General features: G+C 37.4%; 1 protein-coding gene across 1 annotated transcript; it reads right to left on the bottom strand.

Annotated features, from left to right (window-relative positions):
* Nucleotides 1–147,405: 147,405 nt before the first annotated feature.
* NETO1 (neuropilin and tolloid like 1) lies at nt 147,406–549,080 on the bottom strand. The gene is made up of 11 exons (XM_053713116.1): nt 549,053–549,080; nt 547,575–547,628; nt 547,206–547,343; nt 493,066–493,314; nt 303,895–303,936; nt 303,681–303,808; nt 287,992–288,220; nt 174,685–174,798; nt 167,756–168,314; nt 166,391–166,465; nt 147,406–147,592 (listed from the first exon to the last, which is right to left on the bottom strand). Exons 1-10 carry the CDS (start codon nt 549,078–549,080, stop codon nt 166,405–166,407), a joined length of 1,602 nt encoding a protein of 533 aa, XP_053569091.1. The 3' UTR covers nt 147,406–147,592; nt 166,391–166,404.
* Nucleotides 549,081–576,716: the final 27,636 nt, after the last annotated feature.

Below are 576,716 nucleotides of genomic sequence, written 5' to 3'. Positions count from 1 at the left end.
TAAAAATTGCATGCTCTATCTGAATTATGAAAGAAAAAAATTGGGTTCAGTTTCCCTTTAAGTACATAACCAGCATTTGTTTGTTTAACTTTATTTCATAACACACTCATTATTTTGACAATACACACTGAATGATTTTTTACACTAAATAATTTGCTATTTTCAAGCCAATCAATTTTTTTTTTTACTTTTTCCAACCTACTTCATAGACAACAAAGTCCATTTATAACTAATCAAATACTTTAACGGGTGCATATTTTATTTATTTGTATTCATTCTTTTAATAAATTCAATATAAAATATAAAATAATCCCCATAAATGTTTTATTTAAATAGATATGAAACCAAAAAATGTTTGAAATGTACTATTATCAAATCTGCCTCATTACCATGGTATTCTTTAAAGAATAGATGCCTAGGTAGGTGTCTGGAGCACTATATGGCAGGGAAAAGTGCTACTATATTGTGCTCTTGCAATCCTGCTGCCATATAGTGCTACAGACACATGCACACTCCTGTTAAGTTCTTGCTTTTCAACAAAAGATAACAAGAAAACAAATAAAAACTGATACTATAAGGAAATTAGAAAGTTGATTATTTGTATGCTCTATCTGAATGATGAAAGATGAATTTTGGTTTACAAATCCTGTTAAGCATCAGCCAATTGAGCTTTCATCCTATTAGCTGATCCAATCAGCCAATAGGATGAAAGTTCAATCATATTGGCTGATTGCAACAGCCAATATGATTTTTTACCCTTTAATTCCTATTGGCTGATAGAATTCTATCATACATAAAAAAAAAATGTATATTTTTTTTTACTTACTCTTTACAGTTCCTTTCTCCACCTTCCTTCCATTTCCTGCTTTCTCTTTAGTGTGAAGTAGAGAATGGTCCTATGAGTCAGTAATTGAATGAAGTAAATGTTTCCCACTTATATTGATGCTGTACAGCAAGCATTTAGAATGAAAGATGAAAAAAAAATCATAAAAAAGGCACTTTAGCATAGAGTGGCTAGAGTGTGTTTATTTGTAAGTTACTTCATTAAAAAAAGTTTTATATGCATAATAATTGGTGATTTATGAATGAAAGTTCCAATCCTTAAAGCAATTCCTACCCTTTGGGGTTTAAGGCGTGTAATGTGTACAAAAGTTGAATCCCAATAAAGTAATGGAGGAACAGTAACCCCTTTAAGTGCACTCCGTCAACCTGCAAGTCCTTATGGTTTGTAGTTCACCCTCCAGCCCCTCTATCATGCCTACCATACTGAGACGGTCACCTGGCTATCGATTTGAGCCTCTGTTCCATGGAGGGGTATTCTGCTCTTGGCTCTGGATGGATCCTTCTGCTCACTATTGCGGCCACACACGAGGAGTACGTCAGATGCCGATAACTCCCTCAGCTCCTCCTCATTACTTGCCAGTCACAGCAGGAGTGTTCCGACCTTTAGAAAGGGATGACGATGAAAAGCACAGCACTGCTTAATACTCCAAGTCCCGAGGCTTGAGCTAGGTGAGTAATATTCACAGAAATACAGCACAAAAGCAAACCAGCAAAACCTCAAGGCATGTAAAAATAAAGATTTATTCAGGAGAAAACATATATGTTAAAAACATATGTTCAGATCATCTGAGTATACTCAACTTACGTGTTTCGGTGTGAAAACACCTTAATCCTAGACATACTTTGGTTGCTTGTAACCTGATACTTATATAGCTGCAAATTAATACAACCATCGATAGCTGTAAACCTTAAAGTGACAATAACATGCTAAATGACTGCAGACAGAAAATTGACTTAAACAATTACATCATGCATATGTGATCATTGAAACACCTTTATCCAGTGTCAGGACATTCCAACATGATACCTAATTACAGCATCCCTAGGAATATATATGTTAGTTGGCAGTGATCACTGAACTTCATATACATAAATAATATGATGGTGTAAACTATTATTCTAATGGTATTTATACCAATCCCCTCCTTCTTTTATACCAATCCCCTCCTTCTCAGGATCTACAGTAACACATTATAGACAAATATGTATATAAATTAATCTCCTACATATGTAAACTGCATTAACATATAATGAGCTATATAGTGAATGTCAATGCCTCCTTCAATGTGAGCTTAATAAGGCAAAATTGGTCAATATATTTCCTGTATGAGAGCATACTAATGCAAATGTTGAATATGATTTGAACAATAGCCAACTTGATAATCCTAGGATTTATGACTTAATGGCTTTCAGTTAACATTTAACTACCTTTATTTACACCAACTAGGGCTGTAGGCTGAGAATGAATACCACAATCGATATGCTATCCAACCAGGGAGAGGGGCCCCTTCTTAGAGGCTTTTCATTACAGGATAGAGAAGGATCTTATTGATCTATCTAAAACACATAAATGTCTATTTTCATATATAACTCCCCTACAGAAACAAGCTTTAGACACAATTAAATCTATACAAGATATTGTTATCAAACAGTCAGATAAAGGGGGCATTGTTTTACAAGAGAGGAATGCTTATATTGCTGAGGCAATCCGACAGTTGAGTGATACAGAGTTGTATTTGACATTATCCAGGAATACCACCAATGAGTTTAAAACAAAGCTGTGGAGTATTTTGGATGATGGTTTAGAAGAGGAGATATTTGATATTGATACTTCTGATTATCTTATTGTCTCCAGTCCAGTGATACCCATATTCCATCACATCCCCAAGGTACATAAATCATTGGAGGAGGTGATAGTAAGACCCAATGATTCTGGTATAGAGTCATTATTTGAGAAATTATCCAGTTGGGTTGCGTCACTCTTACAACCGATAGTGTATCAATTGCCCTTATTTTTAAAAGATATGAAACATCTTTTGTCAAATATTGAAGAAGTAGTGTGGGATGCCAATTGTTCATGGCTTACCATAGATGTGGTGGGTCTTCACTTGGCTATCCCCCATCATTTTGGAGTGGTAGCAGTGGAGTACATGCTAGATCATTATAGCAATTATGATAAATGGTTAAAGAATTATCTCATCAGGGTTCTACATTTTTTATTGACCCATAATTATTTCATTCTTGAGGGTACTTTCTATCTCCAGAGATGTGGCACAGCCATGGGGGCAAAGTTTGTCTGGAACAGAGGCAGACATGATTGAATTTGTCAAGTACCTTAACTCAAAGACAGTCAACCTACAGTTCACCCATACATTTAATAGACCGAGTATACCATACTTAGATATTCTCCTAATAGGGTATATGGATTCTCAAACTATAAGTAATACCCTATATAGGAAACCCATAAATACCAATGCTATTTTGCATGCACAGAGTAGTCATCCAAAACATAAACCCAGGATTTGGTGTTGTGAAAGGCTAATTTGTACGTTTTAAGCGTAACTGTACAAAAGATTCCAATTTTCTTAAGGAGAGTGAAATATTGAAATCTCAGTTGATTGAAAGAGCACAATCAAGCAAGGTGGTGAATAGAACTTTCCTTGAAGTTACCCAGATGAATAGGAAAGATTTACTAGATCATTCTAAGACAAATTCTAAAAAGAATAGATTTGATAATAATAAACCTATTTTCATTACCACCTACAGTCCACAGTTCAAAGACATTTGTAAAATAGTGGAGAAACACCTTCCAATTTTAACAGCATAAGATAGGATTATGTTCCTAGGAAATGCAATTATGTAGCCAGACGTGGTTGTACATTAGGGAATTTATTGTCATTAAGTGTGTTGAAGAAACAAAAGAAAAGAACTAGAAGTTGGCTTAGTGTGAAGGGACATTACAAACGTAGCTACCATAAATGTATAGCTTGCAGACACACAAGGATAACACACAATTTTTAATCAAAGGTAACTCAAAAGGTTTATGACCTGTCAGCCTGTACCAAATGTCGCACCACTTACGTGGTCTCTCTAGTAGAATGCTCCATTTGTGACAAACAATATGTAGGGTGCACCACAAGGGAGGCACATACATGAATTAGAGAGCACCTTAATAACATTGATCAGGAAGTGGAGTGTTCAGATTTGGCAAGACACTTTATATTCAAGCATCAGAAGGCTACTGGCAGTTTTGTATGGCAGGTCATTGAATGGGTTAAAGGCCCATTAAGGTGAGGTGACAGGACAAGCAAATTGTTTTACAGAGAATCCTTCTGGATTTTTAAACTTAGAACAAGGAAACCCCAGGGATTTAACATAGAGGGAGACTTCATTTATTTTTGGAAACACTATTAATTTAGTATAGTGTAGCTCTAGAAATTCATCTACAGCTTCTACTTTACCTATTTCTTACCCAGTCTCTATACAGTGACTTAGAGTGTGACTAAATTCCTTAACCTTTGATACAGGAGATATATTGACCAATTTTGCCTTTATTAAGCTCACATTGAAGGAGGCATTGACACTCACTATACAGATCACTATATATTAATGCAGTTCAGTTTACATATGAAGAATATTAATTTATATGCATATTGATCTATAATTTGTTACTGTAAATGTGCTACAGCTATTCCTATAATTTCAGATTAAGTTCATCCTGAAAAGGAGGGGATTGGTATAAATACCATTAGAATAATAGTTTACACCATCACATTATTTGTGTATATGAGGTTCAGTGATCACTTCCAACTAACATATAGTATATATTCCTAGTGAATGATGTAATTAGGTATCATGTTGATAAGTCCTGACACTGGATAAAGGTGATCGCATATGCATGATGTATTGTTTAAGTCAATTTTCTCTCTGCAGTCGTTTAGTATGTTATTGTCAATTTAAGGTTCACAGCTATCAATGGATGTATTAATTTGCAGCTGTATAATTATCAGGTTACAAGCAGCCAAAGTATGTCTATGATTAAGGTGTTTTCTCATCAAAACGCGTAAGACGAGATTGCTCAGATGATCTGAACATATCTTTTTAACATATATGTTTTCTCTTGAATAAATCTTTATTTTTACGTGCCTTGAGGTTTCGCTGGGTTGCTTTTGTGCTGTTTTTCGATTGATGAATGAACCTCAAACTTTTTATTTAATTCCAGATTAGTTTACCTAGTGATTTTGTAATCCAAAAATGAAATGTGCATTAATAATGACAAACATAATAGTGATTTTGTAGGTTTTGAGATTACACCAAAGGGTGAAGGGTTTGTATGTTCATCGATCCCTTTTAATAATGTGTTGTTATGCTATTAAGTGACATTTGTGCAAATAACCAAAACCATCGAGAAATGCGTTGATATCTTTTCAAAGAGATTTGAAGATGGACATTATTAGTATTTTGGGCAATTTTGTTTGTTGATTTCTTTAGTAAAAAGAGAGTTGTAAATGGTAAGAAAATATTTCTGTTAAAAAGGAGAAATCAGCACTTTAATAAAAGCCCTAACAGATAATCGGCTAGATTGCGAGTTTTGCGTTATGAGTAAAAAAGCAGTGTTAAGCCTCATAACACTGCTTTTTCACTACCGCTGCTATTACAAGTGTTGTAGGTACAACTGTCCTGCACACTTTTTTGGCCGTACCTCAAATTAACTTAAACAATTTTCATAAAGTGTTTTTTCAATGGGACTTCCATTGCGCTGGTATTACAAGCTTTTTTTTTTAGGTCAAAAAGTGAGCAGTACAGCCTATCCCGCAAGATTCGTAATGTATTCTAAAGTCAGTAGTTATGAGTTTTACACTACAAAGCTGTAGCATAAAACTCATAACTAAAGTGCTAAAAAGTACACTAACACCCATAAACTACCTATTAACCTCTAAACTGAGGCCCTCCAGCATCACAAATACTAAAATTAAAATTTAAAACTGCTGCACTGCCATCTCGCAAACAATAGTTAAATATTATTAACCCCTAATCTGCTGTCCCTAGCATCGCCGCCACCTACCTACATTTATTAACCCCTAATCTGCCGCTCCCAACGTCACCGCCACTATACTAAATTTATTAACACCCTAACCCTAACACCCCTAACTTAAATATATTTAAAATAAATCTAAATAAAACCTACTATCATTAACTAAATAATTCCTACTTAAAACTAAATACCTTTTTAAATAAACCCTAAGCTAGCTACAATATAACTAATAGTTACATTGTATATAGCTTAGGGTTTATTTTTATTTTACAGGCAAGTTTGTATTTATTTTAACTAGGTAGAATAGTTACTAAATAGTTATTAACTATTTAATAACTACCTAGCTAAAATAAATACAAATGTATCTGTAAAGTAAAACCTAACCTGTCTTACACTAACACCTAACCTTACACTACAGTTAAATACACCTAAATTAAATACAATTACCTAAATTACAAAAATAAAACTCTAAATTACACAAAATAAAAAACAAATTACAAGATATTTAAACTAATTACACCTAATCTAATAGCCCTAAAAAAATAAAAAGCCCCCCCCAAATAAAAACAAAACCCTAGCTTAAACTAAACTACCAATAGCCCTTAAAAGGGCCTTTTGCGGGGCATTGCCCCAAAGAAATCCGCTCTTTTACCTGTAAAAAAAAATACAAACAACCCCACCAACAGTAAAACCCACCACCCACACAACCAAAACCCCAAATAAAACACTAACTAAAAAAACCTAAGCTCCCCATTGCCCTGAAAAGGGCATTTGGATGGGCATTGCCCTTAAAAGGGCATTTAGCTCTATTGCTGCCCAAACCCTAATTTAAAACTAAAACTGACCCAATAAACCCTTAAAAAAATCCTAACACTAACCCCAGAAGATTTACTTACAGTTTTGAAGAACCGACATCCATCCTCAATGAAGCCGGGAGAAGTCCTCAGCGAAGCGGCAAGAAGTCCTCAATGAAGCTGGGAGAAGTCTTTTTTGAAGCCGGGAGAAATGGTCCTCCAGACGGGCAGAAGTCTTCATCCAGACGGCATCTTCTATCTTCATCCATCCGGCACAGAGCAGGTCCATCTTCAAGACATCCGGCGCGGAGCTGATAGTTTGCTGGTGAAGTGCACATTGGCAGTTGGTCTCTCCAGCTGCTGTTACTGGACTGTTCATTGGCCTGCTGGGAATAGAGAGAGAGACTGCTACCTGTTACTCAATATGATTAATCTCATACCAATGGAATCACTGAAAGCACAGAGAAGATCCTTGCTGTAATGTTTAGAGTTATTGCATGCACCCATGCTGCTTGGTACTTCCAAATACTGAGGATACTTTTCATTTTGGTAACATTGCTTTTTACCACTTTGTTTCTATGTGGTGCATACAGGTAAAGTTTTTATTTTTTCATATATGCATTGATGCAACGTGGAGGCTCCTGATTAAATGTTTTGCTTCCTAACTTCAATTTGCTTCCTGCTCGTAGCCAGGTTCTATGAGCTGTTACTTTGATAGAATTGATCCTATACAAGGATATTCACTAACTTGTCCTTTATTGGTCTGTGTTTTCATTGCATAATGTTTGCAGTTACTTACCTACTATTTCTATTTGCTCACCTGGGCATAATAGTTGGATAGCACAGATCCCCATTATACATCTTTGCAGACATTACTTACCTGTATTCCTTGTGCGGTCTGATTTTGCCTGAGTTTTGCTAGTCCTTTCTTTGTTTTGATTAAAACTATGTATTTATTTAGACTCCTGGTAAATGTGTTTTTATTTATTTGTATGCACTGTACATGTTGCCTCCAACTGGGAGTTCTCCAGAAACTGATTGATACATAGCTCATTCACACTTTTAAGGTTACAGGAAAGGTCTATTCACTCTGCAAGGAAAATACTCATTTACATGTGTGACATTGACCTATTATCAGCAGAATACATCTTCAACTTTATGAATGCCTGAGATATCTTGGCATGATGGATATACTTCTATCTTTCTTAGAGTCTCTTAAACAAGTTTGTGCCTTCGTTACTGGGTTTTTATAGGGACACACACCTCCATACACACAAATCAAAACTAGGTTACCAAAGTGCCTTTCAAAGTGCTTGTGCCAATATTATGGAAATCATGGCCAAGTGCAGTTGTGTCAAATAGTGGATGATAAAGAATAAAGAGATGCACTCACATGTGATATTGCACTGAGACAGAGCGTGCAAATATGTAGTTTAAAATACATTTATTTAAAAACATTCCTCTTTCAGTAACAGAGCAAACATATTTTGGCAAGCAGAACACTGGGATAACACAGTGAAATGTAAAATTAAAGCCTGCAAATCATGTTTTTATATTATAAAAGTATATATACTATATACTATATATATATATATATATATATATATATATATATGTTTGTATGTAAGTTTAATTTACATTATTGTGTTGTGAACATGTTGAAAACAGTATAGGATTTCTAAAAATATGTTTCTCAACAAATAATAATAAGAGAGGATAAAAAAAAGCATTGCGTTTTGAAATGCAATATAGTCTTCAAATTGCCTTGATTGACAAGTTGAGACAGAAAGCGTTCCTTAGTGGCGATAAATCTCTCATGTGGAAGATTAAATGAGTTTCCCTTGAGCACTTATGCCCATAGAAAGGGCAAGTAAATAAATCAAAACTCGTATGTCAATTTAAGAAGGGCAGGAGGGCGGATATTAAAAGGCTTGAGGTGCTTTGTGCCCTCACAGCTTTCCATTTGTCAATTGAGTATTAAGACTGACAATACTGTAAATGTCATGCCTATTAGTGTAACTTAACAAGAAGTAAATGACAAGACCTTGTTTAATTGACTAAAGTGCTATCACCTGAAACATACTGACTAAAATAAAAAGTGATTCCTTTCAAAGTTATAAATCTTCTGTTGTTAAAACATCAATAGAATTGGTAACAAAATGATGATAAATGAACTACTAACATGTAGACTTTTGAGTTATGCTTTTAAACGCAGTCACCATAGTAAAAACATATATATGTAATATAGGGTTACCATGAAAACATATTATTCCAGGAGTTCCATCAATACTTATTACATTTTCTTTCACTTTTATTCAATATACCTAAAGAAAACCCCAAAAAATTGAATTTTTCTTTTTGTGAAATTTACTAAAAGTTATTTTGTTATCCTAGGTATCTCTCTCACTGAAGAATAGAGAACAAGATAGCTTTAGTGAATCAGGTGTATAAGCGACTTTTAGAATATTTTGTCCTTTTGTAAAAACCAACATTCACTTATACAATGTCATAAATTTGTATTACATTTAAATGCAGTTCCACTTCAATTCAAACCATTGCTGCAAACGACGTTATTACAAATTTTAAATAAAAAGGCATATGAGACTTATATGTGGTATTTTCTACTTTGCTTCAGAGAAATACAAAATGTTAATTCTTCCATAGCTATGAAAGGATCAATAAGTCACTCTTACAAGTCTTTAGACATTATGAGAACAAAAGAGAGTATAAACTCTGTGGGCTAGATTACAAGGGCCGTGCTAACGATAGCACAGTTAGCTTGTGACCAAAAAATGTATTTAGCATGCCACTTGTAATCTGATCATATATGTTAAGAATTTTAATATTGATACATTAACTTGTAAAATAAAATAATATAAAACACAGTTCAAATATCATAAAAACAATATTTACTCTCAGTAAATTGAAGGAATCCCAAACACAGCATCACTTTGACAAAGTTGTCTGGCTTGACACAATTCCTCCACAACATATTTTATGGTTCTGCCCTTTCTACATCCGAGTGAACAGGTTTGCTAATTTGTAAGTGAAATACAGAACATGGGTTAAATTAACTTTTGTGCATATTAACCCCTTGAGGACAGAGGTTTTTCTGAGTTTCTTTTCTTAAAGGGACAATATGCCCTAATTTTTTCTCCAATTTAATTTGTTCCCAATGATCCATTTTAACTGTTGGAGTGTTTTACATTTTTTACAAGTAACTCCCTTTACTTTATTTCAGCATATGAATTAGTTGATTTTGCCTGTAGTATCCCTACCTATACTGAAAGATTCTATACTTAAAGGGCCAGTCAGCTTTCAAATTATTGTTACATAATTCTGTGCAGAATTATGTAACATCCACCTACCAACACCTGCAAAAGAAAATGATTTTAAAGATGGTAAGTTAAGTACAGGTTTGGGGGTTAAATCTTTAAAATCCTTTTTTCTTTTGCAGATGTCGCTAGGTGAATGTTACCTTATTCTGAACCTAATGCAGAATTACGTAACCTTAATTTGAACGTCGGATGGCCCTTTACATAAAGGCTAAAGAAAAGCAGTGTAAACATAGCCTGCAGAAGAAATTACACTCCCAGTAGGAGATAGAAGAGATAGCAATACAATTCTATTACAATTGTTCTCTCTAAAAGCCTGATATTAAAATCCTCGCCGGTATGGAGAAAAATCCTGCAAAAACGTAGGGATTTTTTTAGATCTTGTGTTGTAATGTAGCAGTCTCTGTTTCACATAAAGAACACTGCAGAGCAACATAAACATTTCTCAAGATAAAATTTGTGTTTCTAAATTATTTTTAAGTACCTCACCATACTGAAGAGACTTCTTTGATCATCTCATTTGAGCACAACGTTTTGAATACCAGGCCCTAAGTATTGGACTTTGATTTATAGACAGATAATTAAGATTAGGTGTTCGCACTGCTCCTCTCTCGCTGCTTCGACTTAGCTTAATTGTTGGCCTCTAAGGCACTCCTCTAATATAGAACTGGGGTAATTGGGTGTCCTAACTGGGCACTTTCGTTGTTTGCACCGTTAGTTCTGAGGTACTAGACCAGGGAATTGGTAACTCAGCTGTTGGCTTTTGGTTGATCTCTGATGGGTGGGTAGTCTACTGCATATCACTTTGACTACTATCTACCAAGAGCCACAGCCCTATAGTTTACAAGTTTATCTTATTACCTGATAACCTGTTATCCTCACTGGGCAATAGCGGAGGAGGGTCAAATAGATGTAACAGCTACATACCCAGGAACGTTGAACCTATATCCCTGGAACAATAAACTATGGTTTAAGGTTAAATATGATAATATAATTTGTGGATTTCTGACCATATACATATAGGTATCCTCTAGCCTATCATTACCCCTTACTTGTTTTATTTTGATAAAGAGCAGTTCTATAGTTTACAGCTAGCGTTGCACCGCAATAGGTACAAACTGATCACTGTACCTTTTGCTGTGAGAGGAGCGGGTGTATTCATTTTAGTTTTACACCTTTTTAAGTATCTAATTTTAGCAGTGGTTTAGTCCACTCTTTTTTATTCAGTAATTCAAAATACAAACTACATTTTAATCACTACATTCCACACACACCATTACTCTGTGGACTCCCCCCCTCCTAGTGTGCCATATTATGCTTCTTTTCCTCTTCTTTTCCATAAATGTTTAACGCATTAGCATAAGGCACTGCCCATGTTGGACACATAGGCTTGTTCAAAGTGGGATTGTGGAGATAGCCCTCTATACTCTCCCCCCCCCTCATTTCCCTAGGGGTCTTAGGGAAAACTATATAAGATAATATTAAGTACAACACGTGTATACAGAATGTGATAACATAAGAGGATATCTGATTTCTTTCTAAGCTCAGCCCATTTTAATGGTTTGCGGTTTAAAGAACAAAACCCAAAGGATCAAGTTATATTACATTTTATACTCTGCAGCTGGTATAACAAATCATTGGAAATGCATTAAGGAAACAAATATTTACAGTACACTGTCCCTTTAAATGGCCCAGGCCGTTTTAGCTTTTTTGATTAGTGTTTGTTTTACCATAACTATCCACTCTCTTGATAAGCACACCCATACATATTATACACAGTTTTTTAACAGAAAAACAGAGCTTTGTTATGATATAATATATGGGTGTATACAATAGCAATAAATAGGAATGTAATACTAAAAATGGGGGGGGGGGGGGGGGAATGAAGCTAAAAAAAAACCTTGAAATAGATTCATTATGTTGTCCTCAATTTAGGAATAACCCATATGTCTATGCTAAAATTTGCTATGCTTATACTGTAAGCTTAATAGCGGTCACCTAATTTAAAACTTCTATACACAAGTTTATATTTGATATGACAAAAAATTAAATTAAAACAGGAGCGCTGTAGCTAAAGGTGTCAAACTAAAGTAAAGCAAGTGTAGCAAATTATTAAAAATCAGTGTAGCAAATTATTAAACATCAGTAGTAATGGGACACATAAATATGTGTCAAAATTAAGTGCTAGAATATATCAATGGGGTGAAATACTTAGTGATAAAGTGATTCGTGCATATTATGATTGATCAACAAAAGTGTTAATAAATATATATAATCAAATAAAATAAACAGTGACAAGTTGTGCTATTTAGCAGGCTCTGCCTAAAATTTAATACAGCAGAAAATGAATAACAATTAACAAACACAAAAAAGTATATTTGTAATAAAAACGGACGTCTTCGTATATAGAAAAAGGATTTTGCCAGTCCACCAAAAGTATAAAATGTTTATCCTTATGGCCAATTGGATATGAGCAGTCCAGGTATATAATGTTTAGTAGATAAATGAGACAGGCTTACCCCCAAACAATGCGTCTCTTGATGAAGGAAAAAAAGAGAATTACCGCCGTAGTGGAAGTGACGTCACCTTTATGGGCGCTGGCCTGACTGAGCCCTCCAATTGGTCCTTATGCGATCGCTTCTCCGGTTTCGGCTGTTAGGTTCCACAACCACAGAATATCCACTCTTTATGTGCTCAAAGCACGCAGGATACTGGTAAAAGGTGCTGTATGTTAAGTGCAGCTGTTCAAGTAGATTCCGCTTTTGTACCTTTAATACAGCTTGTAGTTTTGGTGCATAAGTAAGCACCAGAATAGTACAGAGTTCAAGGTTTTCAGAGTTTCACAGACGGCAGACAGGCATCATTCTGTGACGGCAATTTGTAGCTGTAAAATACTCTTAAAATTTAAAAAATGGCAACAAACATCAACGCGTTTCTCCCTCTACAGGGCTTTCTCAAGATGAGGTGTTGCAACAGGTGCACCTTTTTTAAAGGTGTATCTTGATCTCTTATTGGCCACTTTTAATTGGTCATAGAGAGGGGGTGTATATCATTATTTAAAGGTGGTATTGGCAAAATATACATATGTTAAAAGCAGCAATACATAAGATAAAATACAAGAAACTAAAACTACAATTGTCATTAAAAATTGTCAAAAATACATAAATAAAATATATATACAGGGAGTGCAGAATTGTTAGGCAAATTAGTATTTTGACCACATCATCCTCTTTATGCATGTTGTCTTACTCCAAGCTGTATAGGCTCGAAAGCCTACTACCAATTAAGCATATTAGGTGATGTGCATCTCTGTAATGAGAAGGGGTGTGGTCTAATGACATCAACACCCTATATCAGGTGTGCATAATTATTAGGCAACTTCCTTTCCTTTGGCAAAATGGGTCAAAAGAAGGACTTGACAGGCTCAGAAAAGTCAAAAATAGTTAGATATCTTGCAGAGGGATGCAGCACTGGAAGCATGATCATCGAACAATCAAGCGTTTCATTCAAAATAGTCAACAGGGTCGCAAGAAGCGTGTGGAAAAACCAAGGCGCAAAATAACTGCCCATGAACTGAGAAAAGTCAAGCATGCAGCTGCCAAGATGCCACTTGCCACCAGTTTGGCCATATTTCAGAGCTGCAACATCACTGGAGTGCCCAAAAGCACAAGGTGTGCAATACTCAGAGACATGGCCAAGGTAAGAAAGGTTGAAAGACGACCACCACTGAACAAGACACACAAGCTGAAACGTCAAGACTGGGCCAAGAAATATCTCATGACTGATTTTTCTAAGGTTTTATGGACTGATGAAATGAGAGTGAGTCTTGATGGGCCAGATGGATGGGCCCGTGGCTGGATTGGTAAAGGGCAGAGAGCTCCAGTCTGACTCAGACGCCAGCAAGGTGGAGGTGGAGTACTGGTTTGGGCTGGTATCATCAAAGATGAGCTTGTGGGGCCTTTTCGGGTTGAGGATGGAGTCAAGCTCAACTCCCAGTCCTACTGCCAGTTTCTGGAAGACACCTTCTTCAAGCAGTGGTACAGGAAGAAGTCTGCATCCTTCAAGAAAAACATGATTTTCATGCAGGACAATGCTCCATCACACGCGTCCAAGTACTCCACAGCGTGGCTGGCAAGAAAGGGTATAAAAGAAGAAAATCTAATGTAATGGCCTTCTTGTTCACCTGATCTGAACCCCATTGAGAACCTGTGGTCCATCATCAAATGTGAGATTTACAAGGAGGGAAAACAGTACACCTCTCTGAACAGTGTCTGGGAGGCTGTGGTTGCTGCTGCACGCAATGTTGATGGTAAACAGATCAAAACACTGACAGAATCCATGGATGGCAGGCTTTTGAGTGTCCTTGCAAAGAAAGGTGGCTATATTGGTCACTGATTTGTTTTTGTTTTGTTTTTGAATGTCAGAAATGTATATTTGTGAATGTTGAGATGTTATATTGGTTTCACTGGTAAAAATAAATAATTGAAATGGGTATATATTTGTTTTTTGTTAAGTTGCCTAATAATTATGCACAGTAATAGTCACCTGCACACACAGATATCCCCCTAAAATAGCTATAACTAAAAACAAACTAAAAACTACTTCCAAAACTATTCAGCTTTGATATTAATGAGTTTTTTGGGTTCATTGAGAACATGGTTGTTGTTCAATAATAAAATTAATCCTCAAAAATACAACTTGCCTAATAATTCTGCACTCCCTGTATATATATGTTTTTCATATACTCATCTAAAAACTGTCAATTACAAATTATAGTGATAATGGTGTTGTTTTAACTCAATATAGAAATAAGGAAATTTCATAATAAAGTGATTATATAAATGAATTCATGCCCTTATATGGAATGGACTAGTTAGAAAAATTCTTTAATATGTATCCTTATTATGGAAAGTGGCCAATAAGAGATCAAGATACACCTTTAAAAAAGGTGCACCTGTTGCAACACCTCATCTTGAGAAAGCCCTGTAGAGGGAGAAACGCGTTGATGTTTGTTGCCATTATTTAAATTTTAAGAGTATTTTACAGCTACAAATTGATGTCACAGAATGATGCTTGTCGGCCGTCTGTGAAACTCTGAAAACCTTGAACTCTGTACTATTCTGGTGCTTACTTATGCACCGAAACTACAAGCTGTATTAAAGGTACAAAAGCGGAACTTTATATCTACTTGAACAGCTGCACTTAACATACAGCACCTTTTACCAGTATCCTGCGTGCTTTGGGCACATAAAGAGTGGATATTCTGTGGTTGTGGAACCTAACAGCCGAAACCGGAGAAGCGATCGCATAAGGACCAATCGGAGGGCTCAGTCTGGCCAGCGCCCATAAAGGTGACGTCACTTCCGCTACGGCGGTAATTCTCTTTTTTTCCTTCATCAAGAGACGCATTGTTTGGGGGTAAGCCTGTCTCATTTATCTACTAAACATTATATACCTGGACTGCTCATATCCAATTGGCCATAAGGATAAACTTTTTATACTTTTGGTGGACTGGCAAAATCCTTTTTCTATATACGGAGACGTCCGTTTTTATTACAAATATACTTTTTTGTGTTTGTTAATTGTTATTCATTTTCTGCTGTATTAAATTTTAGGCAGAGCCTGCTAAATAGCACAACTTGTCACTGTTTATTTTATTTGATTATATATATTTATTAACACTTTTGTTGATCAATCATAATATGCACGAATCACATTATCACTAAGTATTTCACCCCATTGATATATTCTAGCACTTAATTTTGACACATATTTATGTGTCCCATTACTACTGATGTTTAATAATTTGCTACACTGATTTTTAATAATTTGCTACACTTGCTTTACTTTAGTTTGACACCTTTAGCTACAGCGCTCCTGTTTTAATTTAATTTTTTGTCTAGTCTATTTACCTATATTAGCGACTTTTTAGGTAAACCAGGAGTTTGGTGTTTTTACCCTGCGCTTTTTATACCATCCCTCAGATTTTTTATATTTGATATGCCTGATGAAACAGCGTTCGTGCTGAGAAACTCGTCGCATTAATACAAGGAGTACAATTTTTTGCCCTACCTGCTGGTTCTTGTCTTTAAGAATGTTTTAATAAATTCTTTTTAACTTTATTTCTGGAACCACCACTGATTTTTCACCCACCACCTATGTCCTATCACCACTGGGACTGAGATTACCCTGCTGTTAAGCCTCTGTTTAGTTCCTGTGTTTGCTCCTGGTATCCTGCATACAGTGTGTGGAGTTGCTCCTGTGGGCAAGTTTTTTCTCCCAGTATCCAAGAGATTCTCCAAGAGTGTTCCTGTATCCACATATAATTACAGCAAGCTGGGTTGCTGTGAATGTCCAGTACGTGTCTGATAGCACTGTATGAGTGCTGTGAATAAATGTGAGTACCCTGTTGTGGTTTTCTACTATTTTGATCATTCTACTGGTACACACATGCGCCTCTTTTTTGTCTTCCTGTGTTTTTCCCATAAGTTTATATTTGTAGCATTTTTACACCTCAGGATAAGCAATAGCGCAACCACGCTAACTATTACAAGCTGAAAGTAAATGGTTGAGCTTGAGCACAAACAGAATGTGTACTCAACAGATTAGCACGTCTAGTGTAAATTGTGTTGAAAAAAGTTGCACCAAGCTTAACATGAGTACATTAAAATCAATTATTACATTCATATATACACTGTCTGATTTAAATATTTAATATAAATATGAACAACATTTTATAAAGGTTAAAAGGTAAATGACAAGGCATTTGACTGGAAAGGGCTATTATATATGTGTATATATATATATATATATATATAAAATATGTCTTAATATGTGTATACTGTATATACTGTATAAATATATATAATTTTATATATATACTTTGATTGGAGTAGCCATGTTAGTCCAGAGATTTAGATATCAAAATAACAAGAGTATAACATTGAGCAATTATACTTTTTTATTGGACTAACTATACATTTAAAAGATGACAAGCTTTCGGAAGAATGTCTTCCTTTTTCAAGTCTGAAGGAATACTGACCAATTTGATGGAATTTACAGATTATATCCAAACAGCTGGACTCTAAGGCATACATAAGGGGGTTTAGGGGATAACAATCGAGGAGAGGAACTGGTATAAAGAAAGGTTAGTGTAGGTTGAATGCATCCCTGAACAGTAGAGTCTTTAGGGAGCGCTTGAAGCTTTCAAATCTAGGGGAGAGTCTTATGGAGCGAGGCAGAGAGTTCCACAAGATGTTAGCCAGTCTGGAGAAGTGCTGTACACGGGATTATGATGAGGTAACAAGAGAGGAGGAGAGTAGGAGGTCATGAGCAGAGCGAAGGGGATGGGAGGGAGAGTATCTGGAGACAAGGTCTGAGATATAGGGGGGAGCAGTGCAGTTGAGGGCTTTGTATGTCAAAGTGAGAATTTTGTGTTAAATCCTAGAGGCAAGAGGAAGCCAGTGAAGAAATTGGCAGAGAGGTGCAGCAGATGAAGAGTGACGTGTAAGAAAGATAAGCCTGGAAGAGGCATTCATTATGGATTGTAAAGGAGCCAGTCGGCAGCTGGGGAGACCAGAGAGGACAGAGTTGCAGTAATCGTGGCGAGAAAGGATGAGAGAGTGGATTAAAATCTTAGTTGTGTCTTGTGTAAGGAAATGTCTAATTTTAGAGATGTTTTTAAGGTGGAAGCGGCAGGCTTTAGCCTAGGACTGAATGTGAGGAGTAAAAGAAAGATATGAGTCAAATATAACCCCAAGACATCGGGCATGCGGTATAGGGGTAATGATGGAGTTGTCAACAGTTATAGAGAGATTGGGGGTGGAGATTTTGGAAGAAAAGTGTAAAATAAGAAGCTCAGTTTTGTAGAGATTTAGCTTGAGGTAGTGAGAGGACATCCAGGAAGAGATGCAAGCAAGACAGTTAGTGATACGGGTTAGCAAGGAAGGATATAGGTCTGGTCCAGAGAATTAGATTTGGGTCTCATCAGCATACAAATGATATTGGAAACCGTGAGACTTTATTAGGGAACCTATTGATGACATGTAGATTGATAACTGTAGGTGACCGAGGACAGAGCCTTGAGGTACCCCGACAGAAAGTGGTGATGGGGAGGCCCCAGAGAAGGCTACACTAAAGGTACGGTTTGACAGGTAGGAAGATTACCACGAGAGAACTGTGTCACAGATGCCAAAGGATTGGAGGGTTTGGAGCAAAAGAGGGTGGTCAACAGTATCAAAAGCTGCGGACAGATCAAGATGGATAAGCAGAGAGAAGTGGCCTTTTGATTTTGCTGTAAGTAGGTCATTGGTAACCTTAACAATTGCTGTCTCTGTGGAGTGATGGGGGTGAAATCCAGTGGGTCAAGGAGGGAGTGTAATGTAAGGAAATGGTTCAGGCATACATATACTAGTTTTTTTAGAAGCTTTGAGGCAAGAGGGAGCAGGGAAATAGGGTGGAATTTGGATGAGGTGGTTGGATCAAGGGAAGGTTTTTTGAGGATTGGTGTGACCAGTGGAAATATACCGGTCCTGAGGGAGAGGTTGAAAATGTCTGCGAGTATAGGGGTAAGGGTAGAGGAGAGGGAGGGGAGTAGCTGTGTGGGGATAGGGTCAAGGGGACAGGTAGTGAGGTGAGAGCGCAGTATAAGTGCCAAAACTTCTTCCTCAGAAACAGGGGAGAAAGAGCTAAGTTTATGGCTAGGTGGGTTGTGGTTGGTTGCGAGCATTTGAGGGGGTGAGAGAATGGAAATATGTTAAGAGCTGATTTCATTTCTGATTGAGTCAATTTTGTTATTGAAGTGGCTGGCAAAATCTTGAGCTGACAGAGAAGTTGTATTAGGAGGTGGGGGTGGACGAAGAGTATTGAAAGTAGAGAATGACATTTTGGGTTTGAAGAAAGATTAGAGATAAGAGTTGTGAAGTAATGTTGCTTATAGAGATTAAGGGCAGAGTGGTAGGAGTTCAAGATGAATTTGTAATGAAGAAAATCAGCTGAACTCCAGTGCCGCTCAGCCGTACGGGAAAATCTGCATAGGTACCGTGTCAGAGGAGTATGCCAGGGCTGAGGATTAGTGTTTGATTTCTGAGCTATGGCAAGAGGGGCTAGATTGTCAAGGATGGATGTAAGGGTGTAATTATAGTGGCGGATAGATTGGTCAGGGCAGGAAAAGGAGCAGAAGGATGAGAGGAGAAGTTCGAGGGAATTAGGATATGTTGCAAGTGAGGAGATTGTGGTCAGAAAGAGGAACAGGGGAGTTTGTAAAGTTTGAGATAGTGCATCAATAGCTAAAGATCAGGTCAAGGGAGTAACCATCTTTGTGAGTGGGAGAATCAGTCCATTGTGTCAAACCAAAAGAGGAAGTGATTTGCAGAAATTGTTTTGCAGAGGAGACAATGGGATTGTCAAGAGGGATATTGAAGTCGCCAAGAATGAGGGCAGGGGTGTCTGAGGAAAGGAAATAAGGTAGCCAGGAAGCCAAGTGTTCTAGAAATTGAGTTGAAGAGCCAAGGGGTTGGTATATGACTGCAACACATATAGAGAGGGGAGAGAATAAGCGAATCATAATGCAAAATGATAATGCACTTCAACTTGCTAAATTTTGGACTCTGGTTCCTTAAACCATTATCAAAAATTGTTGTAATGTACTTTCATATACTGTAGTCAATTACATTGTATATTCCACGCTCTCTATGCATCAGTATGCAGGTAAGCCTATGTCCACACTTTTGTCATTATTACTATTGCCTTTTTCTTTCTTTCCTTTCTCCTTTTTTGATTATCTTATATTCTTCTGAATAGCTAATTTCCCATCTTTATTCATATTGATTCTATGTTGATATATAACTTTATGTCAGTATATGCTTTGTGTATAACCCTATATTTCCCCTGTCTGTTATCCTTTACTGACACTGTCTGCCTATGTCTCCTAAACCCCATCATGATTTTTATGACACCCCCTCCTCCCCCTGCATTCAGACCTCTGTAAAACTTTCTGTCTTTTTAGCCATCCTATGTTTTAAGATATCATCTTTAAATTCTATCAAATTGGTCAGTATTGCTTCAGACTTGAAAAAGGAAGACATTCTTCCAAAAGCTTGTCATCTTATAAATGTATAGTTAGTCCGATAAAAAGTATCATCACTCAATGCAATACTCTTGTTATTTTGATATCTATCTATCCATATGTGTGTGTGTGTGTGTGGGTTTGTGTACATATGTACACTCCCTGGCCACTTTATTAGGTACACCTTGCTAGTACTGGGTTGGACCCCCTTTTGCCTTCAGAACTGCCTTAATTCTTTATGGCATAGATTCAACAAGGTGTTGGAAACATTCCTCAGATATTTTGGTCCATATTGACATGATAGCATCAAGCAGTTGCTGCAGATTTGTCGGCGGCACATCCATGATGCGAATCTCCCGTTCCACCACATCCCCAAGGTGCTCTATTGGATTGAGATCTGGATACTGTGGAAGTCATTGGAGTTCAAGAAACCAGTTTGAAATGATTTGAGCTTTGTGACATGGTGCATTATCCTGCTGGTAATAGCCATCTGAAGATGGGTACACTGTAGTCATAAAGGGATGGACATGGTCAGCAACAATACTCAAGTAGGTTGTGGCGTTTAATTGTGCTCAATTGGTACTAAGGGGCCCAAAGTGTGCAAAGAAAATATCCTTTACACCATTACACCATCATCACCAGCCTGAACCGTTGATACAAGGCAGGATGGATCCATGCTTTCATGTTGTTTATGCCAAATTCTGACCCTACCATCTTAATGTCGCAGCTGAAATCGAGACTCATCAGACCAGGCAACGTTTATCCAATCTTCTATTGCCCAATTTTGGTGAGCCTGTGCGAATTGTAGCCTCCGTTTCCTGTTCGTAGCTGACCGGGGTGGCACCCGGTGGGGTCTTCTGTCATTAGTTAGCTGGGTTAGCACCAAAATTGTATTTATGTTACAGTCAGTGGCATGAATGATGTATGCAGTATGGCCCTGGTTGATAAATTCAAATTTAAAGCCAGTACTCTGCACTCCAAACAGAGCCTACATAAAGTGCCACCCCCCTCAATCTGTGTAGGGCCCTGGCCAGCAGATTGAGAGGGGCGGCACTTTATGTAGGCTCTGTTTGGAGTGCAGACTACTGGATTTGAGTTTGAATTTAGCAACCATAAAGGAAAACCACGTGCTGGGGGTGGTTGATAGGCACGGCCGCATGGCACTTTAGTGTGTGTCACGTCACGTGAGCAGCATCAGTTGAGACTGAGCAGCCTATCTGGAGGTTCAGGTTGGATTTGCACAAGGAACGCTGACACCACCACCCCATATCAGCTAAGGCAGCAGGAACTACTCTAGGGGTGGCATGGACTGCAACAGCATCAGAGAAATTGTCCAGGTAGTAAACTAGTAAAACATGGGTGAGTTAATAAATAACAATTGCTAAAGTAACACAACCACAAGCTTCCATTATTGTACTTAGCAATGAATTTACACTCAGTGCTTGTCATGTGCTGGGTTATGTGAATACAAACGCAGTATAAGCAATAGCATTTCACTGTTAATTAGGCAACAATAGAAGAATGCTGTTTAACCAATCTCCTTTGTTGCAAACATATAGACCTTTGAAATGTTTTTGACAAAAGTATAGTTCCTATGTTATCCTGTAGAAGTGATTCTTTGAATTGTTAGTGACTGCAGATGACATCTTGGTGATATGCATTTGTTCTTTAGCAGCTATTCTACAGTGCATATTTAGTCTCTATAAAACAGTAAAAGTTCTGGGCTGAGCCTGTATCTAGTAACCACATGAGATTTTATTCCAGTTTTAAAAAAGCTAGCCTGAATCTATGCAGTAAATTAGTTGTAGCTTTATCGACACCAGAAACAATTTTTTCTCACACAGACTTTTTTCATTCATTTTTTTATTTTTTGATTCACATTTTTTCTGTTTTATTCGCATCTTCAACACATTTCTTTACCCATTTGTGTTTTGTATTTTTTGTATTTTTGTATATTGTTTTTGCACTTTTGTATGGTTTGCAATTTTGCCAAATTTGCACTTTACACTATGCACAAATCATGGTAGGCACCACAAATTGTGTACACTGTTAACCTCACGTCAGAGTTTAGCTATCACCATTAGCAGGCCTAAGAGCAGACACTAGGGGCCTGATCCGATATGCAGTGTTGCCCGCAAAAGCCGGCAACGCCGAATTTTGCTCGGGTTTGGTATCCTATATACGGCGTAACCTAGAAGTTACGCTCGTATATTTCTGCCTTTGCCCGTAGTTTTTTGGGCCATAGGCAGGTATACCAAACCCGCGCAGTTTGGTATCCAATATTCAACGTAAGGACTTACGTGGCGAAAATGGAGAAATCTTACTCCATTTTCACCTCGCCACAAAATGCAGCCATAGTAAGCCTTACGCTGTCTATTGGAGCCCCGTATATCCCTAAACTACCTGCTAAATAAAACCTAACACCTAACGCATGCACAATGTCTATATACCTGTCAAACGCGATCCCCCGCCTCAATCCCTAATAAAGTGTTTAACCCCTAAACCGCCGCTCCTGGACCCCGCCGCCACCTACATTAAAAGTATAACCCCCTAATGTGATCCCCTTACACCACCACCATCTACCTTACCTACCCCCTAAAGTGAGCCCCTACCCCACCGCCATCTACCTTACCTACCCCCTAAAGTGAGCCCCTACCCCGCCGCCATCTACCTTACCTACCCCCTAAAGTGAGCTCCTACCCCGCCGCCATCTATTTTAAAAATATTAACCCCTAATTTAATCCCCCTACACCGCCGCCACCTATATTAAACACATTAACCCCTAATCTAATCCCCCTACACCGCCGCCAGCTATATTAACTATATTAACCCTAATTATATTAGGGTTAATATAGTTAATATAGTTATTATATATATATATTAACTATATTAACCCTAATTATATTAGGGTTAATATAGTTAATATCGTTATTATATTATATATATATATATATATTAAGTATAATAACCCTATCTAACTCTAACATCCCTAACTAAATTCTTATTAAAATAAATCTAATTAATATTAATATTATTAATTAAACTATTCCTATTTAAATCTAAATACTTACCTATAAAATAAACCCTAAGATAGCTACAATGTAATTAATAATTACATTGTAACTATTTTAGGGTTTATATTTATTTTACAGGTAACTTGGTATTTATTTTAACTAGGTACAATAGCTATTAAATAGTTAATAACTATTTAATAGCTACCTAGTTAAAATAATGACCAATTTACCTGTAAAATAAATCCTAACCTAAGTTACAAATACACCTACACTATCAATAAATTAAATAAACTACAAATATCTAAACTAAAATACAGTTAAATAAACTAAACTAAATTACAAAAAAAAACAAAGACTAAATTACAAAAAATAAAAAAAGATTACAAGATTTTTAATCTAATTACACCTATTCTAAGCCCCCTAATAAAATAAAAAAGCCCCCCCAAAATAAAAAAAATTCCCTACCCTATTCTAAATTAAAAAGTTAACAGCTCTTTTACCTTACCAGTCCTTAAAAGGGCCTTTTTCGGGGCATGCCCCAAAGAAAACAGCTCTTTTACCTGTAAAAAAAAACACAATACCACCCCCCAACATTACAACCCACCCCCCACATACCCCTATTCTAAACCGACCCAAACCCCCCTTAAAAAAAACTAACACTACCCCCCTGAAGATCTCCCTACCTTGTATTCACCCAGCCGGGCAGAACTCTTCATCCGATCCGGGCGATGTCTTCAATCAAGCAGCAGAGAAGTCTTCTTCCATCCGGCGATGTCTTCAATCAAGCGGCAAAGAAGAAGTCTTCAAAGAACCAATCAGCCAATCGGAATTTGACGGACGCCATCTTGGATGACGTCATTTAAAGGTACCTCATTCCTCGTTCAGTCGTCGTGCCGGATGGATGCTCCGCGGAGGAGGAGCAAAGAAAGAAGATTGAAGATGCCGCTTTGCTTGAAGACATCGCCGGATGGAAGAAGACTTCTCTGCCGCTTGATTGAAGACATCGCCCGGATGGAAGAAGACATCTCTGCCGCTTGATTGAAGACATCGCCCAGATCGGATGAAGAGTTCTGCCCGGCTGGGTGAAGACAAGGTAGGTTAGATCTTAAGGGGGGTAGTGTTAGGTTTTTTTAAGGGGGGTTTGGGTGGGTTTAGAATAGGGGTATGTGGGGGGTGGGTGGTGGGTTGTAATGTTGGGGGGTGGTATTGTGTTTTTTTTTTCAGGCAAAAGAGCTGTTTTCTTTGGGGCATGCCCCTCAAAAGGCCCTTTTAAGGGCTGGTAAGGTAAAAGAGCTGTTAACTTTTTTAATTTAGAATAGGGTAGGGAATTTTTTTTATTTTGGGGGGCTTTATTATTTTATTAGGGGGCTTAGAATAGGTGTAATTAGATTAAAAATCTTGTAATCTTTTTTTATTTTTTGTAATTTAGTGGGGTTTTTTTGTAATTTAGTTTAGTTTATTTAATTGTATTTTAGTTTAGATAGTTGTAGTTTATTTAATTTATTGATAGTGTAGGTGTATTTGTAACTTAGGTTAGGATTTATTTTACAGGTAAATTGGTCATTATTTTAACTAGGTATTGTACCTAGTTAAAATAAAAACCAAGTTACCTGTAAAATAAATATAAACCCTAAAATAGCTACAATGTAATTATTAATTACATTGTAGCTATCTTAAGGTTTATTTTATAGGTAAGTTTTTAGATTTAATTAGGAATATTTTAATTAATAATATTAATATTAATTAGATTTATTTTAATAAGAATTTAGTTAGGGATGTTAGAATTAGATAGGGTTATTATACTTAATATATATATATATATATATATAATATAATAACTATATTAACCCTAATATAATTAGGGTTAATATAGTTAATTTATATAATATAATAACGATATTAACTATATTAACCTTAATATAATTAGGGTTAATATAGTTAATATATATAATATAATAACTATATTAACTATATTAACCCTAATATAATTAGGGTTAATATAGTTAATATAGCTGGCGGCGGTGTAGGGGGATTAGATTAGGGGTTAATGTGTTTAATATAGGTGGCGGCGGTGTAGGGGGATTAAATTAGGCGTTAATATTTTTAAAATAGATGGCGGCGGGGTAGGAGCTCACTTTAGGGGGTAGGTAAGGTAGATGGCGGCGGTGTAAGGGGCTCACTTTAGGGGGTAGGTAAGGTAGATGGCTGCGGGGTAGGGGCTCACTTTAGGGGGTAGGTAAGGTGTATGGTGGGGGTGTAAGGGGCTCACTTTAGGGGGTAGGTAAGGTAGATGGCTGCGGGGTAGGGGCTCACATTAGGGGATTATAGATTTAATATAGCTGGCAGCGGGGTCCGGGAGCGGCGGTTTAGGGGTTAATAACTTTATTAGGTGGCGGCGGAGTCCGGGAGCGGCGGTTTAGGGGTTAATACATTTTTTATTGTTAGGATAGTGAGGGGGGATAGCGGTTAGAGGGTTAGACGTGTTGGGCTATGTTTGGGAGGCGTGTTAGACAGTACGGGTGATTTATAACTTAGTCAGGTTTTGTAGGCGACTCCAGAAATTTGTACTTACGCAGATTTCTGGACATCGCTGGTATGTCAGAATTACGGCACTTTAGCATCTGACGGCGCCGTATATGGGATAGCTCGAGTTGCGAGCTGAAACTATGGGCGGCGGGGGTTCCCTTGCTTGCGCCGCAAACTACGATCTATATCGGATCGCGCCCCTAGAGTCGCTTCACTCTTGCATTCATCTGTTTAGACATCATGGATCCATGATTTATTGAATATTACGCTCATTGCTGCTATCATTTTACTGTTTTTACTGTTTTTATTCTCTGTTTTTATTACTTGCTTCTGTCATCTGTTTTAAAATTTATTTTAAGCAATTGTATGTTTGAGATAATTTAATTGTATGTTTGAGATAATTTAATTGTATGTTTGAGGTTTTGTAATTAAATACACCTTCTTAAAACACACAGTTCCACTCCCTCTCCAGTCTGATTCAGACACACTGCACCTCGGCCTTTAGGCGCTTTGCACACCCCACTTCCTATTCACTTTTACACGCACAGCCAGAGGTTCATTTCTGGGCTCTTCAGTTCCACTTGCTTCACCCTATAAATTGTGGACCTCATCTTTCACGACCTATTATTACCTTAAATTTTAATTTAATCCCCCCCCCCTCCATTAACTCTGTGCTTACTCTTTATATAACCTTTAGCATATAACAACAAGAAGTAACAAAAGTAGATGCATGCCATGACACCTACTATACACAACCCACTACTGCTTCTAACTAATTCTACTGTGAGACATGTGCTGCATGTAGTTGGCTTATAGATTTATAAACAGGTGAAGAGCGAATTTCTTTATACAACACTTTGATGCAAAAACTAAAAGGTATTTTTAACTATTAATAAATATATCACGTATATATTTTGGTTACTTTCTTGTTTTACTTTAGTATGACCCACATTTAGAGCAGCATTTAAAACAAGATAAAAAAAAACAATAAAATAATGTAAATAAGTGGGGGCCCTTCATGGATTCTTGCACCGGGGCCCTGAGGTTTCTGGTTACTCCTGTGTACTTTGGTATATTAATATTAATAATAATCATAATACTCAATAGGCACAATGCTGTATAAATAAGTAGTTTTCTTCTTAGTGTGGGAGACTGAGATTTTCCTTGCTCACATTGCATTGAGAAGTTTTTATACTATTAGGATGAGACATGGTTATAACATAAAATAGTTAGAATATGAATAAAATATTTACATATAAGGATGTCCCATGATTAGGATGAAACTGAGATTCTCTCTGAATAAGAGAGTTAGGGTCTTATATGGAGAGACTAGAATATGTTTGTTTTCAGGATAGGTTTGAGACATTCACTGTGCGGTGGACTAATGGAAATTTGCAAGTTTTTTAAGGGGAGATTGGCCAGTTTGTATGCCAGATTCATACATACATAGCTTTTTCCAAACCCAACATTTTTTTCTTCTTCTGCAATTCAGCTAAAGCATGCATGCAATTATCAAATATTTGCAATTTACTTCTATTATCTCATTTGTTTTGTTCTTTGGTATTCTTGGTTGAAAAGCATGTCTAGGTAGGCTCGGGAGCATATTTTCCTCTTGTGATTGGCTCACCAGATATGTTCAGCTAGCTCCCATCAGACAATACTAACTTGGATGTAATTGGCTCAATTTTCCCTCTTTAACCATATTTGGAGCAAAGAACGTCATTAGTCTAGCTCTGTTTACATGTAAATAGGGGCTATTGTAGGGGGTAGATATCTATAAATCATGATAACCTGGTATCTACCACATCCACACCTCAACAGCCATATGAAAGACTCCTATTTACATGTAAACATTTGGTGACTCTATTGAATGGGAGGAAGTCTGGGGAAATAATAACCCCCCTTGTTTATCATCCCCTTACTTTCTTTGAGGCTTTTGTTCATGTAAACAGAGCATGGTAAACAAAGGGCTTTATGGCTTTTGTTCCTGAAACAGGGCATGGAAAGCAAAAGGTCAATTTACTTCCATTGCCAGTTAATATTATTAGAATATCATATAAGCACTCGCATACACACATATACATATACAGTATATATATATATATATATATATATATATATATATATATATATATATATATATATATATTGCAATTTACACAATGTGGAAGCAAATGCACAAAAGAACTGCACTATACTATTTAAAGGGTAAGTCTTCTCCAGATTTTTAATTGTTTAAAATTTTTAAACAATTAAAAATCTGGAGAAGACTTACCCTTTAAAGTGATTATCAATCTTTTTTAAATTAAAAAAGATTGATAATCACTTTATTACCCATTCCCCCATTTTGCATAACCAACACTGTTATATTAATACACTTTTTACCTCTGCACTAACCTTGTATCTAAGCCTCTGCAGACTGCCCCCTTATTTCAGTTCTTTTGCATTTTAGCCATTCAGTGCCCTCATCATAAGTAACTCCACAAGTGTGAGCACACTGTTATCTAAATGGCACACATGAACTAAAGTCCTCAAGTTGTGAAAACCTGTCAAATGCATTTAGATAAAAAGCGCCTTTAAGGGTTTTCAAATTAGCATATGAGCCTATGAGTTGCAGCAAGCTTATTCTTGGTTAGTTTTCAGACCACGTACTTCAGACTGCGAATTCGAACAGTTGTTCTTTCATATATATAATTTTTTATATGCAGTTCATTTGTAAAATTGTATTCTCAATTGCATTTTTTTAACAATTTTTTTTTTTTTTTTTTAACAATTTTTTCTATACAATTGTTTACAGGTTATTTTACCACATTGACCATTTTGACACATTCGTTTAGTCTAGTTCACCTTTTATCAATTAGGAAAAGGGTTATTTACTAATTAGAGACCAAATAGTGTTTGCACACCACATGTTTGTAACAATACTTCTTGCATTTATTATATATTTCTTTGTTATTTGATATCACGAACATTGCACTAAATTATTCTGCCACACAAATGTTTTTGTAATCACATACCATCTCCGTTCAATATCTGTTTAATCAGAGATTATCAGCACACGTCACACATAACACGCACCCATTGCACCAACACACTGGGAGCTAGCAGCACAAACATTACATCTTATTGTACACACATCAAGTTGATTCTTTCATTAATATTTTTTCCTAGTTACCATTATTAGACTCCAGCAACTAGAGTGATACTTGCAGCACCGGCCAACTAACATCAAACCCCAAACAACCCATATTATTATTTTTTACTCTGAAACACGCAATCACATATACACTCAATATTTAAATAACTTGTGATATCCACTAACCATACACCTCTGTTTTATACTAATCATCGCACACACCTTTCACACTTTCAGTTTATACATTAAGCATTCACACATCGCCTACTAGGTCACATCTCACACCTGTACATACATACACCTATATTACAGCACTTTTACTACAAGAATTCTAGGGAATCTTACTAGTAATCACTTTTAATTCCACGACACACTATGCAATCCAAGGAAGAACGCAGTTCCAAAAGACTCAGTTTCAACCTTTCAAAAGACAATAAAATTTCAGATATTATATTGGAAAGCAATGAAATGAAACCCATGAGGGACCTCTTCTATTTATTAGAGGAAGAACTAAATAAAGAACACAGATACTGGTGGGACCTCACAGCTCTGGAAAAATACACAGAGGTTAAATATATTCCCAGAGGCCTTAGGATTTTAAAACATTGTTCATTTAAAGATGATCCTGTACTTTTAAAAAAGTGGTATGAGGCACTCAATGAGTGCTCCTTCAGTTTAATAAAAATTCTAATAGAACACAGACGCCAACTTTATAGCCAGAGTAGTACCAACATAGAAAAAATACAAACAGACCTTAGAGTCTACCAGCAGAATCCGGATTATAATAAGATTTTGAAAGAAATCAATGAACGTACAGATAGGTTTCAGGAAAACATTGTTCAAACTAAAAATAAAAAATTACAAAGGGACCATGAAGATTACATTAATGATAGTGTATACACTTATAACCGCAAGGACAAATTTTCTCCAACATATAATAATCAGGAACTTAGACCAACACAACACAATAGGAGCAACAATAATTATTATAGATCTTCCCATTCTATCCAAAACCGATCAAATCCACATCATCCCACACATCATACCCGATCTCATTACAGAACCACTCAATCTGATTTTGAACAAACAGCAAATAATGAAGAACAACACAGACCCAACTGGGTTTCATCCAATAATAGAGCACAATACAATCAATATCCCACTCCCAAGGGCACATACCAATCACACTCTTACAAACCGCAACATTATCACCAACCTTTCAATAGAGATCATATGTCTCATAATAACAGAGAATTCAAATTTAGGCACAACACCAACAAGGACCCATATAACATGTCTTACCAGACAGCTCAGACATATCACCACAAAGGTACACACCAAGGAAACAACAGAAATCAAAATGGTAATTATAGATTCCAGGCTGAAAATTCCAGTAGACATGACTACAACAGTCATAATGACACAATACAAACCAATCTAGACGACCAATAATCAATTCATCATCTAACCAGTTTTGGGCTAACAACGAGAACCCACATACCCCTACCACACCTTACGAACAATACGAACAGCACAACAGATTCAGTCCACTCTTAACCATAAGAGATGACGAGAGTCCCAGCACCAGTAGCAATCCACCACCACCTTTTTTAGGAATAGGCCACAACACAAGAATGGAAAATTTTCCAACCAGATCAACAAAAAGACCTCTCATAACAGAAAACGAGGCAGGAGGGACAGAGGCCTTACCGCCAAAAAAGCGGAATTATCCAGATTAGATCAGGGCCTCTTTAATTTATCATCACACACATTATCTGTAGAGGAAAAAAGAGTACTTAAAAAAGGCCTTTCCTTCTGTCCACCTAATTCACCAAACATTTTCAATTTATTTGTTGATGTGAACAATTTCACACGAAAGCTATCCCTACAGAAATATTTCGCAAACAAAAAACTAGTCAATGACCAACTTCACAACAATAATTCACAAATAATATTAACTGACAACATGCCATCTGACAAATCAACACCATGTGTAATAACAAATATTGAAGACATAACCGATCACCTATTTGAAGGATATATACATACCAATGTGAAAAACAAATCCAACTTCAATCCCAATATTAGCAATAACAAATATATAGAATTATATCAAAATATTGTTCTAGAAGATTGCGAAAAATTACTAAAAACAACAGCCAAAAAAAACAATTACTCATTCCACAGACATAAAAAAGCTTTACACAGTTTACAAAACAATCCCAATATCATCATCCGCGATGCCGATAAGGGGGGGGGGGTATTATCATCCAAGATTACAAAGATTACATTAAAGAAGCAGAGAGAATCCTTGGAGACGATAACTATTACAAAATTCTACCTAGAGATCCTACCCCCATTTTCAAACTAACATATCAGAAACTAATAGATAAAGGCTCACTACAGGGTATTTTAAACAAAGAAGAAAGAGAATTTTTGAAAACAGACCATCCTAGCATAGCACATTACTACCATCTTCCAAAAATCCATAAGGACAAAAATAACCCCCCCGGACGTCCTATCATAGCAGGGATTGGCAATCTGACTTATAATTTATCTTTCTATATTGACAAATTTTTACAGAAATTCGTTACTACACTTCCTTCTTACATTAGGGACAGCACTCATCTTTTACAACTATTACATAATCTCACTTTCACTGATGATAAAAAATTTTGGATTACGTGTGATGTGAGTTCGCTATATTCAAATATCGCTCACAATTTAGGATTGATGGCAGTTTCTCATTTTTTGGAACAGGATCCCTTTTTACCTGAGGATCAAAGAACATTCATTTTAGAATGTATCAAATACATTTTACAACACAATTATTTTTTATATTTAGATCGGTATTATTTGCAGACAAAGGGAACGGCCATGGGTACCAGGTTCGCCCAAGTTTCGCGAATCTCTTCATGGGATTTTTTGTAGACATGTGCGGTTCGTTTCGGATTAATTCGGAAATTCGGTAAATTCGGTAAATTCGGAGATTCGGATCGATTCGGATTTCCGAATTAAAATACTTCCGAATCTACCGAATGAATCCGAAATAGCTGCCGTATCTCCGAATAAATCCGAATTAGCTCGTTAAAATTCGGCATTTCCCCATAGGAAACAATGGGAGTTTCGTCTGAAAAAAAACTAACACCGCAGCCCCATTGTTTCCTATGGGGAAACACTAAGTCTGCACCTAACACCCTAACATGTACCCCGAGTCTCTAAACACCCCTAATCTAACACTTATTAACCCCTAATCTGCTGCCTCCGCTATCGCTGACACCTGCATTATTTTATTAACCCCTAATCTGCCGACCGAATATCGCCGCCACCTACATTATAACTATTAACCCCTAATCTGCTGTCCCTAACACCGCCGACCCCTACATTATAGTTATTAACCCCTAATCTGCCCCCCAACGTCGCCGCAATCTAACTACAAGTATTAACCCCTAATCTGCCGACCCGATATCGCCGCCGCCTACATTATAGCTATTAACCCCTAATCTGGTGTCCCTAACACCGCCGACCCCTACATTATAGTTATTAACCCCTAATCTGCCCCCCCCAACGTCGCCGCAATCTAACTACAAGTATTAACCCCTAATCTGCCGGCCCGATATCGCCGCCTACATTATAGCTATTAACCCCTAATCTGCTGTCCCTAACACCGCCGATCCCTACATTATAGTTATTAACCCCTAATCTGCCCCCCCCCAACGTCGCCGCAATCTAACTACAAGTATTAACCCCTAATCTGCCGACCCGATATCGCCGCCGCCTACATTATAACTATTAACCCCTAATCTGGTGTCCCTAACACCACCGACCCCTACATTATAGTTATTAACCCCTAATCTGCCTCCCCCCAACGTCGCCACAATCTAACTACAAGTATTAACCCCTAATCTGCCGACCGCAAATCGCAGCCACTATAATAAATGTATTAACCCCTAAACCGCCGCACTCCCGCCTCGCAAACACTATAATACATTTTATTAACCCCTAATCTGCCCTCCCTAACATCGCCGCCACCTACCTACAATTATTAACCCCTAATCTCCCGCCCCCAACGTCGCCGCTACTATAATAAGGTTATTAACCCCTAAACCTAAATCTAACCCTAACACTAACAACCCCTAACTTAAATATAATTTAAATAAAACGAAATAAGTTTACTATAGTTAAATAAATGAATCCTATATAAAACTAAAGACTTACCTGTAAAATAAACCCTAAGCTAGCTACAATATAACTAATAGTTACATTGTAGCTATTTTAGGATTTATTTTTATTTTACAGGCAACTTTGTATTTATTTTAACTAGGTACAATAGTTATTAAATAGTTATTAACTATTTAATAACTACCTAGCTAAAATAAATACAAATTTACCTGTAAAATAAATCCTAACCTAAGATACAATTACACCTAACACTACACTATCATTTAATTAATTAAATAAATGACTCATATTTAAAACTAAATACTTACCTGTAAAATAAACCCTAATATAGCTGCAATATAACTAATAGTTACATTGTAGCTATTTTAGCATTTATATTTATTTTACAGGCAACTTTGTATTTATTTTAACTAGGTACAATAGCTATTAAATAGTTATTGACTAATTAATAGCTACCTAGTTAAAATAATTACAAAATTACCTGTAAAATAAATCCTAACCTAAGTTACAATAAAACCTAACACTACACTATCATTAAATAAATTAACTACAAGTACCTACAATTATCTACAATTAAATAAACTAAAGTACAAACCCCCCCCACTAAATTACAAAAAATAAAAAAACACTAAATTACAAAAAATAAAAAAATATTACAAGAATTTTAAACTAATTACACCTAATCTAAGCCCCCTAATAAAATAACAAAGCCCCCCAAAATAAAAAAAAATGCCCTACCCTATACTAAATTACAAAAGTTAACAGCTCTATTACCTTACCAGCCCTGAACAGGGCCTTTTGCGGGGCATGCCCCAAAGAAAACAGCTCTTTTGCCTGTAAAAAAAAACACAATACCCCCCCCACATTACAACCCACCACCCACATACCCCTACTCTAACCCAAACCCCCCTTAAATAAACCTAACACTACCCCCCTGAAGATCTCCCTACCTTGAGTCGTGTTCACCCAGCCGGGCCGAAGTCTTCATCCGATGGGGCAGAAGAGGACATCCAGACCGGCAGAAGTCTTCATCCAAGCGGGGCAAGAAGAGGTCTTCCATCCATCAGAAAAGTACAAAAAAACAAACAAACACTAAATTAGCAAGAATAATAAAATATTACAATAATTTTAAACTAATTACACCTAATCTAAGCCCCCTACTAGCTATTAATATAGCTACAATATAACTAATATTTACATTGTAGCTATTTTAGGATTTATATTTATTTTACAGGCAACTTTGTATTTATTTTAACTAGGTACAATAGCTATTAAATAGTTAATAACTACCTAGCTAAAATAAATACAAATTTACCTGTAAAATAAACCCTAACCTAAGTTACAATTACACCTAACACTACACTGTCATTAAATTAACTAAATAAATTAATCCTATATAAAACTAAATACTTACCTGTAAAATAAACCCTAATATAGCTACAATATAACTAATAGTTACATTGTAGCTATTTTAGCATTTATATTTATTTTACAGGCAACTTTGTATTTATTTTAACTAGGTACAATAGCTATTAAATAGATATTTACTGTTTAATAGCTACCTAGTTAAAATAATTACAAAATTACCTGTAAAATAAATCCTAACCTAAGTTACTATTAAACCTAACACTACACTATCATTAAATAAATTAACTACAAGTACCTACAATTAAATACAATTAAAAAAACTAAACTAAAGTACAAAACCCCCCCCCAACTAAATTACAAAAAATAAAAAAATATTACAAGAATTTTAAACTAATTACACCTAATCTAAGCCCCCTAATAAAATAACAAAGCCCCCAAAATAAAAAAAATGCCCTAACCTATACTAAATTACAAAAGTTAACAGCTCTATTACCTTACCAGCCCTGAACAAGGCCCTTTGCGGGGCATGCCCCAAAGAAAACAGCTCTTTTGCCTGTAAAAAAAAAACACAATCCCCCCCACATTACAACCCACCACCCACATACCCCTACTCTAACCCAACCCCCCCTTAAATAAACCTAACACTACCCCCCTGAAGATCTCCCTAACTTGAGTCGTGTTCACCCAGCCGGGCCGAAGTCTTCATCCGATGGGGCAGAAGAGGACATCCAGACCGGCAGAAGTCTTCATCCAAGCGGGGCAAGAAGAGGTCTTCCATCCATCAGAAAAGTACAAAAAAACAAACAAACACTAAATTAGCAAAAATAATAAAATATTACAATAATTTTAAACTAATTACACCTAATCTAAGCCCCCTACTAGCTATTAATATAGCTACAATATAACTAATATTTACATTGTAGCTATTTTAGGATTTATATTTATTTTACAGGCAACTTTGTATTTATTTTAACTAGGTACAATAGCTATTAAATAGTTAATAACTACCTAGCTAAAATAAATACAAATTTACCTGTAAAATAAACCCTAACCTAAGTTACAATTACACCTAACACTACACTGTCATTAAATTAACTAAATAAATTAATCCTATATAAAACTAAATACTTACCTGTAAAATAAACCCTAATATAGCTACAATATAACTAATAGTTACATTGTAGCTATTTTAGCATTTATATTTATTTTACAGGCAACTTTGTATTTATTTTAACTAGGTACAATAGCTATTAAATAGTTATTGACTAATTAATAGCTACCTAGTTAAAATAATTACAAAATTACCTGTAAAATAAATCCTAACCTAAGTTACTATTAAACCTAACACTACACTATCATTAAATAAATTAACTACAAGTACCTACAATTAAATACAATGAAATAAACTAAACTAAAGTACAAAAAAAAAAAACACTAAATTACAAAAAATAAAAAAAATTACAAGAATTTTAAACTAATTACACCTAATCTAAGCCCCCTAATAAAATAACAAAGCCCCCCAAAATAAAAAAATGCCCTACCCTATACTAAATTACAAAAGTAATCAGCTCTATTACCTTACCAGCCCTTAAAAGGGCCTTTTGCGGGGGCATGCCCCAAAGAAAACAGCTCTTTTGCCTGTAAAAAAAAACACAATACCCCCCCCACATTACAACCCACCACCCACATACCCCTACTCTAACCCAAACCCCCCTTAAATAAACCTAACACTACCCCCCTGAAGATCTCTCTACCGTGTCTTCACCCAGCGGGCCGAAGTCTTCATCCTATCGGGCAGAAGAGGACATCCAGACCGGCAGAAGTCTTCATCCAAGCGGGGCAAGAAGAGGTCTTCCATCCATCAGAAGTCTTGATCCAGGCGGCATCTTCTCTGTTCATCCATCCGGAGCGGAGCGGCAGCATCCTGAAGACATCCCACGCAGAGCATCCTCTTCTTTCTTGATCCGACGACTAGGTGACTGTACCTTTAAGTGACGTCATCCAAGATGGCGTCCCTTGAATTCCGATTGGCTGATAGGATTCTATCAGCCAATCGGAATTAAGGTAGGAAAAATCTGATTGGCTGATTTAATCAGCCAATCAGATTCAAGTTCAATCCGATTGGCTGATGGAATCAGCCAATCAGATTGACCTCGCATTCTATTGGCTGTTCCGATCAGCCAATAGAATGCGAGCTCAATCTGATTGGCTGATTGGATCAGCCAATCGGATTGAACTTGAATCTGATTGGCTGATTGAATCAGCCAATCAGATTTTTCCTACCTTAATTCCGATTGGCTGATAGAATCCTATCAGCCAATCGGAATTCAAGGGACGCCATCTTGGATGACTTCACTTAAAGGTACAGTCACCTAGTCGTCGGATCAAGAAAGAAGAGGATGCTCTGCGTGGGATGTCTTCAGGATGCTGCCGCTCCGCTCCGGATGGATGAACAGAGAAGATGCCGCCTGGATCAAGACTTCTGATGGATGGTAGACCTCTTCTTGCCCCGCTTGGATGAAGACTTCTGCCGGTCTGGATGTCCTCTTCTGCCCCATCGGATGAAGACTTCGGCCCGCTGGGTGAAGACACGGTAGAGAGAGATCTTCAGGGGGGTAGTGTTAGGTTTATTTAAGGGGGGTTTGGGTTAGAGTAGGGGTATGTGGGTGGTGGGTTGTAATGTTGGGGGGGGTATTGTGTTTTTTTTTACAGGCAAAAGAGCTGTTTTCTTTGGGGCATGCCCCGCAAAAGGCCCTGTTCAGGGCTGGTAAGGTAATAGAGCTGATTACTTTTGTAATTTAGTATAGGGTAGGGCATTTTTTATTTTGGGGGGCTTTGTTATTTTATTAGGGGGCTTAGATTAGGTGTAATTAGTTTAAAATTCTTGTAATTTTTTTATTTTTTGTAATTTAGTGTTTGTTTTTTTTGTACTTTAGTTTAGTTTATTTCATTGTATTTAATTGTAGGTACTTGTAGTTAATTTATTTAATGATAGTGTAGTGTTAGGTTTAATAGTAACTTAGGTTAGGATTTATTTTACAGGTAATTTTGTAATTATTTTAACTAGGTAGCTATTAAACAGTAACTATCTATTTAATAGCTATTGTACTAGTTAAAATAAATACAAAGTTGCCTGTAAAATAAATATAAATGCTAAAATAGCTACAATGTAACTATTAGTTATATTGTAGCTATATTAGGGTTTATTTTACAGGTAAGTATTTAGTTTTATATAGGATTAATTTATTTAGTTAATTTAATGACAGTGTAGTGTTAGGTGTAATTGTAACTTAGGTTAGGGTTTATTTTACAGGTAAATTTGTATTTATTTTAGCTAGGTAGTTATTAACTATTTAGTAGCTATTGTACCTAGTTAAAATAAATACAAAGTTGCCTGTAAAATAAATATAAATCCTAAAATAGCTACAATGTAACTATTAGTTATATTGTAGCTATATTAATAGCTAGTAGGGGGCTTAGATTAGGTGTAATTAGTTTAAAATTATTGTAATATTTTATTATTCTTGCTAATTTAGGCCTAGATTTGGAGTTCGGCGGTAGCCGTCAAAACCAGCGTTAGAGGCTCCTAACGCTGGTTTTGGCCGCCCGCTGGTATTTGGAGTCAGTGTTTAAAGGGTCTAACGCTCACTTTACAGCCGCGACTTTTCCATACCGCAGATCCCCTTACGCCATTTGCGTAGCCTATATTTTCAATGGGATCTTTCTAACGCTGGTATTTAGAGTCGTTTCTGAAGTGAGCGTTAGAGCTCTAACGACAAGATTCCAGCCGCCTGAAAATAGCAGGAGTTAAGAGCTTTCTGGCTAACGCCGGTTCATAAAGCTCTTAACTACTGTACCCTAAAGTACACTAACACCCATAAACTACCTATGTACCCCTAAACCGAGGTCCCCCCACACCGCCGCCACTCGATTAAAATTTTTAACCCCTAATCTGCCGACCGCCACCTACGTTATATTTATGTACCCCTAATCTGCTGCCCCTAACATCGCCGACCCCTATATTATATTTATTAACCCCTAATCTGCCCCCCTCAACGTCGCCGACACCTGCCTACACTTATTAACCCCTAATCTGCCGAGCGGACCTGAGCGCTACTATAATAAAGTTATTAACCCCTAATCCGCCTCACTAACCCTATCATAAATAGTATTAACCCCTAATCTGCCCTCCCTAACATCGCCGACACCTAACTTCAATTATTAACCCCTAATCTGCCGACCGGAGCTCACCGCTATTCTAATAAATGGATTAACCCCTAAAGCTAAGTCTAACCCTAACACCCCCCTAAGTTAAATATAATATTTATCTAACGAAAGAAATTAACTCTTATTAAATAACTTATTTCTATTTAAAGCTAAATACTTACCTGTAAAATAAATCCTAATATAGCTACAATATAAATTATAATTATATTATAGCTATTTTAGGATTAATATTTATTTTACAGGCAACTTTGTATTTATTTTAACCAGGTACAATAGCTATTAAATAGTTAAGAACTATTTAATAGTTACCTAGTTAAAATAATAACAAATTTACCTGTAAAATAAATCCTAACCTAAGTTATAATTAAACCTAACACTACCCTATCAATAAAATAATTAAATAAACTACCTACAATTACCTACAATTAACCTAACACTACACTATCAATAAATTAATTAAACACAATTCCTACAAATAAATACAATTAAATAAACTAGCTAAAGTACAAAAAATAAAAAAGAACTAAGTTACAGAAAATAAAAAAATATTTACAAACATAAGAAAAATATTACAACAATTTTAAACTAATTACACCTACTCTAAGCCCCCTAATAAAATAACAAAGCCCCCCAAAATAAAAAATTCCCTACCCTATTCTAAATTAAAAAAGTTACAAGCTCTTTTACCTTACCAGCCCTGAACAGGGCCCTTTGCGGGGCATGCCCCAAGAATTTCAGCTCTTTTGCCTGTAAAAAAAAACATACAATACCCCCCCCAACATTACAACCCACCACCCACATACCCCTAATCTAACCCAAACCCCCCTTAAATAAACCTAACACTAAGCCCCTGAAGATCTTCCTACCTTGTCTTCACCATCCAGGTATCACCGATCCGTCCTGGCTCCAAGATCTTCATCCAACCCAAGCGGGGGTTGGCGATCCATAATCCAGTCCAGAAGAGGCTCCAAAGTCTTCCTCCTATCCGGCAAGAAGAGGACATCCGGACCGGCAAACATCGGAACAGCCAATAGAATGCGAGCTCAATCTGATTGGCTGATTGGATCAGCCAATCGGATTGAACTAGATTCTGATTGGCTGATTCCATCAGCCAATCAGAAAATTCCTACCTTAATTCCGATTGGCTGATAGAATCCTATCAGCCAATCGGAATTCGAGGGACGCCATCTTGGATGACGTCCCTTAAAGGAACAGTCATTCGTCGTTCAGTCGTCGGTCCGGATGGATGTTCCGCGCTGGATGTCTTCAGGATCCTGCCGCATCGCTCCGGATGGAAGAAGATCGAAGATGCCGCTTGGAGAAGATGTTTGCCGGTCCGGATGTCCTCTTCTTGCCGGATAGGAGGAAGACTTTGGAGCCTCTTCTGGACCGGATTATGGATCGCCAACCCCCGCTTGGGTTGGATGAAGATCTTGGAGCCAGGACGGATCGGTGATACCTGGATGGTGAAGACAAGGTAGGAAGATCTTCAGGGGCTTAGTGTTAGGTTTATTTAAGGGGGGTTTGGGTTAGATTAGGGGTATGTGGGTGGTGGGTTGTAATGTTGGGGGGGGGGTATTGTATGTTTTTTTTTACAGGCAAAAGAGCTGAAATTCTTGGGGCATGCCCCGCAAAGGGCCCTGTTCAGGGCTGGTAAGGTAAAAGAGCTTGTAACTTTTTTAATTTAGAATAGGGTAGGGAATTTTTTATTTTGGGGGGCTTTGTTATTTTATTAGGGGGCTTAGAGTAGGTGTAATTAGTTTAAAATTGTTGTAATATTTTTCTTATGTTTGTAAATATTTTTTTATTTTCTGTAACTTAGTTCTTTTTTATTTTTTGTACTTTAGCTAGTTTATTTAATTGTATTTATTTGTAGGAATTGTGTTTAATTAATTTATTGATAGTGTAGTGTTAGGTTAATTGTAGGTAATTGTAGGTAGTTTATTTAATTATTTTATTGATAGGGTAGTGTTAGGTTTAATTATAACTTAGGTTAGGATTTATTTTACAGGTAAATTTGTTATTATTTTAACTAGGTAACTATTAAATAGTTCTTAACTATTTAATAGCTATTGTACCTGGTTAAAATAAATACAAAGTTGCCTGTAAAATAAATATTAATCCTAAAATAGCTATAATATAATTATAATTTATATTGTAGCTATATTAGGATTTATTTTACAGGTAAGTATTTAGCTTTAAATAGAAATAAGTTATTTAATAAGAGTTAATTTATTTCGTTAGATAAATATTATATTTAACTTAGGGGGGTGTTAGGGTTAGACTTAGCTTTAGGGGTTAATCCATTTATTAGAATAGCGGTGAGCTCCGATCGGAAGATTAGGGGTTAATAATTGAAGTTAGGTGTCGGCGATGTTAGGGAGGGCAGATTAGGGGTTAATACTATTTATGATAGGGTTAGTGAGGCGGATTAGGGGTTAATAACTTTATTATAGTAGCGCTCAGGTCCGCTCGGCAGATTAGGGGTTAATAAGTGTAGGCAGGTGTCGGCGACGTTGTGGGGGGCAGGTTAGGGGTTAATAAATATAATATAGGGGTCGGCGGTGTTAGGGGTAGCAGATTAGGGGTACATAGGGATAACGTAGGTGGCGGCGGTTTACGGAGCGGCAGATTAGGGGTTTAAAAACATATGCAGGGGTCAGCGATAGCGGGGGCGGCAGATTAGGGGTTAATAAGTGTAAGGCTAGGGGTGTTTAGACTCGGGGTACATGTTAGAGTGTTAGGTGCAGACGTAGGAAGTGTTTCCCCATAGGAAACAATGGGGCTGCGTTAGGAGCTGAACGCTGCTTTTTTGCAAGTGTTAGGATTTTTTTCAGCTCAAACAGCCCCATTGTTTCCTATGGGGGAATCGTGCACGAGCACGTTTTTGAGGCCGGCCGCGTCCGTAAGCAACTCTGGTATCGAGAGTTGTATTTGCGGTAAAAATGCTCTACGCTCCTTTTTTGGAGCCTAACGCAGCATTTGTTTGAACTCTCGATACCAGAGTTAATTTTATGGTGCGGCCAGAAAAAAGCCCGCGGAGCGTTAACAGCCCTTTTACCGCCGAACTCCAAATCTAGGCCTTAGTGTTTGTTTGTTTTTTTGTACTTTTCTGATGGATGGAAGACCTCTTCTTGCCCCGCTTGGATGAAGACTTCTGCCGGTCTGGATGTCCTCTTCTGCCCCATCGGATGAAGACTTCGGCCCGGCTAGGTGAACACGACTCAAGGTAGGGAGATCTTCAGGGGGGTAGTGTTAGGTTTATTTAAGGGGGGTTTGGGTTAGAGTAGGGGTATGTGGGTGGTGGGTTGTAATGTGGGGGGGGGTATTGTGTTTTTTTTTACAGGCAAAAGAGCTGTTTTCTTTGGGGCATGCCCCGCAAAAGGCCCTGTTCAGGGCTGGTAAGGTAATAGAGCTGTTAACTTTTGTAATTTAGTATAGGGTAGGGCATTTTTTTTATTTTGGGGGGCTTTGTTATTTTATTAGGGGGCTTAGATTAGGTGTAATTAGTTTAAAATTCTTGTAATTTTTTTTATTTTTTGTAATTTAGTGTTTGTTTTTTTTGTACTTTAGTTTAGTTTATTTCATTGCATTTAATTGTAGGTACTTGTAGTTAATTTATTTAATGATAGTGTAGTGTTAGGTTTAATAGTAACTTAGGTTAGGATTTATTTTACAGGTAATTTTGTAATTATTTTAACTAGGTAGCTATTAAACAGTAAATATCTATTTAATAGCTATTGTACCTAGTTAAAATAAATACAAAGTTGCCTGTAAAATAAATATAAATGCTAAAAATAATAAAATATTACAATAATTTTAAACTAATTACACCTAATCTAAGCCCCCTACTAGCTATTAATATAGCTACAATATAACTAATATTTACATTGTAGCTATTTTAGGATTTATATTTATTTTACAGGCAACTTTGTATTTATTTTAACTAGGTACAATAGCTATTAAATAGTTAATAACTACCTAGCTAAAATAAATACAAATTTACCTGTAAAATAAACCCTAACCTAAGTTACAATTACACCTAACACTACACTGTCATTAAATTAACTAAATAAATTAATCCTATATAAAACTAAATACTTACCTGTAAAATAAACCCTAATATAGCTACAATATAACTAATAGTTACATTGTAGCTATTTTAGCATTTATATTTATTTTACAGGCAACTTTGTATTTATTTTAACTAGGTACAATAGCTATTAAATAGTTATTGACTAATTAATAGCTACCTAGTTAAAATAATTACAAAATTACCTGTAAAATAAATCCTAACCTAAGTTACTATTAAACCTAACACTACACTATCATTAAATAAATTAACTACAAGTACCTACAATTAAATACAATGAAATAAACTAAACTAAAGTACAAAAAAAACAAACACTAAATTACAAAAAATAAAAAAAATTACAAGAATTTTAAACTAATTACACCTAATCTAAGCCCCCTAATAAAATAACAAAGCCCCCCAAAATAAAAAAATGCCCTACCCTATACTAAATTACAAAAGTAATCAGCTCTATTACCTTACCAGCCCTTAAAAGGGCCTTTTGCGGGGGCATGCCCCAAAGAAAACAGCTCTTTTGCCTGTAAAAAAAAACACAATACCCCCCCCCCACATTACAACCCACCACCCACATACCCCTACTCTAACCCAAACCCCCCTTAAATAAACCTAACACTACCCCCCTGAAGATCTCTCTACCGTGTCTTCACCCAGCGGGCCGAAGTCTTCATCCTATCGGGCAGAAGAGGACATCCAGACCGGCAGAAGTCTTCATCCAAGCGGGGCAAGAAGAGGTCTTCCATCCATCAGAAGTCTTGATCCAGGCGGCATCTTCTCTGTTCATCCATCCGGAGCGGAGCGGCAGCATCCTGAAGACATCCCACGCAGAGCATCCTCTTCTTTCTTGATCCGACGACTAGGTGACTGTACCTTTAAGTGACGTCATCCAAGATGGCGTCCCTTGAATTCCGATTGGCTGATAGGATTCTATCAGCCAATCGGAATTAAGGTAGGAAAAATCTGATTGGCTGATTTAATCAGCCAATCAGATTCAAGTTCAATCCGATTGGCTGATGGAATCAGCCAATCAGATTGACCTCGCATTCTATTGGCTGTTCCGATCAGCCAATAGAATGCGAGCTCAATCTGATTGGGTTAGAGTAGGGGTATGTGGGTGGTGGGTTGTAATGTGGGGGGGGTATTGTGTTTTTTTTTTACAGGCAAAAGAGCTGTTTTCTTTGGGGCATGCCCCGCAAAAGGCCCTGTTCAGGGCTGGTAAGGTAATAGAGCTGTTAACTTTTGTAATTTAGTATAGGGTAGGGCATTTTTTTTTATTTTGGGGGGCTTTGTTATTTTATTAGGGGGCTTAGATTAGGTGTAATTAGTTTAAAATTCTTGTAATTTTTTTTATTTTTTGTAATTTAGTGTTTGTTTTTTTTGTACTTTAGTTTAGTTTATTTCATTGCATTTAATTGTAGGTACTTGTAGTTAATTTATTTAATGATAGTGTAGTGTTAGGTTTAATAGTAACTTAGGTTAGGATTTATTTTACAGGTAATTTTGTAATTATTTTAACTAGGTAGCTATTAAACAGTAAATATCTATTTAATAGCTATTGTACCTAGTTAAAATAAATACAAAGTTGCCTGTAAAATAAATATAAATGCTAAAATAGCTACAATGTAACTATTAGTTATATTGTAGCTATATTAGGGTTTATTTTACAGGTAAGTATTTAGTTTTATATAGGATTAATTTATTTAGTTAATTTAATGACAGTGTAGTGTTAGGTGTAATTGTAACTTAGGTTTGGGTTTATTTTACAGGTAAATTTGTATTTATTTTAGCTAGGTAGTTATTAACTATTTAATAGCTATTGTACCTAGTTAAAATAAATACAAAGTTGCCTGTAAAATAAATATAAATCCTAAAATAGCTACAATGTAAATATTAGTTATATTGTAGCTATATTAATAGCTAGTAGGGGGCTTAGATTAGGTGTAATTAGTTTAAAATTATTGTAATATTTTATTATTCTTGCTAATATAGTGTTTGTTTGTTTTTTTGTACTTTTCTGATGGATGGAAGACCTCTTCTTGCCCCGCTTGGATGAAGACTTCTGCCGGTCTGGATGTCCTCTTCTGCCCCATCGGATGAAGACTTCGGCCCGGCTGGGTGAACACGACTCAAGGTAGGGAGATCTTCAGGGGGGTAGTGTTAGGTTTATTTAAGGGGGGTTTGGGTTAGAGTAGGGGTATGTGGGTGGTGGGTTGTAATGTGGGGGGGGGGGTATTGTGTTTTTTTTTACAGGCAAAAGAGCTGTTTTCTTTGGGGCATGCCCCGCAAAAGGCCCTGTTCAGGGCTGGTAAGGTAATAGAGCTGTTAACTTTTGTAATTTAGTATAGGGTAGGGCATTTTTTTTTATTTTGGGGGGCTTTGTTATTTTATTAGGGGGCTTAGATTAGGTGTAATTAGTTTAAAATTCTTGTAATATTTTTTTATTTTTTGTAATTTAGTGGGGGGGGGGTTTGTACTTTAGTTTAGTTTTTTTAATTGTATTTAATTGTAGGTACTTGTAGTTAATTTATTTAATGATAGTGTAGTGTTAGGTTTAATTGTAACTTAGGTTAGGATTTATTTTACAGGTAATTTTGTAATTATTTTAACTAGGTAGCTATTAAATAGTCAATATCTATTTAATAGCTATTGAACCTAGTTAAAATAAATACAAAGTTGCCTGTACAATAAATATAAATGCTAAAATAGCTACAATGTAACTATTAGTTATATTGCAGCTATATTAGGGTTTATTTTACAGGTAAGTCTTTAGTTTTATATAGGATTCATTTATTTAGTTAATTTAATGATAGTGTAGTGTTAGGTGTAATTGTAACTTAGGTTATGATTTATTTTACAGGTAAATTTGTATTTATTTTAGCTAGGTAGTTATTAAATAGTTATTAACTATTTAATAACTATTGTACCTAGTTAAAATAAATACAAAGTTGCCTGTAAAATAAATATAAATCCTAAAATAGCTACAATGTAACTATTAGTTATATTGAAGCTATATTAATAGCTAGTAGGGGGCTTAGATTAGGTGTAATTAGTTTAAAATTATTGTAATATTTTATTATTTTTGGTAATTTAGTGTTTGTTTGTATTTTGGTACTTGTATGATGGATGGAAGACCTCTTCTTGCCCCGCTTGGATGAAGACTTCTGCCGGTCTGGATGTCCTCTTCTGCCCCATCGGATGAAGACTTCGGCCCGGCTGGGTGAACACGACTCAAGGTAGGGAGATCTTCAGGGGGGTAGTGTTAGGTTTATTTAAGGGGGGTTTGGGTTAGAGTAGGGGTATGTGGGTGGTGGGTTGTAATGTGGGGGGGGGATTGTGTTTTTTTTTTACAGGCAAAAGAGCTGTTTTCTTTGGGGCATGCCCCGCAAAGGGCCCTGTTCAGGGCTGGTAAGGTAATAGAGCTGTTAACTTTTGTAATTTAGTATAGGGTAGGGCATTTTTTTTTATTTTGGGGGGCTTTGTTATTTTATTAGGGGGCTTAGATTAGGTGTAATTAGTTTAAAATTCTTGTAATATTTTTTTATTTTTTGTAATTTAGTGTTTGTTTGTTTTTGTAATTTAGTGGGGGGGTTTTGTACTTTAGTTTATTTAATTGTAGATAATTGTAGGTACTTGTAGTTAATTTATTTAATGACAGTGTAGTGTTAGGTTTAATTGTAACTTAGGTTAGGATTTATTTTACAGGTAATTTTGTAATTATTTTAACTAGGTAGCTATTAATTAGTCAATAACTATTTAATAGCTTTTGTACCCAGTTAAAATAAATACAAAGTTGCCTGTAAAATAAATATAAATGCTAAAATAGCTACAATGTAACTATTAGTTATATTGCAGCTATATTAGGGTTTATTTTACAGGTAAGTATTTTGTTTTAAATATGATTCATTTATTTAGTTAATTTAATGATAATGTAGTGTTAGGTGTAATTGTAACTTAGGTTAGGATTTATTTTACAGGTAAATTTGTATTTATTTTAGCTAGGTAGTTATTAAATAGTTATTAACTATATAATAACTATTGTACCTAGTTAAAATAAATACAAAGTTGCCTGTAAAATAAAAATAAATCCTAAAATAGCTACAATGTAACTATTAGTTATATTGCAGCTATCTTAGGGTTTATTTTACAGGTAAGTCTTTAGTTTTAAATAGGATTCATTTATTTAACTATAGTAAACTTATTTCGTTTTATTTAAATTATATTTAAGTTAGGGGGTGTTAGTGTTAGGGTTAGACTTAGGTTTAGGGGTTAATAACCTTATTATAGTAGCGGCGACGTTGGGGGCGGGAGATTAGGGGTTAATAATTGTAGGTAGGTGGCGGCGATGTTAGGGAGGGCAGATTAGGGGTTAATAAAATGTATTATAGTGTTTGCGAGGTGGGAGTGCGGCGGTTTAGGGGTTAATACATTTATTATAGTGGCGGCGATTTGCGGTCGGCAGATTAGGGGTTAATACTTGTAGTTAGATTGTGGCGACGTTGGGGGGAGGCAGATTAGGGGTTAATAACTATAATGTAGGGGTCGGCGGTGTTAGGGACAGCAGATTAGGGGTTAATAGCTTTAATGTAGGCGGCGGCGATATCGGGTCGGCAAATTAGGGGTTAATACTTGTAGTTAGATTGCGGCGACGTTGGGGGGGGCAGATTAGGGGTTAATAACTATAATGTAGGGGTCGGCGGTGTTAGGGACAGCAGATTAGGGGTTAATAGTTATAATGTAGGCGGCGGCGATATCGGGTCAGCAGATTAGGGGTTAATACTTGTAGTTAGATTGCGGCGACGTTGGGGGAGGCAGATTAGGGGTTAATAACTATAATGTAGGGGTCGGCGGTGTTAGGGACAGCAGATTAGGGGTTAATAGCTTTAATGTAGGCGGCGGCGATTTCGGGTCGGCAGATTAGGGGTTAATACTTGTAGTTAGATTGCGGCGACATTGGGGGGGGCAGATTAGGGGTTAATAACTATAATGTAGGGGTCGGCAGTGTTAGGGACAGCAGATTAGGGGTTAATAGCTATAATGTAGGCGGCGGCGATATCGGGTCGGCAGATTAGGGGTTAATACTTGTAGTTAGATTGCGGCGACGTTGGGGGGGGGCAGATTAGGGGTTAATAACTATAATGTAGGGGTCGGCGGTGTTAGGGACAGCAGATTAGGGGTTAATAGCTATAATGTAGGCGGCGGCGATATCGGGTCAGCAGATTAGGGGTTAATACTTGTAGTTAGATTGCGGCGACGTTGGGGGAGGCAGATTAGGGGTTAATAACTATAATGTAGGGGTCGGCGGTGTTAGGGACAGCAGATTAGGGGTTAATAGCTATAATGTAGGTTGCGGCGATATCCGATCGGCAGATTAGGGGTTAAATAATGTTATTATAGGGTTTGCGATGTGGGGGGGGCCTCGGTTTAGTGGTTCATAGGTAGTTTATGGGTGTTAGTGACTTAGTGTACTAAATGGGTGTTAGTGTACTAAAAACATACCGAATTTCGGAACGGAATAGAACCGAATTCAGCCGAATCCGAATAAATCCGAAACGAATTTATTCGGATCCGAATAAATCCGAAACGAATTTATTCAAATTTTGCCGAATCCGATTCGATCCGAAACGAAATTCGAAAAGTCCGAATCGATCCGAACCGAAAACGAACCGAATTTTTTAGCCGTGCACATGTCTAATTTTTTGAGGAGATTTATATACACCAAGCGAACCTTGGGGAGAACCTGGTATTCTATGGCCATTACATAGATGATCTCATTTTGATTTGGAATGGTAGTTTAGAAGCAGCAGAATCATTCATAACACAACTTAACAATAACAACATGGGGATCACGTTCACAGCTAATATTCAACCAGATTCAATAGAATATTTAGATCTGATACTTAGTTGGGGTCCCAATTGGACCATTACATCAAAAACATTTTTTAAAGATGTTGACAGCAACAGCTATTTAGAATACCACAGCAACCACCACAGAAGTTGGATTAACAACGTACCGTACAGTCAGTTCAGACGCATTAGGAGAAACTGTTCAGATTTTAACACCTTTCTTGAACAAAGTCAGATTATTTACAATAGATTTACAGAAAGGAATTACCCAGTCCACATTTTAGATAATGCACTAACAAGAACGAAAAGGTTAAACAGAAATGAGATATTATCCAACAACAATAAAAGCAAAAGAGCAACCAACAGTACAACAGAACGAGATGAGATTATGTTTATTACACAATACAATAACAATTTTCAAAAAATAAATCGGATAATATACAAACATTGGCACGTCATTCAAAGGGATCCTGTTCTAAGAAATATTGTACAAGATAGACCAAAGATAGTTTACAGGAGGGCTCCCACCTTGAGAAGTAAACTAGCACCAAGTAAAATAGTTAAACACATCCAACACCGATCAAAGAACAATACACAAACCAAAAATTGTATATTTGGTCTACAAGGAACATATAAATGCGGAAAAACTAGTTGCAATTCTTGTCAATACATTAAACATGGTAGTAAATCTTTCAGATCCCACACCACCGGTGATACATATCCCATTCAGGGCTTTTATAACTGCAATTCTTCTTTTGTGGTATACCTATTGGAGTGCATATGCGGCCTACAATATGTAGGCCGCACCTGTAGAAAAGTTAAAACAAGGTGGGGAGAGCACCTGCGTAATTGTAAAAACTGTAAGAAAACGAAAATCAAACACAGTGTGCCAAACCATTGTCTAAGCAAACATCAAGGCAATCCATACACTTTCAAATACACACCTATAGATTTCATCCCTAGGTCTGCTGATTACAATAGAACGAATAAACTCAGAGAACGAGAAACTTTTTGGATTTTTAAGTTAAAAACACTTTTTCCTGATGGCTTAAATGCTAATTTAGATTTAGCAGCATTTAATTAACAATCAAACTCATGACCAACGATAGAATATATTTGCTTTAACACTCATTTATTTGATGGCATTCTAAATATATTTGATTTGATTATATTCCATTTGTATTTCATAATACATACATACAGTTGCCTCCCTTTTTCAACACACGATTTCATCACCAAACTTGAAATATATTCTACAGACTAACAAATCAAATTATAGATAGCAGCCGCAAATGTTATATTCCATCAGATATTACAACAATATTGATACACTGGTTACACCAGATACATCAGATCAAATACAATCAAGTTTCCAACATTACCATTATATGAATAGCAAAAGGTCTTCGCTAGAATCACTGATTACAGATGGGTTAGACTATACACATACATAGAAACACTAGTCATTTTCACGAACATGCATGTTCGTTTTATAAAATTTGCATGCAAAAGAACCTCTGTGTATTATGATCCACAGCTGTGGGTCGCACTTTATTTCAGTTATCAATTTCTATTATATCAAATATTTGGGTCCATCACACAAAATCGAGCGTTGAACACAACAGAATTTTATCCATATGTTGCAATTTCTGCAATCACTTTATTTCATTTATCGATTTTTTAATCTAACTGGCCAAATTGAGTATTGTACACACTTTTCACTCACATACACACATCACTGTATTTATTCGTTTAAAAATAACATTGCTGGTTCATGCCCAACACACATCACATCCTCAACACATTCTCACACACGCACCATTTTATAGTTTTCAAATAAGAATGAAACAACACACTCCCCAGTGAATTCAAATATGAGCTATTTTGCTAGCAGTAGATTCCATTTTAACTTTATTTCTATATTTGAATATATAAGGTGACACACGGTTCTAATAAAATCATACATGACTTATATTTCATCCAGATCTGCGAATCACCCATTATAGTATAAACGTTTATGTGGGCACACTTTAATACATTGGAGATTATTGTAGCAGATTGTGATGGGACGCTTTAAATTGTTTCAAATATATTCATGGGTCCTTTGGGATATATAATGCTAAGGTTAATGATGTTCACAGGTGACCAAGCCCAATTAACATTAATGAGATACAGAGTATCCACCTACATCTCATTGGTCCTTGTTGGAAACTATGACAACTTCCGTTTTTTAATTGTATATAAGATTGATTTTTTAAAAAATTTGTATTCATTGTTTGTATGCCTGAAGAAAAGACCGGTGTAGGTCTAGAAACGCGTAGCAGTTTGTATGGATTAAAACTCTTCTATTTTATACACGGAAGTTGTCCTTTGTTCTCTTTTGATCCTTCCTGGTAAAGGTTTCAAAGTGTTTGATCTACCGCAGTGTCTCACACATTAGCTGCACAGACGTCCATCAATCAAGCAAACGCTGAGTATCACCTGTGCACAGCTTGCCTGAGGCCACCCAGTGTGCTAACCACTGAAAGTGTTAGCCTGCATGTCAGCACCGGTTACAATACGGTGCATTTATTTCTGGTAAGCGTTAACAATAATCACCTATTTGGGCTTTTGAGTCAACAATATTACGCTATGTGGCGCCCTCTTTTCTACTTCTAAATTACAGATATCTTCTTCCAGAAGACCAGAGGAGCCCTGCCGCCAGCACATTTGATTGCCTTACAAGACACAGCACCATCATCTCACACGAACTAATATGGTTTGTCCATAGACCAAAATCACTTATTTTTTGTCAGCGCACCCCGCTCACGGTTCCCCTCGGGGTTCCCTTTTATGATAGCATATGAGCCTACCTAGGTTTAGCATTCAACTAAGAATACCAAAAGAACAAAGCAAATTTGATGATAAAAGTAAATTGGAAAGTTGTTTCAAATTGCATGCCCTATGTGAAACATAAAAGTTAAACTTTGACTAGACTGTCCCTTTAAAGATACATATATAACTTCATTGCAGGCACTTCATCAAGCAACCAAGTCTTGCTTTTGATCTTTGTGTGGTGAATGTATCCTTTACATTGATCTTTGTCTCTCAAAGTGCAAATGAAAAAAAAAAACATCTAATAAAAATGGCACTACTCTATATATTTTTTTTATTTTGTTTTATGATGAAATGATGAAGGACATCTGAATATCTAGTGTTTGTTGAACTATTGTTGTTATCCACTTCTTTATATAGCATGCACTGCCACTGGGGTAGTATTAAAATATACACTATTCTCAAGATTTCAATTTATTTGTGTTCATATTATTGTTCACATTTGTTAACAAGAACATTCATGCATCAATAATTCATATTTTTTGCAAAAAAACTTTTTGTAAATACTAAAATGGGTATAAAAACAATAAACCAACATAGAAAGAGAAGTAACCTGAAAAAATATTGTATTTATGTAGGCAACAAAGAATATGGAAATGTTCTCACAAACAAATTCTCAAATATCAATCTCCAAATGATGAAGTTAATTTTAAATTAAGAGATAGGAATAATTCATACAACATCCAAGTCCAAATGACAACAAGTGCTACCAGATCCCATTAGTAGAAATCTGAAAGATAGACAAACAATAAAAGAAGCAAGGGACACTGGATCTAAAAAAAATATTTTAACCCTAATACTTTATTCAGATTGAACAAATTGTTAAGATATATGTTTTCTATATAGACTCCTTAAGTTTGAGAAAGTGGTTTTAGATATTATTATGACCCATTAAATTATTTAATTCAGCATGTCTTTTATTGTGCTTAGTTGAGGTCTATATAACACAAATATAGCATACAAACACGTCATCTATTATCAAAATGTATACTTACTCTTATACAATGGGGTTGATGGAATAAGAACTGTGAGGGATTGCCCCAGTTTATGAGAAAGAGAGTGAAAATGTCTGTATGAATCACGAGAGCATCTCAATTCTGAAAGAGCCTGGTCCTGTGACAGAGATTACACATGTCTCAGCTGGTGTTAGAAGGTAAACCTAAAAGAAAGAATTGAAGTTGTTCAACCTAAGGATCTGATGTTCTAAAGCTCCCCGCTCAGGTGAAATAATCTAAAATATTCCGCCAGGACTGTAAGATCCTTCACAAGATTCTAAAAAGGCAGATTTTGTTTCCCATAGGGGTGTTCCCTGCATTTCTGTATGTGAATGAGAGAAAAGCCCAGTGCAATATAGCACTGCATTGTGTTGACATAACTTAAAGATTGTATCCCTGGAACATTCACATAGCCATGTTTTAAAGCAACCTGTTCCAAACACCAGGTCTACTTCATGTACAAAACCCCTTCCCCCCAGATACAACTTTGTAAACTAGACAAGTATTTTGGCCTTGTTAAAGGATACTCCCATTTAGCATTTGAATGACAGATAACAGGATACACCATAGTGAATTGGTCATAAAGGGATAAACCAGTAACTTGTCATATCTTATCTCCTACTAAAGATGGCTGATCATCTTCAACTATTAGAGAATTTGGCTAATTATTCTAACTCTGAGGATAAATTCTCTGTCATTTTTATATTTAGTTAGTAATGTTGCACAGATTGTGGTTATAATAGTTAGAGTTGCCCTGTAGAAATTGTACTGACTTTTTATGTTTTAGTTGTATTATTTTATTTTATTTTTTGTATTATTTTATAAATGTCACTTTTAAAACCACATGCATGACGAGACTTTGGTTTAGTTCTTTTGTATTACATTTAAAGGGACACTAAACCCAAAATGTTTCTTTCATGATTCAGATAGAGAATACAATTTTAAGCAATATTCCAATTTACTTCTATTATCTAATTTGCTTAATTCTTTAGGTATCCTTTGTTGAAGAAATAGCAATGTACATACAGTAGGTGAGCCAATCACACGAGGCATCTGTGTGCATCCACCAATCAGCAGCTACTGAGCCTATGTAGATATGATTTTCAGCATAGGATATCAAGAAAATGAAGCAAATTAGATAATAGAAGTAAATTAGAAAGTTGTTTAAAATTATATGCTCTTTCTAAATCATAAAAGAAAAAAATTGGGTTGCATGATCCTTTAAGATTTGCATTTTCTGTTTTGTATACTGTGAGCTTCTGTTTCTCAGAGGGCTTCATTAGATTTTATAAGCCAGACGGTCAAGGTTTCTCCATCTTAAAGTGCAGACTTATGATTTATACATATAAAAAGGGACTTTATAGAAACAACTACTTGGTATTATGATAGGCAAGAAAAAGTTATTCTTGAAAAAATAATTTTTACCTCTTACAGGCCTAGATTTGGAGTTCGGCGGTAAAAGGGCTGTTAACGCTCCGCGGGTTTTTTTCTGGCCGCACCATAAATTTAACTCTGGTATCGAGAGTTCAAACAAATGCTGCGTTAGGCTCCAAAAAAGGAGCGTAGAGCATTTTTACCGCAAATGCAACTCTCGATACCAGAGTTGCTTACGGACGCGGCCGGCATCAAAAACGTGCTCGTGCACGATTCTCCCATAGGAAACAATGGGGCTGTTTGAGCTGAAAAAAAACCTAACACCTGCAAAAAAGCAGCGTTCAGCTCCTAACGCAGCCCCATTGTTTCCTATGGGGAAACACCTCCTAAGTCTGCACCTAACACCCTAACATGTACCCCGAGTCTAAACACCCCTAACCTTACACTTATTAACTCCTAATCTGCCGCCCCCGCTATCGCTGACCCCTGCATTACACTTTTAACCCCTAATCTGCCGCTCCGTAAACCGCCGCCACCTACGTTATCCCTATGTACCCCTAATCTGCTGCCCTAACATCGCCGACCCCTATGTTATATTTATTAACCCCTAATCTGCCCCCCACAACGTCGCCGACACCTGCCTACACTTATTAACCCCTAATCTGCCGAGCGGACCTGAGCGCTACTATAATAAAGTTATTAACCCCTAATCCGCCTCACTAACCCTATCATAAATAGTATTAACCCCTAATCTGCCCTCCCTAACATCGCCGACACCTACCTTCAATTATTAACCCCTAATCTGCCGACCGGAGCTCACCGCTATTCTAATAAATGTATTAACCCCTAAAGCTAAGTCTAACCCTAACACTAACACCCCCCTAAGTTAAATATAATTTTTATCTAACGAAATAAATTAACTCTTATTAAATAAATGATTCCTATTTAAAGCTAAATACTTACCTGTAAAATAAATCCTAATATAGCTACAATATAAATTATAATTATATTATAGCTATTTTAGGATTAATATTTATTTTACAGGCAACTTTTTAATTATTTTAACCAGGTACAATAGCTATTAAATAGTTAAGAACTATTTAATAGTTACCTAGTTAAAATAATTACAAATGACCTGTAAAATAAATCCTAACCTAAGTTACAATTAAACATAACACTACCCTATCAATAAAATAATTAAATAAACTACCTACAATTACCTACAATTAACCTAACACTACACTATCAATAAATTAATTAAACACAATTGCTACAAATAAATAAAATTAAATAAACTATCTAAAGTACAAAAAATAAAAAAGAACTAAGTTACAGAAAATAATAAAATATTTACAAACATAAGAAAAATATTACAACAATTTTAAACTAATTACACCTACTCTAAGCCCCCTAATAAAATAACAAAGCCCCCCAAAATAAAAAATTCCCTACCCTATTCTAAAATACAAATATTACAAGCTCTTTTACCTTACCAGCCCTGAACAGGGCCCTTTGCGGGGCATGCCCCAAGAATTTCAGCTCTTTTGCCTGTAAAAAAAAACATACAATACCCCCCCCCAACATTACAACCCACCACCCACATACCCCTAATCTAACCCAAACCCCCCTTAAATAAACCTAACACTACCCCCCTGATGATCTTCCTACCTTGTCTTCACCATGCCAGGTTCACCGATCCGTCCTGGCTCCAAGATCTTCATCCAACCCAAGCGGGGGCTAGACATCCACTGAAGAAGTCCAGAAGAGGGTCCAAAGTCTTCCTCCTATCCGGCAAGAAGAGGACATCCGGACCGGCAAACATCTTCTCCAAGCGGCATCTTCTATCTTCTTCCATCCGATGACGACCGGCTCCATCTTGAAGACCTCCAGCGCGGATCCATCCTCTTCTTCCGACGACTAGACGACGAATGACGGTTCCTTTAAGGGACGTCATCCAAGATGGCGTCCCTCGAATTCCGATTGGCTGATAGGATTCTATCAGCCAATCGGAATTAAGGTAGGAATTTTCTGATTGGCTGATGGAATCAGCCAATCAGAATATAGTTCAATCCGATTGGCTGATCCAATCAGCCAATCAGATTGAGCTCGCATTCTATTGGCTGATCGGAACAGCCAATAGAATGCGAGCTCAATCTGATTGGCTGATTGGATCAGCCAATCGGATTGAACTATATTCTGATTGGCTGATTCCATCAGCCAATCAGAAAATTCCTACCTTAATTCCGATTGGCTGATAGAATCCTATCAGCCAATCGGAATTCGAGGGACGCCATCTTGGATGACGTCCCTTAAAGGAACCGTCATTCGTCGTCTAGTCGTCGGAAGAAGAGGATGGATCCGCGCTGGAGGTCTTCAAGATGGAGCCGGTCGTCATCGGTTGGAAGAAGATAGAAGATGCCGCTTGGAGAAGATGTTTGCCGGTCCGGATGTCCTCTTCTTGCCGGATAGGAGGAAGACTTTGGACCCTCTTCTGGACTTCTTCAGTGGATGTCTAGCCCCCGCTTGGGTTGGATGAAGATCTTGGAGCCAGGACGGATCGGTGAACCTGGCATGGTGAAGACAAGGTAGGAAGATCATCAGGGGGGTAGTGTTAGGTTTATTTAAGGGGGGTTTGGGTTAGATTAGGGGTATGTGGGTGGTGGGTTGTAATGTTGGGGGGGGGGTATTGTATGTTTTTTTTTACAGGCAAAAGAGCTGAAATTCTTGGGGCATGCCCCGCAAAGGGCCCTGTTCAGGGCTGGTAAGGTAAAAGAGCTTGTAATATTTGTATTTTAGAATAGGGTAGGGAATTTTTTATTTTGGGGGGCTTTGTTATTTTATTAGGGGGCTTAGAGTAGGTGTAATTAGTTTAAAATTGTTGTAATATTTTTCTTATGTTTGTAAATATTTTATTATTTTCTGTAACTTAGTTCTTTTTTATTTTTTGTACTTTAGATAGTTTATTTAATTTTATTTATTTGTAGCAATTGTGTTTAATTAATTTATTGATAGTGTAATGTTAGGTTAATTGTAGGTAATTGTAGGTAGTTTATTTAATTATTTTATTGATAGGGTAGTGTTAGGTTTAATTATATCTTAGGTTAGGATTTATTTTACAGGTAAATTTGTAATTATTTTAACTAGGTAACTATTAAATAGTTCTTAACTATTTAATAGCTATTGTACCTGGTTAAAATAATTACAAAGTTGCCTGTAAAATAAATATTAATCCTAAAATAGCTATAATATAATTATAATTTATATTGTAGCTATATTAGGATGTATTTTACAGGTAAGTATTTATCTTTAAATAGGAATTATTTATTTAATAAGAGTTAATTTATTTCGTTAGATAAAAATTATATTTAACTTAGGGGGGTGTTAGTGTTAGGGTTAGACTTAGCTTTAGGGGTTAATACATTTATTAGAATAGCGGTGAGCTCCGGTCGGCAGATTAGGGGTTAATAATTGAAGGTAGGTGTCGGCAATGTTAGGGAGGGCAGATTAGGGGTTAATACTATTTATGATAGGGTTAGTGAGGCGGATTAGGGGTTAATAACTTTATTATAGTAGCGCTCAGGTCCGCTCGGCAGATTAGGGGTTAATAAGTGTAGGCAGGTGTCGGCGACGTTGTGGGGGGCAGATTAGGGGTTAATAAATATAACATAGGGGTCGGCGATGTTAGGGGTAGCAGATTAGGGGTACATAGGGATAACGTAGGTGGCGGCGATTTGCGGTCGGAAGATTAGGGGTTAATTATTTTAAGTAGCTGGCGGAGATCTTGTGGGGGGCAGGTTAGGGGTTAATAAATGTAATACAGGGGTCGGCGGTGTTAGGGGCAGCAGATTAGGGGTACATAAGTATAACGTAGGTGGCGGTCGGCAGATTAGGGGTTAAAAATTTTAATCGAGTGGCGGCGATGTGGGGGGACCTCGGTTTAGGGGTACATAGGTAGTTTATGGGTGTTAGTGTACTTTAGGGTACAGTAGTTAAGAGCTTTATAAACCGGCGTTAGCCAGAAAGCTCTTAACTCCTGCTATTTTCAGGCGGCTGGAATCTTGTCGTTAGAGCTCTAACGCTCACTGCAGAAACGACTCTAAATACCAGCGTTAGGAAGATCCCATTGAAAAGATAGGCTACGCAAATGGCGTAGGGGGATCTGCGGTATGGAAAAGTCGCGGCTGCAAAGTGAGCGTTAGACCCTTTAATCACTGACTCCAAATACCAGCGGGCGCCCAAAACCAGCGTTAGGAGCCTCTAACGCTGGTTTTGACGGCTACCGCCGAACTCTAAATCTAGGCCACAGTCTCAACAGCACTTTTGGATTTGATGAAATCTCAACTGCGGGTTTTCAAGTGTTTTTTTTTTTACCCAAAAATGGGTTATAGATTTTGCAGATAAAAGGCTTTCTACTTCACATGCAACAGTCCTGTTAAAATTGATTACAATCCAGTGTCTCAAAACTTGTCAATAGATTTTAGGACAATTTTTAACTTGAGACAAAGTCATTACTTTAAGGGACTGGTAACGTGGAAAAGTGGCTCTTTTGACATATTTGTGAGGATTTAAAGGGAATTTGAAATAATTCTATTATATAGCAATTACTGGGAAAAAAACACTTTATATTACAATTTGATATAGTTTAGCAAAAAAATTCTTTATACAAACCATCTTCATTTACACAGTCTAGCTTAACACATTCAACTACTTTCTGGAAATCCGTTAATTCCATTTCTTATTAAAGGAAAAGTGGAAGTAAAGCTAATAAACTGCCAAATACATAATTGAAAGTAAACGTGATCGCTTGAGCAGAATTAAAGTTTAAGGATACTCCCATTTAGCCTTTTAATTACATATAATAGGACAAACCCTAGTGAATTGGGCATAAAGGGATAAACCAGTAACTAGTCATATCTCATCTCCTACTACTAAAGATGGCTGATCATCTTGAACTATTAGTGGATTTGGCTAATTATTCTATCTTCTTTTCTGAGGATAAACTCTCTGTCATTTTTAAATTTAGTTAGTAGTGTTGCACAGATTGTGGTTATAATAGTTAGAGTTGCCCTGTAGAAATTGGACTGGCTTGTTGTAAATATATGTGCGCAAGACCTTTCACTGTTTTACTATAATTCTGGATCAAATCATTGTTATGGTTTAGTAGTTTAACTTTAAATTACATAACATTATATTTAGATAGAAAAATTATATTTAGTTGGATTATTTTAAAAATGTCACTTTTAAAACCACATGCATGACATGAGAGTTTTTTTAGTCTTCTGTTTATTTCTTTTCATTTTTATTACATTTAAGCTTTGCACTTTCTGTTTTGTATTTTAATACATTCTGTATACAGCAGTTCATTTAGGATTGTCATTTTAAATATTCTGATTATGCTTTGACAGTTTTTGTGTAATTTTAGCAAATTAGGATCATATGTATGTGTATTATTTACAAATTGGAATGTCCTTCATAATTGTTCTATGTAAAAAAAAGTGGGAGGGACAGAAAGTTACCAGGGTCGGTATGAATCTCTCTCACAATTCTCATGATATACTGTAAACATGTTATACCTTCAAGTATAACTAATTTATCTCACCATCTATATGTGGGTAAAGATTGCTCAAAATTTAAAATAGACTTATTTAACTAAAAGAAAAGTGATGCATTCTAAAAAGAAGCAAACACATATTAAATTGTAGTTAAAACATGTCTGTTTAATTTGTATTTTCCGCAAACTGACAATTTATATCAGTGTCAGGTGCTCACCTGTTAAATCCAATCTCCCCTGTGAGATTCTGTTTCTAAGAGGGCTTCATTAGATTTTATAAGGCAGACTATCAACATTTCTCCAGCTTAAAGTGCAGACTTATGATTTATACATATAAAAGGGGATTTTATAGAAACAACTACTTTATAGTATGATAGGCAAGAATATGTTAGTCTTGAAAAAAAAATTTTACCTTTTATAGCCTCAACAGCATTTTGGATTTGGGGAAATCTCAACTGCGGGTTTTCAAGTGTTTTTTGACCCAAAACGGGTTATATAGATTTTGCAGATAAAAGCCCTTCTACTTAACATGTGGCATTCCTGTTAAAGTTAATTACAATCCAGTGTTTCAAAAGTTGTCAAAGAGTTGACAATTTTTAACTTGCGGCAAAGACATCACTTTTAGGGACTGATAAAGAGGAAAAGTGTCTCTTTTGACATATTTGCGAGGATTTAAAGGGAATTTGAAATAATTTTATTATGAAGCAATTATTGGGAAAAACACTTTATATTACAATTACAAACCATCTTCATTTACACAGTCTAGCTTAATACATTTAACTACTTTTTGCAAATCCGTTAAATTCATTTCTCATTTATGAAGCAGTGGAAGTAAAGATATTAAACTGCCAATTACATAATTGAAAGTAACGTGATTGCTTGATCAGAATTGAAGTTAACACGTGTTGGGTTAGCACAACCTCAGAGCTCTGATTAACTGTTACGTTCAAATAAAAAGTTGCACAAAACACATCAAAATTACATGTAAAAGTACAGTTACACTCATAATAACCCTATCTAATAAAAATTATTACAAAAATAATGTTTAACATTTTTTTTTTATAAGGGCTTAAAGATATGAGGTCTCATGTGTTAGAAAAAAGGCAGGCAAAGGGCTTTAACATAAAGATTCAAACATATATAGCCTTTGAAATGCGTAAGGATTATTCCTTGGGATTTTGTTTTTATGTTCAAACATTTTTAGTGTTGTACACACTTATACTTGCTTAAGATATCTCGGATGTTATCCTTTTGGGACTTCATATATATCGTATCGCTATTCTGATTACTTGGAAGCACCCTGAGGACCTCACTGTGTATCTATGTGTTTTATGGGTCTTATTCATGCCTCATATGTTTGAGGTTTTTAAATATAAGTGGTCACTTACCGTGCTTTATATATTTTTCTTTTAATAAAACTGTATTACGCTATGTACCTTCCTTGTGTTTTTCAATACACATAACTTCTGGACCCACGGAGGAACTCTTAAACGACTACCTCTCCAAGTCTACACACCATATTCCAAGGAGAGAAGAACTGACACATCTTCATCTCTAAATTGGATACGAGATATCACTGGAGGCTCCCCACTGATAGATGTGGCAACTTACCTCATATAATTGAAGTATTTTCTAGTAAGTACTATACCTACCGGCCATCTTTGTGTGACACCATCATCTTTTCCGATTGTTCTTTCCACTACAAGCACCAGCAGAGACTAACTTATTCAGTTTTCAGATATTTAATTAACAATTATTCATATACTGATTGGTTTTACTTCTTTACTTATTTATACTGAAGCCTTGTGCCCCTTATTCAGTGCTATCTCACCCTCTCTCTCTCTCTCTCATACCTTGTGTTTCTCTTTCTCTTCCCTCCTAGTGGGGTGTAGGGCTTTGGGGTACATTTATTGAGATTACAACAACTGTACTAGGGTTTCTTGTTTTCAGTGAAGGGAGCCCTGTAGCGCAGACTATTGTGCAGCTTGCCTTCTTCCCCTCGTTGGATAGTTTGGTATTCTATTCTATTATATATATATATATATATATATATTCATATGTTTATATTGTGTATTTATGGATTTATATGTGTATTTATGGATTTACAGATATATATATATATATATGTATATATACATATAAACACATAAATACATATGCACACACACCTATATATATATATATGTCTGCATTGGAGCCCTTTGCAGTCAAGTAGAGGAAAATATGTTAAAGCAATAAGCTTAGGCCAGTAGACTGCAAACAAATGTGCTCTGCTATAGCACTCAGTCGACGCGCGTTTCACCCCACAGTGCTTTGCAAACTAGCTGGAAACATTTGTTTCCAGTCTACTGGCCTAAGCTTTGTTGCCTAATGAATTCCTTTTACAAAACAGAGGTCATCCGTCTACCTCGCGGACACAGTACCACTGACTAGCAATGTCAGCCTGAGGTGACAAGACACAGCCTTAACCAGGTGATCCTGAGGTTCCAGCCTGTTCCCAATATATATATATATATATATATATATATATATATAAAAATATATTTTTCAAAATAAAAATAACATATTTTTTCTAAGTGAAGACCATAGAAATTTCAAGTATTTATTTTAAAAATACATTCATTTAAACCGTACTAGCTGTTTTATGAATTACAGAATGAGAACTGCTAAAATACAGTTATAGAAGATTATATAACTTTTAGTCCCTTTCTTCTTGTGGGAAATAATTTCCTGTAGTGTTCTCTTTGATTTCAGATGAAAAAAAATAAGTAATCAAAAAACTGTGTTTTTGTATATCAGTAATTGAAAAATATATATTTATATATATATATATATATATATATATATATATATATATATATATATATATATATATATTTATATATTTATTACAATTTTAAATGTATAAATGAAATTATTTAGCACTCAGCAAAGACATCATGCCCATATACAAATTGCATTCAGATTATTGAAAGTACCAGGATATTTGCATAATCAACAAATGCATGATTAAAAGATAAAGCACTGAGTCTGAACTTCACATGAGTAGTAGATTTTTCTGTGACAAATTTCAAAGTTATATCTATTTCCACAACTCCTGTATCATGTGACAGCCATCTGCCAATCACAAATGCATATATGTATATTCTGTGAATTCTTGCATATGCTCATTAGGAGCGGATGACTCAAAAAGTGTAAATATTAAAAAACTGTGCACATTTTGTTAATGGAAGTAAATTGGAAAGTTGTTTAAAATTGCTGCTCTATCTTAATCATGAAAATTTTTACTTGAGTGTCCCTTAAAGTTTAGAAAGCAGCCATTTTGTTTAAAAATGTACCTCTCTACTCTTCACTGCCAGAGCAGCTTCCCCCGCCTGAAGATCCTCTCTTCACACGTCAGCAATGACTAATCTGGCTTCCTCCAATCACAGCATGGCCTAAGGCAATGATTTCCCTGGGGGGAAAACCGTGATTGGAGGAAGCCAGATTAGTCATTGCTGACGTGTGAAGAGAGGATCTCCGTGTGGGGGAAGCTGCTCTGGCTGTGAAAAAAAGAAAAAGTTTTTAAACAAAATGGTTGTTTCTAAACTTTGATGAATGAAAGTGCCCTTGTTTTTAATAGTATTTTTAAAAACCAGGCTTTCATTCATCAAAGTTTACCTTCACTTTAAGTATGTATGTAAATTATTATTTTCCTTAGACGTTGATTCCCAATGTTGATACTGACAACTTGACAACTGAAAACATGTTTTGTTGCTGGGGCATTTTATTACAGAGCACAGAAACATACATCTAGTCAGGTTGATTGCACTAACTAACTGCGACACAGACCTAAGCCCCGCCCCCAAACTAGTGACATCACTTCCTGCTCTCATCACATCTTCCTCCTTTTCAAAGGGCGAAACATACATTTAAATATAACAAATAACAGGGTATACAAAGAGCATACAACAACATTTTTGAACAGTATATGGTAAATAGATTACAGAAAAATAAACAACATTAATTACATCCTGACTTGGACATGGACTTGGACATCGGGGTAGACTACCCTAGTCCACAGTGACCATGGGATTATTCTGCCCATACTTCCGGTCACTGTTCTAGCTAAAGTCAGTCCCTATATTGGGCCGGAAGTTTCACCACTCTTCCGCTTGATGTAACTTTGCAAGAACTGTCCTCTGATACAGAAGAAGGTGAATAAGAGTCCGCTGGAGGCAGAGACATATCCCTGCTGTGATCTTGCTGAGGGGAAGGCACCTCTCTTACGGCTAGATTTGGAGTTTTGTCGGTAACAACCCGAAAAGCTAACGCCGGCTTTTTTCTGGCCGCACCATAAAAATAACTCTGGTATTGAGAGTCCACATAAAGGCTGCGTTAGGCTCCAAAAAAGGAGCGTAGAGCATATTTAACGCAGCTTCAACTCTCGATACCAGAGTTGCTTACGCAAGCGGCCAGCCTCAAAAACGTGCTTGTGCACGATTCCCCCATAGGAAACAATGCGGCTGTTTGAGCTGAAAAAACACCTGCAAAAAAGCCGCGTTCAGCTCCTAACGCAGCCCCATTGTTTGCTATGCGGAAACACTTCCTACGTCTGCACCTAACACTCTAACATGTACCCCGAGTCTAAACACCCCTAACCTTACACTTATTAACCCCTAATCTGCCGCCCCCGCTATCGCTGACCCCTGCATATTATTATTAACCCCTAATCTGCCGCTCCGTAAACCGCCGCTACTTACATTATCCCTATGTACCCCTAATCTGCTGCCCTAACATCGCCGACCCCTATATTATATTTATTAACCCCTAATCTGCCCCCCACAACGTCGCCTCCACCTGCCTACACTTATTAACCTCTAATCTGCCGAGCGGACCTGAGCGCTACTATAATAAAGTTATTAACCCCTAATCCGCCTCACTAACCCTATAATAAATAGTATTAACCCCTAATCTGCCCTCCCTAACGTCGCCGACACCTAACTTCAATTATTAACCCCTAATCTACCGACTGGAGCTCACCGCTTTTCTAATAAATGTATTAACCCCTAAAGCTAAGTCTAACCCTAACACTAACACCCCCCTAAATTAAATATAATTTACATCTAACGAAATTAATTATCTCTTATTAAATAAATTATTCCTATTTAAAGCTAAATACTTACCTGTAAAATAAATCCTAATATAGCTACAATATAAATTATAATTACATTGTAGCTATTTTAGGATTAATATTTATTTTACAGGCAACTTTGTAATTATTTTAACCATGTACAATAGCTATTAAATAGTTAAGAACTATTTAATAGTTACCTAGTTAAAATAATTACAAAATTACCTGTAAAATAAATCCTAACCTAAGTTAGAATTAAACCTAACACTATACTATCATTAAATTAATTAAATAAAATACCTACAATTACCTACAATTAAACCTAACACTACACTATCAATAAATAAATTAAATACAATTCCTACAAATAACTACAATGAAATAAACTAACTAAAGTACAAAAAATAAAAAAGAACTAAGTTACAAAAAATAAAAAAATATTTACAAACATAAGAAAAATATTACAACAATTTTAAACTAATTACACCTATTCTAAGCCCCCTAATAAAATAACAAAGACCCCCAAAATAAAAAATGCCCTACCCTATTCTAAATTACTAAAGTTCAAAGCTCTTTTACCTTACCAGCCCTGAACAGGGCCCTTTGCAGGGCATGCCGCAAGAAGTTCAGCTCTTTTGCCTGTAAAAAAAAACATACAATACCCCCCCCCCAACATTACAACCCACCACCCACATACCCCTAATCTAACCCAAACCCCCCTTAAATAAACCTAACACTAAGCCCCTGAAGATCATCTTACCTTGTCTTCACCTCACCAGGTATCACCAATCCGTCCTGGCTCCAAAATCTTCATCCAACCCAAGCGGGGGCTGGCGATCCATCATCCGGTGGCTGAAGAGGTCTAGAAGAGGCTCCAAAGTCTTCATCCTATCCGGGAAGAAGAGGCGATCCGGACTGGCAACCATCTTGATCCAAGCGGCATCTTCTATCTTCATCCGATGACGACCGGCTCCATCCTGAAGACCTCCACCGCGGACCCATCTTCTTCCGGCGACGTCCAACTGAAGAATGACGGTTCCTTTAAGGGATGTCATCCAAGATGGCGTCCCTCGAATTCCGATTAGCTGATAGGATTCTATCAGCCAATCGGAATTAAGGTAGGAATATTCTGATTGGCTGATGGAATCAGCCAATCAGAATCAAGTTCAATCCGATTGGCTGATCCAATCAGCCAATCAGATTGAGCTCGCATTCTATTGGCTGTTCCAGGACGGATTGGTGATACCTGGTGAGGTGAAGACAAGGTAGGATGATCTTCAGGGGCTTAGTATTAGGTTTATTTAAGGGTTTTTTTGGTTAGATTAGGGGTATGTGGGTGGTGGGTTGTAATGTTGGGGGGGGGTATTGTATTTTTTTTTTTTACAGGCAAAAGAGCTGAATTTCTTGGGGCATGCCCTGCAAAGGGCCCTGTTCAGGGCTGGTAAGGTAAAAGAGCTTTGAACTTTAGTAATTTGGAATAGGGTAGGGCATTTTTTATTTTGGGGGTCTTTGTTATTTTATTAGGGGGCTTAGAGTAGGTGTAATTAGTTTAAAATTGTTGTAATATTTTTCTTATGTTTGTAAATATTTTTTTATTTTTTGTAACTTAGTTCTTTTTTATTTTTTGTACTTTAGTTAGTTTATTTCATTGTAGTTATTTGTAGGAATTGTATTTAATTTATTTATTTATTATTAATTGTAGGTATTTTATTCATTTAATTTAATGATAGTATAGTGTTAGGTTTAATTCTAACTTAGGTTAGGATTTATTTTACAGGTAATTTTGTAATTATTTTAACTAGGTAACTATTAAATAGTTCTTAACTATTTAATAGCTATTGTACATGGTTAAAATAATTACAAAGTTGCCTGTAAAATAAATATTAATCCTAAAATAGCTACAATGTAATTATAATTTATATTGTAGCTATATTAGGATTTATTTTACAGGTAAGTATTTAGCTTTAAATAGGAATAATTTATTAAATAAGAGATAATTAATTTCGTTAGATGTAAATTATATTTAACTTAGGGGGGTGTTAGTGTTAGGGTTAGACTTAGCTTTAGGGGTTAATACATTTATTAGAATAGCGGTGAGCTCCAGTCGGCAGATTAGGGGTTAATAATTGAAGTTAGGTGTCGGCGATGTTAGGGAGGGCAGATTAGGGGTTAATACTATTTATTATAGGGTTAGTGAGGCGGATTAGGGGTTAATAACTTTATTATAGTAGCGCTCAGGTCCGCTCGGCAGATTAGGGGTTAATATTTGTAGGCAGGTGGAGGCGACGTTGTGGGGGGCAGATTAGGGGTTAATAAATATAATATAGGGGTCGGCGATGTTAGGGCAGCAGATTAGGGGTACATAGGGATAATGTAGGTGGCGGCGCTTTGCGGTCGGCAGATAAGGGGTTAATTATTGTAGGTAGCTGGCGGCGACGTTGTGGGGGGCAGATTAGGGGTTAATAAATATAATACAGGGGTCGGCGGTGTTAGGGGCAGCAGATTAGGGGTACATAAGTATAACGTAGGTGGCGGTCGGCAGATTAGGGGTTAAAAAAATGTAATCGAGTGGCCGCGATGTGGGGGGGCCTCGGTTTAGGGGTACATAGGTAGTTTATGGGTGTTAGTGTACTTTAGAGTACAGTAGTTAAGAGCTTTTTGAACTGGCGTTAGCCCAAAAAGCTCTTAACTACTGACTTTTTTCTGCGGCTGGAGTTTTGACGTTAGATTTCTAACGCTCACTTCAGACACAACTCTAAATACCAGAGTTAGAAAGATCCCATTGAAAAGATAGGATACGCAATTGACGTAAGGGGATCTGCGGTACAGAAAAGTCGCGGCTGAAAAGTGAGCATTAGACCTTTTTTTGAGTGACTCCAAATACCGGAGTTAGCCTAAAACCAGCGTTATAACGCCAAACTCCAAATCTAGCCGTTAGAACAGGGGATCCCACCGGCGGTGGTACTGAGGCATCCAGTTCCAGATTCTCAGGTATAGGCTGAAGATGTCTTCGGTTATGGCATGTAACCATCCCTCCATCAGTAAGGACTGCATAAGACCTTGGTTCTGGAGAGCGTCCAATTACCGTAGCAGGTGTCTTCCATTTCTTCTCATCATCCAGTTTAATTCTGACACTTTGCCCCGCATTTAGTTCCTGTAAGGGCCTGACAGAATGTCTCCTGTCATAGAAGAAACGATAACCCTTTTTGGTCTCTTCATCCCTCCTAAGGACTTCGTCCCGAGGAACAGAGCCAGTCGGCTTGAAGACACCCACTGAGGGTAAAGTGGTGCAAATCTGGCGTCCTAGCATCAGCTGTGCCGGGCTATACCCGGTGGCTTGAATGGGCGTCGCCCTGTATGACAAGAGGGCTAGGTACGGCTCAGATTGCTGTAAAATGAACTTTGTTGTTTGAACTGCCCTTTCAGCCATTCCGTTGGCCTGCGGGTAATATGGACTTGACGTGGAATGTACAAAGTCATATTCCATGCTGAAAGCACTGAACTCTGCAGAAGCATTCTGCATGCCATTTTCACTCACCAGCTCCATTGGAATGCCCCACCGGGCGAACAAGCTCTTCAGACGAATGATAACGGTTTGACTTGTGATATCATTCAAAGGTGCAATTTCCAAATACCTGGAATAGTAGTCGATCACAACAAGGAACTTTTTCCCGTGCAGTTCACACAAATCAGCAGCTAATTTCTGCCACGGCCCCGCAGGCAGCGGAGTAGAAATCAAGGGCTCCCTTCTCTGAGTAGGCCGGCGTTCCCGGCAAAAGGCACATTTAGACACGTGATTTGCAATGTCGGAGCTGATCCCAGGCCCCCACACCACTGTAGCTGCCCTTTCTCTGCACTTTGTAATGCCTAAGTGACCATCGTGAATCCTGTTTAACATCTCCTTCCTCATGCTGACAGGGATAACAATGCGGTCTTGGAACAGCACCAACCCCTCCAGCTCTGTGAGCTGCGACCTCTCTGACTAGTAAGAACTTAAAGACATCCATGCTGCCCGGCTCTCGGGCCAGCCTTCTTTTATGTACTTTATAACCTCTTGCAGATCTATGTCCAAATATGTCTCTTTCTTTATTTCTTCCAGTTTCCTTGAAGAAATGGACTTAGAGGCCAGAACTGAATTAACATACACTTTCACATCAGATTCGGTAGAGGATTCTTCAGCAGCAGCCAGCGGGAGCCTGGATAGTGTATCTGCCACAACCAATTGTTTCCCCGGCACATGCACTGCCTGAACATTGAACCTGAGTAGTCTCATTAAAAGTCTCTGGGATCTTAGGGGTGTTTTGTCGATATCATAAGAGTTGATTAAAGGGACTAGCGGTTTATGGTCAGTCTCCAGACTAAATTTCTCTAAACCCACTAGATAACGCTGAAAGCGCTCACAGGCCAAAACTGCAGCTAGGCACTCTTTCTCAATTTGAGCGTATTTTGACTCAGCAGCCGTCAGTGTGCGGGAATAGTAGGCGATGGGCTGTAGTTTATTTCCATTTAACTGCAGGAGAGCAGCCCCCAACCCATAACTGCTCGCATCAGCACTAACCACAGTCTTTTTGGAAGGGTCGTAAAACCCCAAAACTGGGGTAGACCCCAGCAGGGACTTGGCCTGCATAAAAGATTTTTCTTGTGAAGGTCCCCAGACCCAGGCAACGTCTTTCTTTAACAACTCTGTGATAGGGTGTAGAACTGTTGATAAATCTGGAAGAAACTTGCCCACATAATTTACAAGGCCCAATATCTGTCTCAGCTCATGTACATCAGCAGGACTTTTCATCTGTTCAATAGCACGAACTTTCTCGGGGTCTGGTTTTATGCCATCCCCATTGATAATATGCCCAAAGTAACATAATTCAGTTTTCCTAAAGTGACATTTTTCTTTATTTAACTTCAGCCCAGGCTCTTTGATAGCCTGCAGCACACAACTTAAACGCTGATCATGCTCCTCCGCTGTAGACCCATACCCTAGAATGTCATCCATGACGACTGCCGTGCCCACGTGGTCACTTAGGAGAGAACACATTTCCCTTTGAAAAATTTCTGGGGCAGAGGATATCCCAAAGGGGAGTCTGCAGAAGCAAAACTGACCTACTGGTGTAATAAAGGTAGTCAGTTTGCGGCACTTTGGATCCAGGGGCATCTGCCAAAAGCCACTAGAAGCGTCCAATGTAGAAAAGAACTTCGCCCCAGTCAACTTTGGAGCTATGTCTTCTAATGTCGGCAGCACAAATCTCTCTCTCTTCACTGCCTCATTCAACCTTTTCAGGTCCACACAGATGCGCACCTTTCCATTTTTCTTTGCAACAGGAACAATGGGGGCACACCAATCAGTTGCTTCAACAACCTCTTCAATAACCCCCATAGACTTCATGCGCATAAGCTCCTTCTCCACTTGAGGCATGAGTGGGAACGGAATTCTACGGGGAGTAAAAATACTGTATGGGACTGCGTCACTTTTAAGTGCTTTACGGACTGGTTTGCAATTCAGTAGGCCCAATTTGCCAAACATATCTTCAGAGATCTCATTCACTCTGGCCACGAGGCCCAAGTCACAGGCTGCTTTTCTGCTCAATAAATTGCTAACACACTGACCTCGAATCACATGCACCCACATAGTGAACTTCCTTTGCTTGTACTCACAGCTGGCAAGAAATTTCCCCGCACAATCAATGCGGCCACCCGGACTATGGACATTTGTTGTAACCTTTGCCAGCTGGGGCTGTCGAGGTAGTTTCATAAATGCAGCAAAAGACATTACAGTGATATCTGCTCCTGTGTCAATCTTAAAATCAACTTTGGCTCCCATTACAGTAAAAGTAACCTTCCAATCTTCTTCTGAGCTTGGCCGTTCCACAACAGACCCCACAAAAGACACTTCCTGACCCTCCTGGTCACTGTCCACCTGCATCTCCTTAATGTATTCAGTTTAACACACCACTTCAAAATGGCCCATTCTGTTACATTTTCTGCATCTTTTATCTCTGGCCGGGCATATAACACTCTGATCATGGGCACGGTAGCACTGTGTGCATCGGGCATGCTGCGCCCATCCACTTCTAGGCCTGTCCATTATTTTAGATCTACCGCTCACACTGTGCCTTTCACTAGCAGTTTTCCTGGACTGTTGCACTTCATCCACAATACTCTCAGACCTCAGATCAGCACTTTGCTTTTTCACCAGTTCACTCTGGTGGGCCATCTTAATAGCCCCATCTAATGTTAAATCAGGCTCTAACTGCAGCTTCAGTGAGACTTCAGCATCTGCAATTCCAATAACTATTCTGTCTGAGATTTGCTCTTCTTTAGCAACACCAAACTCACAGAATTCAGCTAGTTCATACAGGCTGCGCACAAATGACTCCACAGATTCTCCCACACGCTGATTACGTTTGTGAAAACAGCTCTCTAATGAATCACATTTCTTTTGGGCACAAAGTGGGCACTGAGTTTATCCATAACTATATCAAAGTTAAATTCTTCCCCTTCTTGGAAAGTAAAAGCATTGAACACTGGCTCCACATCTTTCCCCATAGAGTATAAAAGAGAATTAACTTGTACTTCACCACTCTCCTTGTTCAGTTTGAAAGCCTGAAGCGCTGAAACCGCTGACGCCATGTGGGCCAAGCTGCAGGCTGAGAGAAGTCAAAAGGCTCAGGTGGGGTAAACTTTGACATTGTCATCGATCAGGAACAGAAGTGCAGGCCAGAACTTCTGACACCATGTCATGAGATGCAGGACATATGCAGGACACAGCAATGATGGTACAACTATATTTTATTACAGAGCACAGAAACATACATCTAGTCAGGTTGATTGCACTAACTAACTGCGACACAGACTACTGGAACTAAGCCCCCCCCCCCCCAACTAGTGAAATCACTTCCTGCTCTCATCACAAGGCTCTGCACATTTTTGGTGAAAATCAAACTTTAAAGGGAAAGTTATCTAGACAGAGCATGCAATTTTAAACATGTGATAATTTGCTTCATTCTCTTTTTATACTTTATTGAGAAGCATACCTAGGTAAGCTCGGAGCAACATTATATATATGCCTCTTATCATTGGGTCACCCTATTTAGTCAATTCAATTTCTCTAGTGCATTGCTGCTTCTTCAACTAAGAATATTAAAAAACAAAAAAACAAAGACAATTTAAGTACAGTGGAAAGTTGTTTAAAACTGTATGCACTTTTTGAATCATTAAATAAAAGGGTTATGTTTAATGTTCTTTTAATATTAAGAACCAATATCAGAAAGATTGTAATTGTGGCTTTTTTTTTATATTTTTAATGCTTGAACTCTCACCATACTCAGTACTTAATTCAGAGATTTATATTAGGCTTTTGACTATTTTTATTGCAAATGCTAGAACTTAGAAGAACATTTTTTTTTAATTAATCAAGTGTAATTAAATTGCAAAGTAACTTCCCTTTGATAAATATTTTTCTAATGTTCTGACATTACTAATTCAGGGGTCGATCATTATCTATTGGTGTGATTTGCTCCTGAAATTGCTTTTTTCTTTTTGCAAATTAGTTGTCAAGTTTTTTGAGTGATATCAATGCAAAATTGAAATGTGTGTTAAAAGCCTGCATCTGCAAATGCCTTTTCAAAAGAAATGCTTCTAGAAAAGCATTTTTTTGTGTAAAGTACTTGTTTTTGAAATAGAAACTGGGCATTCAATGACTGATAGAATAGCCCATTCACGCCTTCTAATGTTACAATAACGATAGAAAAGCCAATTTACACCTTCTAAGGTTAAAATAATGTTTATTTTCAAGTTACCCATTTGTTGACTGTGCAAGAGAAATACTCATTTACATGTGTGACATTAAAGGGACAGTCTACACTAGAATATTTAAAGTTTTAAACAATAGATAATCCCTTTATTACCCATTCCCTAGTTATGCATAACCAACACAGTTATATTAATATACTTTTTACCTCTGTGATTATCTTGTATCTAAGCCTCTGCAAACTGCCCCTTATTTCTTTTATTTTGACAGATTTGTCTTTTAGCCAACCAGTGCTGGCTCCTAGGAACACCATGTGCATGAGCACAGTGTTATCTATATGAAACAAATGAACTAACACCCTCTAGTGGGGAAAAAATGTCAAAATGCCCTGAGAAGAGAGGCGGCCTTCAAGGGCTTAGAAATTAGCATATAAACCTCCTAGGTTTAGTTTTTAACTAAGAATATCAAGAGAACAAAGCAAAATTGCTGAAAGATGTAAATTTGAAAATTGATTAAAATTACATGCCCTATCTGAATAATGAAAGTTTGTTTTGGACTAGACTGTCCCTTTAACCTATTGTAATCCAAATCCATCCTCAACACTGATTAATCATATAAATGCCATATGAGTCTTGGCATAATGGGCATATTTCAATAGTCACATCAGAACCCCAACATCTGCAAATTATGTGTTTTTAATTTTTATTTCAAAATGTGAAAAACTCTTATGTTTCTCACTAACATTGTAGGTATCTTCATATACAGGATTGCACAATTGCAACTTCCATGGCAATCTATTGCAATTCTTCCATTTTCCACAAAGGCTCATTCCAGTTTTAATGTATGCACAAACACTTTGAAAAGAACTGTTGTCACCATGTTTGGACTCTTTTGAATGTCTCAAGGCAGAAACAATGTCGCAAGGCAGTGAGTTCATGCTTAAAAGTTTCAAGTTCTTTTAAAACCCAATATAAGAAAATATTAGCTGTCTTTTCACTAGAAACCTGTAGATGCCAATAATAGAAATAAATATTGTAAAAAAAAAAAAAATACTTGTTGAATGTAGAACAATAGAAAAATGGTGCCCAGCCTGCCCATCATGTCAACATGCAATAAGCATTCAGATGGTTTAGCAGATGAAAACGTATTGCAATAGGTTACCATGTAAGTTGTGATTGCGCTATCCTGTTTTAAAACCTAATTATGAGGACACCAGTACTGTTAGTGCCAAACACAACAGTGGCACAGTGCAAGTGTAACATTAAATCAAATATTAAAATTAAAAACACACCATTTTTAGATATTGGGGCCCTGATGTGTTTTTTTCCTGTAGTTCCCCTTAGATGTACAGGATATCATAATTCCAACACGAGTTACAGCAACTGTTGATAACTTAGGAAACATGGATGGGATGAAGCAACTAATTTATCAAGCTTCCATTCTACATTAGACAAATTTTAAAGCATGTAATTCATACATATTTCAATGCCATAGCAGCCAGCTTTACATGTCTTTACTGAAGCAGATGCGTTTACCTCTCTCTTCATTTACATTAATTTAAAGTGCCATAAAACAGGTTGTGATCTGTGCATATCATTAAAAAGCTAATTAAGTCAAAATAGTTTGCATAAAAAATTGTTTAAAAATTGCTGGGAAGTATTTTAAAATAATTTTCAAAAATAAACAAAAATACTTACATAGCCATGCTGTCTGGAGCACTGTGCTCCACCCCTCTTATCAGTGTTTTTAGACACAGGCATTGCATTTCAACTGAGTTCACAGCTTCTAGGCTTGCTCCAGCAGATAATCCCTATTCATTTGTGCATTTTACCAAAACAACAATGGATAGAGCTACAGCCATACAAGGAATTGTGATGGGGGGAGTTACAGCTGTACAATTCAGAAACTTAAAAGAAAAGGTTAATGGCGAGGCACTGCAGTATAAATTTGCAGGTAAATTAATTAATGTACATATTATTATATTTTGTCTCTATCTCAACTTGTTTTATGTCCCTTTAATTCTAATGGTAATTATTATAGAATATGAAATAGGTATTATTCCACTAGCTTAATGGTAAAAAAATTGTGCCAATGAAGCAGTATATGCATAAAAAAAAAAAAAATTATGTCCCTTTAATTCTAATGGTAATTATTATAGAATATGAAATAGGTATTATTCCACTAGCTTAATGGTAAAAAATTGTGCCAATGAAGCAGTATATGCATAAAAAAATTAGGTTCCGATATGGACATTGTAATATTCTCCATTAATCTACATTATTACTGGAGCATTCAAATATATTTTCTTGGTTCTGTATTTGACTTCTCCCCTTGACTCTTAGATGAATGCTGAAAAAAAACATGATCATCAATAAATTCATGTTTAAAATAAAACTACACAAGAGCAAGCAATGATTGTAGCTTCAAAGAGGATATTAAAAAACGTGAACACGATTGCCCTTTTATAGGTGACACTCCCATTGTTTACTTTAATGTAGCTTCTTAGTCTCCTTTGAGTTGTATGGTATTCACAAGCTCTAAGCTTGCAGATTTAAAGGCATGTCTGTGGCATTGTTCAATGTGCAAACGATGAAGTTGACTGCTTGACAATTTGGAAATCTAGCGAATCTTGGCAATTAAGATTCGATCACAGCAAGCTGACTAGCCTTTTTTAGACTCATGACAGCTTAATAACTTTGGAAGGCGAAAATTGTGTCTTAAAAGATGCAGAGTTTATACAAATTTAAACTTGAAATTTAGATTAATGGAGCACCCTGACTTTTTAAAGAAACAATACACTACTGTATTTTTAAATACAAAAAGTTAAGTAAAAAACTAATTTGGAGCAATACATAAAAAAATCAATCAAAGGGGGGGGGGGGGTTAATTACATGTGTAAAATAAAACATGCAAAAGTGCACAATCTGACGTGCAGTGCTTAAAATAGGTTTGCACTGGGGCGTGTCCGACCAGCGACCAAGATGGCTGCCTTTTAAATACAGTGGAACATTGGAGCTGCTGTTTATACCTCCTTAGACCAGCAAATCTTATTTTTATTCAAGAGATAGGTGAAAAGAAATACTTGTAGAATGGATTTATGTGACTTACATATATCAACTAGCACAGGCAAACCTGATTAGAGGAGGTGCGCAGCAGGGGCCTTGCAACGGCCTAGACCTTTCTCTACCCCCCTACATTATTCTGACATGACAGTCAAACCAGCCATTTGTGCTGAAAAATGAACAAAATTCTAGAGCACCTTGTGAGAAAATAGGTAACCTCTTTTTTATGGTATATGGACTGAGACTTACTTTGCCCTAGGCCAAATATCATCGCAAGTGCAACGATGCCTTTCATTAACAGCCCACGCTGCTCAGGTGCTGTGAAACCGGGAGAGCATTTAGATGAATGGGAGCGGCAGTCCTTATAGCTTGTGGAAGACCACCTCAGTAGCTTAGGACAGCAGCTGAGGGCACTTCTTCTGTATATGCCTCCACAAGGCTGTTATATTAGCCAATTCATACCTATGGTGGATGCACAAATCTCATGGGGATCTGAGGCGACCATGTAGAGCTGTGGTGCTATGGAGCACCGGATCGCAAAAGTAAGCCCAGAGGTCAGAGATTGGGAGGAGATATATTTCTTAGCTCGTATAGTGCTTGAGGACTGGCATGGTGGCTCAGTGGATGATGTAATACCTGCAGAGGTGCCGACAGCAAACCCGGACAGTAAGAAAAGCAAGCAGGACATAGACTGCATTACTGCACATCGTTCCAGAATAGGGAACATAATCACTGGTTCTGCTGCCTTTACAAACAGCATGTATGGCATAAGTATCTCATTTTCTACAGTTGCTGATAGTGGAAACACTCATTTGGCTTGTATCGTTAACTGGGGTAATCAATATCTAGCCTTAGGGAAAAAACTAAAGACCTGAATAGGATAGACTCTCATGATGCTAGATTTGCCTGGATATGGAAACCAGTTACTTTACTTACACAGAGCTGGGACAAAATTAACATTTAGTATCTACATTAATGCTCCTGAACTATTTAATGATCTATTAGGCTTGCCTGCTAAACCATGCACATCAGAGCTGAGATAGGATAAGATTACTATACGGTCAATTTCATAACCGTTAGCGTTTAGTTATTATTTATGACCTAGTAGTGACAATGTGTATACTTTTATATGATTGCTCTCTAATATGATCGGACTTGACTTATGTGGGGTGCATATACTCATAATAGGTACTAATAAATTCTAACCCCCACTTGCCTAATTCCTAAACATTATGCTAATTATATAATTAATCTATGTATATATCTGTGCTATATTCAAAATGTTTGTAATGACTCATAAGAGATTGCTGTGTATCACATGTAGATATCTTTTCAGAAGAGCTGCTAGATAAGTTATGTTTCAGGGTAGATATAAATTAATTTTACTTTGCCAATGGCTATTCATATTATACTGCACTTTCACACCACCGTCTTTTTTGAACATAGCAACGTGCTGCCAGCAGCCGGGGTGGCACGATCGCAGTACTCTATATGTATATTATATATTTGTACGTGTGATGTATGCGCATCTATAGGTTCATGACTCACTATTTTGAACCCCTACACCCTGAATTCATACATTTATGTGGTAGGATTTTATTACTTGTGTCCAAGATACCCTGCCCACTGAGACTATGAAACATTTTTAAGTGGTATAAATCTTAAGCTACTGACAGCACAATACTTTCCCAACCCCTCATGTATTTGATAAACAGACGCCATGTTAAAGTTAATGGTTATGTCATTAGGATTCAATATATATATTTGATCTCTGTAGAGTATATACAAAGTTAGAGACACCCCCTCTTTTCACAGCTTTGGCAATAGACCAGCAGTCAATAATGTATAATCTTCCATGTCATTCTGTCCTAGTATTTTGGTCCTCAGATCCCCTCTTTACCACCTCCTTTGGAGATGGAACCTTATATCAGACAGTCCTCCTACTCCATATATACTTTTGATATTGATACTACTATTGGGAGTGAGAGCTCCACAGTTTCCCAAGTTCAGTTTGCAGTTTCTTTCCTGATTGGATTTATAGTGCTTCTATATAAATTTATATGTGCAATTATAGTTACAAGTGCCCAAAAGTGACCCTATATGTTGTTAATTTGAAAATAGGAGGTTTGCTTTTTGTCTTTATTAACCACATAGGTAGAATTACAATACTAGAATAATCTCTGGCTGATAGAGTTCTGTTAATTGTAGTTATCGAATTAAATCTTATCATTTATGCCTTATAATATTGTCATCTGTAATGCTTTATATAAGAATATTATGTATACTATTATAATTCGCCCTTACGGGTTGAGGGCCTTTGTAAGTGGTTACTTTGTAATGTTCTATTATTCACCTCAATAAAAATATATATAAAATAAAAAAATAAAATAAAAAAAAATAGGTTTGCACTTCAGTGTTTAGACAATTTTAAATCATCCGCATTTTACCTTTCAATTATTCATCACTTCAAAATGGACAGACTCATGCTGACACTTAACCCTCCTGTTGGACCATTTAAAAAAAATATAAACATTTCAAAATTAAAAAGTAGTAAAACATATAAACGTGGAATCTGCATCCCAGAACTATCCTATTTGAACAGACAATATATTATTCTGCCACTTATAGATGATATAAAAGCCTGTATAAATTGTCAATTGTAAAATAATAATTGACATCTTTGGTAGTGTCAGTATATCGCAGGGCTATAATATATACGAAACAATTAAAATTAATATAAATTCCTAAATTCTTTAGATTAGTTAAAATGTATAAACACATTGAATTATATTTATAGAAACCAGATTATGAATCAAATGAAACACATTTATGCTGTTATAATATTCTATACAAAGATCATAAAAAATATACCTTTACAATTTACCTTATTCACAATGAATCACATTAAAATACCCCAATAAAATACCAGAGTATGGACCGTTAACTTAACAATGATTAGTTAGACAATATAACAAAATACTTTAACATCCAATTGATATGCCAATTTATCTAAACTGAAATAACCTCTTATTTAACTATAATTAAGGTAAATTCTAAAATATATAATTGCAAATATAAATTACTTAGCACTAAATATGACTAGTTTTAAACTACGCAGGACTATGAACACAAGCTTAAAATAGAAAGAATGCTCTTTAAATTTACCAGCTGTAATCTAACTATAGCCTTAAAATGCCTTTGATTTAAATATTATATATATTTAACAGTTTCTTATACTTTACAAGTTCAACCAATTGAGTGTCTCAGCTTTCTCAGATAAGTCCAATATCACCTCATAAATTAAAAGAGGTATTTTTGCAAGATGGATGAAAATTAGGCCCAGATTTGCTTTATAGAGACTGGATTCCAAGGCAAAAGTTTGTCAGTCAAAAATTCAGCAGCCAAGACCTTTTTCTTTTCTCTTGCATGAGGTTATATCACGTGATATACCCCACCCCTTTTATTCTAATCATTGGTGAAATTCGATACACACCATGGAAGCTTGTCTGTGATAGGCCCCTTGAGCTGAACATCTCTTGGTTATTTGGGAGACCCCTCCATGAGTAGCCATTTATCTTTTGGTTGTGATACCATCTTTGAACTGTAGGTGGCAGCAGACAACCAGAAATGCAGTTTTACCATCAAATATTGCTGCAGTTTAACTATCTAAAAAAAATGTTTATCAAATAAACTATTTATTTATATTAATAAACCTTTCTGGTCATATATTTGTACCATCTAAGATAATCCAGTATGCATTCATAGACACCAGACATGAGTATATTTCTAGTATCATACTAGTAATATTTTACAATGCATTTAAAGTTGTATTTGATTATTTTCCCAGATTAATACAAATACAGCATATTTCACGTTCAGAACACCTCTTGCTGAGTGCACAAAAACATATGACACAATTTATGGGACAACCACACATGTATTAATTTTGAAACAAATTGGACATTTTAAATTAACTGCATAGCTACTTATTAAATTCAGCAAATAGTTATCCAAAATGCTACTGCTATGCACTGCTTCTTAGGTCCACAAATACACATTATTATACAATATTGAAAATTATACAAGTTGTACTTTAAAAATGAATTTCAGTTACAATGCAACATGTGTTTCTGCTAGTCAGTATAGATGTTTATCTGAGGTTTAGGGGCAATTAACAGGTCTGTGCTAATTACTATATCATTGGAATTTCTGTTCACAGACTCTTGTCTACAACATCCCATGATGTATGCTGGTTTGGTTGATTAACAGGTCCCTATTTGTTATCCCCTGCGGAGCTGTGAGCTTCAAAGCTAAATATTTTGTTCTTTCCTGTGTAACCCAGAATAAGGGGGGTTTGGTCTGTTATGGCTACAGCCCACAAAATTTATGTCAGAGGAAACATTGGCTGATCTGAAGTACCAAAATGTGTTTGATACATATGTAGTTTATTCAATGCTATTTACAGATACCCTGACATATTTCCCCCTTCCAATTTTAAATAGAAGTAGGACACATGTATTTGAATTGGCTTAAAGTCAGTGGTACTTGGTGAGTGTATTGACAGCATACATCATAGACAGTCTTCTATAAAGAGAGTCCATTATTTTTGAGCCCTTATGCTCATTAGCTAGGCATTTTTAAACTATAGTGGTAAGATAAAAACAAAAACAGAGGCGTCACATGTGTAGGTCAATATAAACAAGGACATTTTTCCAAATATTCAGGAAAGTTTTTCTGTTGTACAGCAGTCCAGCCCTCCCTCTTGCTCCACTGCAGCTCCAGCTGAAGGAAAATTTATACCAGGAACACCGGCTAGAGGACTCACAAGCAGAGAATTCCAGTGCTGACTGTCTCCGTTGTGGACCTGTTATACAGCTAGCTGGTTTGCTGTAAAAACACCAGCCTGTCCCCGCTGGCACACCAGAGTGCCGCTCCTTTTGTGAGTACCCTTAATCTGCTGCTGTTTGGTTTTCCTTGTTTATATTGACCTACACATGTGGCGCCTCTGTTTTTGTTTTTATCTTACCACTACAGAAGTACATCATCCTTTGGGGTGACAACAGAGAGCAGCCTATCAAGTTTTGGGACGTGGAAGACACACATTGGACTATTTCTGGCTAGCCCATTACTTTTTATAGGTCTTTAACATACCTATTGGTGTTTTTTTATTGTTTTTTATCTACTGTATATATAGGGAACTGTACTAACCCCCTTTTTATATATATATATATATACATATTTATAAATCCACATACATTTTGCTCACTAGCACCTCCTATATAAGCACAGTGTCCTGCACTCACTGTTTCTTCTTTATATCTTTAAACTATAATATTTCTTTAGTGCATTTGGGGATATGACACTTCATTCTTCCTCAATGACTTGTAGTTTCGACCTAGGGTGGCATGCTCGCAACTGATTAATATGGACCCATTTATCCATAAAATATCATTTTTAGGTATCATAATTTTATAGGCAACTGGAGATATTTTGTCAGTAACGACAAAAGGACCCTTCCATGATGGAAGAAATTTCTTCTCCTTAACCTGATCTCTTCCAAAATTATAAAGATAAACTTTATCATTAATTTCATATTCCTTTTTTGGACGTTTTGAGATCATAATAGGTTTTAGTGGCAGTTGCAGCCTTCCCTAAGTTCATTTGAGCAAATGCAAAGGCATATTGCAGGTGCTTCCTTACGTTCTCCACATATTGATGTGTATTGGCGGCATTTATCAAGTTCTCGTCTGATGTACAGTACAGTAGATACAGGGAGTGCAGAATTATTAGGCAAGTTGTATTTTTGAGGATTAATTTTATTATTGAACAACAACCATGTTCTCAATGAACCCAAAAAACTCATTAATATCAAAGCTGAATAGTTTTGGAAGTAGTTTTTAGTTTGTTTTTAGTTATAGCTATTTTAGGGGGATATCTGTGTGTGCAGGTGACTATTACTGTGCATAATTATTAGGCAACTTAACAAAAAACAAATATATACCCATTTCAATTATTTATTTTTACCAGTGAAACCAATATAACATCTCAACATTCACAAATATACATTTCTGACATTCAAAAACAAAACAAAAACAAATCAGTGACCAATATAGCCACCTTTCTTTGCAAGGACACTCAAAAGCCTGCCATCCATGGATTCTGTCAGTGTTTTGATCTGTTCACCATCAACATTGCGTGCAGCAGCAACCACAGCCTCCCAGACACTGTTCAGAGAGGTGTACTGTTTTCCCTCCTTGTAAATCTCACATTTGATGATGGACCACAGGTTCTCAATGGGGTTCAGATCAGGTGAACAAGGAGGCCATGTCATTAGATTTTCTTCTTTTATAACCTTTCTTGCCAGCCATGCTGTGGAGTACTTGGACGCGTGTGATGGAGCATTGTCCTGCATGAAAATCATGTTTTTCTTGAAGGATGCAGACTTCTTCCTGTACCACTGCTTGAAGAAGGTGTCTTCCAGAAACTGGCAGTAGGACTGGGAGTTGAGCTTGACTCCATCCTCAACCCGAAAAGGCCCCACAAGCTCATCTTTGATGATACCAGCCCAAACCAGTACTCCACCTCCACCTTGCTGGCGTCTGAGTCGGACTGGAGCTCTCTGCCCTTTACCAATCCAGCCACGGGCCCATCCATCTGGCCCATCAAGACTCACTCTCATTTCATCAGTCCATAAAACCTTAGAAAAATCAGTCTTGAGATATTTCTTGGCCCAGTCTTGACATTTCAGCTTGTGTGTCTTGTTCAGTGGTGGTCGTCTTTCAGCCTTTCTTACCTTGGCCATGTCTCTGAGTATTGCACACCTTGTGCTTTTGGGCACTCCAGTGATGTTGCAGCTCTGAAATATGGCCAAACTGGTGGCAAGTGGCATCTTGGCAGCTGCACGCTTGACTTTTCTCAGTTCATGGGCAGTTAATTTGCGCCTTGGTTTTTCCACACGCTTCTTGCAACCCTGTTAACTATTTTGAATGAAACGCTTGATTGTTCGATGATCACGCTTCAGAAGCTTTGCAATTTTAAGAGTGCTGCATCCCTCTGCAAGATATCTCACTATTTTTTACTTTTCTGAGCCTGTCAAGTCCTTCTTTTGACCCATTTTGCCAAACAAAAGGAAGTTGCCTAATAATTATGCACACCTGATATAGGGTGTTGATGTCATTAGACCACACCCCTTCTCATTACAGAGATGCACATCACCTAATATGCTTAATTGGTAGTAGGCTTTCGAGCCTATACAGCTTGGAGTAAGACAACATGCATAAAGAGGATGATGTGGTCAAAATAATAATTCTGCACTCCCTGTATTGAGGTAGAACCATTCTTCTACCCATCATCAATTCAAAAGGTGATATCTTAGTAACACTACTTGGAGTTGCTCTTAATTCCATTAGGACTAGAGGTAATTTTACATCCCAGTCTTTAACCATTTCACTAACAAACTTTTTGAGGATTTTCATAATAGACTGGTTGCAACGCTATACACCACCACTTGAGCCAGATCTATATGCAATATGGAGCTTTCTTTTGATATACTCTCTGGGGTAAACCAAAATCAGGAAAATACTTGGTTAATGAGCAATGCTGCACATGTTTCCACACTATTGTTAGGTGCAATGATGCACTCTACCTATTTATGAACAGGCATGTCACTGTCAACATTATTTGTTACCTCACAGTATTTGTTACCTCTTGATGACCTAGTTACTGGACCAATAAAATCAATTTGGATATCTGACCATGGCATTACCATTCCCCTTTCCTGCAATGGCGCTCTATGCATTGGCGCAGTGGGTTGGAACTGTGGACAGATTAAACAATCTTCAACATATGCGGCCAAAAGGCATAATCACGCAATATTTCATACGTTAATTTGACACCACGATGGCCAGATGTGGGAGCATCATGGGCATGTTGAAGCATGAAACCTCTGAACTTTGTAAGTACCACCCATTGCTGGATGCCAGTTTTGGAGGTTCTAATTAACAAACCATCCTGTAACTTGAATTGTGATTTGGATTTCATTAAGATTCTTTCTTGCCAATACCATCCTCTTTTAAGATGTGGTTGCTTTCAGGATCTTCTATGTGTTTATAGAAGATACCTATAATGGGGTCTTCTTTTTGACTAGTGATCAGGTCCTCACTAGGAGAATCCTGACTCCATTGTACCAGGTTAGGCTCACTTTGTTGTTTAGCCTGGTTTCTGGTAATGGCTTCTACCTGGACTGCACCCATTAAATTGTCAATATGAAGGAGTTCTCCAGTTATGGCTCCTTGTTTGGCTAATGAATCCACAAGATCATTGCCTTCCTTATCAGGAACTTGAATTCTGGAATGACCCTTGGTCTTCTTCCAGTGTATTGTTAACCCATTGGATACCACTAGATTATCAATCTCGCAGAACAACTTGCCATGTTTGACTGGTTTGTTGTTAGTTTTCTGCATGCCATTTATTTTCCAAGTTGGCAGGTATTCAACAAAACTGTCAAGCACATAATTTGAGTCAGTATTGATCACAAATGCATGAATACCGTGTTCAATAGCCATCTCAATGGTTTTTAGAACAGCAGTTAGTTCTGCAACTTAACTGGATCTTGGTCCGATGTTGAAACCTATAGAAATATCTTGGAATCTATTTGCCCAAGTTATACCAATGCCAGTGACTAATCTGCGCTCATTTTCAATAGTGGCATTGTAAGAACAACCATCAACATATACCCAAGTTAATCTTTGACACTGGTCCTCATTGTACATTTTATATGGGGAAAGCAAATGTTCCTCCAGGAAATCATCTTCTAATAACTCTTCCCCATGATCCTTAGCAGTACAGTCGTGGAGCTCAGCAAGCACCTGTGCAACTGGATTCTTTTTGTTTTGCTTATAGCGAATTTCTAAAGGCCAGCCTTGTAAGGAAAGAGTCCAAGCTGTTATGTGGCTATTAGACAAATTCCCATCTCTGTCTTATGCTCTCACTTTGCAGATATAGCAAAGGCTGGTGGGCCGTTTCTACAATAATTTTCTCGCCCTGTATATAGCTGCAGAAATTTTGTAGAGCCCATACAATAGATAAGAGCACTTTTTCACAATCACTAAAAAAAAATTCTACTGGGGATAGAGTTTTGCTCGCATAAGCAATGACTTTGCTTAAATTATCATGCTTTTGGTATAAAACAGCACTCATGCTTATATCTGTGTAACCTGTTTCTAAGTAGAAAGGTTTACCCCCTTCAGGGTACACTAAGCAAGGTGCTTGAGTGAGTTTTCTCTTCAGCTCCTTGATGGCTGTCTCTTGAGTCTCACTCCAGTGCCATTTCACGTCCTTAGCAGTGGTTTAGCTAATCCTGCATAATTATCTATAAATTTGCGAGAATAATTCGTCATACCCAGGAATGATCTCAATTCCTTTAAGCTTGTTGGGTTCTTAGAATTTATTATAGCTTCCACATTTTTTCTTCTGAGGATTTAGCCCTTCAGAAGTAACTTCATGTCCCAAGAAGTTTACATGATAGCGGCACCATTTAATTTTTTGTAGGGATAATTTGACACCTGCCCTTTTAAGTTGGCTGAGGATGTGTTTAAGTTCTGTGATGTGTTTTTCAAACTCTGTGCTTTTGATTAAAACATCATCAACATAAGATAAGATCCCCATTTCCAGTGCATCAGACATAGCCTTATGCAGGAATGCAGCAAATTCATGTCCTGAATTTATGTATCCAAACAGGAGTCTTTGGAATGCATACTGGACCTTTTAGAATAAGAATGCAAGCTTATACTAGTCCTCTACATGTACCTTTATGGTCCAATATCCCTGTGCACAATCAATGGCAGTGAATATTTTGGATCCCTGCATCTGTGCTAGGCACTGGTCAATATATGGCACAGGCCAGCCAGACATGTACACTCGTTTGTTTAGCTGTCTTAAGTCAGCACACAAATGCCATTGTCCATTGGGCTTAAAAACACCTAGAATAGGATTGTTATAAGAGCTATGCACCTGTCAGATAATATCTCTTTCTTCCAAGTTCCTTATGATTTCAGCAAGAGAATCATATGAGGCTAAAGGAAGTCTGTATTGTTTAACAAAGACAGGTGGTGCATTGGTATCAGTTTGGATTCTTGCAATGTGCAAGTCTTTAGTCCCACAGTCATAAGAATCCCTAGCAAAGATATCCTTGTACTCCATCAGGAGTTCTCTTAGCTGTTGGCGTTCATCATCACTGGAACAGCCATTAGCTAAGGAGATTTGCTCTTCGACTATTTGCTGAAATCCTGGAAAGATTTCAGTCTGTCCTATCTCATAGGCTTCTTCCAATCTAGAGGTGAGATCCCCTTGATTATAATTTACATTGCCCCCATGATTCTTGGTATTGGGGTATTCTTGATCTTTGATTGGCTGATCAAATACTAGAGAGGCTTCTTCAATTTTACAGATGCCTTCCTCTGAGCTGAAGGGATAAATAGACTGAATGGTAAATAGTCCCTCTGGCATAGATGCAAAGGATTGTTCTATTAATTGTTCTTCAGTTAAGTATCTTTCAGGTATTTGCCCAATTACAATAGTCTGGAATCCAAAAGTGTAATAACTTGATTCCAGCACATATCCTATGGTAGTTCCCTTGGATAAGGTGATATCCTGTGGGGTCATGTTATGCATAATAACATGTATTGGAATAGTTCCAATATTTACCATAGAAGTATGGGTCATTGTTATACCCAGATTTTGCATTTTATGTGAGAAGCAAATTAGTGTTTCAGAAGTTTTTAATTTCTGACCTCTTTTTACCTGTAAGGGTAAAATGAATTTATAAGCCCCAGCAGGGATTACAACATAGTTAGACACCTGCATATTCACAGAATATGGCAACTGCTGGCTTGATTTCAGGGCTGCATTTCCATCCTGAAATAATTCAGGGTCCCCCTTTAACCTGCTCTATAGGCAAAGGTTAATCAAATCTATTTGTATAGCATATCTATGTAAGAGATCATTGCCAATGTATATTTGATTATGGGGTGTATTTAAAACTAAAAACAGCTGCTTTGCTGATTTATTATCTATAGAGATAGATAATAAACATTTAGCTGTGACATTATAGCTTTAAACCCGTGATCCAGGCCATGGACACAGTGGTCACGGGGAGAAAGATATTTAATCACTTTAGGTTCAGCGATCTGCGCTAATAAGCCTTCGCTTATATAGCTAGCTTCCTGTTTTAAGCTCAATTTGGCATACTTGGTTTTTCCAAGGTCACGCACTTTCATAGGGATAAATAGATCATCCTTATCCTTAACTTTTGCAATTTCTGCGAGGAATTGTGAATGATGTCCCCCTTTAGGGGATTTAGGGTCCCCCTTGTGGAGGTATATGGTTAATACATCGCCATCTAAGGAAATATTTGCTATCTTCTCAGGTGAAATTTTAAAAGTATTACCATCAGAGCCACTTAAAGGAGTCTGATCAACTATTTGTAGGATAGTGGTTTCAGGTATAGGCATCTATTTATCAAAGTGTGGACTTTCTTGCATTCGACAGCACCAATACGCTCGCCTAAGATCGCCTAACATCACTGCCGCAGACCTGAATATATTCTCCAAAGTTACCAAAAAAGCTGTCAAAAAGCCGCGAACCAAGTACGTAGTACCAAGTTAACTAACAGTCATCAATCTCGCTGCTCTTCGGATTTTTGTCAGCTTTCTTGGTACCCTGTCACTAAACACCCACACTATACTATACAGTTTACCCCCTAAACGGCCACTCCCGGACCCCGCCGCAACTCTAATAAATGTATTAACCCCTAAAACGCCGCTCCCAGAGCCCACCACAACTCTAATAAATGTATTAACCCCTAAACTGCCGCCCCAGAGCCCACCACAAATCTAATAAATGTATTAACCCCTAAACCACCGCACCCGGAGCCCACCGCCACCTACATTATACTTATTAACCCCTAATCTGCCGCACCCTACACCGGCGCCACCTACATTATATTTATTAACCCCTAATCTGCCCCCCCTACACCGCCGCCACCTACCTACATTTATTAACCCCTAATCTGCTGCCCCCAATGCCGCCGACACTATATTAAATTTATTAACCCCTAAACCTAAGTCTTACCCTAACCCTAACACCCCCTAACTTAAATATAATTTAAATAAATCTAAATAAATATTCATAGCATTAACTACATGATTCCTTTTTAAAACTAAATACTTACCTATAAAATAAACCCTAAGCTAGCTACAATATAACTAATAGTTACATTGTAGCTATCTTAGGGTTTATATTTATTTTACAGGCAACTTTGTATTTATTTTAACTAGGTACAATAGTTATTAAATAGTTATTAACTATTTAATAACTACCTAGTTCAAATAAAGACATATATACCTGTAAAATAAAACCTGACCTAAGTTACAATTACACCTAACACTACACTATAATTAAATAAATTAACTAAACTAAATACAATTAAATACAATTAAAAACAATTATCTAAAGTACAAAAAAAACACTAAATTACAGAAAATAATAAAATAATTACAAGTTTTTTAAACTAATTACACCTAATCTAATCCCCCTAATAAAATAAAAAAGCCCTCCAAAATAATAAAAAGCCCTACCCTATACTAAATTACGAATAGCCCTTAAAAGGGCCTTTTGCGGGGCATTGCCCCAAAGTAATCAGCTCTTTTACCTGTACAAAAAAGTACAATACCCCCACAACATTAAAACCCACCTCCCACACAGCCAACCCTACTCTAAAACTCACCCAATCCCCGCTTAAAAAAACCTTACACTAACCCCTTGAAGATCACCCTACCTTGAGAAGTCTTCACCCAACCGGGCCGAAGTCCTCCACAAAGCCGGCAGAAGTGGTCCTCCAGACAGGCAGAAATGATCCTCCAGACATGCAGAAGTGATCCTCCAGACGGGCAGAAGTCTTCATCCAGGTGGAATCTTCTATCTTCATCCATCCGGCACGGAGCGGGTCCATCTTCAAGACATCCGACGCAGAACATCCTCTTCTAACGACATCCAACGACTGAATGAATGTTCCTTTAAATGACGTCATCCAAGATGGCGTCCCTTGCATTCCGATTGGCTAATAGAATTCTATCAGCCAATTAGAATTAAGGTAGGAAAAATCCGATTGGCTGATCTAAAACCCACCCAATACCCCCTTAAAAAAACCTAACACTAACCGCTTGAAGATCAACCTACCTTGAAAAGTCTTCACCCAACCGGGCCGAAGTCCTCCACAAAGCCGGCAGAAGTGGTCCTCCAGATGGGCAGAAATGATCCTCCAGATGGGCAGAAGTCTTTATCCAGGCGGCATCTTTTATCTTCATCCATCCGGCGTGGAGCAGGTCCATCTTCAAGACATCCGACGCAGAGCTTCCTCTTCTTTCATCCGACGACTGAATGAATGTTCCTTTAAATGACGTCATCCAAGATGGCGTCCCTTGAATTCTGATTGGCTGATAAAATTCTATCAGCCAATCGGAATTAAGGTAGGAAAAATCATATTGGCTGATGCAATCAGCCAATAGGATTGAGGTTCAATCCTATTGGCTGATCCAATCAGCCAATAGGATTGAGCTCGCATTCTATTGGCTGATTGGAACAGCCAATATAATGCAAGCTCAATCCTATTGGCTGATTGCATCACCCAATAGGATTGAACTTCAATCCTAGTGGCTGATTGCATCAGCCAATAGGATTTTTCCTACCTTAATTCTGATTGGCTGATAGAATTCTATTAGCCAATCGGAATTCAAGGGACACCATCTTGGATGACGTCATTTAAAGGAACATTCATTCAGTCGTCGGAAGAGGATGCTCCGCGTCGGATGTCTTGAAGATGGACCCGCTCCGTGCCGGATGGATGAAGATAGAAGATGCCACCTGGATGAAGACTTCTGCCCGTCTGGAGGATCACTTCTTCACGTCTGGAGGATCACTTCTGCCTGTCTGGAGGACCACTTCTGCCGGCTTCATGGAGGACTTCGGCCCGGTTGGGTGAAGACTTCTCAAGGTAGGGTGATCTTCAAGGGGTTAGTGTAAGGTTTTTTTAAGCAGGGATTGGGTGGGTTTTAGAGTAGGGTTGGGTGTGTGGGTGGTGGGTTTTAATGTTGTGGGGGTATTGTACTTTTTTGTACAGGTAAAAGAGCTGATTACTTTGGGGCAATGCCCCGCAAAAGGTTCTTTTAAGGGCTATTCGTAATTTAGTATAGGGTAGGGCTTTTTATCTAGGGGGATTAGATTAAGTGTAATTAGGCTAAAAAAGTGTAATTATTTTATTATTTTCTGTACTTTAGTGGGGGGTTTTTGTACTTTAGATAATTGTTTTTAATTTTATTTAATTGTATTTAGTGTAGGGAATTTATTTAATTATAGTGTAGTGTTAGGTGTAATTGTAACTTAGGTTAGGTTTTATTTTACAGGTATATTCGTCTTTATTTTAACTAGGAAGTTATTAAATAGTTAATAACTATTTAATAACTATTGTACCTAGCTAAAATAAATACAAAGTTGCCTGCAAAATAAAAATAAACCCTAAGCTAGCTACAATGTAACTATTAGTTATATTGTAGCTAGTTTAGGGTTTATTTTATAGGTAAGTATTTAGTTTTAAATAGGAATCATGTAGTTAATGATATGAATATTTATTTAGATTTATTTAAATTATATTTAGGTTAGGGGGTGTTAGGGTTAGGGTTAGACTTAGGTTTTGGGGTTAATAAATTTAATATAGTGTCGGCGACATTGGGGACGGCAGATTAGGGGTTAATAAATGTAGGTAGGTAGTGGCGGTGTAGGAGGGGCAGATTAGGGGTTAATAAATATAATGTAGGTGGCGGCGGTGTAGGGGGCGGAAGATTAGGGGTTAATAAGTATAATGTAGGTGGTGGGGGGCTCCGGGAGCGGCGGTTTAGGAGTTAATAAGTTTATTTAGTTGCGGCGGTGTAGGGGGGGCAGGTTAGGGGTTAATAAGTATAATGTAGGTGGCGGTGGTGTATGGGGGGGCAGATTAGGGGTGTTTAGACTCGTGGTACATGTTAGGGTGTTAGGTGTAAACATTCCCATAGGAATCAATGGGATATCGGGCAGCAGCGAACATAAGCTCTCGCTGCTTTCTGACTCCCATTGATTCCTATGGCATCCGCCGCCTCCAGGGTGGCAGATTGAAAACCAGGTACGCTGGGCCAAATAGTGCCGAGCGTACCTGGTAGGTATTTGATAACTTCCAAAAGTAGTCAGATTGTGCCGAACTTGCATTCGGAACATCTGTAGTGACGTAAGCATCGATCTGTGTCGGACTGAGTCCGGCGGATCGTATGTTACGTCACTAAATTCTACTTTTGCCAGTTTGTAGGGTTTGATAACTAAGGCGAATCAGGCTCGCCACATTGGAATTCCAGCGTATTTGCGGTTGACGGCTTGATAAATACATGCCACAGAGTTATTCCTGAAATTAATCTCCACCGCATCTGGTTTCTCTTCCACCACCTGACAGTTATGTCTGGTGTAAGATATACAGGACCGCTCAAAATTAATAGACCTTTTTACTTGTGACCAAATTATATTATTAATGCAATCAATTATGGTGCTTAACCGTTTCAGGAGATCACTACCAATAATTAAACGATCAGTCGGTAGATCCACTATAATGGCAGGGTGTCTTATTACCCTGTTCCCCAGTTTTAGCTTTAACCATGCCGTACCATAGACTATGAGCGAGTCAACCCCAACACCTATTAGTGAACCATCAAATTCTTTTATCTTAGGTTTGTAGGGTGTCAGCTCATTTAGCTGTGTGTAGTACCTGTGGGATAGAATAGTTGCCTGAGATCCAGTATCAATTAATCCCATGCTAGGGTTGGAAACTGAATCCTGTAGCTCAGCTAATACATAATATATCCCTGTAGTTTCTACCATTTCACACATAAAATTATCATGATTACACAATTCTGTGGGCTTCGCCACGAGTTACTTGAATACGCCATGTTACCTGATTCAGAAGAATTCTCATTTTTACTGGTCCTCTCCTCTATAATAGTTCTGACAGGGTTCCTGTGTACTGCATCTGTGGAAATAAGGTTAAAAGAATACTGCAAAGGAAGATATTTGATAGAGCTTTGCGGCTGAGGTTGCTCGTCATCACAAATAAATTGTCCGTCTCTGGTTTGTAGGGAGAGAATATGATTAGTACCATTATTGACATTTATCATTTTATTTCATATATCTCTCCCCTCTCTCTCTCAGGTAATACTGCAGTATTTATGACTGTGCCTGTGGCCCACTGCTGGCCACTGGCTGTACCTCTGAAAAAGGATTATTAGTGTTCTGAGCAGTAAAAGCTTGGCTCATATTAGTAAATAGTGTACATAATTGACTTACTTGCCTACTGAGTTGGCCCACTTGAATGGATAAGCTATCTTTACCAATGGACCGATTTTTTGATGTCTCAGGGTATTGATTCCTGGATCCTTGGGATCCCTCAGAAGCATAGCTATTGTTCTTATTTTGACGTGGTTGTCTTTGGGGTTCAACTTGCTCAGCGTTAATGTCTTGGGGAGCACTATTTACTTGGGGTGTCTGGTTACCCTGAGAGTATTTTTGCCACTTTTGGTATTTACTTTTACGGGGATAGCAATTACCTTGTGAGTATTCATCTCTTTGGGTATAATTATTTACCTGGGTATGCCCCCCATTTTGAGTATTTTCTCTCTGCACCTCAGCCTGTGTTGGGGGAGGGTAAGAGTTAAAACTTTGTGGGGATGGTCTGTTTTCTTGGGCCACCTCAGCATATGTTTTCTTTTTAGACTCCAGATTGAGGGGGCTAGGTGACACCCTAGTTTCTGCCACAATTGTGTGGCTGTTCCTTGGTTCCTTTTTAACCCCCTGTTACTGCTGAATAGAGTATAACTTTGTACTCTCTTTGATCAGCTAGTCCAATGAGCAGTGCTCATCAAAATCTCTAGCTAAATTAATTTTGATGTGCGCGGGCAATGCTTCGAAAAATAAATGTACAAATTCTGAGCTTTCAAATATGGGGTAATCTTCCTCCATACTGTACGCACTTTTCAGTACAGAAATTAATTCTATAGGGCATTGATTTGTGCAACATTTTAAACCGTATACAGCTATTTTCGCTGCGGTTTTGGTACAATATTTCTTGAATTCTTTTTAGCACTTATTTTTGTTTCACTCCAGGAATGAATATTTATATCATTAAGTGAAGCAAATAATTTGTGATATTTACCCTCATATACCCAGGGCAGAAATTAATTTTTTGACTGCTCACTAGTAACATTCATTATGGATAAAGCATTTTCATAAGTCACTAAATGGTCAATTATAGAATTGGTTCCCTTGTTGGAAAACTTAGGTACTGCACTACTTAAAAATTGAATTATTTTTTGGGGGTGTCATATATCTTATTAGATGTATCTTGGGCTTTCCTAGGGACCTTACTTTTATGGCTGGAGTGCCCCCTATCTGCCCTATATTTACTATTGGGAGACCCCCTATGTACATTAGTATTAGGTGGGCTATTTGGGTAGCTGGTTCCGCCCTCTGACTCACTACTAGAGCTTCTCTCCCCCTCCTCTGAGGTATAGCAGTTCCCTGAATTTATAACATGAGGTGACTGTCTATTTGGGAAGTGTATTTCTGACCCAATAGGGGTCCTTTGTTTAAATTCTTCCCTAAAGTTCTGCAGTTTATTTCTGATCAATTCATTAAGGGATTTAGAATTATCTGCATTATCCTCATTGCTAATAGAGGGGTTTTCATTATGATGATACAGCCTTTTTAAACCACTTAACTCTCTTTGGCTTTGTGTGAGTTGCTTATGTAAATCTTCTATCTGAACTACTAAACTCTGGTTATATTTTTGTAAGGTGGCCATGTCTTGGGCAAACTCATCAATTTTATTTTCGGCTATATTTAAATTCTCTTTGCATCTGCATGATGAGCAAATATTATCTTCTAGCCCCTGTATTTGCAATTTCTTTTCTACAAAGAGGAGGGACATTCATCAATAATGCATATTACAAGGGGCAAGGATTTTAGTATTAACTCATCTTGCTTCTTAGCGTTTTTGCATCTATTAATTTTGAATAATTCTTGTAACAATTCACTTTTTTCATTCCACCTTCCATCATCAATAGCAACATTTTTAGCCGTAATTGCAAGCATATCCATATAATCATTTAAATCACCCGCAATATAACACCTCTTTTTAATAAGGCCTATAACGTCCATCTTAAGGATATGTTCCTGAGTGAGGGGTAATTTTGGGAAATATATTTCAATATTATGTATAGATTAATTTGATTCACTTCTAGCAACAGACATTATTATATTGGCTTAGTATTTGGTTAAATCAAAACGCTAATACAATTTTGACCAATAAGGAAGAAGAAAAAAAAATATTCAAAAATACTACTATTAATTTTGAAATATGAATAAAAAAAAAATTTAATCAATTTTTCAAAAAAATAATTTTTTTTATAAATTTTTCAAAAAAATAATTTTAATAATATATATATATTTTTTTATCATCTCTATTTACTACAAATATATTATATCAATGTATAAATTTAATAATCTCTACTGCAGTGCCTCCAAATAATATGTCAATATATAGCAGGGCTATAATATAATTTATTTAATAATTGTTCTTTAAAACAAACCCCCAATTAAAATGTATATACAAAACAATTAAAATTAATATAAATTCCTAAATTCTTTAGATTAGTTAACATTTATAAACACGTTGAATTATATTTATAGAAACCAGATTATGAATCAAATGAAACACATTTATGCAAAGATCATAAAAAATATACCTTTTCAATTTACCTTATTCACAATGGATCACATTAAAATACCACAATAAAATACCAGAGTATGGACCGCTAACTTAACAATGCTTAGTTAGACAATATAACAAAAAACTTTAACATCCAATTGCTATGCCAATTTACCTGAATTGAATAACCTCTTATTTAACTATAATTAAGGCAAATTCTAAAATATATAGTTGCAAATATAAATTACTTAGCACTAAATATGACTAGTTTTAAACTACACAGGACTATGAACACAAGCTTAAGATACAAAGTATGCTCTTTAAATTTACCAGCTGTAATCTAACTATATCCTTAGAATGCCTTTTATTTAAATATTATATATATTTAACAGTTTCTTATACTTTATAAGTTCAACCAATTGAGTGTCTCAGCTTTCTCCAATAAGTCCAATATCACCTCATAAATTAAAAGTGGTATTTTTGCAAGATGGATGAAAATTAGGCCCAGATTTGCTTTATATAGACTGGATACCAAGGCAACAGTTTGTCAGTCAAAAATTCAGCAGCCAATACCTCTTTCTTTTCTCTTGCACGAGGCTATATCACGTGATATACCCCATCCTATTTATTCTAATCATTGGTGAAATAGGATACGCACCACGGAAGCTTGTCTGTGATAGGCCTCTTGAGCTGAACAGCTCTTGGTTATTTGCGAGACGCATCCCTGAGTAGCCATTTATCTTTTGGTTGCAATACCATCTTTGAACTGTAGGTGGCAGCAGACAACCAGAAATGCAGTTTTACCATCAAATATTGCTGCAGTTTAACTATCTAAAAAAAATGTTTATCAAATAAACTATTTATTTATATTAATAAACCTGTCCGATCATATATCTGTCCCATCTAAAATAATCCAGTATGCATTCATAGACATCAGGCATGAGTATATTTCTGGTATCATACTATTATTATTTTAAAATGCATTTAAAGTTGCATTTGATTATTTTCCCAGATTAATACAAACACAGCATATTTCACATTCAGTACACCTCTTGCTGAGTGCACAAAAACATATGACACATTTTATGGGACAACCACACATGTACTTGTCAGATGCCTGAAAAAAATAAAAGAATAGGTTATTAATTTTGAAACAAATTGGACATTTTTGAATTGACTGTATAGCTACTTATTAAATTCAGCAAATAGTTATCCAATATGTTACTGCTATGAACTACTTCTTAGGTCCACAAATACACATTTTTAAACAACATAAAAAATTATACAAGTTGTACTTTAAAACTGAATTTCAGTTACAATGCAACATGTGTCACGCCACGCAGCTCTAGCCGTTGCTAGGGGCACGGCTTCTCCTTACTGCTCGTTGCCTAGGGTTGTGTCGGCTCTGGATGCGCCGCACGTTCCTGATGCTGACCGGTCCTGTGCCGCCAATCCTCAGTTATTTTAATGGGCAGCAAACAATCTATCACTGACCAAATATAGGTGCTACCTTGTGTACCCCTGGGTGTGATAGATTGTTTGCTGGACTTACACCGTTGCTGATCCCTGTCTGTCTCACTTTGTTACTTGGTTAACCCCTGTATTGCTGGACAGATTTATTGTTGCTGATCCCTGCCTGTCTCACTATGCTAACTGGTTAACCCCTTCATTACTGACTGATACATTGTTGCTGAACTCTGCCTGTCTCACTAAACTACCTGGTTAACCCCTGTATTGCTGGACTGATTTATTGCTACTAATCCCTGCCTGCCTGACCATTCTCATAGCTTGCCTTGTGCTTCCCTGCCTGTAGCGTTTGTGGCTCTCCTCATTTGTCTAATATTCTCTGCTCTGGGATATTCCCTATCTTTCCGGCTCCACGCCGGGATAACAAGACTACTGGCCGAGTTCGGTCTGATAGAGGAGTATCCCACGAGCCTTACATTATACTTGGGCCATGCAGCAAGATCAGGTGGCACGAGCTGTTTATCTGCAGTAACAGATGTTGGGAACCCATACCACACAGCTGCAGAATATGGATTCCAAGCTAGAGGCTATTACCGCTCATCTTGCCTTACTAGTTACCGCAAGGGATGCTGCTCCTGTTCCTTTACCACCAGCCCCTACTCCCAGTGCCGTAACCTCTCCCTTAACTCCTGGAAGTATACCCCAGATACCCTTGCAGCTACCGATTGCAGGGGCTTTCTGAACCAATGCAGGCTGCACTTTCGCAATGATCCTCACACCTTCCAGTCTCATCAGTCAAGGGTCACCTTTATCATTTCTTTTCTATAGGACAAAGCTCTATTCTGGGTCTCTCCCCTTTTGGAACAGAATGCTACACTCCTGCAAGACGCTGATGAGTTCATTTCTGCCTTGTCTTCTGTGTTTGGGACCTCTAGCCGTATGTCTGCTGCAGAATATTCGTTTCTGGATCTCCGACAAGGCAGTAAAACCGGGGCACAATTTGCCATTGAGTTCCACACCTTGGCTCTAGAAATCACTTGGGATGGCAGTGCACTCAAGGCAGCCATCAGGAGGGGTCTCCATGAAGGCATCAAAGATTAACTCACTTATCGTGACATTCCCTCTTCTTTGGATAATTTCATAGCGCTTTGTATCAATCTGGACTCTCACTTTCAGGAGAGACAAACCGAGAGAGACAGAGCTAGGAGGGTCCTTCCCTCCCGACCTCCTGTTCGCCCAGTTCCGTCAGCAACTACTACCCCTTCTGCTACTCCAGTTACCTCAGTAGAGGAACCCATGGATCTCTCCTCCTTCAAACCTTCAGAGTCTGAAAGACAGAGAAGAAGGAGACTGAAACTATGTTTTTATTGTGGATCTAACACCCAAAGAAAGACTGTGACATTCGGCCGGGAAAAGCCAGTGCTTAGGGGATAAGACTTGGGTACCTCTAAGCATGGTCTCAACAAAATCCCCTCACTCCTCTCGGATCCTGGTACCTTTTACCCTTACCTTCCTTCAGAATACTGTCACACTCAGGCCTTCATTGATTCAGGGGCAGCTGGAAACTTCCTGGATCATCGTTTTATGATGCAAGCTGGTTTAACGCTTCTGCAGAAAAGACACTGTCTCAAAATAACCACCCTGGATGGCACCCCCTTTGGGTCAGGCGTGATCGATTTTGAGTCAGCACCCCTGACTCTGACTGTGGGAGTCCTCCACTCTGAACAGCTGCAGTTTGAGGTCATTCATTCCTCAGCACAGCCTGTCATCCTTGGTCTTCCTTGGCTTTGGATACATAATCCACAGTTCGACTGGACTGAGGGACAACTGGCCTCCTAGGGTACCTCCTGTTTCCACTCCTGTCTTGCTAAAGTCATTCCTCTGCCCCGTATTCCCATAGCAGTATACAGACTCCTTCAAACCTTCCTTCTGTTTACATGGACTTTGCGGATGTGTTAGAGAAGAAAGCAGCCTACGTGCTGCCACCCCACCATCCTAATGACTGCAAGATTGGCCTCTTTCCCGGAGCCCCACTTCCTAAAGGGAGGACTTATCCACTCTCCAAGGCTGAAACCAAATCCATGGAGGAGTACATCCAAGAGAACCTAGCTAAAGGTTTCATTCGCCCTTCCTCCTCTCCTGCTGGGGCTGGCTTCTTTTTTGTCAGTAAGAAGGATGGCAGGCTTAGACCCTGTATTGACTACAGGGCCTTGAATAAAATAACAATCAAGAATCGCTATCCCATATCCCATGATTACTGAACTGTATGACTCACTCCAGAATGCTCACTTTTTTACCAAATTGGACTTACATAGGGCATACAATCTGATTCGCATCTTTCCAGGCCACGAATGGAAGACCACCTTTAACACAAGATCTAGGCATTACAAATACCTTGTAATGCCCTTTGGGCTGTGTAATGCCCCTGCAGTCTTCCAAGCATTTGTCAACAATGTCTTCCGTGATCTCCTTAACCACACGGTCATCATTTATCTGGATGATATCCTTGTTCTCTCTTCCACTTTAGAGGAGCATCACAGGCACGTGAAAGAAGTGCTTCTTCACCTCAGAAAGAATTCTTTGGTAGCTAAGTTGGAAAAGTGTGAGTTTTATCTGGAGCAAATCCGATTCCTTGATTATGTCATCTCGAAGGAGGGTTTTGCCATGGATCCTACTAAACTCACCGCAGTTCTTCAATGGCCTCAACCTACCTCTTTAAAGGAATTGCAGAGATTCTTGGGATTCTACCGGAAGTTTATAAAGAACTTTTCCCAAACAGTGGCTCCTCTCACTGAATTGACAAAACGGAACAAAGACTGTAAACATTGGCCCCCTGAGGCTGTAAACACCTTCTCTTGTCTGAAAAAGGCTTTTGTTCAGCTCCTGTCCTTCGCCATCCTGATCCTGACCTACAGTTCACTCTAGAGGTTGATGCCTCTAAGATAGGAGCTGGAGCAGTTCTTACCCAGAGGGACCCTTTGACTTCCAAGTCACACCCTGTAGCATTTTTCTCTAAACGCTTTACTCCTGCTGAGAGGAACTACGATATGGGTAACCGTGAACTCTTAGCCATTAAGATGGCCTTGACGGAATCGCGTCACTGGTTAGAGAGCACCGCCAATCCTATTCAGATTCTCACCGACCACAAGAATCTGACTTACCTAGAGACTGCTCATCAACTCAATCCCCGACAAGTCAGGTGGACATTATTCTTTTCCTGTTTTAACTTTGTGTCTCTTATCTTCCCAGACTAAGAACAAGAAGGCGGACACCCTTTCTTGTCAATTCCCTCACTAAAATGATGCCTCAGAAGCTCCTGTCGAACATATCATACCCCCCTCCTGTGTGGTTGCTCAACTCAATACCACCCTTCTGCAAAGATTGCAACGTGCCCAGTCCAGTAAACCCCCTGGTGCCCCCATGGCCTCTGATATCCTCTTTGTACCTCTGAATCTACGTATCCCTGTGCTAGCCTTGGCTCATGATAGCAAGCTTTCAGAACATCCTGGTTTGACTAAAACCTTCAAGGATCTTTCCCAACATGTATTGTGGCCTACTATGAAGTCTGATGCTCAGGATTATGTGAAGGCCTGCACGATTTGTGCGGCCAACAAAACTCCCCATTCTTTGCCTCCTGGCTTGCTCCAGTCATTGTCCATTCCCAAACAACCCTGGACACACATAACTATGGACTTCATTGTGGACCTTCCCTTTTCCAACCACTTTACAGTTATCTGGGTGGTGGTAGACCGCTTCTCCAGACTGTCTTACTTCGTACCACTAGCCAAATTACCTTCTGCTCAAGAATTATCATCTCTTTTTCTCTTGCATGTGGTACGACTTCATGGCATTCCTGTGAACATTGTTTCCAACAGAGAGCCACAGTTTATCTCTGCCTTTTGGAAAGCCTTTTGTAAATCGATTGGAACCGATGTGTCCTTGTCTTCCGGCTTCCATCCACAGACCAACGGTCTAACTGAGAGAGTAAACCAGGATCTTGAAGCCTACCTTAGAGCCTTTGTCAACGCCAGTCATACCAACTGGTCTGAGTTGCTACCCCTAGGCGAGCTGGCAAGAAACACTCATTGGCACTCTTCTCTTCAATGTTCTCCATTTCAAGCCACAGCTGGGTATCAACCTTGTGTGTTTCCTCTTTCAACTCAGTCCACTGGGGTTCCTGCCACAGACCGACACGCCACTAGACTCACCACTCATTGGCAACGTATTCGCTCTCAGCTACGTTCTGCTGTCTCCAGATACAAGAAGTTTGCTGATCGTCTTAGGGCTTCTGTACGAACCATTCCAGTGGGTGAACGTGTTTGAATATCTACCCGACACATGTGTCTACGCCAACGCTGTCACAAATTGGGGCCCAGATATATCGGTCCTTACAAGGTCCTGAAAAGACTGTCTTTTTCTACCTTAAGTCTGATGAATTCTGGATGAAGACTTCTGCCCGTCTGGAGGACCAATTTGCCCGGCTTGGATGAAGGCTTCTCCCAGCTTCGTTGAGGACTTCGGCCTGGTTGGGAGAATACTTCTCCCGGTAAGGTGATCTTCAAGAAGTTAGTGTTTTTTAAGGGGGTATTGGGTGGGTTTTAGAGTAGGGTTGGTTGTGTGGGTGGTGGGTTTTAATGTTGGGGGGGATTTGTAATTTTTTTTACAGGTAAAAGAGCTGATTACTTTGGGGCAATGCCCCACAAAAGGCCCTTTTAAGGGCTATTTGTAATTTAGTGTAGGGTAGGGCTTTTTTATTTTGGGTGGGCTTTTTTATTTTGTTAGGGGGATTAGATTAGGTGTAATTAGTTTAAAAATCTTGTAATTTGTTTATTATTTTCTGTAATTTAGTGTTTGTTTTTGTACTTTAGCTAATCTTATTTAATTGTATTTAATTTAGGGAATTAACTTAATTATAGTGTAGTGTTAGATATAATTGTAACTTAGGTTAGGTTTTATTTTACAGGTACTTTTGTATTTATTTTAGCTAGGTAGCTATTGTTGCCAATAGTTGATAATGTCAAATTCTGAGTTGAATCCCCTAGGTAGCAGGCAACCAAGCTTATGAATCCAATAGATCTCCTGTCGACACAATATGCAAAATTTGTCACCTGACTATCTGCTCGATTGCCTGCCACCTAAAGGATCCAACTTGGCCATGATGTACCTCCAGAAAGTGTTTAGACAGAGCAGAAACTGCTCTGTCATGAGAAATATGGGCTAAGTGCTCTTTAATGCGTGTCCCCACCTCTCTGGTGGTTCTACCCACATACTGCCGATGGCACAGGGTGCACTCAATGAGATACACCATGAATTTACTTCCACATTTCACACAGCCCTTGGTCTCGAAAGATTCCACCCCAGAGGCTGACGTGAAGTGGGTGGCAACTTTTATGTGGTCACATGAACCACAAGACCTCTTTCCGCACCGAAACGTGCCCTTGAAGTGTAACCAAGAACTCCTGCTTGGTTCTTCCCTAAGTAAACTGGGGGACAACAAGTTCCCTAGGGTCAAACTCCTCCTGTATACAAAATTACAGCCATCTTTAATTACATTACGTAGGGATTTATCCCCCCCCCGCAAGATTGGGATGTTCTTCCTTATTATGTTACAGATCTGATGGTATTAATTAGAATAGGCTGTGATGAGAGTGTTTAGGGTGACTGCTATTCGCATGCAATAGAGTGTTCCCGGAGATAGGCTTGCGGTAGAGTGAAGATGTAATTTTATGGGTGTGAAGATCACCCGTCAGTGTTATATCCAAATAGTTCATAGTCTTTTGATGCCACTGGTATGTGAATTTTAGACCCGCTTCATTACAATTCAATTGGTCCACCAATTCTTGTGCTTGTGTCTCGCCTGAGGACCAGATGATCAGAAGGTCATCTATGAACCTCAAATATTTTTTGATGGACCCAGTGAATGTATTTCCTCCTCCATAGACGTGGAACCGCTCCCACCACCCCATAAAGAGGGTGGCGTAAGAGGGGGCAAATTTCGCCCCATAGCGGTTCCACTCCTCTGGAGGTAGAAAGAGTCTGAAAACTTGAAGAAGTTATGCTGTAACAGGAACTTGATAACTCTCAACACAAAATCTTTGTACTGAGAATCCAGGTCAGTACACATATCCAAAAAGAACTCAACTGTTCGGAGTCCAAATTCGTGGAGAATACTGGAGTATAATGCCACCACGTCAATGGTTATCCAGCTGCAATTTGGCTCCCATCTAGTTTGTTCAAGTTTGGACAGGGCATGAGCTGTGTCACGTACATAGCTGGGTAATCTATGTACCACCGGTTGTAAAAAGTTATCAACCCATTTAGACAGTGGCTCCAATAATGAGCCTATACCTACCATGATGGGTCTTCCCTGTACATTTTCGAGGCTCTTGTGGACCTTTGGGAAGTGGTGGAAGATGGGCATCACCGGATTATCGACTAACAAGCACTCAAAGGTGTGTCTATCTATGATGCCCATCTCCAATCCATCATCCAGGAGGTCCCTCAAGATATGACCAAAAGAATTTGTGGGGTCCCTGGGTAAAATAGAATAGGCCTCATTGTCACCCAATTGTCTCAGGGCTTCCGCAACATAGGCGTCCCTATCCATAACGACAATGCTACCGCCCTTATCAGATTGGCGAATGACAATATTGGTGTTATTCTGAAGGATAGTGATGGCCTCTCTTTCTTTTCTGGTCAAATTTGAAGTATAATTGTTGTTTGTCTGGGAGAGAGTGGTGAGGTCCTCCATGACTCTTTTATGAAACACCTCAAGACTCTTACCCCTAGTATGTAAGGGGTAAAAATTTGATGCAGATTTTAATTTGTGTTGATGTATTTTATCTTGAGGTATGTGATCTATACTTCCTGATAAGTCTTCTAAGTTTGTGAGGGCACATATGTCAGCAAAAGACATATTATCAGCGTTGAGACCTGAGTTCTCTTCTGTTGGATCAGTAACCAAGGGGGATCTATCTACCTCAGTTTCTGGAAAGAATTTTCTAAGGGTTAGGTCCCTAACTAATCTGTTTACATCCAGGATAGTCTGGAACAAGTCAAAATTCCTAGAAGGGACGAATCCCAACCTATAACTTAGTACTTTCCTTTCAAGATTAGTAAGCTCATAAGTGGACAGGTTTATGACTGTATATTGTAGCTAGCTTAGGGTTTATTTTTTAGGTAAGTATTTAGTAAGTTCATAAGTGGACAGGTTTATGACTGTATATTGTAGCTAGCTTAGGGTTTATTTTTTAGGTAAGTATTTAATTTTAAATAGGAATAATTTAGTTAATGATAGGAATATTTATTTTGATTTCTTTTAATTATATTTAAGTTAGGGGGTGTTAGGTTTAGGGTTAGACTTAGGTTTAGGTGTTAATAACTTTAATATAGTGGCGGCGACGTTGGGGGCGGCAGATTAGGGGTTAATAAATGTAGGTAGGTGGTGGCGATGTTAGGGCGACGTTGGGGGCAGCAGATTAGGGGTTAATAAGTGTAGGTAGGTGGCAGCGACATTGGGGGCGGCAGAGTAGGGGTTAATAAATATAATGTAGGGTTCGGCGATGTTGTGGGCAGCAGATTAGGGGTTCATAAGTATAATGTAGGTGGCGGCGGTGTCCGGAATGGAAGATTAGGGGTTAATAATTATAATGTAGGTGTCGGCGATGTCGGGGTGGCAGATTAGGGGTTAATAAGTGTAAGATTAGGGGTGTTTAGACTCGGGTTCATGTTAGGGTGTTAGGTGTAGATATAAAATGTATTTCCCCATAGGAATCAATGGGGCTGCGTTAAGGAGTTTTACGCTGCTTTTTTGCAGGTGTTAAGACTTTTTTTCAGCTGGCTCTCCCCGTTGATTCCTGTCGGGAAATTGTGCACAAGCACGTTACACCAGCTCACCGCTAACATAAGCAGCGCTGGTATTGGAGTGCGGTAATGAGCAAAATTTTGCTCAACGCTCACTTCTTGCCTTTTATTTATTTTTTTTTTTTTTTTATTTTTTTTTTTTTTTTTTTTTAAAGGAGCTTTATTGGAAAAAGAAAAATAAACAGACATTATACATGAAAGTCAATGGTATGGCATAAAAGAATATACAGAATTTGACAAAGCTTTGACAATCATTTTGCTCCGTTTTTACAATTTTTTAGAAATTTTTCTGTAGCATGAAATATAACTTTTGTAGATATGCCCAAAAAATTGGGCAAAACGAACACATAGAGAAAAAGAAAAAAGAAAAAACCTAACAGGGCCAGTTAAAGTAAAATAAAAATGATATTGACTTATTTCAGTATGTCATCACTACTAAAGTGACCGGTCCTTGCATACCCCTCGACTTCATGTCGATAAGTGAATAGTCAGAGAATAGACAGAGAAATATAAGATACTAAAATAGAGAGAGGTGGAAATGAGAGAAGAATGAAAGAAGAAATAAAAAAAAAAAAAAAAAAAAAAAAAACACCCAATTATAAGGGAATAGGTAACTCACATTGTGCACCTATCTATTAAATTACAATGGTTCCAGGTCTACTAACTAGCCCGCTGAGCAGGCACCATCCCACATCTGCAGCAGCGTCATATAGACGTCCAGTTTCTGAATCCTAACATAGTGATATTTTTCCAGAAGCAGGATGTCCTGCACACTTTGTTTCCAATCCGCCAGCGTGGGAATCTGAGCTGATTTCCACCTCCGGGGGACAAGGTTCTTGGCTCCTGTCAACATCAATTTTAAAAGTGTCTTTTTCAGACTGTCCTTTATTTTATTGGGGAAATGGAACAGCAATATCTCTGGGATTTTTGGAATATCCATCTCCAGAATCCCCTGAATCTCCCGCCAAACGGAGGTCCAGAAGGGCTCCAAGAGGGGGCAATCCCACCAGATATGTAAAATCGTTCCTGTCTCCCCACACCCTCTCCAGCACCTGTCTGAAACTCTAGGGTAGATTGCTCGAAGCCTAGATGGCGTAAGATACCATCTACTCAGGAACTTGTAGTGAGATTCTTGTATACGAGCTGAGACCGAGACTGTCCTGGCAGCCCAGAAAATACGCTGCCACTCCTCCTCGGACAAATCCGTTCCCAACTCTCTGTGCCACCTTCTGGTATAATTTGGAAGGGGGCTGTCCTTGGGGTGAAGGAGAAGGGCGTAAATGATAGAGATCAAATGTCTAGATGGAGTTTTTTTCATGCATAAAGCCTCGAAGGGTGTAGGGTCCCTTAATAAATGTGTCTTATGTTTATGGGTGCTTATGAAATGACCTATTTGTAAATAAGTAAACCAAGACAATGGGATCTCAGGAAAAACAGCCAAAATCTCTTCCCTTGCCTTTATTCTCCCCATAGAAACAAAGCTGGCCACTCTGTTACCGAACTCTCTGCTCTGTTCCGGGGGTATTTTAGACTGAAGTGGTAGATCGGGGTTGGAATATATAGGCGTCAGGGGGGAATACAATGTTGAAACATGGGAGTCCACTTTTATCGTAGTATCCCATACGCTAAACAGCTCCTCCAACAAGGGGTACTTCCGCACACAGGAAGATCTGTGCTTAGCAGCCGTCCACAATAGGGGCGACAGTTCCTGCACTTGTAAAGCTTCCTTATCAATAGTAATCCAATCTTTTTGTGGGTTACCCTGACACCACTCAACTATTCTCTGCAGAATCACTGCTTTCCTGTATAGTCTGAGGTCCGGGAGGCTCAATCCGCCATCTTCCCTAGCTAGATACATCGTTTTTCTGCATACTCTCGGTCTGATCCCCTGCCAAACATATTCCTCGATTAAGGTTTGGAACTGTGTAAGGAAAGTAGAAGGTAAAGGAATAGGTAGTGTTTGAAACAGGTACATTATTCTTGGAAGGATATTCATTTTCACTACCCCTATTCTTCCCAACCAAGAGATTGTTTTGTGTTTCCACCCTGAAAGATCAGCCGCAACTGTGCGTCTAAGCGACATATAGTTAGCCTCAAAGAGGTCTGCAACTGAGACAGCTAAATGTATGCCAAGATATTTCAATTGGCTTTCTTTTATTTGAAACGGACTATGTTCCTTGAGCCATCCCATTACGAGTGGGTCTAAATTAACTCCCAGAACCTCAGACTTAGTGGCATTCAGTAAAAAGTTTGAGACCTTACCATATTTGTCAAACTCTTGTAGCAAGGCAGGAACCGATGTCTCTAGATCTCGTAGTGTAAACAGAAGATCATCAGCATACATACATATCTTACATTCCCGATCTCCTATTGGATATCCTTTGATTTGTTTGCAATCGCGGATATTACACGCTAGGGCCTCTACCGAGATGGCAAATAATAAAGGGGATAAGGGACACCCCTGCCTAGTGCCATTTGAGATATTGAGTGATTCTGAAAGAAGACCGTTGACCCGTATCCTCGCACTTGGAGAGGAATAGAGGCTAAAAACTGTGTTAATGAACCGCCTCCCAAATCCCATTCTCCCCAAGGTGCCTCTAAGGAACTGCCAGTTCACCCTATCGAAAGCTTTTTCCGCATCAGTCAACAACAGGGCGAACGGCAGCCCCCGGTCGACAGAATGTGAAATCAGCTGCAACACCTTAAGGGTGTTATCCCTAGTTTCCCTACCCGATATAAATCCGACCTGGTCTAAAGCAATCAAGTCTGGTAGGTACTTATTAACTCTGTTTGCTAACACCTTCGCCAAAATCTTGAAGTCAGTGTTCAGCAAAGATATCGGCCGATAACTTTGCGGTTTATCTGGGGCCTTTCCCGGCTTTGGTAATACTGTTATGTATGCCAAAAGCATAGATGCCGGTAATACCCCACTGTCAGGTAAAATGTTGAACAAGTTCTGGAGGTGTGGCAGAAGCTCCGGGAGAAACGCCTTATAGTATTTTGCGCTTAGCCCATCTGGGCCCGGGCATTTACCACTCGGGAGGCTTTTCAGCGCGTTCGCTATCTCCTCCCCGGTCAGGGGTGTCTCTAAAAAGGCCTCAGCTTCTTTGTCTAAGGTTCGGAGTTGAGTGGTCGTGAGGTAGTCTTGGACCAATTGGCTCTGTGTGGGCATGTCCCCTGGTTGGGTAGCCGGGCTATTTTTGAGATTGTACAGGCCATCGTAATAATCACGGAATACTTCCGCTATACCACGGCTGTCCCTATGGGTCACATTTCTGTGATCCTTCATGGAATATACATAAGCTTTGAGTTGGGATCGCTTTAGTGTCCTAGCCAGTAATTTACCAGCTTTATCCCCCTCCTCATAGTACCTTTGCCTAAGCCAGATCGCTATTTTATGATTTTCATCACGAAGAAGTTGTCTAAAATCCAATCTGGCTTGTGCCAGTCGATTGTCAATATCGCTATTTAAGGGGTTTTTCTTATGTTGTTCCTCTAATATCTTAATATCAGTTAATAATTGGTTATATCTCAACCTTTTTTGATTCTGCAATCTGGCTTTGTGCTTAATAAGATGACCTCTAACAACACTCTTATGGGCCTCCCACACAGTGGAGAGGGGCATATCCTCTGTTAAATTCAATTCGAAGTATTCTCGCATACGCTCTGAGACATCCTCCAGGATGACCGGATCACCCAAGAGGGTCTCATCCAGTCTCCAAATATAGGAGGTAGCAGGCATATCGGGCCACAGCATTTCAAAGGAGACAGGTGCATGGTCAGACCATGTAATTGGGGCAATATCACTACGTTGCACATATTCAATACCATGAGAGTTTGTAAAAAAATAATCTATACGGGAGTATTTCCTGTGCGGGTTGGAATAAAATGTGAATTCTGTCTCAGTGGGGTGTAACGTACGCCATATGTCATGCAGCAAGTGACCTCTAAGCATCGTGTTAATATGTTTCAATATATGGTGAGGCACGCTTGAGAGACCATTGGAAGTATCCTGTTTTGGGACTAATGGAGTATTAAAGTCACCCCCCATGATAAGAATTCCTTTAGAATGCTCGAGCAATCTCCCCGAGAGCGTTTTGAAGAAGACATGCTGTGCTACATTCGGGGCGTATACATTAATCAGAGTGACTAGAACATTATGTAATAATCCTACCACTATGATATATCGGCCTTCCCTGTCTCTTACCACGTCTTGCGCCTGAAATGGTACCCTATGATGTATTAAAATACCCACCCCATTCTGTTTACGAGGGCCGGAGGAAAAGAGAGCAGTTGGATATTTATGGTTGTGCCATTTTGGTTCTTTTTGTTTGGCAAAATGAGATTCCTGTATAAAAACCACATCCCCCTGAAGCTTATTTAGTTCTCTTGTGACTATGGAACGTTTACCAGGACTATTCAGACCTTTCACGTTTATTGTTAAAAATCTCAGGGGATGAACCTGGGGATTATTATGTCTGGCATACATTATTGGAGAAAAAAAAAAAAAAAGTCAATAGAAGTGAGAAGAGATTAGGGAGAGAAACAGCAAAGGAAGGGATGAAAAGTCAGAAAAGAATTATAGTTATAGAAGAGAAGATCCTAGTTCTAAAGGGGATCACTAACTATATAGTCTGGATTTGCTGTCGAACTAGGGTCTCTTAGTATAATAAAAGTCAGAAGTAGAGAGGTATCTGTAAAATAGTGGTGTTTAATGATCACGTGTAACAACTATACTGAAGCAGAAAGCTACCTACTAACCTCTGTGTCGGTTTCTACTAAAGGGAATATGCCTGCGGTCGGCTTAAAAAAAAAATTTGAACATTTTAACAGGACCTGAGGGGATTAAGTATTGTATAGACATTAGTGTAAAACATATAATTATTTTAAACCAACAACACACAAAATGTAAATAAGAGCCAACATTTTAGAACCGTATGGGACATATATGAGTAGAGGAGGACCCTTCATAGAAGTATAAATGATGACCCATCCCCAGCCACACAGTCCTTAGTAACATACACTAGTCTGCATAAGACCCCAAGTATAAACGAGCTTCATATGCAAAAAACTGATATTTATCATTAACAGTGTCCCCCACAAATAAAGCAACTAAACCTTAGGATACGAAAAGCCGGGGGCCCAATACAAGTTAGTAAAACTCAAGGAGGTCTTGGTATCCGAGGGGGGGCATATACTTAAATTAAAATGGAACCCTTATTTTAAAAGGGCATAACTGACAATTTGAAAATCCACATCCCCCCAACACCAAAAAACAAAAAAAAAAACCAAAAAGGATCTAACTCCATTAAAGAAAGAGCATCAGCCTTAGATTTACATTTTTACTTTACAGCTATCTGGGCAGACCTATCAAGTAACTGTGGCAAGGGGAGGACAAAGTCTTTATTAGAGACTGGTCCATCATGACGAAGTCTTTATAATGTATTATTGTCCTCATACATTCATTTTAGAACAGTTCCAAGGGAAATAAGCCAATAGTCTTACCCATCCGGTTAGGTCTAACGTCTGCCTTCCTGGAGATCAGAAGAAGGGCCTGCAGAATTGTCTGGGAGCGGAACCTCCACTCCCAGAACAGAGCAGAAATTCTCCAAATCAGACATGGAGCGGAAAATTGTAGATTTTTCTCCATTAAAGGCTACCAAACTGGTGGGGAATCCCCATCTATAAGGGATCTTGTTATCCTGGAGAACTGATGTTAGGAAACGCAATTCCCTACGCTTCTGTAGGGTTGCAGGGCATAGATCATTCTTGCCTTTTAAAGCCTGGTTTGTAAAAACCTGTAATACCAGCGCTGTAGGTAAGTGAGAGGTTAGTGAAAACTGCTCGTTAGCACCGCACAGCCTCTAACGCAAAACTCGTAATCTGGGCCTTAGAGTCTAAGATAGTATTGATACTAAAATAGTTTGTATCAAAATTCTCAGTGAAGGATGGCATTGGATTGTATCAAACTTCAATCCTACTAGCATAATTGTGAGAGTTTAGTATCACATCAGTTACATCGTGCATGAATCCCAACTGTTAACTCAGCTATGTATAATAATTTAAATATACATAAGTAATTTATTATCACAGAAGAATCCTAGAACTATTAAGTGTGTGGCTGTGAGAAAGGATTCCCTATGAATATGTACTAATGACATAGGGATACAAAATGGTTCGTGACTCTGAAACATTTAAATACACAGAATTGCGCTATGCATGCATTATGAACAAACACATATGGCAGCCATAAAAATTACAATGTGTTTGGAACACAAATCCTACATGTTCTAGGTACCCAATGATGTGAGATTTCATCAGAATATAATAATAACTTTAAAGATTGAGGATTCGCTTAAGCATGAGATTTGGCGTTGCTGCGCAGACTTACTGTAGTCAGATGAATGATACGTAACAGCGGGAAAAAACAGAACTGTGTAGCTGCTAGGAGAAGTCCGATCAGCTGATCGCAAGTGCAGGTGACGTTTGCAGCTGCAAGAAGGACTGAGTCGACAATACACTGGTTGATGCATGGAACATGTTTTCGGAATAAGGTAGGAGGAATAATCCAAATAAACGGAGCAAGTACTCTGCTGTGGAAGGCAAAGATAACTAGAGTATCAATGGAAACAGTCAGCTGTAGAATCGATCCAATGAGGAATTAAGGATCAAAAAGTCTCCATATACTGGAACACTGTAGGAGGTTTTCCCACAAAAGGCTTAGGTCTTCAGAAAGATTTAAAATACCAAGCAAATAGAAACAGGAAGAGGAGGCTTATAAGAGATGTGTCTGAAAAGTAAACACCCAGTTATTTAAAGGGAAAAAACCCTGACAATAAAATGCCAATCCAACTCACGAGTCCGCCCCTCCTGACTTATGTTTCGCCAAGCCCACATGGCATTTTCAAAGCTAAACTATGAATGTTCCTTCTAGTCTCTTCTTGTACAGACAACAACAAATCAAATTCACAGATACAAAATGTCTTTATTTTCCTTAAGGTAGTATAGTCCATATAGCAAGTTCTTCTTCACCAAGTCAAAATCCTTGAAGTGGTATAAAAATGATCTAAGGTAAAACTAATAGATTAACAATATGTGCACTTACACATCCAAACAGTCAAATTATGGAATTATCTAAAATATTAATAAATCATTTAAAAAGCATTATCGTTAAATATGACAATAACATAATTTATACATTATTGCAGGAAAAGACATAAACTCAAATCATCATTTAATCTAGATGATACTAATGCATTTAGTTCAGTGGTTCCCAACCTTTTTTCTCTCCTGCACCCCATGATTAGGCATTTCATTTATGAGTATCCCTCTCTTCATTACCCCCACCCATCCCTCAAAATAAAGGAAGTGCTTTTTTTAAAGGAGAGGTAAGCTATACCTGAATGGCATACTACTGTACATGTATCAACAGGATTAAAGCTCATTCTCAGAAGGAGCCCTGTGTGTGGCTGGCACCCTTGGCAGCTGCCTGGTTACCCCTAAACATGGCCCTGGGGGGGAGTCAAAGTATAATGATCATAAAAATAAATATTTACATTTGTGAGATCAGATCGATATTAACCACCCAGCCACTATGGACGTATTTAGTTGGAAGTGAAGCAATCTGAATCAAGCAAGCACTAGCAGCAGTACTTTACTTACTGGCACTGACTATAACTTATTTAGGGATGCAGAGCCGCCTCGCCTGTGTGACTCACAACCTCCACAGCTCTATCACATGTGTCCACGCAGCTATGCTGCTGCAGTGCCACTTCTAACTGCGCATTCACAGTCAAAATTTTGTGTACGACAAGGGGGTGGGTGGAGCAGGAGGCTAAGTTGTCAGGTGACACAGGGTGATCATTAATATGTGGACCGGAGTCATCCATACCCGGTCCACATATTTCAGGTGCAGGGGCTCCCCTCTGCCTATATGCCAGGAGTTCACTTGTCACTTTCCGGCTGAGCGCTCCTTCATTCCACAGTTCCTCAATGGTTATTAGTTGGTAACCCATTGAGAGTGCCCTTCCGACCCTCCCCCTGCATCTTCCACCATTACCAACAATATTTTTGCATACCCCCAACCAGTCCGCCAAGTACCCGCCAAGTACTCCTACCAGGTGTTTTTTACAGCCTTTTCTTATATTGTAAATGTGTACATATTTTCTTGTTTTTAAAAATCTAGTCATTTCAACTATATAAAATGGGTTGCATTTGAAATGTAAGAGATAAATGAGATATTTACTATTACATGTTGTCAATTGATCTATTTCATTGCGTTTTCTACCATCTTTAGACATTTGATGTCTTTATTCAAACACTGTTAATTCTTACATTTAAAGCAATTCTTACAATATCTAAAACCCTTTATACCATTTAACCAGTGAGTAGGTCCTTTGTCCATTATATAACGTTTAGTTAAACAATCTTTTAGATTAGGAGCTCTTTTAAAAATTAACTGTGGTTAATTCTAGAACTCAGTAGGAATTGAGCACAACTGCAGAGAGAAAAACACTACAACAGACAATAATAGATGAATCAGTCTCTTATTATATTTTGTTACCTGGAGTACCAAAACATAACATCCTGCATAACATACTGCAATAACATCCTGCAATAACTATTTTTAGCCATACGATGCAGAGAGCCACTCTGTGGCCCTCTCTGCACCGGACATCGATGGCCGGTATTGTTGGTGGGTGGGAGCCGATGTTGGAGGCGGGTGGGCGGCCATCCTTCAAGTAGAAAGTGGGGGGCAGGAACGGGGCAGAGACGTTGGGGGCACGCATGGACGCACGCATGTGCACAGGGGGCGGAGGGCGGGCATGTGCACAGGGAGGGAGCGGGTGGGAACCGCTACAGTACTAAAAAATTGAGTTGTTAGAAGTGGGAGAGAGGGGGGAGGGAATTGAAGAAACAAGCATCTAAGTGATCTGGGAGGGGGTGGGGGTGTTGTCTTTGTGGGGGAAGCTTCACTATGACAAACATTAACATTTTTTTAAAAAAATCTATCTTTTGGTAAACTGGGTACTGGCAGACAGCTTCCAGTACCCAAGATGGCTCCTAATAAGGTAGAGGGGGAGGGTTAGGGAGCTGTTTGGGGGGGATCAGGGAGGTTGGGGGCTAAGGGGGATCCTACATAGCAGCATATGTAAATATGCTTTTTTTTAAAATATACCTTTTATTTTAGTACTGGCAGACTTTCTGCCAGTACTTAAGATGGCGGGGACAATTAAGGGGTGGGGGAGGGAAGAGAGCTGTTTGGGAGGGATCAGGGGGGCTGATGTGTCAGGTGGTAGGCTGATCTCTACACTAAAGCTAAAATTAACCCTGCAAGTTCCCTACAAGCTCCCTAATTAACCCCTAGACATAATACACGTGTGATGCGCAGCGGCATTTAGCGACCTTTTAATTACCAAAAAGCAACGCCAAAGCCATATATGTCTGCTATTTCTGAACAAAGGGCATTCCAGAGAAGCATTTACAACAATGTGTGCCAAAATTGCACAATCTGTTTGTAAATAATTTCAGTGAGAATTCTTAAGTTTGTGAAAAAGTTTGTGAAAAAGGGAACAATTTTTTTTATTTGCTCGAATTGGGCGGTTAAATGGTGGCATGAAATATACTAAAAATGGGCCTAGATCAATACTTTTGGTTGTCTACTACACTACACTAAAGCTAAAATTAACCCTGCAAGCTCCCTACAAGCTCCCTAATTAACCCCTTCACTGCTAGACATAATACACATGTGATGCGCAGTGGCATTTAGCAGCCTTTTTATTTTTTATTTTAATTTGATCGCATTTGGCGGTGAAATGGCGGCATGAAATATACCTAGATCAATACTTCTGGTTGTCTACTACACTACACTAAAGCTAAAATTAACCCTAGAAGCTCCCTACATGCTCCCTAATTAACCCTTTAATTGCTGGGCATAATACACGTGTGGTGCGCAGTGGCATTTAGCGGCCTTCTAATTACCAAAAAGCAACACCATAGCCATATATGTCTGTCTGCTATTTCTGAACAAAGGGGATCCCAGAGAAGCATTTACAACCATTTATGCCATAATTGCACAAGTTGCTTGTAAATAATTTCAGTGAGAAACCTAAAGTTTATGAAAAAATTTGTGAAAAAGTGAACAATTTTTTTTATTTGATCGCATTTGGCGGTGAAATGGTGACATGAAATATACCAAAATGGACCTAGATCAATACTTTGGGATGTCTTCTAAAAAAGATATATACATGTCAAGGGATATTCAGGGATTCCTGAAAGATATCAGTGTTCCAATGTAACTAGCGCTAATTTTGAAAAAAAGTGGTTTGGAAATAGCAAAGTGCTACTTGTATTTATTGCCCTATAACTTGCAAAAAAAGCAAAACAAATGTAAACATTGGTATTTCTAAACTATTTAGCATGGTGTTTCTTGGTGGTTGTAGATGTGTAACAAATTTTGGGGGTCAAAGTTAGAAAAAGTGTGTTTTTTTCCATTTTTTCCTCATATTTTGTAATTTCTTTTATAGTAAATTATAAGATATTATGAAAATAATGGTATCTTTAGAAAGTCCATTTAATAGCGAGAAAATCGGTTTATAATATGTGTGGGTACAGTTAATGAGTAAGAGGAAAATTACAGCTAAACATAAACACCGCAAAAATGTAAAAATAGCCTTGGTCCCAAACGGACAGAAAATGGAAAAGTGCTGTGGTCATTAAGGGGTTAATATACATGCAGCATACTTTAAAGGAGAGATTAACTGCATATAGCAGGTTTGGTTTGCTGGTGTAACCGCTGTAGTAGAAGCAGGCTGTATTTATAAAAGGGAAACAGTTCTTAATTACATAGAGCATCAGAAGTATTTCCTTACCAGGAGGGGAGAAGCAATATGCATAAATCCTGAAAATAATTGAATCTGTAAAGATGAGAGAAGGAAGCTTAGTGTAACAGCATACAAACTGTCAGCAGGTAGCAGGCTTGACAGTGAAGAGTAAGGGGCCGATAAATCATGTTCGGGCAAACATTATCCGCTGTAGCGGATCATGTCTGTCCTACATTAATAAATGCAGACAGCAAAACTTTTACTAATTTCTTAAAGTGACAGCTATCCAAACCATTATAGTTGTACACGTCTACTTTTAAAAAAAAGTTTTTTGTTTTGAGTTTATAAATGTCCACATATAATTCGAAATCTAAAAAAAGTCATTTTTGGTTGACTATACTCCCAAGAAAAATGAATATTCCAGTCATTATTTTGTGAATGCTCTAAAAATGAATGAAGTTCTAACATTGAACCATGGTAAATGTTTTTCATTGTCCTTATACTGAATAGCTTTTTTTATACTGACCTCTATAAGAATGGTATATTTTTTCTTTATAATCCAAACTATCCCTCTGATATTTGTTTAGTTTTACAGTTTTCACTTCTTTTTTTAATTTATCTAAAGATTCAATAATATAGTAATACACTTAATTTGTGCCATACAAGCCACTACTGACTCTCTCTGACTATCTAAGAATGTGTGGTGTTTGAATGCTAGTGCACATGCTGCTAAAACAGTAAAAATTTAAGTATTTTTGCTAATGGAAGCCTATCACAAACATATTTCTATACAAAATTGAAATGCACCCATGCACAATTACATATTTTACCTTTCTATACTCCCTAAAAAGACTGCTAACCTCCTAGATATTATATTTATTTGCTATATCCAGAAATAGTATAAAAGACCAATACTTATACAATACAAATGCATGAAGATTAATTAACATCAGTTCATTACAAATTATAAAATAAAGGATGGATAATGACTTTATACAGACTGGGGCGTTATCTGTAACTTATCCTTATAATAATCAGAATAATATTATCTGTTTGAAATTGGAATTGTGCTGTAACAGATTTCTCTGTGTGTTTTCCTAATTTGTTGCCTTGAAATGTATATGTTTTCTGAAAAGGATTCAGCAGGAGATGCTATCATAAATTTATATGTGAACTACAGCTCTTTGGATAGTCAACATTTAAAGAAAGTCAGCATTAGTGTGTCTCTTTTCTTCTGATAATTAACAAATGCGTTAAAATTTGAGAAATTTAAAATTTCTCTATATCCTCTTCATACTACAATCTCTGATGAAGTGCACTGCTATTTGACAAACAATGTATAATATTTAACTTAGGGATACTGCATTTGTTTTAATTGTCATTCTTACTTTTTTGCACAAAAATAATTTACATTATTAGCTTAGAGGAGCCATAATACTTTAACAATAAAAAATATTTTTTTTAACAAAATATACATTTTTTACATTATTCAGGGCAAGATTACAAGAGGCACTCATTTTTCTTCCACACAGATACTAACTGCACTGAAGTTACCATTTTTGAGTTTAGCTGGATTATTGCTTGTATGAAAGCAAATAGACTCAAGAGCGCTAACTTCAGAACTTTGGATATCATGACCATGCTAACTTCTTCCCATAGACTTCTGTGGGGCATGCTACAAAAAAAATATTGGTTATCGGTCGCCCGTTAACCCAACGCTGCACTAGACCAACTGAAGGGGGTTTAGGAATACTTTAAATTCCTATGTTCTTTACATAAATATATAAATACCTACACAGATATATAGAAATATTTAGTTTACAATAAAAAGAAAAACATTTATAAGTAAAGAGCATTGGAATTTCAAGTTGTTTGACTGGAAAGGGCTTAAAAGTGTGTGTATATATATATATATATATATATATATATATATGTATATATATGTATATTTAAATATATATATATATATATATATATATATATATATATATATATATATATATATATATATATATATATATATACAGGGAGTGCAGAATTATTAGGCAAATGAGTATTTTGACCACATCATCCTCTTTATGCATGTTGTCTTACTCCAAGCTGTATAGGCTCGAAAGCCTACTACCAATTAAGCATATTAGGTGATGTGCATCTCTGTAATGAGAAGGGGTGTGGTCTAATGACATCAACACCCTATATCAGGTGTGCATAATTATTAGGCAACTTCCTTTCCTTTGGCAAAATGGGTCAAAAGAAGGACTTGACAGGCTCAGAAAAGTAAAAAATAGTGAGATATCTTGCAGAGGGATGCAGCACTCTTAAAATTGCAAAGCTTCTGAAGCGTGATCATCGAACAATCAAGCGTTTCATTCAAAATAGTCAACAGGGTCGCAAGAAGCGTGTGGAAAAACCAAGGCGCAAAATAACTGCTCATGAACTGAGAAAAGTCAAGCGTGCAGCTGCCAAGATGCCACTTGCCACCAGTTTGGCCATATTTCAGAGCTGCAACATCACTGGAGTGCCCAAAAGCACAAGGTGTGCAATACTCAGAGACATGGCCAAGGTAAGAAAGGCTGAAAGACGACCACCACTGAACAAGACACACAAGCTGAAACGTCAAGACTGGGCCAAGAAATATCTCAAGACTGATTTTTCTAAGGTTTTATGGACTGATGAAATGAGAGTGAGTCTTGATGGGCCAGATGGATGGGCCTGTGGCTGGATTGGTAAAGGGCAGAGAGCTCCAGTCCGACTCAGACGCCAGCAAGGTGGAGGTGGAGTACTGGTTTGGGCTGGTATCATCAAAGATGAGCTTGTGGGGCCTTTTCGGGTTGAGGATGGAGTCAAGCTCAACTCCCAGTCCTACTGCCAGTTTCTGGAAGACACCTTCTTCAAGCAGTGGTACAGGAAGAAGTCTGCATCCTTCAAGAAAAACATGATTTTCATGCAGGACAATGCTCCATCACACGCGTCCAAGTACTCCACAGCGTGGCTGGCAAGAAAGGGTATAAAAGAAGAAAATCTAATGACATGGCCTCCTTGTTCACCTGATCTGAACCCCATTGAGAACCTGTGGTCCATCATCAAATGTGAGATTTACAAGGAGGGAAAACAGTACACCTCTCTGAACAGTGTCTGGGAGGCTGTGGTTGCTGCTGCACGCAATGTTGATGGTGAACAGATCAAAACACTGACAGAATCCATGGATGGCAGGCTTTTGAGTGTCCTTGCAAAGAAAGGTGGCTATATTGGTCACTGATTTGTTTTTGTTTTGTTTTTGAATGTCAGAAATGTATATTTGTGAATGTTGAGATGTTATATTGGTTTCACTGGTAAAAATAAATAATTGAAATGGGTATATATTTGTTTTTTGTTAAGTTGCCTAATAATTATGCACAGTAATAGTCACCTGCACACACAGATATCCCCCTAAAATAGCTATAATTAAAAACAAACTAAAAACTACTTCCAAAACTATTCAGCTTTGATATTAATGAGTTTTTTGGGTTCATTGAGAACATGGTTGTTGTTCAATAATAAAATTAATCCTCAAAAATACAACTTGCCTAATAATTCTGCACTCCCTGTATATAAATAACTAAACAAGCTTTAGGAAGAATTCATTCCTAAAAAGACAGAAAGTGTTACAGTTAGTAAACTTACAGAATTTATACTCACCCACAATTATTTCATCTTCAATAACTCAATCTATCTACAAACCATGGGAACAGCCATGGGCACCAAAATGGCACCGCAGTACGCAAACCTCTTCATGGCTGACTTAGAACAGAAATTCCTAGCTACTCACCCTCACAAACCCTTCAAATACTTTTGCTACATAGATGATATTTTCATCATATGCACCTCTAAGAAGAGTAAATGAAAATTAAAATATAACTTTTAATAATGAGAATTAAAACATACAAGAAACGTTGTTAAGCACACTAACCACCACATAAAAATACTACCAGTTAAACACCCCCCTGTTCCCTGGCCAATAACAGCAGGCATCAGCTTCAGGTGCCAGGGGTGTATAAACCCCAACTAAAAATGTCTTAGTATGAACAAACCGAGTGAAAAGGAAAGAAAAATAGATAGGGATCTAGGTGACTACTCTGAGAAAAAAGTGTATGTATGGTGAAAAAATAGAACAGTGGGTGCAGATTCAGATATTTCTGATATGGACTTCAATATCACAGATGCAGAGAGTTCAGAAGGGGAAAGAACACCTAAACCAATTTTAAAGAATAGAATTAAACCACATAATAACCAAGAAAGTGTCCCTTTAGAAGGAGAACATGGAGGGCGGGGTAGGGGTGAAACAAACCAAGAACAAGAAGACAAGTACGTTTCATCTAGAAACCCCAGCACAAGAAGAAACAATAAATGATAACAGTCTAAACATTATTATTGTTTATGACATCACTTTAACAGATAATCAAATCTCAGTTTTAAAAAAAGGCCTTTAATTCGTACTTACCACACATATTGACAAATTTGAGGTTATTAAAGATACTCATTTGTTCACTAGGAAGATACTGCTCAAAAAATACTTTGCTAGTAGTTCAGAAATAGGCACACTAGATAATGGTGATTTAACCGCAATCAGTGACCTTATTACTCTACTAGAGGAATCAGAACCAACAGAGTTCAATAGTCAGAATAATGGTTGGTGCAATATTCTAAAACCTAAATCTCCCTTTGTCTCCCCTAATAGTATATCCCATAATGCTCTTACATTTTTTAACCTAGTGTGTAATTATATTTTATCAATGCAGGTAAATAGTAATGCTGAAAGGGATAATCTCACTCCAAAGGAGAGAGAAGCTCTTAAGGAATTGTTGAATATGTCTAACATACAGATAAAAAAAGTGACAAAGGTGTCAATATTGTTCTTTGGCCCACAGATTTGTATATCAATGAGGCACTTAGACAACTTACTAATGTAAAAAACTATACAAATCAGTTTGGTAATCCCACAGAGGTATTTATGGATCAGTACAATAAACTCATCAGGAATGCTCTTGATGAAGGATTCATTGACAACACTGAGTTCAAATAGTTTACTGTTACTAATCCTAGAATAGCTACATTTTATATGCTATTGAAAGTACACAAAAGCCTTGTCAGTCCTCCTGGTAGGCCTATTGTGTCAGGGATTGAATCCTTGACAGAAAAGGTAAGTGTATATCTGAATGTTAGATTAAGATATATTGTTAACTCTCTCCCCTTCCATACCAGAGACTGAGTATAATGAACAAAATATGTGATTTAAATGTTGATAAGGACTCAATGTTTGTCACCTGCGATGTTGAATCCCTTTATAGTAGCCTCCAGACTCAATTGGGATGTAAAGCTCTTTCTATTTTTTTTTCAAAAAGATGCTAGTATTAAGGATGAAACCAAAGATTTCATTATAAGGTTACTTAAATTTGTATTAAATCCCAATTATTTTGTTTTTAATGATACATTTTATTTGCAAGTCTGTGGCATGGCTATGGGCACATCATGTGCCAACATTTACGCCAACATTTATCTGGGGTGGTGAGAGGAGACAGTGGTTAATCATGACTCTCTCAAAAATGTACACTAAACACATATCCCACTGGTCCAGATATATCAATGATATTGTTTTCTTCTGCAACGGACCAGTGGAGGAGTTACAGGAGCTCATTAAACATTGAACCAGGATTCTTTTGGTTTATACCTTACATACACAGCTAGTAAGGATAAAGTTGAATTTCTGGATCTTGTTATAAAAATGTGAATGAGAAACTGGAAACAGATATGTTTAGAAAACCTACAGCCACTAATAACATACTGTGTGCTTCACCATCCTTCAACCATTAGAGGGCTGCCAGTAGGATAGTACCTTAGAATAAGAAGGAACTGCTACACAGATGACTGCTTTAAAGTTGCAGCATCAGACTTGAGATATAGATTACTTAATAGAGGTAATTAACGCAAATCTTTAGCAAGGGCATATCATAAGGCATTAAATAAATATAAAAAGGATTTGTTAAAAAAAAGGAATGTATAAAGTCTAACCCTATTAGATTTGTCTCTACCTATTAACCTGAAAGTGCTCAGATCTCAGAGATTTTCAAAAAACACTGGCATGTTATAAGGGCTAATGATCAGTTAAAATCAATGGTCACTGAAAGCCCTTCGTTTACCTACAGGAGACCAAAGAACTTAACACTGAGTCATTATGATAGAAATGCCAGAAAAAAATCCACTCTATAAAGGCTCAGTCCAATGTGGACTTTGTAAGGTCTGCCAACATATAGTCAAAACAGAAACAATAAGAGAAAGATTTAACAAGAAGTGGGCTATTAAAAAATGCATTAATTGCCAAAGCACTAATGATATTTATTATATTTCCTGTAATTGTAACATATTTTATGTTGGTATGACAATGAGATCCTTTGGTAAAAGAATTACTGAACAGCTAAGTAATATCAGAAATGCCAAAAAAGATTTAGAGAAGGATAACAAAACCACTAGTGTTGCAAGACATTTTTTTGCAACACCACAAAGGAGATAAAAATTAACTTTTATTGTATCAATAAAAACGATGACAACAGCCGCCCTTCAAAAGAAACTGGAGAGATGCGCAGCACAGTCAGTTTAAGCGTTTCGGCGGTATTCCGTAATCATGATTTCGAAAAACTTAAACCTGGCAATAGGGGAAGGAACATGGAGAGTTTGTTGCTGAAACTGGAAACAAAAAGGATCTTTAGATTGGATTGCGTTATGCCTTATAGCATGAACGAATCCAATAATTATTGGACATTCCTGTAAGGTGAGAAACTATGTATAGCTAGAGAAAGCACATTAGTACTCACACCACATGATAGTGAATTATGATGTTGACCTTATTACATCATATAATGGGGTAAGAATATATATACTATGGAACAGCTATTATAACTCTCACTCTCATACATACAATTATGACTGTGTTAGTCTAATGGTGAGTGATTGTGGCTATATATAGAAACTGTTTATTGCCAGTGGTAATCCTTTGTTTACGAGTAATATATACCCCATATACCCAAAGGGCACAAAACTCCTGTACAACAGTTGTTAAACATTTCCCTGAATAGATCCCTGCCATGGGTGTCATAGCCGACATTACACACTAGAATGTTATGTACATCAAGAGGTGGTGTTTGAGCTAATACTTAGACATATACATGGGTAGGATTTATGACAGAAGGGGATCGTCAGTTGCGTTTTCGAGGGCACATTAAGTAATGGAGTGCAACATGTGTATGCAATTGATGTTGCATAACAGGAACACATACCTTATTCAACTATTGACATTACACGATTATATCAATTTCTGTGACACCAGAGTTTTGCACTACATGAGAATAGAAATCCTGTACCATTGCCCCTGTCTCTACAAATACTCTCCAAAGACGGCAGAGGGGGCGGGTTTACATGACGTATAACGTCACAATTGGCTGAAGGAATTGTCAAAATTCACTCGATTTGTTCATACTATTCATTTTTGACATTGAGAAAGGCCTTTAACAGGTCGAAACAAGTTTATTAGTTGCGGTTTATACACCCCTGGCACCTGAAGCCGATGCCTGCTGTTATTGGCCAGGAAACAGGGGGGTGTTTAACCGGTAGTATTTTTATGTGGTGGTTGGTGGGCGTAACAAAGTTTCTTGTACATTTTAATTCTCATTATTAAAAGTTATATTTTATCTTTCATTTACTCTTCTTAGAGGTGGTGGGCTAAACCCCTTTCTGTACCCTATTTCTTTCTCTAGTTTTGGGGTAATTTGTAATGATTACCTTTGGTGGGTAGCACCAGTCCTCGTATTTCATATTAGGCCCTTTCCTCTTTGATTTATCACAGTGCCAGTAATCTTTTTGTGTATTTTCATCATATGGACATAAGGAGAAAAAACCTAGAACATTTTCATAAATCATTTACTGCATCAATCAAGCTTAAGAATTAACATTTCTAAAGACTGTGTCAGCTTCCTGGATACAACAATATACATCACAAATAGCAAACTGCACTCGTCTGTATACAGGTAACCAGCACATAGATGCAGCTACCTCCACAGCTACAGCTCCCACCTCAATCCATAATCTACAGTCAGTCTACCAGATATCACAGAATTTGCTCAGATACCAAGGACCATGGCAAACACCATATCAAACTGTACCAATCATTCAGAGAAAAAGGTTACAAAACAAAAGTTTTAAATAAAAAAAATTATCTCTGCCCTCAGTTCTCCTACGTGAACCCTTACTAAAATACAGGGAGAAGATAAACATATCACTTATCCCACTAGTAGTCAAATACAACCCTGATCTGGAAGGTATACGAAACATCATAAAAGACTTACAGCCACTACTCATAAAGGATCCCACACTCAAAAAATCTTTCCACAACCCCCAATCCTGGCATTCAGACAATTACTTCACAGAAACTGGTCCACATAAAGCTACCTCTTGAGAAAAAGAACACTCAGAATGGAACCAAGCACTCAAATAAAGCTTTCTGCAAACTTTGTCAACACATTTGTGAAAGCAGCACAGCAAATCACAATAATAAATCCTATAACATTAAAGGGGCATATTCATGTATATCTGCAAATATGGTATACATGATACATTGCACTGCATGTAAAGTAGGATGAAATATTGGAGAAAAAAAGCCAAAAGCTGCACCTTTGGATGAACTTACTAATCACTGTAAAACAAAATACTGTACCCCTTTTGGTCACCATTTCACTCAACATGACTATTCCATCCTAAACCCCAAAATAAAATTCTCAGAATGATGGAAAGAAAAACATTTGAAATGAAAATGATAATGCACTTCAACTCACTAAAGTCTGGGCTAAATTTAGACTCTGGGTTCTTAACACAGTATCAATTTTTTTTTGTAATGAACTTTCATATAGTCAATTACATTTTATATTCCACACTATTTATACATAGGTACACAGGTAAGCCTATATCCAAGCTTTTGCCATTATTATTTTTCCCTTTGTTTTCCCTTCCTTCTTTTTTGACTATTTTATACTCACCCTTTACACATACTTTCACATCTTTATACATATTGATTCCATGTTGAGATATAATTCTATGTCAGTATATGCTGTAAAATTATATATTTCCCCTGTCTGTTCTCCTACACTGGACACTGTCTGCCTATGCCATCATGATGTTTACAACACCCCCTTCTTTCCCTGCACTCAGACCTCTGTAACACTTTTTGTCTTTTTAGTCATTCTGTGTTTCAAGATATAATCTGTAAATTCCATTGTATTGATCGGTTTTGCTTCAGACTTGAGAAAGAAAAAAATTCTCCCGAAAGCTTGTCTACTTATAAATGTATAGTTAGTCCAATTAAAAAGTATCATTGCTCAATGCAATACTCTTGATATTTTGGTATCTAAATCACTGGACTAACACAGCTACTCCAATCAATGTACATAATATATGTGTGTATGTCTGATTATATGTGTACTGTATATATGTCAATATCTGTGCACATACATATTTACACATATAAACAGATATATACACATGTATATAGACATGTATATATGTCTAAATATGTGTATGCATAAATGTTTATGTATACATATACACACATACACATATTTAGACACACACATATATATATATATATATATATACATATATATATATATATATATATATATATATATATATATATATATATATATATATATACATACACCCACGTGGAAGCCTTTCCCAGTCGAACACCTTGCCATTTACCATATACCTTTCAACTCTTTTCAAAACTTTTTATACATATTTATATTATATTTTATTGTATTATGTTTTTTTTTTTTATTTTAAAGGGGCATTATGCACCAAAATTATTATAGGCTATTTAAATAAAGCATTAGGTGTAGATAAATTTTGCAATTGACATGAATTACTCTCCTTAAAAATTGGAAAAAACAAGCAGGGTGTTTCACTGAATATGTATACCAAAGTACTATACCTATTACTTATTTTGCAGCTAACTCTCCTAAAAATGGGAAAAATTATGCAGGGTTCACTGAATATGTATACCTTAGTACTATACTCTAATCACTGAGCTATTGTTTTACTCTCACTCCCTAAATAACTGCTTACAGCCAGGAAGTCTCTTACTGACATGCCTGACTCACTGAAGCTGTAGCTGCACTAAGTTATATGAGGTCTGCTGAGAAACTGTTGTTTTACTTGTAAAAGAAGAACAGTAAAAGAGATACACAGAACTGCCTAAAACTCTCCAGCTATGTCTGTCTCCCACCTCCTCCAGTAACACTGTGCAGCTCCTCACCGCTCCCCTCACCAGACTCAATTTCTCACAGACACTTCTCTGAAAAACAGTCTCCTTCTAGCCATGATCATATTTCAGTGAGAAGTTTATCTCCCTGTGTGTGAAAGCTAATTTATTACATTGTAACTACCAGGTGCGGGTGCATAACTGTCTGACTTTAGGCAAATTAACTTCAAATTAAAGGGGTAGAGGAGCTTCACAGTGTTACCAGAGGAGGTGGGAGACAGACATAACTGGAGCGTTTTAGGTTGTCCTGTGTATCTCTTTTTCTGTTCTTATTTTATAAATAAAACAACAGTTTCTCAGCAGACCTCATATAACAGTGAGCCATGCATTTCAGTTAGTGACTTCCTGTCTATAGGCAGTTAGTTAGGGAGTGAGAGGAAAATGATAGATCAGTGTAGTACTTAGGTATACATATTCAGTGAAACACCCTGCATGGTTTTCCCATGAGATTTAGCTGCAAAATAGGAAATGCATGTCAATTGCAAATTGTATCTACACCTAATGCTTTATTTAAATAGCCTATAATAGTTTTGGCGTATAATTCCTTTTTAGTATGTTTTTGCTATGTTTTGTTTAAAAAAATAACCCTTACGATTTGCCTTAAGTCAAGCAAAATATTCCAGAGCAGTTTTGTCTTTTGCTCAAGTGCAATCTTTAACTTTCAACTTGTAATACAAGTGCAATTTGCCATGGTTGCAATATCCATTGAAAGTATAGGTTGTGCTAGAGCGATGTCGGCACTGCTAACCCATCTAGGGCTTGTAATATCAATAATGATAGTGGGGTCCAGCTATACTGTTTATAGCGATCCGCGCTATAATATATATGTATATAATCATTATTGTACCATTGTAAGCTGGGCCTCAGTAATTATTAAACTTTATAGACACAATATTTTTATTTGAGTTGTGCATTGTAACAAGTCATTTTTTTTTGACAACTGTAATAATAACTCCTGAATAAATACTCAAAAAGAGTATCATCGTGGAGTAGTATTTAACAGGAGGATGCACAATATCTGACAATCAGTTCTAATACTGGCACCTGCTGTTAGAGTCCTCTGAATTATCCAAGCAGTTTTTAAGAAGAGGGTGTACCATTGCACTTTGGTCCAGAGCTGACCTCCACAAACAAATATTTCATGTTGCAGGGGAGCCTGAAGTGAAACCTAAAACAGGCTAACCACAAGAACAAACACCCACTTGTTAACTTTTCCAGGTAAAGCATGATTCATACACAGAGATTCCATAGCTTAGACCAGAATGGATTACAGATCAGAAGCAATTTATACAAACCTATAGGTGACTCCAGAGTGAACCCAAACAATGAGTTCAATACATATACTTTCTCCCTAATGTGATTCAGAGGATCAAATTTAACCCCTTAATGACCGGACCATTTTTCAAATTTCTTACCCTTAATGACAATGGCTATTTTTACATTTCTGCACTGTTTGTGTTTAGCTGTAATTTTCCTCTTATTCATTTACTGTACCCACACATATTATATACCGTTTTTCTCGCCATTACATGAACTTTCTAAAGATACCATTATTTTCATCATATCTTATAATTTACTATAAAAAAAATATAAAGTATGAGGAAAAAATGGAAAAAAACACACTTTTTCTAACTTTGACCCCCAAAATCTATTACACATCTACAACCACCAAAAAAAAACATGCTAAATAGTTTCAATTTTGTGTCCTGAGTTTAGAAATACCCAATGTTTATATGCCCCTTGCTTTTTTTGCAAGTTATAGGGCAATAAGTACAAGTAGCACACTGCTATTTCCAAAACATTTTTTTTTCAAAACTAGAGATAGTTACATTGGAACACTGATATCTGTCAGGAATCACTGAATAATACTTCACATGTATATATTTTTAAAAAGAAGACAACCTAAGGTATTAAACTTGGGGTATTTTGACTCTCTTCATGCAACCATTTTAGCACCAATCGATGCCAAAGTTTTAAAAGAAAAAAAATAAGTGGTGAATTTTTGACAAAATAGCAATTTAAGAATACATGTACTGAGAATGTTAAGGGTTACTACCAAATAACACCCCAATATGTGTTCAGCAACATCTCCTGAGTACAGTGATACCACCCATGTATAGGTGTGTCGGGTTCTCTGGGGGCTAAAAGGCCTTATTTTTAGGTAGTGCATTCCAGTTTTCCAACTTGGAATTTTCACATCTGTCATCATGCACCCATTTCCTATTTGAAACATTTCTGAAGCCAGCCAATGTAATTTACCCCCAACAAACCATATATTTCTGAAAAGTAGACACCCTAGGGTATTTCAAATGCTGGTATTTTAACACTTTCCATGCACTAATTCAACCACCAGTCTTTGTCAAACTTATGGGTAATCATTGTTTTGTGTTATTTTTCATACACTTTGTACTTTAGGCATGGATTCTCAATTCCTGTTATGTGTTACTGTCAAAAAACACCTCAATATGTATTCAACAACATCTCCTGAGTACAGTGATACCACCCATGTATAGGTGTGTTGGGTTCCCTGGGGGCTAAAAGGCCTTATTTTTAGGTGGCGCATTCCAGTTTTCCAACTTGAAATTTTCACATCTGTCATCATGCACCCATGTCCTATTTGGAACATTTCTGAAGACAGCCAATGTAATTATCCCCAACAAACCATATATTTTTGAAAAGTAGACACCCTAGGGTATTTCAAATGCTGGTATTTTAACACTTTCCATGCACTAATTCAAGTACCAGTCTTTGGCAAACTTTTGGGTAGTCATTTTTTTGTGTTATTTTTCATACACATTGTACTTTAGGCATGGATTCTCAATTCCTGTTATGTGTTACTGTCAAAAAACACCTCAATATGTGTTCAACAACATCTCCTGAGTACAGTGATACCACCCATGTATAGGTGTGTTGGGTTCCCTGGTGGCTAAAAGGCCTTATTTTTAGGTGGCGCATTCCAGTTTTCCAACTTGAAATTTTCACATCTGTCATCATGCACCCATGTCCTATTTGGAACATTTCTGAAGCCAGCCAATGTAATTTACCCCAACAAACCATATATTTTTGAAAAGTAGACACCCTAGGGTATTTTGAATGCTGGTATTTTAACACTTTCCATGCACTAATTCAAGCACCAGTCTTTGGCAAACTTTTGGGTAGTCATTTTTTTGTGTTATTTTTCATACACATTGTACTTTAGGCATGGATTCTCAATTCCTGTTATGTGTTACTGTCAAAAAACACCTCAATATGTGTTCAACAACATCTCCTGAGTACAGTGATACCACCCATGTATAGGTGTGTTGGGTTCCCTGGGGGCTAAAAGGCCTTATTTGTAGGTGGCGCATTCCAGTTTTCCAACTTGAAATTTTCACATCTGTCATCATGCACCCATGTCCTATTTGGAACATTTCTGAAGCCAGCCAATGTAATTTACCCCTAACAAACCATATATTTTTCAAAAGTAGACACCCTAGGGTATTTCAAATGCTGGTATTTTAACACTTTCCATGCACTAATTCAATCGCCAGTCTTTGGAGAAAGTGTGTAGTGGTATTTTTTATTTTTACACACACATTGCTTTTTGGCTGTGATTTTGGAGAACGTGGTAAAAGTTATTGCAAGAAAACAGTCCAGGTTGTTTTCTGTAAGACCTCCTGAGTACACCTATGCCCCCCATGTATAGGTTTGCCAGGATTTTGGGAAGGATCTGTTACAATTTTATGACTTGCAATTTTAGTTAAAAGTGAGAGTATTTCTTCTGATAGGCCTATCTTTAGTTTGGGGCCAAGCGCATACCCCAGGACTATTTATTGTCATGAAAGTTTATATATTTGAAATGTAGACACCCCAAGGTATTGTATATGGAGTGTTTTGATGCCTTTGATGGAACCGTTTTAGCCAAAAAAAATGGAGACAGTGTATGGTGGTAATTTTTTAATTTTCAGTTTTACATTGTTTGACTATAATTTAGGAGAGCCTGTTGTAAGTTATTGCAAAAACACAATACAGGTTATTTTCTATAAGACCTCCTGAGTACACCTATGCCCCCCATGTATAGGTTTGCCAGAAGTTTGGGAAGGTTCTGTTAGAATTTTATGTCTTGTAATTTTAGTTAAAAGTGAGAGTATTTCTTCTCATAGGCCTATCTTTAGTTTGGGGCCAATCGCATACCCCAGGTCTATTTATTGGCATGAAAGTGTATATATTTGAAATGTTGACACCCCAAGGTATTGTATATGGAGTGCTTTGATGCCTTTGATGGAACCGTTTTAGCCAAACAAATTGGAGACAGTGTATGGTGGTAATTTTTCAATTTTCAGTTTTACACACACACTGCTTTTTTACTCTAATTTAGGAGATCCTGTTGTAAGTTATTGCAAAGAAAAAGTCTGAAGCAGTAAAAGTAAAAAAATAAAATAAATTCAGGAACAGTAAATGTAAAAAAAATTTAAAATTTCACCAATGTATGGTAGCGTTTAAAGCAGTCACCAATGCAGAGTCCAGGTTGTCCAGGGCAATCAGGACAGTAGAATGTGGTATCCTTTCTCAGCCCCCTTTTATAGCAGACTCTGCATCTTTTTTGTGGTTTCTGCTGTGTGGTAGTATGAGGAATTTTAAAAATAAAGTGGGTAGCCCCAACTCTGCTTTCCCCCATCACCGCCTGGGGAGCAGGTGCATCTTGGTACAAAATCACCGAAATGACCTGGAGCTGGAACTGCAAAAAAGTGAGTTTCATTTCGGGATTTGCTTTTTTGTTCAACAAGAAAGCGTTGTAGGTTGCAATTTGCATAAGATAAATTGCAACCTTTTTGTACCAGGCCCTTGTCTTCCGCATAATTAGGTAGGGTTGAAGCAGCTGATCTGCCAGATCAACCCCACCCATATGCCGGTTATAGGCCTTGATGCACACTGGCTTGTTTGTGACCTCAGCTGTGCCACGTACAGAGACCTCCACAGTCCTTTCAGTGTGGATGGTGCTGAGAAGGTATACATCCTTCTTGTCTCTATATTTGACTGCCAAGAGCTCCTCTTGGCGCAGAGCTGAGGTCTCCCCCCTTCGTAGCCGGGTGCGTGACAGTTGCTCTGGAAATCCTATGCGGTTCTTACGGATAGTACCGCAAGCTACTGTATCAAAACAATACAGTAGTTTGAATAAAAGGACACTTGTATAGAAATTATCAAGATACAAGTGGTACCCTTTGTTCATTAGGGGTTGAATTAGGTCCCAGACAATCTTGCCACTGGTTCCCATATGTTCTGGGCAACCTGGAGGGTCAAGCTGGGTATCCTTTCCATCATACACCCGGAAGGCCTGAGTATACCCACTGTCTCTCTCACAGAGCTTATACACTGTCACTCCATACTTGGAGCGCTTGGAAGGAATATACTGCTTGAATCCCAGCCTTCCCTTATACTTCATCAGGGATTCATCTACGCAGATATTCTTTCCAGGTGTATAAGCCTCTGCAAACCTGGCAGTGAAGTGGATTATCAGGGGGCGGATCTTGTACAGCCTGTCAAATTGGGGATGCTCCCTAGGGAGGCAAAGGCTGTTGTCATTAAAATGCATGAAACGAAGTATCATTTCATACCTTTGCCTAGGCATAAACTGTCTGTAAATGGGGGTACAGCAGATGGGGCTAGTGCTCCAGTAGGAGCGGATGGATGGCTTCTTGATTATGCCCATCACATTGTGAGTGCCCAGAATTTTAGAAATTCTGACATGTCAATGGGGGCCCATTGCTGCTTTGCCCAAAAAGACTGAGGCTTAGCAGCACGGAATTGCTGGGCATACACATTAGTTTGGGAGACAATGTTAACCAAAACATCATCCCCCATAAAAAGCTGCATAAATTGAAGGGGGGTAAATCCTGTGACATCCAGATTGATGCCAGGATTTTCTGTGAAAGGAGGGATATCTGGCCTCTGGAGATTAGGCACTACCCACTCCTCAGCAGCTGGAGCAACACGTCTCCTTCTGGCAGGGGGCTCAGAAGCCACAGATACATCACTAGCACTAGATTCATTTCTAGATACACTTATTTCACTAGATGATGTATCTGAGCACTGACCAGGGTCAAAATCAGAGCCTGCGTCAGAGGCAGAGGCCTCAGAATCTGAAGCCAGGATGGCATAAGCCTCGTCAGCAGTATAAAAACGCTGTGCCATTATAAATATATATTAATGCCTAAAGCAGTGATCTACACACAGAAGGGGTTAATGGCTTTTACAAACAAATTAAATAGCAGTGATATCAATGCCTAAAGCAGTGATCTGCGGCACAAAAGGGGTTAATGGCTTTTACAAACAAATTAAATAGCAGTGATATCAATGCCTAAAGCAGTGATCTGCGGCACAAAAGGGGTTAATGGCTTTTACAAACAAATTAAATAGCAGTGATATCAATGCCTAAAGCAGTGATATGTTGCAGAAAAGGGGTTAATGGCTTTTACAAACAAATTAAATAGCAGTGATAGCAATGCCTAAAGCAGTGATCTGCGGCACAAAAGGGGTTAATGGCTTTGGGTCTTACAATAAAATTAATCAATGCCTAAGCAGTGATCTACGCACAGAACCTACGTTAATGGCTCTTACAAAAAAAATTAAATCAATGCTTAAGCAGTGATAAAGCAGTTATCTGCAGCACAAAAGGGGTTAATGGCTATTATAATAGACTTTGGATCTTACAGTAAAATTAAAATTAACAAATTAAATAGCAGTGATATCAATGCCTAAAGCAGTGATCTGCGGCACAAAATGGGGTAAATGGCTTTTACAAAAAAAAAAATAGCAGTGATATCAATGCCTAAAGCAGTGATCTGCTGCAGAAAAGGGGTTAATGGCTTTTACAAACAAATTAAATAGCAGTGATATCAATGCCTAAAGCAGTGATCTGCGGCACAAAAAGGGGTTAATGGCTTTGGGTCTTACAATAAAATTAATCAATGCCTAAGCAGTGATCTACGCACAGAACCTACGTTAATGGCTCTTACAAAAAAAATTAAATAAATTTAAATAAATGCCTAAGCAGTGATAAAGCAGTTATCTGCAGCAAAAAAAGGGTTAATTGCTATTATAAGAGACTTTGGGTCTTACAATAAAATTAAATAAATATTAACCACCGCCTAAAGCAGTGATCTGCGCACAGAAGGTGTTAATGACTCTTAGAAGAGCCTGTATATCAATGCAGTGATATCAACGCCTAAAAATATTAACTATAATCAATGCCTAAAGCAGTGATATAAAAAATTAATAAAAAAAATTATATTTTTAAATTAACCCCTAAAAAAATGCAGACAGCAAAAAAGGTGCTGCTGTGTGCTCCTGTCAAAGATTAATGCTTATGCAGAGATCAATGGCACAGATGGGGTTAAAAATGATATATTATATATATATATATATATATATATATATATATACCAACAACAGAGTGGCTCTGAAAAGAGCCTTTGGGTCTGATATTATTCAAAATTTAAATGCAATGGCACTCTCCCTCTCAATACAGATCTGTCTCTCTCCTTCACTAAACAGCAAGTGAGGAGAGGGAGGCAGATCCATGGTGGTCATAGTCAATATTTACAAATATTGACTTGATCAACCAAATGGTGATCACTCTAACAAGTGATCACATTTAGAGGCAATTTCTGATTGGATGTTACTAGCCTGCCTCTAATGATGAGGCAAGCTAGGAACACCCTCCAGACTGAAGCCATGCCCTTAGAAGGGCAGCACCCGGCACCATCTTGCCTGCAGACACCATCTTGTCTGCAGGCAAAGTATATAACATTTAATTTTATTTAAAATGTTCCCTTTTTTTTATTTTATTTTTTAAAAAAAAAACATCATATGCTGAGTGCCTTTACCCAACAAGGCACTCAGCATGTCAGGGGCCAGCATCGGAAGCGATCAAATGCTTCCGATGCACTAAACTGCCGGGAGTTTAAGATCTGAAGCTCCCCGGCAGTTTAGTTACGTATTGCACAATGCCTCAACATGCAGGCATTGTAGCAATACCGTTAGAGCAGCTGAAGCGATCACCGATCGCTTGCAGTGCTCGTTTTACCGGCTGACGTACCAGGTACGTCAATTGTCATTAAGTGACAGTTTTTCACTGACGTACCTATTTTTGCAGATGATACTAAGTTAAGTAAGGTCATTAGGTCAGAGCAGGATGAACTCTCTTTGCAAAGGGATTTGCTAAAATTAGAACTATGGGCAATTGAATGGAAAATGAGATTTAATATGGAAAAATGTAAGGTTCTACATTTTGGAAGTAAAAATAAGCAGGCTATGTATTTTTTAAATGGGACAAGACTTAGCCAAACACAGGAGGAAAGGGATTTGGGAGTAGTAATAGATAACAAGCTAAAGATGAGTGCACAATGCAGGGCAGCGGCTTCAAAGGCTAATAAGATACTAGCATGTATTAAAAGAGGCATTGATTCAAGGGAGGAAAGCATAATTCTGTCATTATATAAAGCCCTGGTAAGACCTCACCTTGAGTTTGGAGTGCAGTTCTGGGGACCGATTGCTAAAAAAGATATTGCAGAACTAGAAAAAGTTCAGAGAAGGGCCACAAAGCTAATAAGGGGATTGGAGAAATTAACCTATGAGGAGAGGCTAGCCAAACTGGGTCTGTTCTCTTTAGAAAAAAGGCGCTTGAGAGGTGACATGATTACTTTATATAAATATATTCAAGGCCCATATACAGAGATGGCAGAAGCTCTTTTTATTCCAAGAAAATTGGTTCTGACAAGAGGTCATAATTTAAGGTTGGAGGAAAGGAGATTTAATCTCCTGCAACGGAAACGTTTTTTTCACTGTAAGAGCAATAAAATTGTGGAACTCATTACCAAAGGAGGTAGTGAATGCCAATACCATAGATACATTTAAAAATAGTCTGGATAAATTTCTGTATATAAACAAAATTCATGGATATGATTGCTAGTATTAAATGGGTCACATTTTAATGGGGTTATTTAAGCTTAACTGGAGCTTTTTGTAAGTATTTTAGATTTGTATAGGTTGAACTCGATGGACTTCAGTCTTTTTTCAACCTTATCTACTATGTTACTATGTTACCTGGTATGTCAGCTGTCACTAAAGGGTTAAAGTACTGTTTCTTGTACACACTGCATGTTTGGCCTTTTCATCTGTTGACTTTATTGTTTAATCCTTTAAAATCACAGTGCGAGAAAGCGGCATGTAAAATCCATTTTAATGTCATTATCCAATTCCTAGGATAAAGTTATTTTTTTCAAATATGTTTGGGATGTATGAGCATCAATTATTCAGTTTAGAAGCCGTTTATTGTGTCTTCACAAATGTGCATATCCACAGAAGCACATGAAAAGATCTGCCGTTTTTTAAATTAATATAGAATTTAATTAGAAGTAAATATGTCATTTCATAAATGCGATGTGTTAATGGCAGTTATTAAGCTAAAAGTAAATTTGTTATTATGATAAACTGAAAGTTAAAGGGACAGTAAAGTTATAATTAGACATTAATGATTTAGACAGAGCATACACTTTTAAACAACTTTCCAATTTATTATTATTATTATTATTATCATTTATTTGTATAGCGCCGCCAAATTCCGTAGCGCTGGAATTTACTTCTATTATTTAATTTGCTTTCTTCACTTGTAATGATTTGCTGAAAGGTTTATTTAGGAAAGCTCAGGAGCAGCAAAGAAGCTAGGTTCTAGCTGCTGATTGGTGGATGCATATATATATACTGATTGTCATTGGCTCATCCATGTGTTCAGTAGTGCATTGTTGCTCTTTCAACAAATGATACCAAGAGAATGAAGGACATTTGATAATCAAAGTTAATTCTAAAGTTGTTTAAAATAGCATGTTCTACCTAAACCATGAAAGAAAAATGTTTAGTTTCATGTCCCTTTAAGACACATTGAAATGCTCCCACAATAGGGATATAAAACAAAAAGTTTTTAGATGGCAGGAGAGACATTACTCAGTAACCGAAAATACATTTTACATGACATTAAAGAAACTGATAAACTTGGTAAGTATTATAATTATGGATGCTGAAATTAAGATGTTCATTTATTTATTGAGTTTTACATTTTCTTTTGATAAAGTTTGACAGATACCTGGCTCCTCTTTACTTAAATACATACTTTTCATACTTCAGACACAATGAATAGTGCAAAAATCAAGCAAAATGCATTACATTTCAAGGTTGTTAAACATTTTTGAATAAAAAATAATTTAGGACATTTTTAAAATCACAGGCGATACATTCCATTCCTCAACAAACCTTGAACACAGCAAACCTTGAACATAGTTTTTTGGGGGGGGCTATTCATTGCTAAAGAAGGGATAGCACACTATATAAGTGATTAATAAGAGCTGCAAATGTTTATTCATAAACTACTGCAACTTAAAAAAAATCTACAATTTCACTATTGTTTTTCTTGAACTAGTTTTATTATTTCCATATGAAGAGAGTTGATACTTATTAGCAGCAGGGCCGACATATAACAGTACATAAAAATAAACTATTTATAAATCTTACTTAAAAGGGCCATGATACCCACATTTTTTCTTTCATGATTTAGAAAGATAATGCATTTTTAAACATCTTTCTAATTTACTTCTATTATCTAATTTGTTTTATTCTCTTGATATGCTCAGTAGCTGCTGATTGGTTGCTGCACATAGAAGCCTCATGTGATTGGCTCACCCATGTACATTGCTATTTCTTCAAATAAGGATATCTAAAAAATGAAGCAAAATAAATAATAGAAGTAAATTGTAATGTTGTTTAAATTTGTATGTCCTATCTGAATCATGAAAGAAAGATTTTGGGTTTAGTGGCCCTTTAACAGATTTTAATACCTCTTTTAAAAAGTGTTGCATTTTCTTCAGTTTACTAGTTAATAATTCAATAGGAACTGAATATATATAAACTGTTGAGAATAGAAAAGCTGGATAGGTGAGACAGGAAAAGACCTTTAGTGATTTTTTTCTGGAGTTTCTTTGCTGCAAATCAAATTGTTGGTTTAGGGTATTAACAACATTTTGAAAACATTTTTTTCTTAACTAACATTTCATCTTGGTTAAATGTTAATTATATACGAAATGATATCTTTAATTCCACATAAAATATGTATTACCATTGTAACCATATTCAACATTATTTTCAAAACAAATACTGTGTACTGAATAAAAACAGTTTAAATCATGAACATTTCTTTTAATATAACTTGAAATGTTAGTATTTTTTTTAATAGAAAAGAAAAATATGAGTGATTCGATCTAGTGTTATATCAATTCATTGCGACAGGATGTAAAATAAAGGTTATGCCTTAGCAGCAGTGTATTTTTGTTTAAAGAATAATCGTAGTAATGAAATTAGAAATATATCATAAAATAATTTAATAAGTTAACAATTGCCATTAACAATGACATAAATAAATACACACAAAAAAAAGCAGGTAGTAAACTTGATAGTATACAGCAATATTTTATTATATGAGTCATGTTTAGGAAAATAGAAACATAACTATCTTATTGGCGTCATTGGAATTCAAAAATGTATAATATCCTATGTTTAGTTTAAATGGACCTCTGTATAAAAACAACACAAACATAAATTATTTATGATTTACTGATTAATGTAAAATAAATGAAGGACTTGAAGGTATCCAAACCAGCAGGGACACATATTTTTTTAGCAGAATAGCTCAATTGAAAAGAAAACAAAATATTTAGTACAGTACTTGATTCAAATCTATTGAAAATTATTCTTTACTTATACTGTTTATACTTATACTATTTCTGGAAAAAACAAACCTATGCTCATGTAGGATAGCAAATTACTTGCCTTGTAAAAAAAAAATTGTAAAAGACATACTAATGTCTCCACCACACAAAAGTATTAAAAAAATGAAAATAAGTGCCACCTTTTTACTTAAAGGGACACTGAACACAATTTTTTTCTTTCTTGATTCAGATAGAACATGCAATTTTAAGCAACTTTCTAATTTACTCCTATTATCAATTTTACTTTGTTCTCTTGCTATCTTTCTTTGAAAAAGAAGGCATCTAAGCTTTTTTTGGTTGAGAACTATGGACAGCACTTTTTTTATTGGTGGATGAATTTATCCACCAATCAGCAAGGACAACCTAGGTTGTTCACCAAAAATGGGCCGGCATCTAAACTTACATTCTTGCATCTCAAATGAAGATACCAAGAGAATGAAGAACATTTGATAATAGGAGTAAATTAGAAAGTTGCTTAAAATTTCATGCTCTATCTGAATCACAAAAGAAAATGTTGGGTTCAGTGTCCCTTTAATGCAATGGTGAGCAAAGTCTAGCAATCTCAGTAAGCCAAGTATGCCACAGTATTTGAATAAGCACTATTTAAGCAAAGTAAAGAGAATATTTCATCACAAAGGGCAGTCCCTATAAAAAAATATTAAGACCCTATAGACCACAGACAAACACAATTATAATTAAGAAAATTAAATCAAATGTATTGAGCCCAGAGTTACAAAGACTATTTATTATTAATTATGCCCATCTTTTGCTAAATCATTTGCACAATTTCTTTTAAACATGCCCGATATTTTGCAAATTGTGCCCACAAATTTTATAATTGTGTGCATGTTTAAGGATAAAACAAATATCCCCACACATTTTTCCCATTTAAATGAATTTCTAACTTAAAAAAATATTACCCAATTAAATTAATTGTTTCAATTTTTTTTTTTGCAATGAAGAAATATCCTGAATAGAGCTTGAAGTGTTTATGAAACTGACCAATTTCTTCAAATTTGGTTAAAATTATTTCAGGAAAAAAAGCATAGGGCTAGATTACAAGCGGAGTGCAAAAATATTGGTGCTATTGTGTGTTATCATCACTTGAACAAAATCAGTACTGCTTTTATTTTTGCATATTACAAGTCCAAAGTTATTTTTTATCGCTGGAGTGCTTCATGAAGTTCTGTGCTATACTATCTTAATTAAAGTTAAACATAAAACACTTCACACATACACACACACAAAAAAACAACACATTTGAGCCCTTCACAGTCTTGCCCCTTGCCATACAATATATCCCTTTAATTCTGCCTCAAAAACTTTTTTCAATAATAAACCTTTGTCTCATAAGTAATAAGTCTAAATATAGCTTGTTTTACAGCGGTATTTTGGATTGCGTTTGAGCACAACAAATAATTCATCATGTATAGGGTGTGCTAAGTATTTGCAACATTAAGGGGTAGATTACATGTGAAGCACAATAGTTTGTGCCATAGCGATAAGGGGTTTATTGCGAGGGTTTGCGCTCATCAGGCTTACCACTTGTATTACAAGTTGAAAGTAAACAAGATACTGTGAGAGCAATTTCGATTCACGTTAGAATCATTACTGTGATCTCAACTGTTAACTGTTTCGCAAAAATAAAAAGTTGTACAAAACACATCAAAAATACATTACAAAGTACACTTACACTCATAATAACACTGTCTAATAAAAATTATTAGAAAAAAATATTGCACAAAAAAGTTATAAGGGCTCAAAGATATGAGATCTCGGGTGTTAGAAAAAGAAAGCAGGCAAAGGGCTTTAACATAGAGATACATACTGTACCTTTACAAGTCTAAAGATATCTATGTATGTATATATATATGTGTGTGTATATATGTGTTCATATGTATTTAAGTATTTACTGTATATGTGTATATAAGTATTTACAGACACATATACACATATAAACGCAAAAATATATATGTTTACATATAAAGACATATATATATATATATATATGTATATATATATATATATATATATATATATATATATTAGTGCATTAGAGCCCTTTGCCGTTAAGTAGATGAAAACATGCAAAAACCTATTTATGCTATATTAATTTTTAATAAAGGATTTAACAATGTATTTACTGTAAATATTTCACATTCCAATGTTCTACACATAGCAGAATATGTTCTATGTATTTATAAATAGATATTCCTACATATATATCTGTATATATCTATTACCTATATATAATCATCTCTCTCTCTAAATATATATATATATATATATATATAGGTATAAATATATATTTGTTAAAAAAATACATCATATTTATGTAGAAATATTTATTTATGAATACATTTAATATATTAAGTTACCTAAAGAACATTGGATTAAATATTCATATTTTCATGTTGGGTTAGCTCTAATGAGAATATGTGATGGTATTTGCGTGGGGTGTTTTTTTTTTTTTACACTTTTTTTCTCCATTGACTTATATGGGTGAATACATGAACGCGCACGCAATATTGTAACTTTGGATTTTTGAGCTAGTTGGGCTACTGCTAAAGCAAAAACAGTTTACTTTCAAATTGTAATACAAGTGCAACACTAATAGCGCAAAAAGTGCTCTAGCAGAATTGCAAAATACTGCTCCACTTGTAATCTGGCCTTAATATGGATTGATTATAAAAATTAACCCTTCATTTGTAATAGTAGAATAGTAGGATTTTTTGCCTGAGACCAAGCACAAGATAATGTTCCACTTGTAATCTTGTAAAACCCTCTATGTATAACCCAAATAAGAATTATAGTAAAACAGCTTGTGTAACTGCACTACACTATGTTTGGCTCACTGTTCTTTTGAGGTGAATCACAACATCCAGACGTTTGGACATGGAGCGTTCTTAGAAGGCATTCAACTTGTGTGCAGTACCCAGGAGATACAGCGCCTCATTGTACAAACAGATTGAAATAATCATTGTGGGAGACAAGTGGCTGACTGTGATCTTCTTTAAGGAAAGTGTGTTCACAGAGTTTAATACTTACCATTGCCTATACCATTCTTTAATAATCTTGCCAGCCAGAGACCTTTAGATCATTGGGCACTTGGTCTTTTTGGTAGAAATTTTGCATGATGACATACTGAATGGCATGCTAATATTTTCTTGGCTGTGTTTTGGTTAAAATATTAAACCATCTATTTGTTATACTAGATTGTAATTTACTCCTTACAACAGAACAAGCACAGGATAATGATCTAGTTCATAATGTTTAATGTTCACTGTTCTATTAGTGAGAAAGATGCATTCCATGGCATTGTTTAATGAATTTCCTATGAATAATTTTGTAGCTGCTTTTTCTCAAAAAAGACTCCATCATTCACATCAAACAACATGCCCAGGAGATGACATGTGTTGAGCACTATGTGGCAGCAGTGTGTGTAGCAGTGTTATATAAGTGATCTGTAGAGGGAGCTCTAGCTGGAGCAGTAAGTGCTGTCCTGTCCAAAAATAGATGCACTCACACATTGTGTTCAAAAATCTTCTTTATTTAACAGTACTTCTAAACATACATCTGTAATATTTACTAAATTACCACAGCGTTTTACCATAGAGTGGCTAATGCCCTCCAGAATGCAAACAATAGTGCAGACTGCATCATCTCACACAAATAATAATTTGCAATCAGGTATTACAAGTGGATTGTTTAAAATTTTTACCAGATTTTTTTTATTATGTCCTATACTGTTAATGGATAGCGCATAGAGAGCTATTAGCACTCATTGTGCTCATATTGTAAGTGGTGAGTAAAGTGTTACACTTGAGCGGGATCCAAAATAACACAGTCAAATTAATTACTTTTTCAAACCTGAAATAAACTATTGTTATTAATATTATAGTAAAAAAATCATGAAGAACTACACTACTTGAACACCATTGCTTAGCACACCTAAGGCTTGGAGCTCCAACATGAACTTTACTAAGCTCCTATTGTTTTAAGCGATTTAAAATATCTTTGGACTTGTACTAGGAGCAAAAAAAATGAGGCTTGATTGATTGATAGCACTAATACGTTTGCAGTTCACTTGTAATCTAGGCCTTTTTTATGTAATATTGGTTACTAGAGATGTGCATTCATTTTCATGTGAATGTACAATCGTGAGGAAAATCTGATTTTTGGTTCATTTTAATTAAATGAATATCTGAATGAATGCACAAAGAAAATGAAAGAAAACAAAAAAAAAATTATGAAAATCATCAGTATTCATTAGTTTACTTTAGTTTTTGAAGGGGTTAATACTTACTTTGGAACGCTCTCTATGCTCTCCAGAACGCAATGAGGTAAGTATTGTAGCTTTAGGTGAACTTTTCACCTGTAGCTTTGAAACGGTTACATTAATTTTAACGAAAATGAATGTAAATGTTAACTAAAATTCAGTATTTATTTCTAAAGAAATGAATAACAAATAGTACAGCCACTGAATATTTGGGGAAATGAATTTCACTGAGTATTCTTATGTTACTTATGAATTACAAATATACATGCTCAATCACCTATTGAGTGTTGTGGTACTGTTTTTTCAAAAACAACTTAAAGTGATGTCTGTTTTCTACTCCGTGGTGCTGAGCGCCACATAAAAAATCTTGATAGGCTTGATATAGCCTTTGGGTCATAATTTGTTAAAGAGCAAACATAGGTAGGCTCAAAAGCAGGAATATGCTACTGGGAGCTAGCTGGTAATTGGTGACAATAGCTATATGCCTATTGTCATTGACTCACCCACTGTGATCAACTAGGTCCCAGTAGTGCAATGTTTACTGTTATACAAAGGATACAAATAGAATAAAGCATATATGACAATAGAAGTAAAACAGAAAGGTGTTCATGATTCCATGCTCTATCTGAATCATACAAATTAATGAATTGCCTTGACTCGTGACTTTATACTACAATCATGGGTTGTATAAGTATATTAAGCAATGAGACTAAAATACCATTACAATAGAAAATTACGACTGTAAATTACAACCCATATGTGAAATGTCTCTTCCTGTTAAGATTATCCACTCTTATGAAGTTTAGGTCATAAAAAACTTAGGCCTAGATTTAGAGTTTGGCGGTAGCCATGAAAACCAGCGTTAGAGGCTCCTAACGCTGGTTTTGGGCTACCGCTGGTATTTGGAGTCAGTCAGGAAAGGATCTAACGCTCACTTTTCAGCCGCGACTTTTCCATACCGCAGATCCCCTTACGTCATTTGCGTATTCTATCTTTTCAATGGGATCTTTCTAACTCCGGTATTTAGAGTCGTGGCTGAAGTGAGCGTTAGAAATCTAACGACAAAACTCCAGCCGCAGAAAAAAGTCAGTAGTTAAGAGCTTTCTGGGCTAACGCCGGTTTATAAAGCTCTTAACTACTGTGCTCTAAAGTACACTAACACCCATAAACTACCTATGTACCCCTAAACCGAGGTCCCCCCACATCGCCGCCACTCGATTAAATTTTTTTAACCCCTAATCTGCCGACCGCCACCTACGTTATCCTTATGTACCCCTAATCTGCTGCCCCTAACACCGCCGACCCCTGTATTATATTTATTAAACCCTAACCTGCTCCCCACAACGTCGCTGCCAGCTACCTACAATAATTAACCCCTAATCTGCCAACCGCAAAGCGCCGCTACTTACGTTATCCTTATGTACCCCTAATCTGCTGCCCCTAACACCGCCGACCCCTATATTATATTTATTAACCCCAAATCTGCCCCCCACAACGTCGCCTCCACCTGCCTACACTTATTAACCCCTAATCTGCCGAGCGGACCGCACCGCTATTATAATAAAGTTATTAACCCCTAATCCGCCTCACTAACCCTATAATAAATAGTATTAACCCCTAATCTGCCCTCCCTAACATCGCCGACACCTAACTTCAAACATTAACCCCTAATCTGCCGACTGGAGCTCACCGCTATTCTAATAAATGTATTAACCCCTAAAGCTAAGTCTAAACCTAACACTAACACCACCCTAAGTTAAATATAATTTAAATCTAACAAAATTAATTAACTCTTATTAAATAAATTATTCCTATTTAAAGCTAAATACTTACCTGTAAAATAAATCCTAATATAGCTACAATATAAATTATATTTATATTATAGCTATTTTAGGATTTATATTTATTTTACAGGTAACTTTGTATTTATTTTAACCAGGTACAATAGCTATTAAATAGTTAAGAACTATTTAATAGCTAAAATAGTTAAAATAATTACAAAATTACCTGTAAAATAAATCCTAACCTAAGTTACAATTAAACCTAACACTACACTATCAATAAATAAATTAAATAAACTACCTACAATTATCTACAATTAAACCTAACACTACACTATCAATAAATTAATTAAATACAATATCTACAAATAACTACAATGAAATAAACTAACTAAAGTACAAAAAATAAAAAAGAACTAAGTTACAAAAAATAAAAAAATATTTACAAACATCAGAAAAATATTACAACAATTTTAAACTAATTACACCTACTCTAAGCCCCCTAATAAAATAACAAAGCCCCCAAAATAAAAAAATGCCCTACCCTATTCTAAATTACTAAAGTTCAAAGCTCTTTTACCTTACCAGCCCTGAACAGGGCCCTTTGCGGGGCATGCCCCAAAGAATTCAGCTCTTTTGCCTGTAAAAAAAACACATACAATACCCCCCCAACATTACAACCCACCACCCACATACCCCTAATCTAACCCAAACCCCCCTTAAATAAACCTAACACTAAGCCCCTGAAGATCTTCCTACCTTATTTTCACCATACCAGGTTCACCGATCGATCCAGAAGAGCTTCTCCGATGTCTTGATCCAAGCCCAAGCGGGGGGCTGAAGATGTCCATGATCCGGCTGAAGTCTTCATCCAAGCGGGAGCTGAAGAGGTCCATGATCCGGCTGAAGTCTTCAATCAACGGCATCTTCAACCTTCTTTCTTCCGGATCCATCTTGCAGACCTCCGACGCGGAACATCCTGCTGGCCCAACGGACTACCGACGAATGAAGGCTCCTTTAAGGGACGTCATCCAAGATGGCGTCCCTCGAATTCCGATTGGCTGATAGAATTCTATCAGCCAATCGGAATTAAGGTAGGAATATTCTGATTGGCTGATAGAATCAGCCAATCAGAATCAAGTTCAATCCGATTGGCCGATCCGATCAGCCAATCAGATTGAGCCAATAGAATGCGAGCCAATCGGATTGAACTTGATTCTAATTGGCTGATTCCATCAGCCAATCAGAATATTCCTACCTTAATTCGGATTGGCTGATAGAATCCTATCAGCCAATCGGAATTCGAGGGACGCCATCTTGGATGATGTCCCTTAAAGGAGCCTTCATTCGTCGGTAGTCCGTCGGGCCAGCAGGATGTTCCGCGTCGGAGGTCTGCAAGATGGATCTGGAAGAAAGAAGATTGAAGATGCCGTTTATAGAAGACTTCAGCCGGATCATGGACCTCTTCAGCTCCCGCTTGGATGAAGACTTCAGCCGGATCATGGACATCTTCAGCCCCCTGCTTGGGCTTGGATCAAGACATCGGAGGAGCTCTTCTGGATCGATCAGTGAACCTGGTATGGTGAAGATAAGGTAGGAAGATCTTCAGGGGCTTAGTGTTAGGTTTATTTAAGGGGGGTTTGGGTTAGATTAGGGGTATGTGGGTGGTGGGTTGTACTGTTGGGGGGGGTATTGTATGTGTTTTTTTACAGGCAAAAGAGCTGAATTCTTTGGGGCATGCCCCGCAAAGGGCCCTGTTCAGGGCTGGTAAGGAAAAAGAGCTTTGAACTTTAGTAATTTAGAATAGGGTAGGGCATTTTTTTATTTTGGGGGGCTTTGTTATTTTATTAGGGGGCTTAGAGTAGGTGTAATTAGTTTAAAATTGTTGTAATATTTTTCTGATGTTTGTAAATATTTTTTTATACTTTAGTTAGTTAATTTCATTGTAGTTATTTGTAGATATTGTATTTAATTAATTTATTGATAGTGTAATGTTAGGTTTAATTGTAGATAATTGTAGGTAGTTTATTTAATTTATTTATTGATAGTGTAGTGTTAGGTTTAATTGTAACTTAGGTTAGGATTTATTTTACAGGTAATTTTGTAATTATTTTAACTATTTTAGCTATTAAATAGTTCTTAAATATTTAATAGCTATTGTACCTGGTTAAAATAAATACAAAGTTACCTGTAAAATAAATATAAATCCTAAAATAGCTATAATATAAATATAATTTATATTGTAGCTATATTAGGATTTATTTTACAGGTAAGTATTTAGCTTTAAATAGGAATAATTTATTTAATAAGAGTTAATTAATTTCGTTAGATTTAAATTATATTTAATTTAGGGGGGTGTTAGTGTTAGGGTTAGACTTAACTTTAGGGGTTAATACATTAATTAGAATAGCGGTGAGCTCCAGTCAGCAGATTAGGGGTTAATGTTTGAAGTTAGGTGTCGGCGATGTTAGGGAGGGCAGATTAGGGGTTAATACTATTTATTATAGGGTTAGTGAGATGGATTAGGGGTTAATAACTTTATTATAATAGCGGTGCGGTCCGCTCGGCAGATTAGGGGTTAATAAGTGTAGGCAGGTGGAGGCGACGTTGTGGGGAGCAGATTAGGGGTTAATAAATATAATATAGGGGTCGGCGGTGTTAGGGGCAGCAGATTAGGGGTACATAGGGATAATGTAAGTAGCGGCGGTTTACGGAGCGGCAGATTAGGGGTTAATAATAATATGCAGGGGTCAGCGATAGCGGGGGCGGCAGAATAGGGGTTAATAAGTGTAAGGTTAGGGGTGTTTAGACTCTGGGTACATGTTAGAGTGTTAGGTGCAGACGTAGGAAGTGTTTCCCCATAGGAAACAATGGGGCTGCGTTAGGAGCTGAACGCGGCTTTTTTGCAGGTGTTTTTTTTCAGCTCAAACAGACCCATTGTTTTCTATGGGGGAATCGTGCACGAGCACGTTTTTGAAGCTGGTCGCGTCCGTAAGCAACTCTGGTATCGAGAGTTGCAGTGGCGTTAAATATGCCTGTACGCTCCCTTTTTGGAGCCTAACGCAGCCATTCTGTGAGCGGCCAGAAAAAAGCCAGCGTTAGCTACGCGGGTCGCGGGTCGTTACCGACAAAACTCTAAATCTAGGCCTTAGAAAATCACAGATACTTTTTTTATTTATTTCATTTCAGAAATACAAGCATCTTTAATATCATATTCAGTAAAAATAATTTCTGACTAAAAAAAATGAACACTTCAGTAGAGTAATTCAAAATAATGGGGTTAAAATTGCAACAAAATGTTAACACAATTATTTGGCTCAAATATAAATTAGTTAAATCAATAATGCAATCTTTCAATTTTAACATCTACAAATCATTTTTAATAGTGAATGCAGTTGCTTTTGTAGTTGGTATGAAATTTAAACCACATGACAGTACTTTTTTTTCAGTTGAAAGAGACAAGTTAGAAACTACTAATTCCTCCATGGTAAAGTGGCTTGCCTTATTTGATACTTGGAACTGCTTATTTTTTGCCACTCTTCCTTCTTCATAAGTCAGTTCCCCTCCTGCTGTACTGGCTGTGTTAGTGTCTTATTGCCACTGTCGCTAAAGGTGATACAAGAGGTTAAATAACAAGTCACTTCAAGACCAAATAATGCCTTACATAAGGGAAGGGGTATTTTCAGATACATAGTTTGCAGATCCATGGTTTGTTCTGCCAAGTGACTCAAAGGCACCTCACTTCTGAAACATCTATAATTTTATATTTTGTTTATGGATCAAATATTTTTTTTTTAATATTTGTCTTAATTAGTGAGATACTGTATACTGTGCTTCTGCTTCAAAAATTGACATAGAAACACACTCCACCCATATCATATACATTTGATTGTTAAAATGAAAAAGATAAATAAAACAATCACATTCAAAAACCTCATCTATAAATTCAGTTCCCTCAGATGAAGGTTGGCAACCTATATGCAAAAAGCTGTGGGATGAAAAAGAGTAGTGTGAGATCATATGTAAATGCTTTGTTATAATATCACACAATCATATACAGCATAAAATTTGCTTGGGGACACAGGGTGTGGAATACAGTACCAGAGTTGTAAAATACCTCAATGTTTAAGACACATTGTACAAATGATGCAATATGATGAAGTGTGGGCTACAATGGAGGGACTTATGTTCTATCTGGGCTTCATTGCATAACAACTATATTAATTAAATGTGTGTGTTTGTAAAAAAAAAAAAAAAAGTAGTGGCTGCCCAATGCACAAATGTTGTATGTTGTTATGTCACTTTTTACTCTTCCTTTTTATTTAGTAAGTGAAAACATCAATTAAGAATTCAATGTAGGAAATACTATACATTGTTTTATGTACGAATATAGAAAAAGGTTTTTTTTCAAGCAAAAAAAGGGGGAATAAACATAATGGTAGTAAATGAAAAAAAATACATGCTAATTATAGCTCTGTAATAAAATATTTTGTGGCCAAATAAGTAGTAATTAGTAATTTGATTACATTTTTGCTGTTAGGTTTTGTACTTCAACAATATCATGTCCAGTAGACTAACGGTAACATTAAAAAAATGACCTGAAATGTAGTCAACCATTAAAAAGCATGGGCTTAAATTAAACAAAAACAAAAAATGAAAAAAAAAAAAAAAATTAAGCAAGAAATATTCTCTTATTGCCATTTAGTAAATTCACTTTTTTCAAAAGAATATCAGCTGTAAAGTCCAATAATCTTAATGTCCATCAATTTGATTTATTAAACTACTAACAAAAACATGAACATTGATTTCAAGTAGTTTGCAAGATGAAATACAGTACACGTACAAACTAACAAAGAGTGTACGAGTAGAAGCTTCTCTTCGTTCACCACAGATCCATTTCAAAACAATAATGTTGTCAACTCATCAAAAACAAAATGCCATAGAAAGCTGGGATATTTGCAATCAGTAACTAGATTCTTCTTCAAGTATCCAGTAAATTTCAAAATGTATTTAAAAACTAAGGAGCACTTGGTGGCCAGCAACCAAATTACAACAAATGTCATTGAATAGCAGGGACATCATGTTGAGGGTAGTAATGTCTGTAATTCCTAAGTCTGTAACAAGGCAGTGGAATGAATTAAAAAAGAGTCCACCTTTATGGTGATCGTTGTAATATTTTCTGGAGAATGTACTCAGTCACTTCCTACTGGTTTAAAAAGGATTCTTCACTGGGAAAAAAAAGAAAAGAGTTATGAAATAATAATAATAATACATGTGTGTTGTTATATCCAGACACAAAAAACAAACAGTAAACTTAAATTGCCAATTGGAACATTCAGGAACCTACAACATTTTCATTAAAGGTCTGCTGTTTTGAAAAATACAATCTAACACAATTATATTCATCAAAGAAATATACTTGATAAACAAACTTTGAACACATTTACTTAAGCAAGCTCTCCTGTAAATTTAACTATAAAAAGTATATGAATAAGTCACATATACCGTAGGTGGGCATTCTGATAACTAAACAAGTAAATAATCAGTGTGGGGCAGCAATTAAGTATTCCATTATAATGATACACAACTTCATACTACACATAAAAAGCTACTCTCTTCAATAGATGTTGTAGAATAATATATGACTCAAACAAAAATGTTGCATAAACTGGGGGATTTGGTGGTGCATAGGAAACATAAAAAGAACCATATTTAGGCATCTTTATTGTGCATTATGATACATTATTGACATTCCTTACCTATAGATAACACTATAGATAACACTATAGATAACACTATAGATAACACTATAGATAACACTATAGATAACACTATACCAAACATTTTGTTGTTGCAGTTCCATGCTACGAAAGCAGAACAATTTCAGATAAGGTAAAAAGTCAAACACTAGACAGCAATTGTTTATTTTCATATGACTTAAATAATTACTCATATAATCTTAGGACTGTCAACTATATAATATGCACTGGATAGCCTAAGTGTGCATGTGAGTCTAGACCCTAGAGAATAAAAAGTCAGAGAAATTCACTAACCATATAAAATAATAATCCTTATGTTCACACAATTTTACAGCTTATATAAAGGGAACTTTTGTTTTACCTAGTGTAGTTTGCTTTTCTTGACTTCTTTCTATGACAACATTCCCCAGCTAAGAACATTTTCCTTAGTGTGGACGTTAAAGAACTTAAAAACCAACAGTGACATTACACACACACAAACATAATTAATTCTTACATTTTTCCCCACCTTATATTTAAATATGGATGACTATAATAATGAAAGGTTAAACAAAAATAAACTGTGTAAGATTATAGTTCCCACTTTTCATTAGTGGCAATTTATATACTAAAATCTAGCAAAGCTGTGCATAGAATAATTCACAAATATCACAATCAAATACTCATTTTAAAAAGTTTTGTTTGAAGTATACTTTGGATGTATTAGGTCAAGTAACATTTTAAATCTCTTTGACTATATATATATATATATATATATATATGTATGTACTGTATATCTAACACAACCTTAGCACTCCCTGTAAGGTAACAATGGCCGGTGCAGAGTCTCCAACACACTTTAAAGACCAGTTTCTTCAATAAGGATGTTACCACTTTGTTCACATAAATGTTTCTGTCCTCCACCTGGGACCTTTATCAAGGATACAACACAAACTTAAATACCCACCTTAAATAGTATTCCACATAAGGATCTATACACACTTCTCATCTGAAAATTACCAAACAGGCACCAACTTCCTGTGATGATATCATCACAAAATTAACAAAAAAAACTACTAAACTAAAGTTTAGAAAAAAGTACTGAAAACAAATTTCCACATCAAAATAAACATCAGGGGCCCGATCCGATATGCAGCGTCGCCCGCAAAAGCCGGGGGCACCGAATTTTGCGCGGGTTTGGTATCACATATACGGCGTAACCTAGAAGTTACGCTCGTATATTTCTGCCTTCGGCCGTAGTTTTTTGGCCCATAGACAGGTATACCAAACCCGCGCAGTTTGGTATCCAATATACAGCGTAAGGACTTACGTGGTGAAAATTGAGAAATCTTACTCCATTTTCACCTCGCCACAAATTGCAGCCGTAGTAAGCCTTATGCTGTGTATTGGAGCCCCGTAACTCCCTAAACTAACTGCAAAATAAAACCTAACACCTAACGCATGCGCAATGTCTATCTACCTGTCAACCGCGATCCCCCGCCGCAATCCCTAATAAAGTATTTAACCCCTAAACCGCCGCTCCCGGACCCCGCCGCCACCTACATTAAAAGTATAACCCCCTAATGTGATCCCCCTACACCGTCGCCAGCTACATTACATACCCCCTAATGTGAGCTCCTACCCCGCCGCCAGCTATATTAAACTACCCCCTAATGTGAGCCCCTTACACTGCCGCCAGCTACATTAAACTACCCCCTAATGTGAGCTCCTACCCCGCCACCAGCTATATTAAAATTATTAACCCCTAATCTAATCCCCCTACCCCGCCACCAGCTATATTAAATGTATTAACCCCTAATCTAATCCCCCTACACCGCCGCCAGCTATATTAAATACATTAACCCCTAATCTAATCCCCCCTAAAGTAATCACCTCTATTAACAGCCCTTAAAAGGGCCTTTTGCTTGATATTGCCCCAAAGTAACAGCTCTATTGCCAGCCCTTAAAAGGGCCTTTTGCGGGGCATTGTCACAAAGTAATCAGCTCTTTTGCATCTAATCTAAATCCCCCTACACCGCCGCCACCTATAATAAATGTATTACCCCCTAATCTAATCCCCCTACACTGCCGCCACCTATATTAAATAGATTAACCCCTAATCTAATCCCCCTACACCGCCGCCACCTATATTAAATAGATTAACCCCTAATCTAATCCCCCTACACCGCCGCCAGCTATATTAACTATATTAACCCTAATTATATTAGGGTTAATATAGTTATTATATTATATATATTAACTATATTAACCCTAATTATATTAGGGTTAATATAGTTAATATAGTTATTATATTATATATATTAACTATATTAACCCTAATTATATTAGGGTTAATATAGTTAATATAGTTATTATATTATATATATATTAAGTATAATAACCCTATCTAACTCTAACACCCCTAACTAAATTCTTATTAAAATAAATCTAATTAATATTAATATTATTAATTAAAATATTCCTATTTAAATCTAAATACTTACCTATAAAATAAACCCTAAGATAGCTACAATGTAATTAATAATTACATTGTAGCTATTTTAGGGTTTATATTTATTTTACAGGTAACTTGGTATTTATTTTAACTAGGTACAATAGCTATTAAATAGTTAATAACTATTTAATAGCTACCTTGTTAAAATAATTACCAATTTACCTGTAAAATAAATCCTAACCTAAGTTACAAATACACCTACACTATCAATAAATTAAATAAACTACAAATATCTAAACTAAAATACAATTAAATAAACTAAACTAAATTACAAAAAAAAAATACCTGTAAAATAAATCCTAACCTAAGTTACAAATACACCTACACTATCAATAAATTAAATAAACTACAAATATCTAAACTAAAATACAATTAAATAAACTAAACTAAATTACAAAAAAAAAACAACCAGCCCTTAAAAGGGCTTTTTGCGGGGCATGCCCCAAAGAAATCAGCTCTTTTGCCTGTAAAAAAAACACAATACCACCCCCAACATTACAACCCACCACCCACATACCCCTATTCTAAACCCACCCAAACCCCCCTTAAAAAAACCTAACACTACCCCCCTGAAGATCTCCCTACCTCCGATCCGGGCGATGTCTTCAATCAAGCGGCAGAGAAGAAGTCTTCCATCCGGGTGATATCTTCATCCAAGCGGCAAAGAAGAAGTCTTCCATCAGGGCGATGTCTTCAATCAAGCGGCAAAGAAGAAGTCTTCCATTCGGCGATGTCTTCAATCAAGCGGCAGAGCAGAAGTCTTCCATCCAGGCTATGTCTTCAATCAAGCGGCATCTTCAATCTTCTTTCTTCGCTCCTCTGACGTGGAACATCCATCCAGCACGACGACTTCCCGACGAATGAGGTTCCTTTAAATGATGTCATCCAAGATGGCGTCCGTCGAATTCCGATTGGCTGATAGTATTCTATCAGCCAATCGGAATTAAGGTAGGAAAAATCTGATTGGCTGATTGAATCAGAAAAATCAGATTCAAGTTCAATCCGATTGGCTGAATCAATCAGCCAATCGGATTGAACTTGAATCTACTTGGCTGATTTAATCAGCCAATCAGATTTTTTCTACCTTAATTCCGATTGACTGATAGAATAGGGGTATGTGGGTGGTGGGTTGTAATATTGGGGGTGGTATTGTGGGTTTTTTTACAGGCAAAAGAGCTGATTTCTTTGGGGCGGCATGCCCAGCAAAAAGCCCTTTTAAGGGCTGGTAAGGTAATAGAGCTGTTAACTTTTTTAATTTAGATTAGGGTAGGGAAATTTTTTTATTTTGGGGAGCTTTATTATTTTATTAGGGGGCTTAGATTAGGTGTAATTAGCTTAAAATTCTTGTAATCTTTTTTTATTTTTTGTAATTTAGTGTTTGTTTGTTTTTGTAATTTAGTTTAGTTTATTTAATTGTATTTTAGTTTCGATATTTGTAGTTTATTTAATTTATTGATAGTGTAGGTGTATTTGTAACTTAGGTTAGGATTTATTTTACAGGTAAATTGGTAATTATTTTAACTAGGTAGCTATTAAATAGTTATTAACTATTTAATAGCTATTATACCTAGTTAAAATAAATACCAAGTTACCTGTAAAATAAATATAAACCTTAAAATAGCTACAATATAAGTATTATTTACATTGTAGCTATCTAAGGGTTTATTTTATAGGTAAGTATTTAGATTTAAATAGGAATATTTTAACTAATAATATTAATATTAATTAGATTTATTTTAATAAGAATTTAGTTAGGGATGTTAGAGTTAGATAGGGTTATTATACTTAATATATATATATATATATATAATATAATAACAATATTAACTATATTAACCCTAATATAATTAGGGTTAATCTATTTAATATAGGTGGCGGCGGTGTAGGGGGATTAGATTAGGGGTTAATCTATTTAATATAGGTGGCGGCGATGTAGGGGGATTAGATTAGGGGGTAATATATTTATTATAGGTGGCGGCGGTGTAGGGCGATTTAGATTAGATGCAAAAGAGCTGATTACTTTGTGACAATGCCCCGCAAAAAGCCCTTTTAAGGGCTGGTAAAAGAGCTGATTACTTTGGGGAAATGCCCCGCAAAAAGCCCTTTTAAGGGCTGGCAATAGAGCTGTTACTTTGGGGCAATGTCACACAAAAGGCCCTTTTAAGGGATGGTAATAGAGGTGATTACTTTAGGGATATTAGATTAGGGGTTAATGTATTTAATATAGCTGGCGGAGGTGTAGGGGGATTAGATTCAGGGTTAATAATTTTAATACAGCTGTCGGCGGGGTAGGAGCTCACATTAGGGGGTATGTAATGTAGATGGTGGTGGTGTAAGGGGATTAAATTAGGGGTTAATAATTTAATATAGGTGGCGGCGGTATAGGGGGATTAAATTAGGGGTTAATAATTTAATATAGCTGGCGGCGGTATAGGGGGATTAAATTAGGGGTTAATAATTTTAATATAGCTGGCGGCAGTGTAGGGGGATTAGATTAGGGGTTAATAATTTTAATATAGCTGGCGGAAGGGTAGGGGGATTAGATTAGGGGTTAATAATTTTAATATAGCTGGCGGCGGGGTAGGAGCTCACATTAGGGGGTAGTTTAATGTAGCTGGCGGCGGTGTAAGGGGCTCACATTAGGGGGTAGTTTAATGTAGCTGGTGGCGGTGTAAGGGGCTTACATTAGGGGGTAGTTTAATGTAGGTGGCGGCGGGGTAGGAGCTCACATTAGGGGGTAGTTTAATATAGCTGGCGGCGGGGTAGGAGCTCACATTAGGGGGTAGTTAATGTAGCTGGCGGCGGTGTAAGGGGCTCACATTAGGGGGTAGTTTAATGTAGGTGGCGGAGGGGTAGGAGCTCACATTAGGTGGTAGTTCAATGTAGGTGGCGGCGGGGTAGGAGCTCACATTAGGGGATAGTTTAATGTAGGTGGTGGCAGGGTAGGAGCTCATATTAGGGGTAGTTTAATGTAGGTGGCGGCGGGGTCCAGGGGCGGCGGTTTAGGGGTTAATAACTTTATTAGGTGGCGGCGGGGTCCGGGAGCAGCGGTTTAGGGGTTAATACATTTTTTATTATTAGAAGAGTGAGGGGGATAGCGGATAGAGGGTTAGACATGTTGGGCTATGTTTGGGAGGCGTGTTATACAGTATGGGAGATTTAATACTTTAGTCAGGTTTTGTAGGCGCCGGCAGTTTCTAAAGTGCCGTAAGTCACTGGCGACTCCAGAAATTTGTACTTAAGCAGATTTCTGGACATCGCTGGTTTATCCGACTTACGGCACTTTAGCATCTGACAGCGGGATATATTGGATAGTTGCGAGCTGAAACTACGGGCGGCGGGGGTTCCCTTGCTTGCGCCACAAACTACGATCTATATCGGATTACGCCCCAGGAGGGCTGAATCCCATCCTTGTGCTACATATTCTATACATAGATCATTAAAAAATAAAAAACAAACTGTCGTCATGGCAACAGAAAAAAAGTCAAATTACAAAAACGGATGTTGCTGCCTCCTGTCCCTAGGTTATTTACATATATACACAAAAGTACTAATTTGAAGTACCAATCAAAATCACAGTAGGGTAAATCATACTCCATAAAACACATTACTTACTAATTTTATTTCACACTAATTCTAACTGATTTGAGTAAGATGACCAAGAGATATGATCTAAGAGAACCAGACTTGCTTATTGAGACCCCAGGGTGCCATCGTTTGCAACTTATAAATCCACTCGATCTCTCTTCTGAGTAGTAATTTATTCACATCCCCACCTGGGGGGGGTCTGTTGACTTGATCTATAGGCATACAGCAAAGGTCCACAACCGTATGTTTCTCTTGCAAAAAATACAATGCCACCGGCTGGTCACTCTTTCCTTTCTTCAGCAGCCGGACAGATAGCTCAGCATGCTAAGGCACTGTGGCTGAGCTCTGTAGTAACCCAAGGGTTGCAGGTTCGATCACTGGCAAGGTCCACTCAGCCTTTCCTCCTTCCAAGGTCAATAAAATGAGCAGCGCCTTGAGACCCTTACAGGTGATTAGCCGCGCTTTAAAAGTACCAAATACATACATACAGGGCTTGACCGGTGATTGGCCATTCTGTTTTTCAGGGGGCACTCTGTTTTGCCTACATAGGTAAGGCCACATGGGCATTTAATTATGTAGACCACCATCTGCGAAGAACAGGTTAATCTATGCTTCAAATAGACCCTTTTGCCCTAGGGTGACTGAATCAATTGCCCACAATAAGGCTGTTACAGGTTATACAGCCATCTCATCTATGGCAGCCTGGGTTAATGTCCCAACTCCTGACGTCATAACTTCAAATTAGGTCAGTTCAAACCAGAAGGTCCTTAAAAAAAAATCTCTCCTATATCCAATCAGAGAGCAGGATTTTAAAACACCCTTCAGAGAGTCATCTGTAGATAGAGTGTCCCAATACGTGTATATTCATTGTTTCATCTGCTAAGTGACTAAATTAAACCTAGGGGTAAAGACACATGAAGGTGGTTCAGAGCTTGCAGCTCTCTTGGTCATCTTACTCCTTATTCTGGCAATCTCAACACTTTTTACTGAAAAGCCTCTATCAAGAAATTTGTTGGTCATTTCCTCCTACCTAACCTTTATCTGTCCCTCATCAGAGATAATTCTATTGATCCTTGAAAATTGGCTAATAGGTAAGCTATCCAATAGTGATTTGGGGTGAAAACTGGAAGCCAAAAGTAGTGAATTTCTATCTGTATCATTCACATAAAGGTCAGTCTGTAGCACCCCTCCCTGCTTCACTACCATCACATACAACTATGGAATATGAGTGTAGCTTGCATTCATAGTAAATCTGATTTTTGAGGGAATCCTATTCAACTTGTTAATAAACTCAGTCAGTTTGTCCATGGTGTCAGTCCATATAAAAAAATCTATATATCTACAATAACCTTTTATCTTGTCACCAAATTCAATATCTCACAAGATGTGTCGCAGTTCATATTTAAACATAAACATGTTGGCCAGCGATGGGGCCACATTCAAACTCATTGCTGTCCCAACCCTTTGTCTATAGTATGACTTCTCAAATTTAAAATAATTATTAGACAAAACAAAATCCAACAGTTCCAATAGAAAACCGCTACAAGGACCATTATACTGATCACTTTTTCTGATAACCCCCAGCACACTATCAATGCCCTCCTATATGTTAGTATACAGACTAGAAACATCTAAGGTTACTAAAATTATATCAGGCCATATTTCACCAATATCTTTTAACCTTTGCAAAAAATGTCTTTTATCACAGTCACTAACTCCCATACACAGGGCTGAAGGTAAAAATCTATAAACTGTGCAATGGGCTGCATCACAGATCCCCTAGCTGACACAATAGAGCGGCCAGGTGGTGCCAACGGATCCTTATGGATTTTGGGTATGCAGTATAGTATAGGTCTAATGGGAAATTACTGAGTAAAAAATAAAGCAGTTTCCTCATTAATATGCCCCCCTGCAACACCCATACTGATCAATCTATCAGCTTCTCTTTTGATGTCAATGGTGGGGTCAAGGTCTAGCTTCTCATACACTGAAATATTTGTCAATTGTCTCAAAACCTCCATTCGATAGGAGCTATAGTTTTGTATCACAATGCCCCCAACCTTATCGGCCCCCCTGATCACAATACTGTTATTTTTCTTTAAAGTGTCAAGTGCGTCCAGTTCAGGTTTAGTTAAATTAAAGAAACATTTCTTAGGGTGCATCATGACATCTTGTCTAACCCTACAGCAAAAGGTAGAAATGCTGGCATTAGTACTAGAGAAGTCCCTAATGCTTTTTAACCTAAAGTCAGATCTATCTCCCGTAGATCCACTAAACCTCTCCTTAACTGCCAAAAGCCTCTTAAACAATGCAATATCAACCTCCAGGTTATTAACATAATATGGTATAAAATTCAAAACTTTTGATAACAATAACTTCTCTGACAGGGTATAGTCACTCAAATCATATATTACTTTTTGTTCCCTCGTCTGGCACTTCTTAATCTTGTGTCTATAACCTCCACTCCTGATCCTCCTGCGTCTGGGTCTGACCCACGCTCCAGAAAAACCTCCTTCTGAGTAGAGGATCCTGATCTTATCTCTTTCTCACGGCTGCTGCTACTAGTGGTATTACTATCCACAGCTCTATTCTCCCTTCTACCTCGGCAGCCTCTCCTCCAGTTAGGAACATCCTCAGACTGTCCTGACAGCCACTTATATACTCAGTGCTCAGTATAATCTATGTTCACCTTTACAAACTTTTTCTTTTTGAAAGCTTTTAAATCCTCCATAAATTAGTAAATTTGCTCCTTAAGTTTCTCAACCCACTTAACAGATTTATCATCTTCATGAATGGGGATGTTAATGGATTCTAATTTCAAAATCCTCTCCCTGATGACTGCAAGCTATACACAGTATAACATTTGTGTTTTATTCTGTAAATGACTGACTGAGTTAACATAAAAAATATTGTAATTTAGAGCATTTACTTGGGAGAAATGTTGTCACTAGTTTATAGAATACAACAAAAACGTTCAACAGGTTTAACATGTTCCCTGACCTAATACAGCCAAAGTATATTTTTAGCAGAACTTTTTAAAATGAGTATTTGATTGTGATATGACATATTTTTTAAATTTGTGAATAATTCTATGCACAGCTTTGTAGTATATATACATTTATATATATATATATATATATATATATATATATATATATATATATATATATATATATATATATATATATATATATATATTATAAATTGGCACTAATGAGAGCTAAATGAAAAGGGGGAAATTTAATCTTACATGCTTTATTTTTGTTTAACCTGAGAGAGAGAGAGAGAGAGAGAGAGAGAGAGAGAGAGAGAGAGAGAGAGAGAGAGAGAGACAATTGTGTAAAATTACAGTCACAGAATCACTACCCGGATCATTTACACTCACCTACCTATTCTCTATGATTATTAAATTACCATACTAGGGCTTACCCAAAGTCATGATTAAAAAGGGCACCATTTCATCTATGTCCTTTGTGAAGAAACAATGAGAGAGTTGTCAGTTGTTTTAAAGATTCAGCAAACATGTTTGTCTGAATAGAAAGGCATCTCCAAGCCCTAACAATCATTTATGTCCTGGATCTGAAAATAAGTAAGCCATCTAAATCCTTCAAACTTTAAACCAACAATACAATGGAGACAGTATATGCAGGTAATTCAGAGGATAGTCTTGCTGTTTTGAAGACGAGAATGGGATTTAACTAAGGCAAAGCTCTATAATCAGTTACATTATCCACTGGCGCATATTTTTTCATTTACTATTGATCTGCTAGTTGCTGAGAAAGTTAACACATGGAAGATTATAATTCTAGCCAAGAAAAGCATGGTATTCTTTTCAAAGTGCCTTCTGATGATGATGTTCCTCTTGACCATTAAATCAGCTAGAATTTAAGAAGATGGATGCTGTTTATTCAAATGAGCCTTATTTACTCCTTACCAAGATAAGTAGGTGCTAAAACTACTTCCATCATTTCTATCTATGGTAATCACCAAGTTCCATTTGAAGCAATAACATCTCTAAGCTATGGTGTTCCTTTAAAGGGACATAAACCCCAACATTTGTCTTTCATGATTCAGATAGAACATACCATTGCATACATCTTTCCAATCTATTGAAAAGGGAACAGGAAAGAAAAAAAAAGGGGGGGGGGGGAGAGGAGAATGGCACTACTTGGAAAGAGATGTCCTATTATTAGTTAGTATGAAAATCTCATATATTCCTATTAGGAGCAGGTGCTGTACACATAAGAGAACAATGCAAAAGAAGGTATAAACCTATAGAAAACTGTGTAACTAGAAAGCACTCATCATCTCTATGTTAGCCAAAAATGGAGATCAAGTATGAAATGTATATATGGTATTGTGTCAGGTGGAAACAATCTAAAATATTTAATTTCCCTAAAGGGGAAAACAGCGGTTAAAATGTTAAAGTTTATTAAATATAGGTTAAAATGGGACAAAAACCGTTAAACCCAAAAAGTGGTGTAAATCTATCCTATATGTAGTCTAATTAAGTACACTCATTCCTTGCGTGGGTAGATGTCTATAATGTGCTAAAAATTGATAGCATTCTAATCAAAGAAATAGTAGATGTTGGCGCTAAGGATAATTAGTATATGTAATATCGGATATATTTAAGAGACAAAACTTCAGTGTTATTACTGTGGCTATCAGATACCACTAGGACAGAGCATCAGTGTTAAACTTTTAGCACATTATAGACATCTACCCACGCAAGGAATGAGTGTACTTAATTAGACTACATATAGGATAGATTTACACCACTTTTTGGTTTTAACCGCTTTTGTCCCATTTTAACCTATATTTAATAAACTTTAACATTTTAACCGCTGTTTTCCCCTTTAGGGAAATTAAATATTTTAGTGTGTTTCCACCTGACACAATACCATATATACATTTCATATTTGATCTCCATTTTTGGCTAACATAGAGATGATGAGTGCTTTCTAGTTACACCGTTTTCTATAGGTTTATACCTTCTTTTGCATTGTTCTCTTATGTGTACAGCACCTGCTCCTAATAGGAATATATGAGATTTTCATACTAACTAATAATAGGACATCTCTTTTTAAGTAGTGCCATTCTCCTCTTCCTCCTTTTTTTTCTTTCCCATTCCCTTTTCAATAAATCTTTCCAATTTATGTCTATTATCAAATGTTCTTTGTTTTTTTTGTTGTCCTTTGTTGAAAAGTAGGAAGGAAAGTTCAGTAGTGTGCGCATGCCTGCAGCACTATATAGCAACAGTTTTTCAACAATTTTGTACATTGGCAAGAACAGTAGATAGCAGCACTATTTACTGTCATGTAGTGCTCCAGACATGTGCACGCTACCTATCTAGATATCTCTTCAACAAAGAATAACATGAGAGTTAAGTATCAGGTAGATAACAAGTTATGGGCGCAATGGGGTGCAAAACAAACGCAACAAAAAGTTGCGTTATTTCACACTCCATTGCGTTGCCATTACAAGTTTTCAAACAGCCGGATTGTGCGTGAGATATGGTTACGTTGAGCTCCATACCTGCTCGTGCACGTTTTCCCCATAGACATCAATGGGGAGAGCGGGAAAAAAAAACCCACCTGCGATCGCAGTATGAAAAGCTCCATAATGCAACCCTATTGATGTCTATGGGGAAAAAAAAGTTACCACAACATAAACCCCACGTCTAAAAACCCCTAATCTGCTGCCCCCAAAATCGACGACACCTACATAATGTTATTAAACCCTAATCTGCTGCTCCTGATATTGCCGCCACTATAATAAAGTTATTAACCCCTATTCCCCTGCACCCCAACATTTCCCATACTATAATAAATCTATTAACCCCTATTCTGCCGCTCCCCGACATCGCCCAAACTAAATAAAGTTATTAACCCCTAAACCTCTGGCCTCCCACATCACAACCACTAAATAAACCTATTAACCCCTAAACCGCCAGCCCCCCACAATGCAACAACCTAAATTAAAATATATTAACCCCTAAAACTAACCGTAACCCTAAACCTAACACCCCCCTAATGTTAACATAATTAAAATAGAACTAAATTAAAGTTACAATTATTAACTAAATAATACATATTTAAAATTAAATACATATTTACCTGTGAAATAAAAACTAACGGCTAGATTTAGAGTTCTGCGGCCAAAGGGGTGCGTTAGCTACGCATGCTTTTTTTCCCCCGCACCTTTTAAATACTGCTGGTATTTAGAGTTCACAGAAGGGCTGCGTTAGGCTCCAAAAAAGGGAGCGTAGAGCATATTTATCGCCACTGCAACTCTCGATACCAGCGGTGCTTACGGACGCGGCCAGCTTCAAAAACGTGCTCGTGCACGATTCCCCCATAGGAAACAATGGGGCTGTTTGAGCTGAAAAAAACCTAACACCTGCAAAAAAGCAGCGTTCAGCTCCTAACGCCGCCCCATTGTTTCCTATGGGGAAACACTTCCTAAGTCTGCACCTAACACCCTAACATGTACCCCGAGTCTAAACACCTCTAACCTTACACTTATTAACCCCTAATCTGCCGCCCCCGCTATCGCTGACCCCTGCATATTTTTTTTAACCCCTAATCTGCCGCTCCGTACACCGCCGCCACCTACATTATACCTATGTACCCTTAATCTGCTGCCCCTAACACCGCCGACCCCTATATTATATGTATTAACCCCTAATCTGCCGCCCCCGCTATCGCTGACCCCTGCATATTATTATTAACCCCTAATCTGCCGTTCCGTACACCGCCGCAACCTACGTTATCCCTATGTACCCCTAATCTGCTGCCCCTAACATCGTTGACCCCTATATTATATTTATTAACCCCTAATCTGCCGCCCCCAACGTCGCCGCCACCTATCTACAATTATTAACCCCTAATCTGCCGATCGGACCTCGCCGCTACTATAATAAATGTATTAACCCCTAAAGCTAAGTCTAACCATAACCCTAACACCCCTCTAAGTTAAATATAATTTTATTCTAACAAAATAAATTAACTCTTATTAAATAAATTATTCCTATTTAAAGCTAAATACTTACCTGTAAAATAAACCCTTAATATAGCTACAATATAAATTATAATTATATTGTAGCTATTTTAGGATTAATATTTATTTTACAGGCAACTTTGTATTTATTTTAACCAGGTACAATAGCTATTAAATAGTTAATAACTATTTAATAGCTACCTAGTTAAAATAATTACAAAATTACCTGTAAAATAAATCTTAACCTAAGTTACAATTAAACCTAACATTACACTAGCAATAAATTAATTAAATAAAATACCTACAATTATCTACAATTAAACCTAACACTACACTATCAATAAATAAATTAAATAAAATACCTACAAATAAATACAATTAAATAAACTAACTAAAGTACAAAAAGTAAAAAAGAACTAAGTTACAAAAAATAAAAAAATATTTACAAACATTAGAAAAATATTACAACAATTTCAAACTAATTACACCTACTCTAAGCCCCCTAATAAAATAACAAAGCCCCCCAAAATAAAAAAAATGCCCTACCCTATTCTAAAATTAAAATAGAAAAGCTCTTTTACCTTACCAGCCCTTAAAAGGGCCATATGCGGGGCATGCCCCAAAGAATTCAGCTCTTTTGCCTGGAGAAAAAAAACATACAATACCCCCCCCAACATTACAACCCACCACCCACATACCCCTAATCTAACCCAAACCCCCCTTAAATAAACCTAACACTACGCCCCTGAAGATCTTCCTACCTTATCTTCACCACACCGGGTATCACACCGATCCATCCTGGCTCTGATGTCTTGATCCAAGCCCAAGCGGGGGGCTGAAGACATCCTTCCTCCGGCTGAAGTCTTGATCCAAGCGGGCAGAAGTGGACATCCGGACCGGCAAACATCTTCATCCAAGCCGCATCTTCTATGTTCTTCCATCCGATGACGACCGGCTCCATCTTGAAGACCTTCAGCGCGGATCCATCCTTTTCTTCCGACGACTAGACGACGAATGAAGGTTCCTTTAAGGGATGTCATCCAAGATGGCATCCCTCGAATTCCGATTGGCTGATAGGATTCTATCAGCCAATCGGAATTAAGGTAGGAAAATTCTGATTGGCTGATGGAATCAGCCAATCAGATTCAAGTTCAATCCGATTGGCTGATCCGATCAGCCAATCAGATTGAGCTTGCATTCTATTGGCTGTTCCGATCAGGTGTCGGCGACGTTGAGGGCGACTTGAGCTCTCTGCCCTTTACCAATCCAGCCACGGGCCCATCCATCTGGCCCATCAAGACTCACTCTCATTTCATCAGTCCATAAAACCTTAGAAAAATGAGTCTTGAGATATTTCTTGGCCCAGTCTTGACGTTACAGCTTGTGTGTCTTGTTCAGTGGTGGTCGTCTTTCAGCTTTTCTTACCTTGGCCATGTCTCTTAGTATTGCACACCTTGTGCTTTTGGGCACTCCAGTGATGTTGCAGCTCTGAAATATGGCCAAACTGGTGGCAAGTGGCATCTTGGCAGCTGCACGCTTGACTTTTCTCAGTTCATGGGCAGTTATTTTGCGCCTTGGTTTTTCCACACTCTTCTTGCGACCCTGTTGACTATTTTGAATGAAACGCTTGATTGTTCGATGATCACGCTTCAGAAGCTTTGCCATTTTAAGAGTGCTGCATCCCTCTGCAAGATATCTCACAATTTTTTACTTTTCTGAGCCTGTCAAGTCCTTCTTTTGACCCATTTTGCCAAAGGAAAGGAAGTTGCCTAATAATTATGCACACCTGATATAGGGTGTTGATGTCATTAGACCACACCCCTTCTCATTACAGAGATGCACATCACCTAATATGCTTAATTGGTAGTAGGCTTTTGAGCCTATACAGCTTGGAGTAAGACAACATGCATAAAGAGGATGATGTGGTCAAAATACTCATTTGCCTAATAATTCTGCACTCCCTGTATTTAGCTTTAAATAGGAATAATTTATTTAATAAGAGTTAATTTATTTCGTTAGATTTAAATTATATTTAACTTAGGGGGGTGTTAGTGTTAGGGTTAGACTTAGCTTTAGGGGTTAATACATTTATTAGAGTAGCGGTGTTGTCCGGTCGGCAGATTAGGGGTTAATAAGTGTAGGTAGGTGTCGGCGACGTTGAGGGCAGCAGATTAGGGGTTAATAAATATAATATAGGGGTTGGCGGTGTTAGGGGCAGCAGATTAGGGGTACATAAGTATAACGTAGGTGGCGGCGGTGTGCGGTCGGCAGATTAGGGGTTAAAAAAAATTATTATAGTGCGGCTATGTGGGGGGACCTCGGTTTAGGGGTACATAGGTAGTTTATGGGTGTTAGTGAACTTTAGAGCACAGTAGCTAAGAGCATTATGAACCGGCATTAGTCCAAAAAGCTCTTAACTCCTGTTTTTTTTCTGTGGCTGGAGTTTTGTCGTTAGATTTCTAACGCTCACTTCAGCCACGACTCTAAAAAGATCTAGAAAGATCCCATTGAAAAGATAGGCTACGCAATTGACGTAAGGGGATCTGCGGTATGGAAAAGTTGCGGCTGCAAAGTGAGCGTTAGACCCTTTCCTGACTGACTCTAAATACCAGCGGTAGCCCAAAACCAGCGTTAGGAGCCTCTAACGCTGGTTTTGACGGCTAACGCCAAACTCTAAATCTAGCCGTGTTTTATTTTTATTTTGCAGGTAAGCTTGTATTTATTTTAACTAGGTAGACTAGCTAGTAAATAGTTATTAACTATTTACTAACTACCTAGTTAAAATAAATACAAACTTACCTGTGAAATAAAACCTAAGCTGCCTTACACTAAAACCTAACATTACAAAAAATAAAAAACACTTAAATTGCAAAAAATAAAAAAACCTACCATTACAAAAAATAACAAACAAAATTATCCCAAACAATAAAAAATATTCCTATTCTAATACCATTTTTTAAAAAAAACAAAAAAACACCCCAAAATAAAAAACCCTAATCTATAATAAATTACCAAGGGCCCTTAAAAGGGCCATTTTTAGGGCATTACCCTAAAGAAACCAGCTCTTTTTCTACAAAAACAAAACAAACACCCCCTAACAGTATACAAACCCCCACCCCTCAAACCCCCAAAATAAAAATAACGTAAAACCTAATCTACCCATTGCCCTGTTCAAATCAACCAATACAATTTCAGAAGCTCTCATCGTATTGGCTGATTTGAACAGCCAATAGGATTTCAGTAGCTCTCATCCTATTGGCTGATTTGAATTTCCAAAATCAAATCAGAGAATAGGAATTCAAGGGATGCCATTTTGAAAAGGATCCCTTGCCTTGAAGATTCAGTATATGGCGGCGACTGTATGAAGAGGATGCTCCGCGCCGGATGTCTTCAGGATGGACCCACTCCGCACCGCCGGGATGAAGATAGAAGATGCCGTCGGGATGAAGATAGAAGATGCCGCCATTGATGAAGATAGAAGACACCACCTGGATAGATGAAGACCTCACCGCCTGGATGAAGACTTATCGCCGCCTGGATGTCCGGACTTTAGAAACTGAGAATGGATCTTCGGGGGTTTAGTGTCAGGATTTTTTAAACTTTTTTGGTTGTTTTTGTTTTAGTTTAGGGTTTAAGCTTTTCTTAAAAGAGCTAAATGCCCTTTTCAGGGCAATACAAAAGAGATAAATTCCCTTTTAAGGGCAATGCCCATACAAATGGCCTTTATGATAGGGAAAATGTAATTTTAATATAAAGTTAGAGGGGCATTAGGTTTAGTGTTTACTACTAGTTTAAATTAGTTTATTGCCATGTGGGGGGCTTTCAGTTTAGGGGTTAATAGTTTAATTAAGTATATTTCGTTGTGGGGGGCTTGCGGTTTAGGGGTTAATAGGTTTATTATAGTGGTGGCAGTGTCGGGGAGCAGCAGAATAGGGGTCAATAACTTTAAATAGTGTTTGCGATGCGGGAGGGTAGCAGTTTAGAGGTTAATAACTTTATTATAGTGGTGACGATGTCGGGGAGCGGCGGAATAGGGGTTAATCAATTTTATTAGTGGCAGCAATGTCGGGAGCGGCAGATTAAGGGTTAATAAGGTAGTTTATGGGTGTTAGTGTACTTTGTAATAGTTTAGTTATGAGTTTTATGTAACAGTTTTGTTGCGTAAAACTCATAACTACTGCTCTCAGATGGCGGTACAGATCGTGTCATTATAGGATGTAATGCAAGCTTTTAAACCTCACCACAAAACTCGTAATGGCAGCACTATGGAAGTCGCATAAAAAAACGTCATTTTTACGAGTGTGGGACTGACGTTGCGTTACAGGCTATAAGGCTTGCGGTACAGATATACCGACAAAACTTGTAATGGCTGCGTTGCTGTTTTAACGCTGAAATGGCCATTTTTTCAGCGTTAAAACATGAATGCAAAACTCATAATCTAGGTGTATATTTGTTAATAGAAGTAAATTGAAACATTTTTTTTTTAAACTAGTATTCCCTATCTGAATCATGAAAGATTTGGGTTTCATTTCCTTTAAGGATTTTGGATTATTGTCTGCTTCTTGTTCAAAACCATTAAGGCATAGCTGATCTCACTGATTAATGTGTCTACTATAATGAGAAAAGAAATAGAATTTACTGTCTGTAATATAACACATTTCAAGTAAGCACTGTGAGTCCGTAAAACTGCATTTTTGCATATTTTTCTAAGTTTCATAATTAAGAAAATATCATCTGCTTTTCTACCCCACATTTTCAAATTGTAAAAAAAAAAAAAATGTGGTAAAGCACTTTATATAATGCATGAAATATTTTACAATTACTTGTATGTTTCTTTAATGCTGCCCATCATTTTATAGCATATAGAGATATAGAAGCCAGCACAACACTATAAAGAGACCCACAGTGAAAAACTGCCAAAAACTCACCAGAAATAGTGAAACAAAGAGAAATGTGGTCTCCAATTGTTGCAAAAAGTCCTTTTATGGGATAAGATGCAAACAACCACAACGTTTCGGGGTAACACCCCTTAATCACATGATTAAGGGGTGTTACCCCAAAATGTCATGGTTGTTTGAATCTTATCCCATAAAAGGACTTTTTTGGAAACAATTGGAGACCCCATTTCTCTTTGGTTCATCATTTTTTAGTAACAGAATAAGTACATTACAATATTTTCTTACCTTGAGTTTGCTTTTCAGACCCTAGTTGTGTTGTATTCCGTTTCTTGTTTGTGTAGAGACCCAATGAGGCAGAACCTGGAATGTTAGGGCTGTTTCATTCAATATGTTTGTATACAGAGAAATTATTTTAATACAACAATCCACCAATACAAAAGACACCATGGCATGCAAACCACATAAAAGAAAAACAGGATTTCTTTAAGAGACAGAAGTGATTTTAATGTGCAAAGAAACTATGTAGTGCATGTAAACAAACACAGATGCACACTTAAAATGCATGCAATACAAACACAGAACCGCATACAAATAGAGTGCAGCAACATCCACTTTATGGTTTCATAGCCTTATATTAATGATGTTTCATGATTTCTATTTACAGGCATTCAGTGTACAATACATTGTAAAAATATTTTTTTGCATTACTGTTTAATTAAAAAAAAGTCCTTTAAATTTGTGTAAAGTGAACAACATTTCTAACATATAAGTGTAACAATTTATTCTATGTGTGTGTCTATGCATATGTTATATATTAGAAAGCATACATTAAAATAGATTACATTTAATATTCTTGGCATATTTTCCTATTATTTTTAAATAAGCCATTTCAGATAAATGCTATTGCAATTGGTTAAAGAGATAGTAAACACCAAAAATGTTATTGTTTAAAAAGATAGATAATCCCTTTATTTACCATACCCCAGTTTTTCATAACCAACACTATTATAGAAATATTATTTTTACCTCTGTAATTACCTTGTATCCAAGCTTCTGCAGACTGCCTCCTTATCTAAGATCTTTTGACAGACATGCATTTTAGGCAGTTAGTGCTGATTTTTAAATAACTTCACGTGCGTGAGCACAATGTTATTTATATGAATCACATGAACTAAGCCCTCTAGCTGTGAAAAACTGTCAAATGCATTCAAATAAGAGGCAGCTTGCAAGGGTTTAAATAAGTATATGAGCTTACCTAGGTTTAGCTTTAAACTAAGAATACCAAGAGAACAAAGCAAATTTGATGATAAAGGTAAATTAAAAAGTTGTTAAAAATGACATGCCCTATCTGAATCATAAAACTTTAATTTTGACTTTACTATCCCTTTAACTAAAGCAGGTCCTATTAAGGAAGTTAAAAAATTCCTGCAATAAAGATTATGTGCTCTTTTAAAGATAGTCTTTTCAATGTGTATGGTTCCTGCTTTGAGAAATGCAATAATATAAAAAAAAGGCAATAACTTTAGGAAAATGGAGTGGCATAACGATGGAAATAAAATATTCAAATGGTAAAAAGTATGAAAAGGTTGTTTTGAAATTAATTGAGAGTCCTCAGATAACAGTCTTCATCAAAAATGTATTGATACTGACCGCTGGGCTGATTTATCATGTCTGGACAACCTGTGACTTGTGGTAGGGACATCTTCAATTTCATCTATGTCACATGTATCTGCAGCATCTTGTGAATAGCTATGTTTCATAACAAGAATGTTCCTTCTATTTAGAGGCTGGGATTTGGGCATGATGGGCTGGTTTTGCGTATCAGTTAAGACAGTAACATCTCTTGTACTGAGGTTACTACGGCTGCCCTTAGTGCTAGACAATAGTGATCCACAGTGATGGTCATGAATGCATTTTGAAGAGGATCTCCGTAGCTTATGATAATTTTCAAAGTCATCTGCAACATCTGCAAGATCAACTGCAGCCCCTGTACCTCTAAGAGTGCATAACTCATAATGAGGAGGGTCAAAGACCTCCTGGAACACTGTTTCATCAAAGTCTGTTTTCCTTTGGATGAATTTTTTACGAGGTTGCTTGATCTGTACTATAACAGATATGATAATGAGGATGATCACTATGCAACAGGTGACCCCAATCACTGTCCCGCCGGTATTGGTAAGCTGGTCCAAAAGGTTTGATTTTCTTTTTTCTGCATAGTAGAGAATAGAAAAACAGGGCTTGTAATTATTCAAACAAGAAATATGTGTTTAAAATGTGTTTCATTAAAAGGATGTTGTGCTGTGATTCCCCCTCTTTAAATTGTATTGAATTGTTTAGAAATTGCTTCCTTACCTTTGATTGTCATTTGATATAACTGAATTGCCTTTTTAAACTGCTACCTATACTGAACATTTCAGTATAGCAAAGCTGGTTATAGAAAAGCTATGTAATACAATTATAGTTTTCAATTGTGTTCTCTCAAAGTATTGGCATTTGTGCATACAGTGATATAATGGGCCCTTGTGTGTATATATATATAGCTAGATCAAAAAGAGGTCTGCTTTCCCTGATTGGTCAGCCTATTTGACTGTGTTGTGAATTTAAATTAGCAACACAGCTATTTCATATATTAAAATGAACATAAATGGATAATTTTACATTCATTTTAATGTCTACAGCTCATAAAGCAAGTCATCGTAAACATATTAAAGGAAATCAATTTTAAAGAACTCTGTCCCTCTAAGTGCAATTACATTTCAAAATTTGGAAATCAGACATTTGATAGCCTTTTCTACATGGTAGTCATTGAAAACTTCAAGTAAATCTGTTAAGTAGATTTTGTAATTTAACAAGATGAAAAAGTATATTTTCTAAATGGGAATCTTTAAACAGTTACAAACAAAACCTTTTAAATTACACTTCAAATTTGCCAGGAGGCAACACTAGATGGAATCAAGTGCATATTTCAAAGCTATTTTATTCTACTTATTTAGTGCCAGAGAAATAAAGGATTTAAATGTGAAATGTATTATTTTTATGTGCATGTACAATATTTTCTTGGCAAACAGTGGTGTTATTTTTGGAAATGTTTCTATAGTTGGAAGCAGAAACAATACAAGAATTAAATTTTATTATTCAACATTGAAAAATGTATTTGGACTGGTTGATATCAACTGTCCCAATCAGTTCTCCAGCCTGACTGCCAGCAATCTAACTGTTAACAGACTGATCATTTACATATGCTAAAAACAAAACTGCAGCAGCAAAGTATCTTCTTTTATTTCTGAATGCCAAATGAATATAAACAATGTTTCAGGTGCTACCCCTTAGTCATGCTGATAAATAATCTTAACAAAACTACAACAATTTAAAGGGCCAATGTTCAGGTGCTACCCTCTTTAGTCATGCTGATAAATAATCTTAACAAAACTACGCCAATTTAAAAGGGCAAATTACATGCTGTAATTCGATTAAAGATTTCACATATTAGTACAACACGTTAAACCTAGTTAAAGGGATACTAAACCCAAATAATTTTCTTTAATTATTCAGACAGAGCATGCACATTTAAGCAACTTTCTAATTTACTGCTATTATCAATTTTTGTTCTCTTGCAAACTTTATTTAAAAAGCAGGAATATAAAGCTTAGGAGCGGGCCCATTTTTTATTGAGAACCTGGTTTATGCTTGCTTATTGGTTTGCTAACTGTAGCTACCAATAAGCAAGCACTATCCAGGGTGCTTAAACTAAAATGGGCTGGCTTCTAAGCTTTACATTTCTGCTTTTTAACTAAAGATAGCAAGAGAACGAAGAAACGTTGATAATAGGAGAACATTAGAAAGTTGCTTAAAATTGCATGCTTTATCTGAATCATGAAAGAAAAACTTTGGGTTAAGTATCCCTTTAAACACAGAAGAATGAGTTATATATATATGAAAAGTAACAAGACTGCTATAAACTGGCAACACTTTTCAACCAATAATAACAAATCATTTTTTAATGACTAGAAAAATATTGGTTCTGTTAAAGCTCTGGGTTAGATTACAAGTGAAGAGCAAAAATATTAGCACTGTTGAATGCTAACTCAAGTTAAATTAATAGCACTCTATTCTTGCTCTCATATTACATGTTAAAAGTAAAATGTTAATGTGTGAGTAAAAGACGCTAACATTTTTAGGTTGGACAGAGTGGCCGTGCTAACTTTTAAGGGGCAAGGTACTTAAAGGGACAGTATACTATATAACTGTTTTTCCATTAGTGTGTTTCCAATTACTTATCTTACCAACTGCAGTGTATAAAATGTATGAGATTTGCTTTTTAAGGTTTATTTGTGTATATGAATTAGCTGATTTTGTATTTTGAAGCCACAACCTAATAAAATGGGTTGAGCACAGGGGCGTATTATGGCCTAGGCCAACAAGGCCGGTGCCTAGGGCAGCAGAATTGGTAGGGGCAGCACATCTGCCCTATCCTCTCTCTAAAAGTCAGCACACAGTACAGTGAGCAATAAAGTGCAGACTTTTACAGAGAAGACAAGGCACGTGTGCTGACTAAGGTCGCTCTTCACAGGCAGTGATTATTTAAACCGTTGCTTCATTTAGAGCCGCTGGCATTATTGCAGTAAAAGCGTTCTTGGTGAGAAAATTGCTCAGGGATATGCTTACAAGGTGAGGCTGGAGGAGAAGACCTTGTGCCGATATGCTGCCTCCCCTTGTCAGCTGTGGTGGTTCTGCAAGCGCAGTACTTATTGCAGATCTTTGTAACTAACAGACTGGATGCGTCTATGCACTGCTTGGATCAGCTTGTGATGTCTAATCATAAACTCTAATAGCTAGATAGCTTTCTCTGCATTCATGAACCCACAGAGTAAATAGTAAACAGACACTTAAAAAGTTTCATTATTTGAATGATGGTAAATACTGTATGTTGTTGCATGTGAAGGGCAGTGGTTGTTTCATAGTGTATTCTTTTTTTCCCTCCCTTTCTCTTCTCTCTTTCCCTTTCTCCCTCCCTTCCTCCCTCAACTCCCTTCCTCCCTCAACTCCCTCCCTTGCTCCCTTCTTTCCCTCCCTCTTTTCTCTTCCCCCTCTCCACTTTTTTCTTCTCTATCTCTCTCTCTCTGCCTCCCTTCATTCTTTCCTTTCCCTCCCTTTGCTTCCCTCCTCTTCTTTTCTCTCACTTCTCTGAGGGATAAAATGGTATGAGATGCACCTGTAGGCAAGTGTTTTACTAGCCCATTTTCTTTTGAATTGTTATGGAAAAAACAACAACATTTTACACACTGACTCAAACAAATATTAAGGGGAAAAAAAAACCTTTTTTTTTAATTTTGAGTGCCTAGGGCAGCACAAAACCTAAATCCGCCACTGGTTGAGCATGTCGGTAAAATCAGATCTCATTACACATTGTGTACATATACATGCTTCTTTATCGTATATCTGTCCGTAAACCAATCACTAATACTTGAAGAGAACAATGGGAAATTAACATTGTATTACCTTATCTCTTCTATACCCCACTGGGAGTGTAATTTTTTTTGCTGGATGCGTTAACACAGCTTGGCTTTAAGGCCAAAAACTTTCAGGATAATTGGGGATACCACATGCTAAATCAACTATTTTAAAGGGGAAAGGAAATACTTGTAAACAATTTAATAAACTCCAGCAGGTAAAGTGGATTATTGGGAACAATTTAAAGGGGAGACATTTTTTGACTAAACTGTCCATTTAAGTATTTTTTTGGCTTTTGTTTGCGTGGTAACCAAAATGTGTGCTAGGACAGCTGGGCTAAAGCTGAAGGTGCATTAAGAAATACTTTAAATACCTATTTGCTTCACTTAACTTAATTGTAAATATATATCCATAGCTATATATTTATATCAATATACATAGATGGTACATACACATATATATATATATATATATATATATATATATATATATATATATATATATATATATATATATATATATATATATATATTGTATGTGTGTATATATATATATATATATATATTATTTTTTTTAAATATAAAAATACATTTTTCTTCAACTTGATGAACAAAGGTATTTAAAAAAAACACACATTCAAATTGTTTCAAATGCATATTTTATATGACAAAGTGTTTGACTGGGATGGGCTCAAAAGAGTACATATATGTGTATATATGTATGTATGTATGTCTGCACATACATATGTACACATATATAAACATGTATACACATTTATACATACACACATACACATATATACACACTTCAGAGTCTTTCCCAGTCAAACACAGTAACATATACCATATCCCTTTTAAACCCTTTTTATACATTTATTTCAATAGGTAGCTTATATATATATATATTTGCGCTTGTCGGGTTAGCGAGATAGCGAGATAAAGAAAACAGTGTACTTTCAACTCGTAGTACAAGCGCAACCAGACGAGTACAAAAAGCTTACTTCTAACACAATTAAATAAAAATTAAATTTTCTTCAAAGTGAAGAACATAGGTATTTAAAACAAAAAAAACATATTCAAAGTGTTTAAAATGTATATTTTATATGACAAGGTGTTTGACTGGGATGGCCTTAAACGAGTATATATAAGAGTACATATATGTGTATACATTTGTATATGTGTGTGTATATACATTTATTTCAATAGGTAACTTTTATATTAGATATGTGTATGAATGTATATATATATATATATATATATATATATTCATATTTTCATGTCGGGTTAGCGCACATGAGAATATGTGATCGGGTTTGTGCGAGAGTGGATTGTTATGCTTTTAAAAAAAAACTCACCATTGACTTCTATGGTGGAATACGTGAAAGCACATATGATATTTAACTAGCTTTTGCGCTTGTCGGGTTAGCGAGATAGCGAGATAAAGAAAACAGTGTACTTTCAACTCGTAGTACAAGCGCAACCAGACGAGTGCAAAAAGCTTACTTCTAACACAATTAAATAAAAATTAAATTTTCTTCAAAGTGAAGAACATAGGTATTTAAAACAAAAAAAACATATTCAAAGTGTTTAAAATGTATATTTTATATGACAAGGTGTTTGACTGGGATGGCCTTAAACGAGTATATATAAGAGTACATATATGTGTATACATTTGTATATGTGTGTGTATATACATTTATTTCAATAGGTAACTTTTATATTAGATATGTGTATGAATGTATATATATATATATATATATATATATATATATTCATATTTTCATGTCGGGTTAGCGCACATGAGAATATGTGATCGAGTTTGCGCGAGAGTGGAGTGTTAGGCTTTTTTTCAAATTATTTTCACCTTTGACTTCTATGGTGGAACACGTGAATGCGCACATGATATTCTAACTTTGGCTTTTTGCGCTTGTCGTGTTAGCGAGATAGCCAAAACAGTTTTCTTTCAACTCGTAATACAAGCCTAATACGAGCGCAACCAGACAAGTGCAAAATGTGCAATTAACACTTGAGGGCAAGAGTTAATTTGTGATTCACTCGTAATCTGGCCCAAATTTTTTATTTTTTTTAAATGTTTATAACAAAAAATAACCGATTATAACTAATAACTAAAATAATAATAATAATAATAATAATAATATCTAGAATAATAATACTATTAATAATAATTATTTTTATTATTTGTATTTATTCTAAGTATTATTATTAGTGTGATACCCTAATAAAAGCAGTTATATAACTAAATTGGGATTAAATCCAGAATAAAATGTTTATTATTGAAAATAATGGTTAAAAACATTTCATTAATGGACTAATGTTGTTAAAAAGTTACAGTGAACCCAACTGCCATAAAAACATATTATGTACAAAAAAAAAAATCAGAATGAACGATTCATCAGAAACATTGTTTTTTAATGCACTCTCTCTAAACGCCAGATTCCTTTTTGCTCATTTATATCAAGTGTTGTTAACACCAGTGCACAAACTGTAATCCAGAAATGACCGTAAACTCCATCAACAAGCTTAATTCATGAGTTGTGTGAAATTAACCTTTTTCTATTTATGGTTTGATTTATAATCATATTTCTTGACATGTGAATAAAAAACAAAGCCATGCAAAAAAAGAAAAACATGTATTGTGTGACATTTGCCACACTAGGTTTTCATACAGTTTAAATCCTCTAAAAATATTTTCAGAAAAATTATGAAAAGAGTGCTATGAAAATTGTCTTGTGATTACATGAAATAAATCATAGACAAGATAGTTGACAGATTACAGAAAATGTCAATTAAATTGTAATCAAAAAATCTCAAATTATTTAATTAAAAGGAAGGATTATCTCTCACAAAAGAACCAACTTATTTTTTACTTAGGGGCTACACAAACATTTCACTGATATCATGAATTTGCTTAAATCAAAAAATAAATCAACCAGCTTAAACTGTTTATTTCAAATACATAAAAATAACAGGCAAATAACACATACAAGAAAAAAACATTTTACATTTTCTTTTTTCATTTATTTAAATGAATCTCCATTAACAAAAGTGTGGTAAAACATATTTTGAATAATTAGTTACTAGCAATAAGTCATTTAGAATATGTATTACCTTTGCAGTGATTCTCATCCCAAGGGTACACACAGTTCTGAACTCCATTGCAGACCAATGAATTATTAATGCACATATTACTATGACAAAAAAATGAGTTTGCTTCACATGGAGCTAAAAAGCAAACAAAAAAAAAACAGATAAGTAACATGTTAATAGTTTTCATTATTATGATCGTATTAATAACAAAAATAAACAATTTAATAATACAATAACCAAATTATCCAGTTAACATTTAAATATAATCTTCTTGTACAAAAATTTAGAACATAATACATCCTTTATTCCACAGACATATGCCTAAATACTAAAGAGGACACAATAACACAGGTACTATCTATCAATAGCAGATTTCACAAAATACCCCAGTTTCAGAAACCTGATAAACTTATACTGCTATTATTAGTAGCAACAGGCAACATGTGGATCACAATTTAATAGCAGTTCTTGAATTAACTAAAAAAGAGAAATGTGTGGATTCTGTTGTGACAGTGAGTCTGCTCATCTTAAATTCTGTTTGGTCATATATGGATTTAAAGCCCAGGTGCCCATAGGCACCAAAATCTGAAGCTCCTCCTGCTGTGCTGGCGACCTTAACTAGCTGGTAGTAAAATAACAGCCCCACGCATGTGCACCGGCCATCTTTGTTAAGCTGTGCACGCATTGTGCATGCAGGGGAAGCTGGGTACTGCACATGCATAATACTCACAGCTTCCTTACCAAACATCTTAGTTAAGGTTGCAGGCTGACCAGTATTTTTAATAGGCAGAGAAAGGCGCCTCTCTATGGAGGGTGCCTGTAGGGACATGCATACTCTGCCTTATTATAAACCTGGCCTTGGGTTTGGTATATATCATTAATAATTATGATTATTAAAATAAGTAGCAAGAAATCCATGCTGAACTCCACACTGCAGGAAGGGACAAAGAAAGCTCTAGTTGCTGGTGATAGCCAAATAGTGGGGTGAGTATTCATCAGGCTTTACATGGAAGAATAAACAGGGTCACCAGTAGGTAGATGTAACGTCATTGTGGGAACCAATGGCTAGATTTAGAGTTTTGTCGGTAACGACCCGCATAGCTAACGCTGGCTTTTTTTTGGCTGCACCTTTTAAATACCGCTGGTATTTAAAGTTCACAGAATGGCTGGGTTTTCAGTGCGTTAGGCTCCAAAAAGGGAGCGTATAGCATAATTTACCGCCACTTCAACTCTAAAGACCAGCGGTGTTACGGACGCGGCCAGCTTCAAAAACGTGCTCGTGCACGATATCCCCATAGGAAACAATGGGGCAGTTTGAGCTGAAAAAAAACCTAACACCTGCAAAAAAGCAGCGTCCAGCTCCTAACGCAGCCCCATTGTTTCCTATGGGGAAACACTTCCTATGTCTGCACCTAACACTCTAACATGTACCCCGAGTCTAAACACCCCTAACCTTACACTTATTAACCCCTAATCTGCCACCCCCGCTATCGCTGACACCTGCATATTTTTTTTAACCCCTAATCTGCCGCTCCGTACACCGCCGCCACCTACATTATACCTATGTACCCCTAATCTGCTGCCCCTAACACCGCCGACCCCTATATTATATTTATTTACCCCTAATCTGCCGCCCCCAACATCGCCTCCACCTACCTACAATTATTAACCCCTAATCTGCCGACCGGACCACACCGCTACTATAATAAATGTATTAACCCCTAAAGCTAAGTCTAACCCTTACACTAACACCCCCCTAACTTAAATATAATTTAAATCTAACAAAATAAATTAACTCTTATTAAATAAAGTATTCCTATTTAAAGCTAAATACTTACCTGTAAAATAAACCCTAATATAGCTACAATATAAATTATAATTATATTGTAGCTATTTTAGGATTAATATTTATTTTACAGGCAACTTTGTAATTATTTTAACCATGTACAATAGCTATTAAATAGTTAAGAACTATTTAATAGTTACCTAGTTAAAATAATTACAAAATTACCTGTAAAATAAATCCTAACCTAAGTTACAATTAAACCTAACACTACACTATCAATAAATTAATTAAATAAAATACCTACAATTATCTACAATTAAACCTAACACTACACTATCAATAAATTAATTAAATAAAATACCTACAATTAAATACTATTAAATAAACTAACTAAAGTACAAAAAATAGAAAAGAACTAAGTTACAAAAAATAAAAAAATATTTACAAACAGAAAAATATTAAAACAATTTTAAACTAATTACACGTACTCTAAGCCCCCTAATAAAATAACAAAGCCCCCCAAAATAAAAAAATGCCCTACCCTATTCTAAAATTAAAATAGAAAAGCTCTTTTACCTTACCAGCCCTTAAAAGGGCCATTTGCGGGGCATGCCCCAAAGAATTCAGCTCTTTTGCCTGGAAAAAAAAACATGCAATACCCCCCCAACATTACAACCCACCACCCACATACCCAAAATCTAACCCAAACCCCCTTAAATAAACCTAACACTAAGCCCCTGAAGATCTTCCTACCTTATCTTCACCTCGCTGGGTATCAGCGATCCGTCCAGGCTCCGATGTCTTCATCCAAGCCCAAGCGGGGGGCTGAAGACATCCATCCTCCGGCTGAAGTCTTGATCCAAGCGGGCAGAAGAGGACATCCGGACCGGCAAACATCTTCATCCAGGAGACATCTTCTATGTTCTTCCATCCGATGACGACCGGCTCCATCTTGAAGACCTCCACCGCGGATCTATCCTCTTCTTCCGACGACTAGATGACGAATGAAGGTTCCTTTAAGGGATGTCATCCAAGATGGCGTCCCTCGAATTCCGATTGGCTGATAGGATTCTATCAGCCAATCGGAATTAAGGTAGGAAAATTCTGATTGGCTGATGGAATCAGCCAATCAGAATCAAGTTCAATCCGATTGGCTGATCCGATCAGCCAATCAGATTGAGCTTGCATTCTATTGGCTGATCGGAACAGCCAATAGAATGCGAGCTCAATCTGATTGGCTGATTGGATCAGCCAATCGGATTGAACTTGAATCTGATTGGCTGATTCCATCAGCCAATCAGAATTTTCCTACCTTAATTCCGATTGGCTGATAGAATCCTATCATCCAATCGGAATTCGAGGGACGCCATCTTGGATGACGTCCCTTAAAGGAAGCTTCATTCGTCGTCTAGTCGTCGGAAGAAGAGGATGGATCCGCGGTGGAGGTCTTCAAGATGGAGCCGGTCGTCATCGGATGGAAGAATATAGAAGATGCCTCCTGGATGAAGATGTTTGCCGGTCCGGATGTCCTCTTCTGCCCGCTTGGATCAAGACTTCAGCCGGAGGATGGATGTCTTCAGCCCCCCGCTTGGGCTTGGATGAAGACATCGGAGCCTGGACGGATCGCTGATACCCGGCGAGGTGAAGATAAGGTAGGAAGATCTTCAGGGGCTTAGTGTTAGGTTTATTTAAGGGGGTTTGGGTTAGATTAGGGGTATGCGGGTGGTGGGTTGTAATGTTGGGGGGGGGTATTGTATGTTTTTTTCCAGGCAAAAGAGCTGAATTCTTTGGGGCATGCCCTGTAAATGGCCCTTTTAAGGGCTGGTAAGATAAAAGAGCTTTTTTATTTTAATTTTAGAATAGGGTAGGGCATTTTTTTATTTTGGGGGGCTTTGTTATTTTATTAGGGGGCTTAGAGTAGGTGTAATTAGTTTAAAATTGTTGTAATATTTTTCTAATGTTTGTAAATATTTTTTTATTTTTTGTAACTTAGTTCTTTTTTATTTTTTGTACTTTAGTTAGTTTATTTAATTGTATTTAATTGTAGGTATTTTATTTAATTAATTTATTGATAGTGTAGTGTTAGGTTTAATTGTAGATAATTGTAGGTATTTTATTTAATTAATTTATTGATAGTGTAGTGTTAGGTTTAATTGTAACTTAGGTTAGGATTTATTTTACAGGTAATTTTGTAATTATTTTAACTAGGTAGCTATTAAATAGTTATTAACTATTTAATAGCTATTGTACCTGGTTAAAATAATTACAAAGTTGCCTGTAAAATAAATATTAATCCTAAAATAGCTACAATATAATTATAATTTATATTGTAGCTATATTAGGGTTTATTTTACAGGTAAGTATTTAGCTTTAAATAGGAATAATTTATTTAATAAGAGTTAATTTATTTTGTTAGATATAAATTATATTTAACTTAGGGGGTGTTAGGGTTATGGTTAGACTTAGCTTTAGGGGTTAATACATTTATTAAGGTGAGGTCTGGTCGGCAGATTAGGGGTTAATAAGTGTAGGTAGGTGTCGGCGACGTTGAGGGGGGCAGATTAGGGGTTAATAAATATAATATAGGGGTCGGCGGTGTTAGGGGCAGCAGATTAGGGGTACATAAGTATAACGTAGCTGGCGGCAGTGTGCGGTCGGCAGATTAGGGGTTAAAAAAATGAATCGAGTGGCGGCGATGTGGGGGGGCCTCGGTTTAGGGGTACATAGGTAGTTTATGGGTGTTAGTGTACTTTAGAGCACAGTAGTTAAGAGCTTTATGATCCGGCGTTAGCCCAAAAAGCTCTTAACTCCTGTTTTTTTTCTGCGGCTGGAGTTTTGTTGTTAGATTTCTAACGCTCACTTCAGCCAAGACTCTAAATACCGGCGTTAGAAAGATCCCATTGAAAAGATAGGATACGCAATTGGCGTAGGGGGATCTGCGGTATGGAAAAGTCGCGGCTGCAAAGTGAGCGTTAGACCCTTTAATGACTGACTCCAAATACCAGCGGTAGCCCAAAACCAGCGTTAGGAGCCTCTAACGCTGGTTTTGACGGCTAGCGCCAAACTCTAAATCTAGCCGCAAGTTTGCAATGCTTAGGGTTATTTGTTAAGGGAGGGATCACAAATATGGTTAATATTGTGAGTTTAGGATTTGTTGTGCAGAGTTTTAATTAGTAGCTAGTTTGGTGAATGAAGATTAAACTGCAAAGAAGCGATGTCAGGATGTTTTTGTTTTTTTGTTATACATAAGTTTTGTGTTTTTAAAATTAGTTGCCTGTCTGCTTAGGTAGCTGTCAAAAAGGACAACATCGGCAGATGCATTGCTGTCTCTGTGCTGCTGGTTTGTTGTTATTAGTGCCAGGTCACATGGGATATAGACCATAGTTTTCCAATCAAAGTAAAACTCATGTTAAAAACAATTGGTTTAGCAGACAATCAATGTGTTACAGTTGTAAAACTAGAATAAAATGCATGCAAAGATGAGGTGACAGATTTATTATTCAATGTAAATATTTTTTAAGCATGTACTTTCTTATTATCAGTATTGAAATGGAAGTGTTTTGATTTCAATAGTTTATGGATTTTCCCATAAACGCAACAGAAATAAATTAAAGGAACATAACAAAATGTAAAATGCATCTTAGTATGTTGTGTGTACAATAAAAGGTAACACTAAAGCAAAAATAACTTTTACATAAAGCATTTTTACAAACACAAATATACTATAAAATTATTTAAATTAATTAGTTCAAATTATTTTTTTTGGTTTTTAATGTAATTAAAATCCATTAGAAGCCGCCAATTTTATAACATACCAGGGAAATCTGGTTTCTTACACTTATAGTGGGAAACAAAATGTCAACACATATTGAAAATATACTTTTATAAATATTTGTTGTTAATTTTACTGCATCTGCACACAGAACACAGTGTAGGCTACCCTATTGGTAATGTTTTGTCATTTACTCTAGGCAGATTTAATTTTAGCAATGGCTCAGTAGTACAGAGGGAAAGCTAATTCATGAATTTCCCCTCCAGAAAAATTTCCGTGGATGTCACTTATCTCAGTTCTGTACAAGTTTACATTTTTGATTTAAGCTATATTTTAAACTTTTTATTGAAACCTGAAAGAAGCACATTTATTAATATGTGAGCTTAATGTGTGGGGGGAAAAAAGATAATTTTTGATGGTGTGGATTTTTTTTGTATTTTCTCAATGTTTGCACATATTGGTGAAGTTTACATAGTAAAATGTTATTTGAAAGCCACAAGGTAAGTGAGTTTCATGAAAGATTAGAATAGCACCAAAATTTTGAACCCCACACCAAAAAAACTAAACAAAAACCTGTATGAAACTCTTCCCATAAACCCATAAACATTACTTGTGTTATTATCAAGAGCAAAATTTTAATATGGCTACTAATATATATATATATATATATATATATACAGTATATATATATATATATAAATAGGTCTAAAATACAGTAACACACTTCTTTACTGGTGGTGAAAAAGATAAAGTAAAAATTTGGTGAATCGGTGTAAAAAATATTTGCAGCAAAAAAAAAAACATAAGCTAAAAATATAATTGCTAAAAAGAAATAGGTAAAGACCATGCAATTTGCTGTAAAGGAGATAAGTGTGCTGGTTCGCCATCCACTAATGTTGCCAACAGGACTGTCACTATTTTGCATCACTAATATTATCATCAGTGAAAAGCATGGGATCTAGACACAAAATAGATTTACTAAGCTTCATTATACACAGGGACCCCCCAATGAGTAATTACAGCATTAAAGGGATATGAAACACAACATTTTTCTTTCATGATTCACATAGAGCATGCAATTTTAAACAATTTTCTAATTCACTTTTATTATCAATAATTATTGTTCTCTTGGTATCTTTTTGTGAAAGCAGGGACGTAAGCTTAGGAGCCTGCCCATCTCTGGAGCACTATATGGCAGCAGTTTTGCAAGCATGTTATCCGTTTGCAAGAGCACTATATGGCAGCACTATTTCCTGTCATGTAGTGCCCCAGACACCTACCTAGGTATCTCTTCAACACAGATTATTATGGGAACAAAGTACATTTGATAATAATAGTAAATTGGAAACTTTTTTCAAATGGTATGCTCTGTCTGAATCACAAAATAAAATGCTTGGGTTTCATATCCCTTTAATACATTGAACTTGTGAATCAAGGCAATAACTACTGAGACCATTGTGGTACTATAATTCATATCATATCTGTCTATGTCTACATAGTTTTATATTGAGTAAGCTTCAAAAGCTTGCAATCTTGCAACCAAAGGAGCAAAGATGAAAATAGAAGTTTATATCAGACATAGATACTATCGGCCAGATTACAAGTTTTGCTTTATGAGTTTTGCGTTGCTAACTTGCACGTTATTCTCACCGCTCACTTACTACAGCGCTGGTATTACAGGTTTTTATAAACCTGGCATTAAGGCAAGAAGTGAGCGTAGAGAAAAACTGTGCTCCATACCGCACTCCAATACCAGCGCTGCTTAAGTCAGAGGTTAGCTGGTTGTACATGCTCGTGCACGATTTCCATATAGACATCAATGGGGAGAGCCGGCTGAGAAAAAGTCTAAAACCTGCAATAAAGCAGCGTAAAGCTCAGTAACGCAGCCCCATTGATTCCTATGGGGAAACTAAATTTCTGTTTACACCTAACACCCTAACATGAACCCCGAGTCTAAACACCCCTAATATTACACTTATTAACCCCTAATCTGCCGCCCCCGACATCTCTGACACCGACATTACACTTATTAACCCCTAATCTGCCACTCCGGACATCGCCGCCACTATAACAAACATATTAACCCCTAAACCGCCGCACTCCCGCCTCGCAAACACTAGTTAAATAGGATTAACCCCTAATCTTCTGACCCTAACATCGCCGCCACCTAGGTTTTTTCAACCTTAATTCCGATTGGCTGATAGAATTCTATCAGCCAATCGGAATCTAAAGGACGCCATCTTGGATGACGTCACTTAAACTAACCTTCATTCTGGAAGAGTCGTCTGAAGAAGAGGATGCTCTGCGTCGGATGTCTTGAAGATGGACCCCCTCCGCGCCGGATGGATGAAGATAGAAGTTGCCGTCTGGATGAAGACTTCTGCCCGTCTGGAGGAACACTTCTCCCGGCTTGGATGAAGACTTCTCCCGGGTTCGTTGAAGACTTCTCCCGGCTTTGTTGAGGATGGATGTCGGATCTTCAAAACTGTAAGTGGATCTTCAGGGGTTAGTGTTAGGTTTTTGTAAGGGTTTATTGGGTGGGTTTTATTTTTAGGTTAGGGCTTTGGGCCGCAATAGAGCTAAATGCCCTTTTAAGGGCAATGCCCATCCAAATGCCCTTTTCAGGGCAATGGGGAGCTTAGGTTTTTTTAGTTAGGGTTTTATTTGGGAGGTTGTGTGGGTGGTGGGTTTTACTGTTGGGGGGGTTGTTTGTATTTTTTTTTTAGGTAAAAGAGCTGATTTCTTTGGGGCAATGCCCCACAAAAGGCCCTTTTAAGGGCTATTGGTAGTTTAGTTTAGTTTAGGCTAGGTTTTTTTTATTTTGGGGGGCTTTTTTATTTTGATAGGGCTATTAGATTAGGTGTAATTAGTTTAAATATCTTGTAATTTGTTTTTATTTTCTGTAATTTAGTGGGGTTTTTTTGTAATTTAGCTAATTGTAGTTAATTTATTTAATTGTATTTAATTTAGGGAATTTATTTAATTGTAGGGTTAGGTTAGGTGTTAGTGTAACTTAGGTTAGATTTTATTTTACAGGTAAATTTGTATTTATTTTAGCTAGGTAGTTAGTAAATAGTTAATTCTCTCTCTAACTCTTTAGTAACTATTCTACCTAGTTAAAATAGATACAAACTTGCCTGTAAAATAAAAATAAACCCTAAGCTAGATAAAATGTAACTATTAGTTATATTGTAGCTAGCTTAGGGTTTATTTTATAGGTATGTATTTATTTTTAAATAGGAATTATTTAGGTAATGATAATAATTTTTATTTATATTTATTTTAATTATATTTAAGTTAGGGGGTGTTAGGGTTAGACTTAGATTTAGGGGTTAATAAATTTAGTATAGTGGCAGTGAAGTTGGGGGCGACAGATTAGGGGTTAATAAATGTAGGTAGTTGGCGGCGATGTTAGGGACAGCAGATTAGGGGTTAATAATATTTAACTAATGTTTGCGAGGAGGGAGTGTGGCAGTTTAGGTGTGTATATGTTTATTATAGTGATGGCGATGTCGGGAGCGGCAGATTAGGGGTTAATAATTTTATTTTAGTGTTTGTGATGCGGGAGGGCCTCGGTTTAGGGGTTAATAGGTAGTTTATGGGTGTTAATGTACTTTTTAGTACTTTAGTTATGAGTTTTATGCTACGGCTTTGCAGTGTAAAACTCATAACTACTGACTTTAAAATGCGGTACGAATCTTGATGGGATAGGGTGTACCGCTCACATTTTGGCCTCCCAGGACAAGCTCGTAATACAGACGCTATGGAAGTCCCATTGAAAAAAGACTATACGCAATTTGCGTAAGTTGATTTGCGGTAAGGCCAAAAAAGAGTGCGGTGCCCCTAAATCTGCAAGACTCGTAATACCAGCGGTAGTAAAAAACGCTGCTTTTTACTCATAACGCAAGACTCGTAATCTAGCCGTATATTTGTTAACCAATATTCTGAATTTTTTTGTGATGTTCAGATATGAGTAGAAATGTAAAGATTTAAAGAGCAGCTAGGTAGGAAATAAATGCTTTGTACAATCTGGTGAGACAACGCAGAGGATTTACTGGTTTCACCGTTATCCTTCTCAAAACACAATTTAAAATCATGTTATGGAAACAAATCTATTTATTATTATTATTATTATTATTATTATTATTATTATTATTTAATTATTTATAAAGCTATAATGTATTAGCATGTAACATTTAAGTACATTTGCAGAGTACAATAATCAGAAGGAATTTAAATAAATCATAAAGGGTAGATATTATATAATATATAATCACTGTATTATGCTAGTCTATATCTTTTTTATAGCAGCAAGTACAGCTTAAATAATATTTTCTGTTGAGTTCCTTGAGATGTTTAGTAAATAAGTAAATATAGATGAAGAATACAAGGTAAAAAAATGTTTCAGGCCTATCTCCAAGATTCTCATTCTTTAAGTAATAAATATATATTTTATTTACCACTAAATATTTGAATAATTTATATTTAGTTTCCATGCTTCATTTTAAAAACACTGATTCTAATATCATTATTAATATTTTTATATGTATATGTTAACTTTACTATTAGAATGATTAAGTAAGTTTAGAAACAGAAAATGTCTCCGTTCACATACATCATATTATTTCTCTAGTCATTAAAATAAAAACAAACACACTGCAAATTAGTACATGATCTATGGGAATTAAACACACAACATTTTACAAATAACTTGTCTTATTATACTTAAATGTTTAGCTATTTTTTATTTTATTTTAATTCTTTAGAGATTATGAGAACCTTAATGTAATGTATGACAAATTATTCTTTTAATATATTTAATTCCATTTAATATGTTCTGCATATGAAAATTATTATCTTTCTGCTATTAAGCCATTCAATTAGTTTCAATAGTCATACATTTTCTAGCAACCAGAGTTTAAAAAAAAACAGCTAGATTACGAGTTTGGCGTTATGAGTGAAAAAGCAGCGTTATGGCCCATAACGCTTCATTTTCCCATACGCTGTTATTACAAGTCTTGTCGGTATAGGTGTACCGCACTCCTTTTAGCCTGTCACGCAACATTAGTACCACACTTAATGTCCTTTTTCAATGGGACTCCCATAGCGCCGGTATTACAAGTTTGCCTGGGAGGCCAAAGAGTGAGCGGTACACTCTATAACCACAAGATCCGTAACACCATCTAAAGTCAGTAGTTATGAGTTTTACGTTACAAAGCTGTACCATAAAACTCATAACTAAAGTGTTAAAAACTAAACTAACACCCATAAATGATTAAGCAGCAAACAAGGGAAAGTCAGTTAGGTGGAGAGTAACCGCGGACTAATTTTTCTATTGTAAATAAGGCTCTCTATAATAATGAAGCTACCTATTGTCCAGTATGGCAAGGAATGCATATGATAACAGCACTTAGGTATTTGTAGACACTCTTTGACTTTATTTTTATTAAGGGTTAACTGTACCATTATTATTATTATTATTATTATTATTATAGCTTAAGGTTCAGTATGTATGCCTAGGGTCTACTGACTATAGCTTAATATTTATATGAGTTGTATGTCTCTGGATGCAAACAACTGTTATTCCGTGCTTATATTATCTGTATTTTTCATTTCAGCAATTATGAAGCGGTTTCCCAGCACCATAAATGTTTCCAGCTGGGTCCGGAGTTCTCTTTCCTCTCTCCCATTGAATTGAATTCATTTTTAATCCATTTTTTGATCACTGAAATTGTTTATACATATTGGATTGTTATTACACATAATGTACAGGAATTGTTTATTTCTATTCTATTCCATATGTATTTACTGTGTGCTGACAACAGTGCATACCTCTGTGCTTTCTCAGGTGTTCATAGCTACGTAAATAAATACCTATTGGAGGATTAATTGAGGGGAGTGTTCCCAACTACCAATAGGATGACTAGCCACTGTTTTTAAGTTCACTTCACTGTGTTTTAGCCAGGTAATGAGTAAGGCTGTAAGTTGAAACGCGTATACCTGTTTTCTTAACGCTAGTCTCATTGATTTTTGTCAGTATTTACCCCGGGGTGTTTTTCTCCCCTCTCACGGTTTTGTTTGTTTGTTTGACAAACGTGTTAATTTTCTTCACTCTGAGCGCTATGTTTGCCACTTGTAAATAAATTAATTTTTGTGCATTGAACCGCTGCTTGTGCTCCTTTTTCACTCTTTGCTCTCATTTGACCGGCCTCTAGTGTAGCACAGCAGCTAGGTATTGCACCAATATCCTGACCGCATCATTACGCCCATCACCTGGGACGCTAACGGAAGGAGGAGTCACCCACCGCAGCCATCAGAGCTCACCCAGGTTTACCGCAGGAGCTGGATACTAACTGAACGAGACGATCCATACACAGTAAGGAGAACGGATATATTGCCGCAACGGACTGTCGCTCAGGATCCAGCAGCACACAGGTATGAGGTGTGGACTCTTGGCGTATATTTACTAGATATCTAGTGTTTTTGCATTTTCATTCTTATACATGTGCATCTAGCGGTGGCATACGAATCTCACCGGTCCAAGTCTGAGGTAGGGAAAACTCACAGGACCTGGTTATACAATCCTGTCAATATTCAAACACTGCATGTATTGTGATTTGGGAGCTAGCTGATCAACATACTGCTCTTAAGTTGATTGACACACATCACCGCGGTTACTCTCCACCTAACTGACTTTCCCTTGTTTGCTGCTTAATCATTCGTGTACACGTGGGGTCTAGGCCAGACTCCTGGGAGAGTAACTGAAGTCCTAGGTGGTATCTGCACCTATTGGTGTTATTGGCACACAATTATTGCTACCATTTTTCAAATATCTTTTATTGTGTGAGCGTTTTTTGCGGTCAGGTATGAGTGAAGGGGGTAATACTGAAGTAGCTTCACTGTTTTCACTGAGGAATGCACAGGAAAGGAACACTGCACCTGTGGATTATAATAAGGTGTTTTCTACTGACAAATCCCATTATAGCTTGGTTGCCCTATTTGAAGAATTAGAATTTCTACTCCTAAAAGAAAACAAGCTCATTTGGGATATAAAGACTTTAACTAAATATCAGGAATTGGGCATCATACCCAGGGAACTGAGGCTAAACAAATTTCCAACTTTCGTCACAGATGATAAAGTATTTATTGATCTGTGGAATGGCCACCTGAGTACCTGCTCACAGAAACTTATGCAGTTGATAGAAATCCTTAGAGGAGCTAACAATAAAAATCAAAGAGGTTCAGAGGGAACTCAACAATAGGAGCAAGGAACCAAGCTATTTAAAGTTTGACAGCACACTTCAGCAAATAATAGCAGAAGCTAAAACATTGCTATTGGAAATAAAACACAGTAAATACCTTAGAGATCAGCTAGATTACGACTTGAATCGTGTCTATGTATGGAACAAAAAGGATAGACAAACTTTAAGGAAGGAACAAAATAGAAATACATTTTACCCAAATAAATCAAGGGGGAACAACAGACATAGGCAAAGTAGAAGGAGAGTGAACTTCTTTGAAAGTGAAGGTGAATCGTGTGATGAGGGATCTGGATCGGGTGGGGAAGAATTACCACCTAAGACACCAGCTACCAGACCAAAGGATAATTCAATACCTCTACCACCCTCTATACTCAAAACACAGGCTCCACAGCCTCGCTCACATTATAGGGAAGAAACAAGATGTGTAGGGACGAGCACTACAGAAGCTATGGAAGTGGAGAGAGTACAATTGGAACAGGTTTTTCAGGTCCCCCAAAGAACACCAGACGGGGGGGGAGGCGCCAGCAAGGATCAAAGCCATCAATACAAGGACCAAAGGAGGTATCCCCAGAGGAGGGGCCGAGGCCGAGGCAACTACAGAATGTACTGAATCTTTCAGATGTGGTGTTGACCAAACATGAACTGGAGGTACTGAGTCTGGGACTGTCCTTTACACCCACTGCAGACTTTAATCTGTTCAGGACATTACTTGATGTCAATAAACTAATTCGGAAACTAACACTGAGAAAGTTCTACCATTCCCAAGAGGGAGGGAGTGATGAGAGCCACGTATCCATTCCCAGGAACAGGTCAGGAGGCTTGGTAGGCCTAGGGCCCGATAATCAACTAAGTTTCCAGGAACTCTGTGACATTAGGTCTCTGGAGACACTAGGGGATGAGGCCAGTGGGGCTGGGTATATACAGGTTCCATCCTTTAAGTGTAAGTCCTCGTTCTATCCCATCCAGAACAGAGGCCAAGTCCTGGAGAAATTCCAACAGAGGGTAGAATCAGACCTCACAAAGTTGTATTATAAGTCAGAGAGGGGCAAACATAACAACATATCAGCACTACAAAGGAAGGCACTAGACAGCCTAGCCAGCAATGAAAACATAGTGGTGAGGGCCACAGATAAGGGTGGCACCATAGTGGTGCTCAATGCCAGTAGCTTCAGGGAGGAGGCCTACAGGCAATTAAGAAATATTGATGACTACAGTGCTCTGCCGGGTGATCCGACGGGGAGGTTCCAGCGACGGTTGGCCTCCCTTGTGGACGATGGTGTGGAGCTAGGCTTTATTGATGCCAAGACACGTGATTATCTCATAGTGTCTAATCCCACCATTTCTACATTTAACCACCTGCCTAAGGTCCACAAATCCACTGAAAATGTACAGGGGAGGCCAATCGTGAGTGGCATTGGATCCCTGCTGGAGCACCTGTCAGAGTGGCTGGATCATGTTTTACAGCCACTGGTGAGTGCTCTATGGAGCTTTCTCTCAGATACTAAGCATGTACTCAATCTTCTCTCTAGAGTAGTTTGGAGCAAACACTATGTTTGGTTGACAGCCGATGTAAAATCGCTATATACCTCTATTCCACACAAAAAGGGGTTACAGGCCATTCGGTTTTTCCTAGAAAAACAATATGGACCGGAATCAAACTTTGTGAACTTTGTGGTGGAAGTTACAAACTTCCTTCTCAACCATAACTACTTTGAATTTGAGGGGGATTTCTTTCTCCAGAGGCGTGGGACGGCTATGGGGGCGAAATTTGCCCCCTCCTACGCCAACTTGTTTATGGGTTGGTGGGAGCTGTCCCACGTCTATGGAGATGGGAATCCTCACAAAGACAAAGAAGTTTGGTACGGTCGCTATATCGACGACCTCCTATTTATATGGGGAGGTAGTGAATCTGAATTACAGACATTCATAAGAAGTCTTGATGATGACTCTATGGGGATTCACTTTACAAATGAGATACAAAGTGACACTATCAACTTTCTAGATGTGACTCTTAGAGGTAGACAGGATCAGTTTATCAGCTCAGAGACCTACCGCAAACCCATTTCAGGCAACTCACTGCTACATGCAGCTAGCTGCCATCCGCCAGGAGTGTTTAAAGGAGTAGCGAAGGGTCAGTTCATTAGGCTAAAAAGGAACTGCAGTGATGCAGAGGTCTATGAGAAACAGGCCAATGAACTGACCATACGTCTGAAAGAGAGGGGCTATAGGAGTTCTGTCATCACAAAAGCTAGGAACACTGTAAGAGGAATACCTAGGGAAAGACTTCTTAGGCCTAAATCCTGTACTCAGGAAGGGAAAGACAACAAAGTTGTCTTTTTAACAGAGTACTCAAGACAATACAGGGAAATCTGCCAAATAGTGAGACATAATTTTAATATGCTATCTGCAGATGACAAACTCCAGAAAGTGGTTACAGATAGCCTAAGGTACTCCTACAAGAAAAACAGAACAATAGGCAACATTGTGGCACCCACAAGAATTAAAAAGACAGGACAACCCACTTCTTCATGGTTGAGCTGTAAGGGTACATTTCACTGCCACCATCGTACATGTGTGGCCTGTGAGAAGCTGGCCCCTGGTAACCAGTTCATCTCACTAATGACAGGTCAGAATTTTATGATAGATTCTTGCCTCAATTGTAGGTCTACATATGTGGTTTATGTCATTTCTTGTAGGGAATGTTCCCTCCAATATGTAGGCCTCACGACAAGAGAGGCTAGAACCCGTATTAAAGAGCACCTTAGTGATATAAGGGCGGGTGTACTCACTACAGCATTGATCCAACATTTTGCGGGTACACACCAGAAAGACACTAGCTCCTTTTCTTGGACCATCATTGAGAGGGTGGCTCCCTGTAAGGGGGGAGTCGACAGGGTCCGCAGGTTGGGGGAGAGGGAGGCCTTCTGGATTTTTAAACTCAGGACAAGAGTTCCAGAGGGCCTTAATTCGGAATATGACCTCATCAATTTTTGGTAGGGCCTATCCTCTCCCCCACCCGGTTCACCCTGTCTATACTACGTTACCCCTGGAGCGTAGGAGCCTATCAACTCAGGATACTTTAGTATAACTTTCCAGGTCCCTGGTACTCCAGCTTGCCCTCTGGACTAATTTTTCTATTGTAAATAAGGCTCTCTATAATAATGAAGCTACCTATTGTCCAGTATGGCAAGGAATGCATATGATAACAGCACTTAGGTATTTGTAGACACTCTTTGACTTTATTTTTATTAAGGGTTAACTGTACCATTATTATTATTATTATTATTATTATTATAGCTTAAGGTTCAGTATGTATGCCTAGGGTCTACTGACTATAGCTTAATATTTATATGAGTTGTATGTCTCTGGATGCAAACAACTGTTATTCCGTGCTTATATTATCTGTATTTTTCATTTCAGCAATTATGAAGCGGTTTCCCAGCACCATAAATGTTTCCAGCTGGGTCCGGAGTTCTCTTTCCTCTCTCCCATTGAATTGAATTCATTTTTAATCCATTTTTTGATCACTGAAATTGTTTATACATATTGGATTGTTATTACACATAATGTACAGGAATTGTTTATTTCTATTCTATTCCATATGTATTTACTGTGTGCTGACAACAGTGCATACCTCTGTGCTTTCTCAGGTGTTCATAGCTACGTAAATAAATACCTATCGGAGGATTAATTGAGGGGAGTGTTCCCAACTACCAATAGGATGACTAGCCACTGTTTTTAAGTTCACTTCACTGTGTTTTAGCCAGGTAATGAGTAAGGCTGTAAGCTGAAACGCGTATACCTGTTTTCTTAACGCTAGTCTCATTGATTTTTGTCAGGTTTTTCTCCCCTCTCACGGTTTTGTTTGTTTGTTTGACAAACGTGTTAATTTTCTTCACTCTGAGCGCCAAGGCGCTATGTTTGCCACTTGTAAATAAATTAATTTTTGTGCATTGAACCGCTGCTTGTGCTCCTTTTTCACTCTTTGCTAACACCCATAAACTACCTATTAACCCCTAAACCGAGGCCCTCCCGCATCTCAAACACTATAATACATTTATTAACCCCTAATCTGCTGCTCCGGGCATCACTGCCACTATTAAAATGTATTAACCCCTATTCCGCCGCTCCCGACATTGTCGCCACTATAATAAACCTATTAACCCCTAAACTGCTGCCCTCCCGCATCGTAAACACTAAATTACAAAAAAACACTACATTACAAAAAATAAGAAACAAATGATCAAAAATAAAAAAAATCACACCTAATCTAATAGCCCTATCAAAATAAAAAAGTCCCCCCCCCCCCAAAAAAAAACCCCTAGCCTACAATAAACTATCAATGGCCCTTAAATGGCCCTTTTGTGGGGCATTGCCCCAAACATAACAGTTCTTTTGCCTGAAAAAATATACAACCCCCAACAGTAAAACCCACCACCCCCACAACCACCCCCCCCAAATAAAGTAACTATCTAAAAAACCTACGCTCCCCATTGCCCAGAAAAGGGCATTTGTATGGGCATTGCCCTTAAAAGGGCATTTAGCTATTTTACATGCCCAGACCCTAATCTAAGAATAAAACCCACCCAAAAAAACCTTAAAAACACTAACCCCCGACAATCCACTTATAGTTCTTGAAGTCCCGCTTGAAGGATACATCCAGCTGGAGAAGTCCTCATCCAGGCGGCAAGAAGTCTTCATCCAGACGGCATCTTCTATCTTCATCCATCTTCTATCTTCATCCATCCGGTGTGGAGCGGGTCCATCCTGAAGACATCTGGCGTGGAGCATCCTCTTCATACGGTCGACGCCGTAAACTGGAACTTCAATGCAAGTGACGCCTTCCTTGCATTCCTATTGGCTGAAAGATTTCAATCTGTCAAAAGGAATAGAGCTGCTAAAATCCTATTGGCTGATTGGAACAGCCAATAGTATTTTAGCAGCTCTAATCCTATTGGCTGATTGGAACAGCCAATAGGATTTTAGCAACTCTAATCCTATTAGCTGATTGAAATATTTCAGCCAATGGCGTTACTTGCATTGAAGTTCCAGTTTACCGCGGCGACCGTATGAAGAGGATGCTCCGCATCAGATGTCTTCAGGATGGACCCGCTCCGCACCAGATGGATGAAGATAGAAGATGCAGTCTGGATGAAGACTTCTTGCCACCTGGATGAGGACATCTCTGGCTGGATGAAGATGGAAGAGGCTATCCGGATGAAGACTTCTTGCCACCTGGATGAGGACTTCTCCGGCTGGATGGATCCTTCAAGCGGGATTTCAAGAACTGTAAGTGGATCGTCGAGGGTTAGTGTTAGTTTTTTTAAGGGTTTTTTGGGTGGGTTTTATTTTTAGATTAGAGTCTGGGTATGTAAAAGAGCTAAATGCCCTTTTAAGGGCAATGCCCATACAAATGCCCTTTTCAGGGCAATGGGGAGCTTAGATTATTTTATATAGGTTTTTTTTTATTGGGGGGGTTGGTTGGTTGGGTGGTGGGTTTTACTGTTGGGGGGGTTTGTATTTTTTTTTTACAGGTAGAAGAGCTGATATCTTTGGGGCAATTTTTTTTTTGGGGGGGGGGGCTTTTTATTTTGATAGGGCTATTAGATTAGTTGTAATTCTTTTTTATTTTTGATCATTTGTTTCTTAATTTTTGTAATTTAGTGTTTGATTTTTATGTAATTTAGTTATTTTTATTTTTAGTAATTTTAGTGTTTTTTTTTGTAATGTTAGGTTTTAGTGTAAGGCAGGTTAGGTTTTATTTGAAAGGTAAGTTTGTATTTATTTTAACTAGGCAGTTAGTAAACAGTTAATAGTTAAAATAAATACAAACTTACCTGTGAAATAAAAATAAAACCTAAGCTAGCTACAATATAACTATTAGTTATATTGTAGCTATCTTAGGTTTTATTTTACACGTAAGTTTGTATTTAGCTTTAAATAGTTATTATTTAGTTAATAATTGTAACTTTAGTTTAGCTGTATTTTAATTATGTTAAAGTTAGGGGGTGTTAGGCTAAGGGTTACATTAGGGTTAGGGTTTGGTTTAGGGGTTAATGGCTTTATTTAGTGGTAGTGATGTGGGAGGCCAGAGGTTAATAACTTTAGTATAGTGGCGACGACATTGGGAGTGGAAGATTAGGGGTTAATAGTTTTATGTAGGTGGCGGCGATGTTGGGGGTCGCAAATAAGGGGTTTATAACTGTATGTAGGTGGAGGTGATATCGGGGACGGCAGATTAGAGGTTAGTAACTGTATGTAGGTGGCAGCGATATCGGGGGGAAGATTAGGGGTTAATAACTGTATGCAGGGGGCGGCGATATCGGGTGCGGCAGATTAGGGGTTAATAACTGTATGTAGGTGGCGGCGATATCGGAGGACGGCAGATTAGGGGTTAATAACTGTATGTAGGTGGCGGTGATATCGGGGGCGGAGGATTAGGGGTTAATAATTGTATGTAGGTGGCGGCAAAGTTGTGGGCAGCACATTAGGGGTGTTGAGACTCGGGGTTTATGTTAGGGTGTTAGGTTTAAACGTAACTTTTTATTTCCTCATAGACATCAATGGGGCTGCGTTACGGAGCTTTTCATTCCACGATCGCAGGTGTTAGGCTTTTTTTTTATGGCTCTCCCCATTGATGTCTAGGGGGAAATCGTGCATGAGCATGTCAAAGCAGCACTTGATTTTGGTGCGGTATGGAGCTCAACACAACCATATCACCCGCACAAGCCTGCTTTTTTAAAACTCTTAATAGCAGTGTTATAGGGAGGTGAAATAACACCGCTTTTGGGGTGGTCGTTAAAATCCCTATAGCACTCAAAACTTGTAATCTACCTGAATGATTGGTATGAATGGAAAAACTGGTAAACATACAACCAAAAAAAATCCCATTCAAGAATTAGGTCACGGCTGACCTGCTACAAAAATATTTAATTTGAATTAGCCAATAGGAACTAGGGCTGCTAAAATCCTATTGGTTGTTCAAATCAGCCAATAGGATTTAAGCAGCTCTCATTCTATTGGCTGATTCGAATCAAATAGGATTTTAGCAGCCCTATTTCCTATTGGCTGATTCAAATTTTTCAGTCAATAGGAATGCAATGGTACCCCCAGTATAAAAGGGGTACCTTACATTTCAATCCTCAGTGTGCGGCGGACGATCACATGAAGAGGACCTCCACGTCGGATCGATGGCCCTCCGCCTGGACCTCCTCCCGGACTTCAACCTGGACCTACACGCATCACCGCTCTGCCTCCACGCGGCTGAAGGAGATCCCGGTCCCGAGTTGGATGAAGATGGAGCCACTGTGATGAAGATCGTTCAAGTGGGACTTCAACAACTGTGAGTACCTAAAAAGGGGTTAGTGTTAGTTTTTTTTTTTTAAGTTTTTTTGGGGTGTTTTTTTAGATTAGCGTAGGCACTCTTAAAAGAGCTTAATGCTTTTATTTTGTGGGTTTTGGGGGTGGGGGTTTGTAATGTTAGTGGGCCTTTGTATTTTTTAGAAAAAGAGTTGATATCTTTAGGGCAATGCCCTACAAAAATGCGTATTAAAATAGGAATAATTTTTAGTATTTTGGATAATTTGTTTGTTATTTTGTGTAATGGTTTTTTGTTTCTTTTGGGGTGGGTATTTATTTGTAATTTAGGGGTTGGGCATTTCATAAAAGAGCTGAATGCCCTTTTAAGGGCAGGAAAAAGAGCTGAATGCCATTTTAAGGGCAATGCCCATACCAATGCTCTTTTCAGGGCAATGGGTAGATTAGGTTTTACTTTATTTTTATTTTGTGGGTTTGGGGGGGGGTGGGTGTTTGTATACTGTTAGGGGGTGTTTGTTTTTCTTTTGTAAGAAAAGAGTGTTTATCTTTGGGGCAATGGTAGTTTATTATAGATTAGGGTTTTTTATTTTGGGGTGTTTTTTTAAAACAGGTTATTAGAATAGGAATGATTTTTATTGTTTTGGAAAATTTAATTTGTTATGTTTTGTAATGGTAGTTTTTTTTTATTTTTTGTAATGGTAGTTTTTTTTATTTTTTTGTAATGGTAGGTTTTAGTGTAAGGCAGCTTAGTTTTTATTTAACAGGTAAGTTTGTATTTATTTTAACTAGGTAGTTAGTAAATAGTTAATAACTATTTACTGACTAGTCTACCTATTTAAAATAAATACAAACTTACATGTGAAAATAAAATAAAACCTAAGCTAGCTACAATATAACTATCAGTTATATTGTAGCTAGCTTAGGTTTTATTTCACAGGTAAATTTGTATTTAGTTTTAAACAGGTATTATTTAGTTTAATATTGTAACTTTAATTTAGCTCTATTTTAATTATGTTAGAGTTGTTAGGGTTAGGGTTATGGTTAGGTTTAGGGGTTAATATAGTTTAATTTAGGTTGTTGCTATGTGGGGGGCTGGCGGTTTAGTGGTTAATAGGTTTATTTAGTGGGAGTGATGTAGAATAGGGTTTAATAGATTTATTATAGTGTGGGCAATGTTGGGTTTCAGGGGAATAGGGGTTAATAACTTTAGTATAGTGGCGGTGATATCGGGAGTGGCAGATTAGGGGTTAATAGATTTATTTTGGTGGTGGTGATATTGGGAGCGGCAGATTAGGGATTAATAACTTTATGTAGGTGTAGCCGATGTTGGGGGCAGCAGATTAGGGGTGTTTAGACATGTGGTTTATGTTAGGGTTTAAACGTAAGTTTTTTTCCCCCCATAGACATCAATGGGGCTGTGTTACGGAGCTTTTAATTTCGTGATCGCAGGTCTTAGTTTTTTTCTAACCCGCTCTCCTCATTGATGTCTATGGGGAAAGCATGCAGAAGCACGTCAAAGCAGCGCTTGTATTTTGTGCGGCATGGAGCTCAACGCAACCATATCACACGCACAAGGCGGCTGTTTCAAAACTTGTAATAGCAGCGCTATAAAGGGTGAAATAACGCAACTTTTGTTACGTTCATTAAATACCCTCTAGTGCGCATAACTCGTAATATACCTGATAGTTAGGTATTGTGGAGCCTGTTGGTGTGAAACAAAACAAAAGGTTACTGATCTACAAACACATTAGATTACACATTTAAGGAACACACATATTAGTCAACCAATGTATATACATTTTATTTCTAGACTCTTGTAATTTCCCCTTTCTAATCAAACTCTGTTCACATTGTCTTTTCACTACTCAGTACTGTTTATCTTATCACTTCACTACATATATAAGAGTAAAAAAAATGATAGACATCTTTTTTCAACACAATAAATTAACCCTCTTCTAACAGTGAAAATGAAGGATCATCAGTGTGTTTGAGGTGGTAAGGTAAGATGTTTAAGAAGTTTTAGATTAAAAAAAAATATGACTCAAACAATTAAATTAATCTGAGTATAACCTTTTGTCAGACTGTGGCGTACAGGATATTTAGCACATCCACTGGCAAAGAATTCAAGGAACAGGATAAAGAAAGAGAGAGACTCTGGTAGAAAACCCATAGAGGACTGCTGAATGTCAGTTTAGATGAGACAGAAGTGTGAGTCACACCTGCAGTGCACAGTATCCCAGATGAGGACAGTATCACCAAATGTACTGCTTAAGATGCAAAGATGGCCCTGGACAAGTACCGCAAAATGAATGACAGTCAGAAGATATTTGCAGCAAGGAATGCCACACATAAAGATGTGAAAAAGTAAACAAATATTTATAGCTGATGATGTTTTCAAAATAAAAATATTATACATAACCCTATGCTTAGAAATGCTTAGCAAATTATAACCAAAAAATTAAGGTCCTAAAGATCAGTGTTTGCAAACAATGCCAAAGATTATTTTTAGTTAATCAATTAATATAGTAAATAAGGTTAATGATGTGTATTGCACCCTTTTAACCACATAAACGGATCAAATGTCAAAATAATTCTTACAATTCTAAACATTGTGCATTCATTACAATAATTACAAAATCTACTGATTTTCATTTTTATGTATACAGTAGCTAAAACATCAAGATTAACAAATTATATTGAAAGTTCTCTTGGATGGATCCCTATATCCTTTAATCAATGTGGAGTCTTATTAAAACCTAGTAAAAAGTCCATATTAAGGGGTATTTAATGCTTCACAGACGGTCCGCCTGCTCTGAGAAATCAACAGAAATCATCAGAAATCAACCCAATCGTATACGATCGGGTTGATTGACAACCCCTGCTAGCGGCCGATGGGCCACAAATCTGCAGGGGGCGTTATTTCAACAGCAGTTCACAAGAACTGCTGGCGCAATGATAAAAGCTGAGAGCGTATGCTGTCTGCATTTATCGATGTGCAGCGGACATGATCCGCTATAACGGATCATGTCCACTCGCACCATCATAAAAAGGCCCCTAAATTCTATCAACAAAAAAAAACAAACCAATGTTTAGCACAACTATTAGAAATAAGCAATCCTCTAATTGTGCTATCATTTTAACCAGTAACAAAATGATCACAATCATAAAAACCACAATCACCACCAAATAGCTACAAAACCAGACGAGCAAGGCAGATTTGTCTGTGAACATAACATAATTAATTTAATAGACAGCCAAAGCAGACATTCTTCCTTCACTCAATCTAAACAAATGTGTCAGTAGATAGAGGATAATTAGGAAGAAAGTGAGAAGAAAGTGAAACATTTGTATTGTGTTTTTTTTCATGGTACATTGTTAGAAGGATGAGGGAGAAGAGTTGGCAGCATTGAAGTATTACATGACAAGTTAGACAACAGCCAACTACAAACACCCATTTATAGAGCTCCTTTTAATAATAAGCATTTTGAGAGCACACAGTGTTATGACTGTAAACTAATCATATAGATACAAAAATAAAATGGACAGGGTCATTGAGTTTAAAAAAACAAAAAACAAAATACATTGTTCATTTTTCCTAAACATAATGTTCTTATTTTAATCTGTTTAATTACTTTTAGGATTTATTGGACAATGATAAAAATGTGCTATGTATTTGGCTCTGATACTTCAGCAGGAACATAATCCGGAATATTTTAAAGACTTTTTTTAATGAAAAGCATAACAGCTACAGCATAAGTTAGCTCTTATCTAGGTTATTAAGCGTATATCATTTATTACAACCATTATTACTCAACCAAATCTAGGCAGTATACATGTTATTAGTTTGAAATTTTACTATAAATATAACCAATAATAAAACTATTAAATTAAAGAAATAATGAAATATAAGTTTGAAAGGCTTCCAAAGAAAGTTTATCCACTAAAGTGATTTAAATTATGACCTTGGCTGTCTGTACACAGATATTATTTTGGGTAGACAGTATGTAAACAATGTGACAATATTCTGTTATAAATAAACATTAGAAGAAAATACTTTTAAATCCAGCACATGCCTAATTATCTCTCCTGTTTGATCTACCCACCTGTGTGAGTTCCCAGGTGAGCGCTTTATGTAAATGATCTTCCCAGGTGACATACCAATGCATATGGCATCCAAAGTGCTTTAAAACCTTCAAATCACATCATATTGTTGTGAATTTTCTATGTTTGAAAGATAAAAACAAAAGTTGTGTATAAGTGGTAGAAAAATAAAAATCTACCTCTTCTCTTTCAATCTTAAATACCGTTTAGAAACTAAGACACATAAATCTGTATTATAGATTTTTGTGTCTGAAGAGTGAATTAACCTTAGATAAAAAAAAACCCATATATAAATATTAATTTTAGATAAGTGTTTAAAAGATAAATTTTATTAATTTTATGACAAATCTTATTACAGTTGAAAACTACAGAAACATTTTGGATGACACTTTAAGCATTGAATTAATTAAATTTCAGCCAATTCTGTCATTACATTCAAATTTGTTAAGCTTTTTACATAATTAGAATGCTAGACGCTTAAACTACTGTAAACTGTAAGAAAATTAGTTTACCATTTTTCAAAAGAAATGAATAAAGAAGTTGCATTATACCAAAAATGACTAAGTATAAGTATGTTGTTTAGGACATTAGCCCTTTTTAAAGAAACAAACAAAAACAATAGGCTTATTTCTGAACACAACTTGGTGTATCTAAAACAGATTTATTTATTACCCATTATATTCTTGTAAATATGGATAATTGTTATTATGGTTCTGAAGAATATATATATATATATATATATATATATATATATATATATATATACTTTATATTAATTATATATATATATATATATATATACATATACAGTATATATATATATATATATATATATATATATATATATATATATATATGCAGTGCTATTTTGTAAGAAAAAAAGTGTTGATACTCACTAACACCTAGATTACAAGGCCAGAGGTTAATGGGTTAATATAATCTTTTTTATAGTGTGAGCGATGTTGGGGTACGGGGAATAGGGGTTAATAACTTTAGTACAGTGTCGGCGATATCGGTAGTGGCAGATTAGGGGTTAATAGATTTATTTTGGTGGCAGCGATATCGGGAGTGGCAGATTAGGGGTTAATAACTTTATGTAGGTGTCGGCAATGTCAGGGGCAGCAGATTAGGGGTGTTTAGACGTGGGATTTATGTTAGGGTGTTAGGTTTAAACTTAACTTTTTTTCCCCATACAATCAATGGGACTGCATTACGGGGCTTTTCATTCCACGATCGCAGGTGTTAAAAAATGTTCTGACACTCTCTCCCTATTGATGTCTATGGGGAAAGGGTGCACGAGCACGCCAAAGCAGCGCTTATATTTTGTGCGGTATGGAGCTCAATGCAACCATATCGCACACACAAGCCGGCTTTTCAAAAACGTGTAATGGCAGTGCTATGGAGGGTGAAATAATGCATTTGCGTTCGTTAACTACCCTCTATAGCACAAAACTTGTAATCTAAAGTTATTTACAAGGCATAATATATTTGTAGCCCCCTCTTGTGGAAGCTAGATTATTTATATATATATATATATATATATATATATATATATATATATAACACAGTCCAAACAGATATTTTCCGGTATTTGCATAAATTCAATGTACTGCTATTAAACACTGAATTAATGCCAATACCGAAGAGTGCCTGTTTGGACTGTATTTTGAATATTTATTTTACAGTGCACCACCGGTTGCTGCTATAAGAAAAGTATATATATATATATATGTATATATCATTTTTCCCTGAGTTGAAGGGAGTACTCCAGCATATCCAAATATCGCAGACAAGTATGGAGGACCATATATTATGGTTACACTGAAGTGAAGCTGTAATTGAAGGAGATATTCTAACTATTACAATTCAGTTTCAATTAGGATAATTTTTGTGATACACATTATCAAGAAAAATGATTTAAGATTTAGATTTTAATGGCAGGACACATGCAGGGTATGGACTATAGACCATGGCACAAGAGTATTCACTGCCTAATGTGACAGTGATGGTCTATATTGCATGTTGAAGGCATGCAGGCACTAAATGTATGTGCTAGTAAAATGTATTACTTAAACTGTTTACCCTAGTGTGCATTTCATTAGAGCTTATCTTATCTTGAGATCAAAGGAACATTACATTTTCATTGTTGTTTTTCAAAAGCTTATAGAACTTTTAAATGTCTAAACAAATTTGGCTGAAATTGAGTTTATCTTGGACTCGCACTCACTGCTATTCCTGAAAGTCTGAAGTATATCACTTCAGTATTCTTAAAGGGATATGAAACCCCAATTATATTTTGTGATTCAGACAGAGCATACAATTTTAAAAGGGTTTCCAATTTACTTCTATTTTTACATTTGCTTTGTTCCCATGGTGTTCCTTCTTGAAGAGATACCTAGGTAGATGTCTGGAGGACTATTTGGAAGGAAATAGTGCTGCCATCTAATGCTCTTGCAAATGAATAACCTTCTTGCAAAACGCCTGCCATTTAGAGCTCTAGAGATGTGCATGCTCCTGAGCTTACGTCCCTGAATTTCAACAAAAGATACAAAGAGAATGAAGAAAGTGTCATTAAAACTGAGTGCTCTTTTTTGAATCATAAAAGAGAAATGTTGGGTTTAATGTATCTTTAAGTTATTAAGACTTGAATAAGGCAGCTTGATAGATAGGCCCCATTGCCTTATTCAAGTCTTAATAACTTAAAGAAACGGGGCATCAAGCTTGATAACCCGTGTTTCTGGCGAGCCTGCAGGCTCACCAGAAACAGCAGTTATGAAGCAGCGGTCACAAAGACCGCTGCTCCATAACCTGTCCACCTGCTCTGAGCAGACGGACAGACATCGCCACAATACAACCCGATCTAGTACGATCGGGTTGATTGACACCCCCTGCTGGCGGCCTATTGACCACAAGTCTGCAGGGGCGGCGTTGCACCAGCAGCTCTTGTGAGCTGCTGGTGCAATGCTGAATACGGCAAGCGTATTGCTCGCCGTATTCAGCGAGGTCTGGCGGACCTGATCCGCACTGTCGGATCAGGTCCGACAGACCTTCATAACTAGAGGCCAATGTGTGAATTTTTAGACACAATGAAAGCAAAACCTTAATTTAAATGGGTCTTCATTTGACATTAGGGAAGGTTTTATGTAGAATTGCTTAGCTTTATTATTTAAAAGCTTTGTAGTTGATTTTAAAATATAAATTTTGAATGAAAGTGCTGCTATTAGGACTATTACACATTCACAGTATATAAACTGCCTAAATGAAATATGTAAGCATCTGCGGATACAGTTTTAAATATCAGATCAAAATAACTATTTAGAGCATATTGATCTAGGGTTTGTATTGAATTTATAAGGTATCAAAATAAGCTAATTTGATTACAAAAAATTCAAATTCCTGGACCCCCCCCCCACCCAAAAAAAAAAATCTGATTTTAAATAAAGGTCTTCTATTATTTTTTTCAATCAATTTTTTTCTAGTTGACATAACAATTAATGGAGGATTATTTAAACAAAAAAAGAACAAAAAAGAAGCAATTTATGTGAACATTGGTTTAACCATTAGTCCAGGCTAAAGTTGTTTACAATGTCCTTATCGGAGTTATTACTTCCCTAAAGTGTATGATAATTGTGTCTCAATATAATCTATTAATATCTGTATATATGTAGTGACCTGATATAAAAGATATATTTTTCGTGGGTGTATTATATTTGATTGCCATAATATGATAAAGATCTCCCAATCCAAATTTGTTTTGAGTTGCTTTATAAAATGCCAGATAGTGAGTTAGATCTACCTTTTTATGAAGTTTCTCTTCATGGCCAGTTTGTTTATATGCTTAAATGGATACTCAAGTTAAAATAAACTTTATGATTCAGAAAGAGAATGCAGTTTTAAGACATTTTCCAATTTACTTCCATTATCACACTTTGCACAGTCTTTTTATATACACACTCTCTGGGGAACAAGATCCTACTGAGCATGTGCACAAGCTCACAGGGTATTCCTATACTAGTTTGTGATTGGCTGATGTCTGTCACATGTTACAGGGGGTTGGAAAATGGGAGAAAAAATAAATTTGTCAGAAAAAAATCTACTGCTTATTTGAAATTCAGGCTAGGGCCCCAATTTATCAAAGATCTTGCAGACCTGATCCGACACTGCGGATCAGGTCCGCAAGACCTCGGTAAATGCGGAGAGCAATACGCTCTCTGCATTTAACATTGCACTAGCAGCTCACAAGAGCTGCTGGTGCAACGCCGCCCCCTGCTGACTCGAGGCCAATCGGCCGCTAGCAGGGAGGTGTCAATCAACTCATTCGTATTTGATCGTGTTGATTTCCGGCGATTCCTGTCCGCCTGCGCAGAGCAGGCGGACAGGGTTATGGAGCAGCGGTCTTTAGATCGCTGCTTCATAACTTGTGTTTCTGGCGAGTCTGAAGACTCGCCAGAAACACGGCCCTTCAAGCTCCGTACGGAGCTTGATAAATATGGGCCTAGGTGTTAAATCATTTTCTTTTTATTATGCACTTGTTAATTATGCAATTCTACTGCATTGAGTGGTCCTTTAATTTAACAGAAAAAAAAAACACATTATACTTGGCATAAAACACACTGACTTTACATTTACTTAATATTACATTTTATTGACAAATAGTTCATTTTCTTACTCTAGCGCTGTTTATTTGTTTGACTAATACTAAATGCTTGTGATATAATTCATTTATGTTATAGCTATTACTCCGGCCTGCTGGTGGGAACCAGTTATGCCTGAAAGATACATATAACTAGCAGAAAAACAAGAAAGACAGCCAGGCAAACACTTATGAAAGAGAGCAATACTAAACACTTTTATAAGATAAAGCTGTAGAAGTTCACCTTACTTGAAACATTTGCTAATAAATACTATTTTTCAATAATATTTTTCATCACGCAAGTTAGTGTTACAATATATACATTAAGGATTTTTAGGTGACAAGAAAACATACAGAAAACTTGAGATGAACCCCACTGAGAAGTTTAATAAGAAATTAATTTCTATTTTGGATAGTGGAAGAAGGAGAATATAATTATATTCTAAACAAGTTCCCTAGAGTGCGGGTTTTCTAGCACTTACCCAAAATACACAAAAGCCTCACAAACCCTCCGGGGAGACCTATAATCTCTGGTATAGGCTCCATGACAGCTAACTTATCAAAATACATTGACACCTTTCTACAAAAATATGTGGTAAACCTCAACACATATCTAAAGAATTCTACCAGCCTTTTAAGATTATTAGAAGATATTGAATGGGAAGACTATGATACTAGCTACATGTGATGTGACATCCCAATATAGGTCCATTAAACATAATTTTGGGATAGAGGCAGTTGAGTACTTCTTGATAAAAGATAATGAGTTACCAAAAGAGCAGAAAGACTTCTTATTATGAAGCATAAGATTCATACTAGAACATAACTATTTTTCATTTAACAATACATACTATGTTCAAATTGAGGGAACCGCCATGGGCAAAAGGTTCGCAGCAAGCTATACGAATCTCTATGGGAGATTGGGAACAGAGATTCCTAGACAACTTGGAGCTTGGTGCGAACCTTGTGCTCTTTAAGAGATTCATAGATGATATCTTCATAATTTGGAGGGGAGAGGAGGCGGATCTCCTAGAGTACTTTGAATCTATGAATAACAATGATAGAGGGATTTTATTCACATATGAACTTAACAGAAAACAAATTACGTTCCTTAACTTAGATATAGTGATAGTATCTGATAATATTGAGACAAAAACGCATTTTAAACAGGTTGACTCAAATAATTTCATACACGCCTCTAGCTGTCACCTTCCTAAATGGAAGGAGAGTATACTGATAAGTCAAAGTTTGAGGATCCGCAAGAACTGCTCAAGAAATGATGACTTTGAAGTCCAGATTAACATCTTGGAAGAAAAGTTTAAAGACAGGGGTTATAAAAAAGAAACAATTAATAAGGCAACAGAAAGAGCAAGAGACACGGAGAGAAAAAAACTATTAGAACATAAACAAAAATCTATAAATTATACATCAGATGAGTTTAATGTTCCTTTTATAAATGATTTTAGTGAAGATCATCTATTAATTAAAAAAAGATCCGAAAAAAACATTGGCATCTTCTGAAAAATGACCCAATCTTGGAAGATAAAATTCCACCGTACCCAAGGGTAATTTATAGAAAAGCCCAAAATCTAAAGATGATCTTAGCACCGAGTGAATATAAAAAGTGCAATAGAAATAAAAAATCTTTTGATAAAGACCTAAAAGGAATAGATGTAAAAGGTTTCTTCCCCTGTCATATATGCAGAGCTTGCCAGTTTGGTATTAAAAAGAAAACTGTAAAAATTCCTAATAAAACTAAGGAATTTAAAATAGAAAATGTGATAAGATGTACAAATAAGGGGTAATTTACATGCTGCAATGTTCTTGTGACCTTTTTTACATAGGTGAAACGACCCGTATGTTGAGGGACAGGATAATGGAACACATTTGAAACATTAAGAAGGGAAATTTGGATACTTATTTATACAAACACTTCAGAGAAATACATAAAAATAGAGTCTCAGACATGAAATATTGGGGTTTATATAAGGTAAAACCAAACTGGAGAGGGGGAAATTTAGAAGAATCTATCTTAAAGAAAAAAGCAGAATTTATATACAACTTTAACACAATTCACCCCCACGGTCTTAACTCAGAATTGTACATATCCCCATTTTTAGGCACTTAAAAAACCCCAATTTTAAATTGAGTATGAATATGTAGACATTAGCAAATAGTCTGATATTGTTGATACCATATTTTTTGTCACTAATAAAATACACCATGCAATTTAACATGGAACACATATGTATATCACTATAAATTTTAGTAAGATATTATCCTTTGATATATAGATCCCCCCGCTCCCCCATCCCTCTCCCCTTCACCCCCCATCACTCCGGCAATATCCTCATATAAAAAAAATCTTCTTTTTTTGTGATGTGATAAAAAAATTCACATATCAAATTACTACCAACAGATTTTCAGGTATGTTACATTGCACTTCGTTACCCCCATCACCCCTTCCTTCAACACTCCCATTTAAAACGGAAAAAAAAACCCATCTTTTTTGTGATGTGATAGTAAGTAAAATTCACATATAGAATCATTACAAACAGATTTTCAGGTATGTCACATTTTACTTCATTATAGTAATATGAGAACTTGCATGCTCCTTCTAAAAAGAAGGATACTTTCTAAGAATGATGTTTTTAAAACTTCTAAGAAAATATTTTCAATGTATTAGTAAGATATAGTAGGGATATATACATATTCTAGGAAATAAATGAAAATCTGAACCTTTGAAAAAAGATATGTAAATGAAATGAACCATTAGAAAAACCGTCAGAATTATGAAATGGTTAACCCTTTGGCATGAAGTAAATAATAAAGATATAATAAGGAAATGAGAAAATAGGATGACATTGAGAAGAGGAAAACAAACATTCAAATAACATGATTTTAGGACCCAGGGGAGAAGAGAAACAGTGAATGAACCAATGAAAATAGAGACACCGTTATATAAAGGTGTATATCAAGCTCACACTTTATCTTGATAAAGCCAGAGCACCTGGCGAAACATGTTGATATAAGTGTGAACACCAGAAGGAAAAAGTGTGACTTTTTTCTGACACAAAGAGGAACCTGCTACCACCTGCGTACAGAAGTACTAAAGTGCAGGGAATCAGCAAAGAAAGGACTGCTAATTGAGAGATAACTTGCGCAAGTTACAGAAATAAAAGGATCATCTAAAATTTGTGGTGCTTTTCCTTAGCACTACCAACATAAGTAAAGCTTTAACGGAGACCGGTGACGTAAGGAGATTCACCTACCGGAACTTCTTTTCTAAGAGATTCACTGAGGATATGGAGGTGAAGCCGGGAAGCCGTGAATATTAACAGCTCACATGTAAGGGTAAGGAAATCACCCTCAACACTACATATACAACTTCTTTTCTAAAAGATTCACTGAGGACACGGAGGTGAAGCCAGGAAGCTGTGAGTATTAACAGCTCATATGTAAGGGTAAGGAAATCGCCCTCAACATTACATATTCACTAGATATATGAACATTTGGGACATAAACAGAAGTTATATCCACGAGTGGTTTGGCACATTTTTCAGGTGTGCAAACTGTTGCGATTCAAGATTCTGGTACACGGCCATTGTGGGGAAACCATTTCAGTAACTAACTTTGTATCTAACTTTATCCTGACGGTTGATTAGAATTCACCACACTTCATGACGATTGTAACACAAGTTTGGAGTATTTGCATCGGACATTAAGCTGACTTTGTGTTACTATGTTTGTATATTTTCTGTTTGTGTAAAATTTGCACCAGCTGTATCAAATAACAACCATTAGTAGCTTATAAAGATATCAGAGACACCCAGTAGTGTTGTGAGGTTTAAAATCTGGTTTAAGAATTAACTGTGGGTTTTTATTTTTGGTTTTAATAAGAGGTTGTTTTTACTTAATTAATTTTTAAGGATTTTTTTGTATAGTGTTGCAACACTTAGGAATTGAAATTCATTTTATCAGATGTAATACTATTTTTTAATTAACATTGCACTTTGAACTTTTGAGTAAATATATTTTTAAATTGTTAGAATAAAATACCAATTTTTCTATTGGTTATTTTTTCATTGGTATAGTTATTTAAACACATATAAATCTTTTTGCAAGATAGTTATTAATTCTACCATTGCACCCTTACCCCTATTGCTAATTGAGCGCCTATTCTCCACACCTCTACTCTCAATATATACATTAATTAATATGTAAATCCATAGTGGCCAACTGTGCTGTTTTTCCCGGGACAGTCCTGTTTTTTGGCTTCCTGTCCCTGCCTATCTTAGTAAAGGGACAGTTTACCCAAAAGCTTTCTCTCCATTAATTTGTTCCCAATTATCTATTTTACCTGCTGGAGTAAAGTCATTTTTTTTACAAATAGCTCATTGGCCTTTAAATTGGCATTTGAAATAGCTGATTTAGCCTGTGGCATCCCTACCTATACTGAAGTTTCTATACCTAGGTATAGGCTATTGATAAAATATGTAAATACAGCCAGCAGAAGAAATTACACTTTCAGTGGAAGGTGAAAGAGATAAAGCTCTAAAATGTTAATGTTCAATTGTTTGTTTAAAGTATTGTACAGAGACAGGGATAAGAAAGGGAAGCATTTGAGTGATAAGATAACAAGATCTGATCTGTCGCCAAGACTATTTTGATGTGCTGTGGTTTCAAAGAGCAAATCCAGATATTTATTAATGTGTAGTCAGCTAAGGGGGAGCCATGAGATGTGTAATACCAGGTGGGTAGAATAGAATGCAATCTGTGAGGAAGCAAGATACTGCACAATTTGGAACATGTTTAATTATCTTTGATTAGCAGAGGCTTAAAGGGACAGTTTACTCAAAAATGTCCCCCCCCCTTTAATTTCTTCCCAATGATCCACTTTACCTGCTGGAGTGTATTAAATTGTTTACAAGTATTCCCATTACCCTTATATTAACATTTGAAATTGTTTATTTAGCCTGTGGTATCCCCACCCATCCTGAATTTTTTTGGTCTCAAGGCCAAGCTGTGTTTACACAGCCAGTAGAAGAAATTACACTCCCAGTGGGGTATAGAAGAGATAAGGTAATGAAATGTTAATGTTCCATTGTTCTCTCCAAGTATTGGTGATTGGTTTATGGACAGATATAAGATAAAGAAGCAGATATATGTACACAATGTGATAAAGTAATGAGTTCTGATTATACATACAAGTACAGCATTTTTACTATTTTACTGTAGCATGTGTGAGACTAACATTTAAACTCTTAAAAAGAAAGAGTAAAATGTTTTTATTAGGCTTTATTTTCTGACACATATTTACTTGATAAAACAATACAGGTTCAAACTAAAAGTAAGGCTAAATTTTCTATTTCAGCGGATTATTCATTTTCCCTTTGCTTTAAAATTAAAAGATGCAACATTTTAAACTGTCAGGTTTGAAAAAAACAGTTATTTCTGGTACTAAGTGTACCAGGAAGTAGTGCCTCTCTGTGTCACAGTAGTCATTTGAGCTCAGCAGTTTCGGTCACATGACCGGCTTTACTTCATAACGTTTCTGAGGAAAAAGTTGTTTTTCTCCATTTCTGGGTTATCCGGTCTTAATTGATAGCGGTAAGGCACCTCAGTAATTGAGGTGTGGGGTTGCCTGAGCGGTATTTCAGAAGTTTATTTAATGTTTATTAAATGTTTTTTTCTTAACTTTTCTCACGTAATTTTAGCTGGGGATCGATCCTAATTTGGGATAAAATTTAAAGTGTTTATTTTCCTTGGCTTATTTTACTTGAATATTAAAATCTTTGGAACTTATCTGTACAAGTTTATTTACCGTTTCAAAACATGTCTGATATGGAGCAAGAGCCTGTTCTCATGAATTCATGCTTATTATGTTTAGATGCACAAATTGCTGCTCCTATGCAATTTTGTTCTTCATGTGTCAAGAAAACCTTACAAAATAAAGGTACATTTATTTAGCCTAATGTCTCTCAGGATGATGCTGTTAAAATAATACCTCAGCTTTCTCCTGCTACATCCCAAGCCTCAATGGCATCACATGCAGTGCCCTGCAGTTCCTCTATAACTCCTAGTGGAGTTTATTTAAAAGCAGATATTGCTGCCCAGGTATCTTCAGTGGTATCTGCGGCATTAGCTGCCATTCCCAGATTACAGGGAAAACACAAGAGGAAATCTAGAAATTCAGAAAGTAAGGTGCTTGTCCTCAGTTCTGCTTCTCAAGTTGCCCTTTCTCATAAGTCTGATGAGGAAGATATATCAGGACTTTCTGAGGGTGAAATCTCAGATTCGGACAGTATAAGTCCTTCTTCTGAGATTAAGGTGGTACCCTTCAGATTTAAGCTTGAACACCTTTGTGTATTCTTAAAGGACGTTTTAGCTACTTTAGATGACTCCGATACTTCAGAGGTTTTTCCTGTGCCGGACCGTGCTTGGGAGATTATCTCACAGGAATGGGAGAAACCAGGGGTGTCTTTTTCCCTGTCTCCCATTTTTAAGAAAATGTTTCCTGTCGAGGACTCCATTAAAGACTATTGGTATACTGTACCCAAAGTTGAAGGGGCCATTTCCACTCAGGCTAAGAGAACTACTATTCCTATTGAGGATAGCTGATCTTTTAAGGATCTGATGGACAAGAAGCTGGAGGCTTATTTGAAAAAGATTTATGTTAATCAAGGTCTCCAATGGCAACCTGCGGTGTATATTGCCACCCTGACTAGTGCGGTATCTTATTGGTTTGATGCCTTGTCTGATTCTCTTCAAGTAGAGACTTCCTTGGATGAAATTAACGATAGGATTAAAGCTCTTAAATTGTACAATTCCTTTATTGCAGATGCCATTTTACAGACTGTTAGACTAGGAGCTAAAACTTCTAGTTTTGCTTTCCTAGCCCGCAGGGCGTTATGGTTGAAATTTTTGTCTGCAGATGTTTCCTCTAAAGTCAAGCTTCTGGCGATTCCTTACAAGGGCAAAATCTTGTTTGGACCCGGTTTGGCAGAAATTATCTGATATTACGGGTGGAAAAGGGTCTTTTCTAAATCAAGATAAGAAGAATAGGCCTAAAGGATGTCAGAATATTTTTCGTTCCTTTCGTAACTTCAGAGGAAAGCCTTCCCCTTCTTCTTCTTCCAAGCAGGAACAATCCAAATCTTCTTGGAAGCCCAATCAGTCTTGGAACAAGGGGAAACAATCAAAGAAACACGCAGCTGATTCCAAATCAGCATGAAGGGTTTGCCCCCGATCCGGACTTGAAGTGCCTAAACAAGTTTCTTAAACTTCCATTCTTTCAAATGGAGACTATACATTCCAGTCTTAGACCTAAAGGATGCGTATCTTCATGTTCCTTTTCACAGGGACCATCACAGATTCCTGAGATTTGCCTTTCTGGACAAACATCTCCGGTTTGTGGCCCTTCCATTTGGTCTAGCCATGGCTCCCAGAATTTTTTCAAAGGTTCTGGGGGCTCTTTTGGCAGTTATCCGTTCTCGTGGAATTGCAGTGGCACCCTACCTGAATGACATATTGGTTCAGGTGCCATCTTTTCAACAAGCAAAATCTCACACAGAGATATTGTTGTCTTTTCTTCATTCCAACTGATGGAATGTGAATCTGGAAAAAAGCTCCCTTTCCCCTGCTACAAGAGTAGTATTCTTAGGGACCATAATAGATTCTCTATTGATGAAGATTTTTCTGACAGAGGTCAGGAAAAACAAAATAATTTCCTCTTGCCTCTCTCTTCAGGCTACTGCTTATCGTTCAGTGGCTCAATGTATGGAGGTAATCGGTCTGATGGTGGCTTCCATGGACATCATTTCTTTAGCTCTATTTCATTTGGGAGCTCTCCGGTTGTGCATGCTCAGACAATGGAATGGCGACCATATGGATCTGTCTCAGAGAATAGAGTTAGATCAGTCATCAAGGGACTCTCTCCCATGGTGGATTTCTCAGGAACATCTGTCTCAGGGAACTTGCATTCAGAGACCTTCCTGGGTGATTGTGACCACAGACGCCAGCCTGCTGGGCTGGGGAGGAGTCTGGAACTCATTAAAAGCTCGGGGCCTTTGGACTCGGGAGGGGTTCTCTCTTCCCATCAACAGTTGAGGGCAATTTACAATGCTCTATTGGCTTGGCCTCAGTTGTCCTCTGCCCAGTTTATCAGGTTCCAGTCAGACAACATAACCCCTGTGGCTTACATCAATCACCAGGGAGGAACTCAGAGTTCCTTAGCCATGAAGGAGGTTACTCGGATTCTTCAGTGGGCAGAGATCCACAATTGCTGTCTATTTGCCATCCACATTCCAGGAGTAGACAACTGGGAAGTGAATTTTCTGAGCAGACAGACTTTTCATCCTGGGGAGTGGGAACTCCATCCGGAGGTGTTTTCCAGCTTAGTCCTCAAATGGGGGTGCCGGAGTTAGATCTGATGGCATCCCATCAGAATGCCAAGCTTCCAAGGTACGGTTAAAGGTCAAGAGATCTGCAGGCCGTTCTGATAGATGCTCTGGCAGTTCCTTGGGTTTTCAGGTTGGAATACCTGTTTTCTCCGTTTGCTCTCCTTCCACGAGTCATTTCTCGTATCAAACTGGAGAGGGCGTCAGTGATTCTAATAGCCCCTGCGTGGCCTCACAGGATCTGGTTTGCAAACCTAGTGGAGATGTCATCTCTCCCACCTTGGAGACTACCTCTGAGGAAGGAGCTCCTGATTCAGGATCCCTTCTTTCATCCAAATCTTGTTTCTCTGAAGCTGACTGCTTGGAGATTGAACGCTTAATTCTGTCTAAGAATGGTTTTTCTGAGTCGGTCATTGAGACCATGATTCAGGCTCACAAGCCTGTTACTAGAAAAAATTACCATAAGATATGGCGTAAATATCTTTATTGGTGTGAATCCAAGGGCTACTCTTGGAGTAGAATTAGAATTCTTAGAATTTGATCTTTTCTTCAGGAAGGCCTGGAGAAGGGATTGTCAGCCAGTACCCTGAAGGGTCAGATTTCTGCTTTATCAGTTTTACTACATAAACATTTGGCGGCTGTGCCAGATGTGCAATCTTTTTGTCAGGCCTTGGTCAAAATCAGGCCTGTCTTTAAGTCTGTTGCTCCTCCTTGGAGCCTTAACCTTGTTCTTGAAGTTTTACAGCTGGCTCCGTTTGAGCCATTGCATTCCATAGACATTAAGTTGTTATCTTGGAAGGTTTTGTTTCTTGTTGCTATCTCTTCTGCTTGAAGAGTCTCGTAACTTTCAGCTCTGCAGTGTGATTCCTCTTATCTTATTTTTCATGCCGATAAGGCGGTTCATCGTACTTAGGTTTCCTTCCTAAGGTTGTTTCTAATAGAAATATCAATCAGGAAATTGTTGTTCCCTCTCTGTGTCCTAATCCTTTTTCTTCCAAAGATTGTTTGTTACACAATTTGGATGTTGTACGTGCTCTTAAATTCTACTTACAGGCGACTAAGGATTTTCGCCAGTCCTCTGCCCTCTTTGTCTGTTTCTCTGGGAAACGTAAATGTAAGAAAGCTAATGCTACTACTTTTTCTTTTTGGTTACAAAGTATAATTCGTTTGGCTTATGAGACTGCTGGTCAGCAGCCTCCTGAGAGAATTATGTCTCATTCCACAAGAGCTGTTTCCTCTCCTTGGGCTTTCAAAAATGAAGCTTGTATGGAACAAATTTGCAAGGCTGCAACTTGGTCTTCTCTACATACTTTTTCCAAATGTGATATTTTTGCCTCAACTGAGGCTTCTTTTGGGAGAAAGGTTCTTCAAGCGGTGGTGCCTTCTGTTTAGGACTGCCTGTCTTGTCCCTCCCTATTTATCTGTGTCCTCTAGATTGGGTATTGGTTCCCAACAGTAAATACTCAAGCCGTGGACTCACCATATCTTAGGAAAGAAAAACAAAATGTATGCTTACCTGATAAATGTATTTCTTTCTGGATATGGTGAGTCCACAGCCCCACCCTTTATTTTAAGACAGTTGTTCTTTTGACTATAACCTCAGGCACCTCTACACCTTGTGTTACTCCTTTTTCTCCATTTCCCTTTGGTCGAATGACTGGGGGTTGTGGTTAAGGGAGTGATACTTAGCAGTTTAACTGTGGTGCTCTTTGCCTCCTACTGCTGGCCAGGAGAGATATTCCCAACAGTAATTACTCAAGCCATGGACTCACCATATACGTAAAGAAATAAATTTATCAGGTAAGCATGCATTTTTTTTTTTTTCATATCCCTTTAAGCAAGTATGGCTTAATTATACTACTTGTATTTCATGTGCTTGTTTTGTGGAGGATTGGAGTGGGTGGGGCTATTCAATCCATAAATGGGCAAGGCTATGCTCCAAGTGTCCCTAGAATTTTTTTTGCAAATGTTGGCCACTATGGTAAATCCCAACTATATCCTTTGATTAGTATGTACATATTACTAATGTGTGTAGAAGGGTATACAAAACCCACATGAACTTATTACTCTCAAGAACCGCCAGTATAAATCATTGTGGCCAGAGTTCAAACACAAAAAGGAGTCATTAAATTGCTATGTTTTTTTAACATAATTCTCTCATTTGCATAGGACAATGAAATATCTCACCTAAAGGTGCGTGGAGAAGGGGATTTTATTTTTTTATTTATGCTTGCAGTCAGAATTATGTACTCAAAAACCTCCTACAGGTTTTGTTAAATATATCATTACACAGTGTAATATGTAATGTGTTGTTGTTCATCTACCTAATTTTAAGAGCTGCTAAGGACCGGATGATTGTTATTAGGTCTTGATACATAAAACCATAGAAGTCACAGAGGGTGCACTTTCTATTTTATTCAAATGTACCTGCCAGCATCTAAATCTTTTAACCCTGTCTACCTATTTTTTACTATGGTCCATTCTCTCTAAATTCACCACATTCAATATCATACTTCACACAAAAGTGAAAGATAAAATAGTGTAAATGTCTTAGAAGTTTATTTAGTATGCATTTCATAAATAATTATCAGCACTAATTTGAGTTAAATCAAGTAATTCTTAAAGGGACATGAAACCCAAAATGTTTTATTCTACATGATTCAGAAAGAACACACAGTTTTAAACAAGTTTTCCAATATTATCAAATTTGCTTCATTCTCTTGGTGTCCTTTGTTAAAGGAACAATGCACGACTGCTAACTTACTGTAAACAGCTGGACAATGACAAGAAGTACACATGTACAGCCACCAATAAGCAGCTTGCTCCAAAGAGTGCATTGCTGCTGCTGAGCCTACCTAGTTATGCTTTTCAACAAAGGATATCAAGCGAACAAAGCAAATTAAATAACAGAAGTAAATTGGATTGTGTGACTTTGTAAAGGTGAGGTGTGAATCTGTCTTCACTACTTTAATTTAATGCAAGAGGCTACTATAGTATGCATTTACATAAATCATCAAACATGCAAAAGTGTAAATCATTTTTTACTTTATTCAAAAAGTACAACTTTATTTGTAAATATCAAAGCAACTTTAGTAACAAAGTAAGCACATAATCAGTCTTCTAGAGCAGTGTTTTTCAATCCAGCCCTAAAGGAACCATAGAAGGCCAGATTTCCCTTCTAAGGCTTTTCATTAGCTCAATCAATAACACCTGTACTCAAGTTTAAATCTGGTCTGTTAGTGGTCCTTGAGGAGTGGGATTGAGAAACACTGTTACAGAGAAGCATAGATAAAAAAATAATAATATCTGCATAAAAGCATTTTAAAAATCAGTCCACATTGTAGAAGGAGAGAGGTAAGTATGCTTATCTAAAGTAATAGAAAATATATAAATGATGTTATTTATATTGAGTTGACTGATTTAACAACAAATAAGTAAACCTGCATCATCATCTTGACTGTTTAATTAAAAATTGATTAAATATTTTATATTGATGTGCTTGTCTAAAGCTTTCTCATAATACTTGTGAAATGCTGTAAGCATTTTAAACAAGCTGGTCTCACTGAGTTGTCTCACTAGCTGTATACAAGTGAAGTTTGCTCACAATTCACAATACATCTACTTAACTGACAGAAATGTAATATATAATAAACTATAGGCAAAAGCAAGTTAAATTGTAGTGAAAACATTTCAGTAGAATTTGTAATTGATGCAAAAATTAGCCTTTTTTATCAGCACCCGGTGGTCTCCAGGTACATCCACATTCCCCTGTGAAATTCTGTATCCCAGAGAGCTTTATTACTTTCTATAGAAGGAATCTCTCTGGGGCCCTGATGATCAAATATACCGCAAAATTGCAAAATATTCAAAAGGGGACTGTTGCGAAATTGATAAAGCCGGTGAAAACATAAATTATTCTTACCTAATAATTTTATTTCCATCAAGGGGAGGAGAGTCCATGGCTTCATTCATTACTTGGGGGAAATAAGAACCTGGCCACCAGGAGGAGGCAAAGACACCCCAGCCAAAGGCTTAAATACCTCCCCCACTCCCCTTATCCCCCAGTCATTCTGCGGAGGGAACAAGGAACAGTAGGAGAAATATGAACAGTAGGAGAAATATCAGGGTATAAATGGTGCCAGAAAAACAAAAAATAAATTTAGGTCCACCCACCGGAGCAACGGGCGGGAGCCTTGGACTCTCCTCCCCTCGATGGAAATAAAATTATCAGGTAAGCATAATTTATGTTTTTCCATCTAAAGGGGAGGAGAGTCCATGGCTTCATTCATTACTTATGGGAACAAATACCCAAGCTGTAGAGGAGACTGAATGAAAAATGGGAGGGCAAAAAAATGCGGACCCTAATTGGGGGATGAGGGAAGTGGGGGAGGTATTTAAGCCTTTGGCTGGGGTGTCTTTGCCTCCTCCTGGTGGCCAGGTTCTTATTTCCCACAAGTAGTGAATGAAGCCATGGACTCTCCTCCCATTTTTTACCATACATTTTAGTGGGTTAGCGATGGCTTCTCTGATACTGTATATATATTCAAAGCAGCATCGCCACCTACAGAAGGTGAAATGTAAATTAACCCTTTACACAGTTTTGTATGACAATAAAATTTACAGGTGTCAACAGAAACTCAACCCCTGTTCTTACAATACAGGGCTAGATTAAAAGTGGCGCTGTATTTATTTATTCTCGATTTCGTTCGTATTACAAGTTTTAATTTTTTTTTATTTTGCACAAGTGGGAAGCTGAATAGCATGAAAATCCTGACTTAAGTTTTTGCGTGCGCGTCCATGTGCCCCCCATAGAAATCAATGGAGAAAAGAAAATTGTTGAAAAAATCAACCATCGCGCAAACAACATAGCATATTCACATTAGCAACTGTGAAATATTTACAGTAAATTCATGGTTCATATCTGTGTACATATATATTTATGTGTTTATATTTGTATATATATAACTTTTTTGTGCAATATTTTGTTAAAATAATTCTTATTAGACAGTGTTAATATGAGTGTAACTGTACTTTGTAATGTGATTCTTGAAGTGTTTTGTGCAACTTTTTTGTTAAAGAAAACAATTAACCACAGCTCTGAGATTGCGGTTAGGATTGAAGCATAAATGGCGATTGCATAGTGCAATCGAAATTTCGCTCAACTTGTAATACCAGCACAATTAAAAAGGCTCGCAAAAAGACGATATTGCTTGCCCAAAACAGGGAATTAAGCATAATCAATAATACACCTATAGGAGCTGAGGGGTTGTGGGTATATGATACAGTATATGTACATACTTTGTTTATTATATATGTATTGTATAGTATGATGTTAGAATATATATGTAAACTTTAGGCGTGATTGTAAAAATCTTGTATTTTGTCCTTATTGGGGTTTTTTTAAAACTTATTTTAAGAATGCTATTGCACTTCACAATTTTCATATTTCATAATATTGCAAACTTTATTTACTTATAATATTGTGATCTCACTGTAGCAAACGTTTTGTTAATTTAGAACATTTGATACAGTGCGATCATAATATATAAGTAAAAGACAATTACTCCATAGAGATCGCAATATTATTAACTATGAATATTGTGAATATGCAATCGCATTCTTAAAATAATTTAAAAAACACATGCCTAAGGACTAAATACAATATTTTTATAATAATGCCTAAAGTTTACAAACCTATTCTAACACTACACTAAACAATACATATACATTAAACATTGTATTTGCATATTTCCTTTACCACATCCCCAGAGCCTATAGTTTAAATAGAAAGTTTTTTGTCTTTATTAACAAAGAAGATCACAAACACGATGAATATATAGATGTTCCATGGGAGTTTCAAGGGAGTTCCATGGGAGTAACTTGTATTTTAAAGGTGCAAACATTGCCTTGGGTTTCTAATATTCAGAACACTGTCCTTCATTTTAGCTATACCTTTTCAGCCATATCAGTCTATCCTGCTTTTCAGTGGTGGTTTCCAGTGGGGATATTTTCCAGTGTGGCAAATATATTGAATGTACAGTGAAACTGAAAACATTTTTTATTTTCATGAACCAGCTACTTTTGTTGAAGTTGCAATCTCCCTTATATCCTATGCGAGACACATCTTCACTCATCAGCACAGCAAACTTCAGCCCACTTTTTTGGAATATATTGCCAGACCTACAGACTGTGAACCTGGTGAACCCAAAAAGACAATTTCTCATTGGTCTAGTGATGTTTTGTGACTTCCAGGTTCCGCCCCTTTTCTTATAAAATTCAGTAAGTTCAGCCCCTGTGAAGTCTGCAGATAACTTCACTCCGAACTAGATAATCTTTGCTTATTGGGTCAATAGAAAGTAATGGAGCTCTCTGGAAAACTAAAGTTGTCAGTTTTTTTAGTTTTATTTTAGATAGAATTAAATCAAAGTGCAATGCAATTTGTAAAAGATATACATAAATATACAAAGTATGATCCTAATTTTATATATACACTTTACTGTGAAATAATGGTGACGTTTCGGAGAAAAAATATCCCCTTCCTCAGATGAGGTATGAGGAAGGGGATATTTTGTCTCCGAAACGTCACCGTTATTTCACAGTAAAGTGGGTTTTGAAAAGAAGGCTAGCGAGTGCAAGTTTTTGTTACTTCTGTTTATTATATACTAGCACCCTGGGGTTTGGCTTCAAAGTGAGAGTGCTCTCATGTGTTCCAATATATATATATATATATATATATATATGTATACAGTATATATATAGAGAGAGAGAGATAGAGAGAGAGAAAGAGAGAGATAATATATAATATATATCTATATATATATATATACAGTATATATATATATATATATATATATATATATATATATCTGTCGAGGGGGATTTAAAATGGCATAAAAAAATGACCTTAAACTAATTTATGTAATGCAGATGTAACCACCTCTAAATGCAACTGCTAAGGGGATCTCACTTTCACCACAGTGAGACAATTTTCATGAAATGGCTAGAGTGTTGGTTTTTAACAGCGCTACTAGAGGAGATGATCAACATACATGTGGAGAAAAGGTAGAAGAAAGAAATATATACATTTCTTATGTTAGAACTGTGTACAATTGGGAATAGTAAACGATAATATCTGCTCATCTTAGGTATTTGGTAAGATGAGTTATAGTTGATTCGATCCCAATTGGTGACGTGACTCCAGTGTTGAACCTCCAAAAGATGGTTTTATTTTCTTATTAAACCCAGCTGTCTCTTTCCTTTATCAAAAGATTAGAATTTGTATGAAGCCCCCTGTTCTCTCAGTGTATGTTTTAAAATTAGTAAAACATTATTCTGCCAGGCTAGTAAGTGTTGTATCTGTCTATACATTTGAAGGACTTAGGGCTAGATTTCAAGTGAGGCACAAATGATTTGGCGCTAGCGCAATCGCGTTTAACGCATACCGCGATCTTACAGCTATTGTTGTTTTCTGAAACTAAAAAGTTGCACAAAACTCATCAAAAATACATTAGAAAATACAGTTATAATAAGAAATAAACTAGTGATACCTAAACCGCCATGCCCCCACATCACAAACACTAAATTGAACTATTAACCCATGCACTGCCATCACCCAACATCGCAAACTATCTAAATAAACTAATAACCCCTAAACTACCATCCTCCAACATCGCAAACTATCTAAATAAACTATTAACCCCTAAACTGCCACCCCCACATTACAAATTATCTAAATAAACTATTAACCCCTAAACCACCACTTGTAATTTAGTTTTATTTAGATAGTTTTTATTTTAGGGGGTTGGAATGTGGGGGGTGTAATGTTAGAGGGGTTAGTGGGGGTTTTCACTAAAGAGCTGATCACTTTATGGCAATGCCCTTCAAAAGGGCCTTTTATGGGATATTGGTAGTTTATTTTTAGAATATTTTTTTTGGGGGGGTTATTAGAATAGGATTAATTCTTTTTTGGGGTAATTACTTTTTTATTTTCTGTAATGATAGGTTTTTTATTTTTGTAATATTAGGGGTTTTTATTTAGTATTGTTAGGGTTTTTTTTTAAAGGTAAGATTAGGTTTTATTTATTTTTATAGGTAGTTTTTTTTATGGTAGTTAGGATTTATTTTTCTAATTTTGGGGTATTATATTTTGGGTTAAGTTAGGGGGTGTTAGGTTAGGGAGTTTAGATGATAGTTTATTACTTTAAAATTTATGGGGAATAGCGGTTTAGGGATTATTTGTTTATTTAGTTACTTTGTGATGTGGGGGGATGTGGTTTAGGGGTTAAAGTTTATTTAGATAGTTTGTGATGTGGTTGGATGGCGGTTTAAGGGTTAAAATTTTAGTTAGATAGTTTGCAATGTGGGGGGTGGCGGTTTAGTGGTTAATAGTTCATTTAGATAGTTTGCAATGTCGGGGGATAGCGGTTTAAGGTTTAATAGTGTAGTGGGCTGTTTGGCAGTTTAGGGATTATTAGGTTAGGAGCTTATGGTGATTCGGGTTAGCGCGTGAGTAGTGTTTTAGTTTTTTTTTCCACTTTTTTTTCTCCATTGATATTTATGGTGGAATACATGCACGCGCATGCAAACATTTAAATTTGACTTTTTGTACTATTCGGGTCACCGCTAGCGCAAAAAATGTGTTTTTTTTAACTTATAATACCAGTGCAACCGGACTAGCGCAAAAGCTTAATGCTAGCTGTGTTTTCGCAATCATGGGTAAAAAAATTACTGTGCCACTTGTAATCTAGCCCTTAGTGTTTTATAGTAAGCATTGCCCTGTATGTCTTTTTATGTATTAACACTGAGGCGGTGGAGTTATGGGTATATAAGGAGGTTTGATACACTGTCTGATTGAAATTTTTTTTATTGATGTTGGTCTTGACAAAAGCTCCAGCAGGAGATGAAACGTTGACCTGTATTTTTTAAATTTGATTAAAGGGACATGGTACCCAAATGTTGAAGCACATGAAAGTGATGCAGCATAGCTGTAAAAAGCCGACTAGAAAATATCACATAAACATCTCTATGTAAAAAAGGAAGATATTTTACCTCAAATTTCCTAAGTATTCACAACCCACTGTAAAGAGACTTTAAGCAGCCTGTCAGGATGCTTGTCCCAGAACAAACTAGGGAGTGTGCATCTGTTATGTGCAGGCACAGTCATGTTATTTTCCTATTCAGTTTATGTAAATTCTATGAAATCTCATGAGATTTTAGTGAAATCTCATGAGATCAAAGCAAAGGCAAAGCATTACGTCAGCACTGCTGATGCTGATTGGCTAATTTTTTTTCCAACTTGCTGCTGGACAGCAGCTGAAGTATAACTAACTGTTTACACAACACTTACTCTGGTGAGCTGAGGTAAATTATCTTCCTTTTTTACATAGAGATGCTCAGGTGATATTTTCTTGTCAGCTTTTTACAGTTATGCTGCATCACTTTCAAGTGATTTAGCATATGAGTATTATGTTCCTTTAATAAATGTTGTACTTTTTTTTTAAGAAGTCCTGTGAGTGCTTTTTTCATATATATGCTGATTATTTAAAAAGGAGCACCTGGGCAACATCAAGCTGATTTTGTTTAGGTTTTGTTTTAGATTCTTATCAGTTTCAATCCTTAATCGCCATAAAGCAGCTTGTGTGTTTTTTATTTTACTTCAAAGCAGTTGCAATCAATTAAGTCGCCACTTGAATTAGAAAAAATACTTAAAATATATGCCTATGATAATGTCTGTCTCTGTATGTCTATCTATGTACCACCTCTTGAACTGGACACAGGCAAAATGTTTGTAATAAATACTTATAGGAATATCTTTGTCACCTGGTCTCTCTACAGTCCTTAAAGATAAACTCTGTATTGTATACAAATTTTGTCCTAGTGATCCTTTTTTTTTATAACAATGTGTTTTCAAAGTGATTTCAGGGGCGCGATCCGATATAGATCGCAGTTTGCGGCGCAAGCGAGGGAACCCGCGTCGCCCGCAGTTTCAGCTCGCAACTCGAGCTATCCAATATGCGGCGCCGTCACTTGCTAAAGTGGCGCAAGTCTCACAAACCAGCGATGTCCAGAAATCTGCGTAAGTACAGATTTTTGGAGTCGCCAGTGACTTGCGCCACGTTAGAAACTGCCGGCGCCTATAAAACCTGACTAAAGTCTAAATCACCCGCACTGTCTAACACGCCTCCTAAACATAGCCCGACACGTCTAACCCTCTATCCGCTATCCCCCCTCACTAGCCTAACAATAAAAAAAGTTATTAACCCTAAACCGCCGCTCCCGTACCCCGCCGCCAGCTATATTAAATCTATAACCCCCTAAAGTGAGCCCCTAACACCGCCGCCATCTCTATTAAAATTATTAACCCCTAATGTAAGCCCCTTACACCGCCGCCATCTCTATTAAAATTATTAACCCCTAATTTAATCTACCTACCCCGCCGCCAGCTATATTATCTATATTAACCCTAAGTATATTATAGTTAATATAGTTATTACATTATATATATTAACTATATTAACCCTAATTATATTAGGGTTAATATAGTTAATATAGTTACTATAGTATTTATATTAACTATATTAACTCTATCTAACCCTAACACCCCTAACTAAATTTATATTAAATTAATCTAATTCATATTATAAACTAAAATATTCCTATTTAAATCTAAATACTTACCTATAAAATAAACCCTAAGCTACTACAATATAATTAATAATTACATTGTAGCTATGTTAGGGTTAATATTTATTTTACAGGTAAATTGTTAATTATTTTAACTAGGTATAATAGCTATTAAATAGTTATTAACTATTTAATATCTACCTAGTTAAAATAATTACCCAATTACCTGTAAAATAAATCCTAACCTAAGTTACAAATACACCTACACTATCAATAAATTAAATAAACTACAAATATCTATCTAAAAATACAATTAAATTAACTAAACTGAATTACAAAAAAAAAAAAACACTAAATTACAAAAAATAAAAAAAGATTACAAGATTTTTAAGCTAATTACACCTATTCTAAGCCCCCTAATAAAATAATAAAGCCCCCCAAAATAAAAAAAATTCCCTGCCCTATTCTAAATTAAAAAAAGTTCAAAGCTCTTTACCTTACCAGCCCTTAAAAGGGTCTTTTGTGGGGCATGCCCAAAAGAATTCAGCTCTTTTGCATTTAAAAACATATACAATACCCCCCCCATTACAACCCACCCAAACCCCCCTTAAAAAAGCCTAACACTACCCCCCTGAAGATCTCCCTACCTTGTCTTCACCACACCGGGCCGAACTCCTCATCCGATCCGGGCGATGTCTTGCTCCAAGCGGCAAAGAAGAATTCTTCCTCCGGCGATGTCTTCCTCCAAGCGGCAAAGAAGAATTCTTCCTCCCGGCGACGTCTTCCTCCAAGCGGCAGCAAAGTCTTCTTCCTTCTGGCAGTATCTTCCATGAAGCGGCATCTTCAATCTTCTTTCTTCGCTCCGCCACCGCGGAGCATCCATCCCGGTCGACGACTGAACGACGAATGAGGTACCTTTAAATGACGTCATCCAAGATGGTGTCCGCCGAATTCCGATTGGCTGATAGGATTCTATCAGCCAATCGGAATTAAGTTAGAAAAATCTGATTGGCTGATTGGTTCAGCCAATCGGATTGAACTTGAATCTGATTGGCTGATTCAATCAGCCAATCAGATTTTTCTAACTTAATTCCGATTGGCTGATAGAATCCTATCAGCCAATCGGAATTCGGCGGACGCCATCTTGGATGACGTCATTTAAAGGTACCTCATTCGTCGTTCAGTCGTCGGCCGGGATGGATGCTCCGCGGTGGCGGAGCGAAGAAAGAAGATTGAAGATGCCGCTTCATGGAAGATGTTTCCGGAAGGAAGAAGACTTTGCTGCCGCTTGGAGGAAGACGTCTCCGGGAGGAAGAATTCTTCTTTGCCGCTTGGAGGAAGACATCGCCGGAGGAAGAATTCTTCTTTGCTGCTTGGAGCAAGACATCGCCGGAGGAAGAATTCTTCTTTGCCGCTTGGAGCAAGACATCGCCCGGATCGGATGAGGAGTTCGGCCCGGTGTGGTGAAGACAAGGTAGGGAGATCTTCAGGGGGTAGTGTTAGGCTTTTTTAAGGGGGGTTTGGGTGGGTTTAGAATAGGGGTATGTGGGTGGTGGGTTGTAATGGGGGGGGGGTATTGTATATGTTTTTAAATGCAAAAGAGCTGAATTCTTTGGGGCATGCCCCACAAAAGGCCCTTTTAAGGGCTGGTAAGGTAAAGAGCTTTGAACTTTTTTTAATTTAGAATAGGGCAGGGATTTTTTTTTTATTTTGGGGGGCTTTATTATTTTATTAGGGGGCTTAGAATAGGTGTAATTAGCTTAAAAATCTTGTAATCTTTTTTTTTTATTTTTTGTAATTTAGTGTTTGTTTTTTTTGTAATTTAGTTTAGTTAATCTAATTGTATTTTTAGATAGATATTTGTAGTTTATTTAATTTATTGATAGTGTAGGTGTATTTGTAACTTAGGTTAGGATTTATTTTACAGTTAATTGGGTAATTATTTTAACTAGGTAGATATTAAATAGTTAATAACTATTTAATAGCTATTATACCTAGTTAAAATAATTAACAATTTACCTGTAAAATAAATATTAACCCTAACATAGCTACAATGTAATTATTAATTATATTGTAGTATCTTAGGGTTTATTTTATAGGTAAGTATTTAGATTTAAATAGGAATATTTTAGTTTATAATATGAATTAGATTAATTTAATATAAATTTAGTTAGGGGTGTTAGGGTTAGATAGAGTTAATATAGTTAATATAAATACTATAGTAACTATATTAACTATATTAACCCTAATATAATTAGGGTTAATATAGTTAATATATATAATGTAATAACTATATTAACTATAATATACTTAGGGTTAATATAGATAATATAGCTGGCGGCGGGGTAGGTAGATTAAATTAGGGGTTAATAATTTTAATAGAGATGGCGGCGGTGTAAGGGGCTTACATTAGGGGTTAATAATTTTAATAGAGATGGCGGCGGTGTAAGGGGCTTACATTAGGGGTTAATAATATTAATATAGCTGGCGGCGGTATAGGGGGATTAGATTAGGGGTTAATCATTTTTATATAGGTGGAGGCGGTGTAAGGGGTCAGATTAGGGGATAGATAAGGTAGATGGCGGCGGTTTTAGGGGCTCACAGTAGGGGGTTAGTTTATGTAGATGGCGGCGGGGTCCGGGAGCGGCGGTTTAGGGGTTAATAACTTTATTAGGGATTTTGGGGGGGGGGATCGCGGTTGACAGGTAGATAGACATTGCGCATGCGTTAGGTGTTAGGTTTTATTTAGCAGATCGCGGGTGACAGGTAGATAGACATTGCGCATGCGTTAGGTGTTAGGTTTATTTTCTAGCTAGTTTAGGGAGTTACGGGGCTCCAATAGTCATCGTAAGGCTTCTTACGGCTGCTTTTTGTGGCGAGGTGAAAATGGAGTAAGATTTCTCCATTTTCGCCACGTATGTCCTTACGCTGCATATTGGATACCAAACTGCGCTGGTTTGGTATACCTGCCTATGGCCCAAAAAACTACGGGCGACGGCAGAAATATACGCACGTAACTTCTAGGTTACGCCGTATATGTGATACCAAACCAGCGTAAATATTGGCGTTGCCGGATTTTGCGGGCGACGATTTTTATCGGATCGACCTCCAGGGTTTTAATAATTTCTTTTCAATTAATAGTTAAAATCTAATGTCATTTGTGATTATCATCTGTATAAAGATCTCATCTAAACACAAAACTGATTGTCAGACAGATTGCTTAAATAGGTAGACAGGCACAATAATGCATTACTTAAAGGAATAGTCTAGTCAAAATTAAACTTTCATGATTCAGAGAGAGCATGCAATTTTAAGCAACTTTCTAATTTACTCCTATTATCATTTTTTATTTGTTCTCTTGGGATCTTTATTTAAAAAAGCAGTTATGTAAGCACAGGAGCCGGCCCATTTTTGGTTCACCAATCAGCAAGCGCTACCCAGGAGCTGAACCAAAAATGGGCTGGCTCCTTAGCTTATATTCAAATAAAGATACCAAGAGAACAAAGAAAAATGTATAATTTAAGTAAATTAGAAAGGTGCTTAAAATTGCCTGCTCTATCTGAATCATGAAAGCTTAATTTTGACTAGACTATTCCTTTAATAGATAATTTAATAAAGAAAAGATTCTACAGAATTTTTGTCCTGACTTTTAGCTAAAGAATTGTTAGTACAATTCTCACATAGATATACTCAACATAATTCAAGTTATTAAACCTTTACATGCATATTTTTATTTTTGGCTAAAAGACTTGTATATATGTGTGACAGCCTTCCAGAAAACATGATAAAACTTAACACAAATAATATAAAAAATACTTTAAATATGCATTAAAGAATCACAAGGACTGAAATAGTACTAAATGTAATATAAAAGAATGAACCGTTTTTTGTGGTCTTTTTTTATTACTGGATGTCCCGTTATGTGCTTTAACAATGAAAAAGTTCACTCCAAATCTTTCTTGATTCAGATAGGCAAACCAAGCGGTTTTGCGGTAGTGCAATCGTGTTTTGGTGAGCCATTTTAATTTTAATCGTGTTTTGGCGAGCTGTGGTTTTCCAAAACTAAAAAGTTGCACAAAACACTTCAAAAATACATGACAAAGTACAGTTACACTCATGTTAACACTGACTAATACAAATTAAAAAGTTATAAGGAGATCTCGGGTGTTAGAAAAAATAAGGCAGGCAAATGACTGATGAAGTTATGGCGTTCTATTCCATCCTAACCGCGCCAGGCTTTAGCGCTGTTAGGGCAGAATAGAATGACCTAGCCTTTTGGCTGTCCTGAAGCCCACGACGCTTCCTGGATGCAATCGCGGTCTGGAGAGCAGTGTGCTTAGCATCAGAGGGATGCCCCCCTGACCCGATCCCAACATTGAAATCTCGCGATTGCGTGCACGATCACGGGATTTCAATTTGTTAACATCAGAACGTTTCGATGTAGAGAAAGTAACCTGGTAATTAAATGGTTAATGTATTTAATTGTGTATATCTGTATTTAAAGTCATATATACACATATAAAATATTAATATATATGTACACCTTTATAGACATATTTATATAAGTGCATTATATCCCTTTGACATTAAGCCAATAAAAACATATTTATGCAATATTCATATTTAATAAAGATTGTAACTATGTATTAACTGTAAATAATTCACATTTACTAATGTGAATATGCTATGTTGTTTGCGCGATGAGTGTTTGTTTTTTCAACCATTTATTTTTCTTCTATGGGGAATGCGAAAAGGCGATGCAGTTTGAGCGATCTCGGGTGTTAGTTTTTTTACCAATTTTTTTCTTCATGATCTCTATGGGGGAATACATGCACGCGCACAAGGAATATTGTGGGCTAACACTTGAGCAAAATATGTTTTTTAAAACTTTTAATACGAACGCAACCCAAAAAGTGCAAAAATGAAAAGTAGAGTTTTCCCTTACACAAAAAAAAAATGCCACTTGTAATCTAGCCCTAACTTTACCAATTTTCTCCTGTTATCTGATTTGCTTCATTCTCTTAGTATCTTTTGTTAAATGAGCAGCAGTGCACTACTGTGAGCAAGCTGAGCACATCATGTGAGCCAATGACAAGAGTCCTATGTGTGCAGTCACCAATTAGAAGTTAGCTCCCAGTAGTGCATTGCTTCTCTTGGGTCTACCTAGGTATGAATTTGTAACAAAAGATACCAAAGGGGTTGATTTAACAAGGGCCGAATGGCCCCTGTACCCCTTGTTTCCGCACAAGCCTTCAGGCTCGCCAGAAATAGGAGTTAAGAAGCAGTGGTCTTAAGACCGCTGTTCCTTAACTCATACGCTGCCTCTGAGGGGGCGTACAGCAATTCTCCCGATCGTGTACGATCTGACTAATTGACAACCCCTGCTAGCGGCCGAATGACCGTAAATCTGCTTGTGCAATGCTGAATGCCGACAGCGTATGCTGTCTGCATTCAGCAATGTCTGGCGGACATGATATGCTGCAGCATATCATGTCCGCCAGGCATTGTAAAATCGGTCCCCAAGAGAACAAAGCAAATTAAATTACATGCTCTACCTGAATCATAATAATTTAATTTTGCTTTAATGTCCCTATAATAATTTTAACAAGATTTTTTCACATTTCTCCTTTTCACTGGGCAATAGCACAGGTTTATAAGATTGATTTTTCAGTGCAAGGTTGTGGGTTCATAGCTCCTGTGTGCCACTTATCACAGCAAATGAAACTGCAAGGCTAAACTGATCTCTGTGTATATTTTACAATATGACTGATTCAAGAGAACATTGCTAAAACTAATACCTTGTGGAAAAAAAACAAAAAACTTGCTGTTATATGGGAACTTGAAAATTGAAAAATTGATGCAAATTTATTCTACCTTCATCACAGCCATAGATTATTTCTCACGTTTCATTATAATCACGAAGCCTCATCTATCTTATAATCGTTCATCTCTTGAGGCATAGAACAAGTTTCACTCTTCTATATTACAATATTGGTTTCATAATGTTACAGATCAAAGAAAATTAACACTGGAAAACTCCCTCTGTTAAACAGTGCACTCTAATATATTTATACATCATTTAAAGAGAAATAAAACAAAACAGTGCACTCTAATATAGTTATAAATCATTTAAAGAGAAATAAAACAAAACAGTGCACTCTAATATAGTTATAAATCATTTAAAGAGAAATAAAACAAAAATAAAAGCAAGACAACACAATGAGACAAAATAATTCACAGGTGTAAAACAGTCCATATTAATTCAAGACATTGGGCCTTGATGTGGGTAATGGACCATGTTTTTAGAATAAAATCACAAGTAGATACAGCCAGGGCCGCCATCAGGGGGTGACAGGGGTGACTCCTGTCAGGGGCCCAATGAGCCAGGGGGGCCCCATGAGGCAAGAACTAAAAAAAAAAAAAAAAAAAAAAAAAAAAAATTTTTTTAAATTTTGACAGCCACCAGTGGGTACTACAGCAGAGTGCTAATTGATCATGGGAAATGTTATTACAAGTAGTAAAGTATTAGTATTTGAGAGGATTTCTTAGTGTGCACTAAACCACTATGCTCAGTGTGAGACAGACTTGGCACTTTGTACAGTGTGTGCCTGAGTCAGACGGCAGATCACTTTCATTTGAAGAGGAGGTAGGACTTACTTAGCAAATGTTTTTTATTTCTTTGTGCAATTTTGGATTGTAACTTCAGTGTGGTAGTAGTTGTATGGTGGGGCCAGGGGTCCATAAAAACATTTTTTTTTTAGCAGCAGTGTATTTATGATTATTTGACAATGCTGTAGAAATTCTATATTTAAAACCATGCAGAAATGTTTCCTCCTCAATACACAAATGGTAGATGCCCTTTTGGCAGATATGCATTATATATATATATATATATATATATATATATATATATATATATATATATATATATATATATATATATATATATATACAGTGGGACCTCGGTTTACGAATTTAATTCGTTCTCCGGGACGTTTCTTATTGCGAAAAATTCGTAAACCGAAACACGGTTTCCCATAGGAATGCATTGAAAACCAATTAATGCGTTCCGGAGGTGAGAGAAAAAGTCAAATAAAGTCTACAAAACCTGCTGCAAAAGGCTCCAATGGCTCCAAAAGGCTCCAAAATGTGCTGCAAATGGCTCCAATGGCTCCAAAAGGCTCCACAACTTGCTGCAAATGGCTCCAAAGGGCTCAACAACTTGCTGCAAATGGCTCCAAAAGGCTCAACAACTTGCTGCAAATGGCTCCAAAACCTCTCCAACTGCTACCCACACTTCAGTATGCAGGGGCAAACCGGGACACTTGTTTCGTATTGCGAAAAAAATTCGTAAACCGAGGGGCAAACCGGAACATTTGTTTCGTATTGCGAAAAAAATTCTTAAACCGAGACAATTTTTTTCAAGATTTTGAATTCGTAAACCGAAATTTCGTATACCGAGTCGTTTGTAAACCGAGGTCCCACTGTATATATATATATATATATATATATATATTACATTCCAGTTCACTGCCCCTTTATGCAAGGACTTTCCAGATGCAAGGAGGCATTTTATCTAAGATTTTTACATCTGCATAAAATTTTATACTCTCAGACTAAGATTGCTCAATGTTTGAAATGAGACAGGTTAACTTAAAACTGTTCAGTTTACACTACAGCTGACTTAGTTTTGAAATACATACCAACAAGCCTAAATCCTGCATTTAACCAGATCTAATGGTATGACTTGAGTACCACAGCTTATGGTCCCACCAAGACCATATAGAGTACAGCATTTTCAAAATCCATAAGTACAGCTGACAGATGGGAAAATTTGTACACTATATTTGAAGTGGTGCTCTTGGTTGGGGAAAATGGGAAAAAAAACAACATATGTCAACCTTTTAAAGGTACTTTTCTTCATCTACCCAGCTCATTAATGTACAATTTTGAATTCACAGAATTATTTTTGTTTGCACATTTACAAATATGATTCTTTAAAAAGTAATCTCTTAATTTCTGCATTTTTTTTTATCATGCATGTCACACACTGTTTATTTAGGGGATGCAAGGTGCATAAATGTTTCCTCCTGTGAGTGTTTCTGTGGGTGTATGTGTTTATGTCTTTGTGCTTTGGTTTGTGTCTCTATGTGTATGTATTTTTTATCTGTGGGTCTCTCTGTGAGGGTGGGTGTGTATGTCTGTGCATTTTCTGTTGATGTCTGTGAGGGTGTGTGTATATGTCTTTGAGCTTTTTCTATGGGTGTTTCTGTGAGGGTGTTTGTGTGTATGTATGTATGTCTGTGTTTTCTGTGGATGTCTCAGTGAGGGTGTGTGTATGTACTGTATGTCTTTCTGTATTTTTCATGTGGTTGTCTCTCTCTGTGTATGTGTGTATATGTATTTGTGTGTTTTCTGAGGCTGTCTCTGCCGATGTTTCCTTGGGTGTATGTGCAAGTTTGAGTTTGTGTGTATGTGTCCATTGTCTGTTCCTTTTTAGGACATTTTGACCTTACTACTAATTATTCACATCTTTCTACAGACTTTGAAACTAACAAGACCTTTCCGGAAGTAACCACTCCACCATTTAACCTTTAAATTATTGTTTAGGCAGTTCAGGGCCCTTCCTTTCAGCCACTGCATGCTGTTGTCATAATTTAGTTGTCATCTTCCTTTACAAAAAGATAATCAGAACTCCATATTTTGTTTTCTAAATCTCCTTTCTTTACAAAACTGTAGTTTACCTCATTACTTGTCAGGTCAATGTAAACAAGTGCTAAGTGTCTGTTTGGGTTTCTGTGTCTGAGTGTGTTTCTTTGCGTGTCTGCTAGAGTGTCTATATGTGAATCCTTATGTGTGAGTGTGTTTGTGTGTTTCAGTGTATGAGTGTGTCTGTGTGTGTGTGTATGTTACTACCTTTACAACATTTCCAAGTTTAAATAGACAATTAAGAATAAAGTGCATATACGTTTTAGTCACTTGGTCAAAAATTGCACATGTCAAAGGAGGGGGGGGGGCCTGATCGATGGTTGAGTCAGGGGCCCCAAAATTTCTAGTGGCGGCCCTGGATACAGCACCTCACCACCTTATTCTTTAATGTGCACGTTAGGACTGGGTGACTGCAAACACCCCATAGCGTTCCAATCCAAAGACAAAATTCCAATTGGCACGTCTTTAGAATGCCCAGGAATGACCATGACCATTGTCTTGTGACACCTTTAAAGTGACATTAAACACTTTAATATGAAATGATAAATTGTGTGTGTGTATATATATATATATATATATATATATCAATAAATAAACATATCAGCACTACTAGTAAAATAGTAATTGTAGTCATTCAAAACAGATGTTCTCAAAACAGAGATACACCAATCAACGTGCACGGTAGTGGTAAACTATTGGATATTAGAAAAAAAGAGAGAAAAAGACCACTATACTCCAGCACTAGATTATTACATATAAATAGGCAAATAACCCCAGGGGAGACCAGGAGGACTAAGGGAAACTAGTAGGGCAGAAAAAAAAAGAAAAAGTGTAATGATAAACATAATGTATTAATTGTTAGCAACAATAAAACAAATTGTTTCAATTCGGCAATGCAGATTGCAATTTAAAGGAAAATCCGACAACAATGTCCATAATAGCATTCTGAACCATGGATAACAATTGTTGAATTACTTATTAAATCATGCAGTTTCACAAACTGTCTGCCAGAACATTACAGGACAAAGTTCAAGTTCCATTTTAAAGATACCTTTTTCCTCTAACTATCTTCACAGAAGATATCCTCGTATTAGTATTAGAATGTGGTTGTGTTGGGAATTATATTTGTAATCCGCCAGTATGCATAAATATGTGATAGATTAAGGCTGCAGGCATTCTCATATTACGACAAACAGTCCATCACACCCTCTGACTTACAGACCACAGGTTAATCTTAAATAACCGCTTCACAGAGGTGATAGTGTGTATGTAAGTAGCGTATGTTAGAATGCAGAAAGTAAAAATGCAGGTAGCATATCTCAATAAATTAGTATGCAGCAAGTTAAAGATGCAGGTAGCGTATACCAATATGTAGCAAGTTACAGATGTAGGTAGCGTGTGTTTGTATGCAGTAAATAAGAGAAGCAAGTCAAGCTTAAATCCACAAAAGTCATGCATACCAGGCAATTTCTCACACCCTCTGATTTATGGATAACAGGTTATAACTTATTCACATAACCGCTTCACAGAGGCATCTGTGAGTGTGTTACAAATCCACAATGTAATTACCTGTTCCGAAGTAGAAGCAAACAGACGCTACATATCAGCTGCGATTTCACCTGTATAAGTGGTTCCCAGACACATTAGTTCTTTAAACTCTTTCATTTCTGGTCGACAGATGATTTGAAGGCACTTGAGTGCACAGCATGCCTTCAATAGCAAGCCCCATGAAGCAGAAACAATTTGAAGCGGCAGTGTTCAGCTGACTACACCGCCAAAGTTCAACTGCTACGCGCATTTCACCCGTTCCAACATACAGGCTTCTTCCAGTTGTCTTTGTTTTTTCTGCCATACTAGTTTCCCTTAGTCCTCCTGGTCTCCCCTGGGGTTATTGGCCTGTTTATATATTATAGTCTAGTGCTGAAGTATAGTGGTCTTTTTCTCTCTTTTTTTCTAATATATATATATATATATATATATATATATATATATATATATATATATAAAGAATGAGAGGGATATCTGCACTCAGGGATGTATGCTGGAAGATAGAAGTTGTACCTGGACACAAATGTACACCAATTGTATTAATCTTATATGTGCATATACAGCGTATATGTGCATATACAGCGTATAACGCAAATAATTGTCTGAAGATTTGAGAAAAAAAATTGTGGAAAAGCATGGACAATCTCAAGGTTACAAGACCATCTCCCGAGATCTTAATGTTCCTGTGTCCACTGTGCGTAACATTGTCAAGAAGTTTACAGCCCATGGCACTGTAGCTCCCTGGATGTGGACAGATAAAAAAAAATTGATCAAAGATTGCAACAAATGATTGTTCAAATGGTGGATAAAGAACCTCAATCAACTTCCAGACAAATTCAAGCTGACCTTCAGGCACAGGGTACAAATGTGTCAGCTCAAACTTTATGTCACCATCTGAATAAAAAGGGACGCTATGGTAGGAGACCCAGGAGGACCCCACTGCTGACACAGAAACATAAAAAAGCCAGATTGGAGTTTGCCAAAACTCACCTGAGGAAGCCAAAATCCTTTTGGGTAAATGTTCTGTGAACAGATGAAACAAAATTACAGCTTTTTGGTAAAGCACATAATTTTACTGGTTTCAGAAAAAGAAATGAGGCTTTTAAAGAAAAGAATACAGTCCCTACAGTCAAACATGGTGGAGGTTCAATGACTTTTTGGGGTTGCTTTGCTGCTTCAGGCACTAGATCTATTGACTGTGTGCATGGCATAATGAAATCTGAAGACTACCAAAGAAGGACCCAGTGTCAGAAAGTTGGGTCTCCTTGATGGGTCTTACAGCAGGACAATGACACAAAGCACATGTGAAATAGAACCCAGAAATTGTTTAAGACAAAGCACTGGAGAGTACTGAACTGGCCAGCAGTGAGTCCAGATCTCAATCCCATAGAGCACCTGTGGAGAGTTTTCAAAAGAGCAGTTGGGAAAAGGAACCCTTCCAATCTGAGAGACCTGGAGCAGTTGGTGAAAAAAGAGTGGTACAAAAATTCTAGTAGATATTTATAAGGAACTCATTGATGGTTACAGGAAGCAATTGATTTCAGTTATTTTTTTCAAGGGGTGTGCTACCAAATATTAAATTGAGGGTGCCAATAATTTTGTCCTGTCCATTTTGTGTGTTTTGCATGGAATGCGTCAGTTTTGGCTTTTTTTCTCCACTTTTTTGTGTCATACAAATACAAACAAAAGAAATAAACATGAGAATGCCTAAACATTTTTAATTGCATCAATTTTCTGCGGGAAGTGGTGAATTATCTGACAGAAATGCATGGGTGCCAATATGTTTGGCCATGACTGTATATCTGTATTGATATATATGGTGCTTGAACAGAATCTATTCATTATTCCTCTTGCTGTTTTGCGTGCATCAGGTTTTTTGGTATGTCAAGATAGCGCATTTCATTTTTATGCTCCTCGGGACAGACTACATGTTTTTTAGTTCTGTTTTTTCACGCCTCTGGCGGGATTATGCACGTCGGCTTAGTGCATGTATTTCCTTGGTCTTGTGCACGTCGGGTTTTTTAGCATGCTAAATTCCCTTATGACTGTCAGTTGTTTTGTGTGTGTTATTTCATATTGCTGAGTGTTATCTAGGCTTTGGATGTGAAGTTTGTCTCCTGCTTTGTTTTGCAATTCGGCTTAGCGTGAATTGTACCTATAAGTTTTTTTAAGAGCTACTTTAGGAGGGGGTAAGTTAACATTCCTTAAGAGCTTTTTAAGGGGATTATTGTGTGTATTGCTTTGCTTTGTCAATGCTATAATAGAGTTGTTTGATTCTGTCGCTAAATCTAACTTAGAAGCTGAGTCTTCTGGACACCTTCCTACTAAAATTGAGTGTGTTTATTGTAAAGAAGCTGAGGTCTCTCCCACATCTTATTCATGTGACTCATTTTTAAAAATGCTAAGACATTCAGACTAACCTAATGCTGCTTCTATGGGTGTTACGGCTCCTTCTGTTTATTACAGGAGAAGATTACTAAAATATCACCTGGTGTGAAAAATCTCATCAACGCTGCTTTTTCTGAGTCGCTGGCTGCTCTCCCGCCTACAAGTAAAAGTAAAAGGTCAGTTAAAAATTTACTTTCTACTATTACTATGTCCTGAAGTCAGGAATACTGTTATGTCTTCAGAAGGTGAAGTTTCCTCTGGTGATGAGGAGTCTTCCTCTGATGTTGAAACTGATTCTTTCTCTTTTTTGTTTAAATTTGAACATATTCATTCTCTTTTGAAAGAGGCTTTACTTACTTTAGTGGTTTAAGATTCTAAGGTTTCTGAGAATAAGCCTTGTAATAATTTATAATTCAGTTGTTTTTAAGAATGTTGTTAAGCTCCCTGAGGTTTTTCCTATCCCTGATGCTGTCTTTGATATGATTTCTTGGGAATAGTCTAAGTCAAGTCATTCATTTAATCCTTCTGCAAGGCTTAAAAAGTTATTTCATTTACCTGCTTCTAATGTTGAATTGTGGGAAACTCTTCCTAAAGTTGATGGGGCTATTCCCACACTGGCTTAGCATACTACTATCCCTTTGGATGACAGCACTTATTTTAAAGACTCTTTGGATAGAAATTTAGACTATTTTTGTAGAAGGGCCTTTTTACAAATAGGTTATTTGCTTAGACCGGCAATTTCTATTGCTGATGTGACTGCTGCTTCATCTTACTGGTTATCTAGTCTTTCAGAACAGTATCCTTTCTGTTGACTTTGCTTTTCTTGCAGTAATTTTTAGATCTGAAACTATGGCAGTGATCGTACCAGTTCCTTTGCAGGAACAGGGATTTTTTTTTTATTGAAATCTCTTTACTGTTCCAAAAAGGGACCAGTCTTGGATCTGAATGCTTTCAACAAGTTTGTAAGAATTCCTTCTTCCAAAATGGAAACTATATGAACTATTCTGCCTTTTGTTGAGCAAGGTCAGTTTATATCCACAATATATTTAAAGGATTCTTATCTTCATGTTCCAATACACAGGGAACATTACCAGTTTCTGAGGTTTGCCTTTCTAGACAAGTATTTTCAGTTTGTTGCTCTACCAATTGGTCGTGGCTACAGCTCCAAGAATATTCACAAGGGTTCTGGGTGCTCCATTGTCTGTGATCAGACCTCAGGGTATTGCAGTCTTTCCATACCTTTATGATATCTTAGTTCAAGCTACCTTTTTCTTTAGCAGAATCTCACACCAACAGACAGTTGTTGTTTCTTCAACAACATGGTTGAAGGAGCGATGTTCCAAAGAATTGGTAATTAGTAATTTTTGGGGGATTTAAAATAGGTTCAGTCTCCATGAATCTTTCTATAACAAAACAGAGAAAGTTAAAATTGGTGTCAGCTTGTCTGAACCTTCAGTCTCTCTCTTTTCCCTCGGTTACTCTTTGTATGGAAGTTCTGGGTCTCAAGATTGCAGATTCAGATGCAATTCAATTTGCTTATTTTCACATGAGACCTCTTCAGCTTTGTATGCTTTGTCAGTGGTGCAGAGATCATACTCAGCTATCTCATATGATTTTTCTGGATCCCAGTCACTGACTTGGTGGCTGGATCATCAGTTCATTATTCAGAGGGATTTTTTTTGCTCATCCTACCTGGATTTTGATCACTACAGATGCAAGTCTTTCAGGTTGGGCAGCTGTTTTGGGGTCTCTGAGAGCACAGGTTGTTTGGGATCCGCGGAGGCAAGTTTGCCAATAAATATTTTAGAACTATGTGCTATTTTAAGGGCTCTTCGTGCTTGGTCCCTATTGAAAAGGTAGTCTTATCTCTGTTTCCAAACAGACAATATCACAGCAGTGGCTTACATTACACTGAGGTACATGTGAGGTTGGAGGGGTTTTATAGAACACTTGGGGTCTGGGAATCTTTGCCTCCTCCTAGTATAAGGAATTACCAGGAGTAATGGACTCTCACCACCATGAAAGAAATGAATTTATCAGGTAAGCATACATTTTATGTTTTATACAAGTAACTTATGTATGTTTACTATGGGAAATTTCAAGAGGCATATCATTTTCATTACTATTTTCTATGTATCATCTACTCCACTGACAGCACAACCCTTGCCTCACTGTCGAGAAACAATTATTTTCAAAAACAGGGAGTATCTTTGATTATACAAATACCAAGTACTTTTTAGTTGGCCACTTTTCCCTACAGCAACAAGTGCAATAAAATATTACTTTGCTAAAACTTACTTTTTGCTATCTAGCAGAATTAAGTGATTCAATGTCAGTGTATACACCAAGGTTGTGTAATCTATACACACTAAGGAGACAGCCAGTGTATAATATTTTTGTCTGAATGATCAAGATGTTTAGTCTCACTTTCAGAGGAACTGTACATGGTCTCATGAGATTGTTTTGAAACTTCTGCCTATGAGTCCACAATACTTAACATTTTTGCAACATTCAGAATTTTGATCAATGTGACATCCAATGACATGATGCTTGTATATTTATGTTTATTATGTGTTTATATCAATTTTTCTTGTACATGTGGAAGCAGTACCTTATATCTTATAAAAGTTCTGCTCATTAGAATCCTGGGTATAATTAGCTATATTTTTAAATTTCAATTTACTTTTTTGTTGTTGTACCAGTTTAGGAAGATAAAATAAATATAAATGTATTAACTCATAGGGAATGATTGGTTGCTCTTGGTGTCTAATGTCCTGCTACATGTGGTTTGTAAGTTTGTTTAGATAACTATTCCTTTTTTATTTCACATATTACCTATTAGTATCAAATGACCCTCTAAGTTGTAGCTGATTTTATGGGCGAGCATGACACAAAAGTAATTCAAATTTATAGGACTTAAATTGTAATGCTGACATTGCTGTATAAGGGAACCAGAGGAACTTTTATATAGCATAAACATAATATAACTTTGATAGTATATAATTCAACAGTCCTGGAAGCCAACATTTCTGGTTTTCGTTTAAAATAAATAAACAGAAAAACGAATTTACTAATGTGCTATTTTAATGGTTGTATTTCTACTTGCTCTTCATGGGAAATCTCAATATGTATGTTGCTGGAAATTAATATGACTTTTAAGTAATTAATATGACTTTTATCTGTTACAAATTATTTTAATTGTTGGAATATGTGTTGGTTATCACATATGATATAGCTCATTTTAAATGATATGCAGAAAGTATTTAAAAGAAACATTATGAGTTAAAATGGAAATGTTTAATCATCATATCATTATTATAATTAAACACAACTCTACCAGCAGAAAGCTTAACTTATTCATTCTGAAAAAAAAAAAGAAAGATACTTAGCGGAATCATGCCTAAGCAGATGCATAGCAAAATGTTGTAAATGTGACTGGCTCTCTAGGGTTATCAGAGACAGCCTTATTACAGCTGATCTGAGATAAGTTCTCCATAGCTGAATCAATTATTTTTTTAATCCTGAACAAGGGTTTAGACAGCAATTGCTTTATTATATAATCATGGTTGCTTCCTTTATAAACAGTGGTAAAAGAAAAAAAAAGAAAACCAAATTAAGAAGTAATATATATATATATATATATATGTGTGTGTATATATATATATATATATATATATATATATTTATATATATATATATATATATATATATATAGTAGACAATTTCCAGTTCAGCCCACCGATAGCCAACTCGCCTGGGTGCAATGATATAGCATCAAATAGAAAACAAGAGAATGCACTCTCAGGACTTTTAAAAAAAAAAACAATTTAATGGAACGTTTTCGGGGTTCACAACCCCTTCATCAGCATACAGAACAAACAAAATACAACTCATTTATAGTGTTACATACAAATTAAATCACACCAACCTTAGTGCCTCTCCAAAAAAGTGCGCCAATATTTCGAGCTTGGAACACATCTTGCGTTCCACAGTGCTGTCCAAAACCGGAAGTTTCATTACCTCACTTCCGGTTTACGGTTCCAATATACAATCGTGAACTTATTCATAAAGTTGTGCAATCTACATGTCTGAACATTCTTGTGTGACATACTAGTGTAGAAAACTTCATATAGACAAACATGTGGAGCATTGTCACAAATGCCTAAAATTGTGATAAATAAATATTAGAAAGTGTTAGTGCCTCAAGTTGGCATGGTGACAGTCACCATGGTAATTGTATACAATGTAAATTACCCAAAAGTGCCATTACCTGTGTTAAGTTTAAAACAGAATACCAACTGGACAGAGCAACGATTTTCTTAATGTGCAAAACAGCATAAATTCATGCTGAATATGCTCATTACAGTAAAAATAATAATAATGATTAAAATAATAATTGGACCATATATCAGAACGTGTGGTTGGAATGGCATTTTCTATGGATATCCATATTTGCAGCATTTCATGTGTTTCTTATTTAGAAAATGTCATTCCAACCACACGTTCTGATATATGGTCCAATTATTATTTTAATCATTATTATTATTTTTACTGTAATGAGCATATTCAGCATGAATTTATGCTGTTTTGCACATTAAGAAAATCGTTGCTCTGTCCAGTTGGTATTCTGTTTTAAACTTAACACAGGTAATGGCACTTTTGGGTAATTTACATTGTATACAATTACCATGGTGACTGTCACCATGCCAACTTGAGGCACTAACACTTTCTAATATTTATTTATCACAATTTTAGGCATTTGTGACAATGCTCCACATGTTTGTCTATATGAAGTTTTCTACACTAGTATGTCACACAAGAATGTTCAGACATGTAGATTGCACAACTTTATGAATAAGTTCACGATTGTATATTGGAACCGTAAACCGGAAGTGAGGTAATGAAACTTCCGGTTTTGGACAGCACTGTGGAACGCAAGATGTGTTCCAAGCTCGAAATATTGGCGCACTTTTTTGGAGAGGCACTAAGGTTGGTGTGATTTAATTTGTATGTAACACTATAAATGAGTTGTATTTTGTTTGTTCTGTATGTTGATGAAGGGGTTGTGAACCCCGAAAACGTTCCATTAAATTGTTTTTTTTTTTAAAAGTCCTGAGAGTGCATTCTCTTGTTTTCTATATATATATATATATATATATATATATATATATATATATATATATTACATACAAGAGAAATGTCGAAAGATATTCAGCGCTACAAATACTTAGAATATGTAAATATATATAAAGTTATATCAAATGAAATGTCTCTCTGTTGGAGTCGACAAATGCCCTTTGTCTCACAAAAACAGTTCAGGTGGTGAATAAGAACAGGTTAGGTGGATATTATACGTTCAAGATGTATTTTGCCAATAAGACTTAACGATAACAGTAACACTGGTACTAGGAGACCAGTGGTATGCCCTTACCAGAGGGTACCTCAATCATATGAGGTAATGTCTGTGTGTCTGATTTGTATCTCTCCGATGTGTCTTGGCAGTCTTTCCTGTGTTGGGAGATGTCCTTGTCTTTTATTTCTTTTATTTCATGCCAGGCTTGTGTATGGTACTTTCAACCTTGGAGGATGAAATATGGCACTCTGATCAAGCTGAAGATTTAGGGAACTCACACTCTGACTGCTCCTCTAAAGCAGTCTTTAGAGGAGCAGTCAGAGTGTGAGTTCCCTAAATCTTCAGCTTGATCAGAGTGCCATATTTCATCCTACACGGTGAGAGCCAAGATCCAGATCGCACTACCATACTGCAGAGAGATACCAAGTCAGCAATACCAGAGACCAGGAGACTCCAAGGTTGAAAGTACCATACACAAGCCTGGCATGAAATAAAAGAAATAAAAGACAAGGACATCTCCCAACACAGGAAAGACTGCCAAGACACATCGGAGAGATACAAATCAGACACACAGACATTACCTCATATGATTGAGGTACCCTCTGGTAAGGGCATACCACTGGTCTCCTAGTACCAGTGTTACTGTTATCGTTAAGTCTTATTGGCAAAATACATCTTGAATGTATAATATCCACCTAACCTGTTCTTATTCACCACCTGAACTATTTTTGTGAGACAAAGGGCATTTGTCGACTCCAACAGAGAGACATTTCATTTGATATAACTTTATATATATTTACATATTCTAAGTATTTGTAGCGCTGAATATCTTTTGACATTTCTCTTGTATGTAATTTTTTCATCAGTGTCAGGGGTACACTGAATCGTATACATTCATGCAGCTCAATACCCACACCAATTAAGTTTATTAAGAGTTTATCAAGAGTTTACAGGGAACAAACACATCCCAGACCTATATATCTCTTAAACTGGTGTTGAAATCTATAAACATTTTTCTCAATATATCACTACATTTACCTATACATTGACCTATCCGTTTGTGGAACAACTGAGCGCTGGTACCTTTTCTTGAATATATATATATATATGTATACAATCAACAAATAAATGTTTATCTACCAATAAATTACCAATAAGAAATATATGATATTATATGATATCATATTAGCTACAGCCGAGATAGGTCCCAACCCCCTAGGGAGCCACCCAACGAGCCCAAAGATTTAGTAAAATATGATATCTGTTATTATTGATGGATGCTGATTATATTGCACAGCATTTATGGTGGTGCTATTTAACTACTGGGTATCCGTGGTGCTTTATAAGGAGTGCTGTTGAAATAAGGGGAGCTTCCACAGAATTTGACCTAGGATCGTGTGAGATCTAATTATATTGTTAGTGTTTTTTCCAGTGTTCACAATAACAAAATGCCATTTATACTTAAGGATGAAATTGTTACCTCTGAAAAACAGCATAGCAAATTGGTATTTATCTTGTCAAGTTTTGGAAATCTAAAAACTAAGGGCACGATCCGATATGCGGCGTAGTTTTCGGCGCAAGCGAGGGAACCTGCGCCACCCGTAATTTCACCTCGCAACTCGACCTATCCAATATACTGCGCCGTCAGATGCTAAACTGGCGTAAGTAGGAAAAACCGACGATCAGCTAAAATGTGCGCAAATACACATTTTAGTCGTCGCAAGTACTTACGCCAGTATTTTGTTCACGTAAACTCTCAATAAAGTGTAGTTTTATGCAAATTAGGCAACGAATCGTCGCAACTAACCGCCAGTTCTAAAAGATGCGCCGCGTAATTACGACATTCAAAAATCATACTTAAACCCCTGCGCAGCCGCCATTTTCTTTAGTGTGTTTGGTTGGTTCTTGGAGCTATAGCACACTACAGTGAGTAGGAGAAAGTGGTTAGAGTAGAGAGAGAGGCGCATTGCATAGATTTAGTTAGGTCGGATTTGGTGGATTTGTTAAGCTTGTACATTACTGTCACTTTTTTACATATTGCACACATTTTGCATACACACATATACAAAATACACAACACTTTTTTTTTTCTAACACCTTACACATTTTATTTATCTTTTACAGTGTAAAAGGCTGAGTGTTTGGTTGTGATTGTGTGTGATTGAAGTGGGAGTGAGTGTGGGTGTGAGTGTGTGTAGTGTGAGGATGTCAGGGAGAGCTAGGGCGGGGGGAGGAGGGAAGGGGAGTTGCAGGGAGAGGATTATGGTCAGGAAGAGCAGCAGGGTCCCCGTTAGGGAGTCAGTGGGGTGGGGAGAGGGAGACTTAGAAGGGAGGATGGGAGTGGGGTTGCCCCAAGGCCAGGCACACTCAGTAGAAGAGGGATAGAGGGTGCACATGGGGATAGAAGGGGGGAGGAGGGAGAGGATAGGGAGGAACCCACACCAGGGACATCCCAGGGAGGGAGCCAGGCGGCCCAGGACGAGGAGCATATGAGGTGCCCCAACTTCACCTTTGTTGAAAACCTTGCTCTAGTCCAGGCAGTCCTGGAGAACCATACCGCCCTCTTTGGCCAAGAAAAGGGCAAAGGAGTTGCCCGTAGGCGTAAAGATGCCTGGCTGAAGGTGGAAGAGGCAGTTAATGGTGTGTCCCAGCAGAGAAGGACTGTGGATGGCCTAAAGAAATGGTGGAACGATTGTAAGAGGAGAGTCAAGGTGAAGATGGGCCAAGAAACAATGTCCCAGAGGGCAGCAGGAGGTGGGCCTTACAGGAGGCAGAATATAACGAGTGGCAGGAGCTGATTCGTAGGTCCCTGAGCATCACAGCAGTCCGTGGACTTCCAGGGGCTCGTGACTCAGGGATTGCAACATCAGCGCAGCATGCTGGTGAATAACATCCCACACACCAGTATTATATGTATTTGAGATATAACATCCTATAATGTCACACATTCATGTACACAATGAGGAGCATGGTATTTGGCCTACTAACAAAAACATCTACAATTAGATTTCACATTAAAGGGACATGAAAGCAAATCTTTTTATTTCATTATTCAATTAGAGAATACAGTTTTAAACAACATCCCAATTTACTTCTATTATCTAATTTCCTTCATTATTTTGTTATTCTTTGTTTATTAAATATCAATGCACATGGGTGAGGCAATCACACAAGGCATTTATGTGCAGCCACCAATCAGCAGCTTCTGAGCCTATCTAGATATGCTTTTCAGCTAAGAATATCAAGAGAATGAAGCAAATTCGGTAATGGAAGTACATTACAAAGTTGTTTAAAATTGCATGCTCTAGCTGAATCATGGAAGAATAAACATGGGTTTAATGTCCATGTAATGCTACTTAACACATTGAAATTCATGATATGAGGTGGAATAGTGAAATACTAACATGTCTCAAAGTAACACAGGCCAAAAGCCACATATAGAGTTTTCAGTAAATGGACACTATAGTCATCACAACCATAGTGTCACTTAAAGAACACATTTTCACCATCACTGACATGTACACAGAACTATTGTATGAAACACATACATGTATACTTTGCATATTAAAAACCCTCATATCGAGGGGGCGGAGCCTACACTCAATGCGGCAGGACGTGTCTCAATGAAGCTTTCTGAGTTGGAAGTTATTTATATAAGTTTTTAATAGTTAATCCTGATACTTCCTATCCTGAATCTGTTATCTATTACTCTTAATGACTATACTCAAGGAGTGGAAGCTTTGACATTGCTCATGCCCATGCTTGTTGAGGCAGCTACGCAACAAACTTCTTCTCAGGACTTGCAGCCATCTTAACAAACTCCTGCATCTACGCAGTAAGTTCAGTTACAGAAGAAGTTCCTGTGGAGGATCTGGAGCATAGGTCTGGGGCTGCTGCATTATTACCCCCCCCCCCCGAACTCCGGGGTTACGATATCCTGAAAGAGGATAGTTAACAGTCATATCTAGACTGTCTTCTGTATTTCTAGAGAGAACGATCATTAGCAAGACGGTAATACCTCAAGGGATCTCTAAGCTACGCTAATACATCTCACCCACTGAGTGCTAATGGAAGCCCTGGCAAGATGGGAGACTCAAATACATAACCTCCTAGGGGAACACTTTCGTGATCTGGAGAGAGATCTGCGCGCTGTCTTATTAGACGGTCGATCCCAGTATGAGATGCCTCAGACATCTGCTAAATGCGACCAGGTGGTAGAGGAGAACCCGGACACTTGCTTGGCCAGGGGGGCCTATAGGGAGGAGGCTCTCTCGACCATATCGCAGACCACGCCAAGCCCAGGTACAAAGAGGGCCCCGCTCAGACCGGTACTTATATTGGGGGTCTGTGAGACTCCTGGAGCCGAGACATATCCCGCGGTGTCTTCTCATCAAGGGCCAAGGTACTGGTCGGATGGGGAGGACCGCGTGGCAACTAGAACATGTGAAGAGGAGCATTTCAGAGAGCCCAGTTTTGTGTTCACTGAGACGGCCACTATCACGGATATCGCCACAGAACCAGTTGCGGCTACACGAGAGGAACAGTGTGGAGTCTACATGGAATTGACGGACTACCCGTATCAGTCTAACAACGCAGTAGCCACTTCAGGAGGTGATCTCCACCCGACTATTGCAATTTGGTCCAAGCTAGTAAAGGGACAGCTGCTACAATATGTTAAATTGCAACTCTATCCCTTAGAGCAGTTGCAATATGGAGAACAGGCTTCGGGACGATCCTTATCTAACAGGGCAGTCCTTGCAAAGGACCTAAAGGACACCTCGCTTTACCTCCAGTATCCCTTCTCTGTACCCACGGTGGTAAGATACTTTACAAACCAAAGACTGAACAGTGCTTGTAAGGTGGGGATAGGATAGATTACTTGGAAGGACCTATACCACAATGATATTTATTAGCATGTACAGTGCAAATAAGGCTGGTACTGCATAAGACTCTCCCCACTATTATAGCCAGTCCGGTTCTTTAGCTATAACATAGAATAGTTTGAATTGTAGGTTTTAATGATGTTATGTTTTACTGATTCAACATGTTAACAGTTAGGTTATTGATAAGCAATCTGCATGCTCTCTCTTCCCTCTAGAGTATTACTGAGAATAGAGATTGTAAATGTTTTAAGCCTAACTATGTAAATGTCCCTAAATGTGGATATTATGTCTGTTATGCTACACGCAATATGACACTATAGAGGAAATAAGTTTTTTTTTGTTTTTTTTTCCTTTTATTTTTGTTATTCAGTTTTAATATCCCATTTCTCTAGGGGGTAATATGGTAAGCTTCACATAACTCATTTCCAGGGAAGTTAAAGATTCTCATTAATTGCCCATAGCCCTGATATAATCCCTTATCTAATCTATATTATTAGAGGAGGTCAGACACCCATAGTTTTGGCTACCGATTATTTCAGTCCTAATTAAGTGTGTCAGCAAACAATACTTACACGTGGGTGTCTTATAGACTCAAAGGGAACAAGTGGGTAATCTTGCGGGTGTATGGCAGTCATTATGTTCGCAAGAGTGGTCTAAGTTGCCATTTGTGAACTGTAATGTAGACACTTTCTGTCGGTTGAAAGATCATCTCCATGTGTAGAATACTACATCCCATAAACACTTACACTGGTATTGTCACAGGCATCTCCTTGGGCCCCTATGTTTACAGTGGTGCAGCATTCTATCAGTATGGCCTGGATTATACATTAGCATTCAATTCCCACCAATAAGAATGTCATATTTACACCACTAGATTAGAGTTGGACACTATTCTACACTGTAGTTTTATAAGTCTTTTTTATGGGGCGCAGCCCCTAGACTGAGGTGTTCAGCAACTCTCTTGAGGTACCTTAGTTAGTTACTTAGTTCATTACTATATGATGGCTCTTATGTAAGCTACCCTTTGTCATTAAATAACCTACTATTCCCACTCTTTCATTTTACTTATTTTCCAAGGTCCAAGAGTGACCTTTTTGTACATTAGAGCACCTCATTTGAGCCATTTTAATCACATAGGTCCATGAGTGGCCTGTTGGAGCATTAGAGGTGCCTGCATCCCATATATAAAAACAAAATGAGGTTTCCCTTCTTTAGTTCAGTAGTAGTTTTTCTCATAGAACTGTACTTTATATACCTGTAGCAGTGTCTCATGTACTTAGATATTGGTTGTTCTTTATATAATGGCTAAATATCCTATGATGTACCTGCGGTACCCAATACTGAACTTTTGTCTATTGTTACTAGTGTGTATAACCTCAATAAAATTCATTCAATAAAAAAAAAACCCTCATATCACAAATCTCAATGTGCACATGCATGTTATAGAGTTTGACATGAGAATGTGTATAGGCCCTAGCATGTACATTGTATGCCCACATGGATATATATCTGACTGTACTAATCCCTCTCATCATTTGACTCCTCCACAGAACCTCCAGTCACCAGGGTGCAAACGCCCATGCATCCACCTCCACAAAGAATTTCTCCACCTCGACCACCGGTCCAGAGAGTCCAACAAGAGTATGCTCCCAGGCATGAGCTGGGATGGACTGCCTCTATTGACAATCCAGAGGTCATGCTGCCAGCATTGCAAGAGGATACCTGTCAGGAGCCCTGGCCGGAGGACTATTCCTTTGGCTTGGAGGGGGAGCCAAGTCAGCTCCGAATGGTAGATGCCTTTACCCCCCCCCCCCACCAATATCAGGCCAGTCAGGGATTATACCACCAGGCTGAGGGGAGCACACCAGCCGGCAATGGGACTACCAGTCCATCCGGAGATCTCCACCATCTGCTTCGCTTGGAAGAGCTCCAGCATCTGAGGAGGAGCATAGAGATGTCATCATCCCTCAGGCAGCACCAGCAGCTGTGATCCCTCGGGCAGCACCAGCAGCTGTGATCCCTCCGGCAGCACCAGCAGCTGTGATTCCTCCGGCAGCACCAGCAGCTGTGATCCCTCCAGCAGCACCAGCAGCTGAGGATATTGAAGTTGAAAGAGCAGATAGAGGTAAACCTGTGCCTAGAGTCCCTGCTGGGGAAGAGCCTATAGATCCTCTCACTTCCACCATGGGCGACGAATGCATTGCCCTACAGAGGAGGCAAACATCAACCTGCGAGAGGCTCACATCAACCCGCGAGAGAATGCAGAGAGACCAACGCAGGTTTTACAGGAGCCAACAGACTTTACTACAGCGTTCCATTGAGCTGCAATGGGACATGACAGCATCTTTAAGTGGTATTGTCCAGAATCAATCTCAGATGCTGAGAGTTATTTCGGACATGCAGATTCAGAGTGACAACAGATGGAGGGAACAAAACCAACTGTTGGGTGTGTTGGTGGAGCATTTCACACACCAGCAGGACATTGCCTCCAGCATCTCATCTGTGGCCAGCACTCCTGCAGGATCCTCTGAATCCACACAACCCAGGAGAGGCAGGAGACCCACTCCAGGCCCCTCAGCCCCCTCATCTAAGAAGCCTAAAAAAAAAAATATATATATTGTTATATTTCATCCTAAATCTTGTCCTCTGTTATTTACCATATAATTGTCATCCACATCCATGTGAGGGGTGTTTTAGTACACTAATATCTTTGAAAAATATAATAAGGCCTCTGTGGAAATGGCCCAGAAAAGGTAATATCATCATGTTTATGACATATTCATGTTCTCTAAACTACATCACATAGTTGTGTATGAAGGGTACATATAGTGATATTCACTTTTAAGATGTAAATCAAGGTTTCTCACATCCAATAGAAATTGACCCATGTGCAGGGATGGGCACGAGCCAAGGCTGTGGCGGACATTTTCTAAGGTAAAGATTTTTAATGAAGGACATCTTGCCTATCACTGCACATGGGTATATATATCTAAATAATAATGTTTTTACAGAAGGTGTGAACATAAGGTATAAACATCCATTTTCATTCCTCGAAATGATAGTCAATAAATCATAGTGACCAAAACATAAATTGAACTAATGATATATTTTCAGTAATTAGGGTATTTAAGGGAATGGGGGTGGGATGTAGTAGTTTCACTTACATGCAGTGGAACTCCGCAATATGTAATTCGATGACCAGCTGCAGCAGGGGCAGCACCATCACCATGGACCTCAGCAGCAACTATAGAATCAGCATGTGTAGACATAACAACAGGGGATTGTAGGGCTTCCAGCACCCCTTGTGCCCCATGATGCACCCCTTGTGCCCCATGATGCACCCCTTGTGCCCCATGATGACCCCTTGTGCCCCATGATGACCCCATGTGCCCCATGATGCACCCCTTGTGCCCCATGATGCACCCCTTTGTGATTAGTTTGACAAACTTGCAGGGGCAGGAATAATAAATGCTTTGAAGAGGTTAACTATTTGTGATCTAGCTGCTGATATGTATGTTGTTAAGCATGCACTTGTTAGGCCTTCTGAGAGTTACGTTGGTTTCTAAGTCAGTGCAAGGGTTCCTGCGGCTGAAATTTGTGGCGAGATGAGAATGGAGTAGATTTTCTGCAATCTGCGCGTGTAAGTACTTATGCCGTATATTGGATACCAAACTGCGCGTGTTTTGTATGTCAGTCTATGGGCCAAAAAACGACGGGCGAAGTCAGAAATATACGCGTGTAACTTCTAAGTTACGCCGTATATAGGATACCAAACCCGCGCAAATATTGGCGTCGCCGGCTTTTGCGGGCGACGATTTATATCGGATCGGGCCCTAAATGGCCAGACTTAACAGCAAAAAAAAAAAAAAAATAGTGATACGTGTATGTAGAGATTTAAATTGTTTACTAGTGTAAAAAGGCTTATTATTAACTTTTAACTCAAATTGATTGAACAGGAAGTGTGGGTAATTGTTTGGTGATGTTGGTTCCTATATTATCCAGTATGGTAAGGGTACAAATAATGTTACATTAGAAAACTGTTTTGGGTACTCTGTAATAATTTAAAAAGTAATGTCCTGGGTTTATCAAGTCATTTTAGCTGTGGAATTCGGCAAGTGAAAAATCGCCTTTTGAATCTGTCATTATGTCAGGAATTTGGATTGTTATTAGCCAAGCCGGACTGGTTCATGTTTAAGTATAGGCCCATATTTCTCAAAATAGATAATTAAAAAAGTGCTTCTAATGAACAATTAAAATGGCTGATTGTGGTTGAGTCAACATCAAAAAGGGCTCATCCACAGCCTTAACATGCTGATAATTATCAAACTATAGATTATAATCTAACCCACTTACTTAATTCAGTATAAAATTAACTTACAATATTTCTAGCATGTATTATATCACTATGAGGATTTTTTGTATTTATACTTTTATTCAAAGAATGTTTTTCCCCCCACTAGATTAAAAATTATTACAGGCTGTCTTTAAAGGGACATTGGTGGCATTGGTGTCACTAGGATTGCCACACTGAGGAATTACATGGCTTCTGGTGCTGTACTTTTCTACCTGGCAGTAAGGCAGTATGGTTGCCAGACACAGTACACTCATATGCAACACCAGATTATGATATATTCATCAAGCTAATTAGAAGAGGCATTGCTGCATAATCGCATTACTTAACATAAGCTCATATAAGTACATGATTTAGATATATCTTTAATATCTTAGCAGGGGTTAAACACACTGATAGAGACTGGAATTTATTTTAAAAACTAAATTTTCTAAAGAAATAGAGCACCTAGTTGTTACTGTTCTATATCCATTAAAGGGGTTGTAATTTCTTTTTTTTTTAAATCATGTTTTTTTATTTTTAAGGTTCTATCAGAGAGCACAAAAAAGATAATAATGTAATAATACATAGCCATGAGTAAAAGCATATACAAAATCATCATTATTTAAACAATCTCTAAACCATATAATATGCATCTTCATCAGCAGTCTCCGACAGTATTAGATATTTACAGATATTTACATGACAAACAATAAGATACCGGGAGACCTTTGTTCATACAAATAAAGCCTGTCATAACCCAGCTATTTTCCTAAAAAAATAAAAAGAATGAAAAAAAAAAAGAATAACAAGCAAACTTAAAAATAGTAACTTCCATGGCAATTAAGATTTAATAATTTGACCTTAAATTTTATCAAAAGGAGACAAAAACCACTGTAAACAAGTAGTAGCTTCTATACAAACGGAGAAGTTCCTGACAGGCGGGGGGAAGAGGAGAAAAAAGAAAAAAAGAAAAAAAAGGGGAGGAATGAAAAAAAAATTGAAAAAATATAATACTGTTCGTCCTATTCAACTATGTATTTGTTTCTAAGTTTTGAAAGGGAGTCAAGAGCTGCTTTTGTTGGGTATTTTTATATAATTTAATCAAATCCAAACATTTTAGGAAAAATCTATTTTGCTGCCTTTCAGAATTATTAACACAATCCATCTGTTCTATTATAAGTTGTGATTGTAATAAGAAAGTTAAATTGTTAATAGTTGCTTCTCTATTCATCTTCCAATTCTTCAATATAGATTCCTCCTAAATTCGTTGTATTAATAAAATCTAAATAATCTACCTTATCACTAACATACATTAAAAAGAAAATATGTCGTAGATGTAAAACGAAATGAGAGGTAAGTACCTTATTTAACTAAAATTGTGTACGTTTTCAAAATTGCTGAATTTTCGGGCAACTCCAAAACATATGGACCAGGTCAGTCTCAACAGAATTACATCTAGGACATATGTTCAGCGAGCTAGAATACCATTTACTGATTCTAGCAGGAGCAAGATACACTCTGTTTATAATTTTAAAATGAGGTTCCCGCCATGCTGCAGACAGAGTGGCATTTTCAGCAGATATACTATGTTTTACATTCTGTGTATCTAGCAGTAGAAGGACTACACGCCATTTTAAGCAAATGTCAAGCATATTAGACTCACCCAGTTCTAATAACACCATCTTATACTAATAACTAATAGACAGCTAGATTACGAGTTTTTGTCCATAAGGCTTGCGGGGCTAACAAGCAGTTTCAGATCACCACTCACCTACAAACAACGCTGCTATTACAGGTTTTTTTCAACCTGGCGTTAGCCGCAAAAAAGTGAACGGAGAGCAAAATTTAGCTCCACATCTCACCTCAATACCAGTGCTGCTTACGGTAGCGGTGAGCTGGCTAAGCGTGCTTGTGCATGATTTCCCCATAGGAATCAATGAGGCTGATTCGGCTGGAAAAAAAACTAACACCTGCAAAAAAGCAGTGTTCAGCTCCTAACGCAGCCCCATTGATTCCTATGGGGAAATAAAAGTTATGTCTACACCTAACACCCTAACATGAACCCAGAGTCTAAATACCCCTAATCTTACATTTATTAACCCCTAATCTGCCATCCCTGCTATCGCCGACACCTACCTTATATTATTAACCCCTAATCTGCCGCTCCGGACACCGCCACCACCTATATTATACTTATGAACCCCTAATCTGATGCCCCCAACATCGCCGAATCCTACATTATATTTATTAACCCCTAATCTGCCGCCCCCAATGTTACTGCAAACCTACCTACAATTATTAACCCCTAATCTGACGCCCCCAACGTTATTTACCCCTAAACCTAAGTCTAACCTTAACTTAAATATAATTTAAATAAATCTAAATAAAAATACTATTATTAAATAAATTATTCCTATTTAAAACTAAATACTTACCTATAAAATAAAACATAAGATAGCTACAATATAACTAATAGTTACATTGTATCTATCTTAGGGTTTATTTTTATTTTACAGGCAACTTTGTATTTATTTTATAAAGGTAGAATAGTTATTAAATAGTTATTAACAATTAAATAACTTCCTAGTTAAAATAAATACAAATATACCTGTAAAATAAATCCTAACCTAAGTTACAATTACACCTAACACTACACTATCATTAAATAAATTACCTAAATTAACTACCATTAATTACAATTAAATTAAATAAACTAAATTATGAAAGAAAAACAACACTAAATTACAGAAAAAAATAAAATAATTACAGTTTTTTAAAACTAATTACACCTAATCTTATCCCCCTAATAAAATAAAAAGCCCCCCAAAATAATAAAAATCCCTACCCTATACTAAATTACAAATAGCCCTTAAAAGGGCTTTTTGCGGGGCATTGCCCTGAAGTAATCAGCTCTTTTACCTGTAAAAAAAAAGACAATACCTCCAACATTACAACCCACCACCCACACACCCAACCCTACTCTAAAACCCACCCAATCCCCCCTTAATAAAACACTACCCCCTTGAAGATCACCCTACCTTGAGACGTCTTCACCCAACTGGCAGAAGTGGTCCTCCAGACGGTCTGAAGTCTTCATCCTATCCGGGCAGAAGAGGTCCTCCATACGGCCAGAAGTCTTCATCCAGATGGCATCTTCTATCATCATCCATCCGGAGAGGAGCGGGTCCATCTTCAAGACATCCGACGCGGAGCATCCTCTTCTTCCGACGACTAACACTAAATTATGGTACCTTTAAGTGACGTCATCCAAGATGGCGTCCCTTTAATTCCGATTGGCTGATAGAATTCTATCAGCCTATCGGAATTAAGGTAGAAAAAATCCTATTGGCTGATCCAATCAGCCAATAGGATTGAACTTCAATCCTATTGGCTGATCCAATCAGCCAATAGGATTGAGCTTGCATTCTATTGGCTGATCCAATCTTGAAGATGGACCCGCTCCGCCCTGGATGGATGAAGATAGAAGATTCCGCCGGGATGAAGACTTCTGGCTGTCTGGAGGACCTCTTCTGCCCGGATAGGATGAAGACTTCGGACCTTCTGGAGGACCACTTCTGCCCGGTTGTGTGAAGATGTCTCAAGGTAGGGTGATCTTCAAGGGGTAGTGTTAGGTTTTATTAAGGGGGGATTGGGTGGGTTTTAGAGTAGGGTTGGGTGTGTGGGTGGTGGGTTGTAGTAATGTTGGGGGGTATTGTCTTTTTTTTTTACAGGTAAAAGAGCTGATTACCTTGGGGCAATGCCCTGCAAAAAGCCTTTTAAGGGCTATTTGTAATTTAGTATAGGGTAGGGATTTTTATTATTTTGGGGGGCTTTTTTATTTTATTAGGGGATTAGATTAGGTGTAATTAGTTTTAAAAAAATTTAAATATTTTATTTTTTTCTGTAATTTAGTGTTTTTTTCGTAATTTAATTTATTTTATTTTATTGTAATTAACTGTAGTTAATTTAGGTAATTTATTTAATGATAGTGTAGTGTTAGGTGTAATTGTAACTTAGGTTAGGATTTATTTTACAGGTATATTTGTATTTATTTTAACTAGGATGTTATTAAATAGTTAATAACTATTTAATAACTATTCTACCTAGTTAAAATAAGTACAACGTTGCCTGTAAAATAAATATAAACCATAAGCTAGATACAAATGTAACTATTAGTTATATTGTAGCTAGCTTAGGGTTTATTTTATCGGTAAGTATTTAGTTTTAAATAGGAATAATTTAGTTAATTGTAGTAATTTTATTTAGACTATTTTAAATTATATTTAAGTCAGGGGGGTGTTAGGGTTAGGGTTAGACTTAGGTTTAGGGGTTAATACATTTAATATAGTTGCGGTGACGTTGGGGCGGCAGATTAGGGGTTAATAAATGTAGGTAGGTGGCGGCGATGTTAGGGACGGCAGATTAGGGGTTAATAAAATGTAACTAATGTTTGCGAGGCGGGAGTGCGACGGTTTAGGGATTAATATATTTATTGAAGTGGCGGCGTTGTCCCGTCGGCAGATTAGGGGTTAAAAATTTATTTAAGTGTTTGCGATGTGGGGGGGGGCTCGGTTTAGGGGTTAATAGGTAGTTTATGGGTGTTAGTGTACTTTTTAGCACTTTAGTTAAGAGTTTTATGTTACAGCGTTAGCCCATAAAACTCTTAACTACTGACTTTTAAATGCGGTAGGAGTCTTGACAGGAGAGGGTCTACTGCTCACTTTTTCCAAGACTCGTAATACCGGCATTAGGCAAATCCCTTTAAAAAGATAGGGTACGCAATTTACATAAGTGGATTTGCGGTATGCTCGAGTCGCGGACGAAAAGTGAGCGGCACATCTGTACCTGAAAGACTCGTAATACCAGTGGGCATTAAAAAGCAGCGCTGGGAACTCTCAACGCTGCTTTTTAAGGCTAACACAAGACTCGTAATCTAGGTGAGAGTGTTTACCCCATTTATAGAGAGATAGGCCCATTTTTATACCGGAATGTATCCATTCCATATTGTGATCTTTAATAGTTTCAAGGTACCAGTGTCGGACTTGTAAATAGATGTAGATCTTCAAAGGTATAAACATTTAAGTTTTCTGGCTCCTGAAATTGAAATAAGTAGGTCAGGCCCAAAGAGGACCATCTATTAAATAATTTGTTGTTTAGGCCAGATATGAAGCAAGGGTTCCCGGTAATAGGAAGTAATTCGGAAATAAAGGGATTACATTTTAAAATAGACCTAATAGACTGCCAAGCTTTAATAATATGAAATATAGTAGATTTTTTTTAATCTTAATCGGAATAAATTTATTCTGGCAATGTAGTAGAGCACTTAAAGAATAAGGATAAATTAGCTTTTGTTCCACTTCTATAAATGCAACATAGTTCCCTCTGGTAAGCCAATCCATAACAACTTTTGCAAGACAGATTCTATTATAAATCCTCCGAATTGTTTTAAATGAGCTAATTCTCTTAATAAATCTCTTTTTTTATGTTGATAGGAATTATTTTGAATGGTGTATTCATGCCAGATAGAGACAAGACGTTTTCTGAATTCAGTATTGTTAAATAAATATCTGGGGAACGTATAGCTTCTAGCCGGTTCGTAGTTATTATCACCTCACTTCAATTCTAGTGATATAGGAGCATGATCAGAGATAGTAAAATCCCCTATCTGAGCTTTTACATCAAAACCAAATATTCTATCTGAGCCTAAAAAAAAATTAATGCGTGAAAAAGATCTATATTGCTTAGATTCATATGAAAATGCTCGAGGATTAGGGTATAGGAACCGCTAAAAATCTTTAATTTTAAGTGTACTGCAAATAGATTTAAGAATTCTCCGCGCTTTTGGGGGTATCTTAATATCATATTGACTGGTAGTTTGTAATCTATCAATATTATTAAAGACCATATTAAATTTGCCAGCCACTATTAAATTTGCATTTGCGTGTTCAAACAATTTAGCTTTCAACCTTACCCAAAAATTCTCTTCAGTCTTATTTGGTCCATATAAATTAAATAAAGTGAATATACGAGTTCCCATTTTTATTTTTAAGATTATATAGCGTTCCTCTGGATCTATATCCTGTAAAATAATTAGATATTCTAGCCCTTTTCTAAATAACATAGCAACTCCTCGTTTACGGGTAGCGCAAGGGGTGAAGACAACTTCTCCCACCCAATTATATTTTAACTTTTTGTGCTCTTCTGCTGATAAATGTGTCTCTTGTAAAAGAGCTATATCTACCTTACTTTTATTAAGTTGGGCTAGTATCCGTTTTCTTTTTATTGGACTCGTAATCCCTCCTACATTCCAAGATATAATCTTTAAGGGGTTGTAATTTCTGTCATATCTATTTAAATAGAGCAGAGAGAGAAGGGCGCTTCCTAGTGTAGCCAATTCTTATAAAGGGTATAATGCAAAAGTAAGCATACTCACAATGTGTGAAGGCAGAGATAATGCCTAGGTGAACGGTCTGGGAACTTCACAGTGTCCCAGCTGACTGTGCACTATGCTGAGGGCTGCTCCTCCCAAACGCAGAAAGTATATCTGTAATCTGGAAATCGAGAGAGAAAACAAAGAGGGCGACCCCTAGTGCAGATCAATATTGAACCAGAAATAAATATCTGCTACTGCTTGCGAATGGATACTCACAGAAAGTATTGCACCCTGTAGTGCAAATGAAGCATACTAGGAATATTATGGTGTCCTAGTGCACATATCCACCCAAAAGGCACTATCGTGATGTGAGATGAACTTCAAGTATATCAGGATGATGAAGAAGCAGAGAACTCCAGTATCGATAAAAATGTTTTAATTAAAAAATACACAGATCTACAATGACATCTGTAGTAAAATTGCAACGCGTTTCTAAGCGCTAACCACGCTTTTTCCTCAGGCAAATGATATAAAAAATACTGGAGTCTCTTACATATATACCCCTGTGTAGGCTTAATGGGATCAGCTGTAGCTCATTAGAACAGGTGCTGCATGAATTCACTCCCTAGATGTTCTAACCGGATGTTACAGATAACAATGATACAATAAGGTGTGCAAAACAAATGTCTAATATATAGAACCTACTGATCTTTCTAAACATATATAGACTAGAAACACAGACATATGTAGATGTCCTGGGATTTGAGCTCTCTGAGTTGTCTTAAATGTTAAGAAAAAGTGTTATGAATGATTATGAATATTCGTAATGTTATTTAAACATGCATATGTAAAGTGTATTATTGCGACATGCGCTGTTTTTATATCCGTTTTTATTCTTTGATTGTATTTGTGAAAAGAACACTAGGTATAAATAATAAGCTTGTAAAAAAGTATAGTCTTATGTTTCTTAACAAAGAAGGGGTGTGTATGATTCAACGAATAGGGATGCTATACTGAATATCCAATCCTATTGCTTCGTCAGAATAAGGTGTGTCACACTAAACCAATCGAAATGCTGTGTCCAGTAAAACCCGATTATGTAATGTGTTGCTCCATTTGATTGGGGCTAAAGGTGTGTGTCAAATGGCTTGGTGGTTGTGTTTAGGATGCGTGCGATGACTCTCATAGAAACAGTATCTGTTACTAATGTTGCTATGTATGAGTATGACGTGTCTGTGCAACTGCTATGAAAGAGAATGTGATAGGGCTGTGGTGAATGGCTGATGCCTCAATGAGTGAAGAAGATACACTAAGTGAGCTCTAACTATAGCGTTCACAAATTACCTACGTGACTGTATATGTATATTACATGAGTGTAACTATATTATTCACAAAATACCTACGTGACTAAATGTGTATATTCCATAAGTGTAGGGACTGCATACCCTATATATATATGTGTATATGCGTCTATGTCCTGGTAATAATGGATGCGAATATATTACATCGTAGTGAGAAAAGGGAACTAATTATGCCTAGTGTGTGTAGATAAATGTGTAGTATAAAAAAATAAGTGAAATATTCTTAAGTATTAAATCTAGAATAGATTGATTGTGAAGAGTACATTCGCAACTATAAAGTTGTGCTCGTGATTAATATAATATACAGGTATCATAAAATAATAAACATGATATTGTAATGTGTATATAAAAAAAGGATTATTTGAAGTGATATTATATGTGTTAGAGGTGTATTAAAAAGCAGCAGAATCAATTACTTCATTAAGGCCCTCTGGATGTAGAGTTTTAAATTGGTAAATCCAAAAGGTTTCCCTCTGGCGTAATTTAGTCATTCTGTTTTGGGAACTTAGAGCAGGGATAATTTCCAATGGGGTGATATTCATGACACAATTAATTGTGCCATGTGTGGAAGAATGGTGTCTAGAGGTACTATATTTATCAGACCCCTTCAGAATACATCTCAAATGTTCTGACCATCTTTGTCTGATTTTTCTACAGGTGCGACCTATATATTGTAGGCCACACAAGCATGTTATACAGTACACTACATAGTTGGAGTTGCATGTTATTCTTTGAGTAATTGCAAAGGATTCTCCAGTGCTATTGGATATAATGTTTTTGAGGCCATTCGTTATATACTTGCACATATTGCATCTATTTTTATTGCATCTATAAGTTCCTATGTTTGACATCATAGAGTTATGTGTGCTCTTGTGAGGGGTTTTTAACTTGCGTTTGCACATAACGACCTTACTAGGTGCCAGTTTTTCCTTGATAGTAGGAGCTCTTTTAAATGTACATCTGGGTTTATCTTGTAATATTATTTTGAAAATGGGGTCTCGTTTAAGTAATGACCAGTGTTTAAACAGAATCTTTTTTATCTCCTTATGATTATTATTATATCTAGTGATGAATGAAGATATAAAATGTGAATCATCATTAATGGGTTTATTTGAAGTTTTTGGTTTTAACAAATCTCCTCTATTTAGAGAGCGTGCTTTTTGAAAGCCTGATTCTATTAGTTCTTCTGGATAGTGTTTTTCCTTGAATTTATTTTTGAGGAGTATGCTTTGTGTGTCATAAGTATTTATATCTGTACAATTACGTTGAATCCTCCTAAACTGGCTGTATGGAATATTAGTCTTCCAACTAGTGTGATGGTTGCTAAAGTAATCCAAAAAATTATTACTGTCTACCTGTTTAAAAAAGGTACATGACTGAATGCCATTATCCTCTCCCCACATTAGGGTCACATCTAAGAAATCGATTTTATCTGCTTGGATGTTCCAAGTAAATTGGATTCCCATATTATTATCATTGAGATAATTTTGAAAGGAGGAGAGTGTTGCAGATGAACCCCTCCAAACAAACAATACATCGTCTATATAACGGCCATAGAAGACCAGATTTTGCTCCCATTTTGCATCATAGATGTACTTGGTTTCAAAAGTGCCCATAAATAAATTTGCAAAACTGGGAGCAAATCTGGTCCCCATGACCGTTCCCTTGGTCTGAAGGAAGAAACTATCTAAAAATTTAAAATAATTATGGGTTAATATGAAATGTATAAGTTTGAGCAGATAATTCTTCTGAATGTCAGACATATATGGATCTTCACTTAGATAACTGTCTAAAGAGTCTTCTTCACTCATTGAGGCATCAGCCATTCACCACAGCCCTATCACATTCTCTTTCATAGCAGTTGCACAGACACGTCATACTCATACATAGCAACATTAGTAACAGATACTGTTTCTATGAGAGTCATCGCACGCATCCTAAACACAACCACCAAGCCATTTGACACACACCTTTAGCCCCAATCAAATGGAGCAACACATTACATAATCGGGTTTTACTGGACACAGCATTTCGATTGGTTTAGTGTGACACACCTTATTCTGACGAAGCAATAGGATTGGATATTCATTATAGCATCCCTATTCGTTGAATCATACACACCCCTTCTTTGTTAAGAAACATAAGACTATACTTTTTTACAAGCTTATTATTTATACCTAGTGTTCTTTTCACAAATACAATCAAAGAATAAAAACGGATATAAAAACAGCGCATGTCGCAATAATACACTTTACATATGCATGTTTAAATAACATTACGAATATTCATAATCATTCATAACACTTTTTCTTAACATTTAAGACAACTCAGAGAGCTCAAATCCCAGGACATCTACATATGTCTGTGTTTCTAGTCTATATATGTTTAGAAAGATCAGTAGGTTCTATATATTAGACATTTGTTTTGCACACCTTATTGTATCATTGTTATCTGTAACATCCGGTTAGAACATCTAGGGAGTGAATTCATGCAGCACCTGTTCTAATGAGCTACAGCTGATCCCATTAAGCCTACACAGGGGTATATATGTAAGAGACTCCAGTATTTTTTATATCATTTGCCTGAGGAAAAAGCGTGGTTAGCGCTTAGAAACGCGTTGCAATTTTACTACAGATGTCATTGTAGATCTGTGTATTTTTTAATTAAAACATTTTTATCGATACTGGAGTTCTCTGCTTCTTCATCATCCTGATATACTTGAAGTTCATCTCACATCACGATAGTGCCTTTTGGGTGGATATGTGCACTAGGACACCATAATATTCCTAGTATGCTTCATTTGCACTACAGGGTGCAATACTTTCTGTGAGTATCCATTCGCAAGCAGTAGCAGATATTTATTTCTGGTTCAATATTGATCTGCACTAGGGGTCGCCCTCTTTGTTTTCTCTCTCGATTTCCTATTTAAATAGAGTGGAGTATTGTTTAATGTTAATGTTTAACAGTAATTGTATTGCTTTGTGAAAAAAATGCTGTGCTAAGCAAGAATGTCATAAATCTTTAACATTCATATGACTCAATAAAACATTACAATAATTGAATTAAAGACAAGCATGCTTTAGCTCTCATAGAGACAGCAGCTGCCTGTGTACAATACATGACAGAGTTCATTTCATCTTTCTGGGGTTTTTTTAATTTTGCTGCAAACATGATCTGCAATATTCTTAGCCATGTGTTTTAGATACAGATCAATATTGTAGATTCATAAAGCTTACTACTAAAAAAGAATGCTAATGTGAGCTCCATTGGCATTGATTTCAGAATGTACTAAAAAAAATAAAAAATGTATTGCAACTTCTTCAGTTCACTCTGTGAAAAAATGTACCACATTTATAGCTGACAAGTCTTGACAAATAAAAATTTGGTTTTATTTTAATTTGTTTATAGAAAAGAATAACATTTTAAATTTACCTATTTACATTTCATTTGTATGCACCCTGCAAAATAAACAAGTTACAAAACAGGAAATGTAAAGGGCATAAAGGGTTTCATTTAACATTTAAAGAGACACTAAAGTCAAAATTAAACTTTCATGATTTAGAGCATGCAATTTTAAAAAGTTTCCTGTTCATATCCATTACCAACATATGTACTAGGAATGTGCATTCATTTTTGGACAAATGTGCATTTGTACTGAAAATCAGATATTCATTTTCATTTATGAAAATTAATATCCGAATGAATGCAACCACGAAATGAATAGAAAACGAAAAAATGTTGACGATATTGGTCAGTATTATTTCCTTTACATTGATTTTTAAGGTTTCATACTAGAGCACGCTAACCAGATCTTCTTCTTGCCAGGTCCCTGAATAACTTTAGTGCAGGTCCTGGGAGCCGAACTGCTAGTGTGGCAAGGGCTCTGGCAAGGAGAGGATCAGGTTAGAGCACTCTTTAGACCATGTTAGGGTAAGTATGTAGATATAGGTGAACTTTTCACCTGTAGCTTCAAAACATTTACATCCATGTTAACTAAAGCGAATGTAAATATTTAGCAAAAGTTTGATTTTCATTTTATTTTATACAAAATGAAAGCCGAATAGTACAGGGAACGAATTTTCAGGGAAACTAATTTCCTCAAATATTGGTAACGAACCTTGTGTCTGAAACTATTGTTTTCCCTGCACATGTCTAATGTGTACAATCTTTTTATATGCACACATTCTGGGTTCTCGGGCATCAGCTCCTACTGAGTATGGCAAGCATTCACACTATATGTATGTGCATTTTATGATTGGCTGGTGGCTGTCACCTGATACAGAGGGCAGGAAAAATGAAAGTAACTGAAATTTTTCAGAAAAAAAAATCTATGAATCATTTGAAATCCAGACTTGCATTTCTTTTTTATTATGTATTTGTTGATTATGCATGTCTATTGTAATTAATGTATCTTCAAGCAAGTGTTTGATTAAATTATGTTCACTGACTTTGACAAATAATACTAAATAAACATCTCACTGATAGCAGTTTAATCAGTTAATGTAATAAATGTAATAAAAGTACTATGTTTGGAAGAAATTGAAAGCCAAAACAAGCTGATATAAGAGGGTTTATCAAGTTCTAATACTGTAATAGAAACAGTACACTTACATCTATTAAATATTTTTATTTATTAAATTAATTTCCCTAAACTCAACAATCTTTTGTAAACAATGTTACAACATTTGTATTCCTTGTCCAGCCCCTGGTGAATAGCTGTTATCACTTTATCATCACTCACAAAACTTGTTCCTCATATGTGATATTTTAAACATTAAAACAGCTTATAGTCACTAGGGGCCAGGTCTTGTGAATATAGGGGTTAATACCGCAATTCAAATACAGCTTCAGCAATGGCAGCCATAGCAACAAAGGATTTGCATGGGAACATTGTCTGGTTGGAAAAGTACTTATTGACTAAGTTTGTCAATCTCTGCTCTTTAATTGTTTCATTAAACAATTATTTTTATTCAATTTTCCAATCAAGTTTTTGTAGTCTTAACCTCTTATGGTGTTTCCACACTACTGGAAGTGAATTATCAAAATTTACTTTACTTCCTAAAATTAGCTTGGATTTTGCTTTCTCTGGATCAAATAAGTGTATCTACGACTCATTTATAGTAACAAATTGAATGTAAAAATAGTCAGTATTAATTTGAATTCTTGTCCAAAGCTATTGTGAAATCCCTATCAGCTTTGTCTTCAGGTCTGCATTTAACATGTGGTTACTCAATGTGTTGACAGCACTCTATTGTGTAGGTGTTTCTATGACTCATTGATAGTAACAAATTACCTGTACAAATAGTCAGTATTAATTTGAATTCTTGTCCGAAGCTATTGTGAAATCCCTATCACTGTCTATCACCCTAAGATCATCTGTCAAACAAAGCAAATGCATTAACTACTGGAATAAGAACTGATGTGTTATATGTCTTATATGCAAGGAAACACATACCAGCTGCTGCCCTTGGCTGAATTTTCCTTCAATAATCATAAAAATGATAATAAAGGATATTTAAACTATTTTTAAATTCAATTTCTTAATAGGAAAGTGAAAGACAGATTAAAAGAATGTAGAAAAACTACTTTTAGAATTAAAATTTAAACTAGGTACATTGATTTAAGTTGGTATGCCAAACTAGTTATTTAATCAGGAGAGATGCAGTCTCCGCCTGCAGTAATAAAATGGGATACAGTAACAATAATGTCATTTGAAAACACCAAGGGTAAGCTGGAACTAGTAATGACATCAGTCTTAGATCGGTCACATATTTGAAGTAACTGCCAAGGTGTCCAACATTCCAAGGCATAGTAGACTACCAAAAAGTTTAAGAAATTCCTGGATGGCCATCCAATCAAAGGTCATGCATATTGCAAAGAACTTCTGTATGAGAAGAAGGTGGAATGTAAACTTTTTTCTTGAGGAAGAAGAAATCATCATTTTTACGTGATAGTGCTGGCTGATTTGTTAATTTAATAGTAGTGTGAGCCTTACCATTTTTCCGGATCCAAATTGATATGTGATGTGAAAATTACATCTGGTAACACAAATGGACCAAAGAGCTTGATCAGAACAAAGTATGATATTATATGGTTACCTGTTTGTGAACAATGTCTTCCTAGTTCCTATAGATGAAAACAATTGTCTAGAATTTAATACTACTGGATGAAATGTGCCCTTTGGAGAAATTCCCTGAAATAGCAAATGGTTCCAACATCATGCTCAGTAGTATCTACTTCCAAAACATTTGGCAGAATGTGGCTGTATAATTACAGAAAAAATATGTCAATAACTCTTTGACATAGGCAATGCAATCTTGAAGTTCCCACTAGAAACAATTTGTTTTCTGTTTAAATAAATTATAGTTTTAACTACATGAGAGAAATTCTTAATACATTTTGATAAAAATTGGCATTTTCATGTGTTTAATACTATGATGCCAAAAAAAATCAGACTCAGCCCTCCTGTTGAAGCTACTCTGCCAGTGTGTACATTGTCTGACTCAAAAGATGTGCAGGTCATGACTGCTTGTTCATCTGCTGAACATTCAAAACAGAGACCAGATAGTTTTTCATAATGGTTTTGGAAGAATCATTAGATTTAGATGTACTCTCTGTCACCGTGCATCCAGGATAGCTAAGAAGTCTGCGTAGGTGTAATCAGGCATTGTTTACCAAATGATTCACATACTCAGATTAATCTTACAGCCATAGTTTTTGTTCAAACAAAGCTTATATTATACATGAACGCTTATACCTTTGATTGCAAGTAAAATGTAGTATTTCTACACACATTTGGTTGGTTATGAGTTATTAAAGCAGGAAAAGCAGAGACATTTGCAAAATTAAGCATGTGAAACATCAGTTAGGATTAATGTAGGACTGGAGAATTTATTGTTGAATTAGTAGTGTAGCAATTTGTGTGTATATGAACAATTCAAAGGGAAAAAAAGCAATTATACTACACACTATATTACAGAGTCCAGGTATCATAGCAGCTAGCCCGGGTTAATTGACCATAATCACTGTTATGGTAGAAGGTTCATTCTAACACACAAATGTTTAGGCTTCACATACAAATCTCCTTTCCGAGTGCCTGACAATCTTTCTTTCTTTAATCTTTCATTTTTCCCACTAGCCAGAGAATCCAGTATTTTGAACAAATTTTCAAAACCCTGCCATAATGTATTTTATTATACAAAATTGTAATTTGGTATTGATTTGAATAGTAGAACTGGGTGGTGCTGGTCCAACAGGGGTTCAAATTCTATCAACATAGGAACAGTTCACTGTGGGAAGAGGATCACAATGTTGTAGCACATCAGATATATATGACAGGCACTATATGGCAAATATTCACAGGGAGCCAAGTATCAGAATTTGAAGAATTTATTTCACAATAAATATACAGCAGAACAGCAAAAGCAGCAGAATCAGCTCTTTTTTTAAAATGTATTCCACAGGATGACATTTTCATAAATATTTTAAAAAAAGAGTTGATTCTGTTGCTTTAGCTGTTCTGATTTACTACACCATTGTGATCCTCTTCCCACAGTGAACCGTTACTATGTGAATGGAATTTTAACCCCTTTTGGACCAGCGCCACCTATTTCTACTACTATCTTTCACCTAGATTACGAGTTTTGCGCTAAACAGGGTGCGAAACGAACGCAACAAAAGTTGCGTTATTTCACCCCCCATAGCGTTGCCATTACGAGTTTCTGAAAAGCCTCCTTGTGCATAAGATATGGTGGCGTTAAGCACCATACCACACAAAAACTAAGGGCTGCTTTGACGTGCTTGTGCACGCTTTCCCCATAGACATCAATGGGGAGAGAGTGTTAGAAAAAAAAATAACATCTGAAGTGCGGAATGAAAAATCTCCGTAACTCAACCCAATTGATGTCTATGGGGAAAAAAGTTACATTTAAACCTAATACCCTAACATAAACCCTAAGTCTAAAAACCCCTAATCCGCCGCCCCCTGACATCGCCGACACCTAAATAAAGTTATTAACCCCTAATCTGCCGCTCCTGACATCGCCGACACTAATAAAAGTTATTAACCCATATTCAGCCGCTCCCCAGCATCCCCGCCACTATAATAAAGTTATTAACCCCTATTCCCCCGCACACCCCGACATCGCCACCACTATAATAAAGATATTAACCCCTAATCCACCGCTCCCCAACATCGCTGCCAATAAATAAAGTTATTAACCACCAAATCTACTGCCTCCCACATCTCCGCCACTAAATAAACCTATTAACCCCTAAACCTCCATCCCCCCACATCGCAAAACACTAAATTAAACTATTAACCCCTAAACCTAACACCCCCTTAACTTTAAATTAAAATTACAATATAACTATCTTTATATAAATAAAAACTTACCTGTGAAATAAATATAAACCTAACATTAAACTATAAATTAACCTAACCTTATTATTCTGATAAAATAAAAAATACTACCAATTAAAATATCTAAATTACAAATTTTAAAAAAACCTAACACTACGAACATTTTTAAAAAAAATCTAAATTACAACAAAAAAAACCAATCCAAGAAAAATTTAAAAAAATCTAAGTTTACCAAAAATAATAAACACTAAAATCACGAAAAATAATAAACAATAAGATTAAAAAAAAATAAACGAAATTATCAAAAATAAAAACAATTACACCTAATCTAATAGCCCTATAAAAATAAAAAAGCCCCCCCAAAATAAAAACACCCCCTAGCCTACAATAAACTACCAATAGCCCTTAAAAGGGCCTTTTGCAGGGCATTACCCTAAAGAAATCAGCTCTTTTACCTGTAAAAAAATACAGTCCCCCCCAACAGTAAAACCCACCACCCAACCAACCCCTTAAAATAAAAAACCTAACTCTAAAAAAACCTAAGCTACCCATTGCCCCTAAAGGGGCATTTGTATGGACATTGCCCTTTAAAGGGCATTTAGCTCTTTTTCAAAGCCCAAACCCTAATCTAAAAAAAAAAAAAAAAAAAACTGACACTAACCCCAGAAGATCTACTCACGGATTCAGAAGTCCGGACATCGATCTCCATCCAAGGGTTGTTAGGTTTAGGGGTTAATAGTTTAATTTAGTGTTTTGTGATGTGGGGGGCCGGCAGTTTAGGGGTTAATAGGTTTATTTAGTGGCAGCGATGTTGGGGAGCAGCGGAATAGGGGTTAACACATTTATTATAGTGGTGGTGATGTTGAGGAGCGGCAGCATAGGAGTTAATAATTTTTATTAGTGTCGGCGATGTCGGAAGCGGCAGATTAGGGTTTAATAAATTTATTGAATAGCCGCGATGTGGGTGGGCAGCAGATTAGGGGTTAATAAGTTTAATATAGTGCCTGTGATGCAGGAAGGTCGCGGTTTAGGGGTTAATAGGTAGTTTATGGGTGTTAGTGTACTTTGTAACATTTTAGTTATGAGTTTTATGAAACATGTTTGTTACACAAAATCAATAACTACTGCTCTCAGGTGATGGTAGGGATTGTGTCGGTATAGGCTGTAACGCAAGCATTTTAGTCTCACCGCACAACCTGTAATACCGGCGCTATGGAAATCCCACACAAAAACGTAATTTTTTTGAGTGTGGGATTGACATTGCGTTGCAGGCTAAAATGCTTGTGGTATAGCTATACTGACACGACTACCAATAATTCGTTAATGCTTTTATGCTGAAATTGCCATTTTTTCAGTATTAAAAGCCGCAACGCAAAACTTGTAATCTAGCCATTTGTTTTTTTGGAGAGATCAGGGAGGAAGCGACCAGATACAAGCATCATTGTAGTCTCATAGTAAAGGCATATAAACATATAGCTTTTGACAAGACAGTATTACTACTTTTTAAACATTTGTATGCCTTCCTAACTTCCGAGTTGAGTGATTGACAAAATTAATATTATTAGAAAAAATGATCTGATTTAGATGTAAGGTTTTATGATATTTAATTCCTTAAGTATTAAGATTTTACACATATATTTGTGCTCTGTTCCCTAAATAGACAAATATAGGGCCAGATTACAAGTGGAGTTCTAAATATCGCTTGCATGCAAGAGATATTAGCTCTCCACTTTGTAACACCAGGTATTACAAGTTAATCGCAATGCAAATGCAAACTCGCGTTCGCATTGCTAGGAAATATTACGCTCACAAGACTGTGCTTCCATAGGCTCCTAAAAAAGAGAGAGGGAACAGGCCAATGAAGGAAGATAAAGGGACTTATACAATGAGGGGGTAAAGACAATGATATGAGGAGTAGAAGCAAACGAGATATAGAGGAAATAAGAGGTGGTATATTATTAGTACAAATAAATAAGATAACGAGGACAAAGCAAAACAGAGAATTTTGTGGAAAAGTATATTGTTAATGTAATAACACGGTAATGAGAATGTACCAAAAATTGACAGTTAAAAAAAAAACATGGTTGGAGTAAATGAGCACACTGCATAGAAAGTAAAATAATCCCAAATTATAACAGAGCATGGAATGATTAAGGGACTTAAAGGGACACTGAACCCAAATTTTTTCTTTTGTAATTCAGATAGAGCATGACATTTTAAGCAACTTTCTAATTTACTCCTATTATCAAATTGTCTTCATTCTCTTGGTATCTTTATTTGAAATGCAAGAATGTAAGTTTAGATGCCGGCCTATTTTTGGTAAATAACCTGGGTTGTTCTTGCTGATTGGTGGATAAATTCATCCACCAATAAAAAAGTGCTGTCCAGAGTTCTGAGCCCAAAAAAAAAGCTTAGATGCCTTCTTTTTCAAATAAAAATAGCACAAGAACGAAGAAAAATTGATAATTTGAGTAAATGAGAAAGTTGCTTAGAATTGCATGCTCTATCTGAATCACGAAAGAAAAAAATTGGGTTCAGTGTCCCTTTAAGTCTAAATAGTATGCATGGAACAGAGTAAATTTCTCCTGCAAATAATTCAACAATCAATCATAGCTGAATCACATTCCCTGCATTTGCCTTTTACCAACCTAAAGTAAATGTTGATTGAAAATATTTTTCACATTTCCAATTTATATGAGATTAATGTTAAATTATTTTTTGTTAATCTTTGATAATGCATGACAGAAAATGTAAGCTTCATATGTTAAAAATGCTAGTCTCGAGTACAGTTCCTTATGATTCAAAGAAATGTCTACTATGACCACTAGATGGTGTAGAAGCATTAGTTAATTGTTTCTAAGGATGTTTCTGTTCCATTTTTAATGTTTTATAGAATTCAACCATCTGAATTATCTAGGACCTGTGATTGTCAGCCAGGTGTAAGAGTGATAGGAGTCAATTTACGATGCATAAGTCCAAGAGTATAAAAGCTTGTAAATACTGTAGTACATATAGGGCTAGAATACAAGTGTTGTGCTAACGTTAACTTGCACACGTATTACAAGTTGAAAGTAAATGTGACTGCATGAGTGCAAGCTAAATTTGCGCTCGTCAGGTTAGCGTGACTAAAGACCTCACATAAGGGTTAGGGCTAAGTAAAAAGTTGAAGCAAACACAACATAAATAGATTTAAAAAGTGTTACACTCATATATACAATGTCTAATAAAATTACTAATACAAATATAAAAAACAAATTCCAAGGGTTAAAAGGTATGGAGCATATGACAAAGTATTTGAATGGAAAGGGCTATAATGGATGTATACATATGTATGCAGGTGTATTTATGTGTTTATGCATACATATATACACATATAAACACATATATACACATTTAATAATAGAAACTAATCAGAGAGTGCCAAGAATAGATTGTAATAACTTAGAATAAAATTGATACAAGTAAATTAGTTACAATAAAATACTGGATAAGAACAACTGCTATTTTAAACCCCTTTAAAGGGCCACTAAACCCAAAATCTTTCTTTCATGATTCAGATAGAGAATAGAAATTTAAACAAAATTACAATTTACTTCCATTATTTATTTTGCTTCATTTTTTAAATAGCCTTAGTTGAAGAAAAAGCAATGCACATGGTGAGCCAATCACATGATGCTTCTATGTGCAGCAACCAATCAGCAGCTAGTGAGCATATCTAGATATGCTTTTCATCAAAGAATATCAAGAGAATAAAACAAATTAGATAATATAAGTAAATTAGAAAGATGTTTAAAATTGCATTCTCTTTCTAAATCATAAAAGAAAAAATGTGGGTGGCATGTCCCTTTAAGGCTCCAGCTTGCTTTTGAGCACCTTATTTTGGTGCATCTTACTTGTGAGTGCATATATCACATATACTGACAAATTAAAAGAAGAGACTGTATTTGGCCATGTGGTACCCGTATTTTTTGTAGATTTCAAATTGAAGTTAATGGGACATGAGCCATACCCATTCACAGTGAGCTGGCTGGGTCCTTTCACACAATTGAGATGACTCAATTTGTTTCAACACTATGGAGCCTATCTATCAAGCTCCGTATAGAGCTTGAAGCCCCGTGTTTCTGGCGAGCCTTCAGGCTCGAAAGAAACACCAGTTATGAAGCAGTGGTCTAAAAACCGCTGCTCAATAACCTGTCCGCCTGCTCTGAGGAGGCGGACAGACATCTCCGCAATTCAACCCGATCGAATACGATTGGGTTGATTGGCACCCCCCTGCTAGTGGCCGATTGGCCGCAAATCTGCAGGGGGCGGTGTTGCACCAGCAGTTCACAAGAGTTGCTGGTGCAATGCTGAATGTGGAGAGCGTATTGCTCTCCCCATTCAGCGAGGTCTGTCGGACATGACCCGCAATGTCGGATCATGTCCGACAGGCCTTTCATAAATAGGTCCCCATATGTCTGTATATATATGTATTTTTATATATTTTATTATATTTTTGTAAAAAACTATTGATGTATTAACATATTTAGGGCGCCCCCTATCTTTTGGCTTTTTATAGCCTTATTTGTGTCAATAGAAGAAAGATAATCTAAAATTATATATTTTATTACAATTGTTTCTTGAATTGTCAAGATGTTAATATGGGTAGTATTACTGCAAATAATCTTTAGAACATATTAGGTAGGGGGGTAACAGAGTTAGAAAAGTAGCAGGTATAGTTTGTATATGAGTATTCTAGTATAGTGAGTACATAAACTCTATATCAATTATAATAATTCTTAGAAACAATTCCTGTTGTGGAGTCTGAGTTTGGACAGAACACAACTAGATAAACTAATTGTAACAAGAGATACAATAAGGTTAGTAGCAAACAGCTCCACAATTATAGCATAAACATAAACTCTGTAGAGTATGAGAGTCACAAAATATATAAGGTATTTAAAAGTTCCATTTCATTCATACATAATAACCTTTATTTTATTCAACTAGGAATACACACGCATTCAGTAGCAAAAGGCTAAAGTATTAAAAACACTTAAACTCCAAAAGCCCTGCAACAGCACTTCTACATCTAAATTTACATGTCCTCCCTAAACATCAGCAGATCTTTTGTGTTTATCTCCTGTCATCAGTTAAAACTAGTATTGCCAGATGCTGGAAGAAAGCTTCTCCCCCTAGCTGGCCTGATATTCTCAGAAATATGGCCTACTTACACGCTATGGAAAGAGACATATTCTATAGTCTGGACAGAAGCGACCTGTTTGAGATGGTTTGGGCTGACTGGACGGACACACATGACACCACATGGCTCCCCCAGGTCAGAGTATAAGAACGCATGCTCCACCTACTTTGGACGATTCCTGATGGGAACTCCCCCCCCCACCTTCCCCACCCATATAGATGAGCCCCCCCCTTCCCCTCCCCCCCCACCCTCCTTTGATAATTTCTCAGAAATGTGCCGACTTCTACCTCTGATACTTCAACGTTTCAGTTATACTTTTCTATTTTTCTATTCTAGTACTTCATGATATGGTATGTATTATAATGTGTAGGGGCCCTGCGAGTCCCCAATTATTGTTATACTTGTTAAAACAAATAAAAATCATTTAAAAAAAAACAAAAAAAACACTTAAACTCGGTTAGATCCAAAGTGGATATCTACTATAATGAGTATTAATAACAGTATCAAACACCCCACAGTCACAATTGTGTTACAATAAGCTAAGCCCTTACAATCCGAGGGCTGATTTAAATTTTAACCAATTATAGTTAAGACTGGAGGCTGAGAGCGTAAATACTAAGAATATTTTTAGCACATATTATTTAACCAGAGTAAGCAAGTTAAAAGGACGACCAGGAGAGACAGAGCTGCTCCTGTCGGACCCCTGATGCGCGTTTCACAAAGAACGCTTCCTCAGAAGGGGTGTGGGCCGCTGCTACTCAGCGTTATTTATTACGCTTTTTTGCCCACTTACCAAACGTGATTGGAGGATGTTTTCAATAACAAAAGTACTCGATTGGATTCTAAGCCTGTCACTCAATCTGACATGTTCTGACGTATCAGGTACTCGTGATCAGACAGAGGGTGTGCATAGAAGAAAACATCACTGATGCTGCTAGAACCAATATGCAGTCTTACAGGTCATGACCGACAGGGGTGTGTAACCTTGGGCAAATATGATTGGACATTCATGTAAACATATGTTAGTGCTTGCGTGACACTTCTAGAGACAAGTTGTCTCTAGAAGTGTCACGCAAGCACTAACATTTGCTACTGAATGCGTGTGTGTTCCTAGTTGAATAAAATAAAGGTCATTATGTATGAATTAAATGGAACTTTTAAATACCTTATATATTTTGGGACTCTCATACTCTACAGAGTTTATGTTTATGGTATAATTGTGGAGCTGTTTGCTACTAACCCCATTGTATCTCTTGTTACAATTAGTTTATCTAGTCGTGCAAATAATCTTTGTTTGTATGGTTGTAAAACAAACATGCATATAGCAGTTAAAATTTACATGCATATGTAAACACATATATATTAATCCCAACAAATATATTGTTCATAAAGGATCCATGGCTTATCCATGTGCATAGATTAAAGAACACAAATAAAATGGTGAATAAAACCACAAAATTAAATATAAATGAAAGAACACTATAATTAGAACATAATACAGAATGCTATTCACAACGCGTTTCAGAGACACGTCCCTTCATCAGGTTAGCGTGTGAGCAATAAGTGTTAGTTTTTTTTTGCACACTCCATTGAAGTCTATGGGAAGAAAAAGTTATCTGTCGCAATATCCGAAGTCTTGGATTTATTGACCGTCGGCTTTTGCTCACACGCAAACATTTTACTTTCAATACAGTGGCTATCCTGTGTACATTAAAAGTTTACTTCTAGCGGTGTTTGCACACCAGCGAAAGTACTAAATAGGATGCCACTTGTAATTTGGCCCATAGACACGTTAGATTCAAGCTATAATATTCCCAATGATTTTATTTAAATGGCACCTTGCCAACTATTAATCAAGAATTGTTAGAAAAAGTATGTATCAGGAGTTAGAAAATATATTTGTTAGCTGGCTGTTACTTTTTTTTTTAATTCTTTTAAAATTCATACCCATATTTATTTATTTTTTGTACAATTAAAAAATTTTCTAAATACAGGTACATATCCCCAAATCCAGAATTATTCCGAAATCCATAGTTTTTCACTAATATTTTTTTTTTTTTTTTTTAAATGATCTCTGCTAGTAAGTAACAATCTCTGCCTGTGTCTTTCATTTGTTTTTATTTTCTAAAATGCAAATGATAGTCTGTAATTATTTAAAAAAAACACCAATTACCTTTCTGATTACAGTACTGCACTACCTTTCTGATGATACTATGCAAATGAAAAAAAGGGGGGTATCCCTAAGGCGCCTTTGTACGGAGGCAAGGGGTGTGGTAATGATATACTACGGGTAAAGTATTGGAAAAGGTTTATTACAACAATGTTCCCATAAAAATAAAATACAATAGACTTTAAAACAATATTAAAACCAGAATAATATAGTCATGGATCCATGAAACTAAAAATAACTTTAAAATGTTTCTTAAAACAATGGTGATCTTGCACAGATATCTAAACCCACGGCGGGGTATACTGCAATGTGAGTGCCACAATAATGATAACACAAGTGCACGGGGGGAACTTCCGGGCGGCGGCCATGACTGGTCGCACTTCTGTGAGCTGCTCCAGCTTCCCTGAGCTTACCACCAAATATAGCCCTCCACACAAAACATTTAATACTAAATGTGGCATATCTGAAACCTACTATTGAAAGCCTACCTAGCGAGACCATCTTTACCAGGATTGCTGCTAGCTGCAGAGCCCGGAGCTACTTTGAAGGCCAGAACATCGGCCACGTGAAATACCCCCCGGCAGGTTGCTTCACAGCTCCTGTCGTTAGTCTGCACTATAAGTGTATATGTAATCTTCTATCTAATGTGCTGACCTGCGATCTATGCAAGATATCATTATGGACAAGACAAGTTCCAATGCTTTTCTACAAGCACTGCGTGAACTCCTCTCCGATCACCATGCGGCCTTGGAAGAAGAGCTGATAGCAGCATATAATTTCGGAGCCTTCATAGCACCTCAACAAACCAACTCGGTCAGGCCTATTTCAGTGACACAGCTAGATGGCAGCGCTCTGGGGCCCCAGCACTGTCTACTTACCCTGGCTGAGACGCTTAGCCCACTCATCACGGTAGGATCTATTGTTAGAGAGAAGGCCTCCGCAGATGTAAAGCCCACACAGCCTGCAGTCGATTACGCAACCGCTGCAAATTACGGCAAAGGGACTGCAGGTGAGACCCAGTCAGCTTCTCTCTTCATCGAGGACCATGCACACAAGAGAGCCCCCGCAAAACGACCACTCCGTGACCACAGAGGTAAAGGGGCTCAATCACAGAGACTAGCAGTGTCTATACAATTTGGGAAAAGCCCCGGTCACACTGATGGGTGGCTGCTTAATTGGGACATTGCTCGGTCACAGAAACACTGTTTTGCCGCCATCACATATGTAGGGCTTAGACTTTGGGCTACTTGGCGAGCAACTAATAACAATGACTATGCCAGAGAGATCCGCACTGGAGTTGGCTGACCTGAAGTGTTTAATCAGTTCCATGCTAAATATTCTATTTACAGTTACCCAGTTTTGTTTGCAAGTTTCATTACTATTATTCCTAGTGTTGATAATGTGTGGTACAATCTGAATTTCTCAGTGACTCTCTGTGTTGTTTTACTTTTGCCTGCATATAAGCCATAGCCTTCTCTCATATCTGTTCTCTAGCATTCAGGGGTATACCTTTCCTCATATACTGTAGCTACTGACATTGTGGCATTAACCTCAAAGCTTATATTTATTCAATGCTTACTCTATCCGCACAGGAGTTGGCTGAGCTGAAGTGTTTAATCAATACCATGCTAAATACTATATTTACAGTTACCCAGCTTTGTTATGACTACTAATGTTTATAATGTGTGGTACAATCTGAATTTCTCAGCGATTCTATATGTTGTTTTACTTTTGCCTGCATATAAGCCAAAGCCTTCTCTCATACTTGTTCTCTAATATTCAGGGGTATGCCTCTCCTCATAAACTTTAGCTACTGATATTGTGGCATTAACCTCAAAGCATATGTTTATTCAATGTTTACTTTATTGTATTATCTACCTGTTCTGCGGTGGTGCATGGCCTGCGGCCGGGGTCGTGCACTTTACGCAGAGTGCCATAATCAGCTTCTATACATAGCAGAACAGGCTGAGTAATTCTGGGTCCAAGTTGAAGTTGTCCGTATAGGTAACCTCTAAAGATATTGTTATTACTATAGCTGTTCCCCTATATCCATAGTTAAGCACAGGTTTTGAGTTTGAGGGTCACATCAAAAACCCCTTTTTTTTTATTTTTTATTAATATGGCTGATCCCCTATATCCATAGTTAAGCACAGGTTTTAAGTTTTAAGATCACATCAAAAACCCCTTCTCTTTTTTCCCACCTTGCTCATGCTAAACAGTTGCATAAAAAGTCCTGAGATTTTTTCCTTTTTTTTTTTTGTTTTTGTTTTTTCTCTCTAAGTGGGTCAGCACAGACAATTTATGATACAGCATATAACACCATCATTCCATCAAGTTGGTAACAAATATTTTAAAACTCAACCTATCTGTTCAAATATTTTATCTACTGTTGCCTCCTTAACTATGCCTTGTTACTACAAAACATTTAAATTACCATACGGTAAAATTTTCAGTTATCAGTTATAGCATTCTACTTCTTTATTAAAAAATAGAGGTTCTCATTTAAAGATCCAAAAGTGGTCTTTTACATTTGAAATAGCCCCCTATATATGATTATATACCACTGGTTGAGGTCCAAGAGTGGCCTCTGTTATCATCTAGGGAGCATACAGAGTGCTAGGCATTGTACTTTCACAACGCAATATTGAATTATTATTTTTTTTTCTTTCAGGTATGCATTGTGTCTCTACTCAAATCTATGTCATAATCTACCTGTTATCCTTTTTTTTTTATTATTATTTATTGTGACGCTTTGTTTATTATATTCTATGTATGCCTTATTTTGAACCTCAATAAAAATATATAAAAAAAAAAAAAAATAACACAAGTGCACAAGAGTGGAGATAAGTCCAAAAAAGTGAAAAGTACTTTGTTTTGAATTGTCCATGCTGTTCCTGGGTAGTGTGAAGTGACTGTATCGTGAGTGTGACGTGTGGAATAGGAGATGTAGAAGCTTGCAAATTATCCAAAAGTTGCAATTAAGTGGGTGCGATACAAAGTAAATTGATCCAGTGTTACAAAGAATAATCCTAGTGGTTGGTGATGTGCATAGTGCAGTAAAAATAAAAGCCAAAAAATGTCAAAAAATGTAAAAAATGCACAAAATATATTGAAAAAGCAAAAATCGTGAAAAAAGGGTGAAAAAAGAATGTGGATTAACACATTAAAAATTGTAGATTGCACAGTGGAAAAATGTTGAATAAAAGTAAAAAATGAATGTTCAAAATAGGGATTAATAGCCGTTGGGCTATGAGGTGTTCTCAAAAAGTGTCTTTAAAATCTTTTGAGATCCAGGAGTAACCTAAAAGGAAAGAAAGAACAACAACATGGCACAATATCGTTTTTGCAAGGTTGGGAATATTAAAACAAGGCTTACCATCCAGTCAACGCATTTCGGTCCGTGCTAGGCCTTTATCAAGACTGTGGTTTGGTGGGGAAGGGAGCCTTTTAAAGCTTAGGACCCGGAAGTGTTGTTTTAGTCTACTTCCGGTTTTCGCTGTGTCTTATATTGCGTAAATAAGCTTATTTAGTGAGATAAAGTGTGTACTTCGTTTCTTATTTGTACAAGTGGACTAGTGATATATGCAAAGATGATCTCTGCTAGTAAGTAACAATCTTCTCTGCCTGTGTCTTTCATTTGTTTTTATTTTCTAAAATGCAAATGATAGTCTGTAATTATTTAAAAAAACACCAATTACCTTTCTGATTACAGTACTGCACTACCTGATGATACTATGCAAATATTGCCTAAGTGACATAAGATATTGTTCTTTACAGCCATCTGCTCTTCAGGCTGTCCCATTGTATAGATGCAAATATACAAATATTCAGAAAACCAAACTATTTCAAAATCCAAAGCTTCTCCGGCCCAGGAAGTTTGGATAAAGGGTTTTGCACCTGTATCAAATATGTAAAAAAAAAATATTTAACTTAGAGTCAAATGTATTGATTTTAAGTGTTCAATTACAGAAATATAATTAGAGTGCTAACCCAAGATACTGAGAAGGCAGGAGCTTAAGACTCAGTAATTTTCCGGAGTATTTCCATTATATTGTGATACTGTGAAGTGCTGACATAATAAATTTACACCATGAGATGATTGCTTAACTTTCAAATGTCATAAGACACATCAGTCATTTTAATTTCAGTATAACATGATAAATAATAAAAAAGCAAACTATTACGCGACATTGCTATTCCAATATATTTCTCCCAAAATCCCAGTGCAGATTGCAATTAAACCATATTAATAACCCACATGTGGAAATAGAGCCAAAAATGTAGACACCAATCAGCCCTACCCAGGTGCTGAACCAAAAATGGTCCGGCTCCTATGCTTACATTTCTGCTTTTTCAAATAAACGGCCAGATTACGAGTTTTGCGTTATGAGTAGCTCTGTGCTAACTTGCAAGTTATTGTCACCGCTCACCTCCCTATAGCGCTGCTATTACAGGATTGCAACCCGGCGTTAGCAGGCAATATGTCAGCATTGAGTAAAATTGAGCTCCATGCCGCACTCCAATACCAGCGCTACTTTGAGCTGGTTTTAATTGCTCATGCACGATTTCCCCATCAATGGGGAGAGCCGGCTAAAAAAAAGCCTAACACCTGCAATAAAGGAGCGTAAAGCTCCGTAACGCAGCCCTATTGATTCCTATGGGGAAAGAAAAGCTATGTTTACACCTAACACCCTAACATAAACCCAGAGTCTAAACACCCCTAATCTTCTGCCCCCGACATGGCCGCCACCTACATTATACTTATTAACCCCTAATCTGCCGCCCACAACATCGCTGACACCTACATTACACTAATTAACCCCTAATCTGCCGCCCCCGTCACCGCCGCCACCTACCTACACTGATTAACCCCTAATCTGCTGCCCCTAATGTCGCCGCCACCTACCTATACTTATTAACCCCTAACCTGCCACCCCCGTCGCCAACATCTATATACAGTTATTAACCCCTAAACCGCCGCCCCCAATGTTGTCGCCACCTACATTACAGTTATTAACCCCTAATCTGCCGCCCCTGACATCGCCGCCACCTACCTACACTTATTAACCCCTAATCTTCCGCCCCCACGTCGCCACCACTATGCTAAAGTTATAAACCCCTAAACCTAACCCTAAGTCTAACCCTAACAACCCTAACTTTAATGTAATTAAAATAAATCTAAATAAAAATTACTATCATTAACTAAATAATTCTTATTTAAAACTAAATACTTACCTATAAAATAAACCCTAAGCTAGCTACAATATAACTAATAGTTACATTGTAGTTATCTTAGGTTTTTTTATTTCACAGCTAAGTTTGTATTTATTTTAACTAGGTAGAATAGTTAGTAAATAGTTATTACCTATTTACTAGCTACCTAGTTAAAATAAATACAAATTTACCTGTAAAATAAAACCTAACCTGTCTTACACTAACACCTAACCTTACACTACAATTAAATAAATTACATTAATTAAATACAATTAACTATATTACAGCAAAAAACAAACACTAAATTACACAAAATAAAAAAGAAATTATCAAATATTAAAACTAATTACACCTAATCTAATAGCCCTATGAAAATAAAAAAGCCCCGCCAAAATAAAAAAAAACCCTAGTCTAAACTAAACTGCCAAGAGCCCTTAAAAGGGCCTTTTGCAGGACATTGCCCCAAAGAAATCAGCTCTTTTACCTGTAAAAAAAATACAAACAACCCCCCAACAGTAAAATCCACCACCCACACAACCAAACCCCCCAAATAAAAACCTATCTAAACAAACCTAAGCTCACCATTGCCCTGAAAAGGGCATTTGGATGGGCATTGCCCTTAGAAGGGCATTTAGCTCTTTTTCAGCCCAAACCCTAATCTAAAAATAAAACCCACCCAATAAACCCTTAAAAAAACCTAACACTAACCCCGAAGATCTACTTACAGTTTTTGAAGACCCGACATCCATCCTCAACGAAGCGGCAGAAGTCCTCAACGAAGCCGGCAGAAGTCTTCATCCAGATGTCATCTTCTATCTTCATCCATCCGGCGCGGAGCGGCTCCATCTTCAAGACATCTGGCGCAGAGCATCCTCTTCAATCAACGGCTCTTCCAGAATGAAGGTTCCTTTAAGGGACGTCATCCAAGATGACATCCCTTGAATTCCTATTGGCTGATAGAATTCTATCACCCAATCAGAATTAAAGGTTAAAAAATCCTATTGGCTGATGCAATCAGCCAATAGGATTGAGCTTCACTCCTATTGGCTGATCCAATAAGCCAATAGGATTGAGCTCGCATATATGTAGTTTATGGGTGTTAGTGTACTTTTTAGCACTTTAGTTATAACTTTTATGCTACAGATTTGTAGTGTAAAACTCATTACTACTGACTTTAGATGGCGGTATGAATCTTGTCAGTATAGGCTGTACAGCTCACTTTTTGGCCTCCCAGGCAAACTTGTAATACCGGCGCTGTGGAAGTCCCTTGAAAAAGGACTTTTTGAAAGCTGCGGTAGTTACGTTGCGTTACGGCCCAAAAAGTGTGCGGTACACCTATACCTGCAAAACTCGTAATACCAGCGGTAGTGAAAAAGAGCCATTATGCTGCTTTTTCACTCATGCCACAAAAATCATAATCTAGCCATAAGATAGCAAGAGAACAAAGGAAAATTCATAATAGGAGTAAATTAGAAAGTTGCTTAAAATTGCATGGTCTATCTGAATCATGAAAGAAAAAAAAATGGGTTTTGTGTCCCTTTAAGCAGTAAAGAAATGTAACAAATAAGGTTTTAATTTTACAGTACAACTGTATTCTTTCAAGCTGAGTGTCGCAGGCTTTTGCGGGTGACGCCGCATATGTAATCTTGCCCCAGATGCCTAAATGTATCTACTCTCTTGATGTTGCAGAGAAAATGTGATTTCCAGACAAGTTCTAAGTGATAGAATATGTTATATAGAACACTACTATTACTAGTGTTGATGCATGTTCACAAATCATTAGTAACATAATGACAAATTGCAGTGATAACAGCAAAGTTATTATTTTATGACTTTAACAAATATGGGCTAGATAACAAGAGGAGCAGTATTGTTTTTTCGCAGCTGCATGCTCGTAAGTTAAATTCTACTCGTATTACAAGTTGAAAGTAAATTTGAACGCATGAGCACAATTGCATCAGAAAACACCCAGGGCCCCATGTATTTACTGCTGTGCGGACAAGCTACTGAACTTGAGAAGTTGTCTGCACACCTTTGCTGCATACAGTCAGCGGATCTGATTATACGCTCATCATTACACAGATGAGTGTGTAATGCCTGTCCCTTCACTTCCCAACTGTCAATCACCTAGCGCGAGCAAGTTCTCTGTGATTTCTCTTCACCAACACCATCTCATAGGTGGCAAAGAGTGTAAGAAGCAGTGGTATAATGATTGCTGTTTCTTACACTGCGGGAAGCAAACTCACATGTGCGAACCTGCCCCGCAAGGGTTCTGGAGCAGCTTACGCTACTTCATACATGGAGCCCCCAGTGTATTCATTTTTAAATACAATAATTACAATCAGGGCCGGTGCTAGACTATTTCGCACCCTAGGCAAGACCTGCTACTTGCGCCCACCTCCAAAAATCCTCCCCCCTCCCCTGCATATGAAATGACCCAATTTACAAACAGAAGCAGTCTGAAGTCTGTATATATCAGTATATATCTGAAACGTTGGGGCTTGGTTAGGAGTCTTAAAATCAGCACAATGTTATTTAAAATTAAGCAAAACTATACATTTTTACAAAAACACACCCAGATGGGCTATATATAAATTGATCATCTACAAAACATGTATGCAAAGAAAAATCTAGTGTACCAATGTCTCTTTAACATAATGATTAATCATGTGAAGTAAATAAATATTTGTGTACATGGTTTTGTTCAGGGTTTTCAAAGTCTTGCTACATACTGTACGTGAAGAGGCAAATATAAAGAGAGGGATCTATACATAACCTTATATATAAGCCACCATTGCCTGCCTAATTACAATTACAGGCCAGTCACTACACATTGTCACCTTCTCTATAAAACAAACCCATGCACTTACTTACAGGCCAGTCACTACACATTGTCACCCTCTCTATAAAACAAACCCATGCACTTACTTACAGGCCAGTCACTACACATTGTCATACAATCACCCTTTCCTGTATAAAACAAACCCAGTCACTACATATTGTCATACAGTCACCCTCTCCTCTATTAAACAAACAAATGCACTACACATTATCATAGTCACCATCTCTATAAAACGAACCCAGTCACTACACATTATCAATCATACAGTCACCCTCTCCTGTATAAAACAAACCCAGTCACTATACATTATCATACAGTCTCCCTCTCCTGTATAAAACAAACCCAGTCACTATACATTATCATACAGTCACCCTCTCCTGTATAAAACAAACCCAGTCACTATACATTATCATACAGTCTCCCTCTCCTGTATAAAACAAACCCAGTCACTATACATTATCATACAGTCTCCCTCTCCTGTATAAAACAAACCCAGTCACTATACATTATCATACAGTCACCCTCTCCTGTATAAAACAAACCCAGTCACTATACATTATCATACAGTCTCCCTCTCCTGTATAAAACAAACCCAGTCACTATACATTATCATACAGTCTCCCTCTCCTCTATAAAACAAACCCATGCACTTACTTAAAGGCCAGTCACTACACATTGTCATACAGTCATCCTCTCCTCTATGAAAAATGTCACTGTCCCTTAGCACTAGCTGACAGTCACACCCTCCCCACACCTCACCCATCATCCCTACAAAACCAACTTCACACAGTTGTTTTTCTAATTATATTGTATAAAGAATAAACTGTTCAATTTAACAATCACTCATATATGAATATGAATTTGTAATGTGATATTCATATTAGAGCCACATATGATTAATGTGTGCATGTAATACAAATAAAACATTTATAAAAACATGTCAGTTTTAAATATTTGCATTTAATCTTTGAATACCAACCACACTTTGTAAACTTAATGCAGAGAAACTCAATAAACTGAGTTTTTATGCTTTGCTATTGCTGCTGTATGCACTGTGTGGCAGGGGCACAGATACAGTATTTTTGCCCCTAGTATATTATAGTTATATGACTCATGAGTTGAGATAAAGTGGTCTCCTAAAAATATGCTTACAATGTCAGCATTTGCATCAATTCATGCTGAAATTTAAAGGTTTGCTAAAAGAAGTAACACTCACTAAAATTCCGTCATGGCTAGATTGGAATAGATTAATTTATATTTGTGTAAAAAAAAATGAAAACATATTTAGAGCAGATTATGACTTGCTCTAATGGCCACTGCCCATTCTTAACTTCTCACCTAGACAGTGCTAAGACAGTACAGTGTGTGGTCTAATCATAACCCCATCAGATCTCCAGTCTCTAGACTCCACAACAACAGATGGATCCTTGAACCTTCTGACTTCTCAGTTCCTTCACAATCCACCTCACTTTCCCCACGATTACTGCACATGCTTAGTGCAGTGCGCACACGTGATGTGACATCACCAGTAGGTGGCCACTGCTTGTTGGGAGCAATCACTTTGAGGCTCAGTCATATCAGGACAGGACACATGCAGTCATAATGCACTGCTTGCAGACAGTCCAGGGACTAACTGAGATGAATGATGACTCGTGTGCTGTCGCTAAGCACATTCACTGACTGAGTCTGAGAGTGTCATTCATAAAGCGCTGGTATCATTGCGCCGCATACTTTGAGACCCAAATCACAGCAGTCATGGCCGGCTGCGCCCTAGGCGGTAGTGCGCTCTAGGCGGCTGCCTAGTTTGCCTAGTGGGAGCGCCGGCCCTGATTACAATGTGAACGTGTTATATGTAGTTACTCTTTTATGTGTAGTTAATCCAATTGTAAGTACTATCCGCTTACTATAAACATTTGCGACAAAGGACATTGTACAGTACCAAGAATTTAGAAGTAACAGTAGATTTACACTTGTCCCCTCCCAAGCACAGAGCCACACTTAATACACATATACAGTAAGTATTTTACAGGATATTGCCTGATAGCGGACTTCCAACTAAATTGGAAACTAGGTAACAAATTTGCTTGTTGCCATATCTAGAGAGTGTTGGGTTAGCATAATTGTAGATTTAATAAATAGATGTTTAATGTCCCTTTAAGCAAATGCTTGTTTCTATTTTTTATCAATGTGTTCCTGCAGAATTATATAACATTATATTAGCGCAATCTTTATAAAACGTAATATTCCCTTTGAATTTAAAAAAAAAACGGCTGTTTTACAGACCCGCTCTTTGTACTCTGCTGAGCGGGTCTGTTTTATTCACACAGCGCATCGGGCCAGCTGTATAGTCACAGCCCGGCCCGACCGCGCCATAACACTAAGTGCAGCTCGCTCCTGCTCTGTCTGACAGCAGGAGCGAGCTGCACTTAGTGTTATGGCGCGGTCGGGCCGGGCTGTGACTATACAGCTGGCCCGATGCGCTGTGTAAATAAAACAGACCCGCTCAGCAGAGTACAGAGAGCGGGTCTGTAAAACAGCCATTTTTAAAAAAGATTCAAAGGGAATATTACGTTTTATAAAGATTGCGCTAATATAATGTTATATAATTCTGCACTTTGTGCAGAATTATATAACATTATTTTTGAGGTTTACTGTCCCTTTAAGTACACTGGATGTGCAAAACAAAACCCATAGAATTTCATACTTATAAGTACAAAATACAAAGCGTAATTGTTGTTTTCGCAAAACATGGACTGAACATGGCAGTTCCAGGGGAGTATTTGAAATTGTCTCACAAAACCCACACTGTAGATCTCACAGATTTTTCTCGCCAGTAAGATGGTGGTAAGCTTTCCTCAAAACACTCAACATACTTAATACCATAATAGAAAAATCACATGCATACAAAAATAGAAGTGATTGTAAGATACTATGTCCAGAAAGCATTGTAATGTGATTTATATTGGCTGCAAGATTACATTTTTAAAGTCCCTCCCTGCTCGTTCCTAACTTTGTTCTATGGAACGCAGTGTCACTTTCAAGCAAGCTCCATTTCTTTATATAGGAGCCATCTTGCCACTTTAAGGGACTGGCCCCTTTTTTTACAATAATCCCACCATGGCAGCCCCTGCGAGGGCCAGCATGAAAACCACATCTGATCTGGAGAGGTTTTTGATAATCTGCCCATAATTATTGGGGTTTGGTATACAGACAGAGCTAATATAAAGAAGCATGTGTGTACATAAAAAGTGATAAAAAAAGGAAATCTGATTTTCCTGAATGCTCAACCCATTCAATGTATTGTGGTTTCAAAGAACAAAATCATCCTGGATGGGGAGAATCTCTGCCTTCAAGATGATGCTGCTCCCAAAGCTTACCTATCTCTTCAGATGCTTACCCCTGTGAGTGCCGAAGGCTCTCCTGGACCGATTTCAATCAGTCTTGAACACTTATGTCTGGGGCAACACCAGACCCCGTATAGCTCGCACTATCCTTCAAGCACCCATAGAAAGAGGAGGACTGGGGCTACCCAATTTAAAATTCTATTACGAGGCCGCAATGTTGATGAACATTTCTAACAGGCAGGGATCGGGTGAACGCCTCAGATGGTACGAGATAGAGCAAGCATCACTTCCTACCGATGTTCTCCTACAGGATCTCCCATGGCTTCCCCAACATTGCTTAACCAAGTTCCCGATTACTAATATAGTCATACTTGACTGTCTAAAAGCATGGCACAAGTTAAGACATTATCCTCAGATATCCCCTCACCTCTCCCCAATCCATAGTATCAGAGGCCTGATCCAGGGCCTTCCTGAATCCAACCCCAAACTTTGGGAGACTTCGGGCTTACAAATTTTGACAGACTTACATGATGGAGGTAGTTGGCTTACCACTACTGAATTGAACTCAAAGTTTGACATTCCCCAAAAACTCACTTTCGAATCAATGAGATTTAGGTCCATATTACAACGCTGGGGATTTACCACCTCGACCCCTAGAGATATGACTTTATGGGAAACAAGGTGGAAAGCAGGACTACAGGGATGGAGACCTATGACAATACACTATAAATGCATAATGGATTCCCTAAAGCTAAAAAAGACCCATAACTTAGATTTTTTGGAGAACCGGAAACCTGGGAGAAGGCTATCATATTAACTAAAACAGCTATACACTGTGGAATTATTGTTTGAGCTCTATTACAAGCTCCTGATTAAATGGCATTAGGTCCCAGTTAGACTAAACATACTCTCACACACTAACTCAGACTTATGTTGGAGGAACTGTGGGAATAGAGGCGATGATATGCATATGTGGTGGGAATGTCCCTACATAGAAGACTTATGGAAAGAGGTGCTAGACGTATGCGTTAAACTAGACATCCCGATAATGCGAACCCCAGAGAGATGCTTGCTACACACTACTAAAGCGCAAAAGCATCTATTTGTATATATAATGATGGCAACAAAACTTGTCCTAGCGAGACATTGGAAGCAACAGGTAATTCCCCCACTATATAAAATACTAGAGATTGTCAATTATATCAGAGGCATGGAGGAAGTAATCTCTATCAATAGAGGTACCCTTGACCTGTACTCCCAAATATGGGAGCCTTGGAACTCTCTACAACAGAAACTAGGGACCAGAGTAGCCTAAGCCGCATGCTCACCTCGGATACCTCTAGAGACTCCCTCTCTCTTCTTTCTCTCATGATCTTTTCTCTCTCCCCTTCTATGAACTCTTTTCTTCTCTCTTCCTCCCCCTCCCTCCCTCCCTCCCTCGTCTTCCCCCCTTTTCCCTTATGCACTTGAATTTGTATGTTATACTCTGACGCTACCACAGATATTTGATGATGGCTGTGGATGGACCAATGCTTGTTTATATTATGTTACCACTATTGTCTTAATATATGTGGTCTAAGGCCACAAATAGGGGAAGCAGTAACCACCATTTATATATATATATATATATATATATATATATATATATATATATATATATAAAAACATGTTTTTCTTTATGTTTACTGCACGAAAAAGGAAAATAGGCACTCCTCTAGATGGACTCTGAGTTTCAGACATTTAATGTGTTGTGAAACTGATTTCTATGTAAACTGAATATGCACTTTATATATTGTCTTTACCTGCGGTCCTCTCTATATTTTTGTTTTCATATATTGTGATACGTCTGTTGCCTTTAATAAAAATTATTATTAAAAAAAAAAGAACAAAATCATCCATGTCATATACAAAAATAAACCTAGAGAAGCAATTTTTTATACATTATATAATCCTCAGCTGGTTTAAAAATCACTGGAAACACATTAAGAGAAAATTATTTTTACAGTACACTGTCCCTTTAAGGTCTATCAGCAGTGTAAATAGTACTAATCTTCTAATTTTGTGCTTCTTAATTATTGACCACAGTTTAATATTATAAGCTCTAATTAAAATCAATGGGAACTAATAAATTATATTTTGCACAGCATTTACATGGCACAAATTATCATTTTACCCTTGCCAACCTTTGCTCAAAACTTACTTTTCCTATTGTACATTGTCATAGGAAAACAATCATTTACATGTGTAAAACCTACCTTTTGTAATGTGAAACCATCCTGATAAGTGTTAATCATTCTTAATGCCATTTGTATATTGGCATGATGGGTATACTGAGCATGTTTGCTCTATTAATATATTTTTCAACTTATTTTATTTATATATATATATATATATATTTGTTTAAAGTTTTCAATGTGGTTGTTCTTCATCTGAAATCAAGAACAACAGTACAGGCTTCAACTGATATCACTTTTTCTACAGGATTTTGACAGGTTTCAAACTGTAAATTGTAAAACTGCTAAGATAAAAAGTTTAAAATATCTGCAAAAGTTCCAAACCTCACTGCATAGAGCAAGGTTTGTCTTTGCCAAATTTCTATTACTGTAAAAAAAAAAGAGTGACACGATAATCGAGATATTGTAAATCATGTTCATTAAAAACATGATATTTGAGACTTCAGAATTTTGGAAAAACCACCGCAAAATAACTTGGGCACCAACAAAAATGACAGAATGGAAAACAGTGAAATTCTGATCATGATGACATAACTGCCAATATAAATCCCTTTTACAAAAAACAAAAGTACTATAACTTACAATCGCAAAAATGTGAGTTTGAAAACAAATCTATATTTGCTAAATGCCATTTCATGTCATGATATCAATTATATCACATTTCTTACAGATCATTTATAAGGCTAATAAATACATATGTTAACTGCTATAACTCCCAGTCCCGACCAACTATAAAATAGTTGGTGGTTGGACGTAAACATGTTGAAAAAGCAAGTTTTGCGCTTATTACCTGACAAGTTTTTCATGAGCTGATAAAACGTAAAGCAAAAGTATGTAAACTGTGTAAAAAATTAAAGCTGATACAGTATTTTCTGAAGCAACATTTTTACTATTTTAAAACTGCAGATTTTCAGCAACAATATAAATGTGGCCTTAATCAGAAACAAGTGATTCTAGTGATGCAAGAATGTCACTGTAAATTAAAGGGATCCTATGTGTTTTTGCCTTAAAAAAAAGAATTGGGAGTTATTGCATAATGCTTGATGAAGTTAATACCTAATGCACAGAAGTTTTCACAAAATAAATATGTGCAGTAAATATACTAAATGTAATATTGCATCATAATGAAATTGCCTTACGTTCTTGAAAAGATGTGAAGAGCATCTGAAAACGACTAGTTCGGCTCCCTTCATCTGCCCACATTCGGATTACGCCAAGTCCTGTTCGTAGCATTACATCATTTGCAACAGTACTGCAAAATTTTGCTTTCAAATCTTCCACTGAGCTACTTCCATCATAAACAGCAACAAAATTTCTTTTACATTCATTTGAATTTTGCATTTCATATTCCAAAAAACGTAAGTATATCTGCAAATAAAGAAAGCACAATTTGTGATCACAAACATCATTGATTGAACATTCACAGCTCAATCAGTAAGTACTTCAATTATCTGCTATTCAGAGCAAACAATTTATTAAACTACAAAGTCACTGCATTTGTGATGAATACAGAGTGCTTAGTACTAAGCTGAACACTTTTATTTCCAAAAATATCTTGTATCCTCTCAAGAAAAGATAAAGAAAATAGATTTAAAAAAAAAAAAAGTTTAAAGTTTGTACAAACTTGCATTGTATTGACTGTTTAAATATATTATGGATATTAAAATTAAGTATATATTTAAATTGACATTAAACACTAAATACATTTAAGTCATGGATGCTGCCAGATTGAGAAATAGCTTTCATTGTATTCCAGTTCTGACCTGTATTTCCACATGAACAGCAAACCTTCTTCAGATACTTGCAGTTCCAAAATGGTAGTGCCCATATTTAGAGGGAATTCCATAAAGTGTATATATTGTTAAATGTCCCTTTAACCCCTTAAGGACGCATGTCGTACAGGGTAAGTCGCACACAACCTGGTCTTAAAAGACCAGCAACGTACCCTGTACGACATTAAGGGTTTAAAGTGGCTGGAAGCGATCCTGCTCGCTTCTAGCCGCTTTCCGGTTATTGCAGTGATGCCTCGAAATCGAGGCATCCTGCAATAATACCCCTTGGCAATCCGATGCAGAGAGAGCCACTCTGTGGTCCTCTCTGCACCGGACATCGGTGGCCGGTATCGTTGGTGGATGGGAGCCGACTTGGGAGGCGGGTGGGCGGCCATCGATGGGCCGGGTAATGTAGAGGGGGCGGGATCAGGGAGGGGGCCGATGGGGGCACGCACGGGAGGCGGCGAGTGCGTTCACGGGGCGGGAACGGGTGGGAACCGCTACACTACAGAAACTTTTTGGTTAAAAAAGTAAGAGAAAGGGGTATTTTAAGTTTTAAAATAAAACAATCAAAGGTATCTAGGAGGGGGTGGGGGGTTGGTCTTTGGTGGGGGGGGAGCTACACTACAGAAAAGGGAAAAAAAATAAAAAAAAGCAACAATTTTATTCTAAACTGGGTACTGGCAGACAGCTGCCAGTACCCAAGATGGTGCCCATTAAGACAGAGGGGGAGGGTTAGAGAGCTGTTTGGTGGGGGATCAGTAAAAAAAGTAAGAGAAAGGGGTATTTTAAGTTTTAAAATAAAACAATCAAAGGTATCTAGGAGGGGTGGGGGGTTGGTCTTTGGTGGGGGGGGGGAGCTACACTACAGAAAAGGGGAAAAAAATAAAAAAAAATCAACAATTTTTTTCTAAACTGGGTACTGGCAGACAGCTGCCAGTACCCAAGATGGCGCCCATTAAGGCAGAGGGGGAGGGTTAGAGAGCTGTATGGTGGGGGATCAGTCAGGTTGGGGGCTAAGGGGGGGTCCTACACAGCAGCATATGTAAATATGCTTTAAAAAAAAAGCCTAAATATATCTTTTATTTTAGTACTGGCAGAGTTGCTGCCAGTACTTAAGATGGCGGGGACAATTGTGGGGTGGGGGAGGGAAGAGAGCTTTTTGGGAGGGATTAGGGGGTCTGATGTTTCAGGTGGGAGGCTGAGCTCTACACTAAAGCTAAAATTAACCCTGCAAGCTCCCTACAAGCTACCTAATTAACCCCTTCACTGCTAGCCATAATACACGTGTGATGCGCAGCAGCATTTAGCGGCCTCTAAGTACCAAAAAGCAACGCCAAAGCCATATATGTCTGCTATTTCTGAACAAAGGGGATCCCAGAGAAGCATTTACAACCATTTGTGCCATAATTGCACAAGCTGATTGTAAATGATTTCAGTGAGAAACCTAAAATTGTGAAAAATTTAACGTTTTTTTTTTTATTTGATCGCATTTGGCGGTGAAATTGTGGCATGAAATATACCAAAATGGGCCTAGATCAATACTTGGGGTTGTCTACTACACTACACTAAAGCTAAAATTACCCCAAAAAGCTCCCTACATGCTCCCTAATTAACCCCTTCACTGCTGGGCATAATAAACGTGTGGTGCACAGTGGCATTTAGCGACCTTCTAATTACCAAAAAGCAACGCCAAAGCCATATATGTCTGCTATTTCTGAACAAAGGGGATCCCAGAGAAAAATTTACAGCCATTTATGCCATAATTGCACAAGCTGTTTGTTAATAATTTCAGTGAGAAACCGAAAGTTTGTGAAAAAATGTGTGAAAAAGTGAACTATTTTTGTATTTGATCGCATTTGGCGGTAAAATGGTGGCATGAAATATACCAAAATTGGCCTAGATCAATACTTTGGGATGTCTACTAAAAAAAAATATATACATGTCAATGGATATTCAGGGATTCCTGAAAGATATTAGTGTTCTAATGTAACTAGCGCTAATTTTGAAAAAAAATGGTTTGGAAATAGCAAAGTGCTACTTGTATTTATGGCCCTATAACTTGCAAAAAAAAGCAAAGAACATGTAAACATTGGGTATTTCTAAACTCAGGACAAAATTTAGAAATTATTTAGCATGGGTGTTTTTTGGTGGTTGTAGATGTGTAACAGATTTTGGGGGTCAAAGTTAGAAAAAGTGTGTTTTTTTCCATTTTTTTCTCATATTTTTTTTTTATAGTAAATTATAAAATATGATGAAAATAATGGTATCTTTAGAAAGTCCATTTAATGGCGAGAAAAACGGTATATAATATGTGTGGGTACAGTAAATGAGTAAGAGGAAAATTACAGCTAAACACAAACACCGCAAAAATGTAAAAAACAGAATTTATGCTTAATTGATAAATTACTTTCTCCAACGGTGTGTCCGGTCCACGGCGTCATCCTTACTTGTGGGAATATCTCTTCCCCAACAGGAAATGGCAAAGAGTCCCAGCAAAGCTGGCCATATAGTCCCTCCTAGGCTCCGCCCACCCCAGTCATTCGACCGACGGACAGGAGAAAAAATATAGGAGAAACCATATGGTACCGTGGTGACTGTAGTTAGAGAAAATAATTAATCAGACCTGATTAAAAAACCAGGGCGGGCCGTGGACCGGACACACCGTTGGAGAAAGTAAATTTATCAGGTAAGCATAAATTCTGTTTTCTCCAACATTGGTGTGTCCGGTCCACGGCGTCATCCTTACTTGTGGGAACCAATAGCAAAGCTTTAGGACACGGATGAAGGGAGGGAGCAAATCAGGTTACCTAAACGGAAGGCACCACGGCTTGCAAAACCTTTCTCCCAAAAATAGCCTCCGAAGAAGCAAAAGTATCAAATTTGTAAAATTTGGCAAAAGTGTGCAGTGAAGACCAAGTCGCTGCCTAACATATCTGATCAACAGAAGCCTCGTTCTTGTAGGCCCATGTGGAAGCCACAGCCCTAGTGGAGTGAGCTGTGATTCTGTCAGGAGGCTGCCGTCCGGCAGTCTCATAAGCCAATCGGATGATGCTTTTAAGCCAAAAGGAAAGAGAGGTAGAAGTTGCTTTTTGACCTCTCCTTTTACCAGAATAGACGACAAACAGAGAAGATGTTTGTCTGAACTCTTTTGTAGCTTCTAAGTAGAATTTTAGAGCACGGACTACATCTAAATTGTGTAGCAAACGTTCCTTCTTTGAAACTGGATTCGGACACAAAGAAGGTACAACTATCTCCTGGTTAATATTTTTGTTGGAAACAACCTTTGGTAGAAAACCAGGCTTAGTACCCAAAACAACCTTATCTGAATGGAACACCAGATAGGGCGGAGTACACTGCAGAGCAGATAACTCTGAAACTCTTCTAGCAGAAGAAATAGCAACCAAAAACAAAACTTTCCAAGATAATAACTTAATATCTATGGAATGTAGAGGTTCAAACGGAACCCCTTGAAGAACTGAAAGAACTAGATTTAGACTCCAGGGAGGAGTCAAAGGTCTGTAAACAGGCTTGATCCTAACCAGAGCCTGAACAAATGCTTGAACATCTGGCACAGCTGCCAGTCGTTTGTGTAGTAAGACAGATAAAGCAGAAATCTGTCCCTTTAGAGAACTCGCAGATAATCCTTTATCCAAACCTTCTTGCAGAAAGGAAAGAATCTTAGGAATTTTTATCTTATTCCATGGGAATCCCTTGGATTCACACCAACAGATATATCTTTTCCATATTTTATGGTAAATCTTTCTAGTTAACGGTTTTCCGGCCTGAACCAGAGTATATATCACAGAATCTGAAAACCCACGCTTTGATAGAATCAAGCGTTCAATCTCCAAGCCGTCAGCTGGAGTGAGACCAGATTTGGATGTTCGAATGGACCCTGAACAAGAAGGTCCTGTCTCAAAGGTAGCTTCCCTGGTGGAACCGATGACATATTCACCAGGTCTGCATACCAAGTCCTGCGTGGCCACGCAGGAGCTATCAAGATCACCGAGGCCCTCTCCTGTTTGATCCTGGCTACCAGCCTGGGAATGAGAGGAAACGGTGGAAACACATAAGCTAGGTTGAAAGTCCAAGGTGCTACTAGTGCATCCACTAGAGTCGCCTTGGGATCCCTGGATCTGGACCCGTAGCAAGGAACCTTGAAGTTCTGACGAGACGCCATCAGATCCATGTCTGGAATGCCCCATAATTGAGTCAACTGGGCAAAGATCTCCGGGTGGAGTTCCCACTCCCCCGGATGGAATGTCTGACGACTCAGATAATCCGCTTCCCAGTTTTCCACACCTGGGATGTGGATCGCAGATAGATGGCAGGAGTGATCCTCCGCCCATTGTATTATTTTGGTCACTTCTTTCATCGCTAGGGAACTCCTTGTTCCCCCCTGATGATTGATATACGCAACAGACATCATGTTGTCTGATTGGAATCTTATGAATCTGGCCTTTGCAAGCTGAGGCCAAGCCCTGAGAGCATTGAATATCGCTCTTAGTTCCAGAATGTTTATCGGGAGAAGAGACTCTTCCCGAGACCATAGTCCCTGAGCTTTCAGGGATTCCCAGACCGCGCCCCAGCCCACTAGACTGGCGTCGGTCGTGACAATGACCCACTCTAGTCTGCGGAAGCTCATTCCCTGGGATAGATGGTCCAGGGTCAGCCACCAATGGAGTGAATCTCTGGTCTTCTGATCTACTTGAATCACTGGAGACAAGTCTGTATAGTCCCCATTCCACTGTTTGAGCATGCACAGTTGTAATGGTCTTAGATGAATTCGTGCAAAAGGAACTTTGTCCATTGCTGCAACCATCAACCCTACTACTTCCATGCACTGAGCTATGGAAGGACGTGGAACAGAGTGAAGAACTTGACAAGTGCTTAGAAGTTTTGACTTTCTGACATCTGTCAGAAAAATCCTCATTTCTATGTAATCTATTATTGTTCCCAAGAAGGGAACTCTTGTTGACGGAGACAGAGAACTTTTTACTATGTTCACCTTCCATCCGTGAGATCTGAGAAAGGCCAGAACGATGTCTGTATGAGCCTTTGCTTTTGAAAGGGACGACGCTTGTATTAGAATATCGTCCAAGTACGGTACTACTGCAATGCCCCTCGGTCTTAGAACCGCTAGAAGGGACCCGAGTACCTTTGTGAAAATCCTTGGAGCAGTGGCTAACCCGAATGGGAGGGCCACAAACTGGTAATGTTTGTCCAGAAAGGCGAACCTTAGGAACTGATGATGTTCTTTGTGGATAGGAATATGTAGGTACGCATCCTTTAGATCCACAGTAGTCATAAATTGACCTTCCTGGATAGTGGGTAGAATCGTTCGAATGGTTTTCATTTTGAACGATGGTACCCTGAGAAATTTGTTTAGGATCTTTAAATCCAGAATCGGTCTGAAGGTTCCCTCTTTTTTGGGAACTACGAACAGATTTGAGTAAAATCCCATTCCTTGTTCCGTCATTGGAACAGGGTGTATCACTCCCATCTTTAACAGGTCTTCTACACAATGTAAGAACGCCTGTCTCTTTATTTGGTTTGAGGATAAGTGAGACATGTGGAACCTTCCCCTTGGGGGTAGTTCCCTGAATTCCAGAAGATAACCCTGAGAAACTATTTCTAGTGCCCAGGGATCCTGAACATCTCTTGCCCAAGCCTGAGCAAAGAGAGAGAGTCTGCCCCCTACTAGATCTGGTCCCGGATCGGGGGCTACTCCTTCATGCTGTTTTGTTAGCAGCAGCAGGCTTCTTGGCCTGCTTACCCTTGTTCCAGCCTTGCATAGGTTTCCAGGCTGGTTTGGGCTGTGAGGCATTACCCTCTTGCTTAGAGGATGCAGAGTTAGAGGCCGGTCCGTTCCTGAAATTGCGAAAGGAACGAAAATTAGACTTATTCTTGGCCTTGAAAGGCCTATCTTGTGGAAGGGCATGGCCCTTTCCCCCAGTGATGTCTGAGATAATCTCTTTCAATTCTGGCCCAAAGAGAGTTTTACCTTTGAAAGGGATGTTAAGCAATTTTGTCTTGGATGATACATCCGCTGACCAAGACTTTAGCCAAAGCGCTCTGCGCGCCACAATTGCAAACCCTGAATTTTTCGCCGCTAATCTAGCTAATTGCAAAGCGGCATCTAAAATAAAAGAGTTAGCCAACTTAAGTGCGTTAACTCTGTCCATAACCTCCTCATATGGAGTCTCTCTACTGAGCGACTTTTCTAGTTCCTCGAACCAGAACCACGCTGCTGTAGTGACAGGAACAATGCACGAAATGGGTTGTAGAAGGTAACCTTGCTGTACAAAAATCTTTTTAAGCAAACCTTCCAATTTTTTATCCATAGGATCTTTGAAAGCACAACTATCCTCGATAGGAATAGTAGTTTGCTTGTTTAGAGTAGAAACTGCCCCCTCAACAATAGGGACTGTCTGCCATAAGTCCTTTCTGGGGTCGACCATAGGAAATAATTTCTTAAATATAGGGGGGGGAACAAAAGGTATGCCGGGCTTCTCCCACTCCTTATTCACTATGTCCGCCACCCGCTTGGGTATAGGAAAAGCGTCGGGGTGCACCGGAACCTCTAGAAACTTGTCCATCTTGCATAATTTCTCTGGAATGACCAAGTTGTCACAATCATCCAGAGTAGATAACACCTCCTTAAGCAGTGCGCGGAGATGTTCTAATTTAAATTTAAATGTCACAACATCAGGTTCAGCTTGTTGAGAAATTTTTCCTGAATCTGAAATTTCCCCATCTGACAAAACCTCCCTCATGGCCACTTCAGATTGGTGTGAGGGTATTATCATCAGCGCCCTCCTGCTCTTCAGTGTTTAAAACAGAGCAATCGCGCTTTCTCTGATATGCAGGCATTTTGGATAAAATATTTGCTATGGAGTTATCCATTACAGCCGTCAATTGTTGCATGGTAATAAGCATTGGCGCGCTAGATGTACTAGGGGCCTCCTGCGTGGGCAAAACTGGTGTAGACACAGTAGGAGATGATGTAGTATCATGTCTACTCCCCTCATCTGAGGAATCATCTTGGGCAATTTCATTATCTGTGGCAGTACTGTCCTTACTTTGTTTGGACGCTATGGCACAATTATCACACAATTTTGAATGGGGAGACACATTGGCTTTCATACATATAGAACATAGCTTATCCGAAGGCACAGACATGTTAAACAGGCTTAAACTTGTCAATAAAGCACAAAAACCGTTTTAAAACAAAACCGTTACTGTCTCTTTAAATTTTAAACAGAGCACACTTTATTACTGAATATGTGAAAAAGTATGAAGGAATTGTTCAAAATTTACCAAAATTTCACCACAGTGTCTTAAAGCATTAAAAGTATTGCATACCAATTTTCAGAGCTTTAACCCTTAAAATAACGGAACCGGAGCCGTTTACAAATTTAACCCCTATACAGTCCCAGCTACAGCCTTTGCTGTGACCTAACCAAGCCCAGAGGGGAATACGATACCAAATGACGCCTTCTAGAAACTTTTCCAACTACTTTCAGGTCCTCACACATGCATCTGCATGTCTTGCTCTCAAAAACAACTGCGCAGTAATGGCGCGAAAATGAGGCTCAGCCTACAACTGGGAAGGCCTCCCTGCTGGAAAAGGTGTCTAACATAGTGCCTGACGTTAAAAAACGTTCCCCAAGTTTATAAGTGTGAATTATCAGCATAAACATGTATAAAATGTCCAAATAAAGCAATCGATTTAGCCCATAAAAGTGTCTACCAGTTTTATAGCCCATATTAAGCCCTTTATTCTGTTTGAAACTAAGAAAATGGCTTACCGGTCCCCATGAGGGGAAATGACAGCCTTCCAGCATTACACAGTCTTGTTAGAAATATGGCTAGTCATACCTTAAGCAGAAAAGTCTGCTAACTGTTTCCCCTAACTGAAGTTATTTCATCTCAACAGTCCTATGTGGAAACAGCAATCGATTTTAGTTACTGTCTGCTAAAATCATCTTCCTCTCACAAACAGAAATCTTCATCCTTTTCTGTTTCAGAGTAAATAGTACATACCAGCACTATTTTAAAATAACAAACTCTTGATAGTAGAATAAAAAAACTACATTTAAACACCACATACTCTTAACCATCTCCGTGGAGATGTTGCCTGTGCAACGGCAAAGAGAATGACTGGGGTGGGCGGAGCCTAGGAGGGACTATATGGCCAGCTTTGCTGGGACTCTTTGCCATTTCCTGTTGGGGAAGAGATATTCCCACAAGTAAGGATGACGCCGTGGACCGGACACACCAATGTTGGAGAAATAGCCTTGGTCCCAAACGGACAGAAAATGGAAAAGTGCTGTGGTCATTAAGGGGTTAAGCATATGCTAACACTGTATAATAGAGGTTGTGTTGTTGTCATAGTGTACACTTCAAATACATTTTTTCAATTTTTTTTTATAATTAATTTAATCAAATGAGTCTTGTATTGCAGTTATAGCGACTATAAAGGGACATTAAATGCTAGATAGAATTATGCAATCAAAGAAAATATTAGTCTGGGAATAACATGTAGATGTATTTTTTTAAAGTTTCATTATCTGTTTAAACATTGACAAAATAAGTGTAAAGTTTTAATGTCTATAAAACAATGGGAGCTGCCATGTTGTAACTTAGGCTACCTTCTCTGCTGTGGTCAATTAGGGAAAGCTATAAATAGGTCACTAGAGTGTACAGCCAATGGCTGTGTGGGAAATAACAGTGTTCTGCACTTTTATTTCTAACAGGAACTGAATAGCTCACAATTTCAGAGTGGAATTACAAAAGGTGACAAAATAAATAATGAAAGTAAATTGTAGAGTTGTTTACATATATACTGTATATATATATATATATATATATATATATATATATATATATATACATATATTTAATACAATTATATATTATATATATATATATATATATATATATATATATATATATATATATATATATATATATATATATATATATATATATATATATGCAACACATTTCTCAGCTCAAAAAAGTGGTTTCATCAGATGCCTGATGAAATGGCTTTTTTGAGCCGAGAAACGTGTTGCATTAAAGTATATTTATTTTATCCAGTCAATCTTGTTCTATTAATTAGGTGTTTGTCTATATTACACACCCAATATTGGATATTTTATGTAAGATCAATTAACTATTATAGTGGATTTCATGTGCCAAACTGTTTGACTAAGTGAGTCACGTCACCAGGAAGGACAGACGAATTACAGGGAAGATCTGAATACGGTAAACACCACCGCCTGTTAAAGAGCAAGCTGACCACTGTGAACGTCAGCCAGCTCTTTTTGCATCCCAGCTGTTGGTGCCATCATCAAATGTGAGTGAATTTCTATAATTTCAAACATCATCTTTCTCTTAAACATGTCTACGCTATGAGGCGCCTCTTCTTCTCTTTTGTTTTCCACACAGACTACACCTCTGTACCAGCGGTATCAAGTGGAGCAGCCCACAGCAAACAGCCTGTCCTTTTGGTCCTTTTCTACAGTCTTATACATTTCCTTTGGGACTTGTATCTCATCACATTTTATTGATCAATTATAGATATGTAAATATACAACACTGATAGATTGTATAATTACACACAATTTGTATTGCACTTTATATTTTATAGTCACTTTTATTGTTTCAATTTAATCACTCATTAGCAATCACTGATATTTTAAAGGTGTGCACCCCAAGGAATATGCATAGGCATATCTTTATATGTCTATGCTTCATTATATTCCAGTCATAGATTGTCCATCAGAACTGCCATCAAGACTGGAAAATATAAACAAACTGTAGCCTGGCATTTCCTTGAAGCAGGGCATACCGTCAAGGACCTCAGATTTATAATTATTGATCATGCCCCCACTTTTAAGATAGGTGGAGACAGAGTCAAGCGTCTACTACAGAAGGAAGCTTGTTGGATATATGAACTGTAAACTGTGTCTGCCAAAGGTTTAAACACTGATACTGTATGGCAAAGCTATCTCTAACATGGGTGAGTTTGAGATTAGCATCCAATTGATTCTACATATGGGGTATTTATTACTGGACAATGTGATTGTGGATGTGGCCATTGCATACCTGAAAAGTGTTTATATGCTCCACTGATCCTACATACAGGGTAATTATTATCTACTTTTGGATAAGTTGGAATACTTTTAACAAGTGCTATTGTTTTTAGGATTTTTAGATTTTTGTTCTCATCTATCTCCACCTTCCAACAGGGGGGTTAATGGAAGGTGTCTTGTTTGGTCTTGGTAGATCATGTGGGTAGACATAAGATGATGTGATCATTTACAAGTTATGATACTAATTTTGATGTTCTCATTATGCCCCTTTGTGGAGTACATTCCAGCTGCTGGTTTTTATGGTTAATATCCTAATGAGCCAGGGCTATGATTATGTTAACGATAAATATTGGCAGTCTGTTTTGAATAATGTTTTGCTTATAGTGGTTAGCTGGTATGGAGACTTTACACACACATGTGGGGTGGTGTTTACATTGATTCTGATTGGCTAAGACTACTGGTATGAATGATGATTATAGTGCCATAGTTTTTATCAATCCATTACATGAGACCTAGCGATAAGGCTGCCAGTTAGTTTGATCACACTGTACAGGTAGATGTTTATTGCTAGTAGGTAAATAGATAGGTTTTATTTTCGGCTCCCGATTAGCCCTGCCCATCAGTTTACAATATAACGTAACATTGTCATTTGTGCTGAGTGATAATTACGAATAGGTGTAAATAAAGGTAAGGGAATGCCCATTGCTTAACGTCATAGTGAATCACAGGGGGGGTGTCAAGCACAGACACAGTATGATTGGTAATGGAGCCAGTAGAACAGGGGGGGTGTCAAGTACAGACACAGTATGATTGGTAATGGAGCCAGTAGAATGTCTGGATGCAACAATCATGCCCATATATAGGTCACTAGCCCTATGAAATTGAAGGTTTTTTGAAATGTAAAGACAGAAAAACACAAAAGTCTGCAAATCAAGTGTCCCACCCCTATCACTAATAAACATAAATATTGTTGAAATTTCCTTTCATTAAACAAAAATATTAATTTTAAACCTAAATAACTGCATAATTATAATTATATTTATGTTTATTGGTAATAGGGGTGGGACATTGATTTGCTGCATTTATTGTGGGAGGAGTTTCACTCAAGTATATGTACACAATTTTTGTTACATTTTGATTGGCTGAGGAAGGGGTGAGTACACTGAAACATAACTACATTAAACCATGTTTGCTTAAATCTAAAGAGTGTGGTTGCTACCTTTTATTCTGAATAACATTCCTCACTGCACCCTGGCCTACCTGGTATGGTGAATATATTTTCTGTGAGAGTGTGCCTGCACCCTTGATAATATGTATATACAGTATGCATACACACTCACTCACACACTCACCATCCTCTCACCCAGTTACCCAAACCTCAGTTAACCCTACCTTTTCTATCCCATTGCAATAAAGCATAATCACTACTCACCCAATTACTCACACTTCTGCTAATCTTAAATTTGATGTCCCTACTTCAAAAAAATGTAACTGCTTGTTTAGATTCCCCCCCACAATTAACCACACATCAAACATCTCCTCAAAAGTATTCCATATAGTTGACCCTATTCCCCACCACAATTAGCCTCCAACAACTGCAAGTAATTTTAATGTCTGATCCGATTCCCCTCACTGCAATTAAACCTAACTGTGACCTCCCCTTTTGCAAATAAACTTAACATCTTTCCTGATATCTCCCTTTCTAAGCAAGAACTAACCCCACCACAAGAAATGTAATGGATGGCTTGAAACCCCAGAACCCTATCCCTGATCCTCCATTTCAAACCCACTTAGCTCTGTATACCCACCTACACAAACTCTCATCAGAAAATCCCTCTTCAGGATCCTTTATCCCAAATCAATTCACCTCTCCAACACCTACCCACCATAAATAAAAAAAAGAGTTGCTATACTATGTTACTATATTACTTAGAAATAGAAAGGTCAATGAACATTTCCATTAACTCTGAATACAGCTTTGTCAAGGTCAGTTTCGCTACAATATCCTAAGTAAGTAAACAAGGAGGGACAAGTCTGCTAATTCAGCAATCCTCTAAGCTGTTTATATCAGAGGTAAAGTGTCTCTACTGCTTCACATAATCACATATTTCCAGTGTTTGTGAGGACAATGTTAATCTAAAAATTTAACACAAGCTAAGCATCAACTGGAGAGGTTTTTCAAGTATTTCCCAACTTATCCTTGACTGTCATTGTGCTAAGTAAAGGAGGACAAGAAAGTTTTCAGAGAGGAGATGCACGGTGAATTCAGGTAAGATTTGCTGGATTAAGGGGTCTTTCTCCATCCTCATGCAAAACAATTGGTCCTCAAGCCAGAATTTCTGAGATGCTGACCAAGAGAATTTTTAACTCTAGGAAAGCCTTCACTTGCTATACATCTTTTGATACAATTTTAAGGATGATATTCAGAGATCTCTACCATTACTGTGGGATTTGCCATTTAAACTTCATGGCTTTACTATTCATCCATTTCAGTCTTTAAGACAAGTTTTGCGTTAAATCTTACACTAAAGACAGTCATTTTTGCTATATATTATCAATATTGAAGTCCATATAGCTAGTGGAAACCCATTTGATTTTGATTTGTATCAGTCAAAAGGGATGAGACCAGTAATATGATTTTTCAATAACAAAACTTCATCTTGGGCAGTATATTTTTCTGCCTTCCTTTATTTTCTCAAATGCAGTAAATTATATATGTTCACTCAGTACAGTATAAGTATTCACCAAACCCCCTTGTTGTTATTTAAATAATATTTTTGGATTAAATGATATCAGAGAAAACCATTGCCTATTTCGATGACCCTGCCATATTTCTGCCCTCTGTCTGGAGGCAATCCTAGGGGCCTATTTACTCATGTGCGGGCGGACATCGATAAATGCCGACAGCATACGCTGTCGGCATTTATCATTGCACAAGCATTTCTAGTGAAATGCTCCTGCAATGCCACCCCCTGCACATTGGCCGCTAGCAGGGGGTGTCAATCAACCCAATCGTATCCGATCGGGCTGATTTCTGTCTGCCGCCTCAGAGGTGGCGGACAAGTTAAGGAGCAGTGGCCTTCCGACCGTGGGTCGGAAATAGCTTTCGCTGCATTATAAATTGACCCCATAATGTAATTAGCGAATGCTTCTAGTAGATAGTGAGGAAAATAATACTGCACATATTTTATCTGTCTGTCTATCATTCTAGATATATATATATAATATAATAAAACTCAAGAGGAAAAATCAATGTAGTTCAGCACACAGATAAAAGTCTTTATACATATAGTTAGAAATTCTAGAGTCCCAATAAAACAAAAATGATGATAAAGTTGACAAATGGTTTTCTTCTTACCGGAAATTACCCCAATCATATGAGGTAATGTTTGCACACGGGAAAACCAATGGTGTAGTGGTCCTTTGGTCTATAGTTATTCCCCTCCGGTGGTTCCTTTGTTATGTGAATCTCGTAGGGCACTCTTAGCCAATCAATTCAACAAAGCTTCTTGGAAACACCTTTCTGGTAGAAACTTCCAGTTCTTTCTGTGATGTTTGTATCTCCCCGGAGTATGGTTATATGGTAGAATTTCTCAGCAGAATTTCTCAGCAGAAAGTTTTGAGAGAAAGAAATAAAAAACACATAGTGTAACACTGTCATACAAATATTTTATTTAGTTTGAGCTTAAAAAGTTTGCACTTACATTTAATGCCCTCAATCCTTAATGAGGTAAGCATTCAAGCATGTAAATATAAGTGAGTTGATAATATATTGGTATGTCCGTTGTTGTCCCCGCCTTCAAATTGTAGATTTGCTCAAGCACAACACATTTTTCTCTTAATCGATTTTGTGGTAAAAAAATACACTGTATCTTGTGCTATATGTTATCCTTTAAGGAGTTCTTTCTTTGCATTATTATTTTTACCAATGTAAAAGTACTAGTATAAAAAAGATCAATATAAAACAGTGCTAATGTAAAAACAATCGATATATTCAAAAGATGCACAGAAAGTTAGTCTCCCAAAAGGTCTGTTGCTTGTATATAGCACTGCAGTGCACATGCAACAGTATACTAGAACAAGTAGTTGCCCAGGGGAAAAGAAAACGAATTAAAAAGAACAAATACACTTCAGATAAAGGTCAAATACCACTAAATGCTGCCGGTATCATGGTAGGAAAAACTGTACACCCACTTTGGTTTCCTTACGCGTTTCAAAGTATCTATCTACTTCTTCGTCAGAGGCAAGTTTGTGTACAGAGTGGCCGGCTTTGAATTTAAAGGTAGATTAATAGGCCCACTTATAATAATGTAAAGAAAGAACTCCTTAAAGGATAACCATATAGCACAAGATATGGTGTATTTTTATACCACAAAATCAATTAAGAGAAAAATGTGTTGTGCTTGAACAAATCTACAAATTGAAGGAGGGGACAACAACGGGCATACCAATATAGTATCAACTCACTTATATTTACATGCTTGAATGCTTACCTCATTAAGGATTGAGGGCATTAAATGTAAGTGCAAACTTGTTAAGCTCAAACTAAATAAACCATTTGTATGACAGAGTTACACTATGTGTTTTTTCTTTCTTTCTCTCAAAACTTTCTGCTGAGAAATTCTACCATATAACCATACTCCGGGGAGATACAAAGACATACCATCACAGAGAGAACTGGAAGTTTCTTCCAGAAAGGTGTTTCCAAGAAGCTTTATTGAATCGATTGGCTAAGAGTGTGCTACAAGATTCACCTAACAAAGGAACCAACGGAGGTATATAACTATAGACTAGAAGACCACTACACCATTGGTTTTCCCGTGTGCAAACATTACCTCATATGATTAGGGTAATTTCCGGTAAGAAGAAAACCATTTCTCACCTTTATCATCATTTTTGTTTTATTGGGATTCTAGAATTTAAAATTCAAAATGAGAAATAATTTCAAACCTTTGACTTTGGTGGTGCTCGAATATACCATTTGCAGTCAACTGCCTCATTAGCAGAGGCCTTCCCTTCTTTTAGAATTTGCACAGATTCTATTATTCCTTCAGATCCTCCCATTTCAAACTCACAAACTGGGAAACAGGAAAAACGGAAAAGAGAATTAATCGTTGTCTTCTGGATATCATAGTTATTGTAAAATAATAATCAAATTACACACCTGGTAATGGTTTTAAAACTCCAAGTTCTTTAAAATCTGGATCTATAGGGAAAAAAAAGAAATGGTTTAAAACTTATGTACATTAAAACAACAATTTAAATTTGCTATCTGCTAAATTTGAATTCAGCATCTGTTCACCCCCACTCAAAAAAAAGAGAATATATATATATATATATATATATATATATATATATATATATATATATATATATATATATATATATATATATATTGTATATAGAGAGAGAGACTTATGTTTTCCAAAAACACAAAACAGGAAATAAAAAAGTAAAATATAATATTTACATGTTTTGCCACTTTGTAACATCATTCAGTTCATGTAGATAATAGGTAACACTAAAATATCTAACTGTAAAAGATTAAGTACATTTTAAAGAAAGAAAAACAAAGAAGTGACAACTCATTTTGAAGTAAGATAGCATATAAAATACGATAATAAGTTGGAAAATAACATCATTTATTTTTCCATGGTGGTGAGAGTCCATGATCCATTACTCCTGGGAACTACTCTTCTCTGCCAGTAGGAGGAGACAAAGATTCCAAAACCCCAAGATCTTTATAAAACCCCTCCCATCTCACTGAAAACTCAGTGTGACATACAGCCAAGCAAAAGAGATAGGAAAAGAAATAAGAGTAAAATAATAAGAGAAGAGAAAAAAGATGTGCGCAAAAATTAAACTAACCTAAAAAAACACAAGGAGGGGTCAAGTGGGCTCTCACCACCATGAAAGAAATTAATTTATCATGTAAGCATAAATTATGTTTTCATTCATGCAGGTGGTGAGAGTCCACAATACATTACTCCTGGGAACTAATACCCAAGCTGTGGAGTCCACAAGTAATGAGAAATAAAGGGCTGGATGTAAAGAAAATCTATTTTCCACAGAAAAAGCAATTAAGGCGGTAGGACTCAGGACACCCGACATCCAGATAGTGCAACAAAGAAGAGAGGGAGTGTGCTCCAACCTGACGTATTATAAAAAAAGCACACCTAACCTACATACGCTACCACGCCGACGTGCGTCTAAAAATGTACGTGCGTCTAATATGTGTGCGAAAAACCCCGGCGATTGTTAAAAAAAATGTATACGTGTAAAAACTTGACGTGTTTAAAAATACATTAAATTGTTTTAAAGGTGAATTACCAAAAATTATTTAATCGACCTAAGACTCAATATATAATATATATTAAAACAACCTAAGAGGTTTATAGAGTGAAAAATAATAAAAATATAGTACTTACCAATAGGCACCCTACTACTGGAGGAAACCAGTAGAAAGCCAAAACCAGTGCTGAAACATAACAGTAGAGGAGCTGGAATAGGAGTATATTGATGACCCAACAGGAAGAGGCAACGGACAACTCTCTGTGACACCCATGGAAGGCTTGTGACTAATTTCCAAAAGGTGAAAAATATGTCAGTACCCATACTCCAAATACATCCCTCCATCAACAACTGTACTCAGAGGGGAAATGGTCCTCAACTCAATCTAAGAACCTCTCTCATTGAAGAATCAACTGCACATCTTTTTTCTTCACCTTCCTCCAGCGGAGGCAAAAACAAGACTAACTTAAAAGTGAGGTGGGAGGGTTTATATAGAGCCCTTGGGGTTTGGCAATCTTTGCCTCCTCAGTGACAGGGAACAATACTTCCCAGGAGTAATGGATTGTGGACTCTCACCACCTGTATAAAAAAAAAATGTTTTCACATGGATGAGTGTGTGTGTTGTGAGTGTCTGAGTTTATCAGTGAGTATGTATTTATGAGTGAGTGTGTTTATGTATGAGTGAGTAATTTTTTTTCTGTATTTTAATTGTGAAGTTTGCATATAGCTAACTTTGTACCTCTTCAAATGAGTGGGCATTGCTCATCTCAACATGCGGGGGAGAAGCCTACATAGACGCTACATGTAGTTAGACAAACAGTCTGTAACTGACGGACAAAAAATAGCAGGTACTCAATGGATAACATAAAAGAAAATAAGTTTATTAAATTACAAAAAATAGTAAAAAACAGAACACAAGGCTGTTAGCACACACAGATGAAGTCACTGAAGGCAGGCAGACAAAAAAAACACAATAGTGGGGATTGCAAAAAAATGTTCCAATTCAAAAAGAGTCCCGGGTGAAATCAGTTTAAGAAGCTCTGATCTAGTCTATAATGAAGTCTTGTTCTCTCCTCCAGGCTACACATATTAGATAGATGTAAAACACCCAAAACATATATAACCACATCTTCCAATTACAATGCAGGATATGTGTAAGGGTTGTGGCATTGAGGCCGTTTTACCAAATGTCTGTCGGACCTGATCCGACAGTGCGGATCAGATCCGACAGACATCGCTGAATGCGGAGAGCAATACGGTCTCCGTATTCAGCATTGCACCAACGGCTCACAAGAGCTGCTGGTGCAACGCCGCCCACTGCAGACTCGCAGCCAATGGGCCGCCAGCAGGGTGGTGTCAATTAACCCGATAGTACTCGATCAGGTTGAATTGTGGCGATTCCTGGCCGCCTCATCAGAGCAGGCGGACAGGGTTATGGAGCAGCGGTCTTTAGACCGCTTCTCCATAACTTGTGTTTCTCGCGAGTCTTGATAAATGGGTCTCATTGTCTTTAACTGTCCCTTCATTAAACATACAGAAAATCTCTACACCTGTGTGGTAAAGTAATGAGTAAATTGATAGTTAGAACAGATATAATTAGGATATTAATGAATTAATAACACACTTTAAGGACATATTATAGGACTCAGATGCCCATTTCAATCAAATGTATACAATGTGCTAATTTATAGGTATTTTAAACAATGCACAGCATTTTACAATGCATCCTTAGAGATGGGTATAGTATATCGGAAAGCATTACGTCATTTACAGTACATATGAAGTTCCATGTATGGATTTTGGGTAAAAGTCTACAATTACAGAATAAACATATTAGGAAAAAAGTGTATATGTTATGTGTCTTGTCTAACAGAGACAAACTTTACTATTAGAGGTTAAATCTTCATCACATAGCATGAAATCTCTGGGAGAATCATACCACCTATTATGAAGAAGCCCTGAGGAAGCCCCCTCTCTAGTGACGAGGGGGTGAAACGCGTGTCGGCAATTGGCTGGCCACCCCATATGTGACTTGACACGCTTGTTTGTGGATCGGATGGCGGAGAAACTTATGCGTGCAACAAAGTTTGTGAGCCTAAGCAAGTTTGTTTATTTCGAAAACTGTCATAAGTGGCATAGAGGCTATCTGTTTGATTGTGCAGCAGATTCCATACTCCATCTGTAAAACCTTTTGTCAGACGGAAGAAAGAGCAGTGAAACTTGGCAGCAACCAGGTGTAGTCGACAGAGGGATACGGATATACACACTTAGTACCCTCCTGCATCTTTGCTTTGTGCCATTACTCTTCTCACAACCTTGCTTCTACCTTGCTGTGATTTAAACAAGATGGGTGCAGTCGACTAAAACATATATATGGGATATAGTAACTAAAACATGATATCCTCCTGCATCTCTTTTCTTGTCAAAACCATTTTCTCTCGCTGTAATACTAATACCTATGCTTCTAGTGCTACATGATATATCATACATCCTTGCTTATTTTGGCTCAAGTGACTCTGTGAAAGCTGCCACATATCATTTCCCTGGTCATAGGGGAACTTGATACCTACAGAAAGACATTCTAGTCTATTTGCTATCTATAGACTTATTACATCATGTATGTCTACTGCTTTGGCTCTTTAGGTATCATTAGAATATCTGCATAATTATTTTATACTGTATACTTCTTATGTGTTGTTGCATATAACATATGTAGTTCTACTATACCTAGCATTCTAGCTTTGATGTTTGGTTGTAAAACTATTTATACACTTAAGATATAGGCGTCTATGCACAGGTGCGGTGCAGTAACTCCAAATGTTCAGTTTTACTAAAACCTATTTAGGCCTGCATATATAAGATTGAGAACTGCATCCTGTGCTCAGTCAGCCACAATATCTATAACAGCACTACATATCTGGGTATAATTCTAGCAATATTTATTTCCACAAAATGCATGTCTTTTCACATGGACCGGTCCTAGCACTTCTTAACTTTTGTATATATTTTGTACTATATATTCATTCGCCTAGATTTAGAGTTCTGCGTTAGCCGTCAAAAGCAGCGTTAAGGGGTCCTAACGCTGCTTTTGGCCGGCCGCTGGTATTTAGAGTCAGGCAGGAAAGGGTCTAACGCTCACTTTCAAGCAGCGACTTTTCCAAAACGCAGATCCCCTTACGCCAATTGCGTATCCTATCTTTTCAATGGGATCTGCCTAACGCTGGTATTTAGAGTCTTGGCTGAAGTGAGCGGTAGAGCCTCTACCGACAAGACTCCAGCCACAGAAAAAAGTCAGTAGTTAAGAGCTTTATGGGCTAACGCCGGTTTATAAAGCTCTTAACTACTGTGCTATAAAGTACACTAACACCCATAAACTACCTATGTACCCCTAAACCGAGGCCCCCCCACATCTCCGCCACTATAATAAATATTTTTAATCCCTAATCTGCCGACCGCAAACCGCCGCCACCTACATTATCCCTATGAACCCCTAATCTGCTGCCCCTAACATCGCCGACACCTACATAATATTTATTAACCCCTAATCTGCCCCCCCCAACGTCGCCGCTACCTTACCTACACTTATTAACCCCTAATCTGCTGATAGGACCTTGCCGCTACTCTAATAAATGTATTAACCCCTAAAGCTAAGTCTATCCCTAACCCTAACACCCCCTAAGTTAAATATAATTTTAATCTAACAAAACAAATTAAATATTATTAACAAAAGTCTTCCTATTTAAAACTAAATACTTAGCTGTAAAATAAACCCTAATATTGCTACAATATAACTAATGATTATATTGTAGCTGTTTTAGGATTTATATTTATTTTACAGGCAACTTTGTATTTATTTAAACTAGGTACAATAGCTATTAAATAGTTATTTACTCTTTAATAGCTACCTAGTTAAAATAATTACAAAATTACATGTAAAATAAATCTTAACCTAAGTAACAATTAAACCTAACACTACACTATCAATAAATAAATTAACTACAAGTAGCTACAATTACCTACAATTAAATAAACTAAACTAAATTACAAAAAACCTCCCACTAAATTACAAAAAATAAAAAAGATTACAAGAATTTTAAGCTAATTACACCTACTCTAAGCCCCCTAATAAAATAACAAAGCCCCCAAAATAAAAAAATTTCCCTACCCTAATCTAAATTAAAAAAGTTAACAGCTCTATTACCAGCCCTTAAAAGAGGCTTTTTGCGGGGCATGCCCCAAAGAAATCAGCTCTTTTGCCTGTAAAAAAAAACACAATACCACCCCCCAACATTACAACCCACCACCCACATACCCCTACTCTAACCAAAACCCCCCTTAAATAAACCTAACACTACCCCCCTGAAGATCTCCCTACCTTGAGTCGTGTTCACCCAGCCGGGCACCGATGGACCAAAAGAGGACATCCGGAGCGGCAGAAGTCTTCATCCTATCCGGGCAGAAGAGGACATCCGGACCGGTAGACATCTTCATCCAAGCGGCATCTTCTATCTTCATCCATCCAGAGCGGAGCGGAGCCATCTTCTTCCAGCCGACGCGGATCCATCCTTCTTCCCCGATGCCTACTCGCCGAATGAAGGTTCCTTTAAATGACGTCATCCAAGATGGCGTCCCTCGAATTCCGATTGGCTGATAGGATTCTATCAGCCAATCGGAATTAAAGTAGGAAAAATCTGATTGGCTGATTGAATCAGCCAATCAGATTGAGCTTGCATTCTATTGGCTGATCGAAACAGCCAATAGAATGCAAGCTCAATCTGATTGGCTGATTGGATCAGCCAATCCGATTGAACTTGAATCTGATTGGCTGATTCAGTCAGCCAATCAGATTTTTCCTACCTTAATTCCGATTGGCTGATAGAATCCTATCAGCCAATCGGAATTCGAGGGACGCCATCTTGGATGATGTCATTTAAAGGAACCTTCATTCGGCAAGTAGGCGTTGTGGAAGAAGGATGGATCTGCGTCGGCTGGAAGAAGATGGCTCCGCTCCGTTCCGGATGGATGAAGAGAGAAGATGCTGCTTGGATGAAGATGTCTACCGGTCCGGATGTCCTCTTCTGCCCGGATAGGATGAAGACTTCTGCCGCTCCGGATGTCCTCTTTTGGTCCATCGGTGCCCGGCTGGGTGAACACGACTCAAGGTAGGGAGATCTTCAGGGGGGTAGTGTTAGGTTTATTTAAGGGGGGTTTGGGTTAGAGTAGGGGTATGTGGGTGGTGAGTTGTAATGTTGGGGGGTGGTATTGTGTTTTTTTTTTACAGGCAAAAGAGCTGATTTCTTTGGGGCATGCCCTGCAAAAAGCCTCTTTTAAGGGCTGGTAATAGAGCTGTTAACTTTTTTAATTTAGATTAGGGTAGGGAAATTTTTTTATTTTGGGGGCTTTGTTATTTTATTAGGGGGCTTAGAGTAGGTGTAATTAGCTTAAAATTCTTGTAATCTTTTTTTATTTTTTGTAATTTAGTGGGAATTTTTTTGTAATTTAGTTTAGTTTATTTAATTGTAGGTAATTGTAGGTACTTGTAGTTAATTTATTTATTGATAGTGTAGTGTTAGGTTTAATTGTAACTTAGGTTAGGATTTATTTTACAGGTAATTTTGTAATTATTTTAACTAGGTAGCTATTAAATAGTAAATAACTATTTAATAGCTATTGTACCTAGTTTAAATAAATACAAAGTTGCCTGTAAAATAAATATAAATCCTAAAATAGCTACAATATAATTATTTGTTATATTGTAGCTATATTAGGGTTTATTTTACAGGTAAGTATTTAGCTTTAAATAGGAAGACTTTAGTTAATAATATTTAATTTATTTCGTTAGATTAAAATTATATTTAACTTAGGGGGGTATTAGGGTTAGGGTTAGACTTAGCTTTAGGGGTTAATACATTTATTAGAGTAGCGGCGAGGTCCTGCCAGCAGATTAGGGGTTAATAAGTGTAGGTAAGGTAGCGGCGACGTTGAGGGGTCAGATTAGGGGTTAATAAATATATTATAGGGGTCAGCGATGTTAGGGGCAGCAGATTAGGGGTTCATAGGGATAATGTAGGTTGCAGCGGTGAACGGAGCGGCAGATTAGGGGTTAATAAGTGTAAGATTAGGGGTGTTTAGACTCGGGGTTCATGTACGGGTGTTAGGTGCAGACTTAGAAAGTGTTTCCCCATAGGAAACAATGGAGCTGCGTTGGGAGCTGAACGCTGCTTTTTTGCAGGTGTTAGGTTTTTTTTCATCCCAAATTGCCCCATTGTTTCCTATGGGGGAATCGTGCACGAGCACGTTTTAGCTGCTTACCGCTACCGTAAGCAACGCTGGTATTGAGGGTTGAAGTGTTGGTACATTAGGCTCAACGCTCCTTTTTGGAGCCTAACACAGCCCTTCAGACAACTCTCAATACCAGCGTTGTCTTAAGGGTGCGTTGGGAAAAAAAGCGGTGTTAGCTACGTGGGTCTTTACCGACAAAACTCTAAATCTAGCCGATTGTTTTTAACCACAATCTTTCCTAGGCACAGTGTGAGAATAAAAATTACCTTTTTCAAATGCATATTGTGTTGTTCATTTTTTTTAAAAATAGTGCTGAATTCCCAGTCTTTGATGAGGTTTTATCATAAACCTCTTTCTCTTCTTGACCATTGTTTGATATATTTTTAATGGGTCTGCACCATATTAATTATATGTTGACCTTCTCAAAATTATTTTGTATATGAGTTGGTATCTCTGCGTGCATTTAGGAAGCTAAATATACACCTTCAACACTATACTAACTTAGCAGTTTTTCCATCCACACTATTTAGTAACATATATATATATATATATATATATATATATATATATATATATGTGTGTGTGTGTTTGTGTATGAATATGTGTATTTTTGGGGTATGTATGCATGTGTGCAGTGTTTTAAATGTATATCTCAATAGAAAACCATAGTTTAAAATGTAGTGAAGAGCACCAATATTTGAGCTTTAATTTAGCACACCTTAGAGCTCAAGTGATTGCTCACATAAGTTTTTCAGTGCACCCCCATAGAAGTCTATTATGTGAGGGATATAGTGTACCTGTGATATCCGACATCCAGATGTTATTGTGCCCTATCCTTTCACTTGTAGTCCAAGAGCGCCTGTGAATAGGCGAAGGAAGATTCTAACAGATTAACTTGGTACAAATGTTTATTACAAATCATAAATCATAAATATAAATAACATGGATCCATGTATACTACATACATATAAAAACAATAAAAACAATCAGAATATGGAAACAATTTGCAAGCAGTTGTCAATTATAACAATTTAAAAACGGTTGCCAATCATAACAATAAGAATGATGTTCCTATGAAGTCTCACCAATTAGGGAGATAAACAAATGGGAGTCATATAAAAAGATCTTTAAAAATGATAAAAAAAAGATCTTAAAATAATGATAAAGCCAAAAAATGTGTTCAGATAGTAAAAAATTCCAGTGAAAAATTCGTTGGAAAAGTCCAGTGGTATTATAAAAATATAAAAAATATAAATCCTGGGATAAAAATATAAATATAAAACGGGTGAACAAATTTGAGGAAAAATGTGTGAAAAAATTCCTTGTGAAAAATTATGCAAAATAAATTATATGCAAAATAAATAAATATATTTGTTTTTTGTTAAGTTGCCTAATAATTATGCACAGTAATAGTCACCTGCACACACAGATATCCCCCTAAAATAGCTATAACTAAAAACAAACTAAAAACTACTTCCAAAACTATTCAGCTTTGATATTAATGAGTTTTTTGGGTTCATTGAGAACATGGTTGTTGTTCAATAATAAAATTAATCCTCAAAAATACAACTTGCCTAATAATTCTGCACTCCCTGTATTTATGATTTATGATTTGTAATAAACATTTGTACCAAGTTAATCTGTTAGAATCTTCCTTCGCCTATTCACAGGCGCTCTTGGACTATTTTTGTTTTTGTATTTGTAACTTTTATTAGGGCAAGCTAGATACCCTATTACCCAGGAGCCATAAGGAAGTAGGTGAGCGCTGTTAGTCATCTGAACTATCCTTTCACTTGAGCAGTAAAATATTATTAACTATTAAAATTGCATGCTATATTGGAATCATGAAAGAAAAATTGGGTTTCATGTCCCTTTAAGTATGACATATTTTGCCCCATATTGTGCATGATTCTTGTAGTAAAAACGTTATTCTCTCTTGTAAAGCACGTTCCAGCTTAGGAATAAATTAGATGCTCTACATACATTTTTAAGATTTTATTTCAATTTAATGGGGGTCAGAAATAAACTCACACATATAATTACATCTTCCAATTTCAAATCAGGATATAGGAGGACATAATAAGGGTGGGGTTTGGGCATTTCTTCAACTGCCCATTCATCACAGCTACAGAAGATCTCTACACCTGTGTTGTTTAGGAAAATAAACAGAAATTAACCTGAATGTTTTATGAAACAGAGAGGCAAATTTGTTCTATTACTTTCCCAGTTATAATAGCAAGAAGAAAGTCGAAACCAGTAAGGAAGATGAAGGAAAAGATGTTGAATGTTACTATACGAATAAACATTAGGAAATAATAATAATTTCTGACCATGGGATCTCACCTTCATATCATTCATCCTTAATACTTGATACCAATGCAGTTTTGAAAGACGCACCCATCTTGTTTAAATCACAGCAAGGTAGAAGCAAGGTTGTGAGAAGAGTAATGGCACAAAGCAAAGATGCAGGAGGATACTAAGTGTGTATATCCGTATCCCTCTGTCGACTACACCTGATTGCTGCCAAGTTTCACCGTTCTTCCTTCCGTCTGGCAAAAAGGTTTTACAGATGGAGTATGGAATCTGCTGCACAATCAAGCAGATAGCCTCTATGCCACTCAGGACAGTTTCTGAAATAAACAAACTTGCTTAGGCTCACAAACTTTGTTGCACGCATAAGTTTCTCCGCCATCCGATCCACAAACAAGAGTGTCAAGTCACATGGGGTGGCCAGCCAATTGCCGACGCGCGTTTCACCTCCTCGTCACTAGAGAGATGGGGCTTCCTCAGGGCTTCTTGATAATAGGTGGTATGATTCTCCCAGAGATTTCATGCTATGTGATGAAGATTTAACCTCTAATAACAAAGTTTGTCTCTGTTAGACAAGACACATAACATATACACTTTTTTCCTAATATGTTTTGTAATTGTACACTTTTACCCAAAATCCATACATGGAACTTCATATGTACTGTAAATGACGTAATGCTTTCCGATATACTATACCCATCTCTAAGGATGCATTGTAAAATGCTGTGCATTGTTTAAAATACCTATAAATTAGCACATTGTATACATTTGATTGAAATGGGCATCTGAGTCCTATAATATGTCCTTAAAGTGTGTTATTAATTCTTTAATATCCTAATTATATCTGTTCTAACTATCAATTTACTCATTACTTTACCACACAGGTGTAGAGATTTTCTGTATGTTTAATGAAGGGACAGTTAAAGACAATGAGACCCATTTATCAAGACTCGCCAGAAACACAAGTTATGGAGAAGCAGTCTAAAGACCGTTGCTCCATAACCCTGTCCGCCTGCTCTGATGAGGCAGGAATCGTCACAATTCAACCTGATCGAGTATGATCGGGTTGATTGACACCTCCCTGCTGGCAGACCATTTATTCCTAAGCTGGAACGTGCTTTACAAGAGAGAATAAAGTTTTTACTACAAGAATGATGCACAATATGGGGCAAAATATGTCATACTTAAAGGGACATGAAACCCAATGTTTCTTTCATGATTCCAATATAGCATGCAATTTTAATAGTTAATAATATTTTAGTGCTCAAGTGAAAGGATAGGGCACAATAACATCTGGATGTCGGATATCACAGGTACACTATAGCCCTCACATAATAGACTTCTATGGGGGTGCACTGAAAAACTTATGTGAGCAATCACTTGAGCTCTAAGGTGCGCTAAATTAAAGCTCAAATGTAGGTGCTCTTCATTACATTTTAAACTATGGTTTTCTATTGAGATATTGAGATATAAATTTAAAACACTGCACACATGCATACATACCCCAAAAAAAAATACACATATTCATACACAAACACACACATATATATATATATATATATATATATATATATATATATATACATATATATATATACATATATATATATATATATTACTAAATAGTGTGGATGGAAAAACTGCTAAGTTAGTATAGTGTTGCAGGTGTATATTTAGCTTCCTAAATGCACACAGAGATACCAACTCATATACAAAATAATTTTGAGAAGGTCAACATATAATTAATATGGTGCAGACCCATTAAAAATATATCAAACAATGGTCAAGAAGAGAAAGAGGTTTATGATAAAACCTCATCAAAGACTGGGAATTCAGCACTCTTTTTCAAAAAAATAAACAACACAATTTGCATTTGAAAAAGGTAATTTTTATTCTCACACTGTGCCTAGTGCAGGACAATTAAAATGTCAAACAACCAACCAATAGAATAAGGAAAGATTGTTGTTAAAAACAATGAATATATAGTACAAAATATATACAAAAGTTAAGAAGTGCTAGCACCGGTCCATGTGAAAAGACATGCATTTTGTGGAAATAAAATATTGCTAGAATTATACCCAGATACGTAGTGCTGTTATAGATATTGTGGCTGACTGAGCACAGGATGCAGTTCTCAATCTTATATATGCAGGCCTAAATAGGTTTTAGTAAAACTGAACATTTGGAGTTACTGCACCTGTGCATAGACGCCTATTTCTTAAGCGTATCAATAGTTTGATACTATACCCCTCTGTCGACTGCACCCATCTTGCAGTCGACAGAAAGGGTAAGTATAACTAAGCGACATCTATTTCTTTTTTTTTTCTTCATGATGATGATTTTTTATTTTGTCAGTTATGTGTCTAAAGAAATATGAATGTCGAGAGGATAAGCCTCTAAGTGAAATATCATGCTTCCATTTGTTTTTTTTTCCAGAGCAAACACAATCTGTGCCAAAAAAGGATCTACTATATCTATAGCAGTTGGATTCTTCCTCGGTTAATAAGGTTTATGACATTTTACCAGAAACTTCAAAATGCCAACAATGCTGTCCTCCAGAAACATGAAAGAGAAAAAACATAGGGGCCGATTTAACATGCCCCGAATGGTGTCTAATGCCCCTGTTTCCACACAAGCCTAGGTTTATATATGTGTACATATATATTAATGTATTCATATGTGTATGTGTATTTACAGTCATATTTACACAGATAACAACATTAATATATATGCACACATATATAAATATATAAGTGCATTATATCCCTTTTCCATTTACCAGATAAAAACATGATAAAACATATTAATGCAATATTCATATTTAATAAAGATTTTAACTATTTATATACTTGAAAATATTTGACATTTGCTAATGGGAATATGCTATGTTGTATGCGCGATGGGTGTTTGTTTTTTTCCATTTTTTTTCCATTTACTTTTATAGGTAACGCGAAAATACAATGGAGGTCTCGCGATTTCGGGTGTTATTTTACCCCCCACTTTTTTGTCTTCATTGAACCCTATGGGGGAATACATGCATGCACACGTGAAAATGCAAGTTAGCTTATGTGCGGGATTTGGGTTAACATGCGCGCAAAATAAGTTATTTTGCAATTTGTAATACCTACGCAACCCCAAATGTGAATTGCAAAAAACAGATTTGCCATGTGACTTGTTATTTTGCCCTTAATGGGTGACTCACCGCACAGATTTGATCTCCTCAGAAAGCCCTACTTACTTTGAGCGCTTGTGCCTTCTCAACTTCTTGCCCTATTGTACCCTGTCGATAGCGAGGAAAATACTGGATAAATCACTCACTACTTCCTATACACTACCCCCAGCACAATGGAAAAATATATTTTATAACACCTGCAAGAGTTCCTCTTCCCCACGAATCCTGGAATTAAACCACAAATTATTACTACTCTTGTACCTCACTCAAGAAAGGATACAATGAATATACCCCAATGCTAATGTCACTTGCTGGATGGGGTGTGGCTTAATCAAATTGATGTCACATGTATGGTGGCAATGCAAAATCGTATCTCCCTTCTGGGAAAGCCTTGAATTACTTTACAGAAAGATCCTAGGGAACTCCTTCACACTAGCCCCAACAACCGCATTACTTAACTGTAAACTAGGAAAAGTATGTAAGATCCAATGGAGCCTACTACAAATAGGCCTAAATAGTAATCGCACGTAAATGGAAATCTTCACAGATCCCCGCCTTAACAGAGGGGCTCCAAAATACCTCTGATCTCCTCTCTTTGAATAAATATTCCTATAATAGAAGAAGGAAGTTACCCACCTTCCAGGACATACAATTTTATTGGGATACCATAATACATTCCCCCCAAAACAGCTGACCCAATCAAGCGTTCCTCCTTACCCAGCCTTTCTTCTTCTTTTCCTTCCATTTACCTTACTATATTCCTTCTTCTACTTTTTCTTCCACTTCCTCCAGGTCTCCTATGTCTCAGAGAGTTGTTCATATTATGATGTATGTAAGCAATATTGTTTTTGCAGTATTACTATTTTCTAACTGATTCATGTAGACAATTTTTTCTTATATAATTCTTGAGTCCTCCTTGGTCAACTAGCAGTGACTACCAACAGTTGCCTTATAACAATGTCTTGTTCCAGAACTGACAGTTTGCTGAATGGTCTCTCATTTATTGGACTCGAGGTATGGAATATATTTTAAGTTGCTTTTCAACATCAGATAATTATCTTTCGGCTACATTGCGAGTTTTGCGTTATGAGGGGTGCGGTACTAACTTGCAATTTATTGTCATTGCTCACTTACCTACAGCGCTGGTATTACAGGTTTACAAAAATCCGGCGTTATCAGGCAAGAAGTGAGAATACCAGCGCTGCTGAAAGCTGTGGTGAGCTGGTTTTACGTGCTCGTGCACGATTTCCCCATAGACATCAATGGGGAGAGCCAGCTGAAAAAAAGCCTAACACCTGCAATAAAGGAGCGTAAAGCTCCCTAACACAGCCCCATTGATTCCTTTGGGAAACAAAATTTATGTTTACACCTAACACCCTAACATGAACTCCGAGTCTAAACACCCCTAATCTTCTGCCTCCGACATCGCCAACACCTACATTATACTTATTAACCCCTAATCTGCTGCCCCCAACACTGCTGACACCTACATTATATTTATTAACCCATAATCTCCCGCCCCCAATGTCCCCGCAACCTACCTACACTTATTAACCCCTAATCTGCCACCCCCAACATCGCCACCACTATAATAAAAATATTAACCCCTAAACCTCCGTACTCCCACATCGCAAACACTAGTTAAAAATTATTAACCCCTAATCTGCCACCCCTAACATCGCCACCACCTACCTACATTTATTAACCCCTAATCTTCCACCCCCAACGTCGCTGCCACTATACTAAATTTATTAACCCCTAAGTCTAACCCTAACACCCCCTAACTTAAATATAATTAAAATAAATCTAAATAAAACCTACTATTAATAACTAAATAATTCCTATTTAAAACTAAATACTTACCTGTAAAAGAAACCCTAAGCTAGCTACAATATAACTAATAGTTACATTGTATTTATCTAAGGTTTTATTTTTATTTCACAGCTAAGTTTGTATTTATTTTAACTAGGTAGACTAGTTAGTAAATAGTTATTAACTATTTACTAGCTACCTAGTTAAAATAAATACAAATTTACCCGTAAAACCTAACACCTAACCTTACACTACAATTAAATCAATTACCTAAATTAACTAAATTACAAAAAAAAAAAAACTAAATTACACAAAATAAAAAAACAATTTATCAGATATTTAAACTAATTACACCTAATCTAATAGCCATATCAAAATAAAAAAAGCCCCCCTAAAATAAAAAAAACCCTAGCCTAAACTAAGCTGCGAGGCATTGCTCCAAAGAAATCAGCTCTTTTACCTGTAAAAAAAATACAAACAACCCCCCAACAGTAAAATTCACAACCAACCCCCCAAATAAAAACCTAACTAAAAAAACCTAAGCTCCCCATTGCCCTGAAAAGGGCATTTGGATGGGCATTGCCCTTAAAAGGGCATTTAGCTCTTTTTCAAGTGCCCAAACCCCTAATCTAAAAATAAAACACACCCAATAATCCCTTAAAAAAACTAACTCTAACCCCCGAAGATCCACTTACAGTTTTTGAAGACCCAACATCCATCCTCAACGAAGCGGCAGATGTCCTCATCGAAGCCAACAGAAGTCTTCATCCAAGCAGCTGAAATCTTCATCCAAGCCCGCAGAAGTCTTCATCCAGATGGCATCTTCTATCTTCATCCATCCGGCGTTGAGTAGCTCCATCTTTAAGACATCCGGCGCGGAGCATCCTCTTCAATCGAAGTCTTCTTGCAGAATGAAGGTTCCTTTAAATGACGTCATCCAAGATGGCGTCCCTTGAATTCCGATCGGCTGATAGAATTCTATCAGCCAATCGGATTTAAAGGTGAAAAAATCCTATTGGCTGATCCAATCAGCCAATAGGATCGAGCTTGCATTCTATTGGCTGATTGGAACAGCCAATATAATGCAAGTTCAATCCTATTGGCTGATTGGATCAGCCAATAGGATTGAAGCTCAACCCGATTTTTTCACCTTTATTTCCAATTGGCTGATAGAATCGGAATTCAAGGGAAGCCATTTTGGATGACGTCACTTAACGGAACCTTCATTCTGCAAGAAGACTTCGATTGAAGAGGATGCTCCGTGCCGGATGTTTTGAAGATGGAGCCGTTCCACGCCGGATGGATGAAGATAGAAGATGCTGTCTGGAAGAAGACTTGTGCAGGCTTGGATGAAGACTTCGGCCGCTTGGATGAAGACTTCTGTCGGCTTTGATGAGGACTTCTGCCGCTTCGTTGAGGATGGATGTCGGGTCTTCAAAAACTGTAAGTGGATCTTCAGGGGTTTGTGTTAGGCTTTTTTAAGGGTTTATTGGGTAGGTTTTATTTTTAGATTGGGGTTTGGGCACTTGAAAAAGAGCTAAATGCCCTTTTAAGGGCAATGCCCATCCAAATGCCCTTTTCAGGGCAATGGGGGGCTTAGAATTTTTTAGTTAGGATTTTATTTAGGGGGTTTGTGTGGGTGGTGGGTTTTACTGTTGTGGGGTTGTTTGTATTTTTTTTACAGGTAAAAGAGCTGATTTCTTTGAGGCAATGCCCTGCAAAAGGCCCTTTTAAGGGCTATTGGTAGTTGGTAGGCTAGGGTTTTTTTATTTTGGGGGGGCTTTTTTATTTTGATAGGGCTATTAGATTAGGTGTAATTAGTTTAAATATCTGAGAATTTGTTTTTTTATTTTGTGTAATTTAGTGGGGAGTTTTTTTGTAATTTAGGTAATCGTTTTTAATTTAGGTAATTTATTTAATTGTAGTGTAATGTTAAGTGTTAGTGTAAGACAGGTTAGGTTTTATTTTACAGGTAAATTTGTATTTATTTTAGCTAGGTAGTTAGTAAATATTTAATAACTATTTAGTAACTATTCCACCTAGTTAAAAGAAATACAAACTTGCCTGTAAAATAAAAATAAACCCTAAGCTAGATACAATGTAACTATTAGTTATATTGTAGCTATCTTAGGGTTTATTTTATAGGTAAGTATTTACTTTTAAATAGGAATTATTTAGGTAATGCTAGTAGGTTTTATTTAGATTTATTTTAATTAAATTTAATTTAGGGGGTGTTAGGGTTAGACTCAGGTTTAGGGGTGCGCGTACTCCGTACTTGGTGCGCGGCTTTTTGACAGCTTTTTTGATAATTTTGGAGAACGTATTCAGGTCAGCGGCGGCGATGTTAGGCGATCTTAGGCGAGCGTATTGGTGCCGTTGAATGCAAGAAAATCGACAGCTTGATAAATAGAGGCCAGTGAATCATCCTGACTTAATATTTAAAATAAATAAATAAATAAATTGGGGGGATCCATGTCCCTTTAATACACATATCAAGCTTGTGGTTATTAAATATAATTAATTTAGAAGATCTCAAGCACATGTTTTACAATGTAATAATACTTGAATTGTAAGAGTTGTATATTATACAGTCATGTATAAAAAATGGTATGCTCTATTTGAATCATGAAAGAAAAATGTTTGCTTTCATGTCCGTTTAATACACATATCAATAATGTTATTCTTAAATATAATTCATTTAGAAGATCTCAAGCACATAATTTATAATGAAATAATACTTAAATTGTGAAAGTTGCATATTATACAGTTATGAAGCTGTAAATGAACTTGCGTACTAAATACAAATATAATTGTTTAGCTCTTAGTTTAAGTTTTGCACAAATTTATGGTTGCTATAACAAAATCTGATATCTCTTACACTTTAAATGTAACATTCTTCTCTCTTAAGGTGAAACACAGCATTAGTATTGGACATGTTTACTCAAACCCTTCATGTAGGTTTAGGGGAGATTGAATAATACACTTTTACGGCACTAAATAATTTGTTTTGGACATATAATGAAAAACAAATATTCAGAAAAAATGTTTTTGTTTGTTTTTTTGGAATATTTGTATGCTGCACTATTTGGATCTCTTATCCTTTATGCAGATGGGGGTTGCTAATCCAACCCTTATCAATAAAAAAGGTCAAATTAGCGTGTCCCTTCCTGCTCTAAAGGAGAAGGGATCTGCTGTGCTAATAAACCTGTAGTTTGCTGGGGAGCCAGGCTAATAGGATCATTAGTGCGGCCCTGGAGTCTATGTAAAAGAAGAGGATTAGCACAGCTCCCTAGCATGCTACAGGTAAGTCATTATTGATCCAATCAGCCAATAGGATTGAGCTTGCATTCTATTGGCTATTCCAATCAGCCAATAGAATACGAGCTCAATCCTATTGGCTGATTGCATCAGCCAATAGGATTTTTCCTACCTTAATTCCGATTGGCTGATAGAATTCTATCAGCCAATCGGAATTCAAGGGACTCCATCTTGGATGACGTCATTTAAAGGAACCGTCATTCATCGGGTAGTCATCGGTCTGGATGGATGCTCCGCATCAGATGTCTTCAAGATGGAGCCGCTCCTCGTTGGATGGATGAAGATAGAAGATGCTGCCTGGATGAAGACTTCTGCCCGTCTGGAGGACCTCTTCTGCCCGGTTGGATGAAGACTTTGCCCGGCTTCCTTGAGGACTTAGGCCTGGTTGGGTGAAGATGTCTCAAGGTAGGGTGATCTTCAAGGGGTTAGTGTTAGGTTTTATTAAGGGGGGATTGGGTGGGTTTTAGAGTAGGGTTGGGTGTGTGGGTGGTGGGTTGTAATGTTGGGGGGTATTGTAATTGTTTTTACAGGTAAAAAAGCTAATTACTTTGGGGCAATGCCCCACAAAAAGCCCTTCTATGGGCTATTTGTAATTTAGTATAGGGTAGGGATTTTTATTATTTTGGGGGGCTTTTTATTTTATTAGGGGGATTAGTTTATTTGTAATTAGTTTAAAAAACTTTTATTTAATTTTAATTAATTGTATTTCATTGTAGTTCATTTATTTAATTAATTTAATTATAGTGTAGTGTTAGGTGTAATTGTAACTTAGGTTAGGATTTATTTTACAGGTAAATTTGTATTTATTTTAGCTAGGTAGCTATTAAATAGTTAATAACTATTTAATAACTATTGTATCTAGTTAAAATAAATACAAACTTGCCTGTAAAATAAAAATAAACCCTAAACTAGCTACAATGTAACTATTAGTTATATTGTAGCTAGCTTAGGGTTTATTTTATAGGTAAGTATTTAGTTTTAAATAGGAATAATTTAGTTATTGATAGGAATATTTACTTAATATTTATTTAAATTATATTTAAGTTAGGGGGTGTTAGGGTTAGAGTTAGACTTAGGTATAGGGGTTAATATGTTTAATATAGTGGCGGCGGTGTAGGGGGGGGCAGATTAGGGGTTAATAAATATAATGTAAGTGGCGGTAGGCTCCAGGAGCGGCAGTTTAGGGGTTAAACAATTTATTTAATTGCGGCAGGGTCCGGGATCGGCAGGATAGGGGTTAATAACTTTATGTAGGTGGCGGTGGTATAGTGGACAGCAGATTAGGGGTTAATAGGTATAATGTAGGTGGCGGTGGGCTCCATGAGCGGTGGTTTAGGGGTTAATAACTTTATTTAGTTGCGGGGGGCTCCGGGAGTGGCGGTTTAGGGGTTAATAACTTTATTTAGTTTCGGGGGGCTCCGGGAGTGGCGGTTTAGAGGGTAAAACAGTATAGTATAGTGTGGGTGCTTAGTGACAGGGTAGCAAGAAAGCTGTGAAAAAGCCGAAGAGCAGCGAGATCGATGACTGTTAGTTAAAAACATTCCACTCTTAGGCTTACATGCTAAGGGGTTTCAGGGGATAGCAATGGAGCAGAGGAACTGATATAAAGAAAGGTTAGTGTAGGTTGTATGCATCCCTGAACAGTAGAGTCTTTAGGGAGTGCTTAAAGTTTTCAAAACTAGGGGAGAGTCTTGTGGAGCAAGGCAGAGAGTTCCACAAGATGGGAGCCAATCTGGAAAAGTCCTGTAAACAGGAATGCAAGGAGGTAACAAGAGAGGAGGAGAGTAGGAGGTCATGAGCTGTGCGAAGGGGACGGGAGGGAGAGTATCTGGAGACAAGGTCTGAGATATAGGGGGGAGCAGTGCAGTTTGAAGGCTTTGTATGTCAGAGTGAGAATTTTGTGTTTAATCCTAGAGGAAAGAGGAAGCCAGTGAAGGGATTGGCAGAGAGGTGCAGCAGATGAAGAGCGACGTGTAAGGAAGATGAGCCTGACAGAGGCATTCATTATGGATTGTAAAGGAGCTAGGAGGCAGCTGGGGAGGCCAGAGAGGACAGAGTTGCAGTAATCGAGGTGGGAAAGGATGAGAGAGTGGATTGAAGTATTAGTTGTGTCTTGTGTAAGGAAATGTCTAAGTTTACAGATGTTTTTAAGGTGGAAGCGGCATGCTTTAGCCAAGGACTGAATGTGAGGAGTGAAAGAAACATTCTGAGTCAAATTTGACCCCAAAACATAGGGCATGCAGGGTAGGGGTAATGATGGAGTTGTCGACAGTTAGAGAGATTTGGGGTGGAGCGTTGGAAGAAGGGGGGAAAATAAGGAGCTCAGTTTTGGAGAGATTTAGCTTGAGGTAGTGAGAAGACATCCAGGAAGAGATGTGTGAAAGATGGTTAGTGACACGGGTTAGCAAGGAAGGAGATAGGTCTGGTGCGGAGAAGTAGATTTGGGTGTCGTCAGCATACAAATGATATTGGAAACCATTGGACTTAATTAGGGAACCTAATGACGACGTGTAGATTGAGAAGAGAAGGGGACCGAGGACAGAGCCTTGCAATACCCCAACAGAAAGTAGTGACGGGGCAGAGGAGGCCCTAGAGAAGGCTACACTAAAGGTACAGTTCAACAGGTAGGAAGAGAACCACGAGAGGGCTGTGTCACAGATGCCAAAGGATTGGAGGATTTGGAGCAAAAGGGTGGTCAACAGTATCAAAGGCTGCGGATAGATCAAGGAGGATAAGCAGAGAGAAGTGGCCTTTTGATTTTGCTCTAAGTAGGTCGCTGGTAACCTTAATAATTGTGGTCTCTGTGGAGTGATGGGGACGAAATCCAGATTGCAGTGGGTCAAGGAGGGAATTTAATGTAAGGAAATGGGATAGGTGTGCATATACTAGCTTTTTGAGAAGCTTTGAGGCAAGAGGGAAATAGGGCGGTAGTTGAAAGGGGAGGTTGAAACAAGGGAATGTTTTTTGAGGATAGGTGTAACCAGTGCATGTTTTAAGAAATTAGGGAAATATACCGGTGCTGAGGGAGAGGTTGAAAATGTGTGTGAGTTTAGGGGTAAGGGTAGAAGAGAAGGAGGGGGTAGCTGTGAGGGGAAAGGGTCAAGGGGACAGGTAGTGAGGTGAGAGTGCAGTATAAGTGCAGAAACTTCATCCTCAGTAACAGGGGAGAAAGAGCTAAGTTTATGGCTATGTGGGTTGTGGTTTATTGCGAGCGTTTGAGGGGGTGAGAGAATGGAAGTATGTTAAGAGCTGATTTAGTTTCTGATGGAGTCGATTTTGTTATTGAAGTGGCTGGCAAAGTCTTGAGCTGACAGAGAAGTTGTATTAGGAGGTGGGGGTGGGCGGTGAAGAGTATTGAAGGGGAAGAAGGATTAGAGATAAAAGTAGATATGTAATGTTGCTTATAGAGATTAAGGGCAGAATAGTAGGAGTTCAAGATGAATTTGTAATGAAAAAAATCAGCTGAACTCTGAGATTTTCTCCAGTGCAGCTCAGCAGTGCGGGAACATCTGCGTAGGTACCGTGTCAGAGGAGTATGCCAGGGCTGAGAATAACTGTGTGATTTCTGAGCTGTGGTAAGAGGGGCCAGATTGTCAAGAACGGTTGTAAGGGTGGAATTATAGTTGCAGATAGATTGGCCAGGGGAGGAAAAGGAGGAGAAGGATGAGAGAAGAGGTTTGAGGGAATTAGCAAGCTGTTGCTGATCTAATGATATAATGCTTCTGTGAAGTTCGGTGTGAGGAGTAAAATGAGGGAGAGTTGTAGGGAGGGATGATATGTTGCAAGTAAGGAGATGGTGGTCAGAAAGAGGAAAAGGGTGTTTGTGATGTTTGAAATAGTGCATCGATAGCTAAAGATCAGGTCAAGGGAGTGACCGTCTTTGCGAGTGGGAGAATCAGTCCATTGTGACAAACCGAAAAAGGAAGTGAGTTGCAGAAGTTGTTTTGCAGAGGATGCAGTGGGATTGTCAAGAGGGATGTTGAAGTTGCCAAGAATGAGGGCAGGGGTGTCTGAGGAAAAGGAAATAAGGTAACCAGGCAGCCAAGTGATCTATAAATTGAGTTGAGGAGCCAGGGGGTCAGTATATGACTGCAACACGTATAGAGAGGGGAGAGAATAAGCAAATCATGTGGGTTTTGAATGAGGAAAATGTGAGGGAAGAGATGGGTTGTATTTGTTGAAAGGTGCAACGAGAGTAAAGTAATACCTACATCACCTCTAATTTAAAAAATAATGAACATGTTCATGAATTATATTTGTTATTCTTTAAATTAGTTACTGCATTAATTTGGTTATTGTTAATGAAACAAATGGGCATCAATATTGTATATAACTTGCCCTTCAAGGGCAAATTCCATCATTATGTGCACCTTTTGCAGTACTGAAAACAAGTTTCCAGTGTCTGAATCATTAAAGTGGTGTACTCTCCCCAGAAAGCCATCCTTATAGTTTAATCATATTGCCTACATAACTTGACAAAGCATGATGGAAATCTGGAGGAGCTTCTTTCACTCTCTAACTATAAAAAGAAGAAAGAATAACCAGGTCAAGCATTATGGTGAGCTACCTTTGCATCCCAATTTAAATCAATGCAAGAAGATCCAAATTTCAGACCATGATATTCATGTTCTCTTCTACACCAACAACATTATCAGTGAAAAATCACACAGCTATGATTACCATATCACCTACATACCTATCTAACTTGATGATAGATAGATAGATAGATAGATAGATAGATAGATAGATAGATAGACAGAATTTTATGGTTTTATGTATCAGGACATAATAACAGTCATGTATAATTTGTTAAACATAATAATTTCAAATACAGGGAGTGCAGAATTATTAGGCAAGTTGTATTTTTGAGGATTAATTTTATTATTGAACAACAACCATATTCTCAATGAACCCAAAAAACTCATTAATATCAAAGCTGAATAGTTTTGGAAGTAGTTTTTAGTTTGTTTTTAGTTATAGCTATTTTAGGGGGATATCTGTGTGTGCAGGTGACTATTACTGTGCATAATTATTAGGCAACTTAACAAAAAACAAATATATACCCATTTTAATTATTTATTTTTACCAGTGAAACCAATATAACATCTCAACATTCACAAATATACACTTCTGACATTCAAAAACAAAACAAAAACAAATCAGTGACCAATATAGCCACCTTTCTTTGCAAGGACACTCAAAAGCCTGCCATCCATGGATTCTGTCAGTGTTTTGATCTGTTCACCATCAACATTGCGTGCAGCAGCAACCACAGCCTCCCAGACACTGTTCAGAGAGGTGTACTGTTTTCCCTCCTTGTAAATCTCACATTTGATGATGGACCACAGGTTCTCAATGGGGTTCAGATCAGGTGAACAAGGAGGCCATGTCATTAGATTTTCTTCTTTTATACCCTTTCTTGCCAGCCATGCTGTGGAGTACTTGGACGCGTGTGATGGAGCATTGTCCTCCATGAAAATCATGTTTTTCTTGAAGGATGCAGACTTCTTCCTGTACCACTGCTTGAAGAAGGTGTCTTCCAGAAACTGGCAGTAGGACTGGGAGTTGAGCTTGACTCCATCCTCAACCCGAAAAGGCCCCACAAGCTCATCTTTGATGATACCAGCCGAAACCAGTACTCCACCTCCACCTTGCTGGCGTCTGAGTCGGACTGGAGCTCTTTGCCCTTTACCAATCCAGCCACGGGCCCATCCATCTGGCCCATCAAGACTCACTCTCATTTCATCAGTCCATAAAACCTTAGAAAAATCAGTCTTGAGATATTTCTTGGCCCAGTCTTGACGTTTCAGCTTGTGTGTCTTGTTCAGTGGTGGTCGTCTTTCAGCCTTTCTTACCTTGGCCATGTCTCTGAGTATTGCACACCTTGTGCTTTTGGGCACTCCAGTGATGTTGCAGCTCTGAAATATGGCCAAACTGGTGGCAAGTGGCATCTTGGCAGCTGCACGCTTGACTTTTCTCAGTTCATGGGCAGTTATTTTGCGCCTTGGTTTTTCCACACGCTTCTTGCGACCCTGTTGACTATTTTGAATGAAACGCTTGATTGTTTGATGATCACGCTTCAGAAGCTTTGCAATTTTAAGAGTGCTGCATCCCTCTGCAAGATATCTCACTATTTTTTTACTTTTCTGAGCCTGTCAAGTCCTTCTTTTGACCCATTTTGCCAAAGGAAAGGAAGTTGCCTAATAATTATGCACACCTGATATAGGGTGTTGATGTCATTAGACCACACCCCTTCTCATTACAGAGATGCACATCAGCTAATATGCTTAATTGGTAGTAGGCTTTCGAGCCTATACAGCTTGGAGTAAGACAACATGCATAAAGAGGATGATGTGGTCAAAATACTCATTTGCCTAATAATTCTGCACTCCCTGTATTTCTATTAAAACCCCCCATAAAAACATAATGAAATTGTTCAAAAATTATATTGCATTTTTCAAGGTATTTGTCTGGGAAGGACTTAAAAGTGTATACATACATATTTACACAAATAAATACATAAATACACATATATAGACATGTATACACATGTACACATGCACACATACACATGTACACATACAAATATTTATTATATATATTTTGGGGCTCTTCCCAGTCAAACACCTTTTCATATACCATATCCATTTTTAAATTTAAAAAAAAATAATAATATAAAAATAATAAATTTTAGTAAAAATGTTTATATGTGAGTGTGATACTGTATTTTATGTTTTATATGTTTATTGTGGAACTTTTATTTTAACCCTCACACTTTACTTCAGGTCACACTAATTCTTTTAGCGATATTTTCGCTTGCACTCAAGAGAAACTCATGACTTTCAACTTGTAATATAAGCAATATTTAGCATGGTTGCAATCTCTATTAAAAGTATTAGGCATAGGAAAGTGATGTCGGTCGCGCTAAACCTTCTTTGGTAAATCTATTTTACCAAGGACAGTTTGAAAGCTAATTTTAGCATGGTCAAGTGATATTGATATTGTACCCCGAGCTATCAATAGCGCTCCACTTGTAATCTGAGCCTGTGTGTTTAAGGATAATGGTCTGTACCTTGCAAAATTAAAAAAAATGTTTATCATTGTTAAGTTTCAAAGTGATGTTACCATCACAAGAGATAATTATGCTTTGTGTTTTTCCAAGTTATATACAAATTTAAACAATTTCCAAAGTAGGATATAGTTGATTGCTAAATCTTTTATAGTGTCCTGTCAGAAATCAATCAGGACATAGTAAAACTGACGCTGAAGTGGTAGTTGCATGACCCAGCTGCTCAACTGCTGCTGCTAATTGGGTCAGTGACTGTTTCCACTCAGGATCTACTTTTTGCTGAGGCTTCTGAGTGGTACTTTAGCATTGCATTGCATGATCTCTATTGTTAAAATGACATGTTATAACAAATTAGAATGTGTCATTTGTACGTTATTATTAGTTTGCAGTATTTTACATGCACTCAATCATATATTGTTGGAGACATGATGTTACAATCTAAATACACACACAGTATGTGTATGTTTAAAATATATAATGATAACATCTGGGTAAATCGTTTCAATAAAATGTATTTACCACCATTGGTCCTGAGTCAAAAGTTCCTCTTACATTTTGTAATTAGTTTGGAAATAAACATGTTCATACAGAAAAATCATTTGGGTAAATCAGACTAATATGTGCATGGTTGTATTAAATATCTCACACAGCAATGTGAGTGTAGGGTGATGTTTGGGTCATCGTTACTTACACAGAATGGTGTAGAAATATGAATTATATACATGAAACATTTTATTATTGTAATAAAAGAACCTCATTCTCTTTGCTCCCAGGATATTGGATTTTTCTGTACATAAAAGCCCCTCTGCACTCTGTGTAAACCTTCAAGAATATAGGGAAATGTGTTAACTGAAATACATTAGAAAATAGCCAAGAAATGTGGAAAAAAGCAGACTGGCCCATTTCACTGACAATAGCCTTTTAGCCAACTGAACTGTCAGAGGAGAAACATTTAATAAAGGTCTGGATTCTTGACAATTCATGTAGGAGTCTGTGTCTTATGGATCTCTCATTTTCCTGGAAGAGTTCTACCCAGGACAAATTACCCTTTCACATCCATATGCCTATCTTACACCTGCATCCATTAAGCCTGATCTTCTCATCTAGCTCTCTAATTTAGATTTTCCCACCAGTTGGCCCTGACCCACTTTCCCTCCAGTTGGAATACTGCAAAAAGTGTTGAATTTCAAAAAATGTAATTCACGCTATTTCGTTTTGTGGCATGAATATATTTAATACACATTAAATAAATGTTTTTATGGGGCTTTCAAACATTTTTTAAAAAGTTTAGATTAAAAAAAAAACCAAAAAATGCAATGCATTTTGCAAGATAATTCAGGTTGACTAGAGTCCAATAATAAGAATCATCATTTATTGATCTCAAATATTGTCATGCATGAGCTAAGCAAAACCATCCCCTATTATAATGCATAAAATGCATAAATAATTAAAATATCATTATATTTTAATATCTAAATCTAAACAGCATACATCATTACCGTCATGGAATGGGTGTTGCCAGAAATTGCTGGAGAGTGGAGTAGTCCATTCTGCAGTCAGCATGGCCTTCCTGGGTCGTGAAAAGGACCAGCTTCAAGAAGGGAGACTCCACTAATCTTTTGCACCACTCCAGTGGAGAGGGTCTGTTGAACAGCCTGCTCAGTGTGCCAGGATCCTTAAAGGGACAGTCTAGTCAAAATTAAACTTTCACGATTCAGATAAGACATGCAAATTTAAACAACTTTCCAGTTTACTGTTATCATAAGATTTGATTTGTTCTGTTGGTATTCTTTGTAGAAATTCTGTTGGTATTCTTTGTAGAATTCTATCAGCCAATCGGAATTGAAGGTACGCCATCTTGGATGATGTCATTTAAAGGAACCTTCATTCAGTTGTCGGCCGTCTTTAGAAGAGGATGCTCCACGTCGGATGTCTTAAAGATGGATCCGATCCACGCCGGATGGATGAAGATAGAAGATGCCGTCTGGATGAAGACTTTTGCCGTCTGGAGGACCAGTTCTGCCCGGTTGGGTGGAGACTTCTGCCCGTCTGGAGGTCCATTTCTGCCCGGTTGGGCGAAGACGTCTCACGGTAGGGTGATATTCAAGGGGTTGGTGTTAGGTTTTTTTAAGGGGGGATTGGGTGGGTTTTAGAGTAGGGTTGGTTGTGTGGGTGGTGGGTTTTAATGTTGGGGGGGTATTTGTACTTTATTTTTTACAGGTAAAAGAGCTGACTACTTTGGGGCAATGCCCCGCAAAAGGCCCTTTTAAGGGCTATTTGTAACTTAGGGTAGGGCTTTTTATATTTTGGGGGGGGGTTTAATTTTGTTAGGGGGATTAGAGTAGGTGTAATAAGTTAAAAAATCTTGTAATTATTTTATTATTTTCTGTAATTTAGTGGGCGGGTTTTCATACTTTAGATAATTTTATTTAATTGTAATTAATTGTATTTAATTTAGTTAGTTTATTTAATTATAGTGTAGTGTTAGGTGTAATTGTAACTTAGGTTAGGTTTTATTTTACAGGGAAATTTGTCTTTATTTTAACTAGGCAGTTATTAAATAGTTAATAACTATTTAGTAACTATTGTACCTAGTTAAAATAAATACAAACTTGCCTGTGAAATAAAAATAAACCCTAAGATAGCTACAATGTAACTATTATTAGTTATATTGTAGCTAGCTTAGGGTTTATTTTATCGGTAAGTATTTAGTTTTAAAAAAGTTTTAGTTTTAGTGAATTGTAGTAATTTTTTTAGATTTATTTAACTTATATTTAAGTTAGGGGGTGTTAGGGTTAGACTTAGGTTTAGGGGTTAATAACTTTATTATAGTGGCGGCGATGTTGGGGGCGGCAGATTAGGGGTTAATAAATATAGGTAGGTGTCGGCGATGTTAGGGCTGGCACTTTAGTTAAGAGTTTTATGCTACGGCGTTGTAGTGTAAAACTCTTAACTACTGACTTTAAAATGCGATACCAGGCTTGACAGGTGAGGGTGTACCGCTCACTTTTGGTCAGACTCGTAATACTGGCGCTATGCAAGTCCCATTGAAAATATAGGATACGCAATTGACGTAAGTGGATTTGCAGAATTTCCGAGTCTGGCCAAAAAAGTGAGCGGTACACCAGTAATACCAGCGGGCGTTAAAAAGCTGCGTTAGGACCTCTTAACGCTGCTTTTTATCACTAACGCACAACTCGTAATCTAGCCGTAACATTGAGTTAATCCCCACCCTTTTTTTAATACATAAAACAGCCAGGGGAGGTAGGAAGCTTGCTGCACTTAATAATGTTGCCGCTACTACCCTCCCTAGTAACAATGTACAATACACATTTTAAAATACACTTCCCATTATTACAATAATTGTACAATTAACTATTGTATGTCCCCATTAAAAGTTCAGGAATTTGGCATCTATGACATTTACAATATCACGCCTAAGGTTGCAAATAATAGCATATTTCAAATTGCTTTTTTTAAAGAATACAGTAAATGTCAAGTACACAAAATGAAATAACATTGAATTTTTTTAACACTATCAATGGAAAATCATCATATTGATTCAGTAAAAAGCATTTGCTACTCTTGCAATTATTAATTTCAGTCATTATGTGCATATTGTACAAACATAAATGGAGAGGAGAACATAATTATTAGAGGTTACACTTAAATCTGAAGTTAAATTTGCTGAAAAGCCAATATTTAGATTATTAGCTTCTAAAATTATTATTTTTTTTTTTAAAGGGACATAATGGGAAAGTAAAAACTGTAATAGGGCTAACAAAACATCTAGGTAATAAGCACACATGCATTTAAATAAATCCAATAATTTAGTTGAAATCAAATATCAAAAGTTTATTTTACAGTAGATAATATAGTGATGGCTTTGGGGCCTGAAGATAAAACATTTGTCTGCATGAAGAGAAATCACATAAAATCATTGATGGCTTTAATTTTTAGTATTGTATTGTAATGAGATAAATAGCTCTCAAGGGACCTCACTGTATTGATGACACTTATATACTCTACACTGGGGAAAGCTTTAGATCATCTGGCCCTTGATATTAAAACCTCTCTTAAAGGGATACTAAACCCACATTTTTCTTTCAGGAAGAGCATGAAATTTTAAGCAACTTTCTAATGTACTCCTATTATCAATTTTTCTTTATTCTCTTCCTATCTTTATTTAAAAAGCAGGGATGTAAATCTTAGCAGCTAGCCCATTTTAGGTTCAGCACCATGAATAGCGCTTGCTTATTGGTGGCTAAATGTGCATTTAGCCACCAATAAGCAAGCATAACCCAGGTTCTGAACCAAATATGGGCTGGCTCCTATGCATCATATTCCTGCTTTTTAAAAAAAGATAGCAAGAGAACAAAATAAGATAAAATGAGTAAGTTAGAAAGTAGCTTAAAATTGCATGCTCTATCTAAATCATGAAAGAAAAAATGTCTTTAAAATGTCTTTAACCCTTTAATGACCAGGGTACGTCCTACAAAAAACGGTTGTTAACGACCAAGGACGTACCCTGTACGTTGTCAGCTAATCTGAGCGCTGGAAACAATTGAGATCGCTTCCAGTTGCTCTAACAGTGTAATAATGTTCCTGACTGCCGGGACCCGAATTGATCACTCCCCACGAGTGATCACTTCCGGTTTTGCTCCACGTAGAGCCCGGCAGAGCATCGGAAGCAATCGTACAGGCTTCCGATGCTTTGCTTGTGTGCTGAATGCCTTGGTGGGTCGAGGCACTTAGTAATAAAAAAAAAATGTATTTTATATCAAATAAAAGCCCCATATAGCCCCCCCCTCCCTCACCACCATGAGGTTTTAAAGATGGTGATGCCCAGTGCATCATGGGGCCTCAGGGGGTGTCCCTTGGGGGGTGTCATCATAGGGGCAGGCTAGGGTCATTCAATCTGAGCTTGCAACAATAAAAAAAATGATAATAAAATATCCCATTTGTCTGATCATGTCAATATTTGTATTGCAGTGTGGATCTCCCTCCCTCTCCTCACTTGCATTTTTGTGGGAGAGAGAGAGATCTGTGTTTAGAAGAGAGAGATTCATTTCATATATATATGAGACCCAAAGGTTCTTTTCAGAGCCATTAACCCTAGATTGCCAGTGATCAGTATAAATCACTGGCAGTAGCATAGTTGCACTGTTTTGCTGTCCGTGCATTTTTTTGTAGGGGTTAATTTTTTTTAGTAATTTTATGTGAGACCCAAAGGCTCTTTTCAGAGCCATTAACTCCTAGCTTGCCAGCGATCACTATAAATCACTGGCAGTAGCATAGCTGTACTTTTTTGCTGTCTGCATTTATTAGGGGTTCATTTTTTTTAGTAATTTTTTTGTGAGACCAAAAAACGCTTTTCAGAGCCATTTAGCTAATTTAATTTTCAGAGCCATTAACCCTTAGCTTTCCAGTTATCATTATAAATCACTGGCAGTAGCATAGCTGTACTTTTTTGCTGTCTGTGCATTTTTTTAGGGCTTAATTTTTATTTAGTTTTTTTTGTGAGTCCCAAAGGCTCTTTTCAGAGCCATTTATTTAATTTAGTTAATTTAAATTTAAATTTTGTGTGGATTTTTTCTTTAGTAAATATTTTTTTCTGTTACAGATAAAATAATGTCACAGAGAATATATAGTGCTGAGGAGGCGTATGCCATCCTTGCATCAGAGTCAGATGCCTCTATGTCTGACTCAAACCCCAATTTAACCCTGCCATATGCTCAGATACATCATTAGATACAGGGGCCTATTTATGATGGTGCGAGCGGACATGATCCGATATAGCGGATCATGTCTGCTGCACATCGATAATCGCTTACAGCATACGCTCTCTGCATTTATCATTGTACCAGCAGTTCCTGTGAACTGCTGGTGCAATACCACCCTCTTCAGATTCGTGGCCAATCACCGCTAGCAGGGGTGTCAATACGATCGGGTTGATTTCTGTCGATTTCTGTCCTCCACCTCAGAGCAGGCTGACAGGTTATGGAGCAGCGCTCTTTAGACCGCTGCTTCATAACTTCTGTTTCCGGCGAGCCTGAAGGCTCGCTGCAAACACAGGGCATCAAGCTCCATACGGAGCTTGATATGCCCCATAGTCTCAACTGATAGTGATGTATCTGTGACTGCTAGCCACCCTGCTAGCCACCCTGCCAGAAGTATGCGTGTTGCTGACATTGCCGCTGAAGAGTGGGTAACGCCTCATCACCAGAAGCCAGATAACCCATTCTTCACAGAAAATCCTGGCAACAATATGGATGTTGCAGGATTTTTTTTCCCCCAACAGTTTCTGGAGGTGTTTCTGGGTGATGATGTAATGGGGAACATTGTCGCCTAAACTAATTTATATGCCAATCAGTTCCATGCTGCAAAGCCTGAAACATATTTGGCAAAGCGGCAATGGGCCCTCATCGATGTTCCAGAATTTAAAAAATTCTGGGCATTGACTATGCTGATAGGCATCATAAAGAAACCCTCCATTCGCTCCTACTGGAGCAGTAGCCCCATCTTCTCTACCCCCATTTTCTCCAAGAGTATGTCGAGGAAGAGAAGAGTTATGAAATGATTCTACATTTCATGCAATTCAGTGACAACAGCCTGTGCCCCACTAGGGAGCATCTCCAATTTGACAGGCTGTATAAAATCTGCCCCTGATTACCCACTTTGCTGCCAGGTTTGCAGAGGCTTATACACCTGGAAGGAATATATGCGTGGAAGAATCCCTGATGAAGTATAAAGGAAGGCTGGGATTCAAGCAGTATATTCCTTCCATGTGCACCAGATATGGGGTAAAGGTGTATAAGCTCTGTGAGAGCGAGACTGGGTATACTCAGGTCTTCTGGGTGTATGAGGGAAAGGATAGCCACCTTGACCCTCCAGGTTGCCCAGAACATATGGGAACCACTGGCAAGATTGTCTTGGACCTGATATTACCCCTAATGAACAAAGGGTACCACTTGTATTTAGATAATTTCTATACAAGTGTCCTTTTGTTTAAGCTACACTTTTGCTTTGTTACAGTAGCTTGCGGCACAGTTAAAAAGAACCGCGCAGGTTTCCCAGGACAACTTGCAGGCACCCGGCTACAAAGGGGGGAGACCTCAGCTCAGCGCCAAGAGGAGCTGTTGGTAGTTAAGTATAGAGACAAGAAGGATGTATACCTTCTTACCACCATCCACACGAGAGGACTGTAGAGGTCTCTGTATGTGGCAGAGCTGAGATCATAAGGAAGCCAGTGTACATCAAGGCTTATAACCGGCATATGGGTGGGGTTGATCTGGTAGATCAGCTGCTGCAGCCCTACCGAATTATGCAGAAGGCAAGGGCCTGGTACAAAAAGGTTGCAATTTACTTAATTAGGATTGCAACCCACAATGCTTTTTTGTTGTTCAAAAAAGCAAACCCCGGAATAAACAGACTTTTTTACAGTTTCAGATCCAGATAATTTCGGGGATTTTGTACCAAGATGCACCTGCTCCCCGGGCAGTGATGGGAGAGAGCAGAGTTGGGGCTACCCATTTTATTTTTAAAATCCCCCTACTGCCGCAAAGCAGAAACCTAAAAAAAAAAATGCAGAGTCCTCTAGTTATCAAGCTCCGTATTTACCTGCTTTCGCCGGCCCCAATACGCTCACCTAAGCTCGCCTAACATCGCCCCCGAGGACCTGAATACGTTTGCCAAATTTATCAAAAAAGCTGTCAAAAAGCCGCGCACCAATGTATGGTGCGATGAGTAGTGGACTGTTGTTAACTGACAGTCATCGATCTCGCTGCTCATCGGCTTCTTTGCAGCTTTCTTGCTACCCTGTCACTAAGCACCCACACTATACTATACAGTTTTACCCCCTAAACCGCTGCTCCCTGAGCCCCCCGCAACTAAATAAACTTATTAACCCCTAAACCGCCACTCCCGGTCACCGCCGCAACTATAATAAATATATTAAGCCCTAAACCACCGCTCCCAGACCCCGACACAACTATAATAAATATATTAACCCCTAAACCGCCGCTCCCGGACCCCGCCGCAACTATAATAAATATATTAACCCCTATCCTGCCGATCCCGGACCCCGCCGCAATGAAATAAATTGTTTAACCCCTAAACTGCCGCACCCAGAGCCCTCTGCCACCTACATTAAAATTATTAACCCCTATCCTGCCCCCCCAAACCGCTGCCACTATATTAAATGAATTAACCCCTAAACCTAAGTCTAACCCTAACCCTTACACCCCCCTTACTTCAATATTATTTAAATTAATCCACATAAATATTCCTATAATTAAATAAATTATTCCTATTTAAAACTAAATACTTACCTATAAAATAAACCCTAAGATAGCTACAATATAATTAAGAATGACATTGTAGCTATTATAGTATTTATATTTATTTTACAGGCAACTTTGTATTTATTTTAACTAGGTACAATAGTTATTAAATAGTTATTAACTATTTAATAGCTACCTAGCTAAAGTAACTATAAAATTACCTGTAAAATAAATCCTAACCTAAGTTACAATTACACCTAACACTACACTATCATTAAATAAATTAAATTAATTAACTACAATTACCTAACATTAAATAAAATTAACTAAAATTAACTAAAGTACCAAAAAACAAACACTAAATTACAGAAAATAAAAAAAATTACAAGAAGTTTAAACTAATTACACCTAATCTAAGCCTCCTAATAAAATAAAAAATCCCCCCAAAATAATAAAATTCCTTACGCTAAACTAAATTACAAATAGCCCTTAAAAGGGCCTTTTGCGGAGCATTGCCCCAAAGTAATCAGCTCTTTTACCAGCCCTTAAAGGGGCTTTTTGCGGGGCATTGCCCCAAAGTAATCAGCTCTTTTACCTGAAAAAAAAAAGAAATACAACCCCCCAACATTAAAACCCACCACCCATACACCCATGTCTACTCTAAAACCCACCCAATCCCCCCTTAAAAAAACCTAACACTACCCCCTTGAAGATCACCCTACCTTGAGCCGTCTTCACCCAGCCAGGCAGAAGCGGTCATCCAATCCGTCCAGAAGTCTTCATCAAATCCGCAAGAAGAGGTCCTCCAAGCGGCAGAAGTCTTCATCCAAGCGGTATCTTCTATCTTCAATCAACCGGAGCGGAGCAGAGCCATCTTATATCCAGCCGACGCGGAGCCATCCTCTTCCAACGACGTCCTAACACCGAATGAAGGTTCCTTTAAATGTGGTCATCCAAGATGGCGCCTTGAATTCCGATTGGCTGATTGGAACAGCCAATAGAATGCGAGCTCAATCCAATTGGCTATCAGCCAATCGGAATTCAAGGGACGCCGTCTTGGATGACGTCATTTAAAGGAACCTTCATTCGGTGTTAGGACGTCATTGGAAGAGGATGGCTCCGCGTCGGCTGGATTCAAGATGGCCCCGCTCCGCTCCGGTTGATTGAAGATAGAAGATACCGCTTGGATGAAGACTTCTGCTGCTTGGAGGACCTCTTCTGCCCGGATTCGATGAAGACTTCTAGACGGATCGGATGACCGCTTGTGCCCAGCTGGGTGAAGACGGCTCAAGATAGGGTGATCTTCAAGGGGGCAGTGTTAGGTTTTTTAAGGGGGGATTGGGTGGGTTTTAGAGTAGGGTTGGGTGTGTGGGTGGTGGGTTTTATGTTGGGGGGGTTGTATTTCTTTTTTTTTCAGGTAAAAGAGCTGATTACTTTGGGGCAATGCCCCGCAAAAGGCCCTTTTAAGGGATATTTGTAATTTAGTATAGGGTAGGGAATTTTATTATTTTGGGGGGCTTTTTTATTTTATTAGGGGTCTTAGATTAGGTGTAATTAGTTTAAACTTCTATTTTTTATTTTCCTGTAATTTAGTGTTTTTTTTGGTACTTTAGTTAATTTTAGTTAATTTTATTTAATGTTAGGTAATTGTAGTTAATTAATTTAATTTATTTAATGATAGTGTAGTGTTAGGTGTAATTGTAACTTAGGTTAGGATTTATTTTACAGGTAATTTTGTAGTTATTTTAGCTAGGTAGCTATTAAATAGTTAATAACTATTTAATAGCTACTGTACCTAGTTAAAATAAATACAAAGTTGCCTATAAAATAAATATAAACCCTAAAATAGCTACAATGTAATTATTAATTATATTGTAGCTATCTTAGGGTTTATTTTATAGGTAAGTATTTAATTTTAAATAGGAATAATTTATTTAACTATAGGAATATTTATGTAGATTAATTTAAATAATATTGAAGTTACGGGGGTTTTAGGGTTAGACTTAGGTTTAGGGGTTAATTCATTTAATTTAGTGGCGGCAGTGTAGGGGGGCAGGATAGGGGTTAATAAATGTAATGTAGGTGGCGATGGGCTCCTGGAGAGGCAGTTTAGGGGTTAAACAATTTATTATAGTTGCGGCGTGGTCCGGGAGTGGCGGTTTATGGAGATAAACAATTTATTATAGTTGCGGCAGGGTCCGGGAGCGGCGGTTTAGGGGTTAAACAATTAATTTATTTGCAGCGGGGTCCGAGATCGGCAGGATAGGGGTTAATAACTTTATGTAGGTGGCGGCGGTATAGGGGGCGGCAGATAAGGGGTTAATAGGTATAATGTAGGTGGCGGTGGGGTCCGGGAGCAGCGGTTTAGGGGTTAATAAGTTTAATATAGGCGGCAGTGGTGTAGGGGGGCCAGATTAGGGGTGTTTAGACTCGGGGTACATGTTAGGGTGTTAGGTGCAGACACTTCCCATAGGAATCAAAGGGATAATGGGCAGCAGCGAACATGAGCTCTCACTGCTGTCAGACTCCCATGGATTCCTATGGGATCCGCCGCCTCCAGGGCAGCGGATTGAAAGACTTAGTTCGGCGGATCGTATGGTCAGATTCTACTTTTGCCGGTCTGTAGGGCTTGATAACTACAGCGAATCAGCCTCTCCACAAATACGCTGCGGAATTCCGTGGTTGACGGCTTGATAACTAGAGGCCAGAGTCTGTACTTTATAGGGGGCAGAGAAAACACAACATATATTAATGTCCTGATTGCCAAGGACAACCTGGACTCTGCATTGGGGGCTGCTTCAAGCGGTATCATACAATGGTGAATTTAAAAAAAAAAACTGTTAGAGTTTTTTTTTTTTTTACCTTTCACTACTCTATTTTTTATAAGTTCTAAAATGGTTTAAAAAAAACCCCCTGTCAAACCTATGCATGGGGGGCATAGGTGTACTCAGGGTGCCTTACAGAAAACAATCTGGAGTGTTTTTTTGCAAAAACTTACAACAGGCTCTCCTAAATCATAGTCAAAAAGCAATGTGTGTGTAAAAATGAAAATTGAAAAATTACCATCATACATTTTCTCCAATTTTTTTCGCAAAAATGGTTTCATCAAAGGCATCAAAGCACACCATATACAATACCTTGGGGTGTCAAAATTTCAACTATATACACTTTCATGGCAATAAATAAAACTGGGGTATGCGATAGGCCCCAAACTAAAGATAGGCCTATCAGAAGAAATACTCTCACTTTTAACTAAAATTACAAGTCATAAAATTGTAACAGAACCTTCCCAAAGTCCTGGCAAATCTATGCATGGGGGGCATAGGTGTACTCAGGTGGTCTTGCAGAAAAAACAAACTGGAGTGTTGTTTTGCAATAACTTAAGACAGGCTCTCTTAAATCATAGCTAAAAAGCAATGTGTGTGTAAAAATAAAAAAATACCACTACAAACTTTTTCCAATTTTTTTTGGCTAAAACAGTTGCACCAAAGACATCAAAGCACCCTATATACAATACCTTGGGGTCTCAACTTCTGAAATATATGCACGATCTTGGCAAGCAAATACATTGGGATATTTAAAAAGGCCCCCCAAAAGAAGATAGTCAAAGAAGATATGTTACATATGAAAAAAATCACAAACACATGTCAGACGTTTGGCATTGAAAACCCCAAACAACCCAACAAACCTATGCATAGGTGGTATCACTGTACTCAGGAGATCTTGCTGAACAAATATTGGGGTGTTCTTTGGCAGTAACACATAACAGGAACTGAGAATACAATGTGTGTGAAACATAACACAAAAAAATGACTACCCAAAAGTTTGACAAAGACTGGTGGTTGAATTAGTTGATGGAAAGTGTTAAAATACCAGTGTTTCCAATACCCTAGGTTGTCTACATTTCAAAAATATATGGTTTGATGGGGTTAAATTACATTGGCCAGCTTCAGAAATGTCCCAAATAGGGCATGGGTGCATGATGACAGATGTGAAAATTTCAAGTTGGAAAACTGAAATGCGCCCCTAAAAATAAGGCCTTTTAGCCCCCTGAGAACCCATCAAACCTATTCATGGGTGGAATCACTGTACTCAGAAGATGTTTTTGAACACATATTGAGGTGTTTTTTTCTGCAGTGAAACATAACAGGAACTAAGAATCCATGTCCAAAGTACAATGTGTGTTAAACAATAACACAAAAAAATTACTACTCAAATCTTTGACAAATAGTGGTGGTTGAATTAGTGGATGGAAAGTGTTAAAATACAAGCATTTCAAATAGCCTATGGTGTCTACGTTTCAAAGATATATGGTTTGATGGGGAAAATTACATTGGCCGGCTTCAGAAGTGTTCCAAATAGGACATGGGTGCATGATGACAGATGTGAAAATTCCAAGTTAGAAAACTGGAATGTGCCCCCTTTTAGCCCGATGAGTACCCAAGACACCTATTCATGGGTGGTATCACTGTACTCAGGAGATGTTGTTGAACACATATTGAGGTGTTTTTTTTTTTAGTAACACATAGCAGGAACTAAGAATCCATGCCTAAAGTACAATGTGTGTAAAAAATAACACAAAAGAATGATTACCCAAATGTTTGAGAAAGACTGGTGGTTTAATTAGTGCATGGGAAGTGTTAAAATACCAGCATTTGAAATACCCTAGGGTGTTTACTTTTCAATAATATATGGTTTGATGGGGGTAAATTACATTGGTCGGCTTCAGAAATGTCCCAAATAGGACATGGGTGCATGATGACAGATGTGAAAATTCCATGTTGGAAAACTGGAATGCGCCCCCTAAAAATAAGGCCTTTTAGTCCCCTGAGAACCCAACAAACCTATTCATGGGTGATATCACTGTACTCAGGAGATGTTGTTGAACACATATTGATGTGTTTTTCTGCAGTGAAACATAACAGGAACTAAGAATCCATGCCCAAAGTACAATGTGTCTAAAACAATATAACAAAAAAAATACTACCCAAATCTTTGACAAATAGTGGTGGTTGAATTAGTGGATGGAAAGTGTTAACATACAAGCATTTCAAATATCCTATGGTGTCTACGTTTCAAAGATATATGGTTTGATGGGGTAAATTACATTGGCCGGCTTCAGAAGTGTTCCAACAAGGACATGGGTGCATGATGACAGATGTGAAAATTCCAAGTTAGAAAACTGGAATGCGCCTCCTAAAAATAAGGCCTTTTAGCCCCATAAGTACCCAAGACACCTATTCATGAGTGGTATCACTGTACTCAGGAGATGTTGTTGAACAAATATTGAGGGGTTTTTTTTTAGTAACACATAACAGGAACTAAGAATCCATGCCTAAAGTACAATGTGTGTAAAAAACAACACAAAAGAATGATTACCCAAATGTTAGAGAAAGACTGGTGGTTTAAATAGTGCATGGAAATTGTTAAAATACCAGCATTTCAAATACCTTAGGGTGTTTACTTTTCAATAATATATGGTTTGATGGGGGTAAATTACATTGGTTGGCTTCAGAAATGTCCCAAATAGGACATGGGTGCATGATGACAGATGTGAAAATTCCAAGTTGGAAAACTGGAATGCTCCCCCTAAAAATAAGGCCTTTTAGTCCCCTGAAAACCCAACAAACCTATTCATGGGTGATATCACTGTACTCAGGAGATGTTGTTGAACACATATTGATGTGTTTTTCTGCAGTGAAACATAACAGGAACTAAGAATCTATGCCTAAAATGCAATGTGTGTGGAAAAATAACACAAGAAAATGACTACCCAAAAGTTCGACAAAGACTGGTGGTTAAATTAGTGCATGGAAAGTGTTAAAATACCAGCATTTCAAATACCCTAGGGTATCTACTTTTCAAAAATATTGGGTTTGATGGGGTAAATTACATTGGCCGGCGTCAGAAATGCCGCAAATAGGACATGGGTGCCTGATGACAAATGTGAAAATTCAAAGTTGGAAAACTGGAATGTGCCATCTAAAAATAAGGCCTATTAGCCCCTCTGAGAACCCAACAAAACTATTCATGGGTGGTAACACTGTACTCAGGAGGTGTTGTTGAACACATATTGAGATGCTTTTTTGCAGTAACATATAACAGGAACTGAGAATCCATGCCTAAAGTGCAATGTATGTGAAAAATAACACAAAAAATTACTACTCAAATGTTCGACTAAGACTGGTGGTTGAATTGGTGCATGGAAAGTGTTAAAATACCATCATTTCAAATACCCTAGGGTATATACTTTTCAGAAATATAGGGTTTGATGGGGTAAATTACATTGGCCGGCTTCAGAAATGCCCCAAATAGGACATGGGTGCATGATGACAAATGTGAAAATTCCAAGTTGGAAAACTGGAATGCGCCCCCTAAAAATAAAGGCCTTTTAGCCCCTCTGAGAACCCGACAAACCTATACACGGGTGGTATCAAGAGATGTTGCTGAACACATATTATGGTGTTATTTGGCAGTAACCTTTAACGTTCTCAGTAAATGTATTCTTAAATTGCTATTTTGTCAAAAAATCCCCTTTTTTTTTCTTTCAAACTGGTTGCATGAAAATATTCAAAATACCCCAATTTTAATACCTTAGGTTGTCTTCTTTTAAAAAATATCTACATGTGAAGGGCGATTCAGGGATTCCTGACAGATATTAGTGTTCCAATGTAGCTATCGCTACTTTTGAAAAAAAAGTGCTACTTGAACTTATTGTCCTATAACTTGCAAAAAAAGCAAAGAACATGTAAACATTGGGTATTACTAAACTCATTTACTTTATAGTAAATTATAAGATATAATGAAAATAATGGTATCTTTAGAAAGTCCATTTAATGGCAAGAAAAACAGTATATAATATGTGTGGATACAGTAAATGAGTAAAAGGAAAATTGCAGCTAAACACAAACACAGCAGAAATGTAAAAATAGCCTTGGTCCCAAAGGTCAACAAATGGAAAAGTGGTCTGGTCACTGAGGGGTTAAATACTAACCCAAAATGGAGACCTTTAATAGTGCACCTTTAATTTTAATTTACCTTAAAACACCAGACTTAAATCTATATAAGCAATTGGAAGGCCCCAGTCTCAAAAACCCCCCAGAGCCAGCTATAAGATTATAAAGATGATTTAGCATACATGTAAACAATAGTAAATCAAAAAAGCATTTTGCTCTGTGTTATAATGGTACAAAAAGGAAGTTTGTAGTATTCAAATAGTTTCCATAAAAATTGCATAATGTTGCAAATGAGCCATGTATATATACAGAAATATAGGTTTTTCAAGTAAATTAGAAAGCTATGTATACAAGAACAAAGTCCAAATTCACACCAATATGGGGACTTCAATATTAGCCAGATTAAACTGCATATATTTAAATTATTTAAAATGGCAATTTCAGTAAGGTGTTTTCCTTTTTCTTACCACATATTGTGTTATTATCATATTTGCTCAGCCATTCAGTGCTTTTATGTTTTTGTTCCAATAGAAAGAATACAAGAGATGGGAGAAACTAGCCCTGAACAATTAATACCGACTGGTAACCAACTCTTCCAAAGTTATACATTTAACATAAAAATCATTTAGAATACACTCTTCTGGCAATCCAAGGGCACTGCCCGCCAGAATAGATATAAGCAAAGTTCAACAACAAGCTTTAGTATGATGAACAATCCTATCTTTTTTTTTTTTTTACGCTCAAATCAATATTTTCTGGACCATAGAAACCTTCGTATTCTTTTCCTTTATGATTTTGGATGACTCAGGTCAAACTCTGCTATTTGCAGACGCCAGGAAAAGGATCGGTGAACATTCCAGACTTGTGCTAAGTTTTATCGATGCTATTTACATTTCTATTTCTTGTGAGTTCCAACTTGTCTTGTGGGTTTGTGTCCTAATAAATGTTTTTGTGTCTTCTGTTTTATCTTGTTTTTCAAATCTATATTACCAGTGGCATGCTGTGTAAATTAACGTAAATTTGTTTACGCAACCTTTCAATTATTTATGCTCCCCATATTTTCTATGGACGGTGTTGAGCTGAAATATCACAAATTGAAAAGTAAATGCGATCGCTCAAATGCAATCGCATGTAATGCTCTTGCGTAAGAGTTTGGCCGTAGGGAAGAGTTGCGCTAAATTACTATAATAACCCCTACACCGCCATACCCCCACATTGCAAACTACCCCTCTACACTATTAACCCCTATACTGCCACAACCCCATCACAAATTATCCCTCTACACTATTAACCCCTAAACTGCCACAACCCCATCACAAAATACCCTCTACAATAAGGGTTAAAATCTAAAGATAAGAAGAAAAGAATATGGATGAGGATAGAAGACCACCACCGAGATGAAGATGGACCGCCACCACCAGGATGAAGATGGACCGTCGCCGCCATGTAGGAGCTGAATTCAACTTTGGTGAATACAATTTTTGGGGTTTAGTGATGCATAATGCTTGCGTGTTAGGATAGTGTCTGTGTACATGTGTTGTTTACTGTGTATGTATTGTGTGTGCAGTGTTTGTGTGGTTTGAAGATAGTGATTGTGTTTGTGCAAGTGTATAATGTTTATGTAATATTTATGTAAAATTTAGTGTGTACATGTGGTTGTGTAGTGAATGTATGTGAAGTGCAGCATTTATGTTGTTTGTATGTATAGTGTTTTTTGTAATGTGTGTCAGTGTAGTATATGTGTGTAGTGCATGAACTGTTGGTGTGGTGTGTGTGCAATGATCAATATACTGTAGAATATTATATAATATTACATCTTGTAAGGTGAAATATTTTAAATTTGGAATTTCCATGTTTTTTAACTTTTGATACGAAACATAAACTCTAGCATTAATGTAAGTTTTTTCTATTGAATTTCTTATTTTATATTGTACTATGTGTGTGTGTGGTTTGTGTAGTGTGTGTATGTATTTTATGTGTAGTGTATGCATTTCTTGTTTATTGTTTCATGTGTTATCGTCTTTGCATTATATTTTTATGTTCCCAACAACAAAACATATGAGAATAAAAAAACAAAAAACAATAAAAATAAAAATACTATTATTGACACTGAGTAATCTGAAAGACAATAAGATTTAGATAAAGTGAACATTTGTTTTCTCTATGCAAAATCATACGAATCAAAATTCTTAAAATAAATTAATATATCCATAAAAAATTATAATACGCCACCGGAGGTTCATACTCCTTGAAAAAGATATGTAAAACAGTGAAACGTACTTCAGAGGTTTTAAGCTTAGTCATGTAGAAGAGTCAGGACCAAGGACCGGCACCTAAGGATAAGAGACAGAGCTATTTTGAACTATATTGAGATATATGTCTGGGAATTATCTGTATTTCCTTATTTGTATGCTTATACCCTGAGTGACATTGTAGCTTTTATTTTATTTTAATTGTATTTTAATAAATCTAATATCGAAGAATTTGATCCTGCTTGTGCCAGTGAGTTCATTTACATACTCATGTATCTCAGAGTTAGTTTAAAGCTCTGACGAATGTGAGTATTTTACTGCTTCTATTGGATGGGAATTTTTGACACACAGTATCACTGTAATGCTCGTGAGATATTCCACTATCAGACCAAACCTGGCCAGTAGTCTTCTTATCCTGGCATCAAGTGTTATGATAGAAAATATCCCAGAGCAGAGAGAGAGTTTGTAAAATGAGGTAAGCAGTACTCAAAGCAGACAGGGCAGTACTCAGCGGCAACAGGAAGGTAATCAGGAAAAATGTTAGTTCAGGGGTAAACCAATAGAATGGTCAGACTGGCAGAGTTCAACATCAAAGTAGCAATCCAGTTGTTCAGGGGTTTAGCCAAACAAGCAGAGTTCAGTATCAGTATAGCAACCAAGTAGTTCAGGAGTTAAGGCAAGCAGAGTAGTCAAACAAGCAGAGTTCAGTATCAGTATAGCAATCCAGTAGTTTAGGGGTTAAAGTAAGAAGAGTAGTCAAACAAGCAGAGTTCAGTATCAGTATAGCAATCCAGTAGTTCAGGGGTTAAGGCAAGCAGAGTAGTCAAACAAGCAGAGTTCAGTATTAGTATAGCAATCCAGTAGTTCAGGGGTTAAGGCAAGCAGAGTAGTCAAACAAGCAGAGTTCAGTATCAGTATTAATATAGCAATCCAGTAAACAGAAATACAGCACCCAGGAGAACACAAAGTAACACGTATACTTGGGCACAGGTGAGAGAGACTGAGGCACTTACATAGGGAAGACAGGGCGGGCGGTGATGATGTCATTATTGTGCTGTAGTTACACTGCCGCATCCCTAGCAACAGGAGGACTGCCTGCGTCCATGGCAACGGCCACATTAGAGCAGAGGAGCAGCATGACAATCACACTATAATTGTCTTTTTCTTATTTTGAGACTTTCACTTATGAAAAGTTTCCAAGGACTTTTCTATGGACTTTGCTTACCATCAATACAAGTATTTATTTTTCTAAACAGTGGTGTTTTTTGGTGTTTAACTTTTATTTTTATACTTTACATTTACTTGAAACTATAAAATCACAATTGTGTTATAATTGTTGTTTATTTTAATATTTTTTTTTTATAAAGATCATTGGATTCATTTTAATACACTATAATGATACAACCAGCACTATCTGGTTTTATTGAACATTTCAGGTCAGCATGGAAAAGATTGATACATTTAAAAATGGTTGTTCCCCATACAATCAACCACAGTTATAGGTTACATTCATTCTGACAAAACCTACGCATACAAGAGACAAAGCCATTATATGCAATCAAGGATCATTGATGTCTCTCATTACACAGTAAAAATCTATCATAACAAAGAACTCTTTCTTGTCAATGTTGTAGTAATGTATGGTTATAAAATTAGATCAGATTGATTCATTCAGTTGCAGCTTGTGCAAATTTTTAACTTACTGTACACAAGGAAAATGCATCTATTCAGCAAATAAGTCAAAGGAGTTCTGACTAAGGACCAGTTAGTGTCATGCTTTTTAGCACTTTTGCACGAGAGTAAACTCCGCTTGAAGTAATCTTTTTGTGTGCGTTGTGTAGCACGCATATTACAAGTTGAAAGTAAAATGTTTGTGCATGAGCGTAACCCGACACGTGCTAACTAAAGGACTTTGAAATAATTTAATCTCCTTATAGACTTTAATGGAGAGAGCAGAAGAAATGCTAACCCGAGAGGAGTTATTCATATTTTAGATTGCAATGTTCTTCACATACATATTTTTTATTTATTGTTAATATAAATAACTATGGCCTAGATTACAAATGGAGCGCTAATTTATTACAAGTGGCTGGTTATTGCTACCACAATTTCGAATTAGCGCTTATAAAATCATCAGATCTCTGGTTAATTTTATAAATGCCCGCCAAATGTCTCCAAAATAAAGTGTAATTTACTTTATTAAAATATAAAGATAGAAGCATCTTTATTTTTTAATAAAGTAACTGCACTTAGCAGTTTTTGGGGACTAAAGTTGGCAGCTGTAGGGTGTCAGAAAAAAACTGGCACTGAGAAGTGCCTTTACACTGCAGTCTATGGGCACTGTGTCTTCCCTTTAAATACATATGTATATGCTTATATACATCCCTGCAAAACTTTTCCCCTTCGCTGCGCTAGTTTGCATGCCAGGCATGAGAACGAGGCTCTGGTATTACTCAGTAAAGAGCAAAAGCGATATTTTGCACTTACTTGTATTTTAGCGCTCTCTCTCTCTCTCTCTCTCTCTCTCTATATATATATATATATATATATATATATATATATATATATATATATATATATATATCCAGAAGAAAGACGTACCTGGAATGTATTCCTGGTACAATTAAAGACAGGGTATCAGCACTCTTTTAGAAAAACTCCCAAGTCATTAAATATAATTCGATAGCTTTAATCGTGGTAGTCACATCCCCCACATCATGGGAATAGATCCATGCAAAGTATAAAAAGCACATAAGCATACAAGTTCGGCTCATGAATGACAAATTTAAAGAACCTGACCGGTCAGGGATACACAAAGAGCACATCTGTGGCAGAGTACAAATATCAATAAAATGGCTTAATCACAGAATTGTATAGTAGACCACTACACCCAACTGCACACAGAACCCCCCAGAATAACGGCTGGAAGGTATATCCTGGGCAGATTGTGGAACCAGGATCTAAGTGGTTAGTATAACAATATCTGTGTTATGCAACATTTATTAAGTGGTTTACACTGGTTGGAATGTATATAAATACTAGAATTAACAAAGTATCATTTGTTATATCAAGTGAGACCTCCTCTGGCTTCGCTACACCCAGCTGCTTACAGCACCCCTGCAAGTAAGAGGTTAATGGCTGCGCAGGTTGTAAACGGGATCTAAGCAAGCCAGTAGGCGAGCCACCTGAATATGCACATAAATAGACAAGTGGGCACCAATGATAGACAAAATGCAGTTAGTGCAGTATATTATCGATTCTCATTATGTATGTACACACACAGTTTCACAGAAAAAGTCTGCAATGCAAGATGCAAGGATGTTAGCGAAAAGATGTTGCAAGCAGATTAGTATTTCCACATAAAGGCCAGTAAAAGTCAAGTTGTGTGTTGTAAAGCACAGTCTAGGCAAGAAATGTATGACTCCAAGCGAAGACAGATATCAAGATATTAATCTTTATATAAGACAAGGCAGCGCCTTTTCCAACTTTTGTAACTTTAATGCCCTGGATTTCTTCAACATGGTCACCTATTCCATATCAATACTTTTTTCAGGTGTCAACATGTTATATTCATACGACCTTGCTTTCGGTTGTTTTTGCGCCAGATATCCACAATGGTGTGTACAGTCCCCACTTGTTAGCACTCCAAGCCAATAGCGATCTCCATCGCCAACGCCAAACACAGCGGTGCTCCACGTGTGTCACATGACCTGGTCGGCTCCACCAATGCCGACACGCGTTTCACCTGCTCGACTGGAATTCAGACTGGGCTTCATCAGGGCGTAATTCTGCTTTGATCCACACATCCTATTTTATAGATCAGTGATGTTGCGCATCTGCTGGAAGGTGAAGGTTTAGCATACTGCTGAAAACAGCTTCTCACTCTTATGTGATTACATAGATTTACAGCCTTATATTACCAGGTTTAAAAGCAAGCAAAATTAAGAAATTTTATATATTTGTTGCAACATTTATTCTTAATCAAAAAATAAAAACATTAGAGTTTGTCATTCTTAAGTTAAAATTCTTCTATACAAAATGCATTATTCTATGTCCTAAAAGGAGCTAAAGATAAAGGTATAATAACTCTATCAGAGTTTAAATATTTTTACCCTGATCATCCAATAATGCCAGTCTTTTACTGCATCCCTAAGATACACAAGAACCCAACAAATCCACCTGGCCGCCCAATAATAGCAGGCATAGGGAGCCTAACTGAAAACCTTGGTAACTACATAGATCACTTCTTACGACCATGCCCTCATTTGTCTTAGATACAGCTGATTTCCGGAGAAAGGTTGAAGGATTGAGTGTTCCAAAAGGGGCTCTCTTGGTATGCCTTGATGTTGAAGGACTATATTCGTCCATCCTGCATGAAGTGTGCATTGAGGCATGTAAACACTTCCTCATGACAAGAGGAAATTATGCCCAGAAACATACAGATTTTGTTGTCGAGTTACTTAGATTTGTATTAACAAATAATGTATTTATGTTCGACAGCAAGATATATAAACAACTAAGAGGCACTGCCATGGGTGCTACTTGCGCACCGACATACGCCTGTCTTCACTTAGGCGTATGGGAAATGGAGGAGGTCTTTCAAAGCCCCCTATTTGAGGAAAACATCCACATATGGTTGAGATATGTGGATGATATTTTCCTCATCTGGGAGGGCTCTGAGATCCTCCTAAAGGAATTTGTTGACACCTTAAATGTGAATAATAGAAATATCTCTCTTACTGTCCAGTACAGCAGGGAGGCAATTGCATTTTTAGACATTGAGGTGAAACTTGATAAAGGGGTGGTTTCAACTGAGAACTTTCGCAAATCCACTGCGACTAACAGCCTATTGATTGCCTCTAGCCATCATCCAAACCACTTGAAAAAAGGAATACCTAAAGGTCAATTCCTAAGGCTTCGTAGGAATTGCTCTAGTAAAGAGAAGTATCTAAAACATGCATCAGAGATGAAACAAAGATTCTTGAATAGGGGATATTCTAAGAGAGTGATCAAGGGGGCATTTAACAATGCGCTACATATGGATAGGGAAAAAATTCTCATGCCCATATCAAGAAGTAATGAATCTAAAATAAGATTAATTACTGATTACAATTGCCATTGGAACTCCCTGAAGGGTATTCTTGCAAAAAACTGGCACATTCTTACTAGCGACACAGGGGTAAAAAAGGAAGTAGGTGATTTTTCAAACATTACCGCCTGACGGGCACCAAACCTTAAGGACAAGCTGGTAAGAAGCCAATATTTGTCCAAAGCAGGACAAAGTAATTGGCTTACAAAACATAGGTCCATAGGGAATTTTCCCTGTGGAAAATGTGTAACATGTAAATTCATGCGCAAGACAAAAGAGTTCAAAACGAATACGGGCAAAACCTATAGATTGAAACACTTTGTGAACTGTGACACTGAGGGGGTTGTCTACCTGCTGTCCTGTGACTGCCCACTTTTCTATGTGGGAAAAACGAAGAGGGCACTAAAGGACCGCATCTCAGAACACAGAGATGATGTAAAGAACAAAAATCCTAAAAGCAATGTGGCAAAACATTTTGAACAGACACATAATTGCAATCCTGATTCACTCAGATTCGTGGGTATTTATAAAGGCATCATAAACGGGAGAGGAGGGGATAATGATAAAACCCTCCTAAGGAAGGAATGCAGGTGGATATCAATCCTTGGAACACAAATTCCAAATGGTCTCAATGATAAATTAGATATGGCCTGCTTCCTATGAAATTATGTCTATGATAAAGTGGAGCGTTGATATAGCGAAATATTTGCTCTCACACTCCACTCCTCATAAACGCAAAATAAACAGACTCTATCAAATACAAGTCATTTGAAACGGAATGTTAACTTAAGAATGACAAACTCTAATGTTTTTATTTTTTGATTAAGAATAAATGTTGCAACAAATATATAAAAATTCTTAATTTTGTTTGCTTTTAAACCTGGTAATATAAGGCTGAGGTCCATCATCGGGGCTGAAGTCTTCATCCTCTTCAGACCTCTTCAGCCGCCGCTTGGATCAAGACTTCAGCCGGAGGATGGACGTCTTCAGCCCCCGCTTGGGCTTGGATGAAGATTTCGGAGCCTGGACCGATCGGTGATACCCGGTGTGGTGAAGATAAGGTAGGAAGATCTTCAGGGGCTTAGTGTTAGGTTTATTTAAGGGGGGTTTGGGTTAGATTAGGGGTATGTGGGTGGTGGGTTGTAATGTTGGGGGGGGGGTATTGTATGTTTTTTTACAGGCAAAAGAGCTGAATTTTTTGGGGCATGCCCCGCAAAAGGCCCTTTTAAGGGCTGGTAAGGTAAAATACCTTTTCTATTTGTATTTTAGAATAGGGTAGGGCATTTTTTTATTTTGGGGGGCTTTGTTATTTTATTAGGGGGCTTAGAGTAGGTGTAATTAGCTTAAAATTGTTGTAATATTTTTATAATGTTGGTAAATATTTTTTTATTTTTTGTACTTTAGTTAGTTTATTTAATTGTATTTATTTGTAGGTTTATTGATAGTGTAGTGTCAGGTTTAATTGTAACTTAGGTTAGGATTTATTTTACAGGTAATTTTGTAATTATTTTAACTAGGTAACTATTAAATAGTTAATAACTATTTAATAGCTATTGCACCTGGTTAAAATAAATATAAAGTTGCCTGTAAAATAAATATCAATCCTAAAATAGCTACAATATAATTATAATTTATATTGTAGCTATATTAGGATTTATTTTACAGGTAAGTATTTAGCTTTAAATAGGAATAATTTATTTAATAAGAGTTAATTTATTTTGTTAGATTTAAATTATATTTAACTTAGGAGGGTGTTAGGGTTAGACTTAGCTTTAGGGGTTAATAAATGTATTATAGTAGCGGTGAGGTCCGGTCGGCAGATTAGGGGTTAATAATTGTAGGTAGGTGGAGGCGACGTTGGGGGCGGCAGATTAGGGGTTAATAAATATAATATAGGGGTCGACGGTGTTAGGGGCAGCAGATTAGGGGTTCATAGGGATAACGTAGGTGGCGGCGGTGTGCGGTCGGCAGATTAGGGGTTAAAACATTTTAACAGAGTGGCGGCGATGTGGGGGGACCTCGGTTTAGGGGTACATAGGTAGTTTATGGTTTTAGTGTACTTTAGAGCACAGTAGTTAAGCGCTTTATGAACCGGCGTTAGCCCAGAAAGCTCTTAACTCCTGGCTTTTCTCTGCGGCTGGAGTTTTGTCGTTAGATTTCTAACGCTCACTTCAGCCACGACTCTAAATACCAGCGTTAGAAAGATCCCATTGAAAAGATAGGATACGCAAATGGCGTAGGGGGATCTGCGGTATGGAAAAGTTGCGGCTGCAAAGTGAGCGTTAGACGCTTTCCTGACTGACTCTAAATACCAGCGGTAGCCCAAAACCAGCGTTAGGAGCCTCTGCTTTTAATCCCTCCCACCTTCCATTTATCCTCAGTTTAATATAAAGATGAGCAGACAAAAGGAAACAGATCAGTAGGAAAGACAAAAGCAGGGTCTATCGAGGTGTAAAGTAGAACTGTCACCCAAAAATTTGAAACGGGCGAGGCCTATGGACTATCATCATCCCGAAAGAAAAGAATATATCAGGTAAGCATACATTTTGTTTTCTTTAGTATGATGATGATAGTCCATTGGAATCCATAATGTGGGATTTAATACCCAAGCTGAGAGTCCATGTTAAGGAAACGGTGGGACGAGTCCTATTTGCCTGATACTGCAGCCTCAAGGATTTTCCTACCAAAAGCCGCTTCCGAGGAAGCAAAAACATCAAAATGGTAAGTTTTGGAGAATGTATGCAGAGAAGACCATGTTGCGGTTCAGCCAATTTGCTGGATGTAGGATGCAAGGATGCATCAATCTAGAGGCCATGCTTGCAGTATTTGGCTTAACCAGTCTGTTGACAGTAAAACAAAAGATAAAACCTTTTGCTTGCTAACATGTTCAGTGATTTAACTTCATGTGGCCAGTAAAACCTATGAACAACATGTACTTTTAACACTTCACTGACTGAAGAATACAGTAATCTAACCCTCAATGCAATTGCAACACGTGTAAAAATTCAACTTCTAGGTTACTTGTAATACAAACAAACTCCTTGATTGCCAATAACAAAAATGGAGACGAATACCAAAGCGCCTAACCTGATTGAGGCTGGGTCTAATAATATAATAAATATATATATATAAATATATGGAATATCAATTATTACGTTAATACATTTATTCAGGTAGTAAATACAAATGGTTAATACAAGTCTTGAATTACATTAATACATTTTCAGTAATTAATACATGTCTTGAGATAAGAAACATGAATCCATGTGCTTATTTACATTAAAAAAATATTAAAAAATACAACAACCAATAAAATGTGATATATTATAATAAATAAAATATTTAAAATATTAATTTTGGCCTAAATTCCAGGTATATTGATAATGGCCCGATGGCCTGGTATGTGTGTAGCTTTCCTTCCTAATAAAATTTAATGAGAGTCTGTGTTTGCATTTGAGCAACTTGCATTAGCTCCTTCAACTATGTGTTTAACTTAATAAAATTGGATAAAATTGATTGAATTAAAATACTATGATGGCAAAAATAGTGATAGGCTTGGTTAGTGTTAGGAAAGGTAAAAATGTGGCAAAAAAAGCGGCAAAAAATGCTAAATGTTAAATCCAAAGTCGTGCTGTGAAAAAATATTGCTCAATTTAAAACCAAAACCGTGCTGTGAAAAATAGATCAGTCAATCCGTGATACCCTTAAAGCATGAAAGATCCTTTAAAGGGACACTATAGCCAAACATTTTCTTTCATGATTAAGTTAGAGAATACAATTTTAAACAACATTGAAATTTACTTCTATTACCTAATTTGCTTCATTCTTTAGATATTCTTTAATGAAGAAATAGCAATGTACACAGTGAACCAATAACAGGAGGCATCTATGAGCAGCTACCATTCAGCAGCTACTAAGCATATCTAGATATGCTTTTCAGCAAAGAATATCAAGAGAATGAAGCAAATTAGATAATAGAAGTAAATTAGAAAGTTGTTTATAATTGTATGCTCTTTCTAAATCATGAAAGAAAAAAAATTGGTTTTCATGTCCCTTTAAGTTGGTATGATAAACTTGATAAATGGGAATTAAAACCAAGTTCAGTGGAACTTTAAATCCTCAGGGAATAGTCCTTTAATAAATTGCAGATGCTGTTCAATTCCCTAGAGCTGTGTAATGGATGTTCTATTCCCCAGAGCTGTGTATAAGTGATATGCTGCTCCTCTTAGAAAGTGTATATAAGATCCTGTGCAGTCTTCCTATAAAAGAAAAGTGCAATAGTGTAGATAGTTTCAAATCAATGTCATAAATGAAAAAAGGCTTACCAGTTGTCAACGTGTTTCGGCCTCTCAAAGGCCTTTATCAAGACCTGAAGACTGCACAGGATCTTATATACACTATTAATTATTAATTAATTGTTGAAACAAAAATGTATCTCAGAAATATTTAATAAATTGTAATATTAACATAATCCACAAACAAGTTTACATAAAAATCTGAATACAATTTATAAATATTAAGGTAAGACACCTTTAAAATTCTCATTTGATTTATTGCTAAAGGCACAAAAGTTATGTTGGTGTAATTAGATATACTATATTTTCTCAGGAGAAATATCTTATTATGTTAATTCCCTTAACAGCTCATAAACTTTTATTTGCATTCTTAACAGAGACAAAGTTATTGGAAAAAAAACTATTACAGTACATGAGTAGCTTTATTCCCCCCAGAGATTAAGATGAACAAACTGTTTTTAAAGTCTTATCATTTTAGCAAAGAAGTGCTTTATATTATGCCTCTATATGCTATGACATTTAAAAAAATATAGGCTGTTTTCCCAACCTGAAAAAACTACCAAATTGTGCTATACTTAAATGATTCTGAATTTTCCAGTGAAAAGCTGTTATTAAAAAGCTGTGTTTAAGAACCAAAACACCCCCCCCCCAAAAAAAAACAGTAAACACCATGTTATTACAAGAATTTTCTGCTATCTTGCAGTAAATTAAAGGGACAGGCTACTCCAGAATTTTGATTGTTTAAAGAGAAAGATAATCCCTTTATTACCCATTCCCCAGTTTTGCATAACCAACACAGTTCTATTAATATACTTTTTACCTCTATGATTACCTTGTATCTAAGCCTCTGCAGACTGCCCACTTATTTCAGTTATTTTGACGGACATGCATTTTAGCCAATCGGTACCCTCTCATAAGTAAATCCAGGGGCGTGAGCACAATGATACCTATATGGCACACATGAACTAACACCCTAGAGCTGTTAAAAACAGTCAAATGGCGACCTTCAATGGCTTAGAAATTAGCATATGATCCTACCTAGATTTAGCTTTCAACTAAGAATACCAAGAGAACAAAGTAAATTTGATGATAAAAGTAAATTGGAAAGTTGTTTCAAATTACAGGCCCTATCTAAATCATGAAAGTTTAATTTTGAGGGATAGTCTGCTCCATATTTTTTTTTTTTTTTTTATCTTATTCTTTATTTCAAAATAAAAAAATATTTTAAACAAACAATCAATTTACAGTCCATGCAGTGGGTATACATCACAGGTGAAATTGAAATTTAAACAGTTACATCCAGTGGACATTCCTTGTCTCTAAGAGTCCAAAACGAGCAACAGAAGTCCAGTTGTATTAACATTAAAGAGAAAAACAATCTTCTTATGCGATACAGGCTGTAACATATTGATAACCACTGCATAAACAACACAGTGAGCAAACATCATCAAAACCAATCAGAACAAAGCAAACAAAACAGAATAAAACATAGTAAAACATAATAAAACATCCAGGGAATTATACATAGCAGTAGTTGCATATTGACAATTGTGAAAAGAAAGAAAGAAAGAAGGAAGCATTCAAAAAGATTCCATGTAGTGTTCCTAAAAACGCGTTGTGGAGACGATTTTGTTATGGTTTGGCCAAGGTGTATTGTTCCCATAAGAACTTCATGTTGTGAAAGAAGTCTAAATGACCTATTTTAAAGTAGTGGAATCTCTCTAAGATTAATGTGTTTTCCACCTGGTCGAGCCATTGACTAATACTTGGAGCTTGAGGTTTTTTCCAAAATGTAGGGATAAGTCGTTTGGCAGCATTAATTAAGATTTGGTAGAGGTGTCTCCTAATTTTGCAGGGGATATCAGATAGGGCGTTAAAGAGGATCATGTCTGGGAAGAGTTCTAGTTGGATACCTATTATGCTGCAAGCTATTGAGTGTATTTGTATCCAGAAGGATTTTATCACATCACAGTCCCACCAAATGTGGTACATAGTGCCCCCCTGGCCACATTCTCTCCAACATCTATCACTAGCGTTCTGGAACATATGTTTTAATTTACTGGGGGTTAAGTACCATCTAGTGATGATCTTTAAATTGGTCTCTAGCCCTGCTGCAGAGTGGGCCGATTTAGCTGTGGCTTTAAACCATTCGGACCATTGCTTAGCAGGGATGTATCTATTGAGCTCTTTTTCCCACTTAAGGGTATAGTTCGGCTTTACCGGATAGTGTGACTTCAGAAGATTTTGGTACATTAAAGAGATTATTTTCTTTGGAGGGGTTTGTGATGAGCAAAGGGATTCAAAGACTGTAAGAGGTCTTAGCATATCTTTATGTGATTTGTGGGATATCAGATAATGTCTTACTTGGTTATAGTATAGCCAGGAGTTAAATTGAGTTAAATCCCTCTCTAACAGTACTTCCCTAGTGGATATTTGACCTCGTGTTTGTAGTAAATATATGGGTAGGTGGTGTCTTAGAGAGGTTAATTTAGAATTATTGGGTGGCAATCTTGGCGCGTCTACTAGAAACTCCCTATTTGGGTGTAGAATTGATAGTGGAGAATAGTGTGAAGTGATGAGGTGAAATTTGTTTCTCACCAACGCCCAATCTGACCATGTCTCCTTAAGAATCGGGTAGGCAGCTAGAGTGTCCATATGGGGTTTTTGAGGAGCCCAACAGATACTACCCAAATGTGAGACCCCCAGTAATTGTTGCTCCAGATGGACACATCTCTTATAAGAGTTATCCCCCTGTCTACACCAATCAATCACCTTGTTCAATGATATCGCTAATTTGTATAGGAGAATATTAGGGGCCCCCAAGCCCCCCTCTTCCCTGCGTGTATACATAGTGCTTTTTGCTTTTCTTGGAGGTCTGCGGTGCCAAATGTATGTGTCCACAATAGCCTGTAGTTTCCGGATGTATATATTAGTGCCAGGGATAGGAAGAGCCTGTAAAACATAAAGGGCTTTAGGCAATAGGGTCATTTTTGTCGCTGCAATTCTATCCAGCCATGAAATATTCTTTGGGAGCCAGGTAGAAGACAGTTGTGTAAACTCTTCCAAAAGCCTTCCATAATTTAATTTACGTAAATCATCTAGTTTAGAAGTGAGAAAAATCCCCAGGTATTTTAGGGTATGGTTTTGAATTTTATAAGGGTATTGCTGATTGATTAGTAAAAGGTCTTCGGCCAACATATTTATTGGGAGAATTTCAGTTTTATTATAGTTAATCGAGAAGTTTGACACATCACCAAATGTTTTTAATTTGTGTTGGCCAGCTAACAGGGATTGCCGTGGAGAGGATAGGGTCATCAGAATATCATCAGCAAACATTGCCAGTTTATATATTTTACCTCCCAACGTGATACCATGAATATCTGGGTTGTTACGGATTCTTTCTGCCAGAGGTTCCAGGGAAAACACGAACAATAAAGGAGATAAGGGGCAGCCCTGACGGGTCCCATTACGGATTTCAAAAAATTCTGACAGAGCTCCATTTACTCTAACATGTGCTGAGGGGTTGGAATAAAGAGCAAATGTTTTGTTTATAAATGTGTTGGGAAAGCCAAATTTTTGAAGAGTGGACCGGAGAAAAGTCCAATCCAATCTATCAAAAGCCTTTTCGGCATCTGTTGATAGAAGTATAGAAGGGATATTTAAGTTTTTAACATATTCCATGAGGTGCAACACCTTGCGCGTGTTATCCCTGGCTTCCCGAAATGGGACAAACCCCACTTGATCGTAATGGATTAAATTAGGTAAAAAATTGCTAATTCTGTTTGCCAGGATTTTGGCATACAGCTTCAAGTCCATGTTCAGCAAAGAAATGGGCCTAAAGTTTGCCGGAGTTGTAGGGGATTTGCCTGGTTTAGGAATTATTGAAACATGTGCTTGTAGCATGGTATCTGGGAACATATTAGAATCTGAGATATGGTTAAAGAGGGTAAGAAGATGAGGAACTAGTTGGGTTTTAAAGGTTTTATAATATCTATTTGAAAACCCGTCTGGACCGGGTGCTTTCTCTGGCTTCAGATCCGATATAGCATCCAAAATTTCTTTGCTAGTTATTGGGGCTTCCAAAGATTCCCTCTCGTTAGGTTTTAATTCAGGGAGTTTAATGTTGCTAAGATATCTGTTACATAGGGTCTCATGTGAGTCTAATGGTCTATTTGGAAACAAATTATAAAGTTTATGATAGAATGATTTAAAGATTGTACCTATGGTTTTTGTATCTTCAATCACCTTGCCTTGCTGTGAAGTGAGAGAGTCAATATATGACTGAAGTGATTGTTTTTTCAGTGCTCTGGCTAGGAGTTTCCCGGATTTGTTCCCTTCCCCATAGTATTTCTGCTTTATAAACATTTGTTGTCTTTGGGATTCTATTTGTAAATATTGAGTTAGGTTATTTCGCTTGTCGTTTAGGACGGCTAGAAGAGATTGGTCTTTTGGGTTTAATTTTAAAAGGTAATCTGCCTCTGTGACTTCTTGTGCTAACCTAGAGTACGTTGCTAAGGATTGTTTTTTCTTGAGCGCTTTAATCTTAATAAAATCGCCCCTTATAAAAGCCTTATGAGCTTCCCAAACCATAGCTATATTGGAGTCTGGAAGGTTATTTAGGGAAAAGTAGAGATCTAGTTGTTTATGAAGTTTTTCCAAAGTCTGTGGGTCGGAAAGTAATGAATCGTCTAACCTCCAGGAGAATGGTTTTATCGGGATGGATGGCCATTTCATTATACATTCCACTAGAGAGTGATCTGACCAAGCGGTGTGTTTTATATGGATATCTTTAATTAATGAGAGGGCAATGTGGTCTACCAGTATGTAGTCTATTCTAGAGTAGGTCTTTTGTGGGTGTGAAAAGAAGGTGTAATCCCTCATCTGCGGATGTACATACCTCCATGCATCGTGGAGAGTCAGAGATTTAATATTCTTCCAAATGGAGTGAAAAAAAATTTGATTAAACCTAGTGTTTGAGCAGTCTAATTCAGGGTCTAAGGGTTTTTTTAAATCTCCAGCAACTACAAGCAGGCCTTTCTGAAGGTCAGATATCTTAGTGGAAATACGGGAAAAAATTTATCTTGGCCAGTGTTTGGAGCATAGAGGTTAACTATCGGTTTACCAAATAGCAAGCCTGTTATGCCGAGATACCTGCCTTCTTTATCCTTATCCACCTGTTGGAGTTTGAATGAGATGGACTTGTGTAGTAATATACTTACTCCATTTGTCTTTTTAGTGGGGCAAGTACTGTGGTAGTGTTGAGGGTAGTGTGGAGAGAAGTATTTGGGAATTGTGTTGCCCTTAAAATGAGTCTCCTGCAGTAGTAATATATGCCCTCCTCTTTTATATAAATCCCGTATAGCTAGAGATCTCTTGCTTGGGCTATTAAGCCCCTTTACATTTTGTGCGATAATTTGAATAGTTTGCGCTTTTATAGACGATTTAGCCATATTATCTCACTGAGTAAATAACATAAACATACAGAACCTCCTATGGGAAAGAAATACTTCCAGCTTTTGTTAAGTTTCCCTGGACACAGAAAATGGACATTGATAAATAACTGTAGCACAAAGACATAAAAAAAGATTAAAAATACACAACAGGTGTAAAACAAATAGTAGAGGATAAAAATCCTCTGAGCTGGGAGAAAATCCCCTAATGGGCATGAACATGTGTATAAGAGGTAAGTAACACCCTTAAGGTAAAATTTTAAAAATAAGAAAAGTGATCTTGTTATGGTAAGTAAAGGGTCTAGGAGAGACCACATTAAAGTAAGTAGTTACGCTTCAGAAGTGCTAAAACACATAATCCTGACCCCTATGAGCATACTATAATACAGTTGAAACATGAGAAAATTATTTAGGCCTAATATAGGATGTTAATACATAGCACATCACGTACATTATATTAGGACATCTTATCTTACCCACACCCCAATGACAGAGACTTCCCTTTGTAAAGTCTCATATACAAGGTGACCATGACACCATTGAGCAACATAGAGTTCCACATCAGAGCTCCCAATAGAGCCAAGACTTTCAGCAAAATAGTTACCCTCCTATGGCTATCAGCCCATCGAGTCCTACTCCATATTTTTTATTGTTTAAAAAATACAGATAATCCCTTTATTACTCATTCCCCAGTTTTGCATAAACAACAGTTACAGTATATGTATCCTTTGTTAAAGAGTAATGCAAGGTAGGCTCAGGAATGTGCACGTGTCTCTAGCCATCTGGCACCAGTGTTTGCCACATTGTTTATAGTAGCAATGTTTTTAGAGATATATTTACTGCTGCCATAGACTACTAAAGACAAATGTACACTGCTGAGCTGTATTATCCTACCTTGGTTTACTGTTTAACAAAGGGTATTAACAAAACAAAGCACCTGTTGTCAATAGTAGTAAATTGGATAGTCTATGTGAATCATGAATGTTTAATTTTGACTTTGACTGTCCCTTTAACATACTAAGTGAGTTTGAAAAAGTTTGTAATGTCATATCACCTTGCTTGCTGTAATTACTATTCAATAGCTCCCCTTCACTTGCTTTATGTGGAGGAGCTAATCAGGACCCAATACTGAAAAAGACAAGGGTAGGCACCATCATTATGTTGTTTTACAATTTGTATCATATCATCTTGCCTGAAGCCAATAAGGGATATAAATGGTGCATATTTGAAGGGATATTGAACCCAAAATTTTACTTTCGGGATTCAGATAGAGCAGCAATTTTAAGCAACTTTCTAATTTACTCCTATTGTCAATTTTTATTTGTTCTCTTGCTATCTTAATTTGCAAAAGAAAGTCCAGGACCCTGGACATCATTTGTTTATTGGTGATGACTTTATCCACCAATCGGCAAGAACAACCTAGGTCAGGGGTGTCCAAACTTTGCTCTCCAAAGGTTTTGGAACTACATTTCCGATGATGCTCAGCCAGCATTTTATCTAGCTGAGCATCATGGGAAATGTAGTTCCAAAACCTCTGGAGAGCAAAGTTTGGACACCCCTGACCTAGGTTGTTCATCAAAAATGGGCCGGCATCTGAACTTACATTCTTGCTTTTCAAATAAAAATACCAAGAGAATGAAGAACATTTGATAATAGGAGTAAATTAGAAAGTTGCTTAAAATTGCATGTTTTATCTAAATCACAAAAGAAAAAGAAAAAATATGGGTTCAGTGTCCCTTTAAACTTGTGAAATATGCACTGTTAGTTCATGTAACTGAAAAAATCTTAATTTTCAGACTTTACATTACAATCATAAATGGCTAGATTACAAGTGGCGCTCTTAATGTAACATGAAAGCGATATCGTGTTTTTCTCTGCTTTTTGTGCACAATGGAAATAGCGCACATATTACAAGTTAAAAGTTAAATTGTTTGCTTGAGCGCAGTTGTGATTTACACTCACATTCAGTTAGTTTAACCCCAGTGAATTCTGAACTACAGTTTCTCTCCAACCTGGAAAATCTTTGATAATCAGGGCCTTTGTACTGGTCTTCTAGTAAACAGTAATAAAGAAGACTTTGTGTAAATGATTAGATAGCATAATGAGGTATTCTCTTCCTACAATATCAGCCCACTGTGGGCAAGATTATGAGTGGAGCGCTATTTTTAGTGCAAGGAGCGTAAACGCAATCAAGTGATTGTGGTTTTGTTTACGTTCACATCATATTAGAAGTGGCGTGCTGTTACAGTGAATTACAGTGAATTAGTTTGTGCGAAATGACAGAAATTTACGCTCCCCATATTTTCTATAGGTGGCGTTGAGCAGCAATGTCCACTCGTATTACAAGTTAAATGTGACCTAAAAGCTTGCGTAAAGGGTTTGGCCAGAGGAAACCGTTACACTAAGCTACTCTATTTACCCCTAAGCTACCACACCTCCACATCACAAACTAACTCACTATACTATTTACCCCTAACCCACTACACCTCCACATCACAAAGTATCCCAGTACACTATTATCCCCTAAACTCGCACACCCCCACATTGCAAGCTAACTCACTACACTAATAACCCCCAAACCGAGACACCCCCACATTGAAAACTAACCCACTACACTATTAACCCCTAAACCACCACAACCCCCACATCGCAAACAAACCCACTACAATATTAACCCCTGAACCGCCATTACCCACATCACAAGCTAGCCCACTAAACTAATAACCCCTAAAATGCCACACCACCACATTGCAAACTAACCCACTACACTATTAAACCCTAAACCACCATTACCCCACCACTAAATAACCTACTACACTATTAACCCCTAAACCAACACAACCCACATCGCAAAGTAACCCACTACACTATTAACACCTAACCTGCCACAACCCCATTACAAAATACTGACTAACATCTAAGTTACCTAACCAGCTAACCCACTAATCTAACACCCCTGAAAACAACTAGTTTGTCTGGTTTTCAATTTCAAATTCAAATCAGCCAATAGAAGAGCTTTCATTCTTTTGGCTGATTTGGTACTAGGGTGTACAAAAAAGTTAATTGCCTAACATTTGACATTTTTACTAAAGAGAAACAAAGAAATACCTTATTGAGATACAATAGCTTTCACCACAAGAGAATAATAGAGTCTTTGCCCAAAAGTCAACTACTTAGGGTAAAGAGAATAGTGAGTGACAACATGGGTGAGTGATAAAAGACTTAGGCCCTGATATTCAAAACCTTTCTGCTCAGGTGAGATATTCTAAAGTGATCATCCAGCACTGTAAGATCCCTATTGACATTTTGAAAAGGAAGATTGTGCTTTACTTCTTCAAGGGGCATTCCCTGAATTTCTGTATGTGAAGGAGAGACAAGCCCAGTGCAATATAGCACAGCATGACATTGACATGACAGTTCTGCTCCATTTACACTTTGTGCTTTCCATTTTATATCATGTTATACTTCAAATTCAATTTTATTACATTTAAATTTTGCACTTTCTATTTTGTATTTATTTTGCGTACAGCAGTGTATTTAGGATTATGAGTTTATAAATTCTGATTATAGAGCAGAATTTACAGAGGCAGGACTCACTGAATTCTCTAAGAAAAGGGGATGAAACTGGAAATCCCAGAGAGATGGGAGATTCCATAAAAAGTAATGAAGCTCTCTGGGATACAAAATTTCACATGGGAGAGAGAAGCCCTGTGGCTGATATAAACCCTCTCTTTGCTTCAATTCCAAATTAAACTGAAATGTTTTCACTAAAATTTAATTTGCTTTTGTCTTTATTGTAGTATATATTACTTTTCTGTTAGTTAAAATGAGTGTATTGTGAATTTTGAGCAAACTTCACCTGCATACAGCTGGTAAACCAAATCAGTGAGATCAGCTTATTTAAAATGCTTAAAAAGCTTCACAAGACTGGTAAGAGAGCTTCAGACATACCCTGGGAGCTCCCCTGTTCAGCCCAGAGAACTGCCCTGTCCCTCCCACTTTCGGAAAATGTCATTTTTTTTAGTTTGCAATGCAGCAAATTCCAGGTGCAATGTAATCTGTATATAAACACTGAAATATACAAAGTATGATCCTTATATGTTAAGGTAACACAGAAACTTTCAAAACATTATCAGAATTTGTAAAATCACTGCTAGAGCTAAATCTAAATGTATTAAAATATACATGAGAAAGTCCAAAGCTTTAATGTGATAATACTGAAAGGATCCAATCGAAAGTTTTAAGTAATCTAAAATACAAAGCACAAAGTGTAAGTGTAACAAAACTCATATCACGCAATGCTGTATTGCAATGGGCTTGTCTCTCCTTCATTTATAAAAAGGAGAGAGATCTCGCAGTGCCCGCAGAGAGTTCCGCCCTTTTTCTTTTTGATTATTGAGTGAGTTCAGCCCCTGTGAAGTATGAACTGCAATTTCTTTCCAAGCTGGAGAACCTTTGAATATCAGGGCCTTAGTGAGCTGGGACAAAAATTTATTGAGAGGGGATACCCCAAAGACTTATTAGATAAACATTTTATGGACGTAGATAATAATCAGCCATCAGGAGTTAAAAAAGAAAAGAGAGAACAGATGGTATTTCTCTCACAGTACTTCTTCTTAGTAATAATGTCTCTAAAATTATCCGCAAGCACCTCCCCTTATGGTATTAAAGAGTTAACAATCTGTGTGATTTTCTAATTAAAACAGATGTGGGTTAAAAAAAAAAGAAACACAAACCTATATAACTAAAAGAAAGACTGTATGCCCTGCCTCAATAAAATGGGCAGAGCCTGGAAGGGACTTATCTTCACACCTAATAGAAGATTTTTAGGCACTGATTCTATACTTAATGGGGCGTATCATCTCGCCCACATAGCCCCACCCACATGGGCATTTTAATAGGTAAACCACATAATCAGTGTCACATTTGTAGAAACCATTTATCTCTCACCTTTTTCTATCATTTACTTGTGATATATGTTTACCCTTGATCACAGAATTGCATTGTGCACACTTATTAGGGTGGTTAAATAATTGATTTTTTCTTCCTTCCTTCCTTCCTCCCATATCAGCCTTTACAAGCATATATCTAAGGTTTTTTACCCTCTTATATGCATGAATAGGGGATAGTGAAATTCATTAATGTTAGGAATGTATTTGCTTAGCAAATACCAATGTTTCTTAATAATGCCAGATATTCTATCACTATACATACTATGTTCCGTTGTGAATACAATCTGATTCCCTTCCTTTTTATTACACTTTGTCACTAAATTACACTTTTTCCCTTTCTGTTAACACTTCTTGTTTACAGCTTGTTATTAAAGATCTTGGGTATCCAAAATTTAGCAGCCATTTGTTCTAAGTTTTTATCCTTTAAATTCCTCAAAGTTCTAACGAACCGACTCTTGGGAATAGAGTTAAAAACTTGTTTTGGGTGATAGCTGTCAAAATGTAAAAGTGTGTTACGGTCAGTAGGTTTATTATATAAGTCAGTAGTAAGTATGCTATCTTTTTGTATACCACTGTATCTAAATAACTTATACTTCTTTCTGAATACTTCAAAGTGAATCTCAGACTATCAGTGCTTCTATTTAATTCATCCCCAAATTCCTGCAATGTGGTCAATGGACCCCTCCATACGCCAAACACGTTGTCTATAAAACGAAGCCGAAGCTTCCAAATTGATTGAAATGTCACATTAGTATATACATATCTCTTTTCAAATTGACTGACTAATGTGACATTTCAATCAATTTGTAAGCTTTGGCTTCGTTTTATAGACAACGTATTTGGCGTATGGAGGGGTCCATTGACCACATTGCAGGAATTTGTGGATGAATTAAATATGGAAACAAGGAAGGAAGAAAAAAACAATTATTTGACCACCCCTAAAAAGGGATCATATCCTTCACTTCATTGTGCACAATGCAATTCTATGATCAAGGGTAAACATATAGCACAAGTAAACCATAGAAAAAGGCAACTAGATAAATGTTTTCTACACATGTGACACTGATTATGTGGTTTACCTATTAAAATGCCCATGTGGGCAGGGCTATGTGGGGGAGACGATACACCCCATTAAGGATAGAATCAGTGCCCATAAATCTTCTATTAGGTGTGAAGCTAAGTCCCTTCCAGTCTCTGCCCATTTTATTGAGGCAGAGCATACAGTGAGCCAACTTAGGTTTCAAATTACAGATCACATCCCAAAATTAAGAAGAGGTGGGGATAGGGAATTATTATTGAAAAGGAGAGAGGTTTGGTGGATACAAAATCTAAAAACACTACATCCTGTAGGATTAAATAGGGATTATGATTTACATTTGTTTTTATAATGATTTTCCTACATTTACATTTATGAAGAATAAAATGCTTAAAAAGCTTCACAAGACTGGTAAGAGAGCTTCAGACATACCCTGGGAGCTCCCCTGTTCAGCCCAGAGAACTGCCCTGTCCCTCCCACTTTCGGAAAATGTCATTTTTTTTAGTTTGCAATGCAGCAAATTCCAGGTGCAATGTAATCTGTATATAAACACTGAAATATACAAAGTATGATCCTTATATGTTAAAGTAACACAGAAACTTTCAAAACATTATCAGAATTTGTAAAATCACTGCTAGAGCTAAATCTAAATGTATTAAAATATACATGAGAAAGTCCAAAGCTTTAATGTGATAATACTGAAAGGATCCAATCGAAAGTTTTAAGTAATCTAAAATACAAAGCACAAAGTGTAAGTGTAACAAAACTCATATCACGCAATGCTGTATTGCAATGGGCTTGTCTCTCCTTCATTTATAAAAAGGAGAGAGATCTCGCAGTGCCCGCAGAGAGTTCCGCCCTTTTTCTTTTTGATTATTGAGTGAGTTCAGCCCCTGTGAAGTATGAACTGCAATTTCTTTCCAAGCTGGAGAACCTTTGAATATCAGGGCCTTAGTGAGCTGGGACAAAAATTTATTGAGAGGGGATACCCCAAAGACTTATTAGATAAACATTTTATGGACGTAGATAATAATCAGCCATCAGGAGTTAAAAAAGAAAAGAGAGAACAGATGGTATTTCTCTCACAGTACTTCTTCTTAGTAATAATGTCTCTAAAATTATCCGCAAGCACCTCCCCTTATGGTATTAAAGAGTTAACAATCTGTGTGATTTTCTAATTAAAACAGATGTGGGTTAAAAAAAAAAAAAACACAAACCTATATAACTAAAAGAAAGACTGTATGCCCTGCCTCAATAAAATGGGCAGAGCCTGGAAGGGACTTATCTTCACACCTAATAGAAGATTTTTAGGCACTGATTCTATACTTAATGGGGCGTATCATCTCGCCCACATAGCCCCACCCAAATGTGACACTGATTATGTGGTTTACCTATTAAAATATAGGTAAACCACATAATCAGTGTCACATTTGTAGAAACCATTTATCTCTCGCCTTTTTCTATCATTTACTTGTGATATATGTTTACCCTTGATCACAGAATTGCATTGTGCACAATGAAGGCAAGTATATGATCCCTTATTAGGGTGGTTAAATAATTGATTTTTTCTTCCTTCCTTCCATCCATATCAGCCTTTACAAGCATATATCTAAGGTTTTTTACCCTCTTATATGCATGAATAGGGGATAGTGAAATTCATTAATGTTAGGAATGTATTTGCTTAGCAAATACCAATGTTTCTTAATAATGCCAGATATTCTATCACTATACATACTATGTTCCGTTGTGAATACAATCTGATTCCCTTCCTTTTTATTACACTTTGTCACTAAATTACACTTTTTCCCTTTCTGTTAACACTTCTTGTTTACAGCTTGTTATTAAAGATCTTGGGTATCCAAAATTTAGCAGCCATTTGTTCTAAGTTTTTATCCTTTAAATTCCTCAAAGTTCTAACGAACCGACTCTTGGGAATAGAGTTAAAAACTTGTTTTGGGTGATAGCTGTCAAAATGTAAAAGTGTGTTACGGTCAGTAGGTTTATTATATAAGTCAGTAGTAAGTATGCTATCTTTTTGTATACCACTGTATCTAAATAACTTATACTTCTTTCTGAATACTTCAAAGTGAATCTCAGACTATCAGTGCTTCTATTTAATTCATCCCCAAATTCCTGCAATGTGGTCAATGGACCCCTCCATACGCCAAACACGTTGTCTATAAAACGAAGCCAAAGCTTCCAAATTGATTGAAATGTCACATTAGTATATACATATCTCTTTTCAAATTGACTGACTAATGTGACATTTCAATCAATTTGTAAGCTTTGGCTTCGTTTTATAGACAACGTATTTGGCGTATGGAGGGGTCCATTGACCACATTGCAGGAATTTGTGGATGAATTAAATATGGAAACAAGGAAGGAAGAAAAAAACAATTATTTGACCACCCCTAAAAAGGGATCATATCCTTCACTTCATTGTGCACAATGCAATTCTATGATCAAGGGTAAACATATAGCACAAGTAAACCATAGAAAAAGGCAACTAGATAAATGTTTTCTACACATGTGACACTGATTATGTGGTTTACCTATTAAAATGCCCATGTGGGCAGGGCTATGTGGGGGAGACGATACACCCCATTAAGGATAGAATCAGTGCCCATAAATCTTCTATTAGGTGTGAAGCTAAGTCCCTTCCAGTCTCTGCCCATTTTATTGAGGCAGAGCATACAGTGAGCCAACTTAGGTTTCAAATTACAGATCACATCCCAAAATTAAGAAGAGGTGGGGATAGGGAATTATTATTGAAAAGGAGAGAGGTTTGGTGGATACAAAATCTAAAAACACTACATCCTGTAGGATTAAATAGGGATTATGATTTACATTTGTTTTTATAATGATTTTCCTACATTTACATTTATGAATTTTTAATTATCTGCAATATAGGTTTTTAATATATTCATGTATTGTTTCCATAATCTGACTATCATTCTATCAATGGCTTAATGTAAATTAGCAAAAAAAGTGAAAAGAAAAAATGTCTGTTTAAAATCAGTAATAATACTATATCTCCACTAGATGGCGATAGTTAAATGTGAAATATGCGTACTAAAAAATGAACAGGTGAAATAATCAATTAACAATTGCTATATAAGGGATTGAATGTTAGTGATCTATAGCATGACTAAGGGTCAGATGGACCTGAAATGTTGCTGCTTTCTGTCTTCATGTCACTGTAAATAAAGACAACACTTTGATGAATTGTGGGTGCTGACATCTTCCTATTTGATTTTGCTTCTATGTATGAGAGGTGTGCAGGACCCTCTGATGTACGTGCACCCCACAAGAAAAAGTTTCTGCACACTACTCTACCTGTGCTGGATCCTCCATTGTGTATTGTATACTTTTACTTGGGTCTGTTTATATATATAAACAGAGTTTAGAACAACATCTATATATAAAGGAATGTAGATTTTGAGTTGTTGACAGCCATTAAGAATATGAAGGTTTGTTATCAGGGGCATATTTTGGATCTGTAAGCCTGTATGATAGCAGGATTTAGGGGCAAAAAAATTGTAATTTGCAGAACTACAACTGATGCCTTCCCACTCTTATACTCTACACATGTGTTAGTTACTATTTTTATTACAAAAAAAGGAAATGTTTTAAAGTGAGGCTGCATGACCCCTCCATGCATCCCTGGCCTCTTGCTGTGAGAAACATGAGGCACATATGAGCTAAAATTATTAGGGTTAAATCACACCACTGATTCTTATAGCCAGTCAAAAACTACATAAGATAGGTGATTAAACCTGAGTTAACTTTTAGAGTCAGTGAACAGGTGGAAGACACATTTCTTCAGTCTTTGATGAGTTTAACTAGTTAGAATCCTAAAATGAATATAGTTTGAGAGTTGTTTATGATAGAAATGTCACTTAAAAACCTTTACAGGCTGTCCCAACATCAAAAAGCAAATAAGAACTGATGCAAGTCGGAATCTGTTGGCATTCTACAAATAGCCAATAATAATAATAATAATGAGTCATGAAGTTTGACAACGTGATCATCCTTTGGGATGGTGATGATTCCTCAGTTAGTAATTTTATAATGTATATAAATAATAATGATTTTAACTTAAGTTTTACTGGGAAACATTCCAGGTTGAAGATAGAGTTCCTAGACCTCTGTCTGTATGTTGATGAAGGTTTTAAAACAGCAGTCACTAATTTTAGGAAATAAACAGATAGGAATAGCTACATAGATAGCAAAAGTGCCCACCTTAAAAGATGGAAGGATAATGTGCCCTATGGACAATTCCTAAGATTAAGGCGGAATTGAACTCATATTAATCCTTTTGAAGAAGAAGCTATAAATATGTCCGCTAAGTTCTTGGAAAAGGGTTATAATAGGAAAACAATAGAACAGGCATATGATAGAGCATATAAAATAGATAGGAATTCTGTTCTGAAACCTAAAAATAAGGATGTAGTTAGAACCAATAATGACACTCTAAGGTTTATAACCACTTATAATGAGGGACATAAGATTATTAAAAATGTCATTAAAAAACATTGGGGGATTTTGAAGACTGACCCTGTCCTTGCACCAACCATAACAGAAGAGACAATTTTTACTTTTAAAAAAGGAAGAAATCTAAAAAACCTTCTAGCTCCCAGTAAATTGAGGAAAATAGAAACAACTAAATCAATAAGGAGTAATTGGTTAAGTCTGAAACCAGGCACATATAAGTGTGGCAAGAAGGTATGCAGTATGTGCAAACATATTAATAAGGAGACTAAATTCAAAGACAGTGAGGGTCTGAGGTCTTTTGACATTAAAAGTAGATGTACATGTGATACCACATATGTGGTATATCTTCTGGCCTGTGGCTGAAACAAAATATATGTAGGGCGAACGAAAAGGAAGATCAGGCGTAGGTTTACAGAACACATATATAACATCAAAGAAAAAAGTGATAAACATAGTGTGCCCCTACACTTTGCAGAATTCCATGGGGGGGACCCTAGGTCTCTTAAAGTACAGGTGATAGATTGGATACAGAGTAGCTGTAATAATAGATTGATTAGTCTAAGAAAACAGGAAACTTTTTGGATCCAAAAACTTAAAAGTTTGCAGCCAAAAGGATTAAATATAGACATTGATATAGCTGCTTTTATGTAGAAAATAGAAGTTTTAGAGTCCTGTGTGGTCTTTTAATATTCAATTTTTAACTTTTAATCTTCAGTTGTTTAATTATTTTTCATGTTTTAATTTTGGAAATAGTGTTTTTTTTCCCCCCATTTCTCCTCATATTTTAAATTAGACATTGAGATATAAGGTCTTTGGTATTTCCTGATTATAAATGTCTTCCCTTTTTTTTTATAAAGAAATAGATAGGAATATGTATTTATTTAAAATATATAAAGTCTTCCCTGGAATAATAAAGGTTAAATGTGTGTAATGAATTTAAAATTTCTTTTATATATGTATTTATATCAATTTGCATATTTATATCTAAAAATGTATTCAAGGGTATAGGTGATATTAATTATTTATTTAATGTTTTTAAGGGTAAGGCTATATGTATCTATTTTTCATACATGATGCAGCTAGAATTCATTTTTTAGCCTTTATATGAATTATACTTGTTTATTACTTAATTGGTGTATATATATATATATATATATATATATATAATAATAATGCATTTTTTAACATTGATTCATGTTCTAGATATCTGCCTGTTGCCTTTAAGTGTCTGGGCTTTAGGACCCTGCGTGTACCAGCTTGCGGTTAAACACAGAGGATATTAACCAATAGAGAGACATTTGAGGGTTCTTATTGAGGTGAGTTTAGAATTCACACATCACGATACTCATCATCCTCCTTGAGAAAGTCTGCACGATAGCAGATGAAATGCGTTGGAGTTATTAGTGATGAATTTTGGACATCCAGAGGATCCGTAGTCAAAGCAGTCCTAGGAAGAGAATTTTTTTACTGTTCTTGAAAAAGACGATTTCAGTCGTTGAAACGCGTAGAGCCAAAAAAAGAGCTTTTTATCAACATGTTTTAATAAATATTTGTTTGTTACAACAAGTATTTTTCTCTGCTGCCTTTTTTGGAAGTATTTTTAAGCTACAAACCACATGTGAGGAACCGGATTCCGAATTACTCGGAGTGAGTATATTGCACTTTATATAATTTGTGAGATACAATTACTTGCAGTGTAATTTCCATTGTCTGCAGATATCTGTCAAATTTTGAATATGGGAAAATCAGGCTACAAATCTATGTGAAGAGGCTGAACTCTGAAATTTTCAGAGTAAGTATACTGCACATTATTTGGTGTTAACTTCTGCAAATCACAAGTCAAGTTTCTCTCTTCAGTGTGCAAAGCAACACACAGAAGGATAAAAGATCAGCGCCTCTACATCCAAATTCCATTAGGAAGAGAATGCTTTACTTTTTTGGGACACTTAGGGCTTCCGTAGCCCTAGCAGCAAGTTTCTCTGTACTTTGAAAGTTCCGGCGGACTTCTGGAAAGGAGATCATACCATAGAAGAGCAAGCAGTCCTGAACAGCTGAGTATTTGGAACATTTGCTTTGGATGACAGAAGCTGCGTGTTTTCTATGTGCTTTTATTGTTAACTAGTACTAAAGCCCGTGTACACGGGCCATTTTTTGCAGTACAGCGGTCCCACCCCTTGCTCTCTCCCCCCTCTCTTTTGCTCTCTCTTCCCCCCTCTCTTTTGCTTTCTCTCCCCCCTCTCTTTTGCTTTTTCTCCCCCCTCTCCTTTGCGCTCTCTCTCCTCTCTTTTGCTCTTTCTCTCCCCTCTTTTGCTCTCCCCTTCCCCTCTTTTGTTCTCTTCCCCCTCTTTGGCTCTCTCCCCCCCCTCTTTGGCTCTCTCTCCCCCCCCTCTTTGGCTCTCTCTCCCCCTCTTTGGCTCTCTCCCCTCTTTTGCTCTCTTTCCTCTTTGTCTCTCTCTCTCCCCCCTCTTTGGCTCCCCCCCTTTGGCTATCCCCCCCTTTGGCTCTCTCCCCCCCTTTGACTCCCCCCCCTTTGGCTCTATCCCCCCTCTTTGGCTCTCTCCCCCCCTTTGGCTCTCCCTCCCCTTTGGCTCTCCCCCCCCTCTTTGGCTCTCTCTCCCCCCTCTTTGGCTCTCTCCCCTCTTTTACTCTCTCTCCTCTTTGTCTCTCTCTCCTCTTTGGCTCTCTTTCCTCTTTGGCTCTCTCTCTAGTCCCCCCCATTTGGCTCTTTCCCCCCCCTTTGGCTCTCTCCCCCCCCTCTTTGGCTCTCCCCCCCCCTATTTGGCTCTCTCTCTCCCCCCTATTTGGCTCTCTCTCCCCCTCTTTGGCTCTCTCTCCTCTTTGGCTCTCTTTCCTCTTTGGCTCTCTCCCCCCCTTTGGCTCTCTCCCCCCCTTTGTACTCTCTCTCCCCCCCCTTTGTCTCCCCCCCTTTGGTTCTCCCCCCCTTTGGCTCTCTCCCCCCCCCCTTTGGCTCTGCCCCCCCTTTGGCTCTCTCCCCCTCTCTTTGGCCCTTCTCCCCCCTCTCCTGCTTCCTCTCTGGCTCTGTCTTAATTGAAAGCCTTTGCCTCTCTGGCCACGCCCCCATCGCGGCACCCCGCCCAGCCATGCCCCATCGTGGCAACATCCGCCACGCCTCTCGCTGAGCCCAGCCACTCCCCTCGTGATGCCCGGCCACGCTCCTCGCTGCGCCCAGCCACGCCCCCATCACGACGCTCCCGTCGGCCACGCTCCCTGACACTCTGCTTCAGCCTTGCTCTGTGCTGAGTGCTGAGTGTCAGGATCCAAACTGCCAGGTATGTTTGTCACGTGCAGTCTCTACTGTGCATGACTGCATCTGACAAACATACTTGGCAATTTATTATATAGGATAAACATTGTAAGTGTTAAATTTTAAAGCGCAGCTGCATTTGTGTGTTTTATTGCACTTGAGTCTTGTCTGCGCTTTTTTTCTTTTAGAGTGAAAGTTCCTGCCCTACTGCATTTGGTGTGAAGGATACATTTGGCAAACAAGCAGCAGAGTACTCAAGTGATGTACTTATTAAAACAGTATTTAATACAATATTAAAAATATTATTACAAAAATGGTTGTTTAATTATAGAAAAATATAAGACAAAAAGTTGAATAGCAGTTTCCAACAGTAACCTCTTCTAATCAACTCCTATTTAAAAATATCTTTTTCAACAAAGATTTTACTCCAAGTCAATACAATAAAATTATACACAATGTGGGTTAATAACTTCACTTCCGTTTGATCAGTATCAATAAAATGAAAATGATTTAAAACAATAAAATCCTTATATATTCCCTCATGGATCCATGTTAACAGTCTAAAAATGAGACAATGTTGACAATCTCTATCAAAAAACAAAAAACAAATCTTTACGAGTTTAAGCTTACTTATTGTATAAGTATGATGGGATTCTGACTTCCCCTCTTTAGTAAATATATTCCGTGCCTATTTCAGACAGTGGCTATTTTATAGTTTTGTTCACCAGAACATTGGCTTATCTGTAGAACTAATTTCACAATTATGGCAGATTAATCTATTTACAGATCAGATCACCGCTATTTGGCAGCGGATTGCCACTGTTTCAACCAGCGTGAAATTGATGTGATTGTGACTAGTACAAACAAATGTGTACAAACAAATGTGTAAAAAATGATATGGAAAATAAATTATAAAATATACAAATTGTGCAAAATATTCCACTGTGATTATAAAATAAAGGTGCAAGTGAGGTCTTAAAATACGCGATACAAAACTCACTCGATATTAACTATATATTTGCAAATCAATAGTGAATGGTAAAGAACATATAGAACAAATCAAATCCAACTTATTTCAAAGTAATGTGAAAGTTACATTCAGTTTTTCTTAGATGTGCGGTTTGCCATATTGCGGTTATAATTAAAATTGCTGTAGACAACTTATCAAAAGTCAAAAGTTCTATGCACCTTTGTCCCCGGTATTAGGGGTAGTCCCCAGATGGTTTAATGTTCCCAGGACCAGTGGAGTAGCAAAAAGGTCCTTTTAGTTCATGTGTGTAGTTCTTTTATAAGCCTGCCGTTATGTGCGAATCAATCCCTCAACTTCGTGAATGTTTTTACAGCTCGATCCCTCTGTCAAAACAGATAAACACAATAGTGCAGATTGCCAAATAAAGTTCCTAATGTAAGAGATACACTTACCAGCCAACGCGTTTCGGTCGTTAATCGACCTTTCTCAAGACTCAGGTGAACAAAACTATAAAATAGCCACTGTCTGAAATAGGCACGGAATATATTTACTAAAGAGGGGAAGTCAGAATCCCATCATACTTAGACAATAAGTAAGCTTAAACTCGTAAAGATTTGTTTTTTGTTTTTTGATAGAGATTGTCAACATTGTCTCATTTTTAGACTGTTAACATGGATCCATGAGGGAATATATAAGGATTTTATTGTTTTAAATCATTTTCATTTTATTGATACTGATCAAACGGAAGTGAAGTTATTAACCCACATTGTGTATAATTTTATTGTATTGACTTGGAGTAAAATCCTTGTTGAAAAAGATATTTTTAAATAGGAGTTGATTAGAAGAGGTTACTGTTGGAAACTGCTATTCAACTTTTTGTCTTATATTTTTCTATAATTAAACAACCATTTTTGTAATAATATTTTTAATATTGTATTAAATACTGTTTTAGTAATTTATTTGAAACCAAGACCCTGCCTCTGTGTTGGCGCTTTGATAAATATATTTTTTCAGTCGATTATTTATTGACCACTAGGGGTCAATTTATCTTAGCTAAGGGTCAGTATCAACAGGCGCTGGGTGATCTTTCTGTTGATGTACTTATTAATCTTTATGATCTGGAGGCGGTAATATTGTTTATTTTTCTGTATTCATAATAATATATACCAGGTTTTAATCTGAAATTTGTTTTGTGGAAGTATTTATTGTGATATTTCAGTTATCCTATTTAAAAATAGGTAGAGAGAGCCTATTAATAATCATCATTTATATTTTAGCGCCATTTTATATATTTTTCTGTGTGTGACTCCCTAGGACTTCGTCATTTCCTTTATGGATATTTAAATTTATTTTATTGATTACCAGGGGCTGTTTTTGCCTCATGCCTGGGGGGAGTTCTACCTCTCTCCCCCTGGAAGCTGCAGTACCTGGCGCTTCTCCAAGGGCATCCCCCTGCAGGACCCCCTTTAGCAACCAGGGGTAAGAAGCAGCAGTGATCCACTGGTAGCAGCATGGAACCCAGGGGCAGGATAAATCCTTAGGTATCTGAAGAACCTTTTGGGAACAGTTCCTTCATACAGGTAAGGTGGGGGAATCAGGTTAACAGTGCAAATCAGGTACTTACTATTTTTCTTGTTGATATGGTAACAGACATGTTTATCATATATAGGGCTCTTTTGGCGCCTTTTTTAGTCAGTTTGAATGTAGCAGGGTGTTGGTTACTTCCTGTTTGTTCTCCTGGTCTGTTTTCAGTGCAGCAGGTTGGTGTTCCATCAGGTCTCCCGGTAGATCCCCAGCTAATCCTGTGGATAGGAGTCCAAGACCCTCTCACTGTATGGCATGTGATGAACCAGCAGTCGAGAGGTAAAAATCTCTGCCTTGAGTGTATTAACATGACGGCAGGACCCTCAACCTCCCAGACTCCTTCAACAGAGGTTATATCCTTTATACGTCAGGCTGTAGCAGAGGGGGGTAAGAGAAGCTATCCACAGCCGCAAGTGGACAAGATCAGCTGTCTCAGAGGTGTCAGAGGTGGGGAGCTCAGAGGAGGAAGGTCAATTGAGGGACGACCCTTCCAGAGAAGAGGATGATCCCTCAGGGGATGAAGGTTTAGGGACCTCTAGCAGCTTTGATGACAGCAGAACAGAGGCCCTTATTGAGGCTATTAGGAGAACCTTAGGGTTACAAGAGGTCTCGGTTCAGGGATTTGCTGGTTGCAAGAATTTTGCCTGTCTTTCCTTTCCTCTTCATGATACCATCGGAGACCTTATTAAAGATGAATGGCTGAAAGTAGAAAAGAAAGTTTCTATTCAAGGAAGGTTTGGCAGATTATATCCTTTTAAGGAGTCAGATTGCAGCCCCTAAGGTGGACACAGCTGTGGTGCACTTGACTAAGAAAATTACTTTACCTGTGGACAATTCAGGTTCTTTGCGTGACCTATGGAAAGAAGCAAGGATATTAATCTCTCTAAAGCCTATGTGGCATCTGGGGCAAGTCTATGCCCTGCTGCTGCTCTTACCTCTGTCTCAAGGGCCCTCAAGCAATGGGCAGATAACCTAGAAGAGGATATTAAGGAGGGGGTCCTTAGATCGCAGACATACAACTGGCAGCGGATTTTTGTACTGATGCTTCAAGGGATCTGGTCAGATCAACAGCATGATCCAAGGTGTTAAATGTGGCAAGCAGGAGAGCCTTATGGTTGAAGACATGGGATGCTGATACAGCTTCCAAGAACAGCTTGTGTGCCCTTCCCTTCCAGGGGGAGATGTTGTTTGGTCAGCATCTGGATGACAGTATTAAAAAGCTGCAGATGGTAAGAATGCCCTCAGACAGAAGAGGAGGTTGCCCATCTGGCAGGGATCACCGTTCCTTTTGGGAGACAAGGCAACTTAGACCAGGGAGACAAGCTTTCCAGAATCAGCCCTGGATAGGTGGCCAATTTTCCAACAAATTTAGAAGAGGCAGGGGCGACTCCTCCCATCAGTGACAGAAGTTCTGATGGGTTTCCAATCCAGTTTCCAGAGATAGGGGCAAGATTACTCAGGTTCTCCTGGATCTGGTGTCAATCCATAGTAGATGCTTGGGGCCATAGTGTTGTTTCGATAGGGTGTCATCTGGAGTTCAAAGACAATCCTCCTCCTCCAAAGTTTTTTCGGTCCACTTTCCCGAAGGACCAGGAAAACATGGCAGCTTTGAGGCAGTTTGTGGAATCCTTTCTGCAGGACAGGGTTATCTGTCTAGTTCCACAGGGAGAGCATTTCAAGGGTTTTTATTCCAGACTGTTTCTGGCTCCAAAGGGTCCTGACAATTGGAGGCCAATCCTGGATCTCCCACGCCTGAATACCTGAAAGTCCATTTCTCACAGGCCATGATCATTCTACAAGATTACGGTTGGGTCTTGAACCTACGCAAGAGTCAGCTGGTTCCCTCTCAGCAGATAATTTTTCTTTCCGCCATATTCAATACCCAATAGGGTCTAGTTCAGTTGTCAGATGACCGGGCAGTCAGACGGAGGGAGAAGATTTGACTGGTGCTCCAGCTAAGGCAAATCTCAGCAAAGGGTTTCATGAGTCTGCTCGAGGTGCTTTCCTTCACTATTGGTCTGACCAGGTGGGCTCAGTGGTACCTCACGGTTCCTTTCGCAGTTCAAGGGTAGGAGTCTGCATAAACCCATTCTAGTCTCCGGAGTGGTTAAGAAAGAGCTGATGTGGTGGCTACAGGATCAACATCTTCGCCAGGGGGGATGCCCTTGGAGATATTGACTGGAAAATAGTAACAATGGACGCAAGTAAGTCAGGATGGGGAGCTCATATGGGCAATTACTGTGTTTAGGGAACTTGGCCTATCACCATGAAGAAGATTCCATCAAACCACTTAGAGTTGAGTGCAGTGTTCGAGGCTTTGATTCAGTTGGAAAGTGTAATCTGTCATCATTGTCATACTTCATTCATCAGAGAGGCACATGCAGTCAGGACATGATGAGGATTATGGTTCCTCTGATACGATAGGCACAATCCAGCTTGAGGGGTTTATCGGCTGTCTATCTTCTGGGTACAGAGAACATAAAAGCAGATTACCTCAGCAGACATGTCATTCAATCGGGAGACTGGTGCTTGGTAGACTGGACATTTCAGATGATTGTGGATTGATGGGGTCTTCCAGAGGTGGATCTGTTGGCTTCCTTTCAGACCCGGCAGGTGGAGAAGTTCTTCTTGAGATCCCCTCATTCTCAAGCGGAAAGCTGGGATGTCCTGTCCTGCTCATGGAAGTACAAGAGGGGTTATGCCTGTCCTCCGGTGCCTTTGATTCTCAGCCATCTCAGGAGAATCCTCAAATAGAAAGTGGAGGTGTTGGCAGTAATCCCTTATTGGCCCAGTAGACGTTGGTTTCCCATGTTGTTGAGTCTGTCCATAGAGGCTCCTATGATTCTACATGCAATGCCAGACCTGCTGTACCAGGGTCCTCCTCTACATCCAGATCCACAGTCTTTAAAACTGAGGGTCTGGAGATTGAGAAACAGCAACTGAGAGAAAAGGTTTTTTTCAAATCAAGTCATCTCCACTCTCATGCAGGCAAGGAAGAGGTCAACTTCTACTATATATTACCGGATTTGGAATATTTTTTCAGAATGGTCCCCCCACAAAGGGATCTCTCCATGTTCCTTCTCTTCTGTGGAGATTTTGATTTTTTTCCAGGATGGTCTGGACAAGGGACTCAGCTTGAATACCTTAAAAGTTAAAGTTACAGCATTATCGTCCCTTTCAGGTGTTAAATGAGCATTGGATCCAGATGTGGTTTGATTTCTATGGACTGTTATGCACATCAGACCTCCTAGGAAGTCTTTTTCCCCTCCATGGGATTTGCCTCTTGTTTTATCTGCTCTTCAGAAAACTCCTTTTGAACTTTTGGAGAACATCCCTTTGATGCTCCTTACTCTAAAGTCTGTGCTATTGGTGGCCCTGACCTCAGGTCAAAGGGTTTCAGAACTGGGTACTCTGTCAGCACAGAAATCATTTATATCCTTTTTTCCAGATAAAGTGGTGTTGAGGACTGTTCCTGAATTCCGCCCTAGGTGGTTTCCTCTTTTCACATTGACCGGGAAATTGTTCTGCCTACATTTTTCCAGAATCCTGTTTCTGCCAAAGAGGAGGCCTGCAGGGCAGCCATCAGGAGGTGAATAGGGTGACTCCTTTCAGGAGCCCAGTGGGCCAGGTGGGCCCCATGAGGCAAGCAGAACTCTTATTTAATTTTTTTTTCTTTTTAAATTTTACATTTTGGCAGCCACCAGAGTGCTATTGAGCATGGGAAATTTAATTACAAGGAGTTAAACATTTGAGAGGACTTCTGAGTGTGCACTAAACCACTATGCACAGTGTGAGACAGAATTGGTACTTCAGTTTATACAGTGTGTGCAGAGTCAGGCAGCAGATCACTTTCATTTGCAGAGTAGGTAGGACTTAGTAAATGGTTTCTATTTATTTGTTCAATTTCAGTGTGGTAGTTGTGTGGTGGGGCCAGGGGTCCATAAAAACAGATTTTTTTTTTAACAATATGCAGCAATGTATTTATGATTATTTGACAATGCTGTAGAAATTCTATATTTAAAACCATTCCTCCTCAATGCACAAATGGTAGGTGCGCTTATGGCAGATATGATGTTTATATATATATATATATATATATATATATATATATATATATATATATATATATATATAACATTCCCGATTACTGCCCCTTTATGCAAGTACTTTCCAGATGTCAGGAGGCATTTTATCTAAGATTTTTACATCTGCATAAAATGTTATACTCTCAGGCTAAGATTGCTCAGTGTTTGAAATGAGGCAGGTTAACTAAACACTGCTCAGTTTACACTACAGCTGACTTAATTTTGAAATACATATAAACAAGCCTAAATCCTGCATTTAACCAAAGTTAATGGTATGAGACCTAGTGACACAGCTTATGGTTCCACCAAGACCATATAGAGTACAGCATTTTCAAAATCCATAAGTACAGCTGACAGATGGGAACATTTGTACACCAGATATGAAGTGGTGCTCTTGGTTGAGGAAAATGGGGAAATAAAACCCCCAAACATATGTCAACCTTTCAAAAGTACTATTCTTCATCTGCCCATTCTGACAGATCAATAATGTACAATTTTGAACTCACAAAAGTATTTTTGTTTGCACATTTACAAATATGATTCTTTAAAAAGTGATTTTTTTTATCATGCATGTCACACACTGTTTATTTAGGGGATGGCAATGTGCAGACATTTTACCTCCTGTGAGTGTTTATGTCGTTGTGCTTTTGTTGGTGTCTCTATGAGTGTGTATGTATTTTCTTTTTCTGTGGATCTCTCTGTGAGGGTTTGTGCGTCTGTCTTTGTGCATTTTCTGTGGGTGTCTCTGTGAGGGTATGTGTGTATGTATGTATGTCTTTGTGTGTTTTATGTGGGTGTCTGTGTGCGTATTTGGGTGTTTCCTTGGGTGTATGTGCAAGTTTGTGTTTCAGTTTGTGTGTGGGTGTCCATTGTCTTTTCCTTTTTAGGACATTTTGACCTAACTACTGATTATTCACATCTTTCTATAGACTTTGAGACTAATGATACCTTTCTGGAAGTCACCAATCCACCACTTAACCTTTCAATTATTGTTTAGGCAGTTCAGGGTCCTTCCTCTCAGCCACTGCATGCTGTTGTCATCATATACAGTAGTTGGCATCTTCCTTGACAAAAAGATAATCAGAATTCCACATTTTGTCTTGTAAATCTCTTTTTTTGACAAAACTGTAGTCTACCTCATTACTTGTCAGGTCAATGTAAACAAGTGCTGAGTGTCTGTTTGGGTGTCTGTGTCTGAGATTGTTTGCATGTTTCTTTGTGTGTCTGCTAAAGCGTCTATATGTGAATCCTTATGTGTGTTTGTGTGTTTCTGTGTTTGTGTGTTACTATTTTTACAACATTTCCAAGTTTGACTACACTTAAGAATACAGTGCGTATACATTTTAGTCACTTGGTCAAAAATTGCACATGTCAAAGGTGGGGGGGGGGGGCTGATCAATGGTTAAGTAAGGGGCCCCAAAATTTCTAGTGGCGGCCCAGGAGGCCTGACATACCCTGGATAATTTCCAATGTTTATCTATTTACCTTCAGAGATCTATGGATTGGAAGAAATCCTCACAGCTCTTTGTCCTACTCATGGGTCCTAAGAGAGGGGAGATGGCCTCAGTGACTACTATTTCTCGATGGATAGTGTCCGCCATCTCAAAGACCTATGAATATTGTCAGGTTCTGATTACTCAGGGCATTAAAGCACATTCTACTCAAGCCTTATCTGCTTCCTGGGCAGCTGCTGCACCTGTTCCTACAGACCAGATATGCAAGGCGGCATCATGGTCTTCTGTGAATACATTTATTTCTCACTACCTCTTGGATGTCAGATCTGCTGTATCTTCTGTTGTGTTTTCTTTTCCGTCCCAGAGTTCTTATGCTAGGGTATTACCCTGGCATATTGCTGTCATGGCCATGGCCGGGATTTGGGAAAATATACTTCATACTTACCATTATTTTCCTTTCCCGGTTATGGGCCATGACAGCAATATGGTCCCGCCCTTTGGTATGGCTGGTTATAAACTGAGGAGTACAGGGCTATAGGGTACTTAAGGTATCTTTGGATTCAATTTCCTGTCCTGAGGTGGTGAGGGGAAGAACTAACCCTGGCATATTGCTGTCATGGCCCATAACCAGGAAAGGAAAATAAAGTTAATTATGAAGTAAATTTTCCCTAATATAAAGTATATATATATATATATATATATATATATATATATATATATATATATATATATATACAGTTTACACACACATACATACAAAAAAAAAAAAAGTTTTGTGCATGTGCAAGGCAAAATAAATGATTGCTTTAACAAAAGCATTTTCTCATTCATTTGTTAAAAAAAAAAAACAGAACAATTGCACAGCAAATATCAATATTTCTCTCTTTGACTTGACCTTGAATGTACTGCTTTATTTTGACATAATTGAAGTGTCTGTTGCTTGCTTTTTTATGCAGCTCTTTCATTATCAGTATTACTTAATTTATTTCTGCAGAGGCCGGCTTATTGTCCTGGAACATGCAGTGATTAATGCTTATTACTGTCCACATAAAAGGGTGATGATAATTTCCTGGAAATATGTATATTACATGATGCCCATGATTAAAATGTAAAATGAAATCATGTATATCCATTTTTATATACTTTCACGTGGCTCATATGGTAAATATCTGCATTAAAATGCAAATGTTGAAAGAGAGCTCTATTATAGAAGGAATATACAATAAAATGCACTATAAGATAGCAGGTATTTTTGGACAAAACCGGATAATTAAAGGTACATTAAAGTAATCCATTTTGTATGCATCACAAATGATTTACAATATTGCAACATTCAAAATAAATGTTTTCAAAGAATTCTAAAGTTGCCATTTTGTTAGTAAAAAAAAATATTGCTTTGTAGGCCTTGGACACAACCTCAAAAAGTCTCTAAATTTTGTTTAACTGCTGTGTCCAGCTAGCACATATCAACCGATCTCTGTGCAGTATTTAGGAATATCAGGATTTAGCCCGCAGTCATGCCTTTCTGGTGGAAGCCCGTCAGAACATATATACTGCACATATGCTCTAATATCATTAGTTATAGACGTATGCTACACAGTTATCTATTTTGATACAGCATATATGTCTGTTTTATGCATATGAGTGTGCTCTTGCATGTGTGTGTATGTGTGGGCAGGTAGTAATTTATTGTGATGGGGTTTTGGTCATGTGTTTTCTGTGGGTGCTGTGGTGAAGCCTCTGCCATAATTTAAGCCTCATCCCCATTTCCATAGGAAAAGGCACTATCATAGGCTGTGCCCTTCATACTCCTCTGTGGCACCTTGGACCATTTCTTCTTACAGGCTGTGCCCCTCTGAAACTCCTCAAAAGCAAATAATGTTCATCTTGATACTGATGCCCTGTGAATGGTGAATGGCTAACATTCTATGGTGGTTAATTTTCACCATGCACTTAAAATTATAGATTGTGTTGTATTCATATCATAGATCTTATAACATGGACCATAATATTTATATATTTATTTTTAAGATTTTAAAAATTCACACACTGTAAACCATGAAAGTTCAAAGTCACAGGATGCACCCCTTTGAAAGAATAAAGCTGTTAAATATCTTGCCAAACGTCTCACTGTCTGAACGGGGTTTGTCTCCAAATAATGGCATAAAAAAAAATATATTTTTCTTAATATTTTTTGTCCAGCAACAAACTAAAGGAACTCCAAATATTAACATCTCATTTATAATGATGTCATAATTTGCAAAATAAAATGTTAAAAAAACAACAAAAGTACTGTAACTTTATATCGCAGAAATGTGTATGAAATAATAACAAACTTTTTAAGAAAGTGAGTTCTGTTTTCTCGTATTTCTAGCAAATATTTGGCTAAATTACAAGTGTTGTGGTACGGCTACACCGCTGAAAAATTGGCCTTTGTGTGCGGAATGGCAGGTCTCCAGTATTGCAAGTTGCGGCGGTTCTGCTATGCCGCAAGCGTTTCAGCCTGTACTGCAACTCTCCATTCCACACTAAAAAAAAAAAAAATGGCTTTGAGTGTGGAATTTTCATTACGCCTGTATTACAGGTTGTGCGGTCCGGCTATAACGCTAGCATTATAGCTTATACCGCCCGTGATCCATTCCACGATCAGAGACCAGTAGTTATGGATTTTGCGAAACAAAAAAGTTTCACAAAACTCATAACAAAAATGTTACAAAGTACACTAACACCTATAACTACTGATTAACCCCTAAACTGTCATCCCCCCACATCGCAAATACTATATTAAACCTATTAACCCCTAATCTGCCGCCCACCGACATAGCCAACACTAAAATAAAGTATTTACCCCTAAACCATCGGCCCCCACATCACAAATACTAAACTAAACCTATTAACCCCTAAACCACAGGCCCCCCACATCGCGACACACTAAATTAAACTATTAACCCCTAAACCTAACACCCCCTAACTTTAAATTAAAGTTACAATATACTAACTACATTAAAATAAATAAAAACTTACCTGTGAAATTAAAAAAAACTAAGCTTAAACTATAAATTAACTTAACATTACTATTTTAAAAACTAAAATAAACGAAAAATAAAAAACCTAAGTTACAAAATTAAAAAATCCTAACAATACAGAGAAAAAATAACATTGCAAGAAAAAAACACTAAAATTATGAAAAATAAAATAAATCTAAGATTACAAAAAATAATAAACGAAATTATCCAAAATAATAAAAATTAAACCTAATTTAATACCCCAATAAAAACAAAAAAGCAACCTCAAGATAATAACACCCCCTAATCTAACAATAAACTACCAATAGCCCTTAAAAGGGCCTTTTGCAGGGCATTGCCCTAAGTTAAAAAGCTCTTTTACATAAAAAAATGACAAAGTACCTGCATTTCAGCACCTTACACCTAGAAAAAGACTGCAGAAAATGTTAGCCCATAATCAGTCACATATATCAAGCCAAAAGACTTCAATGAGCTCAATGGAACATGTGAACAAATTATTAAACGTGCATTTGTTTTCAGAAGAATTAATACAGTTTCGTCCACATTTTGGACCATTTTTCCATTCAGAAGCAAAATGAGTAGAAGAATGCAAATTGGGAATGTAACAGACTTTTTGTGTTTCTTACTCGCATTTGTTTAATTTTTATTTGGCAATTTAGCACCAAAAAAGGGCAGAGAACACAGGAAAGGGGGAGGGAGCTGAGATTGTTTGATAAATCAGTTCCTTTGTTTGCAGTGATGTACAGGGGGTCTCACTATTCACATGTAAAACTTCCCCTGTCCAATCCTTCTAGGTTATTACTAATGTCTGATTTGCTGGCCCCCATATCAAACAATCTTGTCCAATCCATTATTAACCTAGCAGAGGGAGGTGTTAGTCTTAGCAAACATCAGCCATCTCTTAGTTACATTCTCTTTAGCTTATGAACAGTTTGTGTCTGTCTCAGCTTGTATTTGTTTTTGTGCAGAATCAGACTTTTTCTTACAATGCAGTATACCTGTATACATACTGCATTATTTATTTTTTACTCTGGGTAACAGGAATGTATAATTTGTCTTTATTATTTAAAAGAGTTGTAGCTTAAAGGGACACTGAACCCAATTTTTTTTCTTTCGTGATTCAGATAGAGCATGCAATTTTTAGTAACTTTCTAATATACTCCTATTATCAATTTTTCTTCATTCTCTTGCTATCTTTATTTGAAAAAGAAGGCATATAAGCTTTTTTTGTTTTTTTGGGACAGCACTTTTTTATTGATAGATGAATTTATCCACCAATCAGCAAGAACAACCCAGGCTGTTCACCAAAAATGGGCCGGCATCTAAACTTACATTCTAACATTTCAAATTAAGATACCAAGAGACAATTTTATAATAGAGAATGAAGACAATTTTATAATAGGAGTAAATTAGAAAGTTGCTTAAAATGTAATGCTCTATCTGAATCACAAAAGTAAACATTTGGGTTCAGCGTCCCTTTAATATTAAAATGGGTATAGGTGGAGCTCCTGCCTTTGCTGGGGGGGGGGGGGTAATTTTCCTTAAAAAAAAACTTTTTGTGCATTTTTTTTTCTTGCAGTTAGGGCAACTGCACTTTTATTTTGCAGTGGGGGCATAGCTGTGACTGTTAGGTAGGCCTCCTGCATTGTTGGGGGGTTAATCTAAGTATTTCTGTGCAGAATCATTTTTTTTTTCTTGCAGTTAGTGCAACTGCACATTTTTACTGCCATGTGGGCATAGCTGTAACTGCTAGGTAGGGCTCCTGCCTTTGCTGTTGGGAAAAAAGTTTTAAAAGTGTTCGGTGCCCTAAATCTGCAAGACTTGTAATACCAGCGGTAGTGAAAAAGCAGTGTTATAACCTGATAACGCTGCTTTTTCAGTATAACGCAAAACTCGTAATCTAGCCGTTAGTTTTTTTAATTTGACAGGTAAGTTTTAATTTAATTTAAGATAGGGAAATTGTAATTTTAATATAAAGTTAGGGGGGCGTTAGGTTTAGGGGTTACTAGTTTGAATTAGTTTATTGCAATGTGGGGGGCTTTTGGTTTAGGGGTTAATAGTTTAATTTAATATATTTCGTTGTGGGTGGCTTGCGGTTTAGGGGTTAATAGGTTTATTACAGTGGCGACAGTGTAGGGCTTAATAACTTTAGTATAGTGGGGGCGATGTGGGCAGATGGCAGATTAGGGGTTAATAATATTTAAATAGTGTTTGCGATGCGGAAGGGCTCAGGGCGGCAGTTTAGGGGTTAATAACTTTATTATACTGGTGACGATGTTGGGGAGCGGCGGAATAGGGTTTAATAAATTGAATTAGTGGCGGCGATGTCGGGAGGGCCTCGGTTTTATGGGTTAATAGGTAGTGTATGGGTGTTTAGTGCACTTTGTGACAGTTTAGTTATGAATTTTATGTAACAGTTTTGTAGTGTTGGTTGGGTGGTGGGTTTTACTGTTGGGGGGGTCTTTGTATTTTTTTTTTACAGGTAAAAGAGCTGTTTAACTTAGGGCAATACCCTACAAAAGGCCCTTTTAAGGGCTATTGGTAGTTTATTGTAGGCTAGGGTTTTTTTCTATTTTGGGTGGGCTTTTTTATTTTTATAGGGCTATTTGATTAGGTGTAATTCTTTTTTATTTTGGATAATTTCATTTGTTATTTTTCATAATTGATTGTTTTTTTTCTGTAATTTAGTATTTTTTATTTTTGTAATTAGATAGATTTTTCTAATGTGTATTTTAGTTTAATTAAATTGGTAGTTAGTTTATTTTTAGTTTAATAGTTATATTAGTTTAATTGTTAGTTTAAACTTACGGCTACATTTAGAGTTCTGGGGCCAAAGGGGTGCGTTAGCTACGCGTGTATTTTTTCCCCCGCACCTTTTAAATACCGCTGGTATTTAGAGTTCACAGAAGGGCTGCGTTAAGCTCCAAAAAGGGAGCGTACAGGCATATTTACCGCCACTGCAACTCTAAATACCAGTGGTGCTTACGGACACGGCCATCATGCTCATGCACGATTCCCCCATAGAAAACAATGGGGCAGTTTGAGCTGAAAAAAAACCTAACACCTGCAAAAAAGCAGCGTTCAGCTCCTAACGCAGCCCCATTGTGTCCTATAGGGAAACACTTCCTAAGTCTGCACCTAACACCCTAACATGTACCCCGAGTCTAAACACCCCTAGCCTTACACTTATTAACCCCTAATCTGCCACCCCCGCTATCGCTGACCCCTGCATATTTTTTTAACACCTAATCTGCCTCTCCGTACACCGCCGCAACCTACGTTATCCCTATGTACCCCTAATCTGCTGCCCCTAACACCGCCGACCCCTATATTATATTTATTAACCCCTAATCCGCCGCTCCCAACGTCGCCGCTACCTACCTACAATTATTAACCCCTAATCTGCTGACCGGACCTCACCGCTACTCTAATAAATGTATTAACCCCTAAAGCTAAGTCTTACTCTAACCCTAACACCCCCCTAAGTTAAATATAATTTAAATCTAACGAAATAAAATAAATCTTATTAAATAAATTAATCCTATTTAAAGCTAAATACTTACCTGTAAAATAAACCCTAATATAGTTACAATATAACGAATAATTATATTGTACCTATTTTAGGATTAATATTTATTTTACAGACAAATTTGTATTTATTTTAACCAGGTACAATAGCTATTAAATAGTTAATAACTATTTAAAAGGTACCTAGTTAAAATAATTAGAAAATTACCTGTAAAATAAATCCTAACCTAAGTTACAATTAAACCTAACACTACACTATCAATAAATAAATTTAATAAACTATCTACAATTATCTACAATTATATCAAATAAACTAAATTACAAAAAAAACCCCACTAAATTACAAAAAAAACACACTAAATTACAAAAAATAAAAAAAGATTACAAGAATTTCTAAACTAATTACACCTACTCTAAGCCCCCTAAAAAAAAGCCCCCCAAAATAAAAAAATGCCTTACCCTATTCTAAAATAAAAATTGTAAAGCTCTTTTACCTTACCAGCCCTTGAAAGGGCCTTTTGCGGGGCATGCCCCAAAGAATTCTGTTCTTTTGCCTGTAAAAAAAACCATACAATACCCCCCCCCCCAACATTACAACCCACCACCCACATACCCCTAATCTAACCCAAACCCCCCTTAAATAAACCTAACACTAAGCCCCTGAAGATCTCCCTACCTTGTCTTCACCACGCCGGGTATCACCAATCCGTCCAGAAGAGGGTCCGAAGTCTTCATCGTATCCGTCAAGAAGAGCTCCTCCAGAGGGTCCAAAGTCTTCCTCCTATCCGGGCAGAAGAGGAGATCCGGACTGGCAGACATCTTCATCCAAGTGGCATCTTCTATCTTCTTCCATCCGGCATGGAGCGGGTCCATCTTCAAGCAGCCGACGCGGAGCCATCCTTCTTCACCGACGGACTAACGACGAATGAAGGTTCCTTTAAGGGACGTCATCCAAGATGGCGTCCCTCGAATTCCGATTGGCTGATAGGATTCTATCAGCCAATCGGAATTAAGGTAGGAAAAATCTGATTGGCTGATTGAATCAGCCAATCAGATTCAAGTTCAGTCGGATTGGCTGATCCAATCAGCCAATCAGATTGAGCTTGCATTCTATTGGCTGATCGGAACAGCCAATAGAATGTGAGCTCAATCTGATTGGCTGATTGGATCAGCCAATCCGATTGAACTTGAATCTGATTAGCTGATTGAATCAGCCAATCAGATTTTTTCTACCTTAATTCCGATTGGCTGAAAGAATCCTATCAGCCAATCGGAATTCGAGGGACGCCATCTTGGATGACGTCCCTTAAAGGAACCTTCATTTGTCGTTAGTCCATCGGTGAAGAAGGATGGCTCTGTGTTGGCTGCTTGAAGATGGACCCGCTCCGTGCCGGATGGAAGAAGATAGAAGATGCCGCTTGGATGAAGATGTCTGCCGGTCTGGATCCCCTCTTCTGCCCGGATAGGAGGAAGACTTTGGACCCTCTGGAGGAGCTCTTCTTGCCGGATACGATGAAGACTTTGGACCCTCTTCTGGACGGATCGGTGATACCCGGCGTGGTGAAGAGAAGGTAGGGAGATCTTCAGGGGCTTAGTGTTAGGTTAATTTAAGGGGGGTTTGGGTTAGATTAGGGGTATGTGGGTGATGGGTTGTAATGTTGGGGGGGTATTGTATGGTTTTTTTTACAGGCAAAAGAGCAGAATTCTTTGGGGCATGCCCCGCAAAAGGCCCTTTTAAGGGCTGGTAAGATAAAAGAGCTTTAGAATTTTTATTTTAGAATAGGGTAGGGCATTTTTTTATTTTGGGGGGCTTTGTTATTTTTTTAGGGGGCTTAGAGTAGGTGTAATTAGTTTAAAATTCTTGTAATCTTTTTTTATTTTTTGTAATTTAGTGTTTGTTTGATTTTGTAATTTAGTGTTTGTTTTTTTTGTAATTTAGTTTAGTTGATTTAATTGTATGTAATTGTAGTTAATTGATTTATTTATTTATTGATAGTGTAGTGTTAGGTTTAATTGTAACTTAGGTTAGGATTTATTTTACAGGTAATTTTCTAATTATTTTAACTAGGTAGCTATTAAATAGTTATTAACTATTTAATAGCTATTGTACCTGGTTTAAATAAATACAAAGTTGCCTGTAAAATAAATATTAATCCTAAAATAGCTACAATATAATTATTATTTATATTGTAGCTATATTAGGGTTTATTTTACAGGTAAATATTTAGCTTTAAATAGGAATAATTTATTTAATAAGATTTAATTTATTTTGTTAGATTAAAATTATATTTAATTTAGGGTTAGGTTTAGACTTAGCTTTAGGGGTTAATACATTTATTATAGTAGCGGTGAGGTCCGGTCGGCAGATTAGGGGTTAATAATTGTAGGTAGGTAGCGGCGACATTGGGGGGGGGGGGCAGATTAGGGGTTAATAAATATTATGTAGGGGTCGGTGGTGTTAGGGGCAGCAGATTAGGGGAACATAGGGATAATGTAGGTGGCGGCGGTGTGCAGGCAGCAGATTAGGGGTTAAAAAATTTAACAGAGTGGCGGCGATGTGGGGGGGGCTCGGTTTAGGGGTACATAGGTAGTTTATGGGTGTTAGTGTACTTTACAGCACAGTAGTTAAGAGCTTTATGAACCGGCGTTAGCCCAGAAAGCTCTTAACTCCTGGCTTTTCTCTGCGGCTGGAGTCTTGTCGTTAGATTTCTAATACTCACTTCAGCCAAGACTCTAAATACCAGCGTTAGAAAGATCCCATTGAAAAGATAGGACACGCAATTGGCGTAGGGGGATCTGCGGTATGGAGAAGTCGCGGCTGGAAAGTCCTGACTGACTCTAAATACCAGCGGGCGGTAAATACCAGCGGGCGCTAAAAACCAGCGTTAGGACCCCCTAACGCTGGTTTTGACGGCTAACGCAGAACTCTAAATCTAGGCGTTATTTTTTTTAATTTTTTTAATTTGACTGGTAAGTTTTAATTTAAGATAGGGAAATTGTAATTGTAATATAAAGTTAGGGGGCCGTTAGGTTTAGGGGTTACTAGTTTAAATTATTTTATTCCGATATTGGGGGCTTTTGGTTTAGGGGTTAATAGTATAATTTAGTATATTTTGTTGTGGGGGCTTGTGGTTTAGAGGTTAATAGGTTTATTATAGTGGCGGCGGTGTAGGGCTTAATAGCTTTAGTATAGTGGGGATGATGTGGGCAGACGGCAGATTAGGGGTTAATAATATTTAAATAGTGTTTGCGATGTGGGAGAGCGGCGGCTTAGGGGTTAATAACTTTATTATATTGGTGATGATGTCGGGGAACGGCAGAATAGGGGTTAATAAATTTAATATAGTATTTGCGATGTGGGAGGGCCTCGGTTTAGGGGTTAATAGGTAGTGTATGGGTGTTTAGTGCACTTTGTGACAGTTTAGTTATGAGTTTTATGTAACAGTTTTGTAGCATAAAACTCATAACTACTGCTTTTATATTGCGAAATGGATCTTGTCGGTATAGGCTCCAACTCAAGCTTTTTAGCCTCACCGCAAAACTCATAATGGCAGCGCTATGGAAGTCCCATGAAAAAATGTCATTTTTATATCATGCGGGACTGACGTTGCGTTACTGGCTAAAAGGCTTGCGGTACAGCTATACCGACAAGACTCTTTATGGCTGCAGTACTGTTTTAACGCTAAAATGACAATTTTTTCAGCATTTAAACATGAACGCACAACTTGTAATCTAGGTGTCTGTTGGTCAGAATGTACTATGTTTTTGGCTGACGCCACTACCACCACCGCCAGTAGTACTACCTAGTATCTATCTAGTTCAGTAAGTCTGCTGCTAATGCTCCTGCCCTTCCTGCTACATGGTGGTTGTCTTCTGTCAATGTCAAATCCTCATGGAACTGCTGTCCACTATATCCAAAGGGCACTAGGTACGTGTTTGCCCTCCTTTTCCCCTGGAAATGTATTTTTGAGATTTATGTACTCCTTCCTTGGAGGTGTATTTTTGTGGTTTGTGTACCAGAGGCCTAACTAGTGAAGTAAAGTCTGCTGCCTGCTGTTGCCACTACTGCATCTGCCCTTCCTAATCTGCGGTGGTCATCATCGGTCAATGCCAAATCCTCAGGGAAATTGGAGTTGTACTCTTGAGGTTTATGTCTATGATCAAAGGCCTACCTAGTTCAGTAGGTCTACTATCTACTGGTGCTGACTCTCCTGCTACTGCCCTTAATTTATTTGAGTCCCATAGCTTACTAGCTAGTATCTAAAAAATTGTTATGGAGCAAATGTGTGAAAAAGTAAGGAATGTGGGTACTTTACAAGAGGGATTTGAAAAACACCTTTGTAAACTGTTAAAAGAATATACTTTTATCAAAAGCCATTTTAGCAGGCAACATCTGGTCAAAAACTATTAACACCACCAATTATAAATTATACATATTCAGGAAAGTGCTGCATTGTATTTTGTAACTTTTACATATAAGAAATGTAACATTTGCATACGTTCTCTTGTATATTTCAGAGAAAATCAAACTATCTTGGCACTCCCTGGTAGTAACACCTACCAAATCAGAACCCTATCCCAAAGGGACGTGGACAGAACTGCCCACTCCCCTAGATACCAGGTAACTCTCAAGCAGTAACCCCTCCTCCTTCTAGTTCTCTCCAGTGATTGAGGTGGTAATAGCTAGGTGTCCCTCTCTGTGGAGATTTTCTTTCATTCCTGTTTGGGCAGCATTTTCTTTAAACCTTTGTCCTAAGGGGCACTGTTGTGGAGTGCAGTGGTGGATTCTCCATTCAGAATCTTCCTCTGGGGTCCACCTTCTTTACTGTGATGTCATTATAGTGTGATGTCACGGGGGCCTCATCTGAGTGCTGCTTCCCGTGCACACGTGTGCACTCATCCTTTAAAAGCCTTGGCGTGGGTCTTACTGTTGCAATCCATTTCCCTGCTTGTCTGCTTGGAATCCCACACAGACTTCCTGGCGGTTTGATGTTTAATCTTGTGCTTTGTTTATTGTACATCTAACTTAGTTTGGCAATATTGCCCTTTATTTTCTGGGAATCCTTTAGCATATGAATTATGCCTTTATTGCCTTTATTTATCTGAGCAGATGCTAACTTGGAGATTGTTACTTCTCAAGTTGTGACTGCCCAGGACATAAGGTTTGTGGGGGGTTTTCTGCTTGGGGCTTTAATATTGATTAGTCCTCATATAGTTTTTATAGTTCTGAGTTTCAGCCTAAGCCCACCCATTCCTTATGTTCAAACCCTTGTTGGCAGGAGAAAAGGTTATGTTAAACTTGCATTGGGAAAATTTATGGTGGAAGCTTTTCTGTCCCTTCTGCACCTGAAGAATCGTCTTATTGTTCGCACACATTTGATTCTGTCTCTGATGGGGAGATTTTACCAGAAGCTGATACACCAATTTCCTTTGATTCTGCCAAACTGTGTGATTTTATCAGATGTTGAGTATGAACAGCCTCAGACCTCATCTGACTGGTTTAAATCTATTTCAGAACCCAGCATGAATAATCCAGTGTCTGAATCCATTAAGTAAATTCCCTTGAATAATTTCTCTAAGCCTGAGAAACAATTGAGAATACCAGAGAAAATGCATAAGCCTTTTCTCTTAAATACATTTTGCATACTCAATTTTCATCTGTGCCTAAGGTGGATGCTGCCATTGCAAGATTATCTTAAAATTCAAGTGGTATTGAATTGAACGCATTCTCCATCTTGCCCATCTGACAACATGGATCAAAGAAGCCACGTGGCCCAAAAACTTCATCCACTGATGGACTGAAAGACACTTCCTGTGACGTAGACTTTTAAAAAGTATAAAAAAGTATTTTAAAAGTATTTTTTTCAGAAACTGGGTAAGTGGTTGAGGAAGAGAGTGTCACCCCTTTGAGAGTGTCGAAAGGAGTTCCCAGAAACACAAGGTTTTGAGAAGGAGTTATATAACTCTTTTGGAAATGTATAATCCATCCACTATCTTGAAGAAATTAAAGCAGAATTTGCCTGTGAAAATTTGCTTGATCTAGAGAATTGGCAATAAGGAACAAGGAGTATATTGTCTAGGTAGTGTTTGACAAACAAACCCCTTAAGTGAAGTTGTGCCACAAGAGGAATCAAGGCCTTCTTAAAGACTCTTGGAGCCGTTGAAATTCCGAAAGGCAGGGCTGGAAACTCATAGTGTTGATTGCCAACTGTGAAAATCAGGAAATTCCTGTGTGCCTCTGCAACAGGATTGTGAAAATAGGCATCCTTGAGATCCACTGATAGATATGCAATATTCATATTTAATAAATATTTTAACTATGTATTTACTATAAATATTTCCCATTTGCTAATGCGAATATGCTATGTTGTTTGCGCAATGGGGTTGTTTTCTCCATTGATTTCTATAGGGGAATACATGCAGGTGCACGTGAAAACTTAAGATAGGATTTTTATGCTATTCGGGTTACTGCTTGGAATACAAATGCAACCCGATTAGTGCAAAAAGCTTAACGCTAGTTAAGTTTTCATGATCGCAGGGAAAAAAAATACTAGTAATCTAGCCCTAAGTGAGGATTTAAATGTGTTCACAGCCTTTAGAAAATATAGATATTATATGAATAAGCAAAAATTAGTGCAAGTCTTCTGAATTATATTGAAAATAAAATTGTTCCAAGGGGTTTGAGACTTTTTCTTGACCCAGGCACAAATACTAAGATGAGGAAGGAAATGCCTTTGTAGATGAGTGGAATGAAATATGATCATCCTGTTCATTGGACTTAATGGACATGATGATAAAAAGGAATAATAAAAGAATAGAAAAGGTAAAGAGTAAAGCTGACTTGGCTTTGCAAACTTTTAATAAATTTGAAAAAGACCCTAATTTTAAAAAGTTAAATGAGGAAACCCTGAACAATATTTAAAAATTAAAGACCGATAATAAGTTAAGAAAATATTGGAAATTGTTTAGGGACCAAGAAGATTATAAAAGAAAGTGAGTGTATGGAACGGATGCTTCAGATTCAGAGACTGAGATGTTTAAAAAAAAAGTCCCTGGCTTAACACCAAAAGGAGAAGGAGGGATAGGGAGAGAAAAAGGAAGAGACCATTCATATCAGAGAGGGAGAGGAGATAAACAAGGGGAAGAGGGAATTTTTACAATCAGGACAGAGGGAGATGCCTGAGGGGACCCCACAGGGACTTTTAGAGAGCCCTCTAGATAAAGAGCTCCAGGTTTTAAATCTATCCTCTTTCCCACTCAATTTAGCACATATCAACCTTTATCACCATTTAACACCATATCAAACAAGGGGTCTTGTTTTTGCCCCACAATTAGACTGAGTTAGTTTGATGCATTTAAAGACTTACATCAGGGGCGTATTAATGCATAGGCCAACAAGGCCGGTGCCTAGGGTTGCAAATTTTTGGAGGCAGCACTTGGCCACTGCACTGAATATGTGGCCAGCCCGGTCAGGGCCGGCACTTGTGTAAGCTGCAGGGGGGCGCCTAGAGCGGGAGCCTGAGTTGCTGACTCAAGGTGAATTTGCCTGGCGAAATTGTTGCCAAAGCTGCAGTGCCACGGCTGCTGCCTGTAGTGTTTTGTAGAATGACAGTGCACACAGCTCAGCATTAATCTGTGCCGCCACATATCTGCAGCCTGTAACTTCCTCCAATCTGAGACTGTGCACAGTGCAGTGTGGAGTCTGAGAGGGAAATTGTGTGGTCTGTGGATGACTGGTACCACGTGACTGACTGTCACTGAAATGAGCCATGTGAGATGCCCACACAGACTGGTACATACTAAAGTCTAGTGAAGAGGTAGGACGGCCTCAGGGTGTGGGGGGGTCTGACTTAGTGAGGGCAGGGGTCTTGGGGAGGCGAGGGCCCGGCCGGGGTTTTGCATCGATTGCATGTAACAGTGCAGTGGTGTATGAGTGAGTGTGGGGCCAAGCCAAAGGCAGCAGTGAGTGCATCCGGTGCGGCACTGTGACTGTAACTGAGATGCATATTTGTACAAAATAATTTACAACATATATATATTGTGGCTAATTGTCATCATATGTGCACTGACTGGACGCCTCTTACTCTATTCATCATAATTTAAACATATTAAACATTGCTCAGATAATACATAGCACATAACTGTACATGTGTGCTCATACAACAGAGATACATAGGGGCCTATTTATCATATGTCTGTCGGACCTGATCCGACACTGCGGATCAGGTCCGACAGACATCGCTGAATGCGGAGAGCAATACGCTCTCCGTATTCAGCATTGCACCAGCAGCTCTTGTGAGCTGCTGGTGCAACTCTGCCGCCTGCAGACTCGTGGCCAATCGTCCGCCAGCAGGGGGTGTCAATCAACCCGATTGTACTCGATCAGGTTGATTTCCGGCGATTCCTGTCCGCCTCATCAGAGCAGGCGGAAAGGGTTATGGAGCAGCGGTCTTTAGACCGCTGCTCCATAACTTGTGTTTCTGGCGAGTCTGAAGACTCGCCATAAACACGGGCCCACAAGCTCCTTACGGAGCTTGATAAATGGGCCCCATAGTGTATATATAATTTTTTTTTTCCCCAATTTTTTGCCCATTATTAAATTATTTCAATCTTTTTGTGGTCTGCCGTACCTTAGGACAGCAAAGACAACCTCTTTCCCCTGTGATAAACCTTACTCCTCCAAAATCAGCTTACATGGGGATAAACTAGGACAGGAGCTATATGTACATTTTATGTATTTCCTTCTCTATGAATACATGTGTATATGTATGTATTTAAGTGTGTGCTTATATCTCTGTAAGTGTATGTATATATGTACATTATGTATGTGTGTATATATGTATGTATGTGTGTATATATATACATACACACACACGCGCGCACACACACACACATGCAAGTCCTGGTGAACGTTTCCTAAGAAAAAATCTAAATACCTTGACCAAAAAATATTGTGGCTGAAAAACAGGGGGTAGGGGGCAGCAAAATTTTGAGTGCCTAGGCAGCACAAAACCTAAATATGCCACTAACATATCTTTTTGCATTTAAGTTTGTTCTATCACAAATAATGAAAATATCTGACAATGTAGATATCCCTTTAGATGTTGAAGAAAGGGCAGCACTGGGTGTTCTGTAGTGCTTTTTACTGAGAGCAACTAAGATTATATACTGGACATTTTGGGATGGCCGTCACCATAACAGTAGAGAAATAGCTTTTAAGCAACCTGCCACTACTACATTCCTCTAAAACAAGTTATTTGTATACAGTACACACAGCAGATATGCACACATATACACATACATACACACACAGAAATATAGACATACACATAGATATACATGTATGTACACACACAAATTCCAGACAATGTGCACTCCAGACTTTAGATACAAAGGCCTCAGGTGCAGCAAAAGGAGAAAATAGGCTAAAAGGAAGCTCACTCCAGAGGTCTTGGAAAACACAGGTCACTTTAATTGTTAACGTTTTCAAGTCTATCAGACTCGTCCTCAGACAAACAGTGTACAGTTGCACTTACCACCACCCCGAATATAACAGTGAAAAGACAGAGCGTCACGTTTTCAATAGTAGACACACCCCCACATGCGCATCATCACCTAAAGCAGCGTGCGTTTGCCTGAAAATAATCTATATAGTAAAAAACAAATAAATACATTAAATATAAGAACATAGTAGCAGCATGAACATGGGAAAACAGCACAATTATTTGAAATTCATAACTTAACAATACCCTAGTGTCCGATCACAATGTCCATTTCCAGACTACGAGTAGTTACCATAGTAACAAGCACAAACAGAACCACAATACATTCTAAGAGCGTGGAACAAATGTGATCATACAGTGGGACATTATAGTTAGATACACAGAGTTGACATAGATATGTTAAACTAAATTGAACAGATCTAGGGCCCCCCTACAGAAGCCAAGGTATTAAATTTCATATGGTTATCATGATAGCTGAAAAGGACATAAACTATAATTGTTAAATACTGTAACAATGCAGAGAGACATTAAAGTCTGCTAAGTAAGAGCTAAACAGTGAACAAAACTAAATATCAAAAATACATGATTATGTAAATCGGGGACCTCAAACAAAGATACAATAAATACTGGACTAGGTCAGAAGTTAATAGTATATCCAAATTGTATCTAAATTATAACCGTTAGGTATCAGAATACTTGTGAATATAATTTAATTTATATTGAAGATGGAGACATTGAGAGACATTTAACCAAACTAGAAAATGGATCGTGGCTCTCCAGAGAGATAAATATAGTTATAGGTAAACCTGCCAATCTAGATGGGTGTTAAGGCCCTTTGGCATAATAGTGTCAAGATGGAAAGTCCATTTGGCTTCTCGTTGCAACAATACTTTGTTGCGATCCCCCCTCTGTTCATGGGGGGGACGTGATCGATGATGGCATATTTGAGGTCGGTTACTTTATGTTGGAATTCCTGAAAGTGCCGGGCCACTGGCTGTTCCGATGTATCTTTCTTTAAGGCTGTATGGATGGCCTGAACGATGGTTTGCCATCCGTGTCCGTAGATCATCCGAGGTCTTGCCCACATAGTACAGACCGAAAATACAGTGTAATAAATACACAACGTAGGTCGTTGTACATGTAAGGCGATATCTGTGCTTGTAGACTTTACGTCTATGAGGATGGGTAAAGGAGGGTCCCGTAATGAGCCCCCCACAGGTGGTACAGCCTAAGCACCGTAAAACACCCGGTTTCTTGATCTCCAACCAGGAGGCTTGCTTATAGCATTGTATGGGGTCTGTTTTAAACAAAAAGTCCCGTAATGATCTAGCCCTCTTGTAACCTATTCGCGGAGGTGTCACATGGTATAAAGGAAGTGCTTTATCCGAGTTAATGATATCCCAGTGTTTATTAATTACATCTTTGAGCGATCTTTTATCATTATTATATGTAGTGACAAATGTCATTCTCTGATCTTCAGTAGTTCTTTACACAAACCTCTTCAGAAAGTTGTTTGCGCTGATTTTGCAACAGCCTTGGGGGGTAATCTCGTGCATAGAATCGCTGAATCTACTTGCAGAAATGGAAGAGATAGGAGAGGATTATAATTTAGATACAATTTGGATATACTATTAACTTCTGACCTAGTCCAATTTTTATTGTATCTTTTTTTGAGGTCCCCGATCTACATAATCATGTATTTTTGATATTTAGTTTTGTTCACTGTTTAGCTCTTACTTAGCGGACTTTAATGTCTGTCTGCATTGTTACAGTCTTTAACAATTATAGTTATTTCCTTTTCAGCTATCATGATAACCATACGGAATTTAATACCTTGGCTTCTGTAGAGGGACCCTAGATCTGTTCAATTTAGTTTAATTTACCTATGTCAACTCCGTGTATCTAACTATAATGTCCCACTGTATGATCACATTTGTTCCACGCTCTTAGAATGTATTGTGGTTCTGTTTGTGCTTGTTACTATGGTAAGCACTTGTAGTCCGCAAATGGACATTGTGATCGGACACTAGGGTATTGTTTAGTTATGAATTTCAAATAATTGTGCAGTTTTCCCATGTTTATGCTGCTACTATGTTCTTATATTTAATGTATTTATTTGTTTTTTACTATATAGATTATTTTCAGGCAAACGTACGCTGCTTTAGGTGATGACGCCCATGTGGTGGCGTGTCTACTATGGAGAACGTGACGCTCTCTCTTTTCACTGTTATATTTGGGGTGGTGGTAAGTGCAACTGTACACTGTTTGTCTGAGGACGAGTCTGATAGCCTAGAAAACATTCACAATTAAAGTGACCTGTGTTTTCCAAGACCTCTGGAGTGCGCTTCCTTTCAGCCTATATATATATATATATAATATATGTATATATATATATATACACACACACATACAAATACACAGCGCATACAATTTAAGCACCACACTAAGAAGCGGCGCATACAATTTGGGAGGAGTAACTACGTAAAGGACACAGGTAAAGATAATTGACCGGTGGAGTTGGTGGATGCTTCAACGGCGGTCAAAAGTGTAAATACGTGTCACAGTGCTACTCTCTTTCCGCTAGTGTGTTTGTATTGCCTGTATACTTGGTTAAAAGCTTGCACGTTATGTGGATGTTACCAGCAGTTTGTGCATATTCTCCATGAATCGTAAAGTGACTATGCTATTACGCTGATATTTTCTATCTTAGGTACAACTGACATAGACTATGTTCTGTCTGTGGTGCACTATATTACCTATAGCCGGCTTTAGATCTAGGTTATTTTAAATGGTGGGACTCCCTATGTGTGTTTTTTAACATTGTTATTTATTGATTAAATGTGTGTTTCAGCAAACTAATGTACAATTATTGTTTTTCACTTTTCAGTATGTGTGCTTTATCCTAGACTTTTAGACACTCCTCATTTGGAGTATCTACTTCTTTTCTTTATATTTTTATATTTTTTACTTTTACAACAAATCCTTGCATAACCATTATAAAATGTCTGATTTCTAAGCAACAACACAGCAACAGAGCAAATGTTTTGTATTGACGTCTTTAAAGCAGTTGTCTAAATAAAATGTTCAGATTGCATGAAATCGCCAGAGAGTCCAAAGTTTATTAAAATGTGCCTCTTATTCCTGACGCTCAATCTGTGCATGCCTGGAAGTCGCACAGATAGGTGACATACAGGGTAACTAGATATGCTGGCTGCACATGCCTGTGTACAGTAAAAACTCTGTCTAAAAAAGTGATAGCTTTTACCAGCTTTGAGCCTTTATCATGTGTAATGGTAGCACTCAAGACAACTTGAATTCAGATTGAACTGATGGCACCACTCATTCAGTGTAATATTGGGTCCGTTACCATTCTTTAATAGGGTTGATGGCCCAAAAGTTGCACAATTATGTGTGGTTAAGGTGCTATGTATCTAAACAGATGCATTACAAACTGGTTAGCTTAAGAAGCTAACCACAAAGTGATACTAAATAAGCACTCAAATTGGAACCCTAAATAATGGAGTTTAGGAAAAGAATCTTCTCAATTAAAACATAAATCTTTATTAGAATTGGTTAAAATCTGTGTAAATTAAAACTAAAATGCTAGCACAAATTCCCAATGGTTAGACTAAATATCTAAGGCTGAGACTTGATATAATTGAAAATAAACTGTTCAGTGGCAGATTGGTAGGACACAGGCTGAGATTAATTATCCCTCAATATCAGGTTAGTCAAGAGGTTCAGAGATGTAATACTAAACTATCTCTAAAATGACAGATTGAATACACTATTATTGATACACTATTGTGGGTACAGATTCATTACTCTATTTATAATTGGCATAGAGCCAAATGTAATATAAATGGTTCATGTGTTTTCCAAATAATGTGTTTATTAAAATGTGCCTCTTATTCCTGACGCTCAATCTGTGCATGCCTGGAAGTCGCACAGATAGGTGACATACAGGGTAACTAGATATGCTGGCTGCACATGCCTGTGTACAGTAAAAACTCTGTCTAAAAAAGTGATAGCTTTTACTAGCTTTGAGCCTTTATCATGTGTAATGGTAGCACTCAAGACAACTTGAATTCAGATTGAACTGATGGCACCACTCATTCAGTGTAATATTGGGTCCGTTACTATTCTTTAATAGGGTTGATGGCCCAAAAGTTGCACAATTATGTGTGGTTAAGGTGCTATGTATCTAAACAGATGCATTACAAACTGGTAAATGATGGTTACATTTAGTTATTCTTAATGAGAGTTAGTTTAAGTTGTTGCAATAATATCACTCATCCCTATATTGGGGATAATATATAGTACTTGGATGTAGCTTATCCTATGCACATACTTTTCATAACAACTCTCTTAATTATGCATTTATTATAAATTAATATTGATATTACTGTGTATACTTGGCATTAATTCTGGTATTCAAGAGATGTAATATAAGGTAACAGGGACAGTCATTTTGGTGCTTGGTGTTAACTTTCAAGTTTAACTGTATCTGTATTTCTACAAACGTAGACTCAGATTTGTTTGCCCAATTAATAGTAGCACAACAGGTACAGCAATAAAAATTATTATATTAAAAGAGCTAAAGATAAGCCCAATAATAACTCCAGTATTGTATATATTTAAATGCTGTTTACCCTGAGTGCTCGTAAATAACATTAAACAGCCAATGCCTGCTTAGGATTAATATCCTTTCTGCAATATTATAATGTGGACCACTGCTACATTTTGTATATTGCGCTTTTCAGTCTTATTAACTTGTAGCATATAGTACTAGTCTTAGGTAAGTATTTGGTTATAGCATTCACCAAATTGCCACAAAATATTCAAATCTTAGAGCTAACAGCATTCTCTAGTTAATAACATAACGCTGTCGCTATTAGGTATCAGTTTATGGGGCACCAAATTATTCGTTAACTGCTTCACTGCAGTCTTAAATAAATATTACAATATAGTCATTGTTGTGCCACCAAATAGGCTCAAAACTTAGATCAAGCTGTATATTAATTTGTCACTAAATGTGCTAGCAAGTATAGACTTATTAAAATATAATATACCTCATACGAACATATTCTGCGGTACACGCTCTGTCTCAGTATGATCCCTCCTTTATGACACTACAATATTGGGGGATTCTGATTGGCTGTACGTAAACCAAGGAGGAGGAGCGAGACTCATAAATAGCCGCGTTGTCCGTGGCGCCCTGCCTTTTGATAAAGCCGGAAACCCGGCGAAACATGTCAAGGGAGGAGGGGGAGCTGATGGGGGCTCGTTATGTGTTTTAATAAGTCTATACTTGCTAGCACATTTAGTGACAAATTAATATACAGCTTGATCTAAGTTTTGAGACTATTTGGTGGCACAATGACTATATTGTAATATTTATTTAAGACTGCAGTGAAGCAGTTAACGAATTATTTGGTGCCCCATAAACTGATACCTAATAGCGACAGCGTTATGTTATTAACTAGAGAACGCTGTTAGCTCTAAGATTTGAATATTTTGTGGCAATTTGGTGAATGCTATAACCAAATACTTACCTAAGACTGCACTAAACAACCAATATAGTACTATATGCTACAAGTTAATAAGACTGAAAAGCGCAATATACAAAATGTAGCAGTGGTCCACATTATAATATTGCAGAAAGGATATTAATCCTAAGCAGGCATTGGCTGTTTAATGTTATTTACGAGCACTCAGGGTAAACTGCATTTATATATATACAATTCTGGAGTTATTATTGGGCTTATCTTTAGCTCTTTTAATATAATAATTTTTATTGCTGTACCTGTTGTGCTACTATTAATTGGGCAAACAAATCTGAGTCTAAGTTTGTAGAAATACAGATACAGTTAAGCTTGAAAGTTAACACCAAGCACCAAAATTACTGTCCCTGTTACCTTATATTACATCTCTTGAATACCAGAATTAATGCCAATTATACACAGTAATATCAATATTAATTTATAATAAATGCACAATTAAGAGAGTTGTTATGAAAAGTATGTGCATAGGATAAGCTACATCCAAGTACTATATATTATCCCCAATATAGGGATGAGTGATATTATTGCAACAACTTAAACTAACTCTCATTAAGAATAACTAAATGTAACCATCATTTAAAAGGAGATGCAATATTTCTGTACAAGAGATTACAATATACCATTTATAGGCAAGGAACACTTTATTACTTATTTGTTTTTTACTCCAACCTATTATAGACTACAAATAAGATATCAGATTCATCACTAGAGGTGAAAAACGTATTTAAATTTAAAACATAACTACTCCGCTTATATTGCTTTGTCTATGTGTTTAACACTGACATTACTTTTATGAGGCTATTTGCCAAGTTGTTGCAGCTACAATTTATTTCACCATTAATGCATGACACATTATTTGGAAAACACATGAACCATTTATATTACATTTGACTCTATGCCAATTATAAATAGAGTAATGAATCTGTACCCACAATAGTGTATCAATAATAGTGTATTCAATCTGTCATTTTAGAGATAGTTTAGTATTACATCTCTGAACCTCTTGACTAACCTGATATTGAGGGATAATTAATCTCAGCCTGTGTCCTACCAATCTGCCACTGAACAGTTTATTTTCAATTATATCAAGTCTCAGCCTTAGATATTTAGTCTAACCATTGGGAATTTGTGCTAGCATTTTAGTTTTAATTTACACAGATTTTAACCAATTCTAATAAAGATTTATGTTTTAATTGAGAAGATTCTTTTCCTAAACTCCATTATTTAGGGGTCCAATTTGAGTGCTTATTTAGTATCACTTTGTGGTTAGCTTCTTAAGCTAACCAGTTTGTAAAGCACTCAAGACAAGGCAAACATCTATTCCTGGGTACTACAGTATGGCTGTGTCAATTTCCAATACCTACAGCTTTTATCAATGCAGAGAGTTTTTGGAAACTATTACGCTCTAGATAGCATTATTGTACAATACCGAAGGGCTAGTATGGCTTATGGCTAAGAGGCAGAAACGTCACCTTATAGAAAAAACTGAGCTGTGTCATGGACGGTTAGCGATGAAGCCACGGCATAATAAAAGTACCTATTCATCAGGGGTTTTTTTAAGCTAAAAAATGAAACTCGCCTTTATTTTTAGTGATGGTAAATCCTAGTGTTTTGGAAATGCTAGAATTTATCATCACTGAGAGTTTCTTCAATTTGACACTCATTCACGTTTACTTTTTTTTTCTTAGAAATGACATATCCTACAAATCAAATGACCTGATCTTATTCATTTCAGTTTTAATGAGATCTGCAGGGTATCCTCTAGCTAGAAACATATTAGCTATCTAGTGCATTCTTTCCTCTGCCGTCACTTAATTAGTCACTATGTGTTTAACATGTATTTAACTGACCTCATGGCTGTAATTTAATAATGTTCAAGGATGAAGACTGCCATCAATCAATAGATTACTTCTATCTGAGGGTGCTTGTACAATAGCACAGGTTGTTGTTCCTGATTTATAATCTGTATTCAAGCCCAGTTCTGCCATATATGCATGGATAATTGTTAACAAGCTTATGTCTGGAATATTAGTCTATTTGCAATAAACCTGTTTCTGCAGCAGTACTAGAATTGATTTGTTATATGTATTTAGCTGCTAAATGGCTTACTGCTATTTCTATAATAAATCACAAAAGCCAGTAGAGTTTTGCACATGGCTGTATTTTGTTTTAGGTAAACTAGGTCTGTGCCTAGGGCAGGACATTATGGGCAAGATTAAAAGAAGAGCGCAAATTAAAGGGACAGGAAACTCCAAAATTTTCTTTCATGGTTTGGATAGAACATACAATTTCAAACAACTTGTTAATTCATTTCTATTATAAAATTTGCTTCATTATCTTGTTATCCTTTACTGAAGTAACAGCATTGCACTACAGGCAGCTAGCTGAACACATCTAGTAAGCCTATCACAAGAGACAAATGTGTGCAGGCACCAATCAGCATATATCTCCTACTAGTTTAGGATATGTGTGTATTCCTTTTCAACAAAGGATATCAAGCAAACAAAGCGCATTTGAAAAAAGAAGTGATTTTCAAAGTGTCTTAAAATTACATGCTCTATCGGAATCATGTAAGTTTAATTTTGACTTTCATATTCCTTTAACGCTCCCGCTTGAGCATTAATTGCGCTAGAAGTAAGCTTTTTGCACTCATCGGGTTGCGCTCATATTACGAGTTAAAAGTAAACTGTTTTCTCTCACGCACTATCCCCACAAGTGCAAAAAGTTGTGGGTTGACGCGCGTTTTACAATTTAAAAGTAATTTTAAACGTGCAAACGAAATTTTGGATACTGCAACAGCATTAACTTCTTCTCCCCATAGTCTTTAAATGGAGCCCGCTGAAGAAAAAAAAAACAATACTTATGACTTGCGTGCTAACCCAACTCCGGGTTTAACCAAGTGCGTAATACCCGAAGGTAGTTATGCGTATTTTACATTCCAGAGTTCTTCACATAGAAAAAAAATATTCTATTTATTTTTAAATATATTTATCGCTATATATATATTTGATTCATTTTTAAAATATATATATCTATACTTAAACATACATAGAACATTTTCCCCATGTGAAGAACATTTGAATGTAAAATATGTACAGTAAATACACAGCAAAACACATTATTAAATATTTATATTTAAGAAATATTATTTTTCTCATTTTCAGGTATTTAAGTGTAAAAAGCTCCAAATATACACACATTAGTGTGGTCGCTTTTACTTTCAACTTGTAATATCGTGCTATGCTTAGTGCGCCACTTTTAATATAGCCCAATAACTGCAGTTTTTATTATTTAACAGGGAAAGATTAGCCAAGAATACAGCCTAAACAACTGAATAATTTGCCAGGATGTAAAAAATTTTGGCTACCTCATCTGTTTATTAAATTACCATACCGGGGGAGGGGGTGTCCGGGCAGTGATGGCGCTCAGTCGCATCTTCAGAGGCTCCTGCTCAAATTTATCAAATCTACTGTTTGCCTGTGAATATCTGAGCTTATTTCTCAGTTATTTAGCTGGGAAAAACACATTTTCGCTTGTGGTACAAGTAGAAGCTATCTGAACCAGACTTCTGGGGCCTCAGGAGGTGAACTACTTGAGAACCTAAGCAGCCCCCCCCCGGTAACCCGGGTATTTCAGCCACAATAAAGACTGCATCATCTACCAAAGTCTATCATTATGGAAGAGCTACACATAGTCATGCAATCTCTACTTAAAGATTTGTAGGCGAAAATGGATAGCAGGTTTGACGACCTTGTCTCCATTTGCAAATCAGTAAGTGACCGGGATGACTCCTTATCGACTGCGCACTTACCAAATCTGGACGACATGACCACTACCTCACCTCCTCAAAGCAAGGTCCTGATGTAGATAAAGATTCAGGTTGAGGAACTAGAAGGAGCCTGCACTGTCCAACAATATGGAGGAGATGTGAACAGCCAGCTGCATATATTGGCACAACCTAAATCAATCAAGCCCTTTGCTAATGACGGGGGGGGATGCGGCTGGCCTCCTCGGTCGTTGTAAAGATCTGACACCACTTATTGATCAGACTAAGAATGGCCTGCAGTCTCCAGAATCCACACACAGGGACTTCTCTGCTTCATGGAATGGAGGAACCAGATCAGGGAAGCCTGTAATTACAGATGGTATCCTACGCCGGATCTATAATTCCCTGCTCATAAATGGAGTTGATAGAGTTCCACACTTTTCATCTATAATCTTGCCCCGGCAAACGAAAACTGGGGACAGTTTAGAGCAGAACGTGCTGGACATTAAACAACATTTCTCTATGTGATACTAGAATCTAGCTGGTTTCCTACCGACTCAGAGACTGGCCCACTAATAGAGACTTCTTTTATTTTATAATTTCATTACCAGGTCAGATATTAGTTGAAGAGATATGGTTTGTGTAATCATGAATGTTAACATGTATTCCTCTTTCTTAGTCACCTATAGTTTTGATGTGTTGAGTGTCGGAGTCCTGTAAGTTACTTACAAATAGTTTATAAACGCAAGAACGCACACATAATATTTATGTAAATTCCATTTCACTATAATCGCATCTTGCTATGTATCTCAAAACCTACAGACAACTCCAAAGTTAAAATACCGAGCTGATTATGGGGTTAAGCGGTACAAGTTACATTACCCCGATTGTTAGTATTTATTTTCCTAACTTAGTGGTTCAGAGCCATCTTGTCTTTGATACGAGAGACATGCAAGGTATTCACAATGTGCTCATATAAACAGGAATAATAAGAGACTTTAAATGAGGATCTCTAGCCTATCATATAAATGTCCTGATATGTCTCATACAGCTCCCAGCCAACTCTAAAGTTAATCTAGACTTACATTTCCTCCAATCCTCATACATTAGGAAGCTGTTTAACATATATGAACATAATCTTTTAACCACAAGAGCTTGCAGCCTCTATTAAAAAAAAAGATGTAAAGCTCTTTATGGGACTTCTTAGATGAAAAAACCATTGTTAATACTTTTTGTACATATTGCTATTATTGTGACATAAGGTAGCTTGTTATATTTGAGCCTTTTGTATCTTTAAGTTAAGTATACTCCAATACTATTCATTCTCCACCTGACTATGTATTTGTGATTTGTTTGACCTTTTATATTTATATGTGGCTCTTCCTCTATTAGCATTTACTAAAACCAGTTTGCATGTAATTTTTATTATATACAACTTTACGGGTCGATGAGCCTTTCTTCTTATAATCACAATGATGTCTAGGTGTGACCCTTTTCTTATGCAAACACAGGCTTTGTCCATATTATCATTATTTATCTACTCTCATACTACTCATTGTTTATTTCATTTACAGTATCAGTTGCTATTTTATTAATTATATAGGTCCAAAAGTGACCATTGCAGATGCTAATTTTCCTCATCTATATTATTTGTGTTATGTTAGGTCCAAGAGTGACCTTATGTGTCAAGTGAGGAAACTTCTAAGGAAAATAACATAAAACCGAGATTTGAGACGCCTTCCCACTGTAAATCATTATGTTGTTTTTGCTGGTATTAATAGCAATTGTTAAAATGAAACTTTATTTCATTTCTGTTTAATGGTACTCCATATATATGTTGTATTCTTTGCACAACCTCAATAAAAAAAACTATTAATTTTTTTATTTTTTTTTAAATCACCATACCAGTTGCATGTCTAGTACAGGTCAATTATATCTGTGCAGCACACATGAAGTTGAGGTTCTTATATAGACTTTCCATTTTGTGAATACAACTTAGTAAATCAATGTGTATGTATGTATTGTATTGGGTACTTCTAAAGCGTGGCTAATCACCCGTAAGGGTCTCAAGGCGCTGCTCATTTTATCAACCTCGGAAGGATGACAGGCTGAGTGGACCTTGCCAGGGATCGAACCTGTAACCCTTGGGTTGCTAAAGAGCTCAGCCACAGTACCTTAGCATGCTTGCTTATGTAGTAATGTGGTTGCTTATGTAGTTAAAGCAAGCTAAATTGACTAGAGAAATTACAACTGACAGGCACTCAACAAGTTACATTATTAGGTAAGTTTGATTACAATTATAAAATTGGGATTATTAACATTAGAGAGAGACACAAATGAAACCCTCATTTTTTTTTTAGCAACATATATGTGGCAATCAGAAGAATGGAAAAAATTACAGCAGAGTTGTAAGGGTATTGGGCTCACACTTCAATAAATGCATTTATTTAAAAAAGTATTATGAACTTAAAACAGTCAATTTTCTTAAACCATAAAAATATGTAAGGTAGAATAAATTTGAGAGTTGAATATTCATTAATCAAAACCTCTTAATCTCTTGGTTGATGTGTGTATCATTTTTTATGCCCCTCATTAATTAATCTGTGAGTTGATGAGGTTTCCCACCAGGGAATCTGTCTACCCATGCTTAGGGACACTGAGGCAGAGGTTTAGATTCAATAAAACTTGTTCATGAATTTAATATTTTGCTGAATATAAAACGAAAAATGCTGCAACATCACTGCTCAAAATTGTGGATTTCTAAGAGGTTTGTAACTGCCCCTACAGTGACGAGATCAGCTGCACTAAAAGCAAAGGAGCTTTTTCTATCTCACAGCATTGTCAGCTTGGATATAGTAAGACACAATCGAGAGACTAAAAAAACTTCACAGGGTGTAAGTGAAAAATCCAAACCATGCCCCTAAACGCCCAAGCTCAGCTTGTTGTCGTCCATGAGTTTGCAGAGACAAATTCTATTCTGCCCATCAAGACTACTTTAACAAAACAGATATACTAATATTTAACACGAATGCCCACTCGTGATAAGTTAGAAAAGATGCATGAATTGAGCCTCAAATAAATAATGATCTCACCTAAACAACGGCATAGCAAACGTTTATGAGTCTAGTCCAGTGTCTACTGACATTTATCATAGCACAAATAAAAACATGTGGAGCTCTACCATCAGGGCTCGTTATTTGTCCCAGATAAATCTGTCCAGAATGATTTAAGTCTGCCACCTGTGAGACGGCAGGGTGCTGCTCCTTACCCTGTGGGTGCAGGATTGCAAAAGTAAATCTGTACCACAAGGGCTCAGAAGCTATTTTTGCAATTTCAAAAATTGTGTTTATCAATTAAATATATTGTACATATATTTAAGAAATTTCAAAATTACATCCACAACTTCCTGTGTTTTTTTTGTGTGCATCATCAAGGACATAATATCAGCAAAATCACAGGCAGTAACTCCAGATCCAATGCTGTATCTTGAGTTTATTCAATACATGGCAGTAGTACCATAATAGCAACGTTTCAAGTCTCCTGCCCCTTTCTCAGGCTCAGTTATAATCAGTTCATACATGAAACATGATTTAATCATCAATACATTGATGAAGGCATTATGCCTAAATCATTAGCAACATAATTGTTGACACATAAACTACTTCAGCATTGCTCGAATAACACAAAAAATGATATCAAATATCAATAGCAGAAATGCAAAATTATGTACAAATGATGTACAAAGTGAAAAAAAAATATTTAACAAAATAATGACATTCTTTCTCAGCCATCATAAATGTAGAACATTTGCATATTCCAACAGTAGATAAGTAAGTAAATTATTTTATTTTAGAAGCTTTAAAGAGGGTAACGTAAAATTTATTATACTAAGGGTTACTCTAAGCAGGTATCCCATCCCAGTGTTTCTTATAGATATTTTGATGCTAGGTTTTGTAGTCTCTTTGCATGATATTTGTCTACTATATATGGAATGTAAGAGTGCTTACAGAAAAAGGGTAGTACCTTGTTAGTCAGTGTATTCAAAGAAAATTAAAATCCTTTTGTAAGAAATAACACAAAAGATGTACTTCTAAAAATAAGTAAGGTAGATGGTTACAATGTATAGGCCACTATAAATGTGGTATAGCCAATTTAAAGCCTGTGGGCATGACCTAGTGACAAAACATTTTCAATCTAAAGTTATCCAAAAGGTTTAATTATGATTTGGACAGCTATACTAACTGCAGAACTGACCATGTAATCTATATGGTTACCTCTATGGAGTGCAATCTGCGATACATTGGTATGACCACACGGGAAGTAAGGGTGCCAACCAGGGAGCACTTCAGTAATATTACCTCAATTAATCCCTGTTCAGCATTGACAACACACTTTATAGAGAAGCATGGTTACCAAGTGGAGGCATCTAAATGGCTGGTGATTGATCAAGTGAGGTCACCTACCAGACGGGGTGATGTGGATGAGGCACACTGGATCTTTACATTACACACACGGTTACCATTTAGCTTTTATATGGCTGCAGACATTATTAATAATTAGTAATGTCTGGTAATGCGATTGGTGGCTATCAATAAAATTAATATATTTTTTAGAATTAAATTAAATCCTTTTTTATTATAATACAGATTGCACTCTTCATGATAGCGTGAGATATATAGATACCTTAATGGATGCATTCAGGCAGGGGCAGGTTCATTTATGGTTAAATATTCATCGGGAATTGTATGGGTCTTATTTTGTCCAATTAGAAGTATGCACAGGGTATTTAAATGCAGGTGTATAATATGTGCATAGGTCTCTCATGACGGCGTAAGCCAAAACACGTCAGACCCATCCCTGCTGAGTTCTTAATATTTATGCATTTATAAATGGCTGATGGCTGTCACGTGATACAGAGGGTAGGGAAAATGGAATTAACTAAATTTGTCAGAAAAAAATCTAATGAAATTCAGACTTTCTTGTGAGATTTTAATAGAAATATCGGCCATACTATGAAGCCCTTGTTGTAATTCTCTAAAAGGCAGTTATTACCTTGAGAACAATGTGTCTGACAAAGAGGTGCTCCCTGCGTTGTACCTGTGAGGTTGTGTTCTGCTGAGCTCCCACTAGGGTCTTAGTATGGCTGCTGACCCATAAGGAGGTGCAGGAAGCTGGTGGGGAGAAGCACAGAAAGACTGTGATTTCAGTTTGGCCTTTGAAGAAAAGGGAAAGACCTATGAAAATAAATATAGTTGTCTTGGATTGAGCAATAAAAAGAAAAAAACATGATATGTCAGCTTCTGAATTGCTGAAAGTTACTGGGGATGTGCAAAGTGAGCAAGCAGCAAATAAAGCTGAATCACACAAGTTAAAGATGTTTAATGTTTAAAGATGTTTAAAAAAGGATATCTTTGCTACAGACAGTAAACAGAAAAGGAATTTTGGAGCTTGATAAAAGGAGGAAGACTTTAATTGATGCAAGACAAAAAAATGAATCCTGCTCTAGTGAATCTGAGCAAAGTAACAAACTTTGTAGCCATGTGCAGGTGATGATTCCCCACCAAGGGGAGAGACATTTGCAGTAAAGCAAAGTAATACAGGCATGGATGTTGCTTGTGCACAGGCCAAAGATGTGGATTATGAAGAAGCAATGGATTTGAGTAATGGTGGGAAATGCTGTAATCAATTCTCATTATGTAATGGAACCTGCAAGCAATACTAATTACACAGTGCAATAAACTCCTGCAGCTTGTAGCAAACAAAGCACAGTATGGAGCCATAAACCAGAATCTATAGATTTGCAACAGTCAGCAGTGGAGACTCTCACACAACTGCATGGATCAGCTCTTGGAATTAAAAAGCCCATAACTACAGAATTGCCAGGGGCTGATGCTGTTGTATTTTCTGATCATGATAGTGGGTGTTACTCTTAATCTTAAAGAGTCTAGAATTCATGGCCGTGGCTTTTGGAAATTGAATTATAAATTAATGGTGAATGAAATTATATGGATAAAATTACTTTAATTGCAGATCTAGAAACAACTGAATGTTTGTATAATGGCTGGGTAAACTGGTGGGAACACCTTAAGTCAATATATTCATTATTTGTTAGCAATGCAGATAGTGCTAAACAACAGTTATGAACTTTGACAACTGGGGTTAATACTAAATACCAGGATTTCAAAAGTTTGCCATATTTATTTACTGTGTCACAAATCACAACAAGCTTGGTACTATAACAGTGCGGTTATCATAAACGACATTGCAAGACATTAAACAAGGCACTGCTACCAGCAAATGGTTACCTGTTTGGTTTGGACACCTTATAGTTATTAAACAGTTCAGTTTTAAAAAATACCAAAACCACTGTGGAACACACTATATGTATGGATATTTAATTAACTAAAAAAATTTTTTTTATCTTGATACAAATAGGCGTTTTATATATGTTTTTAGATATGTTTTTAGGATATGACTGGTCATAAATTATTTGAATTAATGTTTTGGAATAAATTTCTTCTTATGTCTTTTTGTTACAGACAATCGTACAATTGTACTCTTTGTTCTGATATATATATTTCTATCAATATTACTTTTTGTTTTGATATATACTATTTCCACATAGATTTAACCCTTTAGCTGCTAGCGCTCATATACACCTATCTATTCACTTCTTCTCAATTCATTTCCGCTGTGAGAGCGGGATTGTATATGTGCAAGGGTTCTTTTTTACCAGCGCAACACTCAACTATATTTCTATATTTTTTAGTACTGCCATGTGGTAAGCATCGCCATATATCTCACAAGGCACCTACTATATCAGTGAACTATACAAATCATAGTCCTAGACCACTGCACAATATTGCAGCTGGTAATTCAGCGTTACGTTACGGAGAGCAGAACCGGAGCTGCAACTACGCTTATGTTATAGCTGTGAAACTTGCTGTGTGTACTGCTGTACTGACCTAGAATAAAGTTTTACATCTCTTAACATTATATAGATATATAGAAGCGGGCACCTACAAACCAACAGAATGCTCTTGCCTCAAAATTGTGATGCCAATATGGAAGTGCTAGAGATATGAGAACGATCTACCCAACAACGTATTACTTGGCATCTCCAGAGCCTCCAAACAAGCCTCAAGTCTCTAATATCCTCCCAAGTGCTATTCATGTCACGAGGTACCGATATTTCTAATCCCATGCAAGGTGATAAAATTCATATAAAGCCAATACCCACACACCAGAAGGGCTACAGCAATCTTTCAGACAGTCCTGTGCAGCCCATCACACGGCCTGAGTTTGGGCGAACTTCGGACATCAGTTGCTTGTTGCCCACAAGTCTAGCGGCTAGTCTGGTGCTGGAAAAGACACTGGACCCTGGAGAGCCACCGGCACAAGCGGACACACTACTCATGGGGCTATATGCCATTGGACATACTGCCCTCATTGAAGTTGCTCAGCATAGGACAGATGCAGATTCGACCACTCCTGAATATGAGGTTACCTTTAGAACTTCTATACATCTAGACTTAGCAGGGTTACATTACTCAAGGGCCTCTGTTAACCCTGAGGAGGGCATACAGCTTTACATGACTCAAGAATGTACTTCTACTAGATGCAGATTTTTATACACTAAGGTGATATTCCCCTTTAGATCTGTCAGACAGGACTCTGGTGGAACTCAGAACTTTAAGCATAAAAGACCAACATGGGACCAAGCATTGCATCTGAACTATTCTGATCCAGGATAAGTAAAAGATATAGCTTATATAGTCAGCAAGTTATAAGTTCACATTTTAGGTTCTTTATTTCCATTCTCTGGCTTTTATTTACATTTTTGTATCTAAGGTGTCCTCTTATATCTACAAGGGACTTTACTGCTACTGAGAGTATATATTGTATCTACCGCCTACACAGGCCCACACCAGATATACAATCTAGTTGTGTCTCCCACCCCACCTTTCACATCCTTATATGAGTAAAATGTATAGATATATTGTATGGTATTGTAAAGTTATTATTATACATGTCTCTCTTGATTTTCTAAGAACCAGTTTCATTCTTAGGTGTATGCTTTATTACCACTTGGATTATTTACCTACATGGTTTATTCATTACAACACTATTCTTTATACAAATGGCTCTTGCAACCCAAGTCTCCCTGTCAGCGGCCGAGATAGGGAGTTTACCTATGCCAGCTTAGTACCTTACACACAGATATGTAATTGCCTCAAATGTGTCTTTATTTCAAATGATTAATCCTAAAGTAAATTTTATTCTTCTTTCTTGTCACCCAGAATGCCCCCCCAGACCAATCTTCCCTAAGGGACCTGAAAACAATCACACTAGACTCTAGTAATATCAATTACGCCATACAATATATTGCTTTTTACATTGAAATTACATATCTACATATATTGATGGTATAACATAATAATGGTTGCTACTGTATTCAACATCCCTGGTGGGTTTTAATTAATCGTCGCCTCACATTCACTTGTATTGCCCGATGAAGTTATCTATACACCTGCTATCACATTTCTAATTAAGAGATGGACTTGGTCACTTTGTATAACCGGCAGTACTTCCAATCTGCTTTACAAAAGATTCTGAGCTTATAGAACGCAAGCTTTAATAAATAATTTTCACAATGCGACCAAACCAATCCTCAACGCTGCTACAGGCTTGATACCGACACTCTTCCTCCACGGGTGGACACAGTGCGATGCAATTGTTTGGGGCGTGACTGAATGTTTTGACGTGTACAGAGATCAAGGAAAACCATGTTTAAGCAGCGTAAGGATGTCTTGTGTATAGCCCTCTATATCTTTGGAATGTGCTGTTTTAAAGGATACAAATAAAATTGACTTTTAAACTTTCCCTAAAGAGTGCTGCTTAAACGTGGTTTTCCTAAATATGTTTCACACTATACTCATACCTATATTTTATGCCCTAATAATTTATATAATTTTACAATAGGCCCACACCCCCCCATCAAAGTTTACTATGTAAACATAGGAAAATATATTCCTAGCAACACTACATCCCCGAGTTGTTTGTCTGTATGACTTTCCATTGAAGCAACTGCTTTAGGTTATTAGCTAACTTTTAATATGTACTTATACTTGAAAAACCAATTACTATTCCAATCCAGAGAATAGATACTGTTTCGTATATATATATAAAATTGGTACATTAACTAGAACCTCTAAATAATACCACAACACGCTTCCTTTTCATGATATGTAATCCCTACCCCGCCAATCTAGAAATAAAAAATAAGATTAATCATTTGAGACCCTTGAGTGGCCTGTGGTAGCCTTCTTTAACTTTGCAATTTTCATTAGTAATGACAGATCCAAAAGTGGCCTATAGATCCTGTAGAAGGCATATAGTTGAACAGGCAACAGTCCTACTTCCTAATTTTCTTGGAAAATGTTATATATCTTTGTTCTGTAAGTCTTACTTAGCTTTTGTTAACAACATAAATGGAAATGATTTCTATGTATATCTTGTTCTTGACATATCTGTTTTTTATGCCTAAATTTAAATCTCAATAAAAACATTAAAAAAAAGTATGAGCAGAACTGCTGTTCTTTAGGTAATTTCAATCCTGACCCATTTGAGAAATGAAAGGATAGTTATTTCTGAGTTACAGGATAATGGGGAGGTGTTTAAGGATACAACTAGAGTATGTAAGTTTATATGTAAATATTAAAGGGGGGGGGTTGATAAAATTGACCAAGATCAGTCTTGCATTGACAAATTTATTGAAGCAGTAATTGTACCTCAATTGGAGCTAGATGAGCAGGATTTGCTTACTGCCCCCACTGACCAGTCTGAGGAAATCTTGGTTATTGCTTCTTTAAATTACAATAAATCCCCAGGATCTGATGGCTTAACTGCAGAGTTTTATAAAATAAATAAAAAAACTAGTAGTGTTTTAAGTCCAAGGGGGTCAATTTATCAAGCTCCGTATTGAGCTTGATGCCCCGTCTAAAGACCGCTGCTCCATAACTTGTCCGCCTGCTCTAACGCGGCGGACAGAATTCAGCCCAATCAAATACGATCGGGTTGATTGACACCCCCTGCTAGCGGCAAATTGGCCGCGAATCTGCAGGGGGCGGTATTGCACCAGCAGTTCACAAAAACTGCTGGTGTAATGATAAATGCCAACAGTGTAAGCTGTCGGACTTTACTTATGTGCGGCGGACATGATACGCTACATCATTATCATGTCGGTCCGCACTATAATAAATATACCCCCAATTCTTACTAGAGTTTATAATAAAGCTCTAGCTGGGAGAGGCCTTTGTTCTTCCCACTCTAACTCACTTTTTACTTTGCTTTATAAGAAAGGAGAATGTGTTGATATTAGGAATTGGCTCCCCACAGCTCTCCTTAATGTTGATTATAACATTTTGTCATCCATTTTGTGTAAAAGACGTGGGAGGGTAATGGAGAAGATAATTCATTCTAAACAGTATTTTATTTTTCCCAGTAGGAATATTTTTCAGAGTGCAGAATATGGAGATTTTACAGGAAATGTTTAAAGGGACACTCAATTCAAAATAGTTTTATGATTCAGAAAGAGCATGCACTTTCCAATTTACTTCCATTATCAAATTTTGAACAGTCTTTTTATACATACACCTACTGAGCATGTGCACAAGCTCACAGGGTATACATATACTAGCCTGTGATTGGCTGATGTCTGTCACATGATGAATAAAGAAAAAGATATTTGTTATAAAAAAATCTACTGCTTATTTGAAATTCCGAGTAGATGTTATAGCATTGTCTTTAATTATGCACTTGCTAATTATGCAATTCTACTGCACTGAGTTGTCCTTTAAGTCTTAATAAAGAAAAAGCATTTGAAAAAGTTAACCATAATTATCTTGACTATGTTTTATGGAAATATGATATCCCTTTAAAATGTATTTCTTGGTTGCAGCTAATGTCCTCCAAGACTACAGGTGTGCCACTGGTAAATGTATGTCTTGGGAAACCTTTTAAGATTAAACCAGGTGCATGTCAGAGGTGTCCTTTGAGTCCAAAATTATATATTTTTTCAATTGACCCTTTTTTGCGTTGTATTCAAGACAGACATCCCAACCTGCAAATCTCATTTCAGGGAGGTGGCTTCTCCCGCTACTGCACAACCACATACAACAAACCTATTTTTCAGTGATCGCATGCTTATTGAATGCTTAAATATTTTAGAATACGAAGTTTAAAGGGACATGAAACCCACATTTTTTCTTTCATAATTCAGATAGAGCATGCAATTTTAAACATCTTTCTAATTTACTTCTATTATCTATTTTGCTCAATTCTCTTCATATCCTTTGCTGAAAAGCATATCTAGATAGACTTTGTAGCTGCAGATTGGTGGCTGCACATATATGCCTAGTGCGATTGGCTCACCCGTGTGCATTTCTATTTCTTCAGCAAAGAATATCTAAAGAATGAAGCAAATTAGATAATAGAAGTAAATTTTAGTTAGTTTATGTAATTGTATTTCATTGTAGTTCTTTGTAGGTAGTTTATTTAGTTAATTTAATGATAGTGTAGTATTAGGTTTAATTGTAACTTAAGTTAGGATTTATTTTACAGGTAATTTTATATTTCTTTTAGCTAGGTAGTTATTAAATAGTTAATAACTATTTAATAACTATTCTAACTAGCTAAAATAAATACAAAGTTACCTGTAAAATAAATATAAATCCTAAGATAGCTAGAATATAATTATTAATTATATTGTAGCTATCTTAGGGTTTATTTTACAGGTAAGTATTTAGTTTAAATAGGAATAATTTATTAAAGTATAGTGTAGTGTTAGGTGTAATTGTAACTTAGGTTAGGATTTATTTCACAGGTACATTTCTCTTTATTTTAGCTAGGTAAGCTATTAAATAGTTAATAACTATTTAATAGTTATTGTACATGGTTAAAATAAATTGAAAGGTACCTGTAAAATAAAAATAAATCCTAAGATAGCTAGAATATAATTATTATTTATATTGTAGCTATATTAGGGTTTATTTTAAAGGTAAGTATTTAGTTTTAAATAGGATTCATTTAGTTAATAAGAGTTAATTTATTTAGATTTATTTAATTAATATTTAAGTTAGGGGGGCGTTATGGTTAGGGTTAGACTTAGGTTTAGGGGTTAATCATTTTATTACAGTGGCGGCGGCGTAGTGGGGGGCAGGATAGGGGTTAATAAATTTATTATAGGTTGCGGCGGGTTCATGGAGCGGCGGTTTAGGGGTTAAACTATTTATTTAGTTGCGGAGAGGTGCGGGATCAGCAGGATAGGGGTTAATAATTTTATAATAGAGGGCGACGGTATAGGGGGGGCAGGATAGGGGTTACTAGGTATAATGTAGGTGGCAGCGGTGTCCGGGAGCGGCGGTTTAGGGGTTAATACATTTATCAGAGTTGCGGCAGGGTCTAGGAGCGGCGGTTTAGGGGTTAGTAACTTTATTGAGTTGCGGGGGGCTCCGGGGGCGCCGGTATAGGGGGTAGAACAGTGCAGTTTAGTGTGAGTGCTTAGTGACAGGCTAGCAATAAAGCTGGGAAAAAGCCGAAGGGCAGCGAGATCGGATGAGTGATAACTGTCACAGTCCGCTGCTCATCGCCCCGCGGCTTTTTGACAGCTTTATTTGATAACTTAGGCGTATTTTTTCAGGTCCGCGGCGGCGAAGGTAGGCAAGCTTAGGCGGACGTATTGGGCCGGCGAAGCCAGAAAAGTAGACGGCTTGATAACTAGCCCCCATTGTGTATAATTATTGTTTTTGTATTTTATGTTACCCTATTGTATCAGTGCAATGTTTTGTGGACCCAGGACATACTTGAAAACGAGAGAAATCTCAATGTATCCTTCCTGGTAAAATATTTTATAAATAAATAAATTTGCAAGAGAACTAAATTGCAGCACTTTTCCTGTAATTTAGTGCTCCAGACACCTACCTAGGTATCTCTTCAACAAAGAATATCATGGGAACAAACAAATTTGTTAATAGAAGTAAATTGGAAACTTTTTAAAATTATATTTTATGTCTGAATCACAAAAGAAAAATTTTGGGTTTTATATCCCTTTAAGGTTTGTGCTGAGAAAGTTATTAGATGGAAGTTGTGAAACATATCTCTTTTTCAAATTATTAAGACCTTTTTGTTCTGATTTTTATTTATTTAACTTCTGTTTTCCTATTGAAAATATGGTTGCATCACTCAATAAGAAACAACAGTCACAGGGAAAATTGTGGGCACTGCTCTGTATAGGAAACCCACAAGTTGTAAGCTGTTTTTCCAAAGTAATAAGATACTTCCCCAAAAGGGGGGAGAGATACACATACACACACACCGGCCCCTCTCTTGGAGACTGATAACACAAATTTCCCTTTTGAAATCACCCTGGTACCCTCTCCATATAGGAGCAGTTCAATATTCCTTAAATGTCATCATAACAAAGCTGATAGAGGACAGTACCTAAATGGGAACGCTCACTGGGTAAGGTGTGAGGAAACTCTCCTGTGATTTTTCTAACAGGAGTGCTCAGATATACACCAGTCCAGGTAAGCCTGTGCTCCAATCAATTTGGGGGTTCAGTGTGCTAACGGCTGGAAGTTTTAACACCGTGCTCACCGGTACAAGCTCCACTAACATATGGCTACAAATAATCCGGAGCACAGGAACAATGAATAAACAAAGCAAAGCTTTTATTCAATGCTTATAGCATATTAAAAATGACATTATATACAGAAAGAGAGTGAGTCAGACCAAGACCGCTGACATGTTTCAGCTATACGCCTTAATCATTGTTCCTGTGCTCCAATTTTTTTGTTGCCATATGCATCACTCTATAGTCAGTTTTTTTTATCAGCTTCTCTGGGGAAATCGCCTCAATATTTTTAAAAGGAATATAACTTACTTATCCAGGAGAAAAGGAAGTTTAGGTATAATAAACCCAGAGCTGTTTTTGTCCCTTATTTTTTGTCATTTAATTTTATGCATCTGTTGAAAGGGTCTGGCCAAATCTGGCAAATGTGTTTTTCCAAAGGTTAGGAAGGAACTTTTTTGCTTGATTATATTTTTATGCTTTAAAGTAATTAAAAATATATATGAGTTGCTTTTGCAAAATATATTTTTATATTTTTGATCTTGAAGGGTGTACACCTCAAAATCTTCCAGAGGCTTTATGTAATTTAAATAATCCCAGAACACCAATGTACCAAGTGGCTTAGGTTTTTATAGCAAACTTTGGGCCAGATTACAAGCGGAGCAAAAAATATATCTTATGTGAGCGTGATATTTGCACTCCACTGAGTAATACCAGTGCATGCAAATGTGCCCTGGTATTACAAGTAAAGCATAATGTGAACGTGAACTCATGAGAGCGCCATTCCATAGGCTCCAATAGCAACCTCGTTCTTATGCCGTAAGTCACGCAGCGATGGGCAGCAAATATTAAATATGTATGTATACAATCTGATCTCTGGTTAATTTTATGAGTGCTAATTGCTACTGTGAGCTTGTGGTAGCAATAACCAGACACTTGCAATATCTGGTTGTTTATCATGCTCCCGTAAATAGGCAAATTTGCCCATTTACGGCAGTGCGATAAATTTGCGCTCCACTTGTAATCTAACCCTTTATGTCCATAAGAATGTGAACCATGGGAGTTTATTGGAAAAAAGTTGTCCTAGACTTACCTGTGCTGCGATTATGGAGACAATGGACCATTTCTTAGTAGATTGTGTTTTTGCTAAGAAAGATTTGAAAAAATTGGATTGTACTGGGGATTTTAAGTTTGGGCACCATGTCATATTATGAGATCATATATGACATCTTTATAAAAAAAATATACTTTCTATAATCCTAACACCCTTAGACTAATTAATGATGTTGTTATTTATCATTTATGGTCAGCTCATTCGTTGTTGTCAATTTGACATTATGAAATTTAAAGGGATAAGGTGGCTTTTCAATGTTATGAGGATCAGCAGGATGTATATGTATGTATGTTTATAGGATGGGGTTAAAGTGTAGGAGTAAAGTCTAGGGGGTCGATTTATGAAGCAGCGGATGCTGCTTCTGATCCACTCCTAAGACCGCTACTCCTTAACTCGTTCACCACCTCTGAGGTGGCGGACAGCAATCAGCCCAATTCAATATAATCGGGTTGATTGACACCCCCTGCTAGCAGCCGCAAATCTGCAGGGGGCGGTATTGCACCAGTAGTTCACAAGAACTGCTGGTGCAATGATAAATGCCAAGAGCATATGCTGTCGGCATTTATCGATGTGCAACGGACATGATTCGCTATAGCGGATCATGTCTGTCCACACCATGATAAATTTACCCCTAGGTGTTACTGTATAAGCAAATATACATCTATGTATATTTAAATGTGTTTTTATGTATATTCTGATATAAATATTTTATGCTCTGATTTTGATCAATAAAAATATCCTGCATTTAAGTATGTGAAGGTGATGCATGCTTTACAATAGGACTCATAATTTAAAAAGTGTATAAAATGATTAATTTAAAAAAAAAAAAAAAAATTGCAGTAAAAAAAATATTGTTTAATCACAATAAAAATCATAAAGAAATTGTTCTGCAATAATTATATTTTATGTAAAAATTAAAATTCATATTAAAATTGCACATGAAAGAAATTAGTTAAGATGCACAGTAGAAATTTTTATAAAAATAAACTTATGTGTTTCCCTAGCTCTGGTAGTGGACTGAACAGGGCAGTTACAAGAGCATAGCTGAAATATCTCTGCAAGGCCTGGGGGGGTAGTTATCAAGCCGTCAACCTCAAATACGCTGGAATTCCGCAGCGTATTTGTGGCGAGGCTGATTCGCCTTAGTTATCAAAGGCTCGAGACCGGCAAAAGTAGAATTTTGTGACGTAAGCTTCGATCCGCCGGACTCAGTCCGACACAGATCGATTCTTACGTCACTCCAGATGTTCCGCACACAAGTGCGGCACATTCTCACTACTTTTGCTAGCTATCAAAAAACTAGCAGGTACGCTCGGCACTTTTACGGCCCAGCGTACCTGGTTTTCAATCCGCCACCCCTGGAGGCGGCGGATCCCATAGGAATCAATGGGAGTCTGACCATAGCGAAAGTACAAGTTCGCTGCTGCCAGATATCCCATTCATTCCTATGGGAGCTGTCTACACCTAACACCCTAACATGTACCCCGAGTCTAAACACCACTAATCTGTCCCCCCTACACCGCCGCAACTAAATAAAGTTATTACCCCCTAAACCGCCGCTCCCGGAGCCCACCGCAACTATAATAAATGTATTAACCCCTAAACCGCCGCTCCCTGAACCCGCCGCAACCTATATTAAATGTATTAACCCCTAATCTGCCCCCCCTACACCGTCGCCACCTATAATAAATTTATTAACCCCTATCCTGCCCCCCACTACGCCGCCGCCACTGTAATAAAATTATTAACCCCTAAACCTAAGTCTAACCCTAACCCTAACGCCCCCTAACTTAAATATTAATTAAATAAATCTAAATAAATTAACTCTTATTAACTAAATGAATCCTATTTAAAACTAAATACTTACCTTTAAAATAAACCCTAATATAGCTACAATATAAATAATAATTATATTATAGCTATCTTAGGATTTATATTTATTTTACAGGTAACTTTCAATTTATTTTAACCATGTACAATAACTATTAAATAGTTATTAACTATTTAATAGCTTACCTAGCTAAAATAAAGAGAAATGTACCTGTGAAATAAATCCTAACCTAAGTTACAATTACACCTAACACTACACTATACTTTAATAAATTATTCCTATTTAAAAATAAATACTTACCTGTAAAATAAATCCTAACTTAAGTTACAATTAAACCTAATACTACACTATCATTAAATTAACTAAATAAACTACCTACAAATAACTACAATGAAATACAATTACATAAACTAACTAAAGTACAAAAAATAAAAAAAGCTAAGTTACAAAAAATAAAAAAATAAGTTACAAACATGTTAAAAATATTACAACAATTTTAAGCTACTTACACCTAATCTAAGCCCCCTAATAAAATAACAAACCCCCCCAAAATAAAAAAAATCCCTACCCTATTCTAAATTACATAAATTTCAAAGCTCTTTTACCTTACCAGCCCTTAAAAGGGCCATTTGTGGGGGCATGCCCCAAAAAGTACAGCTCTTTTGCCTGTAAAAGAAAAATACAACCCCCCCCCAACATTAAAACCCACCACCCACATACCCCTAATCTAACCCAAACCCCCCTTACAAAAACCTAACACTAATCCCCTGAAGATCATCCTACCTTGAGTCGTCTTCACTCAGCCGAGCCACCGATGGAACTGAAGAGGACATCCGGAGCGGAAGAAGTTAATCCTCCAAGCGGCGCTGAAGAAATCTTCCATCCGATGAAGTCATCATCCAGGCGGCGCTGAAGAAGTCTTCGATCCGGCCGATGTCATCTTCAAAGAGGCGCTGAAGAGGTCTTCTATCCGGGCGAAGTCATCTTCCAAGCCGGGTCTTGAATCTTCCTTCCGCCGACGCGGAACCACCTTCTTCACCGACGGACTACGACGAATGACGGCTCCTTTAAGGGACGTCATCCAAGATGGCGTCCCCTCAATTCCGATTGGCTGATAGGATTCTATCAGCCAATCGGAATTAAGGTAGGAAAAATCTGATTGGCTGATGGAATCAGCCAATCAGATTGAGCTCGCATTCTATTGGCTGTTCCGATCAGCCAATAGAATGCAAGCTCAATCTGATTGGCTGATTGGATCAGCCAATCGGATTGAACTTGAATCTGATTGGCTGATTCCATCAGCCAATCAGATTTTCCTACCTTAATTCCGATTGGCTGATAGAATCCTATCAGCCAATCGGAATTGAGGGGACGCCATCTTGGATGACGTCCCTTAAAGGAGCCGTCATTCGTCGTAGTCCGTCGGTGAAGAAGGTGGTTCCGCGTCGGCGGAAGGAAGATTCAAGACCCGGCTTGGAAGATGACTTCGCCCGGATAGAAGACCTCTTCAGCGCCTCTTTGAAGATGACATCGGCCGGATCGAAGACTTCTTCAGCGCCGCCTGGATGATGACTTCATCGGATGGAAGATTTCTTCAGCGCCGCTTGGAGGATTAACTTCTTCCGCTCCGGATGTCCTCTTCAGTTCCATCGGTGGCTCGGCTGAGTGAAGACGACTCAAGGTAGGATGATCTTCAGGGGATTAGTGTTAGGTTTTTGTAAGGGGGGTTTGGGTTAGATTAGGGGTATGTGGGTGGTGGGTTTTAATGTTGGGGGGGGTTGTATTTTTCTTTTACAGGCAAAAGAGCTGAACTTTTTGGGGCATGCCCCCACAAATGGCCCTTTTAAGGGCTGGTAAGGTAAAAGAGCTTTGAAATTTATGTAATTTAGAATAGGGTAGGGATTTTTTTTATTTTGGGGGGGTTTGTTATTTTATTAGGGGGCTTAGATTAGGTGTAAGTAGCTTAAAATTGTTGTAATATTTTTAACATGTTTGTAACTTATTTTTTTATTTTTTGTAACTTAGCTTTTTTTATTTTTTTTACTTTAGTTAGTTTATGTAATTGTATTTCATTGTAGTTATTTGTAGTTAATTTATTTAGTTAATTTAATGATAGTGTAGTATTAGGTTTAATTGTAACTTAAGTTAGGATTTATTTTACAGGTAATTTTGTATTTCTTTTAGCTAGGTAGTTATTAAATAGTTAATAACTATTTAATAACTATTCTAACTAGCTAAAATAAATACAAAGTTACCTGTAAACTAAATATAAATCCTAAGATAGCTACAATATAAGTATTAATTATATTGTAGCTATCTTAGGGTTTATTTTACAGGTAAGTATTTATTTTTAAATAGGAATAATTTATTAAAGTATAGTGTAGTGTTAGGTGTAATTGTAACTTAGGTTAGTTTTTAGTTTACAGGTACATTTCTCTTTATTTTAGCTAGGTAAGCTATTAAATAGTTAATAACTATTTAATAGCTATTGTACCTGGTTAAAATAAATTGAAAGGTACCTGTAAAATAAATATAAATCCTAAGATAGCTAGAATATAATTATTATTTATATTGTAGCTATATTAGGGTTTATTTTATAAGTAAGTATTTAGTTTTAAATAGGATTCATTTAGTTAATAAGAGTTAATTTATTTAGATGTATTTAATTAATATTTAAGTTAGGGGGGCGTTAGGGTTAGACTTAGGTTTAGGGGTTAATAATTTTATTACAGTGGCGGCGGCGTAGTGGGGGGCAGGATAGGGGTTAATAAATTTATTATAGGTTGCGGCGGGTTCATGGAGCGGCGGTTTAGGGGTTAAACTATTTATTTAGTTGCGGAGAGGTGCGGGATCAGCAGGATAGGGATTCTATCAGCCAATCGGAATTAAGGTAGGAAAAATCTGATTGGCTGATGGAATCAGCCAATCAGATTGAGCTCGCATTCTATTGGCTGTTCCGATCAGCCAATAGAATGCAAGCTCAATCTGATTGGCTGATTGGATCAGCCAATCGGATTGAACTTGAATCTGATTGGCTGATTCCATCAGCCAATCAGATTTTCCTACCTTAATTCCGATTGGCTGATAGAATCCTATCAGCCAATCGGAATTGAGGGGACGCCATCTTGGATGACGTCCCTTAAAGGAGCCGTCATTCGTCGTAGTCCGTCGGTGAAGAAGGTGGTTCCGCGTCGGCGGAAGGAAGATTCAAGACCCGGCTTGGAAGATGACTTCGCCCGGATAGAAGACCTCTTCAGCGCCTCTTTGAAGATGACATCGGCCGGATCGAAGACTTCTTCAGCGCCGCCTGGATGATGACTTCATCGGATGGAAGATTTCTTCAGCGCCGCTTGGAGGATTAACTTCTTCCGCTCCGGATGTCCTCTTCAGTTCCATCGGTGGCTCGGCTGAGTGAAGACGACTCAAGGTAGGATGATCTTCAGGGGATTAGTGTTAGGTTTTTGTAAGGGGGGTTTGGGTTAGATTAGGGGTATGTGGGTGGTGGGTTTTAATGTTGGGGGGGGTTGTATTTTTCTTTTACAGGCAAAAGAGCTGAACTTTTTGGGGCATGCCCCCACAAATGGCCCTTTTAAGGGCTGGTAAGGTAAAAGAGCTTTGAAATTTATGTAATTTAGAATAGGGTAGGGATTTTTTTTATTTTGGGGGGGTTTGTTATTTTATTAGGGGGCTTAGATTAGGTGTAAGTAGCTTAAAATTGTTGTAATATTTTTAACATGTTTGTAACTTATTTTTTTATTTTTTGTAACTTAGCTTTTTTTATTTTTTGTACTTTAGTTAGTTTATGTAATTGTATTTCATTGTAGTTATTTGTAGTTAATTTATTTAGTTAATTTAATGATAGTGTAGTATTAGGTTTAATTGTAACTTAAGTTAGGATTTATTTTACAGGTAATTTTGTATTTCTTTTAGCTAGGTAGTTATTAAATAGTTAATAACTATTTAATAACTATTCTAACTAGCTAAAATAAATACAAAGTTACCTGTAAACTAAATATAAATCCTAAGATAGCTACAATATAAGTATTAATTATATTGTAGCTATCTTAGGGTTTATTTTACAGGTAAGTATTTATTTTTAAATAGGAATAATTTATTAAAGTATAGTGTAGTGTTAGGTGTAATTGTAACTTAGGTTAGTTTTTAGTTTACAGGTACATTTCTCTTTATTTTAGCTAGGTAAGCTATTAAATAGTTAATAACTATTTAATAGCTATTGTACCTGGTTAAAATAAATTGAAAGGTACCTGTAAAATAAATATAAATCCTAAGATAGCTAGAATATAATTATTATTTATATTGTAGCTATATTAGGGTTTATTTTATAAGTAAGTATTTAGTTTTAAATAGGATTCATTTAGTTAATAAGAGTTAATTTATTTAGATGTATTTAATTAATATTTAAGTTAGGGGGGCGTTAGGGTTAGACTTAGGTTTAGGGGTTAATAATTTTATTACAGTGGCGGCGGCGTAGTGGGGGGCAGGATAGGGGTTAATAAATTTATTATAGGTTGCGGCGGGTTCATGGAGCGGCGGTTTAGGGGTTAAACTATTTATTTAGTTGCGGAGAGGTGCGGGATCAGCAGGATAGGGGTTAATAATTTTATAATAGAGGGCGACGGTATAGGGGGGGCAGGATAGGGGTTACTAGGTATAATGTAGGTGGCAGCGGTGTCCGGGAGCGGCGGTTTAGGGGTTAATACATTTATAAGAGTTGCGGCGGGGTCTAGGAGCGGCGGTTTAGGGGTTAATACATTTATAAGAGTTGCGGCGGGGTCTAGGAGCGGCGGTTTAGGGGTTAGTAACTTTATTTAGTTGCGGGGGGCTCCGGGGGCGCCGGTATAGGGGGTAGAACAGTGCAGTTTAGTGTGAGTGCTTAGTGACAGGCTAGCAATAAAGCTGGGAAAAAGCCGAAGGGCAGCGAGATCGGATGAGTGATAACTGTCACAGTCCGCTGCTCATCGCCCCGCGGCTTTTTGACAGCTTTATTTGATAACTTAGGCGAACGTATTCAAGGTCCGCGGCGGCGAAGGTAGGCGAGCTTAGGCGGACGTATTGGGCCGGCGAAGCCAGAAAAGTAGACGGCTTGATAACTACCCCCCCTGGTGTATTCCCTAAACAATTTACCCCCTGCAGATTTTTGCAGTTTTTTTCTCCCTAACTAAAAGGTAGCACATTTTGTCAAAATACACAAAGCACTTACCCTAAAAGAAAAACACATGACACATAAGAGAATAGAGATGAATGCAAGCTCGGATATACTTAAAGGAACATTCCGGTCAAAATGTAAATGCACATAGATGAATTACATCTTTGAATAGAAACAAATTTGCAATATAATAGATGTATTGGCAAAAAATAATCTAGTAAATGTTATCACTGTTTTAGTGTTAGCATTTTTCTCTGCATGTGCACGTGAAGTATAAATAGATATTCTCACAGCACCGGCAATTTAAATACTGCCGCTGTTTAGATCATCAGAGGGGCTTGTATCATGTCAGCACTTAACAAATTCAGTCATTACCAGATGTTAAAAGCACCTTAGGCTCTCTGAGCAAGTGCTGTGTTTAAAATGCTGGTGCACGGTGCATACTTAAATACACTTTTGAAACAGCTATAGCTTTTATTAGAAGCACATTTGCTAATGCATGTATATTACAAAAATGCTTCTATTCAAAACTACTATGAATCCATGTAAAGTAAATTTTTGGCTGGAATGTCCCTTTAAAAAAAGAGTAATCTTATATTGTATTGGATATAGTTTTTTAAAATTTGCCCTCTGCTCACTGCAATCTTCACTCTCCGTAGTAAAGTTTACCTTTCTAGCAAGCTCAATTACTTTATATGGGATACATCTTGGAGCTCGCAGGGACAATCCCTTTAATAGATAATTCCCAGTCAACTAAATTACAAGTTATGCGCTACACCCGGTGCAGAAATAACGCCAACAAATTTGCGGTACCGCACTTTCCATAGCGCTGCCATTACAGAAAAATCCTTCTTGTTTTGTGGGATATGGTGCGATAAGTTCCATACCGCAAAAAAGCAAAGTCCTGAATTGACGTGCTTGTGCATGTATCCCCCCCATAGACATCAATGGAGAAAAAGTGGTAGAAAAAAACTAACACCTGTGATTGTGGAATGGCGATCGCTATAACGCATTCCCCATTGATGTCTATGGGGACAATAAAGTTATGTAAAAACCTTACACCCTAACATAAACCCCTAGGGGCCCAATTATCAAGCTCCAAATGGAGCTTGATGCCCCTTGTTTCTGGCGAGCCTTCAGGCTCACTGGAAACAGAAGTTATGAAGCAGTGGTCTAAAGACCGCTGCTCCATAACTTGTCTGTCTGCTCTGAGGCCGCGGACAGAAATCCCCCTGCTGATTGGCCGCAAATCTGCAGGGGACGGTATTGCACAAGCAGTTCTGGTGAACTGCTGGTGCAATGATAAATGCCACAGCGTATGCTATATCGTATCATGTCCGCTCTCACTTTGATAAATATGCCCTTAGTCTAAATACCCCTAATACGCTGCCCCCAACATCGCTGACACTAAATAAAGATATTAACCCCTAATCCGCCCCCCGACATCGCAACACTAAATAAAGATAGTAACCCCTAATCTGCCGCCCCTGACATCGCCAACACTACATAAAGATCTTAACCCCTAATCTGCCGCCCCGACACTAAATAAAGATATTAAACCCTAAACCACCGCCCCCCACATTGCTATCACCTAAAGTTATTAACCCCTAAACCGCCGACCCCTGCATCGCAAATACTAACCTAAACTTATTAAACCCCTAAACTGCCAAACACCCACATCGCAACTACCTAAATTAAACTATTAACCCCTAAACGTAAAACCCCCCTAACTTTTAATTAAACTTACAATAAAACTACCTTCAAATAAATAAAAATTTACCTGTGAAATAAAAAAAAAACTAAGCCTAAACTATAAATAAACCTAACCTAACCTATAAATAACCTAACAATAAACTACCAAAGGGCCTTTTGTAGGGCATTGTCCTTAAGCAATCAGCTCTTTTTTTTTAAAAAAAATACCAAGTCCCCCCTAACAATACAACCGCCACCCACCCAAACCCCCAAAATAAAAAAGATCTAACTAAAATAAACCTAAGCTACACATTGCCCCTAAATGGGCATTTGTATGGGCATTTTCCTTAAAAGGCCCAATAAAAAAGCCCTAATCTAAGAAAAAAACACCCCCCCACTAACCCCGAAATAGGTACTCACCATTCCTGAAGTCCGGCAGTGAAGGTCTTCTTCCAGACGGCTCTATCCCGGTGTTGCGGAGCCATCTTCTATCTTCATCAAGGGGTTGCGGAGCTGATGTGGCGCAGAGTTGTCGGCGGTGGTCATCACGAACGAGCTGGAGGCTCCTCTTCATGCGATCTCCGTCGTTAAATGCAAGATACCTGTTTTATATTGGGGTACCTTGCATTCCTATTGGTTGAAAATTTCTATATGAGAGCTGCTTAAATCGGATTAATAAATTAAATAGGATTTAAGCAGCTCTTATCCTATTGGCTGATTTTAATATATTAAATATTATTTTTATGTAAACAGTTTTTGTTTTGTTGTTTTCGTAATTTTAAGACTGTTTTTTTGTTATGTTAGGTGTGTTTTTTCATGGTGTTAGGATTTTTTAATTTTGAAATTTAGTTTTTTTTTATTTTTGGTATATTTTATTTTGTTAAAATATTAATGCTAGGTTTATTTATAGTTCAAGCTTAGTTTTTTTTTAATTTCACAGGTAATTTTTATATTTATTTTAAGGTAGTTATATTGTAACTTTAATTAAAAGTTAGAGGGGTGTAAGGTTTAGGGGTTAATAGTTTAATTTAGTGTGCCGCGATGTGGGGGCCAGCGGTGTATGGGTTAATAGTTTTATTATATTATTTGTGATGCAGGGGGTGGTAGTTTAGGGGTTAATAGTGTGGTTTATGGGTGTTAGTGTACTTTGTAACATTTTTGTTATGAGTTTTGTGAAACATTTTTGTTTTGCAAAATCCATAACTACTGGTCTTTGATTGCAGAATGGATGGTGGCGTTATAAGCTATAACGCTAGTGTAATAGCTGGACCACAAAACCTGTAATATGGGTGAGCTGAAAATTCCACACTCAAAAGCCATTTTTTGAGTGCGGAATGGAGAGTTGCGGTATAGGCTAAAACACTAGCGGTATAGCCGTACCGCTGTGACTTGTAATACAGGTGACGTTCCATTCCACGCTCAAAGGACAATTTTCCAGCTGTATAGGCGTACCACAAAACTTAGGTGAGTGTGATTTGTCAAGTCTTACCCAGCAAAGTTTTGATAATCAGGTTCAGCACCTGGGTAGGGTTTGCTGATTGGTTTCTAAGTATAGCCACCAATCAGCAAGCGCTACTAAGGTTCTGAACCAAAAATGGAGTAAATTAGAAAGCTGCTTAACCCCTAAACTGCCACCCCCTGCATCACAAATAATATAATAAAACTATTAACCCATACACCGCTCTATCTAAATCATGAAAGTTAAATTTTTACTAGACTGTCCTTTTATTAGTCCTTTAATTAGAGTCTCCTTTTCTTTATGGATTTAATATATATAAATTATTTTTGGGACTATTGTGTACTTTTTGCCTACTTATATATCTCCTAGTTTAAAACTAAGTGTTATATTAGCAATTATACTAAAGTCAAACAGAAAGAATGTATTTCACAACATATAATAGTGTTGTGAAAAAAGCAAGGGAAAAAACAGGCACACAGATAATGGTGAATAATCAAATATTTATTAATATCTATATTAATCCCAAACCACGTAGTAGTGGATCACAAAAATGACTAGGTCAAACATATCTAAAAGTGAGCACTATATACATATATTAAAAAGCAAATTTCAAAGACTAAATTCTACAGGAAGGGCCAGGAAACCTCTAAGCATACGTATGCTGTAATGACTAAGGATATAATCTAGCCTAACCTGCCAACAATTTACATAAACACGGTAAAAAGCTGTGAGCGATATTGAACATAAGGTAACAAGTTAATAAGGACAAAAAAACACTCTGTAAATAGACGTTATCTTACAGACTAATATGAGAGAGAATAAGGCAGACGCCTCTATTAAATGTCTGTAAATCAAAAGCAGATATGTGCTTCTTATAGCAAACAAGTTCACATGTTAGTGTAACGCTTTACTTAGCTGCTGCATCTAGATCCAAAGTACTCCAATTCAATACTGTGCAGCGTTCAGAGCGTGTGACGTCACTTTCAGCATGAGCGGTGTGGCTATCAGCCTGCTTGTGATCGGTTAAACTGTGAGAGGTGTGTCCCAAACTCCGAGAATGCGTCCGCTGGATTGGCCGGTAGCCACAAGTGAAAGAACAAGGCTTCCACCGATTTATATGGCCAAGCACATACCAGGATGTACCGTATACTCAGCAATGTGTAGAAAAACAGCCAAATTAAATCGATTCCTCAGCGGGTTAGGGTCTCCGTTCTCACACACCTTAAAAATGATGTTAACGCTCTGTCCGGCGTAAAATAAAGGTACACAGTCACTTTAAGATAGAATAGAACAGGCGCTTTCTCCCAGCGTTCAACTTAAGATAGAATCAGACAGTCCTTATAAGATCAGTCCCAGGTGGAACTTAAACTTGTACCATAGGTTTCTTTGAAAGATGCAATAAACAGGAGTTAGTCGACCTTACTCCTGACTAGAGTAGCACATTAGTGCCAAATTCACACAAAGTGCCAACTGTGAAGTTGCAGGTGGATCTATAAAAAGAGGATGTCCGGTATGGAATAGTATGCCCTGATGAACCCCTTAGACACAAAACTTGCTGCAGGGGTGAAACGTGCCTTGGCACTTTGTGTGAATTTAGCACTAATGTGCTACTCTAGTCAGGAGTAAGGTTGACTAACTCCTGTTTATTGCATCTTTCAAAGAAACCAATGGTACAAGTTTAAGTTCCACCTGGGACTGATCTTATAAGGACTGTCTGATTCTATCTTAAGTTGAACGCTGGGAGAAAGCGCCTGTGCTATTCTATCTTAAAGTGACTGTTTACCTTTATTTTACGCCGGACAGAGCGTTAACATCAGTTTGAAGGTGTGTGAGAACGGAGACCCTAACCCACTGAGGAATCGTTTTAATTTAGCTGTTTTTCTACACATTGCTGAGTATACGGTACATCCTGGTATGTGCTTGGCCATATAAATCGGTGGAAGCCTGGTTCTTTCACTTGTGGCTACCGGCCAATCCAGCGGACGCATTCTCGGAGTTTGGGACACACCTCTCACAGTTTAACCGATCACAAGCAGGCTGATAGCCACACCGCTCATGCTGAAAGTAACATCACACGCTCTGAGCGCTGCACAGTATTGAATTGGAGTACTTTAGATCTAGATGCAGCAGCTAAGTAAAGCGTTACACTAACATGTGAACTTGTTTGCTATAAGAAGCACATATCTGCTTTTGATTTACAGACATTTAATAGAGGCGTCTGCCTTATTCTCTCTCATATTAGTCTGTAAGATAACGTCTATTTACAGAGTGTTTTTTTGTCCTTATTAACTTGTTACCTTATGTTCAATATCGCTCACAGCTTTTTACAGTGTTTATGTAAATTGTTGGCAGGTTAGGCTAGATTATATCCTTAGTCATTACAGCATACGTATGCTTAGAGGTTTCCTGGCCCTTCCTGTAGCATTTAGTCTTTGAAATTTGCTTTTTAATATATGTATATAGTGCTCACTTTTAGATATGTTTGACCTAGTCATTTTTGTGATCCACTACTACGTGGTTTGGGATTAATATAGCTATTAATAAATATTTGATTATTTGCCATTATCTGTGTGCCTGGTTTTTCCCTTGCTTTTTTCACAACACTATTATATGTTGTGAAATACATTCTTTCTGTTTGACTTTAGTATATTTGATTATCAAGGGTGGCACCAGAATTTTATTGGTTCAGCAATATAACCTACTCTCTCAAATCCAAATTTGTTTGTTTATATTAGCAATATTTGCATGTATTTGTGCTCCAAGCACAAAAGCCTTTTGATAATTATTGTATCTCTTTAATTGTCTGTGGCCAATTAATGACAGAAATAAAAAAGTCCCTTAACTGACCAAGCAGTCAATGGGGCATATATATCTAAAGACCGCTGCTCCATAACCTGTCTGCCTGCTCTGAGGCCGCGGACAGAAATCACCAGAAATCAACCTGATCGAATACAATTGGGTTGATTGACACTTCCTGCTAGCAGCCTATTGGCCGCGAATCTGCAAGGGGCGGCATTGCACCAGCAGTTCACAAGAACTGCTGGTGCAATGATAAATGCTGAGAGCGTATGCTGTCTGCATTTATCGATGTGCAGCGGACATGACCCGCTATATCGGATCATGTCCGCTCGCACAATCATAAATATGCCCCAATGTGTAGAGTGTAAGTGGTTCAAAGATCAGAAGCCTTTGGCATATAACACATTCTCTATAGGACAGCGTTAAATTAAAGGAAAAAGTGTTAATAAAAGAAGATTGGAAAGTTATTTTGCTATGCATTTATTAAACACTTGGCCAAGAATTTACTTTTCAGATCAATGTTGCTTTAAAATTGTCTGGCTCTTATTAACACAGCATAATAATAAACTTTTATTTGGTTTGGAGAGAATAGTGCGCTGGAACTGTCAAATCCCAAACTCCCTATAAATATAAGCTCCTTCCAGCTTATATATATGTGATTACTCAGAGAAATTTGTATGTATATAGGGGCGTGATACACTTAAGGGATATAGTTTAAATTTATAGGTTACAGAATTTTCCAATATATTACTCAATTCGGCCAGTGTATACAAGTGCAAAGAAAGAATTATAAAATTTATTATGTGAATATAACCGAGTGTGCAGGAAGAAAATTTAACTATAACTATATATTTGTTGAAAGCAATGTTACAGACACTTTTGCTTGGAGCTTTTTCAGTATATGGTTTAAAGCAGTTATGGTGTAAAACAGTTAAAAGTTCATATGCCGCTCTTGGTGCTGTGCACGCGGTAAAACAAATGACTTATTATAAACTCCAGAAAGATAAGAATTATTGTACATTCACCTTTTCAATTCAAAATGTTCCAGTTTGTATCAGGTAAGTTTTACTTACAGTTCTTACTGTTATGTTTAGACAGCACTACTGTGGCCGCTTACTGTTTCTCCGAGATGTTCTCTCGCTCTGTTGTTTGTCTTCGGCGTCTGACATCACACTCCTCCGTGGGAGGTCGTCTTGTAATGGCAGTTAGATCGCTGTTCCGTATACTGGCACTTTGTATTCCTTAGTGAGAAAAACAACTGCACTTAGTGCTTATGCACGCAGTTGATTGTGAAGAACCTTACGGCTAGATTTAGAGTTTTGTCGGTAACGACCCGCGTAGCTAACGCTGGCTTTTTTCTGGCCGCACCTTTAAAATAACTCTGGTATTGAGAGTCCACAGAATGGCTGCGTTAGGCTCCAAAAAAGGAGCGTAGAGCATATTTAACGCCACTGCAACTCTCGATACCAGAGTTGCTTACGGAAGTGGCCAGCTTCAAAAACGTGCTCGTGCACGATTCCCCCATAGGAAACAATGGGGCTGTTTGAGCTGAAAAAAAACCTAACACCTGCAAAAAAGCAGCGTTCAGCTCCTAACGCAGCCCCATTGTTTGCTATGGGGAAACACTTCCTACGTCTGCACCTAACACCCTAACATGCACCCCAAGTCTAAACACCCCTAACCTTACACTTATTAACCCCTATTCTGCCGCCCCCGCTATCGCTGACACCTGCATATTATTATTAACCCCTAATCTGCCGCTCCGTAAACCGCCGCTACTTACATTATCCCTATGTACCCCTAATCTGCTGTCCCAAACACCGCCGACCCCTATATTATATTTATTAACCCCTAATCTGCCGCCCACAACGTCGCCTCCACCTGCCTACACTTATTAACCCCTAATCTGCCTACCGGACCGCATCGCTATTATAATAAAGTTATTAACCCCTAATCCGCCTCACTAACCCTATAATAAATAGTATTAACCCCTAATCTGCCCTCCCTAACATTGCCGACACCTAACTTCAAACATTAACCCCTAATCTGCCGACTGGAGCTCACCGCTATTCTAATAAATGTATTAACCCCTAAAGCTAAAAGTAACCCTAACACTAACACCCCCCTAAATTAAATATCATTTAAATCTAACAAAATTAATTAACTCTTATTAAATAAATTATTCCTATTTAAAGCTAAATACTTACCTGTAAAATAAATCCTAATATAGCTACAATATAAATTATAATTATATTATAGCTATTAAATAGTTAAGAACTATTTAATAGCTACCTAGTTAAAATAATTACAAAATTACCTGTAAAATAAATCCTAACCTGTTACAATTAAACCTAACACTACACTATTAATAAATAAATTAAATAAAATACCTACAATTACCTACAATTAAACCTAACACTACACTATCAATAAATGAATTAAATACAATACCTACAAATAACTACAATGAAATAAACTAACTAAAGTACAAAAAATAAAAAAGAACTAAGTTACAAAAAATTAAAAAATATTTACAAACATAAGAAAAATATTAGAACAATTTTAAACTAATTACACCTACTCTAAGCCCCCTAATAAAATAACAAAGCCCCCCAAAATAAAAAATGCCCTACCCTATTGTAAATTACCAAAGTTCAAAGCTCTTTTACCTTACCAGCCCTGAACAGGGCCCTTTGCGGGGCATGCCCCAAGAAATTCAGCTCTTTTTCCTGTAAAAAAAACACATACAATACCCCCCCCAACATTACAACCCACCACCCACATACACCTAATCTAACCCAAACCCCCCTTAAATAAACCTAACACTAAGCCCCTGAAGATCTTCCTACCTTGTCTTCACCACACCGGGTATCACACCGATCTGTCCTGGCTCCGATATCTTCCTCTAAGCCCAAGCGGGGGCTATACATCCATCATCCGACGGCTGAAGAAGTCCAGAAGAGGCTCCAAAGTCTTCATCCTATCCGGGAAGAAGAGTAGATCCGGACCGGCAACCATCTTCTTCCAAGCGGCATCTTCTATCTTCATCCGATGAGGACCGGCTCCATCTTGAAGACCTCCACCGCGGACCCATCTTCTTCCGACGACGACTTCCCGATGAATGACGGTTCCTTTAAGGGACGTCATCCAAGATGGCATCCCTCGAATTCCGATTGGCTGATAGGATTCTATCAGCCAATCGGAATTAAGGTAGGAAAATTCTGATTGGCTGATGGAATCAGCCAATCAGAATCAAGTTCAATCCGATTGGCTGATTCAATCAGCCAATCAGATTGAGCTTGCATTCTAGTGGCTGTTCCGATCAGCCAATAGAATGCGAGCTCAATCTGTTAGTGAGGCGGATTAGGGGTTAATAACTTTATTATAGTAGCGGTGAGATCCGCTCGGCAGATTAGGGGTTAATAAGTGTAGGCAGGTGGAGGCGACATTGAGGGGGGCAGGTTAGGGGTTAATAAATATAATATAGGGGTCGGCGGTGTTAGGGGCAGCAGATTAGGGGTACATAGCTATAATGTAGGTGGCGGCTCTTTGCGGTCGGCAGATTAGGGGTTAATTATTGTAGGTAGGTGGCGGCGACGTTGTGGGGGGCAGGTTAGGGGTTAATAAATATAATATAGGGGTCGGCGATGTTAGGGCAGCAGATTAGGGGTACATAGCTATAATGTAGCTGGCGGCGGCGTGCGGACGGCAGATTAGGGGTTAATAAGTGTAGGTAGCTGGCGGCGACGTTGTGGGGGGCAGATTAGGGGTTAATAAATATAATATAGGGGTCGGCGGTGTTAGGGGCAGCAGATTAGGGGTACATAAGGATAACGTAGGTGGCGGTCGGCAGATTAGGGGTTAAAAAAAATTAATCGATTGTCGGCGATGTGGGGGGGCCTCGGTTTAGGGGTACATAGGTAGTTTATGGGTGTTAGTGTACTTTAGGGCACAGTAGTTAAGAGCTTTATGAACCGGCGTTAGCCCAGAAAGCTCTTAACTACTGACTTTTTTCTGCGGCTGGAGTTTTGTCGTTAGAATTCTAATGCTCACTTCAGCCACGACTCTAAATACCGGAGTTAGAAAGATCCCATTGAAAAGATAGGATACGCAATTGACGTAAGGGGATCTGCGGTATGGAAAAGTCGAGGCTGAAAAGTGAGCGTTAGACCCTTTTTTTGAATGACTCCAAATACCGGCGGTAGCCTAAAACCAGCGTTAGGAGCCTCTAAAGCTGGTTTTCATGGCTACCGCCAAACTCCAAATCTAGGCCTTAGCAATTCCCCAAGTAGTTGATGGGATAGAAATGATAAAGCTCTGAAAAACGCGTTGAGCTGTGTGACTTACTTTATCTATGAACTTACATTCACAATATATCTGAATATATAGATTAATAAAATAACCCAGGTTATTCAATTTTCTACATTTCTATCCCATCAACTACTTGGGGAATTGCTAAGGTTCTTCACAATCAACTGCGTGCATAAGCACTAAGTGCAGTTGTTTTTTTCACTAAGGAATACAAAGTGCCAGTATACGGAACAGCGATCTAACTGCCATTACAAGACGACCTCCCACAGAGGAGTGTGATGTCAGACGACGAAGACAAACAACAGAGCGAGACAACATCTCGGAGAAACAGTAAGCGGCCACAGTAGTGCTGTCTAAACATAACAGTAAGAACTGTAAGTAAAACTTACCTGATACAAACTGGAACATTTTGAATTGAAAAGGTGAATGTACAATAATTCTTATCTTTCTGGAGTTTATAATAAGTCATTTGTTTTACCGCGTGCACAGCACCAAGAGCGGCATATGAACTTTTAACTGTTTTACACCATAACTGCTTTAAACCATATACTGAAAAAGCTCCAAGCAAAAGTGTCTGTAACATTGCTTTCAACAAATATATAGTTACATCTTTACCTCTTTTACCGCGTGCATAGCACTAAGAGCGGTACTAAGTAAAGTATAAGCAGCAAACTATTACTCCAACTGCTTTGAGCTTCTCAATCTGTACATAAAAATAGGAGCTATTCCAAGCCATATAGAAATTGGGAGTTCTCTTTCTTTTGGGATCCTAGAACGGACTTTCTGCTTATTTTTACTTGTGTTTATTTTTAGTTACGTGCAATAGTTCTAAATTCAAAGGGTTACTATATGTCCATTTGTTTATCTGAATACATAAATTAAATCTGGGAGACGTCCCAGATATATTGACAACAAGTGGTAATTACCAAGTATGAGGATTATGTTTTTAACAATACATTTTAAATAAATTTTATGTTAATTCAATCTCACTATCCATAGACAGTTATTATTGTTTTGTATTGTTTTTTATATGCTTTTATATATTATTTCATGTATTTAGCTATATAGCATCTACACAATATTATTTTCCAAATACTCTCTAGTTAATTGTACACTATAAGAAATCTACATCATTAACTACACAAAATTATTTTCACAAAAAATTCTTCACATAGAAAATCAACATATTTGCGCACTCTTATGGATTAGAGACACATCTTTGAATCACTTAGGTTCTTCAATAGGCAACACGCCGTCACTTGCATAAAAGAACTAGGCACTTTTTGGTAATCCTTTTACCAATACACCTATAAATAGCAGTATAATAATAAACTTTGGCTGAGATTTCTAAAATAGGCAAACATATAAACAATAAAACAGGATATAACTTCGCCAGAAACAGAAGTTATGAAGCGCTGCTCCATATCTTGTCAGCCTGCTCTAGGCCGCGGACAGAAATCAACCCGATCGAATACAATCAGGTTGATTGACACCCCCTGCTAGTGGCCGATTGGCCGCAAATCTGCAGGGGGTGGTATTGCACAAGCAGTTCTGGTGAACTGCTGGTGCAATGGTAAATGCTGACAGCAGCCGATGTACAGAGGACATGATACGCTACATCATATCATGTCCGCTCGCACTATAATAAATCTGCCCCCTTGTGTCAAGCAAGTCTATCAGCACCATTTGTCCAACATATATACACATATAAAGACATATATACACTCCAGCACCAAAAAGATTATGACTCACTGAAGGCTCAGATGATAGTTAGCGTTTTTTAGCAATAACGTATTTTTAATTAAGGTATGTACATTGTTTTTTATAGACTTAATGCTATTGCACACTTAAGAGACTGCAGTATAGTGTAAATATAATTTTATATGCACTGGGAAATAAAAACAAATAGTGTGACTCTCTTTATTGCAATTTTCGCTTTATTGTGGTGTTCTGGAACCAAACCCGCAATATCTCGGAGGTATGCCTGTATATACAGTATATATATATATATATATATATATATATATATATATATATATATATATATATATATATATATATATAAAACAAGGATTTGGTGTATAATAACAAAAAACAACAACTTATCACTGTTTTATTATCACAATAATTAGTAAAACACTGTACCTAAGATTATTTTCCTTTGGGTATAAACTATTAGATAACATCTGGCAAGGAATGTTTGTAAAGCCTTTTACACAACAAATTCCTGTTTCCCATTTTCATCTAGAGGTTGGCTTGTGAGTAGAATAATAATGCAACCAGTCTGATTCTGTCATGCTTCAAAGGATTTTTTTAATAATGACAGTGCCACAGTAATCAATTTATTTGAATTTCGTGTCTGACTACACTGTTTTGAACAGGCAATTTTTTTTCCAGCTAATTCAGAAATAGCTTACAGCAAATAGTAACAAAATATTTGTTTACCAAAAGAAAAAATAATAAACATTTTCCACTCAAAAAGTATCAAGACATCTCCCTGATGCAGTTCTATTTTCACCGTCATTTCAATGTGTTGTGCTCAGAAAGATCTGCAATTTTACTGTATGCTTATTCGACTCATTTAGCTTATTAGAAAGAATTCAGAAATAGGTGTAAAGTTTATATTAAAACACATTTAAGAATGTAGGAAGTGATTTGTATACTGTTTCATAAGCTTTGCTGTTAAAACATTACAACACATCATTATAAAATTAAATTTAAGTCCACCATCACACTATGAAATAAATGTAATTACTTCATATAAATATTGGGTCAGATTACAAGTGGAGCACAAAATATCACTTTAGCTAAAGCGATATTTGCATTTCATTTTGTAATACCAGCGCACAATAATAAGTGTACAGAAATATATATGTATATAAGCATATACATATATATTTACATTACGGTCTATGAGAACGCACAGTTCCCATAGACCGCAGTGAAAAGGCACTTTCAGTGCCGTTCTTTTATTTCTAACACCCCACTCCCACCAACTTTAAAGCTCCAAAACTGCCTAGTGCCATTTTTTAAAATTAAAATACTATAATGCCCTCTACTTTGAGGGCGTTTGGGGCACTTTCAGAAAATTAACCAGATAGGATCTCTGGTTAATTTTCATACTGCTAATTGCTACCGCAAGCTCGTAGTAGCAATAACCAGCCACTTGTAATGACTGATTAATTATTGCACTCCGACAAACAGGCAAGATAATTTAGCACTCCACTTGTAATCTAGCCTATTATGTGTAAAGAACAAGGACAATATTAGATTTTCATAAATGAATCATTATATTTGTATTAGAAAAAAAACAAAACAATACCAATACTGCAGATCAAAATCCCGTAATGACATCTGTTTTTCAAATTCTAGCTACAGGAGACACCTCTGCTCACTTTACAAAATGTATAACTAGAAGAACACAGAGAATCTGATATCCATCCCTTGAATATTCAAGACAAACATTACTTTCTCTTGTGTAGTTATATTTTTTCCTAAGGCATGGAGGGTCCACAACTTCATTCCAATTACTAGTGGGATATTCAACTCCTATCTAGCAGGAGGAGGCAAAGAGCACCCCAGCAGAGCTGTTAAGTGTCACTTCCCTTACCCATAACCCCCAGTCATTCTTTGCCTCTGTGATCGGGAGGATGGAGAAGATGAGTGTCTGAGAAGATTTAATCCTTTAATGGGTACTTTTCCCTGCAAGCAAGGATTGGGATCTAGCTGTGTCCATGTCAATCTCTTTAGCAAGAGTAGAGGTGGCTTTTAGCAGTTAGAAGGTGGCACGGTTGTCTTTGCTTTGCTTCTAACATTATTGCTACCCCTGTTATAGAAAGCCAGAGTTGGCTACTCTGTTCTCTCTTTTTCTACAGGTTCCTAGTAAATGTGAAGGACTCTGCCACACCTTAGATGCCATTCCCTGCCTAACGGCAGGATCGACAGGTAAGTGCTTTCCTTCTAGGTGAGAGGGGGCGACAGCACTCTTAGAATTATTTCTCCTGTGGACTTTAATATTTGGCTATTATTGGGAATTTCTTTATTCCTTATTAGGATTATGTAGTATAAGGGCACTGCATTATGTTGAGGTGGCTTATGAGGCTGACAGGATAAGGCTAGCATTTTTATTTCACTTGATGGTGAACTTGGAGGCGGATTTCAATCAGAGTCTGGACTCCTTGAGAGATATTATTTTCATTGGGGGCAATTTTATTTCGTTTTTATGGATGGGGACAGAAACGTTTCCGTTATCGTTAAAAAATTCACTTGTGCGCCATTTTTGAACTGTGACACAGTTGATTTTAGTTGCGGTCACATGACCGTTCCTCCACACTTTCGGATCTCTTAGTACAGCGGAGTTAGTAGCAGTGTGTGTGAGGTCTATTTCAGCTCCTGCTTCGAAGATCTTGTCTCCGGTCCTGCTCTTATCCTAGGAAATCCTGGACTTTCAACTTAATAGGGGATAGATCATCTGTTGTTAGGAGGTGGTAAGCCCTCAGCAGAGCTGAGGTATTCCGGTGCTTGTTACTGCCTGTTATTTTGCTGCAAATGATTTAAATATTAAACAGTTTACATATACTTCTAATCAAGTATTTATTTTTATAATTTTTGTGGGACCAATTTATAGTAATGGACACTAATGAACATAGTGGTTCCTTTGGAAAATGTTTGTTTTGCTTGGAGGCAAATGTGATTCTTCCTGTGCAGTTTTGCTCCTCTTGCCTAAATAAAATTTTATTATTGGAAGATAAGATTAATCTCTCAGAGCCCTCTGTCTCTCAGAATAGTGTTGTACTGCCTATGCCTCAGCTTTCCCCTTAAATGTCCCAAGCTTTAACAGTTTCACATGCAGTGCCCTGCAGTTCATCTCAACATCCTCAAGGTGGTGTTTATTTACCGGGGGATTTTGCTGCGCAAATAACTTCTGTGGTTTCAACAGCTTTGTCAGCCTTTCCTGTTTCTGGTAAGAGAAATATTTCTCTCAGTAAGGGTTCTGACTCTGCAAAGACAGCGTTAGTCAGTCTCCCTCAGCTATCTGATGACAAGGATACTTCAGTGGCTTCTGAAGGTGAGCTCTCAGATTCTGAATCTAGGATGGAAAGTTTTACTGATTCAGAAGTGGTTAATTTTAGATTTAAGCTTGAACACCTCCGTTTACTTCTGAAGGAGGTACTCTCTACCTTAGATGACTCCGAACCTTCTTTTGTTGTCAACCCTAAAAAGTCAACTAAACTTAATAGAGTTTATGATTCTCCCTCATCTGTGGAAGTTTTTCCTGTTCCAGACAAGATGTCAGAAATCATAGCTCAGGAATAGGATAAGCCAGGGATTCCATTTTCCCCTTCCCCTGTTTTTAAAATAATGTTTTGTGTTGCTGACTCCATTTGTGATTCGTGGCGCACTGTGCCTAAGGTAGAAGGAGCAATTTCTACTCTAGCTAAAAGAACTACAATTCCTATAGAGGATAGTTGTTCTTTCAAGGATCCCATGGACACAAAGCTAGAGGCTTACTTAAATAAGATGTACATTCTTCAGGGATTACAGTGGCAACCTGCTGCAAGCATTGCTACGGTTGCAGGAGCAGCATCTTATTGGTGCGATGCTTTGTCTGAGCTGATTTCAGAAGAGACTACTATATAGGAGATCCAAGATAGGATCAAGGCTCTTAAACTGGCCAATACTTTTATCTGTGTGATGCCAACATGCAAGTGATTAGGCTAGGAGCTAAAATGTCTAGCTTTGCGGTTCTAGCTCGCAGAGCTTTGTGGTTAAAATCTTAGTCGGCTGATGTAACTTCTAAATCCAAGCTTTTGTCTTTACCTTATAAGGGTAAAACTTTATTTGGTCCCGGTTGAGCGGAGATAATTTCTGAGATTACGAGTTGAAAGGGATCTTTCCTACCTCAGGACAAGAAGAATAGACCTAAGGGTCACCCAAATTCTAATTTTCGTTCCTTTCGTAATTTCAAAGGTCAGAGGTCTTCCTCCTTCTCTTCCAAGCTGGAGCAATCCAAGACTTCATGGAGATCCAGTCAGCCTTGGAATAAGGGGAAGCAAACCAAGAAGCCTTTTACTGATTCTAAATCAGCATGAAGGGACTTTCTGGACAAGCATTTCCAATTTGTTGCACTTCCATTTGGCCTTGCCAGGGCCCCCAGAATATTTACAAAGGTTCTGGGGGCTCTTTTGGCAGTGGTCAGATCTAAGGAAATTGCGGGGGCACCTTACCTAGACAACATCTTGGTTCTGGTGTCATCTTTTCATCTAGCAAAATCTCATACAGAGATATTGTTGCTTTTTCTACATTCCCCCGGGTGGAAAGTGAATCTGGAAAAGAGTTCCCTTGTTCCAACTACAAGGGTGTGTTTCTAAGGGACAATCATAGATTGTCATGTCAGAAAATCCAAACTTCTTGCTTCATGCTTTTCTCTCCAGTCTGCTATTTGGCCATCAGTGGCTCAATGCATGGAGGTGATTGGTCTGATGGTGGCTTTCATAGACATCATTCCTTTTGCTCGGTTCCATCTGAGACCTCTGCAACTATGCATGCTCAGTCAATGGAACAAAGACAATTCAGATCTATCACAGAGGATAGATCTGGATCCCCTAACAATTGACTCTCATGGTGGATTGCTCACGACCATCTGTCTCGGGGAACTTTCTTCCTGAGACCTTCCTGGGTTATTGTGACCACGGACACCAGCCTGTTAGGCTGGAGAGCAGTTTGGGGCTCACTAAAAGCACAGTTAGAGTTGAGAGCAATATTTAATGCCCTGACAGCTTGGCCTCAATTATCTTAAGTCCGGTTTATCATTGATTCCAATCGGACAACATCCCCTTGGTGGCTTACATCAACCATCAGGGAGGAGGAACTTGGAGTTCGAGTCTTCAATTGAGCGTACCTGTTTCCTCCGTTTGCTCTCTTTCCATGAGTCATTGCTCATATCAAGCAGGAGAGACCTTCTGTGATTCTAATAGCTCCTGCGTGGCCTCAGAGGATCTGTTTTGCGGATCTGGTGAATATGTCATCTCTCCCATTCTGGAGGTTACCTCTGAGGAAGGACCTTCTAATTCAAGGTCCTTTCCTCCATCCAAATCTAGATTCTCTAAAATTGACTGCTTGGAGATTGAACGCCTAGTTTTGGCCAGGTGTTGCTTTTCTGAGACGTCATTGATACCATGCTTCAGGCTTGTAAACCAGCTACTTGTAAGATTTACCATGAGGTATGGTGCAAATACCTATATTGGTGTGGATCCAAGGGTTTCTCTTGGAGTAGGGTACCCAGAATCTTGTCTTTTTTTCAGGAGGGCCTGGAGAAGGGTTTATCAGTCAGTACTCTGAAGGGTCAGATTTCTGCTCTGTCTATTCTTTTGCACAAATGTCTGGCAGATCTGCCAGATGTCCAATCTTTTGTTCAGGCCCTGGTCAGAATCAGGCCTGTGTTTAAACCTGTTGCTCCTCCTTTGAGCCTTAACCTTGTTCTTAAAGTTTTGCAGCAGGCTCCATTTGAGCCAATGCATTCTGTTGATATTAAATTGTTATATTGGAAGGTTTTGTTTCTTCTTGCTATTTCTTCTGCTCGCAGAGTCTCTGCAGTGTGATTCCCCTTACCTTATCTTTCATGCAGATAAGGATAGGGGATTTCTTCCTAAGTTAGTGTCAGATTGCAATATTAATAAGGAAATTGTTGTTCCTTCTTTTCGTCCCAATCCTTCTTCCCAGAATGAACGTCTTTTACATAACTTGGATGTTGTGTGTGCTTTTAAATTTACCTTCATGCAACTAAAGATTTTCTTCAATCTTCTGCCCTGTTTGTTATTTTTTCTGGTAAGCATAAGGGTCAGAAGGTCACTTCTACTTCCCTTTCACTCTGGTTGAGTAGTGTTATCAGGTTAGCTTATGAGACAGCTGGACAAAAACCTCCTGACAGAATTACGGCTCATTCCACTAGGGCTGTCTCCTCTTCTTGGGCTTTCAAAAATGAAGCATCTGTGGAGCAAATCTGCAAGGCGGCTACATGATCCTCTTTGCACACTTTTTCAAAATTCTACAACATTGATACTTTTGCCTCGGCTGAGGCTTCTTTTGGGAGAAAGGTTCTTCAAACGGTGGTGGTGCCTTCTGTTTAGGTCTGCCTGTCTTGTTCTCCCTCCCTTTTTCATTCTGTGTCCTCTAGCTTGGGTATTGGTTCACACTAGTTATTGGAATGAAGTTGTGGACTCTCCATGCCTTAGGAAAGAAAACTAAATGTATGCTTACTTGATAAATTTCTTTCTTTCCGGGCATGGAGAGTCCACGACCCCGCCCTGATTTATCTTTAAGACACCAGTTTTTTTGTGTAAATCTCAGGCACCTCTATACCTTTGCATAAGTAAAAAAGAGAAGTGCTCCTTCTGGGAATGAATAATAGCATAATAGCTTGTTCTATGGCTAGTTACCACCCAAGAAGCAGACTCTTTTTGCTCAACATGTGCCTTTCACAGAGAACTTTCCTGTAGTATCAGTATCAGTCTGATCCTGACTTAACAGTGCAGTCCAGCCCCGAAATACCAGGCAATCCCTCTCTGAATGAGAGAAACGGCAAAACCCCAGACGTACGTTTCGGCCTAGTGTGGGCCTTGTCAGTGAGGTACAGCCAAATCCCTCTAGGGCTAGGCACACTGAGCAACGGGTCCATGCCTGGATTCCTGCATCACGCTTAAGGAGACTTCCCTAAGAGTCATAATTTGCATAAATAAAAAAAGAGAAGCGCTCAACCTGGGAACGAACAATAGCATAATAGCTTGTTCTATGGCTAGTTACCACCCAAGAAGCAGCCTCTTTTTGGTCAACATGTGCCTTTCACACTTTCCTGTATGATATCAGTCTGATCCTGACTTACAGTGCAGTCCAGCCCTGAAATACCAGGCAATCCCTCTCTGAACGAGAGAAACATCAAAACCCCAGACGTACGTTTCGGCCTAGTGTGGGCCTCGTCAGTGAGGTGCAGCCATATCCCTCTAGGCACAGTGAGCAATGGGTCCACGTCTGGATTCCCACATCACGCTTAGGGAGACTTCCCTAAGAGTCATAATTTGCATAAATAAAAAAAGAGAAGCGCTCAACCTGGGAACGAACAATAGCATAATAGCTTGTTCTATGGCTAGTTACCACCCAAGAAGCAGCCTCTTTTTGGTCAACATGTGCCTTTCACACTTTCCTGTATGATATCAGTCTGATCCTGACTTACAGTGCAGTCCAGCCCTGAAATACCAGGCAATCCCTCTCTGAACGAGAGAAACATCAAAACCCCAGACGTACGTTTCGGCCTAGTGTGGGCCTCGTCAGTGAGGTGCAGCCATATCCCTCTAGGCACAGTGAGCAATGGGTCCACGTCTGGATTCCCACATCACGCTTAGGGAGACTTCCCTAAGAGTCATACTCTGCATAAATAAAAAAAGAAAGAAGGGGGCGGAGCCGGCGCTCACAGGAGATGGCCGCACTTTGAGTGAGCTCCGGATCATCGGCCCAGTTATCGGTCTAAAAAGCCCAGCAATATCCAACACATCATCACAACAGATGTCCTGAACACTGGGAAACAGTCCGGTCAGAAGGACAAACAGTGGACCAAGGTCCAACGTCAAAACTGACAGTTTGGAAGATTCAAGCGGCACAGCAATACAAGGCCTTCAATAATGGCGTAATCAGCAGCCGGAGCAGCATTAAGTTAATCATATATGGTGAGTCGTAGCTGCATTTGACCCATGTGCACACAGGACAAAACCCCGCTATAGGCAAAACATCCCAAGAGATGCACACTATCAAACACGAGGCTTTGAACACACAGATCACGCTACTCCCGACACCATCTTAAAACAGCAGGGAAGCTGCATCCATAATTGATATGTAAAAAGAACCGTCAGAGAGGGTAATGAGACACATTACTCAAGGTGAAAACAGCCTATAATCACAATATAGCGAGGACATCATGAGTTGAATTGCTGTGACTACTTTATACTCTAACCAGATAGCTATAACTGCTTAATGCAGAACATGACGGTTTGACTCCTAAACTTCATTAATAACACAGCGGTCACTCACACGCTTACAACAAGGGCTACCTCTACTAATCACCCTCATATTTACAAATAAAAATCCGTCTCTGTGACAAACCTACAATATATATAAGGTTCATTACTGAACAAACATGCCACCCAAAAAACTGCATCCAAAAGACAAAGAAAAGCGCGCCAAACACAGCGCTACATCTACGCCATCAGTGGATCATTTTTTTAAAACAACTAACTCACAACTAACTGACATGTCTCTGTCTGCGTCTCCCAAGAACACACATGCTTCATCTACCTCTGAATCTGATTCAGATGAGGAACATGCAACCGTATGTGTCCCCAAATCTATACTGACCTCTCTACCCTCAAAAGAAGATTTTGCTTCATTACTAGTACAAGTTCAGAAATGCATTAAAGATGAGATTGCAGATTTAAAAAAAGACATTACAGATATGAACAGCAGAGTGGAAAAGCTTGAAGATGATTGGAGCTCATTTAATCATAATGCCACAGAAATGAAAACACAACTAGACATGCAAGATGAAACCATACAACAATTAGAAAATAAACTGGATGACTTAGAAAATAGATCCAGAAGACAGAATATTAGAATAAGAGGCGTCCCTGAAAAAATCCAAGCAGCAGATTTGCCTATGTATTTACAATCTCTCTTCTCATTTATTAGCAGTCAAGATGAACCTCCACCTGTTGAGATTGACAGAGCTCACAGAGCGCTAAGACCTTCTCCTCCAGAGGGGGCCCCACCAAGAGACATTATTGTCAGGATCACTAATTACTCCGTAAAGGAGCAACTCATGAAAGAGGCTAGAAATAAACAACCGATACAATTCGAGGGTGTCCATATCCAGATGTACGCAGACCTCTCAACCAGAACCCTCCAAAAGAGGAAGGAACTGGCTCCACTGACATCCCACCTGCGTTCCATGAACATCAAGTATCGGTGGAACCACCCTTTCCAATTAATGGTAACATGGAACAACAGGAGAGCGATCTGTGCTGCCCCATCAGAAATGCTAGACTGTTGTCGTAAATTAGAAATCCCTCCTGTAGCATTGGAACCAGAGAACACTTCGGTACAAGGAGAGAAGAGAGGACAAGGAGCATCCCCTAAACCTCAACGTCCAGAATGGCAAAAGGTGCAAAAGAAAAACGATAGAAGACCGTAACAGAGACAATATCATGGTTAAATCTGTGATGGAGTTTGCTGCCGCATTGACTCTTAGGAGTATCCTTTTGGGCTATTGGGCCTAGTTTAGTAAACAGACAAGACTGACCATATTATTGCTATTGTTATCAGCTGTAATATAATCTTAACGGAACATATATACCTTACACATTTGATTTTTTCTTTTTTTTCATTATCCACCGTTAACTGGGCTGGTAAGGGTTCCTAATGGGATTCTTATCAGTTTTATTCCCCCCAGAATGTTGTTTGAGACCAGTTTTAGTTTCTTTAACTGTTCTATTTGTTCTTTTTGTTAATTATGAATGTTTGTTATTTATAGTAGTAAGAAATGTCAGCATGTGCTATTTGATGAACGATTCCTACATCATGCAACTCAACTATATTATTTATGAGTGATACTAAAATATGCTTTTTGTCACAAAATGTAAAAGGGTTTAACAGCCCTCACAAAAGGGCCCTGGCATTTAGGGATATTATACACAAAAAAGGTGAAGTTATAGGATTGCAAGAAACTCATTTTAAAAGAGGTAATTTACCACGACATCTACACAATAACTATTCACATCACTTCTTTAGTGCCCATGCAAAGAAAAAAGTCAATGGTGTAAGCATCTTGATCCACAGGTCTATTCCTTTCACGCTTATAAACCAAAGTAAAGACAAAGAAGGGAGATTCCTGGCCGTTAGTGGTTTGCTCTATAACAAACCAACCACCATAATTAACATTTATGCCCCTAATCAGAAGCAAGCCAGTTTTTTTAGATCTATCATCCCTTTGATTCAAGACATAAGTGTGGGTCAGTTGATTTTGCTGGGAGATTTCAACATCCCACTGTCCCCCAACTTAGACAGTTCTAACCGCAATGTACAGACTTCCAAAAAATCTCTGAAAGCAGTATGGTCCCTTATAAGGACATTTGGCTTACACGACCCATGGAGGTTGTCTAACCCAGAAAAAAGAGATTACACATTCTTCTCGGCCCCAAATAAAACATACTCACGAATAGACTATATCTTAGTAGACCACCTCACACTCTATCTAGTTCACGATGTAAATATTTTGCACACAGCGTGGTCAGACCACTCTATGATGAAATGCAATATTACTTGGCCATCTGCCCCAATTAGAGAATTTAACTGGAGATTGGATAATACGCTGCTATTAAACCCTGAGACTAGCAAAATAGTCACAAATGAGTTAAAAGAATTTTTTCACATTAATGTACAAGAGGGCATGGCCTCTTCCACGGTTTGGGAAACCCATAAAAGCTATATAAGAGGAGTACTAATAAAAGCAAGAGCACACAGAAATAAACTTATCAGAGAAGAATATTCACACTTAGCCAAAGAAATATCCCAGTTGGACTATTTACATAAGGTACGACCTACTGACAACAACATTAGAGAACAGTTAGAGTTTTATAGAAACAAATTAAAGACTCACTTACATATAAAAGCACAATCCATTGCCCTCAAATTAAAACAAAAATACTATGCTGAGGCAAACAAACCGGGTAAATTATTAGCAAGATCCCTCAAGATCAAACAAGCGAAACATTACATTCATTCAATAAAACAGCCGAATGGCAGGGTAGTGGAGGATAGCAAACAGATAGCGGAGACTTTTAAAACCTACTTCCATTCTCTATATAATTTATACCCCAATAGAACACGAACCCAACATTACACACAATGCTCCCAATATTTAGAGGAGGTCCAATTAACTCAATTATCAGAGGAAGAGAAAGAAATGCTAAACTCCACAATAGTACAGTCGGAAGTATTGGAGGCAATTAAAACACTCAAAATAGATAAGGCCCCCGGCCCTGACGGGTTTTCCGGCCTCTACTACAAATCATTTCAAGATATATTACTTCCTCACATCTTAAATGTATTTCACCAGATAGAAGAAACAGGTATTTTCCCAGACAGCATGCTCCAAGCATGTATCACAGTTCTACCAAAACCAGGGAAAAAAAATGATCAACCTGCAAATTTCAGACCTATATCTCTTCTCAACTTAGATTTAAAAATATATGCCAAAATCCTAGCCATTAGGATCAACAAATTTTTACCAAAATTAATATCCCCCGACCAAGTAGGCTTCGTACCCAGAAGGGAAGCTAAAGACAACACGATTAAGATCATAGATATAATAGACCATGTAAATAAACATAATTCCCAGATGATACTTCTATCAACAGACGCTGAAAAAGCGTTCGATAGGCTTGACTGGTCCTTCTTAGAACTTACCTTAAATAAATTTAATTTTCCCCCCTTACTTATAAAACAGATCATGGCCCTATACACTTTCCCATCTGCACAGATTAACATTAATGGAACCCGGTCAGAATTATTCGAAATTAGGAACGGAACCAGACAGGGCTGCCCGCTGTCCCCTCTCCTCTTTGTCTTATCACTCGAGGTCTTAGCATCCAAAATAAGACATAATGACTCCATCCAGGGAGTAACAATTAAAGACAAAATGTATAAACTATCCATGTTTGCTGATGACATTCTCATGTCATTGTTATCACCAGTGGAATCCATTATAGCTGTACAGAGTGATTTAGCAGACTACGGGAAAGTTTCAAATTTCCTAGTAAATATGACGAAATCAGACATATTACCCTTTAATATTCCAAATAACACTTTATCCCAAATTAGGAATAGCTGCAGTTTCAATATCCAATCCAAATCTATCAAATATCTAGGCATAAGCATAACACCCAATATAGATTCTTTACGTAATATAAATTATAAAAAACTAACTATAGACATTGCAAAACTGACTGACTCATGGCATTCCAAAACGACTTCATGGTTAGGTAGGATAAACTCTACCAAAATGGTTCTTCTACCAAAGATTTTATATATACTCCAGACAATCCCCTTACCCCACACTGAAGTCCACATCATTAAACTACAAAAAATAATAAATCAATATATTTGGAAAAACAAACCCTCTAGGATAAATAAATCAACTATGTACACACCTAAAAACCAGGGGGGCTTGGGGGTTCCAAATCTCCTGTTATATAAAAGAGCAATATCTATGCAAAGGATTGTGGAGTGGTGTAGATTCAATAATGATAACGTTAAACACTGGATTCATATTGAACATGACATATCAGGAAATTTACAGCTAGGGGGCGCCTGTTGGTTACCTAACACCTCATATTTTAAGAGGGGGGAGGCGTTGCAAACAGTGAATAACACGATCTCTGATTGGAAATTAATGTGCTCTCTCAGCAATGAGATATCGAGTAGATTTTCTCCCCTCACTCCTATTATTACAAATCCAGATCTTCCATTTGGAAATATATCTAACACATCCTCAATTTTATCTCTTGAGAGAATTATGCCAATAGCCGCATTAGTCCACGAAAACAAACTAAAACCTAGATCTGAATTAGAACCATGGGGAGGGGGTGTACTTGCTCCCTGGTTAAGATATCATCAAGTGAATCACTATATCAATACTCACAGGGATAGGCACAATCTATTAAGACCTTTATCCAACTTTGAAAAAATGTGTTACACTCCATATCCAGTAAGGGGTCTTATCTCACTTATCTATGAAATAGTGATAAAGGCCACCTCCCCAAAGCCACACAAATACACTAGGGAGTGGGAAAGAGATTTGGGAGATATTAACCTCAATAAGGATTGGTCAACTATTTTCACCAACATAGCACACTCGGCTCACTCCACCATAGGGATAGAAACTAACTACAAGATTATGATGAGGTGGTACCTTACCCCGTCCAGACTCAAACACATATTTAATAGAGCATCAGATAGGTGCTGGAGATGTAACCTAGAAGTGGGATCCATGGGTCACATATGGTGGTCATGTCACATTATTCAAGATTATTGGGAGAGAATTGTAGGGGAAGTAAATTTGGTTTTATCTAGCAACCTTACGAATACACCGAAAGCTTGTTTATTCAGTACCTTTAATGGGATAAACTGCACAATAAAGAAATCGTTAGCTTTGATCCTATTTAATGCTGCGAAAATTTTAATAGCCTCTCATTGGAAAAGTGGAACTGCTCCCTCTATAGATGAATGGAGAGAGAAGGTACAAAGTCTCCTTACCCTAGAGAGATACTTCTTTTTCAAAAATAACAAATTGCAAATTTATTATGATATGATGCTGTATTGGGACTCATATAAGGGAGCCAGATGTACTACTATTACATATGCCTAGGCTACAGTTTGTAATGGAGTTATCAATAATTCTACAGGTCAATAATAACAGGAATGGTTCATGGGAAAATAGAAACCAATAACAATAACACAAGTGCTGACATAATTCATTTTATTGTTTATTGTTATATTATTATTTCTTATTTATCTTAATCTCAGTTCAGAGTTTGTTTAGTTTTTTCTTTTGTTTTTAGATTAATAGAGATTTCCGTCATTTTTAGACAATTTCTTTGTGGAACCAAAGTTGTAATCAGCAAGAACTTACACATTTGTAAATGTCAAACAAATCAATGTACAGCAAATTATTTATGTACTGTGTAAAATTTTTTCAATAAAGAAATAATAAAAAAAAAAAAAAAAAAAAAAAGAAAGAAGTGCTCAACCTAGGAACGAACAATAGCATAATAGCTTGTTTTATGGCTGTGTGTTATCTTCCTTTTCCATTTCCCTTCGGCAGAATGACTGGGGGTTATGGGTAAGGGAACTGACACTTAACAGCTCTGCTGGGGTGCTCTTTGCCTCCTCCTGCTGGCCAGGAGTTGAATATCCCACTAGTAATTGGAATGAAGTTGTGGACTCTCCATACACGGAAAGAAGCACATTTATCAGGTAAGCAAAAATTTTGTTTTTTATTTATTTAAAGATAATGTGATTTGTTTATTTTCACAACACTCTGTACATGTTGCTATTTTATATTAAAGATCCCCCCCCACACACACACACACACACACACATAGAACATTTAGAATATTTCTTGATCACTTTGTCACATACTGTAGCTACCTCATCTTGTCTATTCAGAAAATCCTGCCCTCCTTCTGTGCATTTTGCATATTACTGTTGAAGATCCCACTGCCCATAGTGTATCAAAGGTCCTTTTCATCTAGTTTTATATCTGTTCTCAAACACATTGTGGATTTATGTTAATAGCAATAAACAACATGGCAAAATATGTCTTTTTTAGGTAACACCATGCCTTACTTCTTCAGGAAAAAGTGTTACAGCTTGAACTTGTGTTGATGACACATCACTAGCTGTCTTTCCAATAACTTACCCTTTATATCCTCATTAGCTAAAGATCAGTAGCCCAAAACTGAGCTGCATCCCTTCCAAATTTTATCCACTAACCCTACCCCTCAAAGCTTAATTACTGTCAAGGCAAAGCTGTCATCTATTCATATGCCCTGTCTTAGGGCCATTTGTTATGTAGACCTTTAATTCACTCCTCATATTCAGTCGTCTACTAATTCATGATACCTCCTTTATAAAAACGGCCACTTCCCCAATTAAAACACAACTAATATTATATTTCATTCACTTATCATATCCAACCTTGATTAATATAAGTACACTCTCTATCATCTCTTTTGGAGAAATCAACCATTACATTCCCTTATCTTAAAAAAAAAAAAATCTAAGTAAAGTAAATCTTTACTCTAACAAAAACAACCCCTCAAAATCACTGAACCTCCTAAATTCACCCACCCCCACATTCATTGTGACCAGATCTATTTCTCTCTTCCTCTCCCCCTCTCTTCCTCTCCCATTGCTTACACACGCTCCTATCTATGGGACTTTCAAAGAGCTGTACCTGAACTGATTAATTCCCTGAATCACTAGGCAAGACAGCTCAGGTGTTCAGAGATCTGAGCATTCCTTAATACCATACCTGAGGGAGACATACAACCTAAATGAACCTATTTCTCTGAGTTTTATTATTTCTACTTTCCCTCTTAACTGATACATGTTTTACTTTCTTTAGTATGTAAACACATAAATACACCTGTCCTATACTTCACCTGGCATAAGTTGGCATACATCAAGATAGTAACTCACAGGCATGGCTCTCTACCCCTTTATCATCATTTGTGTTCTTTTAAGTATTAGTCTATGATCATGGATCTAATGTCATATCATTGTGGAATATAGGGGTTGCATCATAAATAATAATAATAATAGTATAAAATAAACATATCTAGAACAGCAGGAAAGTGTTAGTGTATTAACTGCTTCACTACTGAGAATTTCAGAGAAAAGTACTGGAGAATTTTTAACATTTTTGCTATCACTCTGTTTAAACAAAAATAGAGCCTTAATTTTTTTTTTTATTTACCTATGAAAACTATTTATATATTTTTAAGGGAGACAGCCCAATGTATTGATCTAGGCCCACTTTTAGTATATTTGATGCCACTATTCAAAACAGCCAATAGGATAAGAGCTACTGAAATCCTATTGGCTGTTCAAAACAGCCAATAGGATTTTAGAAGCTCTCATCCTATTGGCTGATTTGAATTTGAAGAATCAAATTAGCCAATAAGAATGCAAGGTACACCATTTTGAAACGGCTACCTTTCATTGAAGCTTTAGTGTACGGCGGGGACCGTATGAAGAGGACGCTCCGGCCTGGATGTCTTTGCCGCGCCGCCGGGATGAAGATAGAAGACGCCCCCGTGATAAATGAATATGTTGCCGCCTGTGAAGACTTCTCGCCTCCTGGATGAAGACTTCTCGCCGCCTGGATGTCCGGACTTCAGTAACCGTGAGTAGATATTCTGGGGTTAGTGTTAGATATTTTTTTTATTTTTTGGGGTGTTTTTTTTCAGATTAGGGTTTAGGCTTTTGAAAAAGAGCTAAATGCCATTTTAAGGTTAATGAAAGATATCTGAATGCCCTTTTAAGGGCAATGCCCATACAAATGCCCCTTTAGGGGAAATGGGTAGCTAAGGTTTTTTTTAGAGTTAGTTTTTTTTATTTTGGGGGGTTGGTTGGGTGGTGGGTTTTACTGTTGGGGGGACTTTGTCTTTTTTTACAGGTTAAAGAGCTGTTTAACTTTACAAAATGCCCTTTTAAGGGCTATTGGTAGTTTATTGTAGGCTAGGGAGTGTTTTTATTTGGGCGGGGGGCTTTTTTATTTTTATAGGGCTATTAGATTAGATGTAATTGTTTTTATTTTTGATAATTTCGTTTATTATTTTTTGTAAGTTTAGTGTTTTTTATTTTTCATAATTTAGTGTTTTTGATTTTTTGTAATTTTAGATTTTTTAATTTTGTTCATAGGTTAGTTTTTTTTTAAATTTGTAATTTAGATTTTTTAATTGGTAGTATTTTTTATTTTATTAGAATAGTAATGTAAGGTTTATTAATAGTTTAATGTTAGGTTTATTTTAATTTCACAGGTAAGTTTCTATTTATTTAAATATAGTTATATTGTAATTTTAATTTAAAGTTAGGGCGTGTTAGGTTTAGGGGTTAATAGTTTAATTTAGTGTTTTGCAATGTGGGGGGCCGGCGGTTTAGGGGTTAATAGGTTTATTTAGTGGCAGAGATGTGGGAGGCCGGAGGTTTAGGGATTAATAGGATAATTTAGTTGTGGAGATGTGGGAGGCCGGAGGTTTAGGGGTTAATAACTTTATTATAGTGGCGGCAATGTGGGGGAGCGGCGGAATAGGGGTTTATAGCTTTATTATAGTGTCGGCGATTTTGGGGAGCGGTGGAATAGAGGTTAATAACTTTATTATAGTGGCGGTGATGTCGGGAGCGGCGGAATAGGGGTTAATAATTTTTATTAGTGTCGGCGATGTTGGGAGCGGCAGATTAGGGGTTCATACATTTATTTAATAGTCACGGTGTGGGTGGGCGGCAGATTAGGGGTTAATAGGTTTAATATAGTGTTTGTGATGCGGGAGAGATGCGGTTTAGGGGTTAATAGGTAGTTTATGGGTGTTAGTGTACTTTCTACTAGTTTAGTTATGAGTTTTGTGAAACATTTTTGTGGCGCAAAACTCATAACTACTGCTCTCAGATGGCGATATGGATTGTGTCAGTATAGGCTGTAACACAGGCATTTTAGCCTCACTGCACAACCTGTAATACCGGCACTATGAAAATCCCATGTAAAAACGTCATTTTTTTATTGCATAATGGACGTTGCATTACAGGCTAAAATGCTTGCGGTATAGCAATACCGACACGACTCGCAATTGCTGCGTTACTGCACTTTGATGTATACCTAAATAACTTGATTAAAAGAATTGCCTACAAGCTCCATACCTAGATAATGACACCCTGCAATGTCAGGGACAGTCTGCAGTGATCAGTATTTGAAGCTAGACAAATCTCAGGGAATATAGCCCTTATACTCTAAGAGTTAATTACCCCATGCTGAGTTCAAATATACAAAATCCAGACAATACGTCTATATTGTATATAACAAAGAAAATACCCTCATACTCTCAGGGAAAAATAAAAAAAATATATATAAAAAATTGAGATGTTAAAGTATAACTGGTATCTGTAAAGTTTCATAGTAGGTAATGTACTCTATGAGGCCCGTTTATCAAGCGAGTCTTCAGACTCGCCAGAAACAGCAGTTATGAAGCAGCGGTCTAAAGAGCGCTGCTCCATAACCTGTCCACCTGCTCTGAGCAGGCGGACAGGAATCGCCACAATTCAACTCGGTCGAGTACGATCGGGTTGACACCTCCCTGCTGGCGGCCGCGAGTCTGCAGGGGGTGGCGTTGCACCAGCAGCTCTTGTGAGCTGCTGGTGCAATGCTGAATACGGAGAGCGTATTGCTCTCCGCATTCAGCGAGGTCTTGCAGACCTGATCCTCACTGTTGGACCTTTGATACATAGGCCCCTATAAATGTATATCCAAATAAATAAGTCTGAGAAAAAAGGCCTAATATCCTATATTAAACAAGTGTCTGCTGTATTGAGTGGTTAGCTGCATTGGTGAATGTAACATGTTTAACTGTGTCAGAATAAAAAAACATTTTTTTTTTATTTTTTTTTCAGAATATGGGGTGAAAATTAGGTTTTGAAATAAATACATATTCAATAAGTTATCCTATTAATATAATCATGAATGTGGGTCCATATTTTAAATTGCACTGTAATACCAGGATATTAAATGCTATGATTCTATAAAGAGCAAATAATTAAGAATATAATTACTTATTAATATGGCTATATGATTGATCACATCAGACTGCTACTTACAGATGATATTATGATATAGAATAGTGGAAGATATATATCATGTGTATAGATGTATTTTAAATGTACCCATGTTTGGACTTGTAAATACGTGCTCAGTTAGATTGGATGGGTCATGTATTGAACATATGGTTTATTAAAGCTAGGAAATTATGAGTGCATTAAATAGATATTTTATATATATATATATATATATATATATATATATATATATATATATATATATAAATATCAAAAGTCAAATAGCATGTAGCCCAGCACTCCAACCAGGTGGAGCAGTCACGACTAGTGATGTCGCGAACAGTTCTGCCGCGAATAGTTGGTAGCGAACATAGCATGTTCGCGTTCGCAGCGGACGGCGAACATATGCAATGTTCGATCCGCCCCCTATTTGTCATCATTGAGTAAACTTTGACCCTGTAGCTCACAGTCACAAGACACATTCCAGCCAATCAGCAGCAGACACTCCCTCCCAGACCCTCCCACCTCCTGGACAGGATCCATTTTAGATTCATTCAGAGTCTGCATTCTTAGTGAGAGGAGGGACAGTGTAGCTGCTGCTGATTGAATAGGGAAAACGATAGCTAGGCTAGTGTATTCAGCGTCCACTACAGTCCTGAAGGACTCATCTGATCTCTGCTGTAAGGACAGCACCCCAAAAAGCCCTTTTTAGGGCTAGAACATCAGTCTGCTTTTTTTTTTTTTTCCCTTGTGTAATCTAATTGCAGTCTGCCTGCCAGCTCATGCTCACAGCATATACTGTGCCTACTTGCCCAGTGCCACCACTCATATCTGGTGTAACAGTAGTGTACATTTAAACAAAAAAAAAAACTTTTTTTAATTTGAAATAATAGCAGTCATTTTCCTTCACACGTGTGCGTTTGAGGTCCTGCCAGGGCACAGTGTGACACCAGTGCAAGTCATATCTGCTAAAAAAAAGTAGTGTACATTCAGCGAGGTCTTGCAGACCTGATCCTCACTGTTGGACCTTTGATACATAGGCCCCTATAAATGTATATCCAAATAAATAAGTCTGAGAAAAAAGGCCTAATATCCTATATTAAACAAGTGTCTGCTGTATTGAGTGGTTAGCTGCATTGGTGAATGTAACATGTTTAACTGTGTCAGAATAAAAAAACATTTTTTTTTTATTTTTTTTTCAGAATATGGGGTGAAAATTAGGTTTTGAAATAAATACATATTCAATAAGTTATCCTATTAATATAATCATGAATGTGGGTCCATATTTTAAATTGCACTGTAATACCAGGATATTAAATGCTATGATTCTATAAAGAGCAAATAATTAAGAATATAATTACTTATTAATATGGCTATATGATTGATCACATCAGACTGCTACTTACAGATGATATTATGATATAGAATAGTGGAAGATATATATCATGTGTATAGATGTATTTTAAATGTACCCATGTTTGGACTTGTAAATACGTGCTCAGTTAGATTGGATGGGTCATGTATTGAACATATGGTTTATTAAAGCTAGGAAATTATGAGTGCATTAAATAGATATTTTATATATATATATATATATATATATATATATATATATATATATATATATATAAATATCAAAAGTCAAATAGCATGTAGCCCAGCACTCCAACCAGGTGGAGCAGTCACGACTAGTGATGTCGCGAACAGTTCTGCCGCGAATAGTTGGTAGCGAACATAGCATGTTCGCGTTCGCAGCGGACGGCGAACATATGCAATGTTCGATCCGCCCCCTATTTGTCATCATTGAGTAAACTTTGACCCTGTAGCTCACAGTCACAAGACACATTCCAGCCAATCAGCAGCAGACACTCCCTCCCAGACCCTCCCACCTCCTGGACAGGATCCATTTTAGATTCATTCAGAGTCTGCATTCTTAGTGAGAGGAGGGACAGTGTAGCTGCTGCTGATTGAATAGGGAAAACGATAGCTAGGCTAGTGTATTCAGCGTCCACTACAGTCCTGAAGGACTCATCTGATCTCTGCTGTAAGGACAGCACCCCAAAAAGCCCTTTTTAGGGCTAGAACATCAGTCTGCTTTTTTTTTTTTTCCCTTGTGTAATCTAATTGCAGTCTGCCTGCCAGCTCATGCTCACAGCATATACTGTGCCTACTTGCCCAGTGCCACCACTCATATCTGGTGTAACAGTAGTGTACATTTAAACAAAAAAAAAAACTTTTTTTAATTTGAAATAATAGCAGTCATTTTCCTTCACACGTGTGCGTTTGAGGTCCTGCCAGGGCACAGTGTGACACCAGTGCAAGTCATATCTGCTAAAAAAAAGTAGTGTACATTTAAAATAAAAAAAAACCTTTTTTTAATTTGAAATAATAGCAGTCATTTTCTTTCACACGTGTGCGTTTAAGGTCCTGCCAGGACACAGTGTGACACCAGTGCAAGTCATATCTGCTAAAACAATAGTGTACATTTAAAAAAAAAAAAAAACTTTTTTTAATTTGAAATAATAGCAGTCAGTTTCCTTCACACGTGTGCGTTTCAGGTCCTGCCAGGGCACAGTGTGACACCAGTGCAAGTTATATCTGCTAAAACAGTAGTGTACATTTAAAAAAAAAAAACTTTTTTTAATTTGAAATAATAGCAGTCAGTTTCCTTCACACGTGTGCGTTTCAGGTCCTGCCAGGGCACAGTGTGACACCAGTGCAAGTCATATCTGCTAAAACAGTAGTGTACATTTAAAAAAAAAAAAACCTTTTTTTACTGTGAAATAATAGCAGTCAGTTTCCTTCACACGTGTGCGTTCCAGGTCCTGCCAGGGCACAGTGTCACAACAGTGCAAGTCATATCTACTAAAACAGTAGTGTACATACATTTAAAAAAAACAACAACCTTTTTTTACTGTGAAATAATAGCAGTCAGTTTCCCTCACACGTGTGCGTTCCAGGTCCTGCCAGGGCACAGTGTCACACCAGTGCAAGTCATATCTGCTAAAACAGTAGTGTACATACATTTTTAAAAAAAAAACTTTTTTATTGTGAAATAATAGCAGTCAGTTTCCCTCACACGTGTGCGCTCCAGGTCCTGCCAGGGCACAGTGTCACACCAGTGCAAGTCATATCTACTAAAACAGTAGTGTACATACATTTAAAAAAAAACAAAACCTTTTTTTACTGTGAAATAATAGCAGTCAGTTTCCCTCACACGTGTGCGTTCCAGGTCCTGCCAGGGCACAGTGTCACACCAGTGCAAGTCATATCTGCTAAAACAGTAGTGTACATACATTTAAAAAAAAAAACAACCTTTTTTATTGTGAAATAATAGCAGTCAGTTTCCCTCACACGTGTGCGCTCCAGGTCCTGACAGGGCACAGTGTCACACTAGTGCAAGTCATATCTAGTAAAACAGTAGTGTACATACATTTAAAAAAAAAAAAAAAAAACTTTTTTTACTGTGAAATAATAGCAGTCAGTTTCCCTCACACGTGTGCGTTCCAGGTCCTGCCAGGGCACAGTGTCACACCAGTGCAAGTCATATCTGCTAAAACAGTAGTGTACATTTAAAAAAAAAACCCTTACACTACCTGAACGATACAACATCATACCTGATGTTTTAAAGCACGTTATTCCAAACAATTTAGGAATGTTAGGTGATTTATGCCCTTTATGGATTAAAACCAGACTCTGCATCAACTATGTAATTTTCCATGGGAGTTTGCCATGGATCACCCTCCGGCATACCACAGTCCAGGTGTTAGTCCCCTTGAAACAACTTTTCCATCACTTTTGTGGCCAGAAAGAGTCCCTGTGGGTTTTAAAATGTGCCTCCCTATTGAAGTCTATGGCGGTTTGCCCGGTTCGCAAACTTTTGCGGAAGATCGTGTTCGACATTCGCGAACGCAAAATTTTAGGTTCGCGACATCACTAGTCAAGACCTGGGTGCAATCCTTATTAGAGATAATTATAGAGATCAGTGTAGAAGAAGGGCACTCTCAGGATTTGTATAGAGAAGAATATTTTCTTAGAACATTAATACATGGTCGACGTTTCGGCCCTCAGTTGGGCCTTCATCAGGACGGGTATAATCTTTAAACTGCCGAGTGGCAACGATCGTAGATCCAAATAGGCGAGTCTATTTGGATCTACGATCGTTGCCACTTGGCAGTTTAAAGATTGATGAAGGCCCAACTGATGGCCGAAACGTCGACCATGTATTAATGTTCTAAGAATAAAGAAAATATTCTTCTCTATACAAATCCTGAGAGTGCCCTTCTTCTACACTGATCTATATATATATATATATATATATATATATAAAATACAATTCCCCATCAAGGATAAGCACAGTCTTACAAAATCCCAACTGCCAGGATGCACTTCATATACACATTGAAATTTCCATCACAGAAAAAAGGCACTCGCTGGTCTTCGTCAAATATGAAATTTATTACAAAAAGATTAGGTTAGAGAAATAAAGTTTTGGTGTATCATTACACCTTTGTCAAATGTCAAAGCACAAGAACAAACAGCGTATCCCCAAAGAGACTCCTTACACCACATACTAACACCCACTTTATATACATTTAAAATCAACCTGCTCCATCGCATCGGCTACTAGTGACTTCATCACGCTACAACGTGAGCGTGGCACATCACCGCTGATGGATTGGCCCCTGGTTACTATAGTAACCTAAACACAAAAAACGTAGCCAGGTATCTAGCCATATAGGATATCGCTGTAAACTTAACAGCAGCAGATGCAAACATTACATCTGAGCGACAAGTGGTACACAACAGTGTATTCCCTCATGTGGTACCGCAATTGTTTACCACCATCATAGATGTCATTCATTAGGAAAACATGCGCATCCTGTCCCATGGCCAGAAAACTAGTCACATTCTGTGTAGAAAAATAAAAACAAATTAGATCAAACAAACAACAAACATTATACACATCCTATTGCAGTACTATAATGTGCACAGTGAAATTATCCCATTTATACACCGCAACCACAGTATAAGCATAAGTGCTTGCTCTCTATATAGAGCTTATTCTCTACATGTATCGATTGTCGCCCTCTTCATAACTCCAAAAATATAGGTAGAAACCCGTGGGTACATAAATCCCATTTGTATATATATATATATCCCTGTAATTGAGAAACAGAACATTTTAAAAATGTACATGTCTCATTCCCATTCCTGTTGTTCCCCCGATAGGCTAAAACCAGCACTACAGGCAAAAGGAATGGCTGTTAGGAGTGGCATTCCCAGTAGCCAATGAGAGGAAAGGGCGTATCCAGATACTATTGGGTGATTAAGTAACGGGGAGGAGTTTGGTCTCTGACAAAAGCTCCTTGCACAGAAAGAGAAGGGCTGATTTTTTTTGGTGACTGCCTGAGCCTTGCCTGTTGTCCGTGTTGCTATTCTGCCTTGCTGCCATTTTGCTTACAGAGGGACACAAGTGTGCGAACACAGTTTTCTGTAAGATAAATCCTGTTGGGACCCTCTTTCTGGATAAGAGATTATTGGGCTTAATTCTCTTCCAAAACTGTGCAATAATTCCCTTAAAATATATGAAAATAGAAATATCTGGATATTGAACTCTCACATGGGAGCTGGTAATTATTGCGATTGTTGAGTATATTTAATATTTTAAATCAAAGGTATTCTATAGCTATAGTTAAATTGTAACTGTGATTTAAAAGGGTATTTTGCATTTAGTTACCAACCCTATCATGGAATTAATTGATACTGGATCTTAGGCAACTATTTTATCCCACAGGTTCTACACACAGCTAAATGAGCTAACGCACCACAAGCCTAAACTCAGGGAATTTGATGGTTCATTAATAGGTGTTGGGGATGACTCTCTCAAAGTCTGGGGCACTGCTTATTATTATTATCAATTATTTGTAGAGTTGTAGAGCGCCAAAAGATTCTGCAGCGCTAATTTAAAACTAAAGCTGGGAAACAGAGTAATAAGACACCCTGTCATTATAGTGGATCTGCCAAATGATCGTTTAATAATTGGTATTGATCTTCTTAACAGATTAAGTACCATAATTGATTGCATAAATAATATACACCTAGATTACGAGTTTTGCGTTGTGGCTCGTACCACTGAAAATATGGAATTTTCAGCGTTAAAACAGCACCGCAGCCATTACTTGTCGGTATAGCTGTACCGCACACACCTTTTAGCCTGTAACGCAACGTCAGTACTGCAGTCGTAAAAATTAAATTTTTTCATGGGAGTGTCATAGCGCCGGTATTACGAGGTTTGCGGTGAGGCTAAAAAGCGAGCGTTACAGTCTAAAACGACAAGATCTGTAACTCCATCTAAAGTCAGCAGTTAAAGAGTTTTACGCTACAAAGCTGTAACATAAAACTCATACCTAAAGTGTTAAAAAGTACACTAACACCCATAAACTACTTATTAACCTCTAAACCGAAGCCCTCCCGCATCACAAAAACTATAATACATTTTTTAACCCCTAATCTGCCTCTCCCGACATCGCCACCACTAATAAAATGTATTAACCCCTATTCCACCGCTCCCCGACTTCATTGCCTTTATAATAAACCTATTAACCCCTAAACCGCCACCCTCCCTCATCGCAAACACTATTTAAATATTATTAACCCCTAATCTGCCATCCGCCCACACCGCCACTATAATAAACCTATTAACCCCTAAACCGCAAGCTCCCCAGAACGAAATAAACTAAAATAAACTATTAACACCTAAACCGAAAACCCCCACAACTAAATAAACTAAAATAAACTATTAACCCCTAAACCAAAAGCCCCCCACAACTGAATATACTAAAATAAACTATTAACGCCTAAACCTAACGACCCCCTAACTTTATATTAAAATTACAATTTCCATATCTTAAATTAAATTAAATTATTATAATTATTAAACTAAAATTAAACTAACTACCAATTAAATAAAACTAAAAAACAAATTAAAAAATCCTAACACTACTCTAAAAAATACAAAAAGTTTCTAATTACAAAAAAAAAGAAAACTTTTTTTGCTTTTCAGAATCTGGTGTGAAAATGAGGTTTTGAAATAAATACATATTCAATAAGTTATCCTATTAATATAATCATGAAGGTGGGTCCATATTTTAAACATTGCTGAAGCTCATGTGGTGAAGTGAAATATCTGTATTGAGTAATCAATAATTATAATGCTCCTATATATCTGTCATAATTTAATTCCAACAGAAGTGCAGGTATGTATGGAATATGGAAATGACTTCAAAATATGGCGATATAACAGCAGAATATTAAATATTATTAAACTTCCTAAATAACATGGTACTAGAATTATTAAAATTATTTTAAGTACCCTAATAGAAATATGGTGTACTCTAAATATGGAATATACTGTATTTATATTAAAATATAATGTAATACCAGAATATTAAATGCTATGATTCGATGAAGAGCAAATAATTAAGAAAAATAATTACTTATTAATATGGCTATATGATTGATTCAATGATCACATCAGACTGCTACTTACAGACGATATTATGATATTGAATAGTGGAAGATATATATAATGTGTATATATGTATTCTAAATGTACCCATGTTTGGACTTGGAAATACGTGCTCAGTTAGATTGGATGGGCAATGTATTTAACATATGGTCTAGGAAATTATGAGTGCATTAAATAGATGTTTTATATATATATATATATATATATATATATATATATATATATATATATATATATATTCCTGTAATTGAGAAACAGAATATTTAAAAAATGTACATGTCTCATTCCCATTCCTGTTGTTCTCCCGATAGGCTAAAACCTGTTAGGAGTGGCATTCCCAGTAGCCAATGAGAGAAAAGGTCATACGGGGAGGAGTTTAGTCTCTGATAAAAGCTCCTTGCACAGAGAGAGAAGGGCCTTTTGCTGATTTTTTTTGTGCCTGACTGAGCCTTGCCTGTTGTCCGTGTTGCAATCCTGCCTTGCTGCCATTTTGCTTACAGAGGGACACAAGTGTGTGAACCCAGTTTTCTGTAAGACAAATCCTGTTGGGACCCTCTTTCTGGATAAGAGATTATTGGACTTAATTCTCTTCCAAAATTGTGCAATAATTCCCTTAAAATATATGAAAATAGAAATATCTGGATATTGAACTCTCACATTGGAGCAGGTAATGTATGACGATTGTTGAGTATATTTAATATTTTAAATCAAAGGTATTCTATAGCTATAGTTAAATTGTAGCTGTGATTAAAAAGGGTATTTTGTATTTATAAATTAACATTGCATATACAAGGTTAGCTTAAGTAAGATTAATCATATTAAAAAATTAACGGCTAGATTTAGAGTTTTGTCGGTAACGACCCGCGTAGCTAACGTTGGCTTTTTTTTCCCTGCACCTTTTAAATACCGCTGGTATTTAGAGTTCACAGAAGGGCTGCGTTAGGCTCCAAAAAGGGAGCATACAGGCATATTTACCGCCACTGCAACTCTCAATACCAGCGGTGCTTACGGACGCGGCCAGCTTCAAAAACGTGCTCGTGCACGATTCCCCCATAGGAAACAATAGGGCAGTTTGAGCTGAAAAAAAACCTAACACCTACAAAAAAGCAGCGTTCAGCTCCTAACGCAGCCCCATTGTTTCCTAAGGGGAAACACTTCCTATGTCTGCACCTAACACCCTAACATGTACCCCGAGTCTAAACACCCCTAACCTTACACTTATTAACCCCTAATCTGCCGACCCCGCTATCGCTGACACCTGCATTATACTATTAACCCCTAATCTGCCGATCCGGACACCGCCGCAACCTACATTATACCTGTATACCCCTAATCTGCTGCCCATAACACCGCCGACCCCTATATTATATATATTAACCTCTAATCTGCCCCCCCAAACGTCGCCGCCAGCTACCTACAATAATTAACCTCTAATCTGCCGACCGGACCTCACCGCTACTATAATAAATGTATTAACCCCTAATCCGTCTTACTCCCGCCTCAATATCCCTATAATAAATAGTATTAACCCCTAATCTGCCCCCCTAACATCACGGACACCTAACTTCAAGTATTAACCCCTAATCTGCCGACTGGACCTCGCCGCTACTCTAATAAATTTATTAACCCTAAAACTAAGTCTAACCCTAACACTAACACCCCCCTAAGTTAAATATAATTTAAATCTAACGAAATAAATTAACTCTTATTAAATAAATTATTCCTATTTAAAGCTAAATACTTACCTGTAAAATAAATCCTAATATAGCTACAATATAAATTATAATTATATTGTAGCTATTTTAGGATTAATATTTATCTTACAGGCAACTTTGTATTTATTTTAACCAGGTACAATAGCTATTAAATAGTTATTAACATATTCACACACACATTGCATTGGATTAGCTGTTAACCAATGCTAAGGAAGCGATTAACACACCCTGTCTGCAAAGTCACCTTTCTTCTGCAGAGATGAGCTTCTGAATACAGGAGTACAATAAGCTGCGTCTGACAAAAGGTCACCTCATATAGATAGAGGAAAGGAAATTTCACGCTAAGTTTGTTGGCTTGTGTGAATCAAGCTCTCGGTATTCGGGAGAGCCTTACACAGTTTGTTCCTGTCTCCTACCCTCTATGCCTGTGTTCAGTATCGGCATACGAAGAGGGAGGTGTGTCATCATCCAGCGTTCCTGATTGGCCACACGGAACTTGGTCCGGCTCGAGGATTGGTGTTGTTGCCGTTGTGAGTCTCCCGGGCGACGCTGTGGTCCCGGCCCGCTTGGTTAGGCACGTTCAAGTGCCGCCCTGCTTGTGAGTACCTTTTCTCTCCTTATACTCACCTGTCTGGGTCTATACGTTATCACCCTATTGGCGCCTTCCTGTTTCCCCACTACAGATTAAATAGTTATTAACTATTTAATAGTTACCTAGTTAAAATAATTACAAAATTACCTGTAAAATAAATCCTAACCTAAGTTACAATTAAACCTAAAACTACACTATCAATAAATTAATTAAATAAAATACCTACAATTATCTACAATTAAACCTAACACTACACTATCAATACATTTATTAAATACAATACCTACAAATAAATACAATTAAATAAACTAACTAAAGTACAAAAAATAAAAAAAGAACTAAGTTACAAAAAATAAAAAAATATTTACAAACATTATAAAAATATTACAACAATTTTAAGCTAATTTCGCCTACTCTAAGCCCCCTAATAAAATAACAAAGCCCCCCAAAATAAAAAAATGCCCTACCCTATTCTAAAATACAAATAGAAAAGCTCTTTTACCTTACCAGCCCTTAAAAGGGCCTTTTGCGGGGCATGCCCCAAAGAATTCAGCTCTTTTGCCTGTAAAAAAAAAACATACAATCCCCCCAACATTACAACCCACCACCCACATACCCCTAATCTAACCCAAACCCCCCTTAAATACACCTAACACTAAGCCCCTGAAGATCTTCCTACCTTATCTTCACCACACCGGGTATCACCGATCGGTCCAAGCTCCGAAATCTTCATCCAAGCCAAGCGGGGGCTGAAGACGTCCATCCTCCGGCTGAAGTCTTGATCCAAGAGGCGGCTGAAGAGGTCCATCATCGGGGCTGAAGTCTTCATCCTATCCGGGCAGAAGAGGAGATCCGGACCGGTAGACATCTTCATCCAAGCGGCATCTTCTATCTTCTTCCATCCGTCGACAAGCAGCTCCATCTTCAAGACCTCCGGCGCAGATCCATCCTCTTCTTCCGACGTCCTAACACAGAATGAAGGTTCCTTTAAGGGACGTCATCCAAGATGGCGTCCCTCGAATTCCGATTGGCTGATAGGATTCTTCATTCTGTGTTACGACGTCGGAAGAAGAGGATGGATCCGCGCCGGAGGTCTTGAAGATGGAGCCGCTCGTCGACGGATGGAAGAAGATAGAAGATGAAGCTTGGATGAAGATGTCTACCGGTCCGGATCTCCTCTTCTGCCCGGATAGGATGAAGACTTCAGCCCCGATGATGGACCTCTTCAGACGCCGCTTGGATCAAGACTTCAGCCGGAGGATGGACGTCTTCAGCCCCTGCTTGGGCTTGGATGAAGATTTCTGAGCCTGGACCGATCGGTGATACCCGTTGTGGTGAAGATAAGGTAGGAAGATCTTCAGGGGCTTAGTGTTAGGTTTATTTAAGGAGGGTTTGGGTTAGATTAGGGGTATGTGGGTGGTGAGTTGTAATGTTGGGGGGGGTATTGTATGTTTTTTTACAGGCAAAAGAGCTGAATTCTTTGGGGCATGCCCCGCAAAAGGCCCTTTTAAGGGATGGTAAGGTAAAAGAGCTTTTCTATTTGTATTTTAGAATAGGGTAGGGCATTTTTTTATTTTGGGGGGCTTTGTTATTTTATTAGGGTGCTTAGAGTAGGTGTAATTAGCTTAAAATTGTTGCAATATTTTTATGTTTGTAAATATTTATTTATTTTTTGTAACTTAGTTCTTTTTTTATTTTTTGTACTTTAGTTAGTTTATTTAGGGGTACATAGGTAGTTTATGGGTGTTAGTGTACTTTAGAGCACAGTAGTTAAGAGCTTTATGAACCGGCGTTAGCCCAGAAAGCTCTTAACTCCTGGCTTTTTGCTGCGGCTGGAGTTTTGTCGTTAGATTTCTAACGCTCACTTCAGCCACGACTCTAAATACCGGCGTTAGAAAGATCCCATTGAAAAGATAGGATACGCAAATGGCATAGGGGGATCTGCGGTATGGAAAAGTCGCGGCTGCAAAGTGAGCGTTAGACCTTTACCTACATCACTCTAAATACCAGCGGTAGCCCAAAACCAGCGTTAGGAGCCTCTAACGCTGGTTTTGACGGCTAACGCCAAACTCTAAATCTAGCGGTTAGTAATTTGACAATTGAGAAAAAGAGAGATTTTGTATTTTACACTTATAAAATTTATTTGGAGTTACTGCGATATATTTTAAAATTGCATTTATTATTGTGTAACAATCTCTGGTTGATCATTTGATGTATTATAAGACTACTTTGGGCCAAATAGTTTAACCCCTTAATGACAACTGACGTACCAGGTACGTCATGCAAAAACTAACAGTTAATGACAATGGACGTACCTGGTACGTCAGTTGTCTAACAGAGTGCTGGAAGCGATCACAAATGCTTCCAGCAGCTCTGAGGGTATTGCAGTGATGCCTCGATATGGAGGCATCCTGCAATACCACTTTACAAGCCTCCGATGCAGAGAGAGCCACTCTGTGGCCCTCTCTGCACCGGTAGCGATGGTGCCAGTGTCCGGGTGTGAGGGTGCGCGCGCACATGAACGATGCGCGTGCGCGTGCACGAGGGGTGAGTGTGAACGTGCACGGGGCGCATTAGCCACACTGACACCAATGAGGGCAGAAAGGGATTAAAAGGTAAAAAAAATTTTTTAAATATAAAAGGATCTGGGAGGGGGAGGGGATGGGGGTATTGTGGGGGGGGGCTGCTACACTACAGAAATAGTTTTTAAGTTAAAAATAAAATAAAAATACTTTTTGGGGGATTTTTGGGGCCAAACTGGGTACTGGCAGACAGCTGCCAGTACCCAAAATGGCGGTAATTAGGTAGGGGAGAGGGTTAGAGAGCTGGAGGGGGGATCAGGGAGGTTGGGGCTAAGGCAGGGGTCCATCACAGCTAAAATTAAGATGGCGGGAACAATTGTGGGGTGGGGGAGGGAAGAGAGCTGTTTGGGAGGGATCAGGGGGTGGGATGTGTCAGGTGGGAGGCTGATCTCTAAAATTAACCCTGCAAGCTCCCTACAAGCTACCTAATTTAACCCTTTCACTGCTGGGCATAATGAACGTGTGGTGTGCAGCAGCATTTAGCGGCCTTCCAATTACCAAAAAGCAACGCCAAAGCCATATAAGTCTGCTATTTCTGAACAAAGGGGATCCCAGAGAAGGTTTTACAACAATTTCTGCAATAATAGCACAAGCTGTTTGTAAATAATTTCAGTGAGAAACCTAAAATTGTGAAAAATGTAAAGTTTTTTTTTTATTTGCTCGTATTTGGCGGTGAAATGGTGGCATAAAATATACCAAAATGGGCCTAGATCAATACTTGGGGTTGTCTACTACACTACACTAAAGCTAAAATTAACCCTACAAGTTCCCTACAAGCTCCCTAATTAACCCCTTCACTCCTGGGCATAAAACACGTGTGGTGTGCAGCGGCATTTAGCGGCCTTCTAATTACCAAAAAGCAACCCCAAAGCCATATAAGTCTGCTATTTCTGAAAAAAGGGGATCTCAGAGAAGCATTTACAACCATTTGTGCCATAATTGCAGAAGCTGTTTGTAAATAATTTCAGTGGGAAACCTAAAGTTTGTGACAAATTTTGTGAAAAAGTGAACTTTTTTTTTTTTATCACATTTGGCAGTGAAATGGTGGCATGAAATATACCAAAATGGGCCTAGATCAATACTTTGGGTTGTCTTCTAAAAAAAAAATATACATGTCAAGGGATATTCAGGTATTCCTGACAGATAACAGGGTTCCAATGTAACTAGCGCTAATTTTGAAAAAAGTGGTTTGGAAATAGCGAAGTGCTACTTGTATTTATTGCCCCATAAATTGCAAAAAAAGCAAAGAACGTGTAAACATTGGGTATTTCTAAACTCAGGACAAAATTTAGAAACTATTTAGCATGGGTGTTTTTTGGTGATTGTAGATGTGTAACAGATTTTGGGGGTCAAATTAGAAAAAGTGTGTTTTTTTCTATTTTTTCCTCATATTTTATTATTTTTTTTTTAGTAAATTATAAGATATGATGAAAATAATGGTATCTTTAGAAAGTCCATTTAATGGCGAGAAAAACGGTATATAATATGTGTGGGTACAGTAAATGAGCAAGAGGAAAATTACAGCTAAACACAAACACTGCAGAAATTTAAAAATAGCCATTGTCATTAAGGGTAAGAAAATTGAAAAATAGTCCGGTCATTAAGGGGTTAATTATATTTTTCTGGAAGTTCTATTAGATTTATTGAGATTTGGTAAGATTTGTGTTGAAATATCTTGTTATATTGTTAACTAAGCATTGTTAAGTTAGTAGTCCATATTTTGGCGTTTTACTAAATCTTGCTGGTTAAAACAAATTGTTTTTGTAAAATTCATGAGGAATATTTGTTAAAGGGACATAATACTCATATGCTAAATCACTTGAAACTGATGCAGTATAACTGTAAAAAGCTGACAGGAAAATATCACATGAGCATCTCTATGTAAAAAAGGAAGATATTTTACCTCACAATCTCCTCAGCTCAGCAGAGTAAGTTCTGTGTAAAAATGTATACTTCAGCTACTGCTCAGCTGTAGGTAAAAAAAAAAAATTAAGAAATGAACAGCAGCCAATAAGCATCAGCAGTGCTGAGGTCATGAACTCTTTTACTGTGATCTCATGAGATTTGACTTAACTCTCATGAATTTTCATTATAAACTTCCTTACACTGAATAGGGAAATAACATGAGAGTGCACGAGGCTCATCCCTTCGGCTGTTCCGGGACAGACATACTGATATGCAGCTTAAAAATTCTTTACAATGGGATGTGGCTACTGAGGAACTTTTGAGGTAAAATATCTTTCTTTTTTACATAGAGATGTTCAGGTGATATTTTCTAGTCAGCTTTTTACAGCTATGCTGCATCACTTTCAAGTGTTTAAACATTTGGGTATTATGGCTGTGACAAAACCAATCTCGCCACTGTACATTGGAGGGCCTGTTATGGAACATTCTTTGGGCTGGAGGTACATGGGCTTAAGGATACCTAGAGACTGCATGGAAATATGGAATTTTATATGCTGGACACCCCATGTACTTTCATACCTCTGTCTTATGTCTATGTCACCCTGTATCCATAAATACAGGATGGGTACAGGGTGTGAGTGCCCCTTGTGGGAGCAATTGTGACTCTATAAGCAAAGTGGGCATAAAAGACTTTATAGCTAATAAGAACTGTTCCTATATTCTGTAATAAGATGTATTCTATGTATGTTTAAGATCTGATTGTGTCTCAGGAGTCTGTCTGGGTAAACTGATTGTGTTTTGTGTGATTATGTTAACTAGACTGCCCAACATCAGATTGTCTGAGTAAACGTTCTTCCCTAGTTAATTAACTTAATATGTTAATCTGTTTTACCTGTGAATAGACAATTGTTTGATGCATTGTTCATATGTTTGCTTTACTGTTAAACCAATGCCTTTTGTAACCTGAAGCGAGGGTGTATAAATCTGTGTGCTGCCTTCAAATAAAGCAGATAGTCTGTTTAAACCTGAAAACTGGCTGGTTTGTGAATTGCTGATTCCCTATGCAGGACGTTGTTCCCTGGTATTAACCCTTGGTACACTGTTGGTACCGTAACATTGGTGGCAGCGACGGAATGAACCTTATCGCCCAGAAGAGCAACTACACAAGCCAGTAACCTCAGGAAGAGGGGGATTATTACAATACTGACTAAGATGGAAAAGAGAAAAGTAAATTTTGCAGCTTTTAAAAACTTCCTGGAAACAGAAGGAGAGATTGATGGGTACCTTGCGGATTTTGAGAGGCAATGTGCACTACACAAGGTACCCGCAGAGGACTGGGTCACGATATTATCTGGAAAATTATCCGGCCGGGCCAGAGAGGCTTTTCGGGCCATTCCAGATGAGGAAGTCAGGGATTATAATACTGTAAAAGAGGCTCTGCTCTCCAGGTATGCGGTTACACCGGAGGCATACCGGAGGCGGTTCAGAGACACTGTTAAATTAGCTGGAGATTCCTACCTTGAGTGGGCATGTAAGGTGCACCGCACAGCAGCTCACTGGATAGCGGGGTGCCAAGCCATATCTGGGGAAGAGGTGCTGCAGCTATTCCTGTTGGAACATTGCTTCGACAAATTACCCGCAGGAGTTCGAGAGTGGGTTCGGGACCGTAAACCCTCCACCCTGCAGGAAGCGGCTCGCTTGGCAGATGAGTATACGGATGCCCGCAAACTGGACATTGCTACCACTAAGCCCCCTGCTAGAGTGGAGTACAGACCCCCAGTCACCCCAGCAGCTGCCAGTTACCAAACCCCGGCGCACCGCTATACCACACGGCCTCCGGCCACGAACTACCCTCAGAGAGCCCTGTTCAATTCGCGGGGCTACTCACAACCTATTCGGTGCTTTAGATGTAAGCAACTAGGGCACAAAAGACCAGAGTGTCCCCTAAACGCAGCGAACCAAGCGCAGTCCTGGAGAAGACCCGCCGGCGGAATCCCACGTAATCCTCAGCCTGCGGCCCGCTACGTAGAGGCGCAAGAATGCTGGAGCATCCTACATGAGACAGACCTTGTGCAAGCTGCCCACCGGAATAACCGGCAACTGGTTAAAGTGAATGGGAAGAAGGTCAGTGGTCTACGGGATACTGGTGCTACCATGACCTTGCTTCAAAAGAACTTGGTGTCTGAGAAACAGTACACTGGAGACACTGTGGCTGTGAGGGTAGCAGGGGGCGATGTGTTCAGCCTACCTGTTGCCAGGGTACATTTGGATTGGGGAGTGGGCGCTAGACCTGTGAATGTGGGGGTCAAGAAGGACTTACCTGCTGATGTTCTTCTTGGAAATGACTTGGCCCCCCTTGTTTCTGCCTACGCTCCTATGGGTCCCGCTGATGTTAACTCTGTGACTACCCGTGCCCAGATCCGTGCAGCAGAGACTGACCCACCTGCTGCTAAGCCCCAGGACGCTGAGCTCAGTAAACCTCTATCCGCTATTGATATGTGGAGGTCCCGTTACAATGCGCTGATGAAGGAGAAGAGGAGCGCAGAGGAAAAAGCACGTTTAGAACAGGAATCTCTGCTAGACAAGCTGCACCGACAGACTGCAGAAAACACCAGCTTGAGAGTGGAACATGAAACATTAAAGACAAACTTAGTGACACTGGAGGAGAAGCTGACGCTGGCTCATAGTGAGGTGCAGCAACTCAAGGGCACCCTATGTCAGTATGAAGGGATTGTGGATACCTATAAAGAGCAGGTACAGAAAACTCGTAAAGAAGCTGATGGGATTTTGAAGGACTGTTTGGCCCTGGTCTGGGCACTGAGGAATTTGAACCCTTGTTTGTATGGACAGGAATTCTCTCTCATAACGGGAATACAGATGGATTGTCCCAGCAAACTGACATGCCTACCAGGCGCTCTGGTGGTATATGCCACAGTATATACCCTGGACAGCCGAGCATGACAAACCAGAGGGAGAGGAGTTTGATGGTCCTGTCCCCCAGCAACACGGCTGTTTAGCCAAAGGGGAGACGATTGGTCTCCCCCTCCAGCAGCACAGCTATGTATCCGAAGGGGAGACAGTCGGTCTTCCCCTCCAGCAACCAGGCTCCCACCAGGCTACTTCCATGGTAGTGCTGGCACCCGGGCAGAGTACAGCTGGTCTCTGCCCACCTCGCAACCCACCAATTCAGCGTACCAGTCCCCCACACAGCTGTGGTGAGGCACCTGGACATGGACAAGTTTTCCCCGTACTCAGGTGTAGTAACCATTTATTGTGGGTGGGCTGTACTACTAATTGTGTTTTATGGGTGGGTTGCTGGACTAACCAGGGCACTGACCGGCAGGAGGTCAGATACCCTGTTAGTCTGTTTGGAAAAGGGGAGAGATGTGACAAAACCAATCTCGCCACTGTACATTGGAGGGCCTGTTATGGAACATTCTTTGGGCTGGAGGTACATGGGCTTAAGGATACCTAGAGACTGCATGGAAATATGGAATTTTATATGCTGGACACCCCATGTACTTTCATACCTCTGTCTTATGTCTATGTCACCCTGTATCCATAAATACAGGATGGGTACAGGGTGTGAGTGCCCCTTGTGGGAGCAATTGTGACTCTATAAGCAAAGTGGGCATAAAAGACTTTATAGCTAATAAGAACTGTTCCTATATTCTGTAATAAGATGTATTCTATGTATGTTTAAGATCTGATTGTGTCTCAGGAGTCTGTCTGGGTAAACTGATTGTGTTTTGTGTGATTATGTTAACTAGACTGCCCAACATCAGATTGTCTGAGTAAACGTTCTTCCCTAGTTAATTAACTTAATATGTTAATCTGTTTTACCTGTGAATAGACAATTGTTTGATGCATTGTTCATATGTTTGCTTTACTGTTAAACCAATGCCCTTTGTAACCTGAAGCGAGGGTGTATAAATCTGTGTGCTGCCTTCAAATAAAGCAGATAGTCTGTTTAAACCTGAAAACTGGCTGGTTTGTGAATTGCTGATTCCCTATGCAGGACGTTGTTCCCTGGTATTAACCCTTGGTACACTGTTGGTACCGTAACAATGGCCCTTTAAGTGATTTATTTTGAGTTAAGGTTAAATTATAGGAATATTGTGTCCATTCACAAGATAATAGACAATAGCCATTTAATAGTAATTCATTTAAATATCTCTATAGCCTGCTATATATTTAAATATTGTAGTGATCAATTGATAGATATAACTAGTCATAGGTGATATTCAGTTGCTACATAAATATAATCAAAGTGTATATAAAGATTAACTGATCAGAATTTAGGATTCATATTTTATATTGAGATTAAATATTAATTTTTAATAATAATATTGTCAAATTTTTAGATATTTAAATAGTGATATTGTGGGGTACACTACAGAGATTTAACATCTTAGTGTAGTGTATTGACAAAATTCTGCTATATTAATTGGGGATATCGCTGGCAATAATTTTATACTGCTATTAATTATTAATATTCATAATTACAATATGTAACTTGTTGGTGGCAACTGCTGCTGATAAATACACCAACATTACTGGCAGACACTCCCGAGATGCATTAACAATTGGTGGAAGTGATTTCTGTTAAGTGCAAGTAGAGAAAGTTCAGTACCAACAACAAGACACTGTTTTGGGGTTCAGTGCTGCAGTATCATCAAGTAACTACATAGGTTATTAGATTTACTCCTTTAGAAGCAAGTCCAATTACTAAATTAAGCCAACCAAATTAAAAATGCATTATAACTAAAAACATGCCATTTTAAAAGCAGTTGAAGTTGGTTTTAATGAGGTAAAGAACTGCTGAAAAGAAAAGTAAAAAAATTAAATAAATGTATTTGAAGGACCATTAAATGCAGAAGAATTAAATAACTGACAAATGCACAATAATAAGACAATGCAAATGAGCAGTAGAATATTTTCTTGCAAATTTCAAAGTTAATCTAATTTCCCTTCTCCCTGTATAATGTAACAACCATCAGCCAATCACAAACTGCATATATGTATATAATGTGCACTTTTGCACATGCTCGGTAGGAGATGGGGTCTCAGAAAGTGTGCATAAAAAAAAAGAATGTGCACGTCTTGATAATGGAAGTATATTGGAAAGTTGTTGTTTTTTTGTTTGTTTTTTTGTTTTTTAAATTGCATGCTTTATCTAATTGACTCTATAGGCCCTTTAAATAAAATTGATTTCTAATGGACTAAAATTCCACTACTAAAGTCTTTAAAACCCGACAATACCCAGCATTTCTAATAGACAGGAATTGTCATGAATTGAAAATCCCAAAAAAGGTTGTTTAAAAAACTCACTTATTATTAAAATAAAATTTAACAGATTTCTTTTAATTCAGTGTTGCATTTATTTTATTTTATTAATGCTGAGAAGTAAAAAACAAAACAAAAAAAACAAGGCCCCCAAAAAGTGGCTCCTGGAGGCGGCAAAGCATAGACGGAGGGAGCTTTGACCTGGGGAGGAAGAGGCCCTGTATGGGGTAGGAGGTGCTATAGGAGGAGCTGTAGGCAAAGTGTTAAAGATGTGGGCTGAGCGGGAAAACCAGCAGATTGTTATTTGTAGGAGTAGAGAAAACATCTCCCTCCCACCCGTCCCTGATATTTGTGTGAGAGGCGTGTTTTTATTTGTCATTTTAGGTTTTTGTCGCAGTTGGAAGGCGGGGGTGCTAGCCCTTAAATTACAGAAAAATTATGGCCAATGGTTAAGTGTGGTGGTATTTTGCATTTCCATGGGGGAATTCAAGATGGGGGTTTCTAAGGGCACGGGGTTCCTTAGAAACTTATATGGATGATTGCTGACGGGCCCAACCACTTGCACGGTTGGGTCCAGTAAAAGGAATTACGGCCATAGTTAAAAGATATGGAAATCAAGAAGGACTAGCACCGCTGTTGGTTGATGTGTAAAATGTTTACAGTTATTTGAACTTTTATTTATCGAGTTATTAAAGTTTTTACAAAGTTTTATTGAATAAAGGGCTGCGGCCAATTTGTACCAAAGCTAAGTCTGTTGTCTGTTATTTATGAGGGTGGTTGTTGGAAGGATGGTATGGGGGTGTTTTGTGGGTTTAAGGGGCCGGAGCTTGACGACATAAAAGGTCATGTTCTTTCTACCTGGAGGTAAAATATTACAGATTACATGCAACAAAATAGCAAAGAATGAAACCTCAAATGTCTTATTTATGTTCTTGTATTCCTTTTTGAACAACAGGTTCTAATTCTGAAGTTGTAGATGCAGTTCTAAAGCCCTTTAGGTACAAGCTCGTTACGACAAGCCTGCAACAACAAATTAAGAAGAAGGGATGTAAATCATCCCATACTGATCCACCAGGGGTGATTGAAAACCCCTGGTCTCATGGAACTGGCAGGGCTGAGCATGCATTTGCTAGTGCAATGATAAATACAGGCAGTAATTGATGTCTCGCTCCCAGTTAGCTTGGGTGGAGAGGTTCCTTGTCTGAGAACATTGTGTGCCCGCATATTTATAAATGAAGGCCAATAACTTGTAGGTAACAGCTGAATGCCAAATAAGAACGCAGAATAACTCAGAGATACAATACTATTATTAATTAATAAATTGTCAGATTTGTTTTTAGAAACTATATGAGACAGAGGCCACCATTTATTATTTACCAGATGAACAAGGTTTGCTGTCAGGAACGGCATCTGCTTGAATTGCTGCTTGTGCAATGGTGCCGCCTGCTCACATGCAATTGGTCGTGCAAAAGGAGGGGCTGTCAGTTATTCAGTTCAGATTGGGATTAAGTCCTCAACACTTTAGGTGGCAGAGTGGATGAGTAAATGAGGTCTTAGGACCGCAGCTTTTTACTAGCGTTCAGGCTCAGGGCTCTGAAGCTGCATCTGCAGCATAATAAATAGGCCTCAGTGTCCAGGTAGCAAGTTTAAGAGACATTTAGTTATTGGGAGGAGATAATGCGAATGACAAGTCAAAAGTAGCATCAAAGCTACAGGTTCTTCTAATGTTGGTCCTTCCAAAATGAGGGTTAATTAGCAGCGTATAATACCAAAGTATAATGACATTAAAGTAATTTTTTTCTCTTATGAATGGGTTGTTTGTTTTTTAATATGAATACAATTTTTTTATTTTTTGGAAAATATATGTTTTTGAACTGAGAAAAATAAATGTTTGTTCTGCTGACCAGACATGTCTATCAATAAGCCAGTGTGAGTTGGACAGTAAGACTCTAATTTCTGTCATGCATATGAAATAACATGTTTTGAATTCAACAGGTTATGTTAAAGTGATGTTAAATCCAAGCTTTTAAAAAATACTAGGATTTACCATCCCTAAAAATAAACTGTAGTTTCAGTCACCACTTAATATAAAAGTGTTCTAAACTCACCCCGTCTCTGCCACAGCAGCTCGCTAAAGTCAGAGCCTACGGCACAGCACTCTTTTTTCAATGAGTTGACGTTTCCACCTCTAAACCAATAGCCATGTGTGTCATTTGACAGTGTTCTGTATCCTAGCATGGCTATTGGTTTAGAGGTGGAAACGTCACCTCATTAGTAAAGAGTGCTGTGCCATGGTATTTTAGCGAGCTGTCGTGACAGACACAGGGTGAGTTTAGCACCCTTTTTTTTAATAAGTGATGACTGAAACTACAGTTTATTTTTAGTGATGGTAAATTCTAGCGTCTCTTTATTTTGTGGCCCATTTGTATAGAGACACAGACATGACCTTCCTGTTAGCATAAAATAAATAGTATTAGGATATTGCATCTCCATAAAAAAATTTAAATAGTGCACATGCACTTTCATTTCCATCATACAATTTTAGTGTTTACTGTACTTTGTACAGTAATCGATACTTAGGGCTCCATGTACTAGGCAGCAAAGGCTGCTATGAAGTCTTGAGTTGGTGGATAGAAATCACCACAATCACATTCAATCAGCGTGATTGACAAACCCTGCTCACATGTAGTGATGTCCCGAACTGTTTGCCAGAGAACAGTTCCCGGCGAACATAGCTTGTTCGCGTTCGCCGCCGCAGGCGAACATATGCGATGTTCGATCCGCCCCCTATTCGTCATCATTGAGGAAACTTTTACCCTGTATCTCACAGTCTGTAAACACATTACAGCCAATCAGCAGCAGACACTCACTTCCAGACCCTCCTAGGTCACGGGCAGCAGCCATTTTAGAATCATTGTGATGCAGCTTTTGAATAGAGAAGAGGTTTAGTGTTGCAGCTCCAGATTTTAATGGGAAATTGATAGATAGGCTAGTGTATTCAGTCTCCACTACAGTCCTGAAGGACTCATCTGATCTCTGCTGTAAAGACAGCACCCCAAAAAGCCCTTTTTAGGGCTACATCAGTCTTTTTTTTTAATTTTTTTCTCAGTCTTTTTTTTTTTTTTTTTGCATAGGGCTAGAACTCCAGTCGTTTTTTTTTTTTTTGGCATTTGCCTGCCTGCCACCAGCCTGTGTGTGAGCCTCACAGCATATATTGTACCAACTTGCTCACTGCCACCACTCATATCTGGTGTAACATTATTTTAAATTTTTAAAAAAAACAACGTTTACATTAGTTTGCTAATTGCAAGTTTAATCTAATTTTGTGATTAATTCCTCTGCGCCACCACTCATATCTGGTGGTGTAACATTATTGTAAATTTAAAAAACAAACAAATTTAAATTAGTTTGTTAGTGTAATCTAATTTCATTTTCCATCAGGCCTGGGTCTCTCAGGCACACAGCATATACTTTTATTAATTGCTCTGTGCCACCCCCACCACTCATATCTGGTGGTGTAACATTATTTTAAATTTAAAAATTAAAACTTTTACATTAGTTTGCTAATTGCAAGTTTAATCTAATTTCATTTTCCATCAGGCCTGTGTGCCAGGCCCACAGCAACCATATAATGTGATTAATTGCTGTGTGCCACCACTCATATCTGGTGGTGTAACGGAATATTATTGTAAATTTAAAAAAAAATTTTTTTACATTAGTTTGTTAGTGTAATCTAATTTCATTTTCCATCAGGCCTGGGTCTCTCAGGCACACAGCATATACTGTTATTAATTGCTCTGTGCCACCCCCACCACTTATATCTGGTGTAACATTATTTTAAATTTAAAAAACAAAACTTTTACATTAGTTTGCTAATTGCAAGTTTAATCTTATTTCATTTTCCATCAGGCCTGTGTGCCAGGCCCACAGCAAGCATATACTGTGATTAATTCCTCAGTGCCACCACTCATATCTGTTGTAACATTAGTGTAAATTTTTTGAATTTTTTTTTTTACATCAGTCTGGTAGTGTTATTGAATTTTAGTTGCCAGGTCAGCCTAGTGCCAGCCTGTGTGTCAGGCTCCCAGCATATACTGTGCCTACTTCCATCCTCAGTGCCACCACTCATATCTTCTTGTTTAATAGTAGTGTAAGTGTACATTTAAAAAAAATAAACTTTTTGGATTGTGAAACATCAGTCTGCTTTTTTGTTTCCTGCTCACAGCGTATACTGTGCCCACTTGCCCAGTGCCAACACTCATATCTTGTTTAATAGTAGTGTAAGTGTACATTTAAAAACAAAAAAAACTTTTTGGATTGTGAAACATCAGTCTGCTTTTTTGTTTCCTGCTCACAGCGTATACTGTGCCCACTTGCCCAGTGCCACCACTCACATCTTGTTTAATAGTAGTGTAAGTGTACATTTAAAAAAAATAAACTTTTTGGATTGTGAAACATCAGTCTGCTTTTTGTTTCCTGCCCACAGCGTATACTGTGCCCACTTGCCCAGTGCCACCACTCATATCTTGTTTAATAGTAGTGTAAGTGTACATTTAAAAAAAAATAAACTTTTTGGATTGTGAAACATCAGTCTGCTTTTTGTTTCCTGCTCACAGCGTATACTGTGCCCACTTGCCCAGTGCCACCACTCATATCTTGTTTAATAGTAGTGTAAGTGTACATTTAAAAACAAAAAAAACTTTTTGGACTGTGAAACATCAGTCTGCTTTTTTGTGTCAGGCTCACAGCTTATACTGGGCCCACTTGCCCAGTGCCACCACTCATATCTTGTTTAATAGTAGTGTAAGTGTACATTTAAAAACAAAAAAAACTTTTTGGACTGTGAAACATCAGTCTGCTTTTTTGTGTCAGGCTCACAGCTTATACTGTGCCCACTTGCCCAGTGGCACCACTCATATCTTGTTTAATAGTAGTGTAAGTGTACATTTAAAAAAAAATGACAGGCAGAGGCAGGCCACCCCGCAGGTGCCGTTGTGGTTGTGGTGCTGTGATTCCCTTTGGCCCTAGAATAATGCCCAGTGTTCAGAGGCCACGTACCATGAACTCAAAAAGTTCTGAGGACATAGTTGACTTTTTAACACAGGACACCCAATAGCTTCCGCTCTGAACCTTGACGCACCATCCTCCTCCAGCTTACCTTCGGGCAGCACCTCTCAAGTTACCACTTGCCCGCCTGCCGCCACCACCAACACTAGCACCACAGCCGCTTCACTTGATCTGTCAGAGGAGTTATTTACACATCAGTTGGAAGAAATGAGTGATGAGCAACCATTATTGCCAGAGGATGTAGATAACAGGGATATGTCTCAGTCAGGCAGCATTACACACATGGACGTACGGTGTGATGATGATGATGTTGTACCCGCTGCGGGAGTTTGGTCTGTCACTGTGAAGCGGGCGTAACCCTTACACTACCTGATCGATACAACATCATACCGGATGTTTTAAAGCACGTTATTCCAAACAATTTAGGAATGTTAGGTGATTTATGCCCTTTATGGATTAAAACCAGACTCTGCAACAACTATGTAATTTTCCATGGGAGTTTTGCCATGGATCCCCCTCCGGCATGCCCCATTGCAGGTGTTAGTACCCTTGAAACAACTTTCCCATCACTATTGTGGCCAGAAAGAGTCCCTGTTTTAAAATTCGCCTGCCCATTGAAGTCAATGGGGGTTCGCCCGGTTCGCGAACTTTTGCAGGAGTTCGCGTTCGCAGTTCACGAACCCACATTTTTAGGTTCGCGACATCACTACTCACATGTAATTGGTCTTTTGCAAGCAGCGGACAGTGCTGCACAAGCAGGTGCTTGTGCAATAACATATAGGGCAGTATACATACAGTATCTGCTGCCCATTCATCACAAAGGGGCTATCTCTAGGAAAAAAAATAATAATAAATAAGTAAAAAACTAAAATATATAAAAATGCATTGCTCTTGTGAGGTTCATTGTGCTGTACCTCAGCAACAAAAGTCAGTAAGTCATCTAACAAGTACTTACTACTGGACAGTCTTGATTTCGCATCCAAGTCTAACAGCCTTGGCTTTCTCTTAAATAATTGTCTCTTTTTTTATACGTATTTTCAGCTGCAACTAGCTGTTCACTCACATTTCAGAGAATAGTCATCTGTAAAAGCTACTGTGTGCTCTGATTACACTTCTCTAACCAAAAATGACCACCATGTGTATTGCATCTCAAAGCTCTAAGTGGCTATAAAAGGAAGCGGTTTCCCTGCAATCTAGAGGTAATTTATGTAGAAGTTTTAAATAAAAGCTAAAACTATATCCCCATAGCCAACTCATACATATGATAGGAAACTGTTAGGGGGTTATCTAAGATATTAATGTTAAAAATATGTTTATAATCATTAAGACACAATAGAGAGACCTTTAGTTGTGTGGATACTAAATGAATGCTGAAAGTACAAAACTATAGCAAATCTGATTTGCAATGATGCTTGCTGTGGTAAGCTAGTTGTGTCTTCAATGTAGGAATATCTGCTTGCCACTTTTTTAGTACCAAGCCTGAAGATTACTCAAAAAAATGTAATTATTATTTATATTTAGTTTTTTAAATGTCAAGCTAAAAAAAATAATAATAATAATTTCCAAGAATATGGAGCAGCCGAAGAATCGATCTTGAGTTAGATATGCTGTACATCAACTCAAAGTTAAACTGGATTTGCACTCTACTGATTGAAATTTACTAACAAATAGATTAATAACTGATTAAACCGCATAGGTAACTGAAGTTGTATAAACATGCACGCATGTGAAATAGCCCATACAGACTTTTGGGGGTGATGATATAAACTGGAGAGGCCCCTTTTTTAGTACAAAAATTAAAACACTTTTCTTTCATGGCTGGCTATACAAACATATTTTATATATGTTTTAAAAGTGGGACTTCGCTACAATAATGTAAACTTCATTAGGGGTCTCTAAACATAATAGCTTAATTTATTGAGCTTATAATTTCCCATTCCCAACAAAACTCCATGTGGTAGTTTTTTTTTTACTTTTTTACAGAGATTTGGGTGGCTTTCCAAGGCCATTATTATTTGACAGAGCAGAAGATTATCTTTTAAAGGAGGGGTCTGTGGCTAGTAAGGATGAGATCAAGGGGTTTTAACAGCCAACCCCCATTCAGTCCCTGCTTGTTAGATTGTGGTTCTGCCCCCACTATAATGTCATCATGCATGTTTGTGGAGACACTACCAGTACTCCCATGAGTCTCTGGTAGTGCCACCCCCTATACTACTAATTATCCAACCTGCAGTGTGGGGGAACCGCTGATCCGATGCTGTGATCAGCGATTCCCCTTAATGACAAAAATGATTTGTCATGCTCTTAGTCAGCCATTTGCATTTATAACCCATTGTCATCCCACGCATGGAAACGGTTAAAAGAATATGAAACATGATTCAGGTAGGTAACAATTTAAAATAGCATCCACTTAAAATTCTATTATCAAATTTGCTTAAAGGGACACTGAACCCAACTTTTTTCTTTTGTGATTCAGATAAAGCAGGCAATTTTAAGCAACTTTCTAATTTATTCCTATTATTAATTTTTATTCATTCTCTTGCTATCTTTATTTGAAAAAGAAGGCATCTGAGCTTTTTTATTAGTTCAGACTCTGGACAGCACTTTTAAATTGGTGGATGAATTTATCCACCAATCAGCAAGAACAACCCAGGTTGTTCAACAAAAATGGGCCGGCATCTAAACTTACATTCTTGCATTTCAAATAAAGATACCAAGAGAATGAAGAACATTTGATAATAGGAGTAATTAAGAAAGTTGCTTAAAATGTCATGCTCTATCTGAATCACGAAAAAAATTGGTTTCAGTGTCCTTTTAATTGTTTTAGTAGCTTTTGTGGAAGGAGAAGCAAAGCACTACTTTGAGTTAGCTGCCACATTTGGTGAGCCAATGACAAGAGACATTTATTTGCTGCCACCAATCAGCAGCTAGGTACCAGCATTTCACTGCTGCTTCTGAGCCTACCTAGGTATGCTTTTCAAAAAGGACAAAAGAACAAAACAAATTAGATAATAGCTCTTAATGGCTGGTTATTTAACGTGTGCCCATAAATGGGCAAATTTGCCTGTTTACGGTGTGCGCAAGACCTTGCTAAATGCGGAGAGCAATACGCTCTCCGCATTTAACATTGCACCAGCAGCTCACAAGAGCTGCTGGTGCAATGCCGCCCCCTGCTGACTGCTGAATCGTCCGCCAGCAGGGAGCTGTCAATCAACCCGACCGTACTCGATCGGGTTGAATTGCTGTGATGTCTGTCCGCCTGCTCAGAGCAGGCGGACAGGGTTATGGAGCAGCGGTCTTTAGACCGCTGCATCATAACTGCTGTTTCTGGCGAGTCTTCAGACTCGCCAGAAACACGGGCCCACAAGCTCCCTACAGAGCTTGTTAAATGGGCCCCTTAAAGTTAATCTAGAGTGGGGCTCAGGAATCTTGTGGTTGAGGTTAAATTGAAGTTGGATAACAAAGAGTTGTACTTAATACATGAGTGATCACATTTATTTTTTAGGGGTTATAACACTGGTGCCTTTTTAACACAAGTTATAGTGATGAGCCATCAGGTGCTGTTACTATTTAATGAGCCTAAAATAGTAAGATGCTACTAAACAGTAGTGATAGTCCCATTTTGAGCTGGTCACAAAAATGAAGGCACTACATAAAAAAACAGTTCACCAAAGTTTTTATGTAGCTAGTTCCATTATAACAACTTCCATGGGATCTAAGCCACAGTTTGCAAAAACAATATATAAACACACACACACAAATATATATATATATATATATATATATATATATATATATATATATATATATATATATATATATATATAAATAAACATTTTATTACAGCAAACTTTTCCTTTAATACATGTTCATGTGTCTTTAATGAAACTAAATTGTTGTATTGGATAGTGCTTTGAAGTGAGAGCCAGTCATTTCATTTATAACACAGAAAAACTGAAATACCACCTGAATTGCAATCTATTAAAATGTATAGCTGCAGATTGCAATTTCCTGTTGTCTAAGCAGTTTTTTTGCTCTGATAGTCTGACAACATTTCAAGAATCACATACTTGACCTTTAGGTCCCTCTAAATGCCAAGTGATGAAGTGAACATTTTACACGTTAGGACACCTCCCAAGTACAAAAAATATGTAGTTACTGAGGGGAAGTATTTGTCAAAGGGAAAGAGACCAACAGATTGTGCTAAGTGTAGCCGGCTGCGAGATCACAGTGTCCCAGCTCATTGATACCGCGTCTCTGCTCCTTTTACGGAACACACTACCAGCTCTCATTCAGGATCTGTAGTTATAACTTGACACTGTGATCTCTTAGCTGGCTACACTTAGCACAATCTGGTGTTGCTAATCTTGTGAGTATAACCTATTTATGTTATCATATGTTGGAGGCCTACTGTGGGATATCTACACTAGGACGCTACCTTCTTTTGTCTTTGTGTTTACAGTTGCCGATGATTGGATTATCACGAAGGAGCAGCAGTTTCCTCGCCATTTATGATTTTTTTCTTTAAGAAGATTTGTTGCCCAATAAGAGAGACTGATAGACTCAATTGTATGTTTATGAACTTAACACTTTTCTTCTTTAAGATGACATTGTCTTTTTGTTTTCACCTATTGTTTGAAAGATATATGATGATTTAGGTGCCCTATAGTATCTGTTAATCAGATTAATTGTATACTATGTTGCTTAGTGGTGTCAGCGCTCAGAAAAGGACAATTTTTGGAAATATTACGTAGGTAGTTGCGGCTGGATGAAGAGAGAAAATGGACTTGAAAGATATTGGACAGATTTAAACCAACTGCAACTCAGAGGCAGTGGTGATGATGAGATAGTGATGCCAGTGACAGTAATAGAAAAGGCCATCCAGAAACAAAATGCCAGATAATCAGTAACTGACATGAACAAGGACAGAGAGAGCAAGGTGGAGAAGTGAATCTGAGTGTCATCAGCATAGAGGTGCTATTTTAAGCCATAGCTGTTGATAATTTTAACCAGTGAAGAAGTATAAATTGAGAAGCTTAGAGGACCCAGGACAGAGTCTTGAGGTACTCCAACAGACATAGGCATCAAAGAGGAGGAGTCACCAGAAAATGACACAGAAAAGGACCTGTATACATAGATACAGATATAAATATATATATATATATATATATATATACAGGTATACCCTGCTCATACAGCGGGTTAGGGACTGGAGCCCCGCTGTAAAGTGAAAACCGCCTTAAAGTGAAACAAGGCAGTTTTAGATTTCTTTTCACTTGCCAGTGTGTTTAAAAACTTGAAACCAGGTTTGAACTAACATATATTAGGTGTGCAATAGTGCTACGTTTAGTTTAACACTAGCACAGCACAGTATTCAATTAGTAATCAATAAATACTGTACCTGTAAAATAATAGCAACGACTGTAGTAAAATTTGCCAGACTATAACACTGAGACACAGATTGCACTGTAATGCTGTAAACAGAGTAAACTGCACATAACAAAATTATACGTCACTTTTCTTGCAATCTCACAATGATGGCAGCACTCTTTCAAAATCCTTGGAGGTTCAACTTCAGCTCCACAAAGCGCTGTATTAGCGAAGCGCTGTAAAGTGAAGCGCTGTAAAGTGAGGTATACCTGTATATATATATATATATATATATATATATATATATATATATGATCCCAATATAGCCAATTACCCAAGTGAATCAATATTTTAAAAGACCTGATAACTTGACTACCTTGTATGGGATTTGTTGTATTCTTGTAGATAGATAGATAGATAGATAGATAGATAGATAGATAGATAGATAGATAGTCAAATAAATTATGAAAAAAAATATATTGTAAAAAATCATAAATCGTTTTATATTTGTTGTCAACATGGTTAACTATAGAGAGGATTAAAGGCCTTGCAGAAATTAGAAATTACGTAAAAGCAACCAGAAAGCATTCCAATCCTCAGATGCCAATAATAAATAAAAACAAAAAACAAGAGAGGCTATTTGATTTGTTACTTTAAGAGAAACCCCTTTAAGGCATTGATGTCCTTTACTATTATAGTAGTATAACACACAGTTCTTTATTTTTTTATTAAATACTTATATAATTGTTTTGGCTGACAATAAAATATGCTTGATGATAGTTGCTAAAGAGCATGGCTAAGCCAAGACTTGAAAAATGTGTAGTACGTATGAGCCACCCAAAAACTGAGGTGCCATCTACCATTTTTTAAGAAGCCAATCGACATTAATATCATAAAGATATACAGTATGTACAGTTAGGTACAGTTATGTAAAAAAAAAAAAAAAAGGAGCCAGGCGTAAAATTGTAGAAGGTGATCCTCACTGGCTTTCAGTATTTGTAAAGCCCTGGTATTAATTACATTAAGATACAATATGTGACTATTAAATGGCAGTACTTAGTAATATATAAGTTATGCAATATATATCCACATGCATGTCACATATGCTATTAAACGTATCATCTCATTGCAAATTATCTCAATACCTAGTAATAACAATTTTAAAAAAACACCTCAAGAGCGCCATAGAAGAGCTATGACTTATTAAACAAACTGCAGAAACAATAACACAACATTCTAATCATTATCTTAGGGGGGGAAAAGTAATGAAATAATGATCCAGAATAGATTTACCAAGCATAGTATTTGATTTACAAATGCAAACCAACCTAATGCAGTAAACCATGAGAAATATCTTCACAGTTAAAGATTGTATCTTTATTTTTATATCCATAGTCAGTATATACACATTGCACTGTAAATCATCTGCATATACAAACATTAAAGTCAAATTTAAATATAACAATTTATTTATTTTCCTCATCGTTATCATTAGTGAAAAAGAAAAGACAACAAAAAAAAAAAGCCACAAATATTATAAAAAAAGAGAGAATGATTATGTGCCTAAAATGTTTTAAACTTGAAAAAATAAGTTGGTTTAATAAAAAAATATCAGCTATCTAAAACATCTTGCTTTTCCCCAAGATAACTATGGCAACCTGCATTTTTGTACTTCCTCTTATACAACACACTTGCTTTGTTCCCAAGAAGATCAAAATATCATAACTTGAATAAAAATATGAACAATAAAGGCCTAATGAAATCAACTATTTATAAAAAAAAAAACTAAACTTTTTTTAATCAAATATATATTTAGGATATTTATACAACATATGCTGTTAAAATATTGTATTTCAATCATTATAAATAATTTTTACTGGCATACAAATAACAAATGCACTAAAAATATTGTTGTATAATGTGTACAACAAATGATTGTGCTGTAATATTTCAATTACGAAATAGATTTGCCTTTTCATGAAATCATAATTTCAAACAATATCTTAGTGGTAAACTAATTATACTACAAAATGCCATTTTCTTACTCACCAGGTGTGAAATTATATTGTGCTGAAAACCCCAGAGATTCTAATTCACCATCAGCGAAAAATTTAATCCATAGAAATCTTCCACTGGATTTTATAAAAGGAGGGCTTTGTTGCCCACAGTAGCGGCCAATTATTGGAGAAAAGCCAAATGGTCCATCTCTTACTTCAATGTGATCAAATTTACACTCCCACGAAGGCTCAATAGAGTATTTTTCATCAAAATGAAGTTCAATGCATTGCCTGGGGGCAGCTGAAATAGAAAACGAAATTTGAAATGTTGCAAATAGATTGAGATTTGCTTTTTGCTTTAAACAGAATGAATGTTGACAATAATTCATTGAATTGACTGATGATTTCTACCCATTTAAGGAGCAGTATTATGAACTATTGATTCTATCAGTAGTGAGTGTAAACAACTAACCAGGTCGTTATATGTGCAATATTTCTGCAATCTGAGCAACAGGATCAAGTGGGAGCTAGCTTCTGATTGGTAGCTGCACACATAAGCTTCTTACTTCTGGATCATTAGATGAGTTCAGTTAGCTCCTACTAGTGCATTGCTGCTCCTGAGCCTACCTAGGTAGAAGCTGTCTTTAACTAGGTGTTTAACCCTTTGCAAGTGTTAAATACATAGTTATATGCAAGCAACCTCACAACAATAAAATGATCTGACACAACACATAATTTTGTATTGCATTCTTATGTCCTTTTAATGATTTTTCATGTTCTAATATTTATAAGCTTACTGTAAATCACTGAGACACGTCATTAGAACTAGTAGGGGGGGTACGTTGTGCATCAATGGGCAGCAATTTTAAATATATATATATACTATATATATAAATATATATAAATATTACAAATATATACCAGCACTACTCTAAATCAGTTAAGTAACCTGTAAGCAAACTGTATAGGATAACCTAATTGTACCCGTCCACCTGTGCAAGGAGAGTCATGGACTAAATATTGCAAAGAAAAAAGATCAAAATAGTGACTCTTAACCCAGCACAGTATTTAACAAAAAATTAAATTTAAAAAGGTTGAAGGAACAGTCGGTAAACCAGGTTGCTGATAAAAATGTATCATTTATATTACTCAAATATAAATTACAATTCCATATGATAAATGGCAACAATACAAAAACAATAGTCCCAAATAGGTATATAGGATTATTAATTGGACATAATCCTATTTATTGAACCCTTAGAGGCCTCTAATAAACAGGTCACAATGTCCATTCAGTTCATGGATGAATTGTGTAGAAAATCTTTCCCATTAGTGGCCTTTTAGATACAGGCCCTTATAATCCGCAAAGTGGCAGGAACAGTTCACATCGACAATATTAGACAGAGCAAAATCTTGGAACTTGAACTTGTAAGGGTAATGGATTGGAATGGGTTATGACCCCTATAGTAGACAGCAAGTTAACTAAACAGTAGCAGGGCAGCACACCTAAGAAATTGCTTAGGGCTAATTGTGGTTCTGTAATTATTTGTATCCAGACAAACCTCCCTTGTATGCTGTTCATTCAGATACTGTTAGCACTTGTCATATATGCGGCACCTTTCCCAAAATGATTCCAAAATGAGCCCCAGTGAAGTTAAGCCCTGGAAAAGCAGCCGTATAAGGAACGGTGAAGAGCGGTAAGGCGTGGGTAACCACTAAGTGCCTTTTGGATAACGGAACACAGTCTTAGTAAACATATGGAATAATTTTGGGAAAGGTGCCGCATATATGACAAGTGCCAACAGTATCTGAATGAAAAGAATACAAGGGAGGTCTGTCTGGATAACAATAATTACGGAACCGCAATTAGCCATAAGCAATTTCTTAGGTGTGCTACCCTGCTACTGTTTAGTTAACTTGCTGTCTACTATAGCGGTCATAACCCATTCCAATCCATTACCCTTACAAGTTCAGGTTCCAATATTGTCGATGTGAACTGTTCCTGCCACTTTGCGGATTATAAGGGCCTGTATCTAAAAGGCAACTAATGGGAAATATTTACTCCACAATTCATCCATGAACTGAATGGACATTGTGACCTGTTTATTAGAGGCCTCTAAGGGTGCAATAAATAGAATTATGTCCAATTAATAATCCTATATACCTATTTTGGACTTAGTATTGTTTTTGTATTGTTGCCATTTATCATATGGAATTGTAATTTATATTTGAGTAATAAAAATGATACATTTTTATCAGCAACCTGTTTTACCGACTGTTCCTTCAACCTTGTTAAATTTCATTTTTTGTTAAATACTTATGTGTTGGGTTAAGAGTCACTATTTTGCTCTTTGCAATATATACACATAACACATAAATACACATAAATATACACATAACACATAAATATATATGTATATTAGCATATACATATATATTTAAAGGTAACACACAGTTCCCATAGACCAATGTAAAGGCACTTTTCAGTGCTGTTGTTTTCTAAAACCTCACAGCCGCCAATTTTAGCCCCAAAATACTGCCTAGTGAAATATTTTTTTTAAAAATTAAAGATGCTACAATTTTTTATTTTTGAAAAGGAACACTACACTATTTTTGGGGGGGCAGTTGCAGCACTTTTAAACAATTAACCAGAGGTCTGACCTCTGGTTAATCTTTTGAGTGCTAACTGCTACAGCAAGCTTGTGGTAGCAATAACCAGCCACTTGTAATGGCTGGTTAATTATTGCATGCCTGCAAATGGGCAAATTTGCTCGTTTGCAGTCTCGCGATAAATTAGTTCTCCATTTGTAATCTAGCTTTAAAACGGCTGCTAAAAAGATAGTACGATTTGCGCTTGCCAAATTACAACACCAGAAAGTTGTTTTCAGCTCCCATTGATGTCAGTGTATGCTGAAAATCGATAATGTGTGCTCAGTTTAAATACATTGAGCATTAACGATTTTGAGCTTGCTAGATGCTGCCATTATTGGACTCCTGTTGTAGGTATAGAGGGTCAATATGCCCATTTCAACTAGTATTACAAAATGTGAAAGATTTTTAAAACTTGTGAAACACAAAATCATAGAAATATTTAGGAATTATGTTTATTTTATATAGAAACATATCTATTAATGTTTAAATCCAGAAATATTTATAATTGTATTTGTCTGTCTACTGCGGCTATGTACATTACAGTTAAACATGGCAAAGGCAAAAGAAGTATAGCATCAGATTAGAGTTGCTAAGCAACATATTCTTCTTTTCTTCTAAAACGACCAAGTTCCTGAACATTAAATGAAAATGAGGGTAGGGTTTTGCTTAACACCTGATGAAATAGTTATCACCTATAAAACAGATCAGGATCAGTATATAAACCTACAGCAGAACAGCCAAAAACACTGTACACCAGCAAGAATGGTTAAACATTTCCTGCTACATTTTTGCACCATAAAGCCCAAGTTATACACAAAGTGCAATAACGTGTAATACAGGTAATTGTATCTGTAATGTCAATATATTCATATTCCTTTTCGCTACCCTTTGTCTCTATAACAAACTACACTATTCAATTACTCCTTTTCCCTCTCCACCTGCACTGTTCATTAGCCCATCTCTCTTAAACTAACCTTACTTTTCTACTCATGAACTTTACCTATTCCTTAACACTCTCTCTACCCCCTGCAGCTCATCTCAAAAGCAGTCTCACTACTGCAAATCTGTATCTCATCTCATGTCACTCTCCCTCTTGCTTCTACTTACTGCTGGTGACATCTCCCCTAATCCCGGTCCCCAACCACTGACAAGCCACGCACATCCATGTGTACCATCCCATAGACTCAGAAAACAAAACTCTGCACACCTTTCTCATATTCCTCTTGCACCTAAAGCCACTACCCCTTTCACCTGTGCACTCTGGAACTCTCACTCTGTTTGCAACAAACTCACTTCTATACATGACCTCTTTATCTCCCGCTCCCTCAACCTTCTGGCCCTAACAGAAACCTGGCTCTCTCCCCTAGACACAGCATCCACTGCTGCTCTGTCACATGGGGGTCTCCAATTCAGCCACACTCCTAGGTCTGGTAATAGACAAGGAGGTGGTGTAGGTATTTTACTTTCCTCTCGTTGCACCTTTCAACAAATACACCCTATCTCTTCCCTCACTTTTCCCTCATTCGAAACCCACATGATTTGCTTATTCTCCCCTCTCCCTGTACGTGTTGCAGTCATATACTGACCCCCTGGCTCCGCTACTCAATTTCTAGATCACTTGGCTGCCTGGCTACCCTACTTCCTTTCCTCAGACACCCCTGCCCTCATTCTTGGCGACTTCAACATCCCCCTTAACAATCCCACTGCCTCATCTGCTAAACAACTTCTGCAACTCACTTCCTCTTTCGGTCTGTCACAATGGACTGATTCTCCCACTCACAAAGATGGTCACTCCCTTGACCTGATCTTCAGCTATCGATGCACTCTCTCAAACTTCTCAAACTCCCCTTTTCCTCTGTCTGACCACCATCTCCTTACCTGCAACATATCATCCCTTCCTACAACTCTCCCACCTTCTACTCCTCACACCAAACTTCACAGAAACATTAGGTCTTTGGATCAGCAACAACTTGCTAATTCCCTTCAACCGCTCCTCTCATCCTTCCCCACGTTTTCCTGCCCTGAACAATCTATCTGCCACTATAATTCCACCCTTATATCCGTCCTTGACAATCTCGCCCCTCTTACCACTGCTAGGAAATCACACACTCAATCCCAGCCCTGGCATACTCCTCTAACACGGTACCTATGCAGATGTTCCCGTACTGCTGAACGGCATTGGAGAAAATCACGGAGTTCAGCTGATTTTCTTCATTACAAATTCATCTTGAACTCCTACTACTCTGCCCTTACTCTCCACAAGCAACACTACTTCTCTACTCTTATCTCTAATCTTTCTTCAAACCCAAAACGTCTGTTCTCCACTTTCAATACTCTCCTCCGCCCTCCCCCACTTCCTAATACAACTTCTCTGTCAGCCCAAGACTTTGCCAGTCACTTCATTAACAAAATTGACTCCATCAGACATGATATCAGCTCTCAACACAATTCCATTCTCTCCCCCCCTCAAATACTCTCACTCAACCACAACCCTCATAACCTGAAACTTAGTTCATTCTCCCCTGTTACTGAGGATGAAGCCTCAGCACTTATACTACGCTCTCACCTCACTACCTGTCCCCTTGACCCTATCCCCTCACAGCTGCTCCCCTCTCTCTCTGCTACCCTTACCCCTATACTAACACACATTTTCAACCTCTCCCTCAGCACTGGTACATTTCCCTCATCGATGAAACATGCGCTGGTCACACCTATCCTCAAAAAACCTTCCCTTGATCCTACCTCCCCATCCAACTACCGCCCAATTTCCCTCCTCCCTCTTGCTTCAAAGCTTCTCGAAAAACTAGTACATGCACGCCAATCCCATTTCCTTACGTTAAACTTCCTCCTTGACCCGCTGCAATCTGGATTTCGTCCCTATCACTCCACAGAGACAGCTATTGTTAAGGTCACCAACGACCTACTCACAGCTAAATCAAAAGGCCACTTCTCTCTGCTTATCCTCCTTGATCTGTCCGCAGCCTTTGACACTGTCGACCACCCTCTTCTGCTCCAAACCCTCCAATCCTTCGGCATCTGTGACACAGCCCTTTCGTGGCTCTCTTCCTATCTGTCAAATTGTACCTTCAGTGTAGCCTTCTCTGGGGCCTCCTCTGCCCCGTCATCACTTTCTGTCGGAGTACCGCAAGGCTCCATCCTCGGTCCCCTTCTCTTCTCAATCTATACGTCATCACTAGGTTCCCTAATAAAGTCCCACGGTTTCCAATATCATTTGTATGCCGATGACACCCAAATCTACTTCTCTGCACCAGAACTATCTCCTTCCTTGCTAACCCGTGTCACTAACTGTCTTTCTCACATCCCTTCCTGGATGTCCTCTCACTACCTCAAGCTAAATCTCTCCAAAACTGAGCTCCTCATTTTCCCCCCTTCTTCCAAAATCTCCACCCCCAATATCTCTATAACTGTCGACAACTCCATCATTACCCCTACCCCGCACGCCCGATGTCTCGGGGTCACATTCGACTCAGATCTTTCCTTCACTCCTCACATTCAGTCATTGGCTAAAGCCTGCCGCTTTCACCTTAAAAACATCTCTAAAATTAGACACTTCCTTACACAAGACACAACTAAGATTTTAATCCACTCTCTCATTCTTTCCCGCCTTGATTACTGCAACTCTGTCCTCTCTGGTCTCCCCACCTGCCGCCTAGCTCCTTTACAATCCATAATGAATGCCTCTGCCAGACTCATCTTCCTTACACGTCGCTCTTCATCTGCTGCGCCTCTCTGCCAATCCCTTCACTGGCTTCCTCTTGCCTCCAGGATCAAACACAAAACTCTCACTCTGACATACAAAGCCCTCAACTGCACTGCTCCCCCCTACATCTCAGACCTTGTCTCCAGATACTCTCCCTCCCATCACCTTCGCTCTGCTCATGACCTCCTACTCTCCTCCTCTCTTGTCACCTCATCACACTCCCATTTACAGGACTTCTCCAGACTGGCTCCACAAGACTCTCTTCTAGTTTTAAAAGCTTCAAGTGCTCCCTAAAGACTCTACTGTTCAGGGACGCATACAACCTACGCTAACCTTTCCTAATACCAGTTCCTCTCCTCCACTGCAATCCCCTGAACCCTCTTAGCATGTAAGCCTAATAGTCCAGCTGTTTGTGGATCACCTTCTTAAGAGCTGACTACAACAGTGCAACTCTTGGAAGGGCCCTCTACCCTATAATTGTTTTGTTGTACTCCCCCTTTGTTTATAGCGCTGCGGAATCTGTTGGCGCTCTACAAATAACCGATAATAACTACTTGCTATATGTGGGACTTAAGTACCAACTATTAAAAAAACTCAGGTATGAAGATATTTACCAGATACAGGTGTCAACTGTTATTAGAGCAGGTTGGACATGAAGATACAATTATATACAATTTAAACAGGTATAACAACCCCCTACAACTGTTGTAGGTACATTGTAACATTTAAATACAATTTTTATTTAAAATACATTAAAGGGCCATGATACCCAAATTGTGAAACACTTGAAAGTGATGCAGAATAGCTGTTAAAAGCTGACTAGAAAATATCACCTGAACATCTCTATGTTAAAAGAAAGATATTTTCCCTCAAAAGTTCCTCAGTAGCCACATCCCATTGTAAAGGACTTCTAAGCAGCAAATCAGTATGTCTGTCCTGGGACAGCTAAGGGAGTGAGCTTTCGTGCACACTCATCTTATTTCCCTATTCAGTTTAAGGAAGTTTACAATGAAATCTCATAGTCAAATCTCATGAGATCACAGTAACAGAGTTCATGACCTCAGCACTGTTGATGCTGATTGGCTGCTGTTCATTTCTTCTTTTTTTTTTTAACCTGCAGCTTGGCAGCAGCTGAGTATAACTTTTTACACAGAACTTACTCTGCTGAGCTGAGGAGATTGTGAGGTAAAATATCTTCCTTTTTTACATAGAGATGCTCAGGTGATATTTTCCTGTCAGCTTTTTATAGTTATACTGCATCAGTTTCACGTGATTTAGCATATGAGTATTATGTCCCTTTAATAGAGAAACACGTCCCTACTATGAACTAGTAATGATGTCATAGTTCTTTCCCAGCATGAACATCTGTATCTGAGGCACCTTTTACCTAGACTCTCCTTAGACTTGCTATATATATTATAAACCCCCTCCTATCTCATGCTTAAAAATGTGAAGTCAATGATGGGTATATATGTGTGTATGTATGTGTGTATATATATATATATATGTATATATGTGTATGTATATATATATATATATATATATATATATATATATGTATATATATATTATATATATTATGTTATATGGGTAATTTGAATCTCACATATTAAGCATATTGAGGGTAGCCTTAAATCTAGTATCAAATGTTTATAATGCACAAGTTTCTTTTTGTATAAGTTGTAACATATGGTTCTAATATAGCATCCTCTCTACAAATGGTTATATGGGCATATTCTGTTATGTGCTATAAAAACATTCTTATTTCCTGTGGGCCCCTTATGCAGATGTGAAGTTAATTACGTTTTTTATATATTTCCTGTGACCTCATGTATGACGTATACATCACTATAAATTCTTTGTGTGTTCTTCAATAAAGGGGACTCTTGTGAAAACACTCAGTTGCATGTGTGTGTGATTTCAGTGGTCACCCTAGGGCCCTGAAGAAAATGTGTGCCGCACCCTTATCAGCCAGAGCAGAGCTAAGGAACAAAAGAAGTAACCCTACAGTCAAGTCTTGGATTTAGTCCGAATTTGAATAATTCTATTTGCTTTTTTGCCCCCAAATTATATTTTTGGTTTTAATAAAGTAAATATTGGATGTAGCTACACCATTATTTGCATTACTCTTTGATTCCTCAGCTATTTACATATTAGGAGATTAAGAGTCTGCTAATTAGTTGATTTCAACAATTTACCTACCTTTCCATGGGTCTATTTGTGATCGTCTAAGAATTTAAAGGGACAATGTACTATAACATTTGTTTCCCTTAAAGGGACAGTCAACACCAGAATGCTTGTTGTTTAAAAAGATAGATAATCCCTTTATCACCCATTTTCCAGTTTTGCATAACCAACACAGTTATAATAATAAACGTTTTACCTCTGTAATTACCTTGTAGCTAAGCCTCTGCAAACTGACCCCTTATTTCTGTTCTTTTGACGGACTTGCATCTTAGCCAATCAGTGCTAACTCCTAGGTAACTTCACTTGTATGAGCTCAATGTCATCTATATGACACACATGAACTAACACCCTCTAGTGGTCAAAATGCATTCAGATTAGAAATGGCCTTCAAGGTCTAAGAAATTAGCATGTTTAGCTTTCAATTAAGAATACCAAGAGTACAAAGCAAAAATGGTGATAAAAGTAAATTGGAAAGTTGTTTAAAATTACATGCTCTATTTGAATCATGAAAGTTTATTTTGGACTTGACTGTCCCTTTAATGTATTCCAAATGACTATTTATATCTATTACAGAATATTAAATGTTCAGGAAATGGTTCATTTGTGTTTATTTTATTATTTCAAATAGCTGTTTTTGTTCATTAAAACATTATTTGTCACTCTCAAGGACTTGCAATAAAAATGGGCTGAACATACAGGTTGAGCAAACCTGCTAATGTTATCTATGTCTAAGCATGGTTAGATATTGAAATGCTAATTATGGTTGAGCACAACCAGCTATTTCAGATTAAAAAATCTCTCTATCACTTGCCCCACCCCAACTGTAAGATTAACTAGTACTATTTTGCCAAGTTTACACAGCGTTTCTAAAGAGTGCATGTTTGTTATTTATATTTTCAGTGTAGGTGATGACTCCTACAGACAAATAATCTGTTTCAAATGACAAAATAAAGGTAAAGGCGCTGTTTTCAAACAATTAAATAGACTCTAGCAGGTAAAATGGACCAAGTAGAAAATATAGTGCAGAATGTCCCTTTAAAGGGGCATTTAACGCTAAATAAATCATTGCTTGAATGATATATTCACAGAAAAGATTATCCTGAGAATAATTTATAGATGTCTTTTTTAAAAATCATATTAGTTGTTTAAATATTTAAAAAAAAATAAGGGTAAATTTAAATGTCCAATGATTAAAGGTATGAACCAAGCGCCCGGAATATGACCTCTAGCTTTGTACAGAGGCCTCCTAGCCGGCCAGAGAGAAGAGAATAATTAAGTAGTATGATGTACAAAGCGCCTAAGAAGGCTAAGGTAACTAAGGTTATGTGAATTCTTGAACTAAATGTAGTGGTCCTTAAAACCAATTAGGTGTAAAATAGATTTAATACAAGTGTAATAAATACAATGAAACAATCGAATAAACAGTCATATGATACAGTTAAAACATGTCAGCAAAAAAGAAAAACTATCTCTTATGGATCCATAATATAAAAACAGACATAGGTAAACAAATGTATGCGATGAGAGATTAGTGCCTAGGATCAAATAGTGTCCAAATAAAAAGTCAATATTATTGTCCAAGATGGGGGGAGTGTCCAAAGTGAGAGGTAGTGAGTATGTCCAAATGTCAAATAAATCAATCAATCAATCCAAACTGCAGTGGTGGTGTGAAAAAAATAATAATAAGTGGAAAAAATTGAATGAAAAAATAAAAATAAAATTGAATGAAAAAATAAAAGAAAAAATTTGAAAAATATATATAAAAACTTGATGTAAAAATGAAAAAAGTGTTGACAAATATATATTACAGTGCTCCTCCAATAGGGTCCTAGTAGTGCTGTGTGTCCTCCTATATGATTCTGATTGTCCTATAAAAGATTAAAAAACATAGTGTAGACCGTACATAAAAAGTGGGGGGTATTGTAAATATGCTTACCAGCTATGTTGATGCGTTTCGGCCCAATATAGGCCTTTTTCAAGACAGTAAATATGTGTGGCAATGGCGGCCTTATATAGGGTAAGCAATAATGGTTGTTTTGGCACCAAATTTTACATTTTGGAACGCCCACTTCCTGATTGATGCATTGTGGGTATGTCTACAATCAACAAAAACTAAACTAAAAGCAAGTCTAAAATCATCTAAAATTATACCATATTGAGTTGGAGAGTGGTTCATCTGTATATACATAAGGTATTGAAGAGTGTTTTAGGCTCGGATGTCTTCATAAGTTATAAAAGAGTGTTTATTACATCGAGTGTTGTGCAGTGACGCCACTTCCGGTTTCGGCAAAACTGGAAGTTACATCACATCCGGTTACGGCAAACCTGGAAGTTTCTAACAGCAATGGGATATATTCCTCCTCTAATAAGGAGATACCTTCTCTGTAGAGCTATGTAATTGATTTTGGCTATAATGGCTTTGTAAAATATACAGCAATGTCAGTGTATATAACTTTACTGAAATTTTTGGCAACACTTCCGGTTTCGGCTATACTGGAAGTGCTGGAACATGAGATGTCATTTCCGGTGTCAGCTCTGTGAGAAGATCAGTCCAAACTATTAGATATGTTATACATCAATTTAGGCAGCTAGCATATTGTAGAGACTGGTGGTTTAAGTAATGGGTTATTCTATCAAGTTGGCAAATGGGGTTTAACTGATAAATTGAAAAAAATATAATAAGGTTGTTACATCACTTCCGGTTTGGCTATACCGGAAATTTAAAACACATGGTGCCATATCGGAGATATGGCTATATAAGAAATACAACACATAAATACATATGAACAACACATATATAGACATATATAAATGCATTATAGCCCTTTGCAGTTAACTAGATAAAAACGTGTAAAGGCATATTTATGCAATATTCATATTTAATAAAGGTTTTAACAATGTATTTAGTGTAAATATTTCTTATTCCTATGTTCTGTACATAACAAAATATGTTGTAATTTTTTTAACATATATTCCTATATATATATATATATATATATATATATATATATATATATATATATATATATATACTGTATATATAGTATCAAAGTCCCAACAGGATAAGCACAGTCTTTCTTAACTCAAATAGTAGCCAGGGTGCACACCAAAAAAATAGAAATGTAGCAAGCAGAAAAAATGGCACTCTCTGGACTTGAATAACATGTTACCTTTATTAATACCAATTAAAAAGCGGCATAACGTTTCGGGATTCTTACAAAATCCCTTTGTCAAATGCCTATACATGATTCACCTCAGTGAATCTAAAAACATATGATTTTTGTTTTAGATTCATTGAGGTGAATCATGTATAGGCATTTGACAAAGGGATTGTAAGAATCCCGAAACGTTATGCCGCTTTTTAATTGGTATTAATAAAGGTAACATGTTATTCAAGTCCAGAGAGTGCCATTTTTTTCTGCTTGCTACATTTATATATATATATATATATATATATATATATATATATATATATATATATATATATATATATATATATATACAGTATATATAGAGAAATAGAGAACTGGACCTGTACCCAGTGCTACGTATAGATACCACAATCCTATAAGAACACAAAGTGGAGTAGAAACATACAGTATATATATATATATATATTTTTTCTCTGCTGTGCGCCCTTCCCTCTTCTGTTTCAGAATTTCTTGCCCCAAGGAGCTTCCCTGTTCACAGGGGAACTTCTTTCATCTTTGGGAATAGGCTGCAGGTGGAACTAAACAACTCTATCTCCCCCTGGACATTGCTATTGGTGTCACTGGAAGAAAACAAAGGGAGACCTATACATATAGGTACATTTGATTGTATATTGGGACTGTCCAGGTTCATAGCGCTGTATCACACTGTCTCTGCATATATATATATATATATATATATATATATATATATATAAAGTACTACCATTCACTTTATATGCATGACATTAATTCATAATTCTAGCAGAGAATATATATAGATGGATGCATAAATCTCAAGATAAATTGATATGTTATGTTGCACTCAGTTGCTATACACACCAATAATTACAAATGCAAATACAAATAATAATACAAATATAGAAACAATAGTATTCAAAAAAAAATAATGCTGTGAGATCACACAAAGGGCAGTGAAGTGATAAAGTTTGTAAAATCGAGAATCCGTGCACAGAGAGTAAAAGGTGTCACATGAAGCTTCCCTCAAGGTAATCTACTTACAAGCCATTACCCCTATCGTATGAGGTAAGTGTGATGCAGAAGTCAGAATGTGCTTGCTTCTGGCAATGTCTAGGATCCCATTAATACCTCTCCTAGACCCAGATCTCTTTTCAGACCAGGGGCAACAACTGCACATGATCAATTTATACCAGCAGACCTCCACGTGTACTAAAACATGTCAGGCTCCTAAGCGTCCATTCAGCGCAACTGCGCATGCGCCGAAGGCAATACGGATTGCCAACACGGCCAAGAATGCAAACAGGTCAGCGAAAGAAACTATCTGTTTAGGAAGCGACCCTTACAACTCCAAGAAGGTAATTGCAACACCTGAACAGATAGTTTTATATATATATATATATATATATATATATGTGTGTGTGTATACCTATATATAATCATAAAGATATATAGGTATAGATACATATTGTACAACAATACCATCAAATGTATGTAGAAATATTAATTTATGAATAAATAGAGCATATTATTGTATGTAAAGAATATATATTCATATTTTTATGTCGGGTTAGCGCACAGAATATGCGAGAGTGAGGTGTTTTTTTCAAAAGTTTAAGATGATAGCAGACACTACTCAGAGTATGGTGCAACAATAAAAAAATCCTTTAGGGCGGAGCCAGCCAGCGAGAGTAATGGCTGCACACTGAGTGAGCTCCGAGAACCTAATCCCTATACAGACGGTTACAAGTGAATTATTATAACTCCAATTATCTAAACAGGTAGATCGGTTGTTGCAGTATGTGATGGCATAACTGGAGTTTTGTAAGATCGCAAAGTGCGCTCTGGAGACTGACATTGCTGGAGGACGCAAACCACCGATGAAGTCAGTAGCTGCATAACCTGCACCGATAGTCCAGATTACCTACGGGTAGACTTAAACAAGGACAGCAAACGGCGCTCCTTTAAGGGAAGTTTCAACCTACAGCCACCCTGATATGGTAAGATTCAGAGACTGTTGCATTGAAGCGCAAGTAAATGAAGCACTTAACATGCCAGAGGAATGTTAAAAGGTGCAAGCGCAGTCCTCATTAACATGTGTTAGCGCAAACACTTGGGGGTAACTACACTTTTATTAAATGTGGTAATTTGGCTGTGCACTCTCCTACAATAGTAAGCAATTGTTGTGCTGCTCTCTAGCAGACGATAAACTGGAGGCTGAGAAAAAGCGACATTTTGGTTTCCTTCTACTACGCAGATAGGATCTCTGCATAGCAACAATAAGTGAATTTCAAAGTGTAGGGCCCAAGGCATAAAAAAATTGCTCATGAATTGAGATGAATCATCCTGGCAACTAGATGTAGTGTGCTTTTAATTATAACACAAGTCTGTATAAGGGTTGAGACCCTTTTTAAAATACCTGACACTGTATAGAAGGTATTACAGAAGGGACATCAAAATCAGGCAGCTTAGTAAAGGATATTTTCTTTTCCCTGCTCATTCGGCAGAGCGCACAGATTTGTTCTGCTTGGGGGTGGTATCTGGTACGGGTCTGACCCTCACAATCATTGCAACATGTCTCCAAAGAAATTGAGCAAAACAGACAGAGCTGTTAAAACAATACCAAGTTCCACTCCAATACGAGAGTCGTTTTTTAAACTCACAGAATCTAAGACCCTGAGTGCTACCACAATCCCAACCTCATCTTTAAGATCCCCCACACCAACATCAGATATTGTAGGGGAAAATGAAGAAGATTCTATCCAGATCGCTAAGACTCTGCTGGAGTCTATACCCTCTAAGCAGGATCTATCGTCCCTACTTACACAAGTCCACTTATGTATAAGAGAAGAGATAGTCGAATTTTGGAAAGAAATCATAGAGCTGGGAAACAAAGTTGAATTCCTTGAGGAAGAAATAGAAGCCAGCCAGAATGACATGTCTACCTTACAGCAAATAGTAAGAGGTCAGGAAGATGCTATAGTCCAACTGCACGATAAACTTGAAGATTTCGAGAATAGGGAATGTAGATGCAACCTAAGAATATGGAGCATGCCAGAATCCATTATAGCTACTTCCCTTCAAGCATATCTAACTGACCTCTTCACACATCTTAAGGGTACAGCATTTGAACCACCTGTTTCACTGGATAGGGCTCATAGAGACTTGAGGTCTAAGCCATTGGACACTGAAAACCCAAGAGATGTGATCCTCCACTTTAAAGATTATAAGCAAAAGGAAGAGGTGCTACAGCACTCAAGGAAACACAGAACCATCAGATTTCAGGACAGATCTATTCAAATCTTCCCTGATTTAGCACCATGCATGCTGATGAGACGAAAGGAATTTCCGTTTTTGACCTCACACCTTAGAGCTAAGAACGTTGTGTACAGATGGGGTTTCCCTTGCTCTGTGACTGTGATTCGTGAAGGGAAAAGAATAACATGCAGAGACCCTGCAGAAGCAGAGGATTTCTGCAACACTTTACAAATTGGGCCATCACCAAATAAGCCCTTACCACCAGAAAAAATAAATGCAGCTCAAGGCAACCCCAAACCACAGAGACAAAGATGGCAAACTATTCCGGCAAAAAGACATAAGCCTCAGCAACATCCTCCTACTTGATAATGTAAAGGAACTGTAAACAGGATGATCCGTTTGGAGTATGGAGAATCTGTTCTGAACATGGGATGGTAGGAACATATCAGGAAAGTCTCTCATTTGAATAGGATTATCATGCACCCAGGTCCTATGTTTCAACCTTTTTTCTCTCTTCTTTTCTCCTACAATGTTTATGTGATAGTGCAGATTTTAAGTGGTCAAGGTTTATTGTGGGAGTGTTGCACTCAGCCAATCTGATGGTCAAGTTTGTTCCCCCAACCCCTGTTTGATTAAAGTTTATATAAAAGGTTTTAAGATGCACCTAATACATAAGTAATGCCCGGACGGGAATTTAACATATATGAAACCCTAGGGATCAGGGTTTCTTCTGCAAAAAGAGATTTACCCTAATGTTAGTAATTGTTTTTAAGAATGTTATGGATATTGTTTATTGTTTTTATGTTAAAAGGTATATGCTTACACTACTTAATTACCCCGAACATTATAGGGCACACTCATTTATTTTTGGGGCCGCTGCAGTTGTTCCTAAACAAAATATAGATATTCGATATGTCTAAGACCTTTGTTGATTTTGTTTCCCAGAACGTGAAGGGTTTTAATAGCCCACAAAAAAGATCATTAGCTCTTACAGATTTATACCACAAGAGAAGAGAGATAGTTTGCTTACAGAAGACACATTAAAAAAAAAATTCAATTCTGTTCACAAATATTTCTCAGCCCACTATAATCTACATTTTCATAGTACCAAACCTCTTAAAAAAATAAATGGAGTAAGCATTTTGCTGCATAAATCCCTCCCTTTCACACTCCATAAACAAATTTCAGATAAGGAGGGGAGATTTTTGGGTATTGCTTTATGGTAGGCCTGTGACAATAATTAACCTATATGCACCGAACACGTGGCAAACACCTTTTTAAATTTCCATCCTGATGCTTATTCAAGATATCTTAACAGGCCAATTAATTGTACATGGCGATTTTAACCTACCCATAAATGTGAAGCTAGATAGCTCCAATCCCTTGCTTTGGGTTGCAAGATCAACTATGAAATCATTTTGGTCATGGTTGAAAACCTTGGGCCTTCATGACCCCTGGAGGTACAGATACCCTGACAGAAGGGAATATACTTTTTTCTCTGCCCCAAATAATTCACACTCTAGAATAGACTACATCCTAGTAGACCACCTTAATTTAGCTAATGTCAACAATACTGCAATCTCCCACACATCTTGGTCTGACCATTCAATGGTTAAATGCAAACTGCTCATACTTTCAGCACCTATTAGACCCTTTCAGTGGAGGCTGGATAACTCACTTTTACATAATCCTCAAATTAAAGAGAGTCTAGAAAAATCTATTAAGGAATATTTCAATATAAATAATATCCCCAACCTTTCCCTGGGAGATATCTGGGAAGTGCTTTATACGTGGGGAGCTTATTAAGATTAAATCTGCCAAAATAAGGGCAGAAAGAGAGGAGTATAATCATATCTCCAACGAAATTTCACAATTAGATTACCTTTAAAAAATTCACCCGCAGGATGAAAGAATCCTGTCTCAATTGTCCTTCTATAGGGAGAAATTAAACACATTCTTGCATATAAAAGCATAAAGATCTGTCTTGTTCTTACAGCAGAAATATTACAAAGATGCAAACAAACCGGGCAAATTACTAGCTCACGCTTTAAAAAATAAAAGAACCAAAACATATATACATTTATTGAAAAAGCCTGATGGAACAGTAGTAAAAGACTCACTACAAATAGCTGAAATCTTTAAAACTTATTATCACAGCCTTTACAATATTTTTCCTCACAGGGACCCAAACACACACAAGCAAAATTGCTCAGATTATCTAGACAAATTAAATCTTCCTGGCTTATCGCTTGACAACCAAGAAAGCCTGGCATCCCCAATAACTGAGATGGAATTAAAACAAGCCATCACCTGACTGAAACCAAATAAAGCCCTGGTCCCAATGGTCTTTCTGATCTATATTATAAAACATTTGGCCAGACCTTAGCACCGTATTTACTAAATCTTTTTCAAAGTGTTGATGAAGGAGGTTACCTCCCCTGATCAACCAGAAAATTTTAACCTATCTCATTATTGTACACTGATCTAAAACTGTTCATAAAAGTCCTTCCTTCCTGACTGAATAAACTACTACCAGAATTAATATTGACTGATAAAGTCGGATTTGTCCTATTTAGAGAGGCTAAGGATAACACCACAAATGTTATAGATCTAATGCACTATATAAAAAGCGTACACACCCCAACTATCTTTTTATCTACCAACGAGGAGAAAGCATTCAATAGACTCGATTGGACCTTTCTAGAAATGACTCTTCTAAAATTCATTTTTCCCCAATCATTCATATAGCGTGTAGTTGCACTATACTCATTCCCGACAGCACAGGTTAGAGTCGAAGGTTTACTTTCTGAACAATTTGAAATCGCAAATGGTACCAGACAGGGTTGCCCTCTTTCGCCCTTATTGTTTATACTTTCCCTCGAATCCTTCGCCTCCTCAATTTGCCAAAACCCCGCAATCAAAGGCATACAAATTTAAAATACCAGTTATAAATTGGCAATGTATGCCGACGACATCCTTTTGACCCTGACATCCCCAACCTCTTCCACTACAGAATTATTAAAAGAGTTAACCTCATATGGGACAGTTTCCAACTTCAAAGTAAACATGACTAAGTCTGAGGTTTTAACAATCAATTTAAATCCCACTGATATCACAAATCTGCAGGCTGTGAGCAAATTTAAAATCCAGCAGAAATTCTTGAAATGCCTAGGAGTACATCTCACTTGTTGCATTGATAACTTACTGTTACTAAATTATAAGAGGTTATTGAGTGAAACCATCAGACTTACCTCATCCTGGTGGTCCAGAAATGTCTCATGGACGGGCAGGATAAATACAGTTAAGATGACTCTTTTACCTAAGATCCTCTATCTGCTCCAAACCCTCCCCATCCCACATACAATTCCATATCTAATTAAGATCCAAAAAATTATAAGCGAATACATCTGGAAGCGCAGACCTCCCAGAATAGCCAAAAAAAAACCTACTCCCTTAAATGTTTAAACACTTGAAAGTGATGCAGCATAGCTGTAAAAAGCTGATTAGAAAATATCACCTGAACATCTCTATGTAAAAAAGAAAGATATTTTACCTCAAAAGTTCCTCAGTAGCCACCTCCCATTGTAAAGGATTTCTAAGCAGCATTTTTGTGTGTTTGTCCTGGGACATCTGAAGGGACTAGCATCGTGCACTCTCATATTATTTCACCAATCAGGTAAAGGAAGCTTACTATGAAATCTCATGAGAGTTAAGTCAAATCTCATGAGATCACAGTAAGAGTTCATGACCTCAGCACTGCTGATGCTGATTGGCTGCTGTTCATTTCTTCATTTTTTTTAATTTTTTTTACCTGCAGCTGGGAGCAGCTGAGTATAACTTTTTACACAGAACTTACTCTGCTGAGCTGAGGAAATTGTGAGGTAAAATATCTTCCTTTTTTACATAGAGATGCTCAGGTGATATTTTCCTGTCAGCTTTTTACAGTTATACTGCACCAGTTTCAAGTGATTTAGCATATGAGTATTATGTCCCTTTAAGGTTGCAGGCGGTCTACTTTTATATAAAAGAGCCGTCTCCCTTCAAAGAATTTGGGCCTGGTGCCAACATTCAAAATCTAACTTTTAAAGCTGGGTTCAACTAGAAAACGATTTAGTAGATACCCACAGCTTGAGAAGCATTAGCTGGAACCCTAAACGCTCTGAAATGTTGTTTAAGACGGGAATACTAACTGTAACATAAACCCTTACAGATTGGAAAATCATACTTAAACAAAGCATTCTCAGAGGGATGCAATTCCAATAATTAAAAAAATGGAAAATAAAATACTAAAACCTCTGCAAGATATTGAAGACCTGGATAATGCTTTTTTCTCCTCATGGTTTAGATATCACCAAACCAATAACTACTTAGCTACACATAAATTACAAGAAAGTCTCACCAGATCATTCACAAGCTTTGAAAAGATTTGTTATAAACCTGTATTGCAAACTAAAATCATCTCCATGTGCTATAAGCTTCTTCTGGAAGCCTCCTCATCAAAGACACATAAATTCATGAATGCATGGGAGAAAGAGTTGGAGCTCCCTATTGGAGTCTATGGAGCCTATCTATCAAGCTTCGTACGGAGTTTGACGCCCCGTGTTTCTGGCGTGCCTGCAGGCTCTCCAGAAACACCAGTTATAAAGCAGCGGTCTAAAGACCGCTATTTCATAACCCTGTCCGGCTGCTCTGATGAGGCGGACAGGAATCGCCGGAATTCGTACTCAATCGGGTTGATTGACACCTCCCTGCTGGCGGCCGATTGGCCGCGAGTCTGCAGGGGGCATCGTTGCACCAGCAACTCTTGTAAGCTGCTGGTGCAATGCTGAATTCGGAAAGCATTTTGCTCTCCGCATTCAGCGATGTCTGTCGGACCTGATCCGTACTGTCGGATCAGGTCCGACAGACACTTGTTAATTATGCCTCTATTCGTTTTTTTCCACTTTTTTTCTCCATTGACTTCTATGGGGGAATACGTGAATGCGCACAAAATATTCTAACTTCCGATGTTTGCGCTCGTCAGGGGTTGGCTCGTAAGCAAAAGCAGTTTACTTTCGACTCATAATATGAGCGCAACCAGATGAGCGCAAAAAGCTTACTTGTAGTGCAATTAACGCTCGAGCAGGAGTGTTAATTAATGCTCCACTTGTATTCTGGCCCTTAATATTTTATTTTAAACCAAAACGTAATAACATAAACGTGAAAAAAAATAATAATAATAAAAGGATCAAATAAAAAAGTTAAATCTCTTCAATTTGCCTTTCAGCTTTGTATTGGCTAATAATTTTATACACAAGTCGGTTTATAAAAAACTTTTCAAAATTCAAAGTAATTTGAAACTGAGTAAATGATTTAAAGGGACATTCTGGTCAAAATGTAAATGCACATAGATTAATTAAACCTTTAAATAGAATCATTTTTGCAATATACAGGTAATAACAAAAATGCTTCTAGTAAAAGTTAACACTGTTTTAGTGTTGTCATTTTTCTCTGCATTTGCATGTGAAGCATAGCTAGATATTCTCAGAGCACTAGCATGTTAAATATTGCAGCTGCTCATAGTATCAGTGGGGCTTGTATAATTTCAGCAAATAACAAATTAAGCTAATTCCAGATGGTACAAGCACCTTAGGTTCTCTGAGCAAGTGCTGGGTTTAAAATACTGGTGCACGGTGCATACTTAAATACACTTTTTAAACAGCTATAGCTTTCATTAGAAGCATTTTTGCTAACACATGTATATTACAAAAATGCTTCTATTCAACACTGAAATGTGTCTATGTGGATTTCAATTTTGGCTGGGATGTCCCTTTAAAGCTTCTACCAGTCACCTGACTTTTTCCAAGTAACCAAAAGTAAAATAATGTAAAAGTTTAGTGAATAGACTTCCCCTTCTCAGATTTAAAGAACTGAATGTGTTTTACAAAAGTATACTATTATTCATTTTTTTTGTACAACACCAATATGTTCAACAGAGCAAAAGCAGACATATTTTATCTAATCTGAAGACCTATTTTTTTTTTTATAAGGTGTATATTACCTTGTTACTGAAATGATTGATATTTTGGCCTCTATTTATCAAGCCATCAAGCGCAAATACGCTGGAATTCCGCAGCGTATTTGTGGCAAGGCTGATTCGCCATAGTTATCAAGCCCTACAGACTGGCAAAAGTAGAATCTAGTGACGTAACATACGATCCGCCGGACTCAGTCCGACACAGATCGATGGTTACATCACTACAGATGTTCAGAACGCAAGTTCGGCACAATCTGACTACTTTTGGAAGTTATCAAAGAAGAACCAGGTGCGCTCGCCACTATTCCGGCCCAGCGTACCTGGTTTTCAATCCGCCGCCCTGGAGGCGGAGGATCCCATAGGAATCAATGGGAGTCTGACAGCCAATCATAATTAAGGTAGGAAAAATCCGATTGGTTGATGAAATCAGCCAATCGGATTGAAGTTCAATCCGATTGGCTGATCCAATCAGCCAATAGGATTGACCAATCAGATTTTTCCTACCTTAATTCCAATTGGCTGATAGAATCCTATCAGCCAATCGGAATTCAAGGGACGCCATCTTGGATGACGTCATTTAAAGGAACCGTCATTCGTCGTTTAGTCATCGGGATCGATGGATGCTCCGTGTCGGATGTCTTCAAGATGGTGCCGCTCCTCGTCGGATGGAATAAGATAGAAGATGCCGCTTGGATGAAGAGGAGGACCTCTTCTGGCCGGATTGGATGAAGACTTCTGCCCATCTGGAGGACCACTTCGCCCAGATTCGTTGAGGACTTAGGCCCGGCTGGGTGAAGAAGGCTCAAGGTAGGGTGATCTTCAGGGGGTTAGTGTTAGGTTTTTTTAAGGGGGGTTTGGGTGGGTTTTAGAGTAAGGTTTGGTGTAAGTGGTGGGTTTTAATTTTGGGGGGATGTATTTCTTTTTTTACAGGTAAAAGAGCTGATTACTTTGGGGCTTTTAAGGGCTATTTGTAATTTAGTATAGGGTAGGTAATTTTATTATTTGGGTGATTTTTTATTTTATTAGGGGGCTTAGATTAGGTGTAATTAGTTTAAACTTCTTTTAATTTTTTTTATTTTCTGTAATTTAGAGTTGTTTTTTTTTGTACTTTAGTTAATTTTAGTTATTTTTATTTAATTGTAGGTAATTGTATTTAATTAATTTAATTTATTTAATTGTAGTATAGTGTTAGGTGTAATTGTAACTTAGGTTAGGATTTATTTTACAGGTAAATTTGTAGTTATTTTAACTAGGTAGCTATTAAATAGTTAATAACTATTTAATAGCTATTGTACCTAGTTAAAATAAATACAAAGTTGCCTGTAAAACAAATATAAACCCTAAAATAGCTACAATGTAATTATTAATTATAATGTAGCTAGCTTAGGGTTTATTTTATAGGTAAGTATTTAGTTTTAAATAGGAATAATTTATTTAATTATAGGAATATTTATTTAGATTAATTTAAATAATATTTAACTTAGGGGGGGTGTTAGGGTTAGGGTTAGACTTAGGTTTAGGGGTTAATAGATATAATGTAGGTGGCGGCGTTGTAGGGGGGGGCAGAATAGGGGTTAATAAATGTAATGTAGGTGGCGGTGTGCTCCGGGAGCGGCATTTTAGGGGTTAAACATTTTATTTATTTGCGGCGGGGTCGGGATCAGCAGGATAGGGGTTAATAACTTTATGTAGGTGGCGGCGGTATAGGGGGCGGCAGATTAGGGGTTAATAGGTATAATGTAGGTGGCAGCGGGGTCCGGGAGCGGTGGTTTAGGGGTTAATATATTCATTATAGTTGCGGCGGGGTCCGGGAGTGGCGGTTTAGGGGTTAATACGTTTATTTAGTTGCGGGGGGCTCCGGGAGTGGCGGTATAGGGGGTAAAACAGTATAGTATAGTGTGGGGGCTTAGTGACAGGCTAGCAAGAAAGCTGCGAATAAGCCGATGAGCAGCAAGATCGATGACTGTCAGTTAACAACAGTCCGCTGCTCATCGCACCGTACTTAGTGCGCAGCTTTTTGACAGCTTTCTTGATAAATTTGGCGAACGTATTCAGGTCCGCGGCAGCGATGTTAGGCGAGCTTAGGCGAGCGTATTGGGGCCGGCGAATGCAGGTAAGTAGACAGCTTGATAACTAGAGGCCTTTGTCTGTTTTCAACATTACAAGCTCCTTAGCCGGTCATTTGTATTACTTTTTATTCTCTTTATTCTGTTACTTGTTGTAGTTTTGTTCCACACAATACAACCACACAACCATTCATGCACACAAATACAAACACACACAAATGGTAAGCACATATATTTACAAATTGGTATATTTTTATTGTAACATAGCATATATACACACACACATAACATAACACACGTATATTTATTTATATATATATATATATATATATATATATATATATATATATACATACACAGTATATACAGTATATATATATATATATATATATATTTATATACAGCATGTGTGTGTGTGTAAATATACACACGTGTGTGTATGTACATATATATATATATATATATATATATATATATATATTATTTATTTTTTAAATGTATTTATTTTTGTAAAACTGGTGAAAAGGCACATATGTTTGAATATCAATTCCAGTTCAATGCTTTGGAATGCAGGATTAAATCCCAAAAGAGCTGACTCAACCTTTCATGCTTCTGAGCTTGATAAATTGAGTATCATTAAGTTAAGTAATAATAGTGTTATTTATCAGCTGACAATTATCGGTTTATAGCTGAGGCCTGTGTGCTAAGCACTTTAAGTTTCATTGAGTGGACAGAAAAGTGCTATATAAATAATACAATTATTACTGTTGCTTTGGTGAAAATCATTTGGGAATAAGGAAACACTCTAAATATTTTAACAGAATAACTGTAATTTTTTAACACTAATATATGGTCTATCCCTAAAGAAGTTACCTCAGTGTAGCAATAAGAGTTCATATTTCTTTCCATGATTGCAGTTTAGATGTTATTAATAATTTACCATTTATAATAGTTTTTTGAAACTCAGTGTTACTTAATGATGATAAACTCAAGCTTTTGTTACATTCAAGCATGTGTTAATCATACCAATCCTAAAAAAGCCCTCACTTGACCCCTCCACCCCTTCTAACTATCGACCAGTCTCCTTACTTCCCTTTGCTTCAAAATTATTGGAACAACTGGTTTATAATCGGCTAACTCAATCTCTCACAACTAACTCCTTACTTGATCCACTACAATCTGGTTTCCACCCTAAACACTCAACAGAAACCGCTCTTACTAAAGTAACAAATGACCTGTTATCAGCTAAAGCAAAAGGCCACTACTCCTAACTAATTCGTCTTGACCTGTCTGCTGTCTTTGACACAGTTGACAATCCAATCCTCATTTGTCATCCGAGATACAGCCCTCTCCTGGTTTGCCTCATATCTCTCAAAACGCTTGTTTTCAGTTTCCTTTAACAACATATCTTGTGATCCTATGCCTCTCTCAGTTGGAGTACCGCAAGGCTCTGTCTTGGGTCCCTTGCTTTTCTCTCTCTATACATCCTGCCTTGGAAAACTTATATTCTCCTTTGGATTCCAGTGCCACTTATATGCTGATAATACCCAAATCTATCTTTACTTTCCTGATATCTCTCCCTCTTTACTCAACCAGACTTCCAACTGCATCTCTGCAATTGCCTCTTGGAAGTCTTCACACTACCTCCAACTCAATCTGTCCAAAACTGAGCTGCTTCTTATTCCCCCCTTTTCGAGACATCCAACACCTGACATTTTCTGATGGTTGGAGACTCTATTCTCAACACCTCACCCCAGGGGTTACACTTGACTCAGAACTCACATTCAACCCACATAGAACTTACCAAATCCTGCCATTCACACCTACGCAACATTTCCAGAATTCGTCCCTTCCTTACTCAAAAAACTACAAAAAGACTTATTCATTCCCTCATTTTGTCACGCATTGATTATTGCAATCTACTTCTAAATGGCCTTCCAAAACACTGCCTCCCTCCAATCTATTATGAATGCTTCTGCTAGACTCATCCACCTAAGTTGCCGATCTACATCAGCTGCTCCGTACTGCCAGTCTCTACACTGGCTCCCCATACACTCCAGAATACAATTTAAAGTATTAACCCTAACTTACAAAGCACTCAACAGTCTAACTCCCAACTAGTTTTCCTCTCTCCTCTCCAAATACCTCCCATCCTCTTCGATCAAACTCTGACCTACGTCTCTCCACTCCTGTTATCTCTATGTCCCACTCCCATCTCCAAGACTTCGCACGTGCTGCTCCTGTCCTCTGGAACTCTCTACCCCCCTCCATAAGACTGTCTCCAACCTTGTATAGCTTCAGACGCTCCTTGAAAACCCATCTATTGAGAGAGGCTTTCGATCTCTCTTCCATCTCTCATCCTAACCAAACTAATACATGAACTGCCTGACTCACTACTGCAACTACAACTGATGTAACAAGCTACCCCAACCTTATGTCTCTGCACCCTAAGCCTGTAGACTGTTAGCTCTCCGGAGCAGGGCCCTATTCCTCCTGTATTAGATTTATTTAGTTTTGTTATGTTTTGTATTTTATCACAAATTCTTGTCATTGTATACCCCTATCACTGTACTCAGCGCTATAGAATTTGGCGGCGCTATACAAATAAATGATAATAATAATAATGATTATGTCTAATGATATATGGTTGTACTACCATATTTTGTGCACTCATAATAATATCACTCAAAATTTGTTTTTTAACAATTTATGCAAATTAGTAACATTTATGTTTAGTATAAAACGCCATGCAGTCTTTTTCACAACAAACTCTCACCTAGATTACGAGTTTTGCGTTAGAGGCTATGTGGTGCTAACAAGCAGTTCTGACTCACTGCTCACTTACCTACAGCACTGGTATTACAAGTTTTCAGAAACCCGTCGTTTAAAGGCAAGAAGTGAGCGTTGAGCAAAATTTTGCTCATTACTGCACTCCAATACCAGTGCTGCTTAAGTCAGCGGTGACCTGGTGTAACATGCTCGTGCACGATTTCACCATAGGTATCAACGGGGAGAGCCGGCTGACAAAAAGTCTAACACCTGCAAAAAAGCAGCGTAAAACTCCTTAACGCAGCCCCATTGATTCCTATGGGGAAACTACATTTATGTCTACATCTAACACCCTAACATGAACCCCGAGTCTAAACACCCCTAATCTTACACTTATTAACCCCTTATCTGCCGCCCCTGACATCGCTGACACCTACATTATATTATTAACCCCTAATCTGCCGCTCCGGACACCACCGCCACCTACATTATACTTATGAACCCATAATCTGCTGCAATCTACTTCTAAATGGCCTTCCAAAACACCGCCTCCCTCCAATCTATTATGAATGCTTCTGCTAGACTCATCCACCTAAGTCGCCGATCTACATCAGCTGCTCCGTACTGCCAGTCTCTACACTGGCTCCCCATACACTCCAGAATACAATTTAAAGTATTAACCCTAACTTACAAAGCACTCAACAGTCTAACTCCCAACTAGTTTTCCTCTCTCCTCTCCAAATACCTCCCATCCTCTTCGATCAAACTCTGACCTACGTCTCTCCACTCCTGTTATCTCTACATCCCACTCCCATCTCCAAGACTTCGCACGTGCTGCTCCTGTCCTCTGGAACTCTCTACACCCCTCCATAAGACTGTCTCCAACCTTGTATAGCTTCAGACGCTCCTTGAAAACCCATCTATTGAGAGAGGCTTTCGATCTCTCTTCCATCTCTCATCCTAAACAAACTAATACATGAACTGCCTGACTCACTACTGCAACTACAACTGATGTAACAAGCTACCCCAACCTTATGTCTCTGCACCCTAAGCCTGTAGACTGTTAGCTCTCCGGAGCAGGGCCCTATTCCTCCTGTATTAGATTTATTTAGTTTTGTTATGTTTTGTATTTTATCACAAATTCTTGTCATTGTATACCCCTATCACTGTACTCAGCGCTATAGAATTTGGCGGCGCTATACAAATAAATGATAATAATAATAATGATTATGTCTAATGATATATGGTTGTACTACCATATTTTGTGCACTCATAACAATATCACTCAAAATTTGTTTTTTAACAATTTATGCAAATTAGTAACATTTATGTTTAGTATAAAACCCCATGCAGTCTTTTTCACAACAAACTCTCACCTAGATTACGAGTTTTGCGTTAGAGGCTATGTGGTGCTAACGAGCAGTTCTGACTCACTGCTCACTTACCTACAGCGCTGGTATTACAAGTTTTCAGAAACCCGTCGTTTAAAGGCAAGAAGTGAGCGTTGAGCAAAATTTTGCTCATTACTGCACTCCAATACCAGTGCTGCTTAAGTCAGCGGTGACCTGGTGTAACATGCTCGTGCACAATTTCACCATAGGTATCAACGGGGAGAGCCGGCTGACAAAAAGTCTAACACCTGCAAAAAAGCAGCGTAAAACTCCTTAACGCAGCCCCATTGATTCCTATGGGGAAACTACATTTATGTCTACATCTAACACCCTAACATGAACCCTGAGTCTAAACACCCCTAATCTTACACTTATTAACCCCTAATCTGCCGCCCCTGACATCGCTGACACCTACATTATATTATTAACCCCTAATCTGCCGCTCCGGACACCACCGCCACCTACATTATATTTATGAACCCCTAATCTGCTGCCCCCAACATCGCCGACACCTACATTATATTTATTGACCCCTAATCTGCCGCCCCCAATGTCGCGGGCCACCTACCTACACTTATTAACCCCTAATCTGCCGCCCCCAAAGTCACCGCACTATAATAAACATATTAACCCCTAAACCTCCGCACTCCCGCCTCACAAACATTAGTTAAATATTATTAACCCCTAATCTGCCGGCCCTAACATTGCTACCACCTACCTACATTTATTAACCCCTAATCTGCCGCCCCAACGTCGCCGCCACTATATTAAAGTTATTAACCCCTAAACCTAAGTCTAACCCTAAACCTAACACCCCCTAACTTAAATATAATAATATTAATAATATATATAATAATAATAATATATATAATATATAATAATAATTGCTATTTAAAACTAAATACTTACCTGTAAAATAAACCCTAAGCTAGCTACAATATAACTAATAGTTAAATTGTATCTAGCTTAGGGTTTATTTTTATTTTACAGACAAGTTTGTATTTATTTTAACTAGGTAGAATAGTTATTAAATAGTTATTAACTATTTAATAACTACCTAGTTAAAATAAAGACAAATTTGCCTGTAAAATAAAACCTAACCTAAGTTACACTAACACCTAACACTACACTATGATTAAATAAATTAACTAAATTAAATACAATTACCTAAATTAAATTAAATTAGCTAAAGTTCGAAAATACCCCACTAAATTACAGAAAATAATAAACAAATTACAGAAATTTAAACTTATTACACCTAATCTAATAGCCCTATAAAAATAAAAAAGCCCCCCCCCCAAAAAAATCTACCAATAGCCCTTAAAAGGGCCTTTTGCGGGGCATTGCCCCAAAATAATCAGCTCTTTGACCTGTAAAAAAAAATACAAACAACCCCCCCAACAGTAAAACCCACCACCCACACAACCAACCCCCCAAATAAAATACTAGCTAAAAAAACCTAAGCTCCCCATTGCCCTGAAAAGGGCATTTGGATGGGCATTGCCCTTAAAAGGGCAGTTAGCTCTTTTGCAAGCCCAAACCCCTAATCTAAAAAATAAACCCACCCAATACACCCATAAAAAAAACCTAACACTAACCCTCTGAAGATCGACTTACCGGGAGACGTCTTCATCCAAGCCGGGCGAAGTGGTGCACCAGATGGGCAGAAGTCTTCATCCAAGCCGGGCAGAAGTGGTCCTCCAGACGGGCAGAAGTCTTCTATCTTCATCCATCCGGCGCGGAGTGGCTCCATCTTCAAGACATCCGACGCGGAGCATCCTCTTCTTCCGACGACTAAAACAGAATGAAGGTACCTTTAAGTGACGTCATCCAAGATGGCGTCCCTTAGATTCCGATTGGATGATAGAATTCTATCAGCCATTCGGAATTAAGGTTGAAAAAATCCTATTGGCTGATGCAATCAGCCAATAGGATTGAAGTTCAATCCTATTGGCTGATCCAATCAGCCAATAGGATTGAGCTCGCATTCTATTGGCTGTTCCAATCATCCAAATGCCCTTTTCAGGGCAATGGGGAGCTTAGGTTTTTTTAGCTAGTATTTTATTTGGGGGGTTGGTTGTGTGGGTGGTGGGTTTAACTGTTGGGGGGGTTGTTTGTATTTTTTTTACAGGTCAAAGAGCTGATTATTTTGGGGCAATGCCCCGCAAAAGGCCCTTTTAAGGGCTATTGGTAGTTTAGTTTAGGCTAGGGTTTTTTATTTTGGGGGGGGGGCTTTTTTATTTTAATAGGGCTATTAGATTAGGTGTAATTAGTTTAAATTTCTGTAATTTGTTTATTATTTTATGTAATTTAGTGGGGGGGGGGGTTGTACTTTAGCTAATTTAATTTAGGCAATTGTATTTAATTTAGTTAATTTATTTAATTATAGTGTAGTGTTAGGTGTTAGTGTAACTTAGGTTAGGTTTTATTTTACAGGTAAATTTGTCTTTATTTTAACTAGGTAGTTATTAAATAGTTAATAACTATTTAATAACTTTTCTACCTAGTCAAAATAAATACAAACTTGCCTGTAAAATAAAAATAAACCCTAAGCTAGATACAATATAACTATTAGTTATTTTAGTTTAGTTTACAGGTAAGTATTTAGTTTTAAATTGGAATTATTTAGTTAATGATAGTAATATTTATTTAGATTTATTTAAATTATATTTAAGTTAGGGTGTGTTAGGTTTAGGGTTAGACTTAGGTTTAGGGGTTAATAACTTTAATAAAGTGGCGGCGACGTTGGGGGCGGCAGATTAGGGGTTAATAAATGTAGGTAGGTGGCAGCGATGTTAGGGCCGGCAGATTAGGGGTTAATAATATTTAACTAATGTTTGTGAGGCGGGAGTGCAGCGGTTTAGGGGTTAATATGTTTATTATAGTGGCGGCGACATTGGGGGCGGCAGATTAGGGATTAGTAAATATAATGTAGGTGTCGGCGATGTTGGGGTCAGCAGATTAGGGGTTCATAAATATAATGTAGGTGGCGGCGGTGTCCGGAGCGGCAGATTAGGGGTTAAAATTTTTAATTTAGTATTTGGATGCGGGAGGGCCTCAGTTTAGGGGTTAATAGGTAGTTTATGGGTGTTAGCATACTTTTTAGCACTTTAGTTATGAGTTTTATGTTACGGCGTTGTACCATAAAAGTCATAACTACTGACTTTTAAATGCGTTTGGACTCTTGACGGGGTAGGGTGTACCACTCACTTTTTGGCCTCCCAGGACAGACTCATAATACCGGCGCTATGGAAGTCCCATAGAAAAAAGACTTTACGAAGTTTACATAAGTCATTTTGCGGTAAGGCCAAAGAAGTGTGCAGTGACCCTAAACCTTCAAGACTCGTAATACCAGCGGGCGTAAAAAAGCAGCGTTAGGACCTCTTAACGCTGCTTTTTTACCCTAATGCACAACTCGTAATCTAGCCATCTGTGTTTGTCTTTCACTAGCCTACCAATATGCTGCCATCATTTCTAAGGAAGTTTAGACAAAAAATCCTTATATACTATTAAAGTAAAGTATTTTTTGAGATCCCAAACAATTTCTCTACATTTCCCTTTTTACAACACAACCTATTCAACTCATCCCTGGTGCACTCAGCCTAGTTTGCAGAAGAGCATGCTGCTATTGCCTGCAGATCGAGTCTTCTCGTCAATCATTAAGAGCAAGTTTGGGAGCGTTTTTGAGAGTGTATATAAGGTACCTTTTTAAAATCCAAAATATATTCACAATTAAAACTCAATTGTTGATATAAAGCATGGATTTAAAACAAAAAATAATTTTTTAGGCACTAGAATTGCAAGCAGTATGGTGGTAGCCCAGATGCAGAGAGTCAGCAAATTTGCTACAAGTGCCACCTTGACTACTCATGCCGTAGGTTCACCACCCCTGATCTACTATATGGTTCTGCATTTCTGTACATGTATAAATTTGTTAAATATATGCATAAATGATCTGTATCATATTTCTCACACAAGCATTATTAAAGATTGCCTACACCGATTTATATGTATTTATATATCTTTTGTTTAGCTAAGTTCTAAAAACGCTTCCATTCTCCAGCAAATGAAAGTGAAGTTAAAGGGATAGTAAAGTCGAAATTAACATTTCATGATTAAGATTGAGCACACAATTTTAAACAACTTTCCAATGTGCTTCTATTATCTAATATCTGTTGTTCTATTGGTATCCTTTGTTGAAAGACATACCTAGGCAGGCTCAGGAGCTGACACACACTACTGGGAGCTAGCTGCTGTGATATGCCTCTTGTTATTGGCTCACCTAATATGATCAGCTATCTACCAATAGAGCATAGCTGCTCTTTCAACAAAGAATACAAAGAGAATACAACAAATTTGATAATAGAAATAAATTAGAAACTTGTCTAAAATGATATGCTCTAATCTATTCTATCATAAAAAAAATGTATGCCCCTTTGATGTAGCTGCTAATTTAAATAAGGTGGACTTCTCCTCTCTTTCCCAGAACTAGAACACTGTTTTTGTTGTTTCTGAAATCTCTGAATGAGAAGCTAAACCAAGCTATGTAAACCACTTTTTAATTTTTTGTTTTGTTTTGTTTTCTTCAATGTTTTCAGGAATTTACATAGGTATTATTAACAATAATAAAAAAATATATTAAAGAAATCATAAAATGTTAACTTATAGTTAAATAACAACTCACTTAAAAATGTGGAGTTTTGTTTGATTTGCAATTACAGCAAACACAGGAGACTCAGCAAGCACCAGATACCTAGCAAGTACTCTTGGTGAGGTTGTCACGGGATACCATTTAAGTTTAGTGGGTACGGCAGGAATCAGGTAAGCAGCCACTGGTACAACCAGCACAGGAGACTCAGCATACACAGGATAGCCAGTGGGTACTGTTTGTGAGGCTGCCATGGGATACCAGGTAGGTGCAGTGCATACAGCAAATTCAGATAAGCTTCCACTGGTACAGCAATGAAAGGAAACTCAGCAGGCACAGGATACCTGTGGGTACTGTTGTTGAGGTTGCTAAGGGATACCAGAATTCAGAATTCAGGTAAGCTGCCACTGGTACAGGAAGTACTGGAGACCCAGCAGGCACAGGAACAAGGAAAGTATTGGTTGTTTACACCACAGGATACAGGAGAGCAAGTAAGGACAAGGTGCACCTCTTAATAACTCAGCTCAGAGTTATGGGCTGACTGAATTTATATAGGAACTCCCATATCTGTAGGCACATAGTATGTGTAGGCGCTCGCCTAGCAAGAGCAGCAGTCTCTGCAGAAGACAGAGTTTGGCATTTCACTTGGAGGAACGCCGATGCAGGAGCCCATCAGAGGATCAGTCTAGGTAAGTACCTGACAGTTCCCATTTTAAGGTGTAACCTCTGGGGAAAGCTGAAAACAGGATGATTGGCATGCTACTTTTTATAATCTCTGATTTGTACAGGTTGATGTACTTCAGAAGCTAGAACCCAACACCTTGCTTTAGGACCATATTCCATCCAATGGAAGGGATACTCCAGTCTCACACTATGAATTCTAGCAATCAGGATTGTTCAGACACATCTATCACAACAGGACCTAGGGCAGGTGGCTTCCTAGATGGAAAAAGGTCAGGGATTGCATGTTTGAGGAGAGAGACACAGAAAACTGGATGTATGTAATACGATGATGGTAACTGAAGGCAAATGGCAACTGGAGAAATTATTTTCTCTATAGTGAAGGGTCCCAATATCTTGGTGGGATGATTTTATCGAAGGTGAGCAGTAGATAGAAATAGCTTGTCTCCTGTTTGACATGTAGGGGTAGGATGACTTTTCTTATCAGCAAATTTATTGTACTGTTGTTTCGCTGTTAGTAATACTTTCTTTAGCATAGAGAAGGTGCTGATAACATCCTGGAGAGATTTATCAGCAACAGGAACTTAGCTTTGAACTGCTGAGCTAGGTAGCATAGTCAGATGGAATCCATATGTGCTCAGAAAGTCATAGAGGTTGATCAATGAATTTGATTATTATTATAGGCAAGCTCAGCATCGGCAAGGTACTTAATATAATCCTCTTGTGAGGTGGTAGTATAGCATTTGAGGTATTGCTCCAGGGTTTGGTTAGTGCACTCAGTTTGACCATCTGTTTGAGGATAAAAAAAAGCAGTGGATAAAGCCCTTTGGATGAGCAATCCTTTACAAAAGGCAGTCCAACATTTGAAAGTAAATTGGGGACCTCTGTCAGACACTAGGGTTTAAGGTAAACCATGTAAATGTAATATTTCTTGCAAAAAGATAGCGGTTGTGAGATCAGCATTGGGAATACCCTGGTGGCAAAGAAATGGGCCATTTTATTGAACCGATCAACTACTACTAAAATTGCAGTGTAACTTTGGGCAGGAGGTAAGTTGATAATAAAGTAAATGGTTATTTCAGCCCAAGGTTTATTAGATACAGGTAGTAGTTGTAGTAACCCTGTGGGGGTTGCCAAGAGGCTTTATTAACAATACAATGCCCATAAGGAAAAGTATTAAGTGCAAAATATTTACACACAAGCTTCCTACTATATAGGATCTCCTAACCTGATCCCAAATAGATAGCTGTAGTATAAAGAAATAGGAAAGTGCTATATAAGCTAAAGTGTGGTCCTATGTACAAATGTTTAAAATATAAAAACGTATTTAATATATTAACTACAATGATAAAATAAAAACACAATCAATTTACAGGAAACAATAAAAACAAATTTGTGCAAAAATGTGTACAAAGAGTTATATGTGTGAAGAAAAAAATAAAAAAGTAGAAGAAATCCATAAAATGCTTAACACGCAGCAAAAGAGGTATCCTTGTGGGAAATAGTAAATTCCATAGAAGAAAAAATAAAAAGTAAAAAAAGTAATAACAAAATTAATAAAATTATATATATATATTGTAGAGATAGGTGCACTCTCACTATCAGCATAATCTCATGTCAGGGTGCTAAGAGGAAATCACACTCAGATAGATTACAAGTTGTGCGTTCGTGTTTTAACACTGAAAAAATGGTAATTTCAGTGTTAAAACAGCAACGCAGCCATTACGAGTCTTGTCCGTATAGCTGTACCGCAAGCCTTTATGCCTGTAACACAATGTCAGTCCCGCACATGGGACTTCCATAACACTGCCATTACGAGTTTTGCGGTGAGGTTAAAAAGCTTGCGTTACACCCTTTAACGACGAGTTCCGTGACGCACTTTTAGAGCAGTAGTTATGAGTTTTATGCAACAAATATAATATAACTAAAGTGTTACAAAGTACACTAACACTCATAAACTACCTATTAACTCCTAAACCGAGGCCCTCCCGCATCGCAAACACTAAATTAAATGTATTAATTCCTAATCTGCCGCTTCTGACATTCCCACCAATAAAATGTTTTAACCAATATTCCGCCACTCCAAGACATTGTCGCCACTATATTAAAGTTATTAACCCCTATTCCCCTGCATCCCAACATCGCCCACACTATAATAAAGATATTAACCCCTATTCCGCCGCTCCTCGACATCGCTGCCACTAAATAAAGTTATTAACCCCTAAACCTCACACCACTAAATAAACCTATTAACCCCTAAACCGACAGCCCCCCACATCGCAACAACCTAAATTAAACTATTAACCCCTAAGCCTAACCCTAACACCCCCTAACTTTAACATAATTAAAATAGAGCTAAATTAAAGTTACGATTATTAACTAAATAATACCTATTTGAAACTAAAAGCAAACTTGCCTGTGAAATAAAACCTAAGCAAGCTACAATATAACTAATAGTTATATTGTAGCTAGCTAAGGTTTTATTTTTATAACTACCTAGTTAAAATAAATACAAACTTACCTGTGAAATAAACCCTAAGCTGCCTTACACTAAAACCTAACATTACAAAATAACAAAACCTACCATCACAAAAAATAACAAATGAAATTATCCAAAACAATAATAATTATTCTTATTCTAATACCCTGTTTTAAAAAAAAAAAAAACACCACAAAATAAAAAACCCTAATCTATAATAAACTACCAAGGGCCCTTATAAGGGCCTTTTGTAGGCCCTTAAAATGGCCTTTTAAAGGGCATTGCCCTAAAGAAATCAGCTCTTTTTCTACAAAAGAAAAACCTACACCCCTAACAGTATACAAACCCCCACCCCACCAAACCCACAAAATAAAAATAAACTAAAACCTAATCTACCCATTGCCCTGAAAAGGGCATTTGTATGGGCATTGCCCTTAAAAGGGCATTCAGAAATTTTTCTTGCCCTTAAAGGGGCATTCAGCTCTTTTAAGAGTGTCCACCCTATTCTAAAAAAAAAAAAAACATCCCAAAAAACTTAAGAAAACCTAACTCTAACCCCTCTTTAGGTACTCACAGTCCCGCTTGAACGATCTTTATCCCGGCAGCTCCATCTTCATCCAGGCGACATCTTCATGTGGAGGTCGGAGCGGCGATGTGCGGAATCCGGGAGGAGGTGCAGGCGGAGGTTCATCAATCCAATGTGAAGGTCCTCTACATGAGATCATCTGCCACACACTGAGGATTGAAATGCAAGGTACCCCTTTTATACTGGGGTAACATTGGATTCCTGTTGGCGGAAAAAATTTAATCAGCCAATAGGAATTAGGACTGTTAAAATCCTATTGGCTGTTCAAATCAGCCAATAGGATTAAAGCAGCTCTCATTCTATTGGGTGATTCAAAGATTCCGGTCCCACGATGGATGAAGATGGAGCCGTCTGGATGAAGATGCTGCCTGGATCAAGATGAAGCTGCCGGGATGAAGATTGTTCAAGCGGGACTTCAACAACTGTGAGTACCTAAAGAGGGGTTAGAGTTAGTTTTTTTTTAAGGTTTTTTTGGGGTGGGGTTTTTTTTTAGATTATGGTGGGCACTCTTAAAAGTGATGTGGGAGGCCAGAGGTTTAGGGGTTAATAACTTTATTTAGTGGCGGCAATGTTGGGGAGTAGGGGTTAATATCTTTATTACAGTGTGGGCGATGTTGGGGTGTGGGGGAATAGGGGTTAATAACTTTAGTATAGGGGGCGATATCTGTAGCGGCAGATTAGGGGTTAATAACATTATGTAGGTGTCGGCAATGTCGGGGGCAGCAGATTAGAGGTGTTTAGATGTGGGATTTATGCTAGGGTGTTAGGTTTAAACGTAACATTTTTTTCTCCATAGAACTGTGCTGTGTTTTTATGGAGCTTTTCATTCCACGATCGCAGGTGTTAGTTTTTTCTAACACTCTCTCCCCATTGAGGTCTACGGGAAAAGCGTGCACGCGCACGTCAAAGCAGCGCTTGTATTTCGTGCAGTATGGAGCTCAACGCAACCATATCGCACGCACAACCCGGCTTTTCTAAAACTTGTAATGGTAGCGCTATGGAGGGTAAAATAACATATTTTTTGTTGCGTTCGTTAAATACCCTCTATAGCACAAAACTTGTCATTATTAATAAGACAAAGCACCCACTGGTTTTATTAAGTTTATCCAAACTTTAATTCTTTAGTGACGTTTCAGTGTATTCACCCCTTCATCAGACCAACGTTGGTCTGATGAAGGAAACGTAACTAATGAATTAAAGTTTGAATACACTTGATAAGACCAGTGAGTGCTTTGTCTAATTAACACTAAATATATATATATATATATATATATATATATATATATATATATATATATATATATGTTAGATGATAAAATCCAAAGAATATCTTGTGAAAAATTATATATATATATATATATATATATATATATTGACGTGCAGTGAGGTCAGAGGCTGGTGAGGCACTAGATATGATACACCGGAGAAACACATGTACAGAGGGCCGCAAGTACCCCCAACAGGGTAGGTTTAAATGATAGCTGAACCAGTGCACAGGTGACATAATCAGGTGATGGGTGAGAGCAAGTTAGTAACCACTGAGTTACTGATCAGCTGATTACTTCACCTGTGCACTGATTCAGCTATAATGAAAACCTGGCCTGTTGGGGGTACTTGAGGACCATTGTTGAGAAACACTGCACTAAAACACCAGCTCATCGGAAATGTATTGATTACCTGGAGAATAAAGCACACATACTCTGCTCACTGACACCCACACACACTCACATACACACTTACATAATTCTGTAGCACAGTGCCAGTTACTAAACAATTAGAATGATCCACAATCTCTTCTCTACTCACTACTGTATTGTAAAAATAGAAATAATTTACCATACAAGTTTTACACAAAGGACAAGTTATCAATACTGCCAACACAGCTGCTGCAATATGGTGTTCAAGAAACGCACATGCACATCCCACTTAGGTATGCTCTTCAACAAAGGACACCAAAGGATACCAAATGAATGAAGTACATAATAATAAAAGTAAAATAGAAAGGTTTTTTTTGTGTGCAATTTCTATCTGAATGATGGAAATGTAATTATGACTTTCATGTTCCTTTCAAAAACTAATTTGATTTGCTGACATGGGGCCAGTAACAGTTGATGCTAATTCTCAAAATATAAATAACTAAAAAAGTCTATTAAAATAGCATGCTCTACCTCAATCATGAAAGTTTAATTTTAAATGTCTCCCTTTGACTATGTGTTTAACCAGTTACAGTACTTTACAGTGGCATTATTTCTAAAAACATTTAACTGCAATAATTACATATATTTTTTTAAATGACTCATTATCTCCTTTATATTAATATAAACTTGTATAAAAGCAGCACATATTAAAAACACAATGCAACAGCTTTCATTTAATTTGTGAATTACAAGTTAACATCAGTCTTTAAATAAATGGAGACACTCTGGGTTTTAAATTATGGATTTAAATTTGAATTGACCCTTTGACTTCCTGTCAGTATTGGGTTATGCTCACTTACCTCCCCCCCCCCTGTTAATGAGCTGTATCTGAACACAATTTGTGAATCACAAGAGATGTAGAATACTACTTTACTCTTCTGCTTGGTGTCATCTGTTCTTAGGTTACCTCAGCTTCCAGTTGTGTCACATGACCCTGCTCACTGCATCCTCCTTCTGATTAATCTATATATCCTTCACTTTCTAAGAGGCATCAAGAGGGGTGCCTCCTATTGGTCCCAATTTTTGCTGCTAATATATTGACAGATTACAGGTGGCGCTGCAGCACAGCTTTTCCTTTGACCCATGTGCTGCAAAGGAGAGAAGCGTTCCTGTACCTGCCTCTCCATAGCATTACATGGGGGGAAAAAAATTTTTTTACTTTTTTAATTAAAATTTAATTAAGCGTTGGCCACATATGGCAGGGTAGGCACTGCCTCCCCTGCCTCTTATGAGTGCACGTCCCATATATATACTGTGTATATATGTATATATATATATATATATATATATATATATATATATATATATATATATATATATATAAAGAAACTGTGTCCATATCTGTTATTCATTGTGAAGAAAGATAAAGAATGCTTGCCTATAAGAAAACAAATATTGCTAAATTTTATGTAATCTCGTGCTCATTTAATAAGGTTTGCCGGACTATTTGGAAATCGCAATGATAGGAACCTGAGCCACTGAGATGTCAGAGTCTACACGTTTCAACCTTAAACAAGGCTTTTCTTAAGACTTTTTTTTTTTTTATAATTTTTTAATTATTTTTTTTACTTTTTATTATTTTCTTCTATCGAATTTACAATTTCCCACAAGGATACATCTTTTGCTACACATTAATGATTTTATGGATTTATTCATTTTATTTTTTTTATTTTTTCTTCACACATATAACTTTTTTTTTGGAATCATGTACACATTTTTTTCTGGACTACCTGACATTTGTTTTATTAACAATACACACTAGACAGGATGGCACAAACAATTTAATATCTTTATGCATATCGGGCCACCAGAATTCTCAGCTGATTAATTATTGAGCCTTATGAATTCCTCCATGTCCTCCCAAAGGTGTGTCATGGAAAAAAATAGGGACTTGCGACGCTACAGAGGATGGTACTAAAACCTTGTTGTTGTGGATCTGAAGATCTTACTGCCAGACACTCTCAGAGGAGTTGGAGAAGGTCTCTTGTTTTCGGAGTGTTTTGATGTATTGTGTCCCATAAAGAAGGGTTGATGGCTAGGAAATGCGCTTTTTGAAGAACAGTAGTAGGGACAGTTGGTTCCAAATCCTTTTTTTCAGTTTCACCTATACAGGATAAGGCGTCTGCTTTGCCATTTTTTGTTCCTGGACGATATGTGATGAGAAAATGAAAACGGCTGGGGGTAGGAGCCTCTAGGACCTGTCTGCCTTTATGTCTGCAGGCTGAATGTAGGAATTCCAGGTTCCCGTGAGGAGTATAAACTATAATAGGATGGCCAGCACCTTCCAGCAATTAGATACCAAAGGGGAAGACGGGAGCAATATACAGCAGGTATTGATGAACAGGCTGGCACAGGATACCAGATAGATGCAGTAGATAAAACAGGACAAGATGCCCCTGGTACAGTGAATACAGGAGACTCATCAAACAGAGGATAAACAGCAGGTACTGTTGGTGACGCTGTCACAAGATACCAGGAGGGTGTAGCGAGTACAGCAGGATTCAGTTTAGCTGCCACTGATACAGGAGATGCAGCAGGCACAGAATACCCAGTGGGTACTGTTGGTAAGGCTGTCTGCCCCAGGATACCAGGTAGGTGCAGTGGGTACAGCAGGATTCAGGTAACCTGTCACTGGTACAAAAAGCACAGAAGTCTCAGCAAGCATAGGATACCTAGAGGTTATTGTTGGTGAGGCTGTCAAGGGATACCGAGAAGATGCCGCAGGTACAGCATAATTCAGGTAAGCTGCCACTGGTACAGCATGCATAGGAGTCTCAGCAAGCACAGAGTATTGTTTGTGATGCTGCCATGAGATACCAGGTAGGTGTAGCTGGTACAGCAGGAATTAGGTATGCTGCTCCCTGGTACAGCAAGAACAGGAGGCTCAGCTGGCCGAGTATACCCAGAAGGTGCTGTTGGGTAGGCTGCCATAGGATAACAAATAGGTGCAGTGGGTACAGCAGTATTCAGATAAGTAACAGCTGAAAAATTAGCAGACACAGGAACAAGGTAAGTATCAGCTGATTACACCACAGGATACAGGATAGCAGGTAAAGACAAGGTGTACCTCTCAATAACTCAACCCAAAGTGATGGGCTGAGTGGATTTATATAAAAACTCCCACACTTAGGTGGGGAGAGCAGCATTTGTTGCAGAAGACAGAGCTTGGTGTTCCATATGGCGGAATGCCAAGGCAGGTTCCCATCGTGAGATTGGTCTGGGTAAGTACCTGACACAGACATTTAGATGCCAGTCAGCATATAGATGCTAACTGAAATATTGCATTGAATTTTTCACAGCTAAATCCAGGTACAAGTGTTAGTCAACGGATCAGTAGTAGACATCTGGAGATCCTACACTGTGTGAAGCATTTGTAGGCTTTGTCAGCAGCTATCATTCTTTCTTCTACTTTGTATCCTCAAAAAATAAATGCCCTCACTTTAACCCTACAAAATATGTGGAATACTTTTTTCCAAGTATCCAACAATAGAGTAGCTCCTAACATTTGCACATGTACAAACAGTGCTCTAAGGGGAATGGGACATGAATCCCAATAATTTATTTAATGATTAAAAAAAAGCATATAATTTTAAACAACGTTCCAATTTACTAATCAAATTTGTCTCATTCATTCCTATATATATATATATATATATATATATATATATATATATATATATATATATATATGTATATACAGGGAGTGCAGAATTATTAGGCAAATGAGTATTTTGACCACATCATCCTCTTTATGCATGTTGTCTTACTCCAAGCTGTATAGCCTAGAAAGCCTACTACCAATTAAGCATATTAGGTGATGTGCATCTCTGTAATGAGAAGGATTGTGGTCTAATGACATCAACACCCTATATCAGGTGTGCATAATTATTAGGCAACTTCCTTTCCTTTGGCAAAATGGGTCAGAAGAAGGACTTGACAGGCTCAGAAAAGTCAAAAATAGTGAGATATCTTGCAGAGGGATGCAGCACTCTTAAAATTGCAAAGCTTCTGAAGCGTGATCATCGAACAATCAAGCGTTTCATTCAAAATAGTCAACAGGGTCGCAAGAAGCGTGTGGAAAAACCAAGGCGCAAAATAACTGCCCATGAACTGAGAAAAGTCAAGCGTGCAGCTGCCAAGATGCCACTTGCCACCAGTTTGGCCATATTTCAGAGCTGCAACATCACTGGAGTGCCCAAAAGCACAAGGTGTGCAATACTCAGAGTCATGGCCAAGGTAAGAAAGGCTGAAAGACGACCACCACTGAACAAGACACACAAGCTGAAATGTCAAGACTGGGCCAAGAAATATCTCAAGACTGATTTTTCAAAGGTTTTATGGACTGATGAAATGAGAGTGAGTCTTGATGGGCCAGATGGATGGGCCCGTGGCTGGATTGGTAAAGGGCAGAGAGCTCCAGTCCGACTCAGACACCAGCAAGGTGGAGGTGGAGTACTGGTTTGGGCTGGTATCATCAAAGATGAGCTTGTGGGGCCTTTTCGGGTTGAGGATGGAGTCAAGCTCAACTCCCAGTCCTACTGCCAGCTTCTGGAAGACACCTTCTTCAAGCAGTGGTACAGGAAGAAGTCTGCATCCTTCAAGAAAAACATGATTTTCATGCAGGACAATGCTCCATCACACGCGTCCAAGTACTCCACAGCGTGGCTGGCAAGAAAGGGTATAAAAGAAGAAAATCTAATGACATGGCCTCCTTGTTCACCTGATCTGAACCCCATTGAGAACCTGTGGTCCATCATCAAATGTGAGATTTACAAGGAGGGAAAACAGTACACCTCTCTGAACAGTGTCTGGGAGGCTGTGGTTGCTGCTGCACGCAATGTTGATGGTGAACAGATCAAAACACTGACAGAATCCATGGATGGCAGGCTTTTGTGTGTCCTTGCAAAGAAAGGTGGCTATATTGGTCACTGATTTGTTTTTGTTTTGTTTTTGAATGTCAGAAATGTATATTTGTGAATGTTGAGATGTTATATTGGTTTCACTGGTAAAAATAAATAATTGAAATGGGTATATATTTGTTTTTTGTTAAGTTGCCTAATAATTATGCACAGTAATAGTCACCCGCACACACAGATATCCCCCTAAAATAGCTAAAACTAAAAACAAACTAAAAACTACTTCCAAAAATATTCATATATGATATTAATGAGTTTTTTGGGTTCATTGAGAACATGGTTGTTGTTCAATAATAAAATTAATACTCAAAAATACAACTTGCCTAATAATTCTGCACTCCCTGTATATATATATATATATATATATATATATATATATATATATATATATATATATATATATATATATATATATATATATATATATAAAACGCTAGGAATATTTGGTATCATCATATAATTCAGCACACTGAATAACCAACTCTATTACTTTATTGATTGCCGTAATGTATTGTAATAAATTATTTGGTTTGAGAAGACAGGATAAATTGTTCCTGATTTAAATATCCAAGAACAGCTATTTACTGGGTTAGTATATAATAAATCTGTTTTCTATTTTTCTACAACCTTTAAAATACACATACCAATCTGCTAGTATTAAAAACAAAAAGCACACAAACTGGGAGTTTCCACCTCCTGCAGACACAGATGCATCAGCCAATAATTGTGTCATGTAGCAGGTGGTTAGAATCTGATTTGCCTGTATCAGAAAAGAATGTAATGCATCGGATATGTTTGTTTTTTGTCATTTTTATGCTAGCAGACCATTAGGTGTACTTAAAAAAAAAAAAAGATCATCTACAAATTAAGACATCTACTACATTTTATCCTTGGCTACAACCTTTCAATTGAATTTCAGAGGCATTTTAAAGATATTTTTATAAATATTTTTTTTTTATTTTTTTTTTACACTAAACCCAATTTTTTTATTTTGTGATTCAGATAAAGCAGCAATTTTTTTATTTTTTTATTTAAAAGTTTTTATTGAGAAACAATGAGGTGAATGTACACGTCTTAAGGAGATGCAGCTCCAAATCGTCAAGAAATAACTTAAAAATATAAGTAATAAATTACATCCAAGTTCAAGAAACAGTTTCACTTGATGAAAAATGATGGGTTTGAACTTGTCACATTAAACCTTAAAACACGGAAGATAAGCTTGGAAGCAAGTAGAGGATAGTATAACCTCTAAATATCAAGAATCCTTATGTAAAAGTGGGGTAAGAAGTGGGGGGGGTGCAGGAGAGGGGGGGTCTGTGGGGAGAAGGAGGGGGGGTAGTTGGAGCATGGTCACAGACATGTTAAATGGGTAATAGACGCAGGGAGGGTACAGTCAAAAAGCTAAGCGTCCTGGGCGATTGCATTGGGTTTCCAGTCTGTGTCGTGAAGCTCTTTCCAATCTGCCCAGACCAGCTCAAACAGATCAGATTTATTTAACTTGTAAAAGATATCCTTTTCCATGGTATGTATATAGACCATGTTATTACAAACTACAGACCAGCTGGGAGGTAGTTCCTTTTTCCAAGAGCACACTATAGAGTATTTGATAGTCATAAACAGGTAAATACAGATATACGCGTGGTGTTTAGGTAGGGGATGAAGGTTCAGGTGGAGAAGAGCTGAAGTAAACAGCCTAGGGAGCTTAATGCCGATACTCTGTAGGACCGAAAAGGCTTTTAGCCAAAGAAGTTGAATCACAGGACACTCCCACCATATATGGTGAGCATTGCCCCTGTGGCCACAGTTTCGCCAGCAATTAGGGGACGCGCTCGGGAAGATTTTCGCTAGCCTAGTGGGAACATAGTACCAGTGAGAGATAAGTTTAAAGTAGGTCTCGTACCAGGTTGTGCAATGGATAGTTTTCTGGGTCAGAGAGAAAGCTCGCTCCCACTCCTCAGGGGCAGTGCGCTTTCCAATCAGTGTCTCCCAACCGGACAGATGGGCAGGAGTTTCCGGGCATTGTGAGCCTCCTAATAGCACGTAATGAGTAGAGAGGGGCCTACATAGCCTATTTCCCCTGGCCCAGATGGACTCCCAGAGGGTTAATGGCCTAGCTAAGTTGGGCTTAAAACCCCAACTGCTTAGGAAACTCTTAATCCTGTGATATTCAAAAGATAAGTAAGAAGGGACCTGGATATCTCCGCTTATTTGGGATAGTAGCTTGAAGGAGTCCCGGGGAGACGAAGACCAAAGGTCCGATATAAGATTGATTCCTAGTTGGGCCCATTTATTGGGATGTGAGTCTTGTAGGCCCAAGAGGAGGCCTGCTATGGAGGTGACTGGGGAAGGATGAGGGGCTATATGCGGATGGTGCCGTATTCTATCCCAGAAGTCGAGACACTCACAAACAACAGGGTTGACCAAGGCCAGACCTCTTCGGCAATGCGGCGGGGTCCAAATTAGGTCCCGCAAGGTAACTTGAAAGGGTAGTGAGGCCTGTTCAATGGTCTTCCATTTAGCATCAGAAGTCTTTACACCCCATTGGGAAATATGGGCGAGCATTGCACCTTCATAGTACCGGATCACTGAGGGGAAGGCTATGCCACCCAAGGCTTTTGGAAGTTGAAGCACTCTATGTGCGACTCTAGGTGGTTTACCCATCCAGATAAATTTGGTGAACCCGCTCTGGAATTGGAGAAGCAAATGTCTCGGTATTTTAATGGGTAGGCAGCGGAATAAGTACGTCAGCCTGGGGAGGAACGACATTTTCAACGCCGTGATCCTACCTAGCCAGGATACATGCTGGAGGTTCCAGTCTTTTCGCAAGGAGCGAAGTGAAGTTAAGAGTGGGAGATAGTTATCTTTAATTATTTGAGGAAGGCTGCTAGAAAGCCGGACACCCAAGTGTAGAACGGATTGTTCTGTCCAGGTAACATTGTGACTCTTAGTGAGGGAAGCTAATTGCACACTTGTAAACCCTTGTGTATACACTTGAGTTTTTGATAAATTCAGTTTGTAGTAAGAATGGGCGCCAAAAGTGGTAAGTATATCGAGGAGTCTGGGAATACTATGCTCAGGGTGCGACAAGAAGAGGGTGACGTCGTCAGCAAATAATGCAATCTTGTGCGAGGTACCCGACAGGGTGACACCCTTGATTTGGGGATCAGATCTTATCTGCTCTGCCAGGGGTTCGATCGAAAGAGCAAACAAAAGCGGCGATAGGGGACACCCCTGTCTAGTGCCGTTTGTAATGGAGAAGAGAGGGGAGTGGAAGCCCAGGCCACTCACAAATGCAGTAGGAGTGGAGTAGAGGGCCTGAATGGCCGTTATGAAGTCAGAGGGAAAGTAGAATCTCTCGAGGACCGCCTAAAGATATTGCCATCTGACCCGGTTGAAAGCCTTCTCGGCGTCAAAAGAAATGACCGCGAGTGGCCTCCGTAGTCGTGAGGCAAGAGTGAGGATGTTGAGGAGTCACCTCGTGCTATCTGGGCCCTCTCGAAGAGGGACAAATCCCACCTGATCCGGGTCAATCAGGGAAGGCAACAGATTGGCGAGACGATTAGCTAGTATCTTTGAGTAGAACTTAATGTCCGTGTTATCAAAGATATAGGCCTGTAACTCGCGCAAAGAGATGGGTCCTTGTCGGGTTTTAGGATGGTAACAATATTGGCTTCTAGGAATTCTCTTTGAAAACGGCCTTCTTTTCTAGCTATATTATAAAACTTTAATAGTAAAAGGGCAAGTTCTTGTGCATAGACCTTATAAAAATGAACCGGGTAGCCATCCGGTCCAGGGGACTTGAAGGACTTCGCGTTCTTGATAACTCTTAAAATTTCTGGGAGAGAGAAAGGGGAGCTTAGGATGTCTCGTTGTTCCGGGGCTAGCATGGGGAGCGACAGAGTCTCAAGATAAGTCTCCAGAACCTCCTGAGGAGTGGACCTAGGCGACTCAGCTGTGGCTATATTATAGAGCTAGGTGTAGTAATCAGCAAAAGCCTCACCTATCTGGGACAGAATCTGAAGAAGGGAACCTGAGGACCTTATAGAGTGTATACGGGATGCCCCCATCCTATTTCTAATTTTGTTCGCTAGCAGAGTATCGGCCTTATTGCTCTTGTAGTAGAATAAGTGCTTGAGCTTGGTAAGGTTAAGCTGGGTTCTACGTAGCTCAATCTGGGAAATGTGATCTTTAAGTGCAACAATTTGGGACGTGGTATTTGCGGTGACTGCACTTCTATTACATGAAATATTTTTAAGGTATGAACTCTGATGCATTTATGCTTTAGATGTATACTAAGATCAAATCTCCAGAGCATCTATTCTGTTAGCAGTTACCATTGAGAACCTACTTTTATCTCAGTAGTGGAAAAAATTAACAGCCAATCAGCATCATCATTGCTGAGTTAACACTTTGTTTTCCTGTGATCTTGGGCTATTTAAGGGTAAGCTTCCTTGAATTGAGGGGAAAATTAAAGTACCTGTGCATGTAGATGCTATATGCACAGGCATCTGGAATGGATGCTTAAAGTGCCTTTGAAATGGGATGAGCATGGAGAAAGTTTGAGGTAAGACATATTTTACCTTTTTAATATAGAGATGTGCATGTGATATTTTCTACTCAGCTTTAGAGATAATGTGTATATGTATATAAATATATATATAGTATTGTTGTATGAGGTCAAGCACTCACGTCACATGTAATTCAATGCCCCGGGTGCAGTCCTGGTAATAAATGCATACATTTGAAAGATGAGGTACACTCACGGGGTCTTCACTGCTAAAGGATATTTTTATTCCTTTTAAACAGTTTAATAGGAATAAATATCCTTTAGCAGTGAAGACCCCGTGAGTGTACCTCTTCTTTCAAATTTATATACAGGGAGTGCAGAATTATTAGGCAAGTTGTATTTTTGAGGATTAATTTTATTATTGAACAACAACCATGTTCTCAATGAACTCAAAAAACTCATTAATATCAAAGCTGAATAGTTTTGGAAGTAGTTTTTAGTTTGTTTTTAGTTATAGCTATTTTAGGGGGATATCTGTGTGTGCAGGTGACTATTACTGTGCATAATTATTAGGCAACTTAACAAAAAACAAATATATACCCATTTCAATTATTTATTTTTACCAGTGAAACCAATATAACATCTCAACATTCACAAATATACATTTCTGACATTCAAAAACAAAACAAAAACAAATCAGTGACAATATAGCCACCTTTCTTTGCAAGGACACTCAAAAGCCTGCCATCCATGGATTCTGTCAGTGTTTTGATCTGTTCACCATCAACATTGCGTGCAGCAGCAACCACAGCCTCCCAGACACTGTTCAGAGAGGTGTACTGTTTTCCCTCCTTGTAAATCTCACATTTGATGATGGACCACAGGTTCTCAATGGGGTTCAGATCAGGTAAACAAGGAGGCCATGTCATTAGATTTTCTTCTTTTATACCCTTTCTTGCCAGCCACGCTGTGGAGTACTTGGACGCGTGTGATGGAACATTGTCCTGCATGAAAATCATGTTTTTCTTGAAGGATGCAGACTTCTTCCTGTACCACTGCTTGAAGAAGGTGTCTTCCAGAAACTGGCAGTAGGACTGGGAGTTGAGCTTGACTCCATCCTCAACCCGAAAAGGCCCCACAAGCTCATCTTTGATGATACCAGCCCAAACCAGTACTCCACCTCCACCTTGCTGGCGTCTAAGTCGGACTGGAGCTCTCTGCCCTTTACCAATCCAGCCACGGGCCCATCCATCTGGCCCATCAAGACTCAATCTCATTTCATCAGTCCATAAAACCTTAGAAAAATCAGTCTTGAGATATTTCTTGGCCCAGTCTTGACGTTTCAGCTTGTGTGTCTTGTTCAGTGGTGGTTGTCTTTCAGCCTTTCTTACCTTGGCCATGTCTCTGAGTATTGCACACCTTGTGCTTTTGGGCACTCCAGTGATGTTGCCAAACTGGTGGCAAGTAGCATCTTGGCAGCTGCACGCTTGACTTTTCTCAGTTCATGGGCAGTTATTTTGCGCCTTGGTTTTTCCACACGCTTCTTGCGACCCTGTTGACTATTTTGAATGAAACGCTTGATTGTTCGATGATCACGCTTCAGAAGCTTTGCAATTTTAAGAGTGCTGCATCCCTCTGCAAGATATCTCACTATTTTTGACTTTTCTGAGCCTGTCAAGTCCTTCTTTTGACCCATTTTGCCAAAGGAAAGGAAGTTGCCTAATAATTATGCACACCTGATATAGGGTGTTGATGTCATTAGACCACACCCCTTCTCATTACAGAGATTCACATCACCTAATATGCTTAATTGGTAGCAGGCTTTCGAGCCTATACAGCTTGGAGTAAGACAACATGCATAAAGAGGATGATGTGGTCAAAATACTCATTTGCCTAATAATTCTGCACACAGTGTATATGTATATTATTTATTTTTAAGAAGAATTTCTAATAACGTTTAAGAGTTTTTTAAAACCTGTGCGTGCCCTTACATGAGAGAAATAATTATATTATGAACTTTTTTGGATTGCACCTGGGTTATGCAAAGTAGCAAGAGGTGGAGTGCTTGGCAACAGACTCCTATATGTATAACTTGTGTGTGTGTGTGTGTATATATATATATATATATATATATATATATATATATTTATATATAAAAACTGTATATATTGCATCATTTGGCCAATCCAGAAAAGAGCCACAGCACCTACTTATGCATCAAAATGTAGATTTATTGGTGAGACATCACAGTGTACAGAAACAACGTTTCTGTACACTGTGATGTCTCACCAATAAATCTACATTTTGATGCATAAGTAGTCGCTGTGGCTCTTTTCTGGATTGGCCATTACTTTGGAGGATTTGTGCAGGATCCTTGCTGCGTGCACCTGTATGTGGACTGTGAGTGCTGGGCAATTGTTTGTTCTATTTATATTGCATCATTTGTCATGGATCATATGGATAACATGTTCCTTTAAACATGTAAAGGTTTATTACATTTTTTTTTCATGAGGGCACCCCTGCCCCAACAGATGCATAATGGAAACCTTATTTTTCTATGATATTCCTTAAGATCCATTTTTAATATGCCTATATTGTGAACAGGAAGGGCCAGAATACAAGTGGAGTGCTAAATATCCCTTTCGAGAAAGCAATATTAGTGCTCCACTAGCGTTACAAGGGGATCTGCAAAAAAAAATAGAAGTATGGGCAGGTAAATGAAAAATTAGATTTAATACGGGAAAATGCAAGATTCTACATTTTGGAAGCAAAAATAAGCAGGCAATGTATTATTTAAATGGGACTAGACTTAGCCAAACAGAGGAGGAAAGGGGTTTGGGAGTAGTAATAGATAACAAGCTAAAGATGGGTGCACAATGCAGGTTAGCGGCTTCTAAGGCTAATAAGATACTACCAAGTATTAAAAGAGGCATTGATTCAAGGGAGGAAAGCATAATCCTGTCACTATATAGATCCTTGGTAAGACCTCACCGTGAGTATGGAGTGCAATTCTGGGGACCAATCTCAAAAAAGACATTGCAGACCTTGAGAAAGTTCAGAGAAGGGCCATAAAGCTAATAAGGGAATAGAGAATTTAAGCTGGGTCTGTTTTCTCTAGAAAAAAGGCGCTTGAGAGGTGACATGATTACTTTATATAAATATATGCAAGGCCCATATACAGAGATGGCAGAAGCTCTGTCTATTCCAAGAAAACTGTTTGTGACAAAAGGTCACAACGTAAGGCTGGAGGAAAGGAGATTTAATTTCCTGCAACGGAAATGTTTTTTCACTGTAAGAGCAATACAACTGTGGAACTCATTACCAAAGGAGGTAGTGAATGCCAATACCTTAGATATATTTAAAAATGGTTTGAATACTTTTCTGGCTAGAAACAGAGTTCATGGATATGATTGCTTGTTTAAAATGGGTCACATTTTAAAGGGATTAATTTAAGCTCAACTGAACTTTTTTGTAAGTATATTAGATTTGTATAGGTTGAACTCGATGGACTTCGGTCTTTTTTTCAACCTCATCTTCTATGTTACTATGTATGTTAAGGCGTAATACCAGTGCACTCTAATGTGTGCTGGTGTTACAAGTTGAGCACAATGTAAAAGCGGCCTTGCGTTCCCATTGCACGGAAGCATTGAGCTCATGGAGTGCACTTCCATAGTCTCCAATTGGAGCCTCGTTCTCATGCCGTTAGACACGGCATGACAACTTGTGCAGCGAAGGGGGTAAGTAGCACAGCAATGGCAGCAAAGTGTAAATATATATATGTGTATGATTATATACATATATATTTATGTGGTAATATGTGTGTTTACACATATTAACACATAAATATATATGTTTATAAGCATATACATGTATATTTACTGGGAACACAAAGTTCCCATAGACCGCTATGTAAAGGCACTTTACACCCCACACCAGCTCCCTTTAGACCCCAAAAAACTGCTTTTTGCAGTTATTTTATTAAAAAATAATTATCTTTATTTTTTAATAAAATATATCACACTTGATTTTGGGGGCATTTTGTGGATATTTATAAAATTAAAGGGACACTCAATCAAAATTAAACTTTCATGATTCAGATAGAGCATGCAATTTTAAACAACGTTCCAATTTACTTCCATTATCTTAATGTGCACAGTCTTTATATATTTAAACTTTTTGAGTCACGCTCCTACTGAGCATGTGCAAGCATAAGTGTGTATGCATTTGTGAATGGCTGATGGCTGTCACATGGTACGTGTATGCATTTGTGAATGGCTGATGGCTGTCACATGGTACAGGGGGAGTGGAAAAAGACATAACTTTTAAAATTGTCAGAAAAAAATCTACTACTCATTTGATGTTCAGACTAAGTGCTATTGCATTGCTTTGTTATCTTGCATTTGTTGATTATGCAAATCTACTGTGTTGACTGGTCCTTTAACCAGAAATCTGATCCATAGTTAATTTTATAAACGCTAATTGCTACCACAAGCATGCAGTAACAATAACCAACCACTTGTAAATTTTGCGGGCACGTGATAAATTAGCGCTCCACTTGCAATCTAGCCTGGAACAGCCAGATTCAATAGAATCACTAATACAAGTCTGTAAATTTGCATGTTGCAAAGAGGACTTTCCATTGAAGATACACAGAAGCACTGCCATTACAAAAATCTTGCACCAAACAAGTTTACAGACACAGATAACACACTCAAATTTCTGCAAAAAACATTCAAAATAAAAAGTTCTCTACAACAGAAGTTTCTAGCCCTTTCAATCGATGGGCTGCATTACATATTTTCACCATTGTAAATATATTTTTGAATTGTTATTAATCAAACAAAATTATATATATATATATATATATTCTTTATACATTTTAAACAAGTAATGTTTTATGAGTATATGATATACCTTATGCTTGCACAAAAGGTTGCAAACAGGCCCACAAATATATACATCAGGTCCTTCCAGAAAGGAGTAGAATGTTATTTTAGGGGAGTGCTGGGGGCTATATACCCTCATAAATTGCTGCTGCATGACCAAATTTCATAGGTGCAAGTTGCCATACATAGGCAAAGTAGTGGCTTTTTTACATGCGCAGTGTTATACCCAATGAAATGTTAGAGGTAAAGGGGAATAAGTGTTATGAAGGGCCAAATACAGTAGAATTGAATAACTGGCAAATACACAGTTAAAAGAGAATGCAATAGCACTTACTTTGAATTTGAAATGGACAGTAGAATAATTTCTGGCATCTTTTAAAGTTAATCAAATGTTGTCTGCCCCTGTATCATGTGATAACCATCAACCAATCACAAAATGCATAAATGTACATACTGTGCACTTTTGCACATGCTAAGTAGGCGCTGGAGTCTCAGAAATTGTGCATATCAAAATAATGTGCACATTTTAATAATGAAAGCACATTGGAAATTTGTTTTTTTTTTAAATTGTATGCTTTATTGGAATCATGAAATTATTATTTTGACCCTATAAAAGACAAAATGAATATGAGAATATGTAGCAGAAAATGAGGTAGCCATTTAAATGTTTGGGCAACCTCTTCCACCCACAAATTTTATGGTCTAGAGCCACCTCTGCCTTTAATTCTGTACATTGCTTTGATGAGTCATATGGGTGTGTAGTGCAAATGGAGAGATACACATCATTATTTGTGCAGAATTATAGTTATATGTTTCACCTTGGGGTTGTAACATATCCCTAACTGCTAAAAGATATTTATATGGTTTGCACACAACATTCTCAGGAAGCAAAAGACCATACTAAAGCCAATGATAATTTGAGTTATTACAGATTAAATAAAAAAAAGTCAGCAACCCATAAAGGACATACGTATATCAGTATACAATATAAATAATGCATAAGACCAATTACAAAATTCGGACATAACACTGTAGAAAAAAGTTAAATATTAAAGAATAATTAATAAACAAAAGTGATACAAAATGTTTACCAATAGTCAGAGTTCTCTATCATATTAGGGGGTACTTATTTTCCTTTCAATTTCTTTTTAACTATCTGTAATATAAATATTGCAAATAAATAACAACAACATATTACTGGTACCCACTCACAATGACTATATAGAGGCCTTTATTGTATTACATATAAAACTAATATCACCATTTTTGTATAAATATAGTTTAAATAAAAAAAACTGCACATCATATTTTTGGTAATTTTACTAATTTAAGCAACATTTTAAACACCTTTTCACTTATTAATCCCTAGACTAATATTATCATAACCTGCCAGTCTTGCTCTAGTGAATTAGGACACCGTATTTAAAGTTAATCAATAATTGATTGCTGGTTAATTTACTTCAGAAGAAGTTAATAAAAACTAATAGACTATATAATATTAATAGTGCTTAATAAAGAAATAAATGCATTTGTAATATAAATTTGTAAAGGGGATTGTGTGTGGAAATAGCTGCAGGTTTTAGTTCACAGAATCCATATAAACCAACAATAACAATAATTTCTAACTAGAAATTATGGGCAATTATTCTGTGTAAACTGTGCTATATTATCTATAGTGGTAACTTACTAAAATGAGAATAACTATTCAAGAGTTGACTTTATCTAGAAATTGAGAGTCTCGATGAGGCCCTAATTTTAGGATCTTTTGCTTTAATAAAGATACTTTTAAAACATCAGGTTCATTTTCTTTGGTTATTCCTGTAGCAGGGAAATAATTTAACCTAGAATCTCTTAGGCCCTTTGAGGTCAGAATTCAGACACATTTGTTTTATATGACCTATTCCATTTTTATGATAGCCTCATTAACCAAAGTGTGGGGTGATTTCATTGAAATTAATAAACAGGATCCATAGAAAGCACAGATATTGATAAGTATGCTCTTGGCAACCTTTTACCTCAGTGACTTATGGTACGTTAATGTCATAGGCTAAAAGCAGTTGACAGATGAATATATATTAACCTTACATCAGTATTACATTGGTGCAGTGAAATCAATGGACAACACCATAAAACACATGGTTGATGATCAAACATAAAAATACACAATTTTTTTTTCACTTTAAATGCTTACAAACAGCCTAATAATTACCTTATATTTCCATTTCCGGAATGGACAATCATAGCAATACCTGCTTTAGACTAAGGCATACTTAATTATTTCATAGTCAAAATAGAAGAATCATTTATTAGCTTTGCTGCAGTATAAAACTGAGCCTAAAAACAACCCCGAAAATTGATGTAAATGTAATTAGTAATCAAAAAAGGATGTTAACCCTTGCTATTCAATGCACTCCAGCTCTCTCTGTTAATCAAGGGGTTAAACTTCTTTGAAAACAGCATGATTATTTATGTAAACGGTATTTGACTTTTTGTTATAATTACACTGCTATACAGTATAATAGAAAAACAAGGAATTCATTTAAATGAACTTTTTATAGTCTTTACCTTCTATAATGTAAACACACTCCCTGTCAGGAGGGTACTTGTTTGGGTAGTTGGGAGAGGTAAAAATTCCTCCATCTGCATGTTTTGTCCAGGTGCCACACTGCAATGATTTCTGTCCTTCTGAAGTGGTTTGTTTGTCTGAAAAAATCATATCAAACACATTAAGACTAGAATGTGTTATGTAGTTTTTTTTTTCTACATTTTAACTAAAATCAGGGATTAGACAGTTTTAATCACTAGACAGTTAAAAATAGATACGCATAAGCAAATACTCCAAAATCTCATGTTGTAGGGTGTTTAGTCTACTGTAGGGAACATCTTTTTTAATCTACTAAAAACAGCAAAAAGACCTTAATATGAAGTACTTACCTACTCCTTTTTTTGTTGCCCAAGATACATGTAGAATAATTAGACTTGTTACAACTGAAACAAAAGAAGACACTTTGGTTTTTAGATGCATATCATACTTTGATCATATTTTTTTAAATCACTAGGCACAGTACTGCAGAATATGCCATGGCTATCAAATATCAAATTTGTACTAAGGTACTTGACATTGAAATTACATTAGGAGAATCAAAAAATCAAAATGCATGCGTTCATTTGCTAAGAAGATATCTTCATGTATTGCACTTTAAGATACATCTTGTGTAGAATATAAAATATGTCTCATAATGTCAGACAATGCAATATGTCTTTGTGACTCAGTCAGAAGATATGGTCTGGTTAACTCCTATCACATTAGAATGACTAAAGCATTAAATAAATTATTATCATTTGCAAATTTGATTGGAATGCCGGCTTTAAAACAGTGACAAAAGTAATCATGAGTATTTCATTTAATACTCTTCAATAATGTACCTTGAAAAACCTATCAAACCCATACCCATATTCAGTTTTTACAAACCTATCAAATTAAAAAGTATTAAAAAAACATGGAGCATATAAAAAATCTAAGCAAAAAAGAAGCCTAAAACAAATTTTGGCTGTACATGTCCCAAGCACAATTAGTTTCATTCAAATTTATTTTGCTTCATCCTATGCTGTTTCAGTTAAGGAGAAATATGAAAGCGCTCTGAAAATACAATGATTACCAAGAAGACTCACAAACAGCAGCATCAAAAGACCAATATATTGACAGAGAGATGTGGCTGTCCTTGGTTCTTAATGAGTTATGGAAATGAACCTCTTTAATATACACATGTTAAATGGCCTTTGAATTTTTAATGTAGTGAAACTGACTGCTCTAGTGATTTTGTATACAGTTTTCTACAAAATCAAAACGGTTTACAATTGAACAGCTTGAAAAATTGACTACCCACAGCTATTGTCATCAATATCAGGCACTGCAAATATGAAGCATCACCTAATGGTTTATAGGGGCACCTGAAATGGCACATTTTTACCAATGACAAAAGGTTTTTCATATATCAAGTCACTTTTCTGTCCGTACAGCATTTACTAATCACTGCAGAAAAGGGCACTGTTATTCCTTGCATCACCACAGCACCATCACATTCACCACATTTCACACAGCAAGCATATGGAAGTAGTTATGCTACAGCTCCAGAATTTCAATGTAGCTGGTGTAAAAAAACAGCATTGGGTCTTTTGCTAACCAGTGTCTTTTATTTATATGTGTGTATGTATGTATATGTCAAAGAAGCCTAACCCCTTTTTCACATGAAGCTCTTACTAGTACCCAAGGGGTTAAAAGCTGGTCCATGCATATGTGTATCTGAAACCTACTGCAGCTGCATCAACTAGAAGCATTTGAGGGAAGCAGACAGACAGATAATAAGTAATGTGCAGAATATTCTCATATCTGCAGCTGAAGGGATACTCACTGTGAAACAAACTGCGCCCATAGATCATGTCTGTTCCTTACACAAGGGGCTTCGATCTCCACTAATTCCATTTAGATACAGGAGGACTTCCAGTGCGGGGGAATAGGATGGATTAGAAAAATACAAGCCAACACAGCAGGAACTGCCACTTCCTCTTTAAAGGACTCAAGTAATCAACATGATCGCTAATGCAAAAAAATGAATAAATTTGCTGCATTTAAAAAAAAAATTAAATCACATAAGAAATCCAGGTGCTTGGGGGTCTGGTCAGCAACAGATCACACAGACACTGAAGAAACTGTAGATCACTTCACAATAACCAGAGTTCGTTATAAAGATAATTCACAATTAAGAGTAAGCTTTGCAGAAAACCTCTGTAGTAGTTTGCTACAAGCTCCAAAGTAGGTAGAAGCATTCACATCATTTACATGTCAAGGGTCCCTGGGTCTTTTGGTTCTTTCCGTGCACTGAAAGGATTAATGGGTCCATCATCTGCTCCCTCTGGTCGCTCCACCTTTGCAATCTTCTTAAGGAAAGATTTACAAAAATAGGGATTTACTAATATTTCTACGATGAAATCCGCATTAAAAGACCAAAATCCCTTACAATGGAGCAAATCCATGTTACAAACACTCTGGATGTTGCATAGTATCAGGAAATATATGAGAACATTATAGGCATAGATATATTCCTCCTACCCAGATCCAAAAGAACTCTGCATACTAGAAAATGTATTACAAAGGCAACATTTTCCGCCTTTAATTTTAATCAGACCTTTTTTTTTTTATAATTTGACAGGTGCTCCGGTGTAGTTGTATCAGATGCCGTATCCCCATCAGATCCTCATCACTTGCTGAAGAAGGTGCATTGACATTCTGCTCCAAACTCCTCCCCTACATCTCACAGGCTGTCTCCCCTTCATCACTTAAGGTGGAATAGTACAGACTTGGCAATCAGTTCAAGCACAAACTAAAGAATATTAACAGTACACTATTTGGTAAATCAGCCTACTACAGGAGCTCTCAACATTAGTATAACTAACAAACTGTATGGCTGATATAAGATACAGTTCTTGACCACATATTTATTTGCCTGAACAAAAAGTGAATACGTTTTATTATGTTAATGAAATAGATGTTAGCTAGATGAGACAGAGTTTACACAGATGAAAGACAATAGAATGTTAATATAAATGTTAGTAAAATCTGAGTTTGGTGTTCTAAATTATTTTCTCTGACATACAGCATTATTCTACTTCACAAATTGTTACGGGTTTCAAAGGAGGGCTACGAACTATACTGCAGTGCTGTGCTTGTGTCTCTAGGAACAAATAAGGGAGACATATTTTAGGGTGAAAATCTCTGTTTTCCCCCAAAAATGTCCCCAGTTAACACTTAAACATTAACTCTGCTAACCTACATGATACATTGTATAAAATGCTCAGCCTACATATCTTTTATTTCATGTTTTTATACTTGTGTAAGTGACACCTTTACAAAGAGACTTAAAGGGATACTGAACCCAAATTATGTTTTCATGATTCAGATAGAGCATGCAATTTTAAGCAACTTACTGATTTACTCCTATTATCATTTTTTATTTGTTCTCCTGGTATCTTTATTTGAAAAAGCCAGAATGTAATCTTACAAGCCTGCCCATTTTTGGTTCAGTACACTGGATAGCTCATGCTGATTGGTGATTAAATTTAGCCAGCAATCAGCAAGCGCTATCCAGGTGCTGAACCAAAAACGGGTCAGCTTGAAAGTTTTACATTCCAGCTTTTTTTTAAATAAACATACCAAGAGAACAAAGAAAATTTGATAATAGCAGTTAATTAGAAATTTGCTTAAAATTGCATGCTCTATCTGAATCATGAAAGAAAAAAATGGGGTTCAGTATCTTTTTAAAGTGACCCTGCTAGTACTAACTGTATAGGCAGACAATGCTGGGAAAATAATGTTCAAACAGCACTTTCTTAAAGGTATATCCCAATCAAAATTGAAATCCACAAGGATGCATTTTATAATATACATGTTATAGCAAAAATGCTTCTTTTAAAAGCTCTAGCTGTTTCAAAAGTGTATTTATGTATGCATCGTGGACCAGCATTTTAAACATAGCATTTGCTTAGAGAGCCTAAGGTGCTTGCACCATCTGGTCATGACTCATTTTGTTAATTGCTGACATGATACAATCCCCACTGGTGCTTTGAGAAGCTGCAGTATTTAAAATGCTGGTGCACTGAGAAAATCTAGTTATGCTTCACATGCATGAGAAAAATGTTAATGTTTAAACAGTGATAACTTTTACTAGAAGCATTTTTGCCAATGCATGTATACTTCAAATATTTTTTTCTATTCAAAGATGTAATTCATCTATGTGCATTTCAAATTCGTCCCGGAATGTCGCTATAAAGGATCAACTGACACCACAAACAGATCATAGTATGGGAACACACACAACCTCACACCCTAAAGGGACAGGCACATACAATGCATAAGCCTTAAAAAGAGACTCTGTCTTAAAGGGACACAGCCTTTAAAGGGACAACTTACACCACACCCACAATGGACAAATCACAGTATGTTTGTACACACACTCAAAGTCATAAACGGACAGGCATACCCTGTACATACAATTCACCACACGCTCACACGGTCTTAAAGGGAGAGGCACATAACCCCCCACCACCTTTAAAGGGTCAATTAACACTATGCATACAGTCTTAAAGGGATAGATCAGAGTATGCACGCGCAAATAAGCTTGAACACTAGCAAAGTCTTAAAGGGACAGTCTAGTCAGAATTAAACTTTCATGATTCAGATAGGGCATATCATTTTAAACAACTTTCCATTTTACATTTATCATCAAATTTTCTTTGTTCTCTTGGTATTCTCAGTTAAAAACTAAACCTAGATAGGCTTATATGCTAAATTCTAAGCCCTTGAAGGCCTCCTCTCTCTAAATGCATTTTGACAGTTCTTCACATCTAGTGGGCATTAGTTCAAGTGTGCCATATAGATAACATTCTACTCATGCCCATGGAGTTACCTAGGAGTCAACACTGATTGACTAAAATGCAAGTCTGTCAAAAGAACTGATATAAGGGGCAGTCTGCAGAGGCTTAGATACAAGGTTATCACAGAGGTAAAAATCTCAATATAACAGTGTTGGTTATGCAAAACAGGGGAATGGGTAACAAAGGGATTATCTATCTTTTTAAACTATTCAAATTCTGGAGTAGACTGTCCCTTTAAGGGACAAGTACACACAAAAAAGACAGGTGCACACACACACAATGTGCACATCATTCAAAGGGCAACTTTCACCATACGCACAGTCTTAATAGGACAGATCACATAAGTGCAGACACACAACCTTGAACACTCTCAAAGTCATAAAACTGTCATTTTATTGCTTATCTCTTCTACCTCCTAATGGGAATGTTTCTTCTTATGGTTTTGATAATGATTATTTTTAGACTTACATATATAAACTTTCAGTATAGGTTAGGATACCACAGGCAAAAAGCATCTATTTAAAAAAATCAAAATAAAGTAAACAGAAATACAGCAGGTAAAATGGGAAAAAAAATTCAATGCCAGCAAGCTTTTAATTATTGGGCACACAGTTTTAAAGGAACAGCTCATTGGACAAACACAGCCTTAAAAGGCTGACTCATGGCATAAACACACAAAGACTAAACAGGACAGCTTATAGCTATGGGTGAATAATATGTGCCATCTCTTTAAGGCTGTGAGCTGTCCCTTTAAGGCTGTGTGTGTTGTCTGTGTTTGTGCATGTTGTGATCTGTTCCTTTAAAGATATGTGGGCTGTGCTTGTGTGGTGGGAATTGTTCCTTTAAAGAGTGTGTTTGTTGTGTGTGTGCACACCTGTTTCTTTAACAATAAGCATCCCTTTAAGGGCTTTTGGGTGTACTTATAAGACTGGGTGCCTGTCCATTAAAGACTGTGCATATTGTCAGCTGTATTATTAAGGCTGTGAGCCTTTACTTTTTGTGTGCTTGTACAATCTAGACTGTGTGCAGGTGGTGTAAGTTGCCCCTTTAAAGGGTGTGTGTGTGTTGTAAGTTGTCCATTTACAGCAATGTTTCCCAAACCCAGTCCTCAGAAACCTTAGAAGCTAATTATTTTACCTGTGCTCTAGTTTAAGATATAATGAATATCCAGCCTGTTAAGGGTCCTGAGGACTGGAGTTGAGAAACATTGCTTTAAAGGGTGTGTGCGTGTGTGTACATAATGGGGCCTATTTATCATATGTCTGTCAGACCTGATCTGACAGTGCGAATCAGGTCCGACAGACATCGCTGAATGCGGAGAGCAATACGCTCTCCATATTCAGCATTGCACCAGCAGCTCTTGTGAGCTGCTGGTGCAACGCCGCCCCCTGCAGACTTGCGGCCAATCGGCCTCCAGCAGGGGGGTGTCAATCAACCCGATCGTACTCGATCGGGTTGATTTCCGGTGATTCCTGTCCGCCTCATCAGAGCAGACAGACAGGGTTATGGAGCAGCGGTCTTTAGACTGCTGCTCAATAACTTGTGTTTCTTGCGAGTCTGAAGACTCGCCAGAAACATGGGCCCTCAAGCTCCTTACGGAGCTTGATAAATGGGCCCCATTTTGTGCCTTTTAGACAGTGTGTATTGTGTGATGTGGTTGCACTAATTCAGACTGTATGTGTGGTGTGAGTTGTCCCTTTAAAGACTTTGTGGGGTGTGTGTGCCTCTCCCTTTTAAGACTGTGTGAGCATGTGGTAAGCTGTAAATGCATTTTGTGTTTGCAACTGCCCCTTTAAAGTAAGCATAAGTCTTTATGGCGCAGTGTATTTTATGTCCCTGTCTCTGAGAGCATTTGAGATAATGTCCGCATACTGTGATGTGTCCCTTTAGAACTGTGCATGTGGAGAGATTTGTCTCTTCGAAGGCTGTGTGGGTTGTGTGAGCATGTCCCTTTAAGACTGAGAGAGTGTGGTGAGTTGTACCTGTGAGGCTGTAATGTATGAACATTATTTTCTCAGCTGTATGTGCCTGTATACAGTTGGTACTGGCAGGTTCACTTTAAGTGTCTGTAAAGGATAAAGAAATGTAAACAAATATGACGGCTGAGAGTTTCATACAAAGGGCACCATTTATAAAGCTGCATATACAGCCCCTCACATGAGCAAGCCTGCAGCCAACAGTTAAAGGGACAGTATACACCAATTTTCATATAACTGCATGTAATAGACACTACTATAAAGAATAATATGCACAAATGCTGATCTTAAAATCCAGTATAAAACCATTTAAAAAGCTCCCAGTTTAGTTCTGTTGAAATGGTTAGCTGGAACACCCACTGAAAGTGGTTCTATAGCAAAATAGCAGGACCCCCCCCCCCTTCCTCTGTATATGACAAGGCCCTTTACACAATCAGGAGCAAGCTGGAGTAGGTATACATCAGTCTATTTTTAAAACTTTTGGGGCTTGGATAGGAGTCTGAAAATTAGTGCAATGTTATTTAAAAATAAGCAAAACTATACATTTAAAAAAAATACAAAAAAGTTGTATGGGCTATATAAATGGATCATCTACAAAACATTTATGCAAAGAAAAATCTAGTGTGTAATGTCCCTTTAAGAAGCTGCAGTCATTAGACCGTTGCTTCCGAACCTTTATTGCAGCTCTTAGCTGGCAGATTAAAATCCCCCTGGACACGTTCGCCCAGGGTGATTGACAGCCCCTACTGAGCAGGAGGCAGCACTGCATAAGCAGACACTTGAGCAGTGTTAAATGTGGCAGCATATTACTGCCTGCTTTCTGTGATCCCGGGCAGACAAGTTCGCAAAAGCGAACCTTGTCCATCCGGGATTTGTTAAATCGGCCCCTAGGTTAGCAGAGTTGGTGTATTAGTGCTGATTGGGGAAAGTCTAAGGGGACAACAGGAATTTTACACCCCAAAATATGGCTCCCCTTTTTATTGCTGGTGATATAAGCACTGCAGTATTGTTGGCCCTCATTTAAACCCCCATTACTATTTTTGAAGTCAAATAATGCTGTATGGCAGAGAAAACAATTTAGGTGGCTAAACTTGAAAATACAGTTTATATTCTAAAGCTAATTTATTACTGAAATCTCATTGCTCATTATTTTATACCAGTTTATATAAAAAGCAAAAATATTTACCTCTAATTTTGGGGTTGGTAATATACATGTATTTGCATGAGCAGACATTAGGATATTAGCAAAGGCATTGGAAAGTACCAAAAACAAGAAACTGAAAAACCTGAGGAACATTATTATATATTGCACTTTGCACTTTATCAAAGAGAGTATAATAGGGTACAAATTGTGATTCCTTTCCCCCTCATTATTGCTTCATTAGTCGCCATATGCCCTCTAGTAATAGTTCTCTTTAGGCCCTGTAGGTAGAAATTGAAGGATAGTTTTATCACAAGTCAAGTAATAAAAAATGCTATTAACCCCTTGTTATGTTCTGTACATTTGGGCATGCAGTAAAAATAATATTGTCTACTGAAGATTAAGTAAGTTCAAGGTGATATATTCATAGGCTGTCAATTGTGAATGTGCTTGCAAGCTGTGATATAATCAGCCACAAAAGCAGGGAACAACTGATTAATATTTCCCTAGGGACACCAATAGTGAGAATCCAGCCCACATGTTTCCTTCCTGCATGAATGCACAAAAAATAAATACAATCTGATTAACATAAATGTGTCTTCTTTTATAATGTTTCCATAACAATACCCAGCCACATTGTAAGTTTGCAAAATGTAAAATGTGTCCTGGATACAAACTGCTAACATAATAGATTTTGTATTAAAGAAATCATTCACTTTACATCTCTCATAAGAAGTTTTTAATGATTTTATGTGGTAGGCACAAAACAATGGAGCAACTAAATTAGATATTTTCACATGGCTTAATTTACTCCCTCTCCATCTCTCTCTCTCTCTCTCTCTCTCTCTCTCTCTCTCTCTCTCTCTCTCTCTCTCTCTCACACACTCTCTCTCTCTCTCTCTCTCTCTCTCTCTCTCTTTCCCTCTCTCTCTCTCTCTCTCTCTCTCTCTTTATTTCTCTCTCTCTCTCACTCTCTCTATATATATATATTAATTCAAATACCGTCATAAGAACTGTTTCTGGCAGAAGAGTTGCAGAAAATATTATAACTCTAAACTGTTTGTTTTATTCCTGAACCAAGAGCAGAGTAAATATTCAGTGACTGTCTTTAGTACATCAGAATGATGGAGACACATCAAGAATTAAATAGATACATAAAGACCCTGACACAAAGGGATGGAGAGCAGAAGAGGTGCACACTTTTCCCCTTAAAAAGCTGATTATACCTGATGATGGCCTAGATTAAGAGTGTAGCAAAATATTGTGCTTTCACAAGCACAATATTTTCACTCCACTCAGTAATACAAGCACACGTAAATGTGCACTGGTAATGCAAGTTAGGCGCAATGTGAACGCAACCTCACATTTGCATTGCCTGGAAGCCTTGCGCTCACAAGTGCACGCTTCCATATGCTCCACAAAGCACCTAGCGCACCACAGGGGGCAATTTGCACAGTGTTGGGCAGCAAAATAAAAATATATATGTATATGAATATATACATATATATTTATGTGTTTATACTGTATGTGTATAGATACATATTAACACATAAATATATAAATGTATATAAACATATGCATATATATTTACAGTAAAAATACCTTAATGTTAAAGGTACTTTCAGTGCCATTTTATTTCCCAAACACCCCACATCCCCTCACTTTAACCCCTTATAACTGTTCTGTGCAGATTAAAAAAAAAAATATATAGATAGATACTCATCTTTTTATTTTAGATTAAGATCTGTCCTCTTTATTTTGGGGGCCATTAGGGCACGTTTTTCATTAACCAGAGGTCTGATCTCTGGCTAATTGCGCTAAGTGCTAAGTGAAGACACAAGCTTGTGGGAGCATTAACCAGCCACTTGTAATCACTGATTATTTAATGTGTGCCTGTACACGGGCAAATTTGCTCCACTCTTAATCTAGCCCTATGTATGGAGAGGCATAAAATACCTTGTAAGAATTTCATGTATCCTTGCAATAAGTTAATATCAGCCTAATGTTAAACCATGTGAATACATAAACACCTTGCATTTAAAATTGTTTTTCAGTGGCCAAACTGCCCCAGTTACTTGCCTTATTTGGATGAGGACTTGCTACTATTCTGTTAGCATAACTTACATTGTTTCTCTGTATCTTATGACCTCTGCTGAGAGAGTTATAAAGGCAAGATAAGTAATAGTGTTAGGCTTGTGAAATATTCAGTGTGCATTTCTTATTCTAAAAATTGGAAACCCCAAACTTTTTAAAGATATGAAAGTCAGAATTGAAATGTAACAATTGCGATACAGTGTGCAATTTATATATAAAAAAATAAATTTACTTCTATTCTCTTGGTACAAAAAAGTTGTACAAAACAAATCAAAAATACATTACAAAGTACAGTTACACTCATAATAACACTAATAAAAATGATTAAAATAAAATATTGCACACAAAAGTTATAAGGGCTCAAAGATATGAGGTCTCAGTTGTTAGAATAAAACGGCAGTCAAAGGGCTTTAACATAGAGATACATACATATACATGTCTAAAGATGTATATGTTTGTATGTATATATATATACTGAACAAATTCTAGCAATGCGCTCTGCCTTACCCTCTTTCTGCTTCCTCCATACGGCACAACGGAGCGTGGGGTGACGTCACACGTCCAAGAAAAACTGCGTTATTCATCCAAAATGCTAAAAAGTACAGAAATGTAACAAAGAATGTCCAGGCACTCCATGTTCATAAAATATCCAAAATGTATTGAAAATCCACGATAAAATCACAAGTGCATCAGCAGATAAAAACACCGCTTCAGACTGACACTAGTAGTGAAGACAGCTGTGTCAGTCTGAAGTGATGTTTTTATCTGCTGATGCACTTGTGATTTTATTGTGGATTTTCAATACATTTTGGATATGTTATGCACATGGAGTGCCTGGAAATTCTATGTATGTATATATATATATATATATATATATATATATATATAGTATATATGTGTGTGTGTGTGTGAGAGTACATACTGTATGTATTTATATGTGTATTTATGTATTAACCGGCATATATACAGAAATAAACACATACATACATACAGTATGTACACATATATAGATTCTAAGTTTGTAAGTTCCCACAAGAACAGGGTCTTCAATTACCCCTGTATTTGTTTATCAAATTTTTTGTGGTGTCTTATATTGTACTGTACTTTTATCTTTGTACCCATGGACAGTTCTGCAGAATCTGTTGGCGCTTTATAAATAAAGAATATTAATAATAATAATATATAGACAAATAAATAAATGCACTGAAGAAGACGAAAATATGAAAAAAACATATTTATTTATTTATTTAAGTGTTAAACTATGTATTTACTGTAAATATTTCACATTCCTATGTTCTTTCCATAGCAGAATATGTTCTATTTATTTTTAAATATATATTCCTATATATTTATATCATATATATTGTACCAAAATACCATCCGATATATATAGAAATATGTACTTCTGAATAAATAGAACATATTCTGCTATGTGAAGAACATTGGAATGTGAAATATTAATATTTTTATGACAATTTATTACTGTATGTTGCATTATTTAATTTATGGTATAAAATAAAAACAATATTAAATAATTACCGCACAATAAGGTGTTTCACAATGGCTGAACATATGCAAAGAGGGGGAGGAGTAGTGTGTGTGGTGTGGGCAGGTAGTGGGTGGGATCAGAAGTGGCGAGTAACATTTTGGGCTGGCTAGTAGCTTAGGACTTGACATTTTAAGCCCTGCCTTAGGCTATCTCTCATGTGATTAGACCAACTTTTTTGAGGGACATATCAGTGACTTGTATGATTTTTAATATTATAAGGCCAGTTTACTTTGTCTGTGTCAGCCCAGATCCTAGAAACTCTAAATAAGACAGATATCTATAATAAATATTCTGACCATTGAAGCAGAAGGTATTTTGTTATCTTAGATCCCTATAACTTACAAAAGCGTAAAAAAATAAAATTCTATTTTCTATTTCAGATCACTGTAACATATTCTAAATCACTATAATTTCTAAAATCTTCAAAAGTTAAATTTAATTTGCGCTATTTGCTAATTGAATGTACTGTATAATGAAGTTATACTAAATTGTCTTTGATAACGCTAACCACAAAGCATCACAATACATGATTCAAATATTCAGTGTCATAGCTCATCATAGCTGTTTGTGTTGTCTTAAAGGGACAGATAACCCATATTTTTTTCTTTCTTGATTCAGACAGAACATACCATTTTAAACAACTTTTTACTTCTATTATCAAATTTTCTTAATTTTCTTGTTATCCTTTGTTGAAATGCAGGAAGGTAAGGTCAGGAGTGTGCACTATATGGCAGCAGTTTTGCAAAAATGTTATACTTTAGCAAGAGCACTATATGGCAGCACTATTTCCTGTCATATAGTGCTCAAGAGATGTGCACGTTACCTATCCAGATATCTCTTCAGCAAAAAATAACAGATGAATGTCGCAAATTTGATAATAGAAGTAAATTGGATTTTTAAAAAAAAAAAAAAAAGCATTCTCTATCTATACATGAAAGAAAAAAAAATGAATTTCATGTATCTTTAAACTTGAAAACTAATATGAAAGTTCTATCAATAGGCTACTGAGAAAACTGTCTACTATGCAATTTTACATTTTGCAGATAATTTAGTTCTGTTATTTTGTGCAAATCCAGTTATCATTAAAATGCAGATTTGAGGCTTAATATCTTTGAAACTAATGAAAATAATTTTTCGGGAACTATAAATCTCAAAACATTATTTTTGAAAAAAAAAATTGATAATGATTGTCACAGTGATTTTTGATGTAGTCTTGCTTAAAAAAATGGACTCTCCCCATTCAAAAATGTGATATAAGTCACACAATTCCGAACCAAGTAAATTCAGGGTTCTTATTATTTAGGATGTCAAAAAAATTCAAACATTTCAGTCAAACGCATGCATCCATTCAAAAGTTTTAAACATTTAAAAAACAAGATTTAGCACATAATTGTTTGGTGAACTTAAAGGTACATTGTACAGTATTTTTCTATACTTTAATTTGTTCCAAATGTTCTGTTTTACACACTGAAGTGCATCAAATTATTTACATATTTCACCTTTATTTTGTCATTTAAAATAGCCGACTTTTCCTGTTGGAACCCATATTAAAATTATTAATATATTAGTATTCTATATAGAAAGGTTATGTAAACAGGAGACCGCAATCAGCAATCAAGTTCCCAGTGGGGGCATGAAAGGGATAGGTCACAACATTTTGCTTTTCAATTGCTCTCTCTCTAGGGGTCATATTCTATAAAGCGTTCTGGCCTTGTGAGATTCTATAAGAAATCTCTCCTGTACTCTGAAGCCCCTGTCTAAATTTTATAAAGACAGTTTTTTACCTTAGAGATCAGTGTGTCTCACAAAAAGGAGATACATACGTTACAATAGGACTCACATAACATTATAATTTAAAAATCAGATAAAACAAATAAGTGAGACATTTCAATCAAAATATGCAGTCGAAAATGGTAATGTTTAATAGCAGTAGAAATAGTAATTACATTTTTCAGCAAACTGTGTACTTAATTAAACAAATTAATAATAACCACAATTATAACAACAATAATAACAATAATAATAATAAAACTACAATGCACATGTAAAAAAACGCAGTGGAACTCGTATTTATAATACGAAATTCAAAGCATATTATTTTCCTTATTCTAAAATTAGTTTCCCTGTCTCTTTGAATGGGTTGGACGGAAGAGATTTTTTTTCAAAAGAATGCACATTCGTCATGAAAAATCGAATTTAAAAAAAATGAAAATCTGAATGAATGCACCAGCCAAAATAAAGAAAATGAAAAAAATACTGATGAAAATGATCAGTATTAATTTGTTTCCCTTATTTTTTTAAGCGGTTAATACTTACCTTAACGTGCTCTCCATGCTCTGGAGGTAAGTATTGTAGCTACAGGTGATCTTTTCACCTGCAGCTTTGAAACATTTACATTTGTTTTCTTCCGAAGCAAAATTTTCTTCCCTATACTTGAAATATCTGCTCCAGGTCTGGTGGTGTATTCTCTAAACATTTCCCATTTTTTTATTTCAAACTAAAGGTTGGTGAGATTGTGTCAAAACACTCAAAATACTTATTACACTAATAGAAAAATACATGTACACAAAAATAGAAGTGATTCTAAGATACTATACACTAGAAGCAGAGTAATCCGATTTGTATTGACTACAATATTTCATTTTAAAGTGCGCCCCCTGCAAACTTCAGATACATAAAGTTGATCTAATTAGAATATTAAGCTTTCAGTTGTTAGGGAATACCATATATTGCTTTTATTTCACATATAGATGTCATTAATATTTGACTGATGAAATAAAAATGATTCATTTTAAAAAGGAAGTTTGATATATTGCAAGTACTCAGGAGCCTCGACTAGTGCAACCCTGGGACATCCAAAGCAAAACCCAGACATTTTAAAAATAGCCTAGGACCCCACAAGTTTTTTCCCTACATATACCTTCTCTTAAACTATGGCTGCCTTCAGTCTCTTTCAGACACGTGGAAAAGATTCCACACAGTAATATTCTGTCTAGTTTGGGAGTCCCATGATCTTTTCCAATTGGTTAAAGTACAAAAATGTCTTTCTAATGATAATAATTTAACTTTCAGTTAGTATATAAGTAAAATTAAACTACTTTAATCTGTAGGGTCAAGCTGTAGGGTCAAGCGGACAGATATCTATTTGTCAGGATGACTAGGTATTCCTAAAAAACTATGGGAAATAATGGTATTGAATAGTAATGGTAATTTGAATAAAACAGTTTAGTGTATAAAAAGTTATAATTTTACTAAAAGTTGTATTGCAGTTGTAGAACCCCAAATAAAATCAAATTAAAAAAAAAATAATGTCCATTTACTATTATAAAAATGGCCTCAGTTATGAAGAAAGTTGGAATGAATGGAGTTTGCTGGAAATGGAAACTTTGCTGTGTAGGGCGAAGTTAGCAATGAGTGGGGGTGCACTTTAAAAATTAATGTAAATCACATTACGCTGCTCTTACAATCACCTTTGTTTTCATATGCATATGTTTTTCTATTAGGGTATTTAGTACTTTGTGTATTTTGTCACAAGCTCACCACCTTTTCATTTGCAAGGAAAAACAGTGATATCTGTAGGGCAGAAATGTTTAGATAATTATGCTGGGATTTGAGAGAAAATTTCATACATGCCCATGTTCAGCCCATTTTACAAAAAAAAACAATATTTACACTTTGTATTTTGTACATATAAGTATGAATTTCTATGTGGTTTTTGCACACCCAGTGTACTTAAATTACGATTTATGTTGTACATATTTAATATGATTTATTTTGGTTCAATTTACATACAAAGTTTACATTTTTGATAAAATACAATTTTTGTTGAACAATTTTTTTTAACAGATTTTTGATGCCCCTTAAAGGGACATTAAACACTTTGAGATGGTAACTGTTAAACTGTATAAATAAAAAAAACTTTGCAAAATACTTTTATTGTATTTTTATCCCATTTTCCTGTAATTCTATTCTGAAATTGTGAGCTTTTCAGTTGCTGTTAGAAATGAAAGTGATGAACACTGTTATATTCCACACAGCCATTGGCTGCACACTCTAGTGACTTATTTATAACTACCCCTATTTGGTCACAGCAGAGAAGGTAACCTAAATTACAACATGGCAGCTCCCATTATTTTATAGACACTAAACTTTACACTTATTTTGTCTGACTAATCCTGCCATTGGGCGCATCATTTTACCTAGCGTTTATTTAGTGTTAATGTCCTTTTAACAATACAATTTTTCCTGTTTTCAGGGTAAAAATGGACAATATATAATTGTACCAGGCAAATAGAAGGACTGTCGAGCATTCCTAAATAATGTCGTCAGCCCAGAGATTGTTTAACAATCCTCCCCTTAGTGTGCAGTGTGTAGTATAATTTCAAACAAAACCATTATTTTATGTATAGCTCATGACATATGAGAACAACAAAATGTGTGGGGGAAAAAATGTACATTTAAATTTGTATTACAATTTTAATAAATAAGGTTGCAAACAATAGTATGTGTGTGCTTTTTTTCTAAACTCTATAGTCAAAACAAAGATGTGTTATCCTCATATAAATTAGTGCATTTCAGTTTAGTTATAAATATTTGATGTGCACTTAGTGAGCCTTTTCTCTAATAAATGCACATGTATTAATGCCAGGTAATCACTATTACAACAGTGAGCATCTGGCTAATCAAATATTATAGGGGCTCTGCTTTAAAGAGGGGCTTCTGTGCTTTAAGAAAATGGGTCCTGAGGGTCTATAGACCTTTTTGATGGCCTATTATAAGTGCTTAGAGATCCCCTCATTAAAATTGTATGTATATATATATATTTATATATATATATATATATACAAAGTATATGTGTGTGTGTATATATATACAGTATATGTGTGTGTGTATATATATACAGTATATGTGTGTGTGTATATATATACAGTATATGTGTGTGTATATATATACAGTATATGTGTGTGTGTATATATATACAGTATATATATATATATATATATATATATATATATATAAGTTTAATAAACAAGGTTGCAAACAATGGTGTGTGTCTGTGTCTTTTTAAATTAACGCTATAGTCAAACCAAGAAGGGATTATTCTCACATAAATTAAGGATTCTGGGTATATTTTGTGTACATGCAGGGGCTCTCATGAGCCTCTATTTAAATAAATGCACATTTATTCAAACCATTTGATCACTATTACTACATTGATCACCTGGAAATTAAAATTTATATAGGTGTTTTATTTTAAAGAGGGGTTTATGCACTTTATAACAAGAGTCATTGGGGTCTCTAGGCCTTTTCAATGGCCCATTATAAGTAAAAATATGTTGAAATGTGTATGTTTTTATTTTTTGTGTGTGTTTTAACTGTAGATGCCCAAACACTGTTTGAAATAGCACGTTATTGCCTTTCAAATGGTGGGTCTTAAATGTTTCTGAGGCTTAAGGGAGCTGGGACGTATGGGTTTGAATATTATTTACCTTAAGCTCCTAGCTGCAGCCCGCCACTTTGGGATCTCCAAAGCTGATAAGTGGTGATGTCACCGGCACCCCCGAATTCCCCTGGGCTGATTGGCCACTTCATCTCCCACTGTGGATGAAAACACATGATTAGCATCCGCACTAAAGACATAGTGAAGTTGACAACCACTTGTCATCATCAACACTTGAAGGGTTTAATAAACACCTAAGTAAATACTTAGATATATTTTGCACAGCAATTAAAGTTTGTTTAGCAACATTTTGGAAATCTTATGTTCCATTTTATTATCAGATAGCTACAGACATACTAAATTCTAGGTAAGAATCTATATAATGAAATGGTTGTGCAAGAGCAGTGGATGGCATTGCACAAGCAGCTCTTCGTGCAATGATAAATGCAGGCAATACAATGCTGCCTGCTAGCCATAATCACATGCAAATAGGTTCTCTAATTAAGAACCATGTCTGACTGCACATTGATAAAGGAAGCCTATAGTGTCTAAATCATACAAGATGTATCAGAAGATTACCATAGAAATATACATAAATCAGCAACAAAAACTATCTGTCAATGACGCCCATACATTAGTTAGAGCAGTTGGCCAAGAGATAACAAGCCCAAATTACTCTCGGATTAGCATCTTGTGCATTCAGATTTACTGAGAATGCTTTGTGAAGTGCCCCCTGCACCCAGTTTATTCTAAAACTGAAAACTGTTGCATCATTTACCCAGTTAACTTTGAGAATTCAGTAATTTACATTTTAACCCAAAGATTACTGCACTCTCCAAAAAAATAGGCAACTGTCAGAGTGCATAAAAAATGTGTTTATTATTTATTAATTATAACCTCTTGTAACATTGTCATTCTCTGATAAATGGGTGTATGACTACAATACTTGTTTTGTTAATTTAGTTTTTTAATAAAATAAATTCCTTACTTAACTTGCCATTTTCCCCCTTCAATATGCATTACACAAAAACCAATCAGAAGCTTTAATGTCAATTTATATTGAGACTGAAGGCGTATAGTGTTGGCTAAAGAGGGAAAAAGTTTTCAAGCTGAGATGACTACGAATAAGGTAAGTTAGAGTAAAAGGAGGGTGATTTTATTAAAAAATTATTTTTCTTTCAAAATGAAAGACATAGCATATTTTGTGTTCAAGGGACCCGTTTTGCCAGACCATTCAATGTCAAAAATTATATTGTACCGCTTGTACGTTTGCATTGGATGAGGGAATTTCTTTGAAAAACACCAGTTTTGAGGTAGTAACTGGAAATAAATGCTGACATTTTTAAGGTATTTCTAATAAGTAATTAACTATGAAAATATGGTACTTCCCCCTGTCACTTAATATTAAAAAGATATAGCCAAACTGCACAACAATTTTTTAGTTTTTTTGAGAAAAAATATCTGGTGGTTGCTGAGATATATTGGTTATTGAACATGCTCAGTAGAAGTAAACAAAAAATGGCTCTGAGTAGCACACTACAAAAATACTACTAAAATCACATGCATCACACACAACAGAAACTACACAAACACACAAATACTTCACACATTAGACAAACATTATACAAACATACTATATGCCCTGCAAAAACTACAAATTTATACAACATAAACATTGCACACGTACTAAACAAACACACAAGCATTACACACACTACATACTGACACTACACATACAAACATTATATACATTACATGTACTATGCACACGCACACAACAAAAATATTATGCACATGCACATGAAAATCATACCACAAAAAAAGCTAGACTGCAGCTACACTACACAAACACTATACACGCACATATTAAACATTGAGATCACACACACATATACACTTAAAAAAAAATGAGTAACATTTAGCTAGAGTTTAAGTTTCCAATCAATCAAACCTAGCCTACCTAGGTTTAGCTTTCAATTAAGAATACCAAAGTAACAAAGCAAATTTGATGATAAAAGTAAATTGGAAAATTGTTTAAAATAACCTGCCCTATCTGAATCATTAAAGTTTATTTGTGACTAGACTGCCCCTTTAAATCATTAACATTTTCTAAGTTTAAATCTAAAATTGAAATCTGTTAATTATACAATATCAACATCTCCTGTTTCAATCCAAGAAGTATTCACTAGTGATAGCTTAAGCTATCGTTATATGTAATACTTCAAGTTAAATATTTTTATTTGATCATCTCAATCAGTAAGTTAGCCAATTAGTCAATCATGTAGATGACTTTGAGAATTTTCCCAAAGGAAAAATGCTTGCCCTGTATAGAAAATATTTTTTTCTGAAAAACAATGTTAAATGTGTAGCTAGATAGATGAGAGATAGTTACATAGATAGATGATAGATAGAAAGAAAGAAAGATAGACAGAGTCTCATCGGTGTGGTAAAGCCCTTAACCCCTTAAGGACCGGGCCTTTCTAACTAAAACTAAAACCCAAAAGACCAGAGCATTTTTATCATCACTCAATTTAAACAGAAATAGAGCCTTGTTTTTTTATTTACCTATCAAAACTATATATATTTTTTAGTAGACAACCCAAAGTATTGATCTAGGCCCATTTTTGTATATTTCATGCCACCATTTCACCACCAAATGTAATCAAATAAAAAAAATGTTAACTTTTTCACAAACTTTAGGTTTCTCACTGAAATGATTTACAAACAGCTTGTGCAATTATGACACAAATTGTTGTAAAAAGCTTATTTGGGCTTTGCCATTGCTTTTTGGTAATTAAAAGGCAGCTAATTGCAGCTGAGCACCACACTTGTATTATGCCCAGCAGTGAAGGGGTTATTTGGGTATCTTGTAAGGTTAATTTTAGCTTTAGGGTAGAGGTTAGCCTCCCACCTGAGACTTCACACCCCCTTATCCCTCCCTGATCCCTCTCAAACAGCTCTCTTCCCTCCCCCACTGGTCACCCCCATCTTAAGTACTGGCAGACTGTCTACCAGTATGCAGTATTAGACCTTTTTTATTTAGCTTTTATGTATTTTTTAATTATAATTATTTTCTTCAGTGTAGGATTATACCCTTACCTTCCCACCTCCCTGATCCCTCCCAAAAAGCTCTCTAACCCTCCCGCCTCTAACTAATTTCCACCATCTTAGGTACTGGCAGCTGTCTGCCAGTACCCAGTTTTCCATGATTTATAAAATGTATCTAATAATAAAAAACACACATTTTTTTCTGTAATGTAGCTGCCTCCCAACCTCATTTACCCCCCCCCCCCACCCATCCACATCCCATCCCCTCCCAGATCAATTTCCCACTCCTCAACTATATCTACCTCTCCCTCCCCCCCCCTCCATCATTCCCACTTCCTACCACTCTCAGATGTTGTTTATTTTCTGTAGCGTAGTGGTCCCACCTGCTCCGGCCCCCCTGCAGCAATGGGCTGCCCACCCGCCTCCCTCATTACCCTCCCACACCACCAACAAATGGCCCTCTCTGCATCGGTACCTCTACCCGTCTATTTCTGCACTGCCCCACTCGTAGGACATGCAGAAATAGCGCAAACTCACTACTTTTAGCGAGATTGCGGCAGAGAGAGGCCCAACAACTATCATCATACAGGGTACAGTGCTGGTCGTTGAAGGGATAAATAATAATAGGTAGATAGAAAGATAGATAGAGAGAGTTAGCTAGATAGATAGATGATAAACAGAAAAAAAAGAAAAGCTAAGCATGTTTTTTTAAAGGGATAGTCAAGTCCAAGCGTAGTGGTCCCACCTGCTCCGGCCCCCCTGCAGCAATGGGCTGCCCACCCGCCTCCCTCATTACCCTCCCACACCACCAACAAATGGCCCTCTCTGCATCGGTACCTCTACCCGTCTATTTCTGCACTGCCCCACTCGTGGGACATGCAGAAATAGCGCAAACTCGCTACTTTTAGCGAGATCGAGGCAGAGAGAGGCCCAACAACTATCATCATACAGGGTACAGTGCTGGTCGTTGAAGGGTTAAATAATAATAGGTAGATAGATAGAAAGATAGATAAAGAGAGTTAGCTAGATAGATAGATGATAGACAGAAAAAAAGAAAAGCTAAGCATTTTTTTTAAAGGGATAGTCAAGTCCAAAAAAAACTTTCATGATTCAGATAGGGCATGTAATTTTAAACAACTTTCCAATTTACTTTTATCACCAACTTTGCTTTATTCTCTTGATAGTCTTAGTTGAAAGCTAAACCTAGGAGGTTTATATGCTAATTTCTTAGACCTTGAAAATGCATTTTGATAGTTTTTCACCACTAGAGGGCATTAGTTCACGTGTTTCATATAGATAACATTGAGCACCTGCACGTGAATTTACCATGGAGACAGCTCTGATTGGCTAAACTGCAAGTCTGTCAAAAGAACTGAAATAAGGGGGCAGTCTGCTGAGGCTTAGATACAAGGTAATCACAGAGGTAAAACGTGTATAATTATAACTGTGTTGGTTATGCAAAACTGGGTAATTGGTAATTAAGGGATTATATATCTTTTTAAACAACCAAAATTCTGGTGTTGACTGTCCCTTTAAATAAACATATCTATTTAATTCTGATAAGAACAACTGAATTATTGTTTTAGTCCTAAAAGTAACACAGTAATGGGATATGTTTTTGTAAGATGCATTATTATTAATATTCTCACAAGCTTAATTAGATCATGATCAGTGTTCCCATTAAGGCCAGTTTTGTGTGCGGCCCAGCAATGAAACAGTTAATTAGGTAACCGCATCCCTGTAATTAGCAAAAACTGCACGATGCAGACTGCAAGGTATGGTTCTCTTATTAACTGTTCCACTGCTGGGCCGCACACAAAACTGGCCTAAGAGGGAACACTGATCATGATATAACAATAGTCTATATTTTCTGTCATTTAAATAACAAGGTACTTTACTTTGGTTAAAAAATAACAACTGTATTTCAGTTTTCATATTTCTTTAGGCTCGACTTTTGGTATATTTTATTGTCTTATTTATTTAATATGACAGTTCCTCAGCAAAGACTTTGTCAGACTAAAATTTGCATTGTGTACTGAACATGATATAGTTGTCACTTTAGGTATAATATACTTTCAGGTACTATTATCAATACTGAAAATGCCAAAAAATGTCTACATATATTTTGCTTCACAGAAATGGTGCTAATTAGTGCTGCTTTTGTATTCCTAGTGCCATGTTAGTCATATTTAAAGGTCAATAGTAGTGTCAATGTATCTTTATGTTAATATGCACACTGTAGTATATTACTAGTGTAATTGTATAAAATTATTTCTGTTCATTGTATTATATTGCATATATATGAAATATGAAATATTATGCATTATAATACAATGGACTTTAAGACAATTTAATATGACTTACAATAGTGTTAAAATGTAAGAAGCAAAAAAAAAATTGACTTGGTACAGGGGTATGAAAAAGGCTTAGCAGCGAAGGGGTTGCAATCTTAAAATGAACTAGTCCAAAAGTCATTCTATTGGCTGATTGGAACAGCCAATAAAATGCCAGCTCAATCCTATTGGCTGATTGCATCAGCCAATAGGATTTTTTCAACCTTAATTCTGATTGGCTGATAAAATTCTATCAGCCAATCGGAATCTAAGGGACGCCTTCTTGGATGACATCACTTAAAGGTACCGTCATTCCAGAAGAAGATGTCGGAAGAAGAGGACTCTCCGCGCCGGATGTCTTGAAGATGGAGCCGCTCCGTGCTGGATGGATGAAGATAGAAGATGCTGTCTGGATGACTTAGATTTAGGGGTTAATAAATTTAATATAGTGGCAGCGACGTTGAGGGTGGCAGATTATGGGTTAATAAATATAATGTAGGTGTCGGCGATGTTGGGGGCAGCAGATTAGAGGTTAATAAGAATAATGTAGGTGGCAGCGATGTCCAGAGCGGCAGATTAGGGGTTAATAAGTATAATGCAGGTGTCGGTGATGTAGTGGGCTGCAGATTAGGGGTTAATAAGTGTAAGATTAGGGGTGTTTAGACTCGGGGTTCATGTTAGGGTGTTAGGTGTAAACATCAAATGTGTTTCCCCATAGGAATCAATGGGGCTGCGTTACTGAACTTTACGCTGCTTTTTTGCAGGTGTTAGACTTTTTCTCAGCCGTCTCTCCCCTTTGATGTCTATGGGGAAATCATGCATGAGCATGTACAACCAGCTCACCGCTCACTTAAGCAGCGCTGGTATTGGAGTGCAGTGTGGAGCGCAATTTTGCTCAACGCTCACTTCTTGCCTGTTAACGCCGGATTGATAAAAACCTGTAATACGAGCATTGTAGGAAAGTGAGCGGTGTGAATAAACTGCAAGTTAGCAATGCACAGCTCATAATGCACAACTTGTTATCTAGCCGTAAATAAATATGCCTGTCCTTTTTAGGATGATCTTCCTAGAGTCAGTCTGAAGTAATCGATGACTCTAGACTAGTCATCACAAGCCGTTATGAAGTATGCCCTTAGGCCAAAATATTTAAATGACATGACTCTAGAGGCATTCACTGGCTGTTCATTATTGTGAAGCTTGTGGAGTAATCAGTAAAATAATCTGCTAATCATTCTGAAGTCATCACCCAGAATTTTATTCGTTAGTTGACGACCTTACTAGCCTGATGATGTCTGATGATGTGCAAATGAAGTAGTTTAATGATCATCAAATGAATCCAGGATGGTTTCTAAAGTAATCCTTTTTGTCTTTGGTTTATACAAATGTGATTTTTAAAAAAAAAAATATATATACCAGTCACCAGAGTTTACATAAGTACTGATTACATATGTATGCTTAAACATATATTGCTTATAAACATATATCATTTGTCATTGTGTATAGTTAGTTGTTATATTCATTATTTGGAAAACAGCATAGACTACATAGTGAACAGTGATAATCCACCTTAAATCTAAAAAACAGAGGCAGTCAGGCTTGTCTAGAGGAGGGCCTGGGTGTAGAGCTGAATTCTGTTGTAAATGAGCAATAAAGGTTATACTAATAATAGAGATTCATTTACTGTGCTGATATAATTTGGCCTACAACTTCATTGATATTTTATAGTATAATACAAGTCTAGCAGTTTATGCCATGACAAATGTGTTTTTTTCTGTGATCAGTAAAGTATATGTAAGTAGAAATCATTCTTTACTATAATTTAAACAGTAGTGCTATCTGCCTGTCTCTCTGTCGAACAGTCTGTATAAGCAATATAAATGCACAAAGCAAAAGGAATAAAATAACCCATAGAGACATTTTACACACGTTTTCATATCCTTCTGGGGACATAACTGTAAAAGCAGACCCTTTGCTTTGTAAACTGCTTCGCTGTATCAACATCCTCGAGGCAAGATCAATTATTAAAAAACAAACAAACAAAAGTGTGCATGGGGCTGTGATAAAATATAGCAATATGTGGTATTGTAGTACTGTCAGAACAGAAAACTGAAACACCTTAATACCCAGGGATCAGACAAAGTAAGCAATAGTTCTTAATGGATTTGCATGTGACTATAGTTGCCACCCAGCTGGTATTTTAGTGCCTGGCATTTTTAAAGTTCAAATCACTGTAGAGAATAAAAAAAATATATAAGAATTAAACTCTTTATTTCACTCCTATCAATTTTGGTTTCTGAGTCACACATGTATCTAATTAATGCTTATTAGTGTGGACTGTATTTCATTTTCTTTCAAGAAAGGTGACAAATAACCACTGAGCAAGTAATCAGGGTTACAAGTTTTCTAACGAATGTGCTTGGACATAACCTTACAATCATATCTGCAAATAAGTAAAAGTGCTTCTACAGGGTATCATGTGGATTTTTCTCTTTTGTGTGTTCTATTATTTTCATTGTATCAACACTAGAAAGTATATCTTTGGAGCAAGTATAATGTATGACTCTTAAAAAAGGGTGTAGTACAATGACTTAGAGCCTGATAAGCTAACCCTTGCAAGTTCAGATGTGGTTTTTCACACTGACCCTTGCAGGGGCTGCCCGGGAGGATGTTTTAAAAATAGGGTCAGTCCCTGCAAGTGGCAAAAGGTCTCCTATTGTAAACAGGGGGCACACTATAAAAAATAAATCCAGCAGCCAATATAAATCACATTGCGCTGATTTCTGTCTATAGTATCTTATACTCATATTTTCTTATGCATGTGTATTTTTTTATTAAAGGGACATGAAACCCATTTTTTTTATTTCATGATATAGGAAGAGCATGCAATTTTAAACAACTTTCTAATTTACTTCTATTATCTAATTTGTCTTATTCTCTTGATATTCTTTGCTGAAAAGCATATCTAGATATGATCAGTAGCTGCTGATTGGTTGCTGCACTTAGAAGCCTCATGTGATTTGCTCACCCATGTGCATTACTTTTTCTTCAACTAAGGATATCTAAAAAATTAAGCAAAATAAATAATAGAAGTAAATTTGATTGTTGTTTAAATGTATATTCTCTTTCTGAATCATGAAAGATTTTTTGGGGGTTTAGTGTCCCTTTAAGGCTATAAGTATTTTGAGAAAAGATTGCCAACTTTTAGCTTGTGAGACAAAACTCTTTGATTTGTAGTGAGAAATACGCTGGGATTAGATGGACAATTTCATATACGCCCATGGAATGCCTATATTAAGCCCATTTTATGAAAAAACAATTACGCTTTGTATTTTGTACCTATAAGTAGGAATGTGATTTTGCACATCCAGTGTACTTAAATTATGATTTACGCTGTGCATTTTTAATACGATTTATTCCTGAGTAGTTTACATCCAAATTTTACATTTTTGAAAAAATTTGATTTTTGGTGAAGAATTTTGTTACAGTTTTTTATGCACCTTAACAATACAATTTTTTCCTGCAAATTTTTGCGGAAATGCTTAAATAATTTTTTTGTAAGATTTTTAAAATATGAATTTTATTGTGCAGTATTGTAATGTATGCACCTCCTCCCCATAAGAAAATAAAGTATATGCACCTTAGCGTAACACGTCGGTTTTCATTCAACCAGGGAAAAGGACTGGCAAGCATTATTTTATAATCTTACCAGCACAAGGATTGTTAGATTATTGGGCCCGAAGTATCAGTGACCACAGTATCAAAACAAAAAGAGGAAATGTACAATTATGATATCCTAGTATTCAGCTGAGATCAAGGGTGTATTTTCACATAGTCAACAAGGTATCATGCCTTCACTGGGCATTGATCCCGCAACTGATCAGTCACCTGTTTTTCAGCTTTTTTCTCTACCATTTTTGCAGTTTATATGAACTGCTAATGTGCGCTGGTATTACAAGTTCACAGTATTATGCTCACGAAAACGTGCTTCCAGACCATAGGCTCCTATGGGAGCCTCGTTCTGATGCCTGGTTTTGTCTTTGTCTTCCTAATTTAAATTTATTTTAGTAAAATTAACCTTTTTCAGTTGTGTCTAAATGGGAAAGCTCCAAGGGAACACAGGTCTCTCTTGCCTCATTCCATACAAGAAACTCACCTGAGCTTTATACCACCTCTGAACATGAGCTCTATTCACTAGACCCCATTAAAACCATGACACAAGGTTTGTACTAAGGTTATTAGGATTTGCAGTAGTGTATTTTGAGGAATAGTTCTATTGCTTGATGCCTTTCAGTCCTATGCCCTCAAAAAAAATATATATATATATATTTTTGTTTTTTTTATTTTTCATTGAGGTTATTAATAAAGTGTTACATACAATAATAGTCATCCAACAGTAAAAAGGAATCACAAGGACACTCTTCAAAACTGAAAATCAACATTAATACTAATAAACAAATAATTCCAGACAATGTAAGACAGATGTAACAGAAACCTCTATTTTATATTAAAAGTTTCTCCCAATCAAACCTAAAGGCCATATTTGGACCATTCTTCACTCGTCTGAGTTATAGGAGGGAGGCTAGTAATTATGCATGGCCACTTTTTGGCCTTATTTGATTATAGTAAAATATAAGCTTAATGATAAGAAAATGTCTGAGCAATTATAGGAACCTGTTTAGGCGAAATTATAAAACTTAGACCTTAGAACAATAAATAAGACAAGGGGCATAGCTTGGACAGCTAGTGGTACAATTGGCATATAGAGAAAAATATCAGGTAAAAAAACAGAAACTCAGACATTATCAAGTATTGTAATATTGCCACTTAAATAGATGTGAGACTCAAAGTTTAAGCCTAATAATATAGAAAGATAGCTTCTCTAAAACCACCTAAAACGTGATATGATAAATAAAAGAAAATAAAGAGAAAAAAAAAGAAAAAAGGGGAAATAGCGAGGGGTTATATGGTAGGGGCACTACAATGCAGAAAAAAATAAAGGGAGAGGAAGGATGGGGAGCTACACTATGGAAAAAAGGTGGAATGAGGGGGTGTAGTACCCTGACTAGCTATCACTGCAGGGTGGAGGTGTGAGGACCACTACACTACAGAAAAAATGCATGTGTATGTATAAGGTACCAAAGATGGCCTTCATTAGTGAAATGGGTAGGATTAGAGAGCTATTTGGGGGGATCATTTAGGTTAGTGTGTTGAGAAGGATCACTACACTGCAGAAACATTTTTTCTAAAAAATAATATTAATAATAATAAAAAACTAAATTATATACTGGAAGACTGTCTGTCAGTACCTAAGATGGTGGGGATGAGTGAGGGTGGGGGGAGAGCTGTTTGGGAGGTATCAGAGGGTGGAAGGTATCAGGTGGAAGGGTATTATCTACGCTACAGCTAAAACTAAGCTTACAAGCTACCTAATTAACCCCTTCACTGCTGGGTATAGTAGAAGTGTGGTGCACAGCTGCAATTAGCAGCATTCTAATTTCCCCCCAAAAATGGCAAAGCCATGTATGTCTGCTATTTATGAACAAAGAGAATCCCAGAGAAGCTTTTACAATAATTTGTGTTGTGATTGCACAAGCGGTATGTAAATAATTTCAGTGGGAAACCCAAAGTTTGTGAAAGAGTTAACAATTTTTTTATATGATCACATTTGGAGGTGAAATGGTGGCATGAAATATACAAAAATGGGCCTAGATCAATAACTTGGGTTGTTAACTTAAAATATAAATAAAGCAAGGCTATATTTTTTTGTTTAAATGCAGTGATAGCAAAAATGCTAAAAAGTTTCCGGTACACTAACCTTCCTATCTCCACTGCTATCCCCCTAAACCCCATAGCATGTAAGCCTATGAACCCAACTCTTTATAGTCCACCTTCATAAGAGCCGACTACAACAGTGCAACTCTCGGCAGGACCTTTCACCCATTTGATTCCTGTAATCATTTTCTATTCCACCCATGTTCATAGCGCTGCAGAACCTGTTGGCGCGCTTCAAATACCTGATAATAATAATAATATCTTGGGCAAGTTCTTCTCTGAAATTCCCTGTAGCAAAAGGGAGCTGGATGGGGAGGGGTCGGTAAATATTTAAAGCCTTTAATCTCAGCTCCCTTAAATCCTACAATCCCCCAAGACCCCCGTTTGAAATAAAACTATCTGCTCTTCCAAATGGCATGGGTTAAATTTTAAAGTATATATATATATATATATATATATATAATATAACAATAAATTGAGACTGCACTCGTAGGACTTAGCAAAAAACACCTCAGTGGTATTTAATAAGAGTATTTAATGCCACTGAGGTGTTTTTTTCTAAGTCCTACGAGTGCGGTCTCAATTTATTGTTTATTGTCATTTTATGTACCACACCTGGGCATAAAAACTTGGAACGTGAGTGCTTGGTGACTAGGATTGGGATATATATATATATATGTATATATTAAAACATTCCCATGCTTTCCTACATCCTTTACAAGCTGAGATTTTCTAGACATGTGTAAAAAGGTAATAAAAAAAAGCCTAGATGCGCTCTTATCCCCTTGTTTTAATATCTAGAAGTCCCTCTTTCAAAATAAGCCCTATTCAGAATTTTATAGCGAGGTGATCATTGTGGTAATAGTGATCACCTGGTGTGAATAAATGCACATTTATTTGAGTACCTTACATGCACATCAAAGTTTTATACATGTACCTAAATGGACTTTTTTATATGTGGATAACCCTTTCTTCTTTAGACAAAAATACACACACACATTACAATTTTAATAAAAATATACATTTTCTTTTACACATTTTGTTGTTGAGTTTTCATGGGTCATGATATATACATTATTACATAAAATAATGGTATAGTGGGAATCTGCTTGGTATGCTGGGAAAAAAACATGTGTAATATGTGTGGGTTTCTCACTGTGGCCCAGATATTCAAAGCATCGCCAGACCATCGGGAACTTGCTTCACTGGCCTCATCGGTTTTGCAGTCCAATGGTCTGTCGACATATTAAAAAAAAAGGGGTGTGTCCAAGCAATGTCGGCAAGCGGCGATG

This window comes from Bombina bombina, chromosome 5 (genome assembly GCF_027579735.1).
Source record: "Bombina bombina isolate aBomBom1 chromosome 5, aBomBom1.pri, whole genome shotgun sequence".
NCBI classification, from domain to species: Eukaryota; Metazoa; Chordata; class Amphibia; order Anura; family Bombinatoridae; genus Bombina; species Bombina bombina.
Note: the sequence above shows the minus strand (reverse complement) of the source record. Positions and strands in the feature narration are given on the sequence as shown.

Excerpts from the sequence above, each read along its gene's own strand:
- NETO1 (XM_053713116.1), bottom strand. The coding sequence starts at position 549,080 with ATGATCTATGGGCGCAGTTTGTTTCACA. Across the intron at positions 288,221-303,680 it reads GAGCACCACCAAAGTCAAAG|ATATACTTACGTTTTTTGGA; the intron begins GTTTGAAATTAT and ends CTTTATTTGCAG. Across the intron at positions 166,466-167,755 it reads CATGATAAATCAGCCCAGCG|GTTCTGCCTCATTGGGTCTC; the intron begins GTCAGTATCAAT and ends CTAACATTCCAG.